The sequence below is a fragment of the Balaenoptera physalus genome (genome assembly GCF_965194825.1).
Source record: "Balaenoptera physalus genome assembly, chromosome: 1".
Taxonomy (NCBI): Eukaryota; Metazoa; Chordata; class Mammalia; order Artiodactyla; family Balaenopteridae; genus Balaenoptera; species Balaenoptera physalus.
Window position 1 is genome coordinate 36,912,913 of NC_138882.1, and position 517,463 is coordinate 37,430,375.

General features: G+C 40.9%; 5 protein-coding genes, 2 long non-coding RNA genes and 1 pseudogene across 17 annotated transcripts; 5 read left to right on the forward strand and 3 right to left on the reverse strand.

Moving 5' to 3' along the window:
* The first annotated feature begins 14,715 nt into the window (after positions 1-14,715).
* LOC309647374 (membrane cofactor protein-like) lies at positions 14,716-70,787 on the forward strand. Its single transcript, XM_082434699.1, has 11 exons — positions 14,716-15,031; positions 23,016-23,201; positions 23,531-23,630; positions 31,187-31,272; positions 32,128-32,325; positions 37,518-37,700; positions 39,867-39,914; positions 43,617-43,670; positions 44,176-44,211; positions 44,724-44,931; positions 70,417-70,787. Exons 1-11 carry the CDS (start codon positions 14,911-14,913, stop codon positions 70,487-70,489), a joined length of 1,293 nt encoding a protein of 430 aa, XP_082290825.1. The 5' UTR covers positions 14,716-14,910; the 3' UTR covers positions 70,490-70,787.
* A 21,973-nt stretch (positions 70,788-92,760) lies between these two features.
* On the forward strand, positions 92,761-304,846 carry LOC309647379 (membrane cofactor protein-like). Of its 7 annotated transcripts, XM_082434715.1 has the most exons (14): positions 242,513-242,776; positions 265,729-265,917; positions 266,272-266,374; positions 273,645-273,730; positions 274,572-274,769; positions 285,289-285,471; positions 285,861-285,905; positions 286,017-286,061; positions 288,097-288,144; positions 294,447-294,497; positions 295,982-296,017; positions 296,520-296,580; positions 297,150-297,193; positions 302,495-304,846. In XM_082434715.1, the coding sequence occupies exons 1-13, from the start codon at positions 242,656-242,658 to the stop codon at positions 297,157-297,159; spliced, it is 1,176 nt and encodes a 391-aa protein (XP_082290841.1). In that variant the 5' UTR covers positions 242,513-242,655; the 3' UTR covers positions 297,160-297,193; positions 302,495-304,846. The 7 variants fall into 7 exon arrangements, with proteins under 7 accessions (XP_082290839.1, XP_082290841.1, XP_082290838.1 ...); XM_082434713.1 differs by lacking the exons at positions 242,513-242,776; positions 265,729-265,917; positions 297,150-297,193 and adding exons at positions 92,761-92,896; positions 107,362-107,550; XM_082434712.1 differs by lacking the exon at positions 297,150-297,193.
* On the forward strand, positions 107,563-160,992 carry LOC309647494 (membrane cofactor protein-like). Its single transcript, XM_082434915.1, has 6 exons — positions 107,563-107,988; positions 120,243-120,328; positions 121,160-121,354; positions 129,485-129,667; positions 130,083-130,127; positions 139,015-160,992. Exons 1-6 carry the CDS (start codon positions 107,951-107,953, stop codon positions 139,101-139,103), a joined length of 636 nt encoding a protein of 211 aa, XP_082291041.1. The 5' UTR covers positions 107,563-107,950; the 3' UTR covers positions 139,104-160,992.
* On the forward strand, positions 121,393-126,804 carry LOC309647515 (mediator of RNA polymerase II transcription subunit 9 pseudogene; annotated as a pseudogene). Its single transcript has one exon. The product of its transcript is annotated as a mediator of RNA polymerase II transcription subunit 9 pseudogene (transcript).
* Positions 216,251-217,339, forward strand: LOC309655907. Its single transcript, XR_014261046.1, has 2 exons — positions 216,251-216,943; positions 217,019-217,339. It is a non-coding gene; the product is annotated as an uncharacterized lncRNA (long non-coding RNA).
* LOC309647674 lies at positions 239,319-242,391 on the reverse strand. The gene is made up of 2 exons (XR_014256246.1): positions 242,214-242,391; positions 239,319-240,990 (listed from the first exon to the last, which is right to left on the reverse strand). It is a non-coding gene; the product is annotated as an uncharacterized lncRNA (long non-coding RNA).
* LOC309647585 (uncharacterized protein) lies at positions 301,063-375,694 on the reverse strand. Its single transcript, XM_082435022.1, has 8 exons — positions 375,576-375,694; positions 374,952-375,082; positions 374,262-374,522; positions 330,980-335,820; positions 324,734-329,309; positions 316,292-316,974; positions 314,851-314,949; positions 301,063-301,281 (listed from the first exon to the last, which is right to left on the reverse strand). The coding sequence occupies exons 1-4, from the start codon at positions 375,588-375,590 to the stop codon at positions 335,814-335,816; spliced, it is 414 nt and encodes a 137-aa protein (XP_082291148.1). The 5' UTR covers positions 375,591-375,694; the 3' UTR covers positions 301,063-301,281; positions 314,851-314,949; positions 316,292-316,974; positions 324,734-329,309; positions 330,980-335,813.
* A 15,169-nt stretch (positions 375,695-390,863) lies between these two features.
* CD34 (CD34 molecule) lies at positions 390,864-413,364 on the reverse strand. Of its 4 annotated transcripts, none has more exons than XM_082450495.1 (8): positions 413,188-413,364; positions 403,344-403,526; positions 402,464-402,717; positions 401,361-401,441; positions 393,805-393,955; positions 393,518-393,570; positions 393,033-393,197; positions 390,864-391,004 (listed from the first exon to the last, which is right to left on the reverse strand). In XM_082450495.1, the coding sequence occupies exons 1-8, from the start codon at positions 413,264-413,266 to the stop codon at positions 390,975-390,977; spliced, it is 996 nt and encodes a 331-aa protein (XP_082306621.1). In that variant the 5' UTR covers positions 413,267-413,364; the 3' UTR covers positions 390,864-390,974. The 4 variants fall into 4 exon arrangements, with proteins under 4 accessions (XP_082306621.1, XP_082306622.1, XP_082306620.1 ...); XM_082450496.1 differs by having other exon boundaries at positions 390,864-392,482; XM_082450494.1 differs by having other exon boundaries at positions 390,864-392,329; positions 401,361-401,437; positions 402,460-402,717; positions 413,188-413,363.
* Positions 413,365-517,463: the final 104,099 nt, after the last annotated feature.

The window sequence follows — 517,463 nt, forward strand, 5'->3', positions numbered from 1 at the left end:
TTGCAGATTACATGATACTATACGTACAGAATGCTAAAGATGCCACCAGAAAACTACTAGAGCTAATCAATGAATTTGTTAAAGTTGCAGGATACAAAATTAATGCACAGAAATCTCTTGCATTCCTATACTCTAATGATGAAAAATCTGAAACAGAAATTAAGGAAACACTCTCATTTACCATTGCAACAAAAAGAATAAAATACCTAGGAATAAACCTACCTAAGGAGACAAAAGACCTGTATGCAGAAAACTATAAGACACTGACGAAATAAATTAAAGATGATACCAACAGATGGAGAGATATACCATGTTCTTGGATTGGAAGAATCAATATTGTGAAAATGACTATACTACCCAAAGCAATCTACAGATTCAATGCAATCCCTATCAAATTACCAGTGGCATTTTTTACAGAACTAGAACGAAAAATCTTAAAATTTGTATGGAGACACAAAGACCCCAAATAGCCAAAGCAGTCTTGAGTGTAAAAACAGAGCTGGAGGAATCAGACTCCTTGACTTCAGACTATACTTCAAAGCTACAGTAATCAAGACAATATGGTACTGGCACAAAAACAGAAATATAGATCAATGGAACAGGATAGAAAACCCAGAGATAAACCCATGCACCTATGGTCAACTAATCTATGACAAAGGAGGCAAGGATATACAATGGAGAAAAGACAGCCTCTTTAATAAGTGGTGCTGGGAAAACTGGACAGCTACATGTAAAAGAATGAAATTAGAACACTCCTTAACACCATACACAAAAATAAACTCAAAATGGATTAGAGACCTAAATGTAAGACCAGGCACTATAAAACTCTTAGAGGAAATCATAGGCTGAACACTCTTTGACATAAATCACAGCAAGATATTTTTTGATCCATCTCCTAGAGTAATGGAAATAAAAACAAAAATAAACAAATGGGACCTAATGAAACTTCAAAGCTTTTGCACAGCAAAGGAAACCATAAACAAGACGAAAAGACAACCCTCAGAATGGGAGAAAATATTTGCAAACGAATCAACAGATAAAGGATTAATCTCCAAATTATATAAACAGCTCATGCAGGTCAATATTAAAAAAACAACGAACCCAATCCAAAAATGGGCAGAAGACCTAAATAGACATTTCTCCAAAGAAGACATACAGGTGGCCAAGAGGCACATGAAAAGCTGCTCAATATCACTAATTGTTAGAGAAATGCAAATCAAAAGTACAATGAGTTATCACCTCACACCAGTTAGAATGGGTATCATCAGAAAATCTACAAACAACAAATGCTGGAGAGGGTGTGGAGAAAAGGGCACCGTCTTGCACTGTTGGTGGGAATGTAAATTGATACAGCCACTATGGAGAACAGTATGGAAGTTCCTTAAAAAACTAAAAATTGAATTACCATATGATCCATCATTCCCACTACTGGGCATATACCCAAACAAAACCATAATTCAAAAAGACACATGCACCCCAATGTTCATTGCAGCACTATTTACAATAGCCAGGTCATGGAAGCAACCTAAATGCCCATTGACAGACGAGTGGATAAAGAAGTTGTGGTACATATATACAATGGAATATTACTCAGCCATAAAAAGGAACGAAATTGGGACATTTGTAGAGACATGGATGCATCTAGAGACTGTCATACAGAGTGAAGTAAGTCAGAAAGAGAAAAACAAATAACGTATATTAACGCATATATGTGGAACCTAGAAAATGGTACAGATGAACCGGTTTGCAGAGCAGAAATTGAGACTCAGAAGTAGAGAAAAAGCTTATGGACACGAAGAGGGAAAAGCGGCGGGGGTGGTCAGGGGGGTGGTGTGCTGAATTGGGCGATTGGGATTGACATGTATACACTGATGTGTATAAAATTGATGACTAATAAGAACCTGTTGTATAAATAAATAAATTAAATAAAATAAAACTAATAATAATCTTTTATAAACACCATTTATTTTTTAAACTTGCCAAAACCTTGCAAGGATTCAGATCTAAATAAAGAAATGTTTTTGACTGGGAAGAGAACATACACAGCTTGTGTACTAGTTGATTTAATTATAACAAAATCAGTGAGGTCAAAGTCAATGAGATATGAGCAAACTATATCCACGAGAAACAGTTTGAACTTTAAATGAAGAGTTTTCTATAGCAAACGTTCTCAGCAAATACAGTGTCCTAAAGAAGCTTTACAGAAATTGAAGTTTTGATATGCACAGAGGATGCCAATATAGACTTTAAAAAAAACAAAGTATCACAGCAGAACTTGTTGCAAACAATCTAGCCATTTCCTGCCTCTCCCTGCATTGTCCTTTCTCACACTCCTTAAATTCTCTCTTGTCTTCTTGGTCTTCACTACACTCCTCACTATGTCCTTCCCCAGACGATGAGCTACTTGTGAACAGGGACCACCTACAAGGGACTCAAAATAATTTTATTTAATGACTTTTGATCTCCACTTTTACAGTAGTCAAGACTAGTAGTAAGAATAGCAATAGCTAACACGTTGTTTACAACATGCTTTACCATTTGTGGTCTTCTTTGGCCCTCAAAGCAACTCTGTGAAGTAGGTAGACCCTATAATATTATTAACCCAAAGCAGAGAAGCCTCTGAGATGCAGAGAAATTCAGTGACTTGCTTAAAATCATATCAGTGGGAAGTTGTTAAGAGTTAAGGCTCTAGTCCGAGTTATCTGAAGCAAAATCATGAACCCTTTCCCACATTCTGTTGATAATTTTCTTTGCCCATTTCTGAATCTGCTTTTGTATCACTGAATTTCAGTATCTAGAACTCTGTATAGTACAGGGTTGAAATATTTCCTCTTTCTTTCAATAATCCTTTTTTTCTCCATTTTATTGGATTTGTCTTAGCTACTCTGGTATAATGAGTCAGTATCTTTCTAAAGAATGGTAGGCAAACTCTCATTTTTCACTCTATTTTGAGTTATTAGCCTACAAGAGAATTATAATATTTCTGTAAGGGCCTCTGTCTTATTAAGGTTTAGTGACAATTTTCCTATTTGTTCATGCAAAGTTTTTTTCTGTGATATAACCTCACTGGCTTGACATTTCACTAGTTTTGTTTTAAAAAAGGTCTTATCTGCACACTTGGTATTTTACTATGTATTTACTACCTCAATAATTTGTGACAAATGTTAAGCAAGATAAGTTATGCACTAATCACTGAGAAATAATAGATTCCTCCATTCAGAGCCCAATAATCCTTACCTGTTGTTTTTGCCTCTAATTCGCTCCAATTTCTATACAAAACAGCCCCTTGTCCACATTCAGATAAAGCCTTAAGTCTTCATTAGTATTATGCATAGAGTTCAAAATTATTAAGGCCGCTCTCTGGAAAGGCTCGCTGCATTACCCTATATTCACATTAGCCACCATCAACCACTTGCACAGCCATTCTTTGAACACATACTCACTAAGGTTGTATCCTATCGTACCCCATGTACCACTCAGCATCCAATACCACTTTCAGGCCATTACTCACCTAACCACCTAGTCACTGCTCCTTGGACGCCCATCCAGCATGGCTGTCCAGCCCTCTACGCTTCCTCATGCATGAATCTCAAGTTGCCCTTCCTCATCCTGTGGACACTTTGCTCCTGACTCACAGTCTCCTCTTTGTCTCAAGTGGTGCCACCATCTAACCTCCATGAGAGTGTAAAGAGGAATAATGAGGAAGTACTGGGAAGTGGTGGAGTGACTGAACTCTTTGTGCTTCCTTTCTTAAATCCCTAATACCAACCTAGACTTGAAGTCTAAAAGTACTGGTATTGTATGATTCATCATTTCATTTATGTAAAATGAAGTGCTGATTAAATGACCCACCAAAAGGCAGAGGAGCATACCCGGTAAGACCCTGGATAATATAACAGGATAACAGGATAATACATATCCTGTCTAAACTCTACTTTCCATCCCTACAAAATAGGGAAAATAATAGATTCTACCTCATTTAACACAGGGCCTCACATATGGTGAATGTCAGAAAAGTTAACTATTTATTTTTATTTACACATGATTGTTATTATTGACATTTAAAAGTAATTAAGTACTTCTGCATACTGTCAGTTCTCATATAAACTCATGAAAACTACTGCTGCTCTCCTAACTGTGGGTATTAACAGTACAGAAAACAAAATTTACATCTTCACTACACAGAAAGAAAGAAGCCTTGTGTAAAATTGCAGTGCAAAGCCATTCACATTGTGAAGCCTAAATGTCACAGTATTGTGGTGAACAATATTTACTCATCAAAATTACGTTGGAAATAGTGAAATGTGTTATTTTAAGTATGGACACTTGTGTATAAGCAATTTAGAATCTTCTGACACAATTTAGAATCTTCTGACACAATGTATAGGATGGTTTTATTATTATTTCCTAATGCAAGTTTTTACTTAGACTTGAAATGTGGGATTTGGTTTTTCTTTTTAGATAGCTTCAAAGATTTGAGAAACTTGAAGCAAAGTATGGCCTAAATTTCAAAATGAAAGCTACTAATTTCTTTCAACACTGAAAGTTATATATTTAAAATATTTTTTCCTATTTTTCTCCATTGTAAATTAGCAACAATACAGATGAAAAATTGAAAGAAGCAGTTATCCATTTGCACCCCAAAGAAGGCAGTGGTGTCCATCCTCATACTCTGCAAACAAATCAGGAAAATATCAGGTACCTAATACATAAACTGAATTCAAAGCATTTTCAACAACTCAAATGTTGAAAATGAAAGTAGGATTTGAATATGCTATGGCACTAGTTGGATCACTGATACCAAAGGAGATGGAATGGACTTCAGGAGCTGGAAACGCCTTTGTGGTTTTCTTCTTGGATTGTTGTTTCCAGTGTTTTTGGGGTGAGGACTGTCAGTGCTCTGCACAGGCAGTTTCTTTTCAAAGCTTTCCTACACTTTTGTGCATTTATGCTATGAACCTTTGAGAATAGTAAGCTTTTCTGTTTATTTTGGAACCCAAGCATTTGCTCAAGGTGCATCTCAATCTGTGCACATTGACTGTTGACCGCCTTTTTAAAAACAGGTAGGAATTCCTTAATGAAATTGTCTCAAATTTCCCTTTTAAAATTGGAATTTTGGCCATAGTATTTCACAGGAGTAAGGTTAATCATTTGTGGCAACACATGGTTGACAAGGAGTGAGTTAGAGTCTGTAGAAAGCTTAAGACCTGTGCACCCAGACCAGGTGCAGGGGCAGAGAGGGCAATATAGCCATCTCCAGTGTCACAGCCCCATGTTAAAGGACATGAGAATATTCAATAATGCAGGTAACACATGATGTTGGGAAGTCTTGTGAGGTGGAAGGAGAACAATGATGAGGGATCCAGTGGCAGTAATAACTGTGAGTGACAGGTGAGCTGATGAGCCTCATCTGGGGTGTCCATCAGTACAAGAACAGTGTTCCTGGCCTTGAGAAACAGGAGCGGCTTCAGCATGGCCAAGGGAGCATTTGGATACCTTGAACTCTACAGTAACTTCTTTCAATCTTACTGCGAGTAGGGGAGGAGGACATGCTATCTGAAGCTGACCCTCCTCCAAACCTCGAGCTCCTGTTTATTTCTTCTAACAAAACCATCAATCAGAAAAGAGACGCAAGGAATCATTTTTTGTGTTATGAGGGACCTGTGTGTGTTCCAAAATGAGGCTCTTTTTATTTAGTTGCTCAATTCTTTTTTAAAAATTTTTTTAGTTTTGGCTGCGTTGGGTCTTCGTTGCTGCACGTGGGCTTTCTCTAGTTGCAGCGAGCAGGGCCTACTCTTTGCTGCGGTGCACAGGCTTCTCATTGCGGTGGCTTCTCTTGTTGCAGAGTACGGGCTCTAGGCACATGGGTTTCAGTAGTTGTGGCACATGGGCTCAGTAGTTGTGGCTCGCGGGCTCTAGAGTGCAGGCTCAGTAGTTGTGGCGCAAGGCCTAGTTGCTCCACAGCATGTGGGATCTTCCCAGACCAGGGCTTGAACTCGTGTCCCCTGCATTGGAAGGCGGATTCTTAACCACTGCACCACCAGGGAAGCCCAGTTGCTTAATTCTGAGAACTCTTCCTTTGACAAAAGAAGCAATAAGGAAAGGTCAAGTTATTGTTAATCTCTTATCGATTTATGCTGTCGACTGAAAAAAAACGCACAATGTGAGAGTTGTGAGTTAAGTTTTATTTGGGGCAAAATGAGGACTATAACCCGGGAGACAGCATTCAGACATCTCTGAGAAATCGCTACGAAGAGCAGGGGGGAAGGTCAGTATATATGTGATTTTGGTGGTGGGGGTGTATATGCAGTCAAGCCCACATTTTTGCAGAAGGTTGCTGCTAGTCTTGTGAAGGTTGCTGCTAGTTACAAGGAGCAGACATCACCATGAAAACTTTTAGTACTTACCTAGATAGGAGGAGATGCAAGAATAAAAATAAAATCTCATATAATCTTCTCCTGAAAATATCTAACTATCTGAAGGCCTGTTCTGCAAGCTTTTTCCAAAGCACAGTGCCTCATTGCCAATCTCCAACCTGAACTCCTTTCAGGGGATGTTGAAAGTCAGCAGCTGCAGCAGCTCATGATTTAATCCTTCTAGAGGTAGATGGCAAGTGCCAATTGGTAGTTGGCAATACTATACTTTTTTGTGCCCAACATAGCAGCCACAACAGAGGACGGTAAACACTTCTTTTATTTATTTATTTATTTATTTTTGTTATGGCTGTGTTGTGTCTTCATTGCTGCATGTGGGCTTTTCTCTAGTTGTGGTGAGCGGGGGCTACTCTTTGTTGTGGTGCACAGGCTTCTCATTGCGGTAGCTTCTCTTGTTGTGGAGCATAAGCTCTAGGTGTGTAGGCTCAGTAGTTGTGGTTCACGGGCTCTAGAGCACAGGCTCAGTAGTTGTGGTGCGTGACTTTAGTTGCTCCACGGCATGTGGGATCTTCCCAGACCAGGGCTCGAACCTGTGTCCCTTGCATTGGCAGGTCGATTCTTAACCACTGTGCCACCAGGGAAGTCCAAGTAAACACTTCTTTTAAAACTTGTAATTTATGCGCAATGCTAGCATCATGATTATCAGCATATAAATTCTGGGTAGTTCAGTTGTCGACCACGTTGTCATCTAAATAAAAATATCTTGTTATTTCAGTGTCCTTCCTTGACAAAGTACTATAAAGCTGGAGAACACCTCCAATTAAAATGTTGATTGGGAAGGAGCCAATTCATTTCAACAGAATAAAATCTGAGACTCATAAAATCTTTGAAGTGACTTCACAGAGATGCAAACATGTGCACTTGAAGATGCTGAAGCTCTACCAGTACCTAGTGAAGCACCCTCTTCTTAGCTTGGATTACAGTCACCCCTTCACCCTCTTCTCTTCTGTGGAAAGCACACATTATCTAGTCAGGGGAAAGCTACACTTAGGATTTTATAAATAGTCTCAACTATTTAAAGGAAAAAAAGTGTTGCCTAGGATTTCTGTTAATAAGTTGGTCAGTTTTTTTTTTTTCAAATGTTTATAATAAGAATGGGCTCATTAGGGCAAATATGGAAAATGCAGGGAGAAGATATGAAAAAAAGTCACATTAATTATACTACCCAGTGGTAACCATTGTTAATATTTTAATTCATGTTCTGCTAATCTTTATATATGTTTCTTTATACACACATATGTTTTTCTTTCTTAAATACTTCCTTTTTTATTGAATAGAATCCACTCATTTTAGACAGTTTGGAGAAAAATATATGGTATATCAGTTTTCACTTTCTCAAAGAAAAATAAATTAATTTCTGTTTATTAAAAAGGCATTGGGACTTCCCTGGTGGTCCAGCGGTTAAGACTCCATGCTCCCAATGCAGGGGGCCCAGGCTGGATCCCTGGTCAGGGAACTAGATCCCGCATGCCACAACAAAGAGCCTGCATGCCACAACCAAAGATCCTGCATGCCGCAACGAAGAGGCAATGAAGATCCTGCATGCTGCAACTAAAGACCCAGCACAGCCAAATAAATAAATAAATTTTTAAATAAAGGTATTAAATGATTATAGGGGAGATGGGTCAAGACTATTCAAGAGAAATAGCTGGGAAAAAAATTAAGCTTTGGATATTTCCTAAGCTCTATTTCAAAAGTGCTTTGACCTATGTTATTAATTTTAAAATACTAAAATTTAAATAAAAATAATTTTTATCATAAAAGTAACTAGCTTACTTTTGTATTAATTCAGAGTACACTAAATTAACTAAGAAAGCATGACTTTTAATAATTTATCAAGCTAATAATGTCAGGGAGGAAAAATTTCCCTCTGGAAATTCTTATAGCTGGTCTAAGAATTAAATTGACATCAGACAGATTAACAGGAGAAAACCAAACCAATTTTAATAACATGTTTATGTGGGAGAAACCCAGGAAAACTGAGTAACTCCCAAAATGGTCAGAGCACTCCCCTTAAATACCATTTTCAGCTAAAGATGAAGGAGGATGTTGGGGGTAGTGGTTTGGGACTTTAAAGGGGAGGAAGGTAATTTACATGGAGGTGGAAAAACAAATGTTTGAAAAATGCTTGCTGGGCCAGGCAGAGACAATGAGACTCAGAGTAGACTCTGATCTCTAGGCCCTGCCAAGTTCCCCCCCACACACCACTCCCACCACTTTAGCCCATATTCTTTGCACATATCTCTGGTTATAGTCCTATTCCAGGAACAATCACTTTATCTAATTTTTTTTAATCAGCTAAGAGGGTGGTAACAAGAAAAAACTTCCTGAGCTTTCTGTTTCTTAAAAATAATCAGCCTAGGGCTTCCCTGGTGGTTCAGTGGTTAAGAATCCGCCTGACAACGCAGGGGACACGGATTCGAGCCCTGGTCCGGGAAGATCCCACATGCCATGGAGCAACTAAGCCTGTGCACCACAACTGCTGAGCCTGTGCTCTAGAGCCTGCGAGCCACAGCTACTGAGCCTGCAAGCCACAGCTACTGAAGCCGATGCACCTACAGCCCGTGCTCTGCAAGAAGAGAAGCCACCACAATGAGAAGCCCGCGCACCACAACGAAGAGTAGCCCCCACTCGCCGTAACTAGAGAAAGCCCGCGCGCAGCAACGAAGATCCAATGCAGCCAAAAATAAATAGATAACTTTATTTAAAAAATAATAATAATCAGCCTAATAATCCTCATGCCAATGAGACACATTTCCAGGTGGCACATTTTACTCCCCTACAATAAACATGTACTGACACCTTCTAAATAAGTAGCCCTGGAATCTTTAATGCATCCACATCCTTATAGATCAAAACTTTATTTGGTATAATAGTATCGGCCACTCTAATGATCTCTAAAAAATATCAAATCTTTCTGGATATTTAACAATAGATTTGTATAAGACTACTGCTAATTTCTGTGTAATTCTGGGTTTTAAAGTATATTCTTCCACATTTACCTTGATAAATATAAAGAGTGAACTGGACATCAACTTGACTTTCAATTTAAAATCATACAAGATAGAAAAATAAAACAGTATAAGCAAAGAAAAATGAAAGAAAAAATTGCAACTTATATCACAGGCAAAGGGTAAATGGCTTGAGACTTAAAAATTCAAAGACAACTGCTGCTCACCTCACAAAATACAGGCAAAGGACATACACCTATGTCAACAAAACAAAAAAGAAAGACAAGTAGCCCCTGAAAATATGAAAAGTTGCTCAATGTTTTGCTTAGCTAAAATTTTAGCAATCTCTATTATTTCTTGGGTTTCTGAGGAAGTAAATTTTAAAGGAGAACAGAAATCAATTGCTTGGGAATCAACCATTCTTAGAATTAAAATTTCCCATCACAAGAAAAAAATTCTCATCTCTTTTTTTCCCCCCCCAGAATGGAGTATGTCAGTGAACAATGTGATTAAAAAATATTTGATGTGTGTGACTTTCTAACTGCAAGAAATCTGTGCATTTCTCTAAACATCAGTTATCTATGGGAAATATATGTTTAAATTATGTATATATTAACTATATATATACTATGTAATAATGTATATACTGTCCACTGAAAGAAAAACTCACAAGGTAAAAGTTGTGAGTTAAGTTTTATTCTGGGACCTTTCTGAGGACTACAGTCCAGGAAACAGTCTCTCAGCTCTGAGGAATGGCTCTGAGGAGGTAAGGCAGCAGTCAGGATATACATGAATTTTTTGCTGGAAAAAAAAAGCAGACATGTAGTTGAACATCAAAAGATTACTGCTAATCCCAAAGAACAGACATCTCAAGTTAATGATTTTATTGCTTTTCTAAGTATGAAAGATATTTTTCCTTAGATATGCATCTTAACTATCTAGGGACCTATATATCCAAAGCACAGCATACTTCCTGTTTTTCTCCATCTTGAATTCCCCTTGGGGTGCACTGTCCATGAGCAACTGCAGTAGCTAATGGCTTAATCCTTGCAGAACTGGAATAGCAGGCAACATTTTTTCCTTCACATTACTAACTATGGGTAAAATACTATATTGCCTAACTTGTATTACTGAGCACTTCTGTTCACTTCTGACCTTATATATTTCATCTGAAAAGCAGGGGCTGGACCAATTGATCTCCAAAGCTATTCCTAGTGCTAACATTCTAATATTGTTTTGTTTCACTTGCCTTTTTGTACAGTTAAATGTGAGATGTAAAAGTACATGATGTTTAAATGTAATTTGTCTCAGCGTTATAATAAGAAAGGAATAAGAGATTTTATCTTCTCAAATCAACTTGTAGAATATGGTTTGTAATATATTTACTATGTAAAGATTTCAAAAGCCAAGAGGCAACAAAATGAGTATGTGATCCTTATGAGAAATGCCTTCCTTTCTGTACTTGACTGGGTTCAGAATCCCTGTGTTGGAAGTGGCACCACAGTAATGCTCTTGAGGTAACAGCCAAGTAAGGTCAATTTGCTGGCAGGTGCCTACCAGGTGCAAGTAGAGGTGGCAGAGCTCCCAGGACCAGCCTCAAAAAGGTGGCTTAACTATCCTCTGTTTAGCCATTCTCTTTCAGGTTTTCACAAACACCTAACCTGTAAAGCACCATGACAGGTGAAAGCCTCTTCTAAGAACATTCACAGGCCCCTTCATGCTGCTACCCTCACCTCTGAACAGCAAAATGTAAATATACCAATTTAGGAGGCAAAGGATCATCTAACATTGTTTTATTCAATGAAGTCCCCCTAGGTTTAATGACATCCACAGACACCTCCATCCACCTTACCGCCATTCCTAAAGCTTACAGGAGAGCTACTACATAGCTCAAAACCTGGTCTACAAACAATCATATTCTCCATTCTCTCCTCATTTTATCACTGGCAGCTTGACAAAATCTTTAGGGAGAGTTGGAAGAACCACTAGTGTTTAAGCCCCTACTTCACTCAGCCTCAACTCTTGAGTTCTATTCCTCTCAGCACCTTAGGAAGTTCACAGTCAATACTCTTCCTTTGAACTCAGTCACTAAAATGATCTCAAGGTTAAGGGTTAGACAGTAGATCCACTTCATAGGTCAGCTTGCCATGTCTGATTTAGGAAAGTTTTCTCTGCAGACAGTTGTAGACAAATCCTTTCGGAGACATTCCTTTCAGAGACAAATCCTGCTTTGTTCCTAGTGGTTAAAATTACTAAAATCAAAATCTCTCAGGACCTTCCCAGCAATTGGTAAATCTGCACTGGGGGAGGATTGGCAGAAACATGTTAAATGCACTTGACAGCAACGCCCATTTATTTCATTCAGTATTTAATGCATATTTATTATGCACCTAGTGTAGGTCTAGAACTGTCTCAGCACTGGAGATACAGCAAGAAAACTATCCCTGCCTCATGCAACTTGTCCAGAAAAATAGAGAACAAGACTTAGAACCTTTCAAATGGAGCCTCAGTTGGGTCAAATCAAAATAAGTTAAAGAAATCTATGTGAAACTCTTCAATTATATTTGGGATGATTTGATGAGCCCCAGGTACAGAAATTTCACTGAAACAAAGTTCCAGTAGAACCCCAATCCTTGAATCTAATCTAGCAAAAACTAGCCTACTTGTTTCCCTACCTTTTAAATTTTCTCATGAGAAAAAAAAAAAAAAAAAAAGAAAAACCTTACTTTCAAGCCCAAAAATAAATGGGAAAGTTTTTTTTCAGCTTATTATGTTATAGTTGACATACAATATTATGTACAGATAGTTGCAGAAGAAATAAATTCTGTTTTCATAAGTAAACGCCAACAGTGAGCCACAGAATATTTCTGTTATATCAGTCCTTCATAACTGAAAGAATTAAAAGAAATGATAATTCCTCCTCATTGCATTTCCTTTCACTGTCCCCTTAATTATAAAATTATGGATTTTATAACCCCCAGTACTAAGGTGTGTATTTTATACATCACATCCACACTTTGTGTTTTATATGCTCTGCCAAGAATTCAAAAAATTGTATTGGTCTGGGAGGAAGAGGAAATTCCATGGTTTGTTCATCCCAGAATAGCTTTAGTACGTCTCACATATAAAATTGTTTAAAAATATATAAAGTTTTGTTGGAAGCAGCCTAAATGTCTATTGACAGAGGAACGGATAAAGAAGATGTGGTACAATGGAATATTACTCAGCCATAAAAAAAGAATGAAATAATGCCATTTGCAGCAACATGGATGAACCTAGAGATTGTCATACTGAGTGAAGTAAGTCAGACAGAGAAAGACAAATATCATATGATATTGCTTATATCTGGAATCTAAAAAAATGGTACAAATGAACTTATTTACAAAACAGAAATAGAGTCACAGATGTAAGAAACAAACATGGTTACCAGGGGGAAAGGGGGAAAGGGATAAATTGGCAGGTTGGGATTGACATATACATACTACTATACATAAAATAGTTAACTAATAAGGACCTACTGTATAGTACAGGGAACTCTACCCAATACTCTGTAATGACCTATATGGGAAAAGAATCTAAAAAAGAGTGGATATATGTATATGTATAACTGATTCACTTTGCTGTACAGCAGAAACTAACACAAAATTATAAATCAACTATAGTCCAATAAAAAATTTAAAAATTTAAAAATATATATATAAAGTTTTGTAATTCCAGATGATGCATTTGAAGTTTATACGGAGAATTTCCATTTCCTCACCATCCTCTCATATCTTAACTCTGTGTGATACAGGTTCTATCCCCACCATTCTATGAATGAAATAGCAATTGAAATATAGGTTGGATGTAAATAAATTTTTTTCTTTACCTGATTCCAAAGGTAACATAGTGTCAGTATAGAAAGCTGAAAAGCACAAAGAAAATTAAATATGCATAATCCTATCAACTATTGGTTAATTTTGGTATATTTCCAACTAATCTCTTTTTTGTGTGTATCAATATACTACTTTTGTTTTAATAAAAGGAATGAAAAAAAGTACACACTGATTTGGAGTCTGCTTTTTCCACTCAGGAACTTATCATAGTTTCTCACATTGATTTTTTTTTAAACAATAAACTACCTACCATAAAATCCTTAATATTTTTTCTAGACACATGGATTTAAATTTTTTTTGCAAAACTATACAGCTTTGCTCACAGCTCTGATGATTTCTTTGGGATAAACTGTAAATGGAACTGGTGGTTTAAAAGTCATGTCCATTTTAAAACTTTTGACATACAGAAAAGTTATGTTAAATACTAAAATTTGAGGGTACTGGTTCCCCAAATATGTTTACTTACATTGGTTGACCTTCTTATTCTTTGCCAACTAATAAGAAGAAACTGTCAACTTCCTTTGTTTGCTCTTTAATACCAGTCAGGTTACTTTTATATTTCTTTTACTAGTCATACAGGTTTACTTACAATTCTACAAATAAATCTTGCTCATTGTTAATTTTCCAGCATTGTTTGCAAGATCGTTTCAACAGAAAAGCTCTCCCCCTTATCCACTTCAGCTGACCAATTCCTACCCCTCCCAACTCTGACATTTACTGCTTCCAAGAAATTTGGCACTTAATGCACCCCCGTCCTTGCCTTTTTCATGCATGTATATTTCATCTTCAATAAAACATTTAGTGGCTCAAGGACAAAGGCCCTGTAGCGTTGGAACCCATTATGCTAATGGCCCGGTGTTAACAATTTACCTTCCCAGGGGTCCTTTCCTGGGAACACAGAGAAGGCTAATTGACTTTAGCAGTTGGGAGAGCGATGACCAAACCTTTCGTGATTTTGAAATCAGGCCATGAGAGGCTTCAGAAGCAGAGGCTCAACCACGGAAACCTCAACTATTGTCCCGAATTATGCCTGACTAATGCTAAAGTTTGAGCAAGGGTCCAGGTGTCGGACCATCTGGAGTGCCCCAGGTCCAAAGTGGAGTCCTGAGGGGTGTCTGCCCCACAGTGACCCACTGGCTGGGCTCTAGGTTTCTATTTTCGGGTCGATGTGCTTGATTCTTTAGTCCAGCTTTCCGGAAAAGGGACAGTGATGACCGCACCAGCCCTTGACTCCTTTCCACCCTTCCCGCGTAGGGTGGTAACAGTCTGTTTACGTAGAGGCGGTGAGCCAGCCATTTCCCGCAAGCCGCCGCGGCTCGCCTTCAGGTCTGCAGACTGAGGAGTCAGAGACAGTACGGGTCCAAGCAGGAGGCGCAAAGCTCCCCGCCCACCGGGAGGGTTAGCCCCGCGCAAGGGCCTCGCCCCGCCTCTCCAGGCCAGAGGGCCGCCCCGGGCGCCGAGGCCCCACCTTGCAGCCCGCCCATTGGCCCCGCAAGGCCCTCTCCTTCGCTCTGCAGCGTTCTAGGCCACGCCCACCTGCGTGACCGCACTTGACACTGTGAATCCGGGGATTATTGCGTCCTGTAACTGAACTCTATCTAAAAGTTCTCTCCTGGTTTGGTCTCGGGCTTCCCGCTGATTTTCCCGAAAATGACGGCTTCCTGCGCGCCTCGCCGGGCGCCTCCCGGCCTCCCAGAGAGTCCCCCTTTTCCTTGGTGCTGCGGCGGGATTCTTTTGCTGTCCTTAGTGCTCCCGTTGCCCATATTCTCCGGTAGGAGCCTGGAGACAGTGTGCGCCCTGGCGGCGAACTGGAGTGGGTCGGGGAGCAGGCAGGCCAGAACCGAGGGCCGGGGGAGCTTTGCTTGTTGGCTCGGGGCGGAGGCGCGAAGCTGGATCCACCCGGGGTCGTGCGGAGTTAGGGTTGAAGGCGTGGCCGGAATGTCCTGGGTCTTGCTGTGCGGGGACCCACCGGGGTGGAGAACACGTAGTGGCCGAGGAGAAGGCTTGCTTGGTGGTGGGCACTGAGCGGTGAGGGGTGGTGGGCTTGGCCGGGGTTTACCCTGGGCCAAGCTGTGTCCGTAGCAAAAGTCTGTAGGGTGTTTCCAGGACTGAGCCAAGTTGGAACAGGAGCGGGACCCGGTGCTGGTGGGGACGGCTTGCCCTTGAGTGCCCCCTGTGTCTGGGGATGCTGCTAGTCTGGTGCTGTGCCCTGGGGGAGGGGTTGCCTTCTGTTCTCTAGGCCGGTGATGCCTTGTGTGGGGGGTGTTTGTGCCCCGCTGGGGGAGCCTGGGCGAATGTACCCTGGTATACGCTTTGTGGAAGTCGCCAGCCCAGTGGTGCCCAGTGTGGGACAAGGAAGCTGCTTTGTATGGGGCTTACCAAAGCAACCTAAAAAACTTTGGTAGCCAAACATAGTGAAAAATGAGCATCCTGAAAATGAACTATAAATGGTGTTCATCTGGTTTTCCCATACAGCTCATAAACTAGAGCTGAGGCCCATTCACTTCTTTTTATTTTCTTTTCCGTGTTTCATTGAATCGAATAAATACTTTAAATATATGCCCAAAAAAAGGCATGCTTATTGTATAAAACATACACAATCAAAGGACAACCATATTTAATACTTTGGTATATTTCCTTCTGTCTTTATATACACGTGTGTTTCCATGTCCAAGTTATTTTTAGGATCTATTACATATACAGTTTGTATGCTGCATTTTTTCTTAGCAGCATTCATTCAATACATACTTGCCTTCTATATGCCAGGTCCTGTGCTGGTCTTGGGTGCCCAGTGCCAGGCACATGTTAGGAAATCAAATATTTGCTACAATTTATTGGGAGTGGTAGACAGTAGCCAAAACATAATATTAATGAATACGTTATAACCCAAGAGAAGTACCCAGGAGGAAAGGAGCATGATTCTCTGACAGCGTTTAACAAATGACTGGTGGAAGGGAAGACTTTTCTGCTCATCAAACAGGCCAAACTCTGCCACTTTGCCTTCTGTACTTGCTGTTCCCTTGGCCTTGGGACATTCTCCTTCTGCCTCTTGCGTAATTGGCTCCTTCTTATTCTTTAAAGTCAGTTGTGATGTTATCCCCTCAGAGGGACCTTCTCTGACCCACTGTTTCCGGTAGCCACACACACTTCAGCTCAATTCCCCCCAACTGGTAGTCACCCTCCCAAACTATGTGTTCTGTTCTCTCCTCACTAGAATGCAGAGATCTTGGCTGTCTTGTCACACTTGTGGTTTCAAATGCCCATTTTTTTGCCTCAGTGTCAACATTATTGTATAACTATCAAGTACCAGAAAATTAAAAGTAACATTCGGCTGAGGCTTAGAGCCCAGGAACAACTTCTCTTGCTTCCAGGAGGAAGGTTCTCTAAAAAGCCATGCTTAAGATGGACTTTCTGTGGTGCCTAAAAAGCTAAGGCAGGGACAGCTGGGGGTCAGAAAGGATCTATCTTCTCCTGACTGTAGACTCCTCAGGGTTCTCAATACTCCAGTCTTGCTTGTTACGGATCATTTTGAAAGTTTATTTCTCTGAAAGAGAGTTGTGGGTGATGGAATAGCAGTGCTAACAAAAAATTAAAAGGAATTTTTTAAAGAATAATAATGTTTAGAATAGGCTTAAAGCTAGAAGTTGAAGGAGATGATGAAAACTATTCAAAATAGAGGAAAATAGATAAGTAAAATGAATAGGATGTATCAGGGAAGATAACAGCTAGAAATGAAGAGGAGGAAAAACAAGGTTAGGTTTAAGATTGAAAGGTAAAATCAGGATAGGTAAGAAACTTAGATAAGGTACAAATGAGAACTCACTATGTTGGGCAGGGAAAGTATGTGGATATAATAAACATGTGCTGAAGCGGCTCATGAGGAGAAGATTTTGTAAGTGGGCAGTGTTGTGCCTTGGGAGTCCTGCCATCTCAGAGGTAGTTGCCAAATGGTAGAAGATCACAGAAGGGACCAGTCTCATTCATCCAGAATGAGTCTGCTTTGTGGGACAAAGCCTACAATTTCCTTTTATGGGTGGTCTCTTCTGCCTATTTTAGGTCTTTTCTTTTGAAAGAAGCCAAGATGAATAAGTGCTTACACAGTAGTTTCTTAGTTTCTTACTCTGCATATTACAGTGCAAGAAGAATAGTCCTTATTGGTCCATTGCTAGGTTACCATAATACTGGGAGATAGAGAACAAAAGAAATTAGGTGGTCAAATCTTTCTCCAGTGCATAAAGTTTTAAGATGATTATTTTCAATGTTAGATTAATTATACTGTATTCTTTACTATTGGTTTCTGTTTGACAGCAGTGTAACTTTGAGAACCAAAGTGTTTTGAATAGTGGCTATGAGGCATGTACTGTGTGAGGTGTTGTGGCCACATGGCTGAATGGAGTCCACAATATCATGTGTTAAACACGAAAACATGTGATGGTGAGCTGAGAGATCCATGCAGAGGAGAGTCCGAGTGCTACCGAACTCAGGTCTGGCTGCTCGCTGCTCAAAAAGTCAATACTTGAGAGACAAGTGCTGGTAGGAATGGAAAGGTTTAATCAGAAGGCTGGCATCTGGGGAGAAGGCAGACTCCTGTCCCAGAACTAACTCTGAAGATTCTGCTTGGCCATGAAAGTTTTTTAAGGGAAAAAGGGGAAGTAATCCTAGTTAATCATTGAGATAGGGAGTCATATTTATTGACATCTCTCATTGCCTGCAGACTTGTCGACTCCTTGTGATATTTCTTTAGATGTTATCTCTTTCACACAGTTTGCTCTGGAGGTTACTGAAGGGAAAGCTGGGGGAAAGATCTGATCATCTGTTAATTATTCTTCCTTTCTATTTCTTTGATCTAAGAAGAGAACCAACAGGTTAGGCAAAGTATTGTGTGATCTAAGGATGTGAAAGGTGTGCTTGGGCCAGAGGTTAATTAAAGTATAGTTTTGCTAAAGTGACAAGGCAAAAGGAACCTCCTGCAAATAGCTCTTTCCTACAAAAAGCTGCTTACACAAGAGAAGGGGACTGGTCAGTGCCTCCCCAGGGAAGCAGAGACTACTTCCTAGAAGAGATGTTGAGTGAATTAAGTCAAGGAAGACAAGAGTTGAAGGAGTTCTCCTGAGCAGGAAGAAAGGTGTTCAGAGCAGAGAAAACAGTGTGAGCAAAGGCTCAGAGATGTGACATGGCTCAGGGCAGTCATGGACTGCCTAGCTACCCAGTGTGGCAGCAGTAGGGCAAAGGAGGCAAGAGGAAGGCAGCGGTGTAGATCACAGAGTGAATTATTATGGAAGAGCAGGATAGTTAGGAATGAAAAATTACTATCATAAAAATCAGACTATGATGTTATTACCTGTTCTTTTTGGGCACCTTGAGGCCTTTTGTTTGCCCTAGCACAATGCAAATCTAAACTAACGTTGCTTTAATCTCCCCAGGCTCAGTAGAATACCATTGCTTAAGGACTAAATTGCAGACAAACGTTGTTGTCATAACCATACAAGGGTTCTGGATGACAGACAGTGATGGAAAGCAATGTGGGTAGTGGAACAGGGTTTCCTGGCTTGACCCTGGGTCTGCTACCTACAGGGAATGTATTCATGGGCAAGTTACTTCACCTTACCATGGTTCAGATTGCTCATCTTAAAGAATGGGAAATAGTACACAACTCATAGGAAGATTGTCAAGAATAAGTTAGTTAAAAAACACTAAAATAATGATAGGCACAGGTTTAATTTGGTATTTCTAAAATGATTAATATCACCACTGTTTTAAGAAACAAGTTCTAGAATTGTTCATTGCTAATCTTTAGGAAAAAAATATAACCCACAGTCTTTGGAGTTCACTTTTAATAATGTTAAAATACTATTTCTAGTCATAGAAGTAATATAAAATGGATTTATAATAAAATACTAAAATATTTTGACAAGAAAGAAATTAAAAATTCTGATAAAGTGAAATGTTTGTAAATAAATGAATGAAAGAAATGGAAAATAGGAACAGAAACAGCAGTGAAAAAAGTGATGATTTGAAGATATTTCTGGAGCAGTTTGGCTGAACAGTAAAGAATTTGAATTTTGACCCAAGAATGTATAAAACTGATAACAGTACTCCTTCAGCTTTGGCACTAGGAACTAGAAATGCAGTGATGAATGAGACATGGTCCTCAAGAAGGCTACAGTCTCCTAGGGAAGTAAGCAATGAATAATTACAGTATGAAAAGTGCTGTGAAAGAAGTAAATTGGGGCACCATGAGGACACTTAACCCAGTGTTTTGAGTGAGAGATGTCAAGAGCCTCAAGGAAGAAGTGGCATCTAAGATGAAACTGAAGGATGAGTGGGTGAGAGGAATGTCAGGGTCTCTGGTCAAAGCTGAAGTAATATGATGCATGGAGGTCTAGAGCGCTACAGTAAGTTGAGTAATTTAATGGGCACTACTAGTGGGATTGAATATGGCTTAGAAGACTGTGCAAGAGTGAGCAGACATTAAAGCTCTGTTAGCCATGTGAGGAAGCCTTAGACATTATCATGAGGGCAACAGGGAGCCGTTGAAACGTACCTGACTTGGAAGGACCTTGGTGCTAGTATCATAACAGTATTACTCTGCTGGCAATGTGAAAATGAACTGAATGAAAGGTGGTGAGACCAGTAAGGAGACCTATTCAGAAACTCTTATAGCAATCCAGATAAGAAATGATAGTGGCTTGAATTAGAAGTAAAGGTGGAAACAGAGAGAGGGAACAGGCATTTCAGTTGTGGAAACCATGTATCTTGTTTGCTGGCTTCATTATGTTATTTGAGATAGGGTGACACATTCCAAGTGGAGCTGTGGGGAGGAAGTTGAACATACAGACTTGGCACCCCAGCTAGAGATCTAGGATGGAGAGAGGGATTTGGGAGGCAGCTCTCATCAGTTGTAATGATGTCATGAGAGTACATTCTGACCCAGGGGGATTTGCAGAATGAAAATAAGGAGAGCTCGTAGAATAACCCATGAGGAACATCACATTATGCAATCAGACAGAGAAGGAAGAGCAGCCAGAGGACAGGCTGAAAACCAGGCTGGTTTGCTACCTGGAAACCAAGGAAAAGAGCTTTTTAGGCACAAGAGAGCAAAGAGAGAATGAACAATAGCTCCAGATGTTATAGACAGGGTAATTAAAATTACTGAGGGAGAGCGTGTTAGGGTGAATTTACCAAGAGGGAGGCTACTTAATGACTTGAAAATAACTTAAGTGGCTTATAAATGAGTGGGAACTGAGAAATAAAATTGATAGGTTAGATGTTAGAGCCTGTGTTTTGAAGAAGCAAAGAAAGTTTAAAAATAGGTTGTGTGGACAGTGAGAGAAGGGGAGGGGTGGTCAGATTTCGGGAAGTTCCAGTTTGGGTCAGAGACCATGATTTTCTGAAGGGAACCACATGGGAAGTGGTGTGGCGTGTGCTTGTGTCAGGGAGTTATTTTTAATTTTGCAAGCAAGTAGAGAGTGCTTGCACAATTTTTGCAAGTGTATAGAAAGTGAACCGTTTTCTTGATTCACAGCAGAGCATTATTTCACTTTCCTGACACTCACCTGGAACACTGGGGAATTTTCTGAATGCAACCTATCTTATTATGTAATAGCATCCATTGTTAAAGTATAGCATTACACCCTAATAATAATTATGTTGTAAACTATTTAGAAAAAACTAAGTTAAGATGTTATTTTTTTGGAGCTAGGGACATTTACTTTGAAAATCCTCATAGGAAAAAAATTCAATGTTCTGAGCAAAAGAAGAAATTTGATTATAAAAATGTGTGATATTGGACTCAATTATTACAGTGTATAAAGCTTGTGATCAACTGGTTGACAAAGCAAACATTCTAAACTGCACATTGTTAAAAGCACTCATTTCATGATGTATATTGGTAGGAAGAAATCCTTCATTAGTTGAATGGATTAAACTGTCCAATTGACATGTCTTTTTCCATTCAGAGCACTATGTGTGAGAGTTACTTTAGGAATTTTCTCTTCTTTTTTATACTTTCGAGATAGTTACTGAAGTTGAGTGCATAAACAAAGAACACTTGTGTAATTTAATTATGGGCATGCTGTTAACTTGATTTCTTTCTTGGTGGTTCCAGGAAATTCTAGAATGATGTAATACATTTGTATCCAGTACGAAATTATATAGCATTTCTATCCTGTGTTTTTTGTTTGTTTGTTTTTTTCCTATGTTAAAATGAGAACGTCTGGCTCAGGGTATTGAGTAAATTTAATATTATTAATAAAATTCAACTCAACTAATTTTCTTTTTAAGCAATGCTTTTAATACTAAAGGGTTTTGTTTTGTTTTGTTTTTTGGGGTTTTTGGTTTTGGTTTTGGTTTTCTTTTTTTTTTTTTTTTTTTTTGCTTTTTGCTTTTGTTTTGTTTTGGGCAGTTAATTGAGGAGCATTCATGTAACAAGATCAGCATAGTAGAAATGTTGAAAACATTTGCTAAGTGTTGAAACAGTTTCAGCACATGATGTAAATGAAATGTTGGATGGTGTATCAAGAGAGGAGTTTAGAGTTTAGAATATGATAGGAAAGGAGTGTAATATTTCACCTCTTTAGAGTTCTCTCTTGACCAGTCTCTCAATCTGCAGTAAGACCAAGATCCAGGGAGTAATAAAGAAAAGGTTCCTCAGGGACCAAAATAGGGCTATTTCTTTCTCCTTAGATCCTTAACCTTATAGGTGTGGCCTCTGCATTCCTTTAGCACTTTAGGACTTGATGTGTCTCCATAATATTATTTTACATAATTTTTCTAACAGATTTGTTAGGTTATCGAGCTCACAGATAATTAAAAGGAAGAGAAATTTTGAAGTAGGAATTACACTCTTCTAGGGAGGGACTCCCCACCGCCAAAAAAAAAAAAGAATAAAAACTTATAAAAGTATAGCAATAAAGTAGCTTTACTGTTGGGGTATATTAGATAAATAGCCCAAACAGCTACCTCAGGGAGCTTCTAAGGATATGCATGCTCTATTGATCAGAGAAGAAAAATTAAATTACATTTAAGGTAATATCAAGAAAACAAATTTTTTTCAATGTAAGTCTATTCAAAATGGTAAATTTTGATATTTAAATGTTATCTATTCATTCATAAAATTCTTTAGTTCACAAATATGAAATATATGAAATGAAGTCATACTTTGAAATACTTAGTCCACATCTATTTTGATCTTTGAAATCCACAATGTTTATTTAATAGTCACCTCTTACCATAGCATGTCTTGAGCACCCAGTGTGTACAGAGTGTAGTAGAAAAAGAAGGCATATGATCCCTGCCCTCTAAGACCTTGCCTTCTGAGAGGAAACTGAGTGACAAGTGATCATATGCTTGTGTTTCAAACTATGGAAGAGTAATCTGAGCAGAGTGCTATATACAATGGAAGACTTTTTAGAGGAGAGGTGAGTTTTGAAATGAATTTAGAAAAAAGTATGTAAGGATATGTACCTATATATATATATTTAGTCAATACCAAAAAGATTTTGTCTCCTTTAATTTACTGTTGAATGAAAATTTAGCTTATTCCTCAACAAATTAAAAGCTAATAAGATGTTATTTAAAGTAAGCAAGACACATCCTCCGCTACTACCATTACTTGGGTAAAAGCATGTGACAATCTCTTAAAATCTTGCTAAGAACCTTTCCATTTATTCTGTACTGCCTACTTGCTGCTAGGCCACAAGTGGCTGGCGAAAGAGATTAAATCCTTAATTTTCTGTTTCTATTTTTATTCCTAGGTCCCTGTATTGATCCACCAGTATTGGAGAGTATGAAGCTCAAGGGTGTCATTAAACGCCATTATTATCCTGGGGACAGAATAGACTATGAGTGTCACAGAGGATACTTTTATGTGTGGCCTTATCTCCTCGCATCTACTTGTGAGCCTAATGGCTCATGGAGCCCTATTGAAGAAGCATGTTTAAGTAAGGAAACAAAACCATTTTTGTTGTTTTTTGCTTTCTGTAGAGATTTTTACACATTTTAGGGTCAATTTTCCACTGCAACAATAATGATTTTCTCATGCAAAACTAGGTTTTAGATAGCAATGCATTTTTTCAGGCTTTGAGAAATCTCCAGGGAATCTTTATTGGTGATTGGTTCCTCAGTAAATGTGAATGTTAAGTTTGCCCTTATAATAATTAAAGAAAGAAAATAATATTTAATCAATAGAAAAGAGCAGTGTAGAATTTTGATCTTGATTTAAATGTTTTGAAATTGGTATGAAAAAACGAATTTGAAAATTTTCTTTTAGGAAAATCATGTCCAAATCCAGAAATAAAACATGGTGAAGTATATGCCCCAAATAAAACCTTTGAGTTTGAATCAGAAGCTCACATTTCTTGTAATGAGGGGTAAGTAAGTTACTCCTTAGAGGAAATAAGTTAAATGTTATGAATTCCATTTTTCTTTGCTTCTCAGCTTAATCATTCCCTTAAAGTTGATTTCATTTTTCTTTCTAGGTCATAAGTTGCACTTGTAGCCAAACAACTCTTGGGCTTTTTATGGAGAATGAAATGATGTGTAATTAATAGAAAGGAATTTAAATTGAGGAAAAGCAAAATCAAATACTTATTATATGTGCTAATAAGCCTATTGGAAGCATTGAAAATGTAGTAATCATGGTGACTTTATCCTTAACAACACAGTACACCCTAGTAAAAATGGCCAACTCTCAGAGTTGAAGGAGGGCTCACAGAAATGACACCAACAGTGTAAGAGGGCTCCTTTTTCTCCACACCCTCTCCAGCATTTATTATTTGTAGACTTTTTAATGATGGCCATTCTGACTGGTGTGAGGTGATATCTCATTGTAGTTTTGATTTGCATTTCTCTAATAATTAGTTATGTTGAGCATCTTTTCATGTGCCTGTTGGCCATTTGTATGTCTTCTTTGGAGAAATGTCTACCTAGGTCTTTTGCCCATTTTTTGATTATGTTGTTGTTGTTGTTGATATTAAGCTGGATGAGCTGTATGTATTGGAAATTAATCCCTTCTTGGTAGCATCATTTACAAATATTTTCTCCCAGTCTGTAGGTTTTCTTTTCATTCTGTTTATGGTTTCCTTTGCTGTGCAAAAGCTTTTAAGTTTAATTAGGTCCCAGTTTTTATTTTTGTTTTTATCTCCATTACTCTAGGAGACGTATCCAAATAAAATATTGCTGCAATTTATGTCAAAGAGTGTTCTGCCTATGTTTTCCTCTGTATTATAATATACTGTCTTATATTTAGGTCTTTAATCCATTTTGAGTTTATTTTTGTATACGTTTGTATATGGTGTTAAAGAATGTTCTAATTTCATTCTTTTTACTTTTATAGCTGTCCAGTTTTCCCAGCACCGCTTATTGACTGTCTTTTCTCCATTGTCTATTCTTGCCTCCTTTGTCATAGATTAATTGACCTTCAGTGTATGGGTTTATTTATGGGCTTTCTATCCTGCTCCATTGATTTATATGTCTGGCTTTTCTGCCAGTACCATACTGTTTTGATGACTGTTGCTTTATTGTATAGTCTGAAATCAGGGAGCATGATTCCTCCTGCTCCGTTCTTCTTTCTCAAGAGTGTTTTGGCTAATAGGAGTCTTTTGTGTTTCCATACAAATTTAAAGTTTTTTTGTTCTAGTTCTGTGAAAAATGCCATTGTATTGAATCTGTAGATTGCCTTGGGTAGTATAGTCATTTTGACAATGCTGATTCTTCCAATCCAAGAACATGGGATATCTCTCCATCTGTTTGTGTCATCTTCAGTTTCTTTCATCAGTGTCTTACAGTTTTCAGAGTACAGGTCTTTTGCTCCTTAAGTAGGTTTATTTCTAGATATTTTATTCTTTTTGATGCAGTGGTAAATGGGATTGTTTCCTTAATTTCTGTTTCTCATCTTTCGTTGTTAGTGTATAGAAGTGCAACAGATTTCTGTATATTAATTTTGTATTCAGCAACTTTACCAGATTCATTGATGAGCTCTAGTAGTTTTCTGGTAGTGTCCTTAGGATTCTCTATGTATAACATCATGTCATCTGCAAACAGTGACAGTTTTACTTCTTTTCCGATTTGGATTCCTTTATTTCTTTTTCTTTTCTGCTTCCTGTGGCTAGGACTTCCAAAACTATGCTGAATAAAAGTGGTGAGAGTGGGCATCCTTGTACTGTTCCTGATCTTAGAGGAAATGCTTTCAGCTTTTCACCATTGAGTATGATGTTAGCTGTAGGTTTGTCATATATGGCCTTTATTATGTTGAGCTATGTTTCCTCTATGCCTACTTTCTGAAGAGTTTTTTATCATAAATGGATGTTGAATTTTATAAAAAGTTTTTCTGCATCTGTTGAGAGGATCACATGGTTTATGTCCTTCAATTTGTTAATATGCTGTATCACATTGACTGATTTGTGAATATTGAAAAATCCTTGCCTCCCTGGGATAAATCCCACTGGATCATGATGTATGATCCTTTTTAACGTATTTTTGGAGTTGGTTTGCTAGTATTTTGTTGAGGATTTTTGCATCTATTTTCATCAGTGATATTGACCTATAAATTTCTTTTTGTGTGTGATATTTTTGTCTGGTTTTGGTATCAGGGTGATGGTGGCCTCAGAGAACAAGTTTGGAAGAGTTCTTTCCTCTGCAGTTTTTTGGAATAGTTTCAGAAGGATGGGTGTTACCTGTGTTTCCTTATTGATTTTCTGTCTGAATGATCTGTCCATTGATGTGAGTTGAGTGTTAAGGTCCCCTACTATCATTGTGTTACTGTCAATTTTTCCTTTATGGCTGTTAGCCCTTGCCTTATATATTGAGGTGCTCCTATGTTGGGTGCATATATATTTACACTTTTTATAATCTTCTTCTTTGACTGATCCTTTGCTCATTATGTAGTGTCTTTGTCTCTTGTAACAGTCTTTATTAAAGTCTATTTTTGTCTGATATAAGTATTGCAACTCTGACTTTCTTTTGATTTCCATTTGCATGGAATACTTTTTCCATTTCCTCATTTTCAGTCTGTATGTGTCTCCAGATCTGAAGTGAGTCTCTTGTAGGCAGTGTATATATTGGTCTTGTTTTTGTAACCATTCAGCCAGTCTGTCTTTTGGTTGGAGCATTTAGTCTATTTACATTTAAGGTAATTATTGATAAGTATGTTCCTATTGCCATTTTGTTAATTGAATTTTGTTTTTGTAGGTCTTTTTGTTTCCCCTTTCTTCTTTCATTCTCTACTCTTGTGATGACTATCTTTAATGTTATGTTTGGATTCCTTTTTCTTTTTGTATGTATATCTATTATATATTTTTGTTTTACAGTTACCATGAGGTTTTTGTATTAGAGTCTATATTTATACATGCTTGTTTTAAGTTGCTGATCTCTTAATTTCAAATGCATTTTAGGTACCCTGCATTTGTACTCTCCTCCCCTCACAATTACTGTTTTTGATTTTATATTTTGCATCTAATTGTTTTGTGTATCCCTTAACTGCTTATTGTGGATACAAATGATTTTTACTATTTTCATCTTTTAACCTCCCTACTAGTGGATGATTTCCTACCTTTCTTGTAAGTTTGCCTTTACCAGTGAGCTTTTCCATTTTATAATTTTCTTGTTTCTATTTGTGGCCTTTTCTTTTCCACCTAGAGAAGTTCTTTATCATTTGTTGTAAAGTTGGTTTGGTAATACTGAATTATTTTAGCTTTTGCTAGTCTGTAAAGCTGTTGATTTCTCCATGAAATCTGAATGGGAGCCTTGCTGGGTAGGGGATTCTTAGTTGTAGGTTTTTGTCTTTCATCACTTTAAGTATATCATGCCACTCCTTTCTGACCTGCAGAGTTTCTGCTGAAAAATCAGTTGATAGCCTTATGGGAGTTCTCTTGTATGTTACTTGTTGCTTTCCCCTTGTTGCTTTTAATATTCTCTCTTTATCTTTAATTTTCATCATTTTGATTACACTGTGTCATGGTGTATTCCTCTGTGGGTTAATCCTGTATGGAACTCTCTGCACTTCCTGGACTTGGGTGACTGTTTCCTTCCCCAGGTTAGGGAAATTTTCAGCAATTATCTTTTCAAATGTTTTCTCAGGTCCTTTCTCTCTCTCTCTTCTCCTTCTGGGACCCTGATAATGCAAATATTAGCATGCTTGATGTTATCCCAGAAGTCTCTTGAACTGTCCTCATTCCTTTTCATTCTTTTTTTTTTTTTTTTTCTCTTCAGTGGCAGTGATTTCCACTACTTTGTCTTCCACCTCACTAATCAGTTCTTCCATCTCATTTACTCTACTATTGATACCTTCTAGTGTATTTTTCATTTCAGTTATTGTATTCTTTAATTCTGTTTGGTTATTCTTTATATTTTCTAATTCTTTGTTAAAAACTTCTAATTTTTCATTCCGTGCATCCATTCTCCACCTGAGTTCTTTGATCATCTTTACTATCATTACTCTGAACTCTTTCTTGGGTAGATTGCCTATCTCCATGTCACTTAGTTTTCTGGGGTTTTATCTTGTTCCTTCATCTGAAACATATTCCTCTGTTGCTTCATTTTCTCTAAATTGCTATTTGTATTTTTATGTATGTGATAGGTTGGTTACTTTTTTTTGACCTTGGAGAAGTGACCCTCTGTAAGAGACATCCTATGCATCCCAGCAGTGCACTCCCCTCTCATTACCCAAGGGCCAGGGGCCAGCTGGTCCCAGGGTAGTATCTGGCCTGCGTTTGCAGACTTGGCTTGCAGGCTGCAGGACTGTAATTTTCTTGCTTCTGGTGTCTGCCCCATAACCATTGGAGCTGGGTTTTGGTCCTCTGGTGGGCAGGGCCATGTCTAGGGATGTGTTTAGAGGTGGCTGTGGACTCAGGAAGTCTTTAAGCAGCCTGTCTGCTCATGGGTGGGGGTGTATCCCCTCCCAGTTTGTTGTTTGGCCTGAGATGTCCCAGCACTGGAGCCTACAGGCTGTTGGGTGGGGCCAGGTCTTGGTGCCAAAATATCAGCCTCTGGGAGAACTCACACAAATGAATCCTCCCTGATATATCTGCCGCAATGTCTATATCCCCAGAGTGAGCCACAGCTACGCCCACTTCCCTAGGAGGCCCTCCAAGATGAGTAGGTAGCTCTGGCCCAGGCTCCTATGAAGTTACTGCTTTTAACTTTGGTCCTTTGGTGTGTGTGAGGGTTTTTTGTGCACCCTTTAAGAGTGAAATCTCTGTTATCCCCAATCCTGTGGAGCTCCTGCAATCAAGCCCCACTTGCCTTCAATGCCAAATGCTCCGGGAGCTCCTCTTCCCAGTGCTAGACCCTTGGGCTGTGGGGCCTCATGTGGGGCTCAGAACTCACTCCTGTGGGAGAATCTCTGTAATATAATTATTCTCCAGTTTGTGGGGTGCCCACTGGGGGGTATGGGATTTGATTATATTGCAAGGCTGCCCCTCCTACCAGTCTCCTTGTGGTTCCATCTTTATGTCTTTAGTGGTAGGGGATCTTTTCTAGTAGGTTTCAGTCTTTTTCAATGATGATTGCTCTATAGATTGTTGTGATTTTGGTGTTCTTGTGAGAGGAGGTGAGCTTAGGGTCCTTCTACTCGGCCATCTTAGCCACTCTGTCTTTGTCTTTTGAAAGTTTGGTTATTATGTGACTTAGTGTGGGTGTCTTTAAGTTCATTTTACCTGGGGGTTGTTGAGCTTCTTGGATGTTTATATTTGTGTCTTTCATCAAATTTGCAAAGTTGCTCACCATTATTTTTTTTAAATATTCTCTCTGCCCCTTTCTATCTCTCTTCTCCCTCTGAGATTCCCACACTGTGTAGGTTGATCCACTTGATGATATCACACAGGTCCTTTAGGCTCTGCTCACTTTTCTTCACTCTTTTTCCTTTCTGTTCCTCAGACTCAGTAACTTCCACCATTCTATATTCATGTGCACTGATCCTTCCTTCTGCTGCTCAAATTTGCCTTTAATCCCTCTATTGAATTTTTAATACCAGGTATTGTACTTTTAAGCTCCATAATTTCTCTTTGGTTCCTTTTTAGGTTTTCTAGCTCCTTATGATACTTCCATTTTGTTCACACATCATTTTCTTGACTTTCTCCAAGTCTTCCTTTAGTTCTTTGAGCATCTTTAAGATATTTTGATGTCTTTATCTAATATATCTATCATCAGATTTTTTCAGGAACAGTTTCTGTTCATTTGTTTTTTTATTCTGAATGGACCATACTTTCCTGTTTCTTTGTATGCCTGGTGATTTTTTGTGGAATATTGGATATTGGAATCTAATAATGTGTAACTCTGCAAATCAGATTCTCCCCTTTCCCTAGACATTGCAGTTTTTGTTATTGTTTTTGTTTATTGATTTTTTGTATCATGTTTCTGTGGCAGGGATCACCTGAGATGTAAACTGAAGGTCTTCTCAGGCTGTTTCTGTGTTTTTTCCCTGAACATGCACACTCACTTTCTAAATTTCCCCACATATGCAGTTGTTTTTGAATGTCCTAGTCTTTAGTGCCTGGCTTCTGAGAGTGGAAACATGAAAAATGAAAGTGGAAGCAAATGTTGCTGGATCTTTAAATCCTGTGTAAGTCACTTCAGCCAACAAGGATAGGGCTTGCAAGAGTCGGCAAGGTGTGACAACAATGGCTGCCACCACTTTCTGTGATCAGAACTAGCAGTCAGCAATCAGAGTACAGATCCTTGGTACTTGGAAGACAGTCTTTTTGGCTATTGTACCTCCTGCAACCTGTGTGTAAGCTGCTTCAGGAGCACACGCACAGTTGCCTGCCACACTGCTGAGGGTAGGGGTAAGTTGCTGCTGTTTTCCTAAGAGCTGAAATTGACTGAAATTAATGCAATTTACCTGCCTGAGTTTTCCTCTAGAACTTGCAAGCCTTCAACAGACTCCAGAGTTCCAAAACAGTGACATCAGACAGATTCTGCCATTGCAGTTTTTGTCTAGTTATGGTGACAGATTCCTAGAACTTCCAACTCTACCACCTTCCCAAAATCCTCTCCTAAAACACTAATATACAGAAAATGAGTACAGCTTAATGGAAAAGTCAACTGGAACCTTGTACAAGCAGTTTCACTGATTATATTTAAACTGATCAAGTAAAAATATTAGAACATCCTGTCATAGATATAGAGAGCCTATTAGGCACTTTGAAAGGTACCAAAAACTTAAAGCATAGACTCTTCTCAAAAAAAAGCTGTAGCCTGGTTAGAAACACAATATATACTAACATAATATATTAAATCAAAATAGTAAATAAGAAGTGCCAAATACATACCATTATTTATGATCATTACAATGAGAATCCAGAAGGAGAAGAGAGTACTGTGAGTTTAAATCATCAGAGAAAATTTCATTAAGTAGTATTCCCAAGCTATTCCTGGAAAGATATTCTGATCTAAAGAATATTAAAAAGAACTAAAACTTACCTAGCACTCACTATGAGTCAGATGCTAACTTATTCTCAAAACAACCCCATGAAGTATGTACTATTATCTCTTTTACATAGATGAGGAAATTGAGCAAGAGAAACAGTAAGAGACTTTCCCAAGCTTAAATAACAAGTCATTCATGGAGCTGGGACTTGAATCCAGGCAGGCAAGCTCTAGGGCCTGATGTCTCTGCTCAGTCCTTGCTGAGCAGAATGGTGTGAGCAAAAGCATAGAAGTGAATGTGTGATGCATTTGCCAGAGATGGTGAAGAGGCCACACTGACAGGCATGATAGTAATTTAGACATTTTGCTGTGGGACAGTGTGTGTCCACATGCAGAAACTCTTTATTTGATTAAAACTGCAGATTTGGTTAGCACTTTCATTATATCATGTCATTTAAGAAACTTCTCCCTCAAATTACTGTAGTGCAGAAAAACAACCATATAAAAATATTCAGTGTTATGTGCTATTAAAGAAACAGTAACCTTTTCTTTTTTCATTTAGTTATTACTTAAGAGGAAAAAAAATTCTAACTTGTAACCTTATTGGAGATAATGTGCATTGGAGTGATTTGATACCACATTGTGAAAGTAAGTTAATTCTCACTTTATAATTTGGATTAGGAATTTTCAAACTTTTTGGCTTCAGGACCTGTTTATGCTGTTAAATCAACAATGATTCCAAAGAGCTTGTCTTTGTGTGGGTTATGTCTATTGGTATTCATTATATTGGAATTAAAACCAAAGTTTTTAAAATAGTTAATTATTAAATCATTTTTAGGAACAGTAAAGTCAATACATGTTAATATATACAACATATTTTTATGAAAAAATTAAAAATTTCCAAAACCAACAGTGGGAATAGTGGCATTGTTTTACATTTTTGCAAATCTCTTCAATATCTGGCTTAAAGGAAGACATCTGGATTCAGTCTGTGGCAAAATCACACAATTTGTAGATTCTGGAAAATTTCACCATAAACTTACAAGGATGACAGTGAAATAAGACCATATCTTGGTATTATTGTGAACCATGGATGTAGTGAATGGATATGTTTATAAATTATAAATATGCATTTCTTAGCTAGCAGTGAATTTTATTTTTAATCACAAGCATATTTTCTCATTAAATTTCCATCTCTTATGATGATTAGAACAAAACTTAGCATGTCCTTATAGATAAATATAGGTATTTCATATAGGTACTTTATATAGGTATTTAAGAAAATGAGTTTGGTTCTTAAAAGTTTATTTCTACATGATTTGAATTTGGGATAATACATTTTCTCATGGAAACTCTCCTCTAAATGGATAAAGGATTCACAACTAACTTCTAGAAATCATATGTTAAAGAACTTATTGAAGGTAGTTCATAGGACTTTACTGATGCTGTCTTACTCTTTCACCTTCCCTTTACCTTTATTTTCTCTTTTTACCCCTTTTTAAGAGATTTTTTGTGGACGACCTCCAAAAATAAAACATGGAAAACACACCAATAGCTACAGGAATATATTTGAATATAATGAATTAGTAACTTATAGTTGTAATCCTTCAAATGGATCAGATGAATACTCACTTGTTGGAGAGAGCAAGCTTATTTGTTCTGGACCTGGCAAATGGAGTAGTGCCGCTCCTCTGTGTAAAGGTAATAATGTTTCCATTTGTTTCCTTCTTCATTTGTAAATACTGTGGAACACTTTGTAAATAGTTTTACCTATAAGTAAAACAGTCATACATGTTTCTTCCTCCGGTTAAATTGACTTCTAGTTTAATTTAGGCCAAATCGAACAGAAAATAGTTCTAGTTGTGGGGTTTTCCACCCCTCACCCCAGATGTTCTTGACATTACAGTTTACACATTGTGAACTAATTGTGTGTGTGTGTGTGTGTGTGTGTGTGTGTGTATTAGGATTTTTTGCTTGAAAGAACTAAAAAACTCAACATACCCTGCCTCAAAAATAAAGTTTTTTCTTATATTGCAAGTTGTCTGAGAGTTCTGGCTACAAATAATGGTAGAGAAAATTTTAAAAAGCTAAGCTTCTCATTGATAAGAATGATAAACTCTGAACAAAATATATTTTTAAAACAATATTTAAGGCACTAGAGAGTTACATAAAGCAAGGAGATGCTAGAGGTTATTTGATTCTTGGAAGAAAACCACTTAATAACAGGATAATATTTACTATTTTCAAGTGCACATGGGACATTCTCTAAGGTAGCTCATATTCTAGGCAATAAGATTATTTTTAGCACATTCCAAAGAATTGAAATCATTAAGTGCATTATCTGATCACAATGGAATAAACATAGAAATTAAAACAGGGCTAATCTAGAAAATTTGCAAATACTTGAAAATTATGAAAGGCACTCCTTACTAACCCATGAGTCAAAGATGAAGTAACAAGGGAAGTTAGAAAGTGTTTTGAATTGAGTAAAAATGAAAAACACAATACATCAAAATATCAAAATTTGTGTAATACAACAAAAACATTGCTTAAAGGGAAATTTATAGCATGAAATACTTGTGTTAGAAAAAAATAAAAGTCTCAAATCAACAATCTAAGCTTCCACCTTAAAAAACTAAAAAAAGAAGAGCAAACTCAAAATAAGGAGACATAAGATGATCATAAAGATAGAGAGAAATCAATGAAATTGTGAAGAGAAAATAATAGAGAAAACCAATGAAACAAACCCCTGGTTCTTGGAGACGATCAATAAAATAGATAAAGCTATAACTAGGCTGACAAGAAAGAAAAAGATATTTAATAAGTCAGACAGAGAAAGACAAATACTGTATGATATCATTTATATGTGGAATCTAAAAAATACAACAAACTAGTAAATATAACAAAAAAGAAGCCGACTCACAGATATAGAGAACAAACTAGTGGTCACCAGTGAGGAGGGGCAATATAGGGGTGTGGGCATGGAAGGTACAAACTATTGGGTATAAGATAGGCTACAAGGATGTATTGCACAACATGAGGAATATAGCCAATATTTTGTAATAACTGTAAATGGAATGTAACCTTTAAAAGTTGTATTAAAAAATAATTTTTTAAAAAAAGAATGAAAAAGAGGACAACACTATTCTGCAGACATTTAAATGGATAGTTAAAAAATATTACAATGATGATAGTTGTAATATTACATCTTTATGCCTATAAATTTGACAACTGAAATGAAATTGACAAATTCCTTGAAAGACAAAAAAATACCGAAATATCTTCACACGAATATATAGGTAACCTGAATAGTCTTATACCTATTAAGGAAATATAATTTGTAGTTAAAAACCTTCCCACAGTGAGAACTGAGGCCCAGATGGCCTCCTTGGGGAATTAATTCTACTGCACATTGCAGGAATAAATAATAGCACCTCTACACAAACTGTTCAAGAAATATAAGAGGAGGAAATGCTTCTCAACTCACTTCATGGGGACATTACCTGATACTAAAACCAGACAAAAACATTGAAAGAAAATTGTAAACAATATCCGTATTGAATATAGAACTTTTTCAACAAAATATCAACAAATCAAATCCTGCTATACATCTACGTCTCTATTCCTGCCCTACAAATAGGTTCATCTGTACCATTTTTCTAGATTCCACATATATATGTTAATATACGATATTTGTTTTTCTCTTTCTGGCTCACTTCACTCTGTATGACAGACTCTAGGTCCATCCACATCTCTACAAATGACCCAATTTCGTTCCTTTGCATTGTACTGCAGAAACTAACACAACATTGTAAAGCAGTTTTACTCCAATTAAAAAAACAAAGAAGAAAAATTAATCCTGCTATATATAAAAATAAGAATACATCATAGCCAAGTAAGATTTATTCCATAAATGCAAGATTGGTTCAGATTTTAAAATTAATCAGGGTTATTTACCATATCAAAAGACTGTAATGAAAAAATATATGATCATCTTAATAGATGCAAAAAAAAGCAATTGACAGAATTCATCATCTTTTTATGATAAAACTTAGCAAACTAGGAACAGAATGGAACTAACTATATCAACCTGATAAAAGGCACATACAAAAATCGCACAACTAACATTATGCTTAATAGTAAAAGCCTAATTTCTTTCTCCCCAAGGTAGGAAGAAAGGAAGTATGAATAGCTCATCACTCTATTCAGCATTGTACTCACTCTATTCTCATCACTCTATTCAGCATTGTACTGGAGGTCCCACTCACTGCAATAAGGCAAGAGAAAGAAATAAGCATACATACATTGGAGTGAAAGAAATAAAATAGTCTGTATTCATTTATAACATGATTGTCTATGTAGAAAATTCCAAAGACTGATGTTTTAGCAAGGTTGCAAAATATAAGATCAACATACAGAAATCAATTATATGTCTACATACTAGCAATAAATCATTACTGAAAGTTTTATTTACAACAACTATTTGCAAATCCAAAACACAAAATACTTGCATATAAATCTAACTAACATATATGAAAGATTTAAATGGTATAAACCACTAAACACTAATAAAGGAAATTAAAGACCTTAATAAATAAAGGGATATACATTGGCCATGAAATGGAAGACTCAAAATAATAAAGGTGTAAATTCATTGTAATTGATCTATAAATTCAACATAATCCCAATAGAAACCCCAGTACAACTTTTTGTATAAATTGACAAGCTGATTCTGAAATTTATATGGAAAGACAAAAGAGCTAGAATAGTTAAACAGTTTTTGAAAATGAACTGGAGGATGTACTCTACCTGATGTCAAGACTTAGTATAAAGCATACTATAAGGCATATAAGCAAGACAGTTTGGTAGTGGTGAAAGGATAGATATATAGAGCAATAAACAAAATAGTGAGTCCAGGATTAGACCCTTGGAAATATGTCCAGTTGATTTTCACAGGTATACAGACAATTCAGTGGGGAACAATTTTTTCAACAAATGGTACCAGCACAATTGAACACCCATATGCTGAAAAAAAAAAAAAAAAAGAACCTCAGCCCATGTTAGCACCATATGCAAACATTTATTCAAAATGAAGCATAGATATACATGTGAAACCTATAGCTACAACACTTTTACAAGAAAACACAGAAAATATTTGTGACCTAGCCAAAGATTTCTCTGATACAACCCATAAAGCATGATGCTTTAAAGAAAAAAATAATAAATTGGATACTCCAAACTCAAAATTTCTGGACTACAAAATATATTATTAAGAGAACAACAACAAAAAGCAATAGATTGGGAGAAAATATTTGCAAAGTACGTATCTAATAATTAACTTGTATCTATGATATAGGAAGAACTCTCAAAACACAATAATAAGAAAACAATTTTTTTAAATGAGCAAAAATTAGTAATAGACATGTTTCACCAAACACGATATGTAGATGGCAAAAAGTACATGAAAAGTTGCTCAATATCATTAGTAATTACAGGAATGTAATTTAAAATCACAATGAGATACCACCAACCAACTATTAGAATGGCTGAAATTAAAAACAAAAATGTGGCAATGCAAACAGTCAAATATACATGTAATTGAAGTTTCAGAAAGAGAGGAGAGAGAGGAATACAGAAAATTATTTGAATAAATACGGGCCAAAATATTTCAAATTTGATACAAAACAATAATCCTACAGGTACAAGAAATTCAGTGACCCTAGCAGGATAAGTAAAAATTTTAATTTTACCAAGAAACCCCCACCAAACTAAATACATCATGGTAAAACTACTGAAAACAAAAAAATAAAAGAAAAGAGAGCCAGGGAAAAAAGATATTATATTGAGGACACACCCACCCACCCCCATCCCCCCCCCGTTACCCACGTTAAGAATGACAGCTGATGTCTCTTAAGGAACTGTGGAGATGAGAAGACAATAATGTCTGCTAATGTGCTGAAAGAAAAATAAAACACTTAACCTAGAATTCACTGTCAAGGAGAAATCTTCCAAAACTGAAGGTGAAATAAATAAAAAACAGTTTCAGATAAACAAAAGTTTGGGGAATTTGTCATCAGCCAACCTGAACACAAGAATTGATAAAGAAGTTCTCCTGGCTGAACAGAAATGATGTGATACTTGATGGAAATTCAGATCCACAGGAAAGGAGGAAGAACACTATTCTGGTTTAAAAAGCTGTATATTATCTGGCCCTTATCTATTGCTCAGATTTAATCTCATAAGATATCCTCTTGAAGTCTCTGCTCAGCCCAGTGTTTTTCAGTTTTTTTTTTTTTTCCGAATTCTGCAAAACACATTCATAGATATTGAAGTCAATCTAGAGGGTCATGACCTGTATTTTACTTTGAAGAAGTAGAGTAGAATGGGAAACACCAGAGTACACTGGTGTGAGGGCCAAGCATTTTGCCTGGCTAGCTTCTTTTCAACTTTTAAAATCGAGCTCAAATATTACCTTCTCAAAAAGTCTTTGCTACCTTTCTAAAAGAGCAGGGTATTGTAATTAGTGTCAGCATGACCTTAAAAAAAGTCCTAGAGCTAAAGAGTATCAAAAGTATCAAAAGTTTTGAACTTGCCCTGAATTTGTACCTGGTAGTCACACTTTCTCAAAACTTGTCATTAATGGGAAAAAATGTAGGAAAGCCAATAAAGTATAATGACAGTCTGTTCTAGGTGGAAAAACGTTATTAAGTTTCTCTAAATCTATTTGCCTGAAATTCAAATGCACAAATAAAGTCTTTTTTTTTTTTCAATTAACATCTTGCCTTTCATTCCTCAGCTGTTTCTTCCCACTGGAAATTACTACTTTGCACTAGTTTTTCTGGTCCTGTGTGAAAGCAGCTTTTTATTAATTCTGGAATTTCTCCAATTTTCAGTGGTCAAATGTGAACGTCCAGTACTCGAACATGGAATAATGGTATCAGAAAGTAGAGAAAAATTTTCCTACCAAGCAGTGGTGATATTTGAATGCCTCCAGGGTTTTTACCTTAATGGCAGCAACCTAGTGTTCTGTGGTGGTAATAATACTTGGGAGCCTGAGATGCCAAAGTGTATTAAAGGTACAAATGTTGTCTTTTTCCTTTTTTTAAATTTTGTCTTTTAGTTTTTATTTCTTTGCCATTGACAAGAATAATTGAAATAATAACTCTTTGTATTTAACTCTGTCTTGTATCCATTTCCATGAGAGATGTATGACAGAACTTACATAGAATTCTGCTGTTGTGATTTTGTATGTTTTTATAGAGTCTTAACACATTCTTTTAGCAAAGAACACAGGTATATTAATGTCTCTTGTTTGGTATTTTTATGTATAAAAATAGATGGGAATGATTTTTCAGAGTAAATTGAAGCATGGGAATTTTTACTTATATAAGTCAAGAATGAGAGGCATAATTCATATAAATGATATGAAAGTAGTAATCCCATGTGGTTTGTTCTTCAGTGCTCATTCCTCTCAATACAAAACTCCCAATTTTGGGCCATTCAGATTTAGTAACTGCCTGCTTATATTTTACAAAAAAATCCTTTAAATTCATGTGATTTACACTCATTCATCATTTTTAGTAATGAAAAGAGGAAGACTATATTTAAAGCCATTTTAGTTGTTATGCTTAGTGATTCTAAAAGTATTTGCCATAGTCCACAGATATCAACAGGTGTGTGAACTTGGACAAGTTACGTAAACTTTAAATATATTTACTTACATGTAAAATGATTTAATGACTTCCTCACTGGGTGATAGCAAAGTCAAAATGGGATCCATTTAAAGCACTTAGCACAGTGCCTGGCATCTAGAAAGCTCTTAGGTAGCTTGTATGACTTACAGCATCACCTTTACATGGTATCTTCCAGGTCCAGGACTATGTTTCATTTTCCAGACTGCAACCAGTTTGGTTCTTTTTATACTGGGAAATTTCTGTTGTCACCAGAATAAGACCAGTATTTCTACCACTCCCCACCTCATACAGATATCATTTGTCTCTTTACTGGGCATTTTTATTTGGCAACAGAAAGTAAATTTCATAACAACCGAAAGGCAGGAGAAGTCCTTACTTATTGAAATGAAATGGAGGATTTCTGGCAGGGACTACTAATTAGCTGCTCTGCTTAAGACTTGAGAGACTATTTTGATATGGTAGAAGGAATTATCTTCCTGATTTCAGGGCTGCTTTCTCTGGCTTCTTCCTTTTAGTTGCAGCAGAAGCAAGAGACAAGAGGAAGAGAGGGAAGAGCATTAACCTGGGCAGACTGCATTCAGGGTCCCAGTGTGGCTCTGCTCGCTCAAGTAACATCACTTCTGTGGGTTCTAGTTTCCTGTTGTCTAATGACTCAAACTAATGTCAATTACTGGCACCTAATTTGTTTGTTTCCTATTGCCCTGATATTTTGAAGGATTGAGGGGGATTATTCATGTTAACATGGTAATTAGAACACCTTTTATAATTACTGTAAACCTGGTACCCAGTAACCTCCTTCAGTACCTTGGTGAGTGCTGTGAAGTTTTGTGGGGAAAGAGATGTTTTTTTGGTGGATGATATATAAAGATTGCATATGAAATTTATATTCATTGACCCATCCATGTCCTAGTGGGCCTATACAGTGTGGTATACTATATTTGTTGATATGCTCTTTTGAAAGTTGACCATAAACATTTCATAAGGACTTATAAAACACTGATACAGTTTAGTGTTTGAAGATGTGAATTGTTTGTGAGAAAAAGCCTATGAAGAGAAGAAGCTACAGCGATCTTTTTTTTAAAATAAAAAGTCAACTCTCCTTATGGGATTGTCAATCATTTTTTATCATCAGTTAGAGAAAGACTATACCAAAAGGATCAGTAGCAACATATAATGGTGTTAAGTCAGATCTAAATGTGCTAATATGAAAAAATGTCCAAGAAATCCTTAGTGAAATAGAAAAAAATTATGGAATATACTACTACTTGGATCTTTTAAAAGAATACATAAATTTTATGATTTATAATTAGTTAACTACTAGAATTTTCATTATAAAATACAAAGTTGTAGTGAACATTTTATATACACATCCTTGTGCACTTGTACAAATATATATTTAGGTTAAACTCAGGAGTAGAATTGCAAAGTTCTGAGTGTATGTGTATTATTTATTTTGAGAAATAATCTTAAAAAAAATAAAAAAACAAAATTAAATTCATAATTTTGTATTGACAAGGATGGTGAATTGTGTCAAATTTATTTTTCCAGGTTACAAGCCTACTCATCCAACCAAGACTCCACTTTTAAAATATCCAGGTTCAGTAACTCTTTATCCTACTTATAGTTAAGAAATTTATAAAGTGATGGGTGTAAAATCATGTCTTATTTTAATTTGCATTTCTTTAATTATCAGTGAGGCTTAACTTTTTCTGTCTACATTTATTTATTCATGTTCTTTGTTCATTTTTCTATTAGGTTTCTAAAACTGTTTTTTTTTGTCGATTTGAACTTACTATAAATTAAAGCCCTTTTAATGTGAAGTGAACTTTTTTCCTAGGATTGTTTTTTTTTTTCTTTTCTTTTTTTTTTTTTGCTTTATTTTCACTAGTCAGTTTTCTTTTAGGATTTTATACTGTACTATTAGATATGAGTTGCTTTTTATAACTTTTTGTTACCTGAGTATATTTTTATACATGAATATATTTTTGTAAATTTTCAAACATTACAGAAGTATACAGAGTAAAAGATTTGTTCTCCCTCCTAGCCTATTACCTTAGTTAATCACTGTTAGTGTGTCTTTACTCTATTTCTGTACATCAAAATCCTTATATATGTAGCTATACATTTAATTCGGTGTTTATTTTCTTAAACAAAAATGGCATCATACTGTTCATATTTTTTTGAAACTAGCATTTTTCCACTTAATGTCTTATATTGAGATTGTATTTTTATTTATTCTCATCCTTTTAAATGATGACTTTAATATATGCCGTCATATTTTATTTACCTGTTCTCCTATTGGTGGTCATTTATATGTGTAAAACTTTTACATTAATAGGTAGCTGGATATATTGATCTTTTCCCTAATGGCTATGAGCATTGTGTCTTTCTTATAAAAGCTTTAGGACTTCCTTAAGCTGAAATTATATAAACATTTAAACCATGCATCTTAATTGCATTCTTTGGATTTAAATCTTTGGTACATCTGAAATTCATTATGGTATGTGGAATGAGATTGGGTCCCTCTTCACTCCACTCACCCCCATCCAATGGCAAAGTAGCACCATTTGTTGAATAACTTGTCTTCTCTCCAAGTGTTTTGAGGTGCCACTTTTTATCATCCATTAAATCCATAGGTGTTTTAGTCTTCTATCTGTTCCCTTGAACTCTGTCCATATCTGTGCCAACACCAAGTTGTTGTTTTTCATTCTAGTACTATAATATGTTTTAATGTCTGGCAGAATGCTTACTGTAATTTTTCCAGATCAACATTTATTTAATTTTTCTTACCATTTCATCCAATTCAGTAGCATTATATACATTCACATTGTTGTGCAACCATCACTACTATCTATCTCTAAAACTTTTTCATCATCTCAAACTAAAACTTTATACCCATTAAGCAGTCGTGCTCCTTTCTCAATCCTCCTCCCACATTCAATAACTTCTTTCTACTTTCTGTCTCTGAATTTAACTTACCTAGATACCTCATTTAAGTGGTACTTTACATGTGTCTCTTTGTGTCTGGGTTATTTCACTTAGCATAATGTCTTCAAAGTTCATCCACCTTGTATCAGAACTTTATTCCTTTTTATGGCTGAAAATATTCCAGTGTTTGTATGTACCACATTTTATTTATTCATTCATCTGTTGATAGATACTGGGTTGTTTTCACCTTTTGACATTCTAAACAATGCTTTTCAGAATATTGGCATTCAAGTATCTGCTTGAGTACCTCTTTTGAATTTTTTTGTGGGGTATATACCTTGGAGTGGAATTGTTGTGTTATATATTAATTCTTGTTTAATTTTTGGAGGAACATCCATACTGTCTTCCATTTTTAAAAAGTTTTTAAGTGGCTGCACCATTTTCATTCCCACAAGTGATGTACAAAGTTTCTAATTTCCCAAACTCTTTGCCAACACATGTTAATTTCTGTTTTTTATATAATAACCATCATAATCTGTTAGTTAATAGGTGTGAAGTAGTATCTCATTGTGGCTTTTATTTCCCTAACGATTAGTGATATGGTGAGCAGCTTTTCATGTGCTTCTTGACCATTTGTATATCTTCTTTGGAGAAATGTCTATTCAAGTCCCTTGCCCATTTGTAAAATGGCTTTTTGTTGTTGTTATTGAGTTTTAGGAATTCGTAATATATTTCGGATATCAATCCCTTATCAGACGTATGATTTACAGATGTTTCTGCCCATTCTGTGAGTTGGTTTTTGCTATGTTGATAGTGTCCTTTGATACACAAAAGTTTTTAATTTTGATGTAGTCCAATATATCTATTTTTTCTTTTGTTGCCTATGCTTTTGGTGTCACATCTAAGAAGTCATTGCCAGTTCAACATCATGAAATTTGTCCTCTATGTTTCCTTCTAAGAGTTTTATAGTTTTAAGTCTTTTGTTTTTGATACATTTTGAATTAATTTTTGTATATGGTGTAAGATAAGTGTCAAATTTCATTCTTTGCATGTGGATATCCAGTTTTCTAAAAATCATTTGTTGAAAAGACTGCCCTTTCCCCATTGAATGCTCTTAGAACCCTTGTGAACAATCATTTGACCATATAAGCAAGGGTTTACTTCTGGGCCCTATATTCTATACCATTGGTCTGTATGTCTGTCTCTATGCCAGTACCATTCTGTTTTATTATTGTAGCTTTTTAGTAAGTTTTGAAATCAGGAAGTATGAGCCCTTTCAGCATTGCTCTTCTTTTTCAGGATTGTCTTGGCTGTTGCTAGTCCCTTGATATTCCATATAAATTATAGGTTGTATTTTTCTTTTTCTGCAAAATGCATTTTCAAGATGGTGATAGAGAGTGCATTTAATCTGTAAATTGTTTTGTGTAGTATTAACATCTTAACAATATTAAGTCTTCCTGTCCATGACCACAGGATGTCTTTCCATTTATTTATGTCTTCTTCACTTTCTTTCAGAAATTTTTATAGTCTTCAATGTACAAGCCTTTCATCTCCTTGGTTAAGTTTGAGTATTTTATTCTTTTTAATGCTATTGTAAATGGAATTGTTTGCTTAATTTCATTTTTGGATTGTTCATTGTTAGTGTATAGAGACACAACTGATTTTTGTGTGTTCATTTTCTATCCTTCAACTTTGCTGAATTTATGTATTAGTTATAACAGTTGTGTATGTGTTTGTGTGTACGTGTGTGATCTTTATAGAGCTTTCTATGTAGAAAATCATGTCATCTATAAAGAGAGATCATTTTATTTCTTCTTTCCCATCTGGATATTTTTAACTTCTTTTTTACGTAATGATTCTGACCCAAACTTCCAATGTTACATTGAATTGAAGTGGCAAATGCAGGAATTCTGTGTTGTTCCTGATCTTAAGGGAAAAAAATTTTAGTATTTCAACATTGAGTATGATGTTAGCCACGAGTATTTTATAAATGGCCTGTATAATGTTGAAGAGTCTTTCTACTCCAGAGCAACTTCTAAATCATTTTTAAGCCTTCCTCTATCTTTTGAGTAGAATCGTATTGAATTCAAGCTTAGTTTTTTGGAATACACTAATGATAAATTTGCTTGCTGTACCACAGAATTAGTCGCAAGGAATATCAGTGGACAGGAAGAAGAATGTTGATGGCGTTGAATATAAATTTATAATATTTTATAATGCAACTTTTAATGAGAAACATTAATATAATTTATAAGGAAAATTAAATTATAATTATGAATTATAAAAAGGCACAAAACCAAAACCAATGAATTTATAGATCTTTAAGATTTAATTAGTCTTTCTTTTTACCTATTTCCATTTTTTCCCTAGGATATCCCAATCCCAGTGACGAAATACTATCACTTGATGACTTTGAGGATTTAGGTATCATTTTGTTATTAATAACCCTGTACTATGAGACCTTAGAGTTCTACATGGAAATATGTTCCAATCATTTGTAGGTAGGGAAGAAACAATGTGTCACAAATAATTAGTAATAATTGACATTTATAGTTATTTTATTAGTGCAGGTACCATGACAAATGTAAGTGGTATTATATATAGACACATGTAGATAATTTTCTCTAATCTAGTTAATTCTAACAGTACTAGTAACCTATACAAAATAACCTGGTGTGGTAGCTAAAGCACAAAACAATGAAAAATGAGGCTCCTGTTAAGAGTTTCACAAGGTGGATCCTGTAGCTGGAATCTGTTTAAAAGTGTTCTGTGATCAAAATGACTTGGATGCAGTAGCAGTCATGCTAAAACTAGATTGATAAACATTTTTACTGTAGTTTTTAGACGATCTGATCAAAATTAAAATACAGCTGCTATCTAGGACCCATAGATGCTTAATATCTTCAAAACTGTTTTCATATTTTCTCAGATGCAGGAATCATTGCTCTGATTATTCTTACTGCAAGTAAGTATCTCAAACTTCGATACCACTTAAGTGAAAATGTAATATGAAGATGAGATGCACATTATTTTTTCAATGACTTTTCAGTTGCTGTAGTTTTTATAGGTTGAAATTGAGTAGAACAGTCTTAAAAAACCTGACCTTTTCTGTGATATACTACCTTGTGTTGGTGATTGTATATTCTTTTATATTCTACATGTCCACATAGTAACAAACCCTAAATAATACATATTTTTTCAAAATTATTAGTCATATGAGTCTATTTCCCAAATATGCTTTGGGTAATTTTCTAAATTAAGCAAAGGCTCTGACTTATTGTGGACTGTTTAAGTGATTCCAGGGGATTGGATTTAGATACTGAAGGGTCGAGATGGAATATAAATGTATATGGGCTCAAATAAAATAACATTTTCTAACCGCAGAAATGTAACCAATGTTTATTTCTTCTGCTTGGTTTGGAATCTTGGTGATTAGTTTTCAAAGTCACATATCATTTGTTTCCTGTTTTCTTGTAGTTGTTGCTGTTGTAGTAGTTTGTACCTGCTTCTACAGATGTCTTCACAGTGAGAAGAAAGAGGAGAAGGATATGAAAGAGAAGGAAGCAAAGGATATGAAAGAGAAGGAGAAGAAAGAGAAGGAGGAAAAGGAGAAAAAGGAAAACGAGAAGAAGGAAAACGAGAAGAAGGAAAAGGAGAAGGAGAAGAAAGAGAAGGAAATGAAAGGGTAAATCAAAGCATGTTTCCTCTAACTTATTCTAAACTTTGTACTTTTGACATACTTTTGTGCATTTCTTTGTCCTCTATATTGCATGCTGTGTTTTTCTAAAATGTGCCTGCGTGAGTGTGCTGTCTGAATTGCATTTCATTACTAAAAATGTTTTTAGCTGCTTTTAATATCACTGCAACAGGAGAAATTTGTGCAGAATTTCATCAGCTATTATGACTGTAGGAAAAATTTCTGTGGGATTTGAGGTTTAAGTTCTGCAGCAAATCATGGACTGTTAGAGAGTTTTCCCTACCCTAGGTGTACCCTACTTCCTAGATTGGACTGGTGGCCAAGATGAAATTTTAAATGGTTCACTGGAGACTTTGACATTTATATGCACTGGAATTTTTATGATGAAAATCTCCATTTATCTGTCCAACTTAGGTCACTGTAAGAAGCTATGTAGTTAAAATTTGATTTCTTTTCACTTAGAGTTGTTATTTATATAACTGGGGAATTAAAAGCAGCATTATTTGATTTCCCATTTATGTTCTCTTAATTTACTAAGTGGCAGTAAAACTGATGGAGTTAAACTTCAAGTTACTAAAAGGGGTAGGATTTATAAGGCATCTCATTAGTTTTGTCTTTCTCTTTATCTGTAAAAATAAAAAAATCAGTGGGGGTGCTTAGAATAAAAAAAGTGTACAGAGGATATTCAAGATGGCGAAGGATTAAGACATGGAGATCACCTTCCTCCCCACAAATAAATCAAAAATACATCTACATGTGAAACAACTCCTACAGAACACCTACTGAACACTGGCAGAAGACCTCAGACTCCCCAAAAGGCAAGAAACTCCCCACATACCTGGGTAGGGCAAAAGAAAAAAGAAAAAACAGAGACAAAAGAATAGGGATGGGACCTGTACTTCTGGGAGGAGCTGTGAAGGAGGAAAAGTTTCCACGAAGTAGGAAGCCCTTTCACTGGCAGAGATGGGGGGTAGGTGGGGGAAGCTTCAGAGCCATGAAGGAGAGTGCAGCAACAGGGGTACATAGGGCAAAGCGGAGAGATTCCTGCACAGAGGATCAGTGCCGACCAGCACTCACCAGCCTGAGAGGCTTGTCTGCTCATCTGCTGGGGCGGGTGGGGGCTGGGAGTGGAGGCTTAGGCTTTGGAGTTCAGAATCCAGGAAGAGGACTGGGGTTGGCTGCGTGAACACAGCCTGAAGGAGGCTAGTACACCACAGCTAAACAGGAGGGAGTCCGGGAAAAAGTCTGGAACTGCCTAAGAGTCAAGAGACCATTGTTTCAGGGTGCACGAGGAGAGGAAATTCAGAAAACCGCCTAAACAAGCTTCAGAGACAGGTGCGAACCGTGGCTATCACTGCAGACACCAGAGATGGGCATGAAATGCTAAGGCTGCTGCTGCAGCCACCAAGAAGCCTGTGCACAAGCACAGGTCACTATCCACACCTCCCCTCCCAGGAGCCTGTGCAGCCCGCCACTGCCAGGGTCCCGTGATCCAGGGACAGTTTCCCCAGAAGAACACACAGCATGTCTCAGGCTGTTGCAACGTCACACTGGCCTCTGCCGCCACTGGCTTGCCCGCATTCTGTACCCATCACTCCCCCCGGCCTGAGTGAGTCAGAGCCCCCAATCAGCCGCTCCTTTAACCTCCTCCTGTCTGGGCAAAGAACAGATGCCAGAGGGCGACCTACATGCAGAGATGGGGCCAAATCCAAAGGTGAACCCCAGGAGCTGTGCGAACAAAGAAGAGAAAGGGAAATTTCTCCGTGCAGATTAAATCTCCCCAATCAACTTGATGTACCCTCCATCTGTGGAATACCTGAACAGACAACAAATCATCCCAAAATTGAGGCAGTGGATTTTGGGAGCAAGTGTGGACTTGGGGTTTGCTGTATGCGACTGACTACTTTCTGATTTTTATGTTTATCTTAGTATAGTATTCAGCGCTTGTTATCATTGGTGGATTTGTTTATTGCTTTGATTGCTCTCTTCTTTTTTCTTTCATTACTTTTAAATTTTTTAATTTTAATTATTTTTTAATTTTAATAACTTTATTTTCTTTCATTTTATTACTGTTTTTTTCTTTCATTCTATTTTTTCTCCCTTTTCTTCTGAGCTGTGTGGCTGACAGGGTCTTGGTGCTCCGGCCGGGTGTCAGGCCTGAGCTTCTGAGGTGGGAGAGCCAAGTTCAGGACATCAGACCACCAGCGACCTCCCAGCCCCAAGTAATATCAATCGGCGAGGACTCTCCCTGAGATCTCTGTCTCAAGACTAAGACCCTGCTCCACTCAACGACCAGCAAGTTCCAGTGCTGGATACCCCATGCCAAACAATTAGCAAGACGGGAACACAACCCCACCCATTAGTAGAGAGGCTGCCTAAAATCATAATAAATTCACAGGCACCCCAAAACACAGCACCGGACATGGTTCTGCCCACCAGAAAGAAAAGATCATGGCTCATCCACCAAAACACAGGCACCAGTCCACTCCACGAGGAAGCCTACACAACCCACTGAACCAAGCTTACCCACTGGGGGCAGACACCAAAAACAATGGGAACTACAAACCTGCAGCCTGAGAAAAGGAGACCCCAAACACAGAAACTTAAGCAAATGAGGAGACAGAGAAATATGCAGAAGGTGAAGGAGCAAAGTAAAAACACACCAGACCAAACAAATGAAGAAGAAATAGGCAGTCTACCTGAAAAAGAATTCAGAGTAATGATAGTAAAGATGATCCAAAATCTTGGAAATAAAATGGGGAAAATACAAGAAACATTTAACAAGGACTTAAAAATACTAAAGAGCAAACAAACAGTGATGAACAACACAAGAAATGAACTTTAAAATTCTCTAGAAGGAAACAATAGCAGAATAACTGAGGCAGAAGAACGGATAAGTGACCTGGAAGATAAAAGAGTGGAAATAACTACTGCAGAGCAGAATAAAGAAAAAAGAATGAGAAGAATTGAGGACAGTGTCAGAGACCTCTGGGACAACATTAAATGCACCAACGTTCAAATTATGGGGGTCCCAGAAGAAGAAGAGAAAAAGAAAGGGACTGAGAAAATATTTGAAGAGATTATAGTTGAAAATTTCCCTCTTGTGGGAAAGGTAACAGTCAATCAAGCCCAGGAAGCCCAGAGAGTGCCATACAGGATACTCAAAGGAGAAACATGACAAGACACATATTAATCAAACTATCAAAAAGTAAATACAAAGAAAAAATATTAAAAGCAGCAAAGGAAAAGTAACAAATAACATACAAAGGAATCCCCATAAGGTTAACAGCTGATCTTTCAGCAGAAACTCTGCAAGCCAGAAGGGAGTGGCAGGATATATTTAAAGTAATTAAAGGGAAAAACCTACAACCAAGATTACTCTACCCAGCAAGGATCTCATTCAGATTTGACAGAGAAATTAAACCTTTACAGACAAGCAAAAGCTAAGAGAATTCAGCACCACCAAACCAGCTTTACAAGAAATGCTAAAGGAAATTCTCTGGGCAGGAAATACAAGAGAAGGAAAAGACCTACAAAAACAAGCCCAAAGCAATTAAGGAAATGGTAATAGGAACATATATATTGATAATTACCTTAAATATAAATGGGTTAAATGCTCCAACTAAAAGACACAGGCTCGCTGAATGGTTACAAAAACAAAACCCATATATATGCTGTCTACAAGAGACCCACTTCAGACCTAGGGACACATACAGACTGAAAGTGAGGGGATGGAAAAAGATTTTCAGTGCAAATGGAAATCAAAGAAAGCTGGAGTAGCAATTCTCATATCAGACAAAATAGACTTTAAAATAAAGACTATTACAAGGGACAAAGAAGGACACTACATAATGATCAAGGGATCAATCCAAGAAGAAGAAATAACAATTGTAAATATTTATGCCCCCGACATAGGAGCACCTCAATACATAAGGCAAATACTAACAGCCATAAAAGGGGAAATCGACAGCAACACAATCATAGTAGGGGACTGTAACACCCCACTTTCACCATTGGACAGATCATCCAATATGAAAATAAATAAGGAAACACAAGCTTTAAAGGACATATTAAACAAGATGCACTTAATTGATATTTATAGGACATTCATTCCCAAAACAACAGAATACACTTTCTTCTCAAGTGCTCATGGAACATTCTCTAGGATAGATCATATCTTGGGTCACAAATCAAGCCTTGGTAAGTATAAGAAAATTGAAATCGTATCAAGTATCTTTTCTGACCACAATGCTATGAGACTAGATATCAATTTCAGGAAAATGTAAAAAATACAAACATATGGAGGCTAAACAATACACTACTAAATAACCAAGAGATAACTGAAGAAATCAAAGAGGAAATCAAAAAATACCTAGAATCAAATGACAATGCAAACATGATGACCCCAAACCTATAGGATGCAGCAAAAGCAATTCTAAGAGGGAAGCTTATAACAACACAATCCTACCTCAAGAAACAAGAAACATCTCAAATAAACAACCTAACCTTACATCTAAAGCAATTATAGAGAAAGAACAAAAAACCACAAAGTTAGCAGAAGGAAAGAAATCATAAAGATCCGATCAGAAATAAATGAAAAAGAAATGAAAGAAATGATAGCAAAGATCAATAAAACTGAAATCTGGTTCTTTGGGAAGATAAGCAAAATGGATAAACCATTAGCCAGGTTCATCAAGAAAAAAAGGGAGAAGACTCAAATCAACAGAATTAGAAATGAAAAAGGAGAAGTACCCACTGACACTGCAGAAATACAAAGGATCATGAGAGATTACTACAAGCAACTATATGCCAATAAAATGGACAACCTGGAAGAAATGAACAAATTCTTAGAAAAGCACAACCTTCCGAGACTGAAACAGGAAGAAATAGAAAATATAAACACACCAATCACAAGCACTGATACTGAAACTGTGATTAAAATCTTCCAACAAACAAAAGACCAGGACCAGATGGCTTCACAGGTGAATTCTATCAAACATTTAGAGACGAGCCAAACTCTATCCTTCTCAAACTCCTCCAAAATATAGTAGAGGGAGGAACACTCCCAAACTCATTCTACAAGGCCACCATCACCCTGACACCAAAACCAGACAAAGATGTCACAAAGAAAGAAAACTACAGGCCAATATCACTGATGAACATAGATGCAAAAATCCTCAACAAAATACTAGCAAACAGAATACAACAGTACATTAAAAGGGTCATACACCATGATCAAGTGGGGTGTATCGCAGGAATGCAAGGATTCTTCAAAATATGCAAATCAATCAATGTGATACATCATATTAACAAATTGATGGATAAAAACCATATGATCATCTCAATAGATGCAGAAAAAGCTTCCGACAAAATTCAACACCCAGGGGCTTCCCTGGTGGCACAGTGGTTGAGAATCTGCCTGCTAATGCAGGGGACACGGGTTCGAGCCCTGGTCTGGGAAGATCCCACATGCCATGGAGCAACTGGGCCCATGAGCCACAAACTACTGAGCCTGCGCATCTGGAGCTTGTGCTCCGCAACAAGAGAGGCCACGACGGTGAGAGGCCCACGCACCGCGATGAAGAGTGGCCCCCGCTCGCCGCAACTAGAGAAAGCCCTCGCACAGAAACGAAGACCCAACACAGTCAAAAATAAATAAATTAATTAATTAATAAAAATTAAAAAAAAAATTCAACACCCATTTGTGATAAAATCCCTCCAGAAAGCAGACCTAGAGGGAACTTACCGCAACATATAAAAGGCCATATATGACAAGCCCACATCCAACATTGTTCTCAATGGTGAAAAACTGAAACCATTTCCACTAAGATCAGGAATAAGGCAAGGTTGCCTATTCTCACCACTATTATTCAACATACTTTTGGAATTTTTAGCCACAGCAATCAGAGAAGAAAAAGAAATAACAGGAATCCAAATCAGAAAAGAAGAAGTAAAACTGTAACTGCAGATGAGATGATACTATACATAGAGAATTCTAGATGCCACCAGGAAACTACCAGAGCTAATCAATGAATTTGGTAAAGTAGCACGATACAAAATTCATGCCAAGAAATCTCTTGCATTCCTATACACTAATGATGAAAAGTCTGAAAGAGAATTTAAGGAAACACTCCCATTTACCACTGCAACAAAAAGAATAAAATACCTAGGAATAAACCTACCTAGGGAGACAAAACACCTGTATGCAGAAATTTATAAGACACTGATGAAAGAAATTAAAGGTGATACAAACAGATGGAGAGATATACCATATTCTTGGATTGGAAGAATCAACATTGTGAAGGTGACTCTACTACCCAAAGCAATCTACAGATTCAATGCAATCCCTATCAAACTACCAATGGCATTTTTCACAGGGCTAGAACAGAAAATTTCACAATTTGTATGGAAACACAAAAGACCCCGAATAGCCAAAGCAATCTTGAAAATGAAAACGGAGCTGGAGGAATCAGGCTCTCTGACTTCAGACTATACTACAAAGCTACAGTAATCCAGACAGTATGGTACTGGCACAAAAACAGAAATATAGATCAATGGAACAGGATAGATAGCGCTGAGATAAACCCATGCACATATGGTCACCTTATCTTTGATAAAGGAGGCAAGAGTATATGATGGAGAAAAGACAGCCTCTTCAATAAGTGGTGCTGGGATAATTGGACCCCTACATGTAAAAGAATGAAATTAGAACACCATACACAAAAATAAACCCAAAACGGATTAAACACCTAAATATAAGGCCAGACACTCTAAAACTCTTATAGGAAAACATAGGCAGAACACTCTATGACATAAATCACAACAAGATCCCTTTTGACCTACCTCCTAGAGAAATGGAAATAAGAACTAAAATAAACAAATGGGACCTAATTAAACTTAAAAGCTTTTTCACAGCAAAGGAAACCATAAACAAGACAAAAAGACAACCTCGGAATGGGAGAAAATATTTGCAAATTAAGCAACTGACAAAGGATTAATCTCCAGAATATACAAGCAGCTCATGCAGCTCAATATCAAAAAAACAAGCAACCCAATCCAAAAAGGGGCAGAAAACCTAAATAGACATTTCTCCAAAGAAGATATACAGATTGCCTACAAACACATGAAAGAATGCTCAACATCACTAATCATTAGAGAAATGCAAATCAAAACTACAATGAGGTATTTCCTCACACCAGTCAGAATGGCCATCATCAAAAAATCTACAAACAATACATGCTGGAGAGGGTGTGGAGAAAAGGAAACCCTCTTGTACACTTGGTGGGAATGTAAATTGATACAGCCACTATGGAGAACAATATGGAGGTTCCTTAAAAACCTAAAAATAGAACTACCATATGACCCAGCAATCCCACTACTGGCCATATACCCTGAGAAAATCATAACTCAAAAAGAGTCATGTACCACAATGTTCATTGCAGCTCTATTTACAATAGCCAGAACATGGAAGCAACCTAAGTGCCCATGTACAGATGAATGGATAAAGAAGATGTGGCACATATATACAATGGAATATTACTCAGCCATAAAAAGAAAAAAAATTGAGTTATTTGTAGTGAGGTGGATGGAGCTGGAGTCTCTCATACAGAGTGAATTAAGTCAGAAAGAGAAAAGCAAATACCGTATGGTAACACATTTATATGGAATCTAAAAAAAAAAGTTCTGAAGGACCTACGGGCAGGACAGGAATAAAGACGCAGATGTAGATAATGGACTTGAGGACACGGTGAGGGGGAAGGGTAAGCTGCGACTAAGTGAGAGAGTGACATTGACATATATACACTACCAAATGTAAAATAGATAGCTAGTGGGAAGCAGCCACATAGCACAGGGAGATCAGCTCGGTGCTTTCTGACCATCTAGAGGGGTGGGATAGGGTGCGTGGGAGGGAGATGCAAGAAGGAGGGGATATGTGGATATATGTATACATATAGCTGATTCACTGTTATACAGCAGAAACTAACAATACATTGTAAAGCAATTATACTCCAATAAAGATTTTTTTTAAAAAGTGTATAAATTCACATTGTCTTCAGAAAATAGAGGTTTTAAACATAAAAATTTAAATTTTAAGGGTATAATTTACAATTTTATGAAGGATTTAGAATAAATCATGGCCAATAAACCTGATTAACATAGACACAAATAATCCTCAACAAAACACTAACAAACTGCATTCAGCAATACATTAAATGGACCATACATCATGATCAACTGGAATTTATCCCAGTTATGCAAGGATGGTTCAACATCTGCAAAATAATCAATGTGATATACCACATTAACAAAATGTAGGATAAAAGTTGTATGATCATCTCAATAGATGTGGTAAAAGCATTTGACCAAATTCAGCATCCATTTATAATAAAAACTCTGAGTAATGTGGGTAGTGAAGGAACATACCTCAATATAATAAAGGCCATATATATATCAGCTGAAAGCTTTTCCTGTAAGATCAGTAACAATACAAGGTGCCCACTCCTGCCTCTTTTATTCAACATAGAATTGGAATACCTAACCACAGAAATCAGAGAAGAAAAAGAAATAAAATCAGCCAAATTCAAAAGGAAAAAGTAGGGCTTCCCTGGTGGCGCAGTGGTTGAGAGTCTGGCTGCCGGTGCAGGGGACACGGGTTCGAGCCCTGGTCTGGGAGGATCCCACGTGCCGCGGAGCAACTGGGCCCGTGAGCCACAATTGCTGAGCCTGCGCGTCTGGAGCCTGTGCTCCGCAACGGGAGAGGCCGCGATGGTGAGAGGCCCGCGCACCGCGATGAAGGGTGGCCTCCGCTTGCCGCAGCTAGAGAAAGCCCTCGCACAGAAACGAGGACCCAACACAGCCATAAGTAAATAGATAAATAAAATAAATAAACCCAAAGTTTAAAAAAAAAAAAAAAAAGTAAGCTGAAATATTAAAAAAAAAAAAAAAAGAAGGAAAAAGTAAAACTGTCACTATTTGCTGGTGACATGATATTATATGTAGAAAACCTTAAAGATTTTACCAGAGATCTTATAGAGCTAATAAACAAATTCAGTAATGTTACAGGATACAAAATCAATATACAAATATCTGTTGCATCTCTTAACTAACAACAAACTATCAGAAAGTGAAATTAAGAAAACAGTCTCATTTACAGTAACATCAAAAAGAAAAGTACCTGTGTTTAACTAAGGAGTTGGAAGACCTGTACACTGAAAATTATCTCATTAATGACATAAATTGAAGAAGATGAATAAATGGAAAGATATTTCATGTTCATGGATTGGAAGGATTAACATTGTTAACATATTCTCAAAGCAATCTACAGATTCAGTGCAATCCCCATCAAAATTCCAATGGCATTTTTCACAGAAGTAGAACAAACAATCCTAAAAATTTCATATGAAGCCACAAAAGCAATCTTAAAAAGAACAAAGCTGGCGACACCATGCTCCGTGGTTTCAAACTATATTATAATGCTCTAGAAATCTTTTTTGGTTTTTAGCTCATTTTATTCAATTTAATCACTTCTGAATTGTGTAGAAGCGTTTTACATCTTTAGTCACATTTCTAAGAAACAAAGTGATGGAAGAGATGTTTTAAAAGCTACAGGTGCTGGAGAGCAAGGGCTAAGTATAGGCTTGACAAGTAGACAAAGCCTCCCGGGTTTACTCAGAAGTTCAGAGAGGAAAGTGTTCTCTGCACACACCTATGCAGTGTTGGCATAAAAACATAGATCAATGGAACAGAATAGAGAGCCCAGAAATAAACCCACATATATAAAGTCAATTAATTTACAACAAAGGAGGCAAGAATATACAATGGGGAAAGGAGTCTCTTCAATAAACTGTGTTGGGAAAACTGAACAGCTACATTCAAAAGAATGAAACTGGATTGCTATCTTACACCATACACAAAAATTAACTCCAAGTAGCTTCAAGACTTGAACATAAGACCTGAAATCATAAAACTCCTAGAAGAAAACATAAGCAGAAACTCGTTGATATACATCTTCACAATTATATTTTTTGGATTTCACACCAAAAGCAAAAGCAACAAAATAAAAAATAAACAAGTGAACTACATCAAACTAAAAATGCTTCTGTACAGCAAAGGAAACCATCAACAAAATGAAAGGGCAACCTACTGAACTGCAGAAAATAATTGCAAATAATATATTTGATAAGTAGTTAATATCCAAAATATGTGAAGAACTGATACAACTCAGTAGTAAAAAATCAAACAATTTTATTAAAAATGGGCATAGGATCTAGATGGACATTTTCCAAAGAAGGCATATAGATCACCAACAGGTGCATGAAAAGATACTCAACATTACTAATCATCAGGGAAATACAAATCAAAATCCCATTGTTATATCATCTCATACTATTGAGGTTCCTCAAAATATCAAAAATAGAACTACCATACAATTCAGCAATTCCACTTCTGGGTATTTATCCAAAGGAAATAAAAACACTAACTTGAAAAGATATCTGCCCCCCTATATTCATTGCAACATTATTCACTAGCCTAGATATGGAAACAATCTAAGTGTCCATTGATGGATGAATGTATAAAGAAAATGTGATAGATAGATGATAGATAGATAGATAGATGATAGATAGATAGATAGATAGATGATAGATAGATGATAGATAATAGAATTGTTCAGCCATAAAAAAGAATGAAATCTTGCCATTTGCAACAACATGGATGGACATGGACCTTGAGGGCATTTTGCTTAGTGAAATAAGTCAGATAGAGAAAGACAAATACCGTATGATATCACTTATGTGGAATCTTAAAAAACAAAAGACAAGCTCATACATGCATAAAACAGATTGGTGAGGCCAGAGGAAGGGGCTGGGGGTTTGGCATATCACGTGAAAGGAGTCAAAAGTTATAAACTTCCAGTTATAAAATAAGTCATGGGGATGTAATGTACAGCATGGTGACTATAGTTAACATTAATAATACTGTATTGCATATTTGAAAGTTGCTAAGAGAGTATAAAAAGTTCTTATCACAAGAAAAATATTTATACATATATATGGTGCCGGATATTTACAAGACTTATTGTGGTGATCATCGTGCAGTATTTACATATATCAAGTCATTCTGAGTACACCTAAAGCTAAGGCAACACTATATCTCAATTTTAAGAAAAAGCCCATATTTTACAACATAGCATCTAAATTATCTTTGTAAAGAAAACCAAAAATTGCCATATTAAATTTTTTTAATATTCTGTAAACATATTATAACCTTTAACCAATGAAACATAATTAATCCTATATGCAGTAGCATAATTTGAGAAAAAAAATGTTTTCAAAAAATAGTGTGGGAGGGGTAATTAAGAATTGCCTTTGAGGTAAAATATAAAGTACGGTTGACCCTTCACAACACAGTGATTAGAGGCTCAGTCGAAAATCCACATATAATTTTATAATTTTACATTTGCTCCCCCGCCTCCACTGCCAATCCATGGTTCTGCCTTTTCAGATTCAACTAACCATGGATCCAGCAGTACTGTAGTACTTATCTATCTACTGAAAAAAGTCCATGTGTTAGTGGACCGCATAGTTCAAGCTCATGTTGTGCAAAGATCAACTGTATATGGAAATCTTTTTGATTATATGTTATCCTTTTCATGATAGGAACATGGGCAGTTAGAAATTCAGTGTTACAGAATGGCTTAATTTTATGTTCTTTGTGTGGATTGTTTCACTTCCAGGCTTTGAAGTCGTCTCTGACCCTTTAAATTCTGTATTATTTTAATAGCTGAAGTTACTCTAATGCATGGGAGGTATGCCTCTCTTTTTTAAAGTTTAGAACAGCGCTTCTCTAATATGTACATTAATCACATGGCATCTTGTTAAAATGCAGATTCTGGTTCATTAGGTCTGGTGCAGAGCCTGATATCTTGCATCTCTAATGATATCCCAAGTAATGATGCTGCTGGGCCTGGACTATGCAGATTCTGATTCATTAGGTCTGGCGCAGAGCCTGATATCGTGCATCTCTAATGGTCTCCCAAGTAATGATGCTGCTGGGCCTGGGCTGTGCTCTACCAAGGAGTAGACTATTACTGATGTGCCCATATTCTTGAAATTTGAAGAAACACCATCAATCTTATTGACAAATTTTTATCCTCTTTAAGATAATTGGATTTTTAAAAGACTTCTCATCTATATGTATGCTTAAAAAAAAAAAGGATGTGGGGTAATACAAAGCTTTAAAAAAAGTAAAGATTTTTATTATATTCTTTACACTGTTTAATGTTCATAATCTTTCCCCATATCCCAAATTGGCTATCGTTGCCTTAGAAACTCCTTTATAAGACTGTAAAATGTACACAATTACTTCTCTATTTCTAGGGGTAACTGTGGAAGCAGGATACTGAGCAAAGATAATCCAAAATTGCTGTTAAAAATGGATAGAAAATGGATTTGATGTAATTTTGTATTTAGGATGATTTGGGAACACAGTTACCCTACTGCAGCCTCCATCCCAAAGTACAGAAGTACTGTAGTAGTCACTTTTTAAGATCACTAAACATCATTTAAAATACTTGATTAAAAAAGGCCAACAAGGTTAATGTAGTCTGCTACAGTTTTCTGTTTCTTAGCTCTCAACTAAGAATAGAATAGGATCCCAATTGGTCTGATGGGCTCCATCTACATCTTCCTTCCTTTTCTTTCTTTCTTTCTTTCTTCCTTCCTTCCTTCCTTCCTTCCTTCCTTCCTTCCTTCCTTCCTTCCTTCCTTCCTTCCTTCCTTCCTTCCTTTCTTTCTTTCTTTCTTTCTTTCTTTTTCTTTCTTCTGCGTTGGGTCTTCGTTGCTGTGCGCGGGCTTTCTCTAGTTGCGGCAAGCCAAATCTCCTTTCTGAACGAATTCTTCTACCATACTTTCCAGACTTGGAATCCACAGCCTTTGCCCTCTCCTTTGCTACTGCTCAAACCTGTTTTGCATGTCTGGACTGTGTGGTTTCAAAAAAACAAGTGTTTTCACTTATTTGTAGTAATTTTCTTTTCATAAATGCATGATTTTCTTTACTCCAGTTAAATTATTGCTGGATAAGTGAGAGTTTGCTAAGTTTGCTAGAATAATTTCCATAATTTATATACTTATTACCCGTGACAAAATATAGATTTTTATTTTCTTCCATAAAGGATATTTACTACTATTTGGTATAACTTAAGCCTATTTTTAATGTTATATTAATAATGATTGATCCAGAAACTTTGTAATTTTTAAGCTGTCTGTTTAAATGAATGTTACAGAAGCTTTTTGGATTTACTGTAGATAGTTACCAGTTAGGTGCTGAAGAGTGTAATGATGGGGGGAAAAATGAAACATCACATTAATTTGAACTTTTTTCTACCTGGCTTTCAAATTCTTGAGCATTCAAAGAATTATTCAGAAACATTTTACATAGTAACTAATAAATCAGAAAGATTATTTGATTCATTGAGAGAGCACATTTACAAAATTTAGATCCATCCCAGAAAAATAGGAGGTCACCTAATAAGTTTTACAGAGATCTTCCCTCAGGTGAAAACAGCTGTGCTATGGAAAGAAACTGTCCTCAATGCAAAAGTTAAGATATATCCAAAAATGTATGACTTGTTATAAAATCGATTTCTTAGACAATATTACATGGAATCAATACATGTTCTGCATATTGCCTCAAATTCTAGGGTGCTAGAGGCCAGGACCACTTTTTCTCATACAATCTCATTTTGTGAAAAAGAGTTTACATTATTCACTTGAGGCTAAGTCCTTTCAGGGTTAAACAGATTGCACATAAATATAGAATCTGCTTATCTGCTGGATGATCTATAAGACCTCAAAGGTAAAGTAGTTTCTTGCACCAAATTCTTGTTTCAAGTTCCTAATGAGAATCAGGAGAGCCATAATTTATGAACCTAATTGTCAGCTTACTTCCCTTATCCTCTATCATTGATTTTATCCCATTTTTATGCCACTCTTGCTTCCTTTTGGTTTGACGTCACTATTTTATTCAGCCCTTTTCCCTTCCTCTGTTCAGCAAATACCTAACTGGTGAGAGCCACAGACAAGTAAATTTTATTTCTTTCTTAGAAGAGATGAGAGAAAGGTTTGCTTTTATCGTTAAAATGTATCTGCTTTCTGTTACGTTTCTTTTCAGAGATGTCCTTTCTTCTGAAAAATATTCAATGAATATTTAGATATCAATAACCTGAACTAAGATAAGTGGGCAGTAGACATCCAAGAGGACACTAGGATTCTTGTTCTCTGTGTTAGATTATTGAGGTTTTCTCATACCTTCCCTGTTTTAATGTAAAATAATGTGCATTGACAGGCTCTTGCTTTGACATAGGTGCCAACAATGTAATGTCCCCCTTATCCTTTTATCAGACTATCTAGCTTCTCTACCTTATAACAGCTGTGAATCCGAAGCTGGGGGAATTTTTTAGCCCAGTGGGAAATAATCACAGAATCTGTTCATTTTAAGTGCAGAGAGGAAAATTATTCTTTGACAGAAGACAAAATACATTTTACTTAATTTTTTAAAGAAATTCAATTTCAACTTGTAAATATTAATTCTGTAAAGGCATTTATCTCTTCCCTTGACCAGGATATTTTTGGCATATGAAAGAGAAACCAACAAAAAATATACTCAGATTTTGAAAAATTATGAAATTTATTGTCTTAAGCCATTTAACCTGCTCAACCTTCTGTCTTTGAATGAAATGAATTGGAAGTTCCTCTTTTTGACTGAAGTATTCTTTTTTTTCTTGACTCATTTTTTCTTATACAGCAGGTTCTTATTATTTGTCTATTTTATACATATTACTGTACAAAGGTCAATCCCAATCTACCGATTCATCCCACCAGCACCACAGCCCCCCACACTTTCACCCCTTGGTGTCCATACTTTTGTTCTCTACATCTGTGTCTCTATTTCTGTCTTGCAAACTGGTTCATCAGTACCATTTTCCTAGATTCCACATATATGCGTTAATACACGATATTTGTTTTCCTCTTTCTGACTTACTTCACTCTGTAAGACATTCTGTAGGTCCATCCATGTTTCTACAAATGACCCAATTTCATTCTTTTTTATGGCTGAGTAATATTCCATTGTATATATGTACCACAACTTCTTTATCCACTCGTCTGTCAATGGGCATTTAGGTTGCTTCCATGACGTGGCTATTGTAAATAGCATTGCAGAGACAATTGGGGTGCGTGTGTCTTTCTGAATTATGGTTTTATCTGGGTATATGCCCAGTAGTGGGATTGCTGGGTCATATGGTAATTCTATTTTTAGGTTTTTTAAGGAACCTCCATACTGTTCTCCAGAGTGACTGTATCAATTTACATTCCCAACAACTGTGCAAGAGGGTTCCCTTTTCTCCACACCCTCTCCAGCAGTTGTTGTTTGTGGATTTTCTGATGATGCCCATTCTAACAGGTGTGAGGTGATACCTCATTGTAGTTTTGATTTGCATTTCCCTAATAATTAGTGATGTTGAGCAGCTTTTCATGTGCTTCTTGGCCTTCTGTGTGTCTTCTTTGGAGAAATGTCTATTTAGGTCTTCTGCCCATTTTTGGACTGAGTTGTTTGTTTTTTTAATATTGAGCTGCATGAGCTGTTTATATATTTTGGAGATTAATCCTTTGTTCGTTGATTCGTTTGCAAATATTTTCTCCCATTCTGAGGGTTGTCTTTTCGTCTTGTGTATGGTTTCCTTTGCTGTGCAAAAGCTTTTAAGTTTCATTAGGTCCCATTTGTTTGTTTTTATTTCCATTACTGTAGGAGGTGGGACAAAAAAGATGTGGCTGTGATTTATGTTAAAGAGTGTTCTTCCTATCTTTTCCTCTAAGACTTTTATAGTGTCTGGTCTTACATTTAGGTCTCTAATCCATTTTGAGTTTATTTTTGTGTATGGTGTTAGGGAGTGTTCTAATTTCATTCTTTTACATGTAGCTATCCAGTTTTCCCAGCACCACTTATTGAAGAGACTGTCTTTTCTCCATTGTATATCCTTGCCTCCTTTGTCATAGATTAGTTGACCATAGGTGTGTGGGTTTATCTCTGGGCTTTCTATCTTGTTCCATTGATCTATATTTCTGTTTTTGTACCAGTACCATATTGTCTTGATTACTGTAGCTTTGTAGTATAGTCTGAAGTCAGGGAGTCTGATTCCTCCAGCTCCGCTTTTTTCCCTCAAGACCGCTTTGGCTATTTGGGGTCTTTTGTGTCTCCATACAAATTTTAATATTTTTTGTTCTAGTTCTGTAAAAAATGCTATTGGTAATTTGATAGGGTTTGCATTGAATCTGTGGATTGCTTTGGGTAGTATAGTCATTTTCACAATGTTGATTCTTCCAATCCAAGAACATGGTATATCTCTCCATCTGTTGGTATCATCTTTAATTTCTTTCATCAGTGTCTTATAGTTTTCTGCATACAGGTCTTTTGTCTCCCGAGGTAGGTTTATTCCTAGGTATTTTATTCTTTTTGTTCCAATGGTAAATGAGAGTGTTTCCTTAATTTCTGTTTCAGATTTTTCATCATTAGTATATAGGAATGCAAGAGATTTCTGTGCATTAATTTTGTATCCTGCAACTTTACCAAATTCATTGATTAACTCTAGTAGTTTTCTGGTGGCATCTTTAGGATTCTCTATGTATAGTATCATGTCATCTGCAAAGAGTGACAGTTTTACTTCTTCTTTTCCAATTTGTATTCCTTTTATTTCTTTTTCTTCTCTGATTGCCATGTCTAGGACTTCCAAAACTATGTTGAATAATAGTGCAGAGAGTGGGCATCCTTGTCTTGTTGCTGGTCTTAGGGGAAATGCTTTCAGTTTTTCACCATTGAGAATGATGTTTGCTGTGGGTTTCTCATACATGGCCTTTATTATGTTGAAGTAGGTTCCCTCTATGCCCACTTCCTGGAGAGTTTTTATCATAAATTGGTGTTGAATTTTGTCAAAACCTTTTTCTGCATCTATTGAGATGATCATATGGTTTTTATTCTTCAATTTCTTAATGTGGTGTATCACATTGATTGATTTGAGTATATTGAAGAATCCTTGCATCCCTGGGATAAATCCCACTTGATCATGGTGTATGATCCTTTAATGTGTTGTTGGATTCTGTTTGCTAGTATTTTGTTGGGGATTTTTGCATCTATATTCATCAGTGATATTGGTCTGTAATTTTCTTTTTTTGTAGGGTCTTTATCTGGTTTTGGTATCATGTGATGGTGGCCTCATAGAATGAGTTTGGGAGTGTTCCTTCCTCTGCAATTTTCTGGAAGAGTTTGAGAAGGATGGGTGTTAGCTCATCTCTAAATGTTTGATAGAATTCCCCTGTGAAGCCGTCTAGTCCTGGACTTTTTTTTTGTTGGAAGGTTTTTAATCACATTTTCAATTTCATTACTTGTGATTGGTCTGTTCATATTTTCTATTTCTTCCTGGTTCAGGCTTGGGAGGTTATACCTTTCTACAAATTTGTGCATTTCTTCCAGGTTGTCCATTTTATTGGCATAGAGTTGTTTGTAGTAGTCTCTTAGGATGCTTTGTATTTCTGGGGTGTCTGTTGTAATTTCACTTTTTTCATTTCTAATTTTATTGATTTGAGTCCTCTCCCTCTTTTTCTTGATGTGTCTGGCGAATGGTTTATCAATTTTGTTTATCTTCTCAAAGAACCAGCTTTTCGTTTTCTTGATCTTTGCTATTGTTTTCTTTGTTTCTGTTTCATTTATTTCTGCTCTGATCTTTATGATTTCTTTTCTTCTGCTAACTTTGGCTTTTGTTTGTTCTTCTTTCTCTAGTTCCTTTAGGTGTAAGGTTAGATTGTTTATTTGAGATTTTTCTTGTTTCTTGAGGTAGGTTTGTATAGCTGTTAACTTCCCTCTTTGAACTGCTTTTGCTGCAGCCCATAGGTTTTGGATCATCGTGTTTTCATTATCATTTGTCTCTAGGTATTTTTTATTTCCTCTTTGATTTCTTCAGTGATCTCTTGCATATTTAGTAACGTATTGTTTAGCCTCCATGTGTTGGAATTTTTTACCTTTTTTTCCCTGTAATTGATTTCTAATCTCATAGCTTTGTGGTCCGAAAAGGTGCTTGATATGATTTCAATTTTCTTAAATTTACTGAGGCCTGATATGTTACCCAAGACGTGATCTATCCTGGAGAATGTTCCCTGTGCACTTGAGAAGAAAGTGTAATCTGCTGTTTAGGATGGAATGTCCTAAAAATATCAATTTAATCTATCTGGTCTATTGTGTCATTTAAAGCTTCTATTTCCTTATTAATTTTCTGTTTGTATGAACTGTCCTTTGATATAAGTGAGCTGTTAAAGTCCCCCACTATTATTGTGTTACTGTCGATTTCCTCTTTTATAGCTATTAGCCGTTGCCTTATGTATTGAGGTGCTCCTATGTTGGGTGTATATATATTTATAATTGTAATATCTTCTTCTTGGATTGATCCCTTGATCATTACGTAGTGTCCTTCCTTGTCTCTTGTAACATTCTTTGTTTTAAACTCTATTTTATCTGATATGAGTATTCCTTCTCCAGCTTTCTTTTGATTTCCATTTGCACAGAATATCTTTTTCAATGCCCTCACTTTCAGTCTGTATGTGTCCCTAGGTCTGAAGTCGGTCTCTTGTAGACAACATATATATGGGTCTTGTTTTTGTATCCATTCAGCAAGCTTGTATCTTTTTTTGGAGCATTTAACCATTCACATTTAAGGTAATTATCAATATGTATGTTCATGTTACCATTTTCTTAATTGTTTGGGGTTTGTTTTTGTAGGTGCTTTTCTTGTCTTGTGTTTCCCACTTTGAGAAGTTCCTTTAGCATTTGTTGTAGAGCTGGTTTGGTGGTGCTGAATTCTCTTAGCTTTTGCTTATCTGTAAAGCTTTTGGTTTCTCTATCAAATGTGAATGAGGTCCTTGGTGGTGAGAGTAATCTTGGTTGTAGGTTCCTCCCTTTCATCACCTTAAATATATCATGCCACTCCCTTCTGGTTTGTAGAGTTTCTGCTGAGAAATCAGCTGTTAACCTTATGGGAGTTGCCTTGTATGTTGTCATTTTTCCCTTGCTGCTTTCAATAATCTTTCTTTGTCTTTAATTTTTGCCAGTTTGATTACTATGTGTCTCGGCGTGTTTCTCCTTGGGTTTATCCTGTATGGGACTCTCTGTGCTTCCTGGACTTGGGTGGCTATTTCCTTTCCCATGTTAGGGAAGTTTTCAACTATAATCTCTTCAAATATTTTCTCTGGTCCTTTCTGTCTCTCTTCTCCTTCTGGGACCCCTATTATGCGAATGTTGTTTCGTTTAATGTTGTCCCAGAGGTCTCTTAGGCTGTCTTCATTTCTTTTCATTCTTTTTTCTCTATTCTGTTTTGCAGCAGTGAATTCCACCATTCTGTCTTCCAGGTCACTTATCCATTCTTCTGCCTCAGTTATTCTGCTATTGATTCCTTCTAGTGTAGTTTTCATTTCAGTTATTGTATTGTTCATTTCTGTTTGTTTGTTCTTTAATTCTTCTAGGTCTCTGTTAAACATTTCTTGCATCTTCTCGATTTTTGCCTCCCTTATTTTTCCGAGGTCCTGGATCATCTTCACTATCATTATTCTGAATTCTTTTTCTGGAAGGTTTCCTATCTCCACTTCATTTAATTGTTTCTCTGGGAGTTTATCTTGTTCCTTAATCTGGTATATAGTCCTCTGCCTTTTCATTTTGTCTATCTTTCTGTGAATCTGGTTTTTGTTCCACAGACTGCAGGATTGTAGTTCTTCTTGCTTCTGCTGTCTGCCTCTGGTGGATGAGGCTATCTAAGAGGCTTGTGCAGTCTTTCTGATTGGAGGGACTGTTGGTGGGTAGAGCTGGGTGTTGCTCTGGTGGGCAGAGCTCAGTAAAACTTTAATCTGCTTTTCTGCTGATGGGTGAGGCTGAGTTTCCTCCCCGTTGGTTGTTTGACCTAGCACTGGAGGCTACAGGGTCTTTGGTGGGGCTAATGGTGGACTCCTGGAGGGCTCATGCCAAGTAGAACTTCCCAGAACTTCTGCTGCCAGTGTCCTTGTCCCTGCAGTGATCCACAGCCAACTCCCCTCTGCAGGAGACCCTCCAACACTAACATGTAGGTCTGTTTCAATCTCCTGTGGGGTCACTGCTCCTTCCCTCTGTGTCCTGATGCACACACTACTTTGTGTGTGCCCTTCTAGAGTGGAGTCTCTGTTTCCCCCAGTCCTGTCAAAGTCCTGCAATCAAATCCCACTAGCCTTCAAAGTTTGATTCTCTGGGAATTCCTCCTCCCATCGCCAGACCCCCAGGTTGAGAAGCCTGACGTGGGGCTCAGGACCTTCACTCCAGTGGGTGTACTTCTGTGGTATAATTGTTCTCCAGTTTGTGAGTCACCCTCCCAGCGGTTATGGGATTTGATTTTTTTGTGATTGTGCCCCTCCTACCATCTCATTGTGGGTCTCCTTTTTCTTTGGGTGTGGGATGTCTTTTTTGATGAGTTCCAGTGTCTTCCTGTTGATGATTGTTCAGCAGTTAGTTGTGATTCCAGTGCTCTCGCAAGAGGGAGTGCTGATTGAAGTATCCTTGATTTACAATGTTGTGTTAATTTCTGCTGTACAGTAAAGTGATTCAGTTATACAATTATGTATTATTTTTCATATTCTTTTCCATTATATGTTATTACAAGATATTGAATATAGTTCCCTGTACCAAAGATTTGGACATTGTTGTTTTTCTATTTTATGTATAGTTGTTTATATGTACTAATCTCAAACTCCTAATTTATCCCTCCCCCCATTTCCTCTTTGGTAACCATAAGTTTGTTTCCTGTCTGTGTGTCTGTTTCTGTACTGTACGTAAGTTCATTTGTACCATATTTTAGATACCACACTTAAGTGATATCATATGATATTTGTCTTTCTCTGTCTTACTTCACTTAGTGTGATTATCTCTAGGTCCATCCATGTTGTGGCAAATGGCATTATTTCATTCTTTTTTATGGCTGAGTAGTATTTCATTGTGTATATATATACCACATCTTCTTTATCCATTCATCTGTTGATGGACATTTAGGTTGCTTCCATGTCTTTGCTATTGTAAATAGTGCTGCTGTGAACATTGGGGTGCATATATCTTTTTGAATTAGAGTTTTTTCTGGTTATATGCCCAGGAGTGGCATTGCTGGGTCATATGGAAACTCTATTTTTAGTTTTTTAAGGAACCTCCATGCTGTTCTCCATAGTGGTTGCACCAATTTACATCCCCACCAACAGTGTAGGAGGGTTCCTTTTTCTTCACAACTCTCCAGCATTTATTATGTATAGATTTTTTGATGATGACCATTCTGACCAGTGTGAGGTGATACCTTATTGGAGTTTTGATTTGCATTTCTCTGATAATTAGCGATGTTGAGCATCTTTTCATGTGCCTATTGGCCATCTATATGTCTTCTTTGGGAAATGTCTATTTAGGTCTTCTGCCCATTTTTTGATTGCACTGTTTGTTTGTTATTGAGTTGTATGAGATGTTTGTATATATTGGAATTTAATCCCTTGTGAGTCACATCATTTGCAAATATCTTCTCCCATTCCATAGGTTGTCTTTTCATTTTGTTTATGGTTTCCTTTTCTTTTTTTTTTTTTAATGATTTTGCTTTTTTTTTTTTGTAAAGCTATTTAATTAATTAATTAATTAATTAATTTTATGGCTCTGTTGGGTCTTCGCCTCTGTGCGAGGGCTCCCTCCAGCCGCGGCAAGTGGGGGCCACTCTTCATCACGGTGCGCAGGCCTCTCACTCTCACGGCCTCTCCCGTTGTGGAGCACAGGCTCCAGACGCGCAGGCTCAGCAGCCGTGGCCCACGGGCCCAGTTACTCCGCAACATGTGGGATCCTCCCAGACCAGGGCCCGAACCCGTGTCCCCTGCATTGGCAGGCAGACTCTCAACCACTGCGCCACCAGGGAAGCCCTGGTTTCCTTTTCTGTGCAAAAGCTTATAACTTTGATTAGGTCCCATTTGTTTATTTTTGCTTTTATTCATATTGCCTTGGGAGACTGACCTAAGAAAACATTGGCACAATTTATGTCAGAGAACTTTTTCCCTATGTTCTCTGCTAGGAGTTTTATGGTGTAATGTTTTATATTTAAGCCTTTAAGCCATTTTGAGTTTATTTTTGTGTATGGTGTAAAGGAGTGTTCTAGCTTCATTGATTTACATGCGACTGTCCAGCTTTCCAAACACCCACCACTTGCCAAAGAGATTGTCTTTTCTTCATTGAATATTATTGCCTTCTTTGTCAAAGATTGACCATAGTGTGTGGTTTATTTCTGGGCTCTCTATTCTGTTCTGTTGATCCATATATCTGTTTTTGTGCCAATACATGCTGTTTGATTACTATAGCTTTGTAGTATTGTCTGAATTCTGGGAGGGTTATGCTTCCAGGTTTGTTCTTTTTCCTCAGGATTGCTTTGGAAATTCTGGGTATTTTATGGTTCCATATAAATTTTAGGATTATTTGTTCTAGTTCTGTGAAAAATATCATGGGTAATTTGATAAGTATCACATTAAATCTGTAGGTTGCTTTGGGTAGTATGGCCATTTTAACAATAGTGATTCTTCCATTTCAAGAGCATGGAGTATCTTTTCATTTCTTTAAATCATCATCAATTTCCCTTATCAATGTTTTATAGCTCTCAGCATATAAGTCTTTTACCTACTAGGTCAGATATATTTCTAATTATTTTATTCCTTTTGATGCAATTTTAAGAGGGATTTTTTTTTTACTTTCCCTTTCTGATATTTCATTGTTAGTGTAAAGAAATGCAACAGATTTTTGTATGTTAATCTTGTATCCTGTGACCTTGCTAAATTAGTTTATCAGTTCTAGTACTTTTTGTGTGGACTCTTTAGGGTTTTCTATATATATAGTCCCTGTTATCTACATATAATGACAGTTTTACCACTTCCTTTCCAATTAGGATACATTTTATTTTCCTGTATGATTGCTGTGGCTAGGACTTCCAATACTATATTGAATAGAAATAGTGAGAGTGGGCATCCTTGTAATGTTCCAGATTTTAGTGAGAAGGCTTTCAACTTTTCACCACTGAGTATTATGTTGGCTGTAGGTTTGTCATAAATAGCTTTTATTAAGTTGAGATATGTTCCCTCTATACCCACTTTGGTAAGAGTTTTTATCATGAATGGATGTTGAATTTTATCAAATGCTTTTTCTGCATCTAGTGAGATGATCATGTGGTTCTTTTCCACTTCTTTTGTTGATGTGGTGTGTTGCATTGAATGATTTGCGTATGTTGAACCATCCTTGTGTCCCTGGGGAGAATCCAACTTGGTCGTGGTGTATGATTTTTTATGTGTTGAATTTGGTTGCTAATACTGTGTTGAGAATTTTTGTATCTATATTCAAAAAGATATTGGCCTGTAATGTTCTTTTTTGGTAGTGTCTTTGTCTGGTTTTGGTATCAGGGTGATGGTGGCTTCATAGAAAGACTTTGGGAGTGTTCTGGATCTGTATAAGTTCTTTGTATGTTTGGTAGAATTCCCAAGTGAAACCATACAGTCCTGGACTTTTGTTTGCAGGGAGTTTTTAAATTACCAATTCTATTTCACTTCTAGCTATATGTCTGTTCAAATTATCTATTTCTTCTTCATTCAGTTTTGGTGGGCTATATGTTTCTAGAAACTTGTTCATTTCTTCTGGGTTGTCCAATTTGTCACATATAATTATTCTAGTATTCTCTTATGATTTTTTTTGTGTGTGTTTGGAAGTTCCTCTTTTGTGCCAGAAGGTGTGTCTGCAAACCTGGGAAGAGGAGATATGTTTCCCACCACTTATAATGTGAGGCACTACCCTAGGTTACAGTCACGAGTTTGGGAACAGATTCTACAAAGGCCAATAAGAAGGGCAGTTTCTTTGTAAAAGCAAAGTGGTGTCTTTGATCACAGGGCAAAGGGGAAGACAAACATAACAACTAGAATGGCAGTGTGGGCCTACCCAGCCCTAGGTATCTGCTTGGTTCTCTAAGAATTCCTTTGAGGATAAAGCCAACCAGAAAAGTAGTTTTCAGAAGGCCATGAGCTTCAAGTTTTCTGTAAATACTTGAAGTTAACTTAATGAATGCTGAAGGTAATATAACTATAATTAGTAATTCACTTCCACATTTTAATCATCTTCAAAGAGCTTCATTGTTATATCAAATGAATGTTTCTTTAAGTTTATATTAATGCTTATTTATCTTTCTCATATATTGGATTTCAATTTTTAATTCTATTTTTTAAAAAAAAAGATTCCATTACTACTAGAAAAAAAAAAAGTATTGCTTCAAGATAGAAAAATATAGTAGTCTTAGAAGATTCAGTGATAGGCCTAAATATTGAATCACTCTCCACAATATCCTTAAGGAAACTGCTATATAACAAGTATTGTGCTGTGACAGTGCTGGTTCATAGTGATGCCTCCCTCACCAAGAGAAATATGAAAGTCTGCAAAATTAACACAGTTAGCTCTTACATGGGGTAGGCACCCTGAAGTGTTTGCTGGGGCAGGCATACTGTAAATAACTGACTGGTCCCCATTTGGTTGTAGTCTGTCTATTGTAGTCAGTTTCCTAAGTAGGAACTGGAACTGCATTCTCTGGCTGTAGAGTCAGTAGCCCTGATTGGCTGCTGAGGAAGTCAAAAGTGGCTCATCCTATGTAAAATGAGCTTGAGTGCAAATTACACACCAGATTCAAAGACTTAGTGCAAAGGAATGTACAATCCATGAATATTGGGTTAAGTAAAAAATATTTAAAACTAATTTTCCTACTTCTTTTCCTTTTTTTAATGTAGCTTCTACAAAATTCAAAATTACCTGTGTGACTCGCATTATATTTCTATGGACAATGCTGGACTTGAGTAATAGATTTTAGAAAGCTGTCTGTTGTTACAAAAAAAAAGTGTGATGTGAGTTTCAGTTACTTAGGAGACTCTCTAACCAGAACACATGATTTTCTTGACAGTGAGGGGTAAATGAGGCATTACTGAACTTGAACGCCACTGGAATTGTTACCTTCTTAAAGGTTTAATCTCAGAGCCAGAATTAAAATTGTATTTTAGGGAAAACATGTACTTCTCTCTAGTCTTTCTCAATGGCCCTAAACTAAAATAAGGGAATATTTACTAAGTATATGAGACTACTCTATTTCTTGTTTTGGAGGGAATCAGAAATATAATACAGGGATAGAAAAAGGGTTCCTGGAGTGAGACTAATTGAACATTTGAAATTACTTTAAAAGAATCATTTATTTCCTAGTTCAGTGACTCTTACTGCTATAAATACATTTTTTTCACTGTCCATTTTGTAAATGTGCTTGTGGAGTTTAATTTCTGTACTTAATTATGTTCACCTCTGATACTATCTTTTTGTCTTTCCTTGTAGGAAAAAGGAAGTTGGTGCTGGACCCACCACTCACCAGAAAAGACCAACCAGTCCATCAGTGCAGAAGCACTAATTATTTTCCACAAACCCATGTGTTAGTTTATCTTTTGATTCTATTAATATGTTAAGATCTACAGTAAATATGGAAAACAGTATGCAGGTTCCTCAAAAAATTAAAAATAGTGCCACCATATGATTCAGCAATTCCACAATAGGTATATATCCAAAGGAAACAAAATTACCCTATGAAGAGATAACTGCACCTCCCTGTGTATTGCAGCATTATTTACAATAACCACGACATGGAAGGAACCTAAGTGTTCAGTGATGGATGAACGGATAAAGAAAATGTGAGATATATATAGGTATATATATATCCTGCCATTTGCAACAACACTTATGGAACTTGAGGACATTATGCTAAGTGAATAAGCCATACAGAAAGAGACAAATACTGAATGACCTCACTTATATATGGAATCCAAAAGTCCACACTCACAGAAAAAGAAATCAGGTTTCTGGTTGCCAGAGGCAGGGGGTGTGCATGATGGGGGAATTGGGTGAAGGGTGTCAAAAGGTACAAAATTCCAGATATAAGGTAAATGAATACTGGGATATAATGTACAGCATAGTGACAATAATTAGTAATGCTTTATTGTATACAGCTGACACTCTATCTGATGGTTCTGCATCAGCATCTATGGATACAGAGGGCCGCTTGTGCTATGCCATATAATATAAAGGACTTGAGCATTCAGATTTTTATTTTCAGGGGAAGGGGGTGGGAATCTGGAACCAATCCTCCTCGGATATCAAGGAAGACTGCATTGGCAAATTGCTAAGAGAGTAGGTCTTCAATTTTCTAATCATGAAGAAGAAGAGGAAAACTTTTGGTAACTATGAGAGGTGATGGATGTTAAGAAATTTATTGTGGTAATCATTTCACAATGTATACATTATCAAATCATGCTGTACACCTTAAACTTATACAGTGTTATACAGGCATACCTCAGTTTTCTTGTTCTTCACTTTGTTGCACTTTGCAGATATTGCATTTTTTACAGATTGAAGGTTTGTGGCAACCCTGCATCAGCAAGTTTATTGACACCATTTTCCCAGCAGCGTTTGTTCATTTCAGTCTCCTTGTCACATTTTGGTAATTCTTGCAATAATTCAAACTTTTAAAATTATTATTCTATGTGTACACTACTTCAGCCCTTAGTAAAAAGAAAAACACTGCGCATTTGGGATTTGAACAAGTTTGACTTCCCTAACAAGAATATTACCAGAAAATGTTCTCAGAGTAATAGGATAAAATTCTATTTTTAAAACTTATTTGTAACTTCCTGGTGATTTAGAGACACTATAAAGTTTGTCTGGCATTTGTTCTTCACCCCTTTTAATAACAATAAACCAGTCTAAGAAATCCAGAAGAATTCAGCATCAGTTGCATGCTTCTGTACAAAGTTAGAGGGCTCTAACACCCATAGCAGGAATGCCAGCTCAGGACAAAGTGAACACTGTGGGCTTGTAGTTTTCTTAAAAAGAATTCCATTCTTTAAGAGAATTAGAGTCCACCCTAAATTCTGGCTATAGGTGGTTTTCTCTCCCCACTTGAATAAAGAGATGTCTTACTTTAAACATGTCATCTGAATATAGGCAGCTTGTAGGGAATAAATTCATCAGATAACCTCAAGTTGCAACAGAATCTGAGTCTTTGTGGGCTCCTCACCTCATCTGCAAAGGGCAGAGTAAAAATGAAGCCCCGTATTTCAGAAAAGTAAACTTAACTCTCTGGATTTGCTGTAGGTCATGCAAAGGGACAGGAAGAAGAAAGAACTCAGTAGTTCTTGACGCTCAGGTGGGACAGATCCCAACCCTCTTCTCTGTCCTCACACCAGGCAGGGCCTCCTTCAAATGAGCCAGCAGCCAGAGAGGACGGACTGCCTCTCTAACTCAAATTAAATTTTTACAGGTTTGTTTCACACTTTTACAGTTAGTAGCACAAATTGGGCCAAAGAAATGTTGCCTTGAGAAGGATGTGAATGAGGAATTAAGTGTGGACCAGAGTAAATATTGTTTTACTCCCTAAGGACATGTTTATAAGTCCCTGTAAATGGTCCTTCCTTTTGTAATCCCTGTTGAGGAACTTTAGGTAGATAACTTTGAGCAGAAATAAACAGGAATTCTGAATTAAATATAGAGTTTAATTTTCACTATACCCATTTTCACATCCTTTTCAAGAATGTAGCACTTGCTTAGAAGCAAGGGATGACTATACTATTTATCTTTTAACCCTGATTGAGGAATTTTTCAAACAAAAGTTTTATGCTTACCAAAACAAATTGACTTTTATAGTTGTTTCTGCTTCAAATTAAGTGTTTCCAATTTAATATATGTATATGTGAGATTTATAGATCTGTGTAAGTATAAACTATGTTCTATTCATCAAATAATTTGTCAATCACCTACATATATGAGAAAACTGTTTCTCTAGGAAAATTTGTTTAAATGAGAGGGAAAAAGTATATTTGAATTTAAAGGTTTCTTAAAACTGCAAGAATGTATCCCCAGTGGAATAAGAGGTCTCATGTCTGATTTGTTCATTTTTTGAGAAATGGATCTTCAAATCTATTTTTAAAAAAATGTCCTTTTGGAGAAGTTATATTTGTGATGATGCATTTATTTCCAGTGTGTTTTAGCTCAAATCAAAGTATGCTTCAAATTGGGACCCACCTTCTGTAAGCATTCCCCTCCCACAATCACCACTCCTGCCCCTCACGTCTCAGAGCCTGAAGTATGTCCAGGCTCCTCCCCTCCCAGCCTGTCATGTGCCTCCCCTGCTCAAATGTGTTCAGTCCCAACACATTACCTACAGCATGAAGTTCAAATTTCTTTCATGGTACTTGAAGGCTTTGTACCATTAAATCCCAACTTTTCTTCCTAAGCCTTCTCTTTCTGCTACATTTCAGATAACTTGCTCTCAGTCAAACTAAACCAACTGACCCCTGCTCTCTGCTGCATTCCTAGTTCACTGTTACATGAAGCACCTCCAGTCCTGTCTGATTCTGGGCATCTTTCAAGGCCCAGCTCACAGAGCCCATTCCATGCAGCACTTCCTGATTTCTGCCCAACTCTCATAGCCCTTGTAATTACCTGGCTTTGAAGGAACCACATTTAAGTATCTATGTACATGTGTTTGGTAGAAGACATATCTTCCACATCACTTTAATGCATGGGTGTGACTGAGTAATTAAAAACCTAAGTGCCAACCATGAAAGCATAGCATGTTGTTTTTGTGTGTAACTAATAATAGAGTTTGTTTTTAATTCATGCAAAAAAATTATTGCTCTCTTTGAACTAAATCACATTGCTAAACCATGAGATCAGACCTCAGTGTTTCTGAACCATAGCTGTGTACTGGAATACCTTGGGGAGTTTTACTGATGCCTGGGTCCCACCACCCAGAGATTTGTCGTGTCCTTGACCTGGGGTGTGGCCTGGACATCATTATTCTTTAAAGCGTCCCAAATGATTCTAATATGTAGTTAAGTGTGAGAACACCTACATTAGTGGTTCTCAAGCCCCAGAATCCACTTCTACATATGAACTTATAAAGACATAAGGTAAATGCTTAGACTTACAGAATAAAATTGTGGTTTTATAATTCAGCTTATTAAAGAAATCAGAAAATATCTAAAACTTGAATTAAGGTCTTGTTGCCTGCCTAACCAAAGGAAGCTATCTGTGGTTTTAAAAACAAAACAAAACAAAACAAAAAAACAGAAGTAATCTTTCTAATATCCACAGTGGATGAAAATTAGTTTGACTATAATTAAAGAATGTATTTTATCAAATTTTGTCTTTAACTTGAGACTATAGTATATTTTTTAAATTGACATTAAATACACGAGGAGAGCTTTTAAGGTGAATAACAGAAGTCCTCTACAAGAATTCTGGAGATGGCTGGGGTAGGCAGTAATTTAAATTTAAATTGTTAAAAGAATATTCTAGTTTTAAGGGAAATAGTCAACTCTGGTATTCTAAAACTTAGTAATTCTTGACAATTAATATTGTAACCTAGAGTGAATAATTTTGCATACTAAAAATCTATATATTTGTACTCAAGAACAGGATTTAACATAGCCTATTGACTTTCAGAAACAATGCAAAATTGAGGAGGTGTACACAGATTTTTTTTTTTCCTAAGCTGCATTGCTTTCATCATTTCTGGGCTCATCCAGAAAAGGTTACCCTAGAATGAAGTGGTCAGCCTTTATAATCATAGCACTCCTGCCCTCCTGTGGACTGTTAGGGCATTTGACGAGTCCTTTCCTTAGTTGTCCAAACTTTGTCATTATTCAGATTTCAGTCATTGCTGATTCCCAGAAGCCATTTTTTTATTTTATTTTAATTAACTAGGTATTTTCTGCTTGCCTTCTAGGAAATTAACTTTTGAAAAAGGGCTAACCTCAGTGTGGTCAATAAACTATTTTTCCTTCCCTCTGGCTTGTAAACCTGCAGAAAGTGACCAAATTTCCTTAAGTATGGATCACATTGAGAAAGTTACCCACGCTGATTCATGACTTGCTAGCCCAAAAAAACCTGTTTGGGGTAGTAAAACTCATATTAGCTGGGCAGCCACTTAGGTTTAAAACATGCACCACCCTTGCACAACTTTTTAAAAATTGAAATATTGCATGTCACAGTGGCAAGTCTTATGTGGAACTATCAGAAAAAAACAGGACATCTGGCATGCATCCTTGTGCTTAGGGTTTGTGGCTTCATTGAGAATTCTGCAGACTACTAACATTTAGATGAGCACAATTCATGGTGTTCAGGAAAATGATCAGTCTCTGATCATCCACTGCCACCTAAAAAGGGTCCAAAGGAAAATACTTTGCATCTGTATTTGATGAGAATTCAATTATTGGAGAATCCTTGGGTAGTATTCCATAGAACCATGCTTCTCAAATATTTGTGTGCAGGTGAATCACATGATGATCTCGTTAAAGTGCAGATTCTAAATCAATAGGTCTCAGGTGGGGTCCAAGGATCTGCATTTGTACTGCTGTTTGTGGAGGATGTATAACGGCCTCCAGAGATATCTGAGTCCTAATACCTGCAAACCGTGAATGTTGTCTTATAAGTAAAAGATGTTTGAAGATGAGATCTTGGATGGGGAGTTTATCACCCCCCCCCACCAGGTGGGGCCCTGAATGTAAGCACATTTAATCCTCACAAGAAGAAGGCAGAGGAAGACTTGACCACAGCAGAAGGAAGGCAATATGACCACTGATGCAACATGCTATGGTGTTGGTTTTGAGGATGTAGGAAGGGGCTGCAGGCCAAAGAAGGCAGCTCTGGAAGCTGGAAAAAACAAAGAAACTGATTCTCTGCCAGTACATCTGGAGGTAGCGTGGCCCTGCCTGTAATTTGATTTCAGAATCTGACCTCCAAAACTAAAAGAATACAGGTGTGTTGTTTTAGACAGTTATTGTGTGAAGGTTTCTGTCCCACCAAAATTCCTATTAAAATACTACCCCAGAGGTTATAGTATTAGCAGGTGGGGCCACTGGGAAGTGATTAGGTCCTGAGGGTGGAGGCTTCATGAATGGGATTAGTGTCCTTATTAAAAGAGACCCAATAAAATTTCCTCAACCCCCTGCCACAGGAAGTTACAACTAGAGGGCACTGTCTGCAAAACAGAAAGCTAGCTCTTCCCGACACCGAATCTGCCAGTGCCTTGATCTTGGTCTTCCCAGCCTCCAAACTGTAAGAAATAAATCTGCCCTGTTGTAGTATTTGTTATAACAGCCCAAAGCCACTAAGACAAACACCAAGTTTGCTGTAATTTGTGAAAGCAGCCACAGAAAAACTAATACAGAGGAGCTCTCAACCCTGACTGCACAGTAGAATCACCTGGGAAATATTCAAACAAAATAAACACACATCTAGACCCCATTCCTACAACAGTATAACCAGAACCTGTAGGTATGGGTCCTGAAAATCACTGTTCTAATGGCACCTTGGGTGAATGTAATCAGAAGGTAGGTGGAGCAGTAGTATCACATTAGAATAAACACAAAACATAGCTTTCCTTGTGTTCAAGGAAAACTCTTAAAACTGCCCCCATATGTGGACACACTAGTCTGCTAGGTACTCCCATGAAACTCTACACAAGATTCTCAAAATGCAGGGCTGAGTCAATGTCTTACATGAAAACTTACCAGGTTTGAGATTAACACATTGTTTACCCTAAGCTAGTAAAAGACTTGACTTGTCTCATAGTTATTAAAATTCACCAGCACTTAGTTCCACAGATGGGAATTCTTTGCTGGTACAGCTTGCATGGGGCTAGAGGTGCCTTCAGTCCAACTCGCTCTCCACTAACACGCTTAGAGTAAATGTGTGGCAAAACTCAGGGAAGCAGGACCCATGTCTGACAAAGCATTTTCTATCTGTGCTGAAAGTATGACCACAAAAACCTGACTCAGGATGTCTCCAAAAGAAACATTCTGCTTAGCTCGGATTAAAGTTTTACTGAGCTCTGCCCAGCAGAGCAACAACCAGCACTACTCACCACCAGTCCCTCCCATCAGGAAACTAGCACAAGCCTCTTAGACAGCCTCATCCACCAGAGGGCAGACAGCAGAAGCAAGAAGAACTACAACCCTGCAGCCTGTGGAACAAAAACCACATTCACAGAAAGATAGACAAGATGAAAAGGCAGAGAGCTATGTACCAGATGAAAGAACAAGATAAAACCCTAGAAACACAACTAAATGAAGTAGAGCTAGGCAACGTTCCAGAAAAATAATTCAGAATACTAATAGTGAACATGATCCAGGACCTTGGAAAAAGGATGGAGGCAAAGATCTAGAAGATGCAAGAAGTGTTTAACAGAGATCTAGAAGAACTGAAGAACAAACAGAGGTGAACAATACAAAAATTGAAATGAAAAATATACTAGAAAGAATCAATAGGAGAATAACTGAGGCAGAAGAACAAATAAGTGACCTGGAAGACAGAATGGTGGAATTCACTGCTGCGGAACAGAATAAAGAAAAAAGAATGAAAAAAAATGAAGACAGCATAAGAGACCTCTGGGACAACATTAAATGCAACAACATTCACATTATAGGGGTCCCAGAAGGAGAAGAGAGAGAGAAAGGACCAGAGAAAATATTTGAAAAGATTATAGTCGAAAACTTCCCTAACATGGGAAAGGAAATAGCCACCCAAGTCCAGGAAGCACAGAGAGCCCAATACAGGATAAACCCAAGGAGAAACACACTGAGACACAGTATAATCAAATTGGCAAAAATTAAAGACAAAGAAAAATTATTTAAAGCAGCAAGGGAAAAATGACAAATAACATACAAGGGAACTCCCATAAGGATAACAACTGATTTCTCAGCAGAAACTCTACAAGCCAGAAGGGAGTGGCATAACATATTTGATGTGATGAAAGGGAAGAACCTACAACCAAGATTATTCTACCCGGCAAGGATCTCATTCAGATTAGAGGGAGAAATCAAAAGTTTTACAGACAAGCAAAAGCTAAGAGAATTCAGCACCACCAAACCAACTCTACAACAAATGCTAAAGGAACTTCTCTAAGTGGAAACACAAGAGAAGAAAAGGACCTACAAAAATAAACCCAAAACAATTGAGAAAATGGTAATAGGAACTTACATATCGATAATAACCTTAAACGTGAATGGATTAAATGCTCCAACCAAAAGACACAGGCTCACTGAATAGATACAAAAGCAAGACCCATATATAGGCTGTCTACAAGAGACCCACTTCAGACCTAGGGACACATACAAACTGAAAGTGAGGGGATGGAAAAAGATATTCCATGCAAATGGGAATCAAAAGAAAGCTGGAGTAGCAATGCTCATATCAGATAAAATAGACTTTAAAATAAAGAATGTTACAAGAGACAAGGAAGGACACTACATGATGATCAACAGATCAATCCAAGAAGAAGAAATAACAATTATAAATATATATACACCCAACATAGGAGCACCTCAATACATAAGGCAACTGCTAACAGCTCTAAAAGAGGAAATCAACAGTAACACAATAATAGTGGGGGAATTTAACACCTCATTTACACCAATGGACAGATCATCCAAACAGAAAATAAATAAGGAAACACAAGCTTTAAATGACACAATAGACCAGATAGATTTATTTGATATTTATAGGACAATCCATCCAAAAACAGCAGATTACACTTTCTTCTCAAGTGTGCATGGAATATTCTCCTGGAAAGATCATATCTTGGGTCACAAATCAAGCCTCAGTAAATTTAAGAAAATTGAAATCATATTAAGCATCTTTTCTGACCACAATGCTATCAGATTAGAAATCAATTACAGGGAAAAAAACGTAAAAAACACAAACACATGGAGGCTAAACAATATGTTACTAAATAACCAAGAGATCACTGCAGAAGTCAAAGAGGGAATCAAATGTCAATATTATGACATAGTATGAGTGTGTTTCAGGTTTGGTAATTGCAATCATTGTTGCTTTTGTTGTGGTCATCCATATACAATGCTTGGTGTCAGTCTATTTATCTCTTGTAAAAATAAAATACAGTGTGTGTGTGTGAAAAAAAACAAAGAAACAAAAAAAAAAACAAAAAAAAAGACACATGCACCCCAGTGTTCATTGCAGCACTATTTACAATAGCCAGGTCATGGAATCAACCTAAATGCCCATTGACAGATGAATTGATAAAGAAGTTGTGGTACATATATACAATGGAATATTACTCAGCCATAAAAAAGAACGAAATTGGGTCTTTTGTAAAGACGTGGCTGGATCTAGAGACTGTCATACAGAGTGAAGTAAGTCAGAAAGAGAAAAACAAATATCGTATATTAAGGCATATATGAGGAACCTAGAAAAATGGTACAGATGAACTGGTTTGCAGGGCAGAAATTGAGACACAGATGCAGAGAACAAACGTATGGACACCAAGGGGGGAAAGTGGTGGGGGAGTTGATGGTGGTGGTGTGATGAATTGGGAGATTGAGATTGACATATATACACTAATATATATAAAATGGATAACTAATGAGAACCTGCTGTATAAAAAAACAAATAAAATAAAATTCAAAAGAAAAATACAGAAAATTCTGCTTAGCATTTTTTAGGAAGAACACTTTGGATGCCAATTTTAAGTAAAGATCTGTCAGCCTCCTGATGAATAAAGCAAAATAATCCTAAATGAGGGGCACGTTAGTTACTTGGGGCATGCAGTTTGCTTTTCATGACCCAGCCATGAGCACTATTTAAATATTCATGGGAGCACCAGAAACTACTTTTATGGAAAAGGTATCCCAAGTCATTGTTTTTGTGCTTTCATGTTAAACTCGATCATCTAGCACTTTCTCAATTGGGGATGGAATCACAGCAACCTGCTGGCAGAATCCATGAGTTATTTGCTTTAATGGTGATTGATACCTAGACTGGAGCTAGGGACACAGTAGATGAATCAAAAGCTGTCCAATTTGTAACAACTGACCCAAAGCTGTTATGCCCATAGGTCTATTGTAGCTACCTCAGTAAAGAAGTGAATAAAACAATTCAGGGTCTTAACTGTTCCCACCACCGCATCCTGGGGATTAGAACATGAATTCTCCAGTCAACAGCCTGAAATAGCACTGCAGCTGCAGTGAGGGGTTCATCCCATTCACGGAGAAGTTTTCCCAACAGGTGCTTCACCTGTCCCACCTCCACCCAATTGGGCAGGGCAGCCAGCTGGGGGAAGACTGGCAGGAGGTGGACTTAGAAAGGCTTCCCAGGTGGTTGAGATGCCACGACTTATGGAGAACCACTGGTGTGAAATAAAAGTCCTGCAGGCAGGTCAGAGTTGGCCTTGCATCTCCTGTGCAAAAAGGTCAATCAACGGAACAGAGACTTCCTACCTAAAGAGTCCCCAAGTTTAATCCCCTGTGAGGTCCCCTGAATATCATTACAGAATTGGTTCTCTCTGTCTTCAAGTATTGATAGAAACGAAGAACCAAAATTAGCAATACTCCTGAATCTCTTATAACGCAGCTGAATTCATCAGTGCTCCTCACTCTAAGGGCCATGTGAGTACAAGTTCAGTTATGCCAATATTTCTGAGGGAACACTCACTGCAGAGGCTCCAGGACTGCAGCCCACTGGGAACTGAGATCAGTTTCCCGTTCAATAAGTAACATCCTTCAGCCCAGGTCTGCAACATATTTCTCTTCTGTACTCTTTTTTCTCATTTTATTTCTTGGCTCATAGAATTTCATTCTTCTCTTCATGGGCTACATTTTTCATATCTGTCTGCTGTAACAGACTTCAAATTCTTTATGAAGTAGGTAAGTTCTCCACAACAAGTTAATTTTTCATGACCCCACTTCCCATCATCATAGAGTTATGAATGGAAAAAAAAAAGATAGCGAGGACATGATAAATTGAATATAGTAAAACATTTATTAAGGTCAGGATGCATGACAGAAAGATAATTTAAGAACAACCAATTTATACAGTTTACAGCACTACCACATTTCAGCGAACTGAGGACATCAGGTAAATTTTAGTGATTTGTTTCTAAAAATCCATTAAATGATCTATTATCTATGCATAAAGTATTGTAGATGTAGTTAAAGAAGTTAGTCAGAAAAAATGTAACTTTCCTCCCCTTCTCTCTGCCCATCCATCTTCCAGGAAGCCACAGGCTGTTGCTGACCAGACTTGGCATGAGGCCTCGAGGCTGCTGCTTTTCCCCCTACATCATAACCGATTTCAAATGGTGCTAGACAAAAACAGACTCTGAACACCAGGAGAAATCGGTCAGCCTGTGTAAGAGATGGGTCCAGTGGTGCTCAGTGGGGTCCTGCACCTTGACAGTGCAAGTGGGCAAGTCTGATTTCAGTTGCATGGCAACTGCAGCTGAATGTCCCACAGCATCTATGTGCAGGTGGACAGTGCTGAAGTGATGAGATAGTCCTCCTGGGACACACCCCTCCCCTTGCCTATTGCAATCAAGTACCCAACCCAGCATTGCCCAAGCATGTGCTCAAAGGCCCTACCAACAGGCTACTTCTAGGGGCTGCCGCTCCCCGTCAACAGAAAGACTATCACAACCTCTGGTTCTGCTCAAGCCTCTGAGTTTCTATTGAACACAACCCCATCCCTGCCCTGTCCCCCTCCACAACCCAACACACTCAAGAGTGTACTTTGCTTCTCAAGTTCTTCCTTTCTTGAACCGGCTCAGGTGTCAGGAGGAGGGAAGCTAGCCCCAAGAGCAGCAGTTCCTGTACCGTCGGCTGTTTGCTGTGCTGCAATTCTTACTCCTAAAACACTGATTTCAAATGGTGCTAGATACAAAGATGGAAAAAGCTAAGCCACCATGTGAAACCAGCTTCCAGAAGAAGAGGATCTCACTGAAGAAAGAAGGGAGATGCGATCGGAAGACCCAGCCTCTGCCCCGAGCAGAGGTGTCTTCTTGCAGTTCCACTTGTGATGGTATGCTATTTCACTAGTTGGATCACTGATACCAAAAAATTTGGAATGTACTTCAGGACCTGGAAATGCCTTCGTTGTTATTTTTTCTTGGATTATTTTGCTTTTTTTTCCCCAGTGATTTGGGGTGATGACTCTGTCAGGGCTGTGCACAGGCACTGTCTTTTTTCAAAACATCCCTATACTTTTGTGCATTTATGCTATGACCTTGGAGTAAGCTTTTCTTTCTCTTGTGGAACCTAAGCATTGGCTCTTTGGGGGTGCCTCCAAGTCCTCCAAATCTCTTAAATGTGCAGAATCTCTTCAGGATCTTGTGGAGACTTTGGCTTTACCTCCTCCCCTGCTCTCTGACTTCCATTGAATCCTCGACCTCTCCTGGCCTCCTTATGACTGCTCTCTCCTTTCTGTCCTACTCTGTTTGGGCTTGTACTACAACTTATCCCTCATCCCACCTATTTAAAGTAGCCTTACCACAGCTATTTTGTAATAAATGTGTAGCTGTTTACTTAAGGTTTGGGGTGAAAAGGGAAATTATACTACAACCCAAATTGGCACACAACCTAGATTGATTATTAGAAATCACTGAACCAAAAAGTAACCATTTTGTAAATAAAGTTTTACTAGAACACAGCCACACTCATTAGTTTATCTATTGTCTATGACTCTTTCACACAAATACAGAGTTTCACATGCCACAGAGACCCAGAGACTGCATGACACACAGAGCCAAAATATTTCCATTTTTCTTAATCATATAGAGAAATTCATCTAGCCCTTGCTTATTCTGGTCATACCCAAAAGTCCAAAATTTTCCTATCCATAATATCCTCAGGACATGTTTAGAAACAACAACACCAAAAGCCCTGAAGAGAATTAGTCCACTCCTATAGAAAACAGAATAAAAATTACCACAATTTTTTTTAGTATATTTCCTATATTTCTGACCTACCTCTTCAGATATCAATGTGCACTAACTTAAACTGGCATTTCATAGCTACACACGTCAGAAATCTTATTTTCAACAGAGGGTAGTAGAAATGGATACAGGAGAAGGTAAAGAGGTGGGAGAGGCATTTAGGGTTAACCAAGATACAGGCAATTTAATTTTTTCTGAATAGCAAAAAATAATACAGGTTATATCCTATTTTATCCTAAATAGAAATAAATTTGCAAAGCTCTGTCTGTATTATCTGGCTTTTACTCAACTTGCTTCTGTGTAACTGTGCCCCTGGAATAACGTGTTTTTCACTAATATTTATGAAAACAAATAAAAATGTGCATTGCTTTTTAAGAATTCAGAATTAGTAATTCACATTTTGAAGCATTAAAGATCATCTAGCCTGATCCTTCTCAAACAGGCGTTTGCAAATGTTCTGAGGATGCTTGGCTAGTATACCGATAGGATATAAAGGCATGAGATTAAAATGGCAAGGCTTCCTATGAGAATATTTTTTCTAGTGTTATTCCAACAGTTTGAAGGGAAAATAGAGTTATTTCTATATTAGCACAAATACATATAAAAGGGAGAAGAAGGCAAATAAGGCAGGATACTTTACAGTGAATACAACAGAGAATATTGTGCTTTCAGGGTTGCTTTAAATTATGTCTCCAAGTCTCTTGGGTGATGCATTCCTTTTCCTTTACTCTTGGAGTAGTAGGATGTAAAAATTGTACAAAAATGCTTCACAGCCTTCTGTGCTGCAGCCAAATATAAACAGACATAATAACAGCAGACTATGAAGACACTGGTTGTCTTTACAAGAGTTCATTTAAAAAATATTCCACAAGAGTGCTTAAAATATCATTTGACCTGGCCTCATTCCTGCCAGGTTACCTGCCTAAAACATGTTTCACTTTTCTTCCTATCTAAGTTGCATTAACCCAGCTCAGAATTCACTTACCCAAGAACCTCTCCCAAACAACTCCAGTCCACAGTGATGTCTTTCTTTGGAACTCACAGCACTTCCTTTCTATACAATTTTTTAAATAAACTGTTTTCCATGAGTAATATGTGCTCATTACTGAACATGTAGAAAACATAAAAAATATAAAGAATATAAAAATTATCTGTAGTGGTCTCCTTCCAGTGATTAGTATTCTTAAGCTTCTTTGCATATTATTTTACATGTTCAGGTTTGTATCTGACATTATATTGACTGTATAATACTGAAACTTTTTTTTTTTAATGAAATGACAACCATTTCCTCCATTACTCAAAACTGTATATGAACACATCCTATAGTAGTTGACAATCAGGACTTTTAACTTAATTGCATTCATTCACTTCCTTATTCATTCATTCTTCAAACATTGAGTAGTCATTTTAATTTACCATAGATTGTGCTTATGTGTTTTCTTTCCCATGCTAAATTAACTTTTGAGTAAGGATCACTTTTTTAATTTCCATAATTTCTGAGTATAGATAATTAAATGAGCAGTGTACAGTATTTGAGAATGAATATCAAAATTACATTTAACCCCTAATTTTTGGAAACTATTTTATAGCATCTCAAATTGTGCACATTGACTGTTGACCACCTTTTAATAAAATGGTAGAAGTCCTTAATGAATTTGTCTCAAATTTTTCTTTTAAAATTGTTTTTTGGCCACAGTACTCCAAATGAGCAAGATTAATCATTTGTGGCAACATATGATGGATAAGGAGTGAGTCAAAGTCTTTACAAAGCTCAACACCTGTGCACCCCGGTCAGGTATAGGGGCAGAGAGGGCAATACAGGTAAAGAAGCAGACTTCAAAGACACAGCCTCATATTGGAGGCCATGAGACTGTTCAAAGATGATGCAGGTAACACATGATGATGGGAAGTCTTGTAGGGGAACAATGATGAGGGCTCGGGTGGCAATAATATCCAGAGGTGTCAGATGAGCTGATGGGTTTCATCAAGGTCCTGGTCATTTGTACAAGGACAGTGTTCCTGGCCTTAAGGAAGTAGACAGGTTCAAGCACGACCCAGGAAACATTTGAATATCTTGTACTATACACATCTTCTTTCAATCGTGACTGTGATTGGGGGAGGAGGACATGCTATCTGTAGTTGATCCTCCTCTAAACTACCAGCTCCTGTTTACTTTCCTCTCACAAAACCATTGTTTAGAAAAGAGACTCAGGGAATTGTTTTGTGTGATATAAGTGACCTGTATGTGTTCTGGAATGAGGCTCTTTTTATTTAGTTGCTCAACTCTGGGAACTCATTTCCTTTGACAAAAGAGGTGATGAGGAAAGGTTAAATTACTCATACACTCTCTCTTTTCTACTCAGTGTCTCAATTAATGCCATACTTTCCTGTGCTCAACATAGCAACCACCACAGAGGGCAATAAACACTTCTTTTGAACTTGTAATTTATGTGTAATGCTTGCATCGTGATTATCAGCATATAAATTCTGGGTAGTTTCAGTTGTTGACCATGCTGCCTTCTAAATAAAAATCTGTTATTTCAGTTTCCTTCTTGAAAAGTACTATAAAGCTGGAAAACACCTCAAATTAAAATGTTGATTGGAAAGGATTCAATTCATTTCAACAGAATAAGATCTGAGACTCATAAAATCTTTGAAGTTGTTTCACAGAGATGCAAACATGTACACTTGAAGATGCTGAAGCTCTCCCAGTACCTAGTAAAGCTCCCTCCTCTTAGTTTGGATTATGGTCACCTCTTGACCCTCTTCTCTTGTGCTGAAAGCACACATTATCTAGTCAGGGGAAAACTACACTTAAGATATATAAGTAACTAACACACCATTGTAAAGCAATTATATTCCAATAAAAATGATTAAAAAAGATATATAAATAGTCTCAATTATTTAAAGAAAGAAGATGTCACCCAGGATTTCTATTTACATGATTGTCATTTTTCTTTCTTATTTTCAAATGTTTATAATATAGAAGGGGATCATTGAGGAGTATTTGGAAAATGAAGGAGAAAGATGTGCAAAAATAATCAGTCACATAAAAATATACTACCTAGTGATAACCACTGCTAATATTTTAATTCACTTTCTGATAATCTTTCTTCATATGTTTCTTTACATACATATGTCTTTCTTAGATAGTTATTATTCTTAAACAGTTATTATTTAGGGGGGAATGGACTAGTTTATTTGTATAGACTTTTATTTTTTTCTTTTATTTTTTTTAACATCTTTATTGGAGTAAAATTGCTTTACAATGGTGTGTTAGTTTCTGCTTTATAACAAAGTGAACCAGCTATACATATACATATATCCCCATAACTCCTCCCTCTTCCATCTCCCTCCCACCCTCCTTATCCCACCCCTCTAGGTGGTCACAAAGCACCGAGCTGATCTTAGTGGAAATAGTTTCAGTTTTTCACCACTGAGAACAATGTTGGTTGTGGGTTTGTCATATATGGCCTTTATTATGTTGAGGTAAGTTCCCTTTATGCCTACTTTCTGGAGGGTTTTTATCACAAATGGGTACTGAATTTTCTTGAAAGCTTTTTCTGCACCTATTGAGATGATCATATGGTTTTTATTCTTCAATTTGTTAATATGGTGTATCACACTGATTGGTTTGCATATACTGAAGAATCCTTGCATTCCTGGGATAAACCCCAATTGATCATGTTGTATGATCCTTTTAATGTGCTGTTGGATTCTGTTTTCTAGTATTTTGTTAAGGAATTTTGCATCTATATTCATCAGTGATATTGGCCTGTAGTTTTCTTTTTTTGTGACATCTTTGTCTGTTTTTGGTATCAGGGTGATGGTGGCCTCATAGAATGAGTTTGGGAGTGTTCCTTCCTCCGCAATTTTTTGGAAGAGTTTGAGAATGATAAGTGTTAGCTCTTCTCTAAATGTTTGATAGAATTCGCCTGTAAAGCCATCTTGTCCTGGGCTTTTGTTTGTTGGAAGATTTTAATCACAGTTTCAATTTCAGTGCTTGTGAGTGGTCTGTTTATATTTTCTATTTCTTCCTCGTTCAGTCTCGGAAGGTTATGCTTTTCTAAGAATTTGTCCATTTCTTCCAGGTTGTCCATTTTATTGGCATAGAGTTGCTTGTAGTAAGCTCTCATAATGCTTTGTATTTCTGTGGTGTCAGTTGTTACTTCTCCTTTTTCATTTCTAATTCTGTTGATATGAGTCTTCTCCCTTTTTTACTTGATGAGTCTGACTACTGATTTATCAATTTTGCTTCTCAAAGAATCAGCTTTTAGTTTTATTGATCTTTGCTACTTTTTCCTTCATTTCTTTTTCATTTATTTCTGATCTGATTTTTATGATTTCTTTCTTTCTGCTAACTTTGGGGTTTTTTTGTTCTTCTTTCTCTAATTGCTTTAGGTGTAAGGTTAGGTTGTTTATTTGAGATGTTTTTTGTTTCTTGAGGTAAGATTGTATAGCTATAAACTTCCCTCTTAGAACTGCTTTTGCTGTATCCCATAGGTTTTGGGTCATTGTGTTTTCATTGTCATTTGTTTCCAGGTAGTTTTTTATTTCCTCTTTCATTTCTTCAGTGATCTCTTGGTTATTTAGTAGTGTATTGTTTAGCCTCCATGCGTTTGTATTTTCTACAAATTTTTTCCTGTAATTGATATCTAGTCTCATAGCATTGTGGTCAGAAAAGATACTTGATACGATTTCAATTTTCTTAAATTTACCAAGGCTTGATTTGTGACCCAAGATATGATCTATCCTGGAGAATGTTCCATGAGTGCTTGAGAAAAAGTGTATTCTGTTGTTTTTGGATGGAATGTCCTATAAATATCAATTAAGTCTATCTTGTTTAATGTATCCTTTAAAGCTTGTGTTTCCTTATTTATTTTCATTTTGGATGACCTGTCCATTGGTGAAAGTGGGGTGTTAAAGTCCCCTACTATGATTGTGTTACTGTCGATTTCCTCTTTTATGGCTGTTAACATTTGCCTTATGTATTGAGGTGCCCCTATGATGGGTGCCTAAATATTTACTATTGTTATTTCTTCTTCTTGGATTGATCCCTTGATCATTATGTAGTGTCCTTCTTTGTCTCTTGTAATGGTCTTTATTTTAAAGTATATTTTGTCTGATATGAGTATTGTTACTCCAGCTTTCTTTTGATTTCCATTTGCATGGAGTATCTTCTTTCATCCCTTCACTTTCAGTCTGTATGTGTCCCTAGGTCTGAAGTGAGTCTCTTGTAGACAGCATATATACAGGTCTCGTTTTTGTATCCATTCAGCCAGTCTATGTCCTTGGTTTGGAGCCTTTAATCCATTTACATTTAAGGTAGCTATCAATATGTATGTTCCTATCACCATTTTCTTAATTGTTTTTGGTTTGTTATTGTACGTCTTTTCCTTCTCTTGTGTTTCCTGCCTACAGAAGTTTCTTTAGCATTTGTTGTAAAGCTGATTTTGTGGTGCTGAATTCTCTTAGCTTTTGCTTGTCAGTAAAGGTTTTAATTTCTCCGTCAAATCTGAATGAGATCCTTGCTGGGTAGAGTAATCTTGGTTGTAGGTTTCTCCCTTTCATCACTTTAATTATGTCCTGCCACTCCCTTCTAGCTTGCAGAGTTTCTGCTGAAACCTCAGCTGTTAACCTTATGGGGATTCCCTTGTATGTTATTTGTTGTTTTACCCTTGCTGCTTTTAATATTTTTTCTTTGTATTTAATTTTTGATAGTTTGATTAATATGTGTCTTGGCATGTTGGATTTATCTTGTATGGGACTCTTTGCACTTCCTTGATTTGATTGACTATTTCCTTTCCCATATTAGGGAAGTTTTCAATTATAATCTCTCAAATATTTTCTCAGTCCCTTTCTTTTCCTCTTCTTCTTCTGGGACCCCTATAATTCGAATGTTGGTGTATTTAATGTTGTCCCAGAGGTCTCTGAGACTGTCCTCATGTTTTTTCACTCTTTTTTCTTTATTCTGCTCTGCAGTGGTTATTTCCACTCTTTTACCTTCCAGGTCGCTTATCCGTTCTTCTGCCTCAGTTATTCTGCTATTGATTCCTTCTAGAGAATTTTTAATTTCATTTATTGCATTGTTCATTATTGTTTGTTTGCTCTTTTGTTCTTCTAGGTCCTTATTAAACGTTTCTTGTATTTTCTCCATTCTATTTCCAATATTTTGGATCATCTTTACTATCATTATTCTGAATTCTTTTCCAAGTAGACTGCCTATTTCCTATTCATTTGTTTGGTCTGGTGGCTTTTTACCTTGTTCCTTCATCTGCTGTGTATTTCTCTGTCTTCTTATTTTGCTTAACTTACTGTGTTTGGGGTCTCCTTTTCACAGGCTGCAGGTTCGTAGTTCCCATTGTTTTTGGTGTCTGCCCCCAGTGGGTGAGGTTGGTTCAGTGGGTTGTGTAGGCTTCCTGGTGGAGGGAACTGGTGCCTGTGTTCTGGTCGATGAGGCTATATATGTTAACTATGGGTAAAATACTATATTGTGTAACTTTCCTTGTATTATTGAGCAATTCTATTTACCTCTGGCCTTACATTTTTCATCTGAACAGCAGGCACTGGAACATTTGGTCTTGAAGCTATTCCTAATGCTAGCATTCTAGTTTTTTTTTCATTTGCCTCTTTGTATAGTTAAGTGTGAGATGTAAGTTAGTTTAAGTACATGATGTTTAAATGTACTTTTCTGTCTCCACCATTAAAAAGAGAAATAAATAAAAGATTTTATCTTTGCCAATCTACCTATGGAATATGGTTTGTAATACAATTACTTTTTAAAGCCTTCAAAAGCCAAGAGGAAACAAAATGAATATGTGATCCTTCTGAGAAATGACCTCCTTTCTGTACTTGACTGTGTTCAGAATCCTTGTGTTGGGTGTGGCACCACAGTAATGCTCTTGAGGTAACAGCCAAGTAAGAAGGTTAACTGGCAGGTGCCTGCAGAGGTAGCAGAGCTCCCAGGACCAACATAAAAAAGGTGGTTTAACTATCCTCTGTTTAGCCATTCTCTTTCAGGTTTTCACAAACAACTAACCTATACACTATCATGACAGGGGAAAGTCTTTTTTGAGCACAGTCACAGGCCCCTTCATGCTGTTACCCCCACCTCTGAAAAGCAAAATGTAAATATACCAATTTAGAAGTCAAAGGATCTTCTAACATTGTTTTATTTAATGAAGTCCCCTCGGGTTAATGACATCCACAGACACCTCCTTCCACCTCACCACCATTCCTAAAGCTTGCAGAAGAGCTACTACAAAGCTCAAAACCTGGTCTACAAACAGTCATATTCTCCATTCTCTCCTTATTTCTTAATGGCTGTTTGACAAAATTTTTAGGGGCAGTTATAGGAACCACTAGTGTTTAAGCCCCTACTTCACTTAAAGCCTCAACTGTTGAGTTCTATTCCTCTCAGGACCTTAGGAAGTTCACAGTCCATACTCTCTCTTTGAACGCAGTCACTAAAATGATCTCAAGGCTAAGGGTTAGACAGTAGATCCACTTCATAGGTCAGCTTGCCATGCCTGATTTAGGAAAGTTTTCTCTGTAGACAGTTGTAGCTCATTCTTTTCAGAGACAAATCCTGCTTGTTCCCAGTACCTAAAATTATTAAAATCAAAATATCTCAGAACCTTCCCAGAATTGGTAAATCCACAGTGGGAGAGGATTGGCAGAGACATATTAAATACACTTGACAGCAACGCCAATTTATTTCACTCAGTATTTAATGGGTATTTACTATGCACCTAGTATAGGTCTAGAACTGTCTCAGCACTGGAGATACAGCAAGAAAACTATCACTGCTTCCTGGAACTTGTCCAGAAAAATAGGGAACAAGGCTCAAAGCCTTTCAAATGGAGCCTCAGTTGGGTCAAATCAAAAGAAGTTAAAGAAATCTATGTGAAAGTCTTCAATTATACTTAGAATAATTTGCTGAACCTCAGCTGTAGAAATTTCACTGACTGTAATAAAGTTTCAATAAAACCCAACCCTTGAATTTAGCACCTGTAACTAGGAAACCAAAAATTACTGCTTCTTTCATACCTTTTAAATACTCTCATGAGAAAAAAAAAAAAAAGAAAAACTTACTTTCAAGACTAAAAATAGGTGGGAAACTTTTTTTCAGCTTTATTGAGATACAATTTACATAGAATATTGTGTACAGATGGTTGCAGAGAACAATAAATGAATTCTCTCTTTCACAAATAATTACCAACACTGAGTCCACAGAACATTTCTATCACTCTTTCACAACTGTAAGATTTAAATGACAATTCCCTCTCATTGTGTTTCCTTTCATTGTCTCCTTAATTATACCTCCTATAATTGTGTTATCGTGGAATGTCTGGATTTTATAACCCAAGATACTAAGGTATTTATTTTATACATCGCACCCACACTTTGAGTTTTATATGCTCTGCCAAGAATTCAAAAAACTGTGTTGGTCTGGGAGGAAGAAGAAATTCCATGGTTTGTTCATCCTAGAATATCTTTAGCACTTCTCAGATAGAAAATTGTTTAAATGTATATAAAGCTTTGTAATTCCAGCTGATGCATTTGAGGTTTACAGGGAGGATCTCCATTTCCTTATCATCCTCTCATACCTTAACTCTGTGTGATACAGGTTCTGTCCCAGCCATTCTAGGAACAAAGCATTTAAAGCACAGGTTGGTTGTAAATAATTTGTTTATTTACCTGATTTGAAATGTAACATAGGGTCAAATATAGAAAGCTGAAAAGCACAAAGAAAATGAAATATCCAGAATCCTGTCAGCTATTAGTAAATTTTTGGAATATTTGCAGCTAATCTCTATTTATGTGTATCAATTACTACTTTTGTGTTCTTCTACTAGTTATACAGGTTTACTTATAGCTTTACAAATAAATCGTGTTCAGTCTTAATTTTCCAGCATTGTTTCCAAGATTGTTTCAACAGAAAAGTTCTCCCCCTTATGCACTTCACCTAACCAATTCTTACTCATCCCAACTCTAATGACATACATCACTTCCATGAATTTGGCAATTAATGCACCCTTGTCCTTTCTTTTTACATGCATGTGTATTTCATCTTCAATAAGACACTTAGTTGCTCAAGGGCAAGGGCTCCATAGAGCTGAGGCCCAATAAGCTAATGGCCCGGTGTTGTTTAATAATTTACCTTCCCAGGGGTGCTCTCCTGGGAACACGGAAGAGACTAATTGACTTTAGCAGTTGGGAGAGCAACAGCCAAACCTTTCCTAATTCTGAAATCTATCAGGCCATGAGAAACTTCAGTAGCATACACTCAACCACGGAAACCTCAACTATTATCCCGAGTTATGACTGACTAAAGCCAAAGACTGAGAAAGGGCCCAGAAGTCCGGACAGTTTGGAGTGCCCCAGGTCCAAACTGGAGTCATGAAGGGTGTGGGCCCCACGGTGACCCACTGCCTGGGCTCTAGGTTTCTATTTTCAGGTCGATGCGCTTGATTCTTTAATCCAGCTTTCCGGAAAAGGGACAATGATGACTGCGCCAGCCCTGATTCCTTTCCACCCTTCCTGCGTAGGGTGGTAACAGTTTGTTCACGAGGAGGCGGTGAACCAGCCATTTCCCGCAAGCCGCCAGAGCTCTCCTTTAGGTCTGCAGACGGAGGAGCCAGAGACAGTCAGGGTCCGAGCTGGAGTCGCAAAGCTGCGCGCGCACACACTGGTTAGACCCAAGCCAGGGCCACGCCCGGCCTGTCCGGGGGCCCCGCCTTGCATCCCGCCCATTGGCCTCGCCAGGCCCACACTTCCGTCCCTGCTGCGGCTCAGGCCACGCCCACCTGCGTGACTGCACTTGACGCTTTGTGAGTCTGGGGATTGTTGCGTCTGGTAACTGAACTCAGATCTCTGCTGGGCTGGTCTCACGTTTCCCGCTGATCTCCCCGAAAATGATAGCGGCTTACGTATCGCACAAGGCACCTCCCGGCCGTCCCGAGAGTCCCCTTTTTACCTGGTGCTTCGCTGGGATGATTTTCGTGGCCCTAGTTCTCCTGCTACCCATATTCTCTGGTAGGAACCTGGAGAGAGTGTGCGTCCTGGCTGCGAACTAGAGCGGGTTGGGAAGCAGGCCGACTGGAACCGAGTGTGGGGGGAGCTTTGCTTTTTGTCTAGGGTCGGAGTCGCGGGGCTGGGTCCACCCGGGGTCATAAGGGGTTGGGATAGAAGGCGTGGCCACAGTGTCCCCGGGTCATGCTGTTCGGGGATCTAGGGGAGCGGGGACCACATAGTGCCCGAGGAGAAGGCTTGCTTGGTGGTGCGCACTGAGAAGTGAGGGGTGGTGGGCGCAGCTGGTGCTTACCAAGGGCCAAGCTGGGTCACTAGCAAAAGCTTGCAGGGTGTTTCTGGGACTGACTGAGCCATTTGGGGACGGGAGTGCCGACCTGGTGCTGCTGGTGTCGGCTTGCTGTTGAGTGCCCAGGTGCCTGGGGATGTTGCTAGGCTGGTGCTGTGCCTGTGGGGACGATTTCCCCTATGTTCTCTGGGCGGGGAGATACTTTGCGAGCGGGGTGTTTGTGCCCGGCTGGACTGGGCTGGGGGAGCCTGCGCAGGGTGTTCCCTGGTGTGTGCTTTGTAGAACTGGCCACCCAGTGGTGCCAAGTGTGGGGCAAGTAAGCTACTGCTTGCTTTGTGTGGGGCTGGGAAGCTCATGTTTTGCATGTAGCAGTCAGGTGAGAGCAGGCGCCGGGTTGGACCCCAGCTACAACCCCACCTTTAGTCCCCCTTTAGTGACGGAGGCTGTGACTTAGGATCCTGGATGCAGCAGAACTCACCACCCCTGAGCCGCATGTGGTGATGCCAGTGATACTGGCAGCAGCAAGGCACCAACAACCACAGAGGCATAAGAAGTGATAAGGTGGCCACTGGGCAACACCTCCGAAAGAGGCAGTGGAGGGTGAAAAGTGCCCACTTGCACCTCTTGCCAGAGGCAGCACGGGTAAGAGAAACCAAAGGCTTGTGCTATAGTGCCACCTGCTGGAAAACAAAAGAAAGACCTCTAATTTCTAACTGAATTATTAGAATCAAATAGGTAGGTGTTCACTACTTCAGAGGCACCGGCAGAGGAACCATGAAGCATCATTAAGCACCATCAAGCACCAGGAAGAACCACACTATCACTGTACCACAAAAAGAAAATGACAACTCCTAGAAACCAAACTTAAAGTCCCAGAATATTGTGATCTAACTCATAGAGGATTTAAAATAGCTGTCATGAAGAAACTCAATGAGCCATAAGAAAACTCAGAAAGGCAGTTCAATGAACTCAGGAATAAAATTGATGAACAGAAGGAATACTTTACCAAACGGATTAAAATTCTAAAAAAGAGCCGAATTTAAGTTCTGGAGGTGAAGGACTCAATAAATGAGATGAAGAACGCCTTAGAAAGCATTGGAGATAGAGGAGACCATATGGAAGAGAGAATTAGTGCGCTCAAAGATAGAAATCTAAAATGATACAAGTAGGAGAGGAAAGAGAAATAAGATATTTTTTAAAATGAGAAAATTCTACGAAAGCTATCCAACTTTCTTAGGTACAGCAACATTAGGATCATGGGTATCCCAGAACAGAGGGATAGTGGGGCAGAGAATTTACTTAAAGAAACAATAACAGAATTTCCCAAAACTAGGAAAGAACTGGATATAGAATTTCATGAAGCTAAGAGAACACCTAATTACCTCAAAGAAAAAGACCTTCTCCAAGATACATATTAAAATTGTCAAAAGTCAATGACAAAGAGTTTTAAAAGGAGCCAGGGAAAAAAGGATGGTAGCCTATAAAAGAACCCCCATTAGGCTATTAGCAGGTTTCTCAGCAGAAAGTCTTCAGGCCAGTAAGGAGTAGATTGGAATTCTCAAAAATACTGAAAGATAAAAACTGTCACCCAAGAATACTTTATCCAGAAAAGTTATCATTCTGATATGAAGGAAAAATAAAAATTTTCCCAGACAAACGAAAGCTGAGGGAGTTCATCAACACTAGACCTGCCTTACAAGAAATGTTAAAAGGAACTCTTCTAACAAAACATTTAAAATATTGGTTGGCACAGGTAGTGCTTCAATTTCCTCTTTCTATAATGATTGATACCATCCCTATTGTTTTAAGAAACAATTTCTGGAAACTTTCAGTGCCATATTTTAGGAAAAAAAAAACCCATGATATTTGGAGTTCACCTATGATAATGCTAAAATACCATTTCTAATCATAGCAGTAATGGAGACTGCATTCATAATAAAATAATAAAGCATAAATATTTTACATGAAATTACAAACCCTGATAAAGGGAAATGTCTGTAACTAAGCCAATGAAAAAAACATGAAAACAAGCGTAAAAACAGCAAAGAAAAAGTGATGATTTGCAGATATCTCTGGAACAGATTGGCTGAACAGTATAAAGAATTTGAATTTTGATCCAAGAGTGTAGAGAACTGATAACAATGCTCTTTCAGCTTTGGCACTAGGAACTAGAAATGCAGTGAAGAATGAGACATGGTCCTCAAGAAGGTTATAGTCTCCTAGGAAGTATAAACAATGAACAATTACAGCATGAAAAGTGCTATGAAAGAAATAAATTGGGACATCATGAGGACACCTAACCCAATTTTTTGAGTGAGAGATGTTAAGAGCCTCCAGGAAGAAGTGGCATCTAAGATGAAGCTGAAGGATGAATGGGTGAGAGGAATGGCAGGGTCTCTGGTTAAAGCTGAAGAAAAATGGTGCATGGAGGTCTAGAGTGCTACAGTAAGTTGAGTAATTTAATGGGCACTACTAGTGGAACTGAATATGGCTTAGAAGAGTGTGCAAGGGTGAACGGATATTAAAGCTCTGTTAGCCATGTCAAGGAGCCTTAGACATTATCATGAGGGCATCAGAGAGCCATTGAAATATATCTGGAGGAGGGAATGGCCAAGACGGCAGAGTAGTAAGACACGGCGCTCACCTCCTCCCACGAGCATACCAAAATTACAACTATTTACACAGCAACTATTGATGAGAACAACCTGAAGACTAGCAGAAAGATATTCTACAACTGGAGATATAAAAAAGGAACCAAAACGAGATGGGTAGGAGGGGCAGAGATGTGGTTTAGTCAAGACACATACCCCTGGGTAAGCAACCCATAAATGGTAGTTGTAATTACAATTGTCATGATTACAATCACAGATGTTCTCCCCAAGGAGTGAGGGATCTGTGCCCCACATTGGGCTCCCCAGCCCAGGGGTCCTGCACTGGGAAGACGAGCCCCCAGAACATTTGGCTTTGAAGGCCAGTGAGGCTTACTTCTGAGAGAGCCAGGGGGCTCTAGGAAATATAGACTTCACTCTTTAAGGATGCACACAAAACCTCACATGCTTCAGGACCCAGGGCAAAAGCAGTAATTTGAAAAGAGCCTGGGTCAGACCCACTGGCTGATCTTGGAGAGCTTCACAAAGAGGCAGGAAGCAGTGGAGATATAGGTACTGGCAGTAATCATTTTGGGGGGCTTATCTCACTATGAGGACATTGGTGCTGTCAGGTAACATTTTAGAATCCTCTCCCTTGCTTATTAGTGCTGGGACCTGTCCCTGCCCACCAGACAGTCAGCACCAGTCCTGGGACACCCCAGGCCAAGCAGCTAGTTAGTTGGGGACATAGTCCCACCTACCATCAGGCTGGCTGTCATATGACACCCAGAGTCCCTAGCCACCCCAAGACCCAGTCTTACCCACCAGAGGACTAAAGACCCAGGCTTACCCAAGAGTGGGCCAACAATAACCCCAGGACCCCTGTTACCCCACAGCCAGATATGGAACTGGACCTTGTCTGCCAGCAGGCCAACACTAGACCCATGACCTGACCTCACCCACCAGAGGATGGACACCGGCCCTGGGAGCCCCTGAACCAAAGCCCCACCCACTAGTGTGTTAACACCAACTCCAGGACCCCTAGGGCCTTGCAGCCAGAGACCCTGGGACCTGGTCCTGCCCACCAGAGCCAGCACTTGTGCCAAGACCCACAGGGTTCCAGCCCACCAGCAAGCTGACACAACCTCCAAGACACATTGGGCCCCTCAGCCAGCCATGTTAGGAACTGAACTCACCCATCAACCAACCAGCACCAGCTGTGGAACCCACCTGGGCCATGGTCCCATCCACCAGCAGGCTAACACTAGTCCTGGGGCCCCTGGCCCTGCAGCCTGCTACCCTGAGACCAGGTTCTACCCCGCCCCCACAACAGGGCTCCACATCCAGCCACTTTGTGATCTGGCCCCACCTATCAATGGGCTGGCGCCAGGACGGGGATTCTCCTGGCCATGCAGCCAACCATGCCAGGACCCAGACCTACACACCAGTGGCTGGCAGCCTCAACACAAAACAGAGCAGGGGCCAACCTTCCTACAAGCACATACACAGCAGTCAGCTAACCACAGCAGATGTACCCACACAGTCCACATAGAAGGCACTCCTAGTGCATATAAATCTGGTGACCAGAGGGTAGTGTGCTGCTGAACCCCATAGGATGTCTCCTATATAAGGTCACTTCTCCAGGTTGGAAAACATAACAACCAAACATATAGAAATAAAATCAACAGATTAGGCAAAATGAGGCAACGGAAGAATACATTCCAAACAGAAAAACAAGATAAATTCCCTGAAGAAGAACTAAGTGAAGTGGAGATAAGCAATCTACCTGATAACAAGTTTGAGGTAATGATCATGAAGGTGCTCAAGATACCTGGGAGAAGAATGGATGAACAGAGTGAGAAGTTTTTAACAAAGAGTTAGAAAATACAAACAACCAAACAGAAATGAAGAATACAATAACTGAAAGAATACACTAGAAGGAATCAACAGTAGATTAGATGATACAGAGGAACTGATCAGCAAACTAGATGACAGAGTAATGGAAATTACTCAAGCTGAACAGAAAAAAGGAAAAGGAATTTTAAAAAATAAGGACAGTTTAAGAGACCTCTGGGACAACATTAAGGGTAATAACATTTGCCTAATAGTAGTCCCAGAAGGACAAGAGAGAGACAGAGAGAAATGGGAGAGAGCAGATTTGAAGACAAAATAACTGAAAACTTGCCTAACCTTGGAAAGGAAACAGTCTTCCAGATCCAGGAAGCACAGAGTCCCAAACAAGATCAACCCAAGAGGACCACAAGACACGTTTTACTTAAAGTGTCAAAATTAAAATAGTAAAAGCAGCATGGGAAAAGCAACAGTTTACATACACGGGAACTCCCATAAGGCTGTCAGCTGACTTTTTAGCAGAAACTCTGCAGGCTTGAAAGGAGTGGCAGGATATATGAAAAGTGATAACAGGAAAAAACCCTACATCCAAGAATAGTCTACCTGGCAAGGCTATCATCTATATTTTAAGGAAAGATCAAAAGTTTTACAGACAAGCAAAATCTTAAAAAGTTCAGCATCATGAAACCAGCTTTATAATAAATGTAAAAGGGATTCCTCTCAGCAGAAAAGAACAGGCCACAAGTAGAAACAGAAAAATTATGAAAGAAAAAATCTCATTGATAAAGGCAAATATACAGTAAATGTAGTAAATCAACCACTTATAAAGATAGTAGGACGATTAAAAGACAAAAAGGGTTAAATCATCTATATTCATAATAAGAAATTAAGACATACAAGAAACAAAAGGATGTCAAAAACAGAAGATGTGGAGGGGGGAATAAAAGTGCAGTGTTATTACAATGCACCAAACTTGAGAAATCAGTTACTTAAAATAATCATATATATATATAATATATACATAATATATTATATATATGATTTTACAATATATATAATCATATATAATATAATTTATGTATATAATATATATTATACATATCTTATATAACATATTAATATATAATTATATAATATATTGATATATAATTATATATATAATATATATAATTGTATATTAAATATATAATATGCATATATTATATTATATATGATTATACATTATATACTATAGATAATCATACATAATATATGTATTTAATATATATTATAATATTTATATTAATATATTAACATATAATAAATAATATATATTTAATATAATATATGTTATATATAACATAATATATAATATAATATTTGTTAAATGTATTATATATAATATGTATATTGTATTATAATATATATTAAATATATTATATATATTAAATATATTATATACTATATTAATATATATTAATATATATTTATATATATCATAATATATATTATATTATATTATATATTATATTATGATAGATATTACTATATAATAAATATTATAATATAATATGCTATATGTTATATTAATATATAATAATATATTTATTATATAGTATGCTAATATATAATATATAATATTAATATATTATATATACATATTATATAATATATATATGTGGCTATATACAAAATGGAAAGTTACTCAGCCATAAAAAAAAATAATGAAATCTTGCCATTAGCAGCATCATGAATGGAACTATAGGGTATTATGCTAAGTGAAATAAGTCAGACAGAGAAAGACAAATAATGTATGATTTCTCTTCTATGTGAGTCTAAAAAAGTAAAACATAAACAAACTAAAATAAACAAAAATAGAGTCATAGAGAACAAACAGTTTGTTTCTTGGGGGCAGGGGGTAGGAGAGAAATAGGTGAGAGAGATTAAGAGTTATAAACTTTCAGTTACAAAATAAATGAGTCACAGGTATAAAATGTACAGTGTGGGGAATACAGTCAATTTATGTAATATCTTTGTATGGTGACAAATTGTAACTACACTTTGTGATGATCATTTTGAAATGTATGGAAATATCAAATCACTGTGTTGTGTAACAGGAACTGGCATTGTGTTGTAGGTCAATTATACTTTAAAAACAAACAAACCTATAGAAAAAGAGATTAGATTTGTGGTCATCAGAGATGTAGGGTTGGGGGAGGGAGAATTAGATGAAGGCAGACATAAAGTACAAGTTTCCAGTTAAAAGATAAATAAGTACTAGGTATGTAGTGTACAACATGATAAATATAATTAGCAATCTGTCCCTTATATATAACAGCAGTCAAGAGAGTAAATCCTAAGGTCTCATCACAAGGAAAACATTTTTAAAATTATTTATTTAATTTTATATCTGTATAAGGTGATGAGTGTTCACTAAACCTATTGTGGTAATCATTTCATGATGTATGTAAGTCAAATCATTATGCTGTACACCTTAAACTTATACAGTGCTGTATGTCGATTATATCTCAATGAAACTGGAATTTTTTTAAAAAAAGTATCTGACTAGAGCCTTGGTCATAAGTATCATGTCAGTATGACTCTGGTGGCAATGTGGAAATGAACTGAATGAAAGGTGGCGAGACCGGTAAGGAGACCTACTCAGAAACTTATATATGGCTTATAAATGAGTGGGAATTGAGAAATAAAATTGATAGGTTAGATGCAAGAGTCTGCCTTTGAGAAAGGAAAGAAAGTTTTAAAATAGGTAACACGAATGACCCCTGTCATGGCAGACCCACCTCTGAGCATTCAAACTCCTCGGTATATATTTTTATTGTCTTTCTGCCTCATTTCACCTAGTTACCATCATACTTTTATACATGTTAAAGTTCCAAGGAAGTAAGTTAACCATGTAGAGGGGTGAATTCAAAATACCTTATCTGGCATTTTCTGTAAACATGAAGCCTTTCTCCCAAGCCTGTGCCTAGGCCTACCTACAAAGAAAGGCAAACTGAGAGAAAGTAAAAAATAATAATGTATTATTTCTGAAGACAACGTATTGCTTGGCATTTAGTATTCTTCCTTTGCAACTGATGTTCCTTTACATCTGCAATCCAGTTTCATCTCGCCCACCAACTAAAACTGTGTTTACGTGGCACATTTTCCAAGTTTGATAAAAAGATGCTCAGTGTTGTAGGATACAGATGTTCTTGCTTGCAAGCATTGTACCAGCCTTTTAAAAAGTTAATTTGTATAAGCATGGACATTAGTTTCAATAAATTTTTGTTTTGATATTCATTTAAAAAGAAATAGTTTGTATAGACAGTGAGAGAGGGGTTGGGATGGTCAGGTTTCATTGAGGTTCCACTTTTGGTCAGAGACCATGATTTTCTGAAGGTACCACCTGGGCAGGGATGTGGGTGTGTGCTTGACTCAGAGAGTTACTTTTAATTTTTGCAAGCAGGTAGAGAGTGCTTGCGTAATTTTTGTTAAGTGTACAGAAGGTGAACAGTTCTCTTCATCTGTAGTAGAGACTATTTCATTTTCCTGAAACTTATCTGGAAAATTGGGGAATTTTCTGAATTCAGCCTATCATATTATATAATGGCATCTATTGTTAAAGTATAGCATTACAGCCTAATAATAATTATATTGTAAAATATCTAGAAAAACTTAGACAAAATACTATTTTTTTGAAGCTGGGAATGTTTAGTTTGAAAATCCTCACAGGAAAAAGACTTCAGTAATCTGAATAAGAGAAGAAATTCAGTGATTAAAAAGGTATGATATTGGACCTGATTATTACAGTGTATAAAGCTTGTAATCAACTGGTTGCCAAAGCAAACATTCTAAACTGCACATAGTTGAAAGCATGTCTTTCATGATGCATGTTAGTGGGAAGAAATAATTCAAGTTAGTTGAATGGATTAAACCATTCAACTGACATTTCCATATGGAGCACTGTATGTGAGAGTCATATCAGGAATTCTTTCTTCATAATACCCTTTTGAGATAGTTACTGAAATCGAATGCATAAGACAAAGGACACTTGTATAATTTAATTATGGGCATGCTGTTAACTTGATTTTTTTCTTGGTTCCAGGAAATTCTAGAATGATGTTATACATTTGTATGTAGAATGGAGTTATATAGAATTTCTAGCTCAATTTTTTCCTATTGTAAAATGAGAATGTATGGCTCAGAGTGTTCAGTAAATTTAATGTTATTAATAAAATTCAACACTATAAAAACCTTTAAACAATGTTTTTAATAACTACATCTTTTTGTTTGCCTTTTGCTTTTTTTGGGCAGTTGATTGAGGAGCATTCATATATCAAGATCAGCATAGTGGAAAACATTTTGCCAGTAGGTGGATATCAGGACATGGAGTAAATGAAATGTTGGACAGAGCATCAAGAGAGGAGTTTAGAATTTAGAATATGATGTAAAAGGGGGGTAACATTTCACTTGTTTAGAGTTCTCCCTCTCTCTCTTTTTTTTTGTTTTACAATGTTGTGTTAGTTTCTGCTGTCCAGCAAAGTGAAGTAGAGTTCCTTGTGCTATAGGGCAGGTTCTCATTAGTTATCTATTTTATACATATTAGTGTATATATGTCAATCCCAATCTCCCCATTCATCCCATCCCCCACTTCCCCCCTTGGTATCCATACTTTTGTTCTCTACATTGGTGTCTCTATTTCTGCATTTCAAACTGGTTCATCTGTACCATTTTTCTAGAATCCACATATATGCGTTAATATATGATATTTGTTTTTCTGTTTCTGACTTACTTCACCCTGAATGACAGTCTCTAGTTCCATCCACGTCTCTACAAATGACCCAGTTTCATTCCTTTATATGGCTGAGTAATATTCCATTGTATATATGTACCACATCTTCTTTTATTTTTTATTTAAAAAAATGTTTACATCTTTATTAGAGTATGATTGCTTTACAGAGGTGTGTCAATTTCTGCTTTATAACGAAGTGAATCAGTTATACATATACATATGTTCCCATATTTCTTCCCTCTTGCATCTCCCTGCCTCCCACCCTCCCTATCCCACCCCTCTAGGTGGTCACAAAGCACCAAGTTGATCTCCCTGTGCTATGCGGCTGCTTCCCACTAGCTATCTATTTTATGTTTGGTAGTGTATATATGTCCATGCCACTCTCTCACTTTGTCCCAGCTTACCCATCCCCCTCCCCGTATCCTCAAGTCCATTCTCTAGTAGGTCTGCATCTTTATTCCCGTCTTGCCCCTAGGTTCTTCTGACCATTTTCTTTTTTTTTTTTTTTTTAGATTCCATATATATGTGTTAGCATACGGTATTTGTTTTTCTCTTTCTTTTTTCTTTTTAACATCTTTATTGGAGTATAATTGCTTTACAATGGTGTGTTAGTTTCTGCTTTATAACAAAGTGAATCAGCTATACATATACATATATCCCAATATCTCTTCCCTCTTGCGTCTCCCTCCCTCCCTCCCACCCTCCCTATCCCACCCCTCTAGGTGGCACAAAGCCCCGAGCTGATCTCCCTGTGCTATGCGGCTGCTTCCCACTAGCTATCTATTTTACATTTGGTAGTGTATGTATGTCCATGCCACTCTCTCACTTTGTCACAGCTTACCCTTCCTCCTCCCCGTATCCTCAAGTCCATTCTCTAGTAGGACTGTGTCTCTATTCCCGTCTTACCCCTAAGTTCTTCATGACCTTTTTTTTTTTTTTTCTTAGATTCCATATATATGTGTTAGCATACGGTATTTGTTTTTCTCTTTCTGACTTACTTTATTCTGTATGACACACTCTAGGTCCATCCACCTCACTACAAATATCTCAATTTCATTTCTTTTTATGGCTGAGTAATATTCCATTGTATATATGTGCCACATCTTCTTTATCCATTCATCCGATGATGGACACTTAGGTTGCTTCCATGTCCTGGCTATTGTAAATAGAGCTGCAATGAACATTTTGTACCACATCTTCTTCATCCATTTATCTGTCGATGGACAGTTAGGTTGTTTCCATGACCAGGCTATTGAAAATAGTGCTGCAATGAACATTGGGGTGCATGTGTCTTCTTGAATTATGGTATTCTCTGAATATATGCAGTAGTGGGATTGGTGGGTCATATGGTAATTCTATTTTTAGTTTTTTAAGGAACCTCCATACTGTTCTCCATAATGGCTGTATCAATTTACATTCCCACCAACAGTGCAAGAGCGTTCCCTTTTCTCCACACCCTCTCCAGCATTTATTGTTTGTAGATTTTCTGTTGGTGCCCATTCTAACTGGTGTGAGGTGATACCTCATTGTAGTTTTTTTGTTTTGTTTTTGTTTTTGTTTTTTTTAACATCTTTATTGGAGTATAATTGTGTTACAATGTTGTGTTAGTTTCTGCTGTATAACAAAGTGAATCAGCTATATGTATACATATATCCCCATATCCCCTCCCTCTTGCGTCTCCCTCCCACCCTCCCTATCCCACCTCTCTAGGTGGTCACAAAGCACCGAGCTGATCTCCCTGTGCGATGAAGCTGCTTCCCACTAACTATCTATTTTACATATGGTAGTGTATATATGTCGATACTACTCCCTCACTTCATCCCAGCTTACCCTTCCCCCTCCCCTTGTCCTCAAGTCCATCCTCCACATCTGTGTCTTTATTCCTGTCCTGCCCTTATGTTCATCAGAACCTTTTTTTTTTTAGATTCCATATATATGTTTTAGCATATGGTATTTGTTTTTCTCTTTCTGACTTACTTCACTCTATATGACAGACTCTAGGTCCATCCACCTCACTACAAATAACTCAATTTTGTTTCTTTTAATGGCTGAGTTATATTCCATTGTATATACGTGCCACATCTTCTTTATCCATTCATCTGTTGATGGACACTTAGGTTACTTCTATGTCCTGGCTATTGTAAATAGAGTTGCAATGAACATTGGGTGGGGTGCATGTGTCTTTTTGAATTAAGGTTTCCTCAGGGTATATGCCCAGTAGTGGGATTGCTGGGTTGTATGGTAGATCTATTTTTAGTTTTTTAAGGAACCTCCATATTGTTCTCCATAGTGGCTGTATCAATTTACATTCCCATCAACAGTGCAAGAGGGTTCCCTTTTCTCCACACCCTCTCCAGCATTTATTGTTTGTAGATTTTTTAATGATGGCCATTCTGACTGGTGTGAGGTGATACCTCATTGTAGTTTTGATTTGCATTTCTCTAATGATTAGTGATGTTGAGCATCCTTTCATGTGTTTGTTGACAATCTGTATATCTTCTTTGGAGAAATGTCTATTAAATCTTCTGACCATTTTTGGATTGGGTTGTTTGTTTTTTTGATATTGAGCTGCATGAGCTGCTTGTATATTTTGGAGATTAATCCTTTGTCAGTTGCTTCATTTGCAAATATTTTCTCCCATTCTGAGGGTTTTCTTTTCATCTTGTTTATGGTTTCCTTTGCTGTGCAAAAGTTTTTAAGTTTCATTAGGTCCCATTTGTTTATTTTTGTTTTTATTTCCATTTCTCTAGCAGGTGGGTCAAAAAGGATCTTGCTGTGATTTATGTCATAGAGTATTCTGCCTATGTTTTCCTCTAAGAGTTTGATAGTGTCTGACCTTACATTTAGGTCTTTAATCCATTTTGAGTTTATTTTTGTGTATGGTGTTAGGGAGTGTTCTAATTTCATTCTTTTACGTGTAGCTGTCCAGTTTTCCCAGCATAACTTATTGAAGAGGCTGTCTTTTCTCCATTGTATATTCTTGCCTCCTTTATCTCATTGTAGTTTTGATTTGCATTCCTCTAACAATTAGTGATGTTGAGCAGCTTTTCATGTGCCTCTTGGCCATCTGCATGTCTTCTTTGGAGAATGTCTGTTTAGGTCTTCTGCTCATTTTTGGATTTGGTTGTTTGTTTTTTTGATATTGAGCTGCATGAGCTGTTTGTATATTTTGGAGATCAATCCTTTGTTGATTGGTTTGCAAATATTTTCTCCCATTCTGAGGGTTGTCTTTTCATCTTGCTTATGGTTTCCTTTGCTGTGCAAAAGCTTTTAAGTTTCATTAGGTCCCATTTGTTTATTTTTGTTTTTATTTCCATTACTCTAGGAGGTGGGTCAAAAAAGATGTAGCTGTGATTTTTGTCAAAGAGTGTTCTTCCTATGTTTTCCTTTAAGAGTTTTATAGTGTCTGGCCTTACATTTAGGTCTTTAATCCATTTTGAGGTTTTTTTTGTGTGTGTATGGTGTTAGGGAGCATTCTAATTTCATTATTTTACATGTAGAGTTCTCTCAATGTGAAGACCGAGATCCAGGGAGTAAGAAAGAAAAGATTCCTCAAGGATCAAAATAGGTCTATTTCCCTTCTCCTTAGGTCCTTAACCTTATAGGAGATGCCTCTGCATTCTTTTAGCCCTTTAGGACTTTACTTGATTTGTCTCCATTATATTATTGAATTTTTTATTAGATTTATAAGGTTTTCAAGTGCACAGACAATTAAAAGGAAGAGAACTTGCTGAAGCAGGAATGACATTTTCTAGGGAAGAACCCCCACAAACAAAGGCCAGAAGTAAAAAATTCTAAAAGCATAACAACATAGCAGCTTTACTGTCAGGATATATTGTATAAACAGCCCAAACGGCCACTTCAGGGAACTTCTAAGGGAATGCATGATCCAGTAATCAGTGAAGGGAGATTAAATTATGTTTACAGTAATGTCCAAGAAACCAATTTTTTATGTAAGGCTGTTCAAAGTAATAAAATTTGGTATTTAAAGGGTGTCCAGGGGCTTCCCTGGTGGCGCAGTGGTTGAGAATCTGCCTGCTAATGCAGGGGACACGGGTTCGAGCGCTGGTCTGGGAAGATCCCACATGCTGCGGAGCAACTAGGCCCGTGAGCCACAATTACTGAGCCTGCGCGTCTGGAGCCTGTGCTCCGCAACAAGAGAGGCCGCAATAGTGAGAGGCCCGTGCACCACGATGAAGAGTGGCCCCCGCTTGCTGCAGCTAGGGAAAGCCCTTGCACAGAAACGAAGACCGAACACAGCCAAAAATAAATAAATAGAACCATTTGCATTCACATCTCTCTGCAAAATACTTTTTTAAAAAAAGGGTGTCCATTTATTTATAAAATGCTCAATTCATTAATATGAAATAAATAAAAGGAAGTCATATTTTTAAATATTTTACTCCATATTTATTTTTATCTATGAAATCCACAATGCTTATTTGATATTTACCTCTTACCATAGCATTTCTTGAGCACCCAGTGTGTAGAGAGTGTAGTACAAAAAGAAGGCATATGATCCCTGCCCTCTAGGACCTTGCATTCTGAGAGGAAACTGAGCCTGATGTGACAAGTGCTTGTGTTTCAAACTGTGGAAGAGTAATCTGAGCAGAGTGCTATATACTCTAGAAAAGAGGAGAGGTGAGTTTTGGATTTGGAAGGAAGTGGGGAAGGATACATACATATAAATATATTTTAAAACCAAAAACACTGTTGTTATCTCTTCAATTTAGTGTTGAATGAAAGTTCACCTTATTTCTCAACAAACCAAAAGCTAATAGATTGTTATTTAAAGTAAGCAAGGTACATCCTTTGATACTACTACCACTTAGGTAAAAGCATGGGACAATCATTTAAAATCTTGCCAAGAATCTATTTATTCCATACTACTTACCTGATGTCAGGCCACAGTCCCTGGCTGATGAAGGAGATAAAGTACTTTATTTTCATGTTCTTATTCTCTCCTACTTAGATGCCTGTGGTGATCCACCAAGATTTGAAACTATGAGGCTCCAGGGTGCCCCAAAACCCAATTATAGTCCTGGGGAAACTATACACTATGAGTGTCGCCTAGGTTTCCAGCCCATGGCTCCTCCTCTTCCCCCCTCTGCTGTTTGTCAGGATGATAATACATGGTCACCTCTCCAGGAGGCCTGTACAAGTAAGTAAACAAAAAAAAATTGTTTTATGTCTCTGGAAATTTTCACACATTTTAGCATGCATATTCCACTAGTGCAATGATGGTTTTCTCATGTGAATATAGGTTTTAGATTGAAATGCATTTTTTCAGGCTTTGAGAAATCCCCAAGGAATCTTTTTCTTGGCAATTGGTTGCCTGGGTAAATATGAATCATATTTGGCCATATAATAAGGAAAAAATAACAAATGAATAATAAGATTCCCATGAATTCTAACAAGCAATGTCGAATTTTGAATTTGATTTAAATCTATTTTTGAAATTGGTATAAACCAACATATTTGAATATTTTCTTTTAGGAAAATTGTGTCCTAATCTAGGAGATCCTGTAAATGGCCACGTTAACTATGTAAATGGAAGTACTATGTTTGGTTCACAAGCTCACTATTTTTGTAATGAGGGGTAAGTAAGATGCTCCTTAGCGGAAATAAGGTTAAGTGTTACTAATTCCATTTTTGTTTTGCTCCTCTTCTTAAGCATTCCTGTAAATTTGATTTCATTTTGCTTTCTATGTGACAAGTTGTACTTGTAGCCAAGCAACTCTTGTTTTTATGAAGACTTAAAAGATGTGTAATTAGAAAGAAGTTTAAATTGAAACAAAGTAAAACTGTATAACTTACTATATGTAATAATAAGCCTATTGTATGTATTTAAGATGTAGTAATCATGGTAACTTTATTCTTGAAAATAAGGAGTACCCTGTTTAAAATTATCAGTTCTCAGAGTTTAAGTAGGGCTTATGGAAATAAGAGGTAGAATTGCCAACCAAAGTTACTCATATTGAGATAATCTGTAGTTTTACAAGATCCAAATTGATCTGCCTAACCTGGACGATAATGTTGATCATGATCTCTTAGTTGGAAAAACTTATTTTTAAGACTGATACAAGGGAGTGAAGCATCTCAAAAAGAGGTACTGAGCCTTTAATAATAACTTTTGTTCTACAGAGCTCCTTTAATAGTATATATTGGGTATACTGGGCATTTATTTTAAAATATGAATTTAGAGGGTAAATATAATACACTGTGGAAATGCAATAGGTTTTCTTAATATTAACTTTAATCATAGTTTGCTGAATTCATTTAATATTTCTAATATTTTTGTGTATGTGTGGAATCTTTAGGGTGTTATACATATACAATCATATCATCTGCAAACAGGGATAAGTTTACTTCTTTCTTTCCAATTTGGATGCCTTTTATTTCTTTTATTTCTTTTCTTGCTTAATTGCTCTGCCTTCCAGTACTATATTGAATTGAAATGGTAAAAGTGAGCCTCCTTGCCTTTTCTCATCTTAGAGGAAAATCTTTCATATTTTCGCCATTAAGTATGATGTTTGCATTGTGTTTTTCATGTATGGCATTTATTATCTTGAGGCAGTTCCCATCTGCTCCTTGTTTGTTGAGTATTTTTTATCATGAAAGATGTTGAATTTTGTCAAATGCTTTTTCTTCTCCAATTGAGATGATCATGTGGCTTTTCCCCTTCATTCTGTTGATGTGGCATATTACATTGATTGATTTTCATGTGTTGAGCCATTCTAGCATTCTAGGAATAATTTCCATTTGGTCATGGTTTTCAATCCTTTTTATATGCTGATGAATTGTTTGCTAGTATAATGTTGAGGATTTTTGCATCAATGTTTATAAAGGATATTGTTCTGTAGTTTCCTTTCTTGTAATGTCTTTATCTAGCTTTGGTGTCATGGTTACACTGGTCTCATAGAGTAAGTTCAGAAGACTTCCTTCCTCTTCAATTTTTTGGAAAAGGTTGAGAAGGATTGGTATCACTTCTCTTTTAAATGTTTGGCAGAATTAACAAGTGAAAACATCAGGTCTAGGACTCTTCTTTATTGGGAGATTTTTGACTACTGATTCAATCTCCTTAGTAGTCATAGTCGATTCAGATATTCTACTTTTTTATAATTAAGTCTTGGTAGGTTTTGTGTTTATAGGAATTTGTCCATTATATCTAGGCTATCCATTTGTTGGCATAAAATTATTCATAGAACTCTCATAATATTCTTTTTCCTGTAGAACTAAGTGATAATGTCTTCACTTTCATTTCTGATTTTAGTAATTTGGATCTTTCTTTTTGCTTAGTCCATCTAGCTAAGGGTTTGTTAATTTTCTTGCTTTTTTTTTTTTTAATTAATTTTTATTGGAGTATAGTTGCTTCACAATGTTGTGTTAGTTTCTGCTATACAGCAAAGTGAATCAGCTATACATATACATATATCCCCTCCTTTTTGCATTTCCTTCCCATTTAGGTCACCATAGAGCATTGAGTAGAGTTTGCTGTGCTATACAGTAGGTCCTCACTAGTTATCTGTTTTATACGTAGTAGTGTATATAGGTCAATCCCAATCTTGCAATTCACCCCACCCCCTCCCCCGCTCTTGCTCTTTTTGAAAACAAACTTTTGGTTTCATTGATGTTCTCTACGAATTTCTCTTCTCTATTTTTTATCTCTGCTTTAATCTTTATTATTTACTTCCTTCTGCTAGTTTTGGGTTTAGTTCTTCTTTCTCTAGATCCTTAAGTTGTAACATTAGGCTGTTTATTTTAGAGCTCTCTTCTAACTTCTAATTGAAGAATAATTTACCTACAAACTAAATTAGTTCCAAGTGCATCACATACGGATTTGATATTCCCATACATTTCAAGATGATTACCATGATAAGTCTAGTTACCATCGTCACCATACAAAGTTATTACAATTTATTGACTATTTTCTCCAGGCTGTACGTTTCATCCTTTTACATTTCTTTGTAACTGGAGGTTTGTACCTCTTAATCTCCTTCACCTATTTCACTTCTCCTCCCTCTGGCAACCACCTTTTTGTTCTCTGTAACTGGAGTCTGTTTCTGTTTTGTTATGTTTCTTCATTTGCTTTATGTTTAAATTGCACATATAGGTGAAATCATGCAATATTTGTATTTGTCTGACTTATCTCACTTAGCATAATACTCTCTAGGTCCATCCACATTGTTGCTAATGGCATGATTTCCCTGTTTTCATGGCTGAATTCTATTCCATTTTGTGTGTGTGTGTGTGTGTATATACATATATACATCTAATTTGACAATTTAAAACTTCATATATACATGAATTCATATATACATGAAATTCATATATGAAATTCATATATGAATTATATATATATTTAATCCAGTCATTCTATTTAAGGGCAGATAGTTTGCTACCATATCTTGACTATTTTCAATAATGCTGCAATGAACATAGGGGTACATATACTTTTTTGAATTAATGGTTTTCTTATCTTCATAAAAATACTCAGAAGTGGAATTGATGGATCATATGGTAGTTATATTTTTATCTTCTTGAGGAGCCTCCACACTGTTTTCCAAAGTGGCTATACCAATTTACATGACGTTCCTTTTTCTCCACTTCCTCACCAACACTTGTTATTTGTTGTCTTTTGATCACAGCCATTCTGATAAGTGTGCGGTGATTACTCATTGTGCTTTTGATTTGCATTTCCTTGATAATTAGATGTTAAGCATCTTTTTATATGTCTAGTGGCCACCTGTATATCTTCCTTGGAAAAATGTCTGTTCAAGTCCTCTGCCCATTTTTAATTTTTTTTTTAAATTTTGAGTTGCATGAGTTCCTTGCGTATTTTGAGTATTAACATTCTATCAGATATATCATTTGCAAATATCTTCTCACATTTCATTTTGTTGATAGTTTTCTTTGCTGTGTGAAAAGTGTTTACTTTGATGTAGTCCCATTTGTTTTTGTTTTTGTTTCCCTTACAGAGGGGACAGATCTGAAAAATTATTTTTAAGACTGATATCAAAGAGCATACTAGCTATGCTTTCTTCTAGAAGTTTTATGGTTTCAGGTCCTACATTTAAGTCTTTAATCCATTTTTACTTTATTTTTGTATGTGGTTTGAGAAAGTAGTCTAGTTTGATTCTTTGGCATGTATCCATTTTCCCAACACCATTTATTCAAGAGACTGTCTTTCCTCCATTGCATATTCTTGTCTCCTTTGCCATAGATTAATTGACCATATAAACATGGATATATTTCTGGTCAATCTATTCTGTTTCATTGATCCATGTGTCTGTTTATGTATCACATTGTTTTGGTTACCGTAGCTTTGTAGTACACTTTGAAATAAGGGGATGTGATAACTCCAGCTTTGTTGTTCCTCAAGATTGTTTGGTTATATGGGGTCTATTGTGTTTCCATACAAATTTTAGAATTATTTGTTCTAGTTCTGTGAAAAATGCCATTGGTATTTTGATAGGGATTGCATTGAACCTGAAGATTGTCTTGGGGAATACGGTCATTTTAACAATATTAACTCTTCCAATCCATGAGCATGGTATATCTTTCCATTTTCTTCTGTCATCTTCAATTTCTTTCATTGTATCTTACAGTTTTCCAAGTAGAGGTCTTTTACCTCCTTGGTTAACTTTATTCCCAGGTACTTTATTCTTTTGATGCAATTACAAATGGGATTGTTTTATTAATTTATCTGACTGCTAGTTTGTTTTTAGTGTATAGAAACACAACAGATTTCTGTACATTAACTTTTTATCCTTCAACTTTACTTAATTGATTATTTAGTTCTAATAGTTTTTGGTGGCATCTTTAGGATTTTCTGTATATAGTAGCAAATCATCAGCAGACAGTAACAGTTTTACTTCCTCCTTTCCAATTTGGATTCCTATCATGTATTTTTCTTGTTTGATGCCTGTGGCTAGGACTTCCAATACCATGTTGAATAAAAGTGGTGAGAGTGGGCATCCTTGTCCTGTTCCTGATCTTAGAGGAAATGCTTTCTGCTTGTTACCACTGAGTATGTTATTTGTGGGCTTGTCATATATGGCCTATATTATATTGAGGTATGTTCCCTCTATATGCACTATGTTGAGAGGTTTTTTTTTTTATCATAAATGGATGTTAAATTTGTTAAAAGCTTTCTGCATCTGTGAGATAATCTATGATTTTTATTCTTCAATGTGTTAATGTGTTATATCACACTGATTGATGATATTGAACCATCCATACATCCCTGAAATAAATCCCACTTGATCATGGTGTATGATCCTTTTAAAGTAGTTTTGAATTTCTTTGCTAATATTTTATTAAGCATTTTTGTAGCTATGTTCATCAAGGATATTGGTCTATAATTTTCTTTTGTTGGGTGTCTTTGTCTAGTTTTAGTATCAGGGTGATCCTGGCCTTTTAGAATGCATTTGAAAGTGTTCCTTCCACTTATATTTTTTGAAATAGCTTGGGAAGGATAGGTGTTAACATTTTTAACGAGGTATAGTTGATTTACAATATTATATTAGTTTCAGGTGTACAACATAGTGATTCAAAACTTTTATAGATTATAATCCATTTATCGTTATCATAAAATATTGGCAATATTCCCTGTGCTATACAATGTATTTTGAGAAAGATAGGTATCAACTCTTCTCTAAATGTTTGCTAGAACTCACCTATGTGACTTTAGTTTGTTGAGAGTTTTTTTTATTAGTGATTTAATTTCATTACTGGTAATTGGTCAGTTAATATTTTCTATTTCTTCCTTGTTCAGTCTTAGGAGATTGTGCATTTTTAGGAATTTGTGCATTTCTTCTGGGTTGTTAATTTTATTGCCATATAGTTGTTCATAGTAAACTTTTATGATCCTTTGTGTTTCTGTGGTGTTGGTTGTTATGTTCTTCATTTTGATTTCTGATTTTATTGATTTAGGCCCTCGTTTTTTCTTGATGAGTCTGGTTATAACTTGTTTATCTTTCAAAGTATCAGGTCTTCAATCCATTGATCTTTTCTAATTTTTTTGTCTCCATTTCATTTATTTCTGCCTTGATCTTTATGATTTCTTTCCTTCTACTAGCTTTGGGTTTTGTTTGTTCTTCTTTTCCTACTTCCTTTAGGTGTAAGGTTAGGTTGTTTAATAGAGATTTTTCTTGTTTCCTGAGGTAAGTTTGTATTGCTATAAACTACCCTCTTAGAACTGCTTTTGCTGCATCCCATAGATTTTGGATCATTGTGTTTTCATTTTCATTTGTCTGCAGTGTTTTTTTAAAATTCTTCTTTGATTACATCAGTGATCCATTGGTTATTTAGTAGCATAACGTTTAACCTTCACATGTTACTGTTAATACTTGACTTCTAGTCTCATGTCTTTGTGGTCAGAAAACATGCTTGATATGATTTCAATTTTCTTAAATTTACCAAGGCTTGTTTTGTGGCCTAGAATGTGATCTATCTTGGAGAAATTTCCATGTGCCTTTGAAAAAAATGTATAATACATTCTTCTGCTTTGGATGTAATGTTCCATACATATCTATTATGTCCATCCGATCTAATGTACCATTTAAAGCCAGTGTTTCCTTATTGATTTCCTGTCTGCATGATCTGTCCATTGATGTAAGTGGGGTGTTAAAGTCCCCTACTATTATTGTGTTGCTGTCAATTTCTCCCTTTATATCCATTAAATTTTCCTTATATATTTAGGTGGTCATATATTGGGTGCATATATATTTAAAATTGCTATATCTTCTTCTTGAACTGATCCCTTGATCTTTATGTAGTGTACTTCTTTGCCTCTTGTAGCAGTCTTTGTTTTAAATTATTTTGTCTGATATAAGTATTTGTATCCTGGCTTTCTTTTGATTTCCATTTACCTAATTCTCTGTGTTTATTTCTATATACTAGGTAGTTCAGTTATGTTTCTCAATTTTGGAGAAGTGGTCTTATATAGGAAATGTCCTACATGGCCCAGCAGCATATTCCTCTCTGTTTACTATACCTATATGCTCTAGTGTTGTCCCTTATGTGGGTTGCATAGGCTCTTTTGTTGTGGCAGGGTCAACTACTGGGGAACACTGATAGGCAGTGCTGGCTCCAAGGCTGGTTGGCTGCCAGGCCATGCCTAATGCAGAAACTGATGGCCCACTAATGGGTGGGGCTGTGTCTTGATGCAGCTGTCTGCATGGCCCAGGGTCTCCTAGGGCTGGTATCGACCTGCTAGTGGGCAAGACTAGGTCCCAGTGTGTCTGGCTGTTCAGCCCAGTGCATCCTAGGGCTGGTACCAGCTAACTGGTGAGTGGATAAGCCCCCAACCCTAATAAGCTAGGGAGACCCTCCCAAAATGGCAGTTTTTCAAGCACCACTGTCCTCATGGTAGAATGACCTCCCTCTGTGTTCCCAGGAGGAGGCCAGTTGCTTCCTTCCTCTTTAGGAGGCTCTCCAAGATCAACGAGTGGGTCTGACCCAGGCTCCTTTCAAATTACTGGCTCTGGCTTGGGTTTCAGAGTGTGTAATGTTTTGCATTTTTTATTGTAAGCATCTATGGCTTTAAAGTTCCCCCTCGGCACTGCTTTTGCTGAATTCCATAAGTTTTGGTATGTTATATTTTCATTTCCATTCATGTCAAAATGTATTCTAAGTGCCGTTTTGATTTCTTCTTTGACTCACTGGTTGCTTAAAAGCAATTTAATTTTCAATTTTAATTTTCACTATTTTGAGAATTTTCCAATTTCCCTTTTGATTTTGATTTTTAAGTTTGTCCAGTTGTGGTCAAAGAACATACTTTGTATATCTCTCTTTTTAAATCTATTGATTAATTAATATTTAATTTTTAGACTGACATAATTAATTAACCTAGCATATTAATACATAATAATTATGTATTATTTATTATGTCATTATGCTATGAAGAATATTAATTTGTGTTTTTCATCTGTGACTTAACATATGGTCTCACCTGGAAAATGTCCCATGTGCACTTGAGAAGACTGTATTCTGTTGTCGTTAGGTAGAATGCTCTGTATATATCTGTGAGATCTAGTTGGTATTGTATTGTTGAAGTCCTCTACTTCCTTACTTATCTTCTATCTAGTTGTTCAATCCATTATGATGAGTGAGGTATTGAAATCTCCAACTATTATTGTAGAAATGCCTATTATGTAAAAATGTGTGCTTTTCTCTTCAGTTCTGTCATTTTTTCTTCATATATTCAGGTGACCTCTCATTAGATGCATAAATGTTTATAATTGTTATATCTTTTTTCAGTACTTAACACTTTTTAATATATAATGTCTTTCTTTGTCTCTTGTACACTTTTGGTTTAAAGTCTATTTTGTCTGAATTAGTATAGTCATTCCTGTTCTCTTTTGGTTACTATTAGAATGGAATATCTTTTCCCACCCTTTCACTTTCAACCCACTTGTGTCTGTGGATGTCATGTCAGTCTCTTGTAGACAGCATATAGTAGGATCATGTGTTTTTATGCATTCTGTCAATTTCTGTCTTTTGATTAAGAGTTTAATCCATTTACAATTAATATAACTACTGACAGGAGGTACTTATTTCTGTCATTGTGCCATTTGTTTTCTCTATGCCTTATAGCTTTTTTCCCCCTCATTTCCTGTATTACTGTTTTCTTTTGTGTTTAGTTGATTTTTATAGTGATATGTATAAATACCTGTATCATTTCCTTTTGTATCATTACATTCTGTAGCTATTTTGTTTGTGGTTACCATGGGGATTACATTTAACATCCTACAGTTATAAAACTCCAATTTGAACTTATACCAAATTAACTACAAAAACTGTAGCTGCAAACCACCTTTACAGCAATGCTAGCTTTCGTAATTGTCCACACATTTACTTTTAGTGAGATCTTTATTTTTCCACACAGAGTTGAGTTACTGTCTAGTGTCCTTTTATTTCACCTTGCAGGACTCCTTTGAGTATTTCTTGCAGTTGAGGTCTAGTGGTCACAAACTCTCTTGGCTTTTATTTCTGAAAAGGTCCTAATTTCTCCCTCACTTCTGAAGCACAGTTTTGCTGGATAGAGGATTTTGTTTGATAAGGTTTTTTTTCTTTTAGCACTTTGAGCATATCTGCCCACTGTCTTGGGGACTCTGAGTTCCTAATGAGAAATCTCATAATCTTATTTAGGATCCCCTGTATGTGATGATTTTCTCTCTCTCTCTCGTGGCTTTCAGTATTCTCTCTTTGTCTTTTGAAAGTTTGATTATTATGTGTCTTAGTGTGGGTCTCTTTGAGTTCATCTTAGAGTTCATTGAGCTCTTGGCTTACTTATTTCACATCTTTCATGAAATTTGGTAGTTTTCAGCCATCACTTTTTTCAAATATTCTCTCTGCTCTTTTCTCTGTATCTTCTCCTTCTGAGAGTCCCACAGTGTGTATGTTAGTATGCCTGTTGGTGTCCCACAGATCCCATAGGCTCTGTTCATTTTTCTTCATTTTTCTTTCTGTTCCTCAGAGTCAATAATTTCCTTTGTCCTGTATTCAAGTTCTCCGATTCTTTCTTCTTTCTGCTCAAATGTGCCTTTATTTCCTCCAGTGAATTTTTAATTTCCATTATTGTACTTTTCAACTCCAGAATTTACTTTAGGTTTTTTTCTAAGTTTTCTGTCTCCTAATTGAGATTTCCATGTTTTACACATATTTTCTTGACTTTCTAGATTTCTTACTTTAGTTTTTTAAACATCTTTAAGGCAGTCATTTTTTCTTTCAAATTTTATTGAGTCCCAAGGCCCATGGGACTTAGGCAGGAAGCCTCCCTGCAGGCAAAGGAGGAGCCAGTGGAGAGGCATTATTTGACCTTTTCTGGAGGCACGGGTTGTTGGTGTGGCCACGTTTCTTCTTGTGGCAGTTGGCAGCATGGAGATGCAGGTGAGCATAACTCTTGTGGCAGATCATTTTGTAGCAATGTATTTTGGGGCAAGCTTGTGGAGGGAAGGCTCAATGATGCCACCCCACAGGCAAAGCACCAAGTGCAAGGTGGATTCTTTCTGGATATTGTAGTCTGAGAGAGTGTGGTCATCCCCCAGCTATTTGCCTGCAAAAATTCAATGATGTTGGGGAAGCAAGATGTCCTCCTTGTCTTGGATTTTAACTTTGATGTTTTCAGTGGTGACACTGGGCCTGACCTTGAGAGTGATGTTCTTGCTTGCAGGGTCTTCATAAAGATCTGCATCTCTATGTCTGCAACTCAGCCCCCTCACTGAAAAAAGATCAGGCAGCAGAACGGGCATTCATCGATTTACTGCTAAGAGTGCCTTCACGAGACAGTTATTTTAAAGTCTTTGTCTAGTAGGTCTGCCATCAGTTCTCTTTCAAGGACAATTTCTGTTGATTTATTTCTTCCTTTGAATGGCCCATACTCTCCTGTTTCTTTGTATGCCTTGTGACTTTTTTTTTTTTACTGAACAGAACATTTGAATCTAATAATCTGGTAACCCTGGAAATTAGATTTCCCCACTTCCCTAGAGCTTGCTCTTTTATGTTATTTTTTATTGTTGTATGGTGTCTCTGTGTTGAAGATCAGCCTGATGTATAAACTGAAGATTATCTCAGGTCTTTCCTGAGCCTTTCCCTGAGCACGAACAACCACTTTCTGATTTCTCCTGAATTTGCAGTTGCTTTTGAATGTTCTAGTGTTTAATGTCTGGCTTCTGAAAGGGGAAAAAGCAAAAAATGAAGTGGGGAACAAAGCACACTGGATATTTAAGTCCCCTGAAAGTTACTTCAGCCAGGGTGGAAGGGGCTTGCAAGAGTGAGGGTAGGTGTGACAACAATGGCTTGCCACCTCTTTGACTGATTCTGTGATCAGAAGCAGCAATCAGTGATAAGAACACAGATCTTCATATTTGGAGGACAGGGTCCTTTTTGACCACCCAGGCTCCCACAGGCTACTTGTAGGCTGCTCTGGGAACACATGCACAGATCCTTGCCATACTGCTGTGAATGGGGATGGGTAGTTGCCACTGTGCTAAGAGCAGAAGTTGACCATAATAAGTCAATTTAACCTCTTCAAGTCTTTACCTGGAAATTGCAAATCATCAACAGAGCCCAGAGTTCCAAAATAGTGACATCAGGCAGATTCTACCAGTGCAATTGTTGTCAAGGTGGGGAGACAGATTCCTGGTGCCTCTTAACTTGCCATCATCCCAGAAACACACATTATAATCTAGAATCAATGAGTGAGCCTTGGGAGAAAAGTCAGCTGGAAGCAGGTACAGTATTCTTTAAATTGATCAATTAAAAATAATGGAACATTCAGTAAATATTTATATAGAGAGAGCCTGCTAGGTATTTTGAGGGATACCAAAAGTTTAATACATAGACTCTTCTTAAAGAAGTTGTATCCTTCTTGAGAAATACAAGAGAGGCATCAAAGCAAAATAGTAAATGAGAAGAAGTATTAAATAGATAAAGTCACTCACAATCATTACAATGAGAGTTCAGGAGGCGGAGAGGGTACTGTGAATTTAAATCATCAGAGAAGATTTCATCAAGTAGGAGTATTCCTGAGCTACTCCTAGGAATGTATAGGCATACCTTGGAGATACTGCAGGTTCAGTTCCAGACCACTGCAATAAAGCAAGTCAAATGAATTTTTAAAATATGTTTACACTATACCATAGTCTACTAAGTGCACAATAGAATTATGTCTAAAAAATGTACATACGTTAATTTTAAAATACCATATTGCCAAAAAATGTTAACCATAATCTGAACCTTCAGCGAGTCATAGTAGTAACATTAAAAATCATTGATCACAGATGACTGTAACAAGTATAATAATAGTAATAAGGTTGAAATATGTGATATTTACCAAAACGTGACGAGATACAAAGTGAGCAAACACTTTTGGAAAAATGACACAAATAGACTTGCTCGATTCAAGGTTGACATACACCTTCAATTGTTAAAAACTCAATAAAGTGAAGAGCAATCAAATGAGATATGCCTGTATTTTGATCTGAAGAATATTAATAGGAGTTATGACTTACCTAGTACCTAGAATATTAATGAGTTACAACTTACCTAGTACCTTGTGCCAGATGCCAACTCATCCAGTCCTCAAAACAATCCCATGAGGGATTATCCCCTATTATCCCCCTTTTCATAGATGAGGAAACTGAGCAAGAGAAACTTGCTTAAGGGGATTGCCCAAGCTCAAATAAGAAGTCAGTCTTAGAGCTGGAACTTGAAGCCAGGCAAAAGCAGGGAGACACTGGAGGAGATGTGACTCTTTAAGAAGGATCCACTGAATAATAGCAAAATGTTTATTATTTTCAAGTGTACATAGGACATTCTCTAATATCATATTTTAGGCAATAATTTTTAACACGTTTCCAAAAAACTGAAACTATTACCAGCATATTACCTGATCACAATGGAATGAATGTATTCATAGAAATCAAAACAAGGTATATGTAAAATCCCCAAATATTTGAAAACTATGAAAGACACTTCTAAGTAACCCATGAGTCAAAGAAGCAGTCACAAGCTCTAGGGCCTGATCTCTCTTCTCAGTCCTTACTGAGGAGAATGGTGTGAGCAAAAGTGTAGAAGTGAACGTGTGATACATTTGCCAGAGATAGCAAAGGGGTTACACTGACAGGCATGATAGTAATTTAGACATTTTGCTGTAGGCCAATGTATGTCCACATGCAGAAACTCTTTATTTGGTTGTGTTGCAGATTTAGCACATCCATTATATTTTAAGAAACTTCTCTCTCAAATTACTATAGTGCAGAAAAACAACCATATAAAATTTTTTTTCATTATTATGCACATCTTGTAATTGCTAAAGAACATAATAACTTTTCTTTTCTCATTTAGTTTTTACATGATTGGATCAAGAATTCTATATTGTGAAATTTCTGGAAATAATGTGATATGGGGTGATAATCCCCCATTATGTGAAAGTAAGTATATTCTCTCTTTAGAACATAGAGCAGCAGTTCTCAACCTTTTTGGCCTGGGGACCCCTTTATGCTTTCAAATTAACATAGACACCAAAGAGCTTCTCTTTATATGGGTTATGTCTTAATATTTATTATATTGGAATTAAAACAGAAAAGTTTTAAAAATAATTATTAATTCATTTTTAAGAAGAGTAACCTCAATACATGTTAATATATGCAACATATTTTTATGAAAAATCAAAAGTTTCCAAAACAGATAGTGAGAATAGTGGCATTGTTTTACACTTTTGCAAATTACTTTAATATCTGAATTAAAGGAAGAGATGTGGATTCAGTCAGTTGCAACATCACATCATTTGAAGCCTCTGGAAAATTTCACTGTATGCTCATAAGGATGAAAGTGAAAAATGACAGTAATACTCAGTATTAATGTGAACAACCAATTTGTGAATAGAGATATTTATAAATCATAAAGCATTTCTCAACTAGCACTGAGTTACATTTTTAATCACAAGTGTATTTTAGCATTAAATTGTCAGCCTCTTTCATGATGATGAAAACAAAACTTAGCAGATAAATATGTGTATTTCATATCTTATATAGATATTTCAGAAAACAAGTTTTATTCTAAACGTTAATTTCTACATTAATGGTTTGAATTTGGGATAATACATTTTCACATAGAGACGTTCTTCTAAATGGACATTGGATTCACAACTAGCTTATATTAATCATATGTTAATGAATTCTTTGAAGGCAGTTCATAGGACTTTGCTAATGCTGTCCTAATCTTTTACCTTTACTTCATGTCCTTCTTTCCCCCTTTTTAAGGGATTTTGTGTGCAACACCTAGAAACATAACAAATGGAAGAATCACCAATTACAAGGACGAATATGAATATAATGAAATAGTAACTTATAGTTGTAATCCTTCAGATGGACCAGATGAATATTCACTTGTTGGAGAGAGTGTGCTTGTTTGTGTTGATAGTGACAGATGGAGTAGTGACTCTCCTCAGTGTAAAGGTAATAATATTTCCATTTACTTCCTCCTGCATTTGTAAATACTGTGGAAACACTTCATAAATACTTTTACCTACAAGTAAAAGTATTTATGTACTTGCTCCTCCTGCTAAACTGACTTCTAATTAATTTAATATTGGTCAAATCAAATTAAAAGATAGTTCTAGTTGTACAGTTCCCCATACGTCAGTCCACATGTCCTTGGCATTCCAATTTATACATCATGAACTACTGTGTATATGCATGAGTTAAGACTGTTTATTTGTTTGTTTGTTTATAAGCATCAGAAAACTCAACACACACTGGCTTAAAAAATAAGAAAGTTTTACTTGTGTTATAAGACATCTGAGAGTTCTGGCTGCAGGAAATGGTAAAAGACTAACCCTCTCACCGATAAGATTGTTAAACTATGGCCAAAACTTATTTAAATAACAATGTTTAATGAATACAGAGTGACCAAAAGCAGGGAGACACTGGATGAGATGTGACTCTTTAAGAAGGATCCACTGAATAATAGCAAAATATTTATTCTTTTCAAGTGTACATGGGACATTCTCTAATATCATATTTTAGGCAATAATTTTTAACACGTTTCCAAAAAACTGAAACTATTACCAGTATATTACCTGATCACAATGGAATGAACGTATTCATAGAAATCAAAACAAGGTATATGTAAAATCCCCAAATATTTGAAAACTATGAAAGACACTTCTAAGTAACCCATGAGTCAAAGAAGCAGTCACAAGGGAAATTAGAAAGTGTTTTGAACTGAATAAAAATGAAAAACAGCATATCAATATATCAAAAGTTGTGGGATACTGAAAAAGTATTGCTCAGAAGGATATTTATAGTATGAGATACTTATGATAGAAAAATAGAAAAGTCTCAACTCAATCATCTAAGCTTCTACCATAAGAAACTAAAAAAGAAGAGCAAATTAAACCCAAAACAAGAAAACACAAGGAAATAATAAAGTTAGCAATCAATGAAACTGAAAAGAGAAAAAAAAACAGAGATAATCAAAGAAATCAGCACGTGGTTCTTGAGAAAATTGATAAAATAGATAAACCGATAGACAGTCTGACAGGAAAAAAGAAGATACAAATTACCAATACAGAGAGTGAGAAAGGGGACATCATGAAATATCCTGTGGACATTTGAAAGATAATGAGGGAATAAAATTAACCACTCTATGCCTATACATTTGACAAATTAATCCTTCTCACAAAGAGTACTGCAGACCCCATGTCCTCAATGGGGAATTCTACCAAATATTTAAGGAATAAATAATAGCAGCTCTATACCAAGCCTTAAGAAAACACAAGAGGAGGGAATACTTCTCAACTCATTTCATAAGGACAGCATTGCTCTGATGCCAAAACCAGATAGATGTACAACATAGTGATTCAGCATTTACATACATAAAAAGATGATTACCATGATGTCTAGTTCCCATTTGTCACCATTTAAAGTTATTACAGAATTATTAACTATATTCTCTATTCTGTATATCATAACTTCATGACTTATTTATTTTATAACTAGAAGTTTGTGCCTTTTAATCCACTTCACTTATTTTGCCCATCCTCCCAGCCACCTCTTCTCTGCCAATCACCAGTTTCTTCTCTGTATCCATGAATCTGTTTCTGTTTTGTTTTATTAGTTCATTTGTTTTGTTTTGTAGATCCCACATATAAGTGAAATAATATGGTATTTGTGTTTCTCTGACTGATTTATTTTACTTTGCGTAATACCCTCTAGGTCCATCGATGTTGTCTCAAATGGCAAGATTTCATTCTTTTTATGGCTAGGTAATATTCCATTGTATATATACCACATCTTCTTCCATTATTCTATCAGTAGACACTTAGGTTGCTTCCATGTCTTAACTACTGTAAAAAATGCTATAATGAAAAAAGGGCTACATAAATCTTTTTGAATTAGTGTTTTGCTTTCTTTGGTTTAATACCCAGAGGTAAAATTTCGGGGTCATATGGTAGTTCTATTTTCTCCCAGTCTATGGTTCATTTTATTCATTCCTATATAGTGTCTTTTGAAGCAAAAGTTAACTGTTCTTTAAATGTTTGGTAAAATTCACCTGTGAACCCGTGTCATCCTGGATTTTGTTTGTTGGGAGTTATTTGATTACTGACTCAATTTCATTACTGGTAATTGGTCTATTCAGATTTTCTATTTCTTATTGACTCAGTATTAGGAGATTGTATGTTTCTAGGAATTTATCCATTTCTTCCAGGTTTTCCAATTTTAGGTGTATAATTGTTCATAGTATTCTCTTATGATCCTTTGTATTTCTGTGATATTGGTTGTAACTTCTCTATTATTTCCAATTTTATTTATTTGGATACTTTCTTTTCTTTCCTGATGAGTGTGGCTATAGGTTTGCCAATCTTTTTTTAATCTTTTCAAAGAATCAGCTCTTAGTTTCATTGTTCTTTTCTATTGTTTTTATTCTCAATTTCATTTATTTCAACTTTGTTCTTTATTATTTTCTCCTTCTACAAACTTTCAGGTTTTTTTTTTCTATAGATGTAAGTTTAGATTGTTTACTTGAGATTTTTCTTGTTCTTGTGGTAGGCCTGTATTGCTATAAACTTATCTCTTAGAACGGTTTTTCCTACATTGCATAGATTTGGAATGCACTGTTTTCATTTTCATTAGTATTAAGATATTTTTTATTTCCTTTTGTTTTTTCATTGACCCATTGATTGTTTAGTAGCATGCTGTTTAGTCTTCATGTGTTGGTTTTTTTCCAGTTTTCTTCTTGTAGTTGATTTGTAGTTTCATACCATTGTGATTGGAAAAGATGCTTGATCATAGATTTAAATGTAAAACCTAAACTATAAGACTTACTAGAAGACATGGAAAATATTTGCGACTTAGCAAAGATTTCTTCAAAAACCTTAAAAGCATTATCCTTTAAAGAAAAAAAATTAACTAGACTTCTTAAAAATTAAGAACTTCTGCTCACAAACACACTGTTTTAAGAAAGAAGAAAGAGCCATAGACTGGGAGAAAATATTTGCCAAGGACATTTCTGAATGGATTTCTACCTATGATATATAAAGAACTCTCAAAACACAGTAAGAAGAAAACAACCCAATTTACAAAAAAAGGGGCAACATATTTGCATAGACTTGTTTCACCAAAGAAGATATGCGGATGCCAAAAAGCACATGAAAAGTTGATCAATATCATTAGTAATAACAGAAATGTAATTTAACAACACAATGCGATATCACTAAACATCTATTAGAATGGCTGAAATTAAAAAGAAAAATGAGCAATACCATGTTTTGATGTGGATATGAAGTATTTGGAACTCTGATACATTGCTGATAAGAATGCAAAGTGGTATGACCATTTTGGAACACAATTTGGCAATTTCTTATACAGTTAAGCATACACTTAATGTACAACTCTGCAATCCAAGTAAAATGAAAACATGTACACATAGAAACCTGCATGAGAATATTCATAGCATGCTTAGTTGTAATCATCCCACACTGGAAGCAACCCATATGTCCTTGAACTGGTGAATGGAGGAAGAACCTTGGTACATCCATACAATATAATAATACTCTACAATAAAAGGGAGTATGCTTCTAATCCATGCAACAACAGAAATGAATCTCAGGAATAAATGCATTGTACTAAGTGAAATAAGCCATACTCAGAGAAAGTGATCCCAGTATGATATTCTGGAAAAGCAACACTGTACGGATAGAAAATTGATCAATGGTAGGCTGGGTGAGGAAGACAGTTAGAGGTATGGGGAGGGTTGATTACAAAGTAGCATGAGGAAATTTGGGGAGGTTATGGAAACATTCTATGTTTTTTTGTGATACATAAATTATTTGTATGTATTAAACATCATACACTTGTACACTTAAAAGTGTTTAATTATACGTAAATATTATCTAGTAAACCTAAATTAAAGAAAATCATTAGTGCAATTATCAGCAGTTTAGCACAACAGAGAAAATAACAGTGAACCTGAAGTCAAGACAATACAAACCCAACATGATTTGAAAAGAAATATTAAATGAGAGAGAGGAGAGAAACTTATACACCTGTGGAAGAATAGCAACCAGTACACATACATGTAATTGGAGTTTCAGAAAGAAAGAACAGTATAGACAATTATTTGGGTTTTTTTTGTTGTTGTTGGAGTATTTTTGCTTTTCCATGTTGTGATAGTTTCTGCTGTACAGCAAAGTGAATCAGTTATACATATACATATATCCACTCATTTTTAGATTTCCTTCACATTTAGGTCTCCACAGATCACTGAGTAGAGTTCCATGTGCTATACAGCAGTTTCTCATTAGTGACCTATTTTATACATAGTAGTGCATATATGTCAATTCCAATCTCCCAATTCATCCCACCCACCGCTTCCCCCCTTGGTAACCACAAGTTTGTTCTCTACATCTGTGACTCTATTTCTGCTTTGCAAATAAGTTCATCTGGACAATTATTTGAATTTGATCTAAAACAACAACCACAGAGGTCCAGGAAATTCAGTGACCCTAGCAGGATAAATAAATTTTGAAAATTTACCAAGAAACCCTCACTAAACTAAAAACAAAAGAAAAAGCAGCCAGTGAGAGGGGAAAAGAACATATTACATTCTTCCTTCCTCACCCCAAAGGAAGAATGACAGCTGACTTCTCTTAAGGAACTGTGGAGATGAGAAGACAATAATTTCTGCTAATGTGCTGGAAGAAAAATAAAGCACTTATCCTAGAATTCCCTGTCAAGGAGAACTCTTTCAAAACTGAAGGTGAAGTAAATAAAAACAGTTTCAGATAAACAAAAGCTAAGAGAATTTGTCATTAGCCAACGTGAACTGCAAGAATTGATAAATTCTCCTGGCTGAACAAAAATGATATCTGATGGAAATTCAGATCCACAGGAAAAGAGAAACCCTCCTTCTGGTTTAAAAAGCTATATATTGGTGTGGGTCCCGGGTGCCATGGCTTCTGTGGGGGTGTCTGTTGGCCGGCAGGACAAGGATGCGCTGCAGCCACCCGCAGAGCCGCCGCTGCCCGAGACGAAGCCGCTGCCGCCTCCGCAGCCGCTGCTGCCGGTCTCCGCGCCGCCGAGGCCTCCATCCCCGGCCGGCGTGAAGGCTGAGGAGAACTGCTCCTTCCTCCCTCTGGTTCACAACATCATCAAATGCATGGACAAGGACAGCCCTGATGTCCACCAGGACCTGAACGCCCTCAAGACCAAGTTCCAGGAGATGCGCAAGGTGGTCAGCGCCATGCCTGGCATCCACCTGAGCCCCGAACGGCAGCAGCAGCAGCTGCACCGCCTCCGCGAGCAGGTCTGGACCAAGAACGAGCTCCTGTAGAAGTACAAGAGCCTGTGCATGTTTGAGATCCCCAAGGAGTAGATGAGCTGGCCTCTGGGATGAGGTGGGCACGGGCCCCCTGCCTCCAGCCCTGTGGAGGGGGTCTCTGATACTGCCTGCTTAGCTGAACGTGGCCCTGACTGCAGAGCCGGTGTGCTTGCTGGCTTCCCCGGGCGTCCTTATGTACTGTCCCCAAGGTCCAGATGCATAATGACTGTGCGCCTGCTGCCGGAAGGAGGAGGGCTCCTGAGGCTGGAGGGGCGGGGCCGCGGCCCGGCCTTCAGGCTGGGCTGGCAGATCCCGGGGCAAAGCAGGAAGGGAGGTGGCTGCCCTCTGCCCCTCCCCTCCGCTCCCGGCCCAGGTGGTGGGTAGCCAGGTAGCCAGGGCTGAGTGAGCAGCAGGGTGCGTGGAGTCCACTGCATAGTTAGGCCCGCGCTCACATGCGAGGGTTTAGGATAGAAAAAGGCCTTGGGAGACCGGCACTGTTCCTAAAGACTGGAGGGTGGCTTTTTGCTCTGGAATAGTTGTTTCCTTCTGTGTTTGAGGGTGGGTGTCACTGTCCGTGGGCTGCCCACCCAGGGCCCTGCCAGCAGCCCCGCCTCCAGGTTTCTGCCTCCCACGTGTGGGTGGATGGCAGAGACTCCTGCTCCTCTGTCTCTTGTCACCTTCAGGCAGCTCGTTGAGCCATTTCATGTCCAAGAATGGCCAGACCACCTCAGACCACGTGGTCTCAGCGGCCGTGGTCTCCAGGTGAACAGACCCTTCTTCCAGCTTCTCAGAGTCCTGTTCCTGGTTTAACCATGACTTCCCCTCTGGCCTTCTCACTGCATGCCAGCAGGTGGTCATGATGTGCTTTTCGCTCAGAGCCACGGTTCTGATGGCCCCTCGGGGTGGGGAGAACTGGACCTGGCAGTCATGCGGCCAAGGCCTGGTTCATAGATGCTTATAAACACCTTTGTTTCTCCTAGACAGACATTGTGTTAGTGTGACCAGACTGAGGTAAGAGCACCTCTTTCCTTCACCTCTGAAGGATGCGGGAGAGGTGGCTGAATATCATTTAGATCTAGAAATGGGCTCATAACCTGTGCTGACCGAGTCGGGGGCTTAACAGCTGCCTGCAAGTTGGCAGGAATGTAGGTTGAAGATGTTCTGAGCAGGGGTTCTGTCCATGTCTGCTGGCAGCCACCTGTCAGGTGTGCAGGGGGGTGTCAGGTTTCAGCAGCCTTGGCCAGAGGCGCAGGCTCTGAATTTAAGTGGGTGTCACCTGTTAGACCAGCTCTACCGTGGGGCTGTTATCAACTGAATCAGTTATTTTCTTGACGTTTCAGAGTAGTGTGTGGGCTGGTTTTAAGGCTCCGACCAAATACTATGGGACACGAAGCTCAGAAATACCAGGCGGCCGGGCTCGCCCGGAAGGCTGCGGCGGACACGGGCTCCTCATGGGCCTCTCCTGTGCTCCAGAGTTGTGACTTGTGACACTTTTCAAGCGTGTGATTAAAAGAACTTGTGCTCTGCTGTCAAAAAAAAAAAAAAAAAAAGCTATATATTATCTGGCCCTCAACTATTGCTCAGATTTAATCTCATAAGATGTTCTCTTGAACTCACTGCCCAGCCCAGCGTTTTTTTGTTTTCTTTTGTTTTTTCCAAATTCTTCAAAACCCATTAGTAGATCCTGAAGTCAATCTAGAGGGTCTGTCATGTAATTTACTTCTGAAGAAGTAGAGTAGAATGGGAAATACCAGAGTACACTGGTGTGAGGGCTAAGTATTAACTTTTAACATTATCTCAGGCCTGTGTGCTTGTATACTGGTTTACAACTTAATATGTATTTCTTGATCTCTGGGTTGCAGTCCAAAATATTTGGAAAACACTCCCCTAACTCCACTGACCTTTGTATTTCTTGAACACCCAAGTTCCTGTGTGTTGTTGCCACCTGAGAACTTTCTTTTTCATATATTTTCATGGCTTGCTTGTTTTCAACTTTTAAATTTCAGCTCAAGTATTACCTTCTCAAAAAAGTCTATGCCGGGCTTCCCTGGTGGCACAGTTGTTGAGAATCTGCCTGCTAATGCAGGGGACACGGGTTCGAGCCCTGGTCTGGGAAGATCCCACATGCCGCGGAGCAACTAGGCCCATGAGCCACTACTACTGAGCCTGCGCGTCTGGAGCCTGTGCTCCGCAACAAGAGAGGCCACGATAGTGAGAGGCCTGCACACCGCGATGAAGAGTGGCCCCCGCTTGCCACAACTAGAGAAAGCCCTCGCACAGCAACGAAGACCCAACACAGCCATAAATAAATTAATTAATTAATTAATTAATTTGGAAAAAAAAGTCTATGCTATCTTTCTAAAAGAGCAAGGTCCTGTAATTAGTGTCAGCATGACCTTAAAAAAAATCCTAGAACTAAAGAGTATCAAAAGTCACTTTTGAACTTACCCTGAATTTGTATCTGATAGTGAGACCTTTCTCAAAACTTGTCAGTACTGGGAAAAAATGTAGAAAAGCCAATAAAGTATAATAATAGTCTGTTTTTGGTAGAAAAACATTATTAGATTTCTCTAAATCTGTTTTCCTGGAATTCAAATGAACAAATACAGTCTTTTTTTTTTTTTTTTTTTTGCAATTAACATCTTGCCTTTCACCTTTTGCTTCTTTCTTCCCACTGGAAATTATTACTTTGTACTAGGTTTATGTTCCTATGTGAAAGCAGCTTTCCAGCTTTCCATTAATTCTGGAATTTCTCCACTTTTCAGTGGTCAAATGTGAATATCCAGTTGTCGAACATGGAAAGATGATATCAGGATTTAGAAAAAAATTTTACTACAAATCTCAAGTTGCGTTTGAATGTAACCAAGGTTTTTACCTTCATGGCAGCAACACAATTGTCTGTGGTGCAAACAGTACTTGGGAGCCCAAGATCCCAATGTGTACTAAAGGTACAAATGGTGTCTTTCTCCTTTTTGGTTTTTTTAAAATATTTTATTTCTTTGACAATAAATTTCAATTTACAGAAAAATTGAAAAGAAACAATTTTAGTACGTATATCTGTCTTGGATTCATTTCCATGACAGATGCATGACTTCTAATTCATAAGGAAATCTGCTGTTTTGATTTTTCTCTTTTTATAGAATATTAGCATGTTATGTACATCACACAGGTGTATAAATTTCTCTTGTTTAGCATTCTTACATGTAAAATGGATAGCAAACATTTTTCAGTGTAAATTAAAGCATGTAAATTTTTACCTAAATAAGTACAAAAAGCATAATTCATATAAATGAATAGGAAGCAATAATATCCCAAGCAATAATTCCCAAGTAATTAAATGAGTTTATATTTTTTGTTTTCCAGAGCCAACTACTGCCACTACGAAGCCTCCAATTTCCAGTGCCTCAGGTTTCATAAAGTCCTGCTTATATATTTCAATATCCTTTAAATTCCTTGTGATTTTTCATACTCCTTTAAATGTCCGGTGATTTACACTCACTATCATTTTTAGTAAAAAAAAAAAGAGGAAGAACACATTTATAGCCATTGTAGTTGTTATACTTGGTGAGTCTAAAATTATTTGCCATAGTCCACAGAGATAAACAGGTGTGTAAACTTGGTCAAGTTATATAAACTTGTTTACTTACATGTATAATGATTTAACGCCTCCCTCACTGTGCGATAGTAAAGTTACAATGGAATACATTTAAAGCACTTAGTACAGTGCTTGCCATCTAGAAAGCCCTTAAAAGTAGTTCATCTGATTTACAGTTTCAATGGAATTAATATTAGTGTAGAGGAAGGTCCATGGCTTCTGTTTTTTAACATGTATCTTTTCTGGGTCATCAACATTGCTATTTTTATTCAATTTAAGAGATCTGTTGACACATTTACAGGGTATAATCCAGGTCCAGGACTATGTTTCATTTTCCTGACAACAACCAGTTTGATTCTTTTTATATAGTACACTTTTTTTTTTAACATCTTATTGGAGTATAATTGCTTTACAATGTTGTGTTAGCTGCTGCTATATAACAAAGTGAATCAGATATATGTATACATATATCCCCATATCTCCTGCCTCTTGCGTCTCCTTGCCACCCTCCCTATCCCACCCCTCTAGGTGGACAAAAAGCACGGAGCTGATCTCCCTGTGCTATGTGGCTGCTTCCCACTAGCTATTTTACATTTCGTAGTGTATATATGTCCATGCCACACTCTCACTTCGTCCCAGCTTACCATTCCCCATACCCGTGTCCTCAAGTCCATTCTCTACGTCTGCATCTTTATTCCTGTCCTGCCCCTAGGTTCTTCATAACCATTATTTTTGTTGTTTTAGATTCCATATATATGTGTTAGCATATGGTATTTGTTTTTCTCTCTCTGACTTACTTCACTCTGTATGATAGAAACTAGGTCCATCCACCTCACTACAAATAACTCAATTTCGTTTCTTTTTTTTTTTTTTTTAGCAACTTTCTTGCAGTATAATTGCTTTACAATGGTGTGTTAGTTTCTGCTTTATAACAAAGTGAATCAGCTATACATGTACATATATCCCCATATCTCCTCCATCTTGCATCTCCCTCCCACCCTCCTTATCCCACCCCTCTAGGTGGTGACAAAGCACCAAGCTGATCTCCCTGTGCTATGCAGCTGCTTCCCACTAGCTACCTATTTTATATTTGGTAGTGTATATATGTCCATGCCACTCTCTTACTTCGTCCCAGCTTACCCTTCCCCCTCCCCGTGTCCTCAAGTCCATTCTCTACGTCTGGTCTTTATTCCTGTCCTGCCCCTAGGTTCTTTAGAACCTTTTTTTTTTTTCATTCCATATATATGTGTTAGCATACAGTATTTGTTTTTCTCTTTCTGACTTACTTCTGTATGACACACTCTAGGTCCATCCATGTCTCTACAAATGACCCAATTTTGTTCCTTTTTATGGCTGAGTAATATTCTATTGTATATATTTACCACATCTTCTTTATCTATTCATCTGCCGATGGGCATTTAGGTTGCTTCTATGTCCTGGCTATTGTAAATAGTGCTGCAGTGAACATTGTGGTACATGACTCTTTTTGAATTATGGTTTTCTCAGAGTATATGCCCAGTAGTGGGATTGCTGGGTCATATGGTAGTTCTAATTTTAGTTTTTTAAGGAACCTACATACTGTTCTCCATAGTGGCTGTATCAATTTACATTCCCACCAGCAGTGCAAGAGGGTTCCATTTTCTCCACACTCTCTCCAGCATTTATTGTTTGTAGATTTTCTGATGATGGCCACTCTGATGGGTGTGAGGTGATAATACCTCATTGTAGTTTTGATTTGCATTTCTCAAATACTTAGTGATGTTGAGCATCTTTTCATGTGCCTCTTGGCCATCTGTATCTCTTCTTTGGAGAAATGTCTGTTTAGGTCTCCTGCCCAGTTTTTGATGGGGTTGTTTGTTTATTTGATATTGAGTTGCATGAGCTGTATGTATGTTTTGGAGATTAATCCCTTGTAAGTTGCTGCATTTGCAAATATTTTCTCCCGTTCTGAGGCTTGTCTTTTCGTCTTGTTTATGGTTTCCTTTGCTGTGCAAAAGCTTTGAAGTTTCATTAGGTCCCATTTGTTTATTTTTGTTTTTATTTTCATTACTCTAGGAGGTGGGTCAAAAAAAATCTTGCTGTGATTTATGTCAAAGAGTGTTCTGCCTATGTTTTCCTCTAAGAGTTTTATAGTGTCAGGTCTTACATTTAGGTCTTTAATCCATTTTGAATTTATTTTTGTGTATGGTGTTAGGGAGTGTTCTGATTTCATTCTTTTATATGTAGCTGTCCAGTTTTCCCAGCACCACTTATTGAAGAGAATTTCTTTTCTCCATTGTATAGACTTGCCTCCATTATCAAAGATAAGGTGACCACATGTGCATGGGTTTATCTCAGGGCTTTCTATCCTGTTCCATTGATCTATATTTCTGTTTTTGTGCCAGTACCATACTATCTTGATTACTGTAGCTTTGTAGTATAGTCTGAAGTCAGGGAGCCTGATTCCTTCAGCTCCGTTTTTCTTTCTCAATATTGCTTTGGCCTATCTTTCATAGGTCTTTTGTGTTTCCATACAAATTGTGAAATTTCTTGTTCTAGCTCTGTGAAAAATGACATTGGTCGTTTGATAGGGTTTGCATTGAATCTGTAGATTGCTTTGGGTAGTAGAGTCATTTTCACAATATTGATTCTTCCAATCCATCTGTTTGTATCATCATTAATTTCATTCATCAGTTCTTATAGTTTTCTGCATGCAGGTCTTTTTATTTAGGTTTATTCCTAAGTATTTTATTCTTTTTGTTTCAGTGGTAAATGGGAGTGTTTCCTTATTTACTCTTTCAGGTATTTTATCATTAGTGTATAGGAATGCCAGAGATTTCTGTGCATTAATTTTGTATCCTGCAACTTTACCAAATTCATTGATTAGCTCTAGTAATTTTCTGTTGGCATCTTTACGATTCTCTATGTATACTATCATGTCATCTGCAAACAGTGAGTGTTTTATTTCTTCTTTTCCAATTTGGATTCCTGTTATTTCTTTTTTTCTCTGACTGCTGTGGCTAAAACTTCCAAAACTATTTTGAATAATAGTGGCAAGAGTGGGCAACACTGTCTTTCTCCTGATGTTAGTGTAAATGGTTTCAGTTTTTCACCATTGAAAAAGATGTTGACTATGGGTTTGTCATATATGGCCTTTATTATGTTGAGGTAAGTTCCCTCTATGCCTACTTTCTGGGGGGTTTTATCATAAATGGATGTTGATTTGTATTTTGTAGAAAGCTTTTTCTGCATTTATTGAGATGATCATATGATTTTTCTCCTTCAATTTGTTAATATGGCTTATCACATTGATAGATTTGTGTATATTGAAGAATCCTTGCATTCCTGGGATAATCCCCAATTGATCATGGTGTATGATGCTTTTAATGTGCTGTTAGATTCTGTTTGCTAGTATTTTTGTCGAGGATTTTTGCATCTATGTTCATCAGTGATTTTGGTCTGTAGTTTTCCTTTTTTGTGACATCTTTGTCTGGTTTTGGTATCTGGGTGATGGTGGCATGGTAGAATGAGTTTGGGAGTGTTCCTCCCTGTGCTATAGTTTTGAAGGGTTTGAGAAGGATAGGTGTTAGTTCTCTAAATGTTTGATAGAATTCGTCTTTGAAGCCATCTGGTCCTGGGCTTTTGTTTGTTGGAAGATTTTTAATCACAATTAAATCAATTAATCAATTTCAGTGTTTATGATTGGTTTGTTTATATTTTCTATTTTTTCATGGTTCAGTCTTGGGAGGTTCTGCTTTTCTAAGAATTTGTCCATTTCTTCCAGGTTGTCTTTTTTATTGGCATATAGTTGCTTGTAGTAATCTCTCGTGATGCTTTGTATTTCTTCAGTGCCAATTGTTACTTCTCCTTTTTCATTTCTAATTTTAGTAATTTGAGTCTTCTCTCTTTTTTCTTGCTGAGTCTGGCTAATGGTTTATTAATTTTGTTTATCTTCTCAAAGAACCAGCTTTTAGTTTTATTGATCTATGCTATTGTTTCCTTCATTTCTTTTTCATTTATTTCTTATCCGATCTTTATGATTTCTTTCCTTCTGCTAACTTTGGGGTTTTTTTGTTCTTCTTTCTCTAATTGCTTTAGGTGTAAGGTTAGGTTATTTATTTGAGAAGTTTCTTCTTTCTTGAGGTAGGATTGTATTCCTATAAACTTCTCTCTTAGAATTGCTTTTGCTGCATCCCATAGGTTTTGGGTCATCGTTTGTTCATTGTCATTTGTTTTAAGTATTTTTGATTTCCTCTTTGATTTCTTCAGTGATCTCTTGGTTATTTAGTAGTATATTGTGTACCCTCCATGTGTTTGTATTTTTTACAGATTTTTTCCTGTAATTGACATCTAGTCTCATAGTGTTGTGGTCAGAAAAGATACTTGATACAATTTCAATTTTCTTAAATTTACCAAGGCTTTATTTGTGACCCAAGATATGATCTATCTTGGAAAATGTTCCAAGAGCACTTGAGAAGAAAGTGTATTCTGTTGTTTGTGGATGGAATGTCCTATAAATATCAATTATGTCCATCTTCTTTAATGTCTCATTTAAAGCTTATGTTTCCTTATTTATTTTCATTTTGGATGATCTCTCCATTAGTGAAAGTGGGGTGGTAAAGTCCCCTACTATGATTGTGTTACTGTCGATTTCCCCTTTTATGGCTGTTAGCATTTCACTTATGTATTGAGGTGCTCCTATGTTGGGTGCATAAATATTTACAATTGTGATATCTTCTTCTTGGATTGGTCCCTTGATCATTATGTAGTGTCCTTCTTTGTCTCTTGGAATAGTCTTTATTTTGAAGTCTATTTTGTCTGATATGAGAATTGCTACTCCAGCTTTCTTGTGATTTCCATTTGCATGGAATATATTTTTCCATCCCCTCACTTTCAGTCTGTATTTGTCCTAGGTGTGAAGTGGGTCTCTTGTAGACAGCATATGTATGGGTCTTGTTTTTGTATCCATTCAGCCAGTCTATGTCTTTTGGTTGGAGCCTTTAATTCATTTACATTTAAGGTAGTTATTGATATGTTGTTCCTATTACCATTTTCTTAATTGTTTTGGGTTTTTTATTGTGGGTGTTTTAATCTCTTGTGTTTCCTGCCTAGAGAAGTTCCTTTAGCATTTGTTGTAAAGCTGGTTTGGTGGTGCTGAATTCTCGTAGCTTTTGCTTGTCTGTAAAGGTTTTAATTTCTCTGTCGAATCTGAATGAGATTCTTGCTGGGTAGAGTAATCTTGGTCGTAGGTTTTTCCCTTTCATCACTTTAAATATATACTGCCTTTCCCTTCTGGCTTGCAGAGTTTCTGCTGAAACATCAGCTGTTAACCTTATGGGGATTCCCTTATATGTTATTTGTTGCTTTTCCCTTGCTGCTTTTAATATTTTTTCTTTGGATTTAATTTTTGATAGTTTGATTAATATGTGTCTTGGCATGTTTCTCCTTGGGACTCTCTGTGCTTCCTGGACTTGACTGACTATTTCCTTTCCCATATTAGGGAAGTTTTCAACTATAATCGCTTCAAATATTTTCTCAGTCCCTTTTTTTTTCTTCCTCTTCTTCTTCTGGGACCCCTATAATACGAATGTTCGTGTGTTTAATGTTGTCCCAGAGGTCTCTGAGACTGTCCTCAATTCGTTTCATTCTTTTTTCTTTATTCTGCCATGTGGTAGTTTTTTCCACTATTTTATCTTCCAGGTCACTTATCCATTCTTCTGCCTCAGTTATTCTGCTATTGATTCCTTCTAGAGAATTTTTAATTTCATTTCTTGTGTTGTTCATCATTGTTTTTTTGCTCTTTAGTTCTTCTAGATCCTTGTTTAACGTTTCTTGTATTTTCTCAATTCTATTTCCAAGATTTTGGATCATCTTTACTATCATTACTCTGAATTCTTTTCCAGGTAGACTGCCTATTTCCTCTTCATTTCTTTGGTCTGGTGGGTTTTTACCTTGGTCCTTCATGCGCCGTGTGTTTCTCTGTCTTCCCATTTTTCTTAACTTACTGTGTTTGGGGTCTCTTTTTCGCAGGCTGCATATTCGTAGTTCCCGTTGTTTTTGGTGTCTGCCCCCAGTGGCTAAGTCTGGTTCAGTGGGTTGTGTAGGCTTCCTGGTGTAGGGAACTGGTGCCTGTGTTCTGGTCAATGAGGCTGGATCTTGTCTTTCAGATGGGCAGGACCACGTTCCCTGCTGTGTTTTGGGGAGTCTGTGACCTTATGATTTTAGGCAGCCTCTCTCCTAATGGGTGGGGTTGTGTTCCTGTCTTGCTAGTTGTTTGGCATAGGGTGTCCAGCACTTTAGCTTGCTGGTCGTTGAGTAGAGCTGGGTCTTAGCATTGAGATGGAGGTCTCTGGGAGAGCTTTTGCTGTTTGATATTACATGGGGCTGGGAGGTCTCTCATGGACCATTGTCCTGAACTTGTCTCTCCCATTTCAGAGGCTCAGGCGTGACACCTGGCTGGAGCACCATGACCCTGTCAGGCACACGGCTCAGAAGAAAAGGGAGAAAAAAAAAAAAAGAAAGTTAAAAAAATTTTAATTAAATTAATAAAGTTATAGAAATAAAAATATTATTAAACATAAAAAAGTAATTTAAAAAAGAAAAAGAAAGAAAGAAGAGGGCAACCAAACCAAAAAAGAAATCCACCAATGATAACAAGTGCTAAAAACTATATTTAAAAACAAAAAATGGACAGAGAGAACCCTAGGACTAATGGTAAAAGCAAAGCTATACAGACAAAATCACACAAAGAAGCATAACATACACACTCACAAAAAGAGAAAACAGAAAAAAAGAAACACACACACACACACACACACACACACACATATATATGTATAAAAAGATAGCAACCAAATCAATAAACAAATCTACTAATGATAATACGCTCTAAATCCTAAACTAAAATAAACATAAAACCAGAAACAAATTAGATGCAGAAAGCAAACCCCAAGTCTAGAGTTGCTCCCAAATCCACCACCTCAATTTTGGGATGATTGGTTGTCTATTCAGGTATTCCAGAGATGCAGGGTACATCAAGTTGATTGTGGAGATTTAATCCACTGCTCCTGAGGCTGCTGGGAGAAATTTCCCTTTCTCTTCTTTGTTCTCACAGGTCCTGGGGTTCAGCTTTGGATTTGGCCCCGCTTCTGCATGTAGGTCACCTGAGGGCGTCTGTTCCCTTTTGGGAAGTCTGAGGTCTTCTGCCAGCGTTCAGTAGGTGTTGTGTAGGAGTTGTTCCACATGTAGATGTATTTTTGATGTATTTGTGGGGAGGAAAGTGATCTCCACGTCTTACTCCTCCACCATTTTGAAAGTCCCGTCTATATAGTACACTTTTAACTGGGAAATTTCTGGTAGCTCCAGAACAAGACTAGTATTTCTACTCCCCACATCCAACCCCACCACCTCATACAGTTAATTATTTTTCTCTTTACTGTGTTTTTTGTTTTTGTTTTTAGGCAACAGAAAATAAGTTTTATAATAACTGAAAGGCAGGAAAAGTCCTTACTTATTGAAATGAAATGGAGGGTTTCTGGCAGAGACTTCTGATCATCTGCTCTGCCTAAGACTTGAGAGACTATTTTGATATGGTGGAAGGAATTATCTGCCTGATTTCAGGGCTCCTATCTCTGGCTTCTTCTCTTTAGTTACAGCAGAAGCAAGAGACAAGAGGAAGAGAGAGAAGAGCATTAGCCTGGGCAGGCTGCACTCAGGGTCCTAGTGTGGCTCTGCTTACTCAAGAAACGTCATTTCTATAGGTTCCAGTTTCCCATTGTTTAATGACTCAAACAAATGTCAGTTACTGGCTTCTAATTTGTTTCTTATTGTCCTACTATTTTAAAATATTGAGCAGGAATTATTCATGTTAACATGGTAATTAGAACACATTTTTATAATTCCTGTAAACCTGGTACCCAGTAGCCTTCTTGAATACCTTGGTGAGTGCTGTGAAGTTCTGTGGGGAAAGAGATTTTTTTTGGTGGATAACATATAAAGATTGCATATGAAATCTATACTCATTGACCCATCCATGTTTTCTCACATGGTCCTAGTGGGACTATGCTCTGTGGTATACTATGTTTGTTGATATGATCATAGGGATTTCATAAAGGATTTATAAAACACTGATACAGTCTGGTGTTTGAAAGGAGAGAGAATTGTGAGGACAAGTTTATAAAGAAGATAAATTACATGGATCATTTTTTACATATCAAAAATCAAAATTCCTCATGAGACTGTCTTTTTTATCATCAGTTGGAGAAGGACTATGAAAAAGATCATTAGCAACATATAATAGTGATAAGGTAGATCTGATTATGCAAATAGGAAAAAATGTGGGCAAAATACTAAGTGGATAAGAAAGGGTACAAATTTTGTAATATGATACTATGTGAATGTTATTTTTTTTAAAGATTTGTATATTTATTCTGAACACATGATTTGTATGATTTATTATTTGTTAACTTCTAGGATTTCCATTATATAATACAAAGCTATAGTGAACATTCTTTTGCATACATTCTTATGTACTTGTGTAAATATGTATTTAGGTTAACTTCCCAGTAGTAGAATAGCAAATTTGGAAAATATTTGTATTTTTCATTTTGAGAAGTAATTCATTTTAAGAAATAATCTTTTTTCAAAAATAAAAAAATCAAAATTAATTCTATAATTTTGTATTGATGAGACTGGTGAATTGAATCAAATTTATTTTTCCAGGTCCTCATCCAACTACAACTCCAGAGTCAAGTCATACAGGTTCAGTACCTCTTTATCCTACTTACATTGTTTCAAACTTAATAAAGTGATGGGTAAAAAATGATGTCATGTACTAATTTGCATTTTTAAATTATCAATGAAGCTGAATTTTTTTGGTCTTCTTTCACTTATTTTGGTCCTTTGTTCATTTTCCTATGTGGTTTCTGAAATATTTTTCTTGTTGACTTATTAGAGCTCAAGATAAGTTAAATCCCTTTTAACATGAAGAGGAATTTTCTTCTAGGTTTTTTCTTTGCCTTATTTTACTAGTCAGGTTTCTTTTAAGATTTTATGCTATTGAATATAGATTGCTTTTTATAACTTTTAATTATATAAGTAGTATACTAATATAAATTTGTAAAATTTCAAACATTACAAAAGCATACAGAGTAAAAGATTAGTTTTCCACCTCTTTCTCTGGTCTATTACCTAAATTAATCTCTTTATAATTTAGGATGTCTTTTTAATCTATTTCTACACATCAACATTCTTATTTGTGTAGGTATACATATTTTGGCATTTTCTCTTTTTTCTTAACCAAAAATGGCATCATGCTGTTCATATTTTTCTTGCAAATTTTTCCACTTATTGCCTTGAACTGGAGCTGTAGTTAGATTTATTCCCATCTTTTTAAATGATGGTTTTAATATGTACCATATTTCATTTAACCATTCTCTCAGTGGTCATTTATATATGCAGAATTTTTACATTAATAGGTAGTTGAATGTGTTGATCTTTTTCTTAATGACTATGAGTGTTGTGTCTTTCTTATAAAAGCTTCAGGGGTTCTCCGTGCTGAAATCATATAAACATTTCCACCATGTCTCCATTTTGAAATTATATAAACATTTCTACCATGTGATTGTGTGATTGCATTAAATCACTGATTCATCTCACATTCTTTATGGTATATGAAATGAGATTGGGTTCCTCCCCACTCCACCTACCTTCATCCAATGGCGAAGTAGCACCATTTGTTGAATAAGTTGTCTTCTCTCCAACTGTGTTGAAGTGCCAGTTTTTATTACACATTAAATTCATAGGTGATCTAGTCTTCTTTCTGTTCCCTTGAATTCTGTGCATTCCTGTGCCAGCACCAAATTGATGTTTTGATTGCAGTACTATGATATGTTTTAGTATCTGGCAGAACACTTCCTTTTCAGCTGTTCAGGCTACTCTCTATGTTAATTTTTCTAGATCAAGTTCTATTTTATTTTACTGACAGTTTTAACTATTTTAATTGTATATTTCATTGGCATTAAGTATCCACATTTTTGTGCAACTATTACTACTATCTAGCTCCAAAATTTTTTCAGCATCTCAAAATGAAACATTATACCTATTAAACAATAACTCTCCAGTCTCCCTCCCCCCAGCCCTGTTAGCCACTATCTATTTTCTATGTCTATGAATTTGACTATTCCGGGTACCTCATAGACTAGGATTCACTACTGGCTTATTTCACTTAGCATAATGTGTTCTGGCTTATTTCACTTAGCATAATGTTTTCAAGATTCATCCACCTTGTAGCATGTATCTGAACTTTATTCCTTTTATGACTTAAAAATATTCCATTCTATATACCACATTTCCTTTATTCATCCATTTGTTGAAAGTTTCTTGGTTTGGTTCCACCTTTTGGCTATTCTGAATAATGCTGCTCTGAACATTGGCATTCAAGTATCTGAGTCCCTATTTTCAATTTTGGTGGTTATATACATAGGAATAGAATTGCTGGGTTATAGAGTAGCTTTATGTTTATTTTTTTGAGGAACAACCATAGTGTCTTCCAGAGCAGGTGCACCATTTTATGTCCCCTCCAGTGATGCACAAAGGTTCCAAATTCTTAACCTTTTTGTCAGCACTTGTTGTTTTCTGATTTTTTATAAAAGCCATACCAATATATATGAAGTAGTATCCATTGTGGTTTTTATTTGAATATCTAAAATTATTAATCTTTGATCATCTTTTCATGTGCTTATTGGTCTTTTGTATATCTTCTTTGGAGAAATAACCATTCAAGTCCTTTGCCCATTTTTGAATTTTTTAAAAATTTTTTGTTCATAATATATCTTGAATATTAATCCCTTATCAGATATATAATTTGCAGATGCTTCCTCCAATTCTGTGTATTGTCTCTTCACTCTGATGACAGTATCCCTTGTGAAACAAAAGTTTTTAACATTGATGAAATCCAATGTATCTATTTGTTTTTTGTTGCATGTGCTTTTGGTGTCACATCCAAGAAATCATTGCCAGATCCAAATTCATGAAGCTGTCCTCCATGTTTTCTTCTAAGAGTTTTATAGTTTTAGCTTTTAAGTTTCTAGTTCATTTTTGTTCCTTTCTTCTTTTGCTCTCTTCCCTTATGATTTAATTATTATCTTTAGTGTTACATTGGATTCCTTTCTCTTTCTTGTATATGTATCTATTATAGAGTTTTGTTTTGTGGTTCTCATGAGGTTTATATATAGCAATCTGTACATATACATGATTATTTTAAGTTGCTAATCTCTTAAGTTTGAACGCATTCTAACAACCCTGTATTTTTATTCCATCCCACCACATTTAATGTTTTTATCCATCATATTTTACATCTTTTTTTGTTTTGTTCATCCTTTAACTACTTATTGTGGTTATAGATGGTTTTACTACTAGTAGGGCTAGTACTGTTTGGTAGAGCTGGGATCTGAGGAAGCAGGCTGTGGGTCTCAGGTCAAGTGTTGGCCTACTGGTACGTGGGACCATTGCTTGGGAGATCCTGGGGCTAGTGTCAGCCTGCTGGTGTTGTTTTGCCAAAAGCCTTACTTTCAGTTTCAAAGTTCATAGGATTCGCTGGCAAAATAACCACTCTACACTCAGTAAACAAGAATTTAGAGTTTATTGAATTAACAGATATTACAGTATACTAATTAAGAAAATAATAGTATAACTAACTAAGAAAGAATAGTAAATACCGAGGTTTATACATCACTGAATTGGGGAAGCACCTACATCCAGATCCAAGCAGCACTGGGAAGTCCCTTGAACAGCAATCTGGAGTCCAAATTGGGAAGGTCCCAGGTGGTACGTCCACCCCACGGGTGAGACTTCAGTTTGCCACTTGAAGGAGACCAGCTTTTAGCACCAGGCCGCAGGCTGATAGCAATCAGCCTACGTGCAAGTTTGCAGCTCTGGTTATTGTCATAAATGCCTTGGTCTTAACTTGTAAGTCTTGGAATGTTCTTGATCCCCAGGGGCTGGCCAGACCCTCAAGGTGCAAGAAGCCCCATGACTTACTCTCTATCTTATCTAGTGGTTTACAATGTGTGCAGGCGCCACCCCTGCTGACCTGGGTGTAGCTCAGCAGTTTGGCATGCAGCCAGCTTTAGCGTCATTGTCCGGTCAGAGAGAGGCCTTGTGCCACCTCTGAAGCCTGAACAAGACTACTTTACTAGCTTCCCCAACAGGTGGGCAGGGTTGTTTCCTGACTTGGCTAACTGTAGTGTCCAGGGTGTCCCGGAGCTGATGTTGGCCCACTGGTGGGTGGGGTCTGACCTTGGGGAAGCTGGCTTAGGGGCCCAATGTTCCTGAAGCTGAAATCAGACTGCTGGTGGGTGAGGCTAGGGCCCATGGGCTTCTGGGACTGGTGCTGGCCCACTGGTGAGCAGAGCCAGGTGCCAGGGTCTCGTTGCAATATATTGAGCCAGGTTCTGGGCCCTCTGCTGGGCAGGGATGGGTCCCAGGTGGCTGAAGGATCAGGGGTCCTAAGGCAGCCAGCCTCCTTGTGGGTGGGGCTATGTCTTCACTCCAATAACTGCTTGGCCTGGAGTGTCCCAGAACTTGTGCCCACCTGCTGGGGGGGGAGGGTCATATCATGGTTGTAATAAGCTAGAGGGAGGATTCCAAATTGGCATTCGCCAGCACCAGAGTCTTTGTGGTATGAGCTCCCAACAATGGCTGCTGCCACCATCTGTGTCCCAGGATGAGTTCCAGTTGCCTTCTACCTCTCCAAGATCAGCAGAGGATCTGACCCAAGCTCCTTTCAAATTACTGCTTCTGCCCTGGGTCTCAAGAGTGTGAGACATTTTGTTTGCGTCCTTTAAGAGTGGAGTCTCTATTTCTTACAGCTCCCTGGATCTCCCAAAAGTAAGCCACACTGGCTTTCAAAGCCGAACATTCTGGGGGCTTGTCTTCCTGGTGCAGGACCCCTAGGCTGGGGAATCTGATGTGAAGCTCAGACCCCTCCTTCCTTGGGGAGAACCTCTGCAATTGTAATGATCCTCCCAGTTTGTGGGTCACCTACCCAGAGGTAGGGGTCTTGTTTATACCATGTCTTTGATCCTCTTTCCTGTCTCATGTTGGTTTCTTCTTTATATCCTTAGTTGTAGAAGATCATTTCTGCTAGTCTTCAGGTCATTCTCATCCATAGTTGTTCTGTAAACAGTTGTAACTGCTCATTTGCCGGAGGAAGGAGGGGAACTCAGAGTCTTCCTACTCCACTGTCTTGGCAACTTCCCTAGCTCTTAAGTTTAGTTCTTTGATCTTTTTAAATTAATTTTTGTATATATTGTAAGGTAGGTGTCAAAATTCATTCTTTTGCATGTGGATATCCAGTTATCCAAGAACCATGTGTTGAAAAGATTGCCCTTTCCCCATTAAATGTTCTTAGCACCCTTGTGAACAATCATGTGACCATATAAGTGAAAGTTTATTTCTGGGCTCTCTGTTTTTTTTTTTTTTAATTGAAATATAGTTGTTTTACAATATTATATTAGTTTCAGGTGTACAACATAGTGATTTGATATTTTTAAAGATTATACTCAATTTAAAGTTATTACAAAATAATAGCTATATTTCCCTGTGCTGTACAATATATCCTTGTTGCTTCTGGGTTCTCTATTCTATTCTATTGGTCTCTGTGTCTGTCTCTATGTTAATACCACTATGTTTTGATTATTGTAGCTTTTTAGTAAGTTTTGGAATTGGGAAACATGAGTCCTCCCAACTTTGCTTTCTTTATCAAGATATTCCTGTCTACTTCTACTCCCTTGAGATTCCATATGAAGTTTAGGTTTAATTTGTCTATTTATGCAAAATGCATTTTTATATGGTCAAAGGGTTGCATTTAATCTGTAGATTGCTTTGTGTGGTATTAACATCTTAACAATATTAAGTCTTCCAATCCATGAACGCAGGATGTGCTTTCATTTTTTAATGTCATCTTCAATTTCTTTAAGCAATGCTTTGTAATTTTCAGTGTACAAGTCTTTCACCTCCTTAGTTATGTTTATTCCTAAGTATTTTATTTTCTTTGATTCTACTGTAAGTGGAGTTGTTTTTTTTTTTTAATTTTCTTTTTAGACTGTTCATTGGTAGTGTATAGAAATGCAACTGATTTTTGTTTGTTGATTTTGTAGCCTCCAACTTTGTTGAATTAATTTATTACTTCTAACAGGTTTGTGTGTGTGTGCATGTGTGTGTGTATATAATCTTTAGTTTTCCACTTAAAAGATTATGTAATCTGGAACAGAGATCATTTTATTTCTTCTTTCCCAGTTTGGATGCTTTTTATTTCTTTTTCTTGTCTAATTGCTCTGACTAGACAAGAAAAAGAAATTAAATTTTTTTATATTTTGATAGAAGTGGCAAATGGGAGCATCCTGAATTGTTCCTGACTTAAAAAAATTTTTCAGTTTTTCACTATTGAGTGTGATGTTAGCTATTGGTTTTTCATAAATGACCTTTATGATGTTGAATTCCATTCTATTGCAGATCAACTTTTAAATGATGTTTAAGCCATCTTATGCCTTTCAATTTTAAGCAAAATCACATTGAATCCATAGGCTAATTTTGACATTATACTAATGATAAATTTGTTTGCTGTACCACAGAATATTGTCCCAAGAAATGTTAATGGACAGGAAGAAGAATATTTTGACATTGAATATAAATTTATGATTTTTATGACACTACCTTTAAGCATTAATATAATTCATGTAGGAAAAATTAAATTATCAGGGGTTTTGCACAAAGGCAAAAAATCAAAACCTATAAATTTATATATAGGTCTTTAAGCTTTATTATTTTCTTCTTCTACCTTTTTTTATTGTTTCCATTTTTTTTTCTTTTTTCAGCATATCCCAGTCCAAGTGATGAGTTACAGCCTGAACATTTTGAGGATTTAGGTATTATTTTGGTTATAAATAACCCTGCATTATGAAACCCTAGAGTTCTACATGGAACTATTTCAATTATCTGTAATTAAAGAAGAAAAAACATGTCACAAATTGATGATAACTGACATTTTTAGTTTTTTTAATAGTGCAGATCCCATGACAAATATAAGTGGTAGTATATGTAAACATGGAGATAACACAGTTTTCAAGAACTGCCCCAGCTTAGGATTCCTAGTGGGGTGAGGTAACTTTCTTAAATGCTATGGTCATGTGTAGGTTAAAATATATAAAATGTAACTTGCTTCCCATGTGATAGTGTTATTTTGTGATGGAGATTTGTAGATAAATTTTCTTTCTTGTGTATACCTTGTATACACAAGCCTTACATACAATTAGTTGGGTTAGTTTTTTTTTTTTTTTTATAACAGGCGGGGGTAGCACACTTTATGTTGCCTCACATGGTTCACACAATATATGTTAAAAAACTTGGTGAAGTATAGTTGTGACATTTAAATGAAATATAATTATTTCTTGATAAGAAAATGAAGAAAAATAGTTATTACTTTACTTTAGACTAGTAAAGTTAATCTTTGTATAAAATGTACTTTAGGCTTATTATGTTTTCCCTCTGAAAACTGGTCAAATTGCCACTGTGTCAGGTGAATCCAGTAATTTGGTAGTATTATTTATTGCTCTCTGGATAGTCAAAAATGCATGTTTACATTTCTGTGCATAGTTTTCATCCATGTGCCCTGGTGTTTCATTTATAGTATTAGAGAAAATCTCCTTGTAATTAGGACCATGTCTTAACTTGGAGGACAGGGAAATAAGGAGGGGTGATGGTAGATAAGGCATTGTTTGTGAAGACTGAAAATAACATTTGTGTGATAAATTAATAGAACTTTATTATAATTTATTCAACAATCACACTTTTGGGGGAAAAGTATAAGTTAAATTCCTAACAAAATCATAAGAAATAGACTGAATACTGAGCTATAATGGGACAATATGTTTTAAAAAAATTTTCTTCTAATCTAGTGAATTCTAATTGTCCTAACTACCTTTACTAAATAACCTGGTATGGTAGCTACAGCAGACAATGATAATAAGTAAGGTTCCTGTTAAGAATTTCACAAGGTGGATCCTACCCTGGAATCTATTTTGAAGGGTTCTTTGGTCAAAATGACCTGGATGCACTAGCAGTCAAGCTAAAACTAGATTGATAATTTTTTTTCTTTGCTGTAATTACAGCTGATCTGATCAAATTAAAATGCAACAACTACTTGGAAACTCCTATGTGCTCAGTTATCTTCAAACTTTTCATTTTTCGCAGATGGAGCACTCATTGTTGCAATTGTTCTTTCTGTATGTAAGTATTCCAAACTTTGATACCGCTTAAATCAAGATATTACTCTGAAGAAGTGCATTAAATTTTTTAAGTGATTTTTCAGTTTCTTTAGGTTTTATAGTGTGAAATTAAGTAAACCAGTTTAGGAAAACATGACCTTTTATATAATATACTACCCTGTATTGGTGATTGTATATTCTCTTATATTCTATACGTCCACTTACTAAAAAACCCTAAATAATACATATTGTTTCAAGATGCTTCGCCATACGAGTTTGCGTCCCAAGTATGCTTTGGATAATTTTCTAAATTAATCAAGGACTCCTCTGCCTTATTGTGAACTGTTTAATTGATTCCAGGGAATTGGATTTAGACAGTGAAGAGACCAGATAGAATAAAAATCTGTATGTGCTTAAATAAAATAACATTTTCTGACCTTGGAAATCTAATCAACACTTATTTCTTCTGCTAGATTTTGAATCTTGGCATTGATTTTTCAGTTACATGTCATTTGTTTCCTGGTTTCTTGTAGTTGCTGCCATTGCAATAGTTGGTGCCTGCCTGTACAAATTTTCCACGAAGTGGAGAGAGAGGGTACATTAAGGCATGTTTCTTTAATTTATTAGTCCTTCTCACTCTTAACATAGTTTTGTGCAGTTTTGTTTGTACTCTATATTACATGCCAACTTTTAAAAAAATGTGCCTGCATGTATATGCCATTCGGATTGCATTTCTTTACTAAAAAATATTTTCAGCCTCTTTTAATATCAACTCAGCAAGAGTAATCTGTGCAGGTCGCTTCATCTATTATGATGTAAGAAAAATTTCTGTGGGATTTGAAGTTTAAGTGCTGCAGCAAATCATGGACTGTTATGGGGCCTTCCCTACCCTAGATGTATCCTACTGCCTAGCTAGAACTAATAGCTGAGATTAAATTTAAAACCGTTCACTTTTAACTTTGAAAGCTGTAATCACTGAAATTTTTATGATGAAAGTTTCATTTGTCTGAATAACTTAAGTACTTGTAAGAAGCTGCATAGGTGTCTACTTCAAGTACCCAGTTTGATTTATTTTCATTTACAGATGTTATTTATACAAGTAAAACTGGTGAATTAAAAGCAACACTATTTGATTTTTCTTTTATGTTCTCTTAATTTACTAGGTGGCAGTAAAACTGATGGGGTTAAACTAAGTTGCTGAGAGGGGTAAGATTTACAAGTCACCTCATTAATTTTGTCTGTCTTTTTATCTATATAAATGGAAAAAAGGAAGGAGGCTTAGATTTTTTTTAAGTACAAATATTTATCTTCTAAGGAGAATAGGGTTTTCTAATCAAGCTTAAATTTTAATGAAATAATTTACAACTTAATGAAAGACTTAGAATAAATCATGGAGCATAGACTAAGATTAGGTGCTTTGAAATTTCTGATTTTTAGTGATTTTTCCGCCCTATAATTCTTTGGAAATAGTTTTGAAATCAAACTAATAATTTTAAGACTTTTGGAATTCCTGGTTTATTTGTGGTTTTAATATCTAATTTCTATATTAAAGACTGGGCTTGGACTATGTAATAAAAATACCTTCTTCACTCATACAGAGCTCAAACTTTAAAAATTTTTTTTTGTTATCTTTTTAAAGTTCCCACAATGCATTCATTTGAATCTTAAACTTTATATTTATAGAACATATAATATGCACATTTGATTTTTCTATCAGCAGTACATTTTTTTAAATTACGTATACACAGCAGTCTGAATAGAAAATTCTATCGGTGAAATATTTTTAAAGGTCCAAAAGGCTTGTGTAGAAATAACCTCTAAAGAAGCGAAACAAAATAGCTTTCTGATCCTCACTCTCCTTCTTTGTTTAAAACATCCGTACACCAAAATACTTAAAGGTTCTCGAACAAGTATTAACCAAACTCTCTCTACATACCAGTTAATGAGTCTTTTAAAGCCGAACAATTATCTGAGCATCGCACCACAGGTTAAAGTTTCAGTAGCGTTAGAGATATGAGATCCCATTTCTAATGAGTTCCCAAGAGATGATGCTGTTGGGCCAGGACTACACTTTCAGAAACCGGGGTGTAGACTATTACTGATGTGCCCATGCTCTTTAATTTTGAAGAAACACCATCAAGCTTACTGGGAAATGTTTCACCTGTTTAAGGTAATTAGATTTTTAAAAGACTGTTCATCTATGTGTACACTTTTCAAAAGAATGTGGGGTAATAACCTAGCTTTAGTTTGCTTTTCTTTTAAAAAGGCAAGTATTTTTATTATATTCTTTGCACTGTTTGTTTAATGTCCATGTTTCTCCCCCAAATTGCTTTTGTTGTTCATTTAAATTATGATGAAAAATGGTCACAAGGTTAAAGTACTCTACTATAGTTTCCTGTTTCTTAGGTCTCAACTAAGAATAGAATAGGATCCCAGTTGGTCTGATGGGCTCCATCTACACCCTCCTTCCTTTTCCCTTCCAATCTCCTTTCTTTATTTTTTATCTTATTTATTTATTTATTTCATTTATTTTTGGCTGTGTTGGGTCTTCGTTTCTGTGCGAGGGCTTTCTCTAGTTGCGGCAAGCGGGGGCCACTCTTCATCGCGGTGTGTGGGCCTCTCACTATCGCAGCCCCCCCCCCTTTTGCGGGGCACAGGCTCCAGATTCGCAGGCTCAGTAGTTGTGGCTCACGGGCCCAGTTGCTCTGCGGCATGTGGGATCCTTCCAGAGCAGGGCTCGAACCCGTGTCCCCTGCATTGGCAGGCAGATTCTCAACCACTGCGCCACCAGGGAAGTCCCTCCTTTCTTAACTAACTCTTCTACCATACTTTCCAGACTTGGAATCCATAGCCTTCACCCTTTCTTTTGCTATTGCATGAGTCCTATTTTGCATGTCCTGGCTGTGTGGTTCCAAAAACCAGATGCCCTTTGTTTACATAATGTTTTCACTTACTTGTAGTGATTTTCTTTCACAGATGAATGATTTTCTTTACTCCAGTTAAATTATCACTGGATAAGTGAGAGTTTGCTAAATTCATCAGAATTATTCCATAATTTATGTATTTTATAAACTGGGACAAAATATTTTTTCTTTTTTCTATTAAGAATATTTATTTGTTATAAAATTTTTTTAAATATTAAAATTTATTTTATTGAAATATAGTTGATTTACAATGTTGTGTTAATTTCTGCTGTACAGCAAAGTGATTCAGTTATACACATATATACATTCTTTTTCATATTCTTTTCCATTATGGTTTATTACAGGATATTGATAGTTACCTGTGCTATACAGTAGGGCCTTTTTGTTTATCCATCCTAAATATAATAGTTTACATCTGCTAATCCCAAATTCCCAATCCATCCCACCTCCACCTCCCTCCCCCTTGGCAACCACAAGTCTGTTCTCAATGTCTCTCAGTCAGTTTCTGTTTCATATATTTATTTTAGATTCCACATATAAGTGATATCATATGATATTTGTCTTTCTCTTTCTGACTTACTTAAATTAGCATGATAATCTCTAGGTCCATCCATGTTGTTGAAAATGGCATTATTTCATGCTTTTTTTATGTCTTAGTAGTATTCCATTGTATATATATACAGTATCTTTATCCATTCATCTGTCAATGGATATTTCGGTTGCTAACATGTCCTGGCTTTTGTGAATAGTGCTGCTACGAACATAGTGGTGCATGTATCTTTTTGATTTATTGTTTTATCCGGATATATGCCCAGGAGTGGGATTGCTGGATCATAGGATAACTCTATTTCTAGTTTTTTGAGGACCCTCCATACTGTCTTCCATAGTGGCTGAACCAATTTACATTCCCACCCACAGTGTAGGAGGGTTCCCTTTTCTCCACACCCTCTCCAGCATTTGTTATTTGTAGACTTTTTAATGGTGGCCATTCTGACTGGTGTGTGGTAGTACCTCATTGGAGTTTTGATTTGCATTTCTCTGATAATTAGCAATGTTGAGCATCTTTTCATGTGCTTCCTGGTCAACTTTATGTCTTCTTTGAAGAAATGTCTATTTAGGTCTTCTGCCCATTTTTCGATTGTGTTGTTTGTTTGGTTTTTTTGTTATTGAGTTGTATGAGCTGTTTGTATATATTGGAAATTAAGCCCTTGTTGGTCACATCATTTGCAAATATTTTCTCCCAGTCTGTAGGTTGTCTTTTTGTTTTGTTTATGGTTTCCTTTGTTGTGCAAAAGCTTGTAATTTTGATTAGGTCCCATTTGTTTATTTTTGTTTTTATTTATATTGCCTTGGGAGACTGGCCTAAGAAAACATTAGTACAATTTATGTCAGAGAATGTTTTGCCTATGTTCTCCTCTAGGAGTTTTAGGTGTCATGCCTTACGGTTAAGTCGTTAAGCAATTTTTGAGTTTATTTTTGTGTATGGTGTGAGGGTGCGTTCTAACTTCATTGATTTAAATGCAGCTGTCCAACTTTCCCAAAACCACTTGCAGAAGAGACTGCCTTCTCTCCATTGTATATTTTTGTCTCGTTTGTTGAAAATTAATTGACTGTAGATATGTGGATTTATTTCTGGGCTCTCTGTTCCGTTCTATTGATCCATATGTCTGTTTTTGTGTTAATACCATGCTGTTTTGATTACTATAACTTTGTAGTATTGTCTGAAGTATGGGAGGGTTATGCCCGCAGCTTTGTTCTTTTTCCTCATGATTGCTTTGGAAATTCTGAGTCTTTTATGGTTCCATATAAATTTTAGGATTATTTGTTCTAGTTCTGTGAAAAATGTCATGGGTAATATGATAGGGATCATATTAAATCTGTAGATTGCTTTGGCTAGTATGAGCATTTTAACAATAGTAATTCTTCCAGTCCAAGAACATGGGATATCTTTCCATTTCTTTGAATCATCTTCAGTTTCCTTTATTAATGTTTTATAGTTTTCAGCATATAAGTCTTTCACCTCCTTGGTCAGGTTCATTCCTCAGTATTTTATTTTATATGTTGATGTGATTTTAAAAGGGACTGCTTTTTACATTCCCTTTCTGATATTTCATTGCAACTGATTTCTGTATGTTAATCTTGTATCCTGCTACCTTGCTGAATTGTTTATCAGTTCTAGTAGTTTTTGTGTGGAGTCTTTAGGATTTTCTATATGTAGTATCATGTCATCTTCATATAATGACAATTTTACCTCTTCCCTTCCAATTTGGATAAATTGTATTCCTTTTTCTTGTCTGATTGCTGTGGCTAAATCTTCCAATACTGTGTTGAATAGAAGTGGTGAGAGTGGGCATCCTTGTCTTGTTCCAGATTTGGGCAGCAAGCCTTTCAGCTTTTCATCATTAAGTATTATATTAGTTGTGGCTTTGTCATAAATAGCTTTTATTATATTAAGATGTGTTCCCTCTATACCCACTTTGGTAAGAGTTTTTATCATGAATCGATGTTGAATTTTATTAAATGCTTTTTCTGCATCAACTGAGATGATCATGTGTATTTTGTCTTTTCTTTTGTTGATGTGGTGTATCACATTGATTGATTTGCATATGTTGAACCATCCTTGTGACCCTGGGATGAATCCAACTTGGTTGTAGTGTATCATCCTTTTTATGTGTTGTTGGATTCAGTTTGCTGATATTTTGTTGAGAATTTTTACATCTATAATCATCAAAGATATTGACCTGTAATTTTCTTTTTTGGTAGCGTCTTTGTCTGGTTTTGGTATCAGGGTGATGGTGGCTTCATAGAATGTCTTTGGAAGTATTCCCTCCTCTTCAATCTTCTGGAAGAGTTTGAGAGGATTGATATAAGTTCTTCTTTGTATGTTTGGTAGAATTTTCCTGTGAAGCATTTGGTCCTGGACTTTTGTTTGTAAGCAGTTGTTGCTTTTTTTTTTTTTTTTTTTACAGATTCTATTTCACTTCTAGTGATCGGCCTGTTCAAATTACCTATTTCTTCTTGATTCCGTTTTGGTGGGCTGTATATTTCTAGAAACTTGTCCATTTCTTCTAGGTTGTCAAATTAGTTGGCATATAAGTGTTCATAGTATTCTCTTCTGGTTTTTTGTATTTCTGTGGTACCAGTTGTTATTTCTCCTATTTCATTTCTTATTTTGTTTATTTGGGTCTTCTCTTTTTTTCTTGGTGAGCCTGGCCAGAGGTTTGTGGATTTTGTTTACCCTTTCAAAGAACCAGCTCTTTGTTGGTGTTTTGCTACTTTTTTTAACCTCTATTTTATTTATTTCTTTTCTGATCTTTATTATTTCCTTCCTTCTGCTGATTTTATGTTTTGTTTGTTCTTCTTTTTCTAATACTTTTAGGTGGTGGATTAGATTGTTTATTTGAGATTTTTCTTGTTTTTTGAGGAAGGCCTGTATTGCTATGAACTTCCCTCTAGGAACTTCTTTTGCTATATTCCATAGATTCTGGATGGTTGTGTTTTCATTCTCATTTGTCTCCAGGTATTATTTAATTTCCTCTTTGATTTCATCATTGACCCATTTGTTTTTTAGTAGAATGTTATTTAGTCTCCATGTAATCATTTTTTTTTCTCGTTTCTTTTTCTGTGGTTGATTTCTAGTTTCATGCCACTGTGCTCAGAAAATGGGCTTGAAATAATTTCTAGACTCTTAAATTTGTTGAGGCTTGTTTTGCGCCCTAGTATGTGGTCAGTCCTAGAGAATGTTCCATATGCACTTGAAAAGACTGGGTATTCTGGTTTTTTTGGTCTTAAAATTTTTCTGGTCTTAAAATTATCAATTAAGTGTAACAGTTTATTATATCATTTAGGATCTCTGTTGCCTTATTGATTTTCTGTCTAGAAGATCCGCCCATTGATGTGAGTGAGGTGATAAAGTCTCCCATTATTATTGTATTCCTATCAATTTTTCCCTTTATGTCTGTTAATATTTGTTTTATGTATTTGGGTGCTCCTATACTGGGTGTGCATACACTGATGAGTATCCTCTTCTTGCATTGTTCATTTTATCATTATATAGTGCCCTTCTTTATCTTTCCTTATGGCCTTTGTTTTAAAGTCTATTTTGTCTGATATGAGTAATGTGATCCCCACTTTCTTGTCATTTCTGTTTGCATAAAATATCTTTTTTCATCCCATCACTTTCAATCTATGTGTGTCCTTTGCTATGGTGGGCCCTGCCCTTCCCTCCGCTTGCACTCATTAACAGTGAGGTTTCAATGCCTGCAGAACACCCACTCTGAGCACACCAAGAGTCAGGTTGTTATGCGGACCCTGCCCTTCCCTGCATGTGACCCTTAACAATGGCACTTCACTTCTATGGCAGGCCTGGGTTTCTTCTGTATACACCCCCAGGTTGTGGCCATACCACACTTCAGCCCCTTCAGACTGTCTCTGCACAGCCAACCTCAGTCCTCCCCCTGGCTCTGTCCTCTAAAGCCAAGTTTCATCACCCAGGTCCCATGCGAACCAGTGGATGCACATCTCAGGCTGGGGAGTGCAGGGTGGTGGCATGGACCATCTGTGCAGGTCTCTGTCTGTTCTGCCTGCAGCAAACTGGTTGGTGCCCTCTCCTCCAAGTGTTTGAAGCTCCCTTTCTGTCCCAGCCAATCTCCCCACCAGTGAGGGGGCTTCCCAGGGTGCAGGAACATTTCCTCTTTCAAAGCTCCCTCCCAGGGTTGCAGGTCCCCTTCTGCTTCCTTTTTTTTCCTTTCATTCTACATAGTTACATGGAGATATTTTTTGCACTTTTAAGTGTCTGAGATTTTCTTCCAGCGTTTTAAGTAGGTATTCTGTGAGAATTGTTCCACATGTAGATGTATTTGATGTATTTGAGGGAGGAGGTGAGCTCCACGTCCTTCTATTCCACCATCTTGATTGGAGCCCCTTATTTGTTATAACTTAAAACTACTTTAATGTTATATTAATAATGACTGATCCAGAAGCCTTGTAATTTTTAAGCTGTCTGTTTTAATAAATCTTCTTAAAATTTTTTTGGATTTAATAAATCCAGTTCAGGTGCTGGGAGTATAAGCCATGCAGCAAAAACTTGAAGGATCAAATTAATTGGAACATTTTTCTACCTGGCACACTCTTCTTGAGCAGTCAACAAACTCTTCAAAAAATTTTAGACAGAAACTAGTAAGCAACAAAGATTTTTTGATTAGTTGAGAGAGCACATGTACAAAATTTAGATCTATTCCAGGAAAATGAAAGGTTATATAATAAGTTGTACAGAGATCCTCCCTCAGGTGAAAGCAATTGTGCCACAAGAAGAAACTGTCTTCAATGCAAAACATCCATCTGAAAATGTATGATGTCATAAAATCGATTTCTGAGACAATATTACATGGAATTAATACATGGTCTGTGTATTGCCTCAAATTCTAGGGTGCTAAAGGCCAGGACAATTTCTCCTCAAACAATCTCATTGTTTGAGGAGAGTTTAGATTATTCACTTGAGGCTAAGTGCTTTCAGGGGTAAACAGATTGCACACAAATTTAGAATCTGCTTATCTGCTGGATGATCTATAAGACTTCAAAGGTAAAGTAGCTCCTTGCACCAAATTCCTGTTTCAAGTTCCTAATGAGAATCAGGAGAGCCATAATTTATGAACCTAATTGTCAGCTTACTTCCCTTCTCCTCTACTCTTGATTTTATCCCATTTTTATGCCACTCTTGCTTCCTTTTGGTTTGACATCACTATTTTATTCAGGCCTTTTCCCTTCCTCTGTTCAGAATATACCTAACTGGTTAGAGCCACAGGCAAGTATATTTTATTTCTTTCTGAGAAGAGATGAGAGAAAAGTTTGCTTTTATCATTAAAAGGTATCTGCTTTCTGTTGCATTTCTCTTCAGAGATGTCCTTTCTTCTGAAAAATATTCAATGAATATTTAGATATCAGTAATCTGAGCTAAGGTAAGTGGGCAGTAGACATACAAGAGGACACTTGGATTTCTGTCCCCTTTGCTAGATTATTGATATTTCCTCATGCCTTCCCTGTTTTAATGTAAAATAATGTGCATTGACAGGCTCTTGCTTTGATATAGGTGACAACAGAGTAATGTCCCCCACGTCCTTTTGTCAGACTGTCTACCTCCTCTACCTTCTAGCAGCTATGAATCCAAAACATGGGGGAATTTTTTAGCCCAATGAGAAATAATCACAGAATCTGTTCATTTTAAGTTCAGAGAGGAAAATTGTTCTTTGATACAGCCAAAATACATTTTACTGAAGTTTTTAAAGAAATTCACTTTCAACTTGTAAATATTAAGTCTGTAAAGGCATCTATCTGTTTCCCTGACCAGGATATTTTTAGCATATAAAAGAGATACCACCACCAAACAAAAAATCCTCAGATTTTGGAAAATCATGAAGTGCACTGCTTTAAGCCATTTAACACCTTCTACCTTCTGTCTCTGAATGAAATGAATTGGAATTTCATCTTTTGTGCCAGAATGTGTGTCTGCAAAGCTGGGAAGAGGAGATATGTTTCCCACCACTTATAATGTGAGGTACTACCCTAGGTTACAGTCACAAGTTTGGGAGCAGATTCTACAAAGGCCAATAAGAAGGGCAATTTCTTAGTAAAAGCAAAGTGGTGACTTTGATCACAGGGGCAAAGGGGAAGACAAAACATGCCAACTAGAATGGTAGTGTGGGCCTACCCAGCCCTAGGTATCTTCTTGGTTCTCTTAGGATTCCTTTGAGTCTAAAGCCAACCAGGAAAGTAGTTTTCAGATGGGCCATGAGGTTCAAGTTGTCTATAAATACTTGAAGTTAACTTAATGAATGCTGAAGGTAATATCACATAGATGTAATTAGTAATTCACTTTCACATTTTAATCATCTTCAAATAGCTTCGTTTTTATATCAAATGAGTTGTTTCCTTAAGTTTATATTAAAGCTTATTTATCTTTGTCAAACATTGGATTTCTATTTAAAATTCTACTTAAAGAAAAGCGTTTCACTACTACAGAAAAAAATAAGTATTGTTCCAAAAAATAGAAAAATATAGTGGTCTTGGAGGATTCAGTGACAGGCCTAAATATTGAATCATTCTCCGCAGTATTCTTGAGGAAACTGCTATATAACAAATATTGTGCTGTGACAGTGCTGGTTCATCGTGACGCCTCCCCCACCAAGAGAAATATTAATCTCCAAGATTAACACGGTTAGCTCTTTCATGGGGTAGGTACCCTGAAGTGTTTGCTGGGGCAGGCATACTGTAAACAACCGACTGGTCCATATTTGGTTGTAGTCTGTCTATTGTAGTCAGTTTCCTAAGCAGGGACTGGAACTGCATTATCCAGCTCCAGAGTCAGTAGCCCTGAGTGGCTGCCGAGGACGTCAAAAGTGGATCATGCTACGTAAGATGAGCTTGAGTGCACACTACACACCAGATTCAATGCCTTAGTGCAAAGAAATGTACAATCCGTGGATACTGGATTAAGTAAAAATATTAAAACTAATTTTCCTGCTTCTTTTCCTTTTTTTGATGTGGCTTCTAGAAAATTCAGAATTACCTGTGTGACTCGCATTATATTTCTATGGACAACGCTGGACTTGAATAATAGGTTTTAGAAAGCTGCCTGTTGTTACAAAAAAAAAGTGTGATGTGAGTTTCAGTTACTTAGGAGAGTCTAACCAGAACACATGATTTCCTTGACAGTGAGGGGCAAATGAGGCATTACTTAACTTGAACACTCTTGGACTCATTACCTTTTTAAAGGTTTCATCTCAGAGCCACATTTTAAATTGCAATATTAGGAAGACATGTGTTTCTCTCTAGTCTTTCTCATTGGCCCTAAATTAAGGGAATATTTACTAAGTATATGCGACTGCTCTATTTCTTGTTTTGGAGGTTATCATAAATACAACACAAGGATAGAAAAAGGTTTCTGGAGTGAGACTGGTTGAGCATTTGAAATTACTTAAAAAGCGTTCTTTGTTTCCTAGTTCAGTGACTCTTACTACTATAAATGCAGTTTTTTTAATTGTCCATTTTCTAACTGAGCTCCTGGAATTTAATTTATGTACTTAATTATGTTCATCTCTGATGCTATCTTTTTACCTTACCTTGTAGGGAAACAGAGGTTAGTGCTGCATCCACCACCTACCAGAATAAATCACCCACTCCAGCAGAGAAGACACACTAAATGGTTTCCATAAATCCGTGTATCTGTTTATCTTTTGATTCTGTTAAAATGTTAAGATCTACAGTAAATTTGTACAGCTACTATGAAAAACAGTATGGAGGTTCCTCAAAAAATTAAAAATAGATTCACCTTATGATCCAGCAGTTCCATCTGGGTATATATTTGAAGGAAACGAAACCACCATGTGGAAGAGATAACTGCACCTCGCTGTGTGCTGCAGCATTATTTACAATCACCAAGACAAGGAAACAAACTAAGTGTCCATTGATGGATGAATGGACAAAGAAGATGTGGTTTATATAAACAGTGCAATACTATTCAGCCATGAAAAATAAGGAAATCCTGCCATTTTTGACAACACTAATGGACCTTGAGGGCATTATGCTAAGTGAATAAGTCACACAGAAAGAGACAAATATTGTATGATCTCACTTATATGTGGAATCCAAAAATCCACATTCATAGAAAAAGAAAGCAGATATTTGGTTGCAAGAGGTGGGGGTTGGGAGGTGGTGGAGGAATTGGGTGAAAGGAGTGAAAAGGTACAAAATTCCAGATATAAGATAAACAAGTACTAGGATATAATGTACAGCATGGTGACTATAATTAGTAATGCTGTATTGTACACAGTTGACACTCTGTATCCAACGGCTCTGCATCAGCATCCTTGGATACAGAGGGCCAGTGGTGTTATGCCATATTATATAAGAGACTTGAGCATTTGGATTTTTAATTGCAGGGGAAGGAGGTGGGGATTGGGAACCAATCCTCCTCAGATATCTGACTGCATTGGCAATTTGCTAAGGGAGTAGGTCTTAAATGTTCTGATCACAAGGAAGAAAAAAAAAATTTTGGTGACTACGTGAGGTAATAGATGTTAAAAAAATTTATCATTTCACAATGTATACATTATCAAATTATGCTATACACCTTAAACTTATTCAGTGTTATACAGGCATAACTTGTTGTCTTGTTCTTCACTTTGTTGCACTTTGCAGATATTGCATTTTTTACAAATTGAAGGTTTGTGGCAACCCTGAATCGAGCAAGTCTATTGGTGCCATTGTTCCAACAGCATTTGTTCATTTCAGGTCTCTTTGTCACATTTTGGTAATTCTTGCAATAATTCAAACTTTTAAAATTATTATTCTATTTGTTATGGTGATCTGTGTTCAGTTATCCTTGATGTCACTACTATGACTCACTGAAGGCTCAGGTGATGTTCAGCATTTTAGCAATAAAGTAATTTTTAATTAAGCTATGTAGATTGTTTTTTAGACATAATGCTTTTGCATTCTTAATGGACTACAGGATAGTGTAAACAGAACTTTTATATGCACTGGAAAAACCAAATAATTCATTTGACTCACCTTATTGAGATAAATCGCTTTAATGCAGTGTTCTAGAACCAAACCCACAATGTCTCCGAGGTATGCCTGTATGTCAATTATGTCTCAGTGAAACCAGAAGGAAAAAAATGATCTACAAAAGTTATTCTCTGTTTTCTGTCACTCTCATGTATGCAAATGTTAAGTAACAATACTAACATTTTACTGTGGCTTAAATGTAGTCATCATCCTTTATGCTTCTCTGAAACATGTAGGAATTTGGAATTGAACATCTTGCTTATTTTCCTTTAAATAACACTTGTATTTATAGGGCAGGTCAACACAGTATCCCTGGTAGTATTAAAGTGAGAAAATGTGGTTTTTAAATAAAATCTCCAGACTCAGAGAAATATAATTGAAAATGAAATTAATTAATTAAAATTCATTTGTAAAGAAAGTGATTTTGAAATCTTTTCTATTCAAAGATTAAAGCCAACTCTTAAGATGCATTCCTCAACAACCACAAAATGTGTTTATATATTGTTTACTATAAGAAGCTTTACAAATGTGTGTACACTACTTCAGCCCTTAGGCATTAAAAACAAGAACACTGAATATTGGGAATTTGAACAAGCTTGACTTCCTTCACTAAGAATATCACTGGAAAATACTCTTACAGTTTAGTAGGTTAAAATACTATTTTAAAAAATGTGTAACGTCTTGGTGATTTAGAGAAGCTATACAGTCTATGTCTGGCATTTGTTCTTCACCCCTTTTAATAACAATTAGCCAGTCTAAAAAATCAAGAAGAATTAAGCATCAGTTGCATGCTTCTGTACAAAGTTAGAGGGCTCTAACACCCATAGCAGGAATGCCAGCCTGGGAAAAGTGAACACTGTGGGCTTGTAGTTTTCTTAAAAAGAATTCCACTCTTTAAGAGAGTTAGAGTCTGCTCTAAATTCTGGCTATAGGTGGTTTTCTCTCCCCACTTGAATCTTTACTCAAGTTGCATTAGAATCTGAGTCTTTGAGGGCTCCTCACCTCATCTGTAAAGGGCAGAGTAAAAATGAAGCTCCTTATTTCAGAAAAGCGAACTTAACTTTGTGAATTTGCTGTAGGTCATGCAAAGGGACGGAAAGAAGAAAGAGCTCAGTAGCTCTTGACGCTCAGGTGGGACAGATCTTAGCCCTCTTCTCTGTCCTCACATCAGGCAGCGCCTCCTTCAAATGAGCCAGCGGCCAAAGAGGACGGACTGCTGCTCTAACTCAAATTTACATTTTTACATGTTTTGCTTCACACTTTTTTAGTTACAGCACAAATTGGGCCAAAGAAACATTGCCTCTAGAAGGATATGAATGAGGAATCAAGGGTGGACCAGAGTAAATATTGCTTTACTCCCTAAGGACATGTTTGTAAAGCCCTGTAAGTGGTCTTTCTCTTTGTAATCTCGGGCAAGTCACCTTAGGAAGATAATTCTGAACAGAATAAATTCAGGAGTTCTGAAATATATAGAGTAGAAGTTTTGCTGTACCCACTTTCACACGCTTTTCAAGAATGCAGCACTTGCTTAGAAACAAGGGGTGGCTGTAAGTACTTATTTTTTAGAAACCCTCAAGGAGGTATTTTTCAACCAGAGATTATTATGCTTACCAAAATTAATTGACTTTCGTGGTAGTTTCCACTTCAAATTTAGTTTTTCCAATTTAATGTATTTATATGTGAGATTGAAATATGTGTGCAAATATAAATTATGTTCTCTTTGTCAAATATTAATTTGTCAATTACTTAAATATATGGGGAAACCATTTTTTCTCTAGAAATGTTTGTTTAAATGAGAGAGGGAAAAGTGTATTTGAATTTAAAGCTTTCTTAAAACTGCAAGAATGTATCCCCAGTGAAATGAGAAGTCTCATGTCTGTATTGTTCATTTTTTGAGAATTGGTCCTTCAAATGTATTAAAAAAATAAAATGTCATTATGGAGAAATTTCATTTGTGATAATGCATTTATTTCCAGTGTATTTTATCTCAAATAGGAGTACGCTTCTAATCGGGGCCCACCTTCTGTAAGAATTCCCCTCCAACAATCACCATTCCTGCCCCTCCCATCTCAGAGCCTTAACTTAAACACATCCAGGCTTCTCCCCTCCCCAGCGGTCACATGCCTCCCCTACTCAAAGGTGCTCAGTCCTACCTCCGTTACCCACAGCATAAAGTCCATTTCATGAAGATACTTGAAAGCTTTCTACAGTTATTTCCCAACTTTTCTTCCCAAGCCTTCTCTTTCTGCAACACTTCAGAAAACCTGCTCTCAGTCAAGCCAGACCATCCGTCCTGTGCTCTCTGCTGTATTCCTGGTTCACTATTGGCTGAAGCGCCTCTGGTCTTGTCTGATCCCGGGCATCTTCCAGGGCCCAGCTCACAGAGCCCATTCTGTGCAGCACTTCCTGATTTCTGCCCAGCTCTCAGTCTTCGTTATTTCCTGGCCTTGAGTTAACCACGTTCAAGTATCTATACCCGCGTGTGGGAGAAGACATATCTTCCACATCACGTTAGTGCATGGGTGTGGCTGAGTAATTAAAAACCCAAGTCCCAACCATGAAAGCATCACATGTTTCTGAACCATGGCTGCACACTGGAATCCCCTGGGGACTTTTACTGATGCCTGGGTCCCACGCCCCAGAGATTTGTCATGTCGTTGACCTGGGGTGCGGCCTGGCCATCAGCCTTCTGTAAAGCTTCCTAACTGATTCTAATATTCAGCTAAGCGTGAGAACCTCTGAATTAGTGGTTCTCAAGCCTGAGAGTACACTTCTACATGTGAACTTATAAAGACAAGTGCTTATTTTTACAAGAGAAAATTGTGGTTTTGTAATTCAGCCTATTAAAGAAGTCAGAAAATGACTAAGACTTGAATTAAAATCTTGTTGCCTGGCTAAGCAAAGGAAGCTATCTGTAGTTTAAAAAAAAAAAGAAAAAGAAACAATCTTTGTAATACCATCACTGAGTGAAAGTTAAGGTTGCCTATAAAGAAAGAAAACATTTTGTCAAATGTCATCTGCCTATAACTTGAGACTACTGTATTTTTTAAATTGTCATAAAATATACAGGGAGAGATTTTAAGGTGAAAATCAAAGTCTTCTGCAAGAATGCTAAAGAGACCTGAGATAGGCAGGAAGTTGAATTTTCATTGTTAAAGTACATTCTAGGGTTTAAGGAAAATAGCAACTCTGGTGCTGCATTCTAAAAGTCAGTAGTGCCTGACAGCTAGCATTTTAACGAAAAATGAACTTTTATGCATATTTTTTAAGACTTGCATATTTGTACTCACGGGCAACATTTAACATAAAGAGTCTACTGACTTCCAGAAATGATACAAAATTGATCTTTACACAAAGATGTGTAAGCTGCATTGCTTTCATCATTTCCAGGCTCATCTGGAAAAGGTTACCCTGGAATGAAGTGGTCAGCCTTTATAATCTTAGCACTGCTGCCCTCCTGTGGACTGTTCGGGCATTTGACAGCCCCTTTCTTAGTTGTTCAAACGTTGTCATTCCTCAGACGTTTCAGTCATTGCTGTGATATCTAGAAGTCATTTTCAATTATATTTTAATTAACTAACACTTTTCTACTTACCTTCTAGGAAATTAACTTTTTAAAAACGGCTAACCTCTGTCCTTTATGGCATACAAATGGGAGAAGCATGATATAGGGGTCTGCAGTCAATAAACTATTTTCCTTCCCTCTGACTTACATACAAGCAAAAGGTGACCAAATTGCTTTAAGTATGGATCACATTAAGAAAGCTACCCACCCTGATTCTTCACTTGCTAGCCGGAGAAAATCTGTATGGGGTGGTAAATAGGTGGTAAAACTTAGGGAAGCAGGACCCATGCCTGACAAAGCCTTCTCTGCCTAAGTGGAAAGCATGGTCTCGAAAACCAGACTCAAGATGTCTCCAAAAGAAACACTCTGCTTAGCAATTTATTAGCAAAAACCACCTTGGAATGCTAATTTTTGGTTAAGAGCTGTCAACCTCCAGATGCATAAAGAAAATTAATCCTGCTGAGTGGCCCTTCAGTTACAAGTAGGGGACATGCATTTTGCTTCTCATGACACATCCATGAGCACTGTTTAAAATCAAGCATTCATGGGAGCACCAGAAACTACTTTTATGGAAAAGATATCCCAAGTCATTGTTTTTGTGCTTTCATGTTAAACTCGATCATCTGGCACCTTCTTATTTGGGGACTGGAATCACAGCAACCTGCTGGCAGAATCCATGAGTTACTTGCTTTATTTGGAATACATTGGCTGGAGCTAGGGACACAGTAGGTGAATCAAAAGTTGTTCAGTTTGTTACAGTTGACCCAAAGCTGTTATGCCCATAGGTCTTTTGTAGCTACCTCAGCAGAAAGGTGAATAAAACAATTCAGAGTCTTAACTGGTCCCGCCACCGCATCCTGGGGATTAAAACATGAATTCTCCAGTCAACAGCCTGAAACATCACTGCAGCTGCAGTGAAAGGGTGCATTCCATTCACCTGGAAGTTTTCCCAACAGATGCTTCATCTGTCCCACCTCCACCCGATTGGGCAGGGCAGCCAGCTGGGGGAGGACGGGCAGGAGGTGGACTTAGAAAGGCTTCCCAGGTGGTTGAGATGCCACCACTTATGGAGAACCACTGGCATGAAATAAAAGTCCTGCAAGTAGGTCAGAGCTGACGTTGCATCTCCTGTGCCAAAAGGTCAATCAAGGGGACACAGCCCTCCTACCTAAAGAGTCCCCAAGTTTAATCCCCTGTGAAATCAAATGTGGCTCATCTCTGAATACCTTTACAGAACTGGTTCACTCTGTCTACAAAGGTTGATAGAAACGAAGAACCAAAAGTAGCAATACTCCTGAATCTCTTATAATGCAGCTGAATTCATCAGTGCTCCTCCCTCTAAGGGACATGTGAGTACAGGCTCAGTTATGCCAGTGTTTCTGAGGGAACACTGACTGCAGAGGCTCCAGGGCTGCAGCCCACTGGGAACCGAGATCAGTTTCCCATTCAATAAGTAGCATCCTTTAGCCCAGGTCTGCAACATGTCTCTCTTCTGCAATCTTTTTTCTCATTTTATTTCTTGGCTCATAGAATTTCATTCTTGTCTTCATAGGCTACATTTTTAATATCTATCTGCTGTAACAGACTTCAAATTCTTTATGAAGTAAGCAAGATCTGCACAGCAAATTAACTTTTCAAGACCTCACTTCTCATCATCATACAATTAGGAATGAAAAATAAAGGATAGAAAACAAAGATATGATAAATTGAATATAGTAAAACATTTACTAAGGTCGGGACACATGAACAGAAAGATAATTCAACAGCAACCAATTTATAGAGTTTATAGAACTACCATATTTCAGCAAACTGAGGACATCAGATAAATTTTAGTGATTTGTTTTTAAAAATCCATTAACTGATCTATTACTTCTGCATAAAGTATTGTAGTTAAAGAAGTTAGTCGGACAAAATGTAACCTTCCTCCCCCTCTCTCTGCCCATCCATCTTCCAGGAAGCCACAGGCTGTTGCTGACCAGACTTGGCATGAGGCCTCGAGGCTGCTGCTTTTCCCCCTACATCATAACCGATTTCAAATGGTGCTAGACAAAAACAGACTCTGAACACCAGGAGAAATCGGTCAGCCTGTGTAAGAGATGGGTCCAGTGGTGCTGGTTGGGGTCCGGCACCTTGACACTGCAGGTGGCAAGTCTGATTTCAGCTGCTCGGCAACTGCAGCTGAATGTTCCATGGCATCTATGTGCAGGTGGACAGTGCTGAAGTGATGAGATAGTCCTCCTGGGACACAGCCCTCCCCTTGCCTATTGCAGTCAAGTACCCAACCCAGCATTGCCCAAGCATGTGCTCAAAGGCCCTACCAACAGGCTACTGCTGGTGGCTGCCGCTCCCTGTCAACAGAAAGACTATCACAACCTCTGGCTCTGCTCAAGCCTCTGAGTTTCTTTTGAACACAACCCCATCCCCGCCCTGTCCTCCTCCGCAGCCCAACACACTCAAGAGTGTACTTTGCTTCTCAAGTTCTTCCTTTCTTGAACCGGCTCAGGTGGCAGGAGGAGGGGAGCTGATCCCACCAACAGCAGCTCCTCTGCAGTTGGCCTTTTGCTGTGCTGCAATTCTTACTCCTAAAACACTGATTTCAAATGGTGCTAGATACAAAGATGGAAAAATCTAAGCCACTATGTGAAACCAGCTTCCAGAAGAAGAGGATCTCACTGAAGAAAGAAGGGAGATGCGATCGGAAGACCCAGCCTCTGCCCCGAGCAGAGGTGTCTTCTTGCAGTTCCACTTGTGATGGGACATAATATATGGATCCATTAGAAAGGCACAGAGAAGAGTTACAAAGTGATGCTCAAAGAACATGAAAGTCAAAGTTGATAAATTACATGGACAATTGCAATTCACAACTCATGATTTCTAGGTTATTTAATTCCATAACCAGTCCCTACCTATTATTATATATATGACAAAATAAAATAGCCAAAGCTGTTACTAAACTGGGTTAATATTTACATTAGTATTGCCCTGCTTTGTAAACTATTTCACAGTGTGCAAAGCATTTTCCGATATTATCTCACATCATCAGGAAACAAGCACTCTTTCTGCCTGTGAGGCTCTAGCCACTACACAAAGGTGGGTTTCACCTGAGCCAGGGCAACTCTTCCATGTGCCCTAGTCAGGAAGATCATGGGCTCCTCCTTCCCAGCCATAGGTGAGTGGTCAGGAAATTCAAATATGACCCCATTAATTGCCAGTTTTATTCTCTACTGTGACACAAAAAATTAGTGTCCTATAATTGTATTAAGTAGGTAATCCTCTAATAAAAGAATGGAGTTTTGTGTTGTGTTGTTTTCAAATTTTGCCTGAAAATTAGGTTTGCAAATGGTGTTCAAATTAAATTTCCCATATCCTAATTGCACCATCTCTTTTGGTTGTTTGAAGCTAAGAAAATATGTCTGTATTTCCTCTGATACCATAACCAAGAAAAAGAAGAGACATAAAATCTCTATCTCTCAGGCTCCCTACCAATTCTTCAGGACTCTAGATAAAGCTTTATATTTTTATGCCTCCTGGAAATAACATCATGTGCTGCTCTAGGGAAAAGAAGGAAATAAAATTTGAACACCATGTTGTGCTCTTGATTCTCACAACAGTCTTTCGAAGTAGGTATTATTCCCTTTTTTGCAGGAGAAGAAACTGATCCTCAGTGTGGTTCAAAAACTTGTCCACAGTCCCATGACTAGTGAATGGTGTCGATTCCAGGTCTGACTCCGAAGTCTGTGCTCCTACTCTTCTGCCCACTGCCTCCTGTTCTGTAGCTGGACTATCATCTCATTCTGTTCTTGAACTTAATTATGAGCAAGATTGAGGGTGAGGGTAGTCCTAGGCAATATTTCTGCATAGATGGGGGGGTATTACTGACTGTACATGTTAAACTTGGGTGGAGATGAGAGCACACCTGGTTCTGCAAGGAGCCGGTGCTTCAATACTTGCTTTGTTCTCCAGCATCCTGGTGCCTCTGTGGTATCCACTGCACGGCTGTGGGAGGGGAAGACGCTGGGGATGAACTGCCCTGCAGTAGCTGTGCTGGACGCCTGAGAGATCCTGACAGCAGCACTAGGCTCTGCAGCCCGTGGGATGAGAAAACAATTCTTTAGCTATGAATGACCTTTGTTGTAAGATGCAGGGTAACCTTTTTCAAAGCGGTGCTCTGTATCTGCTTGATTCTGAGGTTGTATGGAGTTTCCTCAAAGTGGTCAATTCTGTGGAGCAATCAGAAGTATACAGGCCATTCAGTATGCTACACTCCAGTCTGAATCTTAAAAACAAATGTAGGCTTCCCTGGTGGCGTAGTGGTTGAGAATCTGCCTGCTAATGCAGGGGACACAGGTTCGAGCGCTGGTCTGGGAAGATCCCACATGCCGCGGAGCAACTGGGCCCGTGCGCCACAACTACTGAGCCTGCGCGTCTGGAGCCTGTGCTGCGCAACAAGAGAGGCCACGATAGTGAGAGGCCTGCACACCGCAATGAAGAGTGGCCCCCACTTGCCACAACTAGAGAAAGCCCTCGCACAGAAACGAAGACCCAACACAGCCTAAAAAAAAATTGAACTGTACACCTCATCCCGAATTCTGCTGCTTTTCTGTAGGAAAATCATGTGCAAAACCTCCAGAACTCTTCACTGGCATGGTGCAAATAAACACAGATGCCCAGCTCAGATTAACAGTTAAAAATTCTTGTAATGACAGGTGAGTTGTGAGCACTATCTGTGGAATGTGAGTTTCAGAACAGGAATGCCAACCTTTCACCCAGTCTTAGATATGCAAACCAGAATATAGATATCTGTACTTCAGTAAGTAAGCAATAGGACTTCTGGGTCGAGATGGTAGTTTGAGCAGAGGCATATGACCAAGGAATATAAAAAAGAAGGAGTAATCCGTACCTGTATAATAAACTAGGGGAGGGCACCATGGTCCTGTTGCAGGTAGTATATGAGAAACCTAGCAAGATATTCACTGGATAAAAAGAATCAGACTGCCAAATAAGTTAAAGGAAAAATGCTGGTTGAAACATGCAAACAACTTTAACTGAGATCGAGGGGTATAGCTGATTAGAGGATCCTGGGGCAGGGTTTAGAAGGGTAATCTTAAATGTTACAGCAGCTTTAGGAAAGGTAAGTGTTAAAGTGCACACAGTGTGGGGACCTTAACGGAGTTCTTGCCCTTGACTTGTCCCTGTGCTGGGGAAACATGCTAGAAACCATTCCCTCAACTTAAAGGGAGCAATTAAAGAACGTGTACTAATTTACAGCTGTTGCCACAATAAAGTCAGAGGAAAAACGATATCTATATTAAATCTTCCTGCGATAAGTGTCCCTAGCCCTCAGCCCCATCCTATTCAACCCAAGCTATTGTACCTATGATCCAGCAAGTGTAAACTAAGATAAATCAATATTTGCCTCTTCTCATTTTGTCTGAGCCTGGGAGATTTTAAAGCTTTCCATAAATCTCATCATCAATCCCTTCTCACCTCCCATTTGAATAAGCCTAAATCTCTCTCTGTGGTGAGCAAACAAAACATCACTAAACATAAAGGAAGATACTGCAACTGAAAATAAAAGAGGCCAATCTGAGAAATCAGAGACAGTATTCTTCTACAAATCAATGTACTGCAATAAACAAGGGAATAACAAGTCCAAAACATGATATTAGAAATCTCTCATATATTTTTGTAACATAGAATTCATAAAACAATGAGGCATTTGTAAGATATAATGACTTGATATCAAGAAATTTTGCATATGAATAAAACATAGGAGAGTCTAAAAACAGCAATAATCAATAGATTATTGAATCCAGAAAAAAACCCCAAAGAGATCATGAGAAAACCGGATTAAATTCTCCATAATTAACCATGGACAAAACTGTAAATTATATATACACACACACATACACACATGCACTCACATGTGTACACAGATCTAGATATGAGAAAAATAAAAGAAAGAAAGAAGAGGTGAAGCATTAATTAGCAAATAATGAAGATAGTTTCCCAGACTAGGAAGAAAAAGACTACATTGTTTGAATCTTTAAGGCTTACTAAACAAATGCAAGTTTGATGATAAGAGGCCCTGCCCTGCATGGAGAAAATTTATGAAATTCAGATATTAAAAAATATTTTAACTATCCAGAGATTAAAAAAAAAAGAAAAAGAAGAAATTCATATTGGTATCAAATGTCTTTTTCATATACTAAATAATAGAAATTAGTGTTTTGAGAGAAAATATTATGGTTAAATCTCTGGTCAGGGAACTAAGATCCCACATACTGCGGGGCAACTAAACCCACGCGCCACAACTGCAGAGCTCACACGCCTCAACTAGAGAGCCTGCATGCCACAAACTACAGAGCCCACGTGCCCTGGAGCCTGTGTGCACCACAACTGGAGAGAGAAAACCCGCATGCCACAACTAGAGAGAAGCCCACCACAAAGAAGAGCCCACGCGCCGCAACAAAAGATCCTGCATGCCTTAACGAAGATCCTGTGTGCTGCAGCTAAGACCTGACACGGCCAAAAATAAAGTAAATGAATAATAAATAAATCTTAAAAGAAAAGAAATTAATAACTAGAAAACAGAAACAACAGAAACGATAAGTAAATCTAAGAGTCAATTAAACAAACAGAATTTAGCCAATTGTAATTTCACAAAATAACAAATCTACAAATACCCATGAATTAGAAAGAAGATATCACTATAGATGTTGAAGAGATTCAATACTTTTTAAAAATAGTGTATCCTCTGTATTCTAATGAAATTGAAAACATCCATGAAATACGTCATTTTGTAGGAAAAATACAATTTATCAGATGGTATGTAAAAACAGATAAATCAGATGATTTATCCATCTCTGTGAGTCTTTTTTCAATCCTTTCTGATATATAGTTAGGATTGGAATTGCTGGGTAATATGGTAATTCTATGTTTAATTTTTGAGGAATCACCAAACTGTTTTCCACAGTGGCTTTTACATTCTCACTATCAATGTTCAAGGGTTCCATTTTCTCTACATTCTCACCAACATTTTATTTTCCATTAAAAAATTATTATTATAGCCATCCTACATGCTGCGAAGTGGGCCTGATTTGCATTTCCCTAACAACTAATGATGTTTAGTATCTTTTTATGTTTTTTTAAAAATAGATCTTTATTGGAGTATAATTGCTTCACAGTACTGTATTAGTTTCTGTTGCACAACAAAGCGAATCAGCCATATGCATACACATGTCCCCATATCCCCTCCCTCTTGAGCCTCCCTCCCATCCTCCCTATCCCACCCCTCTAGGTCATCGCCAAGCACTGAGCCGATTTCCCTGTGCTATGCTGCTGCTTCCCACCAGCCAACTATTTTACATTCTGTAGTGTATATATGTTGATGCTACTCTCACTTCGCCCCAGCTTCGCCCTCCCACCCCATGTCCTCAAGTCCATTTTCTATGTCTACCTTTTTATTCCTGCCCTGCAACTTCCTTGGATAATGTCTATTCAAGACTTTTGCCCATTTTTAAATTGGGCTGTTTGTCTTTTTGCTACTGAGTTGCAGGAGTTCTTTCCAGATTCTGTATATTAAACCCTGACCAGATATTTAATTTGCAAATATTTTCTCCCATTCAGTGGGTTGTCTTCTCACTCTCTTGATAGTGTCATTCATGTTGACTGGGACTATAGTCATCTAAAGGTTTGACAGGGTTGGAGGATCAACTTCCAAGAAGGCTCACTCACATGGCTATTAGCCGGAGACTTCAGTTCCTCATCTCATGGACCTCTCCTAAGGGCAGCTGGCTTCTTCTAGAATGAGCAATCTGAAAGACAGAGGAAGACTTCATAGTGCTTTTTCTGACCTGGTTTCCAAAGTTGCTCACTATCCCTTATGCTTTTATTTTATTCATTAGAATCACATCACTAAGCCCAGCCTGTATTAAGAGGAGAGGAATTATGCTCCACCACTTGAAGGGAGATGCATCAAAGAATTTGTGGGCATATATAAAACCACCACAAAGAAAAGTGCCTTCAAATAAAGAAAATAGCCCAGTTTTATGACTTCTTTTAAACCTCAATAAATAAATAATAAAAATATTATTTAAACTATTACAGAGTATAGAAATAAAATTGTGCCCAAAGTAAAATTTGCCAAAGATGGCAAATGAAAAGAAAATACATTTCTGGTTCATTTCCTAATATAAATGCTAAAATCTTAAATCAAATGTTAAATAAAGAGAATGAATAAAAAGAATCATGCAAAGTGAACAAGTAGGACTATTCCAGAAATGGTTCAAAACTAGAAATCCATAAATTTATTTCATAATAGTATAGAAAAATATATTGTTCCTTTCATATAAATATACTATATGATACCCCCCCCAAAAAACAACATAACAAAAGGAAAAGATAAAAATGACACCATCCTAGCCCTTGATTCTCCCATCCCTGACATTACTTAATGGGCTCTCCAATGCCTCAGCATGCTTCTCCACAGTGTATAAGATGCTTACAAGGAAAGGAATCTCATAACTCCTCTTGAACAACAGTTTAGATTCAGATTCATGGCTACACAAATTTCTAGTGTCCAGGGGAGCTAAGTGGGCTCCAATAAAAGAACTTCACAGAGATGGGAAATCAGGTCAGGAAAAATTACAACATAATCATTACTGGGTCTTACAATACATTCAAAAATATTCACGGGTTTTGGGCTTCCCTGGTAGCGCAGTGGTTAAGAATCCACCTGCCAATGCAGGGGACAAGGGTTCTCGAGCCCTGGTCCAGGAAGATCCCACATGCTGCGGAGCAACTAAGCCTGTGCGCCATAACTACTGAGCCTGTGCTCTAGAGACCGTGAACCACAACTACTGAGCCTGCGAGCCACAACTACTGAAGCCCGCGTGCCTAGAGCCCGTGCTCCGCAACAAGAGAAGCCACTGCAATGAGAAGCCCGCGAACCACAATGAAGAGTAGCCCCTGCTCGCTGCAACGAGAGAAAGCCCACACACAGCAATGAAGACCCAATGCAGTCAAAAATAAATTAATTAATTAATTTAATTTTAAAAAAATATTCACTGATTTTTATAGCCATACAGAGGCTGGAACTTGCTTCACATTTTTACTCCAAGGCTCTAGCTTAGTCGCAGTGAGCACATTAAGAGCAGCCTTTATTAGGTCAAAAGTCAGAGGACACCCATGACCCTGTGCACCTAAGGCCACTTTTAAATGTGTGATAGGAGACGGGCAGAAGGAAACACGCATGTAGTAGAGGGATTATTCTTTCCTTATTCAAGTGGTTCTCAAAATGTTTGTTTGCAGAAATTTTGAAGATTAAATATTTGTTGGCATACATAAAACATTTTATAAGATAGCCAATAAAAAACAAGTTAATACTAAGTAAAATTCAATCACTACCTAAATATAAAAGTGACTCACTGTGTCTACAAAAATATTCACTGTCATTGCTATACCCACATTGTTCCCGTCATTTTTATATGTCACTGTTTCAGGAAGTGCTGATATATCTGTTAAGATTATATTAAGCTGTAAAAGACAGGAAAAAAAAAAAAAACACGGGAGTTTAAACAAGATAGCAGTTTACTTCTCTCTCAGGTTAAGAATCATGGTTGGCCCAGGGCTCAAACGGTGGCTCCATTATCCACAGAAACCTGGGATCCTTCCATTAGAGAATCCATCTCAGCTCATGGTCCAAACTCCATTCAGCAGAGGAAGAATGGAGGGAGGGAACACTTATCCCTGTACAGACACTTTCCAGACACTCCGCTTACATCTCTCTAGCCAGAATATGGTCACATGGCAGTAAGAGAAGCTGAGAAATGAAGCCTTTAGGAAGGTGGCCAGTGGCCCAGTTAAAAATACAGGGTCCTGTTACTAATGAAGAAGAGGAAACTGGATACTGGAGATTCCAGCAGTCTCTGCTACAAAAGGGTACTGCCCTGATCACATCTTAGGTAATCAAGAGGCAAAGTTCTTAGCTGTTCCAGTAATTGTCTCACTGTTACATGACATTGCATTATACCCCTTACCTTTTACTTTATCAACTTTAGCCCTCCAGTACATTGGAACACATGAAGAGCTTGGCTGAGTATCTTTTGTGACATTTCTCACAGTAATAGTACTGAGATACTTAATACATGAAAAATATATAATGAAATGTTCCAAATTTGGGGGCCTGCTCTAAATGATTTTATGACACAATGAATAAGTACCCCTGTCTTTTACATTTAAAGTGTTAAGATGGTTAGCTATTTCCTCTGGCTCTCACTTAGTGAGTCTTCAGGGTAAAGACACCGCTCTTTACTTCAACAAATATTTTTGAGCACCCCAAGCTTAACAGTCTTTAGGCTAGGTGTTGGAGAGTGCACATATTTCAATAAGGTATCTTCCCTGTCATCAAGGAGCTTATTATTCCCTGGATGGAAGTGCACACAAATAAAATAACTCTGTGAAGTTCCCTAAAGACAAGTACAAAAATGTCCCATGATGAGTAAGGAAAATACTGCATTAAGTTGTGAGGAGACCAGGAATGAAGATAAATTAAAGAGGTAAGAATTTAAGCTTCTCCTTAGAAATAAAGGACTAATTTGTAGATGGAGATGATCTTTCTTCTTTGAGGTCTCCCGTGCATAATTAGTAATTTGTAACATCCTCCTGCTATTATGTGTAGAGTATAATCATTTTTCATTCTTCGCTTCTAGATATTGAATGATTGGTTCCCCTTCTGCTACTTGTCTCCTCTCAGGCAATGTTGTCACTTGGGATAAGGAGGCACCTATCTGTGAGTCATTAAATTTTTTCCCATAATTCCCTCCACATGATCCTGATTTATTTCCAGAGTTGCAAAGAAAAACTCTAATCCTTCTTGCACGGAGTAGTCTCGAAGATATTTGAAAATTGGAGTCATGTGCTGCGTGGTCCTCCTAGTTTTTCTTTACTTTAGGAGGAAATTTATCTGAAACTGTGGGCTTAAACTCAGGCAAAATTGCCCTACTTTCCTACTCTGATAGTAAACTCTTTCCAGTATAAAGATCCTTCTCCTTAGTGACTAAACTTAAAAGACATTAGAGAAAATTAAATCTGTCTGTGCTACTTCTTAAAATAACATTACAATCACAGGAAGTATATGTCTCCCTTGCTCATTATTCTTCTCTGAACAATGAAGAATTTCCCCAAGCCTCTGGTCATTCCACACTTTTCTTCATCCTTCATATTCTTATTTGGGCTTCTGAGGGCTCCTTCCCTTAGCTGCATTTGTTGTTGACTAGTAGACAGTCCCTCTTGTCCTTTTATTTTTTTATTGAAGTATATTAATTTACAATGTTACTACTTTCGGGTGTACAACATAGTGATTCTATTTTATACATTATTTTTATAATTTATAAATTATATACATTATGAAATGATCAACATGATGTCTAGTTATCATCTGTCACCATACAAATTTATTACAATATTATGGACTATATTCCCTATGCTGTACATTATATCACTGTGACTTCTTTTATTACTGAAAGTTTGTACCTCCTAATCCCCTTCACCTATTTTGCTCATCCCCTCCACCCTCTCCCCTCTGGCAACCCTGAGGTTTCTCTGTATCTATGAGTCTGTTTCTGTTTTGTTTTGTTTTTTAGATTCCACACATAAGTGAAATCATATGGTATGTGTCTTTCTCTGACTAACATTTCACTTAGCATTATCCCTTTTAGGTCCATCCATTTGTCACAAATGGCAAGATTTCATTTTTTTATGGCTGAGTAATATTCCATTGTGTACCCATAACACTTCCTCTTTATCCATTCATCTATTGATGGACACTTAAGTCACTTCCATATCTTGGCTAATGTAAATAATGCTGCAATGAACGTAGGGTGCATATATCTTTTCTAGTGTTCTTAGTTTTTTCCAGTAAATATCTATAAGTAGAATTCCTGGATCATATGGTAGTTGTATTTTTTATGTTTTGAAGATCATCCATACTATTTTCCACAGTAGCTAAACCAATTTACATTCCCACCAACAGTGAATGAGGTATCCTTTTTCTCCACATTCTCACCAACCATATTTTTTGTCTTTTTGATAACAGCCATTCTGACAAGTGTGAAGTATATCTTGTAGTGGTTTTGATTTGCATTTCCCTGATGACTAGTGATGTTGACCATTTTTTCATGTTGGCTGTTTATCTTCTTTGGAAGAATGTTCAAGTTCTCTGCCCATTTTTAAATCAGATTGTTTGTTCTTTTGATATTAAGTTGTATGCATTCTTTATATAGTCCGGATATTAAGCCCTTATTGGATATATATGATTTGCAAATATCTTCTTGCATTCTGTAGGTTGCCTTTTCATTTTGTTGCTGGTTTCCTTCACTGCATAAAAGCTTTTTTAGTTTGATGTAGTACCATTTGTTGACTGCTGTTTCTGTTGCCTTTGCCTGAGGAGATATCAAAAAAAATATTGCTAAGACTGATGTCAAAGAGCATAGTGCTTGAATTTTATTCTAGGAGGTTTGTGATTTCAGTTCTTACCTTTAAGTCTTTAATCCATTTTGAGCTTTTTTTTTAATATGTTGTAAAAATGTTGTCTAGTTTCACTTTTACATGTGGCTGTCCAGTTTCCCCGGCACCACTTATTGAAGAGGCTGTATTTTCCCCATTGTATATTCTTGTCTTCTCTATTGTAGATTAATTTACCATATAAGTGTGGTATTGTTTGTGGGCTCTCTATTCTGTTCCACTGATCAATGTGTCTGTTTTTGTGCCAGTGCCCTACTGCTTTGATGACTATAGCTTTGTAGTATGGTTTGCAATCAGGGAGTGTGATACCTCCAGCTTTGTCCTTGTCTTTCAGAATGTTTTGTTTTTGGGGGGGTCCTTTGTGGTTCCATACCAATTTTAGGATTATTTGTTCTCACTCTGTGAAAAACGCCATGGGAATTGTATTAAATCTGTATATTGCTTTGGGTAATAGGAACATTTTAACAATATTCATTTTTCCAATACATGAGCACATTATATCTTTCCATTTATTCGTGTCATCTTCAATTTCTTTCATCAGTGTCTTGTAGCTTTTTGAGTACAGGTCTTTCATCTCCCTTGGTTAAGTTTATTTCTAGGTATTTCATTCTTTTTGATGCAATTGTAAATGGGATTGTTCTCTTAAATTCTTTTTCTGATAGTTCATTAATTAGCATATAGAAATGCAGTGGATTTCTTTATATTAAATTTGTATCATGCAACTTCACTGAATTCATTTACTAATTCTAATAGTTTTTAGTGGATTCCTTACAGTTTATTGTATCTTGTGATCTGCAAATAGTAACAGTTTACTTCTTCCTTTCCAATATGGATGCCTCTTATTTCTTTTTCTTTTTTAATTGCTGTGGTTACAACCTCCAATTCTACATTGACTGAAAGTGAGGAGAGGAGGTATCCTTGTCTCTTTCCTGATCTTAGAGGAAAAGCTTTCAGGTTTTCATCATTGAGTATGATGTTAAATGTGGGTTTGTCACATAGGCCTTTACTATGTAGCAGTACGGTTTCCTCTATACTCACTTTACTGGGAGTTTTTAATCATAAATTGGTATTGAATTTTGTCAAAAGAGTTTTCTGCATATTGAGATGATCATATGAGTTTTCTCCTTTTTCTTGTTAATGTGGTATATGGATGGGATTAACCAAGATGGCGGAGTAGAAGGACGTGCTCTCACTCCCTCTTGCGAGAGCGCTAGAATCACAACTGGCTGCTGGACAATCATCGACAGGAAGACACTGGACTTCACCAAGGAGGATACCCCACGTCCAAGGACAGAGGAGAAGCCACAGTGAGACGGTAGGAGGGGTGCAATCAGAGTAAAATCAAATCCCATAACTGCTGGGTGGGTGACTCACAGACTGGCGAACACTTATACCACAGAAGTCCACCCAATGGAGTGAAGGTTCTGAGCCCCACGTCAGGCTTCCCAACCTGGGGGTCCGGCAACGGGAGGAGGAATTCATAGAGAATCACACTTTGAAGCCTAGTAGGAATTGATTGCAAGACTTCGACAGGACTGGGGGAAACACAGGCCCCATTCTTGGAGGGCGCACATGGAATAGTGTGCACATCGGGACCCGGGGGAAGGAGCAGTGACCCTGGGGAAGACTGAACCAGACCTACCTGCTAGTGTTGGAGGGTCTCCTGCAGAGGCAGGAGCTGGCTCTATTTCACCGTGGGGACAAGGACACTGGCAGTGGAGGTTCTGGGAAGTACTCCTTGGCGTGAGCCCACCCTAAGTCTGGCATTAGCCCCACCAAAGAGCCCAGGTAGGCTCCAGTGTTGGGTTGCCTCAGGCAAAACAACCAACAGGGAGGGAACCCAGACCCACCCATCAACAGTCAAGTGGATTAAAGTTTTATGGAGCTCTGACCGCCACAGCAAGAGTCGGCTCTACCCACCACCAGAGCCTCCCATCAAGCCTCTTAGATAGCCTCAACCACCAGAGGGCAGACAGCAGAAGCAAGAAAAACTACAATCCTGCAGCCAGTGGAACAAAAACCACATTTACAGAAAGATAGAGAAGATGAAAAGGCAGAGGGCTATGTACCAGATGAAGGAACAAGAAAAAACCCCAGAAAAACAACTAAATGAAGTGGAGATAGGCAACCTTCCAGAAAAAGAATTCAGAATAATGATAGTGAAGATGATCCAGGACCCCAGAATAAGAATGGAGGCAAAGATTGAGAAGATGCAAAAAATGATGAACAAAGACCTAGAAGAATTAAAGAACAAACAAACAGAGATGACCAATACAATAACTGAAATGAAAACTACACTAGAAGGAATCAATAGCAGAATAACTGAGGCAGAAGAACGGAGAAGTGACCTGGAAAACAGAAAGGTGGAATTCACTGCTGCGGAACAGACTAAAGAAAAAAGAATGAAAAGAAATGAAGACAGCTTAAGAGACCTCTGGGACAACATTAAACGCAACAACATTCACATTATAGGGGTCCCAGAAGGAGAAGAGAGAGAGAAAGGACCAGAGAAAATATTTGAAGAGATTATAGTTGAAAACTTCCATAACATGGGAAAGGAAATAGCCACCCAAGTCCAGGAAGCACAGAGAGTCCCATACAGGATAAACCCAAGGAGAAACACGCCGAGACACATAGTAATCGAAGTGTCAACAATTAAAGACAAAGAAAAATTATTGAAAGCAACAAGGGAAAAACGACAAATAACATACAAGGGAACTCCCATAAGGTTAACAGCTGATTTCTCAGCAGAAACTCTACAAGCCAGAAGGGAGTGGCATGATATACTTAAAGTGATGAAAGGGAAGAACCTACAACCAAGATTACTCTACCCGGCAAGGATCTCATTTAGATTTGATGGAGAAATCAAAAGCTTTACAGACAAGCAAAAGCTAAGAGAATTCAGCACCACCAAACCAGCTCTACAACAAATGCTAAAGGAAATTCTCTAAGTGGGAAACACAAGAGAAGAAAAGAACCTACAAAAACAAACCCAAAACAATTAAGAAAATGGTCATAGGAACATACAGATCGATAATTACCTTAAATGTGAATGGATTAAATGCTCCAACCAAAAGACACAGGCTTGTTGAATGGATACAAAAACAAGACCCATATATATGCTGTCTACAAGAGACACATTTCAGACCTAGGGACACATACAAACTGAAAGTAAGGGGATGGAAAAAGATAGTCCATGCAAATGGAAATCAAAAGAAAGCTGGAGTAGCTATACTCATATCAGATAAAATAGACTTTAAAATAAAGAATGTTACAAGAGACAAGGAAGGACACTACATAATGATCAAGGGATCAATCCAAGAAGAAGATATAACAATTATAAATATACATGCACCCAACATAGGAGCACCTCAATACATAAGGCAACTGCTAACAGCTATAAAAGAGGAAATCGACAGTAACACAATAATAGTGGGGGACTTTAACACTTCACTTACACCAATGGACAGATCATCCAAAATGAAAATAAATAAGGAAACAGAAGCTTTAAATGAAACAATAGACCAGATAGATTTAATTGATATTTATAGGACATTCCATCCAAAAACAGCAGATTACACGTTCTTCTCAAGTGCGCACGGAACATTCTCCAGGATAGATCACATCTTGGGTCACAAATCAAGCCTCAGTAAATTTAAGAAAATTGAAATCATATCAAGCATCTTTTCTGACCACAGCACTATGAGATTAGAAATCAATTACAGGGAAAAAAACGTAAAAAACACAAACACATGGAGGCTAAACAGTACGTTACTAAATAACCAAGAGATCACTGAAGAAATCAAAGAGGCAATCAAAAAATACCTAGAGACAAATGACAATGAAAACACGACGACCCAAAACCTATGGGATGCAGCAAAAGCAGTTCTAAGACGGAAGTTTATAGGTATAAAAGCCTACCTAAAGAAACAAGAAAAATCTCAAGTAAACAATCTAACCTAACACATAAAGAAACTAGAGAAAGAAGAACAAACAAAACCCAAAGTTAGTAGAAGGAAAGAAATCATTAAGATCAGAGCAGAAATAAATGAAATAGAAACAAAGAAAACAATAGCAAAGATCCATAAAACTAAAAGCTGGTTCTTTGAGAAGATAAACAAAATTGATAAGCCATTAGCCAGACTCATCAAGAAAAAGAGGGAGAGGACTCAAATCAATAAAATCAGAAATGAAAAAGGAGAAGTTACAACAGACACTGCACAAATACAAAGCATCCTAAGAGACTACTACAAGCAACTTTATGCCAATAAAATGGACAACCTGGAATAAATGCACAAATTTTTAGAAAAGTATAACCTTCCAAGACTGAACCAGGAAGAAACAGAAAATATGAACAGACCAATCACAACTAATGAAATTGAAATTGTGATTAAAAATCTTCCAACAAACAAAAGTCCAGGACCAGATGGCTTCACAGGTGAATTCTATCAAACATTTAGAGAAGAGCTAACAACTATCCTTCTCAAACTCTTCCATAAAATTGCAGAGGAAGGAACACTCCCAAACTCATTCCATGAGGCCACCATCACCCTGATACCAAAACCAGACAAAGACCCTACAAAAAAAGAAAATTACAGACCAATATCACTGATGAATATAGATGCAAAAATCTTTAACAAAATACTAGCAAACAGAATCCAACAACACATTAAAAGGATCATACACCACGATCAAGTGGGGTTTATCCCAGGGATGCAAGGATTCTTCAATATACGCAAATCAATCAATGTGATACACCATATTAACAAATTGAAGAATAAAAACCATATGATCATCTCAATAGAGGCAGAAAAAGCTTTTGACAAAATTCAACACCCATTTATGATAAAAACTCTCCAGAAAGTGGGCATAGAGGGAACCTACCTCAACATAATAAAGGCCATATATGACAAACCCACAGCAAACATCATTCTCAATGGTGAAAAACTGAAAGCATTTCCGCTAAGATCAGGAACGAGACAAGGATGTCCACTCTCACCACTATTATTCAACATAGTTCTGGAAGTCCTAGCCACGGCAATCAGAGAAGAAAAAGAAAGAAAAGGAATACAAATTGGAAAAGAAGAAGTAAAATTGTCACTGTTTGCAGATGACATGTTACTATACATAGAGAATCCTAAAACTGCCACCAGAACACTGCTAGAGCTAATTTATGAATATGGTAAAGTTGCAGGTACAAAATTAATGCACAGAAATCTCTTGCATTCCTATGCACTAATGATGAAAAATCTGAAAGAGAAATTATGGAAACACTCCCATTTACCATTGCAACAAAAAGAATAAAATACCTAGGAATAAACCTACCTAGGGACACAAAAGACCTGTATGCAGAAAACTATAAGACACTGATGAAAGAAATTAAAGATGATACCAACAGATGGAGAGATATACCATGTTCTCGGATTGGGAGAATCAACATTGTGAAAATGACTATAGTACCCAAAGCAATCTACAGATTCAATGCAATCCCTATCAAATTACCAATGGCATTTTTTAGGGAACTAGAACAAATCATCTTAAAATTTGTATGGAGACACAAAAGACCCCGAATAGCCAAAGCAGTCTTGAGGGAAAAAAACAGAGCTGGAGGAATCAGACTCCCTGACTTCAGACTATACTACAAAGCTACAGTAATCAAGACAATATGCTACTGGCACAAAAACAGAAAGATATATCAATGGAACAAGATAGAAAGCCCAGAGATAAACCCATGCACCTATGGTCAACCAATCTATGACAAAGGAGGCAAAGATATACAATGGAGAAAAGACAGTCTCTTCAATAAGTGGTGCTGGGAAAACTGGACAGCTACGTGTAAAAGAATGAAATTAGAATACTCCCTAACACCATACACAAAAATAAACTCAAAATGGATTAGAGACCTAAATGTAAGACTGGACACTATAAAACTCTTAGAGGAAAACATAGGAAGAACACTCTTTGACATAACTCACAGCAAGATCTTTTTTGATCCACCTCCTAGAGTAATGGAAATAAAAACAAAAATAAACAAATGGGACCTAATGAAACTTCAAAGCTTTTGCACAGCAAAGGAAACCATAAACAAGACGAAAAGACAACCCTCAGAATGGGAGAAAATATTTGCAAACGAATCAACGGACAAAGGATTAATCTCCAAAATATATAAACAGCTCATTCAGCTCAATATTAAAGAAACAAACAACCCAATCCAAAAATGGGCAGAAGATCTAAATAGACATTTCTCCAAAGAAGACATACAGACGGCCACAAAGCACATGAAAAGATGCTCAACATCACTAATTATTAGAGAAATGCAAATCAAAACTACAATGAGGTATCACCTCTCACCAGTTAGAATGGGCATCATCAGAAAATCTACAAACAACAAATGCTGGAGAGGGTGTGGAGAAAAGGGAACCCTCTTGCACTGTTGGTGGGAATGTAAATTGATACAGCCACTATGGAGAACAGTATGGAGGTTCCTTAAAAAACTAAAAATAGAATTACCATATGACCCAGCAATCCCACTACTGGGCATATACCCAGAGAAAACCGTAATTCAAAAAGACACATGCACCTGAATGTTCATTGCAGCACTATTTACAATAGCCAGGCCATGGAAGCAACCTAAATGCCCATCAACAGAGGAATGGATAAAGAAGTTGTGGTACATATATACAATGGAATATTACTCAGCCATAAAAAGGAACGAAATTGAGTCATTTGTTGAGACGTGGATGGATCTAGAGACTGTCATACAGAGTGAAGTAAGTCAGAAAGAGAAAAACAAATATCGTATATTAACGCATGTATGTGGAACCTAGAAAAATGGTACAGATGAGCCGGTTTGCAGGGCAGAAGTTGAGTCACAGATGTAGAGAACAGACATATGGACACCCAGGGGGGAAAACTGCGGTGTGGTAGGGATGGTGGTGTGCTGAATTGGGCGATTGGGATTGACATGTATACACTGATGTGTATAAAATTGATGACTAATAAGAACCTGCAGTATAAAAAAACAAACAAAACAAGTAATATTAAACTTTCATTGGGTTATTTATTTGGAAATATGTTAATATAAATGTTTCAGACATTACATGAAATTTCTAAAAATCTTATATGTTCTGATATAATGTTATAAGTCATAATCCTAGTTATTACTTTAAAATGTATATCTCAAAAATAACTAATTTTCTTGTCAATTGCATTATTATGAACTTTCATCAAATCTTTAACCGTGGTCATTTTTAAGTCTTTTGTCATTTACAGACAGTTCTGGGTGTACTCTGATGCTTTTGCAAATATGTTCCTATAAAAGGGTTTCATCTTCAAGAAATTCATGGAAAAGACTCTGACAAGTACAGGTTTCTGGTAACTGACTGTACTGCTGAACTGAATGAATAAGCATTTTCAGAACTCTAATGAAAAATTGACAAACTCATAAAAGTGCTAACAAAACATCAAGATAAAAAAAAATTAATTACATGGGACTGAGTGAACTGATGAGGATGAGTATAATTTTTGTGACTTTCTCTTTGAATTAAAAAAAAAAATCCCACAAGGACTCAGAGGCAAAGAATACACAAATCAGTTTTCACTGCAAAGTAAAGGAGCTGTTACAGTGGAGGATTACTGGACTGAATGTCAATATTATGACATAGTATGAGTGTGTTTCATGTGTGCTAATTGCAATCATTGTTGCTTTTGTTGTGGTCATTCATGTACAATGCTTGGTGTCAGTCTATTTATCTCTTGTAAAAATAAAATACAGTGTGTGTGTGTGGGAAAAAAAATGTGGTATATGATGTTGATTGATTTGCAGATCTAGAACTATCCCTGAATCCCTGAAATAAGGTCCACTTGATCATGGTGTGTGATTCTTTTAATGTATTGTTGGATTTGATTTGCTAATATTTAGTTGAGGATTTTTGCAGACTAGATTTTCAATTGGATATTTTAAAGTTAACCTCCAGAACTTTAAGAAACATGGAAGAATGACTCACTGCAATTTCATAAAATATTAATTAAGATTGTGAAGAAATCAGTGTCACACAGAGCTGATGGCAGTAAAAGTGGGCACAAACTACTGGAAGGCTAATAAACAATATTTACAAAGCCTGAATGCAAATACCCTTTGATGTGGCAATTCCATTTTTCAGAATTTATCCCAAGAGAAAAACCATGGGATTATCCTATGATTTTCGTTCAAAGACACTCAATGCAACAGTATTTAGGATGGCAAAAAATCTTAAAATTCTAAATGTTCAGTGTGGTTTGTAAATAGCTAATGGAAGAAATAAGGTTTAGTAAAAATGGCTATGATGAGCTTTTAAGGGAGATATAACATGTACCATGAGGTATTAGAGATTGAGATGCCTCGTCTTAGTGGAAAGAGATAGTATATCTAAATATCTACATGCCACCAAATATGATTTCCTAGAAAATATATCCATAGACATACATGCATGTGCACACACACATATTTGAAAAAATACACATTAAATTGTTAAGAATAGTTATTTTGGGATCACTATCATTTTCCTCTTTTTGTTCGTCCATATTTTTAAAATTTTCTAACATAAGTGTTAATTGTGTTCACAAGTACTCACAAAAAGAAAATAATGCTGACATTAAAGATTAAAAGAATGAAGGAGAAGTCATAAAAGGTGCTGCTCTTATCTGCCAGAGATTTTAAATTGTCTGAAAAAAAATCAAATTAGGAAGGTATTATCAGTTTACTATAAAAAAAATGTCTAGGTCTGGCAACTTTTGTAAGCAATTATCTTCAAAGAAAATTGTTTCCACCTCTATTATATTTATAGGTCAATAAACATTTAACTGAGTCAATATTGGTTACATATTTTCTTTTTTTGCATTTTATTTTTTATATACAGCAGGTTCTTATTACTTACCTTTTTAATATATATTAGTGTACATATGTCAATCCCAAAATCACAATCCATACCACCACCACCCCACGCCACCACCACTTTCCCCGCTGATGTCCATGAGTTTGTTCTCCACATCTGTGTCTCTATTTCTGCCTTGCAAACCGGTTCATCTGTAAAAATTTTCTAGATTCCACATATATGCATTAATATTCGATATTTGTTTTTCTCTTTCTGACTTACTTCACTCTATATGAAAGTCTCTAGGTCCATCCACATCTCTACAAATGACCCAATTTCGTTCCTTTTCATGGCTGAGTAATATTCCATTGTACATATGTACCACACCTTTATCCATTCATCTGTTGATGGGAATTTAGGTTGCTTCCATGGCCTGGCTATTGTAAATGGTGCTGCAATGAACATTGGGGTGCATGTGTCTTTTTGAATTAGGGTTTGATCTGGGTATATGCCCAGTAGTGGGATTGCTGGGTCATATGGTAATTCTATTTTTAGTTTTTAAAGGAACCTCCATACTGTTCTCCATAGTGGCTGTACCAATTTACATTCCCACCAACTGTGCAAGAGGATTCCCTTTTCTTCACACCCTCTCCAGCATTTGATGTTTGTAGATTTTGTGATGATGCCCATTCTAACTGGTGTGAGGTGATACCTCATTGTAGTTTTGATTTGCATTTCTCAAATACTTAGTGATGTTGAGCAGCTCTTCATGTGCTTCTTGGCCATCTGTGTGTCTTCTTTGGAGAAATGTCTATTTAGGTCTTCTGCCCATTTTTGGATTGGGTTGTTTGTTTTTTTAATATTTTGCTGCATGAGCAGTTTATATATTGAGGAGGTTAATCCTTTGTCAGTTGTTTCATCTGCAAATATTTTCTCCCATTCTGAGGGTTCTCTTTTTGTCTTGTTTATAGTTTCCTTTGCTTTGCAAAAGCTTTTAAGTTTCATTAGGTCCCATTTGTTTATGTTAGTTTTTATTTCCATTACTCTAGGAGGTGGATCAAAAAAGATCTTGCCATGATTTATATCAAAGTGTGTTCTTCCTATGTTTTCCTCTAAGAGTTTTATAGTGTCCAGTCTTACATTTAGGTCTCTAATCCATTTTGAGTTTATCATTGCATATGGTGTTAGGGAGTGTTCTAATTTCATTCTTTTACATGTAGCTGTCCAGCTTTCCCAGGACCATTTATTAAACAGACTGTCTTTACTCCATTGTATATCCTTGCCTCCTTTGTCATAGATTAGCTGACCATAGGTGCGTGGGTTTATCTCCGGGTTTTCCATCCTGTTCCATTGATCTATATTTCTGTTTTTGTGCCAGAACCATATTTTCTTCATTACTGTAGCTTTGTCGTATAGTCTGAAGTCAGGGAGTCTGATTCTTCCAGCTCCGTTTTTTCTCTCAAGACCGCTTTGGCTATTTGGGGTCTTTTGTGTCTCCATACAAATTTTAAGATTTTTTGTTTTAGTTCTTTAAAACATGCCATTGGTAATTTGATAGGGATTGCATTGAATCTGTAGATTCCTTTGGTTAGTACAGTCATTTTCACAATATTGATTTTTGCAGTCCTAGAACATGGTATTTCTCTCCATCTGTTTGTGTCATCATTGATTTCTTTCATCAGTGTCCTATAGTTTTCTGAGTACAAGCCTTTTATGTCCTTAGGTAGATTTATTCCTGGGTATTTTATTCTTTTTGTTGCAATGGTAAATGGGAGTGCGTCCTTAATTTCCCTTTCAGATTTTTCATCATTAGTGTATAGGAATGCAAGAGATTTCTGTGCATTAATTTTGTAACCTGCAACTTTACCAACTTCATTGATTAGCACTAGTAGTTTTCTGGTGGCATCTTTAGGATTCTCTATGTATGTCATCTGCAAACAGTGACAGTTTTACTTCTATTGTTCCAATTTGTATTCCTTTTTTTTCTTTTTCTTCTCTGATTGCCATGGCCAGGACTTCCAAAACTATGTTGAATAATAGTGGTGAGAGTGGACATCCTTGTCTTCTTCTTGATCTTAGAGGAAATGTTTTCAGTTTTTCACCATTGAGAACGATGTTTCCTCTGAGTTTGTCGTATATGGCCCTTATTATATGACGTAGGTTCCCTCTATGGCCACTTTCTGGAGAGTTTTTATCATAAATGGGGGTTGAATTTTTCATTTATTTCTGATCTGATCTTTATGATTTATTTCCTTCTGCTAACTTTGGAGTTTTTTTTGTTCTTCTTTCTCTAATTGCTCTAGGTGTAAGGATAGGTTGTTTATTTGAGATGTTTCTTGTTTCCTAAGGTAGGCTTGTATAGCTATAAACTTCCCTCTTAGAACTGCTTTTGCTGCATCCCATAGGTTTTGGGTTGTTGTGTTTTCATTGTCATTTTTTGTAGGTATTTTTTGATTTCCTATTTGATTTCTTCAGGGATCTCTTGGTTATTAAGTAGTGTGTTGTTTAGCATCCATGTGTTTGTATTTCGTACAGATTTTTTTCCTGTAATTGATATCTAGTCTCATAGCGTTGTGGTCAGAAAAGATACTTGATACGATTTCAATTTTCTTAAATGTACCAAGGCTTGGTCTGTGACCCAAGATGTGATCTATCCTGGAGAATGTTCCGTGCGCACTTGAGAAGAAAGTGTAATCTGCTGGTTTTGGATGGAATGTCCTATAAATATCAATTAAATCTATCTGGTCTAGTGTGTCATTTATAGCTTGTGTTTCCTTATTAATTTCCTGTCTGGATGATCTGTCCATTGGTGTTAGTGAGGTATTAAAGTCCCCTACTATTATTGTATTACTGGCTATTTCCTCTTTTAGAGCTGTTAGCAGTTGCCTTATGTATTGAGGTGCTCCTATGTTGGGTGCATATATATTTCTAATTGTTCTATCTTCTTCTTGGATTGATCCCTTGATCATTATGTAGTGTCCTTCCTTGTCTGTTGTAACATTCTTTATTTTAAAGTCTGTTTTATCTGATATGAGTATTGCTACTCCAGCTTTGTTTTGATTCCCATTTGCATGGAATATCTTTTTCCATCCCCTCACTTTCAGTGTGTATGTGTCCCTAGGTCTGAAGTGTGTCTCTTGTAGACAGTATATATATGGATCTTGTTTTTGTATCCATTCAGTGAGACTGTGTCTTTTGGTTGGAGCATTTAATCCATTCACGTTTAGGTAATTATCGATATGTATGTTCCTATGACCATTTTCTTAATTGTTTTGGGTTTGTTTTTGTAGGTCCTTTTCTTCTCTTGTGTTTCCCACTTAGAGAAGTTCCTTTAGCATTTGTTATAGTGCTGGTTTGGTGGTGCTGAATTCTCTTAGCTTTTGCTTGTCTGTACAGCTTTTGATTTCTCCATCGAATCTGAATGAGATCCTTGCCGAGTAGAGAAATCTTGGTTGTAGGTTGTTCCCTTTAATCACTTTAAATAAGCCATGTCACTCCCTTCTGGCTTGTAGAGTTTCTGCTGAGAAATGAGCTGTTAACCTATGGGAGTTCCCTTGTATGTTATTTGTCATTTTTCCCTTGCTGTTTTAAATAATTTTTCTTTGGCTTTAATTTTTGCCACTTTGATTACTATGTGTCTCGGCGTGTTTCTCCTTGGGTTTATCCTGTATGGGACTCTCTGTGCTTCCTAGACTTGGGTGGCTATTTCCTTTCCCATGTTAGGGAAGTTTTCAACTATAATCTCTTCAAATATTTTCTCGGGACCTTTCTCTCTCTCTTCTCCTTCTGGGACCCCTATAATTTGAATGTTGTTGCGTTTACTGTTGTCCCAGAAGTCTCTTAGGCTGTCTTCATTTCTTTTCATTCTTTTTTCTTTATTCTGTTCTGCAGCAGTGAATTCCACCATTCTGTGTTCCAGGTCACTTCTCCGTTCTTCTGCCTCAGTTATTCTGCTATTGATTCCTTCTAGTGTAGTTTTCATTTCAGTTATTGTATTGTTCATCTCTGTTTGTCCGTTCTTTAATTCTTCTTGATCTTTGTTATACATTTCTTGCATCTTCTCGCTCTTTGCCTCCTTTATTTTTCTGAGGTGCTGGATCATCTTCACTATCATTATCCTGAATTCTTTATCTGGAAGGTTGCCTATCTCCACTTCATTTATTTGTTTTTCTGGGGTTTTATCTTGTTCCTTCATCTGGTACATAGCCAGCCTTTTCATCTGGTCTATCTTTCTGTGAATGTAGCCTTTGTTCCACAGGCCGCAGCATAATCGTTCTTCTTGCTTCTGCTCTCTGTCCTCTGGTGGATGATGTTATCTAAGAGGCTTGTGCAAGTTTCCTGATGGAAGGGACTGGTGGTGGGCAGAGCTGGCTGTTGCTCTGGTGGGAAGAGCTCAGTAAAACTTTAATCTGCTTTTCTGCTGATGGGTGGGGCTGGGTTCCCTCCCCATTGGTTGTTTGCCCTGAGGTGACCCAACACTGGAGTCTACCCTGGCTCTTTGATGGGACTAATGGAGGACGCTGGGAGGTCTCATGCCAAGGAGTACTTCCCGGAACTTCTGTTGCCAGTGTCCTTGTCCTCACAGTGAGACACAGCCACCCCCCGCCTCTGCAGGAGACCCTCCAACACTAGCAGGTAGGTCTGCTTCAGTCTCCTATGGAGTCACTGCTCCTTGCCCTGGGTCCCAATGTGCACACTACTTTGTGTGTGCCCTCCAAGAGTGGAGTGTCTGTTTCCCCCAGGCCTGTTGAAGTCCTGAAATCAAATCTCGCTAGCTTTCAAAGTCTGATTATCTAGGAATTCCTTCTCCTATTGCCGGACCCCCAGGTTGGTAAGCCTGACCTGTCACTCAGAACCTTCACTCCAGTGGGTGGACTTCTGTGGTATAAGTGTTCTCCAGTTTGTGAATCACCCACCCAGCAGTTATGGGATTTGATTTTATTGTGATTGTGCCCATCCTACTGTCTCACTGTGGCTTCTCTTTTGTCTTTGGATGAGGGGTATCTTTTTTGGTGAGATCCAGTGTCTCCCTGTTGATGATTGTTCAGCAGTTAGTTGTGCTTCCAGTGCTCTCAAAAGAGGGAGTGAGAGCACGTCCTTCTATTCCATCATCTTGAACCAATCTCTGCATGTGTCTTTTTGAATTATGGTTTTCTCTGGGTATATGCCCAGTAGTGGGATTGCTGGGTCAAATGGTAATTCTATTTTTAGTTTTTTAAGGAACCTACATACTGTTCTCCATAATGGCTATATCAATTTACTTTCCCACCAACAGTGCCAGAGGGTTCCCTTTTCTCCCCACCCTCTCCAGAATTTGTTGTTTGTAGATTTTCTCATGATTCCCATTCTGACTGGTGTGAGGTGATACCTCATTGCAGTTTTGATTTGCATTTCTGTAATAATGAGTGATGTTGAGCAGCTTTTCATATGCCTTTTGTCCATCTGTATGTCTTCTTTGGAGAAATGTCTATTTAGGTCTCCTGTCCATTTTTTGATTGGGTTTTTTGTTTTTTTTAATATTGAGCTGCATGAGTTGTTTATATATTTGGGGGATTAATCATTTGTCCGTTGATTCATCTGCAGCTATTTCCTTCATTCTGAGGGTTGTCTTTTTGTCTTTTTTATAGTTTCCTTTGTTGTGCAAAAGTTTTTAACTTTCATTAAGTCCTATTTGTTTATTTTTGGTTTTAATGCCTTTACTCTATGAGGTGAGTCAAAAAAGATCTTGCTGTGATTTATGTCAAAGAGTGTTCTTCCTATGTTTTCCTCTAAGAGTTTTATAGTGTCTGGTCTTACATTTAGGTCTTTAATCCATTTTGAGTGTATTTTTGTGTATGGTGTTAGGGAGTGTTCTAATTTCATTCTTTGACATGTAGCTGTCCAGTTTTCCCAGCACCATTTATTAAACAGACTGTCTTTTCTCCATTGTATATCCTTGCCTCCTTTGTCATAGATTAGTTGACCGTATGTGTGTGGGCATATCTCTGAGTTTCTATCCTGTTGCATTGATCTATATTTCTGTTTTTGTGCCAGTACCATACTATCTTGATTACTGTAGCTTTGTAGTATAGTCTGAAGTCAGGGAGTCTAATTCCTACAGCTCCACTTTTTTCTCTGAAGATTGCTTTGGCTATTTGGGGTCTTTTGTGTCTCCATACAAATTTTAAGATTTTTTGTTTTAGTTCTGTAAAAAACGCCATTGGTAATTTGATAGGGATTGCATTGAATCTGTAGATTGCTCTGGGTAGTACAGTCATTTTCACAATATTGATTCTTCCAATCCAACAACATGGTATATCTCTCCATCTGTTTGTGTCATCTTTGAATTCTTTCATCATTGTCTTATAGTTTTCTGAGTACAAGTCTTTTACCTCCTTAGGTAGATTTATTCCTAGGTTTTTTATTCATTTTGTTGCAATGGTAAATGAGGGTGTTTCCTTAATTCCTCTTTTTGATGTTTCGTTGTTAATGTATAAGAATGCTAGAGATTTTTGTGCATTAATTTTGTATCCTGCAACTTTACAAATTGATTGATTAGCTCTAGTAATTTTCTGGTGGCATCGTTAGGATTATCTATATATAGCATCATGTCATCTGCAAACAGTGACAGTTTTACTTCTTCTGTTCCAATTTGTATTGCTTTTATTTTTTTTCTTTTCTGATTGCCTTGGTAAGACTTCCAAAACTATGTTGAACAATAGTGGTGAGAGTGGACATCCGTGTGTTGTTCCTGATCTTAGAGGAAATGCTTTCAGTTTTTCACCATTGAGAATGATGTTTGTTTTAGGTTTGTCTTATATGGCCTTCATTATGTTGAGGTAGGTTCCTTCTATTTCCACTTTCTGGAGAGTTTTTATCATAATAGGGTGTTGAATTTTGTCAAAAGCTTTTTCTGCATCTATTGAGATGATCATACGCTTTTTATCCTTCAGTTTGTTAATATGGTGTATCACATTCATTCATTTGTGTATATTGAAGAATCCTTGCATTCCTGGGATAAATCCCACTTGCTCATGGTGAATGATCCTTTTAATGTGTTGTTGGATTCTGCTTGCTAGTACTTTGTTGAGGTATTTGCATCTATATTCATCAGTGATATTAGTCTGTAATTTTCTTTTTTTTTGTAGTATCTTTTTCTGGTTTTGGTTTTGGGGTGATGGTGGCCTCACAGAATGGGTTTGGGAGTGTTCCTTCCTCTGCATTTTTTGGGAATAGTTTGAGAAAGATGGGTGTTAACTCTTCTCTAAATATTTGATAGAATTCACCCTGTGAAGCCATCTGGTCCTGGACTTTTGTTTGTTGGAAGATTTTTAAACCCAGTTTCAATTTCATTACTTGTGAATGGTCAGTTCGTATTTTCTATTTCTTCCTGGTTCATTCTTGGAAGGTTATACTTTTCTAAGAATTTGTCCATTTCTTCCAGGTTGTCCATTTTATTGGCATAGAGTTGCTTGTAGAAGTCTCTTATGATGTTTTGTATTTCTGCAGTGTCCGTTGTAACTTCTCCTTTTTCATTTCTAATTTTATTGATTTGAGTCTTCTCTCTCTTTTTCTTGATGAGTCTGGCCAAAGGTTTATCAATTTTGTTTATCTTCTCAAATAACCAACTTTTAATTTCATTGATCTTTGCTATTGTTTTCTTTGTTTCTATTTCATTTATTTCTGCTCTGATATTTATGATTTCTTTTCTTCTACTAACTTTCGGTTGTGTTTGTTCTTCTTTCTCTAGTTTCTTGAGGTGTAAGGGTAGATTGTTTATTTGAGATTTTTCTTATTTCCTGAAGTAGGATTGTATTCCTATAAACTTCGCTCTTAGAACTGCTTTTGCTGCATCCCCTAAGTTTTGGATCGTCGTGTCTTCATTGTCATTTGTCTCTAGGTATTTTTTGATTTCCTCTTCGATTTCTTCAGTGATCTCTTGGTTTTTTAGTAATGTATTATTTAGCTTCCATTTATTTGGTTTTTTTTACGTTTTTCCCATGCAATTTATTTCTAATCTCATAATGTTGTGGTGAGAAAAGATGCTTGATATGATTTCAATTTTCGTAAATTTACTGAGGCTTGATTTGTGACCCAAGATGTGATCTATCCTGGAGAATGTTCTATGTGCACTTGAGAAAAAATTGTAATCTGCTCTTTTCTGATGCAATTTCCTGTAAATATCAATTAAATCTATCTGGTCAGTTGTGTCATTTAAAGCTTGTGTTTCCTTATTAATTTTCTTTCTGGATGATCTGTCCATTGGTGTAAGTGTGGTGTTAAAATCTCCCACTATTTTTGTTTACTTTCAATTTCCTCTTTTATAGCTGTTAGCATTTGCCTTATGTATTGTGGAGCTCCTATGTTGTGTGAATATATATTTATAATTGTTCTATCTTCTTCTTGGATTGATTCCTTCATCATTATGTAGTGTCCTTCCTTGTCTCTTGTAACATTCTTTATTTTAAAGTGTGTTTTATCTGATATGAGTATTGCTACTCCAGCTTTCTTTTGATTTCCATTTGCATGGACTATCTTTTTCCAGCCCCTCACTTTCAGTGTGTATTTGTCCCTAGGTCTGAAGTGGGTCTCTTGTAGACAGCATATAGATGGGTCTTGTTCTTGTATCCATTCAATGAGCCTGTGTCTTTTGGTTGGAGCATATAATCCATTCACGTTTGAGGTAATTTTTGATATGTATGTTCCTATTACCATTTTCTTAATTGTTTTGGGTTTGTTTTTGTAGGTTCTTTTCTTCTCTTGTGTTTCCCACTTAGAGAAGTTCCTTTGCATTTGTTGTAGAGCTGGTTGCATGGTGCTGCATTGTCTTAGCTTTTGCTTGTCTGTAAAACTTTTGATTTCTCTGTCGAATCTGAATGAGACCCTTGGCGGGTAGAGTAATCTTGGTTTTAGATTCTTCCCTTTCCTCACTTTAAATATATCATGCCACTCCCTTCTGTCTTGTAGAGGTTCTGCTGAGAAATCAGATGTTAACCTTTTGGGAGTTCCCTTGTATGTTATTTGTCATTTTTCTCTTGTTGCTTTTAATAATTTTTCTTTGTCTTTAATTTTTGTCAGTTTGATTTCTATGTGTCTCAGCGTGTTTCTCCTTGGGATCCTGCTTGGGACTCTCTGCACTTCCTGGACTTGGGTGGCTATTTCCTTTCCCATGTTATGGAAGTTTTTGACTATAATCTCTTCAAATATTCTCTCGGGTCCTTTCTCTCTCTTCTCCTTCTGGGACCCCTGTTATGTGAATGTTGTTGCGTTTAATATTGTCCCAGAGTTCTCTTAGGCTGTCTTCATTTCTTTTCATTCTTTTTCTTTTTCTGTTCTGCAGCAGTGAATTCCACCATTCTGTCTTCCAGGTCACTTATCCATACTTCTGCTTCAGTTATTCTGGTATTGATTCCTTCTCATACATTTTTCATTTCAGTTATTGTATTGTTCATCTCTGTTTTTTCTTTAATTCTTCTAGGTCTTTGTTAAACACTTCTTGCATCTTCTCGATCTTGGACTCCATTCATTTTCCGAGGTCCTGGATCATCTTCACTATCATTATTCTGAATTGTTTTTCTGGAAGATTGCCTATCTCCAGTTGATTTAGCTATTCTTCTGGGGTTTTATCTTTTCCTTCATCTGGTACATAGCCCTCTGCATTTTCATTTTGTCTATCTTTCTGTGAATGTGGTTTTGGTTCCACAGGCTGCAGAATTGTAGTTCTTCTTGCTTCAGCTGTCTGCCGTCTGTTGGATGAGGTTATCTAAGAAGCTTGTGCAAGCTTCCTGTTGGGAGGGACTGGTGGTTGGTAGAGCTGGGTGTTGCTCTGTTGGGCAGAGCTCAGTAAAACTTTAATCCACTTGTCTGCGGTTGGGTGGGGCTGAGTTCCCTTCCTGTTGGTTGTTTGGCCTGAGGCGACCCAGCACTGGAGCCTACAGGCTCTCTGGTCAGGCTAATTGCAGACTCTGGTAGGGCTCATGACCAGGTTTACTTCCCAGAACTTCTGCTGCCCGTGTCCTTGTCCCTGCAGTGAGTCACAGCCACCCCACGTCTCTGCAGGAGATGCTCCACCACTAGTAGGTAGGTCTGATTCAGTCTCCTTATGGGGTCACTGCTCCTTCCCCCTGGGTCCTGATGAGCATACTACTCTGTGTGTGCCCTCCAAGAGTGGAGTCTCTGTTTCCCCTAGTCCTGTCAAAGTCCTGCAATCAAATCCCACTAACATTCAAAGTCTGATTCTCTGGGGATTCCTCCTCCTGTTGCCGGACCCCCAAGTTGTGAAGCCTTACGTGGGGCTCAGAAACTTCACTGCAGTCGCTGGACTTCTGTGGTATAATTGTTCTCCAGGTTGTGAGTTACCAACCCAGCGGTTATGGGATTTGATTTTATTGTGATTACGCCCCTCCTACCATCTCATTTTGCCTTCTCCTTTGTCTTTGGATGCGGGGTATCTTTTTTGGTGAGTTCCAGTGTCTTCCTGTCGATAATTGTTCAGCAGTTATTTGTGATTCCAGTGCTTTCACAAGAGGGAGTGACTTCACGTCCTTCTACTCTGCCATCTTGAACCCATCTCCTTGGTTGCATATGTTCAGGTGAACATACATGTAGTAAGTTATACCAATATTTAAATTTATTATGTTATGATAGAAAAGTTTTCATTATAATTTTATTACCCCTGATTCTGATTATTTCCTTTCTCATGGCTTCTCTTTTATATTTTTTTCTGTTTTCTTGATGAGTAGTGCCAGAGGTAGTATATTTATCCTGCTGTTAGTAAATAATCAATAGAAAAATATAGTCCAGCAGTAATAATAATCTATGGTAAAATCTCAGAGATCATCCACTAAAAATCACAAACATGTAAACCATAGTAATACATAGATATTTTTACACAAAATAATTATTATGTACAGAACCCAATCACACACAACTAAGTTTCAACTATGTAAACAACATGTCTGATTACTATCAAATATTACAAGAACAGTATTTTAATTAGCTGTATTTTAGGAAGTCTTTGATTCTTTTTATTTGTTATTTAAATTCATAGTAAAATCATTCATAGTTAAAAAAATAATTCTAGAAAAGGCAAAACTATGGAGACGATAAAAACATCAGTGATTGCCAGGGGTTGGGTAGGAGGTGGGATTAATATGCAGAGCACTGAGAAATTTTAGGGAACTGAAAGTACTCTGCATGATACCATAATGATGGGTACGTGTCATTATATATTTGTGAAAACCCATAAAATTTGCAAACCAAGAGTGAACCCTCATGTAAACTATAACTGAGTGATTATGATATGTCATTGCAGGTTCATCAATTATAACAAATGTAACTCCCTGGTAAGGGATATTGATAATTGAGGAGACTATGCTTTTATAGGGGCAGCAGGTATATGAGGAATTTCTGAACATTCCCTTCAATTTTGCTCTGAGCCTAAACTGCTCTAAAAAACTTATCTTAAAAAAAATTTTAAATTAAGCTATTGTTTACCACTCTCTCTTTTATCCCAGGTATATCTTTCTTTGTGGTTTGATGAATTTCTTTGTGGTATCCTTAAATTTCCTCTCTATCTTTTGTGTATTTACTATAGGTGTTTGTTCTGTGGTTACCATGAAGCTTATGTATAACAACTTATATCTGTAACAGTTTATTTTAAGCTGATAACAACTTAAGTTTGATCCCATTGTTAAACTCAGCACGTTTACTCTCTCCTCCCACAATTTATGTTTTTGATGGCACATTTTACATCTTCTTATCTTGAGTATTCTTTGAGTAATTGTAATCATAGTTGTTTTTACTAATTTTATCTCTTAAACTTCATACAAGATTTGTAAGTGATTAACTCACTACCTTTACTATTTACCTTTCCCATGAGATTTATCCCTTCATGCATGTTCTTATTACTAATTAGCTGCCTTTCTTTCAGCTCAAAGAAGTCCTTTCAACATTTCTTGTAAGACTGATCTGGTGGCTTTTGCTTGTCTGGGAAACTTTCTCTCTCCTTCATTTCTGAGTGATAACATTACTGGGTAGAATATTATTGGTTGGAAGTTTTTTCCTTTCATCACTTGAATATATTGTGCCATCCCCTTTTGGTCTGCATAGTTTCTGCTGAAAAACCTGCTGCTGGTCTTATGGAGTTCTCTTGTATGTAATAAGTCCCCACCCTCCAGGTGTGTTAATATTCTCTCATCTTTAAATTTTGACATTTAATTACAATGTGTATTGGTGTGGGTGTCTTTGGGTTCCTCTTATTTGGAACTCTCTGAGCTCCATGGATCTGGATGTCTGTTTCCTTCCCCAGGTTAAGGAAGTTTTCAGGCATTATACTTTCTAATAATATTTCTGTCCCTTTCTCTCTTTCTTCTCCTTCTGGGAGCCCTATGATGTGAATGTTATTCTGCTTGATACGGTCCCATTGGTCCCTTAAGCTATTGTTGTAATCATAGTTATTTTTACTAATTTTATCTCTTAAACTTCATACAAGATTTATGAGCAATTAACTCACTACCTTTACTATATGTTTACCTTTCCAATGACATTTATCCTTTCATGTGTGTTCTTGTTACTAATTAGCTCCCTTTCTTTCAGCTTGAAGAAGTCCTATTAACATTTCTTGTAAGACTAAAAGAAAAGCATTTTAGAATGCTTTTTTCTTTTTGTTGCACTGTTTTAGTGAGTTCCACTGCCCTGTGTTCCAACACACTGATTCTTTCTTTGCTTCATCTAGTCGTGGTTGAGTCCTTCTATTGTAGTTTTCAGATCAGTTATTCTATTCTTTAGCTCTGTGGCTTCTATTTTGTACTTTCTTGTATTTTCCATCTCTTTGTTGGTGTTCTCAATAGGTTCATCCATTCTTCTCCCCAGTTTGGTGAGCATCTTTATGACCATTACTTTGAATTCTTTATCAGGTAAACAACTTACCTCAATTTCATTATTTCCTGAGGTTTCCTCTTGTTCTTTCATTTGAATGCATTCCACTGTTTCTTCATTTTGTTTGACTCTCGGTTTTTATTCTTTACAGCAGATGAAACAACCACCTCTCTCAGTATTGAAGGAGTAGTTTCATGTTGGAAATAAACCTTGTTCAACTCTGCCTCAGCTCCTCATTGTCTCTCAAACCTCTGTGCTTGGCCAGAATATCTATTATATTTTGAATAGTTCTCAGTAGTTAAGGATGTACCAAGACATGCCAGTGACCCAAAGGGAAGGATCTCAGCACCTAGATTCAGGCTGACTGGAAGCCAGACTGTCAGGCATCAGCTTTTAAGAGTATGCAAATACATACAGTCCTATGGTACCACAAGCATAAGTTCCACTGTTCACCAGTGCCAGGCCAACTGGAGGTGTCCCCTGAGTAGCTGTCACAGAAATTGGTGCTCCAGATGTATGTATAAACTCTGTTCTGGGTGATACAAGCAAGCTGAAGCAAGGCAGAAGGGGAGCACCAAGATGATGTATACTGCCTATATTCCCTGAGAGCAGCTCCATAGGCCACTAGATGTGTGCCGAACCTGAAGACTGTTCCTCAGACCAGAGCTCCAGGACAGGCACAGAGGGCTTCTTCACAGGAAGTCTGGGGAGAGTGCCCCAATCCACTGTCTGTGCAGTGCCTTGGGAGTGGTAGCCTGCCAGAACCGTCTCTCCAGTTGCCACAGTGCTGTGGGACCCAGGATGCAAGACCCCCAGCCATCAGAGCCAGATCTTCAAGGGGCATCCCCTGGGAAGCAGCCACAAAAACGGGGCCTCTAGACAAAAAGCACGGCACCAGTCACACATAAAGCTTCCCTCCAGGAGACACTGGTGCACTGGAGCGTGGCAGAGGGTGACCCTAAAGCTAGTGTCCACCCTCTAAATTCTCTGGAAAGGATTACAATAAGCCCCAAGATCCTGCCTAATCAGAAGCCCACCCCTCGGGCTGCAGTCAGGATGATCAGTTAAAAAACCTTCACAGAAAAACCAAGCTCCTGAGCCTGTTTCCTCTTGCCATGCCCAGGGGATGGTAGCTGCTTAAAACTCTCTCTCCATTGGTTACAGTCATGTGATACCCACAAGTGTAAGTCCCACTGGTCCCCAGAGCTAGATGATGTAGAAGTGGCCCCTGGCAGCAGTCTAAAATATTGGGGCACCAGAGAGTGGTATAAGATCCTTTCTGGGTGACACCAATTTTTAAAGAATCATGGGAACAGGAACACAAGATCCCCTGGTATCCAGAGCCATGGATGAAGAGGTGTCCACTAGGAAGAAGCCACAAAAAGTTGGGGCACTAGACACATGCAGAAGTTCCCCTCCAGGAGACAACAGTGCTCTGAAGCATGACAATAGAAGAGTGTGAAGGTGGCATGCACCAGTCTATGTCCCCAAGTGTTTGAGCAGGCTCCAAATGTGTGTTAAATAAGATGCTTCCCCCTCAGGCCAAGGCTTTAATCTAAGCAGATGAGCCTCTTTCACTTTATGTCTGAGCACTACTGGCTGCCTCTGAGCTGGGCCCTGGGGTGGGCAAGTCTGAGCAGGAGCCCTTTAAGAGTGGTCTCTCAGATCGCTATCATCTTGTGGGTCTTGGGAAGTGATCCCATTGGTTTTCAAGGCCAGATGTTTAGGGGTTTCTCTCTCAAGTGTATGTCCCCAAAGTTAGAATGTCTGGTGTGGGGTCTGAAACCCTTGCTCTTCAGGGAGAATCTCTGGGTTCAGAGTTCCCTCCTAGTTGTGGGACATCATGGTGGGATAGGGTTTATGGCGAGATAGTTTCCCAAGTTCTGCTACCCACCTCGATGTCATTTACATCTTGTTTGGACAATGTGCAGTTCTCACTCAGCCAGGCTTTCAAACGATTTAAGAGGAAATTGTTCCATACGTAGCTGTAGATTCAAGTGTGTCCATGGGAAGAGGTGAGTTCAGGACTTTGTATGTTTCCATCTTAAAATAGAACTTACTTCTTATTCATTTTTAATACATTGTATATTGTTCAGATTGAGGCTCAAATGTGTTCTGATGCCCTGAGAACACACCAATTGGGCTGTGAATGGAGGCAGCCAAAATCTGAGTCACAATATGCTCTACACAATATATTCTCTAAGTCTATACCTTTTACTTTTATGGGGATTTTGTTCTTGATGGTTTCTCTTGTCTTCTTATGCTGAAATGGCTGGCTTAGCAGTGGAATGGGAAGAATCCAGGCTGGCACATAGGGACCAAGCAGAGGCTTATAGTTCTGGAGGAGGAGTTGGGAGAAAAGATGAAGGGGGATGGGTGACTAACTGTACTGTAAGCTAGGTGAGGGGTCTGTTGGATGACACTTGGGCAAAGGTATTCCTTGTTGAAGCCAGAAAGGATAGCTTTCTAGGAAGTGTAAGAGTGCAACAGTCCACCAGCACTCACAGCCCTGTACTGGATGGCCAGTCCTGGAAAGCAAAGGAACATTCTGCTTGTAGTCTTAGGAATGTTTTAGTAGAAAAAACACAGACAAGGTGTTGAAGAAACGTTTATTCTACTCACAGCTCTGCCCTGTGGCCTTAGTTTGCTTACCAGTAAAACGTGGGTACTGAACTGGCACATCTTTTAAAATCCACACTCTCTTCAGTAGGATTTTTAAGCTCCCTGGCAAGCACAGGATATAGCAGAAGATATTTCCTCCTAACCGACAGGTACTTTGCTGTTTTTTCCTCAGTATGTCAACCACCTCCAGAAATCCTGCATGGTAAGCATGCCCCAAGCCACAAGGATGACTTTCCCGCTGGGCAGGAAGTGTTCTACAGCTGTGAGCCCATATATGATCTCAGAGGGGCTTGTTTCCCTGCCCTGTACACCCGAGAGAGACTGGAGCCTGGCAGCTCCCAGATGTGCAGGTGCCTACATTCTTATCTGGTCTGAGGATCAATTTCTTTGTCCCTCACATGGACATCTAACTCCTGTGATTTTTTTCCTAGTGAAATCATGTTCTGACTTCCTGAACCCACTCCCTAATGGACATGTGCTCTTTCCACTTAATTTCCAACTTGCGATAAAAGCATCCTTTTTTGTGATGAGGGACTGAGGGACCCTAGAAGAGAGACCAGGGACTCTGTGATGGATAGTGACTCCCTTGGGTTCAGGGGTTAATCCACAAAGGGAAGCTGACCTATGGAATAGAAGTACCCAGAGAGACTAACTGCTGGGCAGTTTTGAAATAAGTGCCATGACTCGGGAGCACCACTATCAAGGAGATGAAGAAAATGGCATATGTAATTCAGTGTCAAATACAAACATAAATATAGACAGTGATCTTGAATTCATGGTTAGAACTTGAAGTAAATGGGGAAATAGTTGTTTGGAGGCAGGAAAATGTAACTTTCTAGGGAAATCTGCTAGTAAAAGGCTTGACATATAAGACAAAAATTGTTTGCAATGTGATAGATCAGGCAAAGGTTGTTTCAGGAAAGTAAAAGCCAATCAAGAGTGGAATTTGTAATACTGTATGGATAAGAATTAATTCAATCATATATCTTTGCATCTGTAATATCTTGGTCTTTGGGATCATAATGGCCAATGTTATTGTTTCAGGAAGTATTATTAATGGTTCATGTGGATCTAGTACTCTCAGTAGAATGCACTGTCTGTGGGAGGTAACAAGACTGGGTAATATAGTAGTTACTTTAAACAATTTCCAAGGAATCTTTGATGTTTACAAAGTCTGCCACCCAATAATGATGAGCAGATTTCATAAGGACCATAGGATCTAACAATAATCTGGGCATTTCAGTGGCAGAGACCTCTGTGAGCCTCTTCTGGCCATTACAGCTCTGGTGGCAAGAAGAACAATGTCGGTTCTATTTCCAGATGTTCCCTGCTTTGATTCCCCAAGTCAGAAGCCGATCTTGCTCAGGACCTACTAATTAGGATAAGAGGAATGTCAGAGGACTGTCAGTGAGAAATGCAGAATGGGTCTAGGGCACTGGGGAGAGTCCAGCTCTGTGTTCAGGGACTTCTGAGGTGACACTGGGCTATGATGTCTGTTTGACTATTAAGTGTACAAGTTCTGATTGCTTTGTCTGTCACAGGACACCGCGATACTTTAGAATAATTTGGCTTCTGAATTTCTGCCAGCTACTGAATGCAAATCCTTAATGAAATGAGACTTCTGGCTTGTTCTGAACCTAAGGAACAAATGGTATTTAGGCTGAAGTGAAAAAGCTGAGCATCTATCAATGAAGAGATGAAGGGAGAAATGGGAATTGCTCACCTATTTGCTACCCTTTTTTCCCTTAGGTTCTGATTAAAAGACAGCTCTGCTAGTCATTGTGTCTTAGTTGGAATGAAAACCCCTTGAAGAGCAGTATTACTGTGTGTGAACGTGAGTACAGATAATTCTGCAGCCTGGATATATCCCCTTATTTTTTTCCTAGTGTGTTTCACCTCATTGAATCACCTGTTGTCTGGATCTTTATTTAACTAAATTACTGGTAAAATACTTCTTTGTTGTAAGAATTTTTACAAGGTCTGGCAGGACTTATACATCATGTGTTCACGTTACTAATCTGTAAGTAACTAGTTTAATGTTGGTGTTGAATTTTGTGGGGAATATGTGGGGAGAAAGTAGATGACATAAAAGTATGCCAAAATTTATTTATTCATTTACTTTTTAAGTTTCACCACTGAGGACTAATCTCTCTTAAATTTGTATGTGCTTTTATCCCTCACATAGGTGAACTATTTTTTCAGCCTCTCATTTAGTCCATAGTATTTACGAGGAAGGCTTCCCATGTGCCAGGACTTTCCATGTAAGGGGGGTGCTGAATAGGAAAGCCTTATCCCTGCTCTCATGGAGTTCATTTTCTATTTGGGGTGGCAGACAATAAACAGGAAAATAAGTCAGTAAACAAATTAAAAATAGAATATATAAAATAGTATGTTAAAAAGTGATGTGCCATGGGACTTCCCAGGTGGCGCAGTGGTTAACAATCCACCTGCCAATGCAGGGGACACGGGTTCGAGCCCTGGTCCGGGAAGATCCCATGTGCTGTGGAGGAACTAAGCCCGTGTGCCACAACTACTGAGCCAGCACTCTAGAGCCCACAAGTCACAACTACTGAGCCCGCAAGCCGCAACTACTGAAGCCCGCGCGCCTAGAGCCCTTCCTCTGCAACAAGAGAAGCCACCGCAATGAGAAGCCCGTGCACCACAATGAAGAGTAGCCCCCACTCACCACAACTAGAGAAAGCCTGCATGCAGCAACAAAGACCCAACACAGCCAAAAAAACAAAAAGGGATGTGCTATAGAGAACAAAAACAGATTTATATGATAAATTAGTATGGTTCAGGGAGGTGAGTCAATATTTGAAATGTTGAGCTGAAGTGCCTTAAATTTCCAAACGACCTGTTTAAACAAAACATACCAAAGACTCAGAAATTAATAAATAGGTAAAAATATTTTATATACCAAGACATTACTGATGTATCCTACTCTGTTTACTAAAACAAGGCAAGATTTTTTAAATTCCTTCTTGATGATTAGAAAATGTTTTGTTTTGGATTTCATTAAAGTACTTTGCTCGAAATCTATTTGGACATCTTATGGGATTATGATGGAACTTTTAAGAACACTGGATACATATAAAATTCATATATACAACAAACAACCTTCCTGAAACACAAAAAGCTGAAAATAAGTTAGGTAAGCTTTAGAGAAACATAAACACACAGATAAGAGTCCAGATACGAGGAGTCAATCATTGTTTGATGCACTGAGGCCCTCATCTGGAGACATTCCCTATGGAAAAGAAGTACAGTGGACCAACTGTATCTACAGGTCCTGCATCCGTGGATTTAATCAACTGAGGATTCAACTAACTTTTTTTACTGAAAAGTAATACTTGACTTTCCCCCATGCTAGCAACTATTTACATGGTATTTACATTGTATTAGCTATTATAAGTAATCTAGAGATGACTTAAAGTATACAGGAGGGGGTACTTAGGTTATATGCAAATACTACGTTAAGCCATTTTATATAAGGGACTTGAGCATCCATGGACTTTGGAATCCATGAGGATTCTGGAACCAATCCCATGTGGATACTGAGGGCAACTTTATCTTACAAATGTGACCTCCCCCTCCAAGACAGAGAGATGACCTTCAGCCTCACTGGGGACAGCACCACCCACTGCACAAGTGACAGTAAAGGGACGGGGTTTGGAGCAGCGCCGCCCCTCACTGTGAACTTTCTGGTCCAACTGGTCAGTGCACATTTCCCCATGATCCAGAAGGATCAGTGTATCTAGATGAAACCTCCATGTTTCTATAGTGACAATCGTTTTTGCTTGTGATATAGCTTTGTTATGAATGTCAGAGGCAGAATTACCTGCAAGATGAATAACAGATGTTTTAGATGTGCTACAATCTGTCCCAGTTGGTGGTATTCTGATGACCCTTCCCTCTGGAGTGAGGAGTATGGGATGGTGAGGAGAGGTGGGAGTAGAGAGAATAAGTAAAGGCCAGATTTTATAGGGAATATTTTCAAAGCACTGAAAACAAATGCCAAAGAAATACTCTGTTATGCCATCTCTACTGAGTTGTCCTTATACTAGATAGATGGGTGCGCAGAGCAAAAAGCACATGTTGATGTCAGTAATTTACTTCAGAACTGATGATGTTACTGAGTATAGGAGATGGCAGAGTAGGAAGACCCTGAGCTTACCTCCTCTCATGGGACATCAAAATTATAACGATTTACAGAGAAACTAATTGATGAGGATGACCAGAACCTACTAGAAAAGAGCTTCTACAACTAAAGATATAAAGAAGGAATCACAACAAGATGGCTAGGAGGGGCAGAGTCAAGGTAAATCGAAGACCCATACCCCTGGGTGGTGACTCCCACAAATGGAAGAGTAACTACAATTGCACAGGTTCTCTCCAAGGAGTGAGGGGTCTGAGCCCCACATTGGGCTCCCCAGCCTGGGGGTCCTGTGCCAGGAGAGTGAGCACCCAGAATGTTTGGCTTTGAAGGCCACTGGGACTCTAGGAAATAGAGACTCCACTCTTAAAGGGTGCACACAAAATCTCACATGCTCCAGGACCCAGAGCAGAAGCAGTAATTTGAAAGGAGCCTGGGTGATCCATGTACTGATCTTGGAGAGTCTCCCAGAGAGGTAGGAAGCAACTGGAGCTCATCCTGAGGACAAAGACACTGGCGGCAGCCATTTTGGGGAGCTCCTTCTATCATGTGGATATTGGTGCTGGCAAGTGCCATTTTGGAATCCCCCCATTAGCTTTTTAGCCTCAGGACCCAGGCCTGCATCTACCCACCAGCCTGTAGGCACCAGTACTGAGCACAGCTCTACCCACCAGCAGTCTGCCTTAAGACCTCCTATATCCAAAGATACCCCTGGACATAGCCCTGTATGGCAGAGGGCCCAAGACCTAGCACCACACAGGGTGTAGTCACTAGACTTGGGACTCCCAGGGTCCTTGTGGCCAGAGACCCTAGGACCTAGCTTCACCCACCAGTGGGTGGACACCAGCCCTATAACAACTGTAAGTCCACAGCCTGCCATGTCAGGACACAGCCTACCCATCAACAGGCTGGCACCAGTCCCAGGAACCACTGGGCTCCAGGCCCACCCACCAGCAGGCCAGCATCAGCTCTGAAACACTTTGAGCCTCTCAGCCATCCTCAGTGGATCTGGCTCCACTCACCAGCTAGTCAACACAAGCTTCAGGACAACCCAGACCCCACAGGCAGCTGTGTCAGGACCTGGCCCCACCTACCAGCAGTTCGACACCAGCTCTGGGACCACAGTCAGAGACCATAGATCCCAGTTCTGCACACCAGTAGGCTGGCACTAACCCCAGGACATGGTTTCACCTACTGGACCTACTGGTGGGCAGGTACCAGTTCCAGGATCTCCTGGGCCCCACCCCCACCCACCAGACACTGGTCCCAGGACCACCACAGCCCACAGCCTGCCTTGTAAGGACCCAGACAATGTACCAGCAGGCTAGCAACAGTCCCAAAACTGCCCAGGCTCTAGCTCAGCCCAGCAGCAGGCCAACTCCAGCTCAGGGACACTATGTGACCCTCAGCCAATGGCCCTGGATTCTAGCCCTATGCACCAGCGAGCTATAAGAAGCTTCAGGATTCCCAGGGTGCTCTAGCCAGAGTCCCCAGGAAATGGGTCCACTCACCAGTGAGCCAGCACTAGTCCTGGGAACCCATGGGCCCTGGACCCACCCATCATCATGGCATCAGCAGTTATGAGACAACTTAGTCACTTTAGCCAGCCACCCCAGGATCCAGCCCCACTCACCAGTAGGCCAGCACTAGCTTTCGGACACCACAGGACCTGCAGCCAGCCATGTCAGGAATCAGTCCCACCCACCAGAAGCCCAACACTAGATCCAGGAACCCCAACCCTGCAACCACCCACCCTGGAACCCAGCCAACTCTGCCAGTTCTACCAGTGAGCCAGCACTAGACCCGAGACCCACTGCAAAGCCAGCCAAGTCATAACCTAGCCCCACAAACCAGTGGCTAACAGCCTCCACACAAGGCAGGGCCTGGCAACAAACTGAACTGGGGGCCAGCCATGACTACCAGGCCACCCACAGTAGTCAGTCCACCACAAAAGAAGGACTCATGCAACTCACATAAGGGGCAGCCCTAGAGCATATACGCTCTGGTGACCAGAGGGGAGTGTGCTACAGGAACACATAGGATGTCTCCAATAAAAGGCCACTTCTCCAATATCAGGGAACTTAAACAACCTACCAGATACATAGAAATAAAGACAGCAAATTAGGCAAAAATGAGGTTAGAGAGGCATGTGTCCCACACAAAGAAACAAGATAAAACCCCAGGAAAAGAACTAAATGAAGTGGAGATAGGCAATCTACCCAAGAAAGAGTTCAAAGTAATGACTGTAACAATGATCAAAGAACTCCAGAGAAGAATGGATAAATAGCACAAGAAGTTAGATGCTTTTAACAAAGAGGTATAAAATAGGAAGAACCAGACATGAAAAACGCAATAACTGAAATGAAAATTACACTAGAAGGAATCAATAGTAGATTAAATGATACAGAGGAATGGACCAGTGAAATGAAAGACAGACTAGTGGAAATCACTAATGCTGAACAGAAAAAAGGAAAAAGAGTAAAAAGAAATGAGGACAGTTTAGGACACCTCTGGGACAACATAAAACATACTAACATTCACTTATAGAGGTCCCAAAAAGAGAAGAGAGAGAGAAAGGGGCAGTAAACATATTTGAACTCATAATAGCTGAAAACTTCCCTAACCTGGGAACAGAAATAGACATCCAAATCCAGGGAGCATAGGGAGTCCGAAGCAGGACTGACCCAAAGAAGACCACACCAAGAGGCACTGTAATTAAAATGGCAAAAATTAGAGATAAAGAGAGATTAAAAACAGCAAGTAAAAAGCAACAAGTTGAGTGCAAGGAACTCCCATAAGACTATCAGCTGGCTTTTCAGCAGAAACTCTGCAGGCCAGAAGGGAGAGTCATGATATATTTAGAGTGATGAAAGGGAAAAACCTACAACCAGGAATACTCAACCTGGGAAGGGTTTCATTGAGATTTGATGGAGAGATCAAACGTTTTACAGATAAGTTAAAGCTTTAGTACCAACAAACCTGGTTTACAAAAATATTAAAGAGACTTCTCCAAGTGAAAAAGAAGAGGCCACAACTAGAAACATGAAAATTATGAAAGGAAAAAGCTCATTGGTAAAGGCGAATATACAGTAAGGGAAATAAATTAACCACATACAAAGCTAGTAGGAAAGTTAAAAGACAAAAAGGAGTAAAATTATCTGTATCTACAATAATCAGTTAAGGGCTACACAAAACAAGTAGATGTAAAATACAAGGTCAAAACCAGTAATGATAAGAGGAGGAAAATACAAATGCAAGGTTGTTAAAATGCATCAGCAACTTTAAATAATCATGTAAATATATACAGATTGCTATATATAAATCATATGGTAACCACAAACCAAAAATCGAGACACACACAAAAAAGAGAAAGGAATCCAAACATAACACCAAAGACAGTCATCAAATCACAAGAGAAGAGAGCAAAGAAAAAGAAAGGAATGAAAAAGAACTACAATAACAACCCCAAAACAATTAATAAAATGGCAATAAGTACATACCTATCCATAACTACTTTAAATGTAAATGGCTTAAATGCTCCAGTCAAATGTTATAGACTGGTTGAATGGATACAAAAACAAGACCCATATATATGTTGCCTACAAAAGACTCACTTCAGATCTAAAGATTCACAGAGACTGAAAGTTAGGATATGGAAAAATGTATTCCATCCAAATGGAAATCAAAAGAAAGTCAGGGTAGTAATGCTTATATCAGACAAAATAGACTTTAAAACAAAGAGATAAAGAAGGACTTTACATAAAGATCAAGGGGTCAATCTAAGAAGATATAACAACTGTAAATATATATGCATCCAACGTAGATTTAGGAGCACCTAAATACATAAAGCAAATATTAACAGACATAAAAGGAGAAATCAACAGCAACACAATAATAATAGGGGATTTTAACACCCCACTTACATCAATGGACAGATCATCCAGATAGAAAATCAATAAGGAAACACTGGTCTAAGTGATCCATTATACCAGGTGGACTTAATAATATATACAGAATATTCCATCCAAAAAGCAGAATACACATTCTTTTCAAGTGCACATGGAACAGTCTCCAGGATAGATCACATGCTAGACTGCAAAACAAACCATGGTAAATTTAAGAAAAGTGAAATCAAATCAAGCATCATTTCCAACAATAATGCTATGAGACCGGAAATCAACTACAACAGAAAAACTGCAAAAACACAAACAAGAGGAGGCTAAACAATATGCCACTAAACAACCAATGGATCACTGAAGAAATCAAAGAAGAAATTTAAAAAATATTTGGGGACAAATGAAAATAAAAACACAACAATCTAAAATTTGTGGGACACAGCAAAAGTAGTTGTAGGAGGGAAGTATAGTAATATGAACTTACCTCAGGAAGCATGAAAAATTTCAAATAAGCAACCTAATCTTACACCTAAATAGCAAGAAAAAGAACAGAACAAAGCCCAAAGTTAGGAGAAGGAAAGAAATCATAAAGATCAGAGGAGAAATAAATGAAAGAAAAACTAAAAAGACAACAGAAAACATCAATGAAACAAAGAGCTGGTTCTCTGAAAAGATAAACAAAATTGATAAACCTTTAGCAAGACTCATCAAGAAAAAAAGGGAGAGGGCCCAAATCAATAAAATCAGAAATGAAAAAGGAGAAGTTAGAACTGACATCACAGAAATACAAAGGATAATAAGAGACTACTACAAACAACTACATGCCAATAAAGTGGACAACCTAGAAGAAATGGACAAATTCCTAGAAACGTACAATCTCCCAAGACTGAACCTTGAAGAAATAGAAAATATGAACAGACCAATTACCAGTGATGAAATTGAATCAGTAATTTAAATAAAAAACTCCCAACAAACAAAGGCCAGGACCAGATGGCTTCACATGTAAATTCTACCGAACGTTTAATTGTGCTGTCTCCAAAACTAACAGCATAGTATTGCTTGACAGCTTAATGTAAAAACTAAGAGACAACTTTATTGGAATCTCTCAAAGAGGCTCAAAGAAAGATTACACTATGTGATGCTCATAAAAATGTCCTAAAATCCACTTTACCCATTTATGTCCCCCAGGGTTCCATTCCTTAAAGCAACTGCTTTCCTAAAACCTAGTTTCTCTCTCTTCCACTCAGACTCTCTCTCAAAAGCGCCAGCTAAAGTTGGCTTATCTGTCTTCTACTATGCCCTTATCATCTGAATCTTCTAGTTCATCAAAGTCTCCATGACATTTCTAAGGTAAATTGTGTTTCTTCTCTACAGCTCAACAAAACACAACACTGAAAGGGGTGCAGGGAAGTGCAGAAAATATCTTAGAATGTGGGGTTGGGAGAAAGGATGCAAATATATGTTTATGCTGGCACATAAATATCGGGAAACTGTTTAACCTCACTAAAACTGAAAGAACTGCAAAAGAAAAGAACAAGGTACCATTTCTTTGCCCATTAACTTGTCAACAACAAAAGGTTCTTATGTGACCCCCAATAAAAAGCAAAATGTGATGAAACTGATATACTCATATGTTGAAGGTACAATTATAATTGGCAAAAACCCTACGAAAAACAGGTATGCAATATATGTAGACAGTAACACAAATACTCATGCCAATTAGCCCTCCTAGAAATCCGATCTAATGAAATAATGTAAAATACAAAAATATTTCGTGCATTTTTATCAAGGATTTCATTACAACTAAAACTTGAAACAGCTTAACTCTACAATAGAAATCTTGGACTACACTATGATACATTCACTAGAAAAGTTTATATTACTTTGCCTCTGTCATAATATTCATTCCTATTGTATAGCTATGTAAACTTTAAATGCATGGAAAAATTTACCGGAAAGGAATGTACCACAACATTTCAGGGTAGTAGGATTATGGATGATATTTTTCTTTTGCTCTGTTTTATAAATCTTCTGCTGTAGTTATATTATTTTTATGACAAAACAATATTACACTAAAAAGAAAAAAACAGACTTCTCTGAGTACACAAAATGAGACTGTGCGAGTAAAACCAATGGCTTTTTATATCATAAAAAGCTTTTTATATCAGAAAATATTAAGACTATGTGCTGAAAAAACATCAGGATGAATTATAACTGACTGAGAGTTCCTGTTTGATCATATTGTGTGCCAGACTGACTTTTTTTGTGGCTTTTGCTTCCTTTTAGACACAAGTGATAATCTCATAGTTGGTAAGTTTTATGAAGAGTTTCAAGGAAACCTAGCATCCTTAACATAAGTGTCCACTTATAATAAATGAAACGTAAAAAGAGAGATCAAAATATCCTAGACTGCTATTTTAATTAGAAAGAAAAGAATAATGAATTCAGGCCATAGTGTAGCAAAACTGGTATCCTTATATGCATGTAGGGTGAGTGTCCTTTATCAAAGTTTCTATACTATCTTTGAACCATTATAAAAAAGAATCGTTCTTCCTATTTTAATGTGTCTGGAGAAGACAACTTGCTCTTTGGTTTATAACCTAGGAATAGTCTTCAGGATGGTAGTCGTGCCCATTTGCACAAATTGAAAGCCACAAAGACCAATTTTCTAAGCCCATTTCTGTGATCTGCCTATGTGAGAGGAATAGTTTTGTGGTAGAATTTCTAAGAGAGTCAGTAGAGTCTGCTGCATAGAGTAACTCACGCCTTGTGCCTCACACAAGAGATGTGTGCAGGGTCATGGCGAGCTGAGCAGAGGCGCTCCAGTGCTTGTTCTCACCCACTTGTTGAAAGGCTGCTGTTGGACAAAGGTCACAAACTGCTCTCTCACAGCTTATCTGTAACCCTGTGGTAATAAGACTAATATGCTAGATTAAACCAGGAGCAGAGGAGAGTTCTTAAAGATAAGTCTGTGCGGGATGTTTTTAGTAGCAGAATTTGCAGTTACATTTTTTTTAAACATCTTTATTGGAGTATAATTGCTTTACAATGGTGTGTTATGTAGTTACATTTTAAAAATTCATTGGCAATCTCTAATGGGACTAGATATTAAGATAGAGTTTAAAACCTGCAGGTTAGGGACTTCCCTGGTGGCGCAGTGGTTGAGAGTCCACCTGCCAGTGCAGGGAATGTGGGTTTGAGCCCTGGTCCAGGAAGATCCCACATGCCGCAGAGCAACTAAGCCCGTGCGCCACAACTACTGGGCCTGTGCCCTGGAGCCCTTGGGCCACAACTGCTGAGCCTGTGTGCTGCAACTGCTGAGGCCCATGCGCCTGGAGCCCGTGCTCTGCAGCAAGAGAGGCCACTGCAATGAGAGGCCCGTGCACTGCGATGTGGACTGGCCCCCGCTTGCTGAAACTAGAGGGAGCCTACACGCAGCGACATAGACCCAATACAGTGAAAAAAAAACAAAAACCAAAACCAAAAAACTCCTGCAGGTTAAAATATAAGTCATGACCCCTAAAACTCCTGTAAGAGTACATCGGCAAAACACCCTCTGACATAAATCGCACTAATGTTTTCTTAGGCCAGCTCCTAAGGCAATGGAAATAAAAGCCAAAATAAACAAATGGGACCTAATCAAACTTATAAGCTTTTGTACAGCAAAGGAAACCATAAACAAAACAAAAAGACAACCTATGGACTAGGAGAAAATATTTGCAAATGATGCGACCAACAAGGGCTTAATTTCCAAAATATACAAACAGCTCATACAACTCAACATCAAAAAAACAAACAACTCAATCGAAAAATGGGCAGAAGACCTAGATAGACATTTCTCCAAAGAAGACATACAGATGGCCAATAGGCACATGAAAAGATCCTCAAGCATTGCTAATTATTAGAGAAATGCAAATCAAAACTCCAATGAGGTACCACCTCACACCAGTCAGAATGGCCATCATTAAAAAGTCTACAAATAAAAAATGCTGGAGAGCGTGTGGAGAAAAGGGAACCGTCCTACACTGTTCATGGGAATGTATATTGGTGCAGCCACTATGGAGAACACTATGGAGGTTCCTCAAAAAACTAAAAATAGAGTTACTATATGATCCAACCATCCCACTCCTGGGCATATACCCAGATGAAACTATAATTCAAAAAGATACACGCACCCCCTATGTTCATAGCAGCACTATTTACAATAGCCAAGACATGGAAACAACCTAAATGTCATCAACAGATGAATGGATAAAGAAGATGTGGTATACATATACAATGGAATATTACTCAGCCATAAAAAAGAATAATGCCATTTGCAGCAAAATGCAGCAACTAGAGATTATCATACTAAGTGAAGTAGGTCAGAAAGAAAAAGATAAATACTATATGATATCACTTATATCACTTAAAATATGACATAAATGAACTTGTCTACGAACCAGAAACAGAGTCACAGACATAGAGAACAGACTTGTGTTTGCCAAGGCGGAGTGGGGGTGGAGGAATGTTGGATTGGGAGTTTGGGACTAGCAGACACAAACTATTATATAGAGAATGGATAAACAACAAGGTCCTACTGTGTAACACAGGGAACTCTATTCAATATCCTGTAATAAACCATAACAGAAAAGAATAAGAAAAAAATATATATATGTGTGTGTGTGTGTGTGTATGTATGTATATGTGTGTATATATATATATATATAACTGAATCCCTTTGCTGTACACCAGAAAGAAATACAACATTATAAATCAACTATACTCCAATTAAGAAAAAAAACCGTTCGGAGCCACGGAGGAGAGCACAGCAACAGGGTTGCGGAGGGCAAAGCGGAGAGATTCCCGCACAGAGGCTCAGGGCCGAGCAGCACTCATCAGCCCGAGAGGCTTGTCTGCTCACCCGCCAGGGCGGGTGGGGGCTGGGAGCTGAGGCTCGGGCTTCGGTCGGACCGCAGGGAGAGGACTGGGGTTGGCAGCGTGAACACAGCCTGAAGGGGGTTAGTGCGCCACGCCTAGCCGGGAGGGAGTCTGGGAAAAAGTCTGCAGCTGCCTAAGAGGCAAGAGACTTTTTCTTCCCTCTTTTTTTCCTGGTGCGTGAGGAGAGGGGATTCAGAGCACCGCCTAAACGAGCTCCGGAGACGGGCGCGAGCTGCAGCTATCAGCGCGGATCCCACAGCAACAGGGGTGCAGAGGAAAAAACAGAGAGATTCCCACACAGAGGCTCAGCGCTGAGCAGCACTCAGCAGCCCGAGAGGCTTGTCTGCTCACCCGCCAGGGCGGGCGGGGTTGGGAGCTGAGGCTCGGGCTTCGGTTGGATCACAGGGAGAGGACTGGGGTCGGCGGCATGAACACAGCCTGAAGGGGTTAGCGCACCACAGCTGGCTGGGAGGGAGACCGGGAAAAAGTCTGCAGCTGCCGAAGAGGCAAGAGACTTTTTCTGGCTTCTTTGTTTCACGGCGCGCAAGGAGAGGGGATTCAGAGCACCGCCTAAACGAACTCCAGAGACGGGCGCAAACCACGGGGATCAGGGCGGGCCCCAGAGACAGTCATGAGACACTAAGGCTGCTGCTGCCGCCACCAAGAAGCCTGTGTGCGAGCACAGGTCACTCTCCACACCGCCCCTCCCAGGAGCCTGTGCAGCCCGCCACTGCCAGGGTCCTGTGATCCAGGGACAACTTCCCCGGGAGAACGCACAGCACACCTCAGGCTGGTGCAACGTTACGTTGGCCTCTGCTGCTGCAGGCTCGCCCCACCTCCTCCGTACCGCTCCCTCCCCCCGGCCTGAGTGAGCCAGAGCCCCCGAAGCAGCTGCTCCTTTAACTCCGTTCTGTCTGGGCAGAGAACAGAAGCCCTCAGGCGACCTACACGCAGAGGCGGGTACAAATCCAAAGCTGAACCCCGGGAACTGTGCGAACAAAGAAGAGAAAGGGAAATCTCTCCCAGCAGCCTCAGAAGCAACGGATTAAAACTCCACAAACAACTTGATGTGCCTGCATCTGTTGAATACCTGAATAGACAACGAATCATCACAAATTCAGGAGGTGGACTTTGGGAGCAGGATATATTAATTTTTCCCCTTTTCCTTTTTTTGTGAGAAGTATATGTATATGCTTCTGGGTGAGATTTTGTCTGTATAGCTTTGCTTTATAATAGCTTTATTTTACTTCAATATATTATATCCTCTTTCTTTCTTTGTTTCTATACTTTCTCCCTTTTACTCTGAGCCGTGTGGATGAAAGGCTCTTGGTGCTCCAGCCAGGCATCAGGGCCGTGCCTCTGAGGTGGGAAAGCCAACTTCAGGACACTGGTCCATAAGAGACCTCCCAGCTCCACGTAATACCAAATGGCAAAAATCTCTCAGAGATCTCCATCTCAACATCAAGACCGAGCTTCACTCAACGACCAGCAAGCTACAGTGCTGGACACCCTATGCCAAACAACTAGCAAGACAGGAACACAGCCCCATCCATTAGCAGAGAGGCTGCCTAAAATCATAATAAGGGCACAGACACCCCAAAATACACCACCAGACGTGGACGTGCCCACCAGAAAGACAAGATCCAGCCTCATCCACCAGAACTCAGGCACTAGTTCCCTCCACCAGGAAGCCTACACAACCCACTGAACCAACCTTAGCCACTGGGGACAGATACGAAAAAAAACAGGAACTAAGAACATGCAGCCTGTGAAAAGGAGACCCCAAACACAGTAAGATAAGCAAAATGAGACAACAGAAAAACACACAGCAGATGAAGGAGCAGGGTCAAAACACACCAGACCTAACAAATGAAGAGGAAATAGGTAGTCTACCTGAAAAAGAATTCAGAATAATGATAGTAAGGATGATCCAAAATCTTGGAAATAGAATAGACAAAATGCAAGAAGCATTTAACAAGGACGCAGAAGAACAAAAGAGGAACCAAGCAATGATGAAAAACACAATAAATGAAATGAAATATACTCTAGATGGGATCAATAGCAGAATAACTGAGGCAGAAGAACGGATAGGTGACCTGGAAGATAAAATGGTGGAAATAACTACTTCAGAGCAGGATAAAGAAAAAAGAATGAAAAGAACTGAGGACAGTCTCAGAGACCTCTGGGACAACATTAAACGCACCAACATTCAAATTATAGGGGTCCCAGAAGAAGAAGAGAAAAAGAAAGGGACTGAGAAAATATTTAAAGAGATTATAGTTGAAAACTTCCCTAATATGGGAAAGGAAATAGTTAATCAAGTCATGGAAGCACAGAGAGTCCCATACAGGATAAACCCAAGGAGAAACACGCCAAGACACATATTAATCAAACTGTTAAAAACTAAATATAAAGAAAACATATTAAAAGCAGCAAGGGAAAAACAACAAATAACACACAAGGGAATCCCCATAAGGTTAACATCTGATCTTTCAGCAGAAACTCTGCAAGCCAAAAGGGAGTGGCAGGATATACTTAAAGTGATGAAGGAGAAAAACCTACAACCAAGATTACTCTATCCAGCAAGGATCTCATTCAGATGTGATGGAGAAATTAAAATATTTACAGACAAGCAAAAGCTGAGAGAGTTCAGCACCACCAAACCAGCTTTACAACAAATGCTAAAGGAACTTCTCTAGGCAAGAAACACAAGAGAAGGAAAACACCTACAATAACAAACCCAAAACATTTAAGAAAATGGGAATAGGAACATACATATCGATTATTACCTTGAATGTAAATGGATTAAATGCTCCCACCAAAAGACACAGACTGGCTGAATGGATACAAAAACAAGACCCATATATATGCTGTCTACAAGAGACCCACTTCAGACCTAGAGACACATACAGACTGAAAGTGAGGGGATGGAAAAAGATATTCCATGCAAATGGAAATCAAAAGAAAGCTGGAGTAGCAATTCTCATATCAGACAAAATAGACTTTAAAATAAAGACTATTACAAGAGACAAAGAAGGACACTATATAATGATCAAGGGATCGATCCAAGAAGAAGGTATAACAATTGTAAATATTTATGCCCCCAACATAGGAGCACCTCAATACATAAGGCAAATACTAACAGCCATAAAAGGGGAAATCGACAGCAACACAATCATAGTAGGGGACTTTAACACCCCACTTTCACCAATGGACAAATCATCCAAAATGAAAATAAATAAGGAAACACAAGCTTTAAAGGATACATTAAACAAGATGGACTTAATTGATATTTATAGGACATTCCACCCGAAAACAACAGAATACACATTTTTCTCAAGTGCTCATGGAACATTCTCCAGGATAGATCATATCTTGGGTCACAAATCAAGCCTTGGTAAATTTAAGAAAATTGAAATCGTATCAAGTATCTTTTCCGACCACAACGCTATGAGACTAGATATCAATTACAGGAAAAGATCTGTAAAAAATACAAACACATGGAGGCTACACAATACACTACTTAATAACGAAGTGATCACTGAAGAAATCAAAGAGGAAATCAAAAAATACCTAGAAACAAATGACAATGGAGACACGACGACCCAAAACCTATGGGACGCAGCAAAAGCAGTGCTAAGAGGGATAAACCCAAGGAGATTGTATTGTATAGCAATACAAGCGTACCTCAAGAAACAGGAAACATCTCGAATAAACAACCTAACCTTGCACCTAAAGCAATTAGAGAAAGAAGAACAAAAAAACCCCAAAGCTAGCAGAAGGAAAGAAATCATAAAGATCAGGTAAGAAATAAATGAAGACTCCCTCTTGCGAGAGCACCAGAATCACAACTAGCTGCTGGACAATCATTGACAGGAAGACCCTGGACTTCACCAAGGAGGATACCCCACGACCAAGGACAGAGGAGAAGCCACATTGAGACGGTAGGAGGGGCGCAATCAGAGTAAAATCAAATCCCATAACTGCTGGGTGGGTGACTCACAGACTGGCGAACACTTATACCACAGAAGTCCACCCAATGGAGTGAAGGTTCTGAGCCCCACGTCAGGCTTCCCAACCTGGGGGTCCGGCAACGGGAGGAGGAATTCCTAGAGAATCAGACTTTGAAGCCTAGTGGGAATTGATTGCAGGACTTTGACAGGACTGGGGGAAACAGAGACCCCACTCTTGGAGGGCACACACAAAGTAATGTGTGCATCGGGACCCAGGGGAAGGAGCAGTGACCCTGGGGGAGACTGAACCAGACGTACCTGCTGGTGTTGGGGGGTCTCCTGCAGAGGCGAGTGGTGGCTCTGTTTCACCGTGGGGATAAGGACACTGGCAGCAGAGGTTCTGGGAAGTTCTCCTTGGTGTGAGCCCTCCCAGAGTCTGCCATTAACCCCACCAAAGAGCACGGATAGGCTCCAGTGTTGGGTTGCCTCAGGCAAAACAACCAACAGGGAGGGAACCCAACCCCACCCATCAACAGTCAAGTGGATTAAGGTTTTACTGAGCTCTGACCGCCTCAGCAACAGGGAGGGAACCCAGCCCCACCCATCAACAGTCATGTGGATTAAGGTTTTACTGAGCTCTGACCGCCACAGCAACAGTCAGCTCTACCCACCACCAGAGCCTCCCATCAAGCCTCTTAGATAGCCTCAACCACCAGAGGGCAGACAACAGAAGCAAGAAAAACTATAATCCTGCAGCCTGTGGACCAAAAACCACAGTTACAGAAAGATAGAGAAGATGAAAAGGCAGAGGGCTATGTACCAGATGAAGGAACAAGAAAAAACCCCAGAAAAACAACTAAATGAAGTGGAGATAGGCAACCTTCCAGAAAAAGAATTCAGAATAATGATAGTGAAGATGATCCAGGACCTCGGAATAAGAATGGAGGCAAAGATTCAGAAGATGCAAGAAATGATTAACAAAGACCTAGAAGAATTAAAGAACAAACAAACAGAGATGACCAATACAATAACTGAGATGAAAACTACACTACAAGGAATCAACAGCAGAATAACTGAGGCAGAAGAACGGATAAGTGACCTGGAAGACAGAATGGTGGAATTCACTGCTGCAGAACAGACTAAAGAAAAAAGAATGAAAAGAAATGAAGACAGCTTAAGAGACCTCTGGGACAACATTAAACGCAACAACATTCGCATTATAGGGGTCCCAGAAGGAGAAGAGAGAGAGAAAGGACCAGAGAAAATATTTGAAGAGATTATAGTCGAAAACTTCCCTAACATGGGAAAGGAAATAGCCACCCAAGTCCAGGAAGCGCAGAGTCCCATACAGAATAAACCCTAGGAGAAACACGCCACGACACACAGTAATCAAAAAACACGCCAAGACACATAGTAATCAAAGTGGCAAAAATTAAAGACAAAGAAAAATTATTGAAAGCAACAAGGGAAAATCGACAAATAACATACAAGGGAACTCCCATAAGGTTAACAGCTGATCTCCCAGCAGAAACTCTGCAAGCCAGAAGGGAGTGGCATGATATACTTAAAGTGATGAAAGGGAAGAACCTACAACCAAGATTACTCTACCCGGCAAGGATCTCATTTAGATTTGATGGAGAAATCAAAAGCTTTACAGACAAGCAAAAGCTAAGAGAATTCAGCACCACCAAACCAGCTCTACAACAAATGCTAAAGGAACTTCTCTAAGTGGGAAACACAAGAGAAGAAAAGGACCTACAAAAACAAACCCAAAACAATTAAGAAAATGGTCATAGGAACATACAGATCGATAATTACCTTAAATGTGAATGGATTAAATGCTCCAACCAAAAGACACAGGCTTGTTGAATGGATACAAAAACAAGACCCATATATATGCTGTCTACAAGAGACCCACTTTAGACCTAGGGACACATACAGACTGAAAGTGAGGGGATGGAAAAAGATATTCCATGCAAATGGAAATCAAAAGAAAGCTGGAGTAGCTATACTCATATCGGATAAAATAGACCTTAAAATAAAGAATGTTACAAGAGACAAGGAAGGACACTACATAGTGATCCAGGGATCAATCCAAGAAGAAGATATAACAATTATAAATATATATGCACCCAACATAGGAGCACCTCAATACATAAGGCAACTGCTAACAGCTATAAAAGAGGAAATCGACAGTAACACAATAATAGTGGGGGACTTTAACACCTCACTTACACCAATGGACAGATCATCCAAAATGAAAATAAATAAGGAAACAGAAGCTTTAAATGACACAATAGACCAGATAGATTTAATTGATATATATAGGACATTCCATCCAAAAACAGCAGATTACACGTTCTTCTCAAGTGCGCACGGAACATTCTCCAGGATAGATCACATCTTGGGTCACAAATCAAGCCTCAGTAAATTTAAGAAAATTGAAATCATATCAAGCATCTTTTCTGACCGCAACGCTATGAGATTAGAATTGAATTACAGGGAAAAAAACATAAAAAGGACAAACACATGGAGGCTAAACAATACGTTACTAAATAACCAAGAGATCACTGAAGAAATCAAAGAGGAAATAAAAAAATACCTAGAGACAAATGACAATGAAAACACGACGACCCAAAACCTATGGGATGCAGCAAAAGCGGTTCTAAGAGGGAAGTTTATAGCTATACAAGCCTACCTAAAGAAACAAGAAAAATCTCAAGTAAACAATCTAACCTTACACCTAAAGAAACTAGAGAAAGAAGAACAAACAAAACCCAAAGTTAGCAGAAGGAAAGAAATCATTAAGATCAGAGCAGAAATAAATGAAATAGAAACAAAGAAAACAATAGCAAAGATCAATAAAACTAAAAGTTGGTTCTTTGAGAAGATAAACAAAATTGATAAGCCATTAGCCAGACTCATCAAGAAAAAGAGGGAGAGGACTCAAATCAATAAAATCAGAAATGAAAAAGGAGAAGTTACAACAAACACCGCAGAAATACAAAGCATCCTAAGAGACTACTACAAGCAACTTTATGCCAATAAAATGGACAACCTGGAAGAAATGGACAAATTCTTAGAAAGGTATAACCTTCCCAGACTGAATCAGGAAGAAACAGAAAATATGAACAGACCAATCACAAGTAATGAAATTGAAACTGTGATTAAAAATCTTCCAACAAACAAAAGTCCAGGACCAGATGGATTCACAGGTGAATTCTTTCAAACATTTAGAGAAGAGCTAACACCCATCCTTCTCAAACTCTTCCAAAAAATTGCAGAGGAAGGAACACTCCCAAACTCCTTCTATGAGGCCACCATCACCCTGATACCAAAACCAGACAAAGACACTACAAAAAAGAAAATTACAGACCAATATCACTGATGAATATAGATGCAAAAATCCTCAACAAAATACTAGCAAACAGAATCCAGCAACACATTAAAAGAATCATACACCACGATCAAGTGGGATTTATCCCAGGGATGCAAGGATTCTTCAATATACGCAAATCAATCAATGTGATACACCATATTAACAAATTGAAGAATAAAAACCATATGATCATCTCAATAGATGCAGAAAAAGCTTTTGACAAAATTCAACACCCATTTCTGATAAAAACTCTCCAGAAAGTGGGCATAGAGGGAACCTACCTCAACATAATAAAGGCCATATATGACAAACCCACAGGAAACATCATTCTCAATGGTGAAAAACTGAAAGCATTTCCGCTAAGATCAGGAACGAGACGAGGATGTCCACTCTCACCACTATTATTCAACATAGTTCTGGAAGTCCTAGCCACGGCAATCAGAGAAGAAAGAGAAATAAAAGGAATACAAATTGGAAAAGAAGAAGTAAAACTGTCACTGTTTGCGGATGACATGATACTATACATAGAGAATCCTAAAACTGCCACCAGAAAACTGCTAGAGCTAATTAATGAATATGGTAAAGTTGCAGGATACAAAGTGAATGCACAGAAATCTCTTGCATTCCTATACACTAATGATGAAAAATCTGAAAGAGAAATTATGGAAACACTCCCATTTACCATTGCAACAAAAAGAATAAAATACCTAGGAATAAACCTACCTAGGGAGACGAAAGACCTGTATGCAGAAAACTATAAGACACTGATGAAAGAAATTAAAGATGATACCAACAGATGGAGAGATATACCATGTTCTTGGATTGGAAGAATCAACATTGTGAAAATGAGTATACTACCCAAAGCAATCTACAGATTCAATGCAATCCCTATCAAATTACCAATGGCATTTTTTACGGAGCTAGAACAAATCATCTTAAAATTTGTATGGAGACACAAAAGACCCCGAATAGCCAAAGCAGTCTTGAGGCAAAAAAATGGAGCTGGAGGAATCAGACTCCCTGACTTCAGACTATACTACAAAGCTACAGTAATCAAGACAATACGGTACTGGCACAAAAACAGAAACATAGATCAATGGAACAAGATAGAAAGCCCAGAGATTAACCCACGCACCTATGGTCAACTAATCTATGACAAAGGAGGCAAAGATATACAATGGAGAAAAGACAGTCTCTTCAATAAGTAGTGCTGGGAAAACTGGACAGCTACATGTAAAAGAATGAAATTAGGATACTCCCTAACACCATACACAAAAATAAACTCAAAATGGATTAGAGACCTAAATATAAGACTGGACACTATAAAACTCTTAGAGGAAAACATAGGAAGAACACTCTTTGACATAAATCACAGCAAGATCTTTTTTGATCCACCTCCTAGAGTAATGGAAATAAAAACAAAAATAAACAAGTGGGACCTAATGAAACTTCAAAGTTTTTGCACAGCAAAGGAAACCATAAACAAGACGAAAAGACAACCCTCAGAATGGGAGAAAATATTTGCAAACGAATCAACGGACAAAGGATTAATCTCCAAAATATATAAACAGCTCATTCAGCTCAATATCAAAGAAACAAACACCCCAATCCAAAAATGGGCAGAAGACCTAAATAGACATTTCTCCAAAGAAGACATACAGATGGCCACGAAGCACATGAAAAGATGCTCAACATCACTAATTATTAGAGAAATGCAAATCAAAACTACAATGAGGTATCACCTCACTCCTGTTAGAATGGGCATCATCAGAAAATCTACAAACAACAAATGCTGGAGAGGGTGTGGAGAAAAGGGAACCCTCTTGCACTGTTGGTGGGAATGTAAATTGATACAGCCACTATGGAGAACAATATGGAGGTTCCTTAAAAAACTAAAAATAGAATTACCATATGACCCAGCAATCCCACTACTGGGCATATACCCAGAGAAAACCATAATTCAAAAAGACACATGCACCCGAATGTTCATTGCAGCACTATTTACAATAGCCAGGTCATGGAAGCAACCTAAATGCCCATCAACAGACGAATGGATAAAGAAGTTGTGGTACATATATACAATGGAATATTACTCAGCCATAAAAAGGAACGAAATTGAGTCATTTGTTGAGACGTGGATGGATCTAGAGACTGTCATACAGAGTGAAGTAAGTCAGAAAGAGAAAAACAAATATCATATATTAATGCATGTATGTGGAACCTAGAAAAATGGTACAGATGAGCCAGTTTGCAGGGCAGAAGTTGAGACACAGATGTAGAGAATGGACATATGGACACCAAGGGGGGAAAACTGCGGTGAGGTGGGGATGGTGGTGTGCTGAATTGGGCGATTGGGATTGACATGTATACACTGATGTGTATAAAAGTGATGCCTAATAAGAACCTGCAGTATAAAAAAACAAACAAAACAACTAATACTAAACTTTCATTGGGTTATTTGTATGGAAAAATGTTAATATAAATGTTTCAGACATTACATGAAATTTCTAAAAATCTTATATTTGTATTTGTATGGAAATATGTATGGAAATATGTTAATATAAATGTTTCAGACATTACATGAAATTTCTAAAAATCTTATATTTGTATTTGTATGGAAATATGTATGGAAATATGTTAATATAAATGTTTCAGACATTACATGAAATTTCTAAAAATCTTATATGTTCTGGTATAATGTTATAAGTAATAATCCTAGTTATTACTTTAAAATGTATATCTCAGAAATAACTAATTTTCTTGTCAACTGCATTATTATGAACTTTCATCAAATCTTTAACCGTGGTCATTTTTAAGGCTTTTGTCATTTACAGACAGTTCTGGGTGTACTCTGATGCTTTTGCAAATATGTTCCTATAAAAGGGTTTCATCTTCACGAAATTCATGGAAAAGACTCTGACAAGTACAGGTTTCAGGTAACTGACTGTACTGCTGAACTGAATGAATAAGCATTTTCAGAACTCTAATGAAAAACTTATGAATTCATAGAAGTGCTAACAAAATATGAAGATAAAAAAAAATGAATTACATGGGACTGAGTGAACTGATGAGGATGAGTATAATTTTTGTGACTTTCTGTCTGAATTAAAAAAAAAAAAAATCCCACAAGGACTCAGAGGCAAAGAATATACAAATCAATTTCCACTGCAAAGTAAAGGAGCTGTTACAGTGGAGGATTACTGGACTGAATGTCAATATTATGACATAGTACGAGTGTGTTTCATGTTTGGTAATTGCAATCATTGTTGCTTTTGTTGTGGTCATCCATGTACAATGCTTGGTGTCAGTCTATTTATCTCTTGTAAAAATAAAATACAGTGTGTGTGTGTGGAAAAAAAAAGAAATAAATGAAAAAGAAATGAAGGAAACAATAGCAAAAATCAATGAAACTAAAAGCTGGTTCTTTGAGAAGATAAACAAAATTGATAAACCATTAGCTATACTCACCAAGAGAAAAAGGGAGAAGACTCAAATCAAGAGAATTAGAAATGAAAAAGGAGAAGTAACCACTGACACTGTAGAAATACACACGATCATGAGAGATTACTACAAGCAACTCTATCCCAATAGATGGACAACCTGGAAGAAATGGACAGATTCTTAGAAATGCACAAACTGCCGAGACTGAACCAGGAAGAAATAGAAAATATGAACAGACCAATCACAAGCACTGAAATTGAAACTGTGATTAAAAACCTTCCAACAAACAAAAGCCCAGGACCAGATGGCTTCACAGGTGAATTCTATCAAACATTTAGAGAAGAGCTAACACCCATCCTTCTCAAACTCTTCCAAAATATTGCAGAGGGAGGAACACTCCCAAACTCATTCTACGAGGCCACCATCACCCTGATACCAAAAGCAGACAAAGATGTCACAAAGAAAGAAAACTGCAGGCCAATATCACTGATGAACATAGATGCAAAAATCCTCAACAAAATACTAGCAAACAGAATCCAACAGCACATTAAAAGGATCATACACCATGATCAAGTAGGGTTTATCCCAGGAATGCAAGGATTCTTCAATATATGCAAATCAATCAGTGTGATACACCATATTAACAAATTGAAGGAGAAAAACCATATGATCATCTCAATAGATGCAGAGAAAGCTTTCGACAAAATTCAACACCCATTTATGATAAAAGCCCTGCAGAAAGTAGGCATAGAGGGAACTTTCCTCAACATAATAAAGGCCATATATGACAAACCCACAGCCAACATTGTCCTCAATGGTGAAAAACTGAAACCATTTCCACTAAGATCAGGAACAAGACAAGGTTGCCCACTCTCACCACTATTATTCAACATAGTTTTGGAAGTGTTAGCCACAGCAATCAGAGAAGACAAAGAAATAAAAGGAATCCAAATCGGAAAAGAAGAAGTAAAGCTGTCACTGTTTGCAGATGACATGATACTATACATAGAGAATCCTAAAGATGCTACCAGAAAACTCCTAGAGCTAATCAATGAATTTGGTAAAGTAGCAAGATACAAAATTAATGCACAGAAATCTCTTGCATTTCTATACACTAATGACGAAAAATCTGAAAGTGAAATTAAGAAAACACTCCCGTTTACCATTGCAACAAAAAGAATAAAATATCTAGGAATAAACCTACCTAAGGAGACAAAAGACCTGTATGCAGAAAATTATAAGACACTGATGAAAGAAATTAAAGATGATACAAATAGATGGAGAGACATAGCATGTTCTTGGATTGGAAGAATCAACATTGTGAAAATGACTCTACTACCCAAAGCAATCTACAGATTCAATGCAATCCCTATCAAACTACCACTGGCATTTTTCACAGAACTAGAATAAAAAATTTCACAATTTGTATGGAAACACAAAAGACCCCGAATAGCCAAAGCAATCTTGAGAACGAAAAATGGAGCTGGGCGAATCAGGCTCCCTGACTTCAGGCTATATTACAAAGCTACAGTAATCAAGACAGTTTGGTACTGGCACAAAAACAGAAATATAGATCAATGGAACAGGATAGAAAGCCCAGAGATAAACCCACGCACATATGGTCACCTTATCTTTGATAAAGGAGGCAAGCATATACAGTGGAGAAAAGACATCCTCTTCAATAAGTGGTGCTGGGAAAATTGGACAGATACATGTAAAAGTATGAAATTAGAACACTCCCTGACACCATACACAAAAATAAACTCAAAATGGATTAAAGACCTAAGTGTAAGGCCAGACACTATCAAACTCTTAGAGGAAAACATAGGCAGAACACTCTATGACATACATCACAGCAAGATTCTTTTTGACCCAGCTCCTAGAGAAATGGAAATAAGAACACAAATAAACAAATGGGACCTAATGAAACTTAAAAGCTTTTGCACAGCAAAGGAAACCATGAACAAGACCAAAAGACAACCATCAGAATGGGAGAAAATATTTGCAAATGAAGCAACTGACAAAGGATTAATCTCCAAGATTTACAAGCAGCTCATGCAGCTCAATAACAAAAAAACGAACAACCCAATCCAAAAATGGGCAGAAGACCTAAATAGACATTTCTCTAAAGAAGATATACAGATTGCCAACAAACACATGAAAGGATGCTCAGCATCATTAATCATTAGAGAAATGCAAATCAAAACTACAATGAGATATCATCTCACGCCGGTCAGAGTGGCCATATCATCAAAAAATCTAGAAACAATAAATGCTGGAGAGGGTGTGGAGGAAAGGGAACACTCTTGCACTGTTGGTGGGAATGTAAATTGATACAGCCACTATGGAGAACAGTATGGAGGTTCCTTAAAAAACTACAAATAGAACTACCATGCGACCCAGCAATCCCACTACTGGGCATATACCCTGAGAAAACCATAGTTCAAAAAGAGTCATGTACCAAAATGTTCATTGCAGCTCTATTTACAATAGCCAGGACATGGGAGCAACCTAAATGTCCATCAACAGATGAATGGATAAAGAAGATGTGGCACATATATACAATGGAATATTACTCAGCCATAAAAAGAAATGAAATGGAGGTATTTGTAATGAGGTGGATGGAGTTAGAGTCTGTCATACAGAGTGAAGTAAGTCAGAAAGAGAAAAAGAAATACACTATGCTAACACATATATATGGAATCTAAGTGGAAAAAAAAAAAAGGCCATGAAGAACCTAGTGGCAAGACGGGAATAAAGACACAGACCTACTAGAGAATGGACTTGAGGATATGGGGAGGGAGAGGGGTGAGATGTGACAGGGTGAGAGAGTGTCATGGACATATATACACTACCAAATGTAAAATAGATAGCTAGTGGGAAGCAGCCGCATAGCACAGGGAGATCAGCTCGGTGCTTTGTGACCACCTAGAGGGATGGGATGGGGAGGGTGGGAGGGAGGGAGATGCAAGAGGGAAGAGAAATGGGAACATATTGTATATGTATAACTGATTCACTTTGTTATAAAGCAGAAGCTAACACACCATTGTAAGGCAATTATACTTCAATAAAGATGTTAAAAAAAAAAAAAAAAAGAGTCATGTACCATAATGTTCATTGCAGCTCTATTTACAATAGCCAGGACATGGGAGCAACCTAAATGTCCATCAACAGATGAATGGATAAAGAAGATGTGGCACATATATACAATGGAATATTACTCAGCCATAAAAAGAAATGAAATGGAGGTATTTGTAATGAGGTGGATGGAGTTAGAGTCTGTCATACAGAGTGAAGTAAGTCAGAAAGAGAAAAAGAAATACACTATGCTAACACATATATATGGAATCTAAGTGGAAAAAAAAAAAAAGGCCATGAAGAACCTAGTGGCAAGACGGGAATAAAGACACAGACCTACTAGAGAATGGACTTGAGGATATGGGGAGGGAGAGGGGTGAGATGTGACAGGGTGAGAGAGTGTCATGGACATATATACACTACCAAATGTAAAATAGATAGCTAGTGGGAAGCAGCCGCATAGCACAGGGAGATCAGCTCGGTGCTTTGTGACCACCTAGAGGGGTGGGATGGGGAGGGTGGGAGGGAGGGAGATGCAAGAGGGAAAGGATATGGGAACATATGTATGTGTATAACTGATTCATTTTGTTATAAAGCAGAAACTAACACACCATTGTAAAGCAATTATACTTCAATAAAGATGTTTAAAAAAAAAAAGAAAAAAAAAAAAAAGAAAAAAATCCTGCGGGTTATATTTTCCATGCATTCAGTTACCTCTTTTGCTGCCTAGGCATGTTCTTTGTTATGATCTTCTTTACTTTGCCCATCATTGTTTCCTGTTGCATAATTCTAAAGCACAAAAAAAAGGGTAAGTACAGCCATAATCTCCGAGAAAATGTTTAAAACTGTACTTGCCTCTTCTTGTGAGCCAAAGAGAGGTAAGAGAAAGCCTCAAAACAAAAACAAAAACCTACATAAACAGACGCAGTCATTCTTATAAAGAAGACCTTTGACACACATTGTGGATAGAGAAGTATTTACATTAAAATAAATATGTATGACATTAAGAATACTTTTTAAAAAAAAGTTTAGAATTTTAAGGACTCCAGTTTTACAAAAGATAAAGGACGTGTAAGGGATTTTTCCAAAGGTGTTGACGAGAACGTTGGTATCTCAGTCTTACTGAGACACTTCAGTCTCTGACCTCTGTACAAAGACCCGATCAGGGCACTAGAAGTTAGATCGTGTGTCTCACTGACATATATACCCAGGCTGCCAGTGTGAAATAGTTGATGTTTTGCTTTGGGTATTAAATAAATAATAAACCTTTTATAAACACCATTTACTAAATAAACATTTTCACTGGGAAGAGAACATATATAAGCTTTTGTACTAGTTGATTTAATTATAACGAAATCAGTGAGGTCAAAGTCAATGAGATCAATTTTATAAGCTTGATGGGCAAACTCTATAACCATGAGAAAGTTTTTAACTTCAAATTAACAGTTTTCTATAGCAAACATGCTCAGCACATTCAGTCTCCTAGGGAAGCTTTACAGAAATTGAAGTTTTGATATTTCACAGAGGATGCCAATATAAACTTTTAATAAGGAATATCACAGCAGGACTTCTTACAAACAATCTAGTCAGGAACTCAATTTCAAGATAGAATAATTAGTAGAGATTTAAATTTAAGTTAAATCTTTATCCTTCCTAACTAACATCCTCTATATTCTGGCTTGACATGTAAATATACTTTGCTGTTCTTCACTACAAAAAGAAAGTGAAAGTAGCCCGATGCTTTACATTAGCAAAAGTCCTTGTGCCAATAAGCTTTTCCCCTTAAAGTTCCTCATTTAATACCACTATAATTAATGAGGTTTTAAAAATTTTAGGCTTTAGAAAAATTAAGGCTGAATTAAAGTAGTTAAGACTTTTAACTTTCTATTTCTGTACCAGTCTGAAGTTAATACAATCTAGGGCAAATGATTCTCTCTTTCTCTTAGAGATAAATGATCCTCTCACCTCCTCCCTTCCAACTACTTCATTCCTCATCCCTATACCTTACTCATCAACTGGAGGGTCAAATTCCCAAGTCTAACTATTGATTTGTTTCAACCAGGTAACTTAAGATCATATGCTCATATTAGTCATCCACAAGCATAAATAAGATTCAATAACCATTTCATAAAAAAACATTTCTTTAGAAATCATTATCTTGTCTAATCTAAACAATCTTAGATCACACACCATTTCTTCGTGTATTCCATCTCTTAAAACCTGCCTGCTGTTTTTCTTCCACGTTCCATAAATGTGTAATGTCCATGGCAGGAGCATTCTCTCTCTGACCAATGGCAAACCAGATGGTGGCAGGGGAAAAGATCATGGTCCTCTTTAATCTTAAAGGTCAGGGAGCAAACCTCCCAAACATGTAAGCAACTCATAATAAAACCTATTGTGTGTAATTTATCAAAATTTCAAAACATTTTAAAAACGTTTATTTTTCGCTTGATTCACTTCTTGGAATAACAAGCTACTCACAATGAAACCTATTAGGTGTAATTTATGAAAATTTCAAAACATTTTAAAAACTTTTATTTTTGGCCTGATTCACACCTTGGGATAACAAAATGCCATTTATTTTCATCTTAGAAATAATGTATAACTATAATTAGAAAAGGAAGTTCTAAGCTTAAGTAATCAGAATGCAGAAGTCCCTTCTCTGCCTGGAAGGAATTTGCATTCTAGTGGAGGAAGAGACGACGATAAACCAGACACTCAATGAATTACAGGGGATAAAGGCTATGATTTTCTTTGCCCATTTCTGAATCTGATTTTGTGTCACTGAAATTCCGTATCCGGAACTGTATAGTACAAAGCTGAAATAATTCCTTTTTTTCTTTCAATATTCCTTTTTTTCTTCCCTCTATTTTATTGGATTTGTATTAGCTCTCTGGTAGATTGAACCAGTGTCTTTCTGGAGAACAGTATGTAATCTTTCCTCTTTCACTCTATTCTGAGTTATTAGCCTATAAGAAAATTACAGTATTTCTATAAGGGTATCTGTCCATATTAAGGTTTTGTGAAAACTTTCCTGTTTGTTTGCACAGACTTGCAAATTCTTTGTGATTTAACCTCACTGGCTTGACATTTCACTAGTGAAAAAAATACTATTATCAGCACATTTGATATTTTACTGTGTATTTACTACATCAATAATTTGTGACAAATGTTAAACAAGATAAGTCATGCACCGATCACTGAGAAACAATATTGTTAGACTGCTCCACAGAGCCCATTTATCCCTGCCTCTCTGTTTCTGTCTCTAATCCACTCCCGTTTCTATACAAAAAACCTTCTTGTCCACAGTCAGATAAAGCCTTAAATTTTCATTAGTATTATGCGTAGTTCAAAACTATTAAGGCCGCTCTCTGGAAAGGCTTGCTGCATTACCCTGTATTCACATTAGCCACCATCAACCACCTGCACAGCCATTCTTTGAACACATACTCACTAAGATTGTACCCTCTCACACCCCATGTACCACTCAGCATCCAAGACCACTTTCAGGCCATTACTCACCTAACCACCTAGTCACTGCTCCTTGGACGCCCATCCAGCGTGGCTGTCCAGCCCTCTACGCTTCCTCATGCATGAATTTCAAGTTGCCCTTCCTCATCCTGTGGACACTTTGCTCCTGACTCACAGTCTCCTCTTTGTCTCAAGTGGTGCCATCATCTAACCTCCATGAGAGGGTAAAGAGGACCTGAATAATGAGGAAGTACTGAGAAGTGGTGGAGTGACTGAACTCTTTGTGCTTCCATTCTTAAATCCCTAATACCAACCTAGACTTGAAATCTAAAGGTAATGGTATGGTATGATTCATCATTTCATTTATGTAAAGTGAAGTGCTTATTAAATGACCCACAAAGAGGCAAAGGAGCATACCCGGTAAGACCCTGGGCTTTGCAATGGGTAAGACCTGTGTTCACACTCACTTACTACTATGAGATCCTCAACAAGATACTTATCCTGTCTAAACTGTACTTTCCTTCCCTATAAAATAGGGAAAATAAGAGTTTCTACCTCACTTAACACAGTGCCTCACTTATGATGAATGCCAGAAAATTTTAACGATTGTTATATATGCATGATTATTATTACTGACATTTAAAAGTCATTAAATACTTCTATTTACTGTCAGTTCTCATATACCTTCATGACAACTACCGCTCTCCTAACTGTGGGTATTAATTGTACAGAAAACAGAACTTATATCTTCACTACAGGGGAGGAAGGAAATCTTGCATAAGATTGCAGTGCAAAGACATTCACATTGTGAAGCCTAAATGTCACAATGTTGTGGTGAACAATATTCAGTAATCAAAATTACTTTGGGAATGGTGAAATGTGTTGTTTTAAGGCATGGGCGCTTGTCTAATAGGCAATTTAGATTCTTCTGACATGATGGATAGGATGGTTTTATTATTATTTCCTAATAAGTTTTTACTTAGTCTTGAAAGTTGGGATTTAGTTATGTTTTTCCTTTTAGATACCTTGCAAATATTTCAAAAACTTGAGGCAAATTATGCTCTAAATTTCAAAATTAAAGCAACTAGTTTCTTTCAATACTGAAACATATAACTGAGATACTTTCCCTATTTTTTCCCCATTGCCAATTAGCAATAATACAGATGAAAAATCTAAAAAAGTGATTATCCATTTATATTCCCAAGAAGGCAATGGTGTTCATCCTCAAAATCTGCACACAAATCAAGAAAATAGCAAGTACCTAATACACATACTGAATTAAAATTTTTTTCAACAACTCAAATGTTGAAAGTGGAAAAAGAATTTGAGTATGGTACTTCACTAGTTGGATCACTGGTACCAAAGAAGTTGGAATGTACTTCAGGAGGTGGAAACACCTTTGTTGTTGTTGTTGTTTTTGGATTATTGTTGCTTCTAGTGATTTGGGGTGATGACTCTGTCAGGGTTGTCCACAGGCACTGTCTTTTTCAAAGCAAAGACTAAGGTTTCTCCCAGAAGAAGGAATTGAGCCCCAAGACTGCAATATAGAAACCTTGCCTAGTTTCCAGCCTGCGTGTCTTGCCCAGTGGAGTTCAGACTCAAGACTGCAATATCATCTCTAACCTGAATCCCCAGCCTTCTGTTCTGCCCCGAAGATTTCAGACTTGTCTGCCCAACAACCTCATGAGCCAATTGCTTAAAATAAATCTCTCTCTCTCTATGTAGATTTCCTATTGCTTCTGTTTTCTCTGGAGAACCCTAATAGAGTTGCCATTGGTCAAAATAAATAAATAAAGTAGTCTTACCCAAGCTGTTGTGTAATAAACGTGTAGCTGTTTGCCTAAGGTTTGGGGTGAAAAGGAAAATTATGCTACAGCCAAAAGTGGCACACGATCTAGACTGAATAGTAGAAGTCACTGAAGCAAACATAACTGTTTCGTAAATAGTTATACTGGAACACAGGCACACCCATTCCTTACATAATGTCTATGGCTCTTTCATATTACAACAGCACACTTGAGTGCATGCCACAGAGACCCAGAGACTGCATGGCACACAAAGCCAAATATTTACTACTGGCCCATTAAAGGACGAGTTTGCTGACCCCTGAACTACATCAGACTGTGAGGATTTTCTCACAGGCTGGTCCCCCTTTAAGTTTTGCTTTCCACCCTTTTCTCAGGCCTCTCTCCCATTAGACACTCAACCCTTCAAATCTTTACTGCAATCTCAGGGTGCCTCATTTCAACTCAGGGTTTTCTTGAAAATTCAAAACTTCAGTTTTTCGTACAAAGTCATTCACCTGGTCCTTGCTTACCCTGGCTATGTCCAGGAGTCCTAAAATTTCCTATCCATAATATCCTTAGGGCATTTTCAGAAACACCACCACCAAAAGCACTAGAAAGGTATTAGGCCATTCCTGTAGAAGCAGAAGCAAAATCATCACATTTTTTAGAAAATTTCTTTTGTTTCTGACCTATCTCTTTCCCTTATCAATGTGCATTAATCTAAATCTGGCATTTTATATCTACATACATGTCAGAAGTTACAAATTTAATAGAGAACAGTGGAAAGGGCCACAGGAAAAGGTAAGGAAGTGGGAGAGGCATTTTATAGTTAATTAAGTTATATGCAATTCAAATTTTTCTAAACAAAAATATACAGGATAAGGTCAATTTTCTCCTAAATAGAAATGAATTTGCAAAGCCCTATGTTTATTATCTGGCTTCTACTCACTTTGCTTCTGTCAAACAGCTTGTTTTTCATGACTGTTAATGGAAGCAAATGAAATGTGCATTGCTTTTTAAAAATTCAGAATTGGTAATTTATTTTTTGAAGCTTTAATGATCATCTAGCCTGATGCTTCTCCAATGGGCATTTGCATATGCCCTGGGGATGCTTGGCTGGTATATCAATAGGATATAGAAGTCATGAGATAAAAATAGCAAGGCTTCCTAGGAGAACATTTTTCCTAATGTTATTCCAATAGTTCAAATGGAAAATAGCATTATATTAAGACAAATACATATGTAAGAGAACAGAAGACAAATAAGGCAGGATATTTTAAGATGAATGAGACAGAGAATATTGTACTTTCAGGGATGCTTTAAGGCCTCCAAGGCTCATGGGTGATGCATACTTTTTCTTTGCTATTGGGGTACTGGGATGGAAAAGTTGTGAAAAAACTGTTCCATAGCCAGCCATGTTGCCTCCAAATATAAACAGCAGACACAATGGTTGTTTTTTCAAGAGTTCATTTAAAACATAGTCCATAAGAGTGCTTAAAATATCATTTTATTTGGTCTCATTCCTGCCAAGTTACCTGTCTAAAACACGTTTCACCTTTCTTCCCATCTAAGTTGCATTAACCTAGCTCAGAATTCACTCACCCAACAAGCTCTCCCAAACAACTCCAATCCAAAGTGATGTTTTTCTTTGGAACTCCAGCACTTCCTTTCTATACCGTTTTAAAATAATCTAGTTTCTTTAAAAGTAATGTGTGTTCACTATTGAAAACATATAAAACACAGAAAAATATAAAGAATATTAAAATTGCCTATAAGAGCCTCCACCCAGTGGTTAGTGTTTTTAAGCTTCTTTCATAATATTTTACATTTGCAAAGTTATACCTTGAGATTATATTGATGGTATACTATTTTTTTTCACCAAATGACAACCATTTCTCCCATCATTTCCCCCAAGCTTTATCTAAACACATCCCATAGTATTAGACATTTCATGTCTTGTTTTTTACCTATTAACTCTATTACAGTCATTCACTTGCTCATGAATTCATTCTTGTAACACTCAGTAGTCAACTATAATGTACCAAACTTTGTGCTTACGTGTTTTCTTTCCCATACTAAATTAACTTATGGATAATGACCACTTTTTAAATTGTCCCCATATTTCTGAGTATAGATTTAATCAAATGAGAAGTATACAGTAAGTATTTGAGAATGAGCTTACCAAAATTTCATTTATCCTCAACTTTTTGGAAACATTCTTTTACATCAAGGTGCATCTCAAATTGTGCATGTTGACTACTGACCACCTTTTAATAAAAAGGTAGGAAGTCCTTAAAGAATTGTCTCAAATGTTTCCTTTTAAGCTTGCAATTTTTTAAAAAAATACATTTATTTATTTATTTTTGGCTGCGTTGGGTCTTTGTTGCTGCATGCGGGCTTTCTCTAGTTGCGGTGAGCGGGGGCTACTCTTTGTTGTGGAGCGCGGGCTTCTCATTGTGGTGGCTTCTCTTGCTGCGCAGCACAGGCTCTAGGCACGCAGGCTTCAGTAGTTGTGGCACGTGGGCTCAGTTGTTGTGGCTCGCAGGCTCTAGAGCACAGGCTCAGTAGTTGTGGCGCACGGGCTTAGTTGCTCCGTGGCATGTGGGATCTTCCTAGACCAGAGATGGAACCCACGTCTCCTGCTAAGAATCCGGGAAGCAGATTCTTAACCACTGTGCCACCAGGGAAGTCCCTAAGCTTGCAATTTTGATCACTGTCTATCAAAGGATCAAGGTTAATCATTTGTGGCAACATATGGTAGACAAGGAGTCAAAGTCTGTACCAAGCTTAACACCTGTGCACCCAGGCCAGGTGCAGGAGCAGAGAGGGCAATAAAATTAATGAAGTAGACTCTAAAGAAACCGCTGTGTTTTGAAGGCCATGACAATCTTCAAAGATTATGCAGGCAACACATGATGTTGGGAAATCTTGTGAGGTAGAAGGAGAACAACGATGAGGAATCAGTAGTAACTGGGGGTGTCAGGTAAACTGACAGGCCTCATCAGGGATTTGTCCACTGGTGGAAGGACAGTGTTCCTGGCCTTATGAAACAGGAGAGGCTTCAGCATGGCCAAGGGAACATTCTGATATCTTGTATTATACAATAACTTCTTTCAATCCTGACTATGAGTAGGGGAGGAGGACGTGCTATCTGAAGCTGACCCTCCTCCAAACTACCAGCTCTTGTTCATTTCCTCTAACAAAATCATCGTTCAGAAAAAAGAGACTCAGGAAATATTTTTTGTATTAAGAGGGGCCTGTATGTGTTCTGGAATGGGGCTCTTTTTATTTAGTTGCTCAACTCTGAGAACAAAAGAAGCAATGTGAAAAGGTCAGGTTACTCATTACCCTCTCTTATCTACTCAGTGTCTCAATTTATGCCATACTTTCTTGTGCCCAAAATAGCAACCACCACAGAAGGCAATAAGCACTTCCTTTGAACTTGTAATTTATGTGTAATGCTTGCGTCATGATTATCAGCATATAAATTCTGGGTAGTCCAGTTGTCGACCATGCTGTCATCTAAATAAAAATATTTTGTTATTTCAGTGTCCTTCCTTGACAAAGTACTATAAAGCTAGAGAACACCACAAATTAAAATGTTGATTGGAAAAGAGCCAATTCATTTCAACAGAATAAGATCTGAGACTCATAAAATATTTTAAGTGACTTCACAGAGATGCAGACATGTGCACTTGAAGATGCTGAAGCTCTCCCAGTACCTACTGAAGCACCCTCTTCTTAGCTTGGATTACAGTCACCCCCTCACTCTCCTCTCTTGTGCTGAAAGCACACATTACCTAGTCAGGGGAAAACTACACTTAGGATTTATAAGTAGTCTCAATTACTTAAAGAAAGAAATGTCACCCAGGATTTCTGTTTACATTTTTGTTATTTTTCTTTCTTATTATCAAATGTATATAATATGGAATAGGCTCATTGAGGAGAATTTGGAAAATGCAGGAGGAAGATATGAAAAACTGATCAGTCACATAAAAATATATTACCTAGTGATAATCACTGTTAATATTTCAATTCATTTTCTGCTAATCTTTCTTCAAGTATATTTCTTTATACACACAGATAGCTTTCTTTTTTAAATACCTTCTTTTGCTTTTATAGAGCAGAACCCAATCCTTATAGATAGACTGTGGTAAAATGTATGCTATACCAGTTTTCACTTTCTCTAGAAAAAAATTAATTTCTGTTTAGTAAAAAGGCATTAAATGATTACAGAGAGAGGGGTCAAGGGAGATATCTGGAACAAAATAAGGAAATTAATATTTCCTAAGCTCTAGTTCAAAAATACTTTGTACTATGTTCTATATAAAAAACACTAAAATTTAAATAAAAGAATAATTTTTATTACAAAAGTAGCTAGATTATTTTTTATGGATTCAGAATAAACTAAATTCACTAAGAAAGCATGACTTTTAAGAATTTATCAAATTAATAAACATGTATTGATACTTTCTAAATAAGTGGCCCTGGAGTCTCAATTGGTCCACATCTTTATAGATCAAAAATTTATTTGGGGCACTTCCCTGGTAGTCCAGTGGTAAAGAATCCACCTTACAATGCAGGGGATGCAGGTTCAATCCCTGTTAAGGGAACTAAGATCCCACATGCTGCAGGGCAACTAAGCCTATGCCCCACAACTACTGAGCTCATGCACCTCAACTAGAGAGCCTGCATGCCATAAACTACAGAGCCCATGGGCCCTGGAGACTGCGCACCACAACTAGAGAAGAGAAAACCTGCATGCCACAGCTAGTGAAAAGCCCATGTACCACAACTAACACCTGCCGCAGCCAAAATAAATAAAATTAAATAAATAAATAAATAAATAAATAATAAATAAATCTTTAAAAAATTTGTTACGATATTATGAGCCTTGCTAATGATCTCTAGAAAACATCAGGATATTTCTGAATATTTAATAATAGATTCGCATATGACTACTGCTAACTTCTGTGTAATTATGGGTTTTAATAGTTGCTTTTAGAGTGTATTCTGCCATATATACTTTGATAAATATAAAGAGTGAGCTGGACATCAACTTGAATTTCAATTTAAAATTACTCAATACAGAAAAACAAAAAAACAGCATAAGCAAAGTCAACTGACAAACTGTGACAAAAAAATTGCAACTTCTATCACAAATGAAGGGTAACTGGCTTCTTTAGAGAGTTAAAAATTCAAAGACCAACCCTCCCCCAACTTCCCAAAGTATGGGTAAAGGACATACACCCAGGTCACCCAAAATAGAAAAGCAAATAGTCCACGGATATATGAAAAGATGCTCAATGGCTTTGCTTAGTTGAACCTCTATTATTATCTGCATTATTTCTTGGGTTTCTGGAGAAGAAACTTTTAAAGGAAAAGACCCCGAATAGCCAAAGCAATCTTGAGAAAGAAAAACGGAGCTGGAGGAATCAGGTTCCCTGACTTCAGACTATACTACAAAGCTACAATAATCAAGGCAGTATGGTACTGGCACAAACACAGAAATATAGCTCAGTGGAACAGGATAGAAAGCCCAGAGATAAACTGATGCACTTATGGTCACCTAATCCATGACAAAGGAGGCAAGAATATACAATGGGGAAAAGACAGTCTCTTCAATAAGTGGTGCTGGGAAAACTGAAAAGCTACTTGTAAAAGAATGAAATCAGAACACTCCCTAACACCATACACAAAAATAAACTCAAAATGGATTAAAGATCTAAATGTAAGACTGGACACTATAAAACTCTTAGAGGAAAACATAGGCAGAACACCCTTTGACATAAATCAGAGCAAGATTTTTTTTTTGACCCACCTCCTAGCGTAATGAAAATAAAAAAAAAATAAACAAATGGGACCAGTTAAACTTAAAAGCTTTTGCACAGCAAAGAAAACCATAAACAAGACGAAAAGACAACCCTCAGAATGGGAAAAAATACTTGCAAATGAAGCAACTTACAAGGGATTAATCTCCAAAACATACAAACAGCTCATGCAACTCAATATCAAAAAAACAAACAACCCAATCAAAAACTGAGCAGGAGACCTAAATAGACATTTCGCCAAAGAAGAGATACAGATGGCCAAGAGGCACATGATAAGATGCTCAACATCACTAATTATTAGAGAAATGCAAATCAAAACTACAATGAGCTATCACCTCACACCCATCAGAGTGGCCATCATCAGAAAACCTACAAACAATAAATGCTGGAGAGGGTGTGGAGAAAAGGGAACTCTCTTGCACTGTTGGTGGGAATGTAAATTGAAACAGCCACTATGGAGAACAGTATGGAGGTTCCTTATAAAACTAAAAATAGAATTACCATATGACCCAGCAATCCCACTACTGGGCATATACCTTGAGAAAACCATAATTCAAAAAGAGTCATGTACCACAATGTTCACTGCAGCACTATTTACAATAGCCAGGACATGGAAGCAACCTAAATGCCCATCGGCAGATGAATAGATAAAGAAGATGTGGTAAATATATACAATAGAATATTACTCAGCCATAAAAAGGAACAAAACTGGGTCATTTGTCGAGACATGGGTGGACCTAGAGTCTGTCATACAGAGTGAAGGAAGTCAGAAACAGAAAAACAAATATCATGTATTAACACATATATGTGGAATCTAGATGAATGGTACAGATGAACCTATTTGCAGGGCAGGAATAGAAATGCAGTCGTAGAGAACGGACGTGTGGACACAGTTGGCGGAAGAGAGGATGGGATGAATTGGGAGATTGGGATTGACACATATACACTACCATGTGTAAAACAGACAGCTAGTGGGAACGTGCTGTATAGTGCAGGGAGCTCAGCTCGGTGCTCTGGGGTGATCTAGATGGGTGGGATGGGGCGGGGTGGGAGGGAGGCCCAAGGGGGAGGCAATATATGTATACATATAGCTGATTCACTTCATTGTACAGCAGAAACTAACACAACATTGTAAAGCAACTATACCCCAATTAAAAAAAAAAAAGGAAGTAGAAATTAAATGCTTGGAAGTAGGCCTTTCTTAGAATTAAAATTCTCCATCACAAGAAAAAATGTGTTTTTTTTCCGGTAATGGAGTTGGTAGGTCACTGAGCAATATGATTGACAAATATCTGATGCCTGTGACTTTTTAATTACAAGAAATCTGTGCGATTTTTTTCTATCACATCAGTTATCTATGGGAAATAGTGTATATATTAATGATGTCTAAAACATTATATAGCCTAACTTGTATTATTGAGCAATTCTTTTCACCCCTGGCCTTACATTTTTCAGCTGAAAAGCAGGGACTGGAACAACTGGTCTCCAAAGCTATTCCTAGTGCTAACATTCTAATTTTGTTTTGTTTTGTTTGACTTTCTGTACAGTTAAGTGTGAGATGTAAGTTAGTTTAAGTCTGTGATGTTTAAATGTACTGTCTCCACCATTATAATGAAAGGAATAAAAAATTTTATCTTTGCAAATGTACTTATGGAATATGGTTTGTAATATATTTACTTTTTAAAGCCTTGAAAAGCCAGGAGGAAACAAAATGAATATGTGATCCTTATGAGAAATGCCCTCCTTTCTGTACCTGACTGGGTTCAGAATAACTGTGTTGGATGTGGCACCACAGTAATGCTCTTGAGGTTAACAGCCAAGTAAGAAGGTCAATTTGCTGGCAGGTGCCCACCAGGTGCAAGTAGAGGTGGCAGAGCTCCCAGGACCAGCATCAAAAAGGTGGCTTAACTATCCTCTGTTTAGCCATTCTCTTTCAGGTTTTCACAAATAACTAACCTGTAAAGCAGCATGACAGGGGAAAGCCTCTTCTGAGAGCATTCACAGGCCCCTTCATGCTGCTACCCTCACCTCTGAAAAGCAAAATGTAAATATACCAATTTAGGAGGCAAAGGATCATCTAACATTGTTTTATTTAATGAAGTCTCCCTTGGGTTAATGACATCCACAGACACCTCCCTCCACCTTACCGCCATTCCTAAAGCTTACAGGAGAGCTACTACATAGCTCAAAACCTGGTCTACAGTCATATTCTCCATTCTCTCCCTATTTTCCTGTTGGCAGTTTTACAAAATCTTTAGGGGGAGTTGGAGGAACCACTAGGGTTTAAGCCCCTACTTCACTCAAAGCCTCGACTCTTGAGTTCTATTCCTCTCAGCACCTTAGGAAGTTCACAGTCAATACTCTCCCTTTGAACTCAGTCACTAAAATGATCTCAAGGCTAAGGGTTAGACAGTAGATCCACTTCATAGGTTAGCTTGCCATGCCTGATTTAGGAAAGTTTTCTTGGCATACAGTTGTAGGTCATTCCTTTCAGAGACAAATTCTGCTTTCTCCCAGTGCCTAACATTACTAAAATCAAAATTTCTCAGAACTTTTCCAGCATTTGGTACATCCATGCTGGGGAGGATTGGCAGAGACACGTTAAATGCATTTGACAGCAATGCCCATTTATTTCATTCAGTATTTAATGGGTATTTGTTATGCACCTGGTATAGGTCTAGAACTGTTTCAGCACTGGAGATACAGCAAGAAAACTATCTCTGCCCTATGGAGCTAGTCCAGAAAAATAGGGAATAAGGCTCAAAACCTTTCAAATGGAGCCTCAGTTGGGTCGAATCAAAGTAAGTTAAAGAAATCTATGTGAAAGTCTTCAATTTTATTAAGAATGGCTTGATAAAACACAGGTATAGAAATTTCACTGATTGAAATTAAATTCCAGTAAAGCCCCAGTTCTTGAATCTAATCTAGCATTTGTAACTAGGAAACCAAACGCTAGTCATATTTTTTTCCCTTTTAAATGTTCTCATGAGAAATAAAAACTTACTTCCAAGACTAGAAATAGATGGGAAAGTTTTTTTCAACTTTATTCAGATATAACTGACATATAACATCATGTACCAATAGTTACAGAGAACATAAATAGATCCGTTTTAAGTGCCAACATTGAACCACAGAACATTTTTGTTATATCACTGTTTTACAACTATAAGAAATAACAGAAATGATGTCTCCCTCATTGAGTTTTCTATTCACTGTCTCCTTAATTGTACCTCCTTTAATTGTCATCATGGAGTGTCTGGATTTCATAATCCAAGACACTAAGGTGTTTATTTTATACATCACCTCCACACTTAGTATCTTGTATGCTAGATACAAGAATCCAAACATTGTGTCGGTCTGGGAGGAAACGGAAATTCCATAGTTTGCTGAACCCAGAAAATCTTTAGTACATCTCAGATATAAAGTTGTTTAAATACATATAAAATTCTATAATTGCAGAAGATGCATTTGAGGTTTACACGAAGAGCTTCCATTTCCTTACCATCCTCTCATACCTTAACCCTATGCGATACAGGTTCTATTCCCACCATTCTATGAACAAAAGAGCAGGTGATATACAAGCTGACTTTTTAAAAAAATGTTTCTTTACCTGATTCCAAATGTAACAAAGGTCAATACAGAAAAAAAAGCACACAAAAATGAAATATAGATAAGCCTATGAACTGTTAGTTAATTTTGACTTATTTCCAACTAATGTCTTTTTAAGTGTATCAATATACTATTTTAATAAAAGTAATGACAAAAGGCATACATCAATTTGGAGTTTGCTTTTTCTACTTACGAATATACCATAGTTTCTCATATTTTTTTTTACACTGCTTGCTGCATAGAAATTCATTCCATAAAGCTGCCTATCAAAAACTCTTATACTTCTGCTAGACATTTAAGAGTTTATATTTTGTCCAAAATTATACATCTTTGCTCACAGCTCTGATGATATCTTTGGGATAAACTCTACATGAAACTAGTGGTTTAAAAGTCAGGTCCATTTAAAATTGTAACGCATGAAAAAGTTATGTAAACTAAAACTTTGAGGGTGCTGCCCCCCGCCCCACCCCGTCCCCAATATGTTTACACACTGGTTGATGTTTTTATTCTTTGCCAGCTAATACGAAGAGAATGTAAGCTCCTTTGTTTGCTGTTTAATACCGATCATGTTACTTTTCTTTCCTTTTACTAGTCATACAGGTTTACTCACACCTCTACAAATAAATCTTACTCATTCTTAATTTTCCAGCATTGAGAGATTGGTTCACCAGAAAAGTTGTCACTCATCAATTCCTACCCATCCCAACTCTAACGACATTCATTGCTTCCAGAAATATGGCACTTAATGCACCCTTGTCCTTACCCTTTTCATGCATGTATATGTCATCGTCAATAAAACATTTAGTCGTTCGAAGGCAAGGCCGTAGAGTTGAGGCCCAATAAGCTAATGGCCCGGTGTTGTTTAATAATTTACCTTCCCAGGGGTGCTCTCCTGAGAATACAGGTGACACTAATTGACTTTAGCAGTTGGGAGAGCAACAGCCAAACCTTACATGTTTTTGAAATCTATCAGGCCATGAGAGGCTTCAGTAGCAGAGGCTCAACCACGGAAATCTCAACTATTGTCCCGAATTATGCCTGACTAATGCCAAAGATTGAGCAAGGGCCCAGGTATCCGGACAGTCTGGAGTGCCCCAGGTCCAGACTGGAGTCCTGAGGGGTGTCTGCCCAACAGTGACCCACTGCCTGGGCTCTAGGTTTCTATCTTCAGCTCGATGCGTTTTATTCTTTAATCTAGCGTTCCGGAAAACTGACAATGCTGACCTCGCCAACCCTTGCTTCCTTTCCACCCTTCCTGCATAGGGTGGTAACAGTCTTTACGAACAGGCGGTGAACAAGCCGTTTCTCGCAAACCGCAGCTGTGCTTCCGTGTAGGTCTGCAGAAGGAGGAGCCAGCTACAGCCAGGGTCCAAGAGTGAGGCGTAAAGCGGCCCGCGCACAGGGACTGTTAGACCCTGGCAAGCGCCACGCCCCGCCTCTCCAGGCCTAAGGGCCACCCCCAACACCGAGGCCCCGCCTTACAGCCCGCCTATTGGCCCGGCAGGCCCCGTCCAAAGAGTCACTTCCGCCCTGGGCACGGCCCAGGCCATACCCAGCTGCGTGACCGCGGTTGACGGTTTGTGAGTGTGCGGATTCTTATCTCTGGTAACTGGACTCAGGAAGATCTCTGCTGAGCTGTTTCAGGTTTCTCGCTGATCTCCCGAAAATGACGGCGTCTTGCTCCTGTCGCAAGGCACCCCCCTACCGCTGCGAGAGTCCCTTTTCTTCTAGGTGCTTCTTTGGGATTCTTTTGGTGGCGCTACTGCTCCTGCTTCCCATATCCTCCGGTAGGAGCCTGGAGAGGGTGTCCGCACAGGCGGCGAACTGGAGCGGGTGGGGGGGGGGCAGGCCGGGTCGGGGGGCAGGCCCACTGGAGCCGAGGGTCGGGGGAGCTTTGCTTGGTGGCTCGGGGCGGAGGCGCGGGGCTGAGTCCACCCGGGGTCGTAAGGAGTTAGGGTAGAAGGCGTGGCCCCGGCTCGTACCGTGAGGGGACCCCGGGGGGTGGGGAGCACGTAGTCACCGCGGAGGGTGGGGAGCACGTAGTGGCCGCAGAGAAGGCTTGCTTGGTGGCGTGGCTGGAGTTTACCCGGGGCCGAGCTGGGTCTCTAGCAAACGCTTGCAGGGTGTTTCCGGGACTGATCAAGTCGATAAGGGAGCGCCAACCCGGGGCTGGTGGTGACGGCTTGCTCTTGAGTTGCCCAGGTGCCTGGGGATGTTGCTAGGCTGGTGCTGTGCTCGTGGGGAGAGTTTGCCCTGTGTTCCCTGGACGGGATGATGCCTTGTGCCCTGCTGGGCGTGGTTAGGGGAGCCCAGGCCAGGTGTACGCGAGTGTGTGCTTTGAGGAAATGGCCAGCGCAGCCGAGCCGAGTGTGGGACAGGGAAGCTTACTACTTGCTTTAAGTGGGCCTGCGGAGCAGATGTGCCTGTAGCACTCCGGTGAGAGCAGGCTCTGGGAGCCTGGGGTTTAGAGGGTTTGGAAGCGGGCAAGGTGCTTTTGGTAAATAAAGTTAACAGGAAACTTGGTACTCGAGATCGTACTGATATTGATTTGCAGGTTCTTCTTTTTTTCTTTTTTTTTGCAATACAGTTATCTTCCTGTTCTCATCCAATACACAGTATTCAGTTCTATTACCGAATGGCTTTTTGGCATTGCTTTCCTTCTTTCTGAAGGTTGGGTCATGTTTGAGGGGATATCCGAAGCAACCTAAAAAACAATAGTAGCCAAATCTACCGAAAAATGAGTATCCTAAGAAATGAACCAGAAATGGTGGTAATCTGGTTTTCTCCTATAGCTCATAAACTAAACCTGAAGGCCCAACCACTAAGTTTGTTTCATGTTTCACAGAAAGCACTTTGAAGTACATATATTCTAAAAAAGGCATGCTTATTGTATAAAACTTAGGACAACCATTTTTAATACTTTGGTAGATTTCCTTTTGTCTTTATATGTACATATGTTTTCATGCCCAAGTTAATTTTAGGATCCTATTACATATACGGTTTCATTAGCAGCATTCATTCAACAAATACTTGCCTTCTATATGCCAGGTCCTGTACTGGTCCTGAGGATGCACTGGTGAGCAATAACACACCATGCCTATTTTCATGATCGTTATTTCACTATTTGTCTGTCTGCCTACACACCTGAGTATATGCAGGGACTGTGTTTTGCTCACTGTTATACCCCCAGTGCCAGGCACACATCAGGAAATCAAATATTTGCTACAATTTATTGGGAGTGGTAGACAGTAGCCAAAACATAATACTAATGAATATGTTATAACCCAAGAGAAGTACTCAGGAGGAAAGGAGCATGATTCTCTGACAGCGTTTAACAAATGACTGGTGGAAGGGAAGACTTTTCTGCTCATCAAACAGGCCAAACTCTGCCACTTTGCCTTCTGTACTTGCTGTTCCCTTGGCCTTGGGACATTCTCCTGCCTCTAGCATAGTTGGCTCCTTCTTATTCTTCAAATTCACTTGTGATATTACCTTCTCAGAGGGACCTTCTATGATCCACTATTTCCAGTAGACATACATGTTCCAGCTCAATTCCCCCCCTAACTGGTAGTCACTCTCCCAAACTGTTTTCTATTCTCTCCTCACTAGAATGCAGAGATCTTGGCTGTCTTGTCACACTTGTGGTTCCAAGTGCCCAATTTTTTGCCTAAGTGTCAACACTCTTGTATAACTCTCAAGTACCAGAAAATTAAAGGTAACATTCGGCTGGGGCTTAGAGCCCAGGAAAAACTTCTCTTGCTTCCAGGAGGAAGCAAGGGAGCCATGCTTAGGATGGCCTTTCTTTGGTGCCTAAAATGCTAAGGCAGGAGCAGCTGGGGGTCAATCTATCTTCTCCTGATAGTAGACTCCTCAGGTCTCACCATACTCGTCTTGCTTATTACGGATCATTTTAAGAGTTTATTTCTGTGCTGGAGAGGTGTGGGGAATGGAACAGCAGTGCTAACAAGAAATTAAAAGGAATTTTTTAAAAAGAATAATAATGTTTACAATAGACTTAAAGCTAGAAGTTGAAGGATATGATGAGAACTATTTAAAATAGAGGAAAATAGAGGGACTTCCCTGGTGGTGCAATGGTTAAGAATTTGGGACATGGGTTCAATCCCTGGTCTGGGAAGATCCCACATGCCACGGAGCAACTAAGCCCGTGAGCCACAACTACTGAGCCTGTGTGCCACAACTACTGAAGCCCGTGCACCTAGAGCCTGTGCTTCTCAGCAAGAGAAGCCACTGCAATGAGAAGCCCACACACTGCAATGAAGAGTAGCTTCTGCTCGCTGCAACTAGAGAAAGCCTGTGCGCAGCAACGAAGACCCAGTGCAACCAAAAATAAATGAAAATAAAATAAAAATTTTAAAAATAAAATAGAGGAAAATAGATAAATAAAATGAATAGGACGGGGGCTTCCCTGGTGGCGCAGTGGTTGAGAATCTGCCTGCTAATGCAGGGGACACGGGTTCGAGCCCTGGTCTGGGAAGATCCCACATGCCGCGGAGCAACTAGGCCCGTGAGCCACAACTACTGAGCCTGCGCATCTGGAGCCTGTGCTCCGCAACAAGAGAGGCTGCGCTAGTGAAAAGGCCCGCGCACCGCGATGAAGAGTGGCCCCTGCTTGCCGCAACTAGAGGAAGCCCTCGCACAGAAACGAAGACCCAACACAGCCAAAAATAAATATAAAAATAAATAAATAAATAAAAGAGCCTTCCCTAAATTAAAAAAAAAAAAAAAAAAGAAAGAAAGAAAAGCAGCTTCATTATAAAAAAAAAAAAAATGAATAGGACGTATTGTGGAAGGTAACAAAACTAGAAATGGAGGAAAAACAAGGTGAAGTTTAAGTCTGAAAGGTAAAATCAGTATAGGTGGGAAACATAGATGAGGTACAAATGAGAACTTACTATACTGGGCAGGGAAAGTATGTGGATAAAATAAATATTTCACTGAAGCAGCTCATGAGGAGAAGGTTTTGTAAGTGGGCAGTGTGTGCTTGGGAGGCTTGCCATCTCAGAGGTAGTTGCCAAATGGTAGGGGATCACAGAAGGGACCAGTCTCATTCCTCCAGAATGGGTCTGCTTTTTGGAACAAAACCTACAATTTCCTTTTATGGGTGGTCTCTTCTGCCTGTTTTAGGTCTTTTCTTTGTTCCTAATGAAAGAAGCCAAGATTAATAAGTGTTTACACAGTAGTTTCTTAGTTTCTTACTCTACATATTACAGTGCAGGGAGAACAGTCTTTATCTGGTCAGTTGCTAGGTTACATATACTGGGAGATATGAGACAAAAGAAATTAGGTGGTCAAATATTTCTCCAGTGCATAATGCTTTAAGATGATTATTTTCAATATTAGATTCATTATACTATATTCTTTACCATTGGTTTGTTTGACAGCAGTGGTTCTTTGAGAACCAAAGTTTTTTGAATAGCAGCTATGAGGGACATACTGTGTGAGGTGTTGTGGCCACATGGATGGCTGGAGTCCACTGGTGAGCTGAGAGATCCATGCAGAGGAGAGTCCAAGAGAAGGAGACTGGTCACTGCCTCCCCAGGAGAAGCAGAAAGTACTTCCCAGAGGAGATGTTGAGTGATTACGTCAAGGAAGACAAGAGTTGAACAGGAGTTGCTCCTGAGCAGGAGGAAGGGTGTTCAGAGCAGAGGGAGCATTGTGAGCAAAGGCTCAGAGATGTGGCACAGCTCAGGGCAGTCATGGACTGCCTAGTTACCCTGTGTGGCAGCAGTAGAGCAAAGGAGGCAAGAGGAAGGCAGTGGTGTAGATCACAGAGTGAATCATTGTGAAAAGAACAGGATAGGTAGCAATGAACAACCATCATAATAAAAATCACCTGTTGTTTTTGGGCACCTTGACTTGGCTTAGCAGAATGCAAATCTAAACTAGGGTTGCTTTAATTTCCCTAGGCTCAGTATAAGACCATTTATTGAGGACTAAATTGCAGACAGAGTGTATTGGTGTAACCATGCAAGAGTTCCAGTTTAGAGACAGTGATGGGAAATGGTGTTGGCAGTAGAACTAGGCTGCCTGGCTTCAATCCTGGGTCTGGTACTTTCTGGGAATGTATTCTTAAGCAAGTTACTTCATGGCTCAGATTGTTCATCTTAAAGAGGGTGAAATAGTACCTAACTCATAGGATGTTTATGAAGAGTAAGTTAGTTAAAAAGGACTTAAAATATAGTTGGTACAGGTAGTGCTTAAATGTGCTATTTCCAAAATAATTAATATCATCTCTTTTGTTGTTAGAAACAAGTTCTGGGATCTTTCATACCATACTTTAGGAGAAAAATGTAACCCACAGTATTTGGAGTTCTCCTTTGAGAATGTTAAAATGCCATTTCTAGTCATAGCAGTAGTGGAGAATGGGTTCAAATAAATAAAGCACAAATATTTTGACTTAAAAAAAAACTCTGATAACGGGAAACATCTGTAACTAAACCAATGGAAAAAATTTGAGGAAAGGCATACAAAAGCAAAGAAAAATGATGATTTGTAGATATCTCTGGAACAGGTTGGCTGAACAGTACAAAGAATTTGAATTTTGATCCAAGAGTTTATGGAACTGATAACAGTGCTCCTTCAGCTCTGGCACTAGGAACTAGAAATGCAGTGAAGAATGGGACATGGTCCTTAAGGTTACAGTCTCCTAGGGAGTGTAAACAATGAACAATCACAGTATGAAAATTGCTACGAAAGAAGTAAATTGGGGCTCATGAGGACACTTAACTGAATTTTTTGGGTGAGAGATGTTAAGAGCCTCCAGGAAGAAGTGGAATCTGAGATAAAACTGAAGGATGAGTGGGTGGGAGGAATGGCAGGGTCTCTGGTCAAAGCTGAAGTAATATGATGGATGGAGGTCTAGAGCGCTACAGTAAGTTGAGTAATTTAATGGGCACTACTAGTGGAATTGAATGTGGCTTAGAAGAGTGTGCAAGAGTGAGCAGATATTAAAGCTCTGTTAGCCATGTCATGGAGTCTTAGACATTATCATGAGGGAAACAGGGAGCCATTGAAACATATCTGACTTGGAAGGGCCTTGGTCCTAGTATCATATCAGTATTACCCTGGTGGCAGTGTGAAAATGAACCGAATGAAAGGTGGCAAGACCAGTAAGGAGACCTATTCAGAAACTCTTGTAGCAATCCAGATAAGAAATGATAGTGGCTTGAATTAGAAGTAAAGGTGGAAACAGAGAGAGGGAACAGGCATTTCAGTTGTGGAAACCATGTATCTTGTTTGCTGGCTTCATTATGTTATTTGAGATAGGGTGACACATTCCCAGTAGAGCTGTGGGGAGGAAGTTGAACACATAGACTTGGCACCCCAGCTAAGATCTAGGATGGAGAGAGGGATTTGGGAGGCAGCTCTCATCAGTTGTAATGATGTCATGAGAGTATACATTCTGACCCAGGGGGATTTGCAGAATGAAAATAAGGAGAGCTCGTAGAATAACCCATGAGGAACATCACATTATGCAATCAGACAGAGAAGGAAGAGCAGCCAGAGGACAGGCTGAAAACCAGGCTGGTTTGCTACCTGGAAACCAAGGAAAAGAGCTTTTTAGGCACAAGAGAGCAAAGAGAGAATGAACAATAGCTCCAGATGTTATAGACAGGGTAATTAAAATTACTGAGGGAAAGAGTGTTAGGATGAATTTACTTAGAAGGAGGCTACTTAATTACTTCGAACATGATTTGTGTGATTTTTTTATAGGCCTAGAAATGAGTGGAATGTGAGAAATAAAATTGACAGGTATAGATGTTAGAGCCTCCATTTTGAGGAAGCAAAGAAAATTTAAAAATAGGTTGTGTAGAGTGAGAAAAGGGGAAGATTCGTCAGGTTTCATTGAGGTTCCGGTTTGGGTCAGAGACCATGATTTTCTAAAGGTACCACCTGGGCAGGGGTGTGGGTGTGTGCTTATGTCAGAGAGTTATTTTTAATTTTTGCAAGCAGGTAGAGAGTGCTTGCATAATTTTTGTAAGTGTAGAGAAGGTGAACAGTTTTCTTGATCCATATTAGAGACTATTTCACCTTCCTGAAACTCATCTGGAAAATTGGGGAATTTTCTGAATGCAGCCTATCATATAATATAATGGCATCTGTTATTAAAGTATAGCATTGCAGCCTAATAATAATTATATTGTAAACTCTCTAGAAAAAAACTCAGTCCAGATACTATTTTTCTGATGCTGGGAATGTTTAGTTTGAAAATCCTCATAGGAAAAAAGAATTCAGTATTCTGAGCAAGAGAAGAAGATATTTGATTATAAAACAAGTATGATATTGGACCCAGTTATTACAATGTATAAAGCTTGTAATCAACTGATTGCCAAAGCAAATGTTCTAAACTGCACATTGTTGAAGGCATGTCTTTCGTGATGCATGTTATTGGGAAGAAATACTTCAAGTTAGTTGAATAGATTGAACCATCCAGTTGACATTTATTTTTCATACACAGCACTGTATGTGAGAGTCATATTAGGAATTCTCTCTTCTTTTTATGCCTTCAAGATAGTTACTGAGGGCTTCCCTGGTGGCGCAGTGGTTAAGAATCCGCCTGCCATTGCAGGGGACATAGGTTCGAGCCCTGGTCCAGGAAGATCCCACGTGCCACGGATCAACTAAGCCCCTGTGCCACAACTACTGAGCCTGCGCTCTAGAGCCCATGAGCCACAGCTACTGAGCCCACGTGCCACAACTACTGAAGCCAGCATGCTTAGAGCCTGTGCTCTGCAACAAGAGAAGCCACCGCAATGAGAAGCCTGCGCACTCCAATGAAGAGTAGCCCCCACTTGCTGCAACTAGAGAAAGCCTGCGTGCAGCCATGAAGACCCAAAACAGCCAAAAGTAAAAATAATAAATAAAGTAAATAAATTTATTTTTAAAAAAGACCGTTACTGAAATTGAATGCATAAAACAAAGAACACTTGTATAATTTAATCACATGCATGCTGTTACTTGATTTCTTTCTTGGTGCTTCCAGGATATTCTAGAATGATACATGTTTTTATCTAAAATGGAATTATATAGCATTTCTAGCCCATTTTCTTTCCTAATGTAAAATGAGAATGTATGGCTCAGGGTATTCAGTAAATTTAATGTTATTAATAAAATTCAACTCTTTACTAATATTTTTTAAAATGCTTTTAATAACTCTGGCTTTTTGTTTGTTTTTTGCTTTTGCCTTGTTTTGGGCAGTTGATTGAGGAGCATTCAGGTAACAAGGTCAGCATAGTGGAAATGTTCAAAACATTTGCTAAATGCTGAAACAATTTCAGCACATGATGTAAATGGAATTTTGGACAGTGTATTGAGACAGGAGTTTAGAATATAGAATAAGATGTAAAATATTTCACTTGTTTAGATTTCTCTCTTGACCAGTCTCAATCTGAAGACAAAGATCCAGGGAGTAAGAAAGAAAAAGTTCCTCAGGGACCAGAATAGGTCTCTCTCCTTTCTCCTTAGGTTCTTTTTATTTTTTATCTTTTTAACAACTTTATTAGAGTATAGTTGCTTTACAATGGTGTGTTACTTTCTGCTTTATAACAAAATGAATCAGCTGTACATATACATATATCCCCATATGTCCTCCGTTTTGCGTCTCCCTCCCACCCTCCCTATCCCACCCCTCTAGATGGTCACAAAGCACCGAGCTGATCTCCCTGTGCTATGTGGCTGCTTCCCACTAGCTATCTATTTTACATTTGGTAGAGTATATATGTCCATGCCACTCTCTCACTTCATCCCAGCTTACCCTTCCCCCTCCCCGTGTCCTCAGAGCCATTCTCTACATCTGCGTCTTTATTCCTGTCCTGCCCCTAGGTTCTTCAGAACCATTTTTTTTTCTTTAGATTCCATATATGTGTTAGCATACGGTATTTTTCTCTTTCTGACTTACTTCACTCTGTATGACAGTCTCTAGGTCCATCCAGCTCAGTACAAGTAACTCAGTTTTGTTTCATTTTATGGCTGAGTAATATTCCATTGTATATATGTGCCACATCTTCTTTATCCATTCATCTGTCAATGGGCACTTAGGTTGCTTCCATGTCCTGGCTATTCTAAATAGAGCTGCAATGAACATGTGGTATATGACTGTTTTTGAATTATGGTTTTCTCAGGGTATATGCCCAGTAGTGGGATTGCTGGGTTGTATGGTAGTTATATTTTTAGTTTTTTAAGGAACCTCCATACTGTTCTCCATAGTGGCTGTATCAATTTACATGCCCACCAACAGTGCAAGAGGGTTCCCTTTTCAACACACCCTCTCCAGCATTTATTGTTTGTAGATTTTTTTGATGATGGCCATTCTGACTGATGTGAGGTGATACCTCATTGTAGTTTTGATTTGCATTTCTCTAATGATTAGTGACGTTGAGCATCCTTTCATGTGTTTGTTGGCAATCTGTATATCTTCTTTGGAGAAGTGTCTATTTAGGTCTTCTGCCCATTTTTGGATTGGGTTGTTTGTTTTTTTTATATTGAGCTGCATGAGCTGCTTCTAAATTTTGGAGATTAATCCTTTGTCAGTTGCTTCATTTGCAAATATTTTCTCCCATTCTTAGGGTTGTCTTTTCGTCTTCTTTGTGGTTTCCTTTGCTGTGAAAAAGCTCTTAAGTTTAATTAGGTCCCATTTGTTTATTTTTGTTTTTATTTCCATTACTCTAGGAGGTGGGTCAAAAAGGAACTTGCTGTGATTTATGTCATAGAGTGTTCTGCCTATGTTTCCCTCTAAGAGTTTGATAGTGTGTGGCCTTACATTTAAGTCTTTAATTCATTTTGTGTTTATTTTTGTGTATGGTGTTAGGGAGTGACCTAATTTCATTCTTTTCCATGTAGCGGTCCAGTTTTCCCAGCACCACTTATTGAAGAGGGTGTCTTTTCTCCATTGTATAGTCTTGCCTCCTTTATCAAAGATAAGGTGACCATATGTGAGTGGGTTTATCTCTGGGCTTTCTATCCTGTTCCATTGATCTATATTTCTGTTTCTGTGCCAGTACTATACTGTCTTGATTACTGTAGCTTTGTAGTATAGTCTGAAGTCCAGAAGCCGGATTCCTCCAGCTCTGTTTTTCTTTCTCAAGATTGGCTGGCTATTTGGGGTGTTTTGTGTTTCCATACAAATTGTGAAATTTTTTGTTCTAGTTCTGTGAAAGAGGCCAATGGTAGTTTGATAGGGATTGCATTAAATCTGTAGATCGCTTTAGGTAGTAGAGTCATTTTCACAATGTTGATTCTTCCAATCCAAGAACATGGTATATCTCTCCATCTCTTTGTATCATCTTTAATTTCTTTCATCAGTGTCTGATAGTTTTCTGCATACAGGTCTTTTGTCTCCTTAGGTAGGTTTATTCCTAGATATTTTATTCTTTTTGTTGCAATGGTAAATGGGAGTGTTTCCTTAATTTCTCTTCCACATTTTTCATCATTAGTGTATAGAAATGCCAGAGATTTCTGTGCATTAATTTTGTATCCTGCTACTTAACCAAATTCATTGATTAGCTCTACTAGTTTTCTGGTCTCATCTTTAGGATTCTCTATGTATAGTGTCATCTGAAAACAGTGACAGCTTTAATTCTTTTCCAATTTGGATTCCTTTTATTTCTTTTTCTTCTCTGATTGCTGTGGCTAAAACTTCCAAAACTATGTTGAATAATAGTGGTGAGAATGGGCAACCTTGTCTTGTTCCTGATCTTAGTGGAAATGGTTTCAGTTTTTCACCATTGAGAACGATGTTGGCTGTGGGTGTCTCCTATATGACCTTTATTATGTTGAGGTAAGTTCCCTCTATGCCTACTTTCTGGAGGGTTTTTATCATAAATGGGTGTTGAATTTTGTCGAAAGCTTTTTCTGCATCTATTGAGATGATCATATGGTTTTTCTCCTTCAATTTGTTAATATGGTTTATCACATTGATTGATTTGCATATATTGAAGAATCCTTGCATTCCTGGGATAAACCCCAATTGATCATGGTGTAGGATCCTTTTAATGTGCTGTTGGATTCTGTTTGCTAGTATTTTGTTGAGGATTTTTGCATCTATGTTCATCAGTGATATTGGCCAGTAGTTTTCTTTCTTTGTGACATCTTTGTCTGATTTTGGTATCAGGGTGATGGTGGCTTGGTAGAATGAGTTTGGGAGTGTTCCTCCCTCTGCAATATTTTGGAAGAGTTTGAGAAGGATAGGTGTTAGCTCTTCTCTAAATGTTTGATAGAATTCGCCTGTGAAGCCGTCTGCTCCTGGGCTTTTGTTTGTTGGAAGATTTTTACTCACCATCTCAATTTCAGTGCTTGTGATTGGTCTCTTTATATTTTGTATTTCTGGTTCAGTCTTGGAAGGTTGTGCTTATCTAAGAATTTGTCCATTTCTTCCAGGTTGTCCATTTTATTGGCATATAGTTGCTTGTAGTAATCTCTCATGATCCTTTGTATTTCTTCAGTGTCAGTTGTTACTTCTCCTTTTTCATTTCTAATTATGTTGATTTGAGCCTTCTCCCTTTTTTTCTTGATGAGTCTGTCTAATGGTTTATCAATTTTGTTTATCTTCTCAAAGAACAAGCTTTTAGTTTTATTGATCTTTGCTATCGTTTCCTTCATTTCTTTTTCATTTATTTCTGATCTGATCTTTATGATTTCTTTCCTTCTGCTAACTTTGGGGTTTTTTTTGTTCTTCTTTCTCTAATTGCTTTAGGTGTAAGGTGAAGTTGTTTGAGATGTTTCTTGTTTCTTGAGGTCGGATTGTATTGCTATAAACTTCCCTCTTAGCTCTGCTTTTGCTGCATCCCATAGGTTTTGGGTCATCGTGTTTTCATTGTGATTTTTTTTTTTTTTTTTTTTTGGCTGTGTTGGGTCTTCGTTTCGTGTGAGGGCTTTCTCTAATTGTGGCAAGCAGGGGCCACTCTTCATCGCGGTGCGTGGACCTTTCACTATTGCGGCCTCTCTTGTTGCGGGGCACAGGCTCCAGACGCGCAGGTCAGTAGTTGTGTCTCACGGGCCTAGTTGCTCCGCGGCCTGTGGGATCTTCCCAGACCAGGGTTCAAACCCGTGTCCGCTGCATTGGGAGGCAGATCCTCAAGCACTGCGCCACCAGGGAAGCCCCTTCATTGTGATTTTTTTCTAAGAATTTTTTTTTCCTGGAAGATTTTTTTTTTAACATCTTTATTGGAGTATAATTGCTTTACAATGGTGTGTTAGTTTCTGCTTTATAACAAAGTGAATCAGTTATACATATACGTATGTTCCCATATCTCTTCCCTCTTGCGTCTCTTTGCATCCCTCCCTCCCACCCTCCCTATCCCACCCCTCTAGGTGGTCACAAAGCACCGAGCTGATCTCCCTGTGCTATGCGGCTGCTTCCCACTAGCTATCTATTTTATGTTTGGTAGTGTATATATGTCCATGCCACTCTCTCACTTTGTCCCAGCTTACCCTTCCCCCTCCCCATATCCTCTAGTCCATTCTCTAGTAGGTCTGTGTCTTTATTCCCGTCTTGCCCCTAGGTTCTTCATGACCTTTTTTTTTTTCTTAGATTCCATATATATGTGTTCCATATGGTATTTGTTTTTCTCTTTCTGATTTACTTCACTCTGTATGACAGACTCTAGGTCCATCCACCTCACTACAAATAACTCAATTTCGTTTCATTTTATGGCTGAGTAATATTCCATTGTATATGTGTGCCACATCTTCTTTATCCATTCATCTGTTGATGGACACTTAGGTTGCTTCTATGTCCTGGCTATTGTGAATAGAGCTGCAATGAACATGTGGTATATGACTCTTTTTGAATTATGGTTTTCTCAGGGTATATGCCCAGTGGTGGGATTGCTGGGTCGTATGGTAGTTCTATTTTTAGTTTTTTAAGGAACCTCCATACTGTTCTCCATATTAGCTGTGTCAATTTACATTCCTACAAACAGTGCAAGAGGGTTCCCTTTTCTCCACACCGTCTCCAGCATTTATTGTTTCTAGAATTTTTGATGATGGCCATTCTGACTGGTGTGAGGTGATTTCTCATTATAGTTTTGATTTGCATTTCTCTAATGATTAATGTTGTTAAGCATTCTTTCATGTGTTTGTTGGCAATCTGTATATCTTCTTTGGAGAAGTGTCTATTTAGATCTTTTGCCCATTTTTGGATTGGGTTGTTTGTTTTTTTATATTGAGCTGCATGAGCTGCTTGTAAATTTTGGAGATTAATCCTTTGTGAGTTGCTTCAGTTGCAAATATTTTCTCCCATTCTGAGGGTTGTCTTTTGGTCTTGTTTATGGTTTCCTTTGCTGTGCAAAAGCTTTTAAGTTTAATTAGGTCCCATTTGTTTATTTTTGTTTTTATTTCCTTTTCTGTAGGAGGTGGGTCTAAAACGATCTTGCTGTGATTTATGTCATAGAGTGTTCTGCCTATGTTTTCCTCTAAGAGTTTGATAGTGTCTGCTCTTACATTTAGATCTTTAATCCATTTTGAGTTTATTTTTGTGTATGGTGTTAGGGAGTGTTCTAATTTCATACTTTTACGTGTAGCTGTCCTACTGAAGAGGCTGTCTTTATTGAAGAGGCTTATTGAAGAGGCTGTCTTTTCTCCACTGTGTATTCTTGCCTCCTTTATCAAAGATAAGGTGACCATATGTGCATGGGTTTATCTCTGGGCTTTCTATCCTGTTCCATTGATGTATATTTTTTTGTGTGTGCCAGTACCATACTGTCTTGATTACTGTAGCTTTGTAGTATAGTCTGAAGTCAGGGAGCCTGATTCCTCCAGCTCCATTTTTCGTTCTCAAGATTGCTTTGGCTATTCGGGGTCTTTTGTGTTTCCATACAAATTGTGAATTTTTTTGCTCTAGTTCTGTGAAAAATGCCAGTGGTAGTTGGATAGGGATTGCATTAAATCTGTAGATTGCTTTGGGTAGTATAGTCATTTTCACAATGTGGTTTCTTCCAATCCAAGAACATGGTATATCTCTCCATCAGTTTGTATCATCTTTAATTTCTTTCATCGGCGTCTTATAATTTTCTGCATACAGGTCTTTTATCTCCTTAGTTAAGTTTATTCCTAGATTTTTTATTCTTTTTGTTGCAATGGTAAATGGGAGTGTTTTCTTAATTTCACTCAGATTTTTCATCATTAGTGTATAGGAATGCCAGAGATTTCTGTGCATTAATTTTGTATCCTGCAACTTTACCAAATTCATTGATTAGCTCTAGTAGTTTTCTGATAGCATCTTTAGGATTCTCTGTGTTTAGTATCGTGTCATCTGCAAACAGTGACAGCTTTACTTCTTCTTTTCCAATTTGGATTCCTTTTATTTCTTTTTCTTCTCTGATTGCTGTGGCTAAAACTTCCAAAACTATGTTGAATAATAGTGGTGAGACTGGGCAACCTTGTCTTGTTCCTCATCTTAGTGGAAATGGTTTCAGTATTTCACTATTGAGGACAGTGTTGGCTGTGGGTTTGTCATATATGGCCTTTATTATGTTGAGGAAAGTTCCCTCTATGCCTACTTTCTTCAGGGTTTTTATCATAAATGGGTGCTGAATTTTGTCGAAAGCTTTCTCTGCATCGATTGAGATGATCATATGGTTTTTCTCCTTCAATTTGTTAATATGGTGTATTACATTGATGATTTGCGTATATTGAAGAATCTTTGCATTCCTGGAATAAACCCTACTTGGTCATGGTGTATGATCGTTTTAATGTGCTGTTGGATTCTGTTTGCTAGTATTTTGTTGAGGATTTTTGCATCTATGTTCATCAGTGATATTGGCCAGTAGTTTTCTATCTTTGTGCCATCTTTATCTGATTTTGGTATCAGGGTGATGGTGGTCTCATAGAATGAGTTTGGGAGTGTTCCTCCCTCTGCTATATTTTGGAAGAGTTTGAGAAGGGTAGGTGTCAGCTCTTCTCTAAATGTTTGATACAATTCGCCTGTGAAGCCATGTGGTCCTGGGCTTTTGTTTGTTGGAAGATTTTTAATCACAGTTTCAATTTTAGTGCTTGTGATTGGTCTATTCATATTTTCTCTTTCTTCCTGGTTCAGTCTCGGCAGGTTGTGCTTATCTAAGAATATGTCCATTTCTTCCAGGTTGTCCATTTTATTGGCATAGAGTTGTTTGTAATAATCTCTCATGATCCTTTGTATTTCTCCAGTGTCAGTTGTTACTTCTCCTTTTTCATTTCTAATTCTATTGTTTTGAGTCTTCTCCCTTTTTTTCTTGATGTGTCTGGCTAATGGTTTATAAATTTTATTTATCTTCTCAAAGAACCAGCTTTTTGTTTTATTGATCTTTGCTATCGTTTCCTTCATTTCTTTTTCATTTATTTCTGATCTGATATTTAAGATTTCTTTCCTTCTGCTAACTTTGGGGGTTTTTTGTTCTTCTTTCTCTAATTGCTTTAGGTGCAAGGTGAGGTTGTTTATTTGAGATGTTTCCTGTTTCTTAAGGTAGGATTGTATTGCTATAGACTTCCATCTTAGAACTTCTTTTGCTGCATCCCATAGATTTTGGGTCGTCGTGTCTCCCTTGTCATTTGTTTCTAGGTTGTTTTGATTTTCTCTTTCATTTCTTCAGTGATCACTTGGTTATTAAGTAGTGTATTATTTCACCTCCCTGTGTTTGTATTTTTTACAGATCTTTTCCTGTAATTGATATCTAGTCTCATAACATTGTGGTCGGAAAAGATACTTGATATGATTTCAATTTTCTTAAATTTACCAAGGCTTGATTTGTGACCCAAGATATGATGTATCCTGGAGAATGTTCCAGGAGCACTTGAGAAAAAAGTGTATTCTGGTTTTTTTGGATGGAATGTCCAATAAATATCAATGAAGTCCATCTTGTTTAATGTATCCTTTAAAGCTTGTGTTTCCTTATTTATTTTCATTTTGGATGATCTGTCCATTGGTGAAAATGGGGTGTTAAAAGTCCCCTGCTATGATTGTGTTACTGTTGATTTCCCCTTTTATGGCTGTTAGTATTTGCCTTATGTATTGAGGTGCTCCTATGTTGGGTGCATAAATATTTACAATTGTTATATCTTCTTCTTGGATTGATCCCTTGATCATTATGTAGTGTCCTTCTTTGTCTCTTGTAATAGTCTTTATTTTAAAGTCTATTTTGTCTGATATGAGAATTGCTACTCCAGCTTTCTTTTGATTTCCATTTGCATGGAATATCTTTTTCCATCCCCTCACTTTCAGTCTGTATGTGTCCCTAAGTCTGAAGTGGGTCTCTTGTAGACAACATATATACAGGTCTTGTTTTTGTATCCATTCAGCGAGTCTATGTCTTTTGGTTGGAGCATTTAATCCATTTACATTTAAGGTAATTATCAGTATGTATGTTCCTATTCCCATTTTCTTAATAGTTTTGGTTTTGTTATTGTAGGTCTCTTCCTTCTCTTTTGTTTCCTGCCTAGAGTAGTTCCTTTAACATTTGTTGTAAAGCTGGTTTGGTGGTGCTGAACTCTCTCAGCTTTTGCTTGTCTGTAAATGTTTTAATTTCTCCATCAAATCTGAATGAGATCCTTGTTGGGTAGAGTAATCTTGGTTGTAGGTTTTTCTCCTTCATCACTTTAAATATGTCCTCCCACTCCCTTCTGGCTTGCAGAGTTTCTGCTGAAAGATCAGCTGTTAACCTTATGGGGATTCCCTTGTGTGTTATTTGTTGTTTTTCCCTTGCTGCTTTTAATGTGTTTTCTTTGTATTTAATTTTTGATAGTTTGATTAATATGTGTCTTGGCGTGTTTCTCCTTTAATTTATCCTGTATGGGACTCTCTGCACTTCCTGGAGTTAACTATTTCCTTTCCCATAATAGGGGAGTTTTCAACTGTAATCTCTTCAGATATTTTCTCAGTCCCTTTCTTTTTCTCTTCTTCTTCTGAGACCCCTATAATTCGAATGTTGGTGCATTTAATGTTGTCCCAGAGGTCTCTGCAACTCTCCTCAGTTCTTTTCATTCTTTTTTCTTTATTCTGCTCTGCAGTATTTATTTCAACTATTTTATCTTCCAGGTCACTTATCCGTTCTTCTGCCTCAGTTATCCTGCTTTTGGTCCCTTCTAGAGAATTTTACATTTCATTTATTGTGTTGTTCATCATTGTTTGTTTGCTCTTTAGTTCTTCTACGTCCTTGTTAAACGTTTCTTTTATTTTCTCTATTCTATTTCCAAGATTTTGGATCATCTTAACTATCATTATTCTGAATTCTTTTTCAGGTAGACTGCCTATTTCCTCTTCATTTATTAGGTCTGGTGGGTTTTTACCTTGCTCCTTCATCTGCTGTGTGTTTTTCTGTCATCTCATTTTTTGGGGTCTGTGTGTTTGGGGTCCCCTTTTTGCAGGCTGCAGGTTCGTAGTTTCCGTTGTTTTTGGTGTCTGTCTCCATTGGCTAAGGTTGGTTCAGTGGGTTGTGTAGGCTTCCTGGTGGAGGGGACTTATGACTGTGTTCTGGTGGATGAGGCTGGATCTTGTATTTATGTTGGGGAGGTCCACGTCTGGTGGTGTGTTTTGGGGTGTCTGTGGTCTTATTATGATTTTAGGCAGCCTCTCTGCTAATGGATGGGGCTGTGTTCCTGTCTTGCTAGTTGTTTGGCATAGGGTGTCCAGCACTGTAGCTTGCTGGTCGTTGAGTGAAGCTGGCTCTTGGCGTTGAGATGGAGAACTCTGGGAGACTTTTGCCATTTGGTATTACGTGGAGCTGGGAGGTCTCGTGTGGACCAGTGTCCTGAAGTTGTCTCTCCCACCTCAGAGGCACAGCACTGACTTCTGGCTGGAGCACCAAGAGCCTTTCATCCACACAGCTCAGAATAAAAGAAAAAATAGAAAGAAAGAAAGAAAGAGGGTAAAATAAAATAAAATAAAATAAAATAAAATAAAATAAAATAAAATAAAGTTATTAAAATAAGAAATGAAAAGTAATTATTAAGAAAAAAATTTTTTAAGTTAAAAAAAAAATCAGCGGACAGAACCCTAGGACAAATGGTGAAAGCAAAGCTATACAGACAAAATAACACACAGAAGCATACATATACACACTCACAAAAAGAGAGAAAGTGGGAAAAGTATATATATCATTGCTCCCAAAGTCCACCTCCTCAATTTGGGATGATTCGTTGTCTATTCAGGTATTCCACAGATGCAGGGTACATCAAGTTGATTGTGGAGATTTAATCCTCTGCTCCTGAGGCTGCTGGGAGAAATTTCCTTTCCTCTTCTTTGTTCACACAGCTCCTGAGTTTCAGGTTTGGATTTGGACCCGCCTCTGCCTGTAGGTCGCCTGAGGGCATCTGTTCTTTGCTCAGACAGGACAGGGTTAAAGGTTAAAGGAGCAGCTGCTTCGGGGGCTCTGGCTCACTCAGGCCAGGGGTAAGGAGGGGTACGGGTGCGGGGCGAGCCTGCGGCATCAGAGGCTGGCGTGACGTTGCAGCAGCCTGAGGCGCGCCGTGTGTTCTCCCGGGGAAGTTGTCCCTGGATCTCGGGACCTCGGCAGTGGCGGGCTGCACAGGCTCCCAGGAGGGGCAGTGTGGAGAGTGACCTGTGTTTGCTCACAGGCTTCTTGGTGGCAGCAGCAGCAGCCTTAGCGTCTCATGCCCGCCTCTGGGGTCCGTGCTGATAGCCACGGCTCACACCTGTCTCTGGAGCTCCTTTAAGCAGCGCTCTTAATACCCTCTCTTCACGCACCAGGAAACAAAGAGGGAAGAAAAAGTCTCTTGCCTCTTCGGCAAGTCCAGACTTTTCCCTGGACTCCCTCCCGGCTAGCCGTTGCGCACTAGCCTCCTTCAGGCTGTGTTCACGCCACCAACCCCAGTCCTCTCCCTGGGATCCGACCTCCGAAGCCTGAGCCTCAGCTCCTAGCCCCTGCCCGCCCTGGCGGGTGAGCACACAAGCCTCTCGGGCTGGTGAGTGCTGGTTGGCACCTATCCTCTGTGCGGGAATATCTCTGCTTTGCTCTCCGCACCCCTGTGGCTGCGCTCTCCTCCATGGCTCCGAAGCTCCCCCACTCCACCACCCACAGTCTCTGCCCACGAAGGGGCTTCCTAGTGTGTGGAAACCTTTCCTCCTTCACAGCTTCCTCCCACTGGTGCAGGTCCCGTCCCTATTCTTTGTCTCTGTTTTTTCTTTTTTCTTTTGCCCTATCCAGGTACGTGGGGAGTTTCTTGCCTTTTGGGAGGTCTGAGGTCTTCTGCCAGCGTTCAGTAGGTGTTTTATCGGAGCAGTTCCACATGTAGTTGTATTTCTGATGTATCTGTGGGTAGGAAGGTGATATCCGCGTCTTACTCTTCCACCATCTTATCCTAATCTTCTAAGTATTTTTTGATTTTCTCTTTGATTTCTTCAGTGATCTCTTAGTTAGTTAGTAGTATATTGTTTAGCCTCCGTGTGTTTGTATTTTTTACAGATTTTTTTCCTGTAATTGATATCTAGTCTCATAGTGTTGTGGTCAGAAAAGATACTTGATATGTGATACGATTTCAATTTTCTTAAATTTACCAAGGCTTGATTTGTGACCCAAGATATGATCTATGCTGGAGAACGTTCCAGGAGCACTTGAGAAGAAAGTGTATTCTGTTGTTTTTGGATGGAATGTCCAATAAATAACAATGAGGTCCATCTTGTTTAATGTATCATTGAAAGCTTGTGTTTCGTTATTTATTTTCATTTTGGATGATCTGTTCATTGGTGAAAGTGAGGTGTTAAAGTCCCCTATTATGATTGTGTTACTCTCGATTTCCCCATTTATGGCTGTTAGCATTTGCCTTATATACTGAGGTGCTCCACTGTTGGGTGCATAAATATTTACGATTATTATATCTTCTTGGATTGATCCCTTGATCATTATGTAGTGTCCTTCCTTGTCTCTTATAGCATTCTTTATTTTAAAGTCTATTTTATCTGATACAAGTATTGCTACTCCAGCTTTCTTTAGATATCCATTTGCATGGAATATCTTTTTCCATCCCCTCACTTTCAGTCTGTATGTGTCCCTAGGTCTGAAGTGGGTCTCTTGTAGACAGCATGTATATGGGTCTTGTATTTGTATCCATTCAGCCAGTCTTTGTCTTTTGGTTGGAGCATTTAGTCCATTTACATTTAAGGTAATTATCGATATGTATGTTCCTATTACCATTTTCTTAATTGTTTTCATTTGTTATTGTAGTTCTTTTTCTTCTCTTGTGTTTCCTGCCTAGAGAAGTTCCTTTAGCATTTGTTGTAAAGATGGTTTGGTGGTGCTGAATTCTCGTAGCTTTTGCTTGTCTGTCCAGGTTTTAATTTCTCTATCGAACCTGAATGAGATCCTTGCTGGATAGAGTAATCTTGGTTGTAGGTTCTTCCCTTTCATCACTTTAAATATGTCCTGCCACTCCCTTCTGGGTTGCAGAGTTTCTGCTGGAAGATCAGCTGTTACCCTTTTGGGGATTCCCTTGTATGTTATTTGTTGTTTTTCCCTTGCTGCTTTTAATATTTTTTCCTTGTATGTAACTTTTGATAGTTTGATTAATATGTGTCTTGGCATGTTTCTCCTTGGATTTATCCTGTATGGGACTCTCTGTGCTTCCTGTACTTGATTGACCATTTCCTTTCCCATATTAGGGAAGTTTTCAACTATAATCTCTTCAAATATTATTTCAGTCCCTTTCTTCCTCTCTTCTTCTTCTGGGACCCCTATAATTCAAATGTTGGTGCATTTAATGTTGTCCCAGAGGTCTCTGAGACTGTCCTCAACTCTTTTCATTCTTTTTTCTTTATTCTGCTCTGTAGTAGTTATTTTCACTATTTTATCTTCCAGGTCAATTATCCGTTCTTCTGCCTCAGTTATTCAGCTATTGATTCCTTCTAGAGAATTTTTAATTTCGTTTATTGTGTTGTTCATCATTGTCTGTTTGCTCTTTAGTTCTTCTAGGTCCTTGTTAAACGTTTCTTGTATTTTCTCCATTCTATTTCCAAGATTTTGGATCATCTTTGCTATCATTACTCTGAATTCTTTTTCAGGTAGACTGCCTATTTCCTCTTCATTTGTTTGGTCTGGTGGGTCTTTACCTTGCTCCTTCATCTGCTGTGTTTCTCTGTTTTCTCATTTTGCTTAACTTACTGTGTTTGGGGTCTCCTTTTCACAGGCTGCAGGTTCGTAGTTCCCATTGTTTTTGATGTCTGACCCCAGTGGGTGAGGTTGGTTCAGTGGGTTGTGTAGGCTTCCTGGTGGAGGGGACTAGTGCCTGTGTTCTGGTCGATGAAGCTGGATCTTGTCTTTCTGGTGGGCAGGACCGCATCCAGTGGTGTGTTTTGGGGTGTCTGTTGCCTTATTATTATTTTAGGCAGCCTCTGTGCTAACGGGTGGGGTTGTGATGCTGTCTTGCTAGTTGTTTGGCATATGGTGTCCAGCACTGTAGCTTGCTGGTGATTGAGGGGAGTTGGGTCTTAGGGTTGAGGTGGACATCTCTGGCAGAGCTTTCACTGTTTGATATTACGTGGCACCGGGAGGTCTCTGGTGGACCAATGTCCTGAACTCGGCTCTCCCACCTCAGAGGCACAGGCCTGACACCTGGCCGGAGCACCAAGACCCTGTCAGCCACACGGCTCAGAAGAAAAGGGAGAAAAAAAGAAATAAATAATTAAAATAAAATAAAGTTATTAAAATAAAAAATTAAAAAAATTATTAAAAATTTAAAAAATTTTAAAGTAATAAAAGAAAGAAAAAAAAGAGAAAGAAAGAAAGAAGAGAGCAACCAAACCAAAAAACTAATCCACCAATGATAACAAGTGCTATAAACTATACTAAAAAAAAAAAAAAAAATGGACAAGCACAACCCCAGGATAAATTGTAAAAGCAAAGCTATATAGACAAAATCACACAAAGAAGCATACACATACACACTCAGAAAAAGATAAAAAGGAGGAAAATATATATATATATATTTTTTTATAAAAAAAGGGAAGAGAGAAACCAAATGTATAAACAAATCTACCAATGATAATAAACCCTAAATACTAAACTAAGATAAACATGAAACGAGAAACAAATCAGATGCAGAAAGCAAATCCCAAGTCTACAGTTGCTCCCAAAGTCCACCACCTCAATTTTGGTATGATTTGTTGTCTATTCAGGTATTTCATAGATGCAGGGTACATCAAGTTGATTGTGGAGATTTAATCTGCTGTTCCTGAGGCTGCTGGGAGAAATGTCCCTTTCTCTTCTTTGTTCAAACCGCTCATGGGGTTCAGCTTTGGATTTGGCCCCGCCTCTGCATGTAGGTCACCTGAGGGTGTCTGTTCTTCGCTCAGCCAGGACGGGATTAAAGTAGCAGCTGATTTGGGGGCTCTGGCTCGCTCAGGCTAGTGTGGGGGGAGGAAGGGGTATGGAATGTGGGGCGAGCCTGTGGCGGCAGAGGCCAGCGTGACATGGCAACAGCCTGAGGCGTGCCGTGTGTTCTCCCCGGGAAGTTGTCCCTGGATCTCGGGACCCTGGCAGTGGCGGGCTGCACAGGCTCCCAGGAGGGGAGGTGTGGATAGTGACCTGTGCTTGCACACAGGCTTCTTGGTGGTGGCAGCAGCAGCCTTAGCATTTCATGCCCCTCTCTGCTGTCTGTGCTGATAACCGTAGCTCACACCCATCTCCTCCTTAGGTTCTTAACTTTATAAGAGAGGCCTCTGAATTTCTTTAGTCCTTTAGGACTTAATATGTCTCCATCACATTATTTTACATAATTTTTCTAACAGATTTGTTAGGTTATCAAAGTGCCCAGATAGTTAAAAGCAAGAGGACTTGCTGAGGTAGAAATGACATTATTCTAGGGAGTAAAAGACTCCTTCCCTCAACACCCCCCAAAAAAATCCCAGAAGTAAAAAATTCTAAAAGCATAGCAATATAATAGCTTTACTGTTGGGATATATTGGATAAACAACCCAAACAGCTACCTCAGGGAGCTTCTGAGGAATGAGCAATCCATTGATCTGTGAAGGAAAGTTAAATTATATTTAAAGTAATGTCAAAGACAGCAAGTTGTTTTTTCATGTAATGCTTTTCAGATAGTACATTTTGATATTTACATGGTGTCTATTCATCACTTTTAAAATGCTCAATTCACTACTAGGAAACAAATGAAACAAAGTATTATTTTTTGAAATACTTCAGTCCATAATTATTTTGATTTATGAATCCCACAAGGCACATTTTATATTCATCTCTTACCATAGCATGTCTTGAGTATCAACTGAGTATAGAGTGTAGTAGAAAAAGAAGGCATATGATCCCTGCCCTCTAGGACCTTGCCTTCTGAGAGGAAACTGAGCCTGAAATGACAAGTGATCATATGCTTGTGTTTCAAACTATGGAAAAGTAATCTGAGCAGAGTGCTGTATACTGTAGGAGACTTCTTAGAGGAGAGGTGAGTTTTGAAATGAATTTAGAAAAAAGTGGGGAAGGATACATACCTAAAATGTATTTATATTTCAAAACTAAAAACATTGATGCTATCTCTTCAATTTACTGTTGAATAAAAATTCATCTTATTCCCTAACAAACCAAAAGCTAATAGGTTGTTATTTAATGTAAGTAAGGCACATACTCCACTACTACCACCAGTTGGGTAAAAGCATGGCACAGTCGTTTAAAATCTTGCTAAGAACGTTTGCATTTATTCTGTACTACCTACCTGATACCAGGCCATAGTCCCTGGCTGGTGAATGAGATAAAATATTTTTATGCTCTTATTCTCTTATACCTAGATGCCTGTGGTGAGCCACCAAGGTTTGAAACTATGCAGCTCCGGAATGTTTCTAAACCCAGTTATAACCCTGGAGACAGGATAGTTTATGAGTGTCGTCCAGGTTACCAGCCCAAGCATCCTTCTCTTCCCACCTCTGCTGTTTGTCAGGCTGATAATATGTGGTCATTTCTCCAGGAGGCCTGTACGAGTAAGTAAACAAAACTTTTTTTTTTTAATTCAAAAAACTTTTTTATTGCTCTAGAGATTTTTCACACATTTTAGGGTTCATATTTTACAACTGAAATGGTGGTTTTCTCATGTGAATGTAGGTTTTAGATAGCAGTGCATTCAGGCTTTGAAAAATCTTCAGGGAACCTTTATTTTCACAATTGGTTGCCTGGGTAAATGTGAATCTTCTTGGATGTTATAATAGTTAAAGAAAGAAAATAATAAAAGATAATAATATTCCCATGAATTCAAGTGAGCAATGTAGAATTTTGAATTTGATTCAAATCTGTTTTGAAACTGGTATAAAACAACGAATTTGAAATTTTCCTTTTAGGAAAACAGTGTCCTAACCTAGGGGATCCCGCAAATGGCCAAATACGGTACCCAAATGGAAGTATTCTGTTTGGCTCACAGGTTCACTATGTTTGTAATGATGGGTAAGTAGGATGCTCCTTAGAGGAAATAATGTTATATGTTACTAAATCCGTTTTCATTTTGCCTCTCTTCTTAAGCATTCCCACAAAGTTGATTTCATTTTGCTTTCTGTGTGACAAGTCATACTGTAGCCAAATAACTCTTGGGCTTTTTATGGAGACTGAAAAGATGTGTAACTAGTAGAAAGAAATTTAAATTGAAGGGAAGTAAAATTGTATAATACTTAGTATATGTATTAATAAACCTCTCATAAGCATTAAAAATGTGTTAATCATGGTGACTTTATCCTTGACAACACAGTGCACCCTATTTAAAATGCCCAATTCTCAGAGGTGAAATAGGTTTATGGAACTGGGAGGTAGAGTTGCCAACTGAAGATATTCTTATATCAAAGTAATCTGTAAGATGTCACGAGACCAAAAGTGACCTGGTAAGCTTAGACAATAATGTTGATCAAGATCTCTTAGTTGGAAAACCTTATTTTTGAAACTACTACAAAGGAGTGAAGCATCTCAAAAAGAGGTACTGAGGATTTAATAATAGCCTTTGTTTTACAGGGCTCTTTTAATAACATATGTTAGGGATACTGAGCATTTATAAAAAATGTGAATTTAAAAGGTAAATGTAATATGCTATGGAAACACAACTGGTTTTTCAATATTGTCTACGTATCCTGGTAGTTTACTGAGTTTATTTATTAGTTCTTACATTGTGTGTGTGTGTGTGTGTGTGTGTGTGTGTGTGTGTGTGTGTGTAAGTGTGTGTAATCTTTAGGGTTTTTTATGTAGAAGATCATATCCTCTGCAAACTGTGATAATTTTACGTCTTTCTTTCCAAGTTAGAAATATATTTCTTTTTCTTGCTTAATTGCTCTGACTAGAACTTCTAGTACCATGTTGAATAAAAGTGGTAAAAGCAGTTGTTCATGCCTGTTCTGATCTTAGAGGAAAATTTCCAGATTTTCACCATTGAGCATGATGTTTGCTGTTGGATTTTCATGTATGGAGTTTATTATCTTAAGGCAGTTTCCTTCTGTTTCTAGTTTGTTAAGTATTTTTATTATGAAAAGTATTGAATTTTATCAAATGCTTTCTCTGCCTCAATTGAGGTGACCATGTGCTTTTTTTTCCTTTCGTTCTTTTGATGTTGCATATTACGTTGATTGATTTTTATGTGTTGAGCCATCTCTTGCATTCTAGGAATAATTCCCACTTGGTCATGATGTTTAATCCTTTTAAAATGCTGCTAAATTGTTTGCTAGTATTGTGTTGAGGTTGTTTGCATCAGTGTTCTTAAGGCATAGTGGTCTCTAGCTTTCTTTTCTTGTAGTACCTTTATTGAATTTTGCTATCATGGTAATGTTTGTCTCATAGAATGAGTTTGGAAGACTTCCCTCCTTTTCAGTTTTTTGGAGAAGTTTGAGAAGGATTGGTATTACTTCTTTAAATGTTTGGTAGAAATCACCAGTGAAACCATCAGATCCAGGATTTTTCTTAATTGGGAGAATTTTGATTACTGATTCAATCTCCTTACTAGTTACAGATCTATTCAGATTATCTGTTTTTGTGATTAAGTCTTGGTAGGTTTTGTGTTTCTAGGAATTTGTCCATTATATCTAGTTTATCGATTTGTGGCATAAAATTGTTCATAGTACTCTCCTAATAGTTTTTATTTCTGTCAAATCTATAGTGATGTTCCTGCTTTCATTTCTGATTTTAGTAATTCGAGTCTAATCTCTTTGTTTTAGTCAATCTAAGGGTTTGTCAATTTTGTCACGTTTTTTGAAGAACCAACTTTTAGTTTCATTGATATTCTCTCTTGTTTCACTCTTTTTGTTGTTGTTGTTTATCTCTGTTCTAATCTTTATTATTTGCTTCCTTCTGCTAACTTTGGGTTTGTCTTTTTCTGGTTCCTTAAATTGTAAGCTTAATTTGTTTTTTCAGAGCTATCATTTCTTAATGTAAACATTTATAGCTATAAATTTCCCCCTTAGCACTGCTTTTGCTGAATCCCATAAGTTTTAGTATGTTTTCATTTCCATTCATGTCAAAGTACGTTCTAATTGCCCTGATTTCTTCTTTGAGCCATTGGTTGTTTAAAAGCATATTGTTTAATTTTCACAATTTTTTGAATTTTCCAGTTTTCCTTTTGATATTGATTTTTAAATTCATCCTATTGTGGTCAGAGAATATACTTTTTATGATATCTGTCTTTTAAAGTCTATTTATTAACATTAATTTGTGGCATAAAACAATTATATTATTAATTATTTATAAAATAATTAATTATGTTTTGAATAACATTAATTTCTTTTCTAATTTGTCACCTAACATATGGTCTATCCTGGAAAATGTCCCACATGCTCTTGAAAAGACTGTGTATTCTGTTGTTGTTGGCTAGAGTGCTTTGTATATATCTGTGAGATCAGGTTGTTTTACTGTGCTGTTGAAGTCCTCTGTTTCCTTATTTATCTTCTGTCTAGTTGTTCTATCCATTATTGTGAGTGAGGTATTGCAGTCTCCAACTATTATGTAGAAATGCATATTATGTAGAAATGCATATTTCTCCCTTCAATTCTGTCATTTTTTGCTTCATATATTTTGATAGCCTGTCATTAGGTGCATAAATGTTTATCATTGTTATATCTTCAGTACTGAATCCTTATTAATATAAAATTTCCTTCTTTGTTTCTTGTAACCTTTTTCATTTAAAGTCTATTTTGTCAGATTTTAGTATAGCTACTCTACTGTCTTTTGGTTACTATTTGTGTGAAATATCTTTTTCCAGCCTTTCATTTTCACCCCATTTGTGTCTTTGAATGTCAAGTGGGTCTCTTGTAGACAACATATAGTTGGACCATGTGTTTTTATCCATTCTGCCAATCTCTGTCTTTTGATTGGAGAGTTTATTCTGTCTACACTTAATATAATTTTTGACGAGGAGGGATTTATATCTATCATTGTGCTACTTGTTTTCTATATGCTTTATAGCTTTTTTCTAGTCCCTCATTTCCTGCATTACTGTTTTCTTTTGTGTGTAGTTGATTTTTGTAGTGAAATGTTTAAATTCCTTTCTCATTTCCTTTTGTGTATATTCTATAGTTATATTGTTTGTGGTTACCATGGGAATTATTATACATTTAACATTGTACATGGGAATTCCCTGGCGGTCCAGTGGTTAGGACTCTGCGCTTCTACTGTAGGGGGCACGGGTTCAATCCCTGGTTGGGGAACTAAGATCCCACAAGCCTCACAGGGAGGCCAAAAAAAAACAAAACAAAACAAACAAACAAAATTGTACAGTTATAACACTCCAGTTTAAATTTATACCAGCTTAAATTCAATAAATTACAAAAACAGTCCTTTACAGCTCCATCCTTACCCCTTTTGGTTGTTGATATCATACTACCCTGTACACAAATAATTGCATACTAGCTTCTACTTTAATAATTTATTTATTTATTTTAAAATTTAGTCTTTTAAATCACATATAGAAAACAAAAATTGTAGTTGCAAACCACTGTTTCAGTAATGCTAGCTTTTATCATTGCCTTTGTATTTACTTTTACTGAGATATTTATTTATACATAGGGCTTTGAGTCCCTTCATTCCTTTTTCAGTACTCCCTTGAGCATTTCTTCTTGAGAAGCATAGTGGTCACAGACTTGCTAAGCTTTTAATTCTGGGATTCTGGAAATGTCTTAATTTCTCCCTCACTTTTGACGCTCAGTTTTGCTGGGATAGAGGATTTTTGATTGACAGTTTTTGTTTTTTTGGTTTTTTCTTTAAGCACTTTGACTATATCAATCCACGGTCTTCTGGCCTCTGAGTTTCTAATGACAAATCTTAATTAGTATCCCTTGTATGTGATGATTCACTTCTCTCATGCAGCTTTCAGCATTCTTTGTCTTTTGAAAGTCTGATTATCATGTATCTTAGTAAGATGAATACAAAGAGACCCGCACTTAGAATTTTGAGCTTTTGGCATATTTGTTTCTTTTATCAAATTTGGGAAGTTTTCAGCCATTATTTCTTCAAGTATTCTCTCTGTCCCTTTTGCTCTATCTTCTCCTTGTGAGAGTCCCACAGTGTATATGTTGGTCTGCTTGTTGATGTCCCACAGATCCCTTAGGCTTTGTCACTTTTCTTCAATCTTTTTTCTTTCTGTTTCTTAGAGTCAATAATTTACATTACCCTATCTCAATTTCACTAATTCTCTTTTCTTCTCAAATATACCTTTAATTCTTTCAGTGACTTTTTCATTTCCATTAATGTACTTTTCAACTCCAGCATTTACTTTTGGATTCTTTTTAGGTTTTCTAGCTCCTATTGATATTTCCATTTTGTTCACATATTGTTCTCTTGACTTTCTTCATTTCTTCCTTTGGTTCTTTGTGCACCTTTATCCAGTTATTTCTTTCAAATTTTACTGAGGCTCCAAGGTTGGGCTTAGGCAGGGGGCAACCCTGTGGGCAGAAGAGCCAGTGGAGAGGATGTATCTGACCTTCTTCTTGGGGCACAGGTTGTTGGTTTGGCCACACTTCTTGTGGCAGTTGACAGCACTGGTGTGCAGGTGAGTATAACACTTGCAACAGATCATTTTGTCGCAGTTGTACTTCTGGGAAAGCTGGCGGAGGGAAGACTTGATGATACCACCCTGCAGGTGAAGCACCAAGTGTATGGTGGATTCTTTCTGGATATTATAGTCTGAGAGAGTACGGCCACCCTCAGCTGTTTGTCTGCAAAAATCAGACTGTGTTGGTGTGGCAGGATGTCCTCAGTGTCTTTGATTTTGTCTTTGACATTCTCAATGGTGACACTGAGCTTGACCTCAAGAGTGATGGTCTTGCCCATCAGGGTCTTCACAAAGATCTGCATCTCTGTGTCTGCTGTTTGGCTGCTTCGTTGAAGAAAAATGGGGTGGCAGAACTGGCATCCATTAATTTCCATTGAGAGTGCCTTCACAAGACATTTATTTTAAAGTCTTTGTTTGCTAGATTTGTCATGAGGTCTCCTTCAGAAAAAAATTCTGTTCATGTATTTTTCCACTGTATGAGCCATACTTTTCCTTTTCCGTTTCTTTGTATGCCTTACAACTTTTTTGTTGAATCAATATTTGAATCTAATAATGTGTTAACTCTGGAAATCAGATTCTGCCCCCTACCTAGAGCTTACTGTTTTATGGGGTTTTTTGTTTTGGTTTGGTTTTTTGATTGTTGTATGGTGACTCTGTGCTGAGGAGCAGCCTGACATATAAACTTGAAGGTCGTCTCAGTTTTTTTCTGAGCCTTTCTCTGGGCAGGCGGAATCATTTTCTAATTTTTTTCCATATAGCAGTTATTTTTGAATGTCCTAGTGTTTAATGCCTGGCTCCTGTTAGTGGAAAAAAAGTAAAAGTGAAGGGGAGGGGCAAAGGATGCTGGATTTTAAGTCCCTTGGATATCATTTGTCCAGTGTTGAAGGAGCTTGAAAAAGTTGGGGGAGGTGTGACAACAAAGGCTGCCCCCCTCTTTTTCTGCTTCTCTTTGATCAGAAGCAGCAGTGATAAGAACACAAATCCCTGATACTTGGAGGGCAGATTCATTTTTGCCCACCCTAGCTCCCACAGGCTACTTATAAGCTGCTCTAGCAACACGTGTACAGATGCCAGCTGGGGTGGGGGGATAGGTAGCTGCCACTGTGCTAAGAGCTAAAATTGACTGAAATCAAACTAATTTACCTAAGTCTTCTCCTAGTAATTGCAAGCCATGAACAGATTCTAGACTTCCAAAATAGTGATATCAGGCAGATTCTGTCAGTGTCGTCATCAAGGTGGGGAGACAGATTCCTGTTGCCACTTATTTTGCCACCATCCCAGAATCCTCTCCTAATGCATTATAATCTAGAATCAATGAATTAGCCTTTGGGGAAAAGTCCTCTGGAAGTGGGTACAGGCAGTTACACTGAGTATTTTTTAACTTGATCAAGTAAAAATAGCGGAATATCTAGTGAATGTTCTGCTGGAACATATAGAAGAGGCTACTAGGCACCAAAAGTTTAAGATGTAGAGTCAAGGAAGTTGTAGCCCTCTTGAGAAACACAGTATATAGAGAGAGGCATCAGAGCAAAATAGTAAATGAAAAGTACCAAATAGATAGAATCATTCATGATCATTACAATGAGAGTCCAGAAGGAGAAGAGTGTATTATGAATTTGAATCATTGGAGAATATTTCATTGAGTAGTATTCCTGAACTACTACTAGAAAGGTACAGGCATACCTTGGAGATATCGCAGGTTCATTTCCAGACCACTGCAATAAAGCAAATCAAATGAGTTTTTTACATACATTTCTACTATACTGTAGTCTGCTAAGTGTGCAATAGAATTGTGTCTAAAAAAATGTATATACCTTAATTTAAAAATACTATATTACTAAAAAATGCTAACCATAATCTGAGCCTGAGAGTCATAGTAGTAACATTAAAGACATTGATCACAGATCACCATAACAAGTATAATAATAGTAATAAAGTTTGAAATATGTGAGATTTACCAAAATGTGACAAAGAGACATGAAGTGAGCAAACATTTTTAGGAAAATGGCACAAATAGACTTGTTTGATGCAGGGTTGCCATACACTTTCAATTTGTTAAAAACTCAATAAAGTGAAGAGCAGTAAGATGAGGTATGCCTGTATTCTGAATATTAATAAAGAATCTAAAGAATATTATCTAAAGAATGTTAAAAAAAAGCTACAACTTACCTAATACTCACTACATGTCAGATGCTAACTCATCCAATCCTCAAAACAGTCCCATGAGGTATGTACTGTTACCCACCCCCCCTTTTCATAGAGGAGGAAACTGAGCAAGAGAACCTTGCCTAAGGGGCTTGCCCAAGCTCAAATAAGTCAGTCTTAGAGCTGGAACTTGAATCCAGGCAGGCAAGCTCTAGGGCCTGATCTCTCTGCTCAGTCCTTACTGAGCAGAATGGTGTGAGCAAAAGGGTAGAGAAGTGAATGTGTGATGCATTTGCCAGAGATAGCAGAGGGGCTACACTGACAACATGACAGAGTAATTTAGACATTTTGCTGTGGGCCAATGTGTGCTCACATGCAGAAACTCTATTTAATTAAGTTGCATATTTAGTTAGCACTTACATTATATTTTGTTTAAGGAACTTCTCCTTCAAATTACTATAGTGCAGGAAAACAACCATATAAAATTGTTTTCATTATTATGTCCATCTTGTAACTACTAAGGAACATAGTAACTTTTCTTTTCTCATTTAGTTATTTCTTAATTGGACCAAGTATTCTATACTGTGAGATTTCTGGAAGTACTGTGAACTGGAGTGATAATCCTCCAATATGTGAAAGTAAGTGTATTCTCTCTTTAGAATATAGAGCAGCAGTTCTCAAACTTTGGGCCTCAGGACCCCTTTATGCTTTTAAATTAACATAGACACCAATGGACTTTTCTTTATGTGGGTTATGTCTATTGCTATTATTATATTGGAATTAAAACTGAAAAGTTTTTAAAATAATTATTATTCATTTTTAAGAAGAGTAAGCACAATACCTGTTAGTATATACAACATACTTTTATGAAAAATCAAAAATTTCCGAAACAGATAGTGGCATTGTTTTACAATTTTGCAAATTCTTCAATATCTGGCTTAAAGGAAGACGTCTGGATTCAGTCTCTTGCAAAATCACACAATTTATAGCCTCTGGAAAATTTCACCATACACTTGTAAGGATGAAAGTGAAAAATGACGATAATACTTGGTATTAATGTGAAGAACTGATTTAGTGAATAGATATATTTATAAATTATGAAGTGTTTCTCAACCAGCCCTGAGTTCAGTTTTTAATCATAATTATATTATATCATTAAACTGTCACCATCTCTTATGATGAGAACAAAACTTAGTATGGCCTTGCAGATAAATAAATGTGTTTCATATAGATTTTTAATGTCGTTATTTAAGAAAATTAGTTTTATTTTAAATAATTCACTTCTAAATTAATAGTTTTAACTTAGGATAGTACACTCTCTCATAGAAACCTTCTAAATGGATATTGGCTTCACAACTAGCTTGTAGAAATCATATGTTAATGAATTTATTGAAGGCAATTCATAGACCTTTACTGATTGCTGTTTAATCTTTTACCTTTCCTTTTGCCTTTTATGTCTTCTTTTTTTCCCTTTCTAAGAGATTTTGTGTAAGCCACCTGAAAAAATTCTAAATGGAAAATACACAAATAGCCACAAGGATGTATTCGAATACAGTGAAGTAGTAACTTATAGTTGTGATGCTTCAAATGGAACAGATCCATATTCACTTGTTGGAGAGAGCAAGCTTGTTTGTATTGGAAGTGACAAATGGAGTAGTGACCCTCCTCAGTGTAAAGGTAATAATATTTCCATTTATTTCCTTCTTAATTTGTAAATACTGTAGAAGCGCTTTGTAAATTGTTTTATGTACAAGTAAAAACAGCCATATGTGCTTGATCCTCCTGTTAAATTGGTTTCTAATTTAATTTAATATCGGTCAAATCAAGTAAAAAATACTTCTACTTGTAGAGCTTCCCCCCTCTCACCCCACAGGTTCTTGGCATTCCAGTTTATACATTGTGAACTACTGTGTATATGCATGAGTTAGGACTCTTTTCCATGAAAAGCATCAAAAAATTCAACACACACTTTCTTAAACATAAGAAAGTGTTATCTTGTATTACAAGAAGTCTGACAGTTTTGGCTACAGGAAATCATAGTGTACATTGTAAAAGATTAATTGTCTTACAGATATGATTTATAAACTCTGGGCAAATCTTACTTAAAAACAACGTTTAAGGCATTAGAGCATGATCAAAAGCAGGGAGACACTGGAGGGATTTTTACTCTTGAAAGAAAGGGTCCACTGAATAATGGAAAATATTTACTCTTCTCAAGTGAACATGGAACATTCTCTAATACCATATTCTTGGCAATAAGATAATTTTTAACAAATTTCAAATAATTGAAATCATTCAGAATACATTATCTGATCAAACTGGGATGAATGTAGAAATCAAAACATAAATCTAGAATATCCCCAAATATTTGAAAATTATGCAGACACTTGCAACTAATAAATGAATCAAAGCCAAAGTATTAACAAGGGAAATTAGAAAGTGCTTCGAATATAATAAAAATGAAACACAGCATATCAAAATATCAGAACTTGTTGGATACAGCGAAAGCATTGCTTAGAAGGATATTTAAACCATGAAATACTTATATTGGAAAAAGAAAAGTCTCAAATCAATAATCTGAACTTCTACCATAAGGAACTAAAATAAAAGAGCAACTTAAACCCCAATAGGAAATAATAAAGACAGAGAAAAAAATCAATGAAATTGAAAAGAGAAATAACATAGAGAGAATCAAATCAACACCTGCTTCTTGGAGAAGATTGATAAAATAGATAAACCTATAGGTAGTTTGACAGGAGAACAGAAGATACAAATTACCAGTATCAAGAGTGAAAAAGAGGGCTTCCCTGGTGGCGCAGTGGTTGAGAATCTGCCTGCTAATGCAGGGGACACGGGTTCGAGCCCTGGTCTGGGAAGATCCCACATGCCGCGGAGCAGCTAGGCCCGTGAGCCACAACTACTGAGCCTGCACGTCTGGAGCCTGTGCTCCACAACAAGAGAGGCAGCGATAGTGAGAGGCCCGCACACTGTGATGAAGAGTGGCCCCCGCTTGCCACAACTAGAGAAAGCCCTCGCACAGAAACGAAGACCCAACACAGCCAAAAATAAATAAATAAACAAAAAAAAAAGAGTGAAAAAGAGGAGATCACTAAATATACTGCAGACATTTAAAGAACAGTAAGGGAATAAAACAAACAGCTTTATGCCTGTAAATTTGACAACTTAAACCTTCTTGCATGTAGATTTTGTCTTTCCTTTTGTTATTGTGGTATATCACATTGATTGATTTCCGTATGTTGAACCATCCTTGTGCAGAAGGAAATTTTGTCAAATGCATAAATAGCATTTGACAAAATTCAACATCCATTCATGATAAAAAGGCTCATGAAGGTGAGTATAGCAGGAACATATTTCAACATAATAAAGGTGATTTATGACAAACCCACAGCCAACATAATACTCAAAGGTGAGAAGCTGAAAGCCTTCCTGAAATTCAGGAACAAGACAAGGATGCCCACTCTCATGACTTCTATTCAACATAGTATTGGAAGTCAGAAAAGAAAAAGAAATAAAAGCTATCCAAAATAGAATGGAATAAGTAAAACTGTCACTATTTACAGATGACATAATACTCTATATAGAGAATGCTACTCTACACAAAAACTATTGGAACTAATATATGAATTTAGCAAGGTAGGAGGATACACGATGAATATACAGAAATCTATTGTGTTTCTTTACCCTAATAATGAAAGGTCAGGAAAAGTAAGTTAAAAAAACAATTCCATTTAAAATTGCATCTAAAAACAAACAAACAAAAAAGACCCTAGGAATAGACTTAACCAATGAAGTGAAAGTCCTATACACTGAAAACTATAAAACATTGATAAAGAAGTCTGAACATGATTCAAAGAAATGGAAAAATATACTGTGCCCTTGGATTGGAAGAATTAATATTGCTAAAATGGTCATACTACTCAAAGCAATCTACAGATTTAATGCAATCCCTATAAAAATACCTGTGACATTGTTCACGGAACTAGAACAAATAATCCTAAAATTTATATGGAACCATAAAAGACCCAGAATTGCCAAAGCAATACTGAGAAAAAAGAAGAAAGCTCAAGGTATAACCCTTCCTTGACTTTAGACTATACTACAAAGGTACAGTAATCAAAGCAGCATGGTATTGGCACAAAAACAGACATGTAGATCAATGGAGTAGAGAACCTACTCCATTGTAGTTCACTGGAAAAGAGTAGAGTACCCAGAAATAAACGCATGCACCTATGGTCAATTAATCTACAACAAAGGAGTCAAGAATATGCAATGGAGAAAAGACAGTCTCTTCAACAAGTGGTCCTATGAAAGCTGGACAGCTGCATGTAATACAATGAAATTAGAACATTCCCTCACACCATATACAAAAATAAACTCAAATTGTGTGAAGGCCTAAATGTAAGACATAACACCATAAAACATAGGCAAAACACTCTGGCAAAAGTTGTAGCAATATTTTCTTAGGTCAGTGTCCCAAGGCAAAAGAAACAAAAGTGAAAATAAACAAATGGGACCTAATCAAACTTAAAAGCTTTTGCACAGCAAAGGAAACCATCAACAAAACCAAAAGACAACCTATGGAATGAGAGAAAATATTTGCAAATGATGCAAATGACAAGAGGTTAATATCCAGAGTACACAAACAGCTCATACAACTCAATATTAAAAAAACGAACAACACAATCAAAAAATGGGCAGAAGACCTAAATAGACGTTTCTCTAAAGAAGACATACAGATTGCCTACGTGTATATGAAAAGATGCTCAACATCACTAATTATTAGAGAAATGCAAATCAAAACCACAAGGTGTTACCACTGGTCAGAATGGCTGTCATCAAAAAGTCTATAAATAATAAATGTTGGAGAGGGTGTGGAGAAAAGGGCACCCTCTTGCACTGTTGGTGGGAATGTAAAGTGATGCAGCCAGTAAAGAAGACAGTCTGGAGGTTACTTAAAACACTAAAAATAGAGCTATGATCCAGTAATCCCACTCCTGGGTGTATGTCTGGAAAAAGCAAAAACTCTAATTCAAAAAGGTACATGCACTCCCAGTGTTCATAGCAGCACTATTTACAATAGCCAAGACATAGAAGTAACCCATGTGCCCAACAACAGGTGATTGGATTAAGATGTTGTGTGTGTGTGTGTGTGTGTCTGTATGTGTGTGTATTGGCATATTACTTAGCGTTAAAAAAGAATAAAATAGTTACATTGTAGCAACATGGATGGACTTAGAGAATGTTATGCTTAGTGAAGTAAGACAGACAAATACTATATGATATCAGCTGTATGTGGAATCAAAAAAATAATACAAATGATTCTATATACAAAACAGAAACAGACTCACAGATGTAGAAAACAAACTTATGATTACCAAAGGGAAAAGGGAGGGGGGCAACAAATTAGGGGCATGGGATTAACAGATACAAACTACTATACGTAAAATAAAAAAGCAACAAGTATTTGCTATATAGCACAAGGAATTATATCCAATATCTTGTAATAAACTGTAATGGAATATAATCTAAAGAAAAACCAAACAACAAATCACTATGCTGTACACATGAAACTAATGCAATATTGTAAATCACCTATACTTCAATAAAAAATTATAAAAAACCTTCTCATGAAGCATACTGCAGGCCCCATGTCCTCACTGGGGAATTATACCAAACGTTTAAGGAATAAATAGTATTAGCCCTACACAAAGTTTTCAAGAAAACTAAAGAGATAGGAATACTTCTTAACTCATTTCATGAGGACAGCACTGCTCTGATACCAAAACCAGACAGAAACACTGCAAGAAAATTACAGACAATATCCAAAATGGGCATAGAACTAAAACTTCTTAACAAAACATTAATAAATCAAATCCTCGCCTATAAAAAAATAAGAATACATCGTAATTAAGTAGGATTTATTCCATGAATGCATGGATGATTCAAATTTAAAAATTAATCAGTGCAATTTACCATATCAAGAAACTTTGAAGAAGAAAAAAAAACACTTGCATTCCTATACATTAACAATGAAAGATCAGAAAGAGAGATTAAGGAAACAATCCCATTCACAAATGCAACAAAAAGAATAAAATAACTAGGAATAAACCTACCTAAGGAGGTAAAAGACCTGTACTCAGAAAACTATAAGACACTGATGAAAGAAATCAAAGATGACACAGATGGAGAGATGCACCATGTTCTTGGATTGGAAGAATCAAATTGTGAAAATGACTATACTACCCAAAGCCATCTACAGATTCAATGCAATCCCTATCAAATTACCAATGACATTTTTTACAGAACTAGAACAAAAAATCTTAAAATTTGTATGGAGACACAAAAGTCCCCGAATAGCCAAAGCAATCTTGAGGGAAAAAAATGGACCTGGAGGAATCAGACTCCCTGACTTCAGACTATACTACAAAGCTACAGTAATCAAGACAATATGGTACTGGCAAAAAAAACCCAGAAATATAGATCAATGGAACAGGATAAAAAGCCCTGAGATAAACTCACACATCTATGGTCAACTAATCTATGACAAAGGAGGCAAGGATATACAATGGAGAAAAGACAGTCTCTTCAATAGGTGGTGCTAGGAAAACTGGCCACCTACATGTAAAAGAATGAAATTAGAGCACTCCCTAACACATACACAAAATAAACTCAAAATAGATTAAAGACCTAAATGTATGACCAGGCACCATAAAACTCTTAGAGGAAAACATAGGAAGAACACTCTTTGACATAAATCATAGCAAGATCTTTTTTGACCATCTCCTAGAGAAATGGAAATAAAACCAAAAATAAACAAATGGGACTTAATGAAACTTAAAAGCTTTTTGCACAGCAAAGGAAACTATAAACTGATGAAAAGACAACCCTCAGAATGGGAGAAAGTATTTGCAAATGAATCAATGGACAAAGGGTTAAGCTCCAAAATATATAAATAGCTCATGCAGCTCAATATTAAAAAAACAAACAACCCAATCAAAAAATGGGCAGAAGATCTAAATAGACATTTCTCCAAAGAGGACATACAGATGGCCAAGAAGCATATGAAAAGATGCTCAACATCACTAATTATTAGAGAAATGCAAATCAAAACTACAATGAGGTATCACCTCACACCAGTTAGAATGGGCATCATCAGAAAATCTACAAACAAGAAATGCTGGAGAGGATGTGGAGAAAAGGGAACCCTCTTGCACTGTTGGTGGGAATGTAAATTGATACAGCCACTATGGAGAACAGTATGGAGGTTCCTTAAAAAGCTAAAAATAGAATTACCATATGACCCAGCAATCCCACTACTGGACATATACCCAGAGAAAACCATAATTCAAAAAGACGCATGCACCCCAATGTTCATTGCAGCACTATTTACAATAGCCAGGTCATGGAAGCAACCTAAATGCCCATCGACAGACGAATGGATAAAGAAGTTGTGGTATATATATACAATGGAATATTACTCATCCATTAAAAGGAACAAAATTGAGTTACTTGTAGTGAGCTGGATGGACCTAGAGTTTGTCATACAGAGTGAAGTAAGTCAGAAAGAGAAAAACAAATATCATATGTTAATGCATATATGTGGAATCTAGAAAAATGGTACAGATGAACTGGTTTGCAAGGCAGAAATAGAGACAGACGTAGAGAACAGAAGTATGGACACAAAAGGGGGAAAGTGGGGGGGAGGCGGGCGGTGTGGTGTGATGAATTGGGAGATTGGGATTGACATGTGTACACTAATATGTATAAAATAGTAAGTAATAAGAACCTGCTGTATAAAAAAATAAATATAATTAAAAAAAAAAAGAGAACTAATGAGAGCTTAGAGTATGCTGATATCCTCCCTTATTTGAGCCCAGAGCCATTTGCTTAGACAAACCTTCCCTTGAATATATTGGACAATTCTGTCTCCACTTCTCATTAGCTCTGTAAGTTATTTAACTTCTTTGAATGTCAGTTTCTGCTGCAAATAGAATGCCTAATGTAATGTTTATTTTAAAGGTTAAATCTTCTAACATGTGCCAAAAAAACAAAAATAAAATAAAACCACACATGATCACCCTAATAGATGTAAAAAAAAAAGAGTATATGACAGAATTTATCATCTTTTCATTATAAAACTCAGCAAATAAGGATATAAGGGAACTACCTGAAGCTCACAAAAGGCACCTATAAAAATTCCCCAGCTAACATTATACTTAATAGTAAAAGAGTAGTTTATTTTTACTTAAAGTGGAACAAGACAAGGATGTCTACTGTTAACCATGCTATTCGGCATTGTATTGGAGTTCCTAGACTGCACAATAAGGCATACATATTGGAGAGTAAGAAATAAAATAGACTTCATTCACTTATGATGATTGTTTTTGTAGAAAACTTGAATGGCTGAAGTTTTAGCAAGGTTGCAAGATACAAGATCAACATACAGAAATCAACTGTATATCTATATACTACTAAAACACCATTAGAAATTGAAATTTTTCAAGTACAGTTTATACCAGCTCCAAAACATGAAATACTTGCATATAAATCTAGCAACATATGTGAAATATTTAAATGGTAAAAACAACTAAACACTTATAAAAGAAATTAAAGAAGACCTTAATAAATAGAGAAAATTCAGTGGTCATGGATTGGAAGACACAATATAATAAAGATGTCAGTAATTGACCTGTAAATTAAGCACAATCCCATAAAATCCCAGCAGAACTTGACAAACAAGTTCTACAATTTATTTAGAAAGATAAAAGAACTAGAATAGTCAATATAAATTTGAAAAAAAAATTATAGACGTTTCATTCTACCTGATGTCAAGACTTCTTATAAACCATGCTCTAAGGAATATAATCAAGACAGTGTGGTATTGGTGAAAGGATAGCCATGTAGAGCAGTGGAACAGAATAGTGTCCAGAAATAGACCCTTTCAAATATGTGCACTTGATTTCATCACAGATATACAAACAATTCATTGGAAAAATGGTAAAATTACAGGCTCAATTCGATATACATTATGCACAGAAAGAAGAAAGCACCTCAACCTATGTTAGCACCATAGACAAACATTTACTCACAATGAACCAAAGACTTAAATGTAAAACCTAAAACCATAAGGCTTTTACTAGAAAACGTAGAAAATATTTCTGCCTTAGCCAAAGATTTCTTAAATCAATGCTAAAAGCATGATCCTTCTTCTTTAAAGAAAAAATATTAATTGGACTTATTAAAAACTCAAAACTTCTGCTTCAATTACACTGTTCAAAGAATGAATAAAATGAGCCACAGACTGGGAGGAAATATTTGCAAAATACATATCTGCTAATGGACTTGTATACAATATATAAATAACTCTCAAAAACACAATAAGAAAAGAACCCAATTTTTTTTTAGATGGGCAACATATTTGAATAGATCTGTTTCACCAAAGAAGACATATGTATGCCAAAAAAGTACATGAAAAGTTGCTTGATATCATTAGTATTACAGAATGGAATTTAATACCATAGTGAGGTATCACTAAACAGCTATTAGAATGGCTGAAATTTAAAAAACAAAACCTAAAAACTAACAATACCATTAACTGGCAAGTATATGGAGCAATTGGAGCTCTAATACATTGCTTGTAAGAATGCAAAGTGGTATGAACATTATGGAACACAGTTTGGCAATTCCTTATAAGGTTAAATATACATTTACCATACAACTCAGCAACATAAATAAAAAGGTATGTTTATATAGAAACCTGCATGAGAATATTCACAGCAGCATTAGTCATAATCGTTCCACACTGGAATTAGTCCACATGTCCTTCATCTGGTAATGGATGAACAGCCTATACCACATCCATACAATGGAGTAATACTCTGCAATAAAAAGAAATGAACTCCTGAATCATGCAACAGCAGGAATGAATCTCAAATGCATTATGCTAAGTGAAATAAGCCATACTCAGAGGCTGTGATCCCATTATGACATTCTGGAAAAGCAACATTATAGGGACAGAAAACAGATTAGTGGTTGGCTGGTTGGATAAGGTGGTCGAGAGGTGGGGAGGGTTGATTACAAAGTGGCATGAGGAAGTATTTGGAGATAATGGAACTTTTGTTATTGTGCAGGTAATTACATGATTATTTGAATTGATCAAAACTAATACAGCTGTACACTTAAAAGGGTGAGATTTACTGTATGTACTTTGTTATCTAGTAAACCTAACTTAGAAGAAAATCATTAGGTACAATTAAGAACATATTGGCCCAACAGTGAAAAATATCAGTGACAGAGCAATAGAAATCCACCATGATTTGAAAAGAAAGATTAAAATAAGAAACAGAGAGAAAGACCTTTGGGAGAAAAAGCAAAGAGTCAAACATACATGTAACTGGAGTTTCAGAAGAGAGGAGAGAGGAAAATATAGAAAATCATTTCAATAAATACTGGCCAAAAATTATCTAAATTTGATCCAAAACAACAACCCCACAGGTCTGGGAAATTCACTGACCCTAGCAGAATAAATTTCAAAAATTTACCAAGAAACCGCCACTAAACTAAACACAACATGGTAAAACTACTGAGAACAAAAGAAAAAGTAGCCAGTGAGAGGGAAAAACAAAAAACAAAACACAAACATATTACATCCTCCCTCTCCTCACCCCAAAGTAAGAATGACGTGACAGCTGACTTTTGTTAAGGAACTGTTGAAACTACAAGGCAATAATTTCTGCTAATGTGCTGAAAGAAAAAACAGCCTAGAATTCTCTGTCAAAGAGAAATCTTTCAGAACTGAAGGTGAAATAAAAACAGTTTCAGATAAACAAAAGCTAAGAGAATTTGTCATTAGCCAACCTGGACTATAAGAATTGATAAGGAAGTTCTCCTGGCTGAAGAGAAATAATACCTGATGGAAATTCAGACCCAAAAGAAAGGAGAAAGGACACTCTTCTGGTTTAAAAGGCAGTGTATTATCTGGCCCTCAACTATTACTCAGATTTAATCTCATAAGATATTCTCTTGAACTCACTGCCCAGCCCAGTGTTTCTTGATTTTGTTTTTTCCTAAATTCTGTCAAACCCATTAATGGATCCTGAATCCTAGAGGGTCAGAATGAGTATTTTACTTTTTAAGAAGTAGAGTAGAATGGGAAATATCAGAGTACACTGGTCTGAGGGCTAAGTAGTAACTTTTAATGTTATCTCAGGCCTGTTTGTTTATATACTGGTTTACAATGTAAAATGTATTTCTTTTTTTTTTAAATTTTTTATTATTTTTATATATATATATCTATATATATATATATAGATTTTTTTTTTTGGCTGTGTTTCTGTGCGAGGGCTTTCTCTAGTTGTGGCAAGCGAGGGCCACTCTTCATCGCGGTGCGCGGGCCTCTCACTATGGCGGCCTCTCCCGTTGCGGAGCACAAGCTCCAGACGCACAGGCTCAGTAGTTGTGGCTCACGGGCCTAGTTGCTCCGCAGCATGTGGGATCTTCCCAGACCAGGGCTTGAACCTGTGTCCCCTGCATTGGCAGGCAGATTCTCAACCGCTGCGCCACCAGGGAAGCCCAAAATGTATTTCTTGATCTCTGGGTTACAGTCCAGAATGTTTGGAAAACACTGCCCTAACTCCACTGGCCTTTGTACTTCTTGAACATCCCAGTTCCTGTGTGTTGTTGTCACCTGAGAACTTTCTTTTTCATATCTTGGCATGGCTAGCTTCTTTTCAACTTTTAAATTTGAGCTCAAATATTACCTTCTAAGAAAAGTTTTTGCTGCCTTTCTAAAAGAGCAGGGTACCGCAGTTAGTGTCAGCATGATCTTAAAAAAATCCTAGAGCTAAAGAGCATTGAAAGTTTCTTTTGAACTTACCCTGAATTTGTGTCTGGTACTCAGACCTTTCTCAAAACTTGTCAATAATGGAAAGAAAATGTAGGAAAGCAAATAAACTATAATGACAGCCTGTTTTAGGTGGGAAAAGGTTATTAGATTTCTCCAGATCTGTTCACCTGGAATTCAAATGCACAAAGTCTTTTTTTTTTTTTTTTTTCAATTAACATCTTTTCATTCCTTTCCTCTTTCTTTCCACTGGAAATTATTACTTTGCACTAGTTTTTCTGGTCCTGTGTGAAAGCAGCTTTCCATTAATTCTGGAATTTCTCCGTTTTTCAGTGGTCAAATGTGTATATCCATACGTTGAAAATGGAGTGATAGTCTCAGGACTCGGACCAAAATTTTACTACAAAGCGACGATTGTATATAGATGCAACGAGGGTTTTAAGCTTAATGGCAGCAACAAAATTGTCTGTAGTGCGAACAGTACTTGGGAGCCTGAGATACCAACATGTACTAAAGGTATAAATATTGTCGTTTTTCTTTGTTTTTTTTTTTCTTTGAGATTAAATATCAATGATACAGAATAATAGAAAAGAAACAATTTTCGTATTTAACTGTCTTGTATTCATTTCTATGATAGTTGTATGACTTCAAATTCACAAAGAAATCTGCTGTTGCGATTTTGTATGTCTTTATAGGGTCTTAGCATTTCATGTACATCACACACGTTATAAATTTCTCTTGTTTAGCATTTTTTACATGTAAAAATGAATAGCAGTCATTTTTCAGAGTAAATTGAAGCATAGGAAGTTTTACCTAAATAAGAGTGAAAGGCATAATTCATATTAATGAAAAGAAAATAATAATGCCCAAGTTTTTTATTCAGTCTACATCATTTTGTTTTCCAGAGTCAACTACTCCTAGTACCCAGCCTCCAATTTCCAGTGCCTCAGGTTTAGTAACTACCTGCATATATTTTTTCAAAAGTCTTTTAAATTCCTGGTGAAAATGCCAGCAGTATCTCCCAAGTGTTTGATCCAATCTACACTTTTTTTGTTTTCCAGTGTCAACTCCTCCCAGTTCCCAACCTCCAATTCCCAGTGTCTCAGGTCTAGTAACTTCCTGCTTATATATTTCAAAATCTTTTACATTCCTTGTGATTTTTTTTAAAATCTTTTAAATTCCTATGCTTTATACTCATTCATCAATTTTAGGAATGAAAGGAAGAAGAACATAATAACAGCCATTTTAGTTGTTACATTTAGTGACTTTAAAATTATTTGCAGGGCTTCCCTGGTGGCGCAGTGGTTGAGAGTCTGCCTGCCAATGCAGGGGACACGGGTTCTAGCCCTGGTCTGGGAAGATCCCACATGCCGCGGAGCAACTGGGCCCGTGAGCCACAATTACTGAGCCTGCATGTCTGGAGCTTGTGCTCCGCAACAAGAGAGGCCTTGATAGTGAGAGGCCCGCGCACCACGATGAAGAGTGGCCCTCGCTTGCCACAACTAGAGAAAGCCCTAGCATGGAAACGAAGACCCAACAAAGCCATAAATAAATAAATAAAATTTAAAAAAAAATTATTTGCAGTAGTCTGCAGATATAAGCAGGTGGCAAGTTAAGTAAACTTTAAACATGTTTACTTACATGTAAAATGATTAAAAGATTTTTTTTTGGTGGATGATTTAAAACCTTCCTTACTGAGTGATAGTAAATTTAAAATGGGATCCATTTAAAGCACTTAGCACAGTGCCTGGTATCTAGAAAGCTCTTAAAGGTAGCTTGTATGCATTACAGCATAACTCAAATTAATATTAATGCAGAGGAAGGTCCATGGCGTCTGTTTTTTAACATGTATGTTTTCTGTGTCATCGACATTGATAATTTATTCATTTTAAAAGTGATCTGTTGACACCTTTACAGGGTATCTTCTGGATCTAGGACTATGTTTCTTTTCCCAGACCGTGACCAGTTTGGTTCTGCAGGGACTACTGATTAGCTGCTCTGCCTAAGACTTGAGAGACTATTTTGATATGGTGGAAGGAATTATCTTCCTGATTTCAGGGCTGCTATCTCTGGCTTCTTCTCTTTGGTTGCATCAGAAGCAAGAGACAAGAGGAAGAGAGGAAGAGCATTAGCCTGGGCAGACTGCACTCAGGGTCCCAGTGTGGCTCTGCTCACTAAAGTAACATCATTTCTATAGGTTCCAGTGTCCCATTGTTTAATGACTCAAACAAATGTTATCTACTGGCTTTTAATTTGTTTACTTCCTATTGTCCTAATATTTTAAGGACTGAGGGGAATTTTTCATGTTAACATGGTAATTAGAACACCTTTTTATAATTCCTGTAAACTTGGTATCCAGTAATCTCCTTGAGTACCTTGGTGAGGGCTGTGAAGTTTTGGGGGTAAAAAGATGTTTTTTTTGGTGGATGATATTGACCCATCCTTGTTTACTCACATGGTCCTATTGGGACTATGCACTGTGGTATACTATGTTTGTTGATAGGCTCTTTTGAAAGAATTGACCATAAGCATTTTATAAAGGATTTATAAAACACTGATACAGTTTAGTGTTTGAAGAAGAGAGAATTGTGAGGACAAATTTATAAAGTAGGTAAATTACAGGGATTTTTTTTTTAAATATCAAAAATCCAAACTCCTCATGAGACTGTCAATCATTTTTTATCATCAGTTAGAGAGTATGAAAAGGATCATTAGTGACATATAATGGTGATAAGGTAGATCTGATTATGCGAATATGAAAAAATGTGGGCAAAATATTAAGTGGAAAAGAAAAGGATACAAATTATGTAATAGGATACTATTGGATGGTATTTTTTTAAAGATTCATATCTTTATTCTGAACACATATTTTTATGGTTTATTATTAGTTAACTTCTAGGATTTCCATTATATAATACAAAGCCATAGTGAACATTCTTATGGATACATTCGTATGTACTTGTGTAAATATATATTTTAGGTTAACTTCACAGAAGCAGAATTGCAAAGTTTAGGAAGTATGTGTATTTTTCACTTTGAGAAATAATTCAATTTGAGAAATAATCTTTTTAAAAAATCAAAAGTAAATCCATAATTTTGTATTGATAAGTCTGGAGAATTGAATCAAGTTTATTTTTCCAGATTCCAAGCCTACTCATCCAACTACGACTCTGGGATCAAGTCATCCAGGTTCAGGAGTTCTTTATTCTACATATATTGCTTAGAACTTTTTAGGGTGATGAGTGAAAAATGATGTCACATATTAATTTGCATTTATTTAATTATCAATGAAGCTGAGCTTTTTTCATCTACAGTTATTTATTCATGTCCTTTTTTCATTTTTCTATTTGGTTTCTAAAATATTTCTTGTTGATTTGTCAGAACTCATCAAAGCCTGTTTAAAATGAACTTTTTTTTCTAGGTTTTTTTTTTTTTTCCTTATATTTACTAGTCAGTTTTCTTTTAAAATTTTATATTATTGGGTATATATATTGCTTTTTATAACTTTTAATTACATAAATAGTATATGAATATGAATTTGTAAAATTTCAAACATTATGAAAGCATACAGAGTAAAAGATTACTTCTCCTCCTCTTTCTCTAGTCCATTTCCTGAATCATCACTTAATAGTTTAGGGTATCTTTTTATTTCTGTACATCAACATCTTTTTATGTGTACTTATACATATTTTGGCTTTTTTTTTTTTCTTAACCAAAAATGGCATTATGCTGCTCATATTTTTCTGAAACTTTCACTTTTTCCATTTAATGTCTTGAATTGGGATTGTTTTTAGATTTACTCCCATCCTTTTTAATGATGACTTTAATATATACCATATTTAGCTATTCTCCTATCAGTGGTCATTTACATGTGTATTTTACATTGATAGGTAGCTAGCTGGGTGTATTGATCTTTTCCCTAATGGTTATGACTGTGTATCCTTCTTATAAAAGCTTCAGGACTTCCCCATGCTGAAATTATATGAACATCTTAACCATACATCCTGATTGTATTATTTGCATTACATCGTTGTTTTATCTGAAATTCATTGTGGTATGTGGAATGAGATTAGGTTCATCTCCATTCCACCCACCCCATCTAATGGCTAAGTAGAACCATTTGTTGAGTAAGTTGTCTTCTCTACCTACAGCTGTTTTGAAGTGCCAATTTTTATCATACATTAAATAAAGTCATAGGTGTTCTAGTCTTCTCTCTGTTCCCTTGATCTCTGTCCATTCCTGTGCCCCCACTAAGTCGATTTCTTGATGGTGGTACTAGGATATGTTTTAATATCTGGCAGAAGACATCCTTTTCAGAAATGTTCAGGCTATTTTCTATGTTAATTTTTCTAGATAAATTTTTTTTTGACTATTTCAACCATTTTAAGTATACATTTCAGTGGCATTAAGTACATCACTACTAGCTATCATCACAACTCTTTCATCATCTCAAAATGAAAGATTGTATCCATTTAATAATAACCCTCCCCTCAGCCCTGGTAACCAATATTCTACTTTCTATCTCTATGGATTTGACTATTCTAGGTCAAGAAGTAGAATCACTTCTGACTTATTTCACTTAGCATGATGTTTTCAAGGTTTGTCCCTCTTGTAACATGTAGCAGAACTGTATTCCCTTTTATGGGTGAATAATATTGCATTATTTGTATATACCATATTTTGTTTATCCATTCGTTTGTTGATAGCCACTTGGGTTGTTTCCACCTTTTGGCTATTCTGAATAACACATTGGGTTATATGGTAATTCTGTGTTTCCCTTTTTGAGGAACAAACTTAGTTTCTTCCTCAGTGGCTGCACCATTTTACATTCTAACCAGTGATACACATAGGTTCTAATTTCTCCACCTCTTTGTCAACACTTATTTTTCTGTTTTTTGATAATAGCCATCCTTATACATGTAAAGTAGTATCTCATTGTGGTTTTCTTTTTTTTAATTTCCCTAATGATTAGTAATTGATCATCTTTTCATGTGCTTATTGGTCTCTTATAGATCTTCTTTGGAGAAATGTCTACTCAAGTCCGTTGCCTATTTTTGAATTGGTTTTTTGTTGTTGTTGAGTTTTAGGAGTTCATTATGTATTTTGGATATTAATCTCTTATCAGATACATTATTTGAAGATGTTTTCTCCCATTCTGTGTATTGCCTTTTCACTCTGTTGGTAGTGTCATTTGAAGCACAAAGGTTTTTAATTTTGGTAAAGTCCAATTTATCTATTTGTTCTTTTGTTGCCTGTATTTTTGGTGTGATATACAAGAAATCATTGCCAGATCCAATATCATGAAGATTGTCCTCTATGTTTTCTTCTAAGCATCTTACAGTTTTAGCTCTGAAGTTTAGTTCTATGATCTTTTTTGAATTAATTTTTGTATATGATGTAAGTGTCCAACTTCACTATTTTGCATGTGGATATCAGTTTTCCAAGAACCATTTGTTGAAGAGATTGTCCTTTCCCCATTTTTCCCCATTGAATGTTCTTAGCACCCTGTTGACAGTCATTTAACTATATAAGCAAGGTTTTATTTCTGGGCTTTCTGCTCTATTCCATTAGTCTGTGTGTTTGTTTCTATGCCAGTACCACTCTGTTTTGATTATTGTAGCTTTTTAGTATGTTTTGGAACCAGGAAGTATGAGCCCTCTCAACTTTGCTCTTCTTTTTCAAGATTTTGCTTGACTATTGCTAGTCCCTTGATTCCCTATGAATTATAGGTTTGATTTTTCTATTTCTGCAAAATGGATTTTCAAGATGGTGATGGGGTTGCATTTAAAATGTAGATTGCTTTGTGTAGTGTTAACATCTTAATAATATTAAGTCTTCCAATCCATGAACACAGGATGTCTTTCCATTTATTTATGTCTTTAATTTTTTTTCAGCAATGTTTTGTAGTTTTCACTGTATGAATGTTGCACTTCCTTGGTTAGTTTATTCCCAAGTATTTTATTCTTTTTGATACATTGTAAATGGAATTGTTTCCTTAATTTCCTTTTTGGATTGTTCATTGCTCATGTATAGAAATGCAACTGATTTTTGTTTGTTGATTTTGTAGCCTGCAGCCAACTTTGCTGAATTCTTTTATTCTATCAGGTGTGTGTGTGTGTGTGTGTGTGTGTATGTGTGTGTAATGTTTAGAGTTGTCCTTTTATAAGATCATGTCATCTGGAACAGAGATCATTTATTTCTTCTTACCCAATTTGGACGCTTTTTATTTCTTTTACTTGCCTAATTGCTCTGTCTAGAACTTCCAGTGTTATGTTGAATAGAAATGGCAAATGCAGGCATCCTGGGTTGTTTCTTATCTTAAGGGAAATACTTACAGTTTTTCACCATTGAATATGATGTTAGCTATGGATTTTTTATAAATGGTCTTTATTATGTTAAAGTTTCCTTCTATTACATATCAGATTCTAAATTGTTTTTAAGCCCTCCTGTACCTTTTAGTTTTTTTGTTCTGTTGAGATATAACTGACATAGGGCACTGTATAAAATTTACATTTTACGTCATAATGATTTGGCTTGCATACATCATGAAATGATTACCACAGTAAGTTCAGTGAACATCTGTCATCTTATATACTACAAAATTGAGGAAATAGAAAAAAAATTTTTTCCTTGTGATGAGAACTCGTAGAGTTTACTCTCTTAACAACTTTCTTACATAACATACAGCAGTGTTAGTTATATTTATCATGTTGTGCATTACATCCCTAGTACTTATTTATCTTATAACTAGAAGATTGCACCTTTTGACTGCCTTCATGCAATTCCCCTTTCCTCCCACCCTCTGACTCTCTTAACCACAAATCTGATCTCTTTCTATGAGTTTGTTTGTTTGTTTGTTTTTGAAGTATAACTGATCTACAGCACTATGTTAGTTCCTGGTATACAACATAATTAATATTTTCATACATTTCAAAATGATCACCATGGTAAGTCTAGTTACCATCTGTCACCATACAAAGATATTACATAACTATTGACTATATTCCCCATACCTTACATTTCATACCCATGACTCATTTATTCAGTAACTGAAAGTTTTTACCTCCTAATCTCCCTCATCTATTTCTCTCCTCCCCGTACCTCGAATCCTCTCCTCCTGGCAGCCACCTGTTTGTTCTATGTATGACTCTCTTTCTGTTTAGTTATGTTTATTTGTTTTGTTAGATTCCACATATGAGTGAAATCATATAGTATTTGTCTTTCTCTGTCTGACTTGCTTCACTTAGCATAATACCCTCTAGGTCTATCCATGTTGTCACAGTTGGCAAGATTTCATTCTTTTTTTATTCCACTGTATGTGTGAATGTGTGTGTGTATATATATTTATTTATGGATAAAGAAGATGTAGTGCGTGTGTACAGGGGGGCTTAAAACCAATTTAGGATCCAATTTGTAATAGAAGGAAACTTTAACAAAGTAACATTCATCTATGGATGGGCACTTAGTTTGCTTCCATATCTTGGCTATTATAAATAATGTGCCAGTGAACATAGGGGTGCATATACTTTTTGAATAAGTGTTTTCATTTTCTTAGGGTAAATACCCAGTGTTGGCTTGTATGGTAGTTCCATTTTTAATTTTTTGAGGAATCTCCATACTGTTTTCAATAGTGGCTGCACCAATTTACATTCCCACTAACAGTACACAGGGGTTCCCTTTTCTCTACATCCCTACTGGTATTTGTTATTTGTTGTCTTTTTGATGATAGCCATTCTGACAGGTGTGAGGTGATATATCATTGTGCTTTTGATTTGTACTTCCTGATGAGTAATGATGTTGAGCATCTTTCATGTGCCTGTTGGCAATCTGTATGACTTCTTTGGAAAAATGTCTATTCAGGTCTTCTACCTATTTTTAAACTGGGTTCTTTGTTTTTTTTTGATGTTGAGTTGTATGTGTTCTTTGTATATTTTGGATATTAACCCCTTGTCAGATATATTGTTTGCAAATATCTTCTCCTATTCATAGGTAGCCTTTCTTTTTGTTGATAGTTTTCTTTGCTGTGTAAAAGTTTTTTAGCTTGATGTAGTCCCATTTGGTTTTTTTACTTTTGTTTCCCTTGCCTGAGGAGACATCCAAAAAAATATTGCTAAGGCTAAAGTAAAAAAAGGGTATTTGCTATGTTTTCTTCTACAAGTTTTATGCTTTCAGGTCTTAAATTTAAATCTTTAATCCATTTTGAGTTTATTTTTGTATATTTTGTGAGCAAGTAGTTCAGTTTGATTCTTTTTCATGTTGCTGTACAATTTTCCCAACACCATTTATTGAAGAGGCTGTCTCTTCCCCATTATGTTTTCTTGTCTCCTTTGTTGTAGATAATTTTCCATATAGGTGTGGGTTTACTTCTGTGCTCTCTCTTCTGTTCCATTGTTCTATGTGTCTGTTTTTGTGCTAGGACCATACTGTTTTGATTATTTTAGCTTTGTAGCATAGTTTTAAGTCAGGATGTGTGATACCTCTAGCTTTGTTATTCTTTCTTAAGATTGTTTTGGCTATTCGGGATCTTTTTGTTTCCATACAAATTTTAGAATTATTTTTTTCTAGTATTTTGATAGGGATTGCATTGGATCTGTAGATTACCTTGGGGTGTATGGTCATTTTAACAATATTAATTCTTCCAGTCCAAGCACAGTATATCTTTCCATCTGTGTTGTCTTCAATTTCTTTCATCAGTGTCTTATAGTTTTCTGAATATAGGTCTTTTACCTACTTATTTCTTGGTATTTTGTTCTTTTTGATTTGATTGTAAATGGGATTGTTTTCTTTTTTTTTTCTTTTCTTTTTTTTAAATAATCAGTAGGATGTTACCACAAGATAATGGTTCTCTTTTTTTTTTTTTTTTTTTGATTTATTTATTTATTTATTTTTGGCTGTGTTGGGTCTTCATTTCTGTGCGAGGGCTTTCTCTAGTTGCGGCAAGTGGGGGCTACTCTTCATCACGGTGCACAGGCCTCTCACTATCGTGGCCTCTCTTGTTGTGGAGCACAGGCTCCAGACGTGCAGGCTCAGTAGTTGTGGCTCACGGGCCTAGTTGCTCTGCGGCATGTGGGATCTTCCCAGACCAGGGCTCAAACCCGTGTCCCCTGCATTAGCAGGCAGATTCTCAACCACTGCGCCACCAGGGAAGCCTAGGGATTGTTTTCTTAATTTTAGTTTTAAGTATAATCACATTGAATCCATAGGATAATTCTGACAACACACTAATGATTAATTTGTTTGCTGTACCACAGAATATTGTCCCAGGAAATGTTACTGGACAGGAAGAAGAATGCTTTGATACTGAATATAAATTTATAATATTTTGATACTACTTTTAATGAGAAACGTTAATATAGTTTACATAAGGAAAATGAAATTATAAGGGTTTTTGTACAAAGTCAAAAAATCAAAACCTATGAATTTAGAGGACTTTAAGCTTTATTGTTTTTTCTCCTTCTTTTTTTTACTTCCATTTTTTTCTTTTTTACTAGGATATCCCAGTCCCAGTGATGAAACACCACCTAAAGATGCTGAGAGTTTAGGTATTATTTTGGTTGTTAATAACCCTGCATCATGAGGCCCTAGTTTTCAACATGGAAATATTACCGTTATCTGTAGTTAGAAAAGAGACAACATGTCACAAATTGGTGATAATTGTTCAATGTGTAATTGTAAAATTGTACATTTTAAGTAATTTTAAAGGTGAAGATACCATGACAAATATAAGTGGTACTATGTATAGGCACATGTGGGTAATACAGTTTTTAAGAGGTTCCCCAATTTAGGCTTCCTAGCATGATAAGTTTACTTTCTTAAATAATACAGTTATATGTAGTTTAATATATATAAAACATAGCTTGTTTTCCATGTGATAGTGTTACTATGTAATGGCAATTTTTAGATAAATTATCCTTCTACTGGTACCTTGTATGTACAAGCCTTAAAGTACTACTAGTTGGGTTAGTTTTTCTATATCAAGCTGGGGTAGCACACTTAATGTTGGCTCACATAGTTCACACATATGTGTTAAAGAACTTGATGAAGTATAGTTGTGACAGTTAAATGAAATATAAAGATTTACTGGTAAGGAAATGAAAAATAGCTATTACTTTACTTTAGACTAGTAAGGTTAATCTTTTTATAAAATGTACTTTAGGCTTGTTATGTTTTCCCTCTGAAAACTGGTCAAATTGCCACTGTGTCAAGTGAATCCAGTACCATCTCAAGATGCTTACACTTGATAATATTTATGAAATAAAACGAACAGAGCTGAACATGACATTTTATGCTATGAGTTATAGATAATAAAAGTAATGGCAGTTTAGAAGCAGAGGTACTACTGACAAACATTTCTAAGAATTAAGATTTGGTAGTATTATTTATTGCTCTCTGGATAGTCAAAAATGCATGTTTACGTTTCTGTGCATAGGTTTTATCCATGTGCCCTGGTGTTCCCTTTACATTCTTAGAGCAAATCTCCTTGTAGTCTTAATCTGGGGGGAAAGGGGAATAGGAGCTGTGATGATACAATGATGTATTGTTTGTGAAGACTCTGCAAATAACGTCTATATGATAGATTAATAGCACTCTATTTATGACTTATTCTACAGACCCACTTAGGGAAAAAATATATGTTAAATTTCTAACAAAATCATAAGTAATAAAAGACTGAATGTTGAACTAAACGAACTATAGTGGGCTACTACATTTCTAAAATGATTTTCCTCTAAACTAGTAAATTCTAATTGTCTTAGTTACCTTTACTAAATAACCTGGTGTGGTAGCTACAGCATACAACAATGAAAAGTGAGGCTCCTGTTAGGAGTTTCACAAGGTGTGTCCTAACCCTGGAATGTGATTAGAAGGGTTCTGTGATGAAAATAACCTGGAAGCACTAGCAGTCATGCTAAAACTAGATTGATAATTTTTTCTTTGTAGTTATAGATGATCTGATCAAATTAAAATGCAGCTGCTACCTGGAGACCCCTAGGTATTTATCTCCCAAACTGTTTTCATTTTTTCTCAGGTGCAGGAATCATTGTTGCAATTGTCATTGGTGCACGTACGTATCCCAAACTTTGATACCAATTAAATCAAGACATTACTCTGAAGAAGTGCAATCGTTTTTTAAAAGATTTTTCAATTTCTGTGGCTTTATACCTTGAAATTAAGTAAAACAGGAAAAACCTGACCTTTTATATAATACACTACCTTGTATTAGTGTTTGTCTATTCCTTTGTATTCTACATGTCCAGTTACTAACAAACCTTAAATAATACAAGTTGTTTCAAGATCATTGCTCATATGAGTTTGCATACCAAATATGCTTTGGGTAATTTTCTCAATTAATCAAGGACTCTTCTCTGACTTACTCTGTACTGTTTAATGCAAAGAACTGGATTGATACTGAAGAGTCCAGAGGGAATGTAAATGTATATGTGCTTAAATAAGATAACATTTTCTAGCCATGGAAATCTGACCATCATTTATTTCTTCTGCTAGATTTTGAATCTTGGCAATGATTTTTCACAGTTACATATCATTTGTTTCCTGATTTCTTGTAGTTTTTGGCGTTGGAGTAGTTGTCTGCGGCATCTGCTTCTCTTTTTGCAAAAAGAAGAAAGGGTAAATTAAACCATGTTTTTTAATTTATTGGTCCTTCTCACAGTTGACATAGTTTTGTGCAGTTTTTGTTTGTAGTCTGTATTGCATGTTATTTTTTCAAAAAATGCACCTGCATGAGTGTGTTGTCTGAATTACATTTCTTTACTAAAAATGTTTTCAGCTGCTTTCAATATCATTGCAACAAGAGTAATCTGTGCAGGTTGCTTCAGCTAATTATGATGTAAGAAAAATTTCTGTGGGATTTGAGGTTTAAGTGCTGTAGTAAATCATGGACCGTTTTGGGGCTTTCTCTATCCTAGGTGTACCCAACTTCCTAGATTGGACTAATGGCCAAGATTAAATATTATAAAATGGTTCACTGTGGAGACTTTGACAGCTGTAGCCACTGTAATTTTTATGGTGAAAGTTTTCAGTTGTCTGTATAACTTAGGTAGTAGTAAGAAGCTACATAGATGGCTCATTCAGATACCCAGTTTGCTTTCTTTTAGATTTGTTATTTATACAAGTTAAACTGGGGAATTTTAAGCAACACTATTTGATTTCCCTCTTATGTTCTCTTAATTTACTAGGTCGCGGTAAAACTGATTGGGTTAAACTAAAAGTTGCTGAGAGGGTAAGATTTATAAGGCACTTTATGAACTCTGTCTTTTTATCTATAAAAATGAAATAAGGGGGGGACTTAAAATTGAAAAAAAAGGTACAAATACATATCTTCTAAGGAGAATAGAGTTTTTAAACATCATCTTAAATTTTAATGAAATAATTTAAAATCTAATGAAAGACTTAGAATAAAACTGGAGCATAGAGCAAGATTAGGTGCTTTGATATTTCTGACTTTTAGTGATTTTTTTCCCCCTATTACTTTGGAAATAGCTTTGAAATCAAACTAATAATTAAAAACAATTGGTATTCATGGCTTTATGATATATATTCCTTTTATATTAATCACTGGGTTTGGACTACATAATAAAAGTACATTCGTCACTCATAAAGAGCTAAAACTCTTTTTATATTTCTTGGTTATCTTTTAAAAATATCCACAGTGCCTTCATTTGAATCTTAAATCTTATATTTGTAGAACACATAGTATGCATATTTGATTTCTCTATCAGCAGTATATTTTTTAAATTACATGTACACAGCAATCTGAGAAGGAAGTACTATCAGTGAAATATTTGACAAGTCTAAAAGGTTTATCTAGAAATAACCTCTAAAGAAAGCAAAACAAAATAGCTTTCTGCTCCTCACTCTCCTTCTTTGTTTAAAACATCACTACACCAAAATAAGGTTCCCTAACAAGTATTAACCAAAAACTCTCTCTAGCTACCAGTTAATGAGTCTTTTAAAGCCAAACAATTATCTGAGCATCGTATCCCCCAGCTTAAAGTTTCAGTAGCGTTAGAGATCTGAGATCCCATTTCTAATGCGTTCCCAAGTGATGATGCTGCTGGGCCTGGACTACACTTTGAGAAACCAGGGTGTAGACCATTCCTGATGTGCCCATGCTCTTTAACTTGAAGAAACACCATCAAGCTTATTGGGAAGTGTTTTACCTGTTTAAGATTATTGGATTTTTTAAAGACTCCTCATTTATGTGTATGCTTCTTTAAAAGAATGTGAAGTGATACCTAGCTTTAGTTTGCCTTTCTTTTAAAAAGGTAAATATTTTTATTATATTCTTTGCATTGTTTAATGTCCATATTTTCCCCCCCAAATTGCTTTTGTTGCTTTAGAAACTCCTTTACAAGACTGTAAAATATATGCAGTTGCTTCTCTATTCCTAGGGATAACTCTGGAAGCAGGATACCAGGCACAGTAATCCAGAATTGCTGTTAATGGGAGTTCCCTGGTGGTCCAGTGGATAGGACTCAGCACTTTCACTGCTGTGGGCTGGAGTTCAATCCCTGGTTGGGGAACTAAGAACCTGCAAGCCTCGTGGCGCGGCCAAAACTAAAATAAAAAAACACACATTTGCTGTTAAAACTTGATACAAAATGGATTTGATATAAACTTGTATTTATGATAATTTGGGAACACAATTACCCTGCTACAATATTTATACCAAAGCATGAAAATAGTATAAGGAGTCATTTTTAAGACCATTAAATTATGATGAAATATGGCCACAGGGTTAAAGTACTCTGTTATAGTTTCCTGTTTCTTAGCTCTCAACTAAGAATAGAATAGGATCCCAGTTGGTCTGATGGGCTCCATCTACACCCTCCTTCCTTTTCCCTTGCAGTCTCCTTTCTTAACTAACTCTTCAGGCAAACTTTCCAGCCTTGGAATCCATAGCCCTTGCCTCTCCTTTGCTGTTGCTTGAGTCCTGTCTTGCATGTCCTGACTGTGTGGTTCCAAAAAACAGATACCTTTTGTTTACATTAATGTTTTCAATTATTTGTTGTGAATATTTTTTTCATAAATGCATGATTTTCTCTACTCGGGTTAAATCATCACTGGATAAGTGAGAGTTTTTTAAGTTCATTAGAATTATTGCAATAATTTATGTATTTTAGTAACAGTGACTGAGTACTTTTTCTTTTTTTCCATTAAGGATATTTATTATTTGTTGTAATTTTAAAATATTTTCATGTTATATTAATAATGACTGATCCAGTAACTGTAATTTTTAAGCTGTCTGCTTACATTAATATTACTGAAGCTTTTTTGGATATAATATAAATGGTGAATCCAGTTCAGGTGGTGGGGAGTACAATGACATCGGTAAAAACTTGAATGGTCAAATTAACTTGAGCATTTTTCTACCTGGTTCTCAAATTCTTGAGCATTGAACAAAGGCTTTAAAAAATTTTAAACAAAAACTAGTAAATAACAAAGATGTTGTAACAGTTGAGAGAGCATATTTAAAAAATTTAGAGCCATCCTAGAAAAATGGGAAGTCATGTAATAAGTTTTACAGAGATCTTCCCTCAGGTGAAAACAATTGTGCCACAGGAAGAAACTGTCCTCGATGCAAAAGATCCATCTGAAAATGTATGATGTCATAAAATCGATTTCTGAGACAGTATTACATGGAATTAATACATGCTCTGTGTATTGCCTCAAAATCTAACGTGCTAGAGACCAGGACCATTTCTCCTCATACAATCTTATTCTGTGAAAGAGAGTTTACATTATTCACTTCAGGCGAAGAGGTTTCAGAGGTAAACAGATTGCACACAAGTTTAGAATCTGTTTATCTGCTGGATGATCTGTAAGACTTCAAAGGTAAAGTAGCTTCTTGCACCAAATTCCTGTTTCAAGTTCCTAATGAGAATCAGGAGAGCCATAATTTATGAACCTAATTGTCAGCTTTACTTCCCTTCTCCTCTATCATTGATTTTATCCCATTTTTATGCCGCTCTTGCTTCCTTTTGGTTTGACGTCACTATTTTATTCATCCCTGTTCCCTTCCTTTGTTCAGCACACCCTAACTGGTGAGAGCCACAGACAAGTAAATTTTATTTCTCTCTGAGAAAAGATGAGAGGAAGGTTTGCTTTTATCATGAAAACGTATCTGCTCTCTGTTGCGTTTCTTTTTAGAGATGTCCTTTCTTCTGAAAAATATTCAATGAATATTTAGATATTGATAAACTGAACTAAGATAAGTGGGCAGTAGACATCCAAAAGAACATTTGAATTCCTGTTCCCTTTGCTAGATTATTGATGTTTTCTCCTACCTTCCCTGTTTTAGTGTAAAAGAACGTGCATTGACAGGCTCTTGCTTTGATATAGGCGCCAACAGAGTAACGTCCCTCTTGTCCTTTCATCAGACTGTCTAGCTGCTCTACCTTCTAGCAGCTATGAATCCAAAGCTGGGGGAATTTTTTAGCCCAATGGGAAATAATCACAGAATGTGTTCATTTTAAGTTCATTTTGGTTTTTCGACAGAAACCAAAATACATTTCACTTAATTTTGTAAAGAAATTCAATTTCCACTTGTAAATATTAATTCTTTAAAGGCATTTATCTGTTTCCCTTGGCCAGGATATTTTTAACATATAAAAGAGAAACCACCAACAACAAAAAATCCTCAGATTTTGGAAAATTATGAAATGCATTGCCTTAAGTCATTTAACCCCCTCTACCTTCTGTCTCTGAATGAAATGAATTGGAAGTTCCTCCTTTTGTGCCAGAATGTGTGTCTGCATGGCCAGGAAAAGAGGAGTTATGTTTCCCACCACTTATAATGTGAGGCGCTACCCTAGGTTACAGTCATGAGTTTGGGAGCAGATTCTACAATGGCCAATAAGAAGGGCAATTTCTTAGTAAAAGCAAAGGGGTGACTTTGATCACAGGGGCAAAGGGGAAGACAAAACATACCAACTAGAATGGCACTGTGGGCCTACCCAGCCCTAGGTATCTGCTTGGTTCTCTTAGGATTCCTTTGAGGCTAAAGCCAACCAGGAAAGTAGTTTTCAGATGGGCTGTGAGCTTCAAGTTGTCTGTAAACACTTGAAGTTAACTTAATGAATGCTGAAGGTAATATGACATAACTGTAATTAGTACAATAATTCACTTTCACATTTTAATCATCTTCAAATAGCTGTGTTGTTATATGAAATTAATGTTTCTTTAAGTTTACATTAATGCAGGGACTTCCCTGGTGGTCCAGTAGTTAGGACTCCGCACTTCCATTGCAGGGGGCATGGGTTCAGTCCCTCGTCGGGTAACCAAGGTCCCGAAACCTGAGGGGTGTTGCTGAAAAAAAAAAAGAAAAAAAAGAAAAATTTTATATTAATGCTTATTTATCCTTCTCATATATTGGATTTCTATTTAAAATTCTACTTAAAGAAAAGCATTTCACTACTACAGGAAAGAAAAAAAAAAGTACTGACCTCAAAAACTAGTAAAATATAGTGGTCTTAGAGGATTCAGGATAGGCCTAAGTATTGAATCACTCTCCAGAATAGTCCTGAGGAAACTGCTATATAACAAGTATTGTGCTGTGACAGTGCTGGTTCATCGTGAAGCCTCCCCCACCAAGATAAATATGAAAGTCTCCAGAATTAACACGGTTAGCTCTTTCATGGGGCAGGCATACTGTAAACAACCGACTGGTCCCCATTTGGTTGTAGTCTGTCTATTGTAGTCAGTTTCCTAAGCAGAGACTGGAACTGCGTTTTCCAGCTCCAGAGTCAGTAGCCCTGAGTGGCTGCCGAGGACGTCAAAAGTGGCTCATCCTACTTAAGGTGAGCTTCAGTGCACACTACACACCAGATTCAAAGACTTAGTGCAAAGAAATGTACAATCCGTGGATATCAGGTTAAGTAAAATATGTTAAAACTAAGTTTCCTGCTTATCCTTTTTTTGATGTGGCTTCTAGAAAATTCAAAATTACCTGTGTGACTCGCATTATATTTCTTTGGAAAACACTGGACTTGAATAACAGAGTTTAGAAAGATGTCTGTTGTTACCAAAAAAAAAAAGTGTTATGTGAGTTTTAGTTACTTAGGAGACTCTCCAACCAGAACACATGATTTTCCTTGACTGTGAGGGGTAAATGAGGCATTACTCACTGATCTTGAACGCTGCTGGAATCATTAGCTGTTTAAAGGTTTCATCTCAGAGTTAGATTTTAAATTGCAATATTAGGAAAATGTGTGTTTCTCTGTAGTCTTCCCCATTAGCCCTAAATTAAGATAAGGGAATATTTACTAAATATATGCAACTGCTCTATTTCTTGTCTTGGAGGGAATCAAAACTATAATACAGCAATAGAAGAAGGGTTTCTAGAGTGAGATTGGCTGAACATTGGAATTATTTTAAAAGAATCATTTAATTCCTAGTTCAGTGACTCTTACTAGTATATAGTTTTTTTTTATTTGTCCATGTTCTAAATGGGCTTCTGGAATTTAATTTATGTACTTAATTATGTTCACCTCTGACCCTATTTTCTTACCTTGCTTCGTAGGAAAGAAGGTATTGCTACATACAGCGCTTACCAGGATAAGGCAACCACTCCATCAGAGTACATGAACTAAATGGTTTCCACAAACCCATGTATCATTCAGCCATGAAAATGAAGGAAATCCTACCATTTGAGACAATACAGATGGACCTTGAGGGCATTATGCTGGGTGAATAAGTCATATAAAGAAAGACAAGATCATAATCTCACTTATATGTGTAATCCAAATAACCAAGCTTATAGAAAAAGAAATCAGATTTGCCTTCATCAGAGGTGGTGGGCTGGGGGTGGTGGTTGAGTAAAGGCGGTCAGAAAATATAAACTTCCAATTATAAGATAAAAAGGTACTGGGATGTAATGTACAGCGTAGTGACTACAGTTAGTAACACTGTATTGTATATTGGCAAGTTGCTAAGAAAGTGGATCTTAACACTTCTAATCACATGGAAGAAAAAAAATTTTTTCTAGGTTCGTGAAGTGATGGATGTTAACTAAATTTACCGTGTAATCATTTTGCGATATATACATGATCAAATCATGCTGTACACCTTAAACTTATGCAGTGTTATATGTCAGTTATATCTCAATACTGAAAGAAAAAAAAATCTATAAAAATTATTTGCTAGTTTCTTACATTGTCAGGAATGGAACTGTTAAGCCATAGTGCTAACATTTTAATGTGGCTTAAGTATAGTCACCATCCTTTAATGCTTCTTTGAAATGTGTATGAATTTGTGTTTGAATATCTTGCTTGTTTTTCCTTAAATAACGCTTGTATTTATAGGGCAAGTCAACACAGTATCCCCACTAGTGTTAAGGTGGGGAAATAGTTTTTCTATAAAATTTCCAAACTCAGAGAAATATAATTCAAAATGACATTACATTTCATTTGTAAAGAAAGTGATTTTGAAATCTTTTCTGTTCAAAGATGATTGCCAACTCTTAAGATTCATTCTTCAACAGTCCCAAAATATGCATTATATATTGTTTATTATAAAAGTTTGATTTCCTTAACTAAGAATATTACCGGAAAATACTCTTACAGTTAATAGGTTAAAATACTATTTTTAAAAATTTGTAACCTCTTGGTGATTTAGAAACGCTATAAAGTTTATTTCTGGCATTTGTTCTTCGCCCCTTTTAATAACAGTAAACCAGTCTAAGAAATCCAGAAGAATTCAGCATCAGTTGCATGCTTTTGTACAAAGTTAGAGGGCTCTAACACCCATAGCAGGAATGCCAGCTCAGGACAAAGTGAACACTGTGGGCTTGTAGTTTTCTTAAAAAGAATTCCACTCTTTAAGAGAATTAGAATCCACTCTAAATTCTGTTTTTCTCTCCCCACCTGAATAAAGAGGTGTCTTACTTTAAACATGTCATCTGAATGTAGGCAGTTTTGTAGGGAATAAATTCATCAGATAACCTCAAGTTGCATCAGAATCTGAGTCTCACCTCATCTGCAAAGGGCAGAGTAAAAATGAAGCCCCATATTTCAGAAAAGCAAACTTAACTCTGTGGATTTGCTGTAGGTCATGCAAAGGGACAGGAAGAGGAAACAGCAAAGGTAGCTGTTGACGCTCAGGTGGGACGGATCCCAGCCCTCTTCTCTGTCCTCACACCAGGCAGCGCCTCCTTCAAATGAGCCAGCGGCCAAAGAGGAGGGACTGTCTCTCTAACTCCAATTACATTTTTACATGTTCTGTTTCACACTTTTATAGTTAGTAGCACAAATTGGGCCAAAGAAACGTTGCCTTAGAAATATATGAATAAAGAATCAAGAGTGAACCAGAGTAAATATTGTTTTACTCCCTAAGGACATGTTTGTAAGGCCATGTAAGTGGTCCTTCCCTTTGTAGTCTCTGATGAGGCACTTTAGGAAGATAAATTTGAGGAGAATAAATTCAGGAATTCTGAGATAAATATAGAGTTGAAGTTTTGCTGTACCCTTTTCCACATAATTTTCGAGAATCTAGCACTTGCTTAGAAGCAAGGGGGTGGCTCTAGTACATATTTTTAAAACCCTCAAAGAAGTGTTTTCAACCAAAGATTATTATGCTTACCAAAATAAATTGACTTTCATAGTATAGTTTCCACTTCAAAATTAGTTTTTCTAATTTAATATATTTACATGTAAGATTGAAATATGTGTGTACATATAAATTATGTTCTGTTTGTCAAATAATTTGTCAATTAAATATATGGGGATACCATTTTTCTCTAGAAATGTTTATTTAAATGAGAGAAGGAAAAGTGTATTTGAATTTAAAGGTTTCTTAAAACTGCATTTTGAGAATTGGACCTTCAGATCTATTAAAAAAATAAAATGTCATTATGGAGAAGTTTCATTTGTGATAATGCATTTATTTCCAGTGTGTTTTATCTCAAATCGGAGTACGCTTCTAATCGGGGCCCACCTTCTGTAAGCATTCCCCTCCAACAATCACCACTCCTGCCCCTCCCATCTCAGAGCCTTAACTTAAACATGTCCAGGCTTCTCCCCTCCGCAGCGGTCACGTGCCTCCCCTGCTCAAAGGTGCTCAGTCCTACCTCTGTTACCCACAGCATAAAGTCCATTTCATGATAGATACTTGAAAGCTTTCTACAGTTAATTCCCAACTTTTCTTCCCAAGCCTTCTCTTTCTGCAACAGTTCAGATAACCTGCTCTCAGTCAAGCCAGACAATCTGTCCTGTGCTCTCTGCTGTATTCCTGGTTCACTATTGGCTGAAGTGCCTCTGGTCTTGTCTGATCCTGGGCATCTTCCAGGGCCCAGCTCACAGAGACCATTCTGTGCAGAACTTCCTGATTTCTGCCCAGCTCTCAGCCTTCATTATTTCCTGGCCTTGAGTTCACCACATTCAAGTATCTGTATCCATGTGTGTGGGAGAAGACATATCTTCCACATCACTTTAATGCGTGGGTGTGGCTAATGAAAAACCCAAGTCCCAACCATGAAAGCATAACATGTTTCTGAACCATGGCTGCACACTGGAATCCCCTGGAGACTTTTACTGATGCCTGGGTCCCACGCCCCAAAAATTTGTCATGTCATTGACCTGGGGTGTGGCCTGGGCAAGTAATTCTAATATGCAGCTAAGTGTGAGAACCTCTGCATTAGTGGTCCTCCACTCTCAGAGTCCACTTCTACACATGAACTTATAAAGACATAAGGTGAATGCTTACACTTACAGAATAAAATCATGGTTTTGTAATTCAGCCTATAAAGAAATCAGAAAATATCTAAAACTTGAATTAAGGTCTTATTGCCTGCCTCACCAAAAGAGGCTATCTGTGGTTTAAAAACAAAACAAAAACAAACAAAAAGCAATCTTTCTAATATCAACACTGGATGAAAATTAGTTTGACTATAACTAAAGAATGCATTTTATCAAATTTTGTCTTCTAACTTGAGACTATAGTATATTTTTTAAATTGGCATAAAATAAACAGGGAGAGCTTTTAAGGTGACTAACAATAAAAGTCCTCTACAAGAATTCTGAAGACAGCTGAGGTAGGCAGGAGTTTAAATTGTTCAAGAATGTTCTAGGTTTAAGGAAAATAGGCAACTCTGGTATTCTAAAACTTAGTAATTGCTGACAATATTGTAACCAAGAATGAATATTTTTGCATATTAAACATTTTATATATTTGTACTCAAGAGTAGGATTTAACATAGTCTATTGACTTTCAGAAACAATGCAAAATTGAGAGAGCGTACACATATTTTTTTTTGTCTTCTAAGCTGCATTGCTTTCGTCATTTCCAGGCTCATCCATCCAGAAAAGGTTACCCTAGAATGAAGTGGTCCACCTTTATAGTATTAGCACTGCTGCCCTCCTGTGGCCTGTTAGGGCATTTGACCATGCCTTTCTTAGTTTTTCAAACTTTGTCATTATTCAGAGATTTTAGTCATTGCTGAGTCCCAGAAACCGTTTTTAATTTCATTTTAATTAACTAGCTCTTTTCTGCTTGCCTTCTAGGAAATTAACTTTTGAAAAAGCGCTAACCTCTGTCCCTTATGGCATACATATGGAGGAGCATAATATTGGGGTCTGCAGTCAGTAACTATTTTTCCTTCCCTCCGGCTTAAGTACCAGCAGAAAGTGACCAAAATTGCCTTAAGTATGCATCACATTGAGAAAGCTACCCACCCTGATTCCTGACTTATCAGACCAAGAAAACTTGTTTGGGATAGTAAAACTCATATTTGCCAGGCAGTCACTTAAGTTTCTATCGTTCACCTTTACGTAGCTTTTAGAAGCAACTATGGTACGTACGTATGACACAATGGCAGGCCTTGTGCAAAACTAGCAGAAAGAATCAGGGCACCTGGCATCCTGGTGCTTAGGGTTTGTGGCTTCGTTGAGAATTCTGGAGACTACTATCATTTATATGAGCCCTATTCATGGTGTTCAGGAAAATGACTGGTCTTCTGATCACCCACTGCCACCTGAAAAGGATCCAAGGGAAAATATTCCTTTCAATCTGTCTTTGACGTGGACTCAATTATTGGAGAATCCTAGGGTAGGATCCCATACAACCACGCTTCTCAAATTTTTGTGTGCAGGTGAATCACACGATGATCTTGCTAAAATGCAGATTCTTGAAGCAGTAGGCCTCGCGTGGGGTCCGAGGTTCTGCATTTGTATGTGTTCCACATACTGCTGTTTGTGGAGGCTGTATAATGGCCTCCAGAGATACTGGAGTCATAATACAAGTTTCACCCTACTTTTTAAAATCCACTTTATGCCACTTAGTGCTTTTACAAAAGACCTGCATTGGTACCTGCTTCCATTAATCAAAAGAAATCCGAAGAGGATTTTTGCTTTTATGAAAAAAAAAGTGAAAAGCGAAAATATCGTTCAGCATTTATTTTGCAGCGAGCTGTTATACAGGCAGCCCACACAGGAGGTGAGAGTGGCACCCCCAAGCTCCTTCCTGGGAACTAGACTCAGCATCTCAGCATCAAGTTGCCATAGGTCTAAAAGTATCTGTGATTTATCTCCATTTATTTTGTGCATCCCTTTGCAAGGTATGCCCTTAGGCGTTTGCTTCAATGCTTTATGCCAAATCTGCTTATGAAAGCTTGCATAGGAACACTCTACTTTCAGATACCAGGGGAAAGCAGTACCTGGAACCTGTGAATGTGGCTTTGTATGCAAAGGGTCTTTCTTTGCAGATGAGATTTTGGGCGGGGAGATTATCCCCCCCAGGTGGGGCCCTGAGTGTAATCATATTTAATCCTCAGGAGAAGAAGGCAGAGGAAGCCTTGACTACAGCAGAAGGCAATGTGACCACTGATGCAGCATGCTATGGTGTTGGCTTTGAGGGTGGAAGAAGGGGCCACAAGCCAAAGAATGCAGCTATGGAAGCTGGAAAAGGCAAGGAAACTGATTCTCGGACAGTACATCTGGAGGGAGCATGGCCCTGCCTATAACTTGATTTCAGATTCTGACCTCCAGAACTAAAAGAATACAGGTGTGTTGTTTTAGACAAGTTATTGTGTAAATGTTTGTGTCCCACCAAAAGTCCTACCTTAAAATCCTAACCCGAAGGTGACCGTATTAGGAGGTGGGGCCACTGCGAAGTGATTAGGTCATGAAGGTGGAGACTTCATGAATGGGATTAGTGTCCTGATAAAAAGAGACCCCAAATCCCTTCACCCCCCTGCCCCAGGAAGTTACATGGCACTGTCTACAAACCAGAAAGCTGGCTCTCACCAGGCACTGAATCTGCCAGCACCGTGATCTTGGCCTTCCCAGCCTCCAAACCATGAGAAGTAAATCTGTTGTTTATAAGCTGCCTTGTCTGTAGTGGTTTGTTATAGCAGCCCGAAGAGACTAAGACACCAAGTTTGTTGTAACTTGTGAAAGTGGCCACAGGAAACTAATACACCGACACCACGAGTCCTCAGGTCACATTTTGTGTAGAAGCAAGACCCAGAGGGGGAGCTCTCAACCCTGACTGCACAGTAGTATCCCCTGGGAAACTTTCAAAAAACACATGTCCAGACCCCATTTCTACAGCAGTATAACCAGAACCTGTAGGGGTGGGATCTGAAAATCACTATTCTAATGGCTCCTTGGGTGAATGTAATCAGAAGGTGGGTGGAGCTGTATCACATTAGAATAAACACAAAACATCGCTTTCCTTGTGTTCAAGGAAAACTCTTAAACTGCCCTAAAATGTAGACACACCAGTCTGCTAGGCAATTCCATGAAACTATACACCAGCTTCTCAAAGCGCAGGGCTGAGCCAACATCTTACATGAAGACTTACCAGGTTGGAGATTTAACACGTTGTTTACCCTAAGCTGGTAAAAGACTTGACTTGTCTCATAGTTATTAAGATTCACCAGCACTTAGTTCCACAGGTGGGAATTCTTTGCCAGTACAACTTGTATGAGGCTGGAGGTGCCTTCAGTCCAACTCGCTCTCCACTGACACGCTTACAGTAAATGGGTGGCAAAACTCAGGGAAGCGAGCTCCATGCCTAACAAAGCATTTTCTATATCTGGGTGGAAAGCATGGCCTCAAAAACCAGACTCAAGATGGCTCCAAAAGAAACATTCTGCTTAGCAATTTATAAAGAAAGACCACCCTGGAATGCCAACTTTAGGTAAAGACCTGTCAGCCTCCAGAAGAATAAAGCAAAATAATCCTAAATGAGGGGCATGTTAATTACTTGGGGTGTGCATTGTGCATCTCATAACCCAGCCATAAGCACTATTTAAGTATTCATGGGAGCACCAGAAAGTACTTTTATGTAAAAGATGTCTCAAGTCATTGTTTTTGTGCTTTGATGCTAAACTCCATCTTTTGGCACTTTCTTATTTGGAGACTGGAATCACAGCAACCTGCTGGCAGAATCCATGAGTTACTTGCTTTATTTGGAATACATAGGCTGGAGCTAGGGACACAGTAGGTGAATCAAAAGTTGTTCAGTTTGTTACAACTGACCCAAAGCTGTTATGCCCATAGGTCTATTGTAGCTACCTCAGCAAAGAAGTGAATAAAACAATTCAGGGTCTTAACTGTTCCCACCACCACATCTGGGGATTAGAACATGAATTCTCCAGTCAACAGCCTGAAACAGCACTGCAGCTGCAGTCAAAGGATGCATCCCATTCACCTGGAAGTTTTCCCAACAGATGCTTCACCTGTCCCACCTCCACCCGATTGGGCAGGGCAGCCAGCTGGGGGAGGACGGGCAGGAGGTGGACTTAGAAAGGCTTCCCAGGTGGTTGAGATGCCACCACTTATGGAGAACCACTGGAGTGAAACAAAAGTCCTGCAGGTAGGTCAGGTCTGGCCTTGCATCTCCTGTGCAAAATGGTCAATCAAGGGGACACAGCCCTCCTACCTGAAGAATCCCCAAGTTTAATCCCCTGTGAAATCAAGCCTGGCTCATCCCTGAATACCTTTACAGAACTGGTTCACTCTGTCTTCAAGAGTTGATAGAAACTAAGAACCAAAAGTAACAATACTCCTGAATCTCTTTTAACGCAGCTGAATTCATCAGTGCTCCTCCAAGGGCCATGTGAGTACAGGCTCAGTTATGCCAATATTTCTGAGGGAACACTGACCGCAGAGGCTCCAGGGCTGCAGCCCACTGGGAACCGAGGTCAGTTTCCCGTTCAATAAGCAGCATCCTTCAGCCCAGGTCTGCAACATGTCTCTCTTCTGTAATCCTTTTTTCTCATTTTATTTCTTGGCTCATAGAATTTCATTCCTGTCTTCAGACGCTACATTTTTAATATGTTTGCTGTAACCGACTTCAAATTCTTTACGAAATAGGTAAGATCTGCACAGCAAATTAACTTTTCAGGACCCCACTTATCATCATCATACAATTATGAATGGAAAATAATCTATGAAAAACGAAGACATGATAAATTGTATACAGTAAAGCATTTATTAAGGTCAGGATGCATGACTGAAAGATAATTTAACAGCAACCAATTTATAGTTTACATCACTACCACATTTCAGCAAACGGAGGACATTAGGTAAATTACAGTGATTTGTTTTTAAAAATCCATTAACTGATCTATTATCCGTGCATAAAGTATTGTAGATATAGTTAAAGAAGCTAGTAGGAAAAAGCATAACCTTCCTCCCCCTCTCTCTGCCCATCCATCTTCCAGGAAGCCACAGGCTGTTGCTGACCAGACTTGGCATGAGGCCTCGAGGCTGCTGCTTTTCCCCCTACATCATAACCGATTTCAAATGGTGCTAGACAAAAACAGACTCTGAACACCAGGAGAAATCGGTCAGCCTGTGTAAGAGATGGGTCCAGTGGTGCTGGTTGGGGTCCGGCACCTTGACACTGCAGGTGGCAAGTCTGATTTCAGCTGCTCGGCAACTGTTGCTGAATGCTCCATGGCATCTAGGAGCAGGTGGACAGTGCTGAAGTGATGAGATAGTCCTCCTGGGACACAGCCCTCCCCTTGCCTATTGCAATCAAGTACCCAACCCAGCATTGCCCAAGCATGTGCTCAAAGGCCCTACCAACAGGCTACTGCTGGTGGCTGCCGCTCCCTGTCAACAGAAAGACTATCACAACCTCTGGCTCTGCTCAAGCCTCTGAGTTTCTTTTGAACACAACCCCATCCCTGCCCTGTCCCCCTCCGCAGCCCAACACACTCAAGAGTGTACTTTGCTTCTCAAGTTCTTCCTTTCTTGAACCAGCTCAGGTGGCAGGAGGAGGGGAGCTGATCCCACCAACAGCAGCTCCTCTGCGGTTGGCCTTTTGCTGTGCTGCAATTCTTACTCCTAAAACACTGATTTCAAATGGTGCTAGATACAAAGATGGAAAAATCTAAGCCACCATGTGAAACCAGCTTCCAGAAGAAGAGGATCTCACTGAAGAAAGAAGGGAGATGCGATCGGAAGACCCAGCCTCTGCCCCGAGCAGAGGTGTCTTCTTGCAGTTCCACTTGTGACAGGACATAATATATGGATCCATTAGAAAGGCACAGAGAATAGTTACAAAGTGATGCTCAAAGAACATGAAAGTCAAAGTTGATAAATTACATAGACAATCGCAATTCACAACTCATGATTTCTAGGTTATTTAATTCCATAACCAGTCCCTACCTATTATTATATATATGACAAAATAAAATAGCCAAAGCTGTTACTAAACTGGGTTAATATTTACATTAGTATTGCCCTGCTTTGTAAACTATTTCACAGTATGCAAAGCATTTTCCGATATTATCTCACGTCATCAGGAAACAAGCACCCTTTCTGCCTGTGAGGCTCTAGCCACTACACAAAGGTGGGTTTCACCTGAGCCAGGGCAACTCTTCCATGTGCCCTAGTCAGGAAGATCATGGGCTCCTCCTTCCCAGCCATAGGTGAGTGGTCAGGACATTCAAATATGACCCCGTTAATTGCCAATCTTATTTATTCTCTACTGTGACACAAAAAGATCAGTGTCTTATAATTGTACTAAGTAGATAATCCTCTAATAAAAGAACGGAGTTTTGTGTTGTTTTCAAATTCTGCCTGAAAATTAGGTTTGCAAATGGTGTTCAAATTAGATTTCCCATCTCCTAATGGCACCATCTTTTTTGGTTGTTTGAAGCTGAGAAAATATGTCTGTATTTCCTCTGATACCATAACCAAGAGAAAGAAGAATCTGTATCTCTCAGGTTCCCTACCAATTCTTCAGGACTCTAGATAAACCCTTATATTTTTTATTGCCTCCTGGAAATAACACCATGTGTTTCTCTAGGGAAGAGAAGGAAATAAAATTTGAACACCAAGTTGTGCTCTTGAATTCTCACAACAGTCTTGTGAAGTAGGTATTATTCCCTTTCTTGCAGGAGAAGAAACTGATCCTCAATGTGGTTCAAAAACTTGTCCACAGTCCCATGACTAGTGAATGGTGTCGATTCCAGGTCTGACTCCAGAGTCTGTGCTCCTACCCCTCTACCCATTGCTGCCTGCTTTGTAGTTTGACTATCGTCTCATTCTGTTCTTGAACTTAATTATGAGCAAGACTGAGGGTTAGGGAAGTCCTAGGCAATATTTCTGCATAGATGGGGGGGTATTACTGACTGTACATGTTAAACTTGGGTGGAGATGAGAGCACACCTGGTTCTGCAAGGAGCTGGTGCTTCAATACTTGCTTTGTTCTCCAGCACCCTGGTGCCTCTGTGGTCTCCACTGCACGGCTGTGGGAGGGGAAGACGCTGGGGATGAACTGCCCTGAAGTTCCTGTGCTGGACGCTTGAGCAATCCTGACAGCAGGCAGCACTAGGCTCTGCAGCCCGTGGGGCTCCGCGGGGCCTCGGCCACAGATGGGAGAGCCAGGGCTGGGGATCAGCGCTGCCTGCAAGGGCTCTAAGTAAGGACACCTGCAGTCAACAGCGGAGGGAAGGTCGGTGTGCAGGGGGGCGGGGGGTGAATCTAAGGCTTTAAGGTCACCACTGAGCGTTAATGATAGTCATTCCGGTAGAATATGAACCCTATAAAACGTGGGGTTTGGAGACCTACATTTGCTAATTCTCAGCTTTGCCGCTCTGTACTTCAGCCAAACTCTTCTTCCTTTGTAACTTCCAACTGCCACTCTCCACAAACCCCTTCCTAAGGTGTCGTCACAGGAGTCCTTTGGTGATCCAGACTGCCTCTTTCTCCACCAGAAGGCCTCTGCACAGGCTGTTCCTTCTTTCTGGAACACTCTGCATCTACTCTCCCATAACTACCAACCCTCAATCACTGCCCTCCCCGCCAAGTAAGCCTGGTGGTCTGAAGTCCTCCTTCAGGTCTCAGCTGGGCCACCCCGTCCGCAGGAAAGCTCCCCAGTCTAGCCTGGCTTTGGGTTAAGCTCCCCTCTCACACCATCAAGCTCTTGTCCTTCAGAACACACTCAGGTCATCTAGTCATGAGGGTGATTAATCCATGTCTCTCCTGCTACCCAGGAAGCGTCAGCTCTGAGTGCAGAGGAGGGGATGCACACAGCAGAGGAGCAACTGTCACCGAGGGAACTAAGGGACATGAACCTGAGTGTGGGCTCCAACTCTTGAGTTCTAAAATACTCTCAGTGTTCTGGAAGAAGAGACAAGAAATCATTAGCAATGCATTGCTGTAAACACTCTAAGAGTAGAGGGCGTAAAAGTCATCTTAGTAGCCAAACCTTTCACCCTTCCAATCCCGCCAGATAAAAGGGTCTGCTGAGGTCTCAAACCTCCCAACAGAACCAGGCTTCTCTATTGAAGTCAGCCGAGCAATGAACGACTCACTTACCTGAAACCAGCTGCTGATTTTGTCCCCTAGTTGCATGTAGCCAGGTGATTTCATGTGGCTGGAAGCAGCTTGCTCTCCCTGGCACCCAACCTGAGGGCCTCCTTGATCTGGAAGAAGGCAGCCTGGTAAAACCCCAGCCTGCTAAGGGCTCTGTCGTCAAAGGCGGGACGCTGGATCCTCCCACCTCAGCCTAGCGGCCCCACGCAAGCTGACCAGTGGAGAAGGGCTTAGAGGGCTGCCGGGAAGGAGAATCAGCCCCTGAGGAGCGGGTATGTCAGCCCTGGGAGGTGCCACAGCGCAGGAAGAGGGTTTGGGGGCCACAATGCCGCACCAGTCCAGTCTGTGCCCACATTCTATTTGGAGGTTTTTCCACCCCCTCATGCCTACGAAACTCCTCTGCCTGGGCAGTGACCCGAGGGTGGAGGAAAGGTCACCATACAGTGAATCAGAACACAGTGGCTTTAATTCCTGCTCAGCCAAGCTCTGAGAACTGGGGCCTGCACTTTCCTGGAATAGGCCTCAGAATGTCCATCCGAAAAGAGAGGGGCTGGTGCAGACTGGTCACTGCACATTCAAACGTGCGGAGGGGTCAGGCAGGAAACTTAAGACAGAGAAGCAGAGACAGTGTGCAGCAGAAGTATGGGGACCCGGAGGGGCCGTGTTTAGTCTAAAGGCATGCAGAATCAGATACAGCCGAAAAAAAAAAAAAAGAAACAAAAACTCTGCACAGGCCAAACAAAAACACCTGAGTGTTAAATACAGTTCATGGGCCGTTGCTTAAAGAATAGTCTGGAGATTGCAAAGAGAGCTTCTACTGCATTCTATAAATGATGCTGTGTCATTTAAAGTCCTAAAAATCCTATGCCCAGCACGGTGTCCAAAAAATAATACGGGAGGAAAACAGGAAGGAGAGGAATCCTTGTTTATGAAATCCGTAAGCAAACCCACGGAACAAACAGATATTTGCCTCCAGGAACCGAATGCTGCTGGCTTGTTCTGCGCTACCACAGCGTGTTCAAATCCAGAACGCTTGGGAAGGTTCCTGCGAGGCAGCAGCTTCTCCCTCCCTCCCAACCCAGCTGGGTGCTGAGTCACAGCTACTTACATGACTGACGCAAGTTCCAGCCAGGGTGGGGGAGGAGCGCCGGAAGTGAAGCCCAGATCATGCATCTTCCTGCCGCTGGGAATGCTGGTTTCACGGCTCCTGGCAGTGAGGAAGAGTCATGTTGGTGAGAGAGGGGGCCTAGAAAAGGCCCTTTTGAAAAAGGGGAACAGTCTGCCCTTGAGTTAGTCCCAGACCATTGTACGTCTGAACAGACAGGCCCAGCCCAGCTTCCTGTCACTCTCGGCTCTAGCCCTGGCCCAGTGTCCTGGACATTTTGTCTTAAGCTGTCAGGGTGGGACCTGTTGCCAACTAGCTGTGGTTAATGAATCAGAGGAAAGGGTGATAAAATGAAAGGTATATATACAGGGGGCCGTGGAGGAGGGGAACGTGGAGCTGGCTCTCTCTCTCTTCCTCTCTCTCTCTGGCAGCTTGGCCCCCATGAGGGCTCAGCATCCAGGAACCACCACACTTCACAGGCCCTAGATCCCAAGGTGGGGATGACATACTCCAGACCCACTAAACCCCCCCAGATGACCCCTGAGGTAAAAAAATCACCACGTTCTCAGCTTGTGTGGGCCCAGCATCAGCAGTTCTGGTTTCTCTTGGGGCAGGGGTATGGAGGCCTAGGTTCCCAGGCCTCTGTCCCTTCCTCAACACCACTTGGGTCTGGAAATCGCCCAACCTCCCAGACTCAGGACAGGGCATGGAGGCCCTAATCGGGATGACTGGCTGGCCGGGAGGATGCACATGGCTATCCTGCCCTGGGGATGCCATGGGGCCTGGGGGGTAGCAGGAGACAGTGGGCAGCAAAGGGGAGGAGGAGGGGTGGCGTGAAGACGGGATCAAGGACGCCTCCCTGTTTCCCAGAGAGTGACTTAGGCTGGGCAGAGGATGGGCACAGCCCTGAACTGCTTTCAGGGAAGCTGGTGCTTTCCACAAGAGGAAAAGCGAGTGTGCCTTTGGTCTATTACACACACGCAATGTCCACCAGAGTTCACAGGTCCAAGCCAACGCAGATCCAAAGAAAAACCACCAACAGTGCTCCCTTGTCACTCCCAAATCATCTACTTGACCCAGTGAAGATGGACTCAGACGTGAAACTTCAGGCTCAGGTGAAATCTAACTCTGGAGGTCGGGGGAGAGACACCCAGAGCCCGGCTTCCCCACCTCCCAAGGAGGAGCTGGGTCACCCCCTCCTGCAGCCACCAGGAGTAACTAGTAGGCATAGTATGCCGCCAGGAGCCCCATTCAGAGGACCGCATGCCTGCCTGCTGGGTGAAGCACGTTTCTGTCCCCAGGAACCTTTCCAGAGGCCTGCCCAGCCTCTGCAGTACTGCCCCCACTCCTCCTGGAAGGAGAGCAGAGCATCTCCCCAAGTCAGACATCCTCCCAGGAGCACAGTCCCGGCAGGCACCAGGAAGCCCGGGGCGTACCCACTAACCTCCGAGTGGCGGTTCTACCCAGTACCTGGGCACACACCTGGCGGAGCACTTGGACCAGGTCATGCCCATGACCTGGTTCCACTTCCCTAGGTGGGGGGTGGGAGGCTGGGCAGACAGAGGGTAGGTCTGGAGTCCAAAGCCAGCTTGGAGCACCTTTCTCTCCTGCTTCCCCTGCAGCTGGCCCGGCTGGTGGCTGTACCTTCACGGCTATGCCAGCCTCATTCTGTTATCAGGACCTCTGTCTGCCAGTCTCAGGACCTGGAACAGTGCGTAGTGGGAGGAGGCAGGAAGAGGAGGGAGGGGAGGGAGGAGGAGGAGGGAGGGAGGGAGGAGGAGGAGGAGGAGGGGGAAGGGAGGGAGGGGGAGGAGGTACTTTCACAGTCCAGTGCATTCCCATCAGATCGGAGAGGGGAACACGTACAACTTCCCCTTTTCAAGAGCTCCTCTGCCCCCACTTTCGTTTCGGTTCCTTCCCCTCTGGACTGGGGATGGCACGGCTGGTGGGCTGGGCAGGGGCAGGCACCCAGGTGCCCAGCCAACTGGGCTCTTGCCTGGCTCCATCTCGGGCCTGGCAGGCTCCCTCGCCCATTACCCGGCATGCCCTTCTCCTTGTCAGGGAGGCCGCGCCCTCTTGTTTTCAAAGTTTTATAACAGTATTGTTTGTTGTCCAGCAGATTAAATTCTTTTGGAGGCGGGTTGGCGGGGGCAGGGGGGGGAGGTTAGGGAGAGGGAGGAGGGAAAAGAGAGAGGGAGAGAAAACACAAATAACTGCTATTAGGGCCAAAAGATTAAATGAGTTCCTTTCTGAACGCAGAGTTCACCTGTCTTGGAGAGAGGCCAGTGGCCAGGAGCCCATGTTCCCTTCCTCTCTGTCCCTGTCGCTCTCTTCTCTCTGCCCCCTCCTCACCTAGCAAGGTGACATGTGGTCTCAGACTTTCCAGGCCACTACTCAGGGTTCAAGCTGAAAAGAAGAAACAGCTAGTAGGGCTGGGGGAGATTCATGCCTGAGCAACTCCCACCCCAGATAGGAAGCACGACATGGGGCCGAGCTGGTCCTGGCAAGGAGACCCTGGATTCTCATCTCCTCAGGGCTTTGGATGACCTTCTCCAGGACCAGACGGGGAGCTGCCCCATTTCAGAAACGGTTCATCTCTGCAGTGAGCCTGTGCTGTGTTCACATGTGAAATAAAAGTGATACATTCTATGATGTCAGAGACACGGGAAGAACTGGACCCCAAGGAAATGGTAACACTAACGCATGGACAAAAATTCCCATATACCTAAGGAGTGAGTGAGGGTGAGAAACAGAAAAGAAGGGAGATAAAAAGCTGATATAAAATAAGCATGATCTTACAAAGAGGGGGAACCAGTGAAAGGTTCCTGACCTGTCAGGCCTTTCGATGCTAAATCTGCAGGCAGTAACAATACAAAAGGATATATGATTCTCCATATTTAATACAACCCTCATTTAGACGTTAACTGGTTGACTTTGGACTTTGGTCACCTCTAAGTAGTATGCTCACTTCAACACACACCCGTGCCTTTAGAACAGCAGGCAATGCTGGTGGTCCCAGAGCTGTGGACCTGCCCTGCGATATTCCTCTTCCATCTTCTGCCTTTCTCCAACGACTATGCATGGCCCTGCCTCATGCACCCCTCTCTCTCTTTCACACACACACACACACACACACACACACACACACACACACACACACACACACGCGTGCTCCTTCACATCTCTGATGCCTATCAAAGATCCCTAGGGCTAGGAGGAATTGGCGGGGGTGGGGGGGTGATACAAATCAGGATTAGAGCAGCTCAGGGCTCTTTCCTGCCAGGGATAAGGGGAAATGTGCCTTTCTCCCTTTTTTATTTTCAAATATTATCAGTCCTATACGGTCAGTGGCAGGAGCTCTCTCTGCAAGGAGAAACAATGCTCATGTGTCCGTCCCTCCCCACCCCCCCGACCCCGCCCCAGGCTCAGGCGTGCCTCAGAGGCAGAAAGGAAAGATGAAGCCTGCAACGGATCCTGATACCCACACTCATGCTGTTCTGGGGTGGCCTCAGAGTTCACAGACTCAGGCCCAAAGGCCCCTGTCCAGGACCTCCAGCCTCCCCCTCTCAGATAAAGAAGCCTCATCTTTCCTTGGGAACCCTCAGCAAAGGGGATGCCACAGTCCTTCCCAAAGTCTAGCCTAAGCCACCCTCCCTGCTACAGGTTCAGCCATCCTCTTTCCCAACCTCCAGACAAACAGGGTCTGATATGACAAATCTTCACACGTAAAGTTACTGAAGCCTGCATCCACCAAAACAATCCCCTGGTAGCTTCCCCATCACGGGGTTTCTCTACAAGCCGAGGCTGCATTCAGGGGATACAAATGGACAAACGTCCAATCCCAATCCTTCTTCAAGGAACACCCCGGGATAAAGCCTAAGCCACCGTGGCTAAATGTGTTGTAAATAAACACTTCTTTCCCCTTCAAAGAGGTTCTGGCCTATTTGAATGAAGATCACACACAGAGGGCCACATGGCCAAGAAGATGCGCAGCTCTCACTCTGCCTCAGCACCCTTCTAAAGGGTGAGGGTTGTGCTCAGTATTCAGAAAACACTGCCACCAAGAATTCTCTGACCACCTTCTCCTCCGTGGGAAAGGGCTACTTGGTCAAGTCAATAGTGATTCAAACAATCAGAGCTGAAGCCAGCGTTTCCAGTATCTTACTTTACCATTGTACATCAGCCAATTCTTCCAGCAGGTGCTGTACACTAAGTAGCTAACAAACAGGTAACGTACACACAGTGTGCATCCTGGGCAAAGCTCCGTGTGTACCTTATAAATCCGATGGTAAAATCTCAAAGACCCCACAGTGAGGCCTCATTTCTAAGAGAGCTACTTAGCAGAAGCACGACCATAGGCACAAGCATGAAGTGCCATAGACGTGTCAGAACTGTCTGAAGCACTGCATATTCCAGAAGCTTCCAAATGTAAGAAACCTCACCAGAAACACATGACGCATGCTTGGCTTCCCAGCCAAGGAGTGCAAGCCAGTCTTCACAAGAGCGCCAAGAAGTTGAAAGAACAGAGAACGGGAGAACCCAGATATTCTGAGGTTTCCTGCCCCTTCAATATATAGAGAAGGGATCAAGACCTAGAGAGATCAAGTCAACTGCCCAAGACCCACCCCGATCCCTGCCCCGCTCCATGGGTCCCACAACTAGAACCCAAGGAAATGACAACCAGAGTCAGGGGGCCTGGGTGGGCGTCCAAAATTAAGCGTATACAAGCAGTTAGACCCTGGCAGGATTCTCTCTGGTTCAGTGTCATCAACTACAGGGCTAATACCACCCACTTGCCCTCACAGGGCTGTGTGAGGCCAAAAGAGCTCGCAAACGTGAAAAGAACTGTGAAACATCGCACGGCGCATGTGAGACAATGGTTACTAGTCAATTCCTCTCCTGCCTGCATCCTAGCCCAAATCTCTCTTCCCACCACCCTCGTGGGAGCTGGGGAGGCTGGGCTCAGAGTTACAAATCCCAGGTAAGTGTCCTGCAGAGTGGCAAGCAGACGGCATCTTGGAGAAATGTAGTTATTTGTAAAGCTCTGCATTCTGCCTAGCGGGTTGCACAATGTGTGCCTCCGCCTCAGGGCTCCTACCCACGCAGCCCAGGAAACATGGTGGACGTCAGGGACTGAGGCTGTCATGGAGAAGTGAGGCCAGGACCCGGCCACTCCTGGCCACAGCCTGGCTTTGCACAAAAGCCCGGAAGGGCCTGGGACCCTGGGCTTTGCTGTATGTGTTTCAGTTTTGCTGTCTTTTAAAGAGTGACTCAAAACTAAAAAGCCAAAATGGAACTGGTAGCTCTGAGATACTTCTGTTTTTGTTTTCTTTTGTCTTGTCTTTTTATCATTTTGTTTTTGTTTTTTTAAATAGAAGGGCTTAAACAACCACATGAGAAAAGAAAGCTAAATATAAAGGGAAACTTCCTGACAGCAAAGGGGCACAGACCTTGAGGATAAGTCTCAGGGAATGCACAGGACACAAGGGCCCTGCAGTCCCATTTTCTCTCCAGGATTTAGGGCCAGAAAGGATGGCACATCTTTCCTGGGGCACGGCATGTCAAGTCACCCCCTGCAGCACAGCAAGCCCCCAGCAGCTCCCACATGGCCCATCTCCAGACAAGCCTCTTGGTGGGAGCCAGAGTCCACGTCCTTGGTCACCTGGAGGGTCCTCATCAGCCACCTTCATGCAATCTTCACCCTTCGCACTTGCTTTCGGGGGTCTTTCGAAAACTGTCTCCACCCACCCGCCCTAATTCATGCCGACAGTGTCCCTTCAGAAAACACAATTACAGCTGTTCTCAGACGGGTCTTCAAGGTCCCACCCCTCTCTTGTGATGCAGATCCTGAGTTTCGGGCTAAGAAATACCTCCATGAACATCCAGGGAGCCCCCATATGGGAGTTGGCAGGAACCTCCAAAAAGATTCTGATTCAACCCTCTCATTTTACAGATAATGAAACTGAGGCCCAAAGAGGTGAAGGGGGTGAGTGAGTTTTTACCAAGGAAGCCAGAACCCAGGCCTGGTGACTCGTCTACAGGCTCCCTGGGCCCCCACAACCATACGCCACCAAGACCCACACGGCCCCCTGCCAGCAGGTGGCAGTCTCCATGGTCAGGGTGGGCCAGGCGGCAAGAACCATGGCACCAAAGAGGGAGAATCTCGTGGCCCGACTCACCCTGGGCCCAGCAGACACTGCACTCCTACCATGTAAACAAGTCCTGAGCCCTGAAGTTGCACACAGGAAATGTCTCCTCCCCCGTCCCCAGCCACCGACCTCTCAAGACACAGAGCTCGTCCAAGCATCTGATACAAGGGGACTCCCCTCCCTTGGCCTCTGCCTGTCACTTCCCTACTGCGAAATCTCGCAACCACGTGTTCTGGCAGGAGAGGCTCAGCTGAAGTCTGCCTCCTGCAGACATATGTTTTACCAGTGACTCGGCAAAGACTGAACCCGAGTGTCCCCCTGTGCTGCGTGGACCAGAGGTGGCCATGGTGACCAGGCTGAGGTGGAGATGCCAGCTGGCGCCTGGTGAGGGTGGGAGATGGAAGGTCAGGAGCAGCCACGGCTAATGGAAAAAACCCTAGTCTGCTGGTGACGAAACTACAGACTACTGCCACCTTGATTCCTGACTCACTCCAAGTTCCTGTGAGCTCTGTGGACCTTGGATGGATTTTCCCAGCTGTTAGGAAAAGAGAGGGGTTAGTCTGTGTATCAATTCTCTTTGGAGGCTCAATCAATACGGCTTCCCCAGGTGGCCGAGGTCCTTCTGTCTCTCAAATTCCCTCCTTGACCAACATCTGGATGCCTCTTCTTATGTAGGAGTGTCCTTCTTTTCCATATATGTCTACTTTATTTTTAAATTCTATTTATTATTATTAATGATCTCTCCCCACGCTAGAATATACACCCAACAAGAGCAGAAACTTGGTTTCGTTGAATTCTGCATCCCTAGCACCTAGCACAGTGCCTGGCATATATACAGCAGAGGCTGAAGACATATTTGTAGAAGGAATGTATTTGCCTGCCTATCCACGGATACCAAAGGGTATCTGCCCCTGCCCTGCCTCCCTCAAAAGGGATGTAATGCAGTCATCCCTGTGACAGCAGAGTCCCCTGGGTATCTGGCCTTTCACTCTGGGTCACATCATTTGCCTATCCTCTGAAGGTCTTAGCTCCCAAAAATGTCTGGCTTCAGCCTAAGAGGGTGAAGAAAAAGTACAGGCTTTGGACTCAGAAGTGCCTGAGTTTAAATCTCAGTAGTGCCACCTACCAAGTGTGTGACCTTGGTTAAGTCACTTAACAATCACAGTGTCTTTAACCATAAAAGGGAAGTAACACCTACTGCATATGGTTGTTCTGAGCATGAAATCAAATAAGCAAAAGGAGGCCCTAACAAAGGTCAGTTTCCCTTTCCCTGGCCTGCATGCTGAGACCAAGAACTCTGATGCCTATCTCTGGGCTCCATGCACACACATGTTCACTCAGGCCACAGCAGGCAGCCCTGGCTGAATGCTGGACACCTCCTCCAACCCCCTCCTGGCCTTGATCTTGTGGTCAGACGCTGTACAACCACCTCCCCGCATGGCCCTCTCCATCCTTGTCCCCCTGCTCCTCCCCTGCCCAGGCTCCACACTATTGCATCAGGCTCCGCAAAGGCCCGGGGCCTGGAGGCGTTCTCTGGCCTTACCAGCCCACGAGCAGCTCCTGTGGAAGGAGCTACCAAGGAACCAAACCCAGTCTCTGCTTTCCTCACAGACACTCCAAGTCCCAGAAAAGCAACGCAAGATGCGGGCCTCCCACAGACAGCCGGCTAGTGGAAAAGGCACTCTCTCTCGCATATTTCAGAGGGAGGCAACGTGTCCAAAAAAGTGACCAGTATGAGGTACAGATCCTCTCTAAAGCTGCAGCTGCAGCCTCGGGGGCACTCGTGCCAGGGGATAGAGCTAAGATATGCATTAAACAATTCACAGCCCTGACCACACCAGGATTCAATGGAATAGGAAGGTGCTGACCAATCGCATCCTCTGGCAGGGCCCCTCCCCCATGCCTCCTGACCAAGCCACACCACCACGGCTCCAGTGCCACCAGCTCTGTTAACCGCTGCCGGACCCCAGCTGGAAAGGCCACGCTGCCTCCTGGCTCCCAGACTGCAGGGATTCAGAGGTCGAGAAAGAAGTGCCGGCTACGCCTGGCACCCCTCTCAGGGGATGCCAACTATTCTGCCAGCCTGGCTTCTGACACATAACGTTCCATGTCATGTCTGGAGAAGCCAGGCTGGTGAACAGGAAGGAGAGAACTAGATGAGGGACAAAAGTAGGAGAATCAGCAGGCGAGCACCAACCCCAATTCTGGGAACACCAGAGGCCACAGAGGCTACTACATCTCAAGGAGCAAAACCAACTTCCCCACCCTGGTGATATCAATCTAGCCGAGGGCAGGGCTGTGAATGGAGGCAGCGGTCACCTGGAGCCAGGCCCGGGGACGCACTGCACACAGGACAGCGAAGGCTCCCGAGCATGGCCAGCAGCTCCATCTGGCTCCAGCCTGACAGCCAGTGCTGGCCAGACTCTAGCTGACACATCTTGAGGGACTTGGCCAGCTCCTCTTCATCTCCCCAGCTGCACCAAGGCTGATCTGTCTGCTTTATTCATGTTCCAGGTCCAACACCCCTAGCCATCCCTCCCTTCGTTACTGCTGGAGGGGCTGAGACTTGTCAAATTCCTTGAAGGAAGAGACATCGGACTCTTCCAAACAGCCCTGGATTCCTCACTCAGCGAGGATCTCAGGCTGCTCACAGCCAAATCAGAGACTCATCTCAGATGGGAAGAGGAGAAGATGAAACACTGGGAAGCAGGGTACATCAGACTTCCCTGGGTAGGGGTGGGCGGGGGGAGTGGGGAGGAAACAACAGCCACATCCACGAGGCAACGGCAGAGAGCTGGCATCCCGCAGGTGCCCCCTGACATTAGCCGAGAGCGTCATAAAATTACCCAGCACCATCCCTTTTATCTTTAGACCCCAGACAATCTGCTGTCAGCTCATTCCAACCGGGCCTATTGGCCCAGAATGTGGCAGGAATCTACTTGATAGGAGAAAGATTTCCTGGTAATGTGGCAAGTGCCTCCAGTCTGCCTTCTAAACCATCTCTGTAATGTGACGGACCTCCCCAGTTCTGCAGGCCCTCATCGTTTTTAATCACGATCGCTATTATTGTGACCAGTAACAGGTGACGCAGAGAAAAAAACATTTCTACGTCAAACTGCCTGGAGATCTTTGCAATGGTTTACTGAGCCAGGATTTTTCTTAAAGTAAAGGCAATGAGGGCCTAGAGGAAAAAAGTTATTCACTCAAAAAAACAAAAAAAAAAAACAAAACAAAACAAGAAAAACCCAAAGTAGGGGGAAAGAGCCCCAAAGTCCACTGCCCAGCCCACAGTCTATAAGCTCCAGACCACAGCCCTAGACTAAGCGAGGCTAAAGGTGTCCAGACGACACAGGAAGAGAAGGCTCAGTTCCCAGGCGGGCTCCAGCCCCTCTGAGGGATCAGCACTCAGAATCTCGTGCTATTGGTAGGGGGTCAGGGAGAGCGGCTGGTCAGTTACTGCGGGAGGCCCAGCTGTTTTGCCAACTACCACACCCCGCCATCTCCCACATGGCCAGTGCCTGATCGCTTAGGCTGGCCGCCCTGCCCCCGAGCCTTCGCTGGTTACTAACCCCATTCACAGAAAAGCCAGGAGGAGGAGAATGGAAAGAAGGGAGCAATTGTCTGGGAGATTCTGAATGGAGAAGTTTGAGGCTTCTCCACCGAGTAAGGGAAACGCCCTCGTGGGAAGAGCAGGGGGTGGGGGAGGGCCCGGAACGGGTGGCCCACACCTGACTTACCTGGGAGGCAGGGAAGGAGGGCGTTGAATCCTATCTTCCTTGCTGCACCTGGTTTCCAATAAGCAGCCTGGTAATGGTTCACCGACAAGACTGGGATGGCGTCACATCCATCAGCACTTGTGGTCACAGAACCACACAAACTGGGGGCTCAACAGCACCTCTGAAAGGGAGGAGGCAAAGACCCAGCCCACTCTGCCCTGTACCTCCCAGCATGACACGCTCATGCTCTTTCACCACCAGCTCCTCTGAGGACAGCTGGCCCCTTGTGCCGGTCAAGCCAGACTTCCGGAAGCCCCAAACGAGGGTGAGGGCGGGAAGCAGACAAGCTCCCGGATGCCCATAGCTGGGTCTGCCTCATATATCCCAAAGAAAATCAAAGGACGAGGGAGGGCTGGAGGAAGGCAGGAAAGGCAGCAGGTTCAAAAGAAGGAAGAGAGAGGTCAAAAGACATCCTTGGGCAAAGCAAGGCAAACCGGAAACCAGGAAGACACACCGGAGGCCACACTGTGCTTTCAGCCACCATCATGTGCCCAGCCTCTCCTCCAAACCCAGGATCCAGGATCCTTCAAGAAGCACCAGCCCCTCCTGGCCCTCAGCCTACATCAGCGCCCTCCTCCACAAGATTTTGAATCTACTAGCATCTGAAATAGGGGGAAGGAGAGAAAGCTTGGCAGCCCTGAACCAGACACAGACACGTATACACAGATACACATATGCACGCGTGTGTGTGCATGCACATGCACGCACACACACACACACACCCTCCCCAGTATAAAAGGCCCCATGGAGATGGCTCACACTCTCCAGGTTCTGGTTCTCTGATAGAAGCGCTCCTCTCCCGCAGGGGAGGGCAGACACGTCTGATAAGAATTGCTTAGCACAACGCTATATATAGTCTAGGTTCCTAGCGGCCTAGAGATCTGGAGCTAGAACTTGGCAGAGAACCATGCTAGATGCTGGCAAGGCCCACCCCCCTCCCCCAGCTCCTCCAGCCAGCCAACTGAGAGCCTCACCTCCCTGCTGGGGGCAGTGAGCACAGGCAGAGGGCCCTTCCATTCAGCCCATGAACACCCTGCTCTGAGGGCCCCGGCCTTTTGGCTCTGTGTTAGGGAGAATCCACTTCTCCTGAATGTGAGGGGGATGTGCGGGGGCTGAACACTGAGTTCTAGCCTCTCTGCAGCTCTCCAGCAGCATGAGGAAATCGATCCAGTCCTCTCTTCTGGAGGACCAAGGGCGGCAGTGTGCAGGAAAGAATGGAGAAGGCACAGCAGCTGGCTAGGTTCAATAAACATCTATCCACTTCCGACGTTTGAAGAGATAAAAGAATGCAAAAAAATACTTACTGCAGAAAGCCAGGCTGCCAGGCAGCTCCTTTTTTTGTTCCAAATAAATGCAAACGGGCACACACTTATCCCACAGGATGACAACTGTCTTCTGCACACCAGCACAACCGTCAGCTGAGTCTCCAGGAGTTTGTCACCTACTCATGGAGCTGAACTCCTCTGAGTTCTCTGTGGGGAAGAAGCGAAAGGTGGGCTCAGTTCCCAGGGCCAACCAAGCAATGCACATGCAGGCCCCAATCCGGGTCCCTTCTGGGCCCCCAGACATGGCCCTCCGCTGCGGCTCACCATCCACTGACAGAAGAAACACCACGCCGGGCCCAGCATCCTGGAGAAAGGCCAGTCCCAGAGGGCACGCAGTCTCATCAAGGAGGGCCCATCCATCACATCTTTCTGAAAACAAACCTGAAGGACAACAGTTCCCTGAAGTACAGAACCTGGGCTCTCATCACATGCACAGCTTCTGGACAAAGAGACACAAAGGATCCGACACCCACATATATACAATTTTTTTAGGTCAAGTTGCTCTCTACTCAGGCTGAAAAAGATATGACGCAAAGGGGCCGGGGCTGCCTTTGCGCTTGGGTGGGGTCGGCCAACTCCCACCCTTCGCCCGTCGCACAGTCCGCTGTGACCTGGGCCGGGTCTCCCTGTCCCCTCTGGCTCCCAAGGCCCCAGAGCCACTCTTTCCAGATCCCAAAAAAGTCGCACAGGGAAGTCCTTGGGGAGAGGAGGTGCGTGGCGACAAATGTCAGTACTGGCATCATCCATCTGCAGGAAAGCGTGAGGCTGAAAAATGGCACACGAGGAAAGGAGGCAGAGAGCCCCAGGCCAGGCTGTCCCTCCATCCCCTCCCACAAGTTGTTTGCTCCTCCACCCCCAGACACTGGCCGAAAGCGGGGGAGGAGAGAAGGGAGGCCAGATGCTGGGGATAACGGTTTGGCTGAGATTCAGTGGCAATGGAGGCCCATGTTCTCTCTTGCTCCGAAGAAGGCATGGCGGGGCGGGGCCGGGCGGGCGGGGCGGGGCAGGGGGTGTCACGCGCACAAAGCGCAATGCTGCAGATTCAAGAAAAGCCTAGAACCCTGAGCCGCCATGATGACGCACACACAGATGCAAAGGTCAAGGACTTCAGGCCCACTACTGCGCCTAAGAAGGAAATGAGGAAGATGAAGGGGAGAAGATAAGGCTTTGATTTGGGATAATAAGGAAAGGAGAGGCTGAAGTGGGCTGCCCAAGAGCCGGTCTTCAGCTCAAGGCCTGTGATGTGGATCCACCATCTTCACGTGATGCCAGCAGAGGGAACCTACGACTCCAAATCCCCATAACGGGCACTAGGACTGCCAGGCCCACCCCTGCCCCCTAGAAGGGACCTGCCCTCCATCCAAGGCAATAAGCCACAACTGAGAAATCCCAAAGGGTTTTCTGAACCTGGGAAGATGTCTCTTGTTGGGGACCGGTGAGAGGAATTCAAGAAGTGATCCTGTTTGCCAAGCTCATCTAATAAAACATAAACAGCTGATTTTCTTTTCAGATTCTAAAATTCAAGGGTCTACAGGGTCCTGAGTTATCCGACGTCGCCCCCGTGCCTGGCAGTGGTCTGTCGTGTGCCAAGCCCTTCCTGAAAATGACCCCAGCCCAGGGTCAGCGCTGAGCCCCGACAAACTGTTTTTGCTGCTTTCATGTTGACAGAACGTCCTGGCCACTCGGCTGAGTGCTCCATCTCCCAGCTCCCGACACACTGAGTCATCATCCGAAGAGGAAAAAAACAACAAAGCAGCCGTCACCAGGGTCCCCGCTGCCGTCGGCTGACGACTCACGGGCTGTCGTCACTCTCTGCTCTGCAGCCCCGGAACTGGTGACAGGGGGCTTCGGGGTGCCCAACTCCCCTCCCATGGGATGCAACAGCATCAGGAAACAGGCAGCCACTGCTGCGTTCGGAAAGAAGGGAAACTAACCTGGCATCAAAAGGATCCCAGGAAGGCTCACTGTTTAACCCTCACTCCGCCACCACCAATGCTCATGGCGTTTCCATGGTGTTTTCCTGATGCCGAAGTTCCTAATGCAATAGAGGGTATTTACTCCAGGTGGGGGAAAGGCACTACCTCACAGGCTTCAGGTGCATACTGCCTGGTTACCTCCTCCCCTGCCCCTGCTTATGATACCACTGAACGCACATAAGCTTCCTTCTCCCCCAGTTCTTCTCGAGCCACCTGCTATGGTCCTTTCTTAAGTCCCCACTAGACAACTGGGCAGGGGGAATGGAGCTGCATCACTTTCTCTTGGGAACCTATTTGCTTGGCAATATATCAGGCATTTCTGTGTAGTAGGTATAGAGGCTCCATCTCACTGACCGAGGAGGACACTAAGACTTAGAAAAATCAAGTAACTTGTCTAAAACCACCCACCTAAGATGAGGCAGAGTCAAGATGCAAACCTAGGTCTGCCCAAGCGCCATGTCCCTGCTTCTATGGTCTCCACTGATCTCTGGATTCCGGAGCTTATCCTGCTCTGAAGATGCTACAACCTATCCCACCTCTGCCTCCTCTTTCGAGGGGAAGGAGACCAGGAAAACTGAGGTTTGTTAGCCCATCAATTTCAGCTACAAAAAAATCCCCATTGTCTTGGGTGAACCTAGCCTCAAAGAAAGAGGAGAAAGTTAATGAGGCAGCAGGGAGGGTGGCATGGAAGAGCCAAGTGACCCAGACCTTGGGCGCAGGAAGATGAGCCACCCAAACTCTCACAGAACATCAGGGACTTACAAAACTCCTTAAATAGACACATTTTGGGGATCTACCTCGTAAGCGGCATTTTGCAGACACTGACGGCTGAGAAAAGAAAAATGCAAAGGCTTTCACAGACCAGGGTTCTAATCACGATCAGAACACTTACCGGCCATGGGACACTCCTCGCAGGGTTGCGGTGAGAAATAAATGAAATAACCGTCGTGAACCAGATGGATGTGGTACCTGGCAAACAGAAAGCACCACACAGGTACATGTTTCCCTTCTCTTCCCGAGCTTCCTGGGGCTCACAATCTAATAGGTGACAGACATAAGACTTATACACGAAGAACCACAGCACATCTACAGTAGCACAAAAGAGGCATGAAGCGTATGGGAGTCTGGCCGGATGGGAGGAGGACTGCTTCTTGTGCAGGTAATCAGGAGAGGTCCACGGAAGACGGTGGCACTGCCGCAGGTGGGTGCAGTGGAGAGGAGGCGTGGAGAATATCACTAGTGAGAACAGAGAGATAGGAAAAGCAAGAAAAAGTAAGTCGCCTGGTTTTTCTGGAATACGTGGTCCACGTAGGGAAACTCAGAGAGGTGAGACCGAGTTTAGGAAAGCTAAGACAAGACTAGTTACAGACAGCCTCCAGCATCCTGCTAAAGGGAAGGAATCTCCTTCTGGAAACGATGAGAAACCATTTTAAATTTCTGAGCAAGAAAGACAAGATGGCCACTGCACGCAGAAGGGCCTGGAGAGGAGAGGGACGGGCAGCAGGGAGCCTCACTGGAGGACTACAGCTGGAACCATGGCACTGGCAGGGGGCGTGCGGAGGAACAGAGAGGAAAAAACGGGAAAAAGGCAGGGCCATCCAAACAAATCCTCAAAGCTGCCATGGACCCCACCCCCTGTCCCCACGGGGAGACTGCCAGAGACAGAACCTATTTGGGGAACACAAACCACAGGTCCGACACGTCTGAGATGAGCTGCCGTATCTCTGCCTCCACCCTCCCGCCCCAAACTCGGCTTTTCCCCGGACTGCTCTAAGCCTCAGGCCGATGAAGGCATGGGAGACCCAGGCCTTCAGTGAGCAATGCCCACGCTCTGGCAAAGCCAGGGCTGTGTCCGAGGGTGGGACTGGGCGGTCCTGCCCCTGGGGCCACCTTCACTGCGGCAGCCACCGCTGTGCCCGCCTCTGCTGCGCTTCTGCCCCCCCCGCACCCCCCTCGCCGCCGCCGCCTCCGTCATAGCCCCCGCCCCCCGCCCACTCTGCGGAACTGGCACAGCAGGACCAGAAAAACCAACGCCACCATGTCGGAGACCAGCAGAAATGCCTCCAAAATGGCAGCCTTATGATAAAAAAGAGTCCAAAAATATTATCAACCCACCCAGGGAAAGGGAAGCCAGAGACAAGGGGAGGGAACTGTCAACCACCTCCCAACTGCCCCCCTCCCCCGCAAAACCCTTACTCTCACAATTGTCACATCTTTCCCTTCAGAAACTTCCTCTCAAAAAGCAGAAAGCATAAGAGAGAAAGAAGGGCATCATCCCATCCTCCTGAGAGGTCCTGGGGGCCATAGGTGACATAGGGCATTCAGAAGGACATTCTGCGTTTCATATCCCAACATGGGGGTCAGCAGTCCATTTCTGTCTTCAAACCCAGCCCCTATCGCTGACTGGACAAGAGCTAGCCCTCCAAGGGAGTTAAGTCTTTCACAGCTCACCCACCAGACCCTCCCCAGCTCTGTGGGCCCTGGGGAGCCAGGAGATAGGGTTGCAAGAAAGGGCCGAGAAGGCACAGCCGTGCCCTCCGTTATGTAATAAGAAGGGCGGTGCTGTCCTAGGCCAGAGACCCAGAGCGCATTGCGTTCCCAGATGCGCAGTCATGGGCGGGGGCCACTGCGCAAGGTGCAGGGCTTGGAAACCCCCTCCCCACAGACATGGGGACTGCAACAAGAACCAGACGGGGAGCTGGGACCCTGATTTTTCCAAGTCCTCCTCCCCCAACCAGAGGCGAGCAGCCTGCTGCCCTAGTTTTGCTCTTACTCTCTTCACTCCCCAGGATGACAAACCCTTCTAACCTGGGACCTCCAAGCCTCTTGTGGCCCCGTGGCTTTCCGGAAATCCCACCAAATACGCAGTTTCTAAGCAGCGTCCTGGGGTCCGCTCCCGTCCTCACCTTTCCAAGCACCGGGGAGCGGCAGCTTCCAGAAGGCAGGTCCTTCCCATAATGGGCTCAGCTCTGGACAGTCTGGGACGTCAATGCAAATCTCGTGTCCCCGGGGAGGAGCCCGGAGTCAGCAGGAAGCCCAGGGTGGCGGCAACAGCAGCAGCAGCTCTGCCCTACCTTGCCCATGCGTTTCCAGGGGAGCCAAGATTTATTTTGCCGCAACGCTGAGGTGTGGCTGATCGGAAAATTCCCACTAAAGAACAAGTCTTTTCTTCCAGTTTGGTCAACCCTCTGCGTGCCCATCTCCCCAACCCCTGCCCCTCCAAAACAAAAGTTTGGGGAGCCCTCAGCTCCTCTTCCTTATAGTGCATAAAGTTAAAAAGGCACAGGAAGAGGCTTTAACTGGTCAGTCAGAAGCAGGCACAGACACAGGAGCATACGCACACCCCTAAACAGATTTTAGAAAGCTGCTGGGCTTCTCCCCCCTCCCCTTTAAGCAAGTGAAATGCAAATTCAGATTTGATACCCTTCCCTCAGCCAATCAAAAACAGGTTTTCACCTGCCATTGGTCCACCCACCAATCAGAGGAAGTGTCTGGAGTGAGAGCCCTCCCCTGGCCAATGGAAGGCCAGCTCAGTCACTTAGTTAATGATGCAGCAGTACAAGGAAGGCCATCACATGTGAACTGGAAGGGTGCCAACATGGAGACACAGAGAGCACAAGGTAAACAACTTTCCAAAGCCAAAAGGATGACATTTAATCTCTAAATGCTAGCTTCCCTTCTCAGCTCATCGTCAACCCCTCTCAGCTGGCCCTACAGATCCTGGGACCCTCACTACCTGTCCCCCCAGAGCCCCTAACAAGATCCAAGAGTGACTGCGTCACCATTCCCCACTTTCCCCAACTACGCAGTGACAAACCTACCAGCTTTACCCCACTTCTCGCAGCCCACGCCCCATCCTGCCCACCTGCTCCCCAACAGCCCCAGATTCCCAGGGCCGAATGTTTCAACAAGGCAACCCCTAGAAAGCTGCCCCTCTCGCCTTCCTCTCAACACTTCTCCTCCTCACTCCGTACCTTCTACCTGAGAACCATACGGACGGACACTGATACCCAAACAACTTGGAAAACCAGCCTGTCTGTCTGTTTGTCTGCCCGATAGAAGGAAATGGGGGCAAAGGCTGGGAGGTCAGGTGGGACACCAGGGACGGCTTGCTCCTCTTTCCTCTACCTCGGTCAGGCTTGAGCAGCTGACACTAAGGGAAAAGAAATTAAAGTGGAAAAAACCCCTCCCTCAGAAAAAAAAAAAAATAGCAAAAAGCAAGAAAGAAGGTGAGAAAGACAGAGCACCCACATACGCAGAGACATCGCCCCCGATCCCAGCAAATACGTACGTGGGGGAAGACGGGGGTTACGCCATCAAGTCCTGAAGCCCATCGGACCACCCATCGTCGCCTGCGCAGACCCAAATCTCGGTTGGCCGTAAGGTGCCGCAGTCCCGAATGTTCCAGAAACTGGTCCCATTAAACCTTCCACCATCGCCCCGAAACCTCTTGCTCCCACCCCTGCCCCCCACCGCCACCCTACCTCCTCCCCGCGGGAACCGCCCGTGCCACCTTGCGTGTCATCTCCTTAGCCTAGGCTACCCAGAGGCCTCCGGCCCCTGACAGATTTCTGAACGCTTGGCAAGTGAGCTGGCAGAACCTGGTGCCCGGTGTTGCTATGACTTGTTTCTTGATTTCTCTCTCTCTCTCTGCTGCAGCACGGCTGTTGCTAGCAGACCTATCGACGGAGCGCTCGCGCTCTCTCTCTCTCTCTCTCCCTCTCTCTCTCCCCTCTCTCCTCTCTCTCTCTCTCTCTGAGCTCTGTGACGCAGATCTAAATTCTCCAGTCTGCTCCTTGTGTTGCAAGAGCAGAACTGCAGCTTTTCCCCTGGAGAGCCAGAGGGCAGTGCCAAGGCTGGTCAAACAAGGCAAAAAAAAGTTGGGCCTACACTCTGCTTTCCTGGCCACACTTCTCAGCCCCTCTTTTACCCCAGACCTCACTGCTCTGGGGCATAGAGGGCCTGGTTCCTACAGGCTCAGGCCTTCCCTGAGGGCTCCCCAGCCATAAGACTAGCTTAACTCTTTGAGTGACAGCGCCCAGAACCCAGACAGGGCTGTCCCACACTAAATGTGGCGTCATCTTTTCTTGAACCATATGAGCTTCTCCTGGACCCGAGAATATAATGGCCCCCACCCTGAGACCACCGTCCTATTAACTCTTTCTGCCACAGACAAGTCCAGAATTACAGCCGTAGCTGATTTTTGTTGTTTTCTGCTTTTTTGGCCACAAACCAGGATCTTTTTTCTTCCTGGAATTTCCTAAGGACAAAAAGCATAATTAAAACATTGCCTGCTTACCCCATGAGTTAGATCCTTCTATTGGGGCAGGAATTGGAGAAACCAAATTGAATGGCAGCCTGAAGAATCTAGAGTAAAACCAGTCCGGATCTCCACTCTTCCTGGGCTCAGAATTTTAGGGCCTGTGTAGATAGGTCCAATCACTTCTCAAAAGGCACTTGGGCTACTCAGTCCCAGAGATTCAGGTTGCTGAGTCATTTGTTCCCAAGAAGATCCTCTGACAACATGAAAAGCAGCAAAACAGAGCAGCAGCCAAGCCTGGACCTGCAGTGGCCAATGACTGGCTTCTTCTCTCCAGGGCAGGCGGCCAAGTGAGATGAGCACCCATAAGCCCACCCTGCACTGCCCCTGCCATGGTAACACATGGGCATTCACACCTGGAAACTCTCACAGGGAGGGGGGTTTCCTACCAACACTCTGGAGACTGACTGGGATTGTTGTTGGATACTGACAGGTCTCCACTGCAGCAAAGCACATAGCTCCCAACATTTTCCTGCCCCCAGACCCAAAAAAAGTTCCAGAACAACTCAGATGCTAACTCACTGGACCCCATATACCTAGACAGACTCAGGAAGTCTTGGGTTCCCACAACGCCACATCCAAAGAATGCAGACCCGCAAAGGTTTCTGGTGACCAGTTGTACCACAAGAGCCTAGCCCTGATCGGAAGTGAGAGATGTACTTAGGTCTTGGGGCAGCTGACTCAAAGTATATCACATCGAGATCACTGCAACTTCAAGATGGCTTGAGAATGAGAGGCCAGGCAGCAACCTTATCCTGTACCCCAACTCCCAAGCAGCCTTCTTCAAGCAACTACTCTGGGCCAAGGTTTCATCCAGCAGAACGAAGACCACTTGGAAGACAACCATGGTACTCCATGGCTTTAAAAGAAGTCCAGAGCATCTGTGCCAAGCTCTCAGCAGGGGAGAAAGTGCTTCAAATTCACACCTTCTGGGCTCCAGGGTAGAGCATGCCAATAAAGAAGTCACCTACTGGTCTGATGACCAAAGGAATGTGGCCTTGATGGCACCAACGCAAGTCCCCCGGAATGGTCCTCTGCCTACTTAAATACCATTTGCCGTAGTTTCCTTTTCCATGGAAGAAAAACATGCCTAAGTTCATGTCAGGACATTCCTGATTTATCCAAGACGCCCAGGATCAAATAAACAAAGGGCTTTGAGCTCTGCCAGGGAGCCTCCTGCTTCAGGAGGGAGAACTAGAAGGAAGTAGGGCTCAGCACAGAGTTGGCCCATCACCCGGTGAACTTGGTGAATGACGTGGCTGCTCAATGCCATGGCGATGGAGATGTCACGGGTGGGTGGAAGTGAGAGAGAAGAGGCAAATAAGTCACGAGAGACGGAGCAAGAGCAAGTTAGGGTCAAGAGGGCCATACGCAGCCACAGAACCTACAGACGGAGGCTGACTGTGGTTCAACCACAGCACAACGGAGCTTGAGCCCATGCAAAGGAAGGTCCCCATCTCAGGGCTCAGCAGGAACCAACTCTGACTTGCAAAGCATTATGGCAGCACTATGTTTGGGAGGCTCTGTTTCATTTCATTTTTCATCTAAGTCTTTTCTCTTTCTTCCCATGACCCTGTTACTCTCCTTACAATTTACTAAGGTTGAAACTGTCGTTTTAGGTGCCCCTGCCCAACTCTAGGTCTGCCTTCTATTAACCTGATTCTGCATGACACCCAGAACAGAAAAACCCACGTGGGATGACCAGGAAGCAGAAATGGATTCAGTTCCAAAAACATGGGAGGATGTTTACTCAGCAAGCATGCTCAAGCCTACAAGGAAGCAGTTTTACAGGGTGCTGCATGCGATGTTTGATTTCAGGGGGTAAAGATAACTTTGGAGTGAGGGGAAGGTGCTGGCTCCTTCCGTCCACCCTGTGAGGTCTGGGGAGGCTGGGCCAGGGCACACTTGAAAAGGCAGGGCTTCAACTCAAGCCCAGCAGGTCACTGACTTGCTCTGGCTTCTCTGCAGCTCCAGGCCTCAGGAACTAAACACACTCTCCAGACATTGCGAGCTCTCCGTGGCCTCTGACTGATCTGGGTCAAAACCTCGAAATGTCAAAGAGGAAGAATTTTTTTCTTTAAAGGGGATGAGCTGGACTTTTACCCAGCCCTTGCCCTGGGTTTGGAACGCAAGCACTCTGTAATTGCCACAAACTCCAGTTCGGTGGGCCTCAGCCAAAAGCGCAGGCTTAGTGCAGGCCTCTCTGTCCTCCCATTTCCTCATTAGGGCCTCCTGAACAGGGGCTGGATCTTTCATCAGGAAAGAAGTCATTTCTCTCAAGACAGGGAGCTCTGTGCATGGGACTGATCCCAAACTCTACACGAGTATCAAGGGCTCGAGTGGGTGTTCTAGATAAATCAGGCAGCGGTCTGGTCTCAGGCAGCGCTGACAGGTTCAGGTCCACCGGGAGGTGTTTCTGTTTACCGCCTGGAAGGGAGCAGACAAAGGGCACTCAGTAACCCCAGGAGGTAAATCACCGATTAAGTACCTACTAGATGCTAAGGCCACATTCAGCGCAGGAGAAGTACGAGACACAGGCCATCACCTCAAGACATACAGGTTCTGTTAGAGGACCCTACAAGCATTCCCAAATTGGCATTTCTGACGTTTCCAAAGTCTGCTCTTTAAAAGCTGGAACTCATTTTTTCACTGAAACAATATTAAATGTACTGGTTGGGTTCCCAGGCTAGCCCACAAAAGCCTATTTTACCCACTTCAGGAAGAGACAAACCCCAATGCCTTGGGGGACTCGGCAGGTAGCAAAGGATGCAAGCCACGGGCAGGGAGTGTGTCAGGAGCAGGGACAAGCCCCTCCCCCACTCTGCCCACTTGGGGCCATCTGGGAGTAGAGACCCAGATCGTCCAATTTTTCAGGAGAAGGCAAAAATCTACATTTACTACATTAAACTCTTGATTTTTAAACATTGCCCCCCAATTTTTAAAGTCCAAACATACCTGCAGAGTTTCCATTGTGTTTTCTCTGTGGTAATGTGTCCAAAATATGCTATAGGAGCAGGCACTGCCCAAGTGAGGATTTAAATAAAATAAAGAAACAAAGAAGAAGATAACCGAAAAGATTCACCTCACAGATGCTGCTATTGGAGGAAAAGAATGGCACAGAAGGAAATAAGGGAAATCCTACCCTTCAGGTCAGTGGTTGTCAACCAGCCCCATGTTGAGGGCTGCAGGTGGAGGGGTACATCAGAATTATTTTTAACTATGAATGATACCATTAGAGTGCTAGTATTTGTGCCCCATCCTGACCCACCAGAAGGACAAAAGAATCATTCCAATACACAGGCCCTTTCTCCCAGATGAGAGGTGCTGCTCTGGGCATCCTCAAAGGCTCTATTTGGGGCTTTGTTGATAAGATTGGAAAGGATTATCGTAATCCAGCTGCCCATCCAAGGCATAGGACCCTCCATAAACAACACTAAGACCAAGGCACTGCCCAGCCTCTACTTCGTTCAGTAACCCCCCCGGCCCACCTCTGGAGGACTCAGACAATGGAACATAACTGAGATGACATCACTCTCAAGGTAGCTAATTACCCGCCTTAAGTCTTCGCTCTGCCTCTGGAGCCCACGGTACGAGCCTGCTTCCCCAAAGGCTTTCAGATATTTTAGGATAACCATTACAACAACAAGTCTTTAGGCTAAACAAGGAGGTACAAAAAGGGAAACGAAATAGGGGTGGGGGTGGAGGCAGGAGGGATGGTGAGGGAGAAGCCGGAGAGAAAGAGCCTTAAAATAGCTGGTCAAAAGTTAACAAGCCAAAGGAAAAGAGGAAGAGACCTATGTATTATGTATTCATGAGAAAGGAGGCACTTGTGGCAGAAAAACAGCTGAGTGACACAGGACATGCAAAAGGAAGGGTCCACAGTCCAGACATAAAAGAAAATGTCAAGATGAGCCAGGGGATTAGACAGTTCCCAAGGCCAGCCACCAGGCTGTGCCAATGACCCAGGACAAATTGGTTAAAACCTGGAATTGGGAGAAGAAAACTGTATACAACTCAGTTTATAAGTATGGAATATTCTTTTGCCCATTTTTTGGGAGGAGAGGGGCTCTTTTTCTTATGTGTCTGTTGGATTCTTTACGTATTCTGGATACAAATCCACTTGCCAGTTGTAGGTATTACATGTATCCTTTCCACTCTGCTTGCCTTTTCTCTCTTTTATTGATGTCTTTTGATGATGAGAAGTTCCTCATTTTAATGTCACCCAACTTATCAATCTTTTCCTTTATTTTTGGTGCTCTTGGTGTCTTCTTTAAAAAAATGTATGGCTACCTCAAGGTTATGAAGATACTCTATGTGACCTTGTAAATGAAGTTTTATTTTGTCTTAACTTTCACATTGAGATTGATGATCTCTCTGGAATTTATTTTTGTGTATGACGTGAGGTAGTGGTCAAGATTATTTCTTTCCTTGTAGACATCCAACTGACCCAGCACTGTTTTTTATTAAAATGACCGTTCATTCCCTACTGCCCAGCAGTGTCCCCTTTGTCATAAATCAGGTGTCCAGATATACAGGGGTCTACAACTAGGCTCTTTGTTCCATTCCTTTGGTCAGAAATAAGATAGAGTCCCCTTTGTCATAAATCAGGTGTCCAGATATACAGGGGTCTATAACTAGGCTCTTTGTTCCATTCCTTTGGTCAGAAATAAGATAGACAAATAGATCTACTCTTATAGTATGGAGCACCAATCTTAAATCAGGTGATTTTTAACGTGAGGATATGTCTACAAGTAAAGTTTAAGAAAATATAAATCGAAGAACTAATTTTGCAACGTTCAATGTGGACAGACATAGTCTGAGCCCAGCCTGGGCCTCTCAGAAAGAGTAGGATGAAAAGAAACAGGCACAGAAAAAGCATCCCAAGCTAAGGAAGGGGGCAGCAAGAAGAAAGGGACAGAGGAAGAAATTAATCTTTTTTTTGTAGACAATAACATAGTGATCAAGAGAAGAGACTCACACTGTTCAAGAGATAACTGGCAGCCAAATCCCAACTTATATACTCTTTAGCTGTGTGATCTTGAGCAAGTTAACTCAGCCTTTCTGAGCCTCGGTTTCCTAATCTGCAAAACAGGGGAAATCTTCCTCATTGAGCTCTGCAGATTACATAGATTAACCTGATGTATGTCACTTACATCACATTATTACAGAGCCTAGCAATCTAAGTATTCAAAAATATTGGGTGCTATCCTCATCATGGTTAGTGATACCTCAGAGACCAGCCAGACTGTGGGAACAATCTTGCCATTCAACAAACATTTCGTGAGTACATACTACTAAACAAGGATAATACAGATAGTGGTGAAAAACTCAGACTCTAAAGTGAGACAGGTTTGAATGTGCATCCTAATACAGCCTCTACTAGTTATACAGACTTGAACAACTTATTTGACCTTCCTAAGTTCCTATTTTCAGCTTCATCCATACTTCCTAGGGGTTTTCTTGGTGAGGATGGTATGAGATACAGGAGCGTTCAGCACAATGCCCAACACAGAGTTAATGTTCAACTGGTACCAGTATCACTATGATGATGATGGTGATGATGGACAATGATGATTTTGTGGTTGGTACCATACCAGGCACTGGAAGAAAAGGCCTGGTAACACCTCAAGAGACCTATAGTACCTGGCAATCTCAGTCTTTCAACCAAGTACTAATCAGGCACAACCACACCTCGCTTCATACTGACAAGACCAAGTAGACAAGGTGGAGTATGCTGAGATGATAGGCTGATGACAGAGGAGGGGCTTCGAGGAAAAAGGTTGAGAGCCAAGTAAAAGCCAAATTGCTGGGACAGTTAACTACCTGGTAAGGAAATTCTAATCTCAGGGAACCTTAAGAAGAAATAAAACCACACAATCTATAAATATATATAATTAGAAAAAGTCTGAAAATGTGCCAAGTCAAGGCGGGGGGGTGTCAGAAATGGTACTTGTAGATTAGACGTCTGATGTTATCCATGGGGAAAAGGTTCCTGAAAGAACCGTGCCGTTAATAGCTTCGATCAACAATAATGACCATGATGTGGTCCGTCTAACAGCCTTAAAGACCGCATCTTGTCAGTCTCCAGAAACAGCTACCCCAGAACCACTGAGGAGTTTTTCCCATCAAATTCCCAACCCAAAGGGCCATGGCACTTCTGCCCAGGTTGCTGAGCTGAAGTGAAACAAGGCCCCAGCAGTGAAAACAAACACTCCAAGGGCACAATGCAGCACCACGTGCCAAGTGAAAATCCGAGAGACAAGGGCTAGGGACAGCCTGTGCTGGAGGGGAGGTCCTGGCAGAGGTGAGGTGCAGATGCAGACACAGAATGCCGCCACGGGCGGGGAGCTGGAACCAGGCAGCAGACAGTAAGTGGCCTGCCAGATGCTGGCCCTGAGAACACAGGACTCCCCTGACTACAGGGTGAAAGAAGATGAGTGAGGGCCAAGTCAGCTCCTTAACAAGCAGAAGTGAGCCCCAGCACCGACAGAGCCTCCCGCGTGGAATACACCAAGGGCAGTGTAGTGACAGGGCATGTTTGTTTAGGGGGAAGTCAGGCCTAGGGTGGCAGATATTGTGACCAGTATGCCCTATTCATAAGTAGATGCTTTCTTCTGGGCAGACTGAGTCAGTCTGCCTCTCAGGCCAAAAATCCAGGCTCCAAAGTGTCCTGCCCAAGCTGGCTCCCACCACCTCCTGGGAAAATGGGTAAGGCCAAAATGTCTGCCTTACCCTAGGCCACTGATCGTTAAATCTAAGCTACTGCCCCAGAGGGCTCATGGCTCAGCCTCAGGCAAAACCCAGGCTGGCAATGGGATGAGCACCTACTATTCTGACAATGGGCTGGGGCTCAGTAAACATGGTCATTCCACTAGCCAAAGCCCCTGAACCAGGGGCTTCTAGGGTTGCCTGAAATGCAGGGGGCAAAGTCTTCTTGGGACTCAGGGAGTAACCCAACGCAACTCTTGGCTGGCTGTTCTTGAAATCCTGGCCGTCAACGGATGGAAATAATTTCCAGAGAGATGGAGTGTGGCCGGGCCACATGAGTTGGACTGAAGGGAGCTCTACCCCATCCCTACACGGCGGACCCTGCCGTCTGTGCCACCGGCCAGATGCAACTTGGGAAATGAGGGGTCTTGGCCAGATGCCCTCCAGGCACAGGCTAGGACCCTTAGATGTTACTGCTGCTCCTGGGGTTCTTGATCAAAGAGGGAAGTGCTAAGCAAGAGCAGACATATCTAGGGTATGGAGAACCTGGGCAACTGACGTTTCACGGGTCTGTACTGACCTCTGCATGACCACATGAGTGCCATGTGTCTCAAAAATGGAGTTTCTTTCCTGCCCCGGAACCAACTATTGCTTCACTCAGCTGAGTCAGAACTAGAGAGCAGTTGTCACAAACACAAGTAGGATGGGGGTTCCCCAAACAACTCTGACTTGCGCTTTAATTTCCATACTGCCTTCTCCCCCACACAGGGGTCATGCCCATGCCCATGACCTTGCCCACAGCCTGAGAAGGACAGGAAAGACCTCGGAGCCATCGTGCACACCAGGGCACAGGTCTGGACTTTCAGCGAAGTGCCGGCCTTGTCAGGAGAGCTGGAGCGGGGACAAGGCTCTCATCTGACGGGTGGGCGAGGGGTTGAGGCAGTCTAAAACATAATATTTAATGTCATATTTGGGGGTGATATCGGGGATGCGTTTTCCATTATTTTCATAATATTAAGCCTTAACAAAAGTAAGGTCCCACAAAATTTTTGATGATGTGAGTACATCCTATGCGTACAGAGAGCTCAAGAGTAGGGAGGGGCTGATGACCAGAACCGTGGGATAAAGGGCAGTCCTGTGAGTGTTTTATTTACAGAGGGAAGGTGTTGGAACAACACATGAAGGTTCAGCTCTCTGAAGGCCTCTGGGCCTGGCGGGCAGCCGTTATTCTCAGGTTAGGATCTGGTTCAGGCCTGGAAGGTCAGTGTTCTTGCCCCAGAAGCAGAGAAACAGTAACAGCCTTAAAACACAAAGGATGATGCTGAGAAGCTTCTCCCAGTGCCATTTAATGTGGAGTGAGAGGAGCAGCCAACCACCGTCCAACACCCTCCCTCTAAAATCTCCAAAGTCCTCAGGGCCTAGGGGGAGCACTGAGAAGGCAGGTGAGTCCTACACATTTGTTATTCCAAAAAAAACATGCCTGGGGCTGACTATGTGTCAGGCTTGGTGCTAGGCCCTCTTCTGGGAACTCTGCTCATGGAAGCAAGGGCTTCCCCGATTGCCAGAGCCTGGAGAACTAGTACAGTAGGAGGACAGTTGTCTCCTTAATCCCACTCTGGCCCCCCAAAACAAGGTAGGTCTTGGCCCCTGGACATCACTCTGTGCCCTTCTGCAGTGACAGAGCTAAAGGGGTGGGGGGACACCCGCAGGCTGACTGTGCTGACAACACAGTCAAGAAGCTTCTGGGGAAGCTGACACAAAAAAGGACCACTGGTGCTTCCGAGAGCCCAGAGTCGCCAGAGGGTTAGAGGACACCGGATGCAAGGAGCTGGGATGCTCAGATAAGCCTGGGGGCTCCCCAGCCACTTCCCCAGCAAGGCCAGTTCCTAACAGCCAACGGAATACCCCTGCTGACCTCCCAGTCCCAGTGAGGTCACCAGGAGAGCAGTAACCGCCATTCCTGCCCTGGACCTAAGAGAGCTGCCCAACCCCATCCAAATGGCTGGGATGACCCACCAGATGGAGACTTAGAAACCTGGTGTTGCAAGGCACCCTACAGGTCATCCGGCCTCACCCTTCACCAGTACAAGAAGACTGGCCTTGGGCTGGAGGCCAATGTATGGGACCTTGGGTGGGTTACTTCGTTTCTCAGGCTAAGTTTTCTCATCTATAAAGTAGGGCTAATAAGCTACTCATACCCCTGCCCAGTGTTGTAGGAGATTAAGTGAGTCCATACAAGTAAAGCACTGGGTCACACTGCCTGGTACACAACTAGCATTCAGGAAGTGGCAACTATTACGGCTTTTTATTATTAGCATCCCTGCATCATGGCCATTCAGCTTACCTGTAAACACCAAGAGCGCCGCTGAAGGGGCTCACTACCTCAGAGGGCCACCCATCTTTCCTCCCTCGAGTCCTTTGCAGCTCAAAGGGAGGGACAATGACCCAGCTCCCTGCATCAACATCAGCCTCCCTGTCACTGCCACAGAGTAAGCCCGACACCCACATCACGTCACAGTCCTTTCAATACACAAAACTCTGCCCAGCAAACTCGTTCTGCTGAAATCTTCCCCTCTCTGGGGTATATATGCCCATGCTTTAACCATTCCTCACATGCCAGCAGCCCTCCTCTGCACTTGTTCTACTTTGACATTTCCCTTCTCATTGGCATCAAGAACTGAACAACCCTCCAAAAGTGGCCTGAGCAGGAGGGACAGCAGACTGACCTCCAGCAGAACCTTCTTCCCACAGGAGCTCTCCCTCCCTCCCTCCTGCTTTCTCCACCAGTACAGCTGGCCCGCCCCTCCACTCCCACCCTCACCCCCTACACTCTTTTTAAACCTTGCTGTGGTACCTTCCTTGGGAATCTCTCAGTCGTGATCTTAGGAATATATCAACAAACCTTTGCTGAATTATTTCTACATGAAAAACACTCAGCCAGATGCTTTCACATATATTATGTCCACTAATCTGCTCAATTTTCCTTAGCTGGGAATAGAACCCTGTTCTCTGACCCCAGAGCTCCCTGCCCGTGTCCTGAGTGCTCCCTGGCTGGATCCTTTCCACCTGACCAAGCTCCTTCAAGGAGAAGGCGTGCTGACACTGCTGATGTGGGCTAGGACCAGAGACCCACGGTCTCTACTAGACGAAGCATTGGATCTACCTTTATTCTCCAGTCTTTCCCAGGCAGGAGAGGTGGCCATGATTGTCCTCCCTTCTCCAAATGCCAACAGCATGTGTAACCCTGTGCTACAGTCCAGAGCCTCATAATGCACTGTCATGTCTTGTCACGTGTGCTCATCTGTGCCTCCCACTAGAGTCTGAACTTTTCAAAGGCCTGTGCCAGGTTTAGAATTCTCTTTCATTCTCTCCAATGCGAAACTCCCAGAGGCACCCAATCTATGCTTGTTGACTGGCTGATCAGGCTCCCTGTCAACATCACCACCCTAAGTCCCTGACAAACACACCGGAAACGGGTTCACTTGGTCTGCGTCCCTTCCCTGCACACGCTGGTCCTGTGAGGCTCCTGCTGCTCTCTCCTTCCCGTGATCTAGGCTTGTCAAACATGAATTTACTCCTCTTACTCCAGCTTCTGGAAAGGCTCCCCAAGCAAATGTCAAAGGGACACCCGACCTGTGCTTTCACAAACACCCTCTGGCCGGAGGATGCTAAGGGTGGCTTGCTCTGGGCTGAAATCAGTGCAGTGTCAACTCTGGACCTTGGGATCAGTCATGAGGTTTTCTTTTCGGTGTGGCCCCACGTGATGCTGAGGACGGAGGAGATAGAATCCAGCTGTCCTCATCTCAGAGGTGGGAAGGCACTGTCAAACCCACCCTCTCCCAGAGAATCAAAGACCAGAGACTCTAACAGCTCCCCGTGGCTACTCACTGTAGATCTGAGCAGAACGCCATCCTCACCAGATACAGGAACAAATGAAGAGAAAGGAGCAAAGGAGGGCCATCGCAGCCCTCAGAGGTAGGCAGAAAGATCTCAAGAGCCTCACCTGCCTTCAGGTGCCCCCTGGGGTGGGCTGGAATTCCTACTATCATTATGAACACTCACCAACCAAAGAAAAGGGGAGCAACGCCCTCTGCCTTGATGCCCAGCTCCAGGCATCTCACAAATACTGGTGGGCTTCAGGGTCCTCTGCGACATAGAAGTGGTGACTGCACAGAGAAGGCCTAAAGTCCTCGGGAGGCCGTTCTAGGCAGCAGCTCTAGTTAGTTAACGCGTTCCTACCAAGTATCTCTGCTTCTCCTAAATACTTCCAATACCTATGATAACGCCAGGCACACAGTGTTCGTGGATGAGGCTACTGAATCCAGGACAGGAGGAGAAAGAGAATCAAAATTAAATATAAGATATGGTTCATAACCAAAGGAGTTCCTAAAATAGATTCCAGAGCTAACATGATTTGGGAACAGTTATAAAACAGTCTGACTGCAAGGAAGCTTCTTGTGGACCTGGACTGCCTCTCACAGCTCTTCACGCCACCACGGATGGCACACCCACTTCCAGTAACCGTCTGCTGGCCGAACGAACAAGTGAACGCAAGAGTGGAAACACAGTACAACTTCTTCGGGGCCTACTTCTAAATACCTGAAATATCAGTGTTTACCTCTCATTTTCTAAATCATAAAATGCCCAGATACTGACTGACCACTGTGTACCTTTAGGCTGCACCCAAAGTTACTACATCACCTTCATGCAAGAAGGAGATAAAGGGGCCTCAGCGGGTCACTTCCAACGTTAACCTCCCTCTCACCCCTACCCCAACTCTTACCCTCCCGTCTCCTTTCACTCTCTCACACACAGAACCAAGTAACAAGTTTAAAAATGGCAGGAACCCTTTGTGAATAAACTTTGTTCTTCGGCTGAGACGACAAAGCCAAGCTACACCGTGGAATGCATCCCTCCTCCCGCTGATTGGTAACCTGCTCAGGCCCAAGCTGGAAGCCAGCCAGGGGACCTCTAGGACATGGCCATCTCCCCGCTGCCTGCAGGACTGCGACCTGCTCTCCCACAGCCCTGACCCCCACTGACCCCAGCTTTGGGGGATGAGGGGTAGGAGACGTAGAGCCTCTATTTGGCTTAGAGCCCTTATCAAGGGTCTGGCCTCCTCTCAAGGTTGCTCTGGGGCCTGGGTCCTCATTCCCACCAGACATGAGTGCGCCCCGTCCCCCTTCGAGAGAGCCTTCAAATAAGGCTAAGCCCCCAAACCAGGACGTCCCTTCCCTCTTACCTGTCCAAACAGCATCCGCCTCATCATGAACGTGGACCTCAATATCCACTAATCGCTCACCACGCATCAGGCCTAGTGCCGGCCCCACGCGTGTACCACAGCTCCGTCGGTCCTCACGACAGCGCTTGGAAGCTGGGATGACCATCACCTCCACTTTACAGGTTAGGGGCTGAGGAGCCTGTGCAGGGGATGCAGCCAGTACCAGACTCCCAACCACTGTGCTAGGCAAGCTAGTGACATCCTCCTCTTAGGAGACTTCCTCCGAACTCTGTCCTTCCCTGATGAACTCCTCCCCATTTTCATGCTTGACAACTCCAGGGACAAAGGTGGGACCAACCACATTTCCTTAAAAAAAAAAAAAAAAAAAGAAAGGCACGTGAACATGTACCTTTTTCTGTAAGTAGTTTTAAGTTTTTACTATCGACTCATTTAAGTGAGGTGTAATGTACGTATAACTCCTTCTTGTGCACAAACAAGTTTTATGACAAATTATGCCATTTTTATCCCCCCTCGAAGCGTTGTGAAGTATACACAGTTATTCCCATTTTACAGATGGGCAAATGAGAAAAGTGAGGGGAGCTGGCCAAGATCGTCCAGCCAGTAACGGAGAGGCAGAGCAAAATACTGACCCTAGGTCTTCCCAACGATAAGCCCCGAGTTCTAGGTGCCCATCGCATGAGCATCAGGACCGACCGCAGGGGCTCTGATTCAGGGAAACTCAAATTTACTGGCTGTGTGACCCAGGGCAAGTTAATTAACCTCCTCTTGTCTCAGTTTCTTCATCCAAAAAACAGTGCTAATAACAACTGTGACATGTGGTTACCTCAGGATTAAATGAGATAATGTATGCAGAGTGCTCAGCGCAATGGCCAACACGTAGTAAACGCTCATTAAATGGCAGGGACTGTCACTGCACTCCACTGCCCAGGCAGGCCTGCAGTGTCCCCTGGCTTCCCAGGTGGCTGTTACAGCAGAGACCAGATACAACACCTTATGCAGCAGGTGCTTATTAACACAGGTTGGCTACAAGCAACTTCCTTACACAAGCCAGCACCTCATAAGAGTGTGGCCCAGATTCAAGGGCACAGGTCGCAAGGATAAGCCAGTGTCCTCAACGGCCAAGACCTGTGCCTTCCCGCCGGCCAGGCTGGGACCCAGCCCTGCCATGGTGGCTCTGAACAGCATCATCTGCCCTGATGGACCTGTTCCGGGACCAGCAAGCAGGCAGACACAGGCTCCCGCCACAGGACCAAATAGTCACTGCCTGGTCCAGACCCCCAGAGCACTCGGCCCTCCCTGGTGAATCCTCCGCACTCTGCCTGCATCTCCATCCTGGGCTCCAGGTCCTGCTCCTGGGATTGGGAAACATGACTGTCCTTGGTTAGAAGAACAAATAAAAGCACATGGCCTATTTCCAGCAACCTCACTGTTTCTCACTTTAAGATTAAAACAATAAACACCGACATCCAGAGGCTGGAGAGTGAGGGGGAAGCAAGTGGCATCGGAGCTGGGGCACAAGGACTTGCGCAGCACGGGCTGCCGTAACCTGGCAACCTGCGCAAGGTGTGTCAGAGAGAGGAGGCTGCAAATAGACAAGCACCAGGGCTGGAACAGTCAGGGCTGGATGGAGAAGGTCACAACAGGCTGGCCTGGTTCCTCGTGGCGCCGGGGGCCAGAGGGGCAGGGGAGCAGATAGCATGCCGCCGGCCCACATGGCTTGTGACTCTCAGGCGTGTGTCCCCAGCACCTCCTAACTGGTCGCCCTGCTAGCTCCAGGCTCTCTCTTCTCCAGTGTAGTCTAGATTCTTCTACCAGGATCTTCCCTGAAATCCTGGACCTGCATGTCCCTCTCCTGCTCTGAAACCTTCCACAGTTCCCCAGTGCCTTGCCGGGGCTTTCTCCTAGCGTTCCAGGCCCCCTCGCATCTGGTCCCAATCCATCCCTCCAACCTGTTCTCACATTCTCCCATTCTGCACCCTCTGATCCTGCTTAATTGCCCTTCCATAGGCCTCCCTCCTGTATGCCTCCACATATGCTGAGTCTGCCCTTCACCTTGGCCCAAATCCAGAGGTCACTGTTCTCTTAACACATGTTTGCTGAATGCCTACCATGTGCCAGGCACTGGGTGCGCTAGGCACTGAGACTACAGGAACACATAAGACATGTCCTGCCCACAGTGAGCTCGTGGTCACAGAGCTAAGCAAACAAGCCCACCACCACTTCACAAACTGGTGAGTAATCTAGGATTAACAGACATAGAGCACTTACTGTGAGCCAGACTCTATTTTAAGCTCATTTATAGGCTCATTTAATCCCTTCAATAACTCCATGAGGTACGTGCAGTTATTACCAGTCCCATATTATAGATGAGGAAACTGAAGCAAAGCAAAGGTCAAGTAAAACTTACTCAAAATCACCCTGCCCCTCGCAGAGAGGCTGGTGTGGGCTCTGAGGCCCAGCAGGGCAGTCAGAGGTGACCAGAGCCACGGGTAGAGCCAAATGCAGGGATGGCCAAAGCCATGGCCCCCTCTCTCTACTTCCCAAAGATACCTTGGAAATGGGTACTTCCCACATGGAAAAGAGATGCATGGAGGGATAAAACATCACTCAAGGTTGCCCTCCCTCATCCTAGGAAGAAAGCAGAAAGCAGGAGGGGATGTTATGCATGAGCAATAGCCAATGGTCATAGCATGAGGTGATGAGAAGCCCAAATCCACGGCAAATCCACTCAACATCTACATTTACCCCAGGCCACTAGGTGGGGGAACTTGACCCCAGATCTGCTGGGGGCTCAGTGACTCCAGAGTCCTGCCTCTGGCACAAGCTGGGGAGGGGGGTCTCTGGGGTCTGTCGAATGACCTCTTCTTTCAGTGGCCTTGCGTGGCCAGGAAGACTCCATGTGCCCCTGCCAGCCAGGCTGCCTCTGTGCCAGGTAAGCCTTCACCACCACATGGGAGGGCTGGAGCGGGGAAGGTGGCACAACTCTGAGGCACAGGGCTCTGGGGCTGCAGCCCTGAGACCGGGGTGCCTCTACCTGGTGCCGCTCCTCCTGCCCACTGGGGCTGTGTGAGTGGGTGGGAGTGTCAGGCACGGGTTATGACTGGGGAGGGGGAAAGAGATATGTTGCCCCTTCAGGGCAACCCAGGTGGCCCTTCCTCCTCCTCCTCTTCTTTCACGGCAGAAATCTCACCCTGGGAGTCCCTGTGCCCCGTGCAGGCCACCAGAGCAGCCTCCATCCTGCTGCAGTCCCACCCAGGTTGTGGTTCCACCTCTGACCAATCAGCAGGGACCCTCTGCCTCCTCCTCTTCTCCCAGCAACTCTGGAGGGGGCGGGGGCTCTTCCTGAAACTGGCTGGAGTGTCAGCTCCATGAGAACAGGGACTTCTGTCTGCTTTGTAAACTGCTAAATCCCTGGAGCCTAGAATAGTGCCTGCAATATAGCAGGCACTCAATAAATATTACTTGTGGAAGGCATGCATTACCATCACCCACCTTATAAATAAGAAATATGCATATATATATATACATACATGCAAATGTGTATGCAAATATATGATGTGTGCATACACAAATATGCAAATGTCATACACACATAAATTTTTTGAAGCCACCACTAGGCAGTATTGGGGATCCCAATGATTAAAAGAGTTAATAAATGCAACAGGAACCTGGAGGGGGCAGGATTCACTGGAGGCAAAGAGGCTCCATGGAGGAGGCAGAAGCTAAAGGGGGCTCTGAAGAATCCAAAACTTCCAATAAAAATGGAGGAGCAAAGGCAACCCAAGGGGCAAGGAATGATGTGCAGAAAAGCATGGAAACAGAACCAGTCAGGCTCAGCGACAGGACACCAGCAAATCACGCAGCGTGACGGGGAGCAGAGGAGGAGGGCTGCTGGCAGGGACTGAGCACCAAGTGGGCCGGGCCTCAGGGCACTGACCTGTAAAACCAAGGGTCTCAGTCCCTCTCGGCACACGCCTACAGCTAGGACGTAACCTGGGACATTTGAGCCTCCGCAGCAGAGATCTCCCTCCTGCTGGAGAAGCTGCAGCGCTTTTTCTGCTGGAAGTCATGAGTTGTTTGTTGATTTTTTTCCTGCTTGGCTTGTTTTGACACGAGGAAGAGGCTAATCCTCCTGGCAAACTTGGGTAATACAACAGGGCAGTCCCCTCCCTGAAGCAGCGGAGGCAGTCAGCTCCAACAGGGAGAAACCGGATCTCGGAGTCTGACTGGTCAGCAGCTGACCTCTCTGCTCTGACCTCTGGTGGCTCCTACACATCCCACAGGGGCCGTCTTCCCTGAGGAGCACAGGCTCGGTAGGCACACGGGTTCAATTTAGACCTCCACCTGTTACTAGCTGAGTGATTTCAGGAAAGAGACCATGCCTCTCTGTGACTCAGTTTCCTCATCTGTCAAACATAGCAATTATCCCACAGAGTCACTATAAGGTTTAAATGAGCTAATACATAGAAAACAGAACCACATCTGGACACAGTAAATTTAGCTATCATTATTATTTTATTGTTTCCCACTTTCCCTAAAACCCATGTCAGGCCAGACTAGGCTGGGTGCTAAGGGAACCTGCTATGGGGCTGGAGTAAGCAGTGGTGCCACAGATAATGCAGGCCAAGCGTGCAGAGATCCAAAAACCTCCTTTAGGGTCCTGGTTTCCCTTTCAGCAACTCAGAGCTGGAGGCAGGTAGGGAGATGCTTCGTGCTTCCCAGCTCTGCCAGGAAAACTCTGGTACTCAGAAACAGGTAAGGACTCTGGCCTCTCCTGCCTCACGCCCTCTGCCTTGGCTCCTGCACTGGGGGCGGGGGGCGGGGGTGGCATCTGCCTGGTACCCTGTACAGAGGATATGTGTTCCCACACACTTGGATCCTTCATTTATCTCCTATGGGAATGCTCTAGGCATTTTCCTTGAGATAAATAGCTGCCAGGGATCCTGGATTTGGGGGAGTTAGCTGGATATTACCTTTAAAAACCATTTCTAAATATTTCCTTGAGATCTGGGGCAACCTTTTGGGTGTACATAAGAATTTACCAAACTGCTTTTTCAGAGGGGGCTCTGTATGAGAGTACAGGCTTTTGCCTGGTCCCAGGGAAGAGTAGTGGCCGCTCAGCATTTGTGTGGAACTGCTGAAGAGTGAGATGGTGGCAGATGTGGCATCTACTTTCTCAGTCTTCAGCTCAACATCTCCCCAGGTTCTGCGGAAAGGAAAGCCTTTAAGACTCAGGTTAAGTCTAGCCACAGTTCAGGCTCAAGTCTTACTTTTTAGATCTCAACCTTTTTGTCTTTACATCTGAGCATCTAGTATCAGGCACGGCTGTCAGCTGGAGCTTAGTGAACAGTAGTTACACTGAATGGAGGCTCTGATTCTCTAGTACACAACTCAGAAACAGCTACACTCATATTTGAGCCAGGTGTATCTGTCACATGCAACCAATTCTTTACAACTACCAGTGTCCATGATGAAATCTTCTATTATACTTACAGGGTAACGGGGTTGTCCTGGGGATTAGTGTCCAGTAATTGTAAGTGTGACTGCTAAGTTACGCTAGATGTAGTGTTTAGATGTAGATTACTCAAGCTTCCCAATGGCTATCTCTTAATTAACTTTAAAAGGGAGGAAAGGGTAGAAGTGCCAACCACATTTCCCACTTTTCCCCACATATCCTCTGCCTCATCGATCTGGCTTCCTTGTCCCCATGCACGCCCCCATTCTTTCCATCAAGCTCTTTTCCTCATTGCTTATCTACTTGGCATGCCCTTCTCTCTCCTCTTTATTGCACAGAGCCCAACTCCAAGGCCACACTCAAGTTCAAGACTTCCATGAAGCCTAAGAACGCTCTGTGCTTCATGCATCTTCCTCTGCTGCTGCTTCACCTGCTGCTCGTCCTGGTGCCTTACCTAGTGCCCAGCATTTAATAGCTCTGGCTATTTCACATGTGTTCCCCCTATCTCATGTTCTGGCCTGTACCTCCACCACCACGCTACAGAAATTTCCTTCCGAGGCCAACAATGACATCAGACAGAGCCGAGTTCATCTTGGCTCCATCACTATTTGCCAGCTCTAATGTTCCTTCCTCAGACCCCATCCTTCTTGACTCGGACGGTGCTCAGCAGCCCCTTCTTAAAACCTCTCTCCTGTTTTAAAGTACATGGCCCTTCCCTGAGACCACCTTTCCTGCATCTTTCATTGCTCTGCTCCCACCTGTACTGAGCCCAGGCCCCTGCTCCCATCTCGGCCCCGGTGCCCTGGGAGTACCTTCTCACCGCTGGCCTCATCCCTCACCTCACCTTTAGTCCTGAGTCATCTTGGAACACCTGTTGGACAGCCCACCTGGGTAGCCCACTGTCAGTTCACATTCAACATAACTAAAATTCATTCAACAATTATTTGTTGAGCACATACTAAGGCCAGGATCTACTCCATTCATTGGTAAGCAAACCATATAAAAGTTCTTGCCCCAAGTGTCCATCAACAGATGAATGGATAAATGAAATGTGGTATATCCATACAATGGGATATTATTCAGCCTTTAAAAGGAAGGAAATTCTGGCACATGCTGTAGCACGGATAAACCTAAAGACATTATGTTAAGTGAAATAAGCCAGTCACAAAAAGGCAAATACTGTATGATTCCACTTTATAAGGTGCCTAGAGTAGCAGAAAGTAGATGGGTGTTTGCCAGGGGTTGGGGGGAAGGGGAATAGAAAGTTACTATTTAACGGGTACAGTTTCAATTTTGCAAGATGAAAAGAATTCTGATGGTGGTGATGGTTGCACAAGAATATGAATGTACTTAATACCAATGAACTGTACACTTAAAAATGGTTACGATGGTAAATTTTATATGTATTTTCCACAATAAAAAAAATAGAAAAAAAAAGTCCTTGCTCTCTGTGTACTTTTCTGTATGTTATGCTTCAATAACAATGAAAAATCCTCTGTCTTCCTGGAACTTACATTCTAGACTTGAGATCGCAATCATCATCCAGCCAGCTTCCTTCCCACTTTCCCATCACTGGAACTGCCATTCGCCCAAGCTCTGTACTGTAGTCACTTGATTCCTCCTTCTCCCCCCATATCCAAGGACTCTCCATCTTTCTTCTTTAGGGCTTTCACCATGGTCCTTCTTCCTTCCACCTCTTAATTTTTGATGGAAAACATGAGGAAGCAGGAAACACTCTACAGTGCCTGGTTCCAAGGCTGGCTCTCCCCCTGGCTCTGAGTAATCTCACACTTCAGCTTTAATTTCCTCGCCCGTTAAATGAAGAGTTTGACAAGACGTTCATGACAGCTCCTTCTGGCTCCAGCACAGGCTGGTCTCTGGGTCACCCCACCCGGTCCGGCCTGAGGTCTGATGTATTCCTCACAGGCCCTCAGTGGCCTGAGAAGAAAGGCCTCATTCAGAAGGAAATGGCTCCCTGCAATAAATACCTGTCGACCGGGAAATGGCTCCCTGCAAGCGCTCCTTGGCTCTCTTTCCTGCCTGCCTGAACTTTTACTGCTTGCAACCTTGTGACTCTGGATTACCTGACTTTGGAGACTGCCAGCCCTGCACTGCTGCTGGGACCTCTTCTGACCCGACAGCCTGTAACTGGGACAGCCTTGCCTGCTGACACTGGACCCTGTTCTGCTTCCACAAACTGGGCTACCCTGTGGCTATACAACCAGGATGCTGCTAGCTGGATTCTGAATTCTCCCTGGGCCATGGCCATGGCCCCTACTCATGTGCCTGTCTTGGCCCTGGGCCCTCCCTGCAGCGTCCTCTGAATGTACCCCTTCCGCTAAGCAGGGTTTACAACCTGTCTGAGATTGAGTCATTCACTCCACAAATGTCCACTATGATGTCTACTTGTGACATCATCACGAGATACATCAGTGAAGAGATACATCAGGATGGAAAACAACTGTTTCTCATACCAACATATCCCACTGCCAGAACAAACTTCCCTACTCAATGAAGACATCATCCAACTCACCACTGTCAAATCCTTTCACTCAACAGGTATTTACTGAGCACTTGTTATGTGCCAGGCACTATGCCAGGCATTCTAATAAAACACCGATTTTAGGAAATGCAATTTTCTATGCAATACAATTGATTACAGAGCATGAGTTTTGCAGCCAAAATCCCAGTTATGTGACCTTCAGTAATTACAAAACCTCTCTGAACCTCAGTTTCCTCACTTGAAAATGGGTCTAATAAGAGTGACAACTGGGGCTTCCCTGGTGGCGCAGTGGTTGAGAATCTGCCTGCCAATGCAGGGGACAGGGGTTCGAGCCCTGGTCTGGGAAGATCCCACATGCCGTGGAGCAACTAGGCCCGTGAGCCACAATTACTGAGCCTGTGCGTCTGGAGCCTGTGCTCCAAAACAAGAAAGGCCGCGATAGTGAGAGGCCCGCGCACCGCGATGAAGAGTGGCCCCCACTTGCCACAAGTAGAGAAAGCCCTCGCACAGAAACGAAGACCCAACACAGCCATAAAAATAAATAAATAAATAAATAAATAAAAGACTTTCTCTAAAAAAAAAAAAAAAAGAGTGACAACTGATAAGCATGTATGAGGAATAAGTGAGATTGTCCATGTAAAAGCTTAGAACAGTATATGGAGGACAGCAAGCACTTGGATATGAACAATTTTTATTTTTATGTGATCTCAAAGGTGCCAACACCTACATACACCAAGAACTTCAAGAGTCCCTGTCCCACTCTACACAGCTAATACCGCAATAGTGCCTTTGTAGACAAGTACTGAAAGAATGCAGCCCCAACTTCAATATCACTAACAAAGAACAAAAGATCCCCATGCAAAGTATTACATATAATCCTACTGCTTTCATGTGGATTAACCTCGGGGATATCACTAAAGGTATGGACATCAAAAGCTATGGAAGGGAGAAAATATGTGCAATGCATATATTCAACAATGTATGAACAGCTTCCTGCAAACCGATAAGAAAAAGAGAGGCAATTCAATAGAAAAACGAGTAAAAGACCTGAACAGGCACTTCACAAAAGAGCATACCCAAATGGTCAATATCATGGAAGGGCCAATTCAGACCACAGTACAATATTACTTCATACCCACTAGAATGAGTACAATGAAGAAAGAAGATAATGCCAAATACTGGCAAGGGCATGGAGCAACCAGAACTTTCCTACTTTGCTAGCGGAAGTATAACTGGTATCACTGTTTAGCACTATCTGCTAAAACTATGATCTAGCAGTTCCACTCCTAGGTACATACCCAACAGAAACACACACATAAATTATGCATACATACACTCAGACATATGTGTGTACGTGCATACATTCATTCACCAAAAGATATATTCAAACATATTCATAGTAGCACTGTTTGAAACAGCCAAACTCTGCACACAGCCCAAACATGCATCAACCATACAATAAATAATAGACTGTGTTCTATTAATAAAACGGAATACTATACAGCCACAAGAACAGGAAACTACAACGGCACACTGCAAGGATGAACATCACAGATAAAATGACAAGTGAAAGAGGGCAAATACAAGAGAGAACATACTGTGTGATTCCATACATATAAAGCTGAAAAGCAGGCAAAACTAATCTGTAATTTTAGCAGTCAAAATAGTGGTTACCCTCAGAAGCACGGTCAGCAGCTGGAAAGAAGCACAAGGCATATTCTGGAACGGGGTGTGGCACATTCTGCTCCTTTGCTTGACGTGGGTGCTGGTTACAGGCTGGGGGCACTTTGTGCCTAATACTTAGGATACGCTCACTTTTCTGTATGTGTGTTACATGTCAATTAAAAATTTCCTTAAAAAATAGCTAATGAGAAAAAAAAATTAAGAACAATGGACTTTTATCCAAATGGGGGGTCACCCCAACACCAACAGATTTCAGTGCCTGCCATCTCTGCTCATGAAATCTAAAAGATACATATACGTTTCTGATCACTTTCCTATTGCCTTTTAATAAATTGCAGAAATGTTACTCTACAACACTTCAAAACCATACTAAATAAACACGTTTTCAAAACTCCAAATTAATTTGTCAAGTTTCATGTTCTGAGACTGAGTTTGAAAATGCATTTGGGTTTTTTAGATGCATATTGAAATATGGAGTAATTTTTATGAGAAACAAGATTTTTTAATGAGACAGAAGTGGTGGAGGCCAGGGTTGACAGAGTGAAGACCAAGACGACTGAGGATTTTGATTTTGAGACTGATTTTGGAGCTGGGCTCCAAATCAGCAACCCAGGGCGTACGTGTCCAGTGGCTGCCAGAGCACTGAGGTAGCTCTGGGCCCAGGAGCCAGGAAGTCCACACAGAAGCCAGAGACTCAAAGCCATGCTCAGGACCTAGAGCAAGATGGCAACTAAGTTGAAAGGACGCTCAGGGACTGAGGCCAAAGAAGGCTGGTAGGTGACGATAAGCCACCGAAGAGGTTATGAGGAGAATGAAGTGCACGCCCTGACCCAGTGCAGGAAACAGTGGCTGGGTGTGGGCAGCCCTGGGTACATAAGGAAGTGACCTCAGTCCATCATGGAATAAAAGGATGTGACCCTGGGTGTGCTCAGACCTGCAGCTGGGATGAGCAAGCTGGGCTTACCCGGAGGTTCTTTCTCTACTGGGTGTGACTCTCTAAATATACACACAGTCATCCATTCAATCCATTTCAAATGTTTACCATCGCTGAACAGGACTTCAGAGGCTTTTGGTTTCAACTGTCCTGGCTGCTGGCTCAGACAGCAATAATCTAGAACATGTTTCCGGAGCCCACAATCATCATCCTAGTCCTTCATATGAGGATAAGGGAAGCAGTGAACGTGAACTCCAAGAACACCAGGATTTATCAGATAATCCATCCCCCAAGTGACTTCTATGAACAAAAGGAGACAGAAAACTCAAAACAAACAAAAAAACAACAACCAAAAGCAGGTGACTCCAACATCATTGGTATTTAGTCCACTAAGTAGCATTACTTTCCTCACTGTTTCACTTGAGCCCGCCCAAAAATATGCTGGTCTCCCTCGAACTCATGGAAACTGAGGGACTGTGTCAGGGGCAGGGGAACAACACTGAGAAGTGACTGGGGCAAGGATGTCAAATGCACTCAGGAGAGCATCTGTACATCTCCCTGGTTGCTTGGCCTTACCTTGGCTTCTGCCCTTCCCATCTCCTCTGCCACTTCTTCCCCCCACATCATACCTTCACTCTCTGGGGTCACAACTAAAGAGTCCAGGCAGTGAAGTCACATGGGAAGAACCCTAAGGCTTGTCCTGAAATGTAAAAAGCCAGCGTATCCACCCACAGCTGCCCTCCCTGCATCATGTAGAGTGAGCTAAGGTCCTCACGTTGGGGGATGTCTCACTTCCCCGTTCTGGCCTTAAGGCAGCCTTGCCAGCTACAGGAGGATGGTGCTGGCAGATGAGCCATCACTGGGCTGCTGAGGTATCTGGCAACAGATTGGATGTTTTATCTGGGAAGCAACATCATGTTCTCCAGGGCAATGAGTATGTGTTTCCTGCATTTAAGAGAACTTTAGCAAGTGGAACTTGGTTCTGCAAGGCCGAGAGTGAAGGAGAGCGATAGAAGAGTGAAGGAAAACAGCTCCAGGATAGACTCCTATCACTCACACGTGATGTCTGCATGGAATGGCTTCCCTGGTGTGCTTGAAGTTCATCTCAGAGCTCGTGCAAGCGCACCAAGGGTACAGCTGCACCAAGCCTCCCAGATGACCACCTGGAGCACGTGGGTACTTAACGGTGGGATTCTATGGGAAACTGGGCCATTATGCGGTTTAAGCGACTCCCTGGAAACAACCTCCTGAACACAATTGTTAGAGGGCACTGTACATGCTGAGGAGAGAGGGAGATGGGGGGCAAAGGGGGAAGGCAATGTCTACACAGCTCCTGGTCTCAAATCATTTCCAATGGAAGCAGGGATCTGGATGAAATGACCTCTTCGGGCCATTTCTACAAGACCGTCCCCCTACACCAGGGTTTTTCAACCTCGGCTCTATCAACGTTTTGGACTGGATAATTCTTTGTTGTGGGGAGGGCTGCCCTGTACATTATACAGTACTTCGCTGTATCTCTGGCCTCTACCCACTAGACACCAATACCACCCCTCCTGCTCCTCAACCGTGACAACCAAAAATGCCTCCGGACACTGCCAAATGTCCCCCTGGAGGCAAAACTGCCCCTGGTTGAGAACCGCTGCCTTATACTAACAAATCATGTCACAAAGACAGCCCTGGCCAAAGTGTAATGGTCCGCCTTGGAAAGGGCTGAGAAAACGTAGCCTGCTCATTATTTTTTAGGACGTTAAGGCAACAGAGGCACCGCCAGGCAAGCCGCCACTGTCAGATCTGAGACAGGGGAGGAGGAGGCCCAGAAGGGGAAGATGCTCTGTCACCAGCAGACCTCCACTCCCCAACTCCACAAAACCCACCTCCTCCCAGATATGGTCCACAACAGGGCAGAAGACTGGGCCAAGCAAAGAGAGCCCCAAGCATCAAAGAGCATCAAAGCCCACCCACAGCCACTCCACATCGTAATTCACTCTGGGTCATGTACTTGACTGAGCTTCCGGGAGGAAGGAACATCTCAGTCCCTCACAACCTTGTTCAACTAACCATCCCAGCTCTTTCCTTACCTCCACTCAACAACCCCGACCGAAAAGTGTCCTAAGATGCCAGATATCCTATGAAAAATTGACCGAAGCTCAGGTCCTGCTCTCCAGGGCCTTGGGAATGAAGGCTGGCAACACTGGCCAAGAGGCCTAGAAGAACGTGTAGGCCAAGGCAAAGGTACTGGAGTGGGACTTCCAGACACATGAGGGACGGACGGATGGAAGACCAGTCCCAAGGGGGGGTGGGGGTGGACCCAAGTCTCGCACAGGCAGAGCCTGGGGTCCTGCAGGATGGCAGACAAGCTGCCGGGCCTTAGAAATGGAAAGATCACCCCGTGTAACCACAGACTTGCCCAAGCACAGACTACATTGGCTGCGTTGCTGACTATAAAATCTAGTCCACTTGGGGCTGGGTTTGGCTCACTACAGGCCGGCCACCCACCAGCTACAGTTTTGCTAAATTTAGTGCTGTTCCCAGTCACCCAAAGGACTCTGCACTTCGTGTCCATTTCAGGTTCACCCGGGGACAGGCAGAGAGGAGCGAGACTTGTCGAGAAGCGATGTGCCCTCATGTGACCCTCTCCCTTCCCCAGTGAAGTCAGGGGCCCAGGGGAGCAGAAGACGTGAGAAACCATGGTCGGAGGTCTCCAGGGCTCTGAAAGCAGTCTCTGCCCCAAGGCGGCACTCAGAGGGGGAAGGGGGCACTGATGCCAAGCGACCAGTCTTCCCTCTGCCCACTCCAGCCCACCCAGGCTTCACTCTTGGGGAGTCCCAGATGCTGTGGGGTGACAGGGGTCCTGCTCCCTCAGACAAGAAGCTGGAGTTACTCCCTATGGAATGGTGGGTGATACAGGCCTGGGGGAAGGCCCCTCTGCCTTGAGTATAAAAATGTATTCAATCAGGGCTTCCCTGGTGCTGCAGTGGTTGAGAATCTGCCTGCCAATGCAGGGGACACGGGTTCGAGCCCTGGTCTGGGAAGATCCCACATGCCGCGGAGCAACTAGGCCCATGAGCCACAATTACTGAGCCTGCGCGTCTGGAGCCTGTGCTCCGCAACGGGAGAGGCCGCCATAGTGAGAGGCCCGCGCACCGCGATGAAGAGTGGCCCCCGCTTGCCGCAACTAGAGAAAGCCCTCGCACAGAAACGAAGACCCAACACAGCCATAAATAAATAAATAAATAAATAAATAAAATAAAAATTAAATAAAAATTAAAAAAAAAATGTATTCAATCAAATACTCACAGGCCCTAAAACTCAGAGGTTAAGATAGTGGTTTCTAAACCTGGCACATTGCAATCACCTGGGAAACTTCAAAAACTACTCATACCAGAGTTCCCCACCCCCTCGCCCCCGAGACTGTGATGTAACTGGTCTGCATGTAATGTAATTGGTTGGGGCTTTGGAAATTTTACAAGACTCCCTGGTCATTTCAATGTTCAGACAAGTTTGGGAACCAGCGGGTTAAGAGCATGGCCTGTGCTTTCAGGTTGCCTCAGGTGGACTTCTGACCCAACCACAACCTTGCTATGTGACCGTGGGCAAGTCATTTAACCTTTCTATGCCTCAGTTTCATCAACTGTAAAATGCACATAATAATAGGTAACAGTGATATCAGAGCATTGCTGGGAAGACTTAATAAGACCATCCACGTAAAGCACACAGAACAGTGGTATGCAGTAAGCGCTCAATAAAAGTCAGGAGTCATTATTGTTGTTATAATGATAAACAGGAGAAAAAAGAGGGAACCTGAGATCCGTCTCTACTTTATTGAAGGAGTAAGAGTCTCTAGGACTGAAACTGGGACTATTTCAAGAAGCGGGAGGGGAGGAAGAGGCTCCAGCAACCTGCACTTAGAGGAGGACCACGCACTCTCCTGGCCTCTGTTCACACTGTTCCTCCCACCTTCAACGACCTCCCCTCTCCCCATCCTGCTAAATCCCACCACTCAGGCCCAGCTCTCACGACCCCATAGCTCTCTCCCTTCCCAGGCCTCCCACAGAACTTCCCCCCATGCCTATTACTTTGGAACTTTATAATTTGCTACTGTGAACAGCTACCAGCCAAGTAAGTATGTGTCTGTGGGACAAATGAATGCTTTGATATATACTAGTAGGGTCTCCTCAAAAAGACAATGAGCGATTTGGGGGAGGCCCCAAGTCTCATGTTTCTGTGTGCCCCTATGGCACCCAGCACCGTACTGGACACACAGCTCTTTGTTAATAGGCATCTCTGGGATGGAAACACACACTGAGCCAGCAGAGCTAACTGCACATCGGCAAGGAGCCAGGCTCAGTGCCCAGAAGAAGCAGCACCAGCACCCAAGGCCCATGGAATTCTGGGCTTTCCACTTCATCACTACAAGGACAGACCACCACCCTGTCCCATAACCAGAGACAGTACCCACCCACTCCCAGGGACTGTGTGTGTAAGTGCCGACAGCGAAAGGAGTGTTGGGCAAACAACTCTGCTTCTCTGGGACCCCTGCTGTTCCCAAGCCTCCATGAGTGAGGCCACACGTATGGTCACTCCTGCAAGGAAGCCACCGACCCCCATGATTCCCTCAACCCAACAACAGCCTGGCAAAGCCCAGCTCTGCCCACAGAGAAGTCCAGAGCAGCTGGCCACCCAACAGGCTGTAAGCCTCTTACAGATTAAAGGTCCTAATTTAAACCTCTATTTGAGGTACCACAAGTGGGTCAGCGCTCTGCAGGCCGGTCAGCACAGTTGATGGAAGAAGCAACTACGATCCGAGAAAGGCTCCTCTCCTCTGTGGGAAAGATGGAGCCAGAGAATTACCGAGCTAAGTGGTCATTCTGAGGGGGGAGCTGGCTCACTTCAGCCTACCAGGAATCCACCTCCCAGATAGTGTGAACTCTAACCTCCCCACCCAACGCCCCTGAGAAACAGAGAACAACGGGGCAGTGTAGTAAGTCAGGATGGCCTTCCTCTCCCTGCCCTTGGTATGGAAATAGCTAATCAAGTCAAGAAGCCAGAGAAGAGGCATGGGGCTGGAGATGCTGCACTCCAGGGGGTCACACCTGGTGACTTGGGAGGGGAGGCGACCTCTGTTCCCACCCCTGGTGAGGTCTGCCTGGCCTCTCTCCCCAGCTCGCCACAGCAGGAAACACCAGGCACAGGGAAGTGGGGGCAGCAGTGGGTAAGCAGCCGCAGACAAACCTCAGATCATGCTGTGACAGCCTGACTCTGCTGCTCTTAAAAAAAAAAAGTCTCCACAGAGATGGCCTCTGGCGAAGCGGCTGGAACCCATTCTCTACACTAAGAACAAAGAAACCCTTCCAGTGCTTGTTTCTCAAACTTTCTGGACCCTAACCCACAGTAAGAAAGAAAGTTTACAAGGTGGCCTGGCACTTACATACATGTGCACTTGTGTGTATACAGATACATATATCTGTAGATATATATATATATACATATATATATATACGACTGAGACTTTCATGAAATCATACTCATCTTTACTACACACTATGCAATCTAATATTTTCTGTTACAGTCTTTTTTTTTTCCACATTGGTCCCAACCCACTAAATTGATTTCACCACCCGTTAAGGTGTCTGGTCTTGCAGTCTGAACACCTCTCTGGGGAAAACAGGAGGGGTTCTTCTTTTCGAAAGAACTTTTAAAACTCTGTCACAGACTAACCTTCCCACAAAGCAAAATCCCATGAGTGGGGGACGTCAGCAGAGGGGTGGAAGAGCCTGCACAGCAACGACCAAGTCCTCTCCCCGCCACATGCTTCGGACAATGCGACTCCCAAGACCCCTGAGTCTGTCCCCTGCTACACTCGGGTGCAGGAGCGCAAGGGCTCTCCCCTCCCACTCCAGCGGTGCCTTCCGGTCCCGGCCAGCGACTAACCCAGCCTGGCACAGGGCCAGTGTTCAATCAACATTGTCCCCTGGGACAAAGCATGGCCTCACCACCCCTCAACCTCACCCCTCCATGAATGAACTTACCTATGACACACAAAGGAAGAAATGGCAACACTGTGCCGCCCATACTGGGTTTTTTAACTCTCCAGACAGCCTATCTGTACAGCAGATACACTACAAACTCCTAGAGGACAGAAAGTTTGGTTTTTTAATTTATTTTTTAACTGAAGGTATACAGATACTCTATAGGAATTTTTATGACAACAGAAACAAAAACCATATAATTTTAAAATAAGCCCAGTCCTCAGCCCAGTCTTTCTGCTTTTCCAAGGGGCCCATGAAATCTTGCCACATTCCTCCTCCAGGCAGCCTTCCCTGATGGGTCAGGATTGCTAAGGAGTTCTCTGAACCCAATACCTTGGTGATATAAAACTCTAATAACTCCCTTCCACTCTCCCTGTTCCCAGAAATGCAACACGCTGCCTCTCTGTGTCTGTAATTACTGCTTGGCTGGGTATCTGAGCTGGAAAACATGTAACAGAAAAAAACTAGCATAAGCATTCCATACTCTGAATTAGTAAGTTTAATTTTCTTTTTTTAATCTTAAAAAAAAATTATTTTTTTTTTTTGGCCGCACCATGCAGCAGCATATGGGATCTTAGTTCCCAGACCGGGGATCGAACCCATGCGCCCTGAATTGGAAGCATAGAGTCTTAACCACTGGACCGCCAAAGAAGTCCCTGAATTAGTAAGTTTTAAAGGTAATTTTTTTCTATCTTCTCTCAGGTAAATTTTTTCATCCCCTGCTCAGTGGAGCAAACATTGGATCTCTCCGTATCAGTACACAGAGCCCGCCAACCGCCACCCGGCTCCAATTCCCCACTGCTTCCTTAAGCTCATCAGGGCCACTATTGTGGCTGTCACTTACCAATGCCCTTAAAACCCAGAATGCCTACACGGTATATACTCATCTGCGTCAATTCCCAAAGAATCCAGGAAAAAAAAGTGTCTTATCCGTGTTTAAAGAGCTCAATAAGCACTGACGGCTCCCCAGCCTATGGCAGGGTTTTATACCTTGGGATTTGTGAGTCCTCTGATGGTATATGTCAAATCATGTGCTGTCATGATTTTTTTTTTCTTAGAGCAAGAGACTACAGTTTCCATGCAATTCCTAATGAGAACTGGCACAAAAAGAGGTTAAGAACCACCGAAATCAAATTCTTGGAAAAAGCTGGTCCAGGTGCCCTGCCCTGAGGCTGGCCCTCCCAGAACACAGCCCCTCTCCTGCCACACACACCCACTCAGGCCACATGGCCACCTCCTCCCAACAAGACATTTCCCCCTTCGTCCCTGGGGGTGAAGCCCCATTCCTTCAACACCCAGCTATTAACAAATACACATTTACTGAGTACCCGATAGGGATGCAGCACTGTGCTAGGCTCTGAGGATTCAGCCACGAACAGATGGATGAAATCTCCTTGCTCATGTTCCTCACCACCCCTCCAATTCCCACTTCTGGCTAATAGAACACTTTCTCACACTCCATCCGTGTCCCTTTTATGCTTTGTCTTGTATTTAGCATGGGTGTCTATCTCCCTCATTAAGCATTAGCTCCCTGAGGACAGAGACCAGGTCTCATTCACACTGCACATTCCTTCCTTTCCTGTGCCCACCCCACTTCATCCAGAAACACAGAGCCTTTTCCACAGGAGGCCCTGTACAAACGTGTGGCAAGAAGAGAAGCTGACGGGTTGGCCGGTGGTCTAAGTAGCAAAGGCCGGCCCACTGGAGACAAGCCTTGCTCATCGATGCCGGGTCCAGGGCACGCGGGAGATGATCTCTACTGCAGCAGAAAGTAACCAGGGCCTCTGTTCCCAGCCGGAGCTGCAGTTCTCAATCCAGCTGCTCATCTTTTAAATCGCACTTCTGGTCACAGCAGTTGGAAAAACAACTCCACGTGCACATATCCAGCTGACATACCTCCTAGACTGTCAAAATGGAAGGAAAGCGTACTTGCACAAGCATTTTCCATATATAGGTGAATGGATGGAAGACATGGCACAATGCTTCAAAGGCATACCACCTCTCTCTCTAAGAAGATAGCTGGCACTATTCACCATAGCCCAGACATGGAAACAACCTAAATGTCCTCGACAGATGAATGGATAATGAAGATGTGGTACATATGTACAATGGAATACTACTCAGCCATAAAAAAGAAGGAAATTATGCCATTTGCAGCAACATGGATGCAACTAGAGATTATCATACTAAGGGAAGTTAAGTCAGAAAGAGAAAGACAAATACCATACGATATTACTTATATGTGGAATCTAAAATATGACGCAAATGAACCTATCTCTAAAAGAGAAAGAGAAACAGACTCACAGACATAGAGAACAGACTTATGGTTGCCAAGGGGGGGGGGTGTGTGGGAGGGATGGACTGGGAGTTTGGGGTTAGCAGATGCAAACTATTACATATAGAATGGATAAACAACAAGGTCTACTGTATAGCACAGGGAAGTATATTCAATATCCTGAGATGAACCATAATGGAAAAGAATATAAAAAAGAATGTATGTATAACTGAATCACTTTGCTGTACAGCAGAAATTAACACAACACTGTAAATCAACTATACTTCAATTAAAAAAAAAAAAAAGAAGACAGCCAGCTACCCTAGCTACCTTGGCCATCTCTTCCAGCAATCCCTGCTATGCTCACCTCCAGAGCAGCTTCTGAGCACAACCACCTACCTCCTAACTCACAACACGCTGGTGCCACCACCTTTGCATCCTGGGTCCAGGTAGGAGACACAAAACACCAAAGGATGGACAAGGGCAGCCCAGTTGTCTGTGTACTTGAATACGGTTTACATGTGCCCAGTCAAGCAACTTTAAGGATATCCTCTTCAATACAATAAATGACTCCTTTGCAATGAGAGGGTGGGATCTGCAAAGCACTGGACCACACTGCCATGATCATCTCACGGTGGAAGACCTGAAAGAGTGTTTCAACTTAAACAGAAATTGTATTTCTTTTTAAACTGGAAAACAAGGTTCCAAAATTTGCTGACTTCTTCTGTAATGAGTGCCTATCAGGAGAATGCCGATTAATGACTATTTTTTAAACAAACAAATAAATATTTAATCTGTCCCTTTAAGGTAAAGTGACATTTTAATCTGTCCCTTTAAGGTAAAGTGACATTTTAAAAATGGGTAAGAAAGCCTTTACTTTTTGAAAGAGACTTATGTCACGGAAAGAGCATTTCAAAAACTGGTATTTGGAAATCATTTCCACCATTACATGATGATATTACCAAATTTGACGGAAAGACGTTGTCTCTAAAACCTTGTACCTGTGAACACCCATAAGACAGGATACACCAACTTGTTTTCAAATCTCTCAATGAAGTGAACGAAATACAGTATTTCAGGAGTCTTAAATCCATTTAAATTATAAGTTGAACCCATAATAACATCTTTATAGAGAGGACTCTTTCAAAACACCGTGACTTGAACCGGACCTTCAAACTGCCATATTGCAAAATATGACCCATGATATTCTGAAATAATAAAATACACTCAATTGCATGGTTCTTACTAAAAAAGAATCATTCTCAATAATACGTTTCATTTAATTCCTCAGAAACATCAGTCCACCTCTTATATGTGCCAGGCGCTGTTCCATGCTCTGGAAATACAGCAGGGAACACAGACAAAAAACCCCTGCCCTCATGGAGCTCACATTCCAGTGGGGAGAGAGAGAGAAAATCTATGAAGTAACAGAAGTGCACAGTTATGTTAAACGGTGATGGTGCTATGGAGAAAAAACATTGCAGGGAAGAGACGCAGGAAGTGCTAGCAAGCGTGTGTGGGTAGGCAGGGCACTGAGAAGGTAGTATCTGAGCACAGACCCAAAGGAAGCGAGAGTCAGCTACGGGGCTCCCTGGGGAAAAGTATGCCAAACAGAGGGAACAGGAGGTGTAAAGGCCCTAACACAGGAAATGCCTGGTTTATCTGAGGAACAGCACGGAGGCCAGTGTGGCTGGAGCAGAGTGAAAGAAGGGAAGAGTAGTAGGAGGGAAGGACACAGAAACCAAGTGGGGCCAGACTAGGTAGGCCTGCAATCCCAATAAGGCAGCCACTAGGCACATGAGGCTGCGGAGCACATGAAATGTAGCTGGTCCAAACTGACATGTGCTATCGGTGTGACGTAGTACAAAAAGAACAACGAAGTACACATCAAAAATGAAAACAGTTTTGACATACTGGGTTAGATTATTAAAATTAATTTCACCTACTTCCTTTTCCTTTTAAATTTAGCTACCAGAAATTGTTAAATTACACATGTGGCGCTCCTGTGTAATTCATTATATTTCTATTGGACAGTGTTCATAAGCTGCAGGGTCTTTGCAGACCACTCCCACCATGGCTTTCACTGAGTGCCGAAAGAAGCCACAGCAGGGTTTTGAGCATGGCAGGCATCCCCTTATGTCTCGTGGGATCCTTCTGACTACTGTGAGGACTACAGCCTGTAAGGGGCAATGGAGAAGCAGGTGAGAGATGATGGTGGCTTGGACCGTGGTGATGGCAGTGGAAGCAGTTCTGACTGGTCATAGTCTACGTATATTTTGCAGGTAGAGTCAACAAGATTTTCTGATGGACTGAATGAAGGACATAAAAGAGAGAAGTGAAGCATGACCATAGGCATTTTGGATGAGTAACGGGAAGGTTGGCATTCTCATAACCAAGATGGGAGACTGCAGGAAGAATATATTTGCATGGAAAAATCAGAAGTTCAGTTTTGGGCATGTTAAGTATGAAATGTCTATTAACATTCAAGCTGAAATGTTAAGTAGGCAGATAGACACATAGGACTGTACTTCAGGACCTTGAGCTGGGCTTGAGAAAAATAATTGGGGGTCATCAGCATGTAGATTTTTTTTTAACTTTTCATTATGGAAAATTTCAAACATAAACAAAACTAGAGAGAACAGCAGAATAAACCCCCAGGTACCCACCACCCAGCTTCAACCAATATCAACTCATGGTCAGTCTTGTTTATCTCGTGGGATTACTCTGAAGTAAATTCTAGACAACATCCATACAGGTGGTACGTAAAGTCATGAGTTGGGAGAGGATCACAAAGAGAAAGAAGATGGACAGCAGGTGCCCCAGGCCTTCTAACATTTAGAAGTCAGGGAGACGAGATGCTGAGAAGGGACAGCCAATGAGACGGGTGGAAAACCAGAAATATATGCCCTGGAAGTCAAGTGAAGAAAGAGCTTCAAGAAAAAGGGTATGACCAGCTGTGTCAATATTGCTGAAGCTACTTCGATGAAGACCAGGAAGGGGCCGCTAGACTTAGTAACATGGAGGTCACCGCTGGCCTTGGCAAGACCGCTGCTGTCCAGAGTGGTTGGGACTAGCTTGACTGGAGGGATCTGACAGAGGAAGTGAAGGGAGCAAGGACTGGAAACTCTTTGGGGCAGAGAAACAGGCAGTAGCTAGAAGAGGTGAGGTCAAAGAAGGCCTTTTTTAAGATGAGAAAAACAGCAGCATATGGAAATGATCCAGGAGAGAGGGGGGAAATGGTGATGCAAGAAGGAGAGGGAGGTGCTGGAGCGACGTCCTGAATACGTCTCAGGGTGAAATTTAGTGCAAAGAAGAGGGGCTCCCACAGGACCGTAAGTAGTTCAGACAGAAATACAATATATCCAGCCATTTTTAACTTTCTGTGTTTTATAATGTATATAATGTATTAGCACAGCGATGCTGTATACATACAGGCACGCACACACACGCACAAGGAAACTTGTTCAAAAGTTTTAGCCAACACCAGTGCATAATCAAAATAATTAAAGATTACTTAATTAGAAGAAAATAAAAACGTAACACCAAACTCTAAACTATGTAGCCTTCAGTAACAGGACATGTATATCATGGCATATTCATATATTCTGTATTATTATTTTAACTATAGAATAAAAGACCTAGGAAAGGTGAAAGAATACTAGTCTTTGTATCTGGGAATATACTCATTTTTATTAACTAAGATTTTTTGTTAAAAGGCTCAGACACTATAATCCAGGAACTGCAATATAGCTGCATTTGAACTGGAAAAATACAATAAGAATCATGGACCACTCTCAAAATCAAGTCACAGTGTCCAAATAAGTCTGATTATTTATTCACAGAGAAATGCAAATCAGTGAAATGTCTTATTAACAAGACAGGCCTGAATTGTACCATTAGATTCTGCTACTGAGGTGGCACAGTCACCCAATACCGTACTGCTTGGCAAAAAAACAGCAGGTTGAGAAATCAGGCCTAATTAGGCAGGTAGCCTAATCATTATGGGCAAAAGCCCCAAAGCAACCGGAAGTCCACAAAGACACAGAAACATCCGACCTGCTCAAAGAACATACCAGCACCATGGCATGCGCTGAGCTCTTTAACAGTTCTGAGCACCTTCCAGATGTTTTTACTCAACCCCTGTACAATCCGCCAGTTAAGCAAGCTCTCCACGTGAACTCCCCTAGTTATAAAGGCTCAAGCCCAAGAGTGTCACATGGACACACGCAAAGTCAGTTGGTGACACTCCTAGAATCCATGGGCATGGCTATGAAACAGGGACCTGCCACAGAAACCACACTTGGCTTCTCCATCAGTACTGGGGACACCACTTATCAACCACATGAAAGGACAGCATGAGAACATGAATACCAAGCCCTAGGACGTGGCAAATGTGTCAGCACAGAAGTGACGGTCATGGTCACCCAACTTGGCTGGGATGAACATGGGGTGGGGGACAACAAGCAGACCCACAACAGCTCTCACGTGGTCAAACTGTAAGCTCCTTGAGAGCAGGGCCCAGCCTGTCTTTTCACAGCAGTATGCCCGGTGCCTGGTACAGTGCCTGACACACAGGAGGCTCCCGAGAAATATTTATTGAAGGAAGGTAAAAACTAGTTACATTAAACCACAAAGATGAGGAATAATGAAGAATGCTCAAAAATCACCAAATGGTTCAACAAAACTCAGGAAAGCTTTTGATGGCAGCTGACTGGAGATAGAGCAGGGGCAGCTAAGTAAATCTAAAAGGCAGAATTGCAAAGCATCATTCTTTTCAGAATGAGCATAATCTTTATTAACAGAGACGTTGAGATCAATCATGAACTAAATGAAACATGTGGATCTTGTTTGGAGGCTGATTCAAACAAAACCAACTATTTTAAAAAAAAAATGGCAACAAGCAAGGGAAACGTAACTGAATGGATGATTGGTGACATTAAGAATAACGGTGCTTTTGCAGGGTGTGATACTACTACTGGGGTTATGTTTTTTAAAATGTATTACGTTTCTAGAGATTCATCATGAAGTATTTACGGATGAAATATGATGTCTGGGATCTGCTGTAAAATAATCCAAGAAGGGAGTAAGGAATAAGGTCGATGAATGTACAAATGAAACAAAAGGGGCCATGTGCTGATTACAAGATAAAACTGAGTGACGGGAACACTGAAGTTTCTTATACTCTCTCTACCGTCATAGATATGTGAAAATTTCCATACTAAGAATTTTAGAAAGGAGAATAACCATAATCTCAAACTTCAGTTAATTTCCTTGTGTCTGCCCCAGTGCGGGGAAATGTGGTATTCTGGGTCATACCTGGGCATGGTCATTTCGGAGGAGACCTGCAGGACAGAGCTGACAGTCACTGCCATCATCTTCACCTGGGACTCACCTGCTTCAGCTCTGCTTCCACCCTGGGCCTGAGACGCCTCCAGGCTTCCTCTCATGCTGGTTTCTACTCTCCCGACTCAATCTTACCTTCCCTGCCACTGGCTGGTTCTCCTTTCTTCCCCAGCCCCTGGCTTTATCCAGTGATGTGGGGCTGGTTACCCACCTCCTTGTACCAGGTGATTCTCCTCCTTTCTCACTGTCCTAAGGCCAACGGTATCTCTCATTCCCACACGGTCAAACCATCTACATCCTTTCTCCTTAACAGCACTCGCATAACCAGCCCGTCCAGGTATGTCCATCCTTGCCCACATTTGTCACACACGCTGCCGTGAGCTCCTCTCTTGCTCCACTTACCTCCTCAGATCCCTCCTGCACATTTCCAGGACACACACCAAACAGGGATGGGTCAGCCAATTAAACGTGTGTGTGCCTGCCATGTGCCGAGCACAGGACCCCACACCGGGGCCACAGCAGTGAACACGACACACACAGATGTGCTCACCTGAAGCTTATGATCTAGCACAGGTTCTATTAAAATTGGTTCAACTGCCCATACACCTTCCAGACCACACTGTGAATCCTTTCTTTACCTCTGTATCCTCCAAGCTTCACACAATGCCCAACCCAGAACAGATCCTTAATAAGTCTGTAGTAAATGAATGTTTCTCCAAGTCAGTGCACTTGTCTAAACATTCGTGTAAACCCGTGTAGTCTGGGGCCACCCTAAACTGAAAGGTATTTAGAGAGGATTTCTGATGAAGACCTTTTTACTTTTTTCTTTGATGAGAACAGTCAGAGGCCTGGCCTCTGGGGAAAATGTATGTAGGGGAGGTCAGAAGTAAGGCTCCTAGAGCCAGGCTTACCATTACCAGCTAAAAGCAGCTCTGGGTGTGCTTAGCTTCTGTCTCCTTTGCTATTCTGGGTCGTCTGCTCCCTCCTCTCACTGCCAGCCTCCTCCCTTCCAGCTGCAATGGGAATAAACCTCAGTTACCAACCCCCTGCCCCCCTCCTGCACGGCTCTGAGCACGCGGTTTCCTCTTGCTACCAAAGTGTCTCACTTCCTACCTCAGCCCTGAGCAGAAGTGACCCAACTGCTCTGCTGCTACTGTTTTATAAAAGCAAGAACTTGAAATTCATCCTGTTCCTAGCCAGGAGTTTCACCGAGACTCCAGCATGAGGCCTGCGTCAAAAAAGGTGGAGACCAGGACACAAGGGGACTCTGTAAGGTTGGCTGCAAGAATCCTGAGTACTGATTCCGGCCTCAAGCCAACACAGACACACACCCCACAAACCCCAGGCTGCGGGGCCTTATTCCGACAGTGGATGAGTGCCAAGTTCAGGCAGACAAACCAGGCTGGGTTGCAGGCTCTCTCTGCAGATGCATCTCCAGGGCCTTGGAACTAAAGGGCATAGTGAGGCCAGAAGTGACAAGGCAAAGGTATCAAGGGAAATATGCTGCAGGACTTGGCAGAACCAATGAGCCTCTCCTTCTCCTCACCAGACACTGGGTTTGGGTTGGTCCATTCTCCTCTGCATAGGCCTGGGAAATGAGAGGAAGGGTAGCTTGTCACACCAAGGCCACAAGCCTTCCCTGATGAGGAATGTAGGTCTCCGGGCTCAAAGAAGTATATGCGTGAGGGACGGGGGGGACAAGCACCCTCCAGGCTTCAGGAAAACAGATGAAAATGAAAGGGGTTTCCCAGATCCAGGACCACTATCTTTGGGCTGACTCTAAGAATCTACCATCTCAATTGCCACATCATCCTGTCACGGGATCACAAAGGAAGGACCAAGGCAGAATCTTCAAGAACCCTAGGAATCCGGCCATAGTAAGCATCCCCAGTGGTGATCCAAGCACTTTTCTGGTGGTCTAGGACAGAGATTAGCAATTTTTTTCTTGAAGGGCAAGACAGTAAAGACTTTAGCCTTGTAGTCATGCAGTCTCTGTTGCAACTACCCAACTATACCAATGTAGCATGAAAGCAGCCATAGACGTAAACAGTGGGCATGTCTGTGTTCCAATAAAACTTTATTTACAAAAGCAGGCATCAATCAGCCCATGGGCTGTAGTTTGCCAACTCCTGGCCACTGGGAAAACCAGCTCTTCTAGCATTCCCAAGCTCCCAAGAGGAACAGGGGTTACCCTCTACTTGGAGGGCTCCTGCCCACTCTGGAGACAGGGGCCTGCTCTAGGGACCAGGCCTCCATTCCTCCTACTCCCTCCCACAAGACTCCAAAGAAATCTGGGCTGCTGGTTTCAAAAGCCTCGCCTGCATCAGAAACCTGGGCAAAAGCGGAAAAAGCTTTGGAAATCATATCTGAAGGCTTTAGAGCTGGAAGAAACTAGACCCTAAGGCCTGGAAAAGGAAGTGACTTGCCCAAGATCAGGTAGTTGGCAAAGGCCTCCTGACTCTGTCCAGTGCTCTTATTCCTCTAGAGTGATGACTGGAAAGGAACCAGAACAAACAGCCTTGCTGGTGGAGGCTAAGGACCTATAGCACATCCCAGGGCCTCTCAGTAATTTATAAGTGAATGGTATAGCAAAGGTCAAGGAGAGAGCTTGGAGAGGTAAATGTATATATCTATCTTTCCAGGACATATCCTCCTGGACATAGGTACTAGCGAGAAGAAAACTTAAACAGAAACCTGAACTTCAAAATGGGGTGCGGTTTGGTAGAAGACGTGGGCGTGCATTAGCAGAAACTGGTCCAGCAGTCTAGGCGGGCGCTGGGATAATAAACAAGTACAAGGCACACAGCCTCACCCAATTCTAGGCCGATGCCCCAGGCCCTGGGATCTCTCTCTACACTACCTTCTCAACAACCTCATACCTTCAAGGCTTCATAATACAATGTCCTCCAAACCTCTTCCCAGAACTGACTTCCATCGCAAATTTTATTTGCCTGAGCATAACCATTTCCATCCAGACACTCTGCCACTGTCTTGGGCAATATGTCTAAAAGCAAATCAAACATGACTCCCCCAAATAAGTATGAACCCTGATTTTTCTATTTCTGTCAATCATTAAGGCTCAAAACGTCAGTGCCTTCTCTTCCCCATGTCCTGTCCCCAAGCCAAAGGGGCTCTCTGAACTACCTCTTCCTCCGCATTCTCATATGCTCCACCCTAATCCATCACCTCCAGTCTGGAATATTGCCAATCTCCTGCCTGGAGTCCCAGATTCTAGGCTTGTAACAATGCCAGCTGATCTTCCCCCATATACCCATCCTCCTCTCATCTACCATGATCTCTTCAAGGTCAAAGCCCAGTCCTACTTACTTGTGTCTTCCCAGCTCCCAGAACCTTACCTAACATGGTAGGCACCCAAAAAGTGCTGAATGAATGAGTTCTAACTTTCCTCAGGACCCACGACCACACCAGAAACTTCTGGGCCTTCCTATTTCCTACCACCACTGCAAGCCCAGACTGCCAGGTTCTGCAGGCCTTCCATCATCTCACCCACCCTTCCCACCCCAGGTCCTACCATCCCAGAAACAAGCTCCATCCAGCTAATCAATGCCTGACCCTCCTCGTGTGCCAGTCATTCCTGTATCCACATCTCTGCCCACGCTCTGCTCACCCTGCCCTGCAATGACGTCCATGCCCTTCCCCCTCCATCCAGTCCAACTCCTACGCAACTGCCAATTACTGAGCTCTGGGAGAGAAAGGGGATGCAGGAAGGCGGAAGATGACAAAAAATGGGGAAGGGGGGTGCCTGATATGAACACGCTGGGGTCTCTGATCCCTAGAGCCATCACCCTCCCAATAGGTTGCAGACAATTAGAGAAGGAAGAGGCGGGAGGAGGAGCCAGATTTTTCCACTGAACGAAAGGCATGATTTTCATCACTGCTTCTGTTGCCCTGGTAACCAGGGACAGCCCAGTGGAGAGTACAGTAAAAGAACACCATGTTTATCTTTGCTGTCTGATCCACTTCCCTGTACACCCTTCCCTGACCATCCTCTAGCCCTTAGGCCTGCTCCAAATTTCTTAGAATGCCACCGCCATCCCATCCTTCTAGCCACTCTTGCCCAAAACCTCAAAGGCAGAGTTAATTTCTCACTCTCTTTATCCAACCCTATGTACCATGTATTCTTCCACTGGAACATTCTGGGGGTCATCTCACCACACCCATCTGCCACGCCAGGGGACCTCAAGAACAAAAGACTGGCCTCAGAGCACAAGAATGGCATCCACTCCACCAGAAGGTGTACTGGGCAAGAACATGAGGAAGGCTGCCCAGCCAACCCCTCTTTCTCAGCCCCAGACAGCTGGGGTAGAGTGGGCCCCTGCTCTCCCATTTCCCCCTCCTGCAGTCGGGATCAGGAGAAGGAGCCAGGCTGAAGATGACGGCGTAGAAGCGTCCACAGATCCTGACTTCCGCACGGACACAGTGTCTGTGTGACCTGAGAGTGGAGACACAGCACTCGCCCTGGGAGATTATATAAGCGTTATATAACATGGTGGCACCAATGAGCACATAGACGCAGTTGTCGAGTGCCAGGGACAGGCCGAGAGAACCAAACCCAAGGGGCCGGAGGTACAGCCCTCTCGCCACCAATGCCAAAGCAACGCCAGCCAGGCCCTGGCTGCCCCAGCCCTGTCTCTACCTGCTCCTTCCACCCCAGAGGACACAGAGGGAGACTTGCCTGGCTCTGCATTCTTCTTCCCACGCTGGGCAGCAGGGAGGGGCCGCAGCACCATCACCACCCTGGCCCAAGGCAGCCTCTGTCCAGCTGCCCTCCTCACAGGGGAGCAGCAAGGGGGCCAAGGGCAGGGGAGGGGTGTGGGCCAGCAGCCCCCTCCTCTCTGTCCTTGCACCAGAATGTGTTTGTTTGGGGAACCAGTGCTGCAGCGGCTCCAGGATTGGCTGGGCCAGCCTTCCCTCTGCTCTGTCATTTGCCGTTCCTCTAAAAAACAAAACAAACCGAAAGGGAAAGAAAAAAAAATTAAGCACATTTGGCAAATGCCGAATCCCACATTTTGGTCTATGGCTACGAACAAAGCTGGAAGGAGGGGGTCCTAAGGACATCACCCTCTTTCCCTACCGCTCCCCCCTCCCACCGTATCCTGGCCAACCCAGCACCTATGAACTTAGTCTGCAGGCCTGGAGACTCCCTTTCACCTCCGGACACCGCCCCTCCACCCCCCCAGGCCTTCTCCCAGCCCCTATCTCTGCAACTGTCTCTGCTGCTGAAGCTTCTGCAATTCGACGGCAGCCCCCACCCCCAACCTCTGCAGAGCGCTCAATGCAAGCGGCTCCCAGATATGCACGAGAGAGCCAGGCGGCAGGCCTGGGGCAGTTCAACAAACTCCCCCACCCGCACCTCCACACCCACTTTATTAATTTGGCGGCGGGGGGGGGGCCTGAACAGAGACATTGCCCAGTGGCATCTCCGGCTGCGCCTGCCTCGCCCGAGCTAAGCCTCTGGCCTTCCCGCCTCCTCCTCCACGCGCACCTCCGCGCCCCCTGAAGAAGGGGGGAAGAAAGAAATACGCATTAATATCACGAGCCTCCGCGCACCACCGCTCGCCCCCTCAACCACCTGTCTCTGCGCTCTCCTCCCCCACTGCCTTCCTCAACTCCGGGCACCCCCTCTGCAGCAGAGGGGCACCACGCCCACTGCGGAGCTGAGAAACGGAAGGTGAGGAGCGGGCAGGGGCTCCTCCCGGGCCGGGCCCAGGGGGCTGCTCATCCACCTCCCCCGCCCTGCTGGCCCCGGCCCCAGAGCCCAGGGACCGGCCCGGGCTGCTCCCGGCCCGGATCCGCTCCCACCCACGCGGCGAGGGCAGCTGCGCGGGAAGGCCGCGCCGCAGCGGGGGTGGGGGACGACCCGAGCCCGGCGGGCCCGGGGCATCGTCCCCAGGGGGCCCACCCCTGCATGGGGCTCTCGGAGACTTCCCGCAGGCCCGGCCGCGGCGCCCCCCCCAACACACACACCCGCCCGGGGCCCCGCTCTTACCTCCGGCGTCCGCATCCCTCCCAGGGGACCGCACAACCTCCTCGGCGCCCCCTGACCGCCCCGCGGGAGGCGCGAGATGCGCAGCCGCTGCGGACTCCGGCTCTGCCGTGGCCGCTTCCCGGGTGTGTGAGCTCAGCCCGCCCGCGCGCCCGCGCTTCCCACGCTCGGCGCCCGGCGCCGCGCCACCCAGCGGCCGCGGCCGGCACCGCACGCTGACGTCCGGGAAGATCTGCCGCAGCACCGCCGACTGGTTTGGAAATTCCCAGAATTTGACCGTGGGTTTGCAGTGGGGCGGGGGACCCCGCAGGCCGTTCTGAACTCCGGCCTTAGGGCGGAAAGGCTCCCACCCACCCCATCTCTGAAGGAGATTCCAGAGTCTTTGCATAAGTCCCTGAGTTTCCCCTCTGCTTCTCTGACCTTGCCTCCCTTATTTCTCTCAGGGCAGTGGAGACTGGTGAGGGTGGTGACTACTCATAAAATGGAGGTGGGGGGATCAGGGGTGGGCAAAGGGAGGGAAGCCCTGTGAGCTAGCATTTCAGTGTCTCCTTGGGCCTGTCTAGAGATCCGAGGTGTGCACCGGACAGTTCTTGAAAGAGATAAAAAAATAAAAAATAAAAAAAAACGACAGATGCCTCAACCCACCTGTAAATTCTAATTCGGGAGATCTGGAGTACTGTTTTTTAACATTTTCTCAGCTCTAGATCCTTCAGAGAATTGAAAGAGAGCTGGGCCCCTCTCCAGAAAAGTGCACATTCATGCATAAACATAATTTTGCACGGTCAGGGAATTCTCAGACTTCTCAAAGCTTCGTGGACCCCAGCTTAAGGACTCCCTCTCTGCCATACCCAAGATAGCAAGAGATGGAGCTGGTGATTCCCTGTGCCCGCTGCCATCTTTGCTCCTGCTGTTTCTTCCTTCAGGAATACCTACTCCTACCGCAGTCCCACATTTATGCCTATAGAAATTCCACCTCTCCTTTAAGACCAGCTTGAATACCACTTCCTCCCTGGTTTTCCCATTCAGAAGTGACCTTGGTCTTCTGAGAGCATGTTCTTTATGCCATTTATGGCTATTAACACTATTTATGTGGACCTGTAGTTATTTTTGTTGTTGGTTGTCTTATCGCTGCTTCTAGATTATAAACTCTTTTAAGAAGAGTTTCCGCTCTGCAACTACGAAGGTGGCTTACGTGGTATGCCCTTGACAAATAGCTCTTAAATAATCAAAGGGAAGCTGGGATGAGGGAACAGGAGGCCCACTGGAGACCCAGGAAGATGCATGCCTTTGCTCCAGAGGAACCGGAGCCCCTCATACTAGATGCTTCACCATCAACATACATCCACACCTTGGCACCTGGCAAGCAGAATTCTCAAGTTGGCAGGATCATTTCATCCATTTCTTCTCCTCTGGGCAAGACAAACATAATTTAGAGGTCCCTAGGTGAAATTGGGTTACAAGCTCATACAGGATACCCCTGACAAATAGCAGATATTCTACCCCAAGTGTCCCCTTGTTGAATAAGGGACATCACCACCCACCAGTTGCACATGCCAGAAACAAGCTAGTGTTATCCTTGACTCCTCCCCCTCCCTTCCTTTCCTCCATACACATTCCCCATCAATCACCATGTCCTAAATCTATTTCAGAGATCGCCCTTCTCTCCATCCCCATGGCCCCATCCCAAGCTCACACCACCATTATTTCTTGCTTGAATTTCTGCATCTGTCTCCATCCTAGCTGGCCTACCTGCCTCCAGTCTCACCAGGCTCTGATCCAGTCTCCACATCCCAGCCAGAAGGATCTTCCAAAAATATCAACCACTTCTCTGCTGAAAATGTGTAGGCAGCTCTGCATTTACTAAGAATGAGGTCCCAACTCCTTCACCCAGCTCTCTCAGCCTCCAAGCTCTGGCCCTCAGCTAACCCTCTGGCCTCCTCTCTTGCCACTTCCCTCTCACCCTTTGTGCTTCACTTGTACCAAACAACAAGCTCTTTCCCACCGTGAGGTGAGAAACCCCTTCCCTGATTTGTGAGGCTATACCCTACAAATTCTTCTGGTTTCCCTTCTGTCTCTGTCTCCACGTATGTCACCTTGCCCTTCCCCAGCTGTTACATTCATCACAGAGATTGTTCCTCACTTAGATGATGTCCACTTACCCCGCCACACTAGGAGTGCTGCAGTAGTATCCTCAGTGCCAGGCACGATACCTGATAGGAACACAAATGTTTACTGCTTACCAGAGGAATGAAAGCTTTGAACATGACACACACAGGGACTCTGGGACAGATACTGTGGTGCTGCAGGATCTGAAAGTCAGACGTGCTGGGCCCAGGCCCACTGCTTGTGAATAATAGCACCACTCACTGTTCTCTAGTGAATTCCAATCTTTCGGGGTCTTCGATTTCCTCAACTGAAAAATGGGGATAATAATACTCAGGGTGCTCTGAGGGTTGCCAGAGGTATATGGTATATGCGGAAGCACTTTGTAATTTTGAAGTTCTCTCTATATAATAATAGTATTAACTTCGCTTAATCTTCACAATAACATTTTGAGGAAGGTGGCTGACATTTCCTATTTTGCATATGAGGAAACTGAAGGTGGACAATGGAAGCAATTTGCCTAAGGTCACCTAGCTAGTTACCGGGGAACAGAAGCTTGTCACTGCGTTCCAAGCCCAGGCTCTGTCCATCACATTACCACTGCCCCTCCATTCCATCCCCAAGAGGGAACGTTTGTACATGTTGACATCCAGAGGCTCATGCAGCTAACAAATGTCACCACTTACTATTTCTGAAGGGGTTTTTTTTGGGGGGGAGGGGGGATAGCAGGGTGGCGGGTGGAATGTTATGGGTTGTTGGTAGAAAGTAGATTATATAACAACAGGTGTCTGGCAGGGGAATTGGGTTCAGGAGCAGTTGACCTTGGAGCTGACCCTATACTCCCCATCTCTGCCCCTTCTCCCACCCTAGAAGGGTGGCCTCAGCTGACATTTCCCTTTTACCACATAGTCGGACCCCTGCAGGCCCCATAGTTCCCAGAAGCTGGAGATCTTCTCTTGCCTCCATATTTCCAATTCTGTCTGTCAGCATATATTTACTGAGCTCATTTAAATGTTTTGTCACTACCTGTGGAGTCCTAGCCAAATGATTTACCCTCTCTGAGCCACAGTTTCCCTATTTTGTAAAATGGGATTGCTAGTGGTCTGTTACACAGCTGTTGTGAGGATTGTAATAACAGGGTAACCTAACCGCTGCTGGTGGGCTGAAGCTGGTGAAGACTCTGTGTCTGCTCATCTTCATTCGAGGGCACCAGAGTGTGTGTTTGGTAACCAGGGTGGGGAGGACAGAGGCCAGCAGAGGGGCTGGAAAAGAGAGGAAAGGAGTATGAAGGCCACAGTCCTCCCAGGAACACGGAGAGAGCTCTGGGTCTTGGAGTCTATTTGAACTGCTCAAGAATGACTTGTGAGTTTCTGGGCCCTATGAGTTTGCATGACACAGTCAGCCACAGCGATGAGAGGCTTTTCCCAGCTCTTGGTGGGCAGGAGGCATGGACCACTGAGAGCCAGACCAGGAGGAGAAGAGCAGAGCAGCCATTCTTTGGTGACCACAGCTGTGAAGGCTCGTATGAGGCTCCTTTTTTTGGGAATTCCCAGAAATAACTTGAGGGCACTATAAGAATGTCGACGAAGTCATCAAACATGATGTTACAGACATAAAGAATGGAGGTGGTGCCTGGCACATAGTAGGGACTCCATGCGTGTAGGTTCCCTAAGAAGTACACACGTCAGCATCAGGGCATAGTCTCCGTGCTCCAGAGTCTTCTGATAACGCTGCGTTTGCCCTAAGCATGTTTGTTTCTCACTGTATCCAGTGCCCCAGGGAACACGCAGTGGATCTGCCCTTCACAGATCCGTGTGTGTGGTTATGGGGGTTTTTCTCTTTAAAGATTAAATCATTTTTTTCCCCTTTCTGTTCAACAAAGACAACAGCCTTTTGGTTTTTGATAAACGTTCCCTTCCTACTAGCAGGTGGATTTGCCCCGGGCACTAAGCGCTGTGCTTTTAAAACACACACATGCCCAGCTGTTTGAATCTGCTATGCACTCCAGTCTTTCTTACTTCTCTTATCTCCTGCCCCCTGGGGGCTTGAGTTTTCTCTGCCTTGCAGGCTGATAACGTGTGGAAGGAGGAGAACAGTTTTAATTAACAGACTAATTAAGTGGTACAAGCCTTTAAATGCTGATTATAGGAAAGTCGTTCCCCACCCCCCAAGTGATTGATTTATTTATTGCTCTTGTGCTGCATTATGGCAAAATAGTCAGCTTCTAATTATTTGTCAGTTGGTTCAACAGTTCTTTTCCTTCTCTCCCTTTTCACATTTCCCCTTGCTAATGGTGGGCACAGGTAGAATGGGAGACCTCAAACCAGGTGATAAGCAGCTCTGAACAGATATAAGTGTTGGGACGCTGGTGCCACCCCCATCTTGACAGTGAGAGCTAGAATGGGAGTGGGAGGTAGGAGGAAAAAGAAGGCAAGAAAATCCTAGCCATACTTGTAGGTTTACCTCCCCATGACCCCTCCCTTATGACCCCTCCCCCTCATAGGCCATAACTCACACACATGTCAGTTGCATTCAAAAACAGTGCAGTATGGAGTTTTAGAGAATGCTCTGAAATCCGACTGCCTGGGTTCAAACCTTGGCTCTCCCACTGGCTGGCTATGTGGTCTAGGCAAGTCGCTTAACCTCACTGTCTCAGCCTCCTAGTTTATAAAGTGGGAAGATAATCGTTCCTCCCTAGGATTGTCACAAGGATTAAAGGAAACAAGCCAGGTAAAGCACTTAGCCCACTACCTAGCGCATGCTAAGTCCGCATACGTGAGCTATGATAACCACTCCTGCTGCCTGAAATTATTCAAATTACCTGCTACACAGAAGGAATTTGATAAATGTTTGTAGAGTAAATGAATGACTATATCATAATTTTCAAATAGATTGTGAGTCCTTGAAGTTCAAAAGGGTGAAGAAAAGAGGAAATTGTCCATTAAATCGTAATAAGAAGCTACCTTTAGTTTAGAGTGCTGATCACAGGTTGGGCTCTGAGCTAATTGCTTTCTGTACATTCTCTCATTTAATCCTTATGTAACCTGATTTTTACCAGCCTTCTTAGAACATGTTTTCCTTAAACAGCCCGAGTCCCCATACCAAATTCTGTGGGATGTCCCTGTTCTCTCCAAGATTTCCAAGGATTCTTGGGGGATGGGCTGACATTTTCATGTTCCCTTTTTCTTATGAATTCCTGCTCCAGCTGAATTCAAGGTCATTTTCCTGCCTCGTGACAGTGCATCCTCTCGTCCTATTATTCTCATAGCAAGTTAAACTCTTTCCTTCCTTCTGTCCTTAAAGCTCCCAGAACACAGGGTCATTTTGTGTGGAAGACTTTTACTGAAGGTCAAAGGCAAGATAGGACAGTTATAGCACCACTTAGAGCAAGCAATAGCTGGGAATCACCACAGTAAAGCTCCTCACCTCCCCCACCCACCCTGCCACCCTGCCCTCCCTCCTGGCTGTTTTGCTACCCAGAACCCTGCCTGCAGCCATTTTTCCTTCCTGAGAGCCCTCTCCTCCATTTCTCTACTGTTCCCCACCTTTCCCTGAAAATATCAGCATTCTATAACTTTATCACACGAAGAAATTTAGCTCTTTGAACAAATGTCTCCAATCTGGGCTATTTTCAATCTGGGGTCAAAGGAGGAGCTAAGGGGATGGGTGTGTATAGAGTTGCTCAGCTGGTTTTCTCAGCCTCAAAAGTTTACCCCAGCGTTCTCCCCAACAAATGAGCCGAGCGCCTCTGAGGCGAATCCTGCCTCACTTAGAATGAAGAAATACGGCAGTAATATTTTTACATAAAAATGTTTTCTTCCTGTTAAACTTGTGGTCGTGCTATGAGGTAGATATGATTAAACCCCATTTTTTTTTTTTTTCCAGATGAGAAGCCTAGGAATGAAAGAGGTTAAAAAAAAAAAAAAACCCACTCAAAGTCACATACCTTGGATCAGGGCTGGACTCCCAGGTCAGGCCTATCTGATTCTAAAGCCAGGGAGGTGGACCACGACACCGTGTGGTCACTTAATGGAGCTCAAGCCGGTCTGAAGTGGTTCTACTCCTAGGGCAAAGCTTTCTCAAGAAATCTTTCTGTGAGGGAGGCCCTGTGGGTCATGGGAAGGTGAATTGATTGACTGGAGGCCAAAGACATGAAAACAGATTTAGAGCTAGAAATAGCTACATATCTATAGGTTCATGTATGAGACCCAAGAGGAGTTGCTGCTATTAATCACCACCAAATGATTACTATGATTGCTTCAATTTGTTGATGCTGCAGTTGCTGAATTTTGCTGTGCTTTATTCAACCTTGGGTAGGGGCTCTCACTCCAGGAAGATAAGGGAGATTTTCTTTTGCTTGTGGAGTGCTGACTTCATATGTAAAACATCACGTTGGTAGCCCATTCTTGTCTGAGAAGTCTGGCCAGTAGCTGAGGCTCTTACAAAGAGTTCAATAAATAGCTTTGAAATGAATGAAAGAATGGCTCTTCACTAACTTTAATTTGTCAGTTCTCTTCCCAAGGCAGAAGGGGTGAGTTAGGCAGAACCAGAGGAAGGAACATCCCTCCCAGCTGGGCAGCAGGCTGGGACACCAAAATTGTAACGTTGCAGGAACATCGCTGGAAGTGGGGTGAGGTTACAAAATGGATTGATCGGAACTCTTCCCAGAAAGAGTAATGAATGTAGTTAGAATTCTCTAACAAGCCACTGCAGTGGGGGCGTACAGATTTTACCACATAGGAGCAATGTGACCCTGGCTTTCTCATCCCCAAAATGGGGATTTGGTGTTTATCACAAGGGATTTTCCCCCCAATTAAGTGTGATAATGGACAAATTCTAGCTTTTATCCTTACTTATTCTTCAGTCTATTATAATCTGGTTTCTACCCTCCCACACTCCACTGACTGCTTTCACCAAGGTTACCAATCACCCCTTTGTTGAAAATTCCATTTCTCTACCACTTGGTAGCATTTGACACTGTATAACAGACCTTCCTCCATGAAATAGTCTCTTCCCTGGTTCCTTATGATGCCAGTCTCAAAGTTTTCATGTCTCCTTGACCACCCTTCTAAGTCTCCATTTGAGACATCTGTATCAGTTATCTGTTGCTACATAACAAATTACCCCCAAATTTAGCAGCTTAAAACAGCATTGATTATCTTACAGAGCTTCTTAGGGTCAGGAATTTGGGAGCAGTTTTGCTGAGTTGTTCTGGCTCAGGATTTCTCATGAGATTGCAGTCTCATTCATTCATTCTTTCATTCACGAAGATTCTCTTCCAACCTCTTCCAAGCTCCCTCCCATGGCTATGGGCAGGAAGTTTCAGTTCTTCACACATGGACCTCTGCGCAGGGCTGCTCGTGACATGGAGATGGCTTCCCCAGAGTGAGTGATCCAAGAAGAATAAGCACATGTGGCCAAGGTCTCAGGAGTGTCATACCATCACTTGTCACACAGACCAATACTAGTACAATGTCGGGGAGGACCACACACCAGTATGAAGATGAGGAGGCAGCACTGGGGGCCATCCTGGAGGCTGTCTACCATGGCAGCCCTCTTGGCTGACCCTAAAAAGTCAGTGCTCCCCAGGGTTCTAGCCTCACACCCCCCCTCTTCTCAGTCTCCACACACACCCTTGACACCATGGTGCTCTCCTTCAAGTACTATCTAGATTTTAAAGTCACCTAAGTCTGCATCTCTAGCCAAGTTCCCTCTCAGAAACTTCAGCTTGTACACTACCTATTGGATCCCAAAGGCACTTCTGAGTCCCCAGATCCATACTGAACTCATGCTCGCCCCACGAGCCTGTTTCTCCTCCTGTGTTTCCATCTTGAGGATGACAACACGGTCTACTCTGTTGCCAAAAGAGAAACAGAAAATCATTCTTCACTGCCCTTTTCCCTATCTCTCATATTCAATTGCTGCATTCTTTGTTTTTCATTATTTTCCCCATCTTTTTGCTTTGAAAAATGTCAAACCTCTAGAAAAGTTAAGAGTAAAATGATCCCCTATTTACTAGATTACTTCATATAGGTTCACAATTGTTAATATTTCATGCCACATTTGCTTTCTCTCCCCTCCTCCTCTCTCCATAGATATATATTTTTTCATAATAATATTAAGATGCTATTTGCCCTATCACTCTTATTCTCTCACAGATGTGGTGTGTGTGTGTGTGTGTGTGTGTGTGTGTGTGTGTGTGTAAAGTTTCCACGTAAATACGGTGGATTTGAAAGTAAGTTGCAGGGAAAAGAATCTGAAAAAGAGTGTATATATGTATATGTATAACTAAATCACTTTGCTGTACAACTGAAACTAACACATCTTTATAAATCAACTATATGCCAATAAAAATTAAAAATTAAACTAAAAAAAATAAAGTGTAGATAATAAAAGAAAGTTGCAGATATTATGACACTTCATCCCTAAGGAGTTCTGCGTGCATCTCCTAAGAATAAGGACATTCATTTCCCTACATAACCACGATGCCAATATTACACCTAAGATTACATCCTCCCATTCTGTCTGCAGTTTAGCCACTTTTCCTTCAGGCCACATGTTTCCCTTATCTCCACTAGTGCAGTCACCTCCTAACTAGTTCCTCCTTTGATCCATGCCCCATACTTCTGCCAAAGTGACCTTTCTAAAATGCAAATCTGATTGAGTCACTTCCCTTCTTCAGACTTGTCAATAGTTCCACATTACCTTCAAAATAAAGAATAGACCTCACATGGCATATAAAGCTTTCATCATCTAGATTCATTTAGAGCAGTACTGCCCAGTAGAAATATGAGTTACATAAGTAACTTTAAATTTACATTTTAAAAGTAGCCACATTTTAAAAAGTTAAAAAAAACAGGTGAAATGAATTTTAAAAATGCATTTTATTTAATCCAATATATTCAAAATCTTATCATAGCAACATAAACCCAATATAAAAAATTATTAATGAGATGTCTTACTTTTTTTTCTAAGTCCTCAAAATCCGGCCTCTATTTCATACCTTGATTCAGATGCTAAATTTTCAAGGGTTAAAGTGAAATGTATTCCTACAAAAATAACAAGATTATATTTAACCAAAGAAAACTATATTGTTCCAGTCTTAAAATTTGAATTAATTAAAATTAAATAAAGTGGAAAGTTCTGTTCCTCATTCACACTGGCCACATCTCAAGTGCTCAGTAGTCACATAGGCTAGTGGCTCCTGAAAGAGTGAATTCTAAAGCAGCAGTGTGGTCCAGGATCTCCTGGGGTTCCCCAAGACATTCCCGAGGGGTAACTAAGGTCAAAATTATTTTCATAATAATATTAAATGTTATTTGCCCTCTTTCGCTTTCATTCTCCCGCAAGTGTAGTACAGTGGAGTGTTCCAGAGGGCACAAGACATGTAATATGACAACAGATTGAATAAAGAAACATATGAGAGCATCAGCAGTTTTCTATTAAGCCAGATATTGAAGAAATTTACCAAAATGTGAAACAATGCCTCACTTCTCCCTAATTGTTTTTGTTTTGGAAAATATAATTATTTTTCATTAAAATGGGTGACTTATACACTCACTTAAAGAGGTAATTATTATTTTTAAATGAGTTAATGAATAATTTGAAATGGTCTCAATTTTACTTTCTGATACAGTAATTATTGACAGATATAATTCTCAAAACCAAAAGTCTTTGAAATTCTAGATTACACCTCTCGATGGTGTAAGAGCGCTTTGAGAACAACTGGTCTTGAGCAGGCCTAACTCTCCAGCCTCATGGCTAGTGATTTCCTCTCCTCCCTCCTATTTCTTGCACGAATGTCCAGTTCCAGACAAGATGGAGCAGACACACTTCTCCCTATTCCTCTGGCTAAATACTTCTAAAAACACTGAACATCATATATAAAATAAAAATCTGAAAGGTAAAGAGAAGAAGGTTAGGGACCTCAGGACTCAAGGAGTGACATGTCATCAAGGTAGTATCAGCAGAGACCTAGTGGGCGGATGCTGAACTTCCACTCTGGTCCAGCAATAATGAGGCACCCACCACTCCACAAGTGTCAACAGTTGAATGGGGATCCTGGACTTTTACCCCCACCTGGTGGTAAACAGGAGGTACCCCCGCCCAGTGCAGTATGAAAGGGGCCCTGCTGAAACAGATCCAGAGTTTCATAACACAATACCCGAAATGTCCAGGATACAATTTAAAATCATCTGTAGTGCCAAGAACCAGGAAAATCTCAAATTGAATGAGAAAAAATAATTAGCAGATTCCAACACTGAGATGACAGAGATGTTGGAATTATCTGACAAGGATTTAAAAACAGCCATTATAAACATGCTTCAATGAGCAATCATAATATGCTTAAAATAAAGGAACAAATAGAAAGTCTCAGTATAGAAATAAAAGATACAAAGAAGAATCATATCCTTTGCTTGGGCCTTAAAAGAACCACTCACATTTCTGGAATGACCAGTCTCACTTTGTGCCTGGGCCAAGGTGCCTACCTCTCCCTGGAACTTCCATATCTCCTCTTCTCCTTTTTAAATCCTGCTTGTCCCTCAGGGTCAGCTGAGTTGTCACCTCCTCTGGGTAGCCTTGCATGACTTCCATGCCCTTCCTCCTCAAGGCTCCCTATACCACAGCACTCACACTCAACGCTAATTATTCTGTCATCTGTCCCTCCACACCCACCCAATGTAAAGGCTTGACAGAGGGACTGTGTCTTATCCCAGGCCTGGCATAGTACCTGGCTTAAAATAAGCACTCAAAAAAATTTTGTTGAATAAATGAATAAATCAATGAATAAATGGAAACTCTGCAGTGGCCCTCTCTCTTCTATTGCATAAATCTAAACTCTGTGGTCTGGCATTAAACACCTTACACAAACTGTGATACATATCTTTTTGGTACCCTCATTCCCTCCATATACCCTACTTTTCTGCCACACTGGAAAACACAGTGTTTTGAAAGTACTTTTTACATATCTGTATCCCTATCTCCACATACACATATGTATGTACTTCTGTCAGCCTCAAATATCCTCACCCATTTTTTTTTTTTAATTTATTTTTTGGCTGCGTTGGGTCTTCGTTGCTGTGCACGGGCTTTCTCTAGTTGCGGCGAGCGGGGGCTACTCTTTGTTGTGGTGCACAGACTTCTCATCGCGGTGGCTTCTCTTGTTGCGGAGCACAGGCTCTAGGCGCTTGGGCTTCAGTAGTTGTGGCACGTGGGCTCAGTAGTTGTGGCTTGCGGGCTTAGTTGCTCCGCAGCATGTGGGATCTTCCCAGACCAGGGCTCGAACCTGTGTCCCATGCATTGGCAGGCAGATCCTTAACCACTGCGCCACCAGGGAAGTCCTCCTCACCCATTTTTGCCATCAAATTCTTATCCATTTTTACAACCCTAGTCAGATATCACATCTCCATGACCCAGCCCCTGATCTCTCCCGCTAGAAGGGGTCCTGCCCACCTCTGGATATTCGGCACCTCATTTAGTCTCTTTTTGTGTTATTTCTCACTTTCTGCCTTGCATTTGTTTTTGTTGGTTTGTTTGTTTGGTTGTTTGAATGCACTTGTAGTATTCTCCCCAAGATTTAAAAATCTGTGGGTTTGGGACTTCCCTGGCAATCCAGTGATTAAGACTCTCCTCTTCCACTGAGGTGTGGGTTTGATCCCTGGTGGGGAACTAGGATCCCGTGTGCGGCACAGCCAAAAAAAAAAAAATCTGTGGGTTCAAGTGAACTCATATTTTGTTCATCTTTGCCTCTGCCACTGAGCCCTTAGCACAGTCCCCTGTTATTCTCTGAGTTTCCATTTCTTTTTCTGAGATCATGGTACCTACTTCATAGGATTTAACTTAATTTTTGATACAGCATCTCAATTTTGATACAGTCAGTACTCAATAAGTGTTAGCCATTATGATGATGATGATGATGATGATGATGATGATGATAATTTGAAGGAATAAATGATGGAGCAAGTCCTATTGCCTCTACCTTGAAAACATCTTTTGTATTCCACTTCATCTCCCCACTTCCACTATTATCGCCCTGCTCCCAGCCATGACCATTCCTCTTGATACCATCACTATAGTCTACTTGGTCTCCCTGCTTCCCCTCTCTTGCCTGTCTACCTCTATTTTCTACTTAGCAGCCAGCACAATCCCTTTAAATAAATCAGATCATCTTACTTCTCTGCTCAAAATGCTCCAATGATTTTCCCCATCTGGTAATAAAGCCCAAAGTCCTGAGGTCTCAAAGGCCTGATGCGATCTGGCCTGTCACCACTCTTCCCCTCACTCCCTCTGACGCAGCCTCAGCCGCCTTCTCGTCCTCCTTCACCTACAGCTTCTTGCACTTGCCAGAGTTTGCATCACAGGCGCCTGCACTTGCCCTTCCCTCTGCATGGCCTGATCTCTCCCCCACTTCATTCTAGTGAACTGTGTTCTCAATTCTTACCTCCTGGAGGGTAACAACCACATGTAGATACCAACTGTTACTCTCAATCTATTTTATGCTTTCCATAGCTCTTAATACAACCTGAAAACATATGGATAGATTTGCTTAGATAAATGTGTTTGTTTCTCCTGCACTGGAATTGTAAGCTCCCTGAGGATTTGTTCACTGCTCTGTCCCCAGCCTCTAGAATGGTATCTGGCACATGGTAAGTGTTCAGAAGACTTGCTGAATGATTGAATGCTGGCTGTGGGCTTCTTGGGTGAGGGCTGTAGGGATAGAAGCAGCATCCTGTTGCATTAAATTGCTCAACTGCTCCTGGGTTTACGTGAAGAGGAAAGGCAGGATTGTTCCACTTAGAGGAGATGATGGGGGAGGGGGTGGGGGCAGACCTTTCACAGACAGGAGCACAGTAGCATAACCCCATGGAAGTGGAATTTCCTAACCAAAAAACACTTGCCTGTTTGCTCTGTTTTCTGTAACTTTTGCTAAATACTTTATACATTTTTAATGCTAAAAAGCTGTGTCTCCTCTAGCATTCCTCACCCCGGTATTAATGTGTTTACTTCACATAGTATATCCTTCCATCCTCTGGCTGCCTAGGTCAGTAAATAAAACCGATGTACTATAATTTATAAGTAACACTGTTGAAACTCTGATCCCTATGGAGGCTGTAATCTGCCCTTCCCACCCTGTCCCCACTCCCAGCCCACCCCCGTAGCAGCATTTGTGTGTATTCGTGCCGGAAAATTAAATGTTTAAAAGGTTTAAATTTTAAAGGTGTTTGCTATATATAACTGTTCTGCATTATTATAAAGCATTTTCAGGAAAAAAAAAAAGGGCCACTCTGTCACCGACCTTTTTATCCAGGCTTAGGGGACCCTCCTCTTTATCCATTAAATGAAAATCTAGCAGAAGATACATCTAGGTATGCTTTTCCATAATGAACTATGTAATAGTCCAGGGTCAATTCTCCAGGGCTGACTTCAGGCACAGCAGAGTGAACTAAGGTCCCGGGACCTGCTTGGCTGCCCAGGCCTGGGAGAGGACCCATTGATGAAATGCTCCAGAGGTGAAGCCCCAGACCTATCCTGACACTGTCCTCTCCAGCTTCAGGACGTCCAACTGGAGGAAGCCTGAGGTCCCAGCAGAAGAGTGGGAAAAGCTTTGGATTCAGGACACCTGAATTCTAAATGATTTGGGCCAGGGCCTTAGTTTGTCTTTAACTGTACCATAGGGAGTCGAGTTAAAAGTATCTTTCAAGTATCCTCCAGCAGCGACTGTCTGTATTTAAATGAGCTTCAGGTGTGGGACTTTCTGGATTAGGCTGCTTAAGGGCAGGGCAGTAGTGGAGAGAAACCCAACATGGAGGCAGTTGAACTGAAGCTGAGCGGTAGGAGCCCAGCATGGCCAGCAGGTGGAGCCATTGCCACACCAGGATGCTCAAACCAAAGGTGGGAAAGTTTGATTTTCTACAAAGCAATGAGTCCTTCAGGGCAAGCTGTCCAGCATCAAAAAGAACCAGTCGCCACCCTACCCTACCCGCTAAAGACACACACACACACACACACACACACACACACACACACACACACACACACACACACACACACACACACACAACCCTCGCTTCCTCCCAAAGCCTACACACTCTGACAAACTCTGGGCAATATACTATTACAGGTTGCTGGGCCTGAGGCTGAAGGCGTTTCAAAGACCCAGCTGCCTTTTCTCCTCCTCCCTTGTTTCCTGGGAGTCTGTACCCTGTACCACCAGCCTGACCTGGCCAGACTCTCCTCCCGTCCCTCTCACGGCCGGATGTGTGACCAGACAGAGGCCAACCTGACTTCTCCTTCTGATTACCATCTTCCCTTTCTCCAACCCGCAGCCATCACCTTCTAGGGAAACCTCAAGATTTCCTCCCTTTGCCTCCCCTGAGTCCTGGGGAGGAACCTCTGGTTAGAGCAGTTGGAGAAAAGAAAGGGGGAAATGGGTGTAGGGCTGCTGAGGGAAAAGGTCTGGTTTTGGCCAGATAAGAATCGAAGGATCCTTTGTTTGGCCCCAACTGCTGCCACCACTGTTGACACACTTAGGAGTGTTTCCTGAAGCTCCTGATTGTCCAACAGCTCTCCCTCCCCCACTTCCTATGGTAGGGGCTGGGGGTGGGGCGTCTGGGCTCTGGGGGTAGGGGGGCTTACAGATGGTTTTGCAGTTAGGCTGCTGTCTTAATGCAGAGGTGGAAAGCATCCCATCCAGCAGTTGGCAGCCAGATCTCTAGAGAGAAGTTCCCATACTCTCCTTCATTGTTCTGCCCCCAGCTGGGGATGGGGATAGTGTGACTATAATAGAGGGTGCACAGGCCCTGGCTCCTTCTCTTTGTTTGGCATCTTTTGCATATGGTGATCAAAATGTGCCTCTATCTCAGAAAGGTGTTCATGAAGGGTACAGCTCCTAAGTCCTCAGCACCCTCCATCCTGAAGACCCCGCTGCATTCTGCCTGCTTTTCTTTCCACGACTAGAAACATCAGCTTCCGTGAGAGCATCCCTGTCTCCCCCCAGAGAGGGGAGTAGTTAGTAGGCTTAGACAACAAGCAGAATCCTGGTTGGTACCTGTGTCCCCTGAGCTGGTCCCACCTCTTCCCTGGCTAGCCCCTCCCTACCGGGTCCCTGCGTAGTCTGGCCAGCTCTCATGGGGAGACCGCTGCTCTGGTCTTCAGGCACACCCGGCTGGGACAGAACCACAGAACAGATATGTTTCAGTATCACTTTAATTACAGTATTTACACACACCATTTTTTATTCAGGAAAAAAAAAAAAATCCACCCCATCTTCCTATCTCTGGAAAGTTCTATTTCCAACTGTCATTGAAACCAAGATCCCTTTTCACCCCTCTGGAAAAAAACAGAAACAAAAACAGGACCTGGGTCACTCACGGAAAAGGTGGCTGGTGGTGAGGGTCCTCTGGAGATGTGCTGGGGCCCTGACCACATGGTTTGCAGAGCAGTAAAAGGATTAAGGGTTGGGAAGGCAGAGACAGAAAGGAAGTCTGCTGGGAGGCTGAGGCCACAGCTCAACCCAGGAGTCAGGGAGAGGAGGGAGGAAGCCGTTGAGACAGAGGTTAAGGTCAGAACCTAGCCTCAGCGCAAGAGTCTTCCTCAGAAGCACACAGGTCAAGAGGCACGGCTCAGAGATCTGGTCCCACGGTCCTGTCCACTCTGAGCCACAGGGAGAAACAGCACCCCAAGCAGAAGCTCTGCGTGGCCCCGCAGAGATGAGGGCCAAGCTATGTGCCCTCACCCATTTGTGCCCATGTGTGTGCCCATTTATGAACATGTGTGTCCATGCACCCCAAACACACAGACACAGGACATTGTTCTAAAACTTGGGGGGGGGAGGGGGGCGGGGCCTGTGGAGCTCAGGGAACTTGGAGAGCAAGAGGGGAGCTGGTGATGGAATCCACAGTGCCTTAGAGGGGGAATGAGGGAGATGGTTTAAGACAACATGATTTTCTGTCTATATCATTACAAAGGAGCAGGTGAAAGGGGCTGCTTTTGGTTTCCCTAAAGTAGAGAAAGAAAATATAACGAAGAAAGAGTAAAAGGCAAAGTCTCCTGGGAGGAAATTAGAGCCCAGAAAAGCCTGTGCTTTCCCCTGGGAGTTCCTATAATGAGGCAGAGAGGAGGGGGAGGGAAGGGGACCCTGTGTGGAAGCTGCAAGACCATCAACCCCCCCAGGGAGTTTCTCTGCACCTTGGCTTTCCCTATCACACCTTTACACAGAGCAGCCCAGAGGCTGGGTGCAGGGAGCTGAATGTGGAAAGGGCAGGAGCTACCTGTCTCTCCCCAAGGTGGCGAGAACCCCTTGGCCTGGAACAGGGCAGGGTCCCAGGAACGGCCTCCTAGGGGGTGTGCAGTGGGAAAGGGTGGAGGGTGAGGGAGGCTCCTCCAGCAGGGAGACAGCACATGCTCAGGTGCAGGGAGGGGCTCCTTCCCCAGACTTTGCCCAGTCTCGCCCCGCCCGCTCGCCCCCGTCACAGTTCGGTATCAGCCACCACGTGTTGTCTCGCTGAATGGCCGTTTCTGGAGGTGGCCTGGCCGGTGCCGTTCTCCTGAGCCCCTTGATTCACACTGGCCTTTCCCTGAGCCTCAGGGGAGGCCCCAGGGCCTGAGCTATAGCCCTGGCCTCCACCGTTCTCCGTGTAATAAGGGTCTTCGCCCTAGATGGTGTATAAATAAAGGAGCATTATCTCGTAAGCAGGGCAGCAGGAAGGGGGATGGGAGGAAGAGGAAGGAAGTAGGAGGGGAAGATGGAGGTTGCAGCTGCATGTGCAGACTCCTGTCTTCCTGAAGAGCGATCAGGGTTCCAGCTCCTAGAGGAGAAAGGACAGAGGAGAGGCACCACACCGTGCCACGGCAGTTCAAGAGCCAGCTCCCGCCAGAAACTAGGCAGTCCCCAGGGTGCAATAACCTCCCCAGAGGAATTAAAGGGCCAGAGGCCAAAAGTCAAACCCTGGCCTTGTCCTCTGTCATGCAGAACACGTCAAGAGTACATTTTCCTTCCATGTGTACCCTTATGAGCCACTTGGTGCCCGTGGGCTTTTAACATGCTTGCAAATAAGTGGCTGATTTAGCAGCCTGTTCTGGTTTGTACCCAGCTAAACTATCCCAGGGAAAATAATAAATAGATGACACGAACCACCTGCTACCACAGGGACCAGGGCCCCAGTCAGTGCCCCCTCCCCAATCTGCTATATATTGTTTTGACTTGTCCATGGATACAGTAATGTGCATACATGCATATTCCCGTGTGAGGGCACAGAAGTGCCTTTTCTGGTATTTCTCCTCCCCCACCATGACATTCATGGACCTCCCCAGGAGACCTAGCTTCCCATTTTCTTTGCCCTGGACCCTAGAACTGACCAGCCTTTCTCCTGTGGGGCTCCAACTGCGGCGGTTCATCAGGAAATAGCCCGTGGTGCCCAAGACAGCCAGCAGGATCCCCGAGGTGACCAGTGCAATCAAGGTCTTTCGGGAATAGCTCTGGTGGCTCCCGACATCTTGTTCAGTGAAGCCTTGGATGCCCAGCTTGAAGAGAAGAGACAGAAAAGAGAGCCTGTCATTTGTGGAACATGGGTTCTAGACAAGGGGCCCAGTCCATGCTAGACCCTGTATGTGACTCAACAGTGAATAAACCCAAGAAGACATGGACCTCAGGGATTTTCTAAACAGGACTTAAGACTGGAATCTCTTAATTAGGCTGCACTGTAAAATTTTGTTTCAAACATAGAAGGGAAAGGACTATTGGAGAAGGGTGGAGAGGTAGGAAGGGCAGGTCTGGAGAAGATAATTACTTTCTCCCCTGCTCCAGTGAATTCCCCTGAGACCCCTCATCTCAGAGAGCTTACCTCTTTCAGGTCAGACTGGTGCTTTTTCAGAAGTTGGAGCTTGCTGGAAAGTTCTAGAATTAGAAACAGAGGTTGTTGGATCTAGAAGCTGGAACAGCTCATTCTGTACTATTCTAGAAGATGCTCTGATGGTGAGGGTATATCTCAGGAGGGTCTTTCCCAAAGTCAGCATAGCCCTGCTCCCTAGCACCTGTGCTCTCTGAGTGAAGATGCCTGATTTCTACCCAGGATTCCTCTAACCTCAGCCCCTCTCCCTCCCTAGACTTCAAGACAGATGTGCCCCTTACCTGTTCTGTTGGCCAAGACCAGCAGCAGGCAGTGAGGCCTCACCTCAGACTGGGCCAGGAGCAAGGAGCACACCCCTGCCCTGGCCTCAGCCTGCTCCTTCCCACATAGGACTCGGGTCAGTTCCTCCCCATTGTCCTTCTTAAACTCCTCCTGGGACGACAGAGAAAAATGGTGAGAAGGAGATGAGGTTACTAGTATACTCTGAACTGCATCCGGAGTCTCAGGCAATAATTCTGATTAAAGTCACACTATTACCCTGAAAACAAGAAGAATCCTTTTTTTCTAAAATTCCAACTGAAGAAAAAAATCTTGCAAACTTCTTATGTGCAAAAACACAATAAGATAAAAACTCCAAAATCTTCCAGGACCAAAAGGTGGTCTTAGGTGGCACTGCAAGATGCCAGAGAATGAATTTAGGAAACATCATCTTACTGAAGGATTGCCCATGTAAACATATACTATTCAAATTAAATTCAAAAGAAATTACCAATAACAGAAAATATTAATAATGCAATACTAATGAAGAGAAAATCCTCTGTTTCAAGGTTACAATAGCCCCAAATATTGAAGGAAAAGCTAAGGGAGGTGAGGAATAGAGAACAAATTTATGACTATAGACGCAATGGGATCCTGGGTCCCTTCCCTCTTACTCTCCAAGGGGTCTCACAAAGAGCACGGCTCAAACTCAAGTGGTGTTCTTGTCTAGTCTTCCATTCCCCTTTCCCATTAGAAACATGGAATCCAGTTTTACATGAGGGTGACAGATTGCTCCAGGTTGCTGACATAGGACTCAGGCACTCAGACTCAGAAGACAAACTCTGATTATTCTTCAACAGTTGAGTCCCAGAAAAGGGATGAATTGGAATCACTGACTGTGTCCCTCCAGCACCCTGTGCTCAGACCTCCAGGATTTATTCCAATAGCCTTCTAAAGGGAGTGGCCTCCCCTGCACAGAAAAGGAATTAAAACCAAGACTTTCTCCTCTGTCCAGATGGCAGATGGCAGGGGAGGAAATGCCTGAACGGCTCTGACAGCTTTCCTGTTAGGGGAAAACTGCTGTGGCGTGTGAGGGGCATCAGAACTGAGCCTCCGTGGAGAAGAAAGCTTCCTGTTTGTGGAGCAGGACTGTTCCTTAGGGCAAGGCCAGAGGGCCCTCCCAGCTTGGAAAGCAGCCTGGGTATTTTCCTACTGCTATGGCCCAAGGCAGGAAAACCCAGGCTCCTTTGCTCCTGCACAAGACAAGGTCAAGATTGGCCTCACGTCCAGCTTTCTCCTGCCAGCTGGAATTCAAGGCTTTGGGGAGGCCAGAGAGCAGGGCTACCTAACCTCCAGATCACAGAGAGAAGAATCCAACGGTAGCCTCAGAAGGTCCCCAAGAGCCAAGGTTACAGAGAAATGAATTCTCAGGCCACGGCTGCTTCCCCCTCAGGAAAAGGATAGATGATGCAGGTGTCCAAGGAAGTCCTTGGATAGAGGCTCTTCACAACAGCATTTGCTGTGGGGAGTCTGGGCACCACATTTGATGTGATCAGCAGTCTTCTTCCTCTCTGGGCTCATGTCCCTTTGGAGAGCCTTGCCTTGCCTCTCCGTGAGCACCTCACCCTCCCCAGCACCGCGCCTTCTGGATGAGGAGGAGGGAACCTCCTGCCTGGATGATTCTGGGCTTCTGAAGTGTCTCTGGTTGAAAAGTGTCTTGTTACTGAGAGAGGCAGAGGGACAGGGCTCCTGCATAATCTAAACAAGCCGAACAAGGCGGCACCTCCTCAGTCTGCTGAGTCCTAGGAAGCTATTCCTCAACCAGATTCAGCTGTTCTGACAGTGATCAGGATCCGAATATGAGACACTGTGTGAAACCCTCTGCGCGTGTGTCAGGTATGGGGGCGGGGGGTCAGGGGGGACAGGTGTGGCAATGAATTCCACATGGTCAGAGCTCTCACTGTATATGCATGGCCATGAAGATAAACGATGCTTCCTATGTCTCAGGCCCTCCTTTAAGTGCTTTATGCATGGTGACTCATTTAGGCCTCACACAACCCTACGAGATGGATACTATTATTCTCCCCATTTTATAGATGAAGAAACTGAGGCACAAAGAGACTAAGAGGTAACAGAGCTAGTTACATGGTAAGAACCCTAAGAAAGGCACAGACAACTGCTATGGACATTCAAAGGAGGGTGAGCATACATCTGGTGTGGGGTTATCAGAAGCATCCTGAAATAGGTCTTGAAGAATGGGTAGCATGTATGCAGGAGAAGCTGGCAGGAAAGGGCCTTGGGAGTGGGGGTAGCACTACGAGGAAGCCCAGGAGTGTGTGAGCCTGCGACCTTCACAACCCTGGTTGCAATGAAGAACATGGCTTTCCCCCTTGGATTCCCATCCTTCAAGACTCAATTCCATCTCATCTCCTCAGTGAAGCCAGTCCTATCTTCCATTAGACTGGGTATCAGCCCCTGTTCTGCTGTTAACTAGATTCTTTGCAAGTCATGCAACTCATCTGAGTGTCAGGCTCCTCAGCTGAAGACTCAGTAGGGGTGGTGACTGAAGAGCTGCTGTATGAAGAGTGCCTGGCAAGGTGCTTGGAACCAAATGGGCACTGGATAAATGGCAGCTGTTACTATTACTATTAATAATAGCAATACCTCATAGACTATACTGTCCACACTTCGATGTTTAATCACATTCTGCCTTACTGCTACTGTCATTTCTCTGTGACTAGACTATAAGACTTCTTAGTGGGGGGAGTGGGTGTACATTACATAATTTTGAACCCGGACTGCACGAAGCATAACACTAAACAAACAAGAACTCAGTGAATTGTTGTTCGTCTTAACATCCCAAGTGGTTTGGCTTCTACACAGGGTCCCTCCACCCCTTGTTTAGTTTCTTGGACTCAATTCAAGGGAATTGAGTGGCCAGCCTCCCTCCCACTCTGGAATCCAACAGCATCAGTGAATTGTGTTTGGGCCTGGAGAGGAGCAGGTGGATCCTGAACAAAGCACAATGCTCCTCCGGATGCTTGAAATAAACATCCTCCCCCAAGGGAGGCTGTGGGCAGACATCATGGGAGAGTGGGCAGGAGGAAGCCACAGCCTCACCATTTTGCTCATGAGAATCAGATTGGTGGACCCCTCACTACATCTGCTTGCACATGTTACTTTGTAAAAATAATAATCATAATAAAACCACCTAACCTTTCTAGAGTAGCATTCTCAAACTTTGCAAAGACTCTTAACATGTTAAAGAAGCACATTAAGTATTGGAGCTGGGAGAGAGAGGGACAGGTATTTTTCTAAATGAACGTTAAGATATTTCCCAATGTTAAGATTCTAGGCTAAATCGCCTCTCTCTCTGTCCCTCCCACCCTCTCTTTCAATAAATTTATTGACTGTGGTGTGAGTTTGACAATGCAGCTAAAACACCTATTTTCATATAGAGACTGGAGTAATTAAAGGACCTGTTACAAGTCACACAAGTGGGCAGCTGACCAAAAGTTAGGCTGTCCCAGATCTCAGGCTCTTTCCAGAAGACACACTGTCTTCATCAGTCCTCCGTCTGTAAGTTATTTTTTCTGCATGGAAACTGACCTTTAGTGTTGGGGCAGAGGGCAAGGAAGGCGAGAACTGGGGATATTATCTGGAGGCCGGAGGCAGCCTGCCTCCAATGAAGTAAATGTGACAGAACAAGGGTGATGTGAGCTAGCGGAGAAAATACAACTTCTGCATATAAACATATGTGTTTCTGAAGAAAGGTAGTTCTGAAAAACAAACTGGAGGGCAAAGGACTTGAATAGAGATTTCTCCAAAGAAGATATACAAATGGTTAGTGAGCACATGAAAGGATGCTCAACATCATTAATCGTTAGGAAATGCCAATCAAACACACGTCATGCCCATTAAGATGGCTACTATCAAAAAAGCAGAAAATAACAAGTATTGGTGAGCATGTGGAGAAACTGGAACTCTTGTGCCCTGTTGCTGGGAAAATAATATGGTGTAGCTATTGTGGAAAACAGTATGGTGATTCCTCAGTATTTTAAAAATAGAGCTACCATATGATTCAGCAATTCCATTTCTGGGTATATACCCAAAAGAAATGAAATAAGAGTGTTGAAGAGATATTTGAACAGAGCAGCATTATTAACAATAATAATGTTATTGCTCATAGCAGCATTATTACCAATAGCCAAAAGGTGGAAGCAACCCAAGTGTCCATAGGTGAATGAATGGATAAACAAAATGGGGTATGAACATACAATGGAATATTACTCAGCCTTAAAAAAGAAGAAAATTCTGACACATGCTACCACATGGATGAACCTTGAGGACATTAGGCTAAGTGATATAAGGCAGTCACAAAAAGATAAATACTATATGATTTTACTCATATGAGGTACCTAGAGCAGTCAAATTCATAGAGACAGAAAGTAGAATCATGGTTTCCAGGGGCTGGGAGCAGGGGGGAATGGGGAGTTGTTTAATGGGTGGAGAGTTTCAGTTCTGGAAGATGAAAAGAGTTCTGAAGATTGATTGTACAACAATGTGAATGTACTTAACACTACTGAACTGTACACTTAAAATGGTAAATTTTTATATTATGTGTATTTTACCACCATTAAAATGATTCCTTGGTAGATTCCCCTGGACCAATAGCTATAGCATAAGAGAATAAAGTAATCTCACAGTTTGGAAATTATGTGGGAAACCACAACCACAAAAACTAAATTAACCTGATATTGCAGTGGAGAGAATGAAAGTCAGATATAGGGTGGCACGTTCTGCTAATGAAGATTCTGAGATGTGTTAACAGGTGCTTGACAAGAGTGTGGGATTACCTTCCCCCCCTCTGGCTGAAATAGGTGATTTCTGCCTAGAGGTGACGGATGAGGAGCAAAAGGAGAGTAGTCGGGATAGAAATGTCTACAGAATGCATGTACAGAAGACAGGCCTAAATAATCCCCATAGCAAGAGCTAACAGGTTGGATACTCACTATGTACCAGTGCAAAATGAGTGTCTGGATAGCTGAGAACAATGCATGCATACTTCTGTTATGGGAATATACTAGATGGAAGAGCATGACAACATTACATAAGTACTCAAGGATGTGATGTTAGAGGAACCCATGTCTTTCATGATTCTCATTAGGCCTGAGTTTCCCTCGATTAGAACCAGTGTGGTAAGGCTCTCTGACACCAAAGGTACAAATGCAACCTAAGGAAAATTAGAAGACACTACACCACTTTGGAACAGATTGATTATCAGACAAGCATGCAGTAGGACTCAAGGAAAAGGTATCTGGGACACAATCAGGAGCTGTGGCCAAAAATTCTGGAACAAGGATTGCTGACTGAGGAAAATTACCTTGGGAGGCAATGCTCCTTGGGGGCTGGGGAAGAGGAACCCTCAGGAAGACAGGGGTATCAACAGTGGTGGAAGAAAAAGGAAAACAATAGCACTACACAGGTGCTGCCATAGAGTTGATTCATCATGGGCAGTGCAGAAGCCTTCTTTAGGATATTGGAGGAATTGCTATCTTTTCACATCCCTACTTGCAGATCCTCTCCAAATTGAGTAGAGTGCAGACCTTAGCTGTGGCACAGAATAGAGTAGACAGTAAAGACCTCAGAGAGAAAGAGACTGCAGCACAGAAAGAGGAGTTATTTCTGGAGTAGCACTAAGTTTCTGGCACTTGTCTTGTACAATGACCCTCGTTAAATGTGAACTTTGAAGAGCAGCGGACAGACATTTAGAATGAATCCTCTGCAGTTAGCTCTAAATCATTCGTACAAAGAATTAGCATTCTGGCACAGACCACTGTGATACACAAGAAAATAAGTGCTCAACCAAGATGATAAAAAAAGAAAGAGAGAGAGAAGATGGTCATTTTTCTTGGCTATAATTAGCAAAGTGTTGGGCAAAAATTTTTTTTAAATGACTAGAGTTGAAAATCAGCGTCAGAAACACACAGAATGTTACTTGTACGTTGTATATTCATGCTTAACTGTTTTGCAGATTGCACTTAGTTATTCCATTGTGTGAACCTATGTCTTCAAAATTTGTGTTGTTTTTTAAAATTGTAAGTTAAATAATTTTCTTAGGTATTATTTTAAAAGACCTGTGAGTCACAATGACCCAACTGATAATCATGAATACGATACCAATAGTCAGAGTGGACAAAATAAGTAACTTAATGCCCTCCACAGACTACGGTATTTGCTCAGGCTCTTTCCAATCTATGAATGTCACACATCATATATATGGTTCCCTTAAATGGATTCCCACCTTGTAAGAAAACGTTTTTTTTTTTTCTATGAGTAAATACCATTCTTCCTGTCATCTTATCCTTCATCCAGGAAATTGTTACTGTCAGGAAATTGGATTTACTAAAACAAAGCAAGGAGGTCTGCTATCATCATTAAAAATTAACACCATGCTGTACAGTTTACCAATGCAATAAGACATGAAACTGAAAGAAGAGGCATAACTACTAAAAAGAAGGAGAAAAGCAACATATTATGAGAAATAACACAATAGCTTATGTTAAAAATGAAAAATAATCAGTTAAAAAGCTCCTGGAATTAATAAACAAGTTAAAGAAAATGACTAGACCCAAGATATTAAAAACTCAATGAACTTTCCAATCTACCAGAAAAATCAACTGGAATATATCATGGAAAATCTATATTATAAATAAACCTTAAGAAATCCATAAAACCTAAGGAAAAAAACATTTTAAAAACTAAAAAAAGAAGATACTGAACAATACCAAAGAAAACCAGAAAAAAATAGAGGGATTTTAGAGCAGTTCCAATTAAAATTTTAATGGTTTTGTGGTTTTTTTTGAATCTTGAATAGGTGTTTCTAAAGTTTTTCTAAAAGAATAGATGAAAAATGCCTTACATTTTTATAGTGTAATAAGCAAAAACCTGCTTGGCTGGATATTAAAAGTGCTGTAATATAAAAGTATAATAATTTAAAACAGGCAAAAAAAAAAAAGACAAACTAAACAAATAAAATCTCTGAAGAATATGCCCTAGGATATATAAAAACTTAATACAAACTAAAGGAAGCATTCCAATCAATAAAGGAGAGGATCATGCAATAAATAATGCTAGGGGAAATGGTTATATGGAGAATGCAGCATTTACAGCAAAAAAATTCTTTGTATATTAAAGAGTTATATGAAAATAATAATAAATAAATTGATATTTTAGGTGACTAGTTTATATTTCATGAAGAACTTTCTTAATATAAAAGCAAACTTAAATCTGACTATATATATATGTGTATATATATATACACATATATATATATATATATAAAATGTACGATAGAGGAGGGAAAACGTAAATTTAAATAAAATTGTCTTTGCCTTCTTTGTCCACCAGATGGGGCCTCTCATTCCTTAAATCCAAAGCTCAGTATTCAAAGTAGCCTGTCCATGTTAAACTCCCCCCACCCCCTCCCAAGTCAGTTAGTCCAAGACTTGCCTTCAGGACATTCAGAAGGAATTTTGGGAAGAGAGGGGCCGGTAAGGAATTGGGGGCTTTGACTTACACAGCTGGAGGTCTCATTTAGCTCCAGGCAGATACCTTGGGTCAATTTCACTTCTTTGACTCTGGAACATTTTATTTCTCCCTGTATTAAAACAAAAACGAAGTAAATAAGCCAGCATCTTTGCCCCTCATTTCTTCCCCACCTCTTTTCTGGTTTGATTTCTGTGAGATACTTTTTAAAGAGGCTTTAAAGAAAGGAAATTTAAACATTTTGTTAGGAGACTAGAAATGTATGTCATGTTCTTCTTTTACCTCACTTCCTAACCCGTCAGATAATCAAAACTTTTGTTACTAGCCTGGGCTTGCAGGCAAGCAGCTATTTGTGACCTTGGTAAACATTAGCTTGGATGGCGCAGAAATGGAAGAGGGGAGGATCTTTTCCCCTTTGAGCTGTTTTCCCTCCAGTGAATTACACACTTGCAGGGAAACAGATCATGAGGTGGCCAGGCAGATCCTGGTGACACTCATTTTCCTCCTGGTCCCTTAGGACTTTCTATTCTGGCTCCTTTAAAAACAGAAATCAGGCAGGTCCCCCATGCCTGCCCACAGGCTCCATGCCCTCACATTTTCTACTCTTTCTGCTGAAAGCTGTTGATAGCCACAGGCCCCAAGGCTGAGAAAGGCAGGTTGAGCTCAACATCCCTGGTCTGCCTAGTTCCTCACTGCCTCTCTACTCCTGGCATACCACCAAACCCTCTTGCATACAGGAAATGGTATTTGCCTTAAACATTTTGGGAAAAGCAGCGCCATTAAGTAGAAGATGGTTTCCAAATATGTCCAAAGGTGAGTGGTACCCTAGTCAAAGATTAGACCAAGAGGTACTGGAAAGAACCACAGAGAATTAGATGGATTTCTGAGAATCCTCTTTACTCTTTACTTCCTAGAAATATAGTACCCACGGCACAGATCAGCCTTGCTACCCAACTCTACCCCTCTCCTCCCTTTTCTATCCCTTCCAGCAATATTTATGCTGCACATTTTTCATGCTAACTCCTATATGACCCAAATTCATTGGTTGGGATAAGCAGAGGTTAAGGGGAAGAGAGAGCTTGCATACATATGAAGTGAGGGGGCAATCTGTCATTTTCGGCCTGATTCACCCACCTTGATGGTACTTGGGATAGGAGAAAATGATGTATAGGGGTTAGTAGGAGATGTCACAGGGCTGGTACTATTGTATGGGGAATCTGAAATATTTCCAGGTAACATGCTGGGCTGCAAGGTCATCTCTGAAGTTGTAAAGTTGATGGGGGTAGAAGACACTGTGGTGGCTAAAGAGGTCTGTGACTGGACAGAAGAGTTCATGGTTCCAGGGACTGGGGTGATTCCAGAGGTAGATGTGAAATTGACTGTAGGCTCTGGAATTGACCAAAACAGAAGTGTGAATATATGCACATTGGCATAAACACACACACACACATACACAAACACATCTCAGTTCATTGACATAGGCACGGACTTCAACCCAGAAAAGGGAATTTGGGGAGTTAAGAGTTACTTCATGTCTTAACCCTTACCAACTCATTTCCAGCCAGCTGTTGGAACGATAGCTATAATCATAGAATGTATTAGAGATGCCCTCAGGACTCTGAAACTGAACTGGAAACTGGTCCACCCTAGAGATGTCAAAGACCCCCAATTTGAGCCTGTACACAGTCTGCTTCACTTAGAAGAGATCAGAGATCTCTACAGAGTCCTCATCAGATCCTTATTTTATCACTAAGCTGAACTCAAACAGTACAAGGAGCGTTACAAATCAGGATCAGCAGCCAAGGTGCTGACTTGAGAAAGCTGTCACTACAGGAAGAACTGTCTAGCACTTACTTCAGGGTACCCTAAGCACGATACTCAAGCCACTATTAAAAGTGGCTTGTATGTTTCCATCTGTGGTGGGAAATAGAGGGTGGGGGTATTTGCAAATATCCTAATGCTTTACCCAAGTGTCAGCAGCATCCTTCTGGGGCCTGAGACAAACACTCTTTACCTGAGATGGCTGCTGTGCTCCCATTGCTGTCCTGAGAGACAGCGTAGAGGCTGATGTTTCCAAAAGTACTTGATACTGTGCTTTCCTGGTTGGGTATAGTTGTAGGGACAGTTGAAGATATTCCTGGGGTAGATGACTTTGTGGCAGTAGTAGTCAAGCTCTCTGTATTTGTGAACCCAGAGGCTACAGAGAAACAAAGAAGAAATATCAGAACCCAAATCATCCTGGAGCCTCATGGCATCACCTGATTCAATTTCTTGACTTTAGGTAGAATCCATCTAGAACATCCCCTGCCACCCCTGGCAACAGAGCAGAACAAGGATATCCTCCTGGACATGTGACTAATTTCTCATTAGATTTTTCCTAAGGAAAGAGAGAAGGAAAAGTTTGCATGCACCAAGCATCTAGTATAGTATTATTTATAGGAGGGAAAAGTTGCAAGCAACTAAATGAATTACAATAGGATAGATGTTATATGCACTTAACATACCATAATCATTGCAAATAAAAAAATGCAAAAACTATAGCAGCATGAGAATATGAGGCAATGCTCATAACATGCTAAGTAAAATATTAAAATTTCAAATTACACCTGAATAAATATTGCCAAGATCTAAAACGTGGGAAAAGATGTGCCTCTATTTCCTTTTTAATGTATCCTTCTCTTCAGCCAATGTATTAACTCTTGGAATAATCACCAGATTGACACTGTCTCTATGTAATCCTTTAAAAATATTCTATCATCCCTAGATTCCCCCATTCCCCAAATCCTTTCATTCTTTCCTTTTATTGAGGAACTGCAGCTAGCAACCCCAAGATTTCTTTTGGGAAGCTCCGACCTAGGAATCTAGCTGATGGACTAGAGAGCATAAGGCTTGGTTTCTCAACAAACGTCCTGGGAACAGAGAGCTTAGTCCTGGCTCTGTCAATAACTCGGTAATTTAATGTGTGTGTGTCTCAGTTTACTAATTTTTAAAGTGAGGGTCTTTCCTTACAGGGATTATTGGGAAAATCAATGAGATAACAAATGTTACGTTGCTATAGTATAACGTTCCTGGAACTAGTTATTCTCTGAAAATTTTCCTGCAGGTTCTTACCCTTCCATGTTTCCTGTGGTACCCAGCAGTACCACCCTTAGACCCAGGAAGGAGAAGCTACCTGTCTGGACCCTGCACTTTAGAGCCTACACTCTGTTCCTCTTCCTGCCCTCCCTGTCCCCAAGCTACGAGGAATCCATGGGGCCAACAGAGGTGTACCCTCTCTTCTGGATCACGTGTTGGGACCAGAAGTCCTAGAACTTCTTGCCCCAATGGATCTTTGCTCACTTGAGGACCTGCATGGGCCTCTTCTCTCAGTCCATCCCTCCAAGGGTGAACTGCAGCACCAGGGTGTGTGCCTCCAAGGCCCAAGGGTGGCCAATGGGTGGCTGTTTGCAGGGAGAAGGGTTAGAGCTTAAGATCTAACCCCACCTTGTAGGTGGGGTGTCCCTTGCCTTCATGCAAGATCCCTTACAGTATGGACCAGAGCCATGAGTAAGAAGAAGAGAAGAGGGTAGGCAAGGGCCTAGGACCACCTCTTCCTGCTAAGCCACATTGTGGCATTGAACTCCGAGGCTCTGAGAGTCCTAAATTCAAATCTGGCCTTCCAGGTGGCCATGAAGGTAAGTTTTTCAAGGTAAGAGGATAGAAGATATTTTATTTACCATATGGTTGGCCTGATTTATAACTTTGAAGTATTTAAACATATAATATGTGGGCCTCCATTGTATTCTTAGCTTGAGCCCTGTAAATATTAGGGGTAGACTTGGTATTCAGAGCTCATACCCGGCAGTAGCATCCTCAAGGAAAGGCAACTGAGGGTCCCAGGCCACCCTAAAGCTTGTCTCTAACTTTTCTGATTGAAATCTAGGCCTGTATTTTACAGAAGTTTCTGGGTAATTAGCAGCGCAAAATGACACCTCTTCTTTTCCTGAGCATCAAGGTGGAAGTTAGGCATTAGTTTCAAGGCAATGAACCTGAGGCCAAAAGTTTCCCCTAAAGGTGGTGGCAAGTCTCACTCTCCCTCATCTGCCTCTCTTTCCAGCCTGCTGCAGGTAGGCTGATACTCATGGTGAGTACAAAACTCACATCTCAAAATTATAGGGCAAGTGAGCAGGAGGAACAAGTGATATTACTATCTCCGTTTTAGAGATAAGAACCTGGATCACCAGAGTTTTGGCCAAGAGGGAAGGCCATCATTCATGCAGGGCAAGGAGCAATGGGGCCACTGAGGTTTAGCTGACTCTTGAGTAGAAGTAGCAAGAGGGTCAGGGGGTCCAAACTGCTAAGGATCGGATGCATCTTCCATATTTTGGAGAGAAAAGTATGGGCTCCTGTCTGGCTGGGATAGGGGGCAGTAGCGGGTGGGGAGTGGATTTATCAAAATAAAATAGATGGGGAAGCAGATCCAGTCTTCTTTTGTCCTTAAATAAGTCCCTCTCAGCAATCTGACCCTAAGGTATGAGTTCAGTGCAGGGGGCAGGTGGTGGGAACATTTGGACACTGAATTGAAGGACCATCCTCTCAAGGTACCATTCCAAGTCACCACTGGAACTCCCCCTTGACATCACTCTTCCTGCCCACCCTTTTTTCTTCTTCCCACCAATACATCAATTCTTGGGAATTCCATCTGGCCCAACCTGGCCCAGCCCTCTTCTCTCCCCAGAGAAAGCTGGGCCTGGCTGAGGTGATGTCATGCTTTTGAACCCCCTCTCCCAGGGCCTCCTTCACCCAGACAAACAGTTTTGAACTTTTCCAGATGTGAAGAGAGACCTGCTGCTAGCTCTGAGGACAGACATGCCTGTTCCAGATGAGTGAAGCAATCCTGGACCCAGGCCAGCTACTGAGCCACTAGGGTCAGGCTCCCGGCTGTGGCTGCCCCCTCCCACCCACCCCTCAGCCAAGAACTGAGGAACAGGTTGCAGGATCTGTCTGGAAATGGAAAGGGAACCCCAATCTCAGATTTATGTCCCTGAGCCCAGGGTGAGTGGGGAAGCCTCTGAGACCCTAGAGAAACAGGACAAAGAGGGAAGGCAGAAAGGCAAGGCTGAGCAATGGGGTACATATGAGCTGGTGTAGGGCAAGGGGACACCTTGGCAGAGCCCTGGGGGCCAATCCTGACCTACACTGCAGCACAGAGGCTGTCAGTAGAGACTGGAGTCTCTTGTTTTCACAGTCTCTAGGGCTCCCTTTCTCGTGCTCCCTTGAAGAGATGGGTCTTGGAGGAATGACATTTATAAGAATCAAGACTGACCACAGATTTGTTCTTATCCTATATTCCCCCTCACACCCATGGCATTAAACCATCCAATGCTGATCTTTCTTTATCTGAGCTTCTTATCCCTGATTCTGTATGGAAGTCATAGCAGCCTACCAGCCAGATCCAAGAGACAATCGATGAAACCTCTACCCCATTCCACTCTAGACTGGAAGAACAGCCCTTACCCCCAACCCAACAGAGCACTGTACTACAATTTAAATTTGAATGAAAGGCTATCTTCTGTTGTTTACTTCTCACTCCGTCTTTATTAACTGTGTCTCCCTAAGTACCCTATTTGCCCCTACCTACCCTACTTGATCTCAACCCATGAACCTGGGACAAAAGGAGACAAGGTATCAGGAAGTTAGCAAGATGAGGATTCCAAGAAGCCAAATAGAGGTCACAAAATTCATTTTGTAAAAGTCACGCATTTAACTTACAGGTACTTATTTCAGAGGCAATTATTCTCGTTTTACACATAATTCTAACAAACTTGTTTATCTGATAACCTAGCTAAAGCTAAAAATTAGAAAGAGAAGCAAACAATAAGGAGAAGCAAATAATAAGGAGAAGCAACAGTTGAAAATGAATAAGCAGCAATAAATGAAAAACAGACATGAGTATCAAAAACCACACTAGTCTGGAACCATTTATGGTAGGAGTAAATGAAAATATACACCTTCATAGGCATTAACAATGCCACTGAGTTGCACCATAACCGAATTATTTTCATGATACATCTGAGTCTGAAGGTTAGAGCCCTTTTTTTCCTGATACACTAAGAAAGCAGAAATATATGTAATATGTTTTTAAAAGATTTCTACCTACAATTAGTAAATTAAAGATTCTTTTAGTCTTTAAAGGGGGTTTACAAATCCTCAGAGATCCAGAAAGTTCTGCTACCTAAATTACTAAATTCCTATACTTTAGGAGAAGGTTTTTCCCCCTATATTTGGTCTTGTTTTTCACAGACCCTCTGAGTTTTAGTTTTTGCTGGTGCTGTTTTCTTATCTCCTAGCCAGTCAGCACCGTTCTGTCCATCCTTTCAAATTCTAGCACCTGGCCCAAGAGGAGTTTCTTGGAGGAGATCCTGGGTATCTTAGATGCAGTACTAGGAAGAAGGAACAAGCTGGCCTCTGCTGGGAGCCCACAGCCTGCGTTGATGGTTGATGAGAAGACAGGGGAGCCTCAAAACAAAGAGCTCGGGCTCTGTAATTGGACCTTGTTGAAAGGCTCCTCTACCAAGTTCTAGCTGCATGGCCTCGGGAAGCTTCTTCACCTCTCTATACCTCACCTGTAAAATGGAGATAAAAATAGTCCCTACCTCCTTGTTGTTCGGAGGAATAAAGGAGGTGGGGGGTGTAAAGCAGTTGCCTGTCTGGTAAATGCTCAAGAAACAGTGGTTATCTTTAGGACAGGTCCCTTTTTTCCTGCCTCTCAGAGACCTTAAGACACATATCTCCATGACTTATCTGGCACAAGATCATATATGCTGTTTCCTGAGTATAGGTCTTGTCACCTCGGTTACATCATAGGTTTCCTGAGTGTTGGAATCATCTCTCATACTTGTCTGTATTACTCAGGACACTGAGCACAATCCTCTGAGTTCACAATAAGCACTTGGGTTGAATGGCAACTGCATCAGGAGTGTTCACACTGACCACCTCTATGTAGAACCGTGTCACTCAATGCTATATTTTAAGAGGGAATTTATTTAATTAAGGGAGTGCCCATGAGAGGACAACTAGAATTAGGAAAGTTCTAGAAACCAAGTCATATGGTTGAGGGCTTAGTGCTATTTCATCTGGATCAAGGGTTGGCAAGTATAGCTGGTGGACCAAATCCAACCCATGGGCTGTGTGTTGTTTGGCCAGTGAGCTAAGAATGGCTTCTACATGTTTAAAGTGTTGTAAAATAAAACAAAGTAGAGTATGCATCAGAGGCCACATATGGACTCCAGAGCCTAAAATATTTACTATCTGGCCCTTTACAGAAAAAATTTGCTGATTTTTGATACAGAAAGGAAGAATTTGGGGAGAGAGAATAAGTACCTTTCTTCAAGATTCATTTCACTCATTCATTCATTCTTATTTTCCCGAAGCGCCACCAAACTCAGCACTGTGCAGAGCACAAGCTGAGAGAAGATACCCTTCTACTTCTAGGTGTTGGTGTCACTAGAATTTAAATAAATCCCTGTCCCCAAGGAGCTTATAATCTAGTGGAGCAGACGAGAAAGGTTGTTAAGGATTGTCATGAAGAAAGATCAGATTAATTCTGTGAGAGTTTAAGGAATAGAATTGCAGTTAATGATTAGAAGCTATATAAAGGCTAATTTCACTGCAGTACAAAAAAAAGCTAATAATCATGGGATTTTTTTTTTTTTTTTTTAATAGAATGAACTACTCTGGGAGATAGTGAGCCACCCATCTTTCCTGGGAGCATTCAGGAAGCATCCCTGCTATGGGTCTCGGTGGGTTTGGGTCATGTTGGACTAGATCAAAGAACTGGGCTGATGCCTTCCTACACTGCAGAGGCTAAGCTGAGGTGTGAGCATAAAAAAGTGTCTGTGGCCTGAGTGTTCCCAGGGGACTGAGACTCCCCTTTAATATTCAAATAGCATGTCTTGGCCGCCATCCACTTCCTGTGGAACCCCAATATCTCGAGCTTTCCCTGGGGGCCTACGTTTCTCCCAGTCACCTCTTTCTCCATTTTCCTAATTGCCACCGACCCCTGTTTCACAGCTCTGTGCCTCTTTGTCCTCAGGCTGCAGGAGTTCTCATTCTACACTACTGCACCATGGGCTTGCCAAACACCCATTCCTTTACTCACCCCCACCCCACCCCAGAGCACCACTAACAGTGTTACAAGGCCAGTGCATGTTTACTGAAGGTTTGAGATCATGGAGGGAGATTACAGCACAGCCCAGAAGAGACAAAGGCATAATCTTGAAACCCTAGGCTAGACATTCCTATGCTTAACAGCTGGGCCACACCATAAGGAATTTTCCCAGCCAGGTCTTTTCCACCCTCCACTTACTACTGTTCCCTACTGCTCCGAGCACCTCCCCTCCTCTCTCTATGCTCTCCTGGCCTCTGGAGTCCTTTACCCTTTTGTCTCTAGGGCCCATCAAATACAAAGTTCTACTTTATTTTATCATGCTCAGCAATTCAGCGTCCTGTCTGCCACTGCACATCAAAGGTTTGTCCAGGGGTCTAGGTTTTTTCACCCAAAGACTCATTAAGGCATTTTCTTAAATAATGGAGCTGGCTACCTAGAGATGCTGCTCTGCTAAGAAGGTATCAGTGGTGGGTTCTTTGGGGTTTTTTTCCTCTTAAACCAGGAGCAAACTTCCCAATGAAGCCAGAGGCTTTTTCCTTTGTATTCCAAAGGGAAGTGATTCATTTCAGTGGGCTCCAGAGTGTAGGTCCTAGGAAGTACACCCTGGTATACATCCCTATTCATTTGTATCGCATTCTCCCAAGATGCATGCGTCTTTCTCCTTAGCAAAGTCTAGGGCTCTTGGGACTAAAAATCGTAGATACTGTGTTTTTATTTCTTAGCTGAGGAAGGAAGAGAATGTTCTCATTAGGGAAGTCAAAGCCCAGAAAAATATGGAAATTCTGCCCTGGCGACTCCAAGCATTTTCTTTTGGAGGGTGTGTTTTATTCTTTTTCCACACCTTCACATTTTCAGTTCCCCACACTCGGGGCCATTTAGTGACATCCAGCAAAGTCAATGGGAGAAGGAGGCCCAGGCACCCTAAGGGTGGAACTGGGTAACCATCCAGCTCTGAAAGTAAGCCCAGGCCCTCCTGCCCAGGATCTAAAGGAAATCAGGCAGTGAGACGGTAAGAAGTGGAATTTGTTGCTCCTTTTGATTTGTTTTTGTAAGACTCTGAGCCTGAGTTTATCTGTTGCAGTTTGGCACTTCTTGCTCTGAGCTTTTGGAGACAAAGACTCACAGAAGGAAGGAGATGAGAACTAGTGAATGAACAGGCCCAGGAGGTGGAGCCAAAGGGATAAGAAAAAGATGCCCAGGCTCGTTTTATCAGTCAAACAGGAATGTTGCCGAAGATTTGCATTTGCAAAGGCTATGCCAGCTGGGCTGGCCCTACAAGGGGGAGAACTGGGGACCACGGAATTAGTCAGAGGTCCCAAGGCTGCTCCTTCTTGGTCGCCATGTGGCAGAGAGTCAAAGGGTGGAGTCCTCTCCCCTCCGGAAAATATCTGATAAAATTCTTTTCCCTTTTCTTTTTTCCCCTCTTACACGTAGCCCCAGACAGGATATGGGTGTGGGGTCAGCAGACACGAAGGACCCAAAGGAAGAAGAGGAATGTGAAGGGGTGGGACTTGTTAGGGAAAGAGGAAGGATAGCCTTGGAGGGCTTGGAGGAAACAGATACCCTGGGCCTGACAAATGGGGTTCCCTGATTACCTGAAAGATTTCTCTTTCCAGCTGGTGGTGTGGCAGTGCTACCTGGTGGCCTCTCAACGCCCACCCTGACTCTGGTCACCACCCAGAGCCACCCCATCTCCAACAGAGAAAGTCCACTTTTGGTTGGCTGCTGTACCCAAGCCCAGGCCAAGTTCTCACAGGGACAGAAAAAAGACCTTCCCAGAACAAAGCTCTTTGTCAGGGTCAGTGAGGAGAAAACCAGAGAACCCTCTTCTGCCCTAAAGTTCACAGTAACAATAGCACAGAATTTCTGCAATGCTCCTTTGTTAGCATTTCAAGGTAGAGTCACTCACTCATTCCAGTCACCCCACAACATAATAGAAAATGACTCCTACTATTAAATAAAAACAAACCGTAGAAAGCTCTTGGGGAATGCATAAAGCTACACACTGGCCTTAGCAGTCTGGCAAGATTGAGCATAGGGACCCAGGCCCCACCGCTCATCCCCGAAGCGGAGACACTGAAATTCTCAGCATATCTGCCCAAGGTTTTGCAGAGGTTAAATCGCTCTCCCCATCCCCACTGCTGCAGGCCAAGGCGAGACTGAGACTGGCCAGCTGAGGAAATAAGAAAAGGGTGGGCCTCACTCGGCCCAGGACCAGGTCATCATGAGCTGTGAAGCCAAAGGAGAGTGGAGCATCGGATAGGAATCTGAGCCGCTGGTCAACTCACCCCATTGTGAGGTGCAGCCAGCCCCCAGGGCAGTTCCTCATTCTAGGGCTTCAATGGACACCTTAGTGACAGTTTTTTCCCTGCCCCGAAGGGCATGTCTGGGGCTGCCAAACAGGTCAACCCAGAGCCTAACTTAGAGCTTTCTCCAGTCTGGAGTCTCTCTCCAACTGGGTGGACCCAAAGGAGGACAGCAGAGGAGACTGAGAGCAAAGAGGCCTAGCTGGCTGGCCCAGGTCCCTCTGGGGGGCCGTGGTGGGTGGCCTTTAGGATGCAATAAGAGTAGGGAATTGGGAGCCCTAGAGGCCTGGAAGCAGAATCTTGAGCCAAAGGGAGAATAACTTACAATGTTTAAATCCTTCTAAGTGCGATGAGATGAGATGGAGAGAATGTTATCCCCAAATGAAAGCAATTATGAATGAATATTGAGTGCCTACTAATTTTTCTTTTTAACCAAAGTGAGAGCAAGAGCTTAAGAAGTCAGGGTGGACGTGGATAAGCAAAGGAGTGTCCACCAGTCTGCTGATCTGTCCACTAGTTTTAGAACTTGGAGAAGAAGGGCAGGGGAAGAAAACTCCAAAATGTAACAAGTTTGAGTTTGTGCCAGGGTGAGGGGCTTCATGGGGAGAGGAAGGCAGGGCACAGAACAAACTCCATCTACCCCGTGCCTTCTCTCCAGTGGAATGGAGAAGAAGGTGTCAGAAGACGGAGTGTAACTTAGCTTTCCGATCTTAAATGCAAGAATATTTTCACGGACTGTTCTTCATTCCAAACTCCCCATGTCACCTAACTCAGCCTGCCTCCTGGGCCTCTGGACCTCGGACCTGGGGCCTCATCCCAGGTTGGCTTCGCTCCGGTTCCTTGAATGTCCAATTCTGGCTCCCCCTGTCCTAGTGGTCGGTGGGCACCAACGCTCTCTTGCCAGGAACCGCTCTCTTCCCAGGAACCGGCTCAGGCCGCAGCTTTCTGAATCAACCATCAGTCACGAAACTTTCCTGCTTCTCTCCTCCCCTCTCTCCTGGTTCTGGCTCCAACTCTGCACTCTGCACGTTTGGCAACGCGAAAGGACACTGGCATCTTCAAAGAGCTTTACTTTAGAGACAACTCGAGAGAGCCTCATTGACTCTGGGAAGCCTCCGGCGCGCCCTCCGGTTTACACCTGGGCTAGTTCACGCTCACAGTGTGGTCGCCTTCCCGGCGCGTCCAACCCCCACCCATTCCCAGCGGAGGCACCAGTCCCCATGGGGCTCGGTTCAAGCGTCCCCGGTCCCACCAAACCAGGAGCAGCCGTGGGCGTGGGGGCGTGGGGTGGGGCAGGGGTCCCTTCGCTCCGCCTAACTCGGCTCTGCGCGCTCTGCCTCCGGGAGAGCGTCGACCCTCCCCGCCACCAAGTCGGCCGGGCCGGGCGCGCGGCCCATACTCACGCAGCAAACTCAGCAAGCAGAGTGCGGTCCAGCCCCGCGGCATCCCGCGCCCCGCGCGCGCGCCCCTGCGGACGAGCATCCTTCCCGCGCCGCTCCCGAAGAGATGCACAGAGCCCGAGACTGCTTGGCCAGGCCCGGACGCGCAGCTCCCGCCCCTCCGCCCGAACGTGGGGTGGGCGAAACTTGCTTTTTCCCCTCCCCTCCCTTTTTAATCCTGGCACGGCCAACCCCTCTCCTTGGCTGCCACTAACGTGAGCTTCCCGCTTGGTCCCAAAGGCGGAGGACGTTAGGAGGGAGGCTGGGGTTGCCGCTGTCGAGGCCAAAAAAGGTTTTGTGAGGGCCCCAGACGTCTTGTTCAACTTTATATAGAGGCCCCATCTTCTTAAAGCTCGACTTCACTTAACTTTAACCCCTTTGTGTCAACCTTGCCGGTGCCCAGGGCAGGGAGCAAGTTTCCTCTGATTTTTTTTTTTCCATTTCCTTTCCTTTTTGTTTTTCTTTACGTTTTAAGCTGAGAACAATCTTGCAGATGAAATCTACCAGTAAGGACCTGAGTTTACAAGTGTGAGCATTTTGCTAATCAGGTAAAATTTAGCACCTGTCAAATCTGAGGCATTTAGTGATACTCTACCAGAGACTATGCTATGTGTTAATGATGCAGAAAGCCTGAGCAGGACATATAAATGACAGTAATTATTCACTTTCTTTTCATTATTTTTCTTACAAGATCTATTTATTTTAATTTGGAGGGTTATTTCCTGTGACTGTCCCTATTTTCCCACATAGTTTTATCCTAACTGTCACCATCATCATGAAGACAAAGGACTCGCCCTAGCACCTGGGATGCCTTCTCTCCAGTCCTAGGGCTGAGACTCTAGGGGCTTCATCCTGCTCTCTTATCAGAAAAAAAGACTTCCCCTGGCTCCACCCTCTTCTACCTAATTGATCCTGGAGCTGTGTATTCCTCGCGAGTTGTTCTGGATGTTGGTAAACTGAATTACAGAAACTTTGAACTGGGCAGTCAGCCTAGTCAAGGACTGGATTGAAGAGATGGATACTGGAAGAAAGAGGAGCCAGGAGGAGCAGATGACGGCACCGGGAGGGGGTAAGAGAAGGCACAGTCTTGGAGACTATGCCCTGAGTTCCTGAGTGGGATCACATGATTACAAATACCCAGTCCAGTCTCTTCCATGATGTCTGCTCCACAGAGCCGAAAGGGAGAGAGAGGAAAGCCCAGCACTGCTCTTTTCTGATTTACTTCTCTGCAGAACCCCTAGCATTATGAAAGTAGAAGGGTGTCCAGGTCTAAAAGCAACCCGAAACTCCCATTCTGATCATGTTGCCTAACTTTCCTTTACAGAGGAAACAAAGCCTTTCATCACATGATGAAACCAAAGGCTTCTGATGCAGATTTGGTAGAACATGGTGGTATGGTATGTATCTGTTTCAAAGTGCAAATGGTGATTCAGATCTGACCACACTGTGATCTCAAGGGCCTGCAGATGGGGACAGAAAGGGTTACAATATACATTTTTAAAATCAGGCTTTTGTCCTTGGAACTCCCAATGAACAGAGAAAAAGAGTTGCCCTCCACCGACCCCCAGCTCTCTCAGCTCCGGGAGCTGGATCTGCTTTACCCTCAATGAGAGGTTGTGAACAAAATGTGGGGTTGAAAACCCCGTATGAAAACCAATTTGGCCCTCTCGGCTCTTCCTTCATTCTCAGTAAATTCTTCTGGTTACTTCAAATGCCCTTTGTCTGCCCTAGCTGGAGCAAGAACTTGTCCCTAGCACCTGAATTTCTTAACTAGCTTTGGGGGCAGAGGAGACAATGATCCTATGAAACAGAGCTTCTCAAAGCATGGTCTACACAGAATCAAGGGTAAGGTCTGGGAATCTGTGCTTTTAATAGGCACTCTCTTCTATACACGCTAAAGTTGAAGAAGCCCTGGTATAGAACAAAGACAGGTTAGGTACAAAGTGGATGGCAGACTTCAGGGAGGGAAATAGGAGTAGGAGGCACTGGAGGCTGACAAATCACTTCCTCTGGGAAACCAGAGCTGTTCTTCTCTGGACTACAAGACTATGGATGACACCAGAACCATGACACTAGGTGATAACTGACCACTCTTTCTATTTTCCAGGGCCACTGAGACTCATGACTCCAAGCACACATAACCTTGCCCTGGCTGCCCACAAACTCAGGTTCTGGCCATTGGACACACGTCTGCCCTGGGGCCCCAGCCTTACGTTTCCTCACAGGCCACATAGAGCTGACCTAGCAAGGGGCTTCAAAGCTCTAGCCTTTTTTGGCTGCCCCTCAATTCTTCTGCTCCCCTGCTTCGTCACATGAGCTGTTGCTGAAAGAAGATGTTAACTACACCACGCAGGGACTTCCCTGGCGGTCCAGTGGTTAAGACTTCGCCTTCCAACGCAGGGGGTGCGGGTTCGATCCCTGGTTGGGGAGCTAAGATCCCACATACCTCGTGGCCAAAAACCTAAAACATAAAAAAGAAGCAATATGGTAACAAATTCAATGAAGACTTAAAAAAAGATGGTCCACATCAAAAAAAAAAACTTTAGGAAAAAAAAAAATAAACCTACACCGCACATTGTGTCAGATGCAGCAGAAATCTATAGAGTGAGAGGCTCTGTTGGGCCCTGATAGACTTCTAGGTCATGGCCACCCTTACCATTGAACATCCCCCACCCCAGCCCCAAAACACACACGTGTCGTATCAATCCATTTAAAATAGACCCTCATCCCATGTTAAGTATAACTCCTTTGATGTAAAAAGAATAAGGGAAATTATTTAAAATTTTTTTGAGTTTTATGATATATTCTTCATTTTGTTCTTGTGATTCAAGCTTTATTACATTTATATACTGATATAAGTGCTAAAGAGTTGAATTGCAGTTTACAAGTTGGCTAAGTTTACCTTTTAGAGGCATTTAATAAAACATTTGTTCATTTTGATTTTCCATTTTCATATTTTGGAACCAAGACTTTTTTCCCACATTGCTAACTTGTCTTCGGTCTTTGAAAGCTTTCAGGGTTTGGAGCCCAGTTTGGCAAAGAGAGATGCTTGGTGGTGGAGGTGTACAGATATTAGAGGGAGGCGATGAGAACCTGAGGTCAGAAGTGAGCCCTTTCTGTCCTCTTCCCACCTGCCAGTCTCTCTCCAGTGCTTCCTCTTGGCAGAACATAACCAGAAACCAGCTGGCAAGGGAGCCTGGGAAATGTGGCATATAGATTCCCAGCCCTAGTGTCTTGTGGGAAATTGGCTCCATGCAGTGGAAACCTCCAGTGTGCTCTAGGCAGGCTACAGAGGCCACAGACCAAGAAGGCTCAGACCAAATTATGGTGATCAAATTACAAAGGTTACTGAATCTATTTAAAACATACAGCTAGAACCAAGAGGAAAGAGTTGGGGTAAGTTAACCCACTTGGGATGGGTACAAGCAGGGTGAAAGGACCACACACTCTCTGAATCTTGTGTTTTGCTCCAGTAGTGCAGTTTTGAGGACCAGCACTGAGGTTAAAGGATCAGTAGGTGGAAGATGCTTGGAACCAACATATGTTTGCTCTACTGGGAGATGCAAGGCCAAGTTGGTCTGGTGGCAGGTTTATGCACACAGCTCATAAGTGTTCTTCTGGGCAGCCATCCCTTTTGTCAGCGTTTATGGGGCAGAGCATACAGGGGGCAGAATGATGTCTACCAATAGGTAGATAACTTAGGGATGTCAGCCCGAGGAGGCATGCTCTCTACACTTGGTGACTCATGACTTGATTTTTCTATTCCTTTCTACCTGTAAGTAACACTTTTGTTTGGTCCCTTCTTTTTATAATATATTCAATTTATTCTATTTTTGCATGTCTCACAGATTACAAATTTGCTCCTATTTTCAGCACATGTGACTTCTGCCTATGTCTCACAAATCACTTGCTTACTTATCACCTATAATTAGTACATCTGATGAGATTCACCCATCCGGTCTGCTTTCCTTGTCCTCTGTAGCAGAACTGGATATTCTCACATAATAGAGCAAACACACATTATACCCTGCATTATAGAGAAGAGTATAGAAGCGTGGGGTTGGGACTGAGAGATGCAGGGTGAATAACTGTCACTAATCCAGTTTCATGTATTTTTTATACACAGAAACACTTGCCCAGCTCTATTTACTGCATAGTCTATCCTTTCCTTACTCATCTGGAATGCCATTTCTGCTATGTGTCAACACTTCATATATATGTGCCTGTTTCTGGGCTCCCTATTCATTGGTCACCATATGTATCCCAGGGCCTTTAGCATTGCCTCATTTACTGCAGCTTCAAGTAAGTCCTGATATGGTTAGGTCAAGTGAAAACTCAAATTTTTCTCAGAAAAGTGGCCTGGCTATTCTCAGCTCTTTACTCTTCTATATAGATTAGAATTTGCTTATCAGATTCCTCCCCAAAATAACCTTTTGGATTTTGATTAAAATTTCCCTGTAGATTAATTTGGAGAGAATGGAATCTTTCATTCAGTGAAGTTGGCATAGCTCTCCATTGTTTGGTTCTTCTTTAAAGTTTATGATCTTCCCTGTAGTGGTTTTAATTCATCTTTTGTTAGATTTATTCCTAGGTAATTGACGTCCTCTAATACTGTTGTAAATAGTATCTTCTATTTAATTATTTTTGTTGCTGGTGTGTGAAATGACAGTTCATTGTTTTATATTAATCCTCTATTGAGCTACCTTGTTAAATTCTATTATTTCTAAGTATTTGTAGATTCTTTGGGGTTTTCTATGTAAATGATCATATCAACTACAAATAGTGATAATTTTATTTTTTCTTCTCCCTTTGAATTCCTTTTTTTTTTAAGTTAATGTACTGGCAAGAACATCTGCTACAAGAATGAAAGATGGGTGATCTTATACATTCTTGCCTCATTTCAGATTTTAAAGGGTAATGTTCTAATGTTTCCCCACTGAGGACTACATTTGCTTAATTTTTTTATATGTGCTATTTATATCATGCTAAAGAAATTTCCTTCTATTCCTAATTTATTAAAAGAGTTCTTTTTTAAATAATGAATGTATGATGTTTTAAAAATATCTACATCTATTGAAGAGAAGTATAGCTTTTCCTCTTTTAATATGGGAGTTTAGTGAATTACATTTATAGACTTTCTAACATTAAACCAACTTTGCATTAAACCCAACTTTGTCATGGCTTATTATCATTTTTATACACTGTAGAATTTAATTTGCTAATGCAGTCTTCTATTTATGGCTTTTGTTTCTATATTCATAAATGAAATGGGTCTGTATTTCTTTCTTCATCATTGTGTCATTGTCTGATTTTGGTATTGGGGTTATGAAGTCCTTAAAAAGTGAGTTGGAGAATATTTTCTTTTTTTATAGTCCCAGGAAGAGTTTTTGTAAGATTGGGATTATCACTTTTTTAAAGATTTGTTAGAACTTTCCTATGAAATCACTTGGGCCTGATATTTAGTGTGGGACCATTGAAAAATGCTATTTCCATTTTTTCTAATTGTTATAAGAGTTCTCAGTTTTAAAACATTTCCTCTTGAGTAAACTGTTATTTTCCTAGGAATTTATTTATTTACTAAAGTTTTCAAATTATTATTGATAAAATTCCTTTTATCTTGTTAATCTATACTTTAATATTTAGAGTGTATCTTCATTTTCATTCATATCATCACTTGTTTGTGAATAATTTGTTACAAAAATTTAAATTACAAAAGTTTTCAAATTGCGCATATATATATATATGTATTTCAAGTGGGGTTGGAGAGTATTCTTATGTTGGGATAACATCTCTCTCTTGCACTTGAGTAGGTGGGGCTGTTCCTTAGAGGGGAGTGAGCTTGGGCTGATCAACCAGTGCAGGCGCCCAAGATAATCTGTTGGCATCTTTCATAGGCCCCTTGGGATATCATTAAAGGCAAAAATGTAATGATGTTCAGTAAAGAGGCATAAAATGCAGTCCTTCATTTCTCCTTCCCTTCGATGTTGGCCCAGGGCTGCCATCCCAGTTTTGCTTCCTAAGAGACAGGCTTCTCAGTAAGAGAGAAGGACATGGTGTTTCATCTAGACTTGCACATAATCCACAGCTTTTCTGTGCATTGCTATAGCTATTAAGAGCTGGTGATGTGACATGTAAGTGAGGAAAAAGCACATCACGGTGTGATGCTATTTTGTTGTGGGAAGGAAAAAAGGTCAGGGTGTGAGAGGATAACACGCATCACATACATACCCAATGATCATCTCTGGGTGGTAGAGTTAGGGGCAAATGTCACTTCATCTTTTTCACTTCTGTGTGCAGCATGGACCTTATTTTATTTTACAATACCTGTGCATTACTTTTACAAACAAAAATAACAAATAAAGCTATTCTCATTGTGAAAAGGAAAAAGCTGCAGTGATTATTAATTATTATAGTTCTTTTCTTAAGATTTGTTAGGACCTGGGTCGTCTGAGGGAGCAGCCACATGATAGCTGAAAACAGCTTAGCTAAAAGAGTGGATATGTCAGCGATGAGGGCAACTTGGGTAAAGAATTTTTAAGCCCTGGGAAGCAGCTTTCTGAGAATGGGTCAGAAATCCATGGTCTGTGAATGTGAGTGTGTCTGTACTTCTGATATTGCCTCTGCTTATTTCCCTTCTGTCTCTTCTAGACTTTCAATAAATCTTCCTGCAAGTGCAGGCGTATCTCAGCTTCACTCATGAGTGCTACCAGACAACATTTATATTTCCATTAAAGCCAGAGTACCAAAGCGGGTCCAGGCTACCCTGGGGGTTGGAGTGTAATGGATTCAAGGAAATTCCAACATGAAGGATTTATTTGGAGTAACAAAAGTGGAGCTACTTGGCAAACTGTGCTTCCTCATTTGGAAATTCTCTCTCTGGTGCTACCTAAAGGTAGGAGCAGGGAAGAAATTTCCTTCACTAGAGGGTCCAAGAATTGCCTCAAGGGGCTGGAATCATCTTGCACCCGATACTGCATCTAGTTCATGGGCCAACAGGCTGTAAAATCCAGGAACCTATCAGTCTTTGTCTTTGGAAACCCAAATGGACAGTTTTAATGACATACATTTGATGGAGGCCAAAACAGAGAGGGTGGTTATTTTTAACCTGGGGCAGGAAAATGTGGCTGGAAAGGAAACATCTGTCCCAAACTATTGACTGTTGCACTTTATATAGAGGTCTTTTCTGTCTTGAAATCATCACATAAAGTAAGGTGGTTGGTCAGGGTCTGACTCTGGGAACATTCCTCCCTTCCCCCTTTTCCCACTGCTTATCTTCTGAGTGAGGCTTATGCCTCGAAGAGACCACCTTGGAGGCATAGGGTGGGGGAATGGGTCAAGGACTGCCCAATTCCTGTGAATTTTTTTGACCCCTCCTAGTCTGACATCTTCATCCAAGATGGCCTACCCTTTAGGGTACAAATTTTACAGACTCCCCAGCTGGGGGGTCACTGGAGGTCTCGCGCTGGGAGAATCAGACCTCTGAGTGCCAGAACACTTTCCTTGGCAGTTCTGACTTCTGGTCTCTGAGCAGAGAAGTCGTTCTTTCTTCCAGGGCAGCAAAATCATTCCCTTTCCTTCAAGACATGGCAGCCTCCTGTGTGTCTGGCTGGGGAAGGAAAGGGGCAAGTGTGCCCACAAAGTTGCAGGGACATATTTTCGTCTCAGCAGAAGAATTTTCCATCATTTCTGAGCACACAGAGCAAGGCTGAATGTACCCACAGAGCCTCAGGGTGGATTATGTGATGGGGGGCAGAGGGGCAACATGTAGTGCTCTGGTCAAGAGCTGCAAGGACCAGCAGCGCTGTTTACACAGACCGTGGGGACGTAAGTGGCTCCTCCAGGAGTGGCTGGCAGTGGAGAAGGGGAGGAGCAAGACCAAGTGTGTAGTTGGTTGAGGGGTTCCCAGCCTTTGGTCTTGGAAAACTAACCAGAATAGTGCTGCTGTGTTCTTTTCTTCTCTCCTTTCTCTGTCTCTGTCTCTCTCTCTCTCAATTCCTTCCTGTTTTCAGCCAAAGACTGGACCTGGAGAGAAACTACTGTGTTTTCCAGATCGAGTAGACACTTGCCAGGAGAAATGACAAGGGAAGAACAAGAATAAAAGAGCCTACATGAATCCACTCCTTCCCTCTGCTGGTGCAGTCCCAGCAGAGCAGTGTCAGAGCAGCAGGGCTTGGAGGGTGTGAAACAGGATTGCCAAATTGCATGAGTCTCTAAAAAGATCCATATGTCTGGGCTGCACCAAGCTTCTGAGCTCAGGGAGGGGCCGATAACATCATCTCCTGGATGGGTGTACAGTTCTCTTCCTTTGGGGAGGATTGGATGTCAGCTTGACTAGATGCTGTTAGACTCGTCATGACCCAGGTTGGGAACTCGGGGTGCAAGTGTTTGGGGTGAGGAGGAAGGGAGAGGGACAGAGAGTAGAATAAATAGGAAAGGTAAAATTTCTAAGCTAGAGTCTGTGAAACATTTAGTAGGGAAAGAGTTTGGAAACCCCAGCATATTGATTTTTCTTTAAAATTTTTTCTCATGCCTGGAGAGTTTTGGGGGAGCCACTGTGCAGATGGATGTCAGGCCATTTGCCTGCTTGTGTGGGAAGTCTAGACGCTTATTCCCATAACTCACCCTCCAGAGCCAAGGAAGAGTCACTCTCTTCCTCCTCACGTCTTTAACCTCCAAACTATAGCTTCCTTTGGGGTAAGGGGTAGCAGATGGTACACAGCTGTGGGACACATCTGGTCTTGCAGGGATCAGAGGAAGGCACAAAGGCCAGTTGGAATCCCAGTGGCTACCCTGGAGGCATGGCTCCAAACATTTGGGGTGGTACCCCGACACTCTACCCAGATCCCATCTTGGACAGACTTCATGTTTTTCCTTAGACCTCCACGCCTATTCTCCACTCTGGCTTCAACTGCATCAGACAGAGATGATTTTGTGAGAGTGGCCAGGCAGCTGCTTCCCAGATGTGTGTTTTCTCCAGAGATGACCATATCCAAACAGAAGAACTTTGAGAAGATTCGTTGGGGACAGTAAGGATGGGGCCTGGGAGATTCCTCTGAGCATGTGTTGACCTAGGAGAGCTAGCCCAGAAACCGTCTGAAGACCCCAGAGTGAAGCCAGAGGATTAGAACTGGAGAAAGGGTGGGAAGGTCCTGAAGTGCTGGTGATCTTACCTTAATTTTCTTCAGTTTACTGAGGGCTTGTGAAAATGTTGTCACAGAGAGCCCACGTCTTCTGACTGGCATCTGGAAACCTTAGCCCAATCTCATAGCTCCTACAGCCTATGACCCCACCCGACACTGGTTAGGTGTTCAGACCCTAAACATCCAGGTGGACCTGAACGAATCCCTGTCCCTCTGTGGGGCTCAGTCTTGGCATCTGTAGAGTGATAGGGTTCAGTGAAGGAACCGAGGCACCTCCTGGCTCTAACTGTACCCAGAAGCTTCCCTCTAAGAGGGATGCTGAGCCATGCCTGCCGCTGAGGGGACTGAGGGGGTGGCCTGTGTCTGAGCCGTAAGCTGCTGCCGGGTAGGGGGAGCGTGGGGATCATTTCCTTGTGTGAGGGGCAGCCAAGGGAGAGAGGGGAAGCAGCCAGAGTGGGTGGCCAATTCCTGTCTCTGACCCTTGGGGCAGTGCCTGAAGCTCCTGCCAGGCTCCCACACCTTGGCTAAGAATAGTCCAGCTCCTTCCTGCTGGCCTTCAGGCCTCCAGAGCCCAGAGGAAAGAGAGCTGGACTATATAACCTCAGGCTGGGCTGTCCCTTCCGGCGATTCTCTCTGGAGATCAAAGGGCCGCTGGGATTGCAGTTCTAGTTTCTGACGCTACTACCTAATAATAGTGCTCTGGTGTGTGGGGACCAGACACCAGGCCACCGCTGAAGGCTGGTGGGAAGCAGGAGGTCTGGAACCTGAAAACTAACAATTCTAGGTGCAAAGGGTTGGAAGGATGTGCGCTTGGGGGCACAGAAGGTTATCAGGGGTCTTCAAGGTAAACTAAGGTTACAGTAGAGAGTGTCTTAAGTGTCTTAGAGTGACTAAGACCCTGAGGGAAAAGGCCCCCTGGTTCTGAGTGACGAGGACCAAGGTGGGCCCCGGGCACCCGCGTGGATACCCAACTCCAAAGCTGGCTGAAGCAGTTGACCTGAAGACCACACTTTGAGAAACAACAATGACCGATGGCTTACCAGTCCAGAAAGCAGTTCCCTGCATGATGGGCTGGCCCTGTTCTGGCTCCTGAAGTAACTTCAGGACCATCACTAGGTCCCAATGACTAGGGGGACCATATAATTTATCATCCAAACATGAGTGTTTTTGACAGTGAAAGAAGATGTTGTTAATAACTACGCCAGGAGAGCAAGCATAATGGAAACTGTCCCTCAAAAAGCAGACATCTGGTTGTTCTAACCACCAGACATTGCTGTGTCTCCATGCTCTTCTCTCTCTAGATTTCTCAGTAAGAAGAGTTGAGATGGAATACATAAAAGAGAACTTTAGAAACTGAGGGGCCACAGAAATCTGGGGATTATGATCAAGCTTCTCTGTGTTTCACAGGTCCTGTCCTTCATAAATCGTGTGGAGGTTAATTATAGCCACAGAGAAGCTGGGCTCCGAAGCTGGGAAAGAAAGGAGAACTTTCTCAGGAAGTCCATTTCTTGGCTGGGGTGGGGGGCTGCCTGGATGGAGAGATAAGCTTCACCGACAAGCCAAGAGCCGCAGCTTTGTGCTTTGGTTTTCTGCAGCTGAAACTCTGGGCTTGTAGCAAACCCCAGAAAAAAACCCTGCATCTTCTTTTACTGCAAAATAACCTCAGCTCCCAGTTAAGTGTCCATAATCTATACAACTCACTTGAACAGACAGGTCCATTTGTTGATTCATTAATGAGCATGTAAGGAACAAGTCATATGTTACATGCCAGCTTCTGTGTTAGTTTCTAGAGATGTAAAAACAGAGCAATATTGCCACCTCTTAAGGAACTCTCAATCTAGCAGGGGAAACAGAGGGCCAAATAATTTGCAGAGTGATGGAGTAATACTGCTTTGGTAGAGAAACCTGTCCCAAGAGCCTCTTTCTCAGAATCACTGAAGACTTTCACAACCTCCCTTTAAACAGATAGCAAAATCCTTGCTAATACGATGATGAAATTTACTGAGGGGCATTTTGGAGCATTTGTTAGGAGCGCAGGTTTTGGAGCCAGTCAAACCTGGATTTGGATTCTGCCTCTGCTAACTCACAAATTATGCACTCTTCAGCAAGTTTCTCCAGGCAGATAGTAGCAGTGCCTACTTCATCAAACAGTAGGTCTAAAACTTTAACGTGTACACGAATCACCTGGGGGACATGTTAAAATGCACATTCACATTCAAGAGGTCCGGGCTGGGGCCCGAGATTCTGCATTTTTAATAAGCTCCCAGGTGATGTAGATGCTGCTGATCTGAGAACCACACTCTGAGTGGCAAGGGCATAGAATGCTAAAAGATCAAGTAAGTGCAGAGCACAGTGCTGACAAATGGTAAGTGCTCAAGAAATGTGCCCTATTACTATTCAAGTGAAATACTAAAATGTTCATTGATCTTCATTTAGATATCTCCCCATATATGACACATTATCATAATCTAAAAGAAAATTTCTTAAGTCAGGGAAACACTCCCTGTTCTATCTCTTGGGTACCACACGAGGCCAGTCCTTTACACAGTCTATGCCAATGGGAAAATTCCAGAAGAGAGGAATGGAAGATTTAGAATTTGTTTCTAACATCATCCCCAAATCCTCCTGATGTGAAGGGTGATGGGAAATCTTGTGGAGCTGTCACATCTCTCCTGCAGAATGGATCTAACTACGGATACTGCACAGGTATCACTCTCAGACCCAATACTAACAGTAAAGAGAGAAACAAGCATGCAGATATCAAAAACATGATTAAAGTCTAGAAATTTTTATAAACTTTGGTGGTTTTAAAATATGGCCCCAAATTTGTTGACACTCCTACCATTGAGAGCAGGCTCTATGTCCCCTCCCGTTAAAGCTGAGCTAGCTTGTGACTCCTTCCACCAGTAGAGTATGATGGAATGGCTGCTGTGTGACTTCTGAGACTGGATCAGAAAGGGCCCTGCAGCTTCCTCCTGTTTCTCTGGGATGCTTGCTCTCCTGACATGCTCCCTCTCTTGGAAGCCAGCTGCCACAAGCCACAAGGAGAGGCCCGATCTAGGCTCTCTGGTTGACAGCCTCAGTGGAGCCCCGCCTGTCAGTCAGGCACCAGATCTATAAACGAAGGGGTGTCCAGACACTCCAGTCTTCCCAACTGAGGCCCCAGTCCTGGTGGAGCAGAGACAAGACCTTTGGGCTGAGCCCTGACCCACAGAATTCACGAATATAATTAAATACTTGTTTTATGCCAGTGCATTCTGGGGCAATAAATAATTTCAACTATATATATATGTATTTTTTTTTAATTAATTTATTTTTTTGGCTGTGTTGGGTCTTCATTGCTGCACGTGGGCTTTCTCCAGTTGTGGCGAGCGGGGGCTACTCTTTGTTGTGGCGCACGGGCTTCTCATTGCAGTGGCTTCTCTTTGTTGTGGAGCACGGGCCCTAGGTGCACGGGCTTCAGTAGTTGTGACTCACGGTCTCAGTAGTTGTGGCTCGTGGGCTCTAGAGGGCAGGCTCAGTAATTGTGGCACACGGGCTTTGTGGCTCCGCGGCATGTGGGATCTTCCTGGACCAGGGCGCGAACCTGTGTCCCCTGCATTGGCAGGCGGATTCTTAACCACTGCACCACCAAGGAAGCCCTTAAACAATATTTTTATTTAGAATAAGAAAATATAGATAAGGTGTTTAAAAAAATGAAAGTTTATCTTCAACCCTTATTTACAGGTAGTAAATATTGTTTTCTATAAAGTTAATAATTCACTTGGTTTTAAAAAGTAAACATCAAGGGCTTCCCTGGTGGCGCAGTGGTTGAGAATCCTCCTGCCAATGCAGGGGACACGGGTTCGAGCCCTGGTCTGGGAAGATCCCCCATGCCGCGGAGCAACCAGGCCCGTGAGCCACGATTACTGAGCTTGCGCGTCTGGAGCCTGTGCTCCGCAACAAGAGAGGCCGCGATAGTGAGAGGCCCGCGCACCGCGATGAAAAGTGGCCCCCGCTTGCCGCAACTAGAGAAAGCCCTCACATAGAAACGAAGACCCAACACAGCCATAAATAAATAAATAAATAAATAAAATAAATAATTAATTTAAAAAAAAAGTAAACATCAAATCTCTAACAAATTAAATTTAAATCCCATGATTAACTATTATGTCACTAGACGAGGAAGAGTAAATAGTGAAAAAAAAAAAAATCAAGCTTTGGAATCTGGATTTGAATTCCAAATTAAAAACTTGCCAGTTGTGTGGAAGACAGATAGGTTTACTTTTCTATGTCTCATATTAGTAATATATTAAATATTTATATCACTTAATAATATAGTAAATGGGACAATAATAAAATGAGAAGCTAAGCAATCTGTGGTGGGGAAGACAAGTAGGTTTCTGATGAAACTGCCCCCTAAATTAATCCTTAAAATGAGTAAGAATAACTAGGTTAGATATTCTCAGACTTCAGAATTTCAAAAATTTCTGAAAAATTTTGGGGTAGATTTAGGGGGCAAAACACTTCAAAAAAAGCAATTTTCTAAAATGTGTGTGAAAATTCGAAGAGCCAGTAATAGCCAAGCCAATCTTAAAGAGAAATAAAGCTAGAGACCTTATGTTAGTCTAGATCAAGATGAATTATAAAGATACAGTAATTAAGACAGTGTGGTTTTGGAACAAGGATAGACAAACTGATGAACGGAACAGATAGAGAGTTCAGAAATACTCCCACACGCCTTTGGTCTCCTGATTTATAACAAAAGTGACAACTCAGTGGTTGTGAAGAATATAGCAGCAGAATAGAGAGGTGTGAGAACCAGGAAAGTAGAGCATCACAGAACCAAGGGACGAAAGAGCTTCAGGGAGGAGGAAGAGATCAGCAACGTCAAGGACAGCAGAGGTCTATTAAACTGGGAGGTTATTTTGAATTTGACTTTTAAGCAATTGTTGAGACCAGAGTGTGAGCTCTTCTGCCAAAGTGGACAGGAACCGGATTGCAGTGGTTTGCAGAGTGAGGGGAAGTGATGGGTTAAAGAAAGGAAGTACAGGCTGCTCTTCCAAGAACACTGGTAAGAGGGGAGGCAAGGAATTCACAGCAGGTAACCGTGATAGGAATTCATTTTTTAATTTATTAAGGATAGCGGAGGCTTGAGTATGTTTATAAGCTAAGGAGATGGTGAAAGTTGAGAGGAAAAATTAAAACATACATCCCATTGAAGATATATTACATTGATAGAGGAAATTCCGTGTATTTCTGGGGAGAAAAGAAGATTAAGAGTTGAGAATAACACATGGATAAACTACATTTTATGTCTTTAAATGTCTCCAGAAACTATTACATTAACATTTCAGTTTAAAATAGGCCAATTCTTGGACATCCTCAGTTATATCTCAAAGGCCTTTTAGCTGCTTAAAAATATATTTTGAAATATTTCAGGCATAAAAAAGGCTATAAAGAGTAATGTAAGGAACTTGTGAGCCTCCACTCACCCTAGGAAATAGAACATTATCAATACAATTGAAGACCCCCTTTTGTACCATTTGTGTGTATGTGTATGTGTGAATGTAACTGTGAGTTTTAATACATTGCTGGCTTCTGTGTGCTAGCATTTTGCCTTGAATTTTGCACCTCTGTTTAGCAATAGGTTAATACGTTATTATTCTTTTTCTTACTGTCCTGGTATACTTTTACTTTAAAGTTGTATTAAAAATATATAATAAGTTGGTTAGTATTGCTGCCTCTTTGTTTATTATCTGGAAGTGTTTGTATAAAATTAGAATTTTTTGCTTCTTAACTGTTCTATAGAACTCACCATTAAAATGTCTGAGTCTTGTGAGTGATACTGAGTAAGTGCAGGGGTCAATTTTTAATGATTCATTCAATTTACTTAATAGTTACAGTCGTGTGTCGATTTCCTATTTCTTCTTGAGACAGTTTTGGTATGTAATATTTTCCTTTTCAACTGTTTTTAAACTTAAAGGGATATAATTGTTCTTATTATTCTCAATATTTTAAATTATCTCATATCTATAGTTATGAATGATTTTTAAATCCTAATATTTTTTTCCTTCTTTCTTTTTTAAAAAATAAATCTAGTCAGTTTTAAGATTTTCAAAAATACCCACTTTTGGCTTTGTGTGCATTCTGTTGTTTTTCTGTAATTTTTTAAGACTCTTAGCTCATTAATTTCCATGCTTTCTTATTTTCTAAATAAACATAAAAATCTGTAAAATTCTCACTAATAACAACTTTGCTCCTTACATATATCTTTATATATACTATTTTATTGTCCTTTGAATTTATGCATTTTCCAGTTTCTACCTTGGTTTGTTTTTTGATCCATGGAATTTTCAGAAGTTTGTTTTAGATTTTTCAAACATATTGGGTTTGTTATGTTATTTTAAAAATAATACACGTAATTCCATTTCAGTCAGAAAACATAGTGTCAATGATATGACAGCTTTCCCACTTACAGAGATTTGCTTACCAGCCTAATGATACAAATTTAATTTTCATAAGTGTTCCATGTGTGCTTGAGCACAATGTGTATTTGCCAAGGGTTGGATTCAGAGTTCTATATACAGCCTTTGGAATAAGTGTGTTAATTATGTCATTCAATTCTTTTATTTCTAGCTAATTTTCTTACTGCTTGATTATTTTTGGAGGGAATTGTACTAAAATTTTCCACTGGGTAGGTGAATTTTGCTCTTTTTGTAGTTCTATCAGTTTTTGCTTTATATATTTGAAATTATATTATTAGATTTAAAAAAGAATAGAATTTTTATATTTTCATGGTGAATGAAACGTTTAATCTATTTAATCTTTAGTAATGCTTTTTGTATTGAAGTGTGTTTTGCCTGATATTAATGTAGCTACATGAGCTTTCTCTTTGTATTAATATTTGCCTGAAAGATTTTTCTTCATCTTTTTACTTTTGACAGTTCTCTGTCTTTACTTTAAGATGTGCCTTCTGTAAACAGTATAAAGTTGAATTTTCTTAAGTCCATTTTAATAACCTCTGCCCTTTAGCTGGTAAGTTTTCAGTCCACTTACATTTATTAGGATTTATTTCTATCATCTTATTTTATGTTTTCTATTTGTACTACTTTTTCTTTTTTTTTTTTTTTCTCATTCTTTTAGATTGGTCGTTTTTCTTAATTCAATTTTTTTTTTTCTTGTACTAATCCTAAACTTGAATCTGCTCCTGTCTGGACTGGCTGCCCCCAGTGCCTGAAGCACAGCTCTCCTACTAGGCTCTCCCTTCACCGTCACCCCAGGGATTCTCTTGTCCTCTCCTGTGCTGGATTCCCTGTTTCCTGTGCCCCATCTCCCTCTTTCTTAGTTTACTCCCTCATTTGTAACAGGCACATTCTTCACCAGCTTTCTGAGAATCGACATACTAGAGGCAAACTTTTTCATACCTTATATGTTTGAAATTATCATTATTCCACTCTCACACTTGGTTTAGCTACAAATAGAATTATTGACTGTAAACTGGTTTCCTTTATAATTTTGAAGGCACTGCTCCATTGTCATTTAGCTCCCAGCGTTGCAGTTAAGAAATTCAAAGCTATTCCAATTCCTGATCTTCGGATGTGACATGTTTTCTCCCTGGAAACTTGTAGGATATTTTCTTCGTTCCTTAGTACTCTGAGAAGCCTTAATGTACCTTTTGTGGGCTATGTTCAGCTATAATGCTGGGTTCTCAATAAGTCCTTTCTCTCTGGAAACATGTAACATCCATTTGGGGAAAATATCTTGAATTATTTTGTTCTTTCGATGTTGGACTTTGAAACAAGTCCTCTGGCTTTATCCTTTCAATAATATTTTCCATCTCGTGTTTTTAATCTATTCTGGGTGATTTTCAACTCTTTTATTACATTTTTAATTTCTACTACAATTTTTTTTTTATTTACAGAGTACTTTTTAATTTGTTTTCTAAATGTTGTTTCTTTTTTTCTTTTTTCTTTTTGTTTTTTGGCATTTTATTTTTGTTTTATGGGCAAAATGTCTTCTCTTATTTCTCTGAGGATATAGGGGATTGGTCCTTTTTTATTTTTTTAAATTTTCTTCTTCCTGCATGGTCTCCATTTCCTCCAAGTTGCTTTTATTTTTTTCTTCCTGTTTGTTTATTTGCTTTTTTGTTTTGGTTTATGTAATTCATGACAGAGGCTTTCTTTGCTATCTGATATGAGTGGGGCACCAGCAAGCTGATTGTAAGCTGTGAGAGAGAGGGTTTGGTTTGTCAACTGTGGTCTCTACTGTGGGAGTGTTCTGGCTGGGATGTATCTTTGGAGAACCCAAAAGATACTGGCATCAGTAGCTTCAGACCTTCCCTCTTGTGTTTGCCAGAGGCCCCAGAAGATTTTCCATTCTCCTGCCTAGAGTGTTTAATCCTAGCTACCTGCAACCTGGGAACTAGTGGGAGAAGTGAGCTGGGTGAGCATTCCAGCATTCAGTTCGTGCCCCTATTTTCAGAATGATTCACTTGTCCTGAACAAGGGCTGGTGTCTGACAGTCTAGAGACTCTTTGTTTTATATCCTTCAGTCACCAAATCTCCAGGCATCTTGCTGTGGTTTAGAAGGGACAGTCTCTCATGGTATGGTAGGATGGGACAAGGGGGGCAGGATAAAAATTTGGGAATCTTCAAATTTGGGGTTGCTTCTATCAACCAAATTGATCTTCAACCAATCATTTCATTTTTAAAAACTCTATTTTATGTATAGTAGTTTGTATTTGTTAATCCCATACCCCTAATTTGTCCCTCTTCCCTCCCTCCCTCTCCCCTTTGGTAACCATAAGTTTGTTTTCTGTGTCTGTGAGTCTGTTTCTGATTTGTATATACATTCATTTGTACTATTTTTTTAGAGTCCATATATGAGCAATATCATATAGTATTTGTCTTTCACTGACTTATTTCACTAAGCATAATATTTTCTAGGTCCATCCACATTGCTGAAATGGCAATATTTCATTCTTTTTTATGGCTGAGTAATATTCCATTGTGTATATATACATATAACACATCTTCTTAATCCAGTCATCTGTTGATGGGCACTTGGGCTGCTTCCATGTCTCGGCTACAGTAAAGAGTGCTGCTATGAACAATGGGGTGCACGTATCTTTTGAATTAGAGATTTTGCTTTTTGTAAATATATATGCAGGAGTGGGATTGCTGGATTGTATGTTAGTTCTATTTTTGTTTTTTTAACGAAACCTCCATACTGTTTTCCATAGTGGCTACATCAATTTGCATTCCCATTAGCAGTGTACAAGAGTTCCTTTTTCTCCACATACTCTCCAACATTTGTTATTTGTAGACTTTTTGATGATAGCCATTCTGACAGATGTGAGGTGATACCTCACTGTGGTTTTGATTTGTGTTTCTCTAATGATTAACGATGTTGAATATCTTTTCATGTGCCTGTCAACCATCTGTATGTCTTCTTTGGAAAAAATGTCTATCTATTCAAGTCTTCTGCCCTTTTTTGATTGGATTGCTTGCTTTTTTGATGTTGAGTTGTATGAGCTGTTTATATATTTTGGATGTCAACCCCTTGTTGGTCATATCATTTGGAAGTATTTTCTCTGTAGGTTGTCTTTTTGTTCTGTTGATGGTTTTCTTTGCTGTGCAAAAGTTTTTAAGTTTAATTAGGTTCCACTTGTTTATTTTTGCTTTTATTTCTTTTGCCTTGGGAGACTGACCTAAGAAAATATTACTACAATTTATGTCAAAGAGTGTTTCACCTATGTTTTATGGTGTCATGTCTTGTCTTACAATTAGGTTTTTACACAGTTTTGAGTTTATTTTTGTATATGGTGTGAGGGAATGTTCTAATTTCATTGTTTTATGTGTAGCTGTTCAGCTTTCTCATTTGTTGAAGAGACTGTCTTTTCTCCTTTGTATATTCTTGCCTCCTTTGTTGTAGATTAATTGACTATAGGTGCGTGGGTTTATTTCTGGGCTGTCTATTCTGTTCCATTGATCTATGAGTTTGTTTTTGTGCCAGTACCACACTATTTTGATTACTGTAGCTTTGTAGTATAGTCTGAAGTCTGGGAGGGTTATACCTCCAGCTTTGTTCTTTTTTCTCAGGATTGCTTTGGCAATTTGGGGTCTTTTGTGTTTCCATATAAATTTTAAGATTTTTGCTCCAGTTCTGAGAAAAATATCCTGGGTATTTTGATAGGGATTGCATTAAATCTGTAGATTGCTTTGGGTAGTATGACCATTTTAATAATATTGATTCTTTCAATCCAAGAGCATAGGATAGCTTTCCATTTCTTTGAATCATCTTCAGTTTCCTTTATTAATGTTTTATGATTTTCAGCGTATACATATTTACCTCACTGGTTAAGTTTATTCCTAGGTATTTTCAATCATTTCATTTTTAACCTCTACTTTACCCTGCACTTCCTAGAGATTTTGCACACCAATTCTGAGCTTTTGGAGGCTTTTTGAAGTAAAAATTCTGTTGTTTCTCAGTTTTCCTTAAGACTGGTTTAGGACTCAGTCTTCTAAGAATCTCCTAGTCAATTACCACTTTTCCATATGTTTTCAAACTTCCAATATTTTACCATTACTGATTCTTTCCTTCACTCATTGTTTTTGTAGTTTGTTCATTAAAAATTCTCTTTGTTCTAATTTTAGGTGGGCTTCAGAAAGGTTACCAGTAAATGATGTATTCATCCTCCATATACACCCAGGAGTAGAGTACATTTTTTCTGATTCTCCTTCACCAAGAAAATAGCCTTTATGTTTCCACCAATAGTGCTTTCCAGGGGTCTCATTTCCAGTCCCACATTGAGGGGAGACTTGGCAATGTGGTGGGAACTTGATGATTGGAAAGAAACATTTCAATCCAACATGAAAAGAAATGGGAAGTTGATGTTTCCTCAACCAGAAGCTATTATGATTAAATAGTGTTTTGCTAGAAAATTCTGAGAGCTTTGTGCTGACCACGGGAATGGGGAGGGATAGGGATAACTAGAGATAAAGAAACTAGCTAGGAACAGCCACAGTGGTCCATGGACCAGCTATGGCTTCCACACTCAATTTTTTTTTCTTTTAGGGAGAGAAGAGTTTATAAAGATATCAAAAATTTCAAATGTATTTTTAAAAAATTTTATTTAGGATTCCAACTTTATTTCAACATCACAGGACTGCTTTGAAGTTCTGTTTGGAAATTATCTAGAGTCATATATTTGCCAAATATCTCTAAGTAACATAAAAATATTAAGTTCTTTGTAGTTGAAAAGACCTTTCTAGATAAGAAAACTCTAAAACAGATTTGTTCATAACACTATCTAATTCTGTTTTCACTCAGTGACCTCAGGCATCCTGTGTTAAAAACCCAATTTATTCCTGAAAGTATTTTGGATATTGAAATTTCAAATAGCTTGAGCCCATATTTTATGATTTTTAAGTGAGAAAAATTTAAAAAAGCATTTCCTAAAACCCCAACCAATTTCCCCCATTTATCCCTAAAACCCTTTTAGAAATCTATATAATAATCCATGGAGGATTTCTGAAATATAAAGATAAAAGATTTAAAACAACAATTGCATTTAATGAATTCATTAGTGAGTATAGACTAATGCTCTGCAACAATGTTGTTCAATAGCCAATACGTATTATGTTGTCCTTTCTACATGCTTATGTTTTCTATTCATTCTTTTTCTCTCAAAATGCTTTTTCACTCTCAGCTCTCTTTTTAGTGATTGGGTTTTTCTAGGCCTCTTTGGTTCATGTACTTGGTTCACAGGCTTTTCCACTTTCTTAGAAGGCATTTTCACTTAACAATGTGGGGAAGATGATGGCGATAACACACAAGTTTAAACAATGCAATCATCTGTGCAAGCAAGAGAGAAATGTCTTGCAGGGGAAACAGCTTAAGATAGACTGCAGGGCATCCTGAGTCCTCTTGCCCAGACTTGTGTTCAAATGATGAGTTTTTACTGGCCCCAGCATGCAAATACTTTATAGAAGGTTTTCAATTAGAGTAATGTATGTAGGGTAAAAATGGTTCCAAGTCATTACAGGGAATATTTGGAGAGTGAGAATTCAGGTAATAAATGCAATATCTGTATTATGTCCTGTGTACCCACTGTCTTTTCTAAAAAAAAAATCCTAACAGTAAAAAGGTTTTTATAATTAAGAAAACAAATTCAAACACAATACAAAAATACACAAAAATAAAACCAATTGTATTTATTTAATTTTTCATGGTTTGCATTCTGTCTTCTGATTAGACAACAAACCTCTTTGTGGAAATGACCTCATTTTATAATTCAATCCAACAAATGATGTTGGCTACCTACATGGTGGCAGGCACTGCGCTAGGCAGAGAACTGAGTATGACACAGACGGAGCACCATGGCTGAGTGTGTAAACTTGCTCAGAAAGTGTTTGTTTCCTCCCAGTTTCCATGTGCATATTCTATGTATCTGGCACCAGGTAAATGGGTTATTTCTCCATAGCACCCTACCTCCCCAAACAAACAAAACCTTTTCCTAACCATGCCAAAGTGGCAAACAATCTGATCATTTTTACTGATATTCCTCCAAAATGTGATTATTAAAATAAGAGCATGAATTATTAGGTCATGACTAAAATCACTAATCATTGTGTATGATTCTTGTATATTTTAGAGAAAAATAGAAAGAAATAAAAAATACACAAGGGCAAATTAAATATCCTTCTCCTATTAAACTTCAATTTTAGTCCTAATCACTTATTCACCTAACTCCACTTTTCTTATTTTGCAAAAACAACCTTTTACTTTCTTAGATGAAGTTTCCAGTGTTAAAAAGGGTCTGAGAAGCTCAGTTTCTCCCTTTCTCTGCTTCAGGGCTTCTGACAGATCTGGGGTCAAAAAGCCTGTAGCTATTTACTCACATTTATTAGGGTAAGGGCATTCTATTTCACTCCTTGGGTCTCTGAATAGACTGACGTATTTTAACTGGCCAGATAGACTTCCAGAGGATATCTGGCTTTAAGCTTCCAGAAGTGACCTTCCTCTTTCTTTTCTTTTTGTGGTTAGAAGAGGAAAGAGCAGAAAGACAATGGCAAGCGCTGACAAACGCTTATATACCCAACAGGGCAAAATGTTCTCCCAGTAGTCAGGGGACCTGTAATTCACCCAGGCTGACTCCCTCCCCTCCTCGCTTTTGAGGCACCTAAGTGCAGTATTTATTGAGGAGGCAGTTTGCAGACTCCCCCAGGCCACAACTGTCTGATAGAAATGTATTGTAAGTCACATACGTAATTTAAAACTTTCTCATAGCCACATTAAAAAAGTAAAAATAAGCAGGTAAATTAATTTTGATAACATACTTTGTATAACACACTATACTCAATCATATAATCCATATAAAACATATTAATGAGATATTTTAGGTTTTTTTCTTCTTACTAAGTGTACTTTACACTTATAGTACACCAAATTTGGATGCTCAGTTTTTATGAGGAATAGGTGAAGTATATGATTTTATGTAATTCACAGTTGGAAAAATATATTCACATATTTAAGGTGTTCCAAACATAATTAAATTTTTCCCTTAACTGAAAAATCATTGTCCTTTAATACTTGCAGCCACATTGATAAAACTGGTCTATCTTTTTAAAAGTAATTGTTTTGACTTCAAAGCAAAAGATATCAATTTCAGATTTATGTCTAAGTTTAGTAAATTCATTAACTCTTGTGTTAGCTCAGTATTATTAACATTAAACTCAAAATGGTATTGACAGATTGAAAAGCAACTCTTTATTAGTATTGAGTTCTTCACGTTTTTCTTGTAGTGCTGTAGTCAATTTACACCTAATGCTATCAATTACAACTATAATCGTCTTCATATTTACACATATAAGAAAACTGTAAAATCATTATTAATTAATCATAAGATGAAAAGTTTCAATTTCAACTTAAAATCTTGTATCGCTCTAGCTAGGTCACAGATAAGCTTTTCTTTTTCTTGGAACTTCAAATTTAGCTCATTCATATGCAGTGTGATATTAGTGTGAGAATGTAAATCACACTGCTGTCTTTTCTGTCTTTGATTATTGGATATTTGGCAAATATTCCTTTATTTTCAAGAAAATGTTGAATTAGAGTTAACAGCACAGCAAAACTCTCACAACTCGACCAAAGAGCATTGGCAAAGAAGTCATGAGACCATTAAATTCACTGTCTTTTATTTCTTTCAACAGTTCTATTCGCTTGTAATGCTTCATTGTATTAGCATATATACACTGAATAATTTTAACAACTGTATCCATGACAAATTTCATGGAGTCTGCTTCAGAAAACTGAGCACAAATATTTTAAGATGTATCATACAGTGAAACAAAGACTTAAAGGAAACATCATTTCCTTTTTAAAAATTCCAATAAACTGGGTTTTTGGCCTAACACAGGGGAAAAACTATTTGTTGTGTTAGAAACTAATTTTTTAATATCTAGCCAAAATTCTTCTTTGACATATGTAAAATATTAAAAAATATATATACCATGAGTTTGATATTTTAGGCCATGAATGGACAATATTTCTTGTAAATTAAGAAATCTTTGGAGACATAACATACCCAAAGTACTAATTGGACAGTGTCTTTTATATCTTGTGACTCATTTAAAGCTAACCCTACCCTCCAAAAATTTGTTTTGCAATTTTTCAGATTTTGAATCAATTGATCTTTGATATTGTTAAAAATATCTTGTATTTTATAAGCAATAGTTTTGGTGGCTTAATAGAAGTTCTTACTTTTTGTGAAATATCTTTTTAGTATTTTCCTCTTAACTTTCTAACAAAAATTTCTCTAATTGAAATAAATAAAATTTTATGTGTATGTGTATATGAAAATCAAAGCAATTTTATATCTGATCAAAGTGACAAGTTCAGATTCTATTAAAGGTCTTAAAAATTTGGGACAACATAGATAGAGCTGGAATACATTATACTAAGTGAAATAAGTCAGTCACTGCATGATTCTACTTATATGAGATATCTAAACTAATCAAACTTGTAGAAATAGCAAATAGAATGTTGGTTGCCAGAGGGTGGGGGGAGAGGAAAATGGGGAGTTGCTGTTTAACTCATATAAATTTACAGTTATACAAGGCAGATAAGGTGTGGAGATCTGCAATCCAACATAATGCCTATAGCTAACAACATGGTATTGTGCACATAAAAAACTTTGTTAAGAGGGTAGATCTTGTTAAGTGTTCTTACACACACACACACACACACACACACACACACACACACACAAAGGGACACAAGGAAACTTTTGGAAGTTATAGACATGTTTATTACCCTCACTGTAGTGATGGTATCGCAGGTATGTATACATATGTCCAAACAACAAATTGAGTACATTAAATATGTACAGTTTTTTTGTATTTCAATTATATGTCAATAAAGCTGTAAAAGAGAAAGTGAAAATAAATTGTCTACAAAGAGGAGAAAAAGAAAAAAATCTTAGATATTTAATTCTGATTTCAGGTAAATAATTTCATCAATTCTTTTTCAAATATTAGAGGAAATGTATCTAATTCAGTATGTATTTTCTGAAAAGTCTCTTAACATTGTATACTTTATTATCTCTAAAAATTTTTGTATAACAATCTTTTTCATTTTGCTCCATGTCAGCAAATTACAATGGTCATTCATTGTGAAATTTACAATATACATTTACCAGTCTTTTTTTAGAGTTCCCATCAAAGTACCAGCTTTTGCACCTGTATGCAATTCTGCATCAGTAATCCGCCATCATTTTGAATTAAAAATCTTGCTCTTTCTTATTTTTTTAACTAGAAAAATAATTTAATTGTGTTACAATTAAAATAATAATATTTGATTTAATCACCAATTATGACTTATATAGGTATCACTGGAACTTGTGCTGTCTGTATGAAACATTCAAATAAACACATTATAATTGTACAATGGTGTATAGAAAAAAATCACTGGAACTGAAATCAGTGCATGGACCCTAACTCTGTCAGTGAAGTGTTTACATGCAATACTAGAAACAATGCATATGATGCCAGTAACGTGAGAGTAAAGTTTCACGGTGAAGGTGAAATGTTGTCCTGCCAAAATAATCAAGTTGTGCTGTTAGAAAAATATTTCACACTGCTTCAGTTTTTAAATGTAAATTATTACAATTAAGAAAAATTAAAAGTGCGATACCACAGTAACACATTTCAAGAGTTCAGTGTCCACATGTGGCTGGTGGTTACCGTACTAGATAATGCAGCCTCAGATGATCACTAACTAGACCTGGTAGGCACCTAGCTGAATCTAAAAACCCTCCATAAAGGGATTTTGATTCCATTTCCCTAAGTGAATATTTAAAAACACACATGAATAGATGTTTAAAAAATATGCTATAATTCATTGTGACTCTTCTAAATAAGGATGTAATGAAGTAATAATATACATTAAGAATTTAAAAAATCTCACCTTTCAGAAATCTAGTTTTCACATGTTCCACATTTCTGCTTATATTACATATTACATTAGATAGATCATGTAAATCATTTAACACAATGCCTGGAGCATAATAAGTTACCCATTTATTTGTTTTTTTCCCCTCTGTCATCTGATTGATGATGATTTTGAGCCCTAAGAGTTTGGTGCTCTTGCTGCTGCTGGGGGTGGGCAGGTGACCGAAGGTGATGGCTGAGAGCTGAGGCTGGGCTTCTAAGGGAGCAGTTGTCCTTGTCACCATCTTTCTCCCCAACCCTTGACCCCATCCCTTGACTGCCAAGGTCTGGAGTTTGTTCACCACATGAGGTCATCCCCCCAAGCTGGTATCTTGCTAGGCCCCCTCCTCTCTGACCACAGGGAAGGCTGGCCACTGAGTGGAGGACCTTACTCATGGATGAGCTTGGAGGAAACAGATCAAGCCCTCATTCAGCTATTGTTTTGGAAGCAAGGAAAGAGATCTCCTTTCCCCTATCTTATCCTTTGTATCCCTAGTGTCCTGTGGCGGGGATTGGGGCAGGGGGGATGGTCAAGGAAGGGGGCGGCATGGCTCCCTGATCCTATGGGTTACCAAGCCTTGAGCCCCTCTCCATGATCACAGCTGCTCCTGCCCTGGCCAGATGGGCCTGTTAAAGATTTTCATATGTTCTAGATCACTGGAGTTTAAGTGAGGCAACGTCTACAGGAAGCAAAATTAAGGACTTTCTAATCTTTTGCATTTGGGGAAGATACCTGATCCTGCCTAAAAAGATGTAAGCCTATTGTTCAACTTCTGAATACGGCACTTTCAAACATTGTCAGGATCTGTTGTCAGGAGCACTGTGAGAAAAAGGGAGTTGTAAGAGTAAAAGCTGAAAGTATTTATTGAGAGCTCGCCATATCCTAAGTATCTCAACTGTCTTTATCTGCAATTTTGAGATGATGAACCTGAGACAATGAGATGATACATAACCTGCCCAAGAACATAAAGTTGGTAAAGGGTGGGTGAAGGTAGGATTCAAACCTAGGCAGTCTGATTCTGGAATTTGATATCTATATCTATATTTATATTTATATATGAAACATGCCTAGTTTTTTTTTTTATCACTTCTATTTGATACTTTCTGAACAGATCTCTTAAATATCTATACAGTGACTTACATTTTCTTATAATACTTACCCAGTATTTTTGCTTTTATTCCTGTTGTTGAATTGAATGAACTATTGAATTTTTTTTATTTAAGGTTGAATGTTGTAATGCCTCTTATTTCAGAAAGGACTCAAGATTAAAACACAGTGCAAAATAAGATAATTCACAGTAAAGTCCTGCAGTGCACAGCTGAAGGATGCAAGGAGAGTGGACAATCAGGCAATTACACTGAACTGATTGGCACATGGGCAGTAAGCTGGCTCTAAACTTTCTGGCAGCAAAAGCAAAAGCTTAACACATTAGATTGCATCGTCTTCATTTTCTGACAGAAGAATAAAATTCAGCTACAGACAACTCAAGTAGGAATTAATGTACGAGCCTTTAAAAAAAAGGGAATTAAACAACATGGAAAATATCCAACCCTGGTTTTATGAGACAAAGAAAAGTCATTCAGATAGTTGGTTGTTACATTGTTCTTAAGTAAGAGCAGATGCCCTTACACACTAACCTGCTACTTGTGAAAGCATCTCCACAGGCTGAAAAAATGTGATGCCGCGTTTCCTTCAGGGATAGAATTACGTGATTAGAACTTGGAGACTCTCTGATGGGTGATTTAAATGCTTTGACTCTCTCCAATACCAGACACCTAAACAATTTCTGGGCATGTGCTAAATGGCTATAAATAATGACCAAATCCTCTAAACAATATAGATTTTTCTGAACTGTTTATTAAAATGAGAGCTATGAACTGTAGATACAAGATGGGAAAGAAATAAATGTGCCATTCTCTGTTGGAATGTTAAGAGCTGGACAGGCTTCTCAGACAGGCTGCCCACTTCAGGGCAGGCATGAGCCACCAAGGCTGGGGCAGGGGGATGACTAGGGCTAGTAGGCAGTTGAATGATGTGCTGGGCACTGTTCTAGATAACTCTATAGGGAGATGTTACTATTCTCTACATCCTTCAGATGAGGAAGCTGAAGGTCAGAGAAATGAAAGGCCATATATAAGCCCCTGACTGCTGAGTACAGTACTGAGTCAACAGACTTAAGAAGTCTAGTCCATACTACTTGGGAAAACAAGACTTCCCCTTGACAAGTGATTAAGCTGGATGTTACCACCTGTCTACACCTCTCAAAGCAAACTTCTCTATGATTCTGTACTTTTTCCTGAAGAAGTTGTCTGTTGGGTGCAACAGATAAGCAATAGTGTGAAAAAGCCACTTAAATAGCAGGGTGATTCAATTTAACCAGTTAGAGAAAACTGTATAAAATTGTTCTTTTAAATTTTGATGAATGCTTACGTATTTCTATGATTTAAAGGTAGTATAATTAATATTAATTAATGTTCCTTTTGGCAATGGCTAAACTACAAATTCAACCACTGCTTAAGACCTATTTATTTATTTATTTACTATTTATTTAAAAACTGAAGCATAGTTTTTTTTAAAAACTAGCCTTTTATTATAATTACCAAATTCTCCATTCTAATGATCATATGTTGCCTAAAATATGTAAAACCAAAGTATAATTACTTTACAATGTTGTGTTAGTTTCAGGTGTACAGCAAAGTGATTCAGTTGTGTGTGTGTGTATATATATATATATATATATATATACACACACATATATATACACACACACACACACACACACATATATATGTATATATATGTATATACACATATATATTCTCTTTCGAAGAGCTCTTTATTGTCAAAGACAATAAAACAAGGCCACTGGTTCAAAGGAGAAAGACTGACCTTCCTGTTTCCTATGGCAGAGGGACATGTCCCTAATTTTCCGGATTTTATAAAGATTAAAAAAGGAGCAGTGCTAGGTCACTGCCCCATTTGATGCCATTTAAAACTGGTACTGTATCTGCTATGAGAATCTAACTATTTTAATGATGCTTTTTTCTGAGGCACTAGAGAAGCAGAGGCTAGCCTGAAGTCTGTGCTACATATTAAATGATGTTGAGTTGCCTGGGTGTCCTTGATGATTTCACAATGTGGAGGAAAACTTATTCTTTAATCGAGCTTTGTTCTTACACAAGACCCTTTTTAGTAGTAATAGTAGGAATAGGAAAGTGGGTGTAGATGGGAGTCAAATTAGTGGACTAAGGGACTGTAGAGATTTGAGATGATGTGAGAGTCAAAGGCGACAAGGATTTTAAGTTTTAGTAGCTCAGATGATGGTACTACCATCAGCAGAAGTAGGTGAGTTAAGAACCTGGTAGGTTTGGATGGTAGAGGGATAGGGATCACGTGTAGGAATCTATTTGAAGGTAGATGGTTGGAGCCAGTGAAGTTTCTAAAAAAACTAACAGTCATTCCACCTCCCTTGTTTGAGACCTGTGCTGTCACTCATCCCCATTAATATTGACACAATGTCAAGGGTCCATAACTGTCTGATAAAGGTCTGAAAAGGCAAAAGGAACTGATGTTGCCATCTCACAACCTGATGCAATTTATAGAACCAGTGCCAGGTCATCCATCCACCTATTCTTTCATCCATTCAAGTTCATTCATCTATTCAACTAGCATGTGTTTCTATGAGTCAGGCACTGCAGGTACTGTGCTAGGTACTGGGGATGAAATGGTTAACAGCTCAAGGAGCTTATGATCTCACTGAAAAGACATAAGAAAACAGGCAATAACAGCAGAGTCAGTATGCAGTGGTAGTGATAGGAGAAAGAGTGTTAAGCCAGCTCATAGGAGAAGCATCTAACTCAGCCTTAGTGAGTCAGAGAAACCCTCCTGGAAGGTTATGATGTCCAAGTGCAGAAAAATAGGGAGGAGAGAGCCAGGTGAGGTGGTAAGGTGAGAAGCCTTCCAGACGGAGCTGTGAGCAAGTCAACATTGTTGAAGCATAAAGGGTGAGATGAAGTGCGGTGAGAGTTGAGAAGGGACTAGTAAATGGGTTTAATCAGGAGGTGCCTTGTAAGTCATATTCAAGAGTTTGGACTGGATTCTAAGAGAGGTGAGGTGATATTACTGAAGGGTTTAGAATTCTCTCTCTGCCTATAGTGGGAAGGGTGGAGAGGGCTTGAAGCAGAGTTTCAAGGAGTACTTTGTTGCTTTCTGGTCACCTGGGGGTGAGAGCCCAGGGCAGCAAGCCCTTCAGTTCCCGTCTCACTGGGAGCATCTTGGGAAATCAGCACAAGCGCGGCAAGAGCTTTCACCCCAGCACCATTCCACACTCAGCTCTCTGATGCTCTCTACCTTCTGCTACCGCATTAGTGACACTTCTCAAGGAATAATAAGAAACTATACTCCATAAGCACTTTCTTTGTACCAGTCATGATGTAAGAACTTCACAGCTTCCTTAAAACAACCCTATGAGGTAGGGATTCTTTTATCTCCATTTTACAGAAGAGGAAACTGAAGCTCAAAAATTTGTGTACCTTGCCTCTGATGGCACACATAGTACGAGACAGAGGGGGCATTTCAACCCAAGCAAACTGACTCAAGAGCCCACCCTTATGACTGCAGGGGATATGAAAATGCTAGTAGCGTTCATTTCTCTAACTTGGAGGGTCTGAAAGATTGAACCACACTTTTCTTTTTGGTGGGGAAATTATTAATATAACTAAGATATGCCATTTTAGCCAATTTTGAATGTACAATTCAGTGGCATCAATTACATTCATACTGTTGTGCAACCACCATCATAATCTGTTTCCAAAAACATCTGTAGCACCCCCCAAAAAAACTCGATACCCATTAAGCAATAACTTCCCCTTCTCCCTTCCCTAGCCCAAGGTAATCTCTACTTTCTGTCTCTATGAAATTTCCTGTTCTGTATATTTCATATAAATGGAATCATACAATATTTGTCCTTCTGTCTCTGGTTTATTTCACCCAGCATAAAGTCATCAATGTCTATCCATGTTGTAGCATGTAGCAGAACTTTATTCCTTTTTATGACTGAATAATATTCCATTGTACATACATACCGCATTTTGTTGATTCGTTCATCTGTTGATGGACACTAGGTTCTTTCCACCTTTTGGCTACTGTAAATCATGCTGTAATGAACACTGGTGGCCTAGCATTTATTTAAGCCCCCACCCTCAATTCATTTGAGTAGTATATAACTAGGAGTGGAATTACTGGGTTGTATGATGATTCTATGTTTAGTTTTTTGAGGAACTGCCAAATTATTTTCCACAGCGACTGCACCATTTTACATTCCCACCAACAATGTACAAGGGTAGAACCATAAGACTCAAAAGGCAGAAAGGATCCTGCAGTGTATTTAGTTAGTTCCCTTACTTTACAGCTGGGGAGACCTTAGTAGTTCAAAGATTAGTTACCATTTTTGATCACTGACTATAAGCCAGCCATTTTATATACATTATTCCACTTTGTCCTCTCCAAACCCCTATAAAGTGTTTATTATCTCAGTTTTATAGAGGCTAATTAACATGCTCAGCATCTCACAAATGACAAATGGTAGAGCTGAGCTTTGAACTCAATTTAGTCTTAAATTAACTCAAGATCCTACACATGGATCTTCTCTGTTGCATGGGATTATCTGGTTTCACTTCCTGGAATTGGTTATCAATTTACTCCATCTCTAAAATGAGTACAAGATTTTGTATGCTTGCGAAAGCTTTTAATTACTTTTGTAAATTGATCTGGAATTTACGTTTTTCACATTACCTGCGTTCACATTTTAAAAATGCAGCTTCAGGGACTTCCCTGGCACAGTGGTTAAGAATCTGCCTGCCAATGCAGGGGACACCAGTTCAAGCCCTGGTCCGGGAAGATACCACATGCCGCGGGGCAACTAAGCCCGTGCGCCACAACTACTGAGCCCACGAGCCACTACTATAGAAGCTCGCATGCCTAGAGCCCGTGCTCCGAAACAAGAGAAGCCACCGCAATGAGAAGCCCAGACACCAATGAAGAGTAGCCGGTACGCGCAGCAACGAAGACCCAACGTAGCCAAAAATAAATAAATAAATAAATTTATTAAAAAAAAAATGAGGCTTCATTGTCAATGAACAATGGAACAGGCAGGAAACAAAACACTTTGTTGTTATTGTTGGGTAAATATAGCATCGGTGCTGGTTTTCCTTTTCTGGATTTTCTCCAAAGTATTTCCCTGTAAAGCTACTGCAATCTGATCCTTAAAAAACATTCTGCTAACTTGGATGCTGTTAGTAGTTGTAGAACTCGTCCGATTTTCACATCTGTCTTTTTGTTCTTCTTGGGTGTGCTTATCACCCGTCTCTTGTCTGATTTTCTTTGTTATGGATTGAACTTCCATATGCTGCTACACAGTGCCTGTAGCCTTTCTCTCCAATTATCTCTTTCCTGTGTAAGACGTTTCACTCGCCATTGTTCAGCACAGGCATATTCTGTCTTCAGCCAATGATAACAGTTCCTCCAAGAAATTTCCTTCTGCTTCTCCTCTGCTTTATAGGTGTTTGATTTCATTCATTAGTTCTGTTTACTATCCTCATTATATAAATTATTATACTGTGGCTTCCTTTTTTCTTTGCTCTCTAAGCAGTTTAGTTGGCCATTTTGGGGGTCATATTACTTTTTTTTACACCTACGATTTGAAATCTGGTTATTGGTGATACTGAGAATTGGTCTGGCATGTTTCTCAGTCCACTCCTCTTATCTGGGGAATGCAAGTACACTCGGGAGAAGAAATAGCCCTTGTAGCTACTTCCCAGCACCTTCTGCAACGGGCTCTCTTTATTAATTTTCTCTTCTCTATTAGGATTCTAGATTTTCTAGCTAGATTTTCACTGCCACCGGCTCACCTGGTTGCCCCAGGCATCCTGCTGGTTGTTCTGGCTTCATAAAAATAGTAGCTTACATTTGTACACAGTTTCATATTTTATAAAGCACATTGGAATACATTATGTGACTCCAGTCAGACTTAAATGCAGTAAGTAAACATTATAATCCCTGTTTTATAGGTGAGAAACTAAGATGTAGGAAGGCTAAGAAGTTTTCCCAAAGCCACGCCAACTGAGTGGCAGAAGCAGAATGCAGACTTTATATTTTTCTTATATTGTCTTATATTTTATCAGCACTTAGATATAGTCAAATTCTTTCTGGTTCTTAGTGATCAGATTGTGACTTTAAAAAATTATAAATAAGCTAATGGAAAATAAAAAGGAAACAAAGGTGGGAAGAACCAAAGTATACATAAGATGAAGATGGACACATTTCTAAGTCTCAGACTTAGACTAAGTCTAAGTCTCAAGTCTGAACCACATATTTCTTCATTGATCTGCATAGAATTCATCACCAACATAGAAGTATAAGACAACACTCACTTATTGTCTCACAATTCAGGTTTTGAAAGTAGTATAGAATGGTTGGATTCCTGCTCAGGATATCACAAGGTTAAAATTAAGGTGTTGACCAGGCTGGGCTCTCATCTGGAGATGTACACTGAACTTGTGAGTATTCTCAGAGATCTAATAGACCTTTCCTGACTCAAGTCCCAAGAATTCCCAAATATCTTTCACCACTCCCTTAAAGGTCCTTTGGCTCCCCAATCCTGAAAATTCCATTCCCACCACTGTCCCCTGTCTCAGCGCTGGGCAGCTTGACTCAGCACCATTCACTGACTCTTCACAGTGGCCTCTGCTCCCTGGTGAACTTGAGCTTCTTCCCCAGGTCCCCAGCCAGCATCAGGCCTGGCTCCCATTCCACTCCCCATGTAGCATCAGAGGGAGTTATCAGGAGGACATTGAATCCCAAGCTCATCTGCTGAGCTGGGTGACAGACATCACAGGACCCAGTCAATACCACGGCCTGGAGCTTTAGACTATGATTCTCTCAAAATAATCCCATAGTCCACTTGCCCCAGGGAAGGGGTCTTTTAGAATGACACCTTTAAAATGTTATAATATTATGTGCTCAACATTTTCTCAGGTGTCTTACTGTATATAAGAATCCTGGTAATCCTATAAGTGAAGTATTATTAGACATTTTACCAATGAAGACATTGAGGCTCAGAAAGTTCAAACAATTTGCCTAAGGATACAGCACTAATCAGTGACAGAAACACCTCAGTTTGCGCCTCTTCCATGCCTGTGATTACTTGTTCTTAAGGAAAGAATAACACACCTACTATCAGAATGCCATAAACACAGCGGAAGCAGTGTTGCGCTCTCACACTTGGGCTCATAGGTGCATAAATTCCTTATGCGTTTTTAAAGCTCTGATTTGGGAAACATTCTGCCACTGTGGGTGCCCTCACTTCTGCTCCTGTTCCATCAGGGCTCCTGCTGCTCACACATCCCAAGACACTGTTTCACCATGACTGAAGCAACAAAACAACCCTTATGACAGTTGCCATAAAGTGCCATATGGAAGAGTCGTGTGGTGTGTGCGTCTTGGACAACAGCCGTGTGTCTGCTTCCTGTGCGGACGCATGGGTGGGTGCATCTGGGGTGGGGATGTTTTTTGAGCAGTGTGACTGTGTGTTTGGGGGCAGGTCCAGGATCTGGGCAGGCATTTTGGTTGGGCACCCCTTACTCTCGGGTATATAAGAGATCTACAGCGGGGAGGGCTTGCGGTGGGAGTGGATTCCTTTGCTCCAACCCTGGTTGGCTCAGCACTGCCATTTCATTGTTCCCCATGAAGGTTGTGCTGGCAAGTCAGTCTTGGTACCTGCCAAGAACATTGTTTCCTTCTAAGGGAACCTTCCCAGCCCACGACCTCGGCCTCAAACTGAGTGAGGCTGGCCATGTTCTGCATCCACCCTCCTTTGCATGGCCGATTAGACAGGACTCTGATTCAAGGACAGTCAATCCACAGACTGACCAGTGGCTGATGAGGTGGCCTGGCATGAAGAGCTCTTCCCTATCTGAAGCAGTGGTAGTTAACAAGGCCAATGAGGTCTCATTCTTGGAAATTTGAACTGGAAATTATAGAGAGTACCAGCCAGCTGGTAGAGAGAGAAAACAGCAGACACAAAAGGGGGCAGATGGCAAGAGAGTAACCCATTAGTGGTGGCACTGGGGACTCCCAAGGCAGAAGTGGGAGACAAGATAATCCAATGCTTAGAGTTGCCAGAAGTCCCCAATGTCCTCCTGATAACTCCCTCTGATGTCCTATTTTTCTTTCTGCTTGTGTATTCCAGTGAGATTCTAATCACATTAATCATATTAGGATGATTTGGGCAGCAAGTAATAGAAAACCCAACAAATAGTGGTCTAAATAAGAAAAATAAGTTATCTCATTTAACAAGAAAATCCCAAGTGTTCCCCCCACCTTCCCATCTAAACCCCTCACCTTAGCCACCACCCAAGGTCAATTAATTTAGTGGTTCAAAAATGTCATGAAGAGCCCAGGTGTTTCCTGACTTTCTCCCCTGTCACCCCAATATGCTGCTTGTTCTTCTAGGTTAATTTCTTCCCTGTCTAGGAAGATTGTGGCAGTCCAGGTAATGACATCCGGAGACAAAAAAGAGACACACTTTTCTTGTGTCCCTTTTAAAGAGGTAGGAAAATTCTCCATCAACTCCCCAGCAATCTTCCCCCATCTCTCATTGGCCAGAATCACACCTGATGCTCATTCCCAATTCAATCACTGGGGCCGGCAGGGAGGAACACAGCCTCCCCTGACTCCCTGGCTGGCTCTATACTTTAACCCAGAAGGTGCCACCTTTCTGTTAGACAGGGGGACGGACACAGCAGTGTCTGCTCCACTTCTTACCTCGTGCACCTAACAATGAAGTTCCATTTCATGAAATGACCTGGTTGCATTTGTTTCAACTCAGAGTCAGCTAACATCCAGCACGTCCTTAGCCAGTTGAGGGACTGGTCCACAGCAGGTACACTTAGAGAGTGTTTGGGAGTTCAGTGAGTTTGTAAGTACAGTTTTGTATGGGATCCCAAAAGTCTTCATTCTGATGCTTTTGCAAAAATGTTCCTATAAGAGGGTTTCACTTTCAAGGAATTCATGGAAAAGACTCTGACAAGTACAGGTTTCTGGTAACTGACTATACTGCTGAACTGAATGAATAAGCATTTTCAGAACTCTAATGGAAAACTGATGAATTCATAAAAGTGCTAACAAAAGATCAAGATGAAAAAGAAATTAATTACATGGGACTGAGTGAACTGATGAGGATGATTATAATTTTTGTGACTTTCTGTCTGTTTGAATAAAAAAAAAATCCCACAAGGACTCAGAGGCAAAAAATATACAAATCAATTTCCACTGCAAAGTAAAGGAGCTGTTACAGTGGAGGATTACTGGACTGAATGTCAATATTATGACATAGTATGAGTGTGTTTCGTGTTTGGTAATTGCAATCATTGTTGCTTTAGTTGTGGTCATCCATTTACAATGCTTGGTGTCAGTTTATTTATCTCTTGTAAAAATAAAATACAGTGTGTGTGTGTGAAAAAAAAGTCTCCATTCTTTCCAATATTTTATGGGTACACACACACACACACACAGTTAATAGAGACTCTGAGGAATGGACCTTCCACACTGCAGCTAACCACTGGACTTCCCAGGTCATTTCTTGCCTTCTCGGGCCTCTAAGCAGTGTGGCAGTCAGCCTTTTGGATGCAGGGATTGCCTCTAGCCTATAGAGAGTCTTTTCTGGACCAGTGGCTCTCCAAATTTCAGTGTGCATCACAGAATGGGCTGAAGGGCCCCTTAAAGCAAAAATTGCTGGCCTTAACCTCCAGAGTATCTGATTCAGCAGGTCTGGGATCATGTGCATTTCTGACAAGTTCCCAGGTGATGTTCCTGCTGCTAGCCTGGGGACAAGACTTTGAGAATCACTGCTCTAGGGCCAGGAGTGCCAATCTTCCTTCCAATTGGGAGGGAAGCATCTAAGGAGACCACTCACATAATTTCTTCTGCAATAAGGAGAACCTGCTTCCTTGTCACTTGCTGTCATCACCTCTCCAAGTAATAGTGACTCGATGGCCTAATTCTCAGAGAAATAGGGGCCATCCTGTACAGGAATGTAGGAGGGTGGAAACCTGGCCCCCTGCCAAGGGAGAAAAAAGAGAAGGGACTTCGACCTTTGTTTGTTAGAGCCTAGCTAGGCAAATGGGCACAGAACCTCAGGCCTTTCCCAGCCCTGTGATTTCCCACCTGTGAAATGAATAGGTACCAGCCCTGTCTGCTTCACATAGTTGCTGTAAGGATAAAGAAGAAAGGTGGGTTTAAAGTACCCAGTAAAATGCAAAGCTCTTTATGATTTACAGTCTTATCACAATAAGGTAAGTCAGGGCTGTGTAAAGGCTCCTGGGGAAGAAGGGCAGCACAGGTCAGTTTCTGGGTCCCTGTGCTTGTCATCCTGATAAAGCAGGTGCTCACTTTCCGGAAGGTTTTACCCCTCCTCCCTGTGCACACCAGGCCCTCGGCCATCCTCCAGGGCCGCCTGACCTGCGTGGGCGCGGGTGGATTGCACGAAAGAATGAAGAACAGACCTGCGTTTCCTTTCCTTCCATAGCCTACTCAGGGATCCCCATCGCGCGCCAGGGCTGGGGAGCCCCGAGGCGACAAATTGGGGAGGAAGCCCGCGTTTCCCGCCCTCGGGGGCCTGGAGACCCCGGGATTTCGCCGCAGCTGGAGAACACGGCGCAGGCCGCTTGGCCGAGCCGCCTAGGGAGGGCCCCTCCAGCGCGGCTCCGCGGAGCCCTGGGGGCTGCGCCGGCTAGTCCAAACATTTTCCAGCGCCCCGCGTCAGCCTTGGCCGCAGCCCCTGGCGCGAGCCGGCCGAGTTTTGACCGCCTTGGCCCCGTCTGAACTCTGCGGGCTGCGGCCCAGGGCGGGCCCAGCGCCGCCGCGCCGGGCCCCTCTCCTGACGCCTCCCGGCCGCCCTGGACGGCTTCGCGGGTCCTCCCTGGCCCGCACCGGGTTCCTCTGGCCCGGCCCTCGCGCCGATCGTCCACGCGTGCGAAAGCCAGAGCTTGGCTTAAGGGTTTGCGGACGTGTGCCTGCCCGGGGCTCCTTGCGCGCCTCGCCTCTCCCCGCCGCTCCCGGGGCTGGAAGGGCCCGCTCCCCAAAGGGACGCGCTCCGGGAGCTGCCTCACCGAGACCGTGCCGGGCGCCGCCCAGGGGGCCACACTGACCGCGGACTCAGTGCCCCTTCGCGTGCGGGCGGGAGCCGAGGGGCAGCGGCAGAACGGAAGAGATGCACGCGGCCGCCCTGATGCCTCCTGGCGCAGAGGTTTAGGGTCGCGGAGCGCCCCTCGGGGCTCCAGACAGGCGGGGTTCCAGACTGTGCGCAGCTGTGTGAACCCGCGCGGCCTCCAGCGGGTTCTGGGTGAGGGCCGAGTTCAGAAGCAGCCCCTGCTTCTCTCTGTATAAGCCGGGTGGGGAAGCTTTGGCCTTGGAGGGCCAGCGCCTGGCCTCAGAAGCTTCTGGGGAGTGAAGGGCCTTTAGATGAGAAACTGAAGACTTGGGTTAAGGATGGGGTCTTGGTTACACCATTTATTTACCAGATGCCCATCCTTGAGAAATCCAATCCTCCGGTTTTCTTGATTATAAACAATATAGCTATCATTTGAGTGCTTCTTATTTTCCATATATTATTTTTATCTTCCCAACAATATGCAGGGTAGGTGTTATCCACGTTCTGCAGATGAAGTGGGATCGCATCCAGGCAAAGTGACTTGCCAAGGTTACACCACGGGTAAGTGGGGACCTATGACTTGAAACTGTCTCTGATTCCAGAGACTGTACTGTCTCTGTACATGAGAATGTTGATGGGATACAGAGAATTTTTCAAACAGTGGTAGACAACATTCTCTTCTGACTGTCCTCAGGCCAGTTCCTGCAGTCTCGGCCGGAGGCATGACCATTCCTCCTCCCTACCTCCACAGCAACACTTCCTTAGGACAGTCGGGGAAGAGGCAGGGGCTCAGAGTAGGGGCCCCTGACAGTTAGCCTTGCCTGCCTCCTGCACCCAGAGTCAGAACCAGAGGGGGCCTTTCCCTCTTCCCGTCCACATCCCTCAATGTCCTTGAGAAGCAAGATGGTTTTCTCTGCTGTGAAGTTTTCTCTCCACCATCAGGTGGGCAAAAGGATTTTCTCCTGTGTTTAGAGGGAGGAAGCAGCCCAAGGTGGTCTACACAGTAACTCTGGACCCCTCAGAGCCCAGTGTCAGGACCCTTGGGAGTCCAAAAGTGCCTCAATTTCCTCATCTGCGCTCGAGCATTCACTTTGCAGATAAAATGGTTGGAATACTGAGGAGAGAAGGGCCTGGGTGTCAGAGAAATTTGGGTGTTAGTCTTTGGAAAATGAAAAATTTTAATAATAATACTACTGGTCTTGCCTGAGTCCACAAGAGTTGTGGTAAGACTCAAAATGGATACTGGCCACACCAGCCAGGGCTTTGGGAAGTGTGAAGTGCCTCACACATTCACACAAGGCCCTGGGAACAACAGGGATATAGAGATGAATGCCATCTGGGAATCTTCCAGGCTAGCAGGGGAAAGAAAAGTGGCTATACAAATAGTCAAAACATACGACAATGCATGCAAGTGCTACACAATATAACCCTAGGGTGCCGCCTTACACCCTTTTGGAATGACAAGGGATACGTGTACATCTGGATAGCCTCTAACGTTCCTCCCCCAACTGCAGGGGCACTCTCTCCTCACAGTAGCTCTAAGGTCCAATCATCTCCTGTCTCCAATGAACCCCCTTCTTGCCATTAAAGTGGGGCTATGGCAGGAATATTTCTCCTTCTGGGGGGAGATTAGTTTCCTATTGCTGCCGTAACAAATTACCACAAATTTAGTGGCTTAAAGTGTATCTTACAGTTCTGAAGACTAGAAGTACAAAATCGGTCTCACTGGGCGAAAATCAAGGTGTCAGCAGGATTGTGTTCCTTTTGGAAGCTCTATGGGAGAAGCTATTTCCTGCTTTTTTCTACTTTTTGGAGGCCACCTGCATTCTGTGACTCATGTCCCCTTCCTCCATCTTCAAAGCCATCAGTGTTTGGCTGGGTCTTTCTCACACTGCATTCACTTCAACCTCTACTTCCATTGACACGTCTTCTGACTTTGACACTCTTACCTCCTACTTGTAATGACCCTTCCGATTACATTGGGCCCACATGGGTAATCCAGGATAATCTCTTGAAGATTCTTAATGCAATCACATCAGTAAAGTTCCTCTTGCCATGAACATATTCACAGGTTCCAGGGACTAGGACCTGAACATCTTTGGAGGGGGGCCACTGGGGGGAAAAAAAACACAAACTAGGGCCTCAGACAACAAAAACTTTTTTCTAAGGAGAAATATAAAATGTTCAACTCTCTCTTCTTCAATTGAGAAGTAACATAGCAACTTTTCCTATAGATGTGACAAACTTTGAAAAAACTACCTCTCAGTTCCTTACTGTATCCATTTAACATCAGATTCCCTGCTATCAGGGAAGAAGAAATAATAAAGAACAGCAAACACAGACTCCATATAAAAGAAAAGGGGAAAAGCTCAGTAGGTGGGCAAGTTGTAATATGTGCTTCACTGGGAATGGAGGCTACAGCCCTTTGAAATGATCAGCTGCTAACAATTGTTCACAGCTCTTCAGCAGCTCTACTTTGCAATCCTTTGGCACTGTAGATTCCTAAACATTCTTAAAGCATTAATAGAAACCTTGGCTTCTTTTCTTTCCCACAAGTACTACCTGAAAAAAGAAAAAATAATAAAAATGGTGCTGCTGTGATTGAGTTGGGCACATGGAGCCCCTCAAGCACTCAGTCAGATTCTAGGAACATGGTTTGAAATCTGTTTGGTGAGGTCATTTCTCTGAGTGAAATAACAAGAATAACTTGTTAGAAATTACCACTCAGAGTGCAGTAATAGGGAAAACAACACACTGAAAATTACTCCTTGGCTGCAGAAGCAAGAAACACAATATTCTTTCAAGAACTGGCTCTCGTTCTGAGACTTGGTTTCCCCATGTTTGCCATCTAGAATAGGTGCTTCCATGCCATAAATCTTATTTTAGTTACAAGAAGAAAAGGGCCAGTGGGCAATATGTTGAAAAGTACACAGGTCCAGAAACTAGATGGGCTGGCTCTGACCCATTCATTCACTCATACATATATTTATGGAGTCCCTATCATGGGCCCAGGACTGGTTTAGATGCTGGTGGGGGCTTTCACAGTCTTGGGGGAGAATGGGGACTCTGGGTAAACAGGCAGGGAGGTTCGGCATGGGATACCTGCACACACTATTGGATAGGGTTCTACGTGAGCGGTACAGGGAAGGACTGGAAAGCTTTCCAGAGGAAATCGTGTGTGAACCGAGAACTTGAAGACAAGTTAGGAGTTAGCCTGCAGAGATGGGGGCTGCAGGGGCTGGGTTCATGGAGCTTGCCAAAGCCAAAAGATGAAGAGAAGGAGAAGAGAGGGGGGTATGTTGGGGAGTAAGCAGGGGCGGATCATGCAGGGCCTTGAGCTCCAACTTTCTCCCAAGAGCTAGAGGAGCCATTACAGGGTCCCAAGTAGGGGACTGACATGGTTTGATTTGCTCCTCGCTAGCAAACTCCGTAACCTTGGACAGTGTACTTTCTCAGTTTTCTCATCGGTGTCTGGCTGATCCCTGAAGTCGTTTCCTGCGCCGACCTTGGAACTTTTGAAGCAGTAAGCGCAGCTGGCCCACAGGCCCATTCCTGGGGCTCTTTGTACACTGGACGTTCTGGGTGGCCTCTGCCCACGCCCCAGGCCTCCCGGGTCTGTGCGACTTCTGAAAATACGAGATTGAGGAGACCTTGCTCAGCATGGAGCCAGATGGACGGTCGGTGGACCGGAGGAGGGGCCGTGGAGCGGCCGGAAAGTGAGAGGCCAGCCGTGCGGCCAAAGGCGGCCGAGGCATCGTTCGAGATTTAAGTAGCGGCGGCTGCGCTGCGTCCCAGCCGTCTGGGAATTCTTCCTAAATCCCCCGCGCGACCGCAGCTTGCTGCCTCTTATCGCGTCCCTGGGGCCTTGGAACACGGCTGCCCGGCCCGGAGAGCTGAAACTCGCCCATTGTTCTCTCCCGGGACCGCAAAACCACCGCTCCGGATTGGGCGGGCGGCCCTCAACGGCCTCCACCGCCGCGGCCGCCGGAAGCGCGACTCGGGCGCGGGGCCAGAGGCGACCTCGGGTCTGCGCAGGCGCAAGCCGAGCCTGCCCGGGAAAGGCGGGCGCGGTCGGAGGTTCTGCGGCCCGCGGCTGCCCTCTAGTGGAAGTTGGGCGCCAGGGCATGGCCACTTGCGTCCAGCGGCGGCCGGCGCTGGCCGCGAGGGGACGGGCAAACCCAAGCCCGGGAGGCCAGCCAAGCGCAGTGTTTTTCCAGGTCCTCGCGGGGCCAGGGGAACCTGCATGTTTGTTTGGTGGGAATGGATTACTGGAAAACTAGACGGAAGGTACCCTGCAAATCGGTATTGTTTGGGAGTCAACAGCCTATAAAGTAAATGTCAGGTGACAGCAGTGCTGGGAACCACCGCCCCCTCCTCCTGGCCTTGGCTGCTCCTTGACCTTGAGCAAGGCTGCGCTGGCAAAACAGCTCTGCTGCTCAGGGGAGGGGGAGGAGGCGGCAGGGGCGTCAAGACTTAGAAGTAAGACCCAGTCTGGCCAGCCCTCAAATTCCACCTCCTGGGTCTGTAAACTGGGGGATACCACCCACTCCTTTGCCCACCCTACAGACATAATATATATGGCCTAGTAACAATTCCGGAAAGGCAAGCTTTCTGCAAGGTGGGGGTGAGGATGGAGGGGTTGCTGGGGACTCACCCAGTCATAACAATGTCTGAAGGGCACCCAACAAGGAGGGCTTAGCTGAGGAGAGTGAACTCCCACAATAGAATGAGAATTGTGGGCCCTAGTCCACTTAGGGAACCACGCTACATACAGTTCTATTTAAGTTCATCGTTGCTACCTAGGCAGGCTGAGTCCTCCCCTAATTCCTGAGTCTGAGTTGTCCTTGATTTTCTATGGTCCCACCTTGTGCTTGTCTCGAGCAGTCACTTTGGAATGTGTTTTCTCTCCTTGGAGACTTCAAGATTAATCATAAAAAGTGTCACTAGCCTCTGCCCCTGCCCAGTTCCACCTGTATTTCCAGGACTGTGTGCTGGCAAACGGCTTCTTTAGAGCGTCCCCTGCTTTTCATGCTCTCCCAACTCCGTCCCATTGATGGACATCATCCAGTGCCACCAGAGGGGCTCTTAGTGCCTGGAATTTTGATGGGAAGAGAGCAACTTCAGGCATGAAGGTATGAACTCACAAAGGTTTTGCCACTTTTGCATAAGTCATGCTTTCCATCCAAGGGCATTTCTTTTCTCTAGTCTCAGAACATTTACCCTGGCTGCAGATAACTGTGTTTTACTATATAACCCCATCACACCTGCTTCTCCATAGGCTATCAAAGCACCTGGTGATGGAGGTTCCGATAAAGATGCCAGGGACAGAACATGGGTCTGGAAGGCTCACAGCATGACTCTGTATGGTGACACCGATGTTCCATGTTCTTCAAGAAATGTCTAGACTGGGTGACGTCGCTGGAGACCTTTTGGCACAAAGCCCCCGGTATAGAGAGGGACAAATTGAGCCCCAGAGAGGGGAAGTGACTGGCCTAGGTTACTCAGCAAGCTGGTGGCCGAGCTGGAATTAGATCACAGGTCTGCCACCCAGTTCATTCATTTATCGCACACATCGGTTGAGGACCTGCTATGAGCCGGGCACTGTGCTAGGTGCTAAGGATACAGCTGTGAACAAAAGGAAATGACTGCATAGATCTTGTATCCTCTGGTGTGTATGTATGGAAATTGTGGGTAAACAGACAAATTTATCCCATCATGCCGTGCAGTTAGAAGTGCTATGAAGCTCTGTGTTCTTTTTCCTCTCTCCTTGGAGGGAATGGGCTTGAGGCTTGGGAGGAGATGCTCACTCATGCATCCACTTGTTAAATAAATACTGGTGACATCTCACTGTGTGCTGGCTGCTCTGGGGACACACGCACATAAGAGCAGGACCTGCCTTCAAAAGCTGCGCAGTCAACTGGGCAGACAAGACATGCCTCTTAGCATCTTTACATGCACTTCTATAGTTTTTATGCTTATTGTTTTCCTCTCCAGCTCTCTTCCTAAAAAGAGGCTTGTAGAAAACTGAAATGGTGCAAACCCTTTCCCCAGAAGGCATTTCAAATCCAGTTGCTGTTACTGACTTATTGATGGACATCATCCAGTGGCCTGGGGGAGGTGGTGGGCAGCCCAGCCACGGCCTGTAATGAGGAAGACAACCCAGCATCCACCCTGCAGTGAATAATAAGACAAAATCTCCTGAGGCCTGCACGATCAAAGCACAGGAGCAGTAGTGTCTCTGGGTTAAGTAGATCAGCAGAGGGGCTGAGGCATGTAGTGGGCACCTTGGACTTTCTGGGAGGGAGGTCTGGGCTGCGGAGGAACATCCAGATGGAGAGGGGGTTTCTGTGCCTTACGAGATGCTCTCCAGTGGCTCTTGTCTGTACCTTCCCTGACCGGGGACTTTCCCTCCACCCTCCCTCTCCACCATCCTCACCTCAAGCCTAAAGAGATGCAGTGGGTGAGGCAGGAAGTGAGGAGAAAGGAATACTATAAAGGAGTCAGCTGACACTGGATCCCTGAGCTTAGCCAACACTAAATTCCTTCCTAGGCCTCAGTCTTCCCTTACGTAAAATGAGGAGGTCGGAATATGGTCTCGAACTTCCTTCCCGCTTTCGTAAACTGTATTTCTCTGAAAAGAGGCAGAGAGAATCTATTGTTTAGTCTCCTTGTCCGGTTACTTCTAGGCCAGGGAGCGTGATTGCCACAGCTGTCCTGGGCCCATCCTCAAACGCGGTCTGTGAACCCCCATTTCTCAGGGGGCAGCAGCAGGAGGGCAGGCAGGAGAACTGTATTATTTACTCCCTCACCCTGCCTGGGTTCACTTGCCAGTGGAGAAACCAGCAGCAACCTTAGAGTAATTTTTTTGGGGGGGGTGAATTATTATTGGTGTTTTTATCTTAAAAGAATATTTAAAGATATTAATGTTAATGTTTGTGCCTGAAAATATATATGCAGTTCTGGAGTAGAAGACCCTGATGGTATGAGGTGCTCCGGGGAGCTTTGCAGATGTTTATCTCAGTCAAGAAGACCCCCAGGGTCCTCAGCTTGCTTTGGGTACCACACCCCATCCGCTCCTTGTGAAAATGTGCATGTGTTTGTGTGCATACACCCTGAGTCAGCCTGCGCTGCGGCCCTTTTGTCTTTCCTCCTCAGTAAGCCAATAGAGGACATAGGTATATAATTAGAGGAGGAAATATGTCAGTCAGGAAATAACTCATTTTACTAGTGGAAAGTCATTAAAAACCCTTCCTTTTGTTTGTGAGCACAGGGGCCTCTGGGCAGGTAAGGAGTCTCAGAACAGAGTGGGGGAGAAAACCAGAAACTCCCATGTTTGACATAAACCCAAGACTTGAACATGGAACCCAGTGCATGGGTCCACTCAACCAGAGCATGGAAGTGTGCACACAGCTATGATGGGCACTGCACAGACCAGTGTGATGACCTGCCTGGACACACGTGTACACTGAGCATCCTCACACATACATTCAGGGTGGAGTAGAGACCCAGTGTTATGGGTTGAACCATGTCCCTCTAAAAGATACCATCCAGTCCTAACCTTGGGTACCTGTGAATGTGACTTTATTTGCAAATAGAGTCTCTGCAGTGTAAACAGGTTAAGCTGAGGTCACACTGGAGTAGAGTGGGCCCTGATCCAATGTGATTGGTATCCTTATACAAAGAGGAAAATTTGGACAGAGACATAGAGGGAATATGGCTATGTGAAATGGAGGCAGAGATTGGAATGATGCTTCTGTAAGAAAAGGAACACTGGGGCTCCCTCTCTTAGAGACTTGGGAGGATGTGTGGCCCTGCAACACCTTGGTTTTGGACTTCTAGCCTCCAGACTGTCAGAAAATAAATTCCTGTTGTTTTAAGGTACCCAGTTGTGGTGCCTTGTTATGGTGGCCCTAGGAAATGAAAGCCCAAGATACGCAGAGTATGTGGTGCATGCCCACACCAGGGATGCACAGTACCTTTGGCACAGGCAGCAAGAGATACCTGGGTTGGATGGCTCCCTCCGGCAGCCTTGCCTTCATCCCCCTTGAGCTCAGTCACCCTAGCGGCCTTAGGACCCCCACTGTCCCCAGAGCAGCCAACATTTATTGTGCACTATCCTCTTTGCTGAACTCTATTCTGAATACTTGAGGTTAATTAATTGAATCTAATGACAACCCTAGGAGTTCTTCCCATTCACAGATGAGGAAACTGAGGCACACAGAGGTTGAATAACTTGCCCACATAAGTGGGGGCAGAGAACTTGGAGTCTGGTGTAGATTTTACTTGTGTTTGCTGCACCTGCAAATGACTCTTTTCTCAGGGTTCTGTTAAGGACTGTGTCCCAAGCATGCCTGGACTGTCTCGTCGCCTGCATTTTGGGCCCTGGGCTGTGATGTCCAAAACTAGACCTCTGGCACAAAGGCTCCCCCTCCACCTCCATCTGTTAAATCTGCAGTGTTCTGTCTGAAGAAGTAAGAGCAGGACAGGGGCAGCATGAAGTAAGAGCTTCCATCGCCCTCCTCCTTGTACTTGTTTTGATTAAAGAATATTTTATTCATTGAGGAATATTTGCATATATTATGCACACAGTCGGAGTGTGAAGTATGATAAGATTTGACAAATAGATCTAGTCACGTAACCACTACTCCAATTAAGAAATGACCATTTCCATCACCACAGAAAGCCTTGTGCACCTTTATAGTCAAAACCCTGTCTCCACCCCAGGCAACCCCTGATCCCATTTCTAGCACCACAGATTAATTTTGCCTGTTCTCCAACTTCATAGACATGGAAATATAGAATATGTGCTTTTTGCGTATATGATTCCTTTTACTCAGTGTAATTTTTTTGAGATTCATGCGTGTGGTTATATATGCCAATAGTTCATTCTTTTTGTTTTTCTTTTTTTATTGCTGAGTAGTATTCCATTATTTGGAGGTACCACAATTTGTTTATCCATTCAACTGCTGATAGACATTTAGGCTGTTTACAGTCTTGGATTATTACAAATAAAATTGCTGTGAACATTTGTATATGTCTTTGTGTGAACTTGGGTTTTCATTTCTCTTGGGCAAATGCCTAATAGTTGAAGGACTGGTGTATGTTTAACTTTTTAAGAAACTGAAGAACTCTTTTCCCAAGAGGCTGTACTATTTGACGCTCCCACCAGCAGTGTACGCAAGTTCTAATTGCTCCACATCATCACCAGCACTTCACACTGTCTATTTTTAATATTTTAATGGTTCTATTGGGTATGAAGTGGTGTTTCATTGTGGTTTTAATTTGTATTTCCCTGACCACTATAGATGTTGGCAATCTCTTAATGTGCTTATTGGATATTTCTTCTTTTGTTAAGTGTTTGTCTTTTGCCAGTTTTAAAATTGGGTTGTTTTTTTATTATTGAGTTGTAAAACTTCATTATAAGTTCTGGACATGAGTCTATGTCAGATATATAAGTTGCGAATATTCTCTCCCAGTCTGTGACTTGCCTTTTCATTTTTAAAGATAATTATTTTGAATTCTTTGTCAGACAGTTTGTAGATGTCCATTTCTTTAGGGCCGGTTACTGCAGCTCTTTTTTGTTCCTTTTGTGGTGTCATGTTTTCCTGATTCCTCTTGATCCTTGTAGCTTGTGTTAGTGTCTACACGTTTGAAGAAGCAGTCACCTCTTCCAGTCTTTACTGATTGCCTTCAGCAGGAAAAGTCCTTCACTACTCAGCCCAGCCAGAGATTCTGGGTAGGCCAGTTAGTGAGGACCACAGCTGGTAGGATAAGCCTGCTCTTGGGGTCCCTGAGTGGGCCTGGTGCCAGGGCAGGACACACAGTTAAGGAAGTAAACACCACATTTATGCCATCCTTGTTTGTATCTCAAGAACAATAGTTGTAAGTTCCCTTGGTCCTCTTTTGGTAGACGATGGAGTCTGAATAAACAATAACATAAAGCCAGCTCAAGTTCCTGAGCAGAACTTCTCAGACTCTGCAATCTCAAGGGGTCCTCTTTGCTCATCTCTTTATTCTCTCTCTCTCTCTAGTCTGCAGCATACATGCTTTTTGGCAGTCCCTCCAGCTTCATTGTCATGTATCCTAAGGACACATTCATACACCCACAAACACGCAGATACCCTCAAACCACGAGGCTCCATATCAGACACTTGAGAACCTTGGACTAGAAATTGGTGGAGACAAAGAAGACCTAGAAGTGGTTAATCTCCCTATCCCTAGGGAGTGTGTGATTACTGATGGAGACAAAGGTCATTAGGAAGGGGACAGGAGAAACTTTATAAACCAGTTAGGAGAAACACATCTGTCAGCACACACAGGAGTAATACTAGGGAAATGGGGGGTCTGTAATAGAAGAAGAGCATCTGGGAACTGGAAGCGTCCCACGAAGTTGTATAGCCTGACTCCTGTTGAGATGTGGGAGATCACCCCAGCTCCCAGTCCTTCCTTGACAAACACCTTGACTTTGTGAGATGAAGCTTGAGGATGGGGAGGAGGTGCTAATTACAGCCTATATTAATGAGGTTTTGTATGACAGTAACACAACTCATACTATCAGGCGAAAGGGGAATATTTTGACTCATGTAACTGAAAAGTCTAGAGGATATGTCTGGTTAGACAAGGCTGGGTTCAGGATGTCCACAATGTCATCAGGGCTTTGTCTATCCCAGGTGCTCTCCTTATGGTGAGCCTGGTGGCCACTGATAGTCAAAGGCTCACATCCTACCAGATTAGTAACTCAGGAAGAATAAAGCTTCTTCCCTGATAGTTTTGGCAGAAAAGTCCTATGGAAGGATCTGATTGTCTGGGTTTGGGTCACATGACCATCCCTGATTCAATTACTTTGGCCAAGGGCATGAAGTATCGTGATTGGGCCAGGACAGGTTCTTGTGCATGTCCCTGAAGAAAAGCAGTGTCAGTCCCATCCAAACCACTTGGAATGGATTCCCCACAAAAAAGAGAGTTCTTTTACCGGAAGAAGTAGGGAGGTCGGTTCTGGACAGGTAACGCAATAGAAGCCCACTACACAGTCCAAATCTTAACTTCATGTGTGATTAGATGAATTAACTTACTTAACCTTGGTGGAAAGACAGTCTCTTCAACAAATGTGCTGGGAAAACTGGACAGCTACATGCAAAAAAAAAAAGAAAAAAAGGGAAATTAGATCAGTCCTTAACACCATACACAAAAGTAAGCTCAAAAGGGATTAAAGACTTAAATGTGAGACCAGACACTATAAAACTCCTAGAGGAAAACATAGACAGAACACTCTCTGACGTAAGTTGCAGCAATATCTTTTTCGATCTATCTCCCAGAGTAATGGAAACAAAAACAAAAATAAACAAATGAGACCTAATTAAACTCAAAAGCTTTTGCACAGCAAAGGAAACCATAAACAAAATGAAAAGACAACACACAGATTGGGAGAAAATATTTGCAAATGATGTGACCAACAAGGGATTAGTCTCTAAAATTTACAAATGCTTATGCGGCTTAATGTCATCAAAACAAACAACTCAATCAAAAAATGGGCAGAAGACCTAAAAAGACATTTCTCCAAAGAAGACATACAGATGGCCGAGAGGCACATGAAAAGATGTTCAACATCACTAATTATTAGAAAAATGTAAATCAAAACTACAGTGAGATATTACCTCACACCAGTCAAAATGGTTATCATCAAAAATCCACAGACAATAAATGCTGGAGAGGAGGGAACCCTCCCACACTGTTGGTAGGAAGGTAAATTGGTACAGCCACCATGGAGAACAGTATGGAGGTTCCTTAAAAAACTAAAAATAGAGCTACCATATGACCCTGCAATCCGACTCCTGGGCATATATCAGGAGAAAAACGTGGTCCGAAAGGATACATGCACCCCAATGTTCATAGCAGCACTGTTTATAATAGCCAAGACATGGAAGAAACCTAAATGTCCATCGACAGAGGAATGGATAAAGAAGATGTGGTACATATATATAATGGGATATTACTCAGCCATTAAAAAGAATGAAATAATACCATTTGCAGCAACATGGATGGACCTAGAGATTGTCATACTGAGTGAAGTAAGTCAGACAGAGAGGAGAAATATCGTATGATATTGCTTATATGGGGAATCTAAAAAGAAATGATACAAATGAAATTATTTACAAAACAGAAACGGACTCACAGACTTAGAGAATGAACTTATGGTTACCAGGGGGGAAGGATGGGGGGAAGGGATAGTTAGGGTGTTTGGGATCGACATGTACACACTGCTATATTTAAAATGGATAACTAACAAGGACCTACTATATAGCACAGGGAACTCTGCTCAATGTTATGTGGCAGCCTGGATGGGAGGGGACTTTGGGGGAGAATGGATACATGTATATGTATGGCTGAGTCACTGTGTTGTGCACCTGAAACTATCACAACTTTGTTAACGGCTATACTCCAGTATAAAATAAGAAGTTAAAACAAATTACTTAACCTAATTATGCATCTATTTCTGAAAGGGGAATAAATTCTTGGTGGATGTAGGAGTTTCACATGGGTAACATGGAGGCCTATGGTCAAGAGTGCACTTTGAGATGTAAGGGAGTGTGTATTCTCCCCAGCTGTCGCCCATGGCACAGACATCCTCTTTATGGGAAGCCTCAGAGACTCCATTCCCAGAGCCTCTTTATCTTGGTAACCAACTGAGGTAACAGAGAACTGTCCTTGGGAAGACAAAGGCACAAAGATGGCCAGAAAGAGCAGACAGTAAGGATTCCAGTCCCTCCCCTCCCCTCCCCCAAACTGGGCTCCCAGGTTGGACCCCAGAACACAGGACAGGCCTCAGGTAGGTGGGCCCTGGGGACACACACCATGTGGCCTTCTTTCCCCCACCCACCTCCCCTCAGTACAAGCAGCAAATAAGATTACAGAAGCCATGGAAGGCAGCATTCGGAAATTTAAAAGATAAACGTGCACCGGGTAATTGAATAGCATTCTGCTGAGAAATGAGCTCTCAGAGCTGATAATCAAGACTATGCTTCACCGGAGGGGCTCTGCCTGCCTCGCTATGCAAACGCAGCAGCTCTAACCCTGGGGAGGGCTCCGCGGGGCAGGCAGCCCTTGGCTTTAGGTGAGGATGAAGGCCTGAGTGCCCAGCGGTAGGCAGGGAGCTCCTTGTCCTCAGGACAAGCATGGGATAGATGGTGGGGGTGAAATCCGAAATTGCTGAGGGGCCTATCAGTGCTGAGATCCTGATTCTACCGTCATGATTTTTCAGACCCAACCAGTACCGGGCTGAAAACTGAGGGATAAAAACACAAAGAAATAATAAAAATGCAAATAGTTTATACAGTACTTAGTATGCACCATGCATCATTTTAAAGTGCTTTCCAGGGACTTCCCTGGTGGTGCAGTGGTTAAGAATCCACCTGCCAATGCAGGGGACATGGGTTCGAGCCCTGGTCCAGGAAGATCCCACATGCCGCAGAGCAGCTAAGCCTGTGCGCCGCAACTACTGAGCCTACTCTCTAGAGCCCGTGAGCCACAACTACTGCAGCCCACATGCCCTAGAGCCCGTGCTCCACAACAAGAGAAGCCACCGCAATGAGAAGCCCGCTCTCTGCAACTAGAGAAAGCCCATGTGCAGCAACGAAGACCCAACACAGCCAAAAAAAAAAAAAAAAAAAAAAGAAGTGCTTTTCATATAGGACTAATTTGATCCTGGCAACAACCAACAACTGTAGGAGGTAAGTATTACTACTGGCCCGATTGTACCATTGAAGAGACTGAGGGACAGAGTTTAGGTTAATTTACGCAAGTTCACACAGCGAACAAAGAGAGCATGGGATTCAGACCCAGGTGACAGGAGAAAGAATATAAGATACTTACTGATAACACAATCTCTACTCATGTGAATTTGCCATCCTGTTGGGGAAAACAGAGAGTCTGAGGATTTGAAAGGGTGGGGATGGACGAGACCAGGGGTTGAAGGGCTCTCTGGGCCTTTTTTGTCAATCCCCCTCTAAGGCTTAGGCTTTCTCCAGCCACCCTTGGAGGGGGCTGAGGATGGATGCTGTCCTCTGGGACCATTACTCACCGATGTGCTGGCAACCCTCCCCCCTCCAAACCCACCTCCCTCTCTCTTTTTTTCCCCTTTCTCTGGTTATCGTAATTATTGGGGAATTTACAGAATAATCTGTCACCAAGTCCTACAGAACAAATTGAATGTCAGGTTTATAAAACAACCTAATAAAGCAGATGGCGTTACCCACTGGTAAATCTCTTCCCCATTTCCTGCCCCACTCCCTCCCCACTTCAGTGTCTCGGAAGCTGACAGATTATCCATTTATAGGCAGATTAATCCTGAACAGTATAAACATGGGGAGAAAATTACACTTTCTTGTCTCTATAATTGATAAGAAGGACACATTAATCTATAAAGCCCAGAGGAAAGGCCCATCTGTCTGCCCAGGCAGACCTCTGGGAAGGAAGGACACCCGTCCATCTCTGTCTGTCTGTCTGCCTTTTTATCAGAAACCGCTTTCCCGGGGGTTTCTCACTCTCTCCCTGGCCCTGGCAGCTGGGCACTTGCAACCTTAGACTATACCCACCCCCATCCATGAGGCAGACAGGGTTCAAGGTCCAGCATTTCAGGGCTCCAGGCCAGGGGCAGAGGCTCTGCCACCAGCTTTCTCCTTCTTTCCAGAAGCTTTGACAATTGAGGGGGAGTCTGTCAGCCTCGCTCTGCGGTGATGCCATGTTTGCTTCAGGTGGCCACTCTCTGGTTGGCCCTTGAGGGATCCAAGAGGCATTTGTTCAATAAGATTTCGATTCAATTCCCTCCCTACTCTATACTATTACTTTAAAACTTTTTGCAAATTTACACATTTCTCTCCCCCTACCCCATTTCCTCCTCTTCCAGCACCTTCCTTGGTAGAGGCAGCTGTGAGGCATTAATTGTCTCCTTGAGTCCTGTCAGGAAATGTCACACCGGCCAGATCCTCTCTCTGCCGAGGGAGGGGGGTGGAGACAGAGGTTCTGCGGAGGCTCTGCTCCAGAAACAACTGTCCCCCTCCCAACTCAGAGACGGACAGCGGCATGGACAAACACGCCGCCCTTCCCCCCCCCCATCTGAAGAATTTAGGGCAGGCTCCCTCTGTCACTGTGCCACCCCATGGCTTGAGCTGGAGATGGGGGGGGTGTGGCAGGTGGGGTGGATTTATCTAGAGTCGGGGAGAGGGTCCACGGGAAGTCCTGACAGATCCCCATTTGAACAGAACGACCCTGTTGGCCAGTAGGGCCTCAAATGAGAGAGGGAGGAGATAAAAAAAATGAGGATGGAGAGGGAGACAGGCAGAGGAGACAGCCAGAAAATACCAAGGGACCAGGAGAAAGGGAAAATGGAATAAAGATGGAATAAAGGAGAAGTAGAGAAGTCTAGGACAAGAGGTCATCATTTCTGCTTTCAGTATGGGTGGGCATCTCTTATGATCTGTGAGTCTCTGTTCCCTTACTCACTGCTTCCAAAGGTGCTGGCCTCCAGATAAGTGGGCACCTTCCTAGGGCACCCCCCAACTTTGTGTTAGGTGCTCCAGGTGCACAGAGTCTGAATGAATATCAGAGACCTTTCACCTGGGTATTGTGCTTCACAAAACACTTCACACTTGCCTGCTAGATTGCGGACCAGCTTTGGCTAGGCCTCTCCAAAGAGATGGCCTGGGGGAGAGGGTGCCACGGACTGAATCGTGGTCACCCAGGGCCACTTCTCTTGGCTGGGAATTGGTGGATGCAGAAGAGGGTCTCCACAGGTGTTCCAGTCTTTGCCTTTAGACTTCAAGCTCTTTACACAAATGACACCCACTACTCCTGGAGAGAGTTCGAAGATGGCTATAACCAAGGTTTCCTAGAATATGTCCCTGGGAGCACTAATGGTGCTTGAACTATTTTGCGGGCTCTGCAGTTAAATAAATTTGGAACGTTCTGGGCTAGCAAAGTTAAAAAATGTCATTTCCTCTGTTTTACTTTTGCTTTTTTTCTCTTCTCTACTCTGGATGATTTTTCTCCATTTCTTTCTGTTTTTTCCTCTTGCCCTCTATCTTACAAAGCACTGAGTGTGGGTTTGATGCATTCCCAGGGAAATTATAAGTACTAACTTATTTTAGTTTCATGCTTTCCTTTTTAACACAAATGATTAAGTTCTGCATATATATTTTTTCAATTGACAATTATTATTTTAAAAGAGAAACAAATTAGTGACTCTGACCCTAGGGTCCTGAAAGCTCGGAGGTAATATCATTCCATTTTCATTTACTAATTTTAATAAAAATCACTGCAACATAAACTGTAAAGTAATGATATGTAAATTATTTAGAGAAACCAACAAAGCACTTAATTTTTATCCCCTTAAATGTCGTAATTAATGCTGAATGAACATCTAAGGTTTGGAGAGTGAGTTTTAATAGGTGTAAGTTTGGGTGATAAAATGAAATTTTTTACTTATTCTGTTTCTAAGAGTCCCAAAGTGCCTCAACCAATTAACTTATTACTGTCTAAAGAGGTAGATTTTGTGCCTTTTTAGTAGGGAAAACTGTTTCCTCGTTCTGGCACTGTATTTTCATAAAGTGACAAACCCAAATCGGTCCTCCACATACTGTCCAAAGATCATGGCTGTATTTATTTTTTTTTAATTGGCAAAGCCCCACATTAGACATCCTTAGAAGGTACAGGAAAAGGGGAGAATTCTACTCTTGTCCTTAAAAAGATAACAGTGTAAGAAAACATGTCCCTCCTAAAGATGTCATTAAGAACTTCACAAACAAAGCCAGCTGGTGAAGGAAAAAAAAATAAAAATAAAAAGGTGAAGTGAAAGAGCACTGGAGAATGAAGAACTGGGTTTTGTATGTGTCACGTCTCATGTTTGCTTACAATATCCCCTTTGCCTAGACTGCCTCTCCCACACTCTGTATACCTGCTTAAGTCCATTCCTGGCATCTCCTTCCCTCCACTAACTTGGTAGAATTGATTCCTCCTCTTTTGGGCCTTCACTGTATGTGGTCCATACTTCTATTAACATTTTATTGAATTTTAATTTTATTCCATGTTGGCAGATTCAAGAGTCAAGAAGCTTAATAAACCCTAAATAGGCTAAACTCAAAGAAAACCACACCTAGACTCATCATAATAAAAACGGTGAAAATTAAAACAAAGAAAAACCTTTGAAAGCATTTAGAGGAAAAACAACACTTTACATATAGGGGAACAAAAGTTCTAATGATTTGAGATTTCTCATTAGAAACCCTGAAGGTCAGAAGACAGTAGTACCTCATCTTTCAAGGGCTGAAAGAAAAGAATTGTCAACACAGAATTCTATATCCAGTAAAAATATACTTCAGGGATGAAGTCAAAATTAAGCTATTCTCAGATGAAGGAAAATAAAAGAGAATTTGTCACTAGATTACCTGTTCTGTGAGAAGTGTTAAAGAAAATTTTTCAGGTTGCAGAAAAATGATAACAAAAGAATATTTGGTCTTGAGGAATGAAGGGAACAAAACATAAATGGTAAATATCTGGGTAAATATAAGAGACCATATTTCCTCCTAGTTCTTTAAAACACATGTGACTATAGTAAGCAGAGGTTATGACACTATCTGGTGGAATTTTCAGTGTATAAGAATATAATACAAATGACAATGATAACATAAAGGTTAGTTGAGGAGAATAGTAAAGGGGTTGATATGATTGCAAAGCTTCTACATTTTACTTAAATATGAAAGTATATGTATTGCAATCTCTACAGCAAACACTACAAAATAATACAAAGAGATTTATACAAAAAACCAATGCAAAATAAAAATAGAATATTAAAAATTATTTAAGTAATCCCAAAGAAGGCTGGAAAGGGGGATATAGGTACAAATATAGAGGGGAAAAATAGAAAACAAATTGTAAGATGGTAGAACTAAATTCAACAATATTAATAATTACATTAAATGCTAATGGTCTAAACCCTTCAATTAAGACCTAGAGTTTGGCAAAGTGGATAAAAAAACAAGTTCCTACTTTGTTTCCTTCAACTGACAAACTTTAAATACAAAAACACAGATAGTTTTAAAACAAATAGATACCATTCAAATAATAATCAGAAGAAGCCTAGAGTGGCTATTTTTAAATCAGATAAAATAGGCTTCAACATAAAGAGTATCCCTTTTTCACTTTTCAAGATAAAGGTGGACAATTCAAATGATGAAAGGGACAATTCATCGGGAAGACATAACAATTATAAACTTATATGAACCCAATAACAGAGCCATTCCAATTTTAGGAATAAAAACAACAAAAAGGAATACACAACATTGATGAATCTCAAATTATTACACAGTGAAAGAAGCCAGGCAAAAAAAATACATACCATATACTCCTACTTATGTAAAATTCCGGAAATTACATACTAATCTATAATGACAGGAAAGAGATGGAGGATGGAGGCAGAAGGAGGGATGGATGTTAAGAGCAGAAAGAAACTTCTGGGAATGATGGAAATGTTTATCATCTTTATTGTAGTGATGGTTTTATTTGTGCACACATTTGTCAAAACTGAACAAATTGCATACTTTATATATGTGTGGCTTCATGTCCTTCAGTTATATCTCAATAAGGTTGGAGAAAAGTGAATGCTTAAAAAAATCATGTATTAACACCTCTAATTCTAATCCAATACTACAGGATTCTTCCTCTCCTTTTCCCATTCTTTATTTGTATCTCATTCCTCCACAGTGATTCTCTCAAATAGGTTCTTAACCTCCCTGGTTCTCAACAACATCAATATATTTACTCATTTGCTCATTGCCATAACACATGCAAATAATTTTGAAGTTGCTGTACCCATACCACTACCAAAACAATACTATTAGAAAAGGTTAAAATTCCTTTACAGTTCTAATTTTTAGAATATGTCTCAACAAGGATGTACAGTCCAAATACTAACCAAAAGTTAGTTGGATTAAAGTTTTTCCTTTCTATATAGTTATCTTACCAATTTAATATGTAGATAGGTTCATTTGTTTCTATTTACATTCAGTTTTAGGGTCTTCCCCCACGTTTGATGATTTAATTTTATTTTTTGTATGGTAAAATATTTACATGGGTCAAAAAATCAAAACTATACAAATAGTACATTTGAGAGACATTTGTGTCTCTTTCTTAGCATTTCTTCCTTATTTCAACTCATTCCCTGCAGATGACCAATTTCATTGGCTTCTTTTGTTTGTTTGTTTGTTTTTTCCACTGGCTTCTGATTTATCCTTCCTATGTTTCTTTTGCAAAAATGGGTATATATTCTTTTTTTAAAATAAATTTATTTTATTTATTTATTTATTTTTGGCTGCTCTGGGTCTTTGTTGCTGTGTGCAGGCTTTCTCTAGTTGGGGCAAGTGGGGGCTACTCTTCATTGGAGTGCGTGGGCTTCTCATTGTGGTGGCTTCTCTTGTTGCAGAGCACGGGCTCTAGGCACTCAGGCTTCAGTAGTTGTGGCACACGGGCTTAGTTGCTCCGCGGCATGCAGGATCTTCCCAGACTAGGGCTCGAACCCGTGTCCCCTGCATTGGCAGGTGGATTCTTAACCACTGCGCCACCAGGGAAGTCCCCTGGGTATATATTCTTATTTCACCTTCTTTCTTACAAAAATATAGCATAGTATCTGTGTCTTCTACTTAAAAATATCCTGGAAATCACTTCATACCAATTTATAGAGCTATTTCTCATTTTTATAGATCCATATTATGCCATTGTATGGATATAAAATGACTTATTCTAGCAATCTGCTCTGCATATATGCATGTAGATTTTTCTCAGTATTTTGCTATTATAAATAATACTACAGTGAATAACCTCGTGCATATTTTATTTCATATTTTTGAAGATGGATCTTCAAAGTAAATTAATATAAATAGGATTATTGGGTGAAAAGTTATATGCATATGCAATTGTGTGAGATATTGCCAAATCCCTCTTGTGGGGTTGTACCATCTTGCATTTTCACCAGAATTGATTTTGAGTGCCTATTTCCCCATATCCTTGTCAACAGAATGCCTTATGAAGCTTCTGAAATTTTGCCTATTTTGTAGTTGCAAAATGGTATCAGTGCAGTTTTAATTGGCATTTCTCTTATTCTGATTATCTTTTTAATATCTCTCTCCCTCTGCTTTTTTTCCATTAATCTCTGTTTCGGTTTTTTCCTCTTGATTTTTGTGAGCTGTTTACATACTAGGAATATTAGCCCTTTATCTGTGATATGCATTGCAAATATTTTCCCAGTATATAATGTGCCTTTTGACTTTGTTTATGGTGATTTTAGCCATGCAAAAGATTTTTTCATGTAGTTGAATTATCTTTTATTGATTTTGGATTTTGAGTCATAATGAGAAAGCCTTTACCAATTCCAAATTATCAGGTACATCACCTGTTTTCCTCTAATACTTGTGTGGTTTCCTTGTTGTATCATATGTCTCTGATGCATTTGCAGTTTATTCTTGGGTAGGCTGAGAGGTATGATCCAATTTTATCTTTTTCCAAATGGTTATTCAGTAGTCTCAACGTCATTTATTTCAAATTCTATTTTTTTGTCAGTGATTTGAGATGTTGCCTTTATCATATAAAAAATTTCCTTATGCACTTGGGCCTGTTTCTGTACCTACTAATTTATTTTAATTGTCTGTCTACTAGTACAGCAATGCCACACTGTTTTAATTTTAGAGTGAGTCTCAGTGTTTTAATTGGTAAGCTAAATCACCTTATGTCTTGTAATACTACTAAATAAGGAGTTATTTCTGCCATATTATTTCATATTTTCCATTTACTATACATTCCTTTTGTTTTTATTTTGTCTTATTTTCATTGCATAGATAAATTGTCTTATGCTTATTCAAAAGTTATATCTTATATTTTTATTATTATGGTGGTTGCCTATGCTTACGTTTATTTGCTTGAGAGTATCTAAAAATCTTAGCTTTGAGAGCTATAAATATGTTTTTTCTTTTTAAATCTTTTGTTTGATCCTTACTTTTTTTAGAGAACAGCAAGCTTTATTAGGGTATTTGATCATTCTTCCATTGAATTTCTCTTGAAGCGCTTTCCTGGATTTATTTCTCTTTATTTGAGTGCTCTTCCAAGAGTTATCAAAATGGGATTTTGTCATGTAAACCTCATATGTCTGGAAATATCTTACTGACACTCTTGCATATAAATGACAATTTGTCTATATGTAAAATTCTAGGTTCAGTGTTCTTTTCTTTTAATACTTTAAAAATATTTATCTGTGTTTTCCTATACCCAGTGTACTGTTAAGAAATCTGATAAAATCAGTCTTTACCTCTTTAGATGACTTGTTTTTCTTTTTTTTTTTTTTAAGGCAATTTGACTAATTTTTTTTAAATTAATTAATTTATTTTTTTTATGGCTGTGTTGGGTCTTCGTTTCTGTGCAAGGGCTTTCTCTAGTTGTGGCAAGCAGGGGCCGCTCTTCATCGCGGTGCGCAGGCCTCACTATCGCGGCCTCTCTTGTTGCAGAGCACAGGCTCCAGATGCGCAGGCTCAGTAATTGTGGCTCACGGGCCTAGCTGCTCTGCGTCATGTGGGATCTTCCCAGACCAAGGCTCGAACCCGTGTCCCCTGCACTGGCAGGCAGATTCTCAACCACTGTGCCACCAGGGAAGCCCAACTTGTTTTTCTTTCTGGAAACTTTTAGAATTTTTTTGCATCTTTGATTTCTGAATTTCACTAAAATATTTCTAGATGTGGGTTTCTCTTTATTATCCTACTTGGCACTCTATAAATCCTGTCGATCTGAGGTCTTTCATCTTTTAATTTCTTCAAATATTTCCTTCCCTCTGTTGTTTCCTTTCTTTCTTGTAATTCCATTATTTGAATATTAGTATCTCTATTTACTTACAGCATGTCTTAGTCTTTCTTTAATTTCTTTCTTTCTATCTTCTTTCGCTGACTTCCAGGAGAATTCCTCAACATGATCTTCTTGCTTATATATTCTGTCTTCAGGGTTATCCATCCAGCCATTCATCTCTTTTATTTATTCAATTATTATTCAAATACAAGATTTCTATTTGTTTATTTTTTAAAACTTATTTCATATTTCAATACTTTTGTTGAGACTATTTATTATGCTTCTTTAAAAATCTTGGTGCAGCTGTCCCAATTATCTTGCTTCATGGGATGCATGATGTTAAGTTTGTTATCTTTCTTTTAAAGTGGTTTTATTTCTCAAGGTCAAATTATTTTGACCTGTAAACATACTTTCCCTTGGGAATACAGTTATGCTGTCTGTAATGTGTAGTGGGAGAGGTTCTAAACTCCTAGTTTGTTACCTATTGGTGGATTTAAAGAAGAGAGGTGAGGATGAGCTCCAAGGCAGAGAACCTTTGGCTCTGCAGAAACCCTCTTGATTTGACCCAGTAAACTGCTGCCCCTTCCCAATTTAGGATCCCTTTTAGATACTGTTTCCTTACTGTGCAACTCCTCTCTGTCTGGCATTCTCCTTTGAAAGAAGCTGAACTTGAGAGGTAGCTATATCCTTAGTAGATACACCAACCTTGACTGTTGGGGGATGGGGAGGAGTGTTGGGTGGATGCGTGAACATCCAAGGGCAGCTGGAAGCACACTTCTGGCCCCATTAGCTCTCATCTCAGCAGAGTTTTATGATTTCTCTAATACTCTTGTAATTCTGAAGGTCTGGGTTGTGATGCTGCTTATTCTGCGTAGACAATGGTCATCTCAGGGTAGCTCTGTGTGTGTGCACGTGTATGTGTGTTGGGGGAGAGGAGAGTGGTACAAGATCAGACCTTCAGAGCCAACCTAGTCTCCCACTAGGGCTTCTCCCCCCTCTATTCCCATTCACCCACCACCCATCCCCTTCACAAACACAACTGTTCTCAGTTTTGGGGAGCCTTCTCTCTCCCAGGGGTTTCTCGTAGTTTTATATTTAGATCCTCAGATCCATGACTTATTTCCTTGTCTGTAGTTTCTCCAAAATTAATTTTGGGGGAAGGTGCTAGCAGCTTATGCTAGCTTGCCATCTTGTCAGGAACTGGTGTTTCATTCTTTTTGGGTAAATGCTCAGTCTTAGGTATGTCTTCTCCCTTTCTCTGGCCCCCTTCATTGTGGTAGAGGGTTTAAAAGACGTTGTGCTGCTGTGGGGAGAAGGATGTCTTGGATTCACATGACATCATTTCAAGTTGCCTGGTCTCTCCTGCAGAATGGCTGATCTGGGCTGGTGCCTAACCTGGCGACCCCTGAGGTCCTGTCTGGCTGTTTGGAGCATTCACGCTGGCACCCACCTTTAGTGTCTATGGTCCAGTTCTGGGACTCTGATTGGAAAGGACCTGCAGCTTTTTCATCAAACCTCGAGCCTCTGCTGGTCCACTGGCCACCAGGCCATTCTGAGTTTCTTCGCGAGGGCACAAGGAGGTCCTACGTCATCCCTACAAGCCATTAGCAGACAGAGCAGGGACTCAAGGGCATTGCCTCAGGCTCATTGATGAAGCGAGCTCCCTCCCCAGTGGCTGCTCTTATGCTCTGTGCCATGTTGGCTGCCTGTGTGCTGAGCATCTCCTCGACTGAGGCTTCCAGCCTTCCTAAACCTACTCCCTGAGAGGGTACTGCTGTCCTTCTAATGGTCTTGATCTCCCCTCATCTATCTAGATGTTTTCATAGTGCTTCCCTTAACCAAACTATAGAATTTTGTGTAAAATTCTGTTATGACCTCTTTCCCTTTGCATCATAAGTATTTATGTTTCTGTCTCTCCAGCGAGAGCATGAGCTCCCCTCGGGCAGGTACAGTCTAATATTTTTCCTTGCACTGCTCAGTGTCTGGCTTAGGGCTTGGCATGAAAAAAGCACTGGGTAAACATGTGTTGAATCAAATTGAATAATACAAGTTAAAATGAGATAAGTGCTTGAAAAGAGGTGTTTGGGTGAGAAAGACATTATTTATTGTTGGGGAATATGGGAAGGTTTCTTAAGAAGGTGACATCTGAGGGTTTTGACTGATGGAAGGAGAAGAATGCTTGGGTTGCAGGTAACATCAGGAGGAAAGGCACAAAGATGGGAAAGCACAGGGTGTTTGTTCCTTTTCTTGAGAGTCTTTGTGAATCCCTTGCGCAGTGCCTTGGACGTAAGTGGTGCTGAGAATAAACTGCATTGAGTGGAATTAAATCTCTGTCTCCTCCTGCCTCACTAGGAGGGGGAGCGAGGAGCTGGGGATGCCCTGTGGTCATAGAAGACTTTAGGTTAGAAAGAAAAGGACTTTTCTTTGGTGCAGACACATCCAAATTTACAGTGTTTCACATACTGTATCAATCAAGGTCCCTGCAGAAACTAAATGGCATACCCAGACAATGTGACTGAGGAGAATTTAAAGGAGGAGCTATTCACAGAGGTGTGGGCTGTTAAAGGAAACCAACAAGGGGGGTGTCAGGCACCTTGGGGCCAAAAAAGATCATTCCGAGGCCTGAGGGGGTGTCCAACAGCAGCTCTGTCTCCTCTAGAGGCACTGCCAAACTCTGGGGTGTACACGTGTGTGCCTGTCAGAGGGTGACGAGCCTTCCAACCTCTTTCTCCTCCTGCCCTCTGGAGTCCCCCACCAGTGCCTCCCATTGGGCCAACTGGAAGCCTCCCGGGCCACAGAGCAGGGTGGGGGAAGGTGAGGGTGGGTCTGCAGATGGAGAATATCTAGTATCACCCGTTTTCTCATTCGATTCTCACAACAGCCCCATTAGGATGGTTGTAGCTATTGACATCTGTGTATTGTTGTTGAGGAAAATAAAGCCTGAGAGTTTGACTTTTCCAGGATCAAAAAGTTACTCCAAGGAGGACTTGGGTCTTTACTGTCTATAGTAATTGTTGTGTGTGTGTTGTGTGTGTGAGCAGATATAGGTGCTGAGGACAGGGGACACATGGCAGGCTGGAGCCCTCATAGACCACCCTGAAATGGAATCCCTGGAAGGATCTGGAGAGGCATTATGGATCTGGGGTTGATGTTCTGAATTAGAAACTGGACCCTGGGGCTTGGATGCAGGAGGAGCACCAGGGCCCCAGGTCCAAAGAGAGGTGTTATGGCGATGGAGACAGCGAGCTAGAGAGGGATTCTCAAACGTTTTGGTCTCAGGAGTCCTTTACACTCTTAATTATTAGGACTCCAAAGAGCATTTGTTCATGTGGGTTGTATTTCTAATACAATAGTTCCTGTATTAGACATTAAAACGGAAATTCAAAAAAACTTATTTTCAATTTATTTAAAAATAACAGTAGAACATAGAAATAATAGTAATAGAGCTATTCCAGGTTAATATAAATAACATATTTTTATGAAAAATATTTTCCAAAACAAAAAAAAAAAATTTGTGAGAAGAGTGGCATTGTTTTGCATTAAAAAAAAATCTTTTTCATGTTTGACTGGATCCCATCGGCTTCTGCATCAATCTGTTGGGATTTGTTGTTTTGGTTGAAAATGTGAAGAAAATCCAGCCTCATCCAAATATGTAGTTAGAAAAGGTAGGAGTTTTTCGTAATTTCTTTAGATAATTGTGGCTAATCATCTTTGATCTTACACTAAAACTCAAAATATGACATTTTCTTAAAGGTTATTTGCAATTGAGAATCTGAAACCATATCGATGAACCTTTTATACCCTGTTGTATGTATTGTATAAAAATACATGGGTGATTCTTCTACTTCCGATGGCTCTTTTATCCAGGCATGGTCTTGTAGACTCATGCCTTGGGCATTTGGAAAATATTATTTCACTGAGTTATGTAGATTTCCAAAAGTTAACACACTTCATTATATAAGATAAAAAAAAAAACCCAAAACAAAAAATAGATTGTTACTATCATCACTGACCTCATCAAGAAAGATTTTAAGTATTGGGAAGCTATCACTTCATGGTGGTGAATACAAATTTTCCAAAATTTCCACATGAAAATCAAATCTTATCATTGGCCACATATCTGTCAATTGTTTTCCTTAAAGTGACAGGTTCACTTTGTTCATTTTCGAGAAAATTCTACCCAAAACATAAGTCTAAATTACCATAGCTTGTTAGTTGTTCTTTCAAATAAAAATGGTGTTCTGTGAAAGGAGTAACTTGTTTAGTTCACAGCTCAGCCGCTTGAGTGCTTTTCACTCGGGACTGGGTTTCAGTGTCTGCAGAGATGCTCTATGTGTACTTCTCATTTACTCACACAGAAATTTAAAAGATGTGACTCAAGGGTTGAGATTTAATATAATTAATGATTTCTGCTGCTTCATGAAGAACATTCATAAAACTGTGAGTATGAGATGAGGAAAACATAAAATGACTATTAGTTCAATCTGGTGCCATTACTGTGGTTCATGTGGGTGTCGACAGTTTTACCCACCGATGCCTTTGCACCATTGTGCAAATGTCAACATAGAGAAAAAAGATAAATAATGTCTTAATATTATTATAAAATATTTTGACTTTGTGGACCCCTGAAAGTGTCTTGGGGAACCCCAGGGCTCTGTGGACCATACTTTAAGAAGTGCTGAGCTAGAGAACCAGGCATAGGTAGTACTGAGGACGGGGAAGGCACGGCCCCACCTGTTGGAGGAGCAGCTTCTAGCCACTTCTGCACTACCTTCACAGGGACTGGGCTTTTGCCACCCACACAGACTGTGGCAGCCACGGATGGGGGAAATGTCTGGGGTGGGGAGGTGTATATGCCAGGGGTTGAGCCACTCCAATCTGAAGCTTAAGTAGCTTTTCCGGGTTAGACAATGCAGCCTTCAAGAGTGGATGCTGAAAATTAAGCAGAGACTGTGTGGGCAGCAGCTGCTAAAACAGGAAGACCCATAAGGGCCATTGGGTGGGCTCTCCATTTAGGACACCCTCCAAGGAGACAGCTGGCTAGAGGTGCTGAGATGGCTCTGGGCTCCGGTGCTGGTCCTTACCTGCCCGATCCCACACCCCACAGCCTCTTGTAGCCTTTTAAGCTCAAAGTTTTTTCTCCTTTATGTGCATAGAAGGAGACAGTCTCCAAATGGAGGAAAAAAATCTCCCAATCTAGGCTCACAGATCTGAAGAGGAGTCAGGAATTTGTTTTGAGGATCTGGACTTAGTTCTATTTTAATTTAAAATCCTACATATGTCTTACTCGTATATTAGGCAGAATCCTCCTGTGTGCAACCCTAACTGATTCTTAAGTCCGGTGACTCACAGTTCCCACCTCCAAACTGATGCCTGGTCCAGGCCTTTCTGCCTCCCACCAGAAACCCCTGACGCCCTCCTTCTCCATCCCCATGTCAATCCACTTCCCTCTTCTGCTTTAAACTTGGCTCGAAATTCACCTCCTCCAGAAGTCTTTCTCCATTACTCCTGCCCTCCTCTGTAGAAACGTCACTTGGATTCAGTTATTCTAGTTCCCTCAGTGCTCAGAATCTGTAAAGCGCCAGTGTGTGCTAGGCACTCTGCCAAGTATCTGGTTGTTTCTAACTCTTATTACAGGAGTCACTCTCTTCTCCCCTATCTTTCTTCTGGTTCTACCACCTAACCTATCAGCAAGTCCTGTTAATTTTACCTCTAGCACTTAACTTGCATCCATTCTCTTCTCTCCGCCTCCACACCACCGCCCAATCCAAGTCTCTGTTGTCCCCTGGCTGCGCTACAGCAGAGCTTCTTTCTGGTCTCCATCCCAGACCCCACACCACCAGAACATAAGCTCCTTGAGGGCAGACGCTGTGTGTCCTGTTCAGCATTCTATCTCCAGTGCCTAGCACAATGCTTGACTCAGACTATCTGTTCAACATTTACTTTTGAATAAATGGATGTAGGAGTGAATAAATGAAGAAATGGTAGCCCTTGACTAACGAAGATATTGAGGCTTTTTAAGTAATACACCCATGAGTTCATGATCTCACGATCTCACCAAGGGAAGATGAGATTCCAGCCATGTGTCTGGGTCCCTAACGTTCGTGCTCTCTCTACTCCCCCACCTGCCTTGCTATAAACTCATTTCACACTAGCGTCAGATATACGCTATCCTTTTTACCTACATGCGTTTTTTTTTTTTTTTAATTATTTATTTATTTATTTATTTATGGCTGTGTTGGGTCTTCGTTTCTGTGCAAGGGCTTTCTCCAGTTGTGGCAAGCGGGGCCACTCTTCATCGCGGTGCGCGGGCCTCTTACTATCATGGCCTCTCTTGTTGCAGAGCACAGGCTCCAGATGCGCAGGCTCAGTAGTTGTGGCTCACGGGCCTAGTTGCTCCGTGGCATGTGGGATCTTCCCAGACCAGAGCTTGAACCCGTGTCCCCTGCATCGGCAGGCAGATTCTCAACCACTGCGCCACCAGGGAAGCCCCTACATGCGTTTTTGATGAGCTTAAATTGATTGTAAACTTCTCGGGAGAAGGGAATGATGGTAAACGATCTCATAAGTCTCTGCACCCAAGAGTTGCTCCAATTTTGAGTTAGGAGACCCAGGTTCCTGAATAGGATCTATCAATATAAGTTTTGCAGTTCTTTTAACAAGTAATTCCACCATACAGAATCTAGTTTCCTAATCGGTATATTGGGGTCAATATTATTTCTATGACTTAGCGAAGGAAAGCAGAGGGTCATGCCTTGGACTGGGGTGGTGGCAAAAAAAAAAATGTTGGGGAGAAGCAAGGATCTAGATTTGTATTGGAGGCAGACTAGGCAAGGCTGGTAGCACCAGGGATGAGTATTACCATTCCTGAGTAGGGACCGCACTGCAGGCCAGGATGAACCGCACCTTCCGTCATTTACTCTCCTTCCCACGTGGGCTGTGCTCCTCCTCGCAAGGCGTTAGGGTCCCTGATGCTGCCACACTCCTGTTTCTCCATCAGTAAAGCCAGAGGTCACCTTTCATCCACATGTTTGTTCTCTCATGCAGTGCATTCCCAGGGCAGTGGCTTCTTCCTGGGTGAGGCTCTGTCTTCTCTCATTCGCTGGTTCTTAACTGTGTTTCTGACTATCTTCACCTTCATCTCTGTCTGAATAATCTCTTCAAGCCCCAGGGTTCCCCTGCCATGCCCCACTCAGCCCTCCCAAGGCTCCCCATTGTCTGGTGGACATTCAAACTCCTCTGCTCAGCCTCAGGCCCCTTGTCCGAGTCTCCTATCTGGTCCTAGTGGCCTCTTACCTCCTCAGGCCCCTACACTTCAGCCAGACTCAGATCCCACTTACTTCTTCAATGGGGGCTTTGTTGTCCTTGGAAAGTTTAAAATCTTCACTCTGGAATCCGGAGTGCAGAATGACATCCAATCCAACTGGCCGCTCAGGTATCCCTTCTAGAGTCATCTCTAATAAAATGGTTTCCTCTGCATTGAAATGGTCTCTGCAGGTCCCCTCCTTCATGGAGGCACCAATTTCTCATGTGCATTTTGTTTGGTATTTTGCCAACTTTCACACCCTAACCCCTGCCATTCGAGTCCTCGCCTCCTTTCAAGGCCCCATTCAAATCTCACTCCTCCACACACTTGCTCTGGCCACCAAGCCCACAGTGATCTTTCTTCCTTCTCTACTCCCTTGGCATGGTATTTAACAATGCCAGTTGGTTTTGTTTTGTTTTTTAAATTGTGGTTAAAACATATAACATAAAATTTACCATCACAACCATCTTTAAATTTACGATTCAGTGGCGTTAAGTACTTTCACATTGTTGTACAACCATCACTACCATCCATCTCCAGAATGTTTTCATCCTCCCCAACTGAAACTCTGTACTCAGTAATCACTAATTCCCCATTCCCCCCTCTCCCAGCCCCTGACAACCACCATTCTATTTTCTGTCTCTATGAATCTGACTACTCTAGGTCACTCATATAAGAATCATACAGTAGTTTTTTGTGAATGGCTTATTTCACTCAGCCTAATGTCCTCGAGGCTCGTCCATATTGTAGCATGTGTCAGAATCTCCCTTTTTAAGGCCTAATATATTCCATTGTATATATATATATTCTATAACGTTTATCCATTTATCCGTGGACCGACACTTGGGTGGCTTCGACCTTTCGGCTACTGCGAATAGGTCACATGAGTTTGGCATCAGACAGAAGAGCTTAAATCTCAGCTTGGGTAAAATGCCTAACCCCCAGGAGTCTCAGATTTCTTGTATGTGAAATGCAGTGGTGTTCTGTGTTTTTTATGATTTTTATAGGCAGTGAATGAGAGAAGGGATGTGAAGTGGCTGGTGAGCATACCTGACGACTAGCAAGTGCTCAGAGCAGGCTAGGATGCCACTCATATCTCGCAAGTATTACTTACCAGTCATGGCTTTGTAGTGTACGTCCTTTTTTTGTTTTTAAATCCACAATAGTTCTATCTCCATAACTCATGCTAGAATCTCAAGGGGCAGGAACTTGAACATAATAAATGGTCACTAACTCTTTGCTGATTGTTTGACTTGGGAATGGTTGTGTGTGTATGTAAAAGCATGAGTGTGAGTGTGTGTGTGTACACGTGTGTGGGCTCCCTGGGGAGCACCAGAGAGGATGTGAGGATGCATATCTGTGGTGGGCAGGGTTGGCATATGAATAATGCCCCTGCGGGCAGCATATGAATCTGTGGGACTCGGGGTGGGTGGGCACAGGTGAATGTTTTGTGCCCACTTCTGTATTTGTCCCCTCCCCACCTGTCATGCCACCCTTTCCGTGGGGAGGGAATGTGTGTGGAGTGAGCCAGGAGATGGGTACCAGAGTAGGACGGCAGCTAAAGAGTAGATGCAACTGGCGGATTCTTTGTTCTGTCCAATGCTCCCCCTAAACCCCCGCCCCTCCATACTCACCCGAAAGAGTTGTTTTCTGTGCCAGCTTGGCCTGCCCATTCCCGCAGCCCGACAGAAGGACTATCCCCACTTGGCTTTTGCACACCCTGGCCTTGTGACAATACGGTCGCCTTCCCAGCCTCTCCCCCTCCCCTGGCCACGGCGCTTTGGCAGGTGTGAAATATTAATTGCCTCGCTGGGGACTGGGCTCTTTCTGTCTGTCGTGTCTGACCAGAATATCATTCTCTCCCGCAGATATAATTACCGGGGTTGGGGAGGGGGTCGGCAAGGTAGGGAGGGAGAGCGAGTGGGGGAGGGGTGTGGAGAGGGGCTGCGGCTTTTTTTCTTAATCGCCTCTCGCCTGTCTGTTAATTAGGAGCCGTGCTGAGATATTTTGGTTAATTATGAAAGAGAAAAGGACAAATTTGTCACGTCTTTTGTTTTCGTTCCACCACGTCTGGTGGTGACAGCGGTGTGAAGGCTGATGGACTGTTCAGGCGGTGGCGCCAGATGCTCTCCCCGCCCCCCCCCGGGGGCGGGGCCCGGTGGGAGGCGGGCAGGGGGCGACCTGGCAGACCTGGGCGTGGGGCCTGGCTGGGTTGCATCCTCGGGGGGGTCAAATGGAGAGATTCACATTCTTGGATGTGAGCGCGAAGCAGATGCCAGGAGCGAGTGTTTCTGCAGGAGCCCGGCGCCTCCTGGAGGAGGGGGAGGGGAGACACTCATTCCTGAGCCGGCCAGTCTGGGTTATTGGCCTTAGGTGAATACCCACCTGGGCCAAGGTTGCCCTTGGCAACCCGAGCAGACAGAAGGCTGGCCGCCCCTCCTAGGGTGTTGAGGAAGTGCGGGCATGTGCATGTTGGAGGGTAGGGGTGCGCAGAAGGCAGTGTAATACTCTTGAGTCCGTCATGGAATAGACCACCCAGGGGGTGTGGAGGATTGCCTTGGTTCTCTCTGCCAAATGTTCACCTGGCTAAGCCCTGTTTCAGGTCTCAGCTTGTACCTCCTTCCCCTAGACTCAGATAGATAGGAGCAGCACCTTTGGGCTGTACGGCTTCCTGAGCTTTTACAGTGTGATGGTTCATTCTGTGTGTCAACTCAGCGAGGCTATGGTGGCCAGTTGTTTGCTCAAACACCAGTCTAGATGTTGCTGCAAAGATATATTTTAGATGTTCTCAACACTGACAACCAAACTTTGAATGAAGCAGATTGCCTGCCATAATTGGGGGCGTGGGGCTCATCCGATCCCCTGAAGGTCTTAAGAGTAAAGACAGGTTTCCTGAATGAGAAGAAATTCGACAACAAGTCTGCAACATAGAACTCTCCCTTGAGTTTCTTGCCTTCTAGCTGCCCTACAAATTTCAGAGTCAAGACTACCAACTTTTACCTGAATTTCCAGCCTGCCAGCCTGCCCTACAGATTTCAGACTTCCCAGCCCCCATAATAGCATGAGGCAATTCCTTAAAATAAACCTCTCTCTTTATGTGTATATGTATATGTATGTATGTGTGTGTATATATATATATATATATATATATATGTATAAAATCTCCTATAGGCTCCGTTTCTCTGGTGAACCCCAATTAGTACATACCCCCATTGCAGCCCTTACCACCTGGCCTTGGACTTGCCTGCTTCCCTGTCTGTCTCCTTCTGTGAGGGCAGAAACTAAACTGGGTCCTGTAGCATCCCCTGGGCCTGGTGTAGGGCTCGCCTGTGATAGGCCTTAATATGTATTTGTTGCATATTGAATGAGTTCATTTGGGAAACAAGAAAGAAAGACCTATATCCCCCAAACCAATCAAATAACCATCCACGGCAGCCCAGGCAATTCCTGACTTATAAATGGGTTGAGTTCCAAAAATTCCTTTGAGTTAGTCATCTGAAGTTTTTTCCCACAACAACAAGGGTGTCAGTGCTGGCGAGGCTCCCGGGCTGGCTGCCAAAAACCTATTTAACCCATGGTACAGATTAAGTGCTGTGCATTTGCCATGAAAAATAGCAGAAAGCAATACTCTTGCAAAGCTAGTAATTAAAAGAGAAATATGATAGCATCGAATAAAATAGGTAAACATTTTTTATTTTGAATATTGGAGTCTGAGGAAAAATGATTAGAAAAGGATGAGAAAGTAGAGAGAGACTTATGGAAAAACCTAAATGGACTTTCGGAGTATTTTCAAGGGTTTTAGAAGTCGATGGGACTGAATCTTTATTTCATCTAATTTCTGTGCAAAACTCAGGGTTGTCCCTCCCCCTCCCTGATTGCTATATAATAAGGCTAGCTCTTTTACTGGTCTCAATTAAGGTCATTAGTTTGTTCACAAATGTAACAAAAAGAGGGAGGAAAGGAATCCTGGGGCGCTTCAGCAAGAGTTAGAGAGAGAAAGGGGAAAAAACCCAGCATAGAACCGGAAAAGGGTGTGTGCCTACGCAGGAACGAGATTGCTTGTGCTGAAATGCACTGAGCCTTGAGAGGTGGTGAAAGAGAAAAGAAGGCAGGATGCAGCAGTGGGTGCCCAGGCTCTGAAGAGCTGTAGGGATGTGGGGAAGTGGTGTGGAGTCAGCAGTTCCTCGTACCAGTCCCCAGGAGGCACTGTTGTCCTGTTCTCGAAAGGGCTGAGGGTCTGAGCCTTAAAGAGTCGTTGGGGAAAGTAGGGGCTGGGGAGGTGGCATTTCCGAGTTGGGTGTTACTCCTGGAAAGCCACTCTCTGCTTATAAGGAGCGAAACGAGTGATGTGGACAGCAAATGCCCTAAGATCCAAAAGAGGGAGTGTGCCAGCGGGAGAGCCCCAGAGGAGGTGAGCTTGGGACTGACCCTTTAAGCTGGTGTGGTAGGACCAGCAGGAAGGCAGGGGGCAGGCCAGTGTGAGCAAAGCTCATGAGGCAAGAGGGAGCTTCGTGTGTTCAGGGTAGTGAAATAACCCCAAGGTACTGACTTTGTGACATAAAGCAACACAAGTGGACTTTTTTTTTTTTTAAAGGGAACACTATTTATTTATTTATTTTTTTTGGCTGTTTTGGGTCTTCGTTTCTGTGCGAGGGCTTCCTCTAGTTGCAGCAAGCGGGGGCCACTCTTCATCATGGTGCGCGGGCCTCTCACTATCGCGGCCTCTCTTGTTGCGGAGCACAGGCTCCAGACGCGCAGGCTCAGTAGTTGTGGCTCACGGGCCTAGTTGCTCCGCGGCATGTGGGATCTTCCCAGACCAGGGCTCGAACCCATGTCCCCTGCATTGGCAGGCAGATTCTCAACCACTGCACCACCAGGGAAGCCCACACAAGTGGACTTTTAGGAATAATAACACCGAGGTGGAGTGCCTGTCTCATCCAGCGATATCACAAGGTTCACAATCTTAACACGTCTTAAACTGGGGAAGTAAGCCCTTCTAAGCACTCTCCAAAAGGGTAGTGTCAGCCTGGTTTTCCAGAATAATCTAGCATTCCTGCCTATGTGTTCCTTATTATCCAGATGAACTAGAAAAGGCTTCCTGCTCTGGAGAAGCTGCACACTTTACCCCCTCTGGATAATTGCTCATCAGCATTCTCTACTGAAAAATCACTATTTTTCCCTTCCTGTACTCTATTTGTTAGAAGGAACTCACTAAGTCCATCCCACAGTCAAGGGGATGTAAATTAAGCTGCACCTTCTGGAGGACAGTAACAAAGAATTTATGGAGAGGTGCTAAAACCACCAGGTAGACAGTACATGTTTTGGGGAGATGCTTTGAAGCTATGCGGATAGCCTGTTTCTGTGAGTTCATTAGTGGGTTAGTTGATTTTGCCAAAGCTATAGTGCAGAGGACATAGGAGGGAGATAGAGACACAAGACGAGAGATCGGAGGGTCCCTAGGACTCGGGATTTGTGTGACAGAACCAGAGAGATTCATTCTTTTGCCTGTGGTCAGTCACCTAGCAACTTGTTGCCAGAACCGGGGCTAGTTGAGTGTTGAGAACCAGGCCAGGACCTCTGCAGACATGGTCATGGTGGTGGAGGAAGTGATGGGGGTGAGGTGTGGGAGGAGAAAGTGCAATTAGCATGGGTTCCTAGTAATGAATTCTTGGCCATCTTTTGCAGGAGAGGGCTCAGGGACTGAGCTGTAAGAATTCAGTCTGTCTTGTCTCCCTGCTTGGCCCTGGGACTGACAGGAGTGGAGGAGATGCCCTTCAGCTTCTTTGAGGATCTTACTTCTGAGCTGTGATAGCAGCCTGCTTCTCAGCCCACTAGGAACTGTCGGCAACCTCCTTCGTAGGGCTGCAGCCTGACACAGACCAGCTTGCTGGCCCACTGATTGGTGGTCTATTCTTGATCAACTTTGTCTACCTCTCCTCCTCCCCAGATTCGGGGAGTCAGTCTACAGTGGCTCACTAGCTCTGCTGGTGTGTAAGTAACACTGATGCACCATTATAGGAGCTGATGTCCCAGCATCAGGACCCTTGGGGTTTTGCCCCTTCTGTTTTCCCCTCCACATCTCAGTTTTATAGAGAGTTGCCTGAGTTGGGAGCTGTCTGTTTCTGCAGAGCTGGGGTTTGTATTGGCTGCAGGGCTTCTTAGGACCTCCTTCCTCTACTCAGAGTTACCTCTGCCACTGTCCAGCCTTTGAAAGACAGACTGACTTGGTGGGATGCAAAGGGCGTTATCCCAAAATATCTCCTAGGGTTGACCAAGCCTGGTTCCTGATGTCCTGGCTTGAATCACAGCTGGTGCTTACTGTGTGCATGAGAGGACACAGAGAGAGAGAGAGAAGTGCATTAAATACACTGTGCATTGTCTCTTTCAGCATCCTCAGCCTGTCTTTGATTTATTTGATTCCATCGATCTGTGACTTGGCTCTGTCTCACTTCTTCCAAAAAGCCTTCCTGATTTACTTCATGTCAACTGAATTTTACTTTAGCTGATTTAACCTCAGCTCTATGCTGTCTGTGTTACTGAGTAATTTCAAATGTGAACATTCAGGCTCCCCATCCAGAGTGTAAGCTTCTTGAGGGGATCTCCTGCCTCCCTAAGTCTGTATTAATTGACAGTCAAACTGAAGGATGGAAACTGAAGGATCTTTATCTTATATGGTCCCTAGTGACCTATAACTCAATTCGTCCTTTGGAGTGGTTCAAGATCTGGATCAAACTGCTAAGAATCTAGGGATGTCCTCCCTATGTATGTGTGTGTGGGAGTTGGGGGTGGGTGGGGAAAAGTGCTTCTTATTCTAACCCGATGGTCAGACCTCTGTACTACAGCTTCTCCATTTCTCAAAAGAAATTAGCAGGAGGCAGAATTACTTTTCCTCAAAGGGGTTCAAAATTCCTCCCTTCCCTGAGGCTACACTCCCCTGCTCCCCAGTGCCTGCAGAGAGAAAGCCGGGTGCGTAGACTAATGATACCCTGGACAGACATCTTCCATCTGTCAGGAAGGGGGAAAAGCGCACTGGTTCTACCCAGGGCTTTAATTTTTTTTCTTTGCCTCCTTATTTGCATTCAGTAAGGAGGTGACATATTCTCGAACATAACCTCCCTTTTCCATTACAGGAATCTAATTGTTATTTCTGTGTTTGTGAAAGATAAAGGATTAGCAAGAATGCTTTGCATTAAGGTGCCATTTGTAAATGCTTTGTAATTATTTATGAAATTATCCTGCATTTTATAGCATGGGAGATAATAACTTAAATTGATGTATTAAACATGCATAATCATTATTTTAACAATATTAAATGCACCTCTGTAGAATAATCATTTCATAAATACGAAGAAAGCATTCAAAAGTGGCAGCTTAATTTAAGACATTACAGGATTCGTGACACCCAAACCCACGACCCTTTTTCTTGAAGACAGATGGAATTTCTTATCAGGCTGCCGTGTTCCTCTTTCTTGAAGTGAAAATGAATTCTTAAATTAAAAAAATGTATCATCGAGGTAATTTTGGCAATGTGATGAAGCAATGGGAGGGGAGATAAGAAGCAGAATTTCCAGGGACCCGAACAAATTGGGCACACTTTATCTTTGCTCATCTCCATCCTTCCCACACCCAGGGTACTCGGAGAGTCATCTGGTCTCCTTCAGGGTTCTGGGGAGGAGGTAAGAACTGACTGATGGTGGAGGTCGGTACATTATTCTCCTCTAATGCCAGGGCTTTGGGGCTGTTCTGAGCAAGGCAAACCCGAAAATAGAAGATCCATTTCACACAGCAGTGGGTTTCTGTAATGAGGGGGAGAATCCGGGGAAATGTAAAATTTGGCAAAAAGGTGTAGGGAGAAAGAGGAGAGAGGAAAACCATAATCCCAATGTATTATTTATGCGGAGCTAGTTTGTTTGTTTATTTATTTACTTTTAGTTTATTTTTTCACTAGATTAGTGGACCCAAGGCAGGTATGCCAGTCTCCCTAGCAGCACAGTCCCATCGTCTCCTGCTGGTGATGCCCTCTGCTGGTCACTGTCAGAATTTCAACACCGTTCAAAGAGTGTTAAACATCTCTACCAGTAAAGAAGCACTTTCCAGGGTCTAGGCCCTGTGTTACGTATTTTATGAACATAATCTTACTCAATTCTCACAATAATCGTTGTGATGAGAAAATCGTTGGATGAGAAAACTTACCTCAGAGAGTTTAAGCGCAAATCTAACCTCTTAACTGCTGGACTATACTGAGTCAGCCAGTAGGCTAGAGAGCTGACCTTGGGTAGGTGGCCCTGTTACTCAGCCCCAGGCCCCAGGATGAATGCAATTCTATTCTGCATTAAAGACCATACTCCAGAGTCTTAATGATTCTATTTGGAAGTGCATCTTAGTCTCTAACTTAAATCCAGCAATATCTCAACTGCATGTTTTTGGGAGTAGAATGTCTTTGAAATATGTATTATTTATTCTACGATCTAATGATGGCCCCTGTGCATTTAAATACTGGAAGTCATGCTGATTCTTTTGCTTACACATCTCATGCCCAATCTCCATCAGGAAACTCTATCAACTTCACCTTCAAAAGAATCCAGCTCCTTTTTACCAAGTCCACTATTACCATCTTGGTCTAAGGCACAGTCATTGCTTCTTCATGTTACTGTGACAGCCTCCTAACTTGTCTTCCATGATCTTCCACAGCAGTCAGAGCAAGTCCATGAAAACATAAATCGAACTGTGTCCTTTCCTCCACCTCCTCCAGGTAAAAGCCAAATGGTCTCATCATGATCTATAGAACGCTACCAAGTCTGGCCTCTCTGGTCACATTTGCCACTTCTCTCTCCTTCCCTTTCCCTTTGCTCACTCTGCTCCAGCCCCAAGGGCCTCCATGGAATTCCTTGAATACAGAAGTCAAGCTCTGCCTGTGATCCTCTGCACTGGCTTATCCGTCTGTCTGGAATGCCCTTCCCTCAGATATCGTTGTAACTTGCTCCCTCACCTCCTTCAAACTTTTGCTCAAATGACACCTTCTTAATGAGTCCTACCCCAATCACCCTACTTAAAATTACAACCCTCCACCCCTCATTGTCAATCTTCCTTTCCTGTTTTATTATTCTCCATGGCATTTTCTAGTACATTATGTCATGTACTTATTTATCATGTTTATTGTTTGTCTCCTTGACTAGGATGTAAACTCCCCAAGGGCAAGTTTTCATGGGCTTTGTACACTGCTTGCTTCCCAGCAATCTGGAAAAGTGGCTGGCACATTGTAGGTACTTAACAAATACTTGTGAAATGCACAGTGCTGCTCCCTTGTCCCCAGGTGGTGGCAGGTAGTGTGACCAGCTGTCCTGATTTGCCCAGTACCGACCTGGTTTTGGTGCTGAAAGTCCAGCATCTTGGAAAACCCTTTAATCCTGGCAAATTGGGATAGACAGTCATCTGAGTGATGGGCAAGAAGGGCATGGTGAAGTGGGGACAGCCATTCTAAGGAGCTGCTGAGACCTTTGCCCCAGCCTGGGAGTTTGGAGCAGGCACCTGTCTTTATATCACCGGAGGACGGAGAATGGCTCCATCTCAGAAAAAGCCTTTTGGGTTATTGAAATTGCGGTTTATTATGAAGAAGAAAGTGAGTTTCTATTTCCCCGTAAGTGGCACAAGAGTAGGAAAATGATAGTGTAATGATGTTCCAGTGGAACAATTATTTTCCTCAGAGGGACCAACATAAAGTATCACTTTGATTACACTCTGCCTTCTTTTTCCACCCCCTCTGGCTGAGTTTAGTGGCCAATAAATCTTCCTTGAGCCTCCCTGACCTGCGGCTGCTGCCTCTGCAAGTACTCACTGGCTGTCTGAGCCCTGCTCCCCCTAACTGCCCTTCAGATGATTCATCGGGGGCAGAGGTGAAAGGAGACGGAGGCAGAGGGAGAGAGGGCCGCTTGGAGGCTCAGGGTATGACCTTGAACCAGAGATGAAGGCCTGCACTGGGGCTGGGCAGGGGCTGTTAGTGGAGGGATGGAGGAGGAGGAGGGATCAGGAAGAGACTTTAAAGGCAGTTCCATAGGGTTGTTTGGGAATGAAGGCAAAGGAGAAGGATCACTCAGAAGGTGAGGATGGGTCTGAAACTGCAGAAGACCATAGACGGGGTTCATCTGTGCTGCCAGCTGAGGGGGATACATGGAACGCTTTCTCTCACTCTCTTTGATTAAATCTGCTGATATACTCAGGTTGTTTGGTCCCTGAGTCTGCCTTAAACTGCTTAGGCTGCCATAACAAACCACCACAGGTTGGGTGGCTTAAACAATAGAAATTTGTTTCTCACAGTTCTGGAGGCTGGAGGTCTAAGATCAAGGTGCTGGCTGATATGGTTTCTGGTGAGACCTCTTTTCCTGGCTTCTAGATGGCCTTCTTGCTGTGTCCTCACAAAGAAGAGAGAGAGAAAGAGCTCTGGTGTCTGTTCCTCTTCTTATAAAGGTACCAGCTCTCTCAGATTTAAGGCCCCCCTCTGACCTCGTTTAACCTTTATTACTTCTTTATAGGCCCAATTTCCAAATACACTGGGCTTCAACATATGAACTTGGAAGGCGGAACACAAACATTCAGCCCATCACATTGCCTAATTGGAACTGGTGCTTCCTCTTGGGCCCTGGGATTGCCCCAGAGATACAGTCTGGGAAAAGCTCACTTGCAGCCGGAGGATTATATCCTGTCCCAAGGTATTTAAATCAGTGGTTCTCAAAGTGTGGTCCCTGGACCAGCAGCAACAGCCATCACCTATGAACTAGTCAGAAATGCAAATTCTCAGGCCCCGCCCCATCCCCCTGAGTCAGGGACTCCAGCAATCTGTGTTTTAACCAACCTTCTAGGCAATTCCGATATAAGGTAGAGTTTGAGAACAACTGTGAACAAATGAATGTCTTCCCTGAGAACCTTGCTTAGAGATTTTCAACCTTTAGAATCAGAATCATCGGGAGACCCTATAAAAACAGAGATTGTCCAGCCCCACCGGCAGAGTTTTTGATACTGGGGACTGAGGTGAGGCTAGAGAGTCTGCAGTTCTAACGGGTTCCCAGGGAGGCTGCTTCTCGTGGAACCACTGCCTTCAGTGAGCTCTTCGGGGCACTTTCCTGGGAAGTTGCTCACTGTGAACCGAGTTCCAAAGTGTTCTCTGCCCCTTCCCTCCAGACCTGACTGGCCCCTGCTTCCCAAGGTCACATTCCCCCAGGCTGCTGCTCAGTCCCCCGTTGTGTGGTGTTGGGGGTTGAGTGCCAGCCACTCCCAGGCCAGAGCTCCACCAAAGCAACTGCTGCCTCTCAATTCAGGCTCAAACTGGAGGTGGGGAATAGGGCCACCTAACTGATGTCAGCGAGCTGGCTCTCTGCCCCTGACCAGACCTCTTTTGCCACCTCTATTTCAGGACCTAAGTGGGACCCTGGTCAGGGTGTCCGAGCCCAGCATCTGATCTGGATCTCGTTTCCCCACTGCTGGTGGAGCCTGGTCTTAACTGTGCTTTGCTCTCCTTCCATAACACCCAGCTCTGGTACATCACTGCATCCCTGTTTTAATTTCTGTTCCTGAACCTGGATGCCGGAGCCAGGGTCCCCCTACTGACTGCCAGACTTTACTGATCCCTTCCCCCTGCCTCCCCAGTTTTCTGAATTTGGCCTGCTGGCAGGTGATTCCCAGCCACTGGGTTGTCCACTTGTGCATCCTGAGGCTCCAGGCCACCAACTGCTGCCATTCCCCCCACACGCCCCTGTGTCCACACCACCGCCAGCATCAGCAGCAGTCCTCACAGGTCTGGTCCACCGCCGTGGACAGTCGTGGCCCCGCATCCTCCCACCTCTTAGCCTGTCCACCCAGCTGCAGTCCTTCCAGGCGGGACCATGTCCGGGGATATGACAGATCCCAGTTGTCATATGCCAGGACATGGCCTAGCCTGGAAGAAGTGATGCTGGCACTTGGAGATGCAGTATCATTAAGTCCCATGTTGCTGTGGCCATAGAGGGCTGGGCTGTGCTGTTGGCTGGGCTCCCAAGTCCTTAGGATTAAGGACAGGTGGTGGGTTTTTATTTCATTGTTATCAATTATAGGGGTGCTTCAGCAATTGCTGGCTGGGAATGAGAGGAATGAAGAAGGCTATGGTTTTTGTCCTAATTTGTTTGGTTTGGGGCTGGACCCCAAGCTCGGGAACCACAGTAATTAGCCCAGCTGCAGAATTGGGCAAACATAGCACATGATGGCTGTCATTGCTCCAAGGGGCTGGGCTGGCACCAGAGCCACTGGATCTAATGAGGCCTTTTGTCAGCTGGGGGGGTGGGTGTGATTGCAGCAGCAGATGTGGAGGGGGCCAGGGTTTTCAGTTCCCAGCCTCCCCTCACCATTCCCTCTCCCTCCCCTTTTGGCTTTTTGAGCTGCCCCATTGCTGAGTCCGGGGGTGGGAGGATTAGGGAGGCAGGGAGCCCTGGGATTAGGAGGGCAAAGTAGAGGGAATGGCACAGTGTCTGACCCCCATGGAGGCTCGTTTGATGGAGAAGTTGGGGTCTGGCGCTCACTGAGCAGGGGAGAGCAGAGAGGAGCATTGCAGCTACATGCAAATGGAAGTTGTACATAGGCCCAGAGCTCTGGGGACAGAGCAGCTGCAATTTGCTAAACCAACCAGAAAATTAAAAAGATGGCTCAACATGCATGCTGGAGCTCTGGGTGAGAGAAGGGTAGGCAAGAGTCAGAGAAGTGAGGGGACACTGGGCTACTGAGAAGGCCTATGTGTCAACCACTGACAGGGACCAGGCTGGGGGGCATCTTCCCACGTGGGGCTTGTCAGTTTCACCTAGAAGTGCATCCCAAGGCCCGTCACTGGAGCTACAAGCTGTGCCAGAGGTGGGCACTGGTGTACATCCCACAGCTTTCAGGGGGCTCCACGGCCTCTGGGGGAGGCTTCCCCATCCTGGCTTTCCTTCCGTCCTTCTCAAGCCCTATTTGAGATGCCCCGTCCTCAGCTTACCTGTGTGAACAGTTAAGCGCCTTCAAGCACTTGACTTCTGCGTGCTGCAGAGTGTCCAGAATCTGTGGCATTTTGCTGACTCTAATTCTTTGCTTTTAATTGTAGAAGGAAATACTAACAGGAGAGATACAGGGCAGACATCAGGAAGAAATTCATACTCATAAAAGGAGGTGAGGAGTGGGAGAAAAAGGACTGAGGGTTATCTCAACAGTTCATTTCAGAACTCTGACTAGAAAGTCAGATGGGGTCGAGCTGACTGCTGACCCCTGGAGGCTGGGGAGGAATCCACCAACCAGAGACTTTTAGGGTTCTCTGAGTAGACTGAGGCTGGTTACATACCTTGGAGCTAACATCTCACCACCTACCATTTTCTTCCTTAGTTGAATTGTCTTCCTTGTAGTGTGCCCAGAGGGTCAGCCATCTTGGTACCACAAGGGACACAGTGCCATTCAGAGAGGGATGCTGGGCCTCTGCCCCTTTACCTCTGCCATGTGGAGTCTGTCAGCAAGACTGGAGGACGTGCTCCTTCCCAAACCCATGGCCAACGGCAGCCACTGGCTTTTCTTCTTGCCCTCGCCATTCCCAACGAGAGGAAGAGGCAGGGAAAGGATAAAACCCCCAGATCCCGAGAGATGGTCAAAGCCATGAGAGACCAAGAGAGAAGGGGGTGTGAGAGTTAAACACTGGACTCTTGGGCTGAGGTCTGGGGAGAAGAAGGTTGGAAGGGTCATTTCCCTCAGGCTGGGTCCAAGCCAGAAGGATGCAGACTCTGCTGTGCTGGGGGGGGCGGGCGTGTGGGTTCACAACATCTGTGGACATAACAGTTTCATCCTCATGACCTGCCATCTCCCTCGTGAGCCTCATTGCACTGACCCATTTCTGTCCCCCCCTCTGATTGAATAGCAGTGATGTCTGTTTTGTTCATCCTCGTGTCCTCTGGGTCTAGAACTTAGTAGAAACTCACTAAAATTGGTGAAATGAATTTATCCAAGAGGGAGATATGGCTGCCGGTCCCAGAGCTGGGCATGGGAGCCTCCTGCTGTTTCTACTGTGGGCTCTTCCATCTAGTTTCTTTCTCTTCTCATATCCCCTCCTTTCTCCATATGCTACTGCTGTCATTTTTTCTTTCCTCATTTTCCCCATTTCCTCTTCATAGACCTGGCCTGGTCCCTGGTTGTTCTGAAGCATACAGGCAGATGCATTTGTAACGTGCTTTCTCAACAGGGTCCTCCCCAAACCCCCGGTCCCAGTATGAAAATATGCAGCTGGGGTCCCACTGTGCACTCCCTTCGTGGACCTTCCTGGACTCCACCTGCTCACATCTCTCTCCAGACATCTGAAAAGACCAAGCCAGCCTGCATCCAGGCAGGTGAAGCTGGCCCCAGGTGCGACTTGATCATGTCACTCTGACCACACATCACCCTGTGTTCTCACTCCACCTGCTGATGCTTGACACTCCTTTAAAAAAAATAGAGGCCTTGGGACTTCCCTGGTGGCGCAGTGGTTAAGACTCTGTGCTCCCAATGCAGGGGGCCTGGGTTCGATCCCTGCTCAGGGAACTAGATCCCACATACATGCCACAACTAAGAGTTCGCATGACGCAACTAAGGAGCCCACGAGCCGCAACTAAGACCAGGCACAACCAAAAAAAAAAAAAAGAAAAAATAGTAGAGGCCTGTCTTACACCATCACAAGAAAGAAATCGTATTTTCCTAATGTGACAGACTAGATATTGGAGCTCTGTTCCCAGAAGATTTTTCAATCAAGGTAGCATTGTGAGAAAGTACAGACAGAGCTTGGTGCCTTTTATTTAAGAGACTAATTTGTAACACAGAAAATAATTTTAGAGGAATTTTTGAGAAGGAGGGATCAGCGGGATGGAGGAAACAAATGTTAGGATGTCATCAGTGATTTGGTCAAAAAGTCAGCTTGTAGAAAATATTGGAAAATCAGTACATAGTTACTTGAGCTGTCTAAGCCTTCTATTTCAACGTCTGCTGCCATGGAAAATAATAACCAATGAAGACAACGAATGAGCCAGAAATTCTGCAAGATTCTCATCTGCCAAAGAACTTGTTTATCCCTCATGCTGGTTTCCAGCCTGTAATGGCCCTTTAAATGAACTTGGCTTGCCCACACATGCAGTCCCACCTTTGGAACTGAAAAAGCAACCGCAATGTGGTAGGTAGCCTTTAAGATGGCTTCCAGTGATCCCTGCTTCTTGGTGTTCACTCACTTGTGTAGTCCCTTCCCCTTTAATGTGGGCTGGATTCACTGATTTGCTTCTAATGAATAGAATATGATAGAAGTGATGATATGTCACTTCCAAGATGGGGTTATAAAAAGACTGTGGTTTCCATCTTGGGTGTTACTCTCTCTCAATTTCTCCCTCACTTTCTGTTCTTGTCTCTTTCTTTCTCCAATTACCAGCTGCCATGTTGTGAGGACCTTTAGATAGCCTATGGAGAGGCCCATGAGATGCCAGCAACCACATGAGTAAACTTAGAAGTGGATCCTTCCTCCTGCCTCACCCCGAGTCAAGCCTTCAGAGGAGGCCTCAGCTCTGGCCTTCAGCTTGACTTCAGCCTCACGATAGTCTGAACCAGAGGCATTTGTCTAAGACATGCTCAGATTCTTGATCCACAGACACTGTGAGATAGTAAATATTTGTTTTAGGCCATTAAGTTTTGGGATAATTTGTTACACAGACGTAGATAACTAATATACTCAGATACCACCAATTCCTAACCTCTGGGACTCCTTCAGAACCCTTCCATTCACCACTGTCCCTACTTACTGTTCTCCAGCTTCCCAATTCTATCTCCCAACCCCTAACCTTTGACTCCATCTTTATCTCCTTCTCCAGTTGCTTGGGTTGATGGTCAGGTCTTGGCCTTATCATGTGGCTTTGACCTTGGTACCTTTCCAGACACAGTGTTTGGAGTCTTTCTTCTGATTTCACACTTTATAATCTTGTGTAAGAAACTGCTACCTCTGGAACTCTACACTGGTCAGGATTGCCTCCCACCTGCCCCAGGTCTACCCAAGAGCAGGATCAGAAAATCAGCTGACATACTAGAGCAGGAAAGCTTAACCAGACCCCTGGAAAGATTTTCAATGAAAGCTGAAACAACCTCCTTATTATGAGAAAATTCATTGCTTCGTAGCCCTTCACCATTCTCTTAGCGTTCCTATCAATCTGGACTTCCCTGCATTTGTTAGCTGATGGATGGCAAATGGTTAGCCCATTACTTTGTAAAAACAAAGATGCTGTTTTCAGATATTTTTCTTCTTCCCTCTTCCCCCCACTCCTGCCTCACTTAAAAGCTTTCATTTTTTAAGTTTAGTCAGTATTTCATTCTTTATTATCATTATTTTTGGAATTTAGACATTAAAATGATTGGGTCTGGGTTCCATTATGGGGCTCTGGTGACTTAGGACAAATATTCTCTGAGACTGAGAGAGTGTTTGGCTACTTTTTCTCAGTCGTCCTGGTCTCATGATAGTTCTGGCCTCAGAGTGAATCAGAGGCCAACCTAAGGGGGGCATAGAATTGGAATTTGATTCATGGTCACCGGATTGCCAACAGATTCTGATGACTCAAATAAAATCTAATGTTTCTGTGTGGGTCTGGGGGAAATTGCACATGACATTCCTCATCTCTTGTCACCAAGGAAACAATATCCTAATAGAAGAAATGCTTGGTAACAAGAGATGAGTGCCTTGCCTGTAGGAAATGCATGCTAAGTGTTTGCTGCAAAGATGAATAAAATTGTGGAGGTCCACTGAGGACCTGTCTGGCCACCCACCTGCCCTTGACCTCATCTGTGATCACACTGAAGTCATTGTCTATGACCTGGTCATTCCTAAAACATTATCTCCAGGCCATTATCTCTCTTGAGCTCCAGACCCCTGTACCTAGCAGCTCACTAGACAACGGCCCTTGAATGTCCCTCAAGAACTGAAAGCTCTTCATGGCCCAAATTGAACTTTTTTCTTTTTACTTAAGTAGAGTTGATTTACAATGTTGTGTTAGTTTCTGGTGTACAGCAAAGTGATTCAGTTATGCATATATATATTCATATATATTCTTTTTCAGATTCTTTTCCATTATAGGTTTTTACAAGGTATTGAATATAGTTCCTTTTTCTATACAGTAGGTCCTTGTTGTTTATCTACTTTATATATAGTAGTGTGTATGTATCTGTTAATCCCAAACTCCTAATTAATCTCCCCCCCCCACCATATCTCCTTTGGTAACCATAAGTTTGTTTTCTATGTCGGTGAGTCTATTTCTGCTTTGTAAATAAGTTAATTTGCATCTTTTGTTTTGAGTCCATGTATAGGTAATATCCTATGATATTTGTCTTTCTCTGTCTGACTTCACTTAGTATGATAATCTCTAGGTCCATCCATGTTGCTACAAATGGTATTATTTCATTTTAATGGCTGAGTAATATTTCATTGTATATATGTACCACATCTTCTTTATCCATGCATCTGTCGATGGACATTTAGGTTGCTTCCATGTCTTGGCTATTGTAAATAGTGCTGCTATGAACATTGGGGTGCATGTATCTTTTGAAATTAGAGTTTTCTCCAGATATATGCCCAGGAGTTGGATTATACGATCGTATGGGAGCTCTATTTTTAGTTTTTAAAGGAAACTCCATACTGTTCTCTATAGTGACTACACCAATTCACATCCCCACCAACAGTGTGGGAGGGTTCCCTTTTCTCCACACCCTCTCCAGCATTTATTATTTGTAGCCCAAACTGAACTTCTTATCTTTCACCCAAAGCTGCTCTTCATCCATTCTCTCTTTCCCGTGTTCTGAAACCCCTTCATTTTGTTCAAGCTAGAAACCTGGGATCAGATGTGACTCCTGTTTCTCTCTCACATGTGCTTGTTGCCAGTCACTGAGTTGGGTGGATTCTATGTCTTCTATGTCTCTTGAATGGGGCCACTTCTCTCCACCTCCACTGTTACCCTCATGTCTCTCCTGCATTACTCCTAACTGGTCCCCTGCTTCCAGTGGCCAGTTCATCCCCACATTTCTGCCAGAGAGACAAGAACTTTAAAATCATTCAAAGACTCTTTATCACCCTTGGGTAAGCTGCCCAAGTTGTGAGTGTAGGCAGCAAGGCCCCACCTGATGTGATCTGGCCCTGCTTCCTTCTGCAGCCTTATCATTTTTTCCTAATACACCTTGAATTTTATGTTTCAGGCACAGTGAACACTGCCCAGCTACTCTCTCAGGCCTTTGCACGCAGGGTTTCCTTGCCTGGGAATCTCCTCCCCACCATCTTGGCCCACCATAGTGCCTCGGTTTCTTCTCTTTGTCCTTCCAAACTCAGCTTAGCTGCCACCTCCACTGAGAAGTCTTCCCCATCCCCAGGTCTGTGTTGGCTATTTCCCAGTGGGCTCTGATGGTGCCCTGTGCTTGCCCTGCCGTTGTAAATACCTGCTTGCCCCTTGAGAGTGGGGATGGCCATGTGTCCAGTGTCTCAGACAGCGCCTGGCCCACAGAAGGAGATTTGTAAATAAGTCACCGGGAACAAAGGAATGTGCCAAATCCACTGAGGGGGAGTTTTCCACCTTCTAGGAACTGATACATAGTAAAACCAGCACCTGCCCCACTCACCCAGTGAGGAAGCCTTAGCTGGTATAATGTGATAAGTCCTAGACTCAGGGTCTTGAGGCTGCATGTTTGAACCCCACTTTCCCTCTTATTAGGGAACATGGAAGCCTCAGCTTGCTGAACTGCGAAGCAGGAACCGTAACACATCCCAGACAGGGTTAGTGTGAGGAACAGGCAAGGCAGCATAGGCAAAGGTGTCCATCCATCTCTGTAAACGCCTGGCTAGGAGGGAGTCATTCCCTCTGCTCCCATAGAAGCCTGTACCCAGGGCAATGAACTTGTGCTTTCAAGAGCAAAGCTGACAGAGCAGACTTGATAAGGGCCCTGGTTGTCGGATATGATAATAATAGTCTCATTTATTAATATAAAGGCCCGCTAATAGAGGCGGCACTTTTAATTAGCCAACACGGCCACGATATTAATTTTTATCCAGAGTTATTTAAGCCCGAGAGCTTTCCTCCTCTCTTCTGTTAGCACTTAGCTGGAGGGCGATTGAGAACATCTGTAATTGGATTTCTGTGCAGGACTTAATTATAAGGAGACAATAAAGCCCCTGAAATGCGGCAGGTTCTACCCTGCTAACTATTATTTTCCAGAGACACGTGCAGGCCAATGAATGCACAGATTTATCTAAATTATAATTTTTAAACTTAACAAAGCTTTCCTTCCCCCACCCCCCAGGACTGAGAGGAATCTGCGGAGAGGGCGGCTTTGCAGGGAGGAGGGCACAGAGGCAGAATGCTTCATTCCTGTAATCAAGTCTTTCGATCCACAGGCCACCAGGCAGCTTCCCCGGGCCCCTCAGGATCTCGGAAGAGTATTTTCTTCCCTTGGCCAAATGGCTTATTAATAGAATCGGCTTATTTATATCTCACCCAGAAAATCCCAAAGTGATACAGCAACAGGGAGGTATTGAGCCAATTAGTTGTTGGGCTTGTTGTCATGGGGGGAAATCTAGTTATTAATTTCCTGCCCTTCACCAGTGGCAGAATCAATTCAGAGGAAACCAAAAGGAAAAGAAGAAGAAGAAGAAAGCCACATGTTTCAGACCATCTGGGAAAACTCAGAGACAAAGCTAAACCATTTATACCTTCAGCGAAGCTGCCTAACCGTAGGAGAGCAGGGAGGTAAAGGCCTCGTCGGTGGTCAGCTAGGTGTGGCGTGGGCACCAGCATTCACTGAGCATCTACAATGGGCCTGTTTGCATACATTATCGCATTTGGTTCTCACAACCACTCTGTCAAGTGGGTTTATTTCACCCACTTCATGCAAGAAATGTTCATTCATTCGTTCAATATTTATTGAAACCCTTTGGGGAGACAATGGTGGCCATGACAGAGTCTGATCTCCTGCAGCATACTTGGCTCAGATGGAGAGCTTCCCAAGGTCATTAGCCAGCATGCATACTTACTCGAGCAGGACTAAGATATAAACCCAGGTAGGGTGTGCCAACACCAAAGCCTGGGGAATCACTTTTCCTTCTTCCGGGGTGCTGGGTCCTGTGGGTGGTGTGGCCTTGACAAAGCATACTATGTGAGGGCCCACCTACTTCCCAACTGGGCAACCTCAGAGGAGTAAAAGAGGTCACCAATGAGGACAGTTTAGTTTAGGACTGGGAAGAAGAGGGTCCACTGAGACAAGAGCATGGGAGAGTATTTTGGCTCTACCACAAGAGTGATTGTGGAAGAGAAGTTCAGGGGTACAAGTATTTTTTTTAAAATTACAATCATTATTACACTTGTAGAAATTGGGGGCTGGGGTGGGAAACAGAATAAGTACGAAATAAAATAAAATTCACCCATGATCCCACTGTCTTGTTCAGATCATGCTGAAACACATTATGAACAGTTTTCCAAATCATGAAAGATTCGATGTGGGCATAATTTTAAATGATAGTATAATAGTCCATCTTGTGGATATACTACAATTTATTTAACTTTCCAAAACTTGGTGGATATTCACAAACTTGGTGGATACTTATTTCTACTTATCATTATAAATAAAAGAGATGAATGTATGCTTGTTCTTATTTTTACTTGCTTGAAATCGAAGTGGGATTACTGCAACAAAGAGAATGAATATTTTAAAGACTCTGGAGGCTTGCTGAGGCATTGTATTCTAGAAATACTGCACAAATTTTATCATGCTAGCAGTGTGTGAGAAGCCCATCATTGCATCATACCTTCATCAATACTCTACATTGGGGGCTTCCCTGGTGGCGCAGTGGTTGGAAACCTGCCTGCCAATGCAGGGGACACGGGTTCGAGCCCTGCTCTGGGAAGATCCCACATGCCGCGGAGCAACTGGGCCTGTGAGCCACAACTGCTGAGCCTGCGTGTCTGGAGCCTGCGCTCCGCAGCAAGAGAGGCCGCGATAGTGAGAGGCCCGCGCATCGCGATGAAGAGTGGCCCCCGGTTGCCACAGCTGGAGAAAGCCCTCACACAGAAACAAAGACCCAACACAGCCAAAAATAAATAATAAATAAATAATAATAAATAAATTTAAAAAAATACTCTACATTGACTTTTACAAGTATTTGCTAATTTGATAGGCAAAAAATGTATTTCATTACTGTGTTTTGTTCACAGATATTGATTGCTAGTGGGGTTTGTCTTTTGCATGTTTAAACTGTTATTTGTATTTCTTCTGCAAATAGCCTATTCTTGTTCTTTGCACATTTTTCTTTTGGGTTTAGTGGTTTCTGTTATGCCTAAATGCCATTTTATATTTTAAGAACATTAATTTTTTTGATGTTTTTGTTGCAGATATTTTGCTGTTTATTTTTACTTTCAATGATTTTTTTTATAGAGATGGTTTGATTTTTTATGCAACCAAATATATCTATTTTTTCTTTGTGATTTCTCCAGTTGCTTTTATGCTTAGAAATTCCATTTCCACACTGAGATAGAAATAATCTATATTTTATTATAAGTATTTTATGATTTCTTTTTTTACATTTAACTCTTTAATTCATCTGAAATTTATTGTGTTCTCTGCTGTGTGGTAAGTATTTAAATAGATTTTCCCCCTAAATAGTTAACATTTATCCCAGCATCATTTTTTTAAAGAATGTTTTTTCCCCCATTGGCTTGAACGCCACCTTTATCACATGCTAACATTTTTTTAATATACGGTAGTCTATTCTCAGCTGTCTTATTCTGTTCAGTTAGTTCTCCTATTATCATCACACTGTTTTAATTATTGTATCTTTATACATTCACATATTTTAAAATGTGACATATTTGTGTATGAAATGTAGCATTTTGTTTTCTGGTAGAACAAATCTCCCACAATTACCCAGTTTTACAAAAAAAAATTGGCTATTCCTGCTCATTTTCCAGATGAATTTTAGAATCATGCTGTTTAGCTCCAGAAAAAAACAATCCCATTTGGGACTTTGAAAGGGACTGGATTCAACATATATCTTAATTCATGAGCCATTTGCATCTTTATACTGTTCAGTTTTACCATTTGGGAAAAATGACATGTTCTGTTTTTACACCCCCTTCCTTTGTTTTTACGGGTTTAACCCTTTAATATAAGTAAAATTTTAGTGTAGACTGTGAGATGAGGACCAGAGTCGATTCCTTTTCGAATAGCCAGTTTTCCCTGATTCCAGTTTTTGCATAACTCACACCTTCTCCAATAATTGATGATGCTTCTTTTATCATTTATTAAGTCCTTAAATATATATCAGGGTCTGTTTTTAAGCTGTCTAGTCCCACTGATCTGTCTATTCTTGTGCTATTGCCACACTGCTCTGATCATTGTCTGGTCTTCCCCAGTACCAGTTGGAAACGCCACCTCTTCCAGATGGCTCTTGGCGTCACTGCCTGCTTTCTCCCAAACCAGGGTTCATTTCCTGAATAGAGTCAACCCTTTGGCCACAGCTTTTCAGTGACCCAAGAGATGATCCAAATGATCCAAGAGATGAAGCAGCTTGATGCCAGGTTTCAATTTTCAGTTAAGAAAACACCAAGGTGGGTGGAGACTGAGACCTGTCCTGGTTCCTTCCCCTTCTCTCAACATCTCAGCACAACCAGGTGCTGAGGGAGGTGGTGCAAGATAGTTAACGCTAGACTAGAAAGCTCCTCACTTCTGAAGTGCCTGCTAGGTACCTGCTACGCCTGGGCTAAGGACATTACATTACGTTCGTCTAATTTTCCCCAGAACCATCTGAGCCAATACCACATTTTACACATTAGAAGACCCGCTCAGAGGGAGTAAGAAACACCTAATATCGCCCAGCTACTAAGAGGCAGAACCTGTTTTTCACCCCAGTTGCCTCTGATTCCAAATCCCATGCTTACCACTTCTGTGCCTGGGTGACTCAGAACAGGAACTGCAGCCCCTCCCCCAAGGGCTCTTGTGACGGGGAATTTGTCATCTGGAGAAAATGCTTTCACCTCCTTGAGCTTTGAGGGGTCTCTCACTCCAGCCCCTATCCACCCAGGCTAGTGGGGTCACCTTAGGGTCCACACCATCCTCAGCCGTGGTGGAAGCTCTGCCTGCAGGTCCGTCTCCCTCCCCCTCTCCCCAGCCTGCAGCTGCCCTGTCTTTCCAGCCTGGCAGGTAAGTTGGCCTTTTAGCTGCTGACTCTCAAGGTTGGGTGTATGTGTGGTGGAGCATGTGTGCCTGGTGAGGGTGGGAGCAAAGGTGAGGGACCTACAGGGAGAAGGAGGAGGAGGAAACCCATTGCTTGAAAAAGGATTCTGTGGACCTGGTCACATTCTGTCCCAAACAGTGGCTGAGATGGCTAAGACAGCCAGAATTTAAAAATAATAAGCATACATTTATTTAATCTGGGCATATATCTGGAGAAAACTCTAATTCAAGAAGATACATGCACCCCAATGTTCATAGCAGCACTATTCACAATAGCTAAGACATGGAAGTAACCTAAGTGTCCATTGACAGATGAATAAAGAAGATGTGGTACATATATACGATGGAATATTACTCAGCCATAAAAGAATGAAATATTGCCATTTGCAGCAACAAGGATGGACCTAGAGATTATCATGCTAAGTGAAGTAAGTCAGACAGAGAAAGACGAATATCATATGATATCACTTATATGTGGAATCTAACATGTGATACAAATGAATCTATATACAAAACAGAAATAAACTCAGCAACATAGAAAACAAATTTATGGTTACCAAAGGGGAAAGGGGGTGGGGGAGGGATAAATTAGGAGTTTGGGATTAACAGATACAAACTACTATGTATAAAATAGATAAACAACAGGGTCCTACTGCATAGCACAGGGAACTACATTCAATATCCTGCAGTAAGTCATGATGGAAAAGAATATGAAAAAGAATATATATATACATATATATACAACTGAATCCCTTTGCTGTACACCAGCAACTAACACAACATTGTAAATCAACTATACTTAAATAAAATAAGTTCAAAAAAGGACACAATCTAAATTTGCATCTAATCTTGGTCAATAAACAAACGATGAGCACATGGTCGCTTTCCCACCCATGTAATCAGTGTGTACTTGTCCCCGCAGTATGCACTGTCCTCCTTTCCATGTGAAGTTAGTCCATATTCACACATCCACGTATTGACATAGTTCCCACGTTTAGTTATTCATGGTCTATAGCATTCCATCCTGTCAATAATCCATAATTAAAGAAAATATATTTTGAATGCTGTCTGGAAGGGGCAATGCATGGACAGACTGATAACAAAGGATCTGGTCATGGGAAGATAAAAGCTCATTTGCTTGGTGGGGGGGATTTTACTTTTGGGAGGAGGAGGCATAGAAAATTTAATAGTGCCAGTTGTTATTCTGAAGATATTCCTTTGATGCAGGTAGAGCCCTAGGCTAGGAATCTAGGCACCTGGGTCTTGAGCTTGGCTTTTTCTTTTATTTACTTTGTGTGTCTTTATAAGACACTTTCTTCCCCTGGTTCTCAGGTTTTTCTTGTTTTGTTCTGATAGTCATAGAATCCATAACACCACAGGGATGGAGGGACATCATCTAACCCTCTTATTTTATAGATGAGAAAAAATGAGACCTGGAGGTCAAATGACCGGCCCAAGGTCACATAGTCAGCCATTATTACCTTTGCAGATGGTTCCCCCACCAGGCTTGTGGTTCTGGGAATCATGTCAGAGATGGAGGACTTGGCATTCCCTTGAAGAAAGGCGTGGTGAGACCCTTCATCATTATTCATGCCAGCCCAGCCTTGAACCTTTGGAGTGTTTTTCCATCTAAGCCTCCTGGACTCCTGCTTCTCCTTCTAGATTCCCAATAGAGCTGATTTAACTAGGCTCTGTAGAAAGAAAGAAGAAAAGGCCACAAGATTTCCACCTGAGCCCTGAGGCCATCTTGTTTCTTTCCAGGATGCCTGCCCCACGTCTCTTGTCTTTTCCATCTGTATGAGCCATCTTTCAAGTTGCTCTTGGAACAGACCAAAGCAGCCACAGTGCTGTTATTCTGTGTTGGCAGAGTCTATGCACTGTTTGGCTTGTCATAATTATCTCACCATCTTGCTGTATTTCTGTCAGTTTGTAGAAAACTCAAAGTGAACAAAGACGTAGGCACAGGGGCTAGGATAACGGGCTGGGTGGGGCTTTGCACCCCTGGAGATCTGGTCTGATCAGAGAATCTACAGCTAGGAAGTCCAGTGGAACCTCCCACAGGGAAACTGTCTTGCTGTGTGGTAGGGACTGGAATGAGACCCTGGGAGCAGGTTTTGTCCATTTAACATTATCATAGTATGATAACAAGTCAGCAATGTCACTATCACAGAGGTGGAGGAGATTCAGAAAGGGATGAGACCAGCTCAAGGGCAAAGAGGAGGGATGTATGGCCATCTGTGGTATGTGGGTCCCTGTCCTTTCTCCTCCCCTACAAGGACCAGGGGAAGGGGCCTTGAAAGAAGAGGTGGGCAGCCTGGGGGAAGTGGGATGGAGCACAGAGGGAAGAAAGAATCACATCACAGTTTTCCAAGTTCAGAATTTTCTAAAGACCAAGATCAGAGAACATCAGAGGAAGGTTTCTCAAAGCTGATGTTTTAGACCAGGGATCTCTGAGCTTTGTGCTTTGCCCAGTGTCCCCCTGGCTCTTTCTTGTGTCTCTGATAAAATACAACTTTAATTCAGTACAAAGAAGCAGAGAAGGAGGAGGAAAATGGTAATGGAAGTGTAGGGATAAGGAGGGGGCAGGCTGGGCTGGTGGGAAGGGGCTGGCCTCCAGCCTACCTATCATCTGGAGTCTAAGGCCGTGTTCTGAGTCCCTCCTGCCCAGGGCTTCTTGAGACAGTGAAGTGGAATCATTGCCCCTGCAAGTTTCTCCATGGCCTGCATGGACAGAGAGGGAGAAGGGGTAAAAAGAATAGGAAATGGGCCAAGTTTAGTCCCTTCTGTCCACTTGCCATCCCCCAAAGTTCCTGTATGTCTCTTTCCCTTTCCTTTCTCTCTTCATTTTAGAGCAGGAGGTTGGCCTACTTATCTCTCTTCTCATCAGCTGCCCTGGGTCCAGGTTGCTCTGAAACAGGAGCCTGGTTCTTGAGTCAGCACAATCCCTTTCCATTTTTGAGACCCTCTCAACTCTTCGCCACATGAAAACAGACAGAGTTTACAATATAACCAATCCTGGGGCAGATAAAGGCTAAATAAATCTCAAAACCATAGGTATTGAGTAATCCTGGTCTTCATTCAAGTATAAAAGGATCGGGTTCCCCAATCCCATATGGCGCTTTTCTCCCTCGTCCTCCTCGGGTGGTGCCTCGGGATCTCTTTCTCTTCACTCTGTCATATTCCACTCTGGGGTCGGGGATCCCCAGCCCTCTCAACCTCTGGACACACAGAACCACCTCCAGGCTCTCCCTTGTTCTGTCTCCTCGTCTAGCAGAAGTCTTGTTGGGTCTCTGTAGGTAGAAAAGCAAGGACCTCAAGACTCAGGTGACCTTTGTTATGTTCCTTGGGAACGCTTCAGAAACTCTCTGCCCCCTGCTCTGTAGATCATTTCCTGATCCGAAAACACTAATGGGGAATTTAGAGAAAAGAGCTATGGCTGGGTCTGGGGGAATGGATGTTTGCCCTTGGTGGCCCCTTAAAGGAACCTAGAATGCCCTCTCCTGCTGGGCTGGACCTCTGTAAAAGCAGCTGCATCCTTCACTGTCAACTCTGGAATTGCTCAGGCCCCTTGTACTGTTGCCTCTTTGCTACTCCAACTTTACCCTCTCTGATTTCATTATCCTTATGTTGGCTCCATATTTGGCCCTTGCTTTCTCCATAGTTCCTTGGATTTGAAGCTGAGTTTTTTTTTTTCTTAAGCAGTGTGGATCCGAGGGCCTCATTAAACCATCCAATGGGTAGTAGTGATGGGTGGTATGTAAAGGGCAGGGACTTAATCACCGCAAACTTATGACCTGCACTCACTGGGAATTTCTTGTTCATGGGCAGTAATTGCAATCCCGGGTCCCCATCACGAATGGTGTTCCATGGGTTACCGGAGCCTGCTGGCGTATGGTAGGCACACACTGAGCCCGCCAGTGTATCTTGTGTGCAGCCCCAAACACCTAAGGGCATCACAGACCTGTTATTGCCCAATCTCGGGTGGCTGAATGCCATTTGTCCTTCTAAGAAGTTGGGGGTGAAGCTGAGTTTTAAACTTGGATTGCAGTTTGACTTTTGGCACTTCTCTCTACCTGGTCTACAACGCAGCTGTGGGCTGGAGGCACCCGTCTGATAGGAAGGGTGGCTTCTGGGTGGGACCATAGGGGATCATGGGTATTCCATGGAGCCCTAGGGGTGTACAGAGGCGCTTTAGGGGGCAACACAGAGGAGTGGTAGGGGAAGACCTGGAGTGGGAAGGTGGGGCCAAGTGGGCTGGGGCTTGGCTTCCTGTCTCTGTCTCCACTGGGGCAACTTCACTTGGAGCTGGATTCTGTATGAGCCTTTCTCTGATAAGAAGTTGAAAACTATGGATCTTTTCTAAGCCCCTTCAATTCATAAAGGAGAAAGCTGAAATTGAACAAAGAGAAAAGGTTTGTCAAGGCCACCTAAGTGGTTTAGTGACAGATTAGGGCTTTAGGGAGAGACCGTCTCAATGGCTGGGGCAGATTCCTGAGGACACTGACCCAGTAGCATGACCCACCTCTCCAAGAGTCTTGTGGATTTCTGTATCTTGCCCAAGCTCAGGCTGGGAGCGCCTGAGGGTCCAGGAGTCTTGAGTGCTGCTGTCACAGACTGGCTCTGAGCAATAAGGGCCATCTACCCCTTCTGCTATGAGCATTGTGTCCTGGAACAGGTGAGACTCCTTCCTTGAGTCCTAAAGAGCAATGGGCCTTTCTCCATGGCCATTGATGTCACAGCTTGTGACTGTGTGTGATTTGTTATGTAATCTCTCTGAGCCTCAGTTTCCTTATCTCTAAAATGGGAGTAAATAGTATTTGCTTCTTCAGGCTTTTATAGGAGCCAATCAGATCATGTATGTGTAGCCCCCAAAGACAGTAAGTGCACAACGGACACACAGAAATCATTGCTACCAGATGAACATAACAGCCAGGAAAACTCACAAGATTAGGATGTCAGCTGCCAGGTCCTGGGCTTTCCTGGTGCTTAGCACACAGCAGAGCATATAGATGGCTCTCAAGAAATACTTGATTAAATAAACAAATGAACAGGGACTGGCTGTCCTAGAGAGGAATCCCTATACAGCTTTCCCATGTCTGTGCGCTCTCCCTACGTCCTACCTTACTCCTCAAGTTTGAAGAAGAACTTGCAGGAGGAGGACGGAAAATGCCTGTTCCTGTTTCCTCGGCATCCTCACACTTCTAACAAGGAAATTGGAGTTGAAATAAAAACTAAGGGCTGCCTCTAACACAGACAGAGGAGGTGGGTTCACTGCGATCACCCAGGACTTCACTCTGAAGACAGTTTTGTGGCTTTTAAATTCACCGAGGGTTGTCAGATGGAGCTGGAGCGAGGCATTGTGAGGATGGACGCGGGGCTCTTCTCCTGAGTGGCTGGGGGCAATTTGCGATGCTACATCAGAATTCCAGGTTGAGATTTTCCAAAATGCACATCATCAAAGTTAGAAACGGAGCCAAATGAAGATGGGAGAATGAAGGACGGATGAGACTGGGGAGATGGATCAGGAATGTTGGAAATCTGCATGATTCTTGGATATTAAACAACTGAACATGTTTTTGTTTGTTTTGATCAGCTTCTAGTGTATGCTTCTTAGGTGGGGCTTTTATAAATGGGCTATGACAATACAGATATCTATGAGTTCAGGAGAAAAACCAGAGGATGGGATGGTGTCCATTTCTTCCCACTCCCTCTTATTTATGAGGAGTCCAAGAATCAGCCCCTCTTCCCTGATCTGCAGCTGGAACCCTCTCCGTTTCTCTCTCATTTCCAGCATCCAGGGCTCCATACCTTGATATTTGTCTCTTTTCTTCTCTGGTTAGCTAGCAAAGGTTGGGATTTTTCAGAAGCATTTTCTACTAGGAAACTAAGGGTTTCTTGGTTAGTTTGTGGGGAGGGAAGAAAGGGGAGTTATTATTGTTTAATGGGTATAGAGTTTCAGTTTTACAAGATGAAAAGAGTTATGAGGATGGGTGGTGGTGATTGTTGCACAACGTGAATGGACTGAATACAACTAAACTGTACATTTAAAAATGGATAAGATGGTAAATTTTATGTTATGTGTATTTTACTGCAGTAAAAAAAAAAACACATCAAAGTGGATGGATTTACAGATCATTTGCCCTGAGTTTAGCTTCAGTATTTGTTAGTAGGTGACTTGTCTTTTCTTCACTGTGATGGTAAATTTTTTGTGTCAGCTTAGCTAGGCTGTGGTGCCCAGGTGTTTGGTCAAACACCAGTCTGGATGTTGCTGCAAAGGTGTATTTTAGGTGTGGTTAACATTTACAATCGCAGACTTTGAGAAAGCAGATTACCCTCCATGGTATGCGTGGGCCTCATCTAACAGCTGAAGAGCAACTCTGAGGTTTCCCAAAGAAGAAGAAATTCTGCCTCCTGACTGCCTTTGTACCTGAGACTGCACATCAGCTCTTGCTGGAGTTGCTAGCCTGCCAGCCTGCCCTGCAGATTTCAGACTTGGCAGCCTCCACAGTTGTGTGAGCTGATTCCTTAAAATCTCTCTATCATCTACCACCCTATTCACACAGAGACACACGCACTTCTTATCCGTCTTTTGGTTCTGTTTCTCTGGAAAACCTTGAATAATATATTCACCTGAAACGAGTTAGAGCTGGAGGTGCTCGGACTTCCCAGAGGGGAGACAGGAGAGGCCCCTTCCCAGGCCTGGTGCGCACCCTGTTCCCTCTCCTCCTCTGCTTTCCTGGGGACTTGGCCCCTGGAGTCAGTGCCCTCTGCCTCCAGCCTACTTGCCTTTCTCTGTTGCCCCTGCCCTGGGCCTGAGGTCCTGCCCTGCCCCCTGGCTCTCTAAGTGAAGGAGTGTCTTTCCTATGAGGCCCCACCATGTTTTGGACCCAGGTCCTGGTCAGGCCTTCCGGAAGCCATCTCCTGACCTTGCAGCCAACCGGGCTCTGCCTGTGGTTTTAGCACATGCAGATTTGGCTTGATCCACTCCCGTCTGCTCCTTTGCATTTACCTGTACCATATTTACCAGCTGGTTCATAGCTGGTTCTGCCATTGGGTAAAGCCTTGATTCACCTCCTATTTTCCTTGGCCAGCATCCATGCCTAGTCTCCTAAGGGCTTAACTCTCAGGCACCAACTTTTATTGCTGAAATCTATGGGCATTAATTCAGCTTCTTCCCACAGCCAGCTAGAGATCCTCATCTCCTCCTGCAGGTCCTGCCGAACTGCCTGTAAAAGGAGGCTGTATGGTTAATTCCCTTTCTCTCTCATTTACCTATTGTAATATTTAGGGAGTTCATTATATATACTATCTTATTTAACCTCTACAAAACCCCTTATTTAATATATAGTAAACCCATTTTATAGATTTGAAAATTGTTACACAGAGAGGTTATAGAACTTGCCCCAGGCCATACAGTTTGGGAATGGAATTTAACCCCAGGCAATCTGAATCCAAGTCCTGTGCGCTTAGCCAGGGATACATGAAAACTTGCAATTAGAAAAGAGGAGGGAGTGAGGAATAAAAGTAAGTGAATTAGAGACATAAAGCGAAACCAGGAATAAGATAAATATTATAAGAGTAGACTGCAGGGGCTTCCCTGGTGGCGCAGTGGTTGAGAATCTGCCTGCCAATGCAGGGGACACGGGTTCGAGCCCTGGTCTGGGAAGATCCCACATGCCGCAGAGCAACTAGGCCCGTGAGCCACAATTACTGAGCCTGCCCGTCTGGAGCCTGTGCTCCGCAGTAAGAGAGGCCGTGATAATGAGGTCCACGCACCGCGATGAAGAGTGGCCCCCACTTGCCGCAACTAGAGAAAGCCCTCGCACAGAAACGAAGACCCAACACAGCCAAAAATAAATAAATAAATAAATAAATAAATAAAATAAAATAAAATAAAATATGCAGTTCAATGAATTAAAAAAAAAAAAATGTAGACTGCAGAAAGTCCTGCACATGTGGTACTGGTGGGCCACAGATTTAGCTCCCAGTTCCTAGCAGCCGACACACACCCAGGCAGGGGCCTCCCCTGCCTTTCAGCTCACCTGCTGAGCAGGGAGGTTTGACAGTGCATGGTGTCATCGTGATCGAGCACAGATCACCAGAAACACCCACTTCCCTAAAATCTCTTGTGTGGCTTATCATGCAGGTTTTCCCTCAAACTGAAGAGCCCAGCTCTCTGAGAATCCTACTGCTGCAGTTTGGCAAAATTATTTTGCACTTGTAGTAAAAATGATATCTCATTCCCACTAAGAAAAAGGATGAGCCTTTCTCTCTTAGAATAATGAATAGTGTTGATATTAGACTGTAAAATCTGAGAAAGCTGCAACTTTAAGACTTAGCTTTTTTCCCCCTTTGTACGTCTAACAGTGCCTAGTCTCGTGTCATTCTCACTGCAAGTAATGGATAGACAGTGATGGTATTGAGCAAATGTGAATAGTAATGGATGCTGAAGAGTGCTCTCATAGCACTTGCTTTTTACAAGAGGAAGGATCACTTCCTGGGAAGACTTTCAAGTATTAAATTGTTCTAGGGCTAATGGAAGGCAGTGTTGTGCAGTGGAAAGAGCAGAGTATCTGTGTGACCTTAAGCAAATCCCTTAACCTCTCTGATCCTCAGACTATAAAAATGGAACCTGTCTATCACATGAGACTGAGAGGCCTAAAAGAGAGGATGCTCCAGTGTTTGCAGTATGGAGGTGGTTCACAACATCCATTCATTCAATCATTCTTTCATTCCGAACGTTCTCATTGGCATCTGCTATAGGCCTGCCCAGTGCTCAGTGCGCTCTGTCCTGGGACTACAACAGTGACCAGGATAGACAGACACTTCCTCCCCAATTTCTTCCTTCCCTGAGTATAGTAGTTCCTGCAGCAGATATTTAATAACAGAGGTGCCCCAAGATCAACTTACTGAGGGGAGAGATGGGGGGGTGGGAAGAAGATTGGGGAAACTCTGGGGTACAAGGACTGCATGCAGAGAAATGGCCTCCTCCATGCAGTCCATATGGCCCTGCGTCCCAGCCCAGCTGACCCCAGCGTCCCCAGCAGGCAGTGGCAGAGGCCGGTCTCATCTAACTTCTCCTGCCCCATACTGCCAACCCTTCAGGAGCTTGCCAGGGCCACGTTAGTGCTTCTGCTGAGGAATGATTATACCTTCATCACTGTGGTGGAACGGAGTGCCTCCAGTGCTCAAGGTCTGCATTTATAAGAGAAGCGGAGGATGGTTTAATGTCAGCAAAACAGCCCAGTGCACTCACAACAAAACCTCCGTGCAATCGAAAATGATGTACTAATTACACACAGGCCTCGGCAACGTGCTCTTCTCCCGGCTCTTCAGGGTGCTGTGTTTGCATTTTTCTCACCCTCAAGACCAGCATTTGCATCTCTCCAGTCTCTCCACGAACGAGTGTGTGTGTGTGTGTGTGTGTGTGTGTGTGTGTGTACGCACAAACACCATAAACTCAGAGGCTGCACAATAGGCCCTGAAATATCTTCACAGGAATTATTTCTCTGAATCTACAATAATTCTACAACTCTAGTGTGCACTAGATTTATCAATATACAGTTGTTTACATGACTGTGGTTTTCAAGTCCCAGGCCCCATTCTTACATGTGCTGGCTGTCTGTATAAGACATGTAAGACTGGGCTGTCCTTGAGAGCACGGTCTGTGTCTCCCCTGTCAGGCTAGAGGCACCCTGAAGGCAGGGGCTATCTGCCATCAGATTGGAGGGCTGCACCTCATCCTTAAGGATCCCCCACTTAGCGCTGGGTCTGAGGCTGTGGGCCCAGACACAGTTCTGACCTCATGGAGGTAGATCGGTGGTTTCCTGGCACGCTCTGTTGAGACGTCAGATTGACAGGTTATCCTCATCTGCTCCTTTAGCGGCCGAGAGTGGAAGTGTCACCCACACACTTTGGGACATGGGAAAGAAAAATAGAAGAAAGGAGGTACAGCAAGGGGAAGGGGACATGGCATCCCAGGCCAAACATCAATTCCCTACCTCTGGGATGCGTTGCCTCTGGACTCCATGTCAGCCCTGAACTGCTTTTATCCCCCAGGCCACAACCCAACCCTTTTCTCTCCCCTGGGCTGGATCTAAAAGCACACAGTATCTGGCATCTTTCCCTTGATTCACCCTTAATCCCTCAACTGAGAATAAAAGAAAAACAAACAAAAAACCCTTCCATGGCACAACTGAGACATTCTTTTTTCAGAATCCTTATGATTTTCATACCCTAAAAGGCTGATGAGGGCAAAGATTGTGTCTTTCTCATTTATGATTTCATCCCCCAGCACTTACCACAATGCCATTCCATGGCAGGTGCTCGAAATTTTTAATACAAATAAATAAATGTAATTTTCAGGAAGGACTGCAGGTGGATCTCCTCCTTCTGAGACCTAATTCACCCCTAGGAAAGCACCTCAACCCAAAGTCTGCACTATCAGCCTGTTGTTGGAGAAAAGCGATGTTTTGGGTCTTGGGGCCAGGGGGCAGTGTTCACCTATTGGTACAGCCGGAGCATGTGCGTGTGTGTGCGCTCACGCGCGTGTGTGTGCTTGTGCGTGCGTGTGCGTGTGTGTGTGAGTGCTGGTGTGTTGACGCTGATAACTGGACACTAATAAGCTCCGGCTCCAGAGAGAATTCTAGAAGTCCCCCAAAACAACTTATCTCATCTTCCCATGAGTACCCTGCTTCTTAAATATGCCCAGGAAATGTTATTCTGCATATATGCTCCTGAACAACCAGGTTTATTTGAAGATTGAAGGTTTTTTTAATCCAGTAAACTTTATTTATATATAACAACAGTACAAATTGTGTCCTTGGCTTGCAAAATAGGAGTGTTTCATATTTACAGTAGGTACACAATAATATATTAGAATGACAAAAAAACCCCCAGTTTATTGGAACATTTTAAATACGTAATTTTCTTACAGTTTTTATTCCACAACACCTGTTAAAAACAACAAAACTGGACAGCTATCATTCTATTTTCTTAAAAAAATATATAATACACAGATTCCAGTGTGTCAAGAAGAGTGGGTTTGGGTAGGAGAAGTTGAGGAGAGAGGCAGGTGGGCTCAGGTCCTTAGTCTCGTGGTACAAAGAGCTTGTCCCTCCCTCCCTGACACACTAGGGGACATCTGCTCTGCAGGGTGAACTACGTTCCATTATGTCCTCCACCTGTAATGCCAACGCAGAGCACACACGAGGCCTGAGTCAGGGCCTTGACTGAAATCCAGACGATGCCTCCCATTTCCTTGAGGTGAGGACAGGAGGCACGGGCTGCACTGCAGAAAGGATAGAGGGGAGAGTCCCTTTAGGGTGAGGGGAATGCGATGGGTATGTCCATGAAAGGCCCAGAATCTCCAGTTTGCTGACAGGGCTGAGGCCCTGTCCCCCAGGACCTCCCTAATACCAAGGGTGAAACTTTATCTTTTATCCCTGGCATCACGGAGCCCCCAGATGCTAAAACTTCACTCTTGGGGAAACCAGAAGAAAGGAAAGAGACAGGGAAGAGAGACTGGGGTGATGAAGAGGAGGCCGCCATCTTCTCAAAGCTTGTTCTTGAGACAAGGCACCAGAAGGCCCTGAACTTCACCTCCCAAGCCCCCCCAGAGGACCTGCTCCCACAGCCCTGTGTCCACTAAACTTCTCTGCATTTTCTCACCCACAGAGCCCCCACCCCTGAGGCTCAGTTCTCTCCTGCCCGTGGCCAGGGCCCAGGAACCTCAGGCAGGACAGCGTGGCTGGGAATAGTGGCCTCCCCGGGGGCAGCTGCCCGCTCAGTATCTACTGGCTGCAGGTTAATGGGGGCAGCGTGGCAACTGGGATGCACCTGGAGGCTGATCAGCCAGGGGCTTTCAAACGTTGTGCTGCCCAGACCATCGGAGTCCAGCTCACGCATCCGTTGCTTCTACTTCACGCTCAGCAGGGCCCAGGGCCTCCACTGCTATTTCTTGTCCTAGTTTGGTAGAAATAAAGGAAGGCCAGGAGCTCAAGCAGCAGGGGAAGGGCCACCAGAAGAGACAGCGGCAGTGGGAACGAGAAAGGCTCTCATGGCTCTCAGGACTGTCCCCAGAACGAGGTAAGGCAGCTGGGTTGGTCGTCTTTCTTCCTTCTTCTGGCTCCCTTTTCTACAAAACTTGTGCCCTCTGCAGGTCTGGGAGGTGAGCTATGTGGGCTAAGTTGGTGGCAGGAGCCAGCAGCCCGAAGAATGTCAGTTCGCTAGAAGAAGGCCCTTCTTGGTCTCATTCATTGCTGTCTCTCAGCACCTGGAGCAGGGCCTAGCAAACAGTGTTAGCTCAGGAGCGTTCTCTGAATGAATGAATATAGGAAACAGCTCCCTCCTGCGAGTGAGGTTCCCAGTGGATCCGTGCTCCTAATGACTGAACTTTTCAAGGAGGGGGAGCTCTCTGCCAGTAGTGGATCAGGAATGGTTCTGAGAGATGGGCTGTGGAGAGCTGTAGGAGGGCAAGCACAGAAGCACCTGAGCCCCTGCTGGGGGGCAGGCAGCAGCAGGCCAGCTGGAGGGACTCACTCCACCAAGATGGGCAGCTTGTCCATCTCCGTCTTGTGTATGAGCACCCTCCCTCTGTCTTGCCAAGCACGTTTCTGGGGTGCTTTTCCTTTCCCTTTTCCAGAGGATTGTCTCTTGTGCAGACCAGTGAAACAAAACGGAGCTGGACCAACCTTCGAGAGAGGAGTCCCTCTCTGCCTCCCTCCAAGACGGATGACTTCATGTGGGGGAGGGAACGTGACTTTAATACCTATCCCTTACACAAGGTCAAAGTATCTTCCCATCGGATAACAGTGAGGACAGAGGCCAATTAACTCCCTCTCCTCCCATCCCACAGGGCATGGACTCTTGGTGACCCAAAGCCAAGCAAGGCTCTCCATCCTTTCACCCTCACAGCCTGACTTGAGTCCAGTCGAGTTTTCCTTTATCTTAATTCCTTCCTTAGGGACGCCCCTGTGCCACATCCTTTGCCAGCCCACATTCCCCAGCTCTCTCATGGAATCCTGAGAAATGTGGTCAAGCTTCTCAGGCCGGCTCTGGTGCCTCTCCTCTCCACTGTCCAAGCGGCCATCACCCCATCATTCTCCCACTCCTCCAAAACCTTCAAGGAAGCATCCCCAGGGGTGGTGAATGGTCACCAAAAGTAGCTGCTGGGAGACACCCGGGTAGATGCCTACAGGTCGCAGTTGAGATGTCTAACTTTTACTTCTTGGTGGGGCAAAGCCCAGGATGCCAGTCTGAGCAGTGGTGTGATCAGAAAACCTTCATTCAGAGTTCAGAAGTAAAATGAGGGTGGGCTGCACTTTTCTGTGGGCAGCACAAAGTCCCCTGCTCACATTCCTCTTGCCGTATCTCCTCGCCTTTCATCTCCATAAATCATGGGCTCTGAGCTGATACGCTTTGGGTATATGAAGGGCAAACACTTTGGCTTAGTGCAGAAGGCCAGTCGTTAGTATTTCTTTCAGGCTATTAATAGGGCCCAGAGAAACTTTAACAGAAGTGGATTATCAGAAGAAAGTGGCCTTCACATGGCTGGTTGTGAATTATAATGAAAACAGCGAGTTTCCTGAGTATTTTGCTGAATGCTTTTCTCCTCTCATTTGTCGGCTGCATTCAGGCAAGAAACTGGAGCTGAGGCCACCAGGCACTGTCTGCTGTGTGGTTAGTACAGTGATCCAAAGCCACACCCCAGCGATGGAAGCCAGCCCTCAGAGCTACCCCTCCCCCGGCCCTTTCCTGGCAATCCAATGTGGTCAGCAGAGCCTTTGGAAATTGAAAGTGTTTGGAAGTAAATCAGGGCACAGAGAAGCCAGGGCCCAGAGTTAATTACAGAGGAGATGACCCTGGTCTGGTATCGCTGGGGGTGGCTGGTCCCGATTCCCAGCATCGCAGCCCCTTGTAAAGTAGAAGGTGGGAAGGGTAGGCTGGTCCTCTCCTGCTGCCTCCCTTCCCATCCCTTTGCCTTTCTCTTGTCCTCCTT

What these genes read in the sequence shown, in the direction of transcription:
- LOC309647374 (XM_082434699.1), top strand. Translation starts at nt 14,911, where the DNA reads ATGACGGCTTCCTGCGCGCCTCGCCGGGCGCCTCCCGGCCTCCCAGAG. An exon ending in TATTGAAGAAGCATGTTTAA is followed by an intron (nt 23,202 to 23,530) that starts GTAAGGAAACAA and finishes ATTTTCTTTTAG; the next exon opens with GAAAATCATGTCCAAATCCA. An exon ending in TGCCGCTCCTCTGTGTAAAG is followed by an intron (nt 32,326 to 37,517) that starts GTAATAATGTTT and finishes TCCAATTTTCAG; the next exon opens with TGGTCAAATGTGAACGTCCA.
- LOC309647379 (XM_082434713.1), top strand. Translation starts at nt 92,776, where the DNA reads ATGATAGCGGCTTACGTATCGCACAAGGCACCTCCCGGCCGTCCCGAG. An exon ending in CACTATGTTTGTAATGATGG is followed by an intron (nt 266,375 to 273,644) that starts GTAAGTAGGATG and finishes TTTCTCATTTAG; the next exon opens with TTATTTCTTAATTGGACCAA. An exon ending in TAATCCTCCAATATGTGAAA is followed by an intron (nt 273,731 to 274,571) that starts GTAAGTGTATTC and finishes TCCCTTTCTAAG; the next exon opens with AGATTTTGTGTAAGCCACCT.
- LOC309647494 (XM_082434915.1), top strand. Translation starts at nt 107,951, where the DNA reads ATGTTTGGTTCACAAGCTCACTATTTTTGTAATGAGGG. An exon ending in TGACTCTCCTCAGTGTAAAG is followed by an intron (nt 121,355 to 129,484) that starts GTAATAATATTT and finishes TCCACTTTTCAG; the next exon opens with TGGTCAAATGTGAATATCCA. An exon ending in GATCCCAATGTGTACTAAAG is followed by an intron (nt 129,668 to 130,082) that starts GTACAAATGGTG and finishes TTTGTTTTCCAG; the next exon opens with AGCCAACTACTGCCACTACG.
- LOC309647585 (XM_082435022.1), bottom strand. An exon ending in CCCGCCGCCAAATTAATAAA is followed by an intron (nt 374,523 to 374,951) that starts GTGGGTGTGGAG and finishes TTTGTTTTTTAG; the next exon opens with AGGAACGGCAAATGACAGAG.
- CD34 (XM_082450494.1), bottom strand. Translation starts at nt 413,266, where the DNA reads ATGCTCGTCCGCAGGGGCGCGCGCGCGGGGCGCGGGATGCCGCGGGGC. An exon ending in GAGCACAGCAGCCATCTCAG is followed by an intron (nt 402,718 to 403,343) that starts GTAAAGAGTGTT and finishes GGTCAATTCCAG; the next exon opens with AGCCTACAGTCAATTTCACA. An exon ending in CCCAAGTACCATCAAGGTGG is followed by an intron (nt 401,438 to 402,459) that starts GTGAATCAGGCC and finishes TAATACAGGGAG; the next exon opens with AAATAAAATGTTCCAGAGTC.